Source organism: Bos grunniens, chromosome 14, assembly GCF_055505025.1.
Source record: "Bos grunniens cultivar Pamir isolate PY7600 chromosome 14, Bosgru_T2T1.0, whole genome shotgun sequence".
Lineage (NCBI taxonomy): Eukaryota > Metazoa > Chordata > Mammalia > Artiodactyla > Bovidae > Bos > Bos grunniens.
Window position 1 is genome coordinate 62,834,288 of NC_141178.1, and position 576,716 is coordinate 63,411,003.

Consider the following 576,716-nt stretch of genomic DNA (forward strand, 5'->3'; position numbering starts at 1 on the left):
CGCACTCTTCCTCCTCCGTCTCACTGCCTGTAGACCTTTCTGTCCCGGCTCTGCCAAAAGGACAAACCCCCTACCCACCCCGGCTCTTGGGGACCCCCCCCAGACCAAAAGGGACCAGAAACGTGCCCTAATAAACTTGGATCCTGCACAACAGAACCCTCATTGGGTTCATTCGACTCAAATTCCCTTAAAATCGAACTTCATCTGCAGCCTTCAGTTCTATGTTGTTACTGAATTAGAGTTCAGAAAAACATCATTAATGTGTTACTTCAGGGGAAGTCAAAGGTGACACTGCTCGGGTGACCTCAAATTCCACCCCCCACTCCCAATGTAATGCTGTTTAAGCACTCAATTCGGTCCGGACACGTTCCCAATAAATAGTGACTCTAAGTTATAAAAACGCCAAACTCACAGAGTGACACGTTTCAGGGATTACTTGTTACAGTCGTATTTCTGCCTGAGATTGCAGCCAATAGTGGTTTTATGAGAATGACTGCTAAAACCGAAATAATTTTTAAATATGATGAAACTTATTAGTGACTTATAGAAAGTAATTAGCATCATGAATTTCCATAAAAGCAGTGTTTATTAAAGCTTTTTTCTTAGTGAAAAATGCCAGATAACCAAGTATTACTTATTCTATCACTTATTGAGGAAGAAGCTTTACACATTAGAGCAAAGCAATACAAGTTAACATGGAACCCCATTGTTACCAGCCTCTTGTAGGCAAGAAAACAAGCCTGGAGGACTCAGCGGGGCCCGTCGCCTCCTCACAGGGAGGGATGGGAACACCTGCGTGTCTCCAGTACCTGACAGAGTCCAGCACAGACCAGGACCGAGACTGCAGTCTGCAGAGAAGAGCGTGTCCTGCTGTCTGTAGGGACACGCTACTCAGCCCTGGTGCTCCAGGAACAGTATCTGCCACACACTCACAGACAGCCCAGGATACTTCACTCAGCATCAACAGATGAATACCCAGGCTTCCCAGGAAAACTGAAGCCACGTGAGCAAATTCTCATGGTGCCAAGCAATGACCTTGACGCCCTTCCTCCTGCTGGTGGTAGGGCCAGGAGCATGCTGCTCCTGGGCCTTCAGAGCAGACGCACAGTCTTCCCAGTTACTGTCAAGAAGTCATCATCCGCCAGGGCGCGCAGCGCTTCTTCAAACATGTCCTTGGTGATTGCCTTCGGGTAAGAGTAAAGAGTTTACACTTGGAGCTGCCCTCCCCAAACACACAAGGAGCCCAAGTTCAGAAACCACTGGAGTCTCCTGCCTTCTGGGTGGCTGGACACACATTTCATGCTCCAACTCTTCCCCCAAAGGGCCCGATGCTAAGCACCACAGGCCTGGGGCCCCTGGTCTGTGTGCACCACTCAGCAGTCATGTGGGGCCAAGAAAGGGGTGTCAGGAAAGCAGGCAAGGGCTGGTCCCAACCAGCAGAGCCCCTGCCATGAACCTGGCTTTCCTAATAACAGCCAAAAATTACAAACACTCTAAATGCCCACCAGCAGTCAAGTACATGAGGAGGAAGGCATGAGACAGAGCAAACATGTTGTAGTGGCTTCAGTGTCACAGAGAGAGCTAAGACTGTCACTGATTAAAAAAGAAACCACTGACTCTGCTCAAAACCACTCATCTACACCCACACAGAAGACTGAAAAAATTCTCACTGTGATCACTCCCAGATGGTGGATGGGGACCTTACTTCTCTTCTTTATCTGTATCTACATTTATTACTCAAGCAGTAAATGAAGGGGGAAAGCTAGGGGAAAAAAACTTTAAAGCAGCATCAAGGGAAAAGAAAACTATTAAACAAACAAAATGTCCGTGTAAACACTTACTATGTCAGACTGTCCCCGAATATCTTCAAAGAGCTGCTGGTATTTCAGGGCTGGCGTCTTGCCCTTCGATAAAATAAGCTTTCTCAATGCTTCCGCTAACTCTTCTTTCCGCTTCCGAGAGGTGGCACTCATTCCTGAGTTAAGAGAAAGCAATGAAGATGTTTTTCCCATAAGGAAGGGAACACCTTTCAAACCTCTAGAAGTATTTCTTCAGCCATAAATCAACTTTAGTCTAAAATAATCTTTAGTCTTGTCACCAGACAAGGTAAGGGGATGGTGGCTGAATGCCAGAACACACAAAGTCAGAGTGAGGTCTGAATCCTGTCCCCAATTTTATAAAAGCTCAGAGCCGCTACTTGCCACTAAGACACAGCCCAGCAGTCCACACAGGAGCAGAGCCCCCCTCGCGGGGGCCTGAATCACTCCGTGCCTGGACAACTGGGTGGGACAGAGCTAGGCCGAGTGCGCCACCATCTGTCTCTGTCCAGCCCATCGCGTGGTCATGGGGGCCTCTGACCCGAGACAGGGCAGCACCCACGTCGGGGGAAGGCCGACCTGTGGTGAGGATGGAGATGTCCACGATGCCCGTCCGCGGGTCGGTGGCCGACTGCTTCAGCGCCTCCCGGTGCAGGCGCTTGGCCTCCTCCACGTCGATGGCCTCCACCTTGTTTGAAAACCGCACTTTTGCGTGGGCTTCTGCCAAGCGGATCAGCGACTCCAGCTGCCGGGGATATGCAGACACCATCCCTCGGCTGCTGCCAACCTTCCTCATGTCCACGTAGGCCTGCAAGACAGGAGACAGGCTAACTCCTCACATGGTGACTGCAGGGAGGGAAGTCCTGAGGGGAGCAAGAGCTGGTCTAGCCTTAGGCCTCCACCCTCATCCGGGGGAGGGGTGGCACCTGTGGGGGGATCGCGGTGCTGGGGAGGGAGCGGAGGACTTGGCCTGTTCACACCCTGGGAGGATCGAATAGCAGCAGGCCAAGGGGCGTTGACACAGAGCACACAAAAGGTAAACTGTGGCGTGTGGATGACCTAATTCTCTCAAGATGATGACCCAGAGGGAAAACTACGAATCACTTGTAACAGTCACTTGAGCATCTTCAGGGCTGTCAGGATGGAAAACCCACCGAAGCACCAGGAACCTTTGTAGTGTCACAACGTCCATGCGTGTGTCACCAGGCACTGCTACCCACTTAAAAGGTACTGAGAAGTGAACGTAAAATACTTCCAGTTCTTTAGAAATGAGCAAACGCAGCTCAGAGACCAGAACTACAAAGTCACTAAGTATTAGCAGCCTCACCGATATTTCAACTCAGGCATCCTGGTCTTAAATACACTGTGCTTACAAGAACTTAAATATAAAAAGAGCGCACAACTTGTAGAAATCAATCCTTTTTCCTCTTCCACACTTGGAAAAGTCAATTTTGCAACACAGGAAGGAAAACAGTTGTAGAAGACAGTGTTGTTCTCGACTAAAGACCGTTTCAGAGCCGAGCAGGGCCCAGCAGCACTTCGGGCCGCAGGTACCTCGATGAGGGCCTGGCTGGCGTCCTGGCTGAGCCTCGGCATCACGGTGCTGTGTGCGTAGGCGATGTAGTCCCTGAGCACCGCCATGTCCATGCCCTCCTCCTGTGCCTCCTCCTCACTCTGGTAGTACAGGGACACCAGGTGGTGAGCCAGGCGCCGGTCGTACGCCTCATCCTGGGGGTCCAGCATGAGGAAGATCAAGTCAAACCTGAGGAGACACGGTGACGGTTCCCAGTCAGAACACCCAAGCACCTGAGGCCTCTGTGTGAGGGCGCAGGCGTGCCCGGTCCAGGTGGCCTGAGGAGCCCAGGCCCCCGGGTCTCCTGCCCTGGTCCTCAGTCTGCCTCGGAACAAGTGTTGGGCGCTGAAGGTGAGTCAGAAGCAGGAGGCCCCCGAGGGAAACACTGCTGTGATTCTGAAGACTGGAGGAGGTGAGTGAAACACATTTAGCTGTGCTGGGGAAAAGCAACTATTTGTGTAAGAAGTGAAGGAACCAAATTCTAAAACCCATTTATGAAATATCCATCCTTGAGGGGAAGCCTGCGTCACGTCTCCCCTCCCACAAATGCCGCTCTCAGACCCTTGTCTACTGCAGGAAGCTGCTCTCTGCGCTCTGCTGATTGTCTACAGCGGCTATAGGACCGAGCGCAGCAAGAGGTGGGCTTCTGACAGAATGGAGCACACAGGCCCCAACTGCTCCAAGAAACAAGCACGCATCAAGGTGAGCAAACGCGTGGTCCTCACTTCAGGACCCATGACTGAGCAGACATGCAGAACACACCGCCATGAAGAGATGACGATTGGCTGTGTTAATCCTGGTTATTTCCTTCTCACCCTCACCCTGAACCTTCCACAGATGAGTAAAATAAAACCATCTGTTTGATGAACATGTGCTATCATACCTTGATAAGAGTGTGTGGGGCAGCTGGATGTTTTCAATGGTGGTTTTTTTTGGATTCCACTGAGACTCGATCGGGTTTGCTGCTGCCAGGATGGAGGTGCGGGCGTTGAGCTGACAGATGATCCCAGCCTGCCGGAGGGACAGATAGTGCAGTTAGCAGCCTCACAGTGAGGCCGGCAGGAGCTGAGAGCCCCTGCCTTGGGTGGCCTTTGCCAGGGACCCCTGGCACCACAAGCCTGGTACCTGCAGCATCCACCGGGGAAGCCTAAACTGGGTTTCACACCAAGGATGGAGGGGGGTAACATTTGCCGTGGCTACATCCTTCTCAAAAACCAAACCCCTGGCGTGAGACTTAGGACAAACTCAAGTTCTGAGCGCCAGGCGTTAGAGGTTAGTACTGCACAGAGCACACAGGTGCAATAGAGTCCACTCAGATGGGCTGGGACCTGACAGCAGGGTGTTGGCCAGCCCCCGGAGCTGCAAGTCCAGAGGCTGTGGTTCAGGCCCCACTCCCCACCCCCACGCAGACCTCAGAGCGGGTGGGTGGCTGACCTTGGCGATGGACAGTGTCTGCTGCTCCATGACCTCGTGTAGTACGGAGCGCGTGCTTTCATTCATCTTGTCGAACTCGTCGATGCAGCAGACGCCGTTGTCGCTCAGCACCAGGGCGCCGGTCTGCAGCACCAGCTGCCGTGTCTCAGGGTCCTTCATGACGTAGGCAGTGAGGCCCACGGCGCTGGAGCCCTTCCCGGACGTGTACTGGCCCCGTGGGACCAGGTTGTGCACGTACTGCAGCAGCTGGGACTTGCTGGTCCCTGGGTCCCCGCACAGCAGGATGTTGATCTCCGCGCGGAACTTGCCCCTCCCCGTGTGGCTGAAATCCTTTCTAGTCCCGCCGAAGAGCTGAAGCAAGATTCCCTGGACAGACGGACAGACAGGTCTCAGCACTCACCTAAGGTGGGCGGTGGAGAGGCAGGGGGCTGAGCATGGATGGTGAAGAGATCAGAGAACGAGAGCATGTCAGAAGCCATGCGGGCCCTGCCTGGAAATGGGTGAGCCGCGGGTGGAGATGAGGGTGCGGCCTCTGTTCCACCCGAGGCTCAGCCTTTCCGGTGTTCACACCATCTGACCCTGAGCTTTCAGGCCTGGCCATAAGCAAGAAGCCTTTCCAGGTCAGTTACCTTCTTTATATCTTCATGCTCATAGATGCTTGGTGCCAGGGCAGATGCAAGCCTCTCATAGATGTCTGGCTTCCTGGAAAGCTCCTTGAGCAACTCCACACGTTTCTCAGAGAAAAGTTTCTGCTCTGCTTCTTCGTCAAGGCCATGCAGACGCTTTGAGTCGGTCTTCCGGTAGTGAATGACATCAATGTGGGTTTTGTAGACAGACTTCACATTGCTCACTCTCGGGTTGATGCGAATGGGGACGGCTCGATAGATGCCTGAGGGCACAAAGGACACCTCTCACCCGCCTGCTCTCAGCCCAAAGCGCGGGGAGCGGGGCTCTGAGCACAGCCGAAAGGCTGACTGGGGACCCCCACCTCCGCACGGCGCCTGCTTGCTGCTGTGTTCAGTGTGAGACAGAATCCTCATTTCTCTTTAAGTGAATGTACACTTATTAATAATTTGACTAAAAATTCTAAAATCCTGTTCCAAAAGCCTAAAAAGAAAGGAAATCCAAAAGGCTAATATATTTAAAGTCGCTCACTAGTTATTTCGGACAACAGCAGGAAGACAAACTGCTGTCTGGGAAGGCACCACATTGGAGGTCAGAGGCAGGCACTGAAAACAGCAGCCCCAGGTCATGCGCCCCCGACCAGGTCAGAGGCCTTAAGGTGGAGCCCCTCACCTGTGACGTGCACTCTGTCCCCAGGCTGGACCTTGTCCACGAGGTCATTGTGAGCAAAGAGGACGACCGTGTGCGGCGTCTGCCCCGCGGGCATGTCTTCAGGGGACTCCTGGAGCTTGATCTGGAAGGATGGGGAATGGACATCTCAGGACATCCAGATACCTGGCACCTCCACTGCCCCAGGGACGTTGTTCTGGAAGATGGCTATGCTCACCACAACACACTAGTCTCCAGCAACTCAGTCTCACCTCCATTACGAGAGCATTGTTGAGTAATGCTCCCCTATGTGGGGTGGCCACATCAGGGTGGCAGTGGGTGAGCCTGCATCACCCCCTGCCTGCTTTTCCAATTCATTCTGGACGGTACTCCCTTCCAGGTCAACCCAGTCAGGAAGCGCGGTTTTAGGGTTACACGAGTGGGCAGGTTACAATGGGCTTCAGAGGGCCCGGCAAGGGCAGAACAAGGACAGGGCATGTGGAGGGGGCACGCACCATCTGCTTGTCGGAAAACACAGAGCGGTTGTGGATGAGGGCCATGCTGTGGCTGGTGTGGCAGCGCTCGCACACGCAGGGCTCGGCAATGCGGCCACGGTCTATCTCCACGCGGGCCGTGTGGGCACATACTTGGCACTGGAAGAAGGCCTCCTGCATCTCTGGAATCAGCTGGGATGTCCTGATCACCATGCCACTGATGGCGATGAGCTGATCAATGTCTGTAAGGCGGAGAGAAGGTGGCTCGTCCCAGCTGGGTGTGGGCCTCCCCAAGGGTCTGGGTCTGCTGTCCAGCCCTGGAGGACCTCACCGCAGGCCGCATGGGGGTGCTGGAGTCACAGGAGACGCTGTGGCCAGAGCACCGACACCTCACTGGGCACCCTCAGCTCTGGCCTGGGATGCCCCTCCTGTGTCCAGCCAGATTCCTCTCAATCCCTCAAGTCCACTGACCTGCACTGAGCTCAGCTGGCCCAAGGCTGCCTGGGGACGACCGGACTTATGAAGCAACTGCAACAGCCCATGTGCTTGTGATAATATTCTTTATAGCCACACCCACCACCCACTATACATGTGGGGTTCACCTGTCCCACTAATAACTGGGGCCCTGATATAGCATTTCCCCAAATAAAGAACAGAAGCTTCAGGTCTGCTTTCCAAACCTTCCGATCAGGGCCCAGAGTGCGCCGTCTCCTGGACTGAGACCCCTACACTGTTCTTCTGCCTCTTCTCCTTCTTCCCAAACCAGACTTTCTCCTATGTATCAGGGAAGGGACCATATTTTATAGATCTGTTTTCTATACTGATTCTGAGAAAGTGCATACTTAGTAAAGTAACTAAAACTATTATCATTGGGTAAGTTTACCTTAAGATAGAAAACTGTCAAAAGTTATATCTTTTATATAATTTCACTTGTCACTAATAAAAAAAGGTATGGTGGACTCCAAGCATACGGCACAACAGAGCCTGGTTTCTGCTCCTGGTTTCTGTCAACTCACAGTCCACCACCGTCACTGTTAGCAACTCCTTTAAGGTTCCCTGGTGAACTGACTCTCACATAAGGTATTTTCCTGCTGTTAAAAACATTACCTTCTATATGTCAACAGTATCTCAATAAAAATGGGGGAAAGACAGTACCTTCTGGATTCAGGTTCCTCATATTCTTAGTCTTCAAGGCGTTGAATGGTCTCACTTGAATCTGATGCTCTAAGATTGAGTCAGGGTAGCGGTCAAAGAAGATCTCATTGACTGCCATGTCAAAAGTTGGGATGACTTCCTAAAAAACCAAACGTAGGATGCCAAGCTATGCTTGTATTTTTAGCTTAGGATTAAATATAATAAAGCAACTGACATTAACAAGGGATAAAAACAAAAGAACATGGTATAATCCAGAAGCATTACCCTAGAAATCACACATGTGCAGTTCACAAACCCTTGGGCATGCTGCAATCTCATACATCAGCACTTTCTCACTTGACTTAAAGAGGCGAGTCTACAGTAGTTTCATCAGGCCGTGCTGGCATGACTGTAGGCTTTTAACTAGTAACACAAGCCCATACTTTCATGTCTTTTCCTCCATATCAAAATGATAGCAAAGTAGGTTAAACCATAATTCTTACTCAAATTTGTTAACACCTGTTCTCCGTTCTGTAGATGAGGAAATGGCTGCTCGGAAGCTGAGAAACTGAGCCAAGGTTACACAGCAATTCAGCAAAATCAAGACTTAATACCAAGTCTGCTTGCCTCCAAAGCCTACAGCTATTAATAGGATCAGTACAGCTGATGCTTTGTTGATAAAGCCTGGCCTTAAGCCCAGAGAAGACTGTAGTATGGTTAACACATCCTGTTAAGACATGGAAGGCGTGTGACCATTTTCATTCAAGATATTTCACATCAGCAAACCCAACGCACTATTGTGAGTCACCCATTACCTTATGCACATACTAAGAAACACTGCCAATCAAACTACAACATGCCAGCAAAAGTAACACAGATCTTGATTTCAACGTTAATATGTACAAAAAAGGGTTCAACTTAAAAAAGAAAGAACATGGTTTAGGAGTTTGGGGGTAAATTCCCTGGCGGTCCAGTCATTTGGACTCCAAATCTCACATGCCATGAGGCATAGGCCAAAGAAAAAAAGAGAAAAAGGAAAAAAGGCTCTTTGAGGCATATTCTATTTATTACAAAATTTTTTTTTTAAAGTCTCATTGACTTTTTTATTGGGATATTGTAGATCAGCATGCAGGTGTAAGAAATATAAAGATCTGAGTCTGCCCAGTTTCCATTAATGATAACATTTTGCAAACAGTCTAATATCACAAGCAGATATTAACTTGGTACAGCTCACCTATATTCAGATTTCCCAGTTTTACGTGTATTCACTCTTGTATGTATATGCGTGTGTATCAAGTTCTATCAATTCTATCACCTGCATAGGTTCATGAATCTGTCACCATAGTTAAGGTACTGAATAGTCCTTCAAAGCCAGCAAGATCCCTATGTTGTCCCTTTGTCACCATACCAAGCTCCCCCTCCCCTATTCCTTCTCTGTAACCCCAAGCAACTACTCATATGTCCATCTCTAAAATTCTGTCATCTCAAATGTTATGTAAGTGGAACTGTATATTACCTTTTAGATGTGTATGTAACCTTTTGCTCCCGTGGGATCCATCCAAGTCCCAGTAAGTTTTACCTCTGAGGCATGTCCCAGACTGGCCATACCACAGCTGTTTGCCCACAACTGACCTGAAGGCCATCGGGGCTGATTCCAGCTATGAACATCTGTGTACAGGTTTTTATGTGAACATAAGCTTTTGTTCCTCTGGGATAAATTTCCAGACATGCAATTGCTGTGTCATAGGATGGTTATATGTTCACTTATTTTTTTCTAATTGGAGTATACTTACTTTACAGTATTCTATTAGTTTCTACTGTACTACATGAATCAGCCCTAAGTGTACACACACACCTTCCTCACTACTATGCTGTCACAATTTGTCCCATCCTCTCATCCCCTGTAGTGCCCCCCCACACACGGGCACTCTGCAGGCATATTCTGTTACTGAGAAGACTGCTATCCAGAAACCCTGCAGGTGTTCTAGATGTTTACTGTAGTATGCTAAGGTCAAAGCCAAATTCTTACCTGTGGGTAGCAGATGAGCTGTCTGTAGAGATTTGTATCAAATGATTTTATGTGTTCACAGTTTACGTTTAAAAACGGCTCTCCAGTAACATTAATCTATAGAATAGAACAAACAAATTATATTCTAATTGTTTTTACAACAGTTAACCTGAATTTTTAGGTAAGCACATTTCATTACCTCTTCAAGTCGCTGCATGTACAGAGGTTCAGTAATGTCTATGCCAACATTTTCTTCTTCTTTAGCCAGAGGATCAATGAAACGCTGAAGAAATCTCTAAACGTAGAGAATAGATTAAGCAGCTACTCGAGTTATGGGCACTAGGGTTCATGTATCTTTTCAAGTGCCCATCAATAAACAATTGGCTAAAGATGTGATGGGACTTCCCTGGTGCTCCAGTGGTTAAGAATTAACCTGCCAATGCAGAGAGTATGAGATCCACCCTTGGGAAGAGCCCACATGCCTCGAGGCAACTAAGCCCCACAACTACTGAAGCTCACACAACCTAGGGCCCATGTTCTGCAACAAGAAAAGCCACAGTAGTGAGAAGGCCACGTACCACAACTAGACACAGCTCCTGCTCACTGCAACGAAAAGCCCCAGCGTGGCAACAAAAACCAGGCAAACGCAAACACAGTGACATATGTGTGTTTATATAAAATGGAATACAACTCAGCCATAAAAAATCGGCCACTTGCAGCAACAGATAGGTGCAGACAATATTATACTTAATGAAGTAAATTAGAGAAAATCAAGTACTATGTATCACTATCACTTACCTATATAACCTAAAAGATAACACAAATGAGTCTACGTACAAAACAAACAGACTCACACAGAAAAGAAATGTGTGGTTACCAAAGAGAAGGGGGAGAGGGGAAGGGAGGGATGTATTAGCAGTATGGGGTTAACAAACACAAACTACTTTATGTAAAATAGAAAAGCAACAAGGATCTACCATATAGCACAAGAAACTATGTTCAATATCTTATTAGTTACCTAAAATGAAATCAAATCAGAAAGAAAATGTATCACTGTAACTCTTTGCTATTGTAAGCCAACTCGACTACACAAAAATAATAGTAGGAATAGTGTCAGAATTTGAAAACAAGCACATTTTTTCTTCCTGAAAACTACATCTATGATTCTGACCCACATAAGCATCTGTGCCTAAACACTGGGGCACTTGGACATAGGTCACACACACTTGCTCTCACATTTTCGAAGCCTGGAGAAATGGTATCTCACCTGAAAGTTTTCTTTGCACGTCGCCACGTTTACATCTGTTCCCCAAATCACGAGTTTTTGGCCCAAAGACTGCTCGCTCGCCACTGTATCTTCTGCGGCCGGCTGCACAGGAAAAGCCGACGGGAGCGGGTTCGGGGGACCGCCCGCATCGCGCACCCCACCGCGCCCCGACCGGCCCTGGACTCACCCCGTCCGAGTGCAGATCCACCTGCAGCCCCTTCCGGGCCGAGCCCAGGTCGGGTCTCTGCCGCACGGGAGTGCCGCGCACGCCGCTCCTCGGGGTGCCCTCCACCCGCGAGCTGGGGGTGCCGTAGGTCAGGGGCGAGCTCATGTCCAGGTCCAGGGGGACCGCTGGGGATCGCATCCACACGGGTGAGCCGGGGCGGAGGGGGAAGGAGCCCAGTGGGGCGTCAACCCCCCGCCCCGGGTCCCACCCCCGACAGCGCACCTGCGGGCGGCGCGCGGGACGGGGTGCGGGGCTCGGCGCCAGGCGACGAGGGCAGCGGCTGCGGCTCTCCGGACGACAAGGGGTCCTGGCCTGTGGGGGTGGAGGGCACCGCGGCGTCGGCGCGGGCGGCACCGGGCCTGCACGGGGGCTGACCCGGCACCGCCCGCCCTCCCCGGGGACCCCATGGGGCAGAGCAGGGACCAGACACTCACGTGGCTGAGCTGGGGCCGCCCGCCGGGAGCCGCGGCGGCTCGGGGTAGATGCAGGAGACGACATGGCGGGCTGCGCAACAGGGACGCGGGTTCGCGTGAACGCTCCCTACAGACCCCCGCCCCTCTTCCCTCGCTCCTGTCTTCGCTCCTCTCAATTCTTACACCCCCTCGCCTCCGTGGCCGACCACAACCAAACCCCCCCGGCCCCGCCCGGGCCCACCTAAAGTGCGCGTTTCACCTCCGCTTCAGCAGTACGCAGATTTCCCGCCGGCGGCACCGTTGGCTCCGCCCCCAGCGGCGGCCCACCAATCGCGACAGCGTCCTCGCGCGTCCCCGACCCCGGAAGGCACCACTGTGCAGCGATAAGGGGAACTGGACGGCCTCAGCCCGCGCCCCGCAGGACACCTACGCACAACTGGCTCGGCGCTCCCCCTCTAGAATGGTCTTTACCGCAACCGGAACGCGATTTCGCGGGAAATCTGTGGAGGCTGCGTTCCGGGCCTTCCTCCAAGGCGGGGCGGGGCGGGACGCGGGGCGGGGGGGGAACGGTTTTGTCCCTGTGTCCCTTGGGATTCCAAACGACCGCCCCCAACCCGATCCCCGTTACCAAGGACTAGCGTTGGCCCCTGACCCTAGCCCTAGCCTGTCTCTTTCTGCCTCGGGCAGTTGGTCACCTCCAACTCGCCACCTGTCCTCCGCATCTATTTCCGGAGGTCGAGCTGATGGGTTCCTGACTCTCCCTAAGTTTGACTGCATTGTGCTCTGTGTATCTTAACTTAGGATGTCTAAGCCGCCGGTCCTACAAGGCAGGCCACCTCCTCGAAGATCTCCAGCAGGGACCCCTCGCCCGCGCCCAAGTCCGGAGCACTACAGGGCCGAGGCTGGATGTGCTCAGGGATCATGGATCCCCCTCCCCGGCCCACTAAGGCCCCATTCGGCCCAGCACCTCGCCCCCAAGTCCTAGGGGCAGGTTCGGGCCCAGGCAGCTGTGCGCACGCGCTGGAAAATCCGCCCATCCTCGCCCTTTCCCGCCCCTTCCCGCCCAGCGGCACTTCCGGTCCCGGCAGCGAGAGTGGTGTTCGCGGCTGGAGGATATGGCCGATTCGGGGTCCGGCGTGCGGGGCTCCCTACTGCAGCTACAAGAGTCCCTGTCCGCTGCCGATCGCTGCAGCGCGGCGGTGGCCAGTGGTCAGCTGCTGCGGGGCCTGGGGCAGGAGTGCGTGCTGAGCTCTGGCCCCGCGCTGCTGGGTGGGTACGGCTCGGGGCTCCGGACGGCCGGTGCCCGGCCGCCCGCTCGAGTCCGAGTGGGCACCCGGGGTGGTGCTTGAACGGGCCCGTGGGAATTTGTGATCTGTGTAAAACTTTGTCAACTTCCTCTGTTTTTAACACCAGAGGAAAGGTATTTCCAAGCCTGAGTTGTGGAAATGCTCTGAATTTGGCATCACTGCTAACCACGGTGGGGAGCGACGATGAGAGGGAAGTTTTATGTTCTTCCACCTCATTGTTGCCTCAACCCACCAGCACCTTTTCCAAACTCCAGTTTTGCTGTTCCTTTTGAGAAACAGTCATGCTCTTAACTTGACTTATGCCTGGGTAAGAACTTGACCCTTTGCAGCTGAAGTGCCTCTTAGCATTTTTAATGTGTCATTGTGTGAAAACTTGGTTACATTCCTTTTTAAAAACCCAAACATGCAGAGTCTTAATTAGAGGATGAGATTTTCTTCCGAAAACGTCATTGTTAATAAAGAGGAGAAATAAAGCCTTAAAGAGATTGCTGTGTAGTACCTACAGACTGCCAGGGTGTGTTCATGAGGACAGCATCACTGTGTAAATGCTTTCCAGTCTGTTCTAAGAGTTCAGTTTTGTTCCTTTAGTAACCTTGTCATAAAGCAGTTCGAGGTTCACTCTATCCAGGATGTGTCCTTTCACTTGACGGATTGTAGGACTGTGTACTAATTTCCTATTGGTCCTGAAACACACCACAAACTTGGTGTTTACTACAGCACAGGCTTGTCGGTTATCCGTCTGTGGTTGGAAGCCAGCAGGGATCTCATCAAGCTAACACCGAGGCAGCAGGCAGGGCCACTCCTTTTTTGAAGCCCCTGGGGGAGAGTTAATTTCCTTTTCATTCAGGTTGTTAGCAGAATTCAGTTCTTTGCAGTTGTAGCACTGAGGTTCCTTTCTTCTGGCATTCCTTGTTTCCAGAAGACACCTGCATTTCTTGGATCATGCTGTCCCTCTCCCCGCTTCCTCAAAGCCAGCAGCAGAGGGTTAAGTAAGACACCTGGAACCTGTCCTGCTTGCCTGTCTTCCATCTCCTTTTCCCCCTTCCACTTGTGAGGGCCCTTGTGACTGCATTGGGCCCGCTTGATAACCTGGAAGTGAAGTGAAGTGAAGGTTTCTCAGTTGTAACCAACTCCTTGAGACCCCATGGGCTATACAGTCCATGGAATTCTCCAGGCCAAAATACTGGAATGGATAGCCTTTCCCTTCTCCAGGGGATCTTCCCAACCTGCGGATGGAACCCAGGTCTCCCGCATTGCAGGCAGATTGTTTACCAGCTGAGCCACAAGGGAAGCCCTGATAACCCAGGGCACTCCCCAGTTTAAAGTCAGATGATTGGCAGCCTTAATTCCACTTGCAACCTAATTTTCATTTGCTGTGTAAAGTTAGCGCATTCACAGGTGTGATGCTAGGCATCAGGGTTCTGGCCATTATTCTGACCTTATCACTGTGGAACATTGTCTAGAGTTTCCTGTTTTCCTTTGTCACTTATGAGGCTGAATTGAGAAACAAGCATCACCTTTAGTGTGCGTTAATGGAGAACCTTGGCAGCTCGCTTACCTGTTGTTTTTTTTTTTTCCAGCATTACACACTTCCTTAGTTTTTTCCAAAGATTTTGGTTTGCTTGTATTTATTCGGAAATCACTTAGCATTGATGAAGTAAGTTGACCATTTTCATTTTGCTCTTCTAGTGTATCTCTCTTCATGTTGAGGTGACTTTTTTTTAGCCCAGTTTTCCGTAATGTTTATTTCTTTTATTATAGTTTCGTGATTGTAGAGAAGAAGCCCTAAAGTTTTTATGTGTTTTCTTAGAAAAAATTGGCCAGAAGATCATACCTTATTCTCTAGATATTAAGGTAAGAAGAAAAAACTTACCTCTTTGTATATCAGCATCTCTTAACTTACATGGAAAGTTACATGGTAACTTACGTCATAACATGGTTAAGCTTAATTTTATTTCTGTCTTTCTTGTTGGGGAGTTTACTTATTTTTGCTTGATTGTATTAGAAATTAAGTGGTTAATTTTTAAAAAATTTAATGAGCTGAGGCCCTTGTAGAAAACTATTAAAGTGTAGTATGTCAAGTATTGGTATTTCTTCTCCCAGGTGTAGATTTAGCTATTAAGTCTTAGTTATAAGAAGTAAGATCTTATTGATGATTTTGATATCTCTTTTTAAATCCTAGAATATTTGTACCAGTGTTTACACAAAAGATAAAGCTGCTAAATGTAGAATTCCAGCCCTAGAACTTCTTATTAAGGTAATTAAAAAAAATATGTCTAAGTGCATGTAGTTTGTGGCGCACATATAACTTGAACTGAAAATGAGAGTTGTGGGTGAGATGCTGAGGACTCCCGTTGGTGTGAGAAGGTGCCCGTTTCCAGCCATCACCAGCAGCACTTGGTGTTCTGCCCTCACACCACTCTGGGGAGCAGAGGAAGAATCTGGGCTGTGAGGGGCAAGAAGTGCAAAGTGAAAGTCGCTCAGTCGTGGCGGACTCTGCGACCCGATAGACTATAGTCCATGGAATTCTCCAGAACAGAATACTGGAGTGGGTAGTCTTTCCCTTCTCCAGGTGATCTTCCCAACCCAGGGATCAAACCCAGGTCTCCCATATTACAGGCGGATTCTTTACCAACTGAGCTTTAAGGGAAGCCCTTACTCTGAAAACCTAATGCTGCTGAGACTTGCCCAGATGCACCTCATTGTGTTCTTGAATGTTTTCTTGAAACCTTACACTCACACTGCGAAGGGTCTGTGTGTTGTGTGTGTGTGGTCGTTGGGCTCGCTGTCACCTGGATCTCTGCTCAGATGCAAATCTTTTTTTTGCATCTCTGTTGTAGAATTTCTTTGGGTCTTGTTGGTTCTTAAGTGCCTCTGAGAGAATGGGTCTAGTCATAGAATAATTTTCTTGGGAAGGTGAAATTAAGTCTACATCCCTTTCCACTTGGTCTCCCCTGTTTCTCCACCACCCACCTCAGCCCCTCATCCCCTATAACCTAGCTTGACGCCGATCGTGAGTGCCTGGAGATCATGGCTGTGGAACATGGCTGTGTGCGAACAGGTGCAATAGATGGAAGCCTTCCATTGCTTCCTCCTAGACTCTGCTAACTCGTGTTCTCTTAGTTACTTCAGACTTTGAGAAGTTCTAGACTCATGGATGAATTAAGAGTTGGAGAGTTATTTACCAAATTCTATGGAGAACTTGCATTGAAAGCAAAAATACCAGATACAGGTAAGATGTATTTAAATGTGTCTTTAAAATGCTTTAACAAATTTAACAAGTTTTTAGTGTAAAACTTGGATTTTTTTCCGCCAAGGTATTTATATTTTACAGATGAACTTTTTTTTAAACTTTTATTGGAGCATTGTTGCTTTACGACATTGTGTTTCTACTGCACAAAAAAAATGAATCAGTTCTCTCTTTTTTTGGATTTCTTCCCCATTTAATACAGATGAATTCTTTTTGCTGAAAAGAAACCAAAATGGAAACAGAAATAGTGTGTTAAATCTGCTTATAAAAATTTTAATCTATACAAAATGATTTCTTCAAATAGAAAACTCACACGTCAAATGTAATTTAGCTTATAATAATACATTCACATAAAACATATCAGGAAAGATTCAGTACATAAAACTAGATAGTTTGTGTGGCTTATTGTTAAATTATTTTGAAGTAAAATCCTCTCCTTTTATTTGTGGATTTTTGCTTAATATATTTAATTTTAGGCCTTAATTTGTCTAAAATTTATTTTTCAGTTTTAGAAAAAATATATGAGCTCCTAGGAGTATTAGGTGAAGTTCATCCTAGCGAGATGATAAACAATTCGGATAAACTCTTCCGGGCTTTTCTGGGTGAACTTAAGACCCAGGTATGATAAACTTTATGATCTTCTTTTCTGCTTCCTTGTATCTGGTGGGCTATTCTCTTTTTATGGTACCTTGTTAAACTCTCCTTTCAGATGACATCGACAGTGAGAGAACCCAAACTTGCGGTGCTGGCGGGGTGTCTGAAGGGACTGGCGTCACTTATGTGTAACTTCACCAAGTCCATGGAGGAAGGTATCCCTTGATGGCACTTGAGTTTCTTTCTTTATTGAAGAACTACTACTAGTCTAATGAATTCCTGTGTGATTTTTAAATTGTATACCAGTTGTGGATTCACATGGAGTCGTGAGAGGCAATGCAGAGATCCACGTGTGGCCTTCCCCTGGCACCTCCCGGTGATGCCTGTCGTGACGTAGTGCTGCCTGATGAACCTTCGGGTCTTGCTCGGTTCCAGTTGCTTCCCATGCACCCACTTGGGTGTTGAATTTAGTTCTGTGCCGCTTTATCGCATGTGGGCTAGTGTGTGCCCATGACAGTCGAGGCCCTGGCAGCCTGCCGCGGGAGCAGCCTCCCTCCTGTCCTTCTGTAGCCACATCCCCGCCCCCGCCCCCCACCCCCCCAACAGCCACTGCTCAGTCTCCCACCTTGAGCTTTGTCCTTTCACATTTATGTAAATAGACTCATAGCAGGTAACTTTGTGGCTGCCTTATTTCACTGTGCATGAGAATCCCAGGGACGGCGGAGCCTGCTGGGCTGCCGTCTACAGGGTCGCACAGAGTCGGACACGACTGAAGTGACTTAGCAGCTTAGCAGCAAGGTCTTCGAGGTTCACCCCTGTTGTAACAGAATCCCGCTGTATGAATACAGTACACGTATGTCCATTGGGCCATCAGTGAGTACTTGGGTTGCTTCTGCTTTTTTGACTGTTGTGAATGATGGTGCTGGAAATGGGTGTGCGAACACCTGGAGTCCCCCGTTCCCTTAGAGCATCCCCAGAAGTGGGCTTGCCGGCCCACGTGGTGGTTCTGTAGTTTCCAGGGGCTGCACTAATTCCCGTTCCCACCATCAGGGCAGTCTCTTCACGCCCTCAGAGTACTTGCTTCCTGTTGTGTGACGTAGCCTTCCTAGTGAGCGTGAGGTGGTTTCTCACTGCATTTCCCCAGTGGCTGTTGGTGTTGAGTGTATTCACAAGTGCCTCTTGCCCACTTGGGTGTCGTCTTGGTTGAAGTGTCTATTCAGGTTCTCTGCCCATTTGAAAAATCAGGTCATTTGACATTTTGTTAGTTGTATGAGTTATTTACGTATTCTGCATATCAGTTCCTTATGGGATCATAATTTGCAAATATTTTCTCCCATTCCATGGGTTGTCTTTTCACTCTGTTGATCGTGCCATTTGATGTGCAAAAGTTCTTCATTTTGATGAAGTTCAGTTTATTTTTTCTTTGGTTGCCTGTGATTTTCGTGCCACATCCATGAAATCATCACCAAATCACTGAATCGTCGTGTCTTTGTAGAAAGCCAGCTGGGCATTAGCTGATTGGCTCATCACTTGTGGGGGTGGATCCTGGTTCTCTGTTCCCCTGCCCACACCACACTGTCTTTATGATGTAATTATATAGCAAGCTTTAAATGTCCAGTATAGTTCTCACATTTTATTCTTTAAAAATCATTTGGGTATTATAAGGTCTGTGCCTTTCCATGTAAATCTTAGAACGAATTGGTCTGTGTCGACGAAGTCTTCCTTGGATATTTGTGGTCTTTGTGCTAAACCTGTGGATCAGTTGGAGGAGAGTTGATGCCTTAACCATGTTGAGTTTTCCAGCCCATGAGCACAGTGCACCTCTCCATTTAGTTGAGTTGGGTCCTCTTTGATTTCTTTCATTAGCGTTTTGTAATTCTTGTGCTGCAGATCTTTGCCTTTTGGTTTTAAACTGTTTAATACAGTTTTCTTTGTAACTGTCAGTAGTGTTCTTCTATAGTATCTCAAATTTAAGCTTAGAGGATAATCTAGCTATGAGAGCTTTATAATGAATTCATTTGTTTTTAAAGGACAAATAAAACTTTTTTAATCCCAGAAAATTCTTTAAAAGAAGAACTTGTTTGCTGTTCCTTACCATTTTTGTTCAGATAATTGCCAGATTTTTCTACCTCCTGCATGTGTTTGCTTTTATTGAATTGCAACTTAAGAAAATTCCAGATCTGATCATTTCAACCTGAGGAAGCAGCAGTTTCTAACGTTTCCACCGGGTGTTCCCAGTCTTTGCTGCCTCTGAGTAGGAAAGCTGGCCCAGCTGCTCCTGTTTCCCCTCCTCGGTCTCCTCTCTCCGGCTCCCTGTCCGTGGAGCATCCTGCCCTCTCAGCTTCCTGCTCAGGGATCTCCTGTTGTCTGAAGCCTCTGTGCTTCCTTGTGTGAGCTGCTTCCTTGGGCTTCTGTAGTCCTCTCTGTTACAGCACATGTTTTCTGCGACATGTTTTTCATCTCCTAGACTGTCTATTTTGTCACTTGACCTCGGTGGCAGGTGACGTTGCTTATTTCTGTTTGTTTTTGCTTGGCGTGTTAACTGACATTTGGTGAACAAGAAAATTAATAGTACTTATTGCTCATTAACCATGTGCTAAGGATTATCGTGTTCATGTTGCAAGGGAAATTCCTGTAACAATTCACTAAAGCAGGCGATAATGTTTGTTTCCTGGATTAGAACACTGGACTGAGGTGGACAGAATAACGGCTTCCAGAGATGTGCCATGCTGATCCTAGCCCCTCGACTGTTAGGTCTGAGGCAGAGGGGAATCGTTTGTGGATGGGACGTTGAGACGAGGCTGTCCAGGTGAACCCAGTGTGATCACAGGGACATTTGACTGTGGACGAGGGTCAGGGTCAGGGTGCTGTGACGGGAGAAGCTGGCTATAAGGATGGAACTGGGGCCCCAAGGCAAGGGGGTGAGCAACTTCTAGAAACTGAAGGCAGCCCTCAAGCCTCTAGAGAGGAGCACACCCAGGTGACTCCTTGCTTTGTGTTATTTTAATGGTTTATTCATTTATATTTCTGGCCGTCCTTTGCAGCTTGTGGGATCTTAGTTCCCTGACCAGGAATTGAACTTGGACCCTGTCGGTGAACGCACCAAGTTGTAAGCCAGGAAATTCCCTATTTTATTTTTTAACTGAAGCGTAGTTGCAGTCCAGGATTGCGTTACTTCAGGTGTACAGCATAGTGATCTGACGATGAAACACCTTAGGAAATGACCATGACGAGTCTCATAGTGTCCGTCAGCAGAGTTGTGACAGTGCTGACTGCGCTCCCCAAGCTGTGTGTCACGTCCTGATCTTCACCTGTGTCTCTCATGCTCCCGGCTCGCTTCCCTCTGGCAACAAGCAGTTTGCTCTCCGTATCTGTTTCTGTTTTTCTGTGTTTCTTTGTTCTTTTAGGTTCCACTTTTAGGTGAGATCACGTGTAACGTGTCTTTCCGTGACTCTGCTTCACTTAGCATAATGCTCTCTAGGTCCATCTGTGTAGCAGCAGATGACAAGACTTCGTTCCTTGCAGCTGAATAGATTCCTACAAATACATATACCTGCACATTCACCACATTTTCTTTATCCATTCTTCTGTCTATGGGCACTTAAAGGTTGCTTCCATGTTTTGGCCATTGTCAATAATGCTGTTGTGAATACTGGAGTGTGTATATCTTTTCTAATTACTGTTTCCATTTTCTTTGGATAAGTACCCAGAAGTAGAATGCTGGATCATGTGGTAACTGTAGTTTTTTGAGGAACCTCCGCTCAGTTTTCTGCAGTGGCTGCACCAGTTTTCATTCCCATCAGCGGTGCATGAGGTTCCCTTTTCTCCATCTCCTCATCAACACTCTTTATTTGTTGTCTTTTTGATGACAGCCATTCTGACAAGTGTGAGGTGAGATACTGTGGTTTTGATTTGCATTCCCCTGTTTAGTGATGTTGAGCATCTTGTGCCTGTTGGCCATCTGTGTGTTTTTGGAAAAATGTCTATTCAGATCCTCTTCTCATTTTTTATTTTTATATTTTTTCTGTTTTAAATGTATTTGTGTTTAATTGGAAGATTATTGCTTTACAATATTATGTCGGTTTCTGCCAAATATCAGCATGCATCAGCCATCTGTGTACATACATCTTCTCCTTCTTGAACTTACTTCCCACTTCTCACCCCATCCTGCATCTCTGTATTGTCACAGTCTGCTCATTTTTTTTTTTTACTGAGTTGGTTTTTTTTTTATATTGAGTTGTTAAGTTCAGTTGTTCTTTGGACGTTAACCCCTTATTAGACCTATCATTTACAAATAACTTCTCTCATTCAGCAGGATGCTTTTCTGTTTTGTTGGCGGTTTTCTTTGCCATGCAGAAGCCTTTTAGCTTGATGTAGTCCTGCATGTGTCTGCTTTTGTCATCCTCTAGTGAGGTAACTCCAGGTGGCACCGGTGGTAAAGAACTTGCCTGCCCGTGTAGGAAATGCAAGAAAGAGATGCAGGTCCGATCCCTGGGTCGAGAGGATCCCCTGGAGTAGAAATGGCAACCCATTCCAGTGTTCTTGCCTGGGTAATCCCATGGACAGAGGAGCCTGGTAGGCTATAGGTCATGAGATTGCAGAAGAGTCAGACATGACTGAACACACACATATGCACTCATGAAGTAACAGATCAAAAAAAGCACTAAGACTGATGTCAAAGAGTGCCATGTATGTTTCTTCTAGGAGTTTTGTGGTTTCAGATTATAGGTTTAGGTCTTTAATCCACTGAGTTTATTTTTGTGTGTGGTGTAAAAAAGGTCAGGTTTCATTCTTTTGCATGTAGCTGTCCAGTGTTCCCACCACTATTTGATGAAGAGGCTATCTTTTCTCCATTGTATATTCTTGCCTCCTTGTCATACATTAATTAACCATATGTGTGTGGGTTTTTTTCTGGGCTTCCTACTCTGTTTCTTTGATCTATGTTTCTGTTTTTTTGTGCCAGAACCATAACGGTTTGATTACTGTAGTGTAGTTTGAAATCAGGGCACACGATGCCTCCAGCTTTGCTTTTCTTTCTCAGAGACTGTTTTGACTATTTAGAGTCGTTTGTGTTTCCATTCAAATATTTTGCTTAACTGTTACAGTTCTGTGAAAAATGCCGTGGATACTTTGATAGGGATTGCATTAAATTTGTCAACTGCTTTGAGGAGTGTGGACATTTTATCAAAATTAGTTCTCTCTACCTGTGAGCACAGTATATGTATGTATATTGTATATATGCATATACATATGTATTTTTGTATGTGTGCATATACGTATGTATATTTGTACGTATTTTTGTATGTATATTATGTATTGTCTTCAGTTTCTTTCATTAATATCTTAGAGTCTTCAGGGTATAGATCTTTTACCTTCTTGGTTTAATTTATTCCAAAGTATTTTACTCTTTTAGATGCAACTAATGGCACCCCACTCCAGTACTCTTGCCTGGAAAATCACATGGATGGAAGGGCCTGGTGGGCTTGCGGTCCATGGGGTCGCTAGGAGTCAGACATGACTGAACAACTTCACTTTCACTTTTCACTTTCATGCATTGGAGAAGGAAATGGCAACCCACTCCAGTGTTCTTGCCTGGAGAATCCCAGGGACGGGGGAGCCTGGTGGGCTGCCGTCTGTGGGGTCACACAGAGTCGGATGCGACTGAAGTGACTTAGCAGTAGCAGCAGTAGCATGAATAGGATTGTTCAATTTTTCTTTATGATAGTTTATTATTAATGTATAGGAACACTATAGATTTCTGTATATTAATTTTACACTCTGCACCTTTACTGAATTCATTTATTCTAATTGCTTTTTGGTGCAGTCTTTAGGATTTTCTGTATATAGTGTGTCATCTGCAAATAGTGACAGTTTTACTTCTTCCTTTCCACTTTGGATTCCTTTTATTTCTTGTCTGATTGCTCTCACTAGGACTTCCAATACTATGTTGAATAAAAGTAATGAGAGTGGTCATCCTTGTGTTGTTCCTGATCTTGGAAGAAATGCTTTCAGCTTCTTGCCATTGAGTATGACGTTGGCCCTGGGTTTGGCATGTATGACCTTTACTGTGTTGAAGTACATTCCTTTTTTACCTACTTCATTAAAAGTTGTTATCATAAATGGGTGTCAGTTTTGTCAGAAACTTTTTTCTTAATCTGTTGAGATGGTAATATGATTTTTAGTTCTTTGTTGAAGTTCTTACTGTATTCTTTTATTCTTCTCCCGAGTTCATTGAGCATTTTTATGACCATTACTTCAAAATTTTTTTCTGGGAAGTTACTTAACCTCTGTTTTACTCAGTTCTTTTTTTGAGAATTTGTCTTCTTTCTTGTAACATGACCTTTGGCCTGTTTTGTCAGAAACTTTTTTCTTAATCTATTGAGATGGTAATATGATTTTTAGTTCTTTGTTGAAGTTCTTACTGTGTTCTTTTATTCTTCTCCTGAGTTCATTGAGCATTTTTATGACCATTACTTTGAAATTTTTTTCTGGGAAGTTACTTACCTCTGTTTTACTCAGTTCTTTTTTTGAGATTTTGTCTTCTTTCTTGTAACATGACCTTTGGCCCCTTGTCCTGCCTAACTCTCTATTTGTTTGTGTTTGGTAGCTCAGTTACTTTTCTTGGTCTTTGTGTAGAAGGTGTCCTGTGGGGTCCAGGAGTGTAGCTCTCCCCCTCCCCTGGACTGCCCTGGAGCCAGGCACTCCAGGAGCATCCCCTGTGGTAGGTGGGCCAACCTGGCCTCCTAGGGGCCACTGTGCTGCAGTTTCTAAGGCCTGTTACCGCTGTGGCTGGTGCTCTGGCATGTGGGGGCAGCCTGGGGGAGGGAGCCACTTTGGGGGATGCTGGTGCTGGCTGAGGTGTTGGCACAGCAGGGGTCACTTTGGAGGGGTCTTGGTGCTGGCCAAGGGCCTGCATAAAGGGCTGGTGGGGGAGCAGCTTGGAGGAACACCAGCTGTGTCGGGCCTGCAGATGAAATTGGGTGGGGTGGGTGGTGCTGCTGGCTTAGATGGAGAGTCAGACCCTGCACCTCGTCTTCTGGGTGCAGGGTCTCCAGCTGGGGGGCTGAGGTGGAGTCCAGACCCTGGGGTCCCAGTGCTGGGGATGGGGCTGACAGCGGGGCTGACAGCACCGGCCCCCTCCAGGGGCCGCTCCTTCTGCCTCCAGTTGTGGAAGGTCTGTCCTGCTGTCTTCAGGTCATTCTCGGGGTTTTCTGCTTGTGTCTGTGATGATGGTTCCAGATTGCTCACCTCCAGAGCTGGGTGGTAGTGGGTTTGTGCTGTTTTAAGGCACAAAGTTGGTGATAATTGATGACAGTGGTGACGGGAAACTAACGTAACCAGTGCACGCAGGACTGGGACTGCCCCCTTGGTCTGAGGCTAAAATTCAGGTTCTGGTCACGTTGTGATTATGTGACTCCAGGCAGTAGTACTGGGTACTAGCACGTTCACTAATGGAGGAAGAGCTCCTACTGTCTCCAGCAGAGCGGTGGGTCGTGAGTCTCATGAGCTTTGTCAGACACACCTTGTGATCTGTGACAGCGGCTGCTTTCTGTCTTTCCTCAGATCCCCAGACTTCAAGAGAGATTTTTGATTTTGCATTAAAGGCAATCCGTCCTCAGGTAGGATTTAGTATTCTAATTCTTTCACAACTGAGCCTTGTGATTGTCAAACATTGATGGTAGGTTTTTTTTTTTTTTTTTAATAGATTGATCTGAAGAGATACGCCGTGCCTCTGGGTAAGATTCTGCATTTAAGGAGGTTATTAGGTTGGTGTCTGAGTGAGCGTTTGCTTAAACTGTGAGTGAAGGTGGTACTGTGACCCCTGTGATGCTCCCACGTGGTCACTGATGGCAGCTCTTGGTGCTGTTCGAGATGGGTCACACTAAGATTGTACCATTTCAGAAGAAATTACTTTAGAGCAATCCAGATCTTTTGACTCTGTCTGTATTTAAATAAACCCTGATCCTACTTCTGACCTTTGTTTTGGGGGTCACTGGCCGGATTGTGGGCCTCTTGATTCAAATGGAGGATGGAGGCATTAGGTGTGAGGGGACCCTGGGCCCCTGAAGTAAGGATTCGAGGGCTTTGTGAGCACGGTTTTGGTTTGGTGTGTGCCTGAGGCTTCCTAAGTTCTTTGTCTTGCCCTTTGTCATCCTGTTTTCAATACGGTGTGTTCTGTGTTTGCAGCTGGCCTGTCCTTATTCACCCTGCACGCATCTCAGTTTAGCACCTGCCTTCTGGACAACTATGCTTCTTTATTTGAAGTCTTATCGAAGTGGTGCAGCCACATGAATGTGGAATTGAAGAAAGCTGCACACTCAGCCCTGGAGTCTTTTCTGAAACAGGTACTATGTAAAATTCTTTCTATGCGAAGACATAAATTCCAGTCTTGTGCATGAACATTTGAAAAAAAAAAATACAAGTTGGTCCATTAGCTTCTGTAGTACCGAGTGACTTCACTTTCACTTCTCACTTTCATGCATTGGAGAAGGAAATGGCAACCCACTCCAGTGTTCTTGCCTGGAGAATCCCAGGGACGGGGGAGCCTGGCAGGCTGCCGTCTGTGGGGTTGCACAGAGTCGGACACGACTGAAGTGACTTAGCAGCAGCAGTACTTAAAGAGAAAAGTTGGTTATCCCTCTGCCACAGGAGTGGCAGCAGGTTTGAAAGAAAAAAAACTTGAAAGACATCAAGTCTGATCAGGTTCTCAGAGCCAAGGCCAGACAAGAGAGTGAGGAGGTGGGACGGAGGGAAGGTTGGCAGTCAGGGCTCCCTAGGGGTGGTGCCTGGGTCAGGATGGGATTAGGAAGGGGTGAGGGAGGGCTGGAGGTCCGGGCTCCCTGGAGGCGGTGGCTGGGTCAGGGTGGGAGGAGGGAGGGGAGGGGGAGGTTGGCGGGATCTGCTGTCCTGTTAGACTGGATGCTTGTATCTCTGTGGCTTCTCGGCCGAGGCGAGCCCTCCTGCCCCTTCTGCCCCAGGGTGTTTCCGTCTAGGTTGGGTATGGGTGCAGGGAGCCTGTAGGCGGCCTGCCGTCTCCGGGTGCTGAGACCTGAGGCCTTCGTATGGATCGGCGCGGGCTGCAGGTCGGCAATGTGGATGTCTTCTTTCTCCCTTTGGTGATTGTCTGACTTCTTCCCATCCTTGTCTCAGACGGTTGTGGGCAGGTGGCAAGAGCTTCCTGATGCCCTTGCTGGTCTCCAGTTCTGGCAGGTGTCACCGTGTTTGGTGGATTGTCATCTGCTTGCTTCTCAGAGTACTTGCTTTGCCTCACGTAATTATTGTAGCTTATTGTTTTGAGAAATGAGACACCTTTTTTTTTTCCCCTGGTTGTTTGTTTTGAATCCTCTCTGTGTTCCCTCCTGGGGGTCCTGTCTGTGGGTAACTCTGAGCTCGCCAGCTGCTGGGCCTGCCCAGCTCTGTGTCACCTTGAGTCAAAGATGAGTCTAAGGAAGCTTTCTGCTTCATCAGGGAGCTTTAGTCCAGAGCCTGTGTTTTGTGCATATGTCTTCCTGTATCTACTTGGTTTCTCTCTCAGTCCCTTTCCCTAGGAAGAATGCATCACGTGTAATAAAGGCTTACTTAAGGAAGTGCCTTTTCTGAACCTGATGGAGACTAAGTGGATTGAACAGATGGTTCTTTACAAGTAATAGCTGCCGTGGACCTGTAGTAGCTCACTGATGTTGTCCCATTCGGCCGTTCCAGCCTTTTCACGTTTGGAGGGATGCCTCTAAAGTGAACGTTGTGTGATGCAGGTTTCCTTGTTGGTGGCGCACGATGCCGAGGCACACAGGGGCCCCCTGCGCTTCTTCATGGAGCAGTTCTACAGCATCATCAGGAACGTGGACGCCAACAGCAAGGACCTGTCCATCGCCATCCGCGGATACGGGCTCTTCGCAGGGGTATGTCTCACTTACTGACCCCTTTTAGTTTCATTTGATGAAACTATAGTATATTTTGATATATATCACTTTAGTATATTTTGAATAGCGTCTCACACTTTTGAAAATATTATTCTTATTTGTTTTGTTGTTAATGCGTTTTTTCAGTGCTTCCTGTGTATTATCTCAAATATTCATAACTCTCCTCTGAGCTTTTAGGAATATTATTCTACTTTACAGTTGAGGAAACTGAGGCCAGAGGAGTTAGAGGACTCGTGTAAGGGTTCAGCCAGCAATAGACAGAACCGAGACATGGCTGCAGCCTGGAGACGAGGAACACCATGTTCTCCTGGCCGTGCCTGGCCACCCATCACTGATGAACCCCTGAGCTCACTCTGGCATGAGCCCCTGAGCCCGGGTGAGGTCTGCTGGAGATGCTGGGAGTCGGCATGGCTGCATCCTCCTGGAGGGGTCTATGGCTCCCACTGGCGGATTACATCTCCTGCTGTTTCTCTGTATAGATCCCCATTAGGGCTACTCCCCTGTTTTTGGGATGGAGTCTCTTCCAGCCCTCTGCTCACTCCTCCATCCTGATGCCTCCTCATTTGCTTCTTCCCAACACTCCTTTCTCCTTAAAGTCTTCATCTCCACATGTTTCCGTGGCTTGTTTATACGAACTTAGGGCAGAGGAAATGTGTGTGAGGAGGCTCAGAGGTGACCAAGGGCACGGACTTTGTATCCTCAGACGCTGAGGTCTGGCAGCAGGGACCTGTTTACTGTAATGAGCTGGTGTAGACAGAGTATGGTGGAACAAGGGAGAGGACACGGATCAGGCGCTGGTCCAGGCTCGTGAGAAGGCGGGACTGGGGCCGACGTCTGAGGAGCCTTTGGGAAACGTGCAGCTGGACTGTCTCCGAGTTAGGAGGGTGTGGCTGTGGGAGCCGCTGCTGTGTGGTTGGGGGGTCGGGCCTATCCCTCCTCTGGGTGTCAGGCCTCTGCAGGGATGGCACCCAATTGTCTGCCGTCTGCCCCTGCCAGAAACACAGGTGACAGTCAGTAAGTGTTTTGTGTGTTAGTAACTGTTTAGAATGTATTTACAGGTTTTTTGGAAAGCATCTTTCCGATGTACAGTGCATTCTATGTCTGTATTTCTTCTCCACTGAGAAGCTTGTTAACATTCAGTTATAATAACATGGCCTAATGAGACACCTTAGGTGCCATCACTCGGAGGTGGATAAGGCTGATGGAGACTGGTTTTACCTCTCTCCAGCCGTGCAAGGCAGTGAATGCCCAAGACGTGGACTTGATGTTCGTGGAGCTCATCCAGCGGTGCCGGCAGCTGTTCCTCATGGAGGCGGACGCTGCCGAGGACCATGTGTACCAGCTGCCCAGCTTCCTGCAGTCGGTGGCCAGTGTCCTGCTGCACCTTGACGCTGTGAGTGAGGGGGTGGCCCGCCGAACATGGGCTTGGCGAGTTTAGCCCAGGTCTTCAGCTGGTTTGATGCAGTGGGAATTACATACAGTCAGTTCAGGCACCAGTATGACCAAGGTGACCTCTTTAGCTAGTACCTTGTACAGTTTTTTGGTATAGTTTTTGTCATGAAACTTGATGATTTGTTTCCAAAACAGAAAAGCTATCTGTTACTCTTTTCATATTTCTAAAAGATTAGGATTGCTGCTTGAGATAGAATCGTAGCTAACATGTCATGCAGACAGTTTTACTCCGCTGTGTTCAGGCGGTCCCAGCGAGGAGTTAGTCCCCTAGGTAACAAGCCGCTTCTTCATGGTTCCGCCCCACTGTGTCTGCTGTGCCTGTTGCCGCAGCCCCGACCCGCGTGTGCTCTCGTCCCTGCAGGTTCCTGAGGTGCACTCGCCGGTCCTGGAACACCTCGTGGTCATGCAGATGGACAGTTTCCCCCAGTACAGCCCCAAGATGCAGCTGGTGTGCTGCAGGGCCATCGTGCGCTTGTTCCTGGCCCTGGCGGAGAAGGGGCCCATCCTCTGGAGCTGCATTGGTGCTATGGGTGAGTTTGGAGTTTACTCCTGAGATGATGCATGAAGAATCTTACCGTGTGAGATAAAGAACATCCAGTTGCCAAATTCTTTTTTGTCTTTTGATGCCTCTTGTAGAACTGCTAATATTTTGGTGAACCAAAATCTTTTTTTCTCTAGTGTTTTGAATTTCTTCATGTTTTCCTTTTGAATCTTAATAGTCTACAATTTGAAATTAAACATTAAAAAAAAGAAAAAAAAATTAAAGGTGTTAGCAAACTTAGAGAAAAAACCAAGAGGTACTGTATATTCAAATGGCTGTCAGTTTGTTGAGAGTTTAGTATTTTTCAGTGTAATTTTTCATTTTTGTTTTTATTTTCTTTTTTTAGTGCATCAAAGTTTAATCAGAATATGTTCTAAGCCAGTGATCCTTCAAAAGGTAAATTCTGAATATATGCTTTGAAAATTAGTCTTTTGTCACCTTGCAAGTTAGAGATGTTGCTGGAACTTTTAGTCTGTAAATATACAAAAGGGGCCTTTTTGATTGCCTGAAAGATTTTTTTTAATGAAGTTGACCAATAGGATGGTTGTCACTTAAAAGAATTACCATTACTTTCTATAGTAGGTGATAGCTGCTTTCCCAAATGCAATGTTAATATTATATTCAGGTGTTCGAAATTGCAGACAAATGTGTAAATTACGTGCAATGATTGGTAATTCTTTTGGGGGGAAAAAAATGGCCTTTCTGTTATTAGAAATGCCTTAGATTTTGATAAGTGTAGGATGTAATACCTAACTATTTTTTCAGATAAATAAAATTCTGGGTGTGAAACATCCTTAAACATAACCTTATTACTGTACCTACATTTTTACAAAAGGATATTTTCCCCTTGAAAGTCTAGGACAAAATACTTAGTATATAATGGGAGGCTTGTCTTAAGTTTACTTCAGTTAGAGAAAATAGGATGAGATGAGAGATCTGTGTGAGGAGTTGAATTATTGGGTATTGTTTTGAAGCTTAGTTCGTGCATCATTATTTTGGTCCTAGAGAATGGTGACTTTTTCCCAGCTTTTTAATTGTGCTTTCATGACGTGCTGTCTTCCTCAACCAAGTTGCATTCTTCAGCCCGGAGCTCCCTTAGCTCCAAGAATGCACATCGGGAGGCACAGCAGTGCCTCTCTTCTCCGTCCCTCCTCAGCGTGGCTGTCTGTCTGTTTTCCCGCCAGGGAGCCGAGCCCGAGTCTGAGGACCCTGGAGCGTTGGGGGAAGCCAGGACCGGCAAGTGGAGAGTGCCCACCTACAGAGACTATGTGGACCTGTTCAGGAGCCTGCTGAGCTGTGACCAGACGATGGTAAACACTGCAGCTGAAAGCCACAGAAGGGCTTTGGCTCCTCTACAGTTTCCATAGTTCACACTGGAGACTTAATTATTTCAGAAACGTATTTTACTTTCGGTCTTTTTTTTTTTTTTTAAAGTACTTCAAGTAATGTAAATAAGGATAAAGTGAGACTTGAAAAAAATCAAATTAGGGGAGCAAAGTCATAGAACTCATTTGAAACTAATGAGTAGTTGTAGCCAAGTCCTCATTTTAGCTTAAGAAACTGTGTACAAGGTATCAGAAATGTGGCAGCGTTATCATGGTGGGAGAGCTGTGCTCTCTGTATTCCTTAAGGGTGATGTGATAGGATGGAGACGGTGCACAGTTCTGTCACCATTTGAACCACCCCTCCTGCTTCCTGTGTTGCTGGCAGGTGTTTCTGCAGTATCTGCTTCAAGCCAGGTTGGTCACCATTTCACATAGTCTCCGACAGAGCACGGGTATCCTAGGAAAAGCAGTTTTTGTCAGTAGATGGTTCCTGTCCTGTGGACAACCTCAGGAGTTTTTCTTATTAAGGTATTAGTAAAGTAGTACAGGAGTATTACTAAAATGTTTTTTTTTAATATGTGATATTAGGTATATTTTGAGGTTAAGTTCCATAGACTGTTTTGAGTGAAGACAGCATAACTGGTCTATGTTTTGGGATGGTAGAATATTTCACTTTGAAAGAAATAATAGATTATAGTGCTTTTCAGTCCCTTCTGAGTATGCATGTGTATGTGAGTACATGTGTGTTTACAAGTGCACATGTATATACGTACATGCATGTGCATTTGCATATAGACATACAGAACGTGTGTATATAGCATATAGATGTGTGTATACACACACTGCTTGTGTATATTCTCAGTCCCTCAGTCGTGTCCAGCTCTTTGCAACTCAGTGGACTGTAACCTACCAGGCTCCTCTGTCCATGGGATTCTCTAGGCAAGAACACTGGAGTGGGTTGCCATGCCCTCCTCCAGGGGATCTTCCCAACCCAGAGACTGAAACCACATCTCTGACATCCCCCGCATTGGTAGGTGGATTCTTTACCACTGAGCCACCAAGGAAGCGTCTTTCTCTCTCTCTCTCTCTCTCACACATACACTCTCACTCACACACACACACATACACACACTCATTAATGGAGTAAATACTTAGACGAGGTTGGCCTAAACCTTCTCACTACTGTTTATGTGTATTGCGTGACTATGTAAGTCATGTCAGACTGAAATGGTGTTGTCTTAATAATTCGAAAGGTGTCTGTATTTTACGGCTTGAAAACTTAGAGGTAAGTCTGCTCTAGTTTACACAAGTGTTTCCATAAAACCTAATTACACGTGTACGTCATGCTGATTTAATACTCGTACTGACACTGTTTTGTGCAGCATTTTAAAATTTATTTTCTTTACTTTCAGGATTCTCTTTTAGCAGATGAAGCATTTGTCTTTGTGAATTCCTCACTTCAAAGTCTGAATCGTTTGCTATATGATGAATTTGTAAAATCAGTTTTGAAGATCGTTGAAAAACTGGATCTTACACTGGAAAAGCAGAGTGTTGGGGAACAAGAGGTTAGAAGATGTTGTCAGTAGCAATTTTGCATCATTTTTGTACCAGCTCTGTCTGCATGCTGCAGTATTCAGGAGCAAATCTTACATTTGTAGAGGATGGCAGGAAATTGGTTTATCAGCATTAATATGTGTCATTGATACTTTTCTATTGATATTTGAATTGCCCAGTGTGCAGAATATATTCTGTATTAGATTGTTCAAGAAGTAATTTATATGTTTAATAAGTTAAAGCAACTTTTTGGAAAAAGTTTTTGGGAGGATTAGAACTCTTGACTTAGCAACAGCAGAGACTAGTCTGATTTTGTGTAGAGGTGGCTTTTTGCAGAGGGTCTGGGCACCCTGGTGCTCCTCTGATTTATAGCCAGGGGGACTCTAGGCTCTGGAGATAGTAGAAGGGAGGGCAGGAAAGGCCACGCCTCCCACGTTTCTGCACCGTTTTTCTGGCTGGGCTCAAAGATCAGACTGGGTATGAGGTTGCTAGCTTGGAGCTGCTGTCCCTCTGAGGAGACAGGACACTCAGGTAGTGAGACTGTCATCTAAGGTAGTTTGTTTCTGAGTCCAGTGGTTCCTAGAATCAAGTTTGCACGTTGGCTTCCATGGCTGAGGCCGTCTGGTCAGGGGTCCTACAGGGGCAGAGCCCTGGCCTTGGCTGCACTCGTCAAGGGCCAAGTTTTTGCGCTGGTTGTCGGGGCCATTGAGGGGTCGCCTGCCACTCTTCAGGCTTTTTATTTATTCACGTCTAAAGTAATTTCATGAGCAGACGTGCTCACTACCTGAGGTGATTGGCCACATGTCTGCGTGCAGAGCGCCCGTCCTAGTCTCTGTGTCTCTGCTCCCCCGCACCCACCGCCCGGTCACCATCGTCTCTGTTGGTGTTTCCCGGGACATGCCTGGTCTCCAGCCTTGCTCTCCTTTCTGCCTGTTTGACATTTCCACCTGGGTCTGAAACACAAATTGAACGTGTTTATATTTATGTTTTACCTAACAGTAGCCACTGGTCCTCTGTCTCTCGTCTTGAAGTCTTGGCAGTACTGGTAACTGTCTGTTTTGAGATCCTGCCTCTGTCTGGGCGCTGTGGCTCCTGTGCACAGTTCTGCCCCGCCCCGCCCCCCGCTCTTTCTGTGTTTGCACTTTTCTTCCTCCTCACTGCATCCCTTGTGGCCTCCGGTGTAGCATGTTCTGAGGGTTCTGTCATTTTTATCTGACTCTGAGCTTTGGGCCCATCTCTGCCTCCTCACTGCTGCATTCCTTGCTCAAAGCCTCACCCATGTCTGTGGTTCACTTGCTGAGTCATTTGTTGAATGACTGAATGGTACCGTGTTTTTGGTGCAACTGATTTTTAAGGATGAAAACAAAGCTGCTGGCATTTGGGTGATCCCGACCTCAGATCCAGCTGCTAACCTGCATCCTGCGAAACCCAAAGACTTCTCCGCTTTCATCAACCTGGTGGAGTTCTGCAGGTATTCATAAAGTTTTGTATACTTAAGAGTAGATACTATCAATTGTTGGCTATGACATAGGAGAACCACTTATGTAGATACAAGAAATAGTAGGACTTAAAATCTAAAATAGCTTATATGAAATTTTAAAATAGATCTAATAGCTGTTGAAAAAATTTTTTTTAAATTGTATTTAAAAGAGCCTCAGGTAAGGACAATAAGGGGGCATCCCTGGTGACTCAGACAGTAAAGAATCTGTCTGTCTATGCGGGAGACACAGGTTCAATCCCTGGGTTGGGAAGATCCCCTGGGAAGGAAATGGCAGCCTACTCCAGTATTCTTGTCTGGAGAATCCCGTGGACAGAGGAGCCTCACGGGCTACAGTCCATGGGGTTGCAAAGAACTGGACATGAGTGAGCGACTGAGCACAGAACACAGCACAGCAAAGAAAGAGTACAGATACACCCGAAAATGGTGTATAATGGAACCACAGATGATGACTTTGTTTTGATTACGTCACTTACAATTTCAAAGCGGAGTAAAAATAGTATATGATGAGGATTTCTGTGTTAAGCTTTAAATTTGTTTTTACAGGGAGATTCTTCCTGAGAAACATGTAGAATTTTTTGGGCCGTGGGTACATTCCTTCTCATACCAGTTAATTCTGCAGTCTACACGGTTGCCACTCATTAGTGGTTTCTACAAACTGCTTTCTCTTGCCGTGAGAAATGCCAAGAAGATAAAGTATTTTGAGGTAAGTGTTTTTGAGGGCATTGAACATGCTTGTGTATTTTGGATTACATGAGCATGTATAAGTACATTCTAAAATATGATACTGTACAGCATATTGCAGTTTTAAAGTCCACTACTTTTATTATTTGTATTTTGAAAAACTGATGTGAGTGGCAGTTGGATGACACGGTTTAAAAGTTTAAACGTTGAACGTTTTCCCCATTTTCCGATCTGACTGGCGAGCATCTGACTGGTGCTGTGAGCTCTTCAGCACCCACCTGCAGCATCACTGGCGCCCTTTCCAGACTCAAGTCCTCAGAGCCTCTGGGCCACGCCTCAGCAGCTGTGCCCAGGCTGCCCGGGGATCTGGTGGCTCCTAAGGTTGGAGAGTGGCCGCGTCAGCGTCCGGGGGCACTAGTTGAGAGCAGCTGTCTCAGCTCACAGGCGTGCACGTCAGGTGACCGGCACGGGGCGTGGACTTGGGCCCGGACTCCTGGCCAGCGGTCCCCCTCCCACCTCACACGTGCTTCCTCATGGGCCTCTGCCTGAAGTGTCTTCCTCTCTGCATGAGGCCTCAGCAGAATGAGAATGGGTCCCCTCACAAGGACCAGTGGGAACCGCCAGATTAGAACATGGGACTATCTGGTTATCATTCCCTGAGCTCATTGCCTGTTTTATCTGACAGGGCGTTGGTCCAAAGAGTCAGAAACCGTCTCCCGAGGATCCAGAGAAGCATTCCTGCTTTGCTTTGTTTGCAAAATTTGGTAAAGAGGTAACTTTCAAAAGCTTTATACAGTCTTATCATATATTATTTAAAGATGAAATGGGTTGCTTAATCCACATGGGGGTGGAGGGGTTGAAAACACTGGCAGAGAGTCACTGCACTTCCAAAGTCCCCTGAGGTTTCTCACGATAATTTTAGTGATGATGACTCAGGGTCCATAGATTCTTTAGCTTTTCCACATGATGGGAACTAAGTACTCAACACATGAACTTTTGCTGGAGATAAGTACTTAATTTTTAAATGAACATGATCGTGTCAAAGGCCACGTGATCATTTTTTGTATTTGCAAATCAGATGTTCCGTAGTTGATGATGGAGCTGAAGGCTCTGTTCAGGTGCATAGCACTAACCTTGTTTTCCCTGCCAAGGTGTCAGTTAAGATGAAGCAGTACAAAGATGAACTCCTGGCCTCCTGTTTGACCTTTGTCCTATCCTTGCCACATGACATCATCGCACTTGACGTCAGAGCCTACGTCCCCGCGTTGCAGGTGGGCACATCACTCGTGGGGGTCGTGGTTCCTGAGAAACATGGCAGTCACAGCAGCACTCACATGTCAGAACCCCCATCCCCACCCGCTGCCAACATCCTGCGTGGGTGGGCCTTCCTGAGGGGGCTTCAGTGCCCCTTCTCTCCAGCCCGCATGGGTCCGACAGAGGAAAACTTGTCATTTAAGAAGCCATCTCTCAATACTAAATTCCTGGTGTTCATTATCTCATTTGTTCTCATGTACAGATGGCTTTTAAACTGGGCCTGAGCTATGCCCCACTGGCAGAAGCCGGCCTGAATGCCCTGGAAGAATGGTCAGTTTATATCTGCAAACATGTAATTCAACCCTATTATAAGGATATTCTGCCTAGCCTTGATGGATATCTGAAAACTTCAGCCTTATCAGGTAAGTATAGAAGAGTTTTGATGTGTATCTTAAAATGGTAATGTAATATATGTGTTGGTATTTCTACATATTATGCATTCAAAATACATTTGGTTGATATTTTTGTAATCTTTCCAGTTCATTTCAGTATAATTGGACATAAGTATAACTGAGGTATTAAAACTACTTATAGGTTACTTACTCATGTATATCCTAGCAAAATTTATAAAATCTCCAAGGGGAAGAACTCTTAAACATCTTGAACTTCTTATAAATTCTAATCTATTGTCTTGCAAAGAAAACCTTATTTAATCAAACAGGGATTAAAACTATAAGAAAATCCAATAGTAAAGTTATATTTTGACCTAATTTTACCTGATTTTTATTGGTTTTTCAAATAGGACTGATTTAGTACTGCATTGGGAGTGCAGAGTCCTAGCCACTGAACCACCAGGGAAGTCCCTCCAAGAAACTGTTTCTTTTAATTGGTAGTGGTGTTTAAAACTGAGACCACTATTAATATTTTTGTTCTAGAAATTTCATTTTTAATCATACTTTAAATTAGCATTTTAATGTCTCTGTATGGTAGTCTAGTGTCTTTCCCCTTGTGTTTATTAACTAAACAAATGAGTGCTGTTTAAAATTGACTTCTGTTTACCATTGACAGATGAGACCCGGAGTAACTGGGAAGTGTCGGCGCTTTCTCGGGCTGTCCAGAAAGGATTTACTAAAGACGTGTTAAAGCATCTGAAACGGACAAAAAACATTTCATCTGTAAGAGACCCTTAAATTTTCTTTAGCTTAAATAGTGGAGAGATCAGATTCTGATGCTCATGAGTAGTAAAAATCTTCATTTAAAATATCGTTACATATAAATTTGTGTACAGTATGAAAATAATTTCAGTATATGTTTAGTGATAAAAATGTAAACCGTGTTAACATGTAAACCGTGTTATTGTCTTGATCCTGTTTTTTTTTGTTTGAAATAAGCAGTTGCCACACTGATATTGATGTATAAGATTGCCTCATTTACTGATTAAATCTGAAATAGGTCATTTTGTCGAGTTTAGTTCATGGCAGTTTTTATGTTTTTTTCCCAGTGATAATTTCTTAAGACCGGTTTTTTTAGATGTGGCACATAATGTAAGAGATAAAAATGATGTAAATAGAGAAAATTGAGTTAGTGTAACTTAACATCTCGGAGAAGGCAATGGCACCCCACTCCAGTACTCTTGCCTGGAAAATCCCATGGACGGAGGAGCCTGGTAGGCTGCAGTCCATGGGGTCTCTAAGAGTCGGACACGACTGAGCAACTTCACTTTCACTTTTCACTTTCATGCATTGGAGAAGGAAATGGCAACCCACTCCAGTGTTCTTGCCTGGAGAATCCCAGGGATGGGGGGCCTGGTGGGCTGCCGTCTATGGGGTCGCACAGAGTCGAACATGACTGAAGCGACTTAGCAGCAGCAGCAGCAACTTAATATCTAGAACTGGTATTGCAAGCTTTCAGGAAGTTTCCTCTGATCTCATTATTTTTGACAGTTTTTGTTATAGGATCAGAAATTCATTTATTTCTTTTTTAAATTTTTACTTATTGTTCGCTGTGCTGGGTCTTTGTTGCTGCAAGGGCTTTTCTCTACTTGTGGCAAGTGGGGGCTACTCTCTTGACAGCTTTTGATTGGGCGACTTGAATGAAACTAGAAGTGGTGTCTAATGATTTTAAATTATTTTATCACATTTAGGTAAAAGAAGATAAAGTTTCTTGAGAATATCTCTAGTTTTGCACATTTCTTTACAGGCATAGGGCCCAGGGGTCCCAAAGTGCGAGGCCAGAACTGTTTTCACTCGTGACTATTTGCACTGTGCAGTGGTGGGTGGGGCTGTTGGTTCCTTTAAGCTTCACGAAGCCTCGACCCTTGAGCACACACCGTGTACCATCCCCTGTGCTGGGGCAGGAGGCGCTGGCGGTTGTCCTCAGGGAGCATCGAGCAGCCACCTCCCCCATGAGCACCACTGTTACTGGAAGCATGGCAATGGACTCCTGGCTGCTCAGTGTCTGGCTGACGTTTTCTCTGAAATAGAGAGCGGGCCTGTCACTTCAGGAGCACATCTGAGAATCTTTGCTGCCAGTGAACCACTATCTCCAGATGAGCAGTGCATTGTATTCCTAAACCGAGTGTAAGATAAAGCAAGCGGATTGTACTGTAATAGACTGCATAAACTTCCCTCATGTGGGCTCACACGCCACATTGTAACTAACCTTTAAGAAACTACTGCTTCAGTTTTGGAGTAGTATCAAAGGAAACCCTGCTGCTGCTGCTGCTAAGTCGCTTCAGTCGTGTCCGACTCTGTGCAACCCCATAGACGGCAGCCCACCAGGCTCCCCCGTCCCTGGGATTCTCCAGGCAAGAATACTGGAGTGGGTTGCCATTTCCTTCTCCATTGCATGAAAGTGAAAAGTCAAAGTGAAGTTGCTCAGTCGTGTCTGACTCTTAGCGACCTCATGGACTGCAGCCTACCAGGTTCCTCCATCCATGGGATTTTCCAGGCAAGAGTACTGGAGTGGGGTGCCATTGCCTTCTCCAAAGAAAACCCTAGTTTCCTAGAAAAACTATGAAGTCCTCCTCCCTTTTCTAGTCGCAGCCCAGAAGTCTGTCACAGACGCAAAATGTGAACAGCACCACTTGCCTGAGGTTGTTTATTTGGAATATATCCTTAGTTTTCCTAAAAGTATGTCATTTGTTAACATGTCATGGGTTCAGTGTTTTTAAATAAAATGATAAGTATTTAAATAATGGAAAGTAAAAGTGTTAGTCGATCAGTTGTGCTGACTTTTTGCAACCCCATGGACTGTAGCCCGGCCGGCTACTCTGTCCAGGGGATTTTCCAAGTAAGAATACTGGAGTGGGTTGCCATGCCCTCTACCAGAGGATCTTCCCGACCCAGGGATTGAACCTGGGTCTCCCTCATTGCAGGCAGATTCTTTACTGTCTGAGCCACCAGGGAAGCTAAGTTTTAACAAGATAAATACTGGTAAATACGACCCACATTAACAGAAGCTCTGTGGGAATCCTCAGTACTTTTTAAGGGTATCAGGACTCCGGAAACAGGAACTGCTGACCTAGAAAATGGACATTGGCTGCAAAAGTGGGAGAATTGTGGCTTCTTTTCATGTTTTTGCAGTAAAATGACGGCAGTGCTGTGGAGGATTATAAGGAGACATTGAGGGCATCAGTGGAAGAGAGGGTCTTTCTTTGAGCTCAAGGTTGTTTCTCATTGTCACCACATTTGCAGAATGAAGCGCTGTCCTTAGAAGAAACACGGGTTCGAGTAGTGCAAGTACTTGGCCGTCTCGGGGGACAGATCAACAAAAACCTGCTAACAGGTGACGTTTCCTGAAAGTAACTCAACCCCTGAGACATGCGGGCCCCTCAGCTGAATGCACACAGGTCACGGTGTCTTCTGAGAGTGAATGCTTCTGCCATGCCCTGAAGCCTGTGGGTTCCTATCTTCAGGGTCTGGCATTTGTTCATTTTTTAAGCAGAGTCTAGCTGGATAGGCCTTTATGTTAAACATCGTGTCAGGAATTCAGAGTTACCTTTTTGAATACTAATATTGTTAATGTTTGGATATTTTTAGGTTGTTTTTGATCAGAATTAGTGTTTTTTGATGAGTAAAAATTTGTATTTTTAGTTTTAAAATTTCATCCTAAATGTACTGGTGATTTTGGCATTTCAGCGGTTAGAATGTGTATTAGAAAAATATGTGTTTTAAAGAGGAACTATTTAATGAAAGTATTGTTCATTTATCATTTTTTCACAGAAGAATAACTTAACTAAAATTGAAAATTAAACATTCCAGACTATTAGACTTGTTTAAAAATAATCTGACTTTCAGTCAGATTAGAAACAGCGTGTGGTGGTTTCTGATGTTGCTGCTGTGTGTGTGTGATAAACAGAGCAGGAGGGGGTGGGCCAGGGCCATCCCGGTGAGGGGAGGAGGGCTGACCGGCATCTCCCCTACAGCGGCGTCCCCTGAGGAGCGGGCCAGGGGCTGTGTGGCTTGGGACCGAGAGAGGAGGCTCAGCTTCGCAGTGCCCTTCGTGGACATGAAGCCCGTCATTCACCTGGACCTGTTCCTGCCGCGTGTCACGGAGCTGGCACTCTCTGCGGGTGACAGACACACCAAGGTACTCACTCGTCACTCGCCGCGGTCAGCTGCGTGCTCCTTAGGAGACATGTGTTGTGTTTCATGGGCTTTGTGTTTTCTCTAGCTTAGTGATGGGGAAACTGCTCAGTTATCAGAAGTCGGTACCCTTGGAAAATGGAAATTAACCCTAAAGAGTCTGAATAGATGATAAAACATTAACACACTAGAATTCTTCATCGTAGAGAACACAGGGCACAGGGTGTTGGGAAGGGATTTTTTAGTCTGTGCTTGATTCTCTCTTCAGGTTGGGAGATTCAAAACAGATGATCTCAAGGTTTTCTATTTGTACCTTTCCACATTTTGTTCATTAAAAATCGATTTTCAGGAAGTAACAGTTAAAGCGTGCTCACAAATGGAGCTGTGTTCTGTGATACGGCACCGTGGGACTGTGTCTCTTATGAATGTGTTCGTCCCAGTGCCTGGATCTTTTACGTCTCAGTTCTCAGCTCTTGGCTCCAGAGCAGAGTGAACAGAAGCATTAATCTTATACGACAGGAAGTGTTGCTTAATGTTAGTTCATATATGGGTGGGGTAGTTACCTGCTGCACAGGTTTACCTTTTTAAAGGCTGCGTTCTGTAGCGTTTCAAACTGCTCTTGACCTTTGTTGGACCCCTGGTCTGTTTCAGGTTGCGGCCTGTGAACTTCTGCACAGCGTGGTTATGTTTATGCTGGGAAAAGCCACTCAGATGCCTGACGGTGGCCAGGGCCCCCCACCCATGTACCAGCTCTATAAGCGCACGTTTCCTGTGCTGCTTCGACTGGCGTGTGACGTAGACCAGGTCAGTGCATGATCGTGAATTTGAAACAGTTATAGAATTTGGAAAAATGTCGCATCGGGTCCAGTGATCATTTCACCTTGTTGCATGTTGGGATGACTCTTAGCATCCTTGAAACCTGCTGCCCGGCGCTGCCCTCCCACCTCTAGATAGGACCTGGGACTCAGGACTTCTCAAAGTGCCCGCAGTCCCTAAACATGTGCCACAGGGTTTGGAAAGAGTCCCTGCTGTGGCATCTGAGGCTGTGTGTGCCATTGGCCCTGTGACGTCAGCGCTCATGGTCTCGCACGGAGGGGAGGTGGGGGAAGCCGTGGCCAGCAGTCAGGGGGCTCAGAGATACTGGCAGGGTGCTCTTTCCTTGTGGCTTTGTGGACAGGGACACAGCCTTTGGTGCTGGGACACAGAAAACATTCAAGTTCTCACTTTATTTTGTGAAGCAATAGAGGGTTCACACATAAAATAGAAAATGAAAAACCCACTTATAAACATGGATGGAAAGTCCCTTGGAATATGTGAACCAGTACAGTCCAGCAGTGCAGTGAGATGCACTGTGATTAAATAGAATTTGGGGGTAAAACTAGAAATTTACCATAGTAGATTTCTTTAGTGGTGATTCTCTCCATATAGGCCAGAAAAATATTTGTGTTGGCAACCCAGGAGTAGTTTACTTTTGCCTTTAAAATGTCATTTACCTGAATGACACAGTTGGGTCGCCCCCAGCCTTGAAGCACTGTGCTGCCTCTGTTTGGGCCTAGGTTGAGATGTGGTGAGACGTGACTCTACACCCAGAGCAGGACCTGTGGGCAGCCTGTTCTCAGAACGGCTTCACGTGTGTCTAGGAATTTATTTGTGGGGGTTGCTGTCTGTGTCTCTCATCAGGCCACGTGGTCCCTGAGGGCATGGATGTCAGAGAAAGGAAGAAAGAAGTTACTTTTCTGAATACAGTTTGTAAAAACTCTGGAAGGTTCAGATGTCAACCGATAAATCTAAGAATCAATGAAGGTGAAAGCTGATGAATTACAAAATAGGACTCTCATATATCAATGTTTTAATATAGCTCATATTTTAGTATTGACCCCTTGGGAAATGGGTCTACAGTATGCCGTTCATAACAGCATCAAAGAATATAGTGCAGCATCTGGGGGAGTTCCCTGGTGGTCTAGTGGACAGATTCCGGACTTTCAGTGCTATGATGCAGGTCAGTCCCTGGCCTGCAGACAACGTGGTGCAGCCATAATAAATACAGAAAGCATCTAGCAATAGACTTTAACATGCCAGGCACTCGTGTATTTTATGAAAATAAAATGAATGTGATGTGTGCCTGAAGAACCAGTACTGAGGGAATTTCCAGGTGGTCTAGCACTTAGGGCCTGGCATTTCCACTGGTGGAGCCCAGGTTTGACACCTGGTCAGGGAACTAGGGTCCCGCATCCTGCATGACTTGGCAAGAAGAAAGGATCAATACTGAAAAAAGGCTGAATCTTCCTCAAATCCTTCAGTAAGTTTGGTATCCTTCGAGCAAAAATCCTGAAAGTATTTCATTTTGAACATGAAAAGCAGTCTGAAAGAATAATTGCTTGAACCTAACCCCCAAAACTTGTGGACGGGTCAAGTCCTGGAGGGAGTCCTGCCCTCGCAGACATCAGGAGGATGACACTCTGAGTACAGCGGTTGGACTACTGCACAGGTGTCAGTGGGGCTCTCTGGCAGTGGACATGTGGGCCCCTGTGTGCACATAAAGTATGTGTGGTGCATGGGGTTTTCTGGGTCAGTGAGAAATGGACCGTTTAGTATATTCTTTTAGAGTTATTAACATATGAAAGGTTAATTTCAGATTTAAAAGATACAGAAGGAAAAACAAACTGGAGATATGAGAGAGAAATGTAATGAATTATAGCCTGTGTGAATCTTTGGATAGGGATGGTCTTTTTCACTGGTAAAATATATTAATATGGAAACATAGGTTGCTAAAAGTAAACTCCCCACCGTCACCCTGCGCCCCCCATCACTCCCCAGGAAAAGGCATGTCATCCTCTGCAGAAAACCTGGGAAGCTTCCCTGAGATCTTAGTAAAACACATTCTTACAAACATATGTATAAATTTTGTTTTATAGAGAAAGTAGGGTCACAGTGTTCAGAAATTCTTTTATTTAAAATGAAGTTCTGCTACTCTTGTGGACTTTATCATTACATTGTAGGTGTCTTTCTGTAAAGTTTGTGTAGAAAGGGAGATTTTCATACAAGATTTGAAGGCAGATATGTGGAAGAAAATTATTAGTATATTGACTTGATCAGTGTTTAAAACTGCTGAATGACACAAAACCCACAATTTTGATATATATGTATTTAATGTGGGAGAGTCTCTTGGACAGCAAGGAGATCAAGCCAGTATATTCTAAAGGAAATCAACCCTGAATACTCATTGGAAGGACTGATATTGGAAGCTCCAATACTTTGGCTACCTGATGAGACAAGCTGACTCATTGGAAAAGATCCTGATGCTGGGAAAGATTGAAGGGAGAAGAAGAGGGTGAAAGAGGACAAAATGGTTGGATGGCATCATTGGCTCAATGGACGTGCATTTGAACAAACTCCATGAGACAGTGAGGGACAGAGAAGCCTGGCATGCTGCAGTCCATGGGGTTGTGAAGAGTTGGACATGACTTGGGAACTGAACAACAGTATAAAGTGGAAAATTTTCTTTTGCAATTTTGTGCTAAAGAACGTAAGGTTTTAAAATGGACAAATGAATAAAGAACAAAAACGGGAAGGTCATGAACAAAGAAATACATGTGGCCAATTAAGTACATTTTAAATATTCAACCTTTTAATAAATAAGGAAATTCAGAATTATATTTTTTTGTAGTCATTGTCAAATAATTTAAAAATTGGCAGTGTTTAGTTTTAGTGTTGCCAGTGTTTAGTGTTGCTTTATTGATTACGCCAAAGCCTTTGTGTGTGTAGATCACAACAAACTGTGGAAAATTCTTCAAGAGATGGGAATACCAGACTACCTTACCTGCCTTCTGAGAAATCTTTATGCAGGTTAAGAAGCAACAGTTAGAACTGTACATGAAACTACAGACTGGTTCCAAATCGGGAAAGGAGTACGTCAAGGCTGTATATTGTCACCCTGCTTATTTAACTTATATGCAGAGTACATCATGTGAAATGCCAGGCTGGATGAAACACAAGCTGGAATCAAGATTGCCAGGAGAAATATCAATAACCTCAGATACACAAATGACACCACCCTTGTGGCAGAAAGTGAAGAGGAACTGAAAGCCTCTTGATGAAAATGAAAGAGGAGAGTGAAAAAGCTGTCTTAAAACTCAACATTCAAAAAACTAAGATCATGGTATCCGATCCCATCACTTCATGGCAAATAGTTGGGGAAACAATGGAAACAATGACAGACTTTATTTTCTTGCACCCCAGTCACTGAAGATGGTGACTACAGCCATGAAATTGAAAGATGCTTGCTCCTTGGAAGAAAAGCTATGACTAACCTAGGCAGCATATTAAAAAGCAGAGGCATTACTTTGCCAACAAAGGTCCATCTAGTCAAAGTTATGGTTTTTCCAGTGGTCATGCATGGATGTGAGAGTTGGACTATAAAGAAAGCTGAGCACTGAAGAATTGATGCTTTTGAACTGTAGTGTTGGAGAAGACTCTTGGGAGTCCCTTGGACTGCAAGGAGATCCAACCAGTCCATCCTAAAGGAAATCAGTCCTGAATATTCATTGGAAGGATTGATGCTGAAGCTGAAGCTCCAATACTTTGGCCACCTGATGTGAAGAACTGACTCATTTGAAAAGACCCTGATCCTGGGAAAGATTGAAGGCGGGAGGAGAAGGGGATGACAGAGGATGAGATGGTTGGATAGCATCACCAACTCGATGGACGTGTTTGAGCAAGCTCAGGGAGTTGGTAATGGACAGGGAAGGCTGGCTTGTTACAGTCCATGGGGTAGCAAAGAGTTGGCCATGACTGAGCGGCTGAACTGAACTGAACTGAGTGTTGCCAGGCCAGTAGGGAAGAGGTCTGTGGTCCTGGCAGGAGGGAGTGCGGATGCCATGCTAGTCCAGAGAGGCGTTCAGAGCGTGTGCACGTGGCTGTCACGCTTGTGAACCACCTGTGTTTCTAGCGATAGGTCCTGCTGCGTCCATACAGGAGATGCTGGGCCTCTATGAACGTACAGATACAGCCCATGTGTTTATGTGAAAGGTATTCAGACAAGAGAAAAAAAGGTGGTTACAAAAGTGTATTTTTACAGTCGTGTATATTCATATATTTAAGTGTAGAAGTGTATCGTGTTAACAGTGATTTTGAATGTTAACAGTGGTTACGTTCAAGCCCTACATTGGATGTAGGGTTATAGACGGATGGTTTTCTACATTTTCTATAAGGAATATGTATGTACATATATATAATTTATGTACTAGGAATGCAAAATAATTTTTTTGGAAACAAAAAAGTAACCCTTTAAGACCAGGTTAATTTCCAAACTGAGAGGTAAGACTCTTTTACTTTGATTTAGTCTAAAATTGTTTCAAGTTTAGGAAGATAATTTTCGGAGAAATATCTGGGTACAAGAGGACCTGTTTAGCCTGAGCCCCAAGACATGCACGTGAGTTTTGATGTGGTGTGCGTACCAAGTGCTTCCTTCTCGAGCACCGTATCACTGGGGAAGTAAAAGTCCCTGGACCGCGTGGGGCGCCTGTGCGGCCAGCCTGTAAGACACAGAGGAGAGAGATCTGAACACGGAGGATGTTCGCCTTCACTTGGACTGTGAGCATTTACTCCTCATAGAGAAAGGGGACTAGCCACATAACCACGTGTCTCAGGAGATTGCTCTGATCCAAAAGGACACTGCAGCTTCTCCCCAGGCCTGGAACTGTGAAACCCAGAGGCCAGCAGGCTGTCTGGGTCCTGGAGAGACTGTGTCTACATTTGAGCTGCTTAGGGTAAGAAACTGGGATGCCATACAGTGAAGACTTGCCTCCCTTCTTCTAGCTGGGGGTGGGGGAGTGCCTCTTCTGTGATGCGTGTGGAAGCGTGTCCGCGGAGGACGTGGGAACGGACCGCCTCCTGTGCACGCTCAGGGCCAGGTTAATAGGATAGTTGTGGGAAGCCTTCACTGTCAACCCTGATTGCCCTGCTTAGGAGAGGAACAATGACTCCTGGGACACATGATTTTTTTTTGCAGGCCTCTCAGGAGGGGTGAAGTTAGATCATGTTCGTCACAGAATAAGCTGGAGAAGGACACTGGTATAACCACAGTAGTGGTATTGATTAATTTTGCTTCTGTCATAGAAATGGAACTTTCTCTGCTATAAGATCAGCATGAAGGAAGTGAATTGTGATGGTCTTGCTCTTCCAGGTGACAAGGCAGCTATATGAACCTCTGGTCATGCAGCTGATTCACTGGTTCACCAACAACAAGAAGTTTGAGAGTCAGGACACGGTTGCCCTGCTGGAGGCAATACTGGTGAGTGTGATCCCTTCCTGCCATTCTTGTTGACTGGCTTGTGTGGTCAGTGTTCAGGATCTTAAGCTGCCCATCGGGGTGTCAGAATGTAGCATCTCGCTAGATCCATCATCTTTTTCTTTTGTTTTAGATAATCGGTGAGATGCCATTTAATGAATGTGGTGCCATATTTATTATCTTAAGTGATACTTTTAAATAGCTGCATGCAAACAGATTTTTTTGCTTTGTTTTGGGAGGATAACTATAAACGTGACAAACTTCATCTACTTTGAGGGACTGTGTGTGTGTATGTGTGTTTGGAGGGTGGAAAGGGTGAACAGGAATGTCCCTGGACTTTTATCAGAGTTGCAGTATCCTCTTGTTTTTAAAAACATGTCTCTGGTATAATAGTTAAGAGTAAAAGGAATTATTTGAGCTTGTCCCATTTTCTCCTGCATTCAGATTCAGTTCCTCAAAACCCCTAAAAATCTCAGCTCAGCGTTTACATACAAGTGTCCTGAGCCACTGGAGGTGGCATTGTTGGGCTGTGGTCTCTCGCTCATGGAGGCAGAAGGCAGTGGTCAGCTAAAGCCTTACTGTCTTTCCACACTTATTTTATTTTCATTTTCTGAACTTGTACAAATAACTTGTACAAATACATGTGATTTCTTTAAATGTCATATTAAGTGATTTTTACCTATTATATCAACCCATACTTTTATTTTCTCATATGCTGACTTTGAAGTCAAAATCCCCAGTTGAACTCATAGCACATTTGTCTAAACGAAAATCCTGTAGTTCTATGTTTTTGAAAACTGATTTCTTTGAATCTCTGTGTCACTCTCTGTTGAGTGAGTAGCGTCCTCACTTGGAGGACTGCCATCCGTCCCTGCTGGCCCAGGTCAGTCCTGGCGTCCTGTCAAGTGTGTCGTTACTCGCAGAGGCCCCCGACTAGAGGTCACGTGTGGGTGGTGGGCGTTAGTGAACACTTGTAGTTAGGATGGTGGCGTCAGTACAGCTGTGGTGTACTTCCAGCAGGGCCTGGTGGTGGAGCTGCCTGTGACAGATCCAGTTAATTCAGTTTCACTTGTGGATATTTCAAGCAGACGGATTTATTCTGCTGTTTCTAAAGTCGCTATCTTAGCTGATCACTGAAGGCAGTTTAAGTCAGGGTGAGAATGGAAATGTAATGTGAGCCGGTTGTGGAGGTGAGAGCTGGTTGTGGAGGTGAGGGCCGGTTGTGGAGGTGAGAGCTGGTTGTGGAGGTGAGAGCCGGTTGTGGAGGTGAGAGCCGGTTGTGGAGGTGAGAGCTGGTTGTGGAGGTGAGAGCCGGTGCAGGCTCCAGCACCCACGTGTCTCTCCCATCCGCGCCTCTGCCATTTCTGCTGTGTGTGACCATCACCTCCTTGACTCTGGTTGGGACTGTGATCAGAGATTTTGTGTATGGCAGGGAACCAGTTGTGTTAGAATCCTCTTATTTCATTTTCTGAGTACTTTCTCAAGTTAAACTTCTCCTTCGTGGATCGAAGAGGGAAACAAACACTCAAGTTTCCTAGGCAGTTTTTTCTAGGTGTTCAGAGACCATGGGCTTCGGTGGTGACTCAGCTGGTAAAGAATCTGCCTGCAACATGAGAGACCTGGGTTCAGTCCTTGGGTTGGGAAGATCCCCTGGAGAAGGGAATGGCTACCTACTCTGTTATTCTGGCCTGCAGAATTCCATGGACTGTGTAGTCCATGGGGTCGCAAAGAGTTGGACACGACTGAGCAACTTTCACTTCTCTTTCAGAGACCATACCATTGTGGAGCATGCTCCGACAGAAAGTTATATTTTCAGAACCGCATCCGTCAGATTTTTCTTTGTGTAGCATTTCAGTTTCCTTGAGACTTGCAAGGTCTTTTCTTCATCCTCAATAGATAAGCATCCCAGGTGCTGTTACAGGTAGAATCAGCAGCAGAAGGTTTCAGGATGCAGCCATTGTGTTTATTCAGGGAACGAGAGACTGCTTTGTTGATATATAATTAAAGTATTCTCTCTCTTCTTACAAATGTTTCAGCTTCTTAGTCAGTGTAAAAGACAGTTTCATTTTGTCAAAGAAATTTGTTATTAGAGTCTAGATGCTTCCTGCGAAGCCCCTTGACTAGTGTCTATTTGTTCCTGAATTGAGCTCTAACTTCATTCCCATAAGGTACTCCAGTTATGTTCAGGGTACTCAGCTGTCACTTTATGCTTTGTTTCAGGATGGAATTGTGGACCCTGTGGACAGCACTTTAAGAGATTTTTGTGGTCGGTGTATTCGGGAATTCCTCAAATGGTCCATTAAGCAGACAACGCCGCAGCAGCAGGAGAACAGTCCAGTAAACACCAAGTCACTCTTCAAGCGACTGTACAGCTTTGCACTTCACCCCAATGCTTTCAAAAGACTGGGAGCATCGCTTGCTTTTAATAATATCTACAGGGAGTTCAGGTGCGTGAGTTCCCTGTCTGGGGTACCGGGGCGGGGGAGCGGCACGGGGAGAGTAATACTATTTACAGGGAGTTCAGGAGTCCCATGCTTGGAAGAGTGTAAAGATTCTTACGTTTCCAGTAGTGATTTTGTGAAGTGACTTGCTGTTTATGCATCCATGTAATCATGTATCAAGCACGTGGTGAAAACTTATATTCTGGACACTGTGCTGTTTTCTGGGGATTAAATAATGAATTAAAATGCTGTTTGCATTCAAGAAGAGGCTCAGAAAGTGTTGAGAACTACATTCACGCTTAATATACACAGTCTGGAAAGTGCAACAAAAGACATCATAAGAGACTTGTGAAGCACGTAAAGGAGTCTGACACAGGGTGAGTAGGTTACACTGAGAGTGAGACTGGAGCCGTGTGGAAAGGCCCAGGCCCAGGTCAGAGAGACAGGCAGAGAGAAGAGATGGACGGGGGTCTGAGGAGACACATTTTCTCTTCCTTGCTGTGGGGATTGAGGTGCTGATGCGAGTGAAGTGAGGCTGGCCCTGGGCCTCTCTGTAGAGCTAAGATCTGAAGGCCACGGCCAGGCCCGGAGTCATGGGAGCAGGGAACACGGTTGGACTTGTCCTGAAGCTCACCTGCCAGCAGCTGTGTGGGGAGTGGTCTGAGTGCCGGGACACCGGGGAAGAGGCTGTTTCATGGTCCGTGGAAAAGATAGTCCCTGACCTAAGGTCATGGCGATGCTGGCTTGTTCCTTCATCGAGCATTGGTTGCTAAGTTAGACTGCGTGTGCCAGGCTCCATGCCAGATGTGGGAGGTACAAAGATGCCGTGCTTCATGATGGTTGCATTTAAAAAAGTGAGGCAGGTGATAGTCACTTAGATAAAGGTAAAATTTGTAGCTGAAATCAGTGCTTTTAGTAGTAGTATAAGGGATTCCCTGGTGGCCCAAAGGTTAGGACTCCATGCTTCCATTGCTGAGGGCTCAGGTTTGACCCCTGGTTGGGAAACCAAGGTCCCATGAGCTATGGTGTGCAGAGGAAAAAGAAGAAAAATTAAGTAGTGGTACATGATTACTAAAGGATCTTATGACAAATAATCAGACCTCATTTAGTCAGAATAGGTTCTCTCAGGAAATGGCACTTGGATAATGACGAGGGAGCAGTTGTTAAAATAAGAGAGATGATGGGTGGATGGGGGAGGTAGGTGGGTGGTGAGTAGATAGATTGTAGATGGATGGATGGTAGATGGAGATATGACGGACGGGTGGACTGATGGATGTCTGTATCTGCATGTGGGGGCATGTTCACGTTTGTATGAGAATTGACTGGAGTTTGAAGTCATTGTTAATTTTTTAGTTGAGGTGGAGTTGATGTAAAATGTTAGGTGTACAGTGTGATTCAGTTTTTAAAGGTTATGCTTCATTTATAGTTACAATAAAATATTGGCTATGTTCCTGTATTGTGCATTGCTTATCTGTGTTGTACATAGCATTGTGTGTCTTGAATTCCTCTACCCCTGTTTTGCCCCTCCTCCTTCCCTCTGGTAGTCACTGGTTTGTTCTTTATATCTGAGAGTCTGTTTCTGTTTTGTTATGTACATATGTTTGTTTTATTTTTTAAAGTCCCCATATAAGTGATATTATGCGATATTTGTCTTTGATCTGCCTCCCTAAGCATAAAACTCTCCAGGTCCAGCCATACAGCTGTGAATAGCATTATTTCATTCTTTTTTATGCTGTGTAATAATAGTCCATTGTCTATATACGCATCTTGCTCATCCTTTTATCTGTCAGTGGAAACTTAGGCTGTCTCTGTCTTGGCTGTTGTGATTCGTGCTGCTGTGAGCGTTGGGGTGCCTTTATCTTACTGAATTACAGTTTTCTCAGGTGTATGCCAGGAGCGGAGGCGCTGGGTGGCGTGGTAGTTGTAGTTTTAACGTTTCGAGGAACCTCCGTGCTGTTTCCAAGGTGGCTGCGCGAGTCTACATTCCCACCAGCAGTGCCCAAGGCCCCCTGTCTCCACATCCTCAGCAGTACTCGTTATTTCTGGTCTTTTTGGTGATAGTTATCTGACAGGCGTGAGGTGATATGTCATTGTGGTTTTGATTGAATTTCCCAGGTGCCTAATGATGTTGATCGTCTTTTCATGTTCCTGTTGGCCGTCTGTGTGTCTCCTTTGGTGAAGTGTCTGTTCAGGTCTTCTGCCTATTTTTAAAGGGGCTGCTTTTTGATCCTGAGGTGTCTGTGTATTTTGTATACTAATCCATATTTATCATACCACTTGCAGATGTTTTTTCCTGTTGCGTAGGTTGTCATTCTGTCTTGTTGATGGCTTCCTTTGCTGTGCAGAAGCTTAAGTTTAATTAGGCCCCATTTGTTTCTTTTTGCTTTTGTTTCCTTTGCTTTAGGAGACAGATCCAAGAAAATATTGCTACAATTTATGTCAACGAGTATTCTGCCTGTATTTTCTTCTGGGAGTTTTATGTTTTGCAGTCTGACATATGACTGCATATACAGTCACATATACAGTCTTTAAAGTCTGTTAAAGATCTTACATATAGGTATTTAATTCATTTTTTTTTAATATGTTGTTAGAGAATGAATGTTCTGATTTCATTTTTTGTATGTAGCTGTCCAGTTTGCCCAACAGCATTTATTGAAGACCCTGTCTTTTCTGCATGTTATATTCTTGCCTCTTTTATCATAGATTGACTGACCATAACTGGATGGTTTTATTTCTGGGCTCTCTGCTGTGTTCTGTTTATCTATCCGTCTGTTTTTGTGCCAGTCTCAGGCCATTCTGATTACAGTATAGTCTGAACTCAGAGAGTGTGATTCCTACAGCTCTGTTACTCTTTCTCAAGATTGTCTCAGCTATTTGGGGTCTTTTATATTTCCATACAAAATTTAAAATTATTTGTTCTAGTTCTGTGAAAAATGCCTTTGGTATTTTGACTTTTTTTTTTTTTTTTAGCTTTTTAAGTTGTGAAACCTATCTGTACATAAGAATGTTTAAAACAGATGGCCACACCGCACGGTGTGTGGGATATTAGTTCTGCAGTCAGGGATCAGACCTGCACGTCTTGCAGTGGAACCTCGGATTCTGAACCACGGGACTACCAGGGAAGTCCACAGACGACATGATAGTTTGCATAGAGAAGCCTAAAGACTCCACCAATGAAACTGTTAGAACTGATAAACTCAGTAAAGTTGCAGAATACCAAACCAGTACAGAAAAATCTGTTGCCTTTCTGTGTACTCATAACGAACAATCAGAAAGTAAAATTAAGAAAGCAGTCTCATTTACAGTTGTATCAAAAGGAATAAAATACCTCAGAATAAATTTAACCAAGGAGTGAAAGACCTGTACACTGACAACTGTAAGACACTGATGACAGAAACTGAAGAAGATGCCAGAGACAGGAGGCTGTTCTGTGCTCACGGATTGAAGTATTAATGTTGTTAAAATTTCCATACCTCCCATACAAGTCGCGAGATGCAGTGCTGTCTCTATCTAAACCCTGATGGCTGTTTGCACAGAAATAGGACCAGCGATCCTAATACGTGTGGGGAGCCACAAAGACCCGAACAGCTGAAGCAGTCCTGGAGGAGAGCCAGGCTGGAAGCATCCCGTGGGTCTCGAGACTCGTCCAGCTCTTCTGTCCGCCCTGTCTGACTTGCCTCTGGCCCTGTGTGCTCCCCTCTTCCCGTCTGCGACTCTCCCCTCCCCTTCCGCTCCTCCCCTCCCTGTTCTGGTGAGACCTTGTTTCCTTTACCCTGTTGCTGTCTTTCTCGGATACCTGGGTTTGCTGGGCCGCATTCCAAGTGGCTCTGAGAGAAGATGCCGAGGGAGCTGGGTTGGGGGTGTTGTGTGTTGGACGATATGAGTACAGGCTTGGACGCTTCCTTCCCGCATGCTCCAGGGCCGTTCTGGAAATCTTTCTTTGGGGAGCACAGTTTTAGAGATCATTTGTCTTGTCATTTCTCTTCTCACTACTTTAAATGGATTTGGTTTTTGTCTTACTGTCCTTTGTTTAAGATAAAACTACTGTAGTCACCCTGGCCCTCTGAGATTGACTCCAGCTCTGGAGTTTGACCACACGATGCTTTTCAGGGGAATCTCTTCTTCCCGCTCTGACACCCATGTTCCATCCTGCCTCACGCCTTTGCCCACAGCCTGTATTTTCAGTGTCAAATCTGGGTGTGTGACAGGCTGTGCATGTGGAAGATGAGGAGCCTGTGGAAACATAAGAGGCTTCTGGGATCCCCTTCTGGGATTCAAATTGAAAAAAAAAAAATTAGGGAAATATTCCTGCCAAACCAGACAGCAATGTGCAGTCTTGTCCTAATGCCCCCATCCTCTAGCCCCGCTGGTCCCTACTCTGGCCCTCACTCTGGTCCTTCACTCTGGTCCTCACTCTTGACCTCACTCTCGTCCTCACTGTGGTCTTCACTCTCGTCCTCACTCTGGTCCCTCACTCTGGTCCTCACTCTTGACCTCACTCTAGTCCTCATTTCTGGTCTTCAATCTCATCCTCACTCTGGTCCTCACTCTTGACCTCACTCTCGTCCTCACTCTGGTTCTTCACCCTGGTCCTCACTGTGGTTCCGGGAAAACACCCCTTCCCAGAGAGGGGAGCGGTGCCTGTGCACTTGGTCACAAGCTGGAACACCCATGAGACTGCGAGCCTCCGCCTGGCAGTGTGTACACAATCACTCCCTGTCCTGTGTCAGAGGAACAGATTTTCCAGGGGCAGGCTGACCTGTGCCCAGACCCCCCGGAAGTCAGCTGTTAGTGGATCTTCCAGAGATGGTAGTGGTCCGTGTAACTGTTACATGTGGTGGGTATGCCTGTGAAAGGCCCAGAGTTGACTTGTTTTGGGATGGGTAGAGAGCTTTTGAAGTTGCTTTAAAAGGATGAATGTAGGACCGGATCTTCTTTTCTGCTACATGTAATGTTGTGGAGGTGCGTGGATTGTGGTCAGAACAGTGGTTCAAGGTCCTGTGCTGTGAGCAGGTCCACAGGTGGAGGAGGGTGCTTGTCATGAAAGGCCATGTCTCTTGGGTCTGTTCTTGGCCAAGTTTTCTTCTTTGAGATGTTTTAGGTTGTTTTCTGTTTTAAAGTATTTGAGCCGTTTCTAAAGACAGATTCAGTTCAAGTGTGTTCTGTCTGGCAGCACTGCTGTGTCCCTGTGTCGTGGCTGTTTTCCGATTCTCAGATGACACTCATGTTCTCTGTTGCAGAGAGGAGGAGGCTCTGGTGGAACAGTTTGTGTTTGAAGCCCTGGTCACGTACATGGAAAGCCTGGCCTTAGCGCACACAGACGAGCGGTCTTTGGGTAGGTCCATTCGGGCTTTCTGTGCACGCTGGCCTGCACAGCTCGCCAGCTTGTCCACGAGGGGTGGGGCCAAGGCCACTCCCTTGTGAGGCGCTGTCTTCTTTCGTCTCCTGTTTAGGGTGATGAGTGAAGCAAGGACGGGCCCCTCACAGCGTCTAACCCAGTTTATACAAGAGGTGTCTGTATCCCTACCACTAAGACTCACCATGTCCCCCTGGTGGCCACTCAGGTTGACCCTGGTCATGCGGGGTCCTGCCCAGGGCTGGCGGGCCAGTTTTACGGTGAAGCCCCAGTGAAGCCAGTCAGCTGCCGTGGTGACTCAGCTGGTGGAAACTCACAGCTGGTGCAGGGCAGACAGTGGACCTGATAGGCTCAGAGAGGAGGACAGTGTCTCTGAACTCACTAACTGTGGTCTACAAGGTAGGAAATAGCTTTCCCAACAAAACTGTGATAAAGCTGTTGTGACAATAATGAAGAAAGTTTTAAAATACTAGGCCAGACATAGGCTACGTTCTGTCCGGAGCTGTCAGAATCATCCTCAGTTTTCTAAGACTTCTTGGCGATCCCCTACTCGGTCTGCCTGGAGTCTGGCCCAGGGTTCTGACGTGACTCTCAAGTGTGGAGACCCCCGCCCTCACCAGGGAGGTGCCTGTTATTAACAGACACATGGAGCCCTGTTGTCCTCCATGTTGATAGCCCTACTAATGAGTAAAAGCATCTAAACTTCAGTCCTGCCAGCATTACATTAAAATTGCTTCATCTTGACATCATATACAGGTGACTTTTCTCAACAGGAGAAATTTGACTCTTAAAAATCACTGTCAGGTAAAAAGTGTAGAGAGAAAATGCTTTCTTGGTAACAGGTGAGGGAGGCCTCTTTCCTAACCACCCTAGATGCCTGTGGATGATTTCACCGTTTTACTTCTGTTCTCCTGCAGTGCTGTATTATCAACTATAACAGAGTTTAACCTAAAGCAGAGAAGGAGGGTCAGGGAGCTCCCCCGAGATGATAGCCTGCAGTGGGGGTGCGTGGCTCTGGCCAGCTTGGTGGGTCCCGCGTCCCACCCGAAACTGAGGCTGCCTCTGGCTGGCGGGGCTGTGGTGTTGGTCTGTGTGAGTGCGCACCATGCTGACCTGCATTTCTTGAACACGGGTTTTGGTTGTGGACGTGCAGTGTTGTATTTTATAAAATCACCTGTTTGATTACAAAGCTCGGCCAGTAAGCCTAGTACTGCTGTGTTGATGACTGTCAGCTGTGAATCTCCGTGGCGATGTCTGTGTGTTGAGAGCAGGTACGGTTCAGCAGTGCTGCGATGCTGTCGACCACCTGGGGCGCATCATCGAGAAGAAGCACGTTTCCTTAAACAAAGCCAAAAAGCGACGCTGTCCCCGGTAGGTGATGTTACTTCCTTTCTCTTTCTTTTTTTCCCCCCAACATAAAACCAATTCTCAGTCAACACATGGGAATCTGGGAGGAGTCAGTTTTGCAAAGTCATTTAAAAGCTGTATGTTTAAAAGTGCTTCATTTAAGGTGTAATCTTGGTTGGGGTGGTAGATGCATTTTTAGAGTCGTTGTTGGAGCTGAGATATGTCTGCACTAAATACAGCTCTGATGTGGAATTGCTTGACATGCTATGGAGTAGGTTTGGAATGCAAGAACCAAAATACTAGAACAGTAGGATTTTGAGAGACATGAAGTTACAGGATTTTGAAATGAAGTCCTTCAAAACCAAGGCTGGCTCATCGCCCAGTGGTTTCCTGTCTTTACTCCCATTTCCATTCTGCCGGGTCCCATTCTCAGACGGGGTCAGGGTGTGCCATGTCCCCTCTCCCCTGGGTCTGTGCAGGGGCCTGAGGAGCCCTGGCATATGCTAACACTCTGCAGAGGCATAGCCTGTGGACTGGACATTGATTCTTACTCTGTGGTTTTAAAATTGATTCTCCCCGACCCTAGGCGTGGCATCCCTCCAGGTTGCTATGCTCACTCTTGAGCAGCAGGATTACTTTGAGGTCTGGTGACAGCGTGGGTCACTGGGCCCTGCCCTGGAATTGGCCTTTGTAGGTTTACAGGGGGCTGAGAATTTGCCTTTCTGCGGAGTTTACAGATGACACTGATGAAGCTGGTCCAGGGAGCACAACTTGAGAAGCTCTGCTTCGGATCCTTGACCCCTTTTGTTTTAAACTGCACTTAACAGAAAACATGAAAATATGTGGTACTGTTCTTTTAGAAATGCTTTTTAATTTTTCCCTCAATTAAAAAAAAAGGCAATGAGCATTTAGGATCTATTTCACCTGTGACATTTTGATTGTATTCCAATGATAATACATTAAAAATAAATCAAATACCTTTTAATGAGTTTTCCACATGTATTAAGAAAGCAAAATTAAATTTATGGTTTATGGTTGGCTAAATGCTGAATGTTGGGGCAAATACTGAATGCAGTGTGTTCTCCATACAGAGGCTTCCCACCTGTGGCGTCCTTGTGCCTGTCGGACGTGGTCCAGTGGCTTTTCACCAACTGCGGGAGGCCCCAGACGGAATGTCGACACAAGTCCATAGAACTCTTCTATAAGCTTGTTCCTTTGCTGCCAGGTATGGCGATCATTGTGCCCTATAAGTGTCTTTTACCAGTAGTCTAGAGATGTACTTATATAAAATGTGATCTTTCCATTTAGACTAATGTAACATGCCTCTAACAAACAAAAAGTAAGTTATGTTCAGTAGTCATTTCAGGTCATTTGTATGACAGCTGATAATTTATGGCTACAGAGTGCTCAAAGATTTGAGAACTTTAGAAGGAAAAATCCTGTTTTGATGTTAGATGAAACAGAGGAAGTAAATTTAGGATTTCTTAGTATCTTTTTTTTTCTTCTACAACATTTTTGCTTTTCTATTCCACTTAAAAGAAGGAAGAGTTGGATGACCATGGTAGTTGTTAACGTGATATTCAATTAAAATTTAGAAATCTTATTAACGGTTAATGAAGAAATGTAGTTGTTTTATTTTGACACGTAAATTAATAAGGAATTCCGGACTCCCAAGTCTGGATGCTGTCAGATCTCTGTGACATTAAAGGAAAGCAGTGGACCTGTGCTTTTTAGTAGTCTCTGTGCTGGGCCTCTAAACTGTGCTTAGAGACTTGAGATCACGTCTCAGGTTCTCAGGAGTGAGCGTCTTGTCTCTCCAGTTAGCCTGTCCCCAGGTTTGGTGGCTGAGGCGTGGGGATACTGGGCTTCACGTGCGCCGGGCACGAGTCCGGAACCAAGTGGTGCTGTGCCACGTGCATCTGGGTGAGGCGGCGCCCTGCACCATGGCTCCTCAGCCTGTTTAGCAGGTGGCGTGGAGGACCACTGTGGGGGACAAGAGGCGAGATGCCTTCCTGTCATTCTGGGAGTTAGAAGGATTGTGCATTTTGTTATACTGTGGAATATAGTACAAGTCGCTTAGTCGTGCCCCACTCTTTGTGACCCCATGGGCTGTAGGCTCCTATGTCCATGGGATTTTCCAGGCAAGAATACTGGAGTGGGTTGCCATTTCCTTCTCCAGGGTACTATGAAATACGTGATGTTAAATACTATATAATTTACATACTATATATCATGATTGTATTCATGCTGTATATTTACATATACTATGTAAACATATAGTATGTATTTATCCACTGTACTATAATTTAACATATGTGATAGAGATGTATGTTTGTGCTTTTAATTTTTAGGGAATTGTTTAAAAAGCATTAGTATTTTATATATGCTTTTAGTCAGCAAAGTTTGTTTCACATGTTTCCATTCTCACAAGGAAGTCAGTGCAGAGTGGATGGACGGGGTGGAGGGCGGAGCAGAGGTGGGACTGCTTCCTGCAGGCCCCATGCCTGCAGGTGGCTTTGGCGCGGCCGCTCTTCCTCCCAGCTGCCTGCTGCAGGCCCTCCTCCCAGCTGCCTGCTGCAGGCCCTCCTATACTTTGGTGAAATATCAGGGCTCTACCTCTCAGAATGATCTGTGTTGAGCACCGGACGCTGGGTTCGCCATCTGACTCGTCCTCCTGTGTCCTCTAGGGGGCCTCTGCCCACTTCAGGGATATTTAAGGTCCTGTGTCCTGCAGAGGTGCCCTGTGCACCAGGGCCAGGCGCGTGGACACCCAGATGCATGGGACGTGATGAACAGTGCAGGTTTGTTCCCCACCAGGGGATGGTGGTGGAAAGGCCCCGCCTCACGGGGAGTGGGAGCGAGAGACAACCTCCCCACCCTCCCCGACTCATCTTGTTTCCCTCTAGGCCTTTCTTCCCGGGCCCTTCATTTCTGCATGTTCTCCACCGCCACTCTCAGCTAGCACTTGATGTAGAATTTACATATCTTCTTATTCTTTACTCACTGTTAAAGTTTTCTTTGTCTCTTAGTGAAAATAATGAACTGGTAATTTTTCTTTCTAAAACTCTGAAAACATGGTTCTAATCTTTTCTTACGTGGCTTGTGATAGGTATTTTCTGAGACAATAAAAAAACATTCCTTCTTTTGCATCAGAAATACCTTACTGTTTCAGTTTCTAACTTCATTAGAATGACTTGACGTGTTTAAAGGCACTGATTTCAGAGCCTACAAAATACGCTTTAACATTCTTTGTTTAATTTAGAAAATAATATCTATTAGAAAAATATCTTTTAAAAAGTAGATCATTTAATTCTCTTATTTAATGAACACTGGACTTTGCCACGTGGTAGATGCTCTTCCGAGCACTGTTTCAGATATTAGCTGCTTTGGTTCACGTAATCTTGGCGACAGCCCCGGAGGCGGGTGTTGTGTGAGTCACTGGACAAGGACACAGGCCAGGGGGCCGCTCCCCGTGGCGCCGGCTGGCCAGGCAGGACCTTCAGAGGGCCTCACTACTCCTGTGCTTGTTCCTGCGAAAAAGCAATAATGGTTCTCAAGATAGAGGGCAGGAGGAAGAGTCTGAAGTTTATAGATAGTGAAAAGGTATCCAGTTAGGTTGCTAATGGTTAAAGACACTGAGGAGAATGACTTCTGGTGAAATTACCTTCTTGTCTGTGGGCACAGGGAGTGAGCTGTGAGTGCCACAGTTAGAAAAACACTATCCTGGATCATTTTGGAATTTCATTGCATTGGTAGGTTTGTTTGTGTGAGTCTTTTATGGGGGGCTGTATTTGAAATATTGTGATATTGCCTGTTTTGTTATGGTCTGATGACATTTTAACCTACCAGACCTTTTTTTGTTCTTTATTGGTAGGAGAAGCTATTTTTTATTTTCGTATAGCGATTACCAAATGATTTTAATCACGCGAGAGTGACTGATGTGTGTGTTTGAATCCTGTTTCTCTTTTAAGGCAACAGGTCCCCTTCCTCATGGCTGAGAGACCTGGTCCAGAAGGAAGGCGTCCCCTTCCTCGTGAGCACCTTCGAGGGCGGAGGAGCCCAGGACCGGCCGGCCGGCCTGCTGGCCCAGCCCACCCTCCACCACCTGCAGGGCCCCTTCAGCCTGCGCGCCGCCCTGCAGTGGATGGATGCGCTGCTGGCTGCCCTGGAGTGCTACAACACCTTCCTGGATGCGGGCACCCTCACCGCCGCCGAGGTCCTGGGTGGGTAGAGCCTGTCGGCTCAGCTCCACGGCTCTGCCCGGAGCCAGGCTGGGGAAGAGATGGGGCATGTGACTGGACGGGATCATGGGTGTCATTCTCGGCTCTGCCTGCTCCCTGCGCTCCCAGTCAGGGTTCGAGGCCCCCTGTCTCACCGCCCCGGGATCCACACCACTCTCTCGCCCTGCTCCCTGGTTCTCCACCCCCGTGCCTCCTCATCTTCTGAGCTCCTGGGGGGGTGTCTGTAGTTTTCTTAGCTTTTCCTGTCCCTGGAGCATTTCTGTTCTAGGCGGTAGTGACGGTGCTTGCGGAGGACAGCGGGCGGTGGGATGTGTGTGCTGAGCGGGCCCTGCCCCCTGGGGACCTGCATGGCCCACGTGGGCAGGTGCCACTCTGGGAGGGGAGTCCCTAGGGAGGAGTGCGTGCAGCTGGCCGGTGGCTGCCAAGTGCGCTCTGCTGTGAGGCTCAGAGCAGCCGCATTTAGTGTCTGGGATTTCTCCGGGGTCCTCGCTTGCGTGGGCCTAACTGCAGACTTTCCCACAGAACAGGTTGGGCTGTTCAAATGATTGAACTGGGGGCATCTGCTCCAGCTGTGGTGACAGCTGACTGAGGGGACTGGGTCCTCCCCCAGTCCTGTCAGAGGTGACAGGGTTAGAAGGACTCAGGTGGTCCCTGGTCTGCTGCACTCAGGGCACCTCAGGTTTGAGAATGTGACTCTGACCAAATGTACTCTCAGTTACTTGAATACATAATGACCTGTCCAGAATTACTCAAGTGACCCGTCAGGTGGCAATTTGATTAACTTTCCTTAAATCTAATGACACAGAGAACTGGACACCCCACCCAAGAGGGTCTCACCCAGCCTCCACCTTTGCTCATCTCTCGACTTAGGCACCACTGGGGTCACTTGTCCCCGTCTTTATGCCCAGATGGTGAGCTGCACTCCGATTGCAGGGTGGAGAGCTTATGTCTGTCCTTCTGTGGCAGACGGGGTGGGCCAGGGGAGTGTATCTCAGACTCATGAGTTTTGTGGGAAACCCGTCTGGGAGTTGGCCTGAAATTGACTCCATGAAACAGCCAGTCAGAGCCCCCTGTTTAAGGCCAGGATGTGTCTCCCCCGCTGCCCCTTTGGGGGACATTTAGGTGGTTTCTTCTTATTTTAAATTGAAAACATTGCTAGAATGAACATCCTCAAAGCGCATTTTTCGGTTCCACTGTTATTTCATGAAAATAAAATCTCAGTTCTGGATCAAAGGATATGAACTTTTAAACCTTTGATAGAAATTGGTGTGCACGTTATTTTAAAGCTTTTAGTATGATTGAGCAAATAGCCCTTCAAAAAGATTGTGTGAATTTATGGTCCCGTGGGTAGTGTTTGAGAAGCAGGATCTAACCCTGCATAGGTGTGTTCTTACTGTGTGGGTCTGCAGCTGAATTCTAGGTGGGTTGTGTTTTGAAATGAGAAGAAATAACTGCCCGTTTTATTCAGCTTTTATTGAACCTTTAAAAATTTGACTGAAAGTATATATATCACGCCCATACTTAAAGAAGGAATTTTACATTAATCTTAGTGATTTTTGAAGGAGGTGTATGCTGATATTTTACTATAACTTTTTCTAGGTGCTGAAACGCAGTCTTCGCTTTGGGAAGCAGTGGCTTTCTTCTTAGAGAGCATCGCCCTGCACGACATGACGGCAGCACAGAAGTGCTTTGGCGTGGGGACCACGGGTGACAGGCCCAGCCCGCAGGAGGGCGACAGGTACAGCTACAGCAAGTGCACGGTGGTCGTCCGGGTCCTGGAGTTCTCCACGACGCTGCTGGGCACCTGCCCCGACGGCTGGAAGGTGGGCCTGCCCTCCCGCCGGCTCTGCTTTCCCAGAGCTGTCCCTATGTGGGAACAGTCTGTTCTTGAAAATACCGGACTTCAGGTTCTCACGTGGGAACAGAAGACAATTTTCTAAATGTCTTATTGGCTCTTGGGTTTTATGCTGTGACCGAGCACCTGCCTGAGGAAATGCACATCAGCCAAAGTTTGTAAATGTGTCTGTTTGGCCGAGGCCCACAGCCCACCCATTGGCATCTACTGTGTGCCTACTGTGCACCTGGCCTGCCCCTCCCAGGGCTGGGGGCCCAGGCTGCCCCATGAGGGTGCCATGGGGGCACCTCCAGGCCCACCTCTCCCAGGGCTGGGGGCCCAGGCTGCCCCATGAGGGTGCCACGGGGGCACCTCCAGGCCCACCTCTCCAGGGCTGGGGGCCCAGGCTGCCCCATGAGGGTTTCACGGGGGCACTTCCAGATCCTACTCTCTGGTGGCTGAGGGCTCAGACCACCCCATAAGGGTATCATGGGGGGCACCTTCAGGCCCGCCTCTCCCAGGGCTGGGGGCCCAGGCCTCTCTGTGAGAGTGTCATGGGGGGCACCTCCAGGCCCACCTCTCCTGGGGCTGAGGGCTCAGACGACCCCATAAGGGTGTCATGAGGGCACCTCCAGATCTGCCTCTACCAGGGCTAGGGGCCCAGGCCTCCCTGTGAGAGTGTCATGGGGGCACCTCCAGGCCTGCCTCTCCCGGGGCAAAGATGGAGAGCGGGTGCCAGCCCTTCCCCCAGGCAGATGGACTCCCATGTGCCTGGCCGTCCAGGGCGCTGGGAGTCCCACTGCTGCCATTACGTCTGTCCAGTTCCTTGGGAAAGACTCGTGCAGCGCAGACCTCATGAGGCTCCTGGTGAGGACGTTGTGTGCACCCTCAAGTGTGGGCTTCAACATTGGAGATGTGCGGGTGATGGAGCAGCTCCCTGACGTGTGTGTGGCCCTGCTGAGGGCCCTGAAGACGTCTCCACACCAGGACATGCTGGAGGCCTGCCTCCGGGAAGAGGTCACGGCAGAAAGGTGGGGCTCTGGACGGGCTCAGCACGGGGGTGGCGTCAGCCAGGGCCTGCTCTGCCCCAGGACAGTGGCTATGGCTGGGGCTCTGCAAGCTTGTAAATGCATTCCAGCAGGACTCATGATTGTCAGAGTCTTTACAGTAAGGAGGCCAGCACTCACCTGGTTTTTCTTTGTTTTCCTTGCCTGGCCAGCATTGGGGAGCTGTGTGCTGTTGACCTGTATGGCCCGGACGCTCACATGAAGAGGGCCAGACTGGCTTCTCTCGTGTTGGCTTGTAAGCAGCTGCACAAGGCTGGCTTTCTGCATGTCGTAGTGCCGTCTCAGGTAACTGTGCTGCGTTGTTTTACATTTGTCTTAGCTTATTATGCCAGTTAGTCTATTTGTGTGTAGTCTTTTTTAAGACATTGTTATGTACAGAGCTTGCTGAGATGGGAATTAGAGAAATACTTGATCCAGACACGTCAGTGTTGCCTGCAACAGTGAATGCTAAAGGTCGTGAATGTAAACTGGAAATCCAGTGAAGGACTTGTGAATGTTTTCAGCAGCCTTCTGAGACCTTTAGGCACTAACTCCTGTCCTCCCTTTGTGGCAGGAAGCAGAGGTGAGTGAAGTTGCCCCTGAGAGTCGGAAGGCAGTGGTCAGTGTTAGTGAACGTGGCTTTTTATGAATGAAAGCGGTGAGGTTGTGTTTTCCTCTCAAGCGTCTCATTGCTGGGTATCTCAGTGTTGCTTCACTTCAGTCTGCAGATGAGCAGCATTCTCTCGGCATGAAGCTTCTTTCCTTGGTTTATAAAAGCATCGCCCCTGGACATGAGGGGCTGAGTCTGTCCTCCCTGGACCCCAGCTGCCGGCGGTTCGCACGTGAGCTTCTGGAGCTGGCCTTTGCGTGCGGAGGACTGGTAGGAGATGCGCCCGAGTGCTCATGTGCCTTCTGGTGACCTTGGGCAGCGTTCACAGCGTCCCTGGAGACGGGAGTTTAGTTGGGGACCCTCTCAGCTGTGGCTACCCACTGCTGTATTCTGACCTGGAGAATTCCATGGACTGTATAGTCCATAGAGTTGCAGAGAGTCTGACACAACTGAGCAACTTTGACTTTCACGCCACTTTTCTGAGCTGCACAAGGACTTTAATAACTGATTTACGTGAGATGACTTTTTCTCCCATAAGAAAAGAGTTTCCCTTTTTTTTATAAAAGGAGTAGAATGATGTTCTTCTTGAACTGAGGTTTGGTTTTTCTCAGGCAGAGCACATTCTTTGGGTGCAGAGCCACCCTGTGCTGACGCAGTGGCTCTTCCTCCCCCGTCCTTGGTGACTCGAGAGGCTGGCGTGGGAGGCGCGTCCAGACGCCCCAAGTGCTCATGGCCTCGGGCTCTGCCGGGCGGCCTCGGATGATCTCGCTGGCCGAGGGTCCCCGTCCACCGCCCCCCTTCTCCTGCCTGCCCCCATACCCCCTCAGCACAGACAGACTACTGTCTAACGTCCTCACCTGAGGGTCCCCACCCACCGCCCCCCTTCTCCTGTCCCCTTGTCCCCTCGGAACAGGCAGACGACTGTCTAACGACCTCACCTATCCCAGATGCTCCCCTCAAAGCAGGATTTGGGGGAGCCCTGGGAGACACGGGAGTAGGGAAGAGTTCTGACCCCAAATGGAACCTGGGAAATGGAGCCTGGGGAGGGTCTTCAGTGCACACCAGCCCGACCTCCCAGGCCAGGCCCCTATGCTTTACATGTCAGAGTTCTCTGTCGCCCAGAGAGTCCTGACCACTGCCGTCCCCTCTCCTCCTTGCAGTGTGAGCGCCTGGTGGGTCTCCTCCTGGACACAGCTGTGGTATCCACGCCATCCTCAGGAGGCGCCCAGAGGAACGTTGTCAGCTTCTCTCATGGACAGTGTTTCTACAACCTGTTCTCAGAAACAGTCAACACTGAACTGTTGAGAAATCTGGATCTTGCCGTATCAGAGCTCATGAAGTCATCTATGGGTAATCCCAAAATGGTAATGGGTTTTTTCTCTTAGGAAAGTGTGTTTTCTTTAGTAATAAAGGGGTTGCTGTACTGCTGAGAAAATGCATCATTAAAACAAAATACAGTCTCTGCCTGGAAGGTCTAAAACTCCTGCCCAAAGCCTCTCCTCTGTGAGCAGTTAGTGACGTAGTGGATATGAGACTTTGACCCTTGTTCTCATCTCGCAGGGCCCGTATGACACGGCTCAGCTGTGGGAGCGACCGGCCTTAGTCTCCCCCGGCTACGGCTGGGCCAACGCTGCAGTCCCCGCCACAATGCTGCGTCCTCGCTTCCCACACATTCATGTTCTGGCCCCTCTGCCCCTCACACTGAACCTTTGCAGGTCAATATTTAATATGTAGTTGACTTTGGTCTGCTAAACTTAATTTTGAACTTTAAGTTGGTTGGTAGACCATCAAAAATCGTTAACTGTTGCAATGGCCATTCTAAGGCAGAGGCATAATTTCCTGCTGAGTTAATGAGCTGTTATTGCAAGGAGACTTTACAGCTGGGGCCCGAGTCAGCAGGTTGTTAACTATGTGAGAGTTAAGAGCAGGTGTTTCCGATGCGCCTGGTCTCCACGGGGTCTGTGTCTGTCCCGTGCGCCTCTCTGGGAAAGCTGCTGGGGCAAGTTCTGCACCAAAATGGTGTTGCAGTGGGGACTGAGGAGGACATAGATCTGGGAAGTGGGCAGTCTCCCGGGGAGGGCGCTGACCCCCACGCAAGCCCCGGGAGGCGCCCCCCCACCCCCCCGATGATGCACAGCCTCCCCCCTTCCCACCCCCGCCCCGATGCGTTTGATGACAGCAGTGATGGTCATGAGAAAAGCTCAGGAGGGGGACACACTGGGGCGCTGTCCCTCTGCCCAGCGAGAATCCACGTACAGCCTCTGTGTGTGCGAATCCCTCCCACGGACGGCGGCGCTAGAGTGCATTTCCTCGTCAAGGGTACCTGCGCCATTCAAACCATGTTGTTCACAAGTCAAGTATTAGGTTCATGGCCGACAGTGTTGCCAAGGAAGGAGACATATGCTAGCCTGGCTCATCTGTGAGTGGGGTCATGGCAGCGGGGACGTTGATTCGTGGATCTCAGTGGACTTAGGAGAGCGCTGTTGGGAAGGCGGTTGGACAGGAATACATGCACGTGTGTCCCTGTGTGTGTGCACGTGTGTGCCTGTGTCCCTGTGTGCATGTTCCTGTGTGTGCATGTGCCTACGTATGTGTGTGCTCTGTGGCTGTATCTCTGTGTGCCTGTGTCCCTGTGTGTGTGCACGTGAACATGGTGGTAATGGTGACCACGGAGAGCTGACTTCCCCTCCCATGGAGGATGCCCCCACTAAGAAGACAGTAGTGGTGTAAGCCTGATTTAGTCAAGGGGCTGGAGACCACTGTGGGCCTTTGTAAGAAAACTCACATGTTAAGTTACATGTGAACTTCAGATTTGAGGAGCTGTGAGGTAAAAGGCTTTTCTGGAAATAGCGTCTTCATTTTCCGCGAAAAGCTTTGAATGACAGTAAATTCTGTTGTCCGTCTGTCGGCCTGGATGGTAAGTTTCCCTTTCTTTGCCCGCACTGTTCCAGGTGAGCGCCGTTCTGAACGGCCTGTTGGATCAGAGCTACCGGGACCGAGCCAGCCAGAAGCACCAAGGCCTGAAACTGGTCAGCACCATCCTGCAGAGCTGGGGGTGCTGCAGCACGTGGTGGGCCGGGGACGCCACCCCTGACAGCAAAACTGCGGTGCTCACCTTACTGGCAAAAATTCTGCAGGTATTTTCAGAGAGCTTGAAAATGTAATTGTGTCCATTGCTTGTGTCTTTGAAAGTTTGGTGGAGGTTTCTTGAAAAGCTCATTAGTTTGACTAATTTCCAATTCACTTACATCTTATGTTTTTCTATTTTTTTACTTTATTGTCCTATTATCTTTATTGTTTCTTCTTATACTTTATCTTCTCAGTGTGCCTTTATGTGCATTGTTTTAGAGGATAGTTTTAAAATATTTCAGAACAGAAATTGTTGACATCCTTTTGAAGCCCAAAAACAAATTTATAGATCATTTCTGAAATTTGAAAAGTAGAAAATGTAGTATAGGAAATTGGAGGCACAGTGTAGAGATCTGAGTTTATTTTCCCTCTGTTAGATCGATTCATCGGTATCCTTTAATACAAGTCACAGTGCCTTCCCGGAAGTTTTTACAACATTTGTGAGTCTACTTGGTGATCCAAAATTGGATCTACATTTAAAGGTAAGAGATTAACAAGATTTTTTTCAGATTATGGTCTCCATTTGTTTCCTGTTTTATATTTTTGTGTATTTGTGATATTTTCTGTTTTTTTAAAAAATTTTATTTTATGGAAAATTTCAGGCATTCTCAAAAGCAGAGGGAGCAGCACAGAGAACCGCTGGATCCCTGTCACTGGTTTTTGTAGCCATCAGTCATCTTTCTACTAATTAAGAATCGTTTTAGATTCTCAGTAACTTGGGTCCAGAACTTCATAGACTGTAATTTTAGAGTCCTGTAACAGTTAGATTTTACTCCAGTAAAGTGTAGCCTCATGAAAGTGTCTTGCTCCTGGATCACAAGGATTTTTCTTTGGGATTTTCTGCTTCATGTGCTTAGTCAGGTTTCACATTTCTCAGCACAAGGGGGTCTGGGAACTGATGTCCCGCCCAGGGAGGAAGGCCCTGCCTGGGATCTCCGGGGCCCTGGTGGAGGAGAGTCAGCTCTGCATTCACCCTGTAGGCTGTCCACAATGGTCTTTCCTCAAGGACTTGGGCAGCAGGTTCCTAGTAGTGGTTCTGCTTGTAGGAGGAGAAATCACGCAGACTCATGCTGCCCTGTCCCATGCTCTCGGGTGGCCCTGACTTGGCCACCGAGACGAGAGTGGAAGCCTGGATGCGGGGCACATCCCACCGTGGGCTTGGTGTCCTGCAGTGGTCATTGAACCCCCTGGCTCCATCTGTAGAGAGCAGTCATTGCCCTTGTCCATGGGGCCTGCAGCTAGTCTCTCCTTGTGCTTGCTCCGCAGGGCCAGGCTGTGGCACTGCTCCCCTTCTTCTCCAGCCTCACGGGGGACCGTCTGCAGGAGCTCAGACACATTCTTGAGAAGCTCATCGTCTCTCATTTCCCCATGAGGTCTGGAGAGTTTCCCCCGGGGACTCTGCGCTACAGTAACTACGTGGATTGTATGAAAAAGGTTAGTTTTCAGTAGTAGCAAACAAAGGTAAAACACTGTTTGTTTCCTGTTAACATTTCTTGGGGAGAAGTAACTGAAATATTGAGAGAATGTTCTCATTTTAAGGATTCTGTTGAATTCATTTTGAAAGCTGGGTGTCTGTGGAGGCAGAAGCGTTATTTAAATCCTTTGTAACTAATTGTTCCTCAGACTTCCCTGGTGGCTCATACAGTAAAAGCATCTGCCTATAATGCGAGAGATCTGGGTTTGATCCCTGGGTTGGGAAGATCCCCTGGAGAAGGAAATGGCGACCCACTCCAGTAATCTTGCCTTGAAAATCCCATGGATGGAGGAGCCTGGTAGGCTACAGTCCGTGGGGTCACAAAGAGTCGGACACGACTAAACGACTTCTCTTTCTTTTCCAATATAAAAATTGTGAGGTATTTTATGCATATAAATTTGTGCAGTATTTTATGCATGATGTGTAACTTTTGAAGAATAATACCCAAAAAAGCTTAGAAACAGAATATTACGTATATGGTACAGCTTCTGAAGTTTGAGTAGTGGTTGTTTGAGAAGCATCTATATAACCATCTCCCATATTCAGCTGTTAACTTTTTGTCATACTTGCTTTGTGTGTGTGCATGCGGTGTGTGTGTGTTTGGCTGAAACCTTTGCGAGTTAGCTGCACACGTCCTGGAGATTCACCCCCGGATGCTTCAGCAGTGCGTCCTGAGCGGGAGGTGCCACGCTGATTCCAGACACAGGAAAGTTCACACTGCTCTCAGACCCTGTGTTCTGACGTCTGTGGTCACACTTCTGATGTCCTTGTGTTTGGCTGGATGTTTCAAATCAGGATCTAATTAACAGTTGCTTTAAATTGTCATGTCTCTCTGGTGTCTTTACATCTGTAACTGCTTCCCCTTCATCCCTTTTGTTTCTCTGTGATGTTGGGTTTTGGAAGAAAGCAGAGCCTGTTCTTAGAGGCTGACCCCCTTTGTCTGATTGGTTCCTTGAGGTGCTCTTTTGTTTCCCTCTCCCTCTGCATTTTCTCTAAACTAGAATTCAGGCTGCAGGCATGGCCATGATATTCAGGCTCACCTTTCTGGCAACAGCACCCTCCCCCAGTAGGCCTTGTGAGCGACCTCACGTCTGCTGGCTGGTCACAGTGGTTGCCGCCTCACTTCTCTGTTGGATGGTGTATTCTTTCTGCAAATTGGAAGTCATCAGTGGGCAGCAGCACCACTGCACCAGTACCATCTGAATTTCCTGCTCCCTCACAACCTGCCAGCGACTTGTTGAGTCCACAAAGGTTCTGAGTAGATCTATAGTACCTTTCTCTTACTGTAAGTGCAAGTGCAAATAATCATGGAACGTTTGAAGAAAGCTTCTGGCCTAAAAAAGATGTAAAACAACAGGAACTGAGAGGGAACAGAGTCAACAAGTCAAGATAACATCAAAGAGACTGTTCAGAGTAACTTCAGAGACTAGAGATGGTGTCATGTTGAGAAAGAACAAGTGAGGGCTCTTGGAAATTAATTACACGAGGGCAGAATTAAAAAGCCTTCACCAAACGGCAGATGAGATTTCAGCTGTCTGCTGAAGTGTAGAGAGAACAGAGGGACATGGAGGTGGAAGGTGGGACGTGAGGTGAGAACGCTGCACCCACAGCCTGGAGTGTGTGCGGTGTGGCGAGGCTGGTGTGAGGGGACACTCGCACCCTGGGGGCTGGAGCCCAGGAGCGGCGTCGTGGAGGGGAAGAGAGGACCCAAAACGTGGTCAGAGGAAAACTATCTGTGAAACTCTGAGGGAATCAAAGCTCAAGTATTTTGTGAACATTATGGGCCAGGCATTAACTGTAGCCCCCAAAATGACCTATATTGGCATTTGTTAATCTTTGTGAAACTGTTACAATTTTCTCTTTTTTATTTGAACTGTCGAAAACCAGTCCAACGATTATCACCACCATTGGTGTGTGTTTCTTTCCTAGTTTCTGGATGCATTGGAGTTATCCCAGAGTCCTATGTTGATGGAGTTGATGACAGAAGTTCTGTGTCGGGAACAGCAGCATGTTCTGGAAGAATTATTTCAGTCTACTTTCAGGAAGATTGCCAGAAAGTAAGTCACTCCTAGTTTGTGATCCCAGGAACCATAAATGTTTTATTTCTGTGGGAGATTATTATCGCTGTGCAGAAAACAGTGAGTGCCTTATAACAGTAGATGCAGTTAAATTTTTGACAAAATCCAACACTCATTTACTCATTTATGATAAAAGTGGCAAAAGGTCATCTAAGAAAAACCAACAGCCAACAAAATATAGTGAAAGGCTGAGTGTTTTCTTCCTGAGTTTGAGAACAAGTTAAGGATGTATATTCTTTTCTACTCAATATAGTACTGGAGGTTCCAGCCATTGTAATCAGGCAGGCAAAAGAAATAAAAGACACTCAAGGTGGAAAGAAAGAAATAGAACTGTATTTACTCACAGATGGCCCAAGGTAGAAAATCCTGAAGATCGCAAGAAACTATTAGAACAAATAGACAATTATAGAAAATTTATTACGTACAGGATCAGTATTCACAAACCAATGGTATTTCTATATATGAAGAGAGAACATTTGACACTATAATTACAAATGTAATTCCATTGATAATAGCATAGAAAAGAATAAAACAGATGGGAATAAATCTAACAAAAGAAGTTCAAGACTAGTACACCAAAAAGTACAATCTATTGGTTAAGGAAATTAAAAAATGAAAGATCTAAATAAGTGGAGTGATATTCCATGTGCATGAATTACAAGATACAATATTGTTAGCATGGTTATTTCTATCTGCATTGGTAGCTTTCGTGCAGTCCATATCAGAATTCCAACAAGTCTTATTTTTTTGTATATAGGAATTGTCTAGGGGTTTCTAATATTTTATGGAAGTGCAAAATACCCCTTAACAGCCAAAATAATTTTGAAAAAGAGGGATAAAATTGGAGGATTTTTCACACCCCAGTTTTAAAACTTACTCCAATGCTACAATTGTCTCTATGTAATTTTTTTCATTTTTAGAGCTTTTTAAGACAAAACAGAGGTAAATGTCAGTCCATTGCCATCACTTTTCTTTCTGATGTTCCTGCTGTCCCATCTGTGGCCAGTGGGTCCCTGGTAGCTAGTTCCTCAGTGCTTGGGCAGCTCTCCACTGGTCTCTGATTGTCTTTCAGATGCTCTCTGGCTCTGCAGATTGTCTCAGGCTCCTGAATCACACCATTTCTCCAGAGGGTCCGTGAAATGGTGTTTAGAGACCACAGTCTGGGTCCGAGGTGAACTTGGTGCTGCTGGGTTGCAGTGTTACTTTCAGTTCACACAACTAAGGAAGAGTTTGTTAAGGAAAAGAAAAATACTCTGATCTTTCTCTTTCAATCTTAACATTATGAGTTCTTTATTGTTTAACTTCTTTTATTATTTTTTCCTTTACATTGTAGATCTTTATTTTTTCTGTTGAGTATTGATTTAAATAACGTTCCATGTTACTAATTGTTTTATCCTATAATACACAGAAAGTATCTTCAAAAATAACTAAGAATAATCATAGCTGGATGAAGTTAACATTTAAAATTTTATTTATAATTTACTTAGAGTGTATTCTCTGAGGATATAGTCACACTTTATGTTCACTTGAGTGTTTTTCAGTGTGTGGTTATTATACCACTTCATTAGGTACACTTTAATTAATTTTCAGATCTTAGAAGTTATTTTCTTTTTATTTAATTTTGTTTTTGAACGTGTGAAATACATACATGCATTGAACACTGAAAGTAAGTAATGTGCTGTATTCCGGAACCTCCTTCCATCTTGGTCCCTCTTCTGTCATCTTACGCTCCTTTACCTTTTTTTCTACTTATTATATTCTACAGACACTCCAAATCAGCTATAGAGATCTCTGCTTTCCTTTTTTTTAAAAAAAGCAATTGTGTAATTATTCACTGTGTGGAAGTGTTGCAGTGTGTGGACACAGTCCCTGCTGCTGGGCTCTGTGTCAGCCTTTTGCTGTTGAAAGTAGTAGCTCAGTGACTAGAGTAATGGCTCAGTGACTAGAGTAATGGCACAGTGACTAAATAGCTCAGTGAGTAGAGGAATAGCCAGCGACTGGAGTAATAGTTCAGTGACTAGAGGAGTAATAGCACAGTGACCAGAGGAGTAATAGCCCAGTGACCAGAGGAGTAATAGCCCAGTGACCAGAGGAGTAATAGTGCAACGACCAGAGGAGCAATAGCTCAGTGACTAGAGCAATAGCTCAGTGACTATAAATAGCTCAGTGGCTAGAGTAATAGCTCAATGACTAGAGTAATAGCACAGTGACCAGAGGAGTAATAGTGCAACAACCAGAGGAGCAATAGCTCAGTGACTAGAGCAATAGCTCAGTGACTAGAGCAATAGCTCAATGACTAGAGTAATAGCTCAGTGACTAGAGTAACGGCTCAGTGACTAGAGTAATGGCTCAGTGACTAGAGTAATAGCTCAGTGACTAGAGCAATAGCTCAGTGACTAGAGTAGTAGCTCAGTGACTAGAGTAACGGCTCAGTGACTAGAGTAATAGCTCAGTGACTAGAGCAATAGCTCAGTGACTAGAGCAATAGCTCAGTGACTAGAGTAATAGCTCAGTGACTAGAGTAGTAGCTCAGTGACTAGAGTAATAGCTCAGTGACTAGAGTAGTAGCTCAGTGACTAGAGTTATGGCACAGTGACTAAATATCTCAGTGACTAGAGTAATGGCTCAGTGACTAGAGCAATAGCTCAGTGACTAGAGTAGTAGCTCAGTGACTAGAGTTATGGCACAGTGACTAAATATCTCAGTGACTAGAGTAATGGCTCAGTGACTAGAGCAATAGCTCAGTGACTAGAGTAGTAGCTCAGTGACTAGAGTAATAGCACAGTGACTAGAGTAATGGCTCAGTGACTAAATAGCTCAGTGACTAGAGTAATAGTTCAGTGACTAGAGTAATGGCTCAGTGACTAGAGTAGTGGCTCAGTGACTAGAGTAATGGCTCAGCGACCAGAGGAGCCGTAGCCCAGTGACTCGCCCTGGGCCTGGCCTGTTGTGTGTTGCCAGTGCAGCTTTGCAGTGGATCCCTAAGTGTGAGAGCAAAGGTAAACGTATCTTTAATTGTGCTAGATATCATCACATCCCCTCTGGGGGATGTGTTATTTGTATTCCTTTCGGCAATGTATATAAGTGTGTATTTCATCACAGTCTTGTCAATGGAGTATACTGACAAACGTGGATTTTTTCCGGTGATAACAGGTGAGAAAGAATGTCTCAGTGTCACTCTAATGTGTTTCTTCTGTTATGAGTGACGTGGAACACGTGTTCATAGTGAATGCTCATCTGCACTGACTTTGCAGTAAACTGTGTGGTGGCCATTCTTGCTCTTTTCCCTTTCCTCCTTCTTCCTTTAGCAGGATGGTCCTGGAGAATTTAGGTCTGGGACAGAGTCTGGACTCACATTGCAGAGCTCTTGTAGGTCCAATCGTGTCCTGAAACCTCAATTTTTTGTGACTGAATTACCCTCAAATTCAGTATTTTTTCTCATATCTAACTTGTGAACATCAAGATTTTAGAACTGGGAAAGATTTTAATGGCCATTCAGTCATAACCTCTTATTTTTTTTTTTGTAACCTCTTATTTTTATAGGCAGGGAAACAGTCTATCCTTTAACTTCGAGATTCATAGACTGAATTGTGTAGGCAATCATTCATAGACCATGTTTCCCCGATGGCTGAGTCTCTACCTGGAAAGTACAATGGTGGGTCCTTGGTTCATGAGTTTCAGGGTCCGGGACACATGCTGGAGTTCAGCCTGGGGCTCTTCGAAGCCTTGCAGGTGTCCTCTGAACCGGACCAAACTTGAAAATAAATGAAAATATCCTTTTTCCTAGGCCTAAAAAGGCACGAAGGTTTCTGGGGATGAGTAAGATCACATGGCTTATGTGCATATTCTTCTTGTATTTCATGGTTTTATATACATAATCATTGGTTTTCTAATTCATAATCATTAGCATTTACTTGTAGCATAGTGGGCCCTCGTGGAGTATTCGTTTAAAGCCGGCATGTGCATGTAATTTTCCTTTGTTCTTAGGAGTTCATGTGCCACGCAGTTGGGCCTTCTGGAAAGCGTGTACCGGAAGTTCAGCAGGGACGACCTGCTTCCCAGCGCCACCCGCCAGGCGGTAGTGGGCCGGGCCCTTCTCACTCTGCTGCGGCACTGTGGTCTGGGGGCTCTGAGGGACTTCTTCAGCAGAACTGTGGTGGAGGCTATCGATGTGTTGAAGTCCAGGTTTACAAAGGTATCAAAGTCTGTTACTAAGTTGGATGTTAGTAAGAGACGACAGCCCTCCTTGGTCAGGGTCACTAGAAACTGCCGTGTATTCAGCCAGGGTGTCAGCAACTCAAGAAGCGTCCCCTCCGTGCTCTGATCTCAGCCTTTGGGCACATGGCGTCTGCGTTAGTCTCCGGAGACGTCTGTAACAAATGACTGGGAGTGTGGCTTAGACCCACAGGGCTTTCTGTCTCATGGTTCTGAGATCAGAAGTCAGAAATCTGCTTCCTGGGGCTGTACTTGCTCTGGAGGCTCCAAGGAGAACACGTTTCCCTCCACCAGCCCCTGGGCCCAGCATCCCTCACTCATGGCCCCGGTGCTCCTCCCTCGGCTCATGGCCCGGGTGCTCCTCCCTCGGCTTATGGCCCTGGTGCTCCTCCCTCCGAGTCTTGGTCACTTGACCCCCCCCTTCTCCTCTTCCTCTTCTTCTTTTTTAAAAAAATCCACTATTTTTCTTTTTTTAAATTGATATATAGTTGATTTACAATGTTGTGTTCATTTCAGGTATACAGCAAAGTGTGTGTTATATTAAGTTGGTGCAAACGTAATTGTAGTTTTGGGCTGTGAATTTTAAAACATTATAACTAGGCTCAAACACATCTTTATTAATCAAAGTAGGAACCATTACAGTCATTCACTGTTGTCGCATAGAATAAGAGAAGATGACTCTTCAAAACAACCAAGCCTTTTCACCTTTCCAGTTTGCTTCACATACTGAACAACCATAGAGTGGTTGACAATGAGTTCTTCGACAACTTCTCTTGTAGTTTTAAGAGGATCAGCTTCAGTGATGGCTCTCAATTGGTCGTTGTCAACATCCGAAGTCTGGGTACTTCACTCCTTATCTGCAAGGCTCTCATCTCCTTTGCAAAACTTCTTGAACCACCACCGCACTGTACATTCATTAGCAGTTTCTGGGCCAAATGCGTTGTTGATGTTGTAAGTTGTCTCCTCTGCTTTATGACTCATTTTGAACTTGAATAAGAAAAATCGCTCAAATTTGCTTTTTGTCTAGCTTCATTTCCATAGTCTATCATTACACATATCATTACATTACATTACAGACCATATCATTACACAGCTGTAAGTCATTAGCAAAAATCTTAGTGAGAAATGTGCATTAAAATGATGTAATGATATATAACATAACCAAATTAAGAATGTATTCCAATATCAAACAGCAGAGTTCAACAGTGCAAAACCCCAATTACTTTTGCACCAACCTAATACATATATCGGAGAAGGCAATGGCACCCCACTCCAGTACTTTTGCCTAGAAAATCCCATGGACGGAGGAGCCTGGTAGGCTGCAGTCCATGGGGTCGCTAGCGACTTCACTTTCTCTTTTCACTTTCATGCATTGGAGAAGGAAATGGCAGCCCACTCCAGTGTTCTTGCCTGGAGAATCCCAGGGACAGGGAAGCCTGGTGGGCTGCCGTCTATGGGGTCGCACAGAGTCAGACACGACTGAAGTGACTTAGCAGCAGCAGTAGCAGCAGCAATACATATATGTGTGTCTATTCTTTATTTGATTCTTTCCCGTTAGAGGTTATTACAAGACACTGAGTATAGTTCCTGTGCTATACAATGGGTCTTTGTCTGTCTGTTTTATGTATAGTTACGTGTATGTTAATTCTAGACTCCTAATTTATCTGCTTCCCTTCCTCACCCTTTAGTAACCAGAAGTTTGTTCTCTGTCTTTGAATCTATTTCTGTTTTCTAAGTTGACTGTCTCATAGTTTAGATTCCACTTATAAATGATACCATATGATATTTGTCTTTGTGTGACTTACTTCCCTTAGTATGATAATCTGTAGGTCCGTCCATGTTGCTGCAAATGGCATTATTTCATTCTTTTTTATGGCTAAGTAATATTCTCTCTTGTTGATGTATGTACCACCTCTTTATCCATTCCACTGTCAGTGAACACTTGAGTTGCTTCTGGCCTCCTCAGTTCTGTGTACTGTCTCTCTCTGCCTCTCTCCTGTAAACAGGAGTGCATTTAGGACCCTCTTGGATAATCTCAGAATTCTTTGTTTCATTTCATCTGTCTCGTCCCTTCTCTCATGCAAGGTGACAGACCCAGGTTCCAGGATTGGAGTGTGGGTGTCCTTTCAGGTCTTTAATTCAGCCTCATAGCCCACCTGTGCCAAGTGTTTCTACTTGCAAAATACAGTTACCTCATTCCAGGTCTAAACCCATTACAACATCAACTTCTGTGTCCAAAAGCTCACCTAAAAATTGTTAGCACCAAGTCCCAGACCTCATCATCTAAATCGGTATGGGTGGGCTTCTCAGAATGGTGCATTCTGAGCCCACATCCTCTCCGTTTGTGGACCTGTGAAGCTAGAAAACACGTTATTTGCTTCCAAAATACAGTGGTGGGACAGGCATAGGATGATCATTATAGACATTCCTATTCCAAACAGGAGACAATGGAAGGAAGGAGTTTGTTCTCCAAAGCAGTTTGAAAATTCAGCCGGGCAGATCCATTAAGCTTCAAGACCTGAGAATAGTGCTCTGTGGCCTGATGTTTATGCTCTGGGCCAAAGACTCCGTCCTTGGAGTCATCTCCTTTTTCCTTGAAGGTTAGCATTTGTTTTCAGCTGAGCAGTTTTGTCTGTTTCTTGCCTGTAGCATTTGGGGAATATAGCATCCTTTTTTTAAATTTCATCTTGTCTCCCTCCCTTTCAGTTCAAACTGGTCTGAGCTTCTCAGAAACTTGCTGTCTGTCTCTTGCCCATCTTGGAGATTCCTGCCACGGCCCCTCCCTGGTCCTGGGTCTTACGGGGGTTGGGGGGAGTGCAGGCTGAGGCAGCAGTGAGCACAGGCTTCTTTCCCTGGCTGCCCCTGTGGTCTTCTCCAATCGACTTCCCTCACCGTGGATCTCTTCGTGGCAGCGTCTTCTACAAGCTGGATGGGCTGAGAATTTCCCACATCATCAAGTTCTGGTTCTTTTTGTTTAATAGTTCTGTCTAATTTCTCATACCCACATTTTATTATGAGCAGCAAAGAAGAAGCCAGGCTTATCTCCAACAAATTTACTTAGAAATCCTTTCAGCTCCATATTCAAGGGCACAGCCTACATTCTCTGCTTCCTGCACAACCTCTGAACATTCTTCAGCTAAGCTTTCTCTCACCATAGGGCATGGATCCTCTTTCCTCCAGTTTCTAAAAACTGTTACCTACTTCATTCTGAGACCTCACCACCAATTACTTTAATGTCTGTATTTCTACCAAAAATAGGTTTGTGACGATGCCATTCCGAGACAGCATTCATTGCTTTCGCTGCCACTGCCTTGCCCTCCACTTCCTTCTGAGTGCTCACCATCAGTGCCTTCAATGTTGACATTTCTAACAACAGTCTCTACAAGGCAATATAGACATTTTCTGTCATGTATGGTGAAATTTTTTTCCTCCTCTCTTCCCTGTTCAATTCCAAAGCCACTTATGTATTTTTTTCATTTTGAAGTAGCCCCCCCACTCTTGGTACCCAAATATATATTAGTTTCCTTAACCCCCTGTAATAAATTACTGTAAGCTTGGTGGCCCCACAGAAGTCTGTTGTTGTTTTGGAGGCCAGAAGTCCAAAATGAGTTTCACTGAGCTGAAGTATTTGCTGCCACACATCAGTACTTACGTTCATGTTTTAGCCCCTGGGCTGTTTCTTACTGAAGTGGTTTAACATCTTTGTTAAAATTATTTTCAATTTAAAGGGCATTGAGTATTGACAGACAGCAATTCACTCAGTCCTGTCCGACTCTTTGTGACCCCACAGACTGTGTAGCCCGCCAGTCTCCTCTGTCTATGGAATTCTCCAGGCAAGAATACTAGAGTGGGTTGCCATTGCCTTCTGCAGGGAAGATTCCCAACCCAGGGATTGAACCTGGGTCTCCTGCATCACAGGCAGATTCTTTACTGTCTGGGCCACCAGGAAACATTGAGTATTAAAGTTGATTTATTCAATAAAATATTTTCCATGTTTGATAGGACCAAAGATAATCATTTTTTATATGTTTTTAGCTGAATGAATCTGCCTTTGACACTCAAATCACCAAGAAGATGGGATATTACAAGATGCTAGAGGTGATGTACTCTCGTCTTCCAAAAGATGATGTCCACTCCAAGGAATCTAAAATTAACCAGGTGTTCCACGGCTCGAGCGTCACAGAAGGAAATGAACTTACAAAGACATTGATTAAGTAAGGTTTTCCTTAACTTTAGATTGTAGTTAATTTTTTTGGTGCATGTATTTTTACTTATGTATATAATATGAATACATGCCTAAACACTGAATCTTAGTAGTTTTCCTGTGTACAGACTATGTGGTGGTGGTGGTGCCTCTGTCCGTGGGATTCTCCAGGCAGGAACACTGGAGTGGAGTGCTGTTTCTTTCTCCAGGGGATCTTCCCAACCCAGGGATCAAACTTAGGTCTCCTGCATGGCATGGCAGGCAGATTCTTTCCCACTGAGCCACCAGGGAAGCCCCTACAGAGTACTTGGATGGAGTTAATTCAACATGTCATTGAGCAGCATGTTTTATCCAATACACATCATCCATAAAGAGTACAGCTTTTTCCCTTACTGTTTTTCTACCATTTTTTCTCCCTCAACAGCTCAATATGTTTTCAGTGTATGATTTACAGGAAGGCAGGATTGAGTGTATTTTATTTCTCTCTCATTTGAAACTGAAGGAGTGTTTAGCATTTCTAAGCAGTGGTTCTGTAAAGCACAGAATAGTCAGACATGTCATCTCTGAAGCCAGCTTTCTGTGCAGCTCCTGTCTTAGTGCTGAACACAGATGTGTAGGGTCTCGCTCTGCAGAGTCCCCTCCACCCCTGTGAAGCCTCCTTATGTGTGCGCCTTGGGGGTGATGTCACCCCCAGGCATTGGCATCGATGAAGGTCTTGAGGGCCATGTTTTTCCTTCTGAATCCAACCTCTGAGCACAGCCCCCAGGGCTGGTGGGTTTGTGTTGCTAGTCTCCTGGAGCTAGTGGCAGGTGGGCTTGCCAGGTGGAGCTGCATAGGCCTCCTGGTGACAAGTCTCGCTGCCCTGTGGTCACAGCTACCATCCGTGTATTACCGGAACCTGATCGATTGCTCCTCGGCCTGCAACTCTGCAGAGGGACCCCGTCCCATAGCTAGGGGGTCCCATGGCTGGGGGTTTCCTGTAACTGGAGGGGGCCTGGCAGGGTAGGGGATGTGGTCCCCTGGCTGGGGCTGGTACACTTCTCCCGTCAAGGGCTGGCCGGTGATCCCTTCCAACTGCAGGCTGTGCAGAGCAGCTGGGAGCAGCGTAGACGGAGGGGCAGCTGTGTTCTGATGGCAGTGTGCTCACAGGGGCTGGCCGGTGTGGGCAGGGCCAAGACCAGGCTCCTGGGTGTGCTGGGCACCTCTGTCACCGCTGCCACCCACCTTCCATGCCCTTGCACAGACCTTGGACTGTCATTTCAGACCCGGCATCTTGGAGCACCCCCTGCTCCTCAGGCTGGGCCCCCCACCCCAGCTTCCTGTGCAGTACAGCCTAGGTGTGGGCGCGGGTGTGCAGGGCAGGTCCCGTGCTGTGGACTGGAGCCGGTCGCCCCTGGAGGGACTGACCGCCACCCGGTCGCCCACAGGCTGTGCCACGATGCCTTCTCGGAGAACATGGCTGGGGAGGCCCAGCTGCTGGAGCGCCGGCGGCTGTACCACTGTGCTGCCTACACCTGTGCCATTGCCCTCGTCCGCTGCGTCTTCACGGAGCTCAGGTTTTACCAGGGCTTCCTGTTCAGTGAGAAACCAGAGAAGGTAGGCCCCTCCAGACCGCTGGCTGTGCTGCCTGGGTCCCGCGGGGTGGGGTTGGGGTTGCTGCTGGGTCCCACAGGGCAGGGTGGGGAGGGGTGGGGGGGTCTCCCGGAGCTGGGTGCGGATGCGGACGGCAGGTGCTGCAGTGACATGAGCACCAGGTCTCTCTGCTGCTGGGGCCTCGTCACAGGACTCTCTGCATTTACAGAACTTGCTCATTTTTGAAAATCTGATAGACCTGAAGCGCTGCTACACGTTTCCCATAGAAGTGGAGGTAAGTGAGGCTGGTCATGGTGTTTCCAAAGTAAAAACACTTACCAAGGCTTGAAGGGAAAAAGGTACATGGTGCTAAACACTAAATGCCCTCTACTCAAGTCCGCTGTGAACTGTAAACACAGGCGGTTTCTTACAGTTCAACCTCAGGTATAATCTCAGGCAGCTGTAAAAGATTGGCCCTGACTCACGTTTCCCCTTAACTTGTAAAGGAGAGAAAATGCCAGTAAAAGGAGCTGTTAGCACACATCCCCCTAGTGGTCTTCTGAGTAAGCTCCTGTGGTCAGTGAGTTGAGGTCTGCCCCGTGCAATGTTGGGCCCTGGTGGAGGCTCACCCAGTCCTGGGCGCCGGGAACAGGAGTAGGGTGATGGGGAGGACACTGTGACCAGAGCCGAGCTCAGCGGGTGCTGGGGGTGCTGCAGCCTTTCACAGCCCAGGGTGGTGGACGGGCAGAGCAAGTGCGAGGGGAGGCTGGCATTCTGTCCCGCGCCACTGACCTCCGCCCTGTCCTAGTGTGGCTCGGTGGCTCAAAGTTCAGGTAAGTGGTTGCTCCTGCCCTTGTGCCCTGTGCCCTTTTGGAATAAAGCTAGGACTGTTTTCTAGGCCTATGTTCAAGAACTAAGACATCACATAATCACAATAGTCTTTGGGGCACTCAAATACTCTGTGTGTTACCTGTGAGTGTCTGGGAGCAGCTGGGAGCTCTGTGGTCTGTTGCAGCTGTGCAGTTGAGGGCCTGAAGCTCCTGACCAGGCCTGAGGCTCCTGACCAGGCCTGAGGCTGGAGGAGCACCACCCGCTGAGTCCCAGAGCCAAAGGAACACCAGCTCCCGGGCTCTTGGGGTCTGTCTCTGTGGGTGTTAGTTTTGCTTAAAATGAGTAACAGTGATTTTTGTCAGATTGCTGTAAAAATAGAAAATATGTGACCCTGAGTCTAAAAAGTTTTAAATTGTCTGTTTTTGCCTAATAGGTTCCTATGGAAAGAAAGAAAAAGTACATTGAAATTAGGAGAGAAGCCAGGGAGGCGGCAAATGAAGATTCAGGTAGGACATTTTCAAAATGATGAGGAAGATTCTAGTATATAGATAGTATTTTAAATACCTCAACTTTGAATTGGATTTAGAAATTTTTATTTTCAAGTGGTAAATAGAATTGTACTTTGAAAGAAATGCAGTTAGTTAAAGCAGCACAGAAGCATCTCAGGGTAGCCAGAGGAGTTCAGATCTGGTTCACTTTCTTAAGCAAGATTGGTGAGCTGTTTGCTTTTGGATTCTGTTTGTGTGTTACTTAGACTCGTCTCCCCACGTTTGCTGCAGTGTCCCTGAAGGGGGTCTTGGTCCTCGAGGTCAGCGTGGCCCGCGATCCTTTGTGTAATGCCAGTCTCTGAAGAGAGCTCTCCTAGCCTCTGTATTCACTACTTACATGCCTGCATCAAGCCTTGGTTGTGACGCTCAGGCTTGGTTGCTCCGTGGCACGTGGAATCTGTTTTGTAACTAAGAATTGAATGCGAGTCCCCTGCCTTGGAACGCAGACTCTTAACCACTGCACCCCCAGGGACGTCCCTAGCCTCTCTATTTAGAATCAACCCTCTGTCCTTCCACATGGTCCTGGTTTCAATTTTTGGCTTAATTTTTCTTCATGGCTTTCCCCTCCTCTGATTCAAGGGTAAAATTTGGACCAGTTTTGTAACCTTACATACTTTGGATTAGTTATTTATCAGTAATACCTCTAGCCACATTTATGTTAGGGTTTGTGAGCAGAATGTGCATCATCAAAATTTTAAATTCAAGAAGTTCTGTTAGCATCACGTCCAAAAACTGGATCTAGTTGGACTTAATGTCTTTGTTTTTGCTAAAGAGTAACTGCTCAGGGATTCCAGATGACCTGGATGGTGGGTGAGGAGTACGGATTTAATGAAAGTATCCTAAATGCAGGAGTCACTTGAGCTTCGAGACACACGTGTCTTACTGACTTGAGTGATGGTAGCTCATCCTCTTTTTCCTTCAGGTGGCCCCCAATACATGTCTTCACTATCGTATCTGGCAGACAGCAGCCTGAGCGAGGAAATGAGTCAGTTCGATTTTTCAACTGGAGTCCAGAGCTACTCGTATGGGTCCCAAGACCCTCAGTCCAGTGCTGGTCATTTCCGGAGACGGGTGATTAAAGAGTGTTGTTGGTGTTGGGAAGGAAGGGGCGCCTCAGGATAGAGGGGCCCGAGCCTCTAGTCCAGGCGCAGGGTCTAACGCTGCCAGCACAGGGAGGAGGCAGTGGGGGGATGGTCACATTCCCGGCTCCTCCCGGGCTCAGAGTTGATGTCAGAACTGTGTGTCTGCCATCAGTGCTCCTGGCCCAAGCAGAGCCTCCCCCTTGGAGGGCGGGCCTCCAGGGAAAGCATGTCTGGCAGCAGGGGCAGGCTGGGACCTTCACTTGTCCAATATGTCCTCTCGGGGTTTCCTGGAAGTGGTCTGTGCTGGGACACGCCCACATCAGTTACTCCTCCCCGTGTGTGTGACACCTCAGTTCAGCATCCCGTGTGTAAAATGATTATCCCTGCTCTTTCTTTCTTAAAAAGGATCAGGAATTTTAAAAATTCTATTACTGATTAAAATTTTCAGGCAGATTAAGTTCACAGAAGTCCTCAGTACTTTTCAAAGTACTGACAACACGATAGGAAACCACGTACCCTGTGATTATCCTTCAGTCGCTCTACTTTCTACATAAAGTGGCAGCTGAGAATCGTGGGGACTGTTGCTCTCGACGTGGAGTGTTCTGGGGCCACCAGGACACGTCTGAAGAGATGTGTGTGTAGAGAGCAGCAGCTCTTCAGTGATGCCCTGACTTCGGTGTGGCCCCAGAGAGAGCTGGGCAGACGGGGGGAGGGGACACTTCCTGAGAACATGAGGAAGATGTGAGGTCAGACTGTGTGCACTGCGTGGCGGAGCAGGCAGTCAGGTGCTCAACCCCGACTCTCTCTCCCCAGGAGCGTCAGGACCCTGACGGCCCAGGCGACGTGCTGGACCTGGACGTGGATGAGCTCAGCCAGCATGAGTGCATGGCCCCCCTGGTGGCCCTGGTCCAGCACATGCAAAGACTTGAGGCTGCGCTGCCCGGAGAGGAGGTCTCTCTGTTCTTTCTGGTCTCATTCACCACGTCCTGTTGAACGAACATTTGACATCGAAGACTAAGCTGAATTCCATCTCTAACACTCGTGATGTCTTGTCACTCATGTCCTGCTTTGTCAGTGTTGTGTCATAATGCCACTTTCTCACTAAGTAATATTGAGTGTGTTATTTCAGGGTTCAGTGCCAAGAAATCTTCCTCCTTGGATGAAATTTCTTCATGACAAACTGGGAAATCCATCAGTGTCATTAAATATCCGTCTTTTCTTAGCCAAGCTGGTTGTTAATACAGAAGAAGTAAGTTATTTATTTCTTTAAAAGCTCTTTTCAATTACATGCATCTCCTTAGAAAAGGAAATGGCAGCCCACTCCTGCCTAGGAAATCCCATGAACAGAGGAGCCTGGTGGGCTACAGTCCATGGGGCCTCAAAGAGTTGTACATGACTTAGCGACTAAGCACAAAAGCGCATATGAATCTACTTTTAAAAAAACCCATAATAAAGGAAGACGTTAAGGGTCACAGCATGGCTTTATTCTCTGAATAAATTAGCCAGCCTGGATTACTTATTCAGCATCATTTTTCTTTCATATTCTTGTAAAACACGTTAATTAACTTCTGAGTTAGAAGTGGCCTTTGTTATGAAGTATGTGGGTCGGCAGGTTTCTTACAGCTGCTAGCCTTCTTGGTTTAGAGTGACAGAGAACGTGGTGAAGAGATTCCTGGTAACTGTGTGAAGAGTAGCCAACGTGTTTGCTTCATGGCTCTGTTTATCTGTCCGTCACACGTGGCCCTGTCAGGAGGGGCACTCAGACGGGTTTATGAGTGATCCTAGGCTGACCTGGGAGGGGCAAGGGATTCACATGCAGCTCAGGAGGAGCAAGTGTCTGGAGGGGGCCTCTGGGCAGCAACTCGTGAGGCCTTAAGGCCATCAAGTAGTGAGGGCCCTTCCTCAGAGTCATACTTGACTTCTAGCTCCTGTGGCTTACAGCAGAAATGACCCTTTTGGTTCTGGAGCTGGAATCCCGAGACTTGGATGTCAGCCACTTGGCCCCGATGATGCATGACCAGCTGCTGTGCACCTTGGCTGTTTCTTAGCCTGTGGACGGTCTTCTCTTGGCACCTATCTCACGTGTAAAAATTTCCCTTTTAATCCTTTTATCAGATAAAGACACTGTCACTGGTTAAGTTCCCCGCTAATGACTCTTAACCTTCCAAGACCCTGTTTCTGAATCAGGTCACATTTACAGGTCCTGTGAGTTGGACCTCAGTGTCCTCTTGGGGTTCACAGGTCAGCCATAGTACTTGGGATCATGTGACTTCCAGCTTGTGTTCCTGTAGTGCTGGCTTGATGGCTGGAGGAGAGGAGCTGGCATCTAGTGTTTAGTTCAACAAGGGGGCTGCTGAGCTGTGTGCACTCGTGTGGCATGAGGGGCCTGCAGTATTGCACACGTCCTGAGCTCAGGAACCTTCAGGGCCCATTGTCTTAATAGAAGAAAAACATAGAAGTTGTATTACAATTCTTTTTAAAGTTTGAACTTTTATCCTTTTTTATAGTTTAATAATACAGTAAAGAAGTTTATATTTAGAATTTATAAACAAACCAGTAGACATATATGGAAAGTGTAAACATTATTTACCTCTGGGGTACTTGATCAAAAAGATTTGAGACAACACAGATTTAATTGTGAGCATAGATTTGAAATCCCTGAGAAAACATTTGGAGAAAGAAGAGGGTGGCAGAGGGGAAGGAGGCCGAGAGTCTTGGGTTACACTCGGTCTGAGTTTCTAAAGTAAATTCAGTGGAATTTAGTACATCGAGGTGCTCTGGATTTCAGAGACCTTGGGTGTGTGAAAAAAATTCGCCACATGCACCTCACTTCTATATCCTCCTTTTCCACTTCCCCTTGCTTCTATATCCAGTAAGAGTAGGATCCTACAGCTGTATGCTGTGTGGAGGGTGGGATTGGCGTAGAACGTTGTTACTACTCTAAGCATAGTTGGAGCTGCTGCTGCTGCTAAGTCACTTCAGTCCGACTCTGTGCGACCCCATAGACGGCAGCCCATCAGGCTCCCTGTCCCTGGGGTTCTCCAGGCCAAGCATACTGGAGTGGGTAGCCATTTCCTTCTCTAATGCATGAAAGTGAAAAGTGAAAGTGAAGTCGCTCAGTCGTGCCTGACTCTTAGCGACCCCATGGACTGCAGCCTACCAGGCTCCTCTGTCCATGGGATTTTCCAGGCAAGAGTACTGGGGTGGGTTGCCATTGTCTTCTCCGATAGTTGGAGCAGATCTATGCAAAGAGCAGATCAGTTTGAATCCGTCTCCATTGAGCTGTGGTTTTAGGGCCCACAAAGAAGACTTGAGCTGAGAATCTAATTGAATCAAGCAGCATAGTTGTTGACATTCATGTCTGTTTTGAATTTAGGTAGAGTTGTGATACAGAAGGATGTTCCTGAACTCCCATCTTGGTTACTCAGCAGTTCTGACATCTGACCTTTGAACTCTCGCCTAGGTCTTCCGGCCTCATGCGAGGCACTGGCTGGGCCCCTTGCTGCAGCTGGTGGTCTCTGAGAACAATGGCGGGGACGGGATCCACTATCTAGTGGTTGAGATCGTGGCCACGGTCCTTTCGTGGACGGGAATAGCCACCCCTGTGGTAAGAGCAGCTGTGCCTCTGGTGCCCTCTCCCCGCGCAGCACCCGGGACCCAACCCTGAGTGTCCTCAGCGTCTCCAGCCCAGATCCTGCCCATCTGTGCTGCTGCAGAAGGCCCCAATCTACTCCTTCACTTCTGTCTGCTTTGCTTTGCTTTTGATAATTCCTCTGGCTTTGCTTTTGTTTTTAAGGTGTTGGATGTTTGTTCTGATTTCTTACTGCTTTAGCTTGCTAGGAGGACTGACCCTGATAATTGGTTTATTAAAAGTACATGTGAAGTATCCAACCAGGCTCCTCTGTCCGTACGTTTCTGTAGGCAAGATTACTAGCATGGGTAGCCATTCCTTTCTCCAGGGGATCTTCCTGACCCAGGGATCGAATCCAGGTCTCCTAGCATTGCAGGCAGATTCTTTACTGTCTGAGCCACCAGGGAAAAATATTTTATTAAAAGTACATGTAAAATAGATGTTGGCAGACCTTGAATGTGAGGCTAAGGTCATGGTCTCCAGCATCCATCTTGTCAGCCTCCCTGCTCCTGGTGACCTGGTGTGACTTGGTGACCTCTGGTGTGATGGTGACGCTCAGTGCCCGCACTGTCCTGATGCAGGCCGTGGCGTCCCCCAGCTCTCTGGCTCTCTGGAGCTCTCTCTGCTCTCTCCCATCTGCTTACTGATGTCGGCCCCAGTGGTGTGCAGAGTTCTCCTAGAAGGATGGCCTGGCATGTGCTTACTGAACAGAATATGCGCCCATGGAGCTGTCACATGTGTTTGTGTTGGAATGTGGCTATCCCATTTCACAGCAAGCCGAGTTTAACTGAGGAACCTCTGCAAGAGGTTGACTCCCGTGTCAGGCATTCAGCTGGGCTAGGAGAGCTGCAACAGCCAGGTTGAAGGCCATAATGAACTTTCACCACTCATTGCAATAGTTTGAGCAAGAGGCTGAAAGCAGAGGGAGGGTGTCCCCGCCCCGTTCCTTGTACCCCATGGAGCAGTGTCTTGGCAGTGGGTCAGGTGACTGGCACAGACCTGGGGTCACTTCGCCATTGAGGGGTGGGAAGGCACCAGCAGTTGGTGGAATCCTGGGTTTGGAAGGAGGCCGGGGCAAGGCTGGGTGCCCAGTCAGAGCAGGGAAGATGTCTTCAGGGACCCCATAGGGACGTCTCAGCAGAGGCCCCCAGAGGCTGCAGGACCCTGTACAGACCTGTAGGAGCACAGCCACCCTGGTGTCAGGGCTGCCCTTGAGGATTCTGGGGGAGACCTTCCAGGGGAGACCTTTGTGTTACAGTCATGTGTCGTCTGAACAATCATGGGAGCCAGAGTCCTCAGTACAATGCCAGTTTTCTTTTATAAACAGACTTCTGAGTTAAGAAATGTTTTCCCAGAAGGGAATGCTACGTATTTACATGAAATTTCTCTGCATTTTTCAGGGGGTCCCTAAAGATGAAGTGTTAGCGAATCGATTGCTCCATTTCCTAATGAAACATGTTTTTCATCAAAAAAGAGCTGTGTTTCGACATAACCTTGAAATCATAAAGACCCTCGTTGAGTGCTGGAAGGATTGTCTGTCCGTCCCTTACAGGTATGGGTTTAGTGGGATTTGCAGTGTCCTTTAACTCGTCACACATTGTGCAGGGTTAATTACCATGAGATTTAATGACTTCAAGGCTTCCCTGGTGGCTCTGCCTGCAATGCGTGAGACCTGGGTTCAATCCCCAGGTCAGGAAGATTCCCTCGAGAAGGGAATGGTTACCCACTCCACTCTAGTCTTCTAGCCTGGAGAATCCCATGAACAGAGGAGCCTGGTGGGCTGCAGTTCATGGGGTTGCAGAGTCAGATATGACTGAGCGACTAGCATACTAATGGACTTGAAGTACTGGAAGGAAGGATGGTTCCTGGAGTGGAATCTGTTGGTAGGGCATGATGTCACTCATGATCAGCCCTCAGCATTTGTCGCTAGAAGCATCTCCGGACTGCACCACCCTCAAGTAGCCTTCCCTCTCTCTGGGCCTGCAGCATGTGCTCTGCCCACAGGGCTGATTCCTGTCAGCATAGCCTGGGGCAAACCAGAATTTCCCAAAGGTTCTCCATCAACCATGGGCTTCCCTGGTGGTTCAGATGGTAAAGCATCTGCCTGTAATGGAAGAGACCTGGGTTCAATCGCTGGGTTGGGAAGATCCCCTAGAGAAGGAAATGGCAACCCACTCCAGTACTCTTGCCTAGAAAATTCCATGGACAGAGGAGCCTGGTAGGCTGGTCCATGGGGTTGCAAAGAATCGGACATGAGTGAGCAACTGCACTTTTCTTTCTTTTCTCACCATCAACCGAGGGAGAATTAGGGCAGATAACTAGATTGTGGGAGATGCAGAGCTCCCTGTGTCCCAGAGGCAGAGTAACCGGGTGTAAACAAAGTAATGGGAAGCAAGGGGTTTCTTACCTGACAGTCAGCTATGGAAGATCTTATGTCTGTCTTCCTGCTCCTTATATCTGACAACTTACACTGTTTCTTCACACTCACATTTCAGGTTAATATTTGACAAGTTTTCCAGTAAAGACCCTAATTCTAAAGACAATTCTGTAGGAATTCAGTTGCTGGGTATTGTAATGGCCAACAACTTGCCTCCCTACGACCCAAAGTGTGGCGTGGAAAGTGTCCGGTAAGTGTCATGTTTTTTTGCTTTGTTTCTTTTTTGGGTAAAGTGTCCCTGATTCTGATTGGAGACTGGAATATGGTTTAATTTTGATAAATTTAAGGACTAGAACCCATATTAGTATTTCCACCTAAATTAAATAGTTGGGTTTAGAGATCATTTGGGAGAAGAAATATGTTAGTAGAGTGAATGAGAAAAGTGAGACCTTATGGTTTTTTCCATGCAATTTTGGCAGACAAGGTGTTAGCTATTTCTGTTATTTTCTAAGCTGCCATTTTCAGCATCCGCTCCAGAAAGCAGCCTGAGGTCCGGAGCCCCTTCACCACAGGGTGTGGCCACGAGGGGGCGCTGCAGCTCTGCCGCAGGTGCAGCCTACCGGCTCCTCATCACCTGGGGTAGGGGAGGGTCCACGTGGCCGGGCCTTAGCAGGACAGCCCGAAACTTCACAGAGAGGGGCTGGATCCCTGCAGAGGCGGTCACTCGGTCCAGTTCACTGTCTCTCTGGAAGTGTTCACTGTCCAGTTGGTCCTCCTGGGTCAGCCTCCGAGGCACCAGGGGCTTTGGCCGCCTGGTGCCATGGACTACGTGCAGCTCAGCACAGCATCAGCGGGAAGTGGTTAACTTTCGAACAAGTGGCTTTCCTGATCCCCAGTCCTGCTGTCATGAGGCCAGGGTGCACTGCCCCCCACCCCCACCCCCACCCCACCCCTGTGTGACTGTGTGTCCTCCTCCTGTCGTATAGACAGCTTTAGAGGGGTCAGAGGTCAGGCCATTGCTGATTTCACCGCTGTCAGTGTCTATATCTGGAGCTGTGTGGCTGGGCGGGGCCTGCCCAGGGGTCATTCGTCTGGGTGAGTGGGGAGGACTGTTGTGATACACTTCTGTCTGACAGCAGCTTCGCTGGTGGCTCAGCTGGTAAAGAATCTCCCTGCAATGCGGGCGACCTGGGTTCAGTTGCTGGGTTGAGAAGATTCCCTGGAGGAGGAAACGGCAACCCACTCCACTATTCTGGCCTACATAATTCTATGGACTGTATAGTCTATGGGGTCGCAGAGTCGGACACGACTGAGCAACTTCCACTTTCTTTCGGATAGCAGGACGGGTTGCCCTGTGCTCACTGGCTTTCTGTGTTTCTTGCAGGTACTTTGAAGCTCTGGTCAGTAACATGTCCTTTGTCAGATATAAAGAGGTGTATGCAGCGTCAGCGGAGGTCCTGGGGCTTGTTCTCCGGTATCTCAGTGGGAGAGAGAAGGTGAGTGTGCACACATGGCATGAACGCCTCTTCTTCACTGTTGGCTCAGCCTCGGTACTGCGTCCTCTGTACTAGGAGCTAGAGTGGGCAGTTTTTTTAATGCCTGGAAATTTGGCAAGCGTTAAGGTTGTTAACCTGCTTCTTATTGTAAAGTTGGGATGTAAGCATTGGAGCAGCTTTCATTCCTCTGACCTGGCATCAGGGCACTTTGGAGAAACTGCCCTGATGGAGCTTGCTTTTGTTTGGGGGAGGGTAAACACAGGAGGTCCCCTCTTCCAGTTTCTGGCATAGTGCAGCTGGAAAGCAGGGGCAGCCTCTGACTTGGGCGCCTGGTGTGTGCTCTGCCCCTCCCGCACCCCTAAGCACAGTCTCCGCATTGGCCCGTGTATGGAAATCACAGGTTATAACTTGCTGCTCCTTGGCTGACCCCCATGGGTTACTGCAGGGACTTCACGCTAGCCTCTGCAGAGCCTGTCGCCCACGCTGACAGGACGCGGGTGCAGACTGTCCAGGATGGTCTGTGCTGGTGCCTGCAGAGTCCGTCACCCATGAGGACCAGACGCAGGTGCACTGTCTAGAATGCCACACTGGACCAGTCCTTGGCCCTCTGTCACTGCTCAGAGGACACTCTCTCTCCCTCACTGGGGTGTCATCCCGCCGGCCTCCCCCACAACTTGGAGTGTGGGCCCCTAGCCGGTCACCTAGTCTCATGGCTTGAGAACTCCTCAGGCTCCTGATTCCCAAATTCGTGTCTCCAGTCCCCTCTCCTCCTACAACGAGACAGGATGAGGAGAGGCTGGGGAAGTCGAGGGATCCTTAGGGCAGAACCGTCCTCCCACAACATGTTGGAGCCCGGCCTGTTTCACCAATTAGGCCTTTATTTGGATTTAGAGGAAAATTAAACAGAGGAAATAGGAACCCCCTCCCCTGAGAAAATCAAACTTATAATTTATTTTAGGGATTGCCAGCTATTTTTGTAAAATAAAAACATGTTTCAAATTCAGGATAACGTTGTGATGACATGATTCTAATGCCCTTGAGTGGTGGGTTTCAATTCACATAATGTGCTCAGTTATCACCATGGGTGGAGCACACAACAGCAGATCGAAAGGTTAATCTCTCATGACTTAAGTCTCAACTTAATACAAATGATACACCCTTTGGTTTGACATAGCTCTTTTCTGAGTGTAAAATGGCTGATTTAGCTTGGAAGATGGGAGAGCAGTGTGGGACACAGAAGTGGGGGTCACTTGTGTTCTGACCACTGACCAGCGCGGCTCCAGACCGTGGTCTCTGGTCCCAAGGGCCCCTCGTGCTCCTCATTTCTCCCGTGGGGTCAGGGCCCCCTGTTCTGTGGGTGGATGCTCCCTGGGGGTACGGCTTTCGGGGAGCAGTCAGGAGAGGCCAGGCCTGGAAGGTGGGCATAGGGAGACGGGCAGGCTGCCTGCAGATGGAGCTCCCTGAAATCCTGGTTTGTGTGAGTCTTTGCCCAGATATGTGCACACTGACATAATAAAATGCATCTTTTTTTTCTTAAGATTTTTTGATGTGGACCATTTTTAAAGTCTATTGAATTTGTTGCAATATTGCTTCTGAGGCTTGGGAGTTCTTAGCTCCCCGACCAGAGATTAAACTTGCACCCCCTGCATTGGAAGGCATCCCAACCACTGGACCGCCAGGAAAGTCCCTCAAATGCGTCCTAAACAGCATTCAGTCCTTGGTCTTTGTTCAGCTGCTCAGATGACTCGCTGGCAGAGTTTTGGTGTCAGAAAGAAGTTTAGTCTTGATCATTCTTTCACCCGCTGTGTGGCCAAGGCCTGGGTCACCTGAACCCGTTGCCGCCGAGCCTCTGGTGGTGCCCAGTGGTCAGGGCCCCCACGGCCTCCTCGAGATGGTGCTCTGGGTGGTCACCTCAGTCCTCTCAGTTCCTCCGAGTTCCCACTTGTGTGTATTTGAAAGGAAACTTGGTCTTCCAGATGCTAGAGGAGTCTGTGCATGAACTGGTGGTGAAGCAGCTGAAGCGGCATCAGAACATGCTGGAGGACAAGTTCATCGTGTGCCTGAGCAGAGCCACGAAGAGCTTCCCTCCTCTGGCTGACAGGTGGGGGTGGCGTCTGCCTGCCTGCTGGGGAGGGTCATGCGCGGGGGTGGGTGGTTGTGTCCGTCTGCCTGCCCCTGCCTGCGGAGAGGGTCGTGGGGCGTTGTCAGCACCTGCCTGCCGGGGACAGTCCTGGTGGGGGTCAGTGCCCCTCCGCTCACTGGCCCTGCCCGCTGCCCAGGTTCATGAACAGCGTGCTCTTCCTGCTGCCGAGGTTCCACGGCGTGATGAAGACGCTCTGTCTGGAGGTGGTGCTGTGTCGTGCGGAGGAGACCCCTGACCTGTACCTGCAGCTGAAGAGCAAGGATTTCGTTCAGGTCATGAGGCACAGGTGAGTGGCCGCCGCCTGTGTCCTTGGATGCAGCTGTTTGTTCCGCTGTCCCCTCAACTCAAGGGGACTTGTGAGTCTTCGTGACAGGAGTGTTTGTTCACTTTGACACCTGACACTTGAGAGGCCCCGTCTTGGGTTGTCCAGGGCTGTTTACAAATTCAAAATGTGTGGTTTTGAGTTCTGTACCTGTTTTGTCAGCTAACAGGCTTCCATTATTTGTTAAATTTGTTTATTTTCAAAATGGTAACACGCTATTACGGTAAATGTTAACAGAGGGCTGATGGCACCCTGTGTGTTCCTCCCTCTGTGCTGTTTTCCTCCCGCCTGTGTGCACACTTTTACACGGTGATAAACTGCCTTTGTGTTGGTTTCCTCCAGTCAGCCTGGCTCAGTGTCTACTGTGTGTGGAGCCTTCAGCTGGTGCTTATTTAAGGAGGACATGGGGTGCACCACATTGGGCCCTGACTGCACTTAACCCCTGGTGCCTGACCAGCCCTGGAAACCATTTTTTAAAGTCATGAAATCCTTTATAGTTAGCTTATTTTGTTTGACTTTGTCAGGTTTTTTAAAAATGAACTTTTTATTTTGGAATAATTTGATTTTTACAGAAAAGTTAGAAGTACACAGAATTCGCACACACCTTTCACCTAGCTTCCCCATCTCACATCATCAGGGTGTTTGTCTAAACCAAGAAGTTAACATTAGTGCACTTCTGTCTATTTGAAATCACCAGTTTCCTCATCCTCTTCCTAGGATCCAGGCAGGACACTACAGTATTAATTTCCTTTTCATAATCTAGGCCACGATAATTATTTTCAAGAGTTTAATTTTTATATAAATGTAGTATTAGCTATAATAATAAAATCTGAAATACAGAACAGCACAGAGAAGAAAATGTTACCTCTCATATCTAAAGGTATAGTAATAGCAGTTAAGTCTGTGTTTTTGAAAATTCCTGTTTATATTATAGAGATGATGAGAGACAGAAAGTATGTTTGGACATAATTTCCAAGATGATGGCACGGCTGAGACCGGCAGAGCTCCGGGAGCTCCTGAGCGCCGTGGTGGAGTTCCTGGCTCACCCTGCAGTGCTGTGCCGTGAGCGGATGTACGCCATCCTCATGTGGGTCCATGACAACTACAGGTGAGCGCCTCGCCTGTCCCCGCCAGACGCTCGTGTCCCGTCTCTTAGGGAGCGTCTGGGTGCCTCCAGCAGTCTGGAACGACTATAATAAATGATAAGACATTTAAAAATGTGTGGTTAACAACTGCAACAAGTTTGGTATGTTGAAATATATTCTCATCTTACTGCATTTCGTGAACCCGTGGGAAATGTTCAGAGCGCGGTGTTACTGATTGAGCTAAAAGTGTACTTTGTTTTCCCTTACAGTCTGACAAGGTTTAGGAAGGAGCTCCTGGGATGTTTCCTCCTTGGGGACTGTGGTCCTGCTCGCCAGCTGGCCACCAGGGCCCGGGTCAGGGTGCAGGCCCCATGGGGTGGGTGGAAGTTGGGGAAGAGGCAGGTTTCGTTACTTTCATCCTAGACAACATTGTTGGGTTGACCTAGAGCAGCAGAAGGAGCAGTAACAGTTTTATTGTCTTGTGACTACTCTCAGAGACCCAGAGAGTCAGGCAGATGAAGACTCGCGTGAAGTATTCAAGCTGGCGAAAGATGTGTTGATCCAAGGGCTGACCGACGAGAACCCTGGGCTTCAGTAAGTGCCCCTCCCGGAGCAGCGTGGGTGGGTGGGCACATTCAGGGCTCTTTCTAGGCCAATGTGGGGTCTCTCTGAGGTGTCAAAGGGCCTTTGCTGTATTAGCCTTTTCTCTGCCTCTTGCTGGCATAAGAAAAATGTATTTTAAATCACATTAGAACCTGAAAGTCCTGGCATGTTACTTTAATATACAAGTCTTGAAAAACTGGTGTGGGTAACGCTGTCTTAACTGTGCTGTGAGTTACAGCATCTCAGGATGAGAAACCTGTAATGAAAAGTGGGTTGTCATTCCCCATTTAACCCCAAGTGAGCTCCCACCCTGCACATCAGTGTCAGACGGCGTGCTGGAGGCCTTGGAAACCAGAGGGCGCTGCAGCGCCATCACAGATGCCCACGCGCTCGCCACGCGCTCGTTATGTTATAGCAGGCAGGGCGGAAACCCTGACGATTCTGTGTGTCAGCTAACTTGGAGCGTACTGCAATTTTTAATTCATTGCGCTTTTAAAAATTGTATTTGGACTCCTCAAACATTCACAAATTATAAAGCCGGATCTGGTTTTTAATTTCTTTAATAGTTTGACTATTTTCTGTTCACATTATGTTTTGAATATTTTGTGGCACTAATGTGTAGAGTGAATTGTCTTAGTAAGACAATGAAGGACTATATATATAGTTCTCTTGGTGTTTTCTCAGTTTCAGAGTATGTAATGTAAAATTCTCATCTTTGCAAACTTCTGGGTAATAGAAATGAGAATAGAATGATCCAGCTTCTCACCTCCTGTTAAGTATGCCAGCATTCTGGAATATTTCCCCTTCAGCACGTGCCTCATCTGTCAGGCAGCTTACCTGTGGATGGAGGTCTGCACGTGGATGGAGTCCCAGGGCTGATCTCCGGTGGAAGAAGAGATCTTCCCCGTGGGGCACACGTAGAGACCTCCTCTTCTTCTTTCTTCTCTGCCTTCCAGATTAACTATTCGGAACTTCTGGAGCCATGAAACTAGGTTGCCTTCAAATACCTTGGACCGATTGCTGGCCCTAAATTCCTTATATTCTCCTAAGATAGAAGTGCACTTCTTGAGTTTAGCGACAGATTTCCTGCTTGAAATGACCAGCCTGAGCCCCGACTTCCGGACTTCCCTGTTTGAGCACCCTCTGTCAGAGTGTGAGTTTCAGGTGAGCTCTGGCTCTGTGAGCTGACTATCCCGCCTGTTGGTCAGCAGACTTTGTCCACTGGTGTTAAATCCTTGCTTTTTTCTTTAATTAAGGTATAATTAGGATAGTATTTGTTTTCAGTGCACAAGGTAGTGATTTGATATTTGTATATATTACAGAATTATCACCACAATAAATCTAGTTAACATCCATCACTGCCCATAGTTAGAGGTTTTTTATCTTGCGATGAGAACTTTCAAGATATACTCTCTTACAAAACTTCACGTATACGAATGGTGTTACTGACTGTAGTCGCCATGCGCACATCGCCCCCCCAGATCTTACTTACAGCTGTGAGTTCGTGCCCTTCGACCCCCTTCACCCGTCTCCACCACCCCTCACCTCTGACAACCACCAATCTGTTCTCTGTTTCTATGAGCTTTTTTGGTTTGGTTTTGTTAGGTTTTTGTTTTAGATTTTACGTATGAATAAGATCACACAGTATTTGTGTTTCTCTCTGACTTATTTCATGTAGCATAATATCTTCAGGGTCCATCCATGTTGTTGCAAATGGCAGGATTTCGTTGTGTTTCAAAGCTGAGAGCTGAGTAGTAGCCCATCATTGTGTGTGGTGTGAGTGCGTGCGCGCTCACCACACGTCTTCTTTCTCCTTTTGTCTGCTGACGGACACTTAGGTTGTCTCCATATCCTGGCTGTTGTCAGCAGTGCTGTTATGAACACTGGGGTGCCTGTGTCTTTTCCCATTAGTGTTTTTGTTCTCTTCTGATAAACACCCAGCTGTGGGGTTGCTGGATCCTCTGGTGGTTCTATTTATAATTTCCTGAGGAACCTGCACTCTGCTGTCCACATGGCAGCAGCAGGTTACACGCCCACCCAGTGCACAGGGTGCCCTTCCCCCCTCAGCTGCAGGTGCCACCTCTCTCTCCTGGTCACAGCCACACGGCAGGCGTCTGGTGATGCCTCACTGTGGTTTGATTGGCGTTTCCCTGACGACTCGTGCTGGCTTCCTGAGTTTACTTGGAATCCACACACATTCTTCCCGAGATGCCCACCTGCACCTCACCCCGCTCGCCCCCTGTCCTGCACACAGCTCACCCTTGTCCCTTTGGCCTCCATGGAGGCATTTCCCTCCCCTGCTCCCCCGCCACGCCCCGTAGGTGCTTGTTTGCACCTCCACCTGGCAGCACCGCTGATGAGCCACATGATGACTCACAGCCCTGACGCAGAGCCCCCGCCCCATCCCCCCATGTCCCCAGCATCTCCCATTCTGGATACTTGGCAGGGGCAGTGGGGTCAGAGAAGCCGAGTCATTCCCTGAGCGTGGCAGTGAGCCTCTGAATGCAGGATGTTAGGAGGAGAAAAGCAGTTTTTCTCCCCAGCACTGATTGGTTTTATTTGTTGACAGATAATTGTTCTGTTAAAAATTTTAAATTTGAGAAAGTTGTTCTTCAGCGACTTCTTGCAGAGCTACATGGAGTGTAGTACTGTTTGTGGAGAGGACTGTGGAGTTTTAAATAAAGCATTTGCATGTTCTGAGAAGGGCCGTGACCTCACCTGACCGTCCCTCCTGGCAGGAGTATACCATTGACCCTGACTGGCGCTTCCGGAGTACGGTCCTCACACCAATGTTTGTTGAGACTCAGGTGTCTCAGAGCACGCTCCAGGCCCGGACCCAGGAAGGGTCCATCTCGGCTCGGAGGGCGATGGCTGGGCAGGTCCGGGCCACCCAGCAGCAGCTCGACTTCACGCCCACACAGAGCGCAGGTACTGCCTCCGCTGTGGGTATGCAGGCCGAGGGCACCGTGAAGGCCTTGATGGCAGGAGGGAGGATGGGCTGGGTCCCTGGGTTGTAGATTCGGGGGTGGGGTGGCCTCGAGGGGCCCTGGGGACAGAGGTGGGGAGGGCTGTGCAACCAGCAAACGTACTGGGCTCTTTAGAGTGCATGACGCCATCCATTGGACTGTCTGTGTTTTTACCACAATTTTAAAAAGGGGGAGAAAGACATTATTTCTGACTGGAGAAAACAAGAAAGATTTCAGTACATGTAAGTTTTAGTTTGATTTTTGTCCGGAAACATCTGTCCAGTGCATCCCATTTAAAAACGCTTGTCTCAGAAGCAAAGCAGAGCTAAACCAGATTCACTTACTGTGTTCGTAGTTGATTAAACTGCTCTTTCTCAAACTGTTCAGCTGTTTCCTTTGATCATCAGAGTATCAGTTGTAGAGTAAAATCCCCAAGTCGTTTTTATGGAAATACTTCAGTGTTTTTCCCTTATGTAATTTTTTCATACTCTGTTGTGGAAATAGGACTAACTTGGCCAATTACCGTGGGACCTTTAGAAACTGATGTTAGAAATCACAGACCTTAGTGGCATGTAGATGCTGTGTCATCCTGACGAGCATGTGGTGGTCTCCCTCGTGCCCACAAGGACAGGAGGTCCGGCTGCCGGGCCTCCTTGGGACATGGCCCACCCTGGTAACTGTGGGCTGCCCTGCTCTCGAGCGGCAGGTCCTGGCCGAGGCGCCGGCCGAGCGGCGCTGCTGTGACCCGCGCATCGTTTGTGTTTGCAGGGGGAAGAGTGCTCTCCCACTGGCTGACGGCGGGCAGCACCGACCCTCTGGGCGGCAGCCTGGCCCCCACCGCCGAGGCCTCGTCTGCGTCCCTGCTGTTTGCCCACAAGAGGCCCGAGAGGCCCCGGGGGACGCCCCTGAAGCCCGTGGGGCCTGAATTTGGGAAGAAAAGGCTGGGACTCCTTGAGGATGAGGTGGACGACGGAGCACAAGGTAAAAGTGTTGAAACGCCTGCCTCCACAAACTCATGACTGTTCCTGAGTCCGGGTGGCCTGCGTGGAGCCCAGCACCACGTGGGAGCCTGGTTTGGAGTCCAGAAAGCGGTTGCCTGAACTGGCTTGGCCCCTCACTCGGGGCTCCCAGGGGTCTAGAGGCCATGGTACTAGCAGGATGGGGAAGCTGAGTCAGAGAGAGTTTAGGTTCGGGGGCTGGGAGGGTCAGGGCAGGCCCGAGGGCAGGAATGGGGATGCAGACATTCGGCTCACCGGGGTTGGGGGTGTGCTCCGGGAGGAGCCCCGGCCAGATGCCCCCCAGACTCGAGAGAAGCCCCCAGCCCCATCCCCGGGCCCCCTTTCCCAGCCAGCCTCATCTTCACATCCAGCTCGTCAGTGTTGCTTCCACAGCTCCAGTTGGTGTTACTGTGGCCCCCTTTCTTTGGGGTCTTGGTCACTTTCTCCCTTGCCCACCCCCTCTCTCCACACTGTCACCGACGTCCTGAACAGGTCTTGCTGTGGCTTGGCTCACGTCGGGCTTCTCTCCTTTCTCGTGTGGTCACTGTTCATGGGCGTTAATGGCCTCCGTTTCCTTTTTGGTTGCAGTAGAGTTGTGTTGATTTCTCCTGTGTGGCACAGTGATCCACCTGCATGTATGTACATATATACGTGTTCTTTCTCATTAGGAAACGGCTTCCCTTTTCTCCCGTGGGTGATTTTGCTGATAATTTCCAAACGTCAGTTTTCTCTTGTAGGAATTCCACCTTGACTGTCAGACCCGAGGGATTACCCTTCCAATTTTCCCTTCTTACCATCTCTGCTCGGCTCTGGGCACAGCGATACCTTCTGACTGTGCGTGTGCGTGACGATGTCCAGTCTCTAGTTCCCACGAGCTTCTGTGCTCTTGGAAAGTCCCTTCCATGCCCTGTTACAGGACCTATTTTTGCTCTTGTGATAAAGGGTCATTTAACAAATTTTTTTCCTAGATGGTCTGCTTTCAACATTTTCTCCCCCCTGTTGCTTTGGTTCCTATTTTTCTTACTTGAAGCTTTGCTCAAACGTCAGCTGATTTTCAGCTTTTGCTGTGTCCAGGCAGGCAGTAACTGGCGTTGGGAGTGGTGGCTGCACACTGGCTGTGCTGACTGGCCTCACCAGACGTGGAGGCCCCCGTTTTGTACTGGGTGGTCCCCCTCCAAGGCCAGGTCTCCCCGCTCCCGCCTGCACGTCCAGGCCTGGTGCTGGGGCAGCGCTGGGTTCCCCAGTGTACCCGGCTGTGGGGGCTCTGCTCCAGCCATGTGGCCCCGCACCTCCAGCCTCAGCCTCGCATTTCCAAGCCCTCTCTTTCTCCAAGATGTCCGAGCCCTGCCTGCTTCCTCCATGCAGCCTCAGTTCTCCAGCTTCCAAAACTGCGCTTCACAGGCTTAGGTTGTTTTGGAAATAGAGCGGCGGGGAGTAGGAGATGGAGACGAGCAGATGCCTCATTTCATGTCAGCAATTCTGGGGAGGAGGGGACGACATCAGCCGCGCATAACCAACCTGCTGTCTGTTCTTCAGCTCCAGATAATCGTGCAGAAATACTGCGATTACGCAGACGATTTCTGAAGGACCAAGAAAAGCTGAGTTTGATTTATGCCAGGAAAGGTGTTGTGGAGCAAAAGCGAGAAAAGGTTTGTACCCATTTCTGGAATTTGGTCGGAAATAGGTATTTCTGTCACAGGATGTGTGCCCAGGAGATGTCTTCCCGCTGGCCTAGGCCAGATCGCAGAGATGGCCCATGCGATCCCACCTCCAGGTGTCCCCTGAGCCCCACGGCTCTGCTGGGGAGTGGGAGGTGCTGTTCTCTCTGGACGGACGGGCTTTCTGCACGAGGTGGAGACCAGACCCCCCCGCCCCCAGTGCCCTGGGGTCACGTCTCCCAGCTGCAGTCCCCGCAGCCTTGAGGCCAGAGCCCTGACGCCGTGGCTGAGGGCAAACAAACCGAGGGGCTGTGCTCCTGGAGGCTGGTGGGGAGCTGGGTGAGGAGCGTGGCCAGTCCCGAGCTGCCTACTGCAGACACATGTGTGGCATGAATGGATGGTTGAACGTTTCTCCCAATGTGGAAGTAACAGCAGAGTTGTTCAGCCCTAGAGTCAGTGTGAGATACAGATCAGAGATGTTGACAGGCTGTTCTAGGACTAGACTGTGGGTGAGAATCCTGTTTCCACTGTGACTCAGTTTAAATCCTCAGGCACTTCACTTCCAAGTCTGTGTGTGAAATGGTCAAAAGGTTCCACTGTCTTCTGTGGAAAGATTGGACTTCCCTATATCTCTGTAACCACAGCACTGCAGGCCGAGGGCCGGCCCCACCCAGCCTAGGGTCCTTCGCTCCAGCCTCCTCATTAAGCCTGAGTCCTGCCTGGGCTTCTTGAGGGGACAGGGCGGGGGTGGGATAGAGGCACTCGGCTGATCGCTGAGGGTCTCAGGGAATGGATGGGGTGTGGCCTGGGACCTGGGGTGGCCTTGCTGGGTGTCGTCACCACTCTCAGCAGAGGCATTTGGGGGTCCCCTCTGCTCTTGCAGCTGCAGAGCAGCATTTAGCAGATGGAGAAGCTGGGCCGCCTCAGGGGTTAGCCAGGATGTACGCATGTGAGGGAGTGCCCTGTGAGGGGAACAGGGCCCGCAGGGGGAACCTGGCCCCACAGAGGGAACGGCCCCTTGCCATTGGAACTGGTACCCGCTGGGGGAATGGGGTCCGAAGGGGGAACAGCTGCAGAGAGCAGGGCCAGCTGGGGCCAGTGGGCTCTGTAGCCAAGGTTTGTCTTGAGAGTGACAAAGAAATACAATCTTCTCATTTGTGGGTTGAAAAAGTTTTAAATCAAGTTCTCTAATTTCAGAGAAACTCAGATTTCTTTGTAACAGATCTTTAAATAATCTACCCATTGCACATCTGACACTGGTTTTAGGCTCACTGTCTGCCGCCTTGATCAAGTGTAGTGACTAGAGCATCTTGGATAGAATTGACCTTGATTCACTTTTGTCAGTGGTGGGTGAGGATGGTTTCATCACCCAAGCACTACTCTTTAGATGAAAGTTGTAACCTTCCTGTATTGCTGATGATCGTAGGAGATCAAGAGTGAGTTGAAAATGAAGCACGAGGCTCAGGTCGTCTTGTACAGAAGTTACCGCCGTGGAGACCTTCCTGACATCCAGATTCCACACAGCAGCCTGATCACCCCGCTGCAGGCTGTGGCCCAGGTCAGTGCGGGGCTGGCACATGCCCTGGGGCCGTTGCCTCGTGTGGGAGCAGGGGTGACCTGTCCCCAACACGGGCCTCAGTGCTGAGCCTCATCCCAAGTCCTGGCTCCCGGGGACCCCGCCATGGGGTCCCATCCAGCACTTTGCTCTGGGCCCAGTGTCTCTGTGTGCTAGTCACACCGCACTCTTTTTCTCACCAGTGATGTTGGTGGGAATGAAATAGTATGTAAGTAGCTTCACCACTTAAATCATTGATTATACAAAACCCTCTTGTGGGGGTGATAGGGAAGGTCAGTGGTATCAGCATCCTCCTCCAAAATTCCCATGCACCGAGGACTGAAATACTCCTCTGCGTCGTTAGGGTGACCACGAGCTTCAGGAGTGAGTGAGGTTCTGTAGCTGAGTGCTCTGAGATAAACGGGATATTTATCCCTCAAAAGTCTGGTTAAGATTCCTTTGACTTTAATGAAGTAATTTTAAAAATCTTCATACTGTGTCATATAGTACATAATTAGGTACTGAAACTTGATGCCTCATATTTTTACTGTACTTAAGTTTGCAGTACTAATATTGATCATAAGTGATAAGTGAAAGTCGCTCAGTTGTGTCTGACTCCTTGTGACCCCATGGACTATACAGTCCATGGAATTCTCCAAGCCAGAATACTGGAGTGGGTAGCCTTTCCCTTTTCCAGGGAATCTTCCCAACCCAGGGCTTGAACCCAGGTCTCCTGCATCGCAGGCACTTTCTTTACCAGCTGAACTATTGGGAAAGCCCAATATTGATCATAATAATAGGTTACGTCTTTGTAGCCCATTACTGCTTTATAAGCTTTTTACTAATCTAACTATTTATAAAGTGATAGGAATTTGCAAAATAGCGTACAGCCCCACGTCCCTTCCCAGCTTTATTGGTGGGCACAGTCCTCCAGTGATGTTGCCCAGCGTGGCGACCGGCGGCAGCGCTTGATGTTTCAGGCCGGGCTCTGACGCATGGGCAAGTCAGTGCACCTGTCCCACTCGGGAATGTCTTACAGAGAGACCCGCTCGTTGCGAGGCAGCTCTTCGGCAGCCTGTGCTCGGGGATCCTGAGGGAGTCGGGCGAGCGCAGGACAGTGGCTGAGGGGCGGGGCGCCACCCAGAAGCTCCTGCAGGACTTCTCACGCTTTCTGGACACCAGCTTCTCCTTCTTCCCGCCCTTCGTGTCTTGCATCCAGGTGAGGCTGTCGGCACGCCCGTGTCCCAGTGGCTCTGCTGGTTTCCCAGTTGCAGTATGGGTTTAACACAGCAGCTGGACTCTGGTGGGGCCACCTCCTCCCAGGTGGCTCAGGGCAGCTTACTTATTCTTTTTGGCTGTGCTGGGTCTTCCTTGCTGTGTGGGCTCTTCTCTAGTTGTGTTGGCGGGGGGTGCGGGGCCTACTCTTTGTTGTGGTGCACGGGCTTCTCATTGCCATGGCTTCTCTTGTTGTGTAGCTCAGGCTCTAGGACACGGGCTTCAGTAGTCCTGGGTCCCGGGCTCTAGAGCACAGACTTGGTAGTTTGGCACCTGGGCTTAGTTTCTCCATGCGATGTGGAATTTTCCAGAGCAGGGATTGAACCTGTGTCTCCTGCCTTGATAGGCAGATTCTTTACCATTAAGCCACCAGGGAAGCCCCAACTAATTTGTATTTTTTTAAAAATTTATATATGACAGAATAATCTGAGATCCAACTTAATACAAAGTTGCTCTGACTGTGTCAGCTCGTCCCTGCAGGGTTCTGGTCACACCTGCATGTCACGTGGCACCCAGCCCTGCTGTCACCTTTGGGGACATTGACGGAGTACGTGCCTACCTGTGCACCGGGTGGGGACCAGGCAACGGGGACACAGAACTACATTCGGTGGGGGCAGGCGGGGGGCAGGCAGAGGTGGAAGGTCACGAGGGCATGGCACATGATGCAGAAGTGGGTGGGGTGCAGGGCCTGATGGGCAGATCAGCGGGCCACACCTTGCTGGGGGGTGGGGGGTGCTGTGCACCATTGCAGACACGGGGGGCACAGGTGTCAGAGAAGGTTTCCAAAGCAATGCAGTTCGAACAGAGGACTAGTGTGGATGTACTTCTGTAACCACTAAGCATACTTATTAGGGGATTAAGAAATACTTTCTTTATACTCGAAACATGGATAATTACAAAGCTCCTAATAGAAAATCATCTGGATTCATGTCAGTATTTTTGTAGTTAGTTATGTCCTTGGAATAGTTTAAAAATTTTGTTCTTTAATGCTATTTATCAGTAGCTGTGGTTTGCAAACTGGGTAATAATTCCTTGAGTTGAAGTATTTATTATGCCTACTTTGTTCTTTTCCATGCAGCATGAAACTGTTAATACAGTTTCTTTTTATGTACTCTACTTTTTATTGGTTTATAATTTACATGTAGAATTCTTTCATTGATTTTCTCCTGGCAATACCAAAGACAAGGCTTGAGAAATTATATTGCATCAGCCAGTGTTTCAGAGTAAGTTTCTCTTCACGTTGTATCCTACAGTGATTTTTTTATATCTGAATTTCTAGTTTTGCAGTTTTGTCCACTGCTGTGTAAGGAGGTTTCCATAGGTAACATATCGCCCTGCAGCTTGCCTTCGGGCCCGGAACTGGGGGAGCTGCACGGGAGGGATCCAGGTGCAGGCTTGGTCTGAGACTATGTGTGAAGTGTTCCATGTCTCTCTCCCGTGACTGCTAACGCCAGAACTTAGTGTTTTTGGTAAAACGAGGTGCTCCTGGTTGGAGACCCTCTCACTGAAGGACTGCGTATCTGTGTCTTGCCAGGAGATCAGCTGCCAACACGCTGACCTGCTGAGCCTCGACCCGGCTCTGGTCAGTGGGGCCGGCCTGGCGGGCCTGCAGCAGCCCGGGGCCATCTGCCTGCTGGAGGAGGCGCTGTTGCGACTGGCACCCCAGGAGCCGCCCGCCAAGCGTGCGCGGGGGAGGCCCAGCCTGCCCCTCGACGTCGGCAGGTGGATGGAACTTGCCAAGTAAGCTCTGGGCCCCGACCCTGCTGTGGCCAAAGCGATGCGTCTGACACAGTTACTTTATTTGGGCAACACACAATCCTGTTTGAGTCTTCTCTTACCTGAGGTTTATCATGAGAAACCCAGTGCCTAATTCTCAGGCACTGGATTCTGAGGGCGCTGGATTAGGGTGAGACTGGGTTTGCACTTTTCCTGAAGCACTGGTTTTAAGATATTCCAGGTTCTGGGAAAAGCATAAAAGAGTGTCATTGTTGTGTAGTCACTCCTGTCCCTGTACCAGCGAGAAGTGAGCAGTAGGAGCTGTGTCGCTGCCGAGGAGCCTCACAGTCCGGGTGTGACCCATCCCCTGGGGGACGACGTGCTGGGGCTGCTGCTCTGCCCACAGGCTGTTCCCACCCCGTTGTGTCCTCTGTGGGCATGGATGATCGTGACACCTTGTGTGGAGACACTGAAGACAGGAAGAAGTCTCCAGGGAGGAGGGAATGGACTTTTAGACACCTGAGCCTGTCTTCAAGTGGGAGGCTTGGCTGATGGGCCCACAAATTTGTGTTGACATCAAAGTTGAAACTCTCAGTAACATCGAGACAGCCGTTGAATGTGGAGTACATGGCATCTGTAGGACCAGAACTAGTTTACCTACTTCTGGGTTTTGGACCACATTCCAGATTCCAGAAAGGTCCCCACAGATAAGTGTTTCAGTGATGGCGTGACATAGAACAGTCTCATTTAATGAGTCAACTTGTGCATTGTAAACCTAGGATATTTTCAGCTTTTACATTGAGTGCACTTTAGAATGGGCTTCCCAAGGGGATGCTCTTGGCAAAGTGCCACTAGTGGTTAGTGGCAAAGAAGCCGCCTACCAATGCAGAAGACATGAGAGAAGACATAGATTCCTGGGCCGGGAAGGTCCCCTGGAGGGGAGGGCGTGGCAGCCCACTCCAGTATTCGTGCCTGGAGAATCCCATGGACAGAGAAGCCTGGCAGGCTACAGTCCACGGGGTCACAAGAAGTCAGACCAGCTGAGGTGACTGAGCACACATGCATGCACTTTAGAATAATTTCTGCTTTCTCTATGGCTCAAGTAATAAAACTTAATGGTAACTTCAAAATTCTTAAGATTTTGTGTTTTAACAAAACAATATGACATCTTTTTTAGTTATTATAATTGTGGCATCTTGATTTAATGTCATTTCAAGAAAGACTTGAAAAATATTAGGGCATTCACTGATTTGTCCTCTTTTTTTTTTTTGATCTGTTTCATAGACTGTACAGGTCGATCGGGGAGTATGACATCCTCCGTGGTATTTTCAGCAGTGAGATTGGAACAAAGCAGATCACTCAGGACGCACTGTTAGCAGAAGCAAGAAGTGACTATTCTGAAGCTGCCAGGCTATATAACGAGGTAGAGCTGATCTCCAGCGAGTGTGTCAGTTGCTTTACCACTTCTGTTCTCTGGATGGAAACACTGTCAGCTTTAGAATTTAGGCCTTCAGATATTCCGCTGTATTCCTTAACTTTTGCGCAAAGATTACTACCAGAAAATGGTTTCATAATAACTGAACGTGAACTAGTTACTGTTCTGATTCTTACTCTTTTTAAGAAAATACTGAATCAAAGAGAAAGTGTTTTTTACCAAGTTAGTATGAAATTGTAAGATGTCATTTCCGTATCTGGTATTGTAATATAGTTTCTGTTTGAGTCGATTGTTTCCACTCTGGAAGTAAAACTTATAAAAAGGTGGGTGAGGGCTGGTTTGGGGAAGTCCAGTTTTGCACGTCTTGTGTTGGAGTTGCCCGTGGCTGAGTGTGGGTGTGTGGCAGGTACACACTGCAGTTGAGGGCCTTTGGCCTGTGCGAGACGTCTACATGGTGAAACCCTCTGCAGTCTTCTATAAATGTCCTGTTTTCTAATTTTCATTCTAAGAACTTTCCAAGTAGTGAAGAATCTACAGTATTTACATCAAATTAGGGGCCGTTTTTTCAGCTTATTAATTGACTTTATAGTTAAGTTCCCCAAAGAAGTGGTTCTGTCCTAGCTGGGATTTTTAATATTCATTTGACTGTTAGGTTCCCTCAAGTTAACTCTCTTTTCCCTTTTTTCTCTACTTGTCATAAATCTGACAGTGATTATTCTTAGTGTGAATGTTACCTGTATCCAGTTTGGTAAAATAATCTTCACAGGCCCTCAACACACAAGAGTGGGCAGATGGTGAGCCCACGGAAGCTGAGAAGGACTTCTGGGAACTCGCATCCCTTGACTGCTACAACCAGCTGGCCGAGTGGAAGTCGCTGGAGTACTGCTCCACGGCTAGCGCTGATGGCGAGGGCACCCTGGACCTGAGCAAGATGTGGAGCGAGCCCTTCTATCAGGTGCGGGGCCATCTGTGAGGTCATCCAAGTAGATGTCCTCGATGGTCAAGTGCTCTCTCATTAATGAAGGTGTTTAAAACTTTTCAGAAACAGGAAAGTGGTTGTAAAGCATTAGAGTGTTTATATAACTTGACTCCCCCAAACTCCATAATATTGTTAAACCACTGTGCTTCCCTCATAGCTCAGTTGGTAAAGAATCTGCCTGCAATGCAGGAGACCTGGGTTGGATCCCTGGGCTGGGAAGATTCCCTGGAGAAGGGAAAGGCTACCTACTCCAGTATTCTAGCCTGGAGAATTCCATGGACTGTATAGTCCATGGGGTCGTAAAGAGTCGGACATGACTGAGCGATTTTAACTCACTCACTGTGCTCTTAGCTAATGCTTTCAAAACAAGCAGATGCCTTTACAGAGGAATGTTAGCCTCCCTGGTGTGACCATAGGGAGAGTGCTTCCTGTTGTGTCTGCACCGCACAGAGGCCTCACTGGGCTGGCCTGGCACCCATCTGCACCGCTGCCCTCACCCGGCCTTCAGGTCCTCACTTGGTACTGCACGTCCGGTTCTCTTTCAGCTACAAGTAGTTCCCGTTTTCCATAGAATGTGTTCCTGTATGTTTTGTGGTTATAAAATAAGCAATTGTAGATGAACTTGCTTTAAAGATCATGGCCTTAGGTTTGAAACATTAAGCGCCATCATTTGAACCTGTGAAGTGACACCACAGATGCGTGGCGACGCCGTCTCGGCATGTCACATCCATTCTTGCTCTGCAGGAGACCTGCCTGCCATACATGGTGCGCAGCAAGCTGAAGCTGCTGCTGCGCGGGGAGGGCGACCAGGCACTGCTGACCTTTGTGGACGAGGCACTGACCTCCGAGCTGCGGAAGGCCCTGCTCGAGCTCCGCTACAGCCAGGAGCTGAGTCTCCTCTACCTCCTGCAGGACGACATTGACAGGGCCAAGTATTACATCCAGAACTGCATCCAGATGTTCATGCAGGTAACCTGGGCGCGCCCGCCAGCAGCGCGCTATTCCTGTGAGCTTGGGTCGACGTGGGCAGCTCGCTGGCCACTTCCCTCTGATTCCCTGCACACCAGCCAACGGCCTGGGGCCTCTTAGTGGCTGTTTCTGATTTAGAAAGTTCCTTGGGGTTTTCTTTCTCTCCCTGGACGAGTACCTGGGAGCAGGCCCCACCCCCAGGCATCTGGGTGGGAGGTGGTCGTGCAGGAGGGTCGTGCGGCCCCGCCAGCCAGGGTCTGTCCTGCCTCTGAGGTTGGCCGTTACGTTGTTAAAGATGCATCTTGTGTAGAGTCCCTGAATGTTTGTTGTTGCCGAACATAGACATTCACTGTCTTTATTCTAGTTTTTAAACACGTTTGAGGTTGAGTAGCAGTCCACTCGAGGAAGTTTATGGAAGGAGACAGGTTGGCTTCTATAGTTGGCAGTTCTGTATTATAGGATATTGTGACTTTTAAGAATTGGTGGGGAATGGAGGCAGCAGCCCCTGATTGTATTGCTCTTATTGATTTTGTTGAACCAAAATGTAATTGAAAACCAAAATTTAAAAATAAATTAGACCATTTAATTGCTCCTGTGACCACTCAGACATCCCGTGTAACTGATCTGTTTATAGGGTGGTTGCTGTTTCATGTTTAGACTGTGTTAAAATCTGAAGCAATACAGTGACCTGTAACCAATGCTAAATAACTTTTCCAGAACTATTCCAGTATTGATGTCCTCTTACACAGAAGTAGACTCACCAAATTGCAGTCTGTACAGACGTTCATAGAAATTCAGGAGTTCATCAGCTTTATTAGCAAACAAGGTAATTTTTTATTCATATGTATCTTTTGTCCTTTCATAATTAGGAAGAGTTTTGGCATCTGAGTTTGTTTGTTTGTTTGGTGATAGTACATGTTTCTTAATGTATGGGTTAGAAACTGTCTTGAGTTTACTCCATGAATGTGTGTTTTGAGATTGTTGAAATAAGTGTTTAAAATAGTCCAGTGCTCTTCCGGGCATTTAAGAAGCTTCCAGGGAGCAGACGCTATGGTCCCCACAGAGCAGAGCAGTCCAGGAGCCCCATGAAAAATTGGGGTGATAGAATCTGCAGGTAGGGCTTGAGTTGGGTATGGTCGGAAGAGAGGGGTTCTCAGAAGGCCAGCCTGAGCCTGGGGTACTGGTGTGTGACTGTCCCAGGTACCAGGTGGTGAGGTGAGGCCCGGGTGGCTGTGCCCAGACCGAAGGCCTTTCTGCTGCTGCTGAGTGGGCTTAATCCTGGTGCTGATGGAAGGTCCCCCAGAGTCAGAAGTAATGTCTTGTTAATTTCATTTCTATTTCTAAAAATAACTATGAAAGACTTCTTACAGTACCGATAAAAGTTGGTATTCAGAACCATCTACCTGACTGTTCTCTGTTTTAAATTTGGAGAATGGTTTTTCAAGTACGTATTATTAGTGGCGTATCATTCTAGGAGCTGTGTTAGTTTCTTTTCTCTGTATTTTACCCAGTTTTATAACAGCCTATGAGATGTAGGCTCAAAAACTAATATATATCATGGCATCTGATGACCGATGCTGAAGCTGGAATACTTTGGCCAGGTGATACGAAGAACTTACTCATTAGAAAAGACCCTGATGCTGGGAAAGACTGAAGGCAGGAGAAGAAGGGGACGACAGAGGATGAGATGGTTGGATGGCATTACTGACTTGATGCGCATGAGTCTGAGCAAACTCTGGGAGTCGGTGATGGACAGGGAAGCCTTGTGTGCTGCAGTCCATAGGGTTGCAAAGAGTGGGACATGACTGAATAACTAAACTGAACTAAACTGATCAGGTTTTGTATTTATTATGTCAGCAAATCTGGAAGACCCAGATGGGGTAGTACTAAAGAATGCTCTAACCATCAGACAATTGTACTCATCTTCCATGCTAGTAAGATCATGCTTATAATCTTGCATGCTAGGCTTCAGCATTATTCAAACCAAGAACTTCCAGGTATCTAAGCTGGGTTTAGAGAAGGAAGAAGAACTAGAGATCAGATTGCCAACATTCACTGGATTATAGAGAAAAATATCTATCTCTGTCTCATTGACAATGCTAAAGTCTCTGACTGTGTGGATCATACAAACTGTCGAAAGCTCTTAGATGGGAACACCAGACCATGTTACCTGTCTCCTGAGAAACCTGTATGCGTGTCAAGAAGAAACAGAACCTTGCATGGGACAACTGATTCATTCAAGACCGAGAAAGCAGTGTGACAGGGCTGTCTGCTGTCACCCTGCTTGTTTAACCTATACACTGAGCACATCATGCGAAATGCCAGCCTGGATGAGTTACCAGCTGGAATCAAGATAGGTGGGAGAAACAACAACCACCTCAGATATGCAGATGATACCGCTCTAACGGCAGAAAACGAAGCAGGAACTAAAGAACCTCTTGATGAGGGTGAAGGAGGAAGGTGAAAGAGCTGGCTTAAAACTGTCAAGAAAACTAAAATCATGGCATCTGGCCCCATTACTGCATGGCACATAGAAGGGGAAGAGGTGGAAGTAGTGACAGATTTCCTCTTCTTGGTCTCCAAAATCACTGTGGACGGTGACTGCAGCCATGAAATCAGAAGATGCTTGCTGCTTGGCAGGAAAGCAATGACAAACGTAGATGGTGTGTTGAAAAGCAGAGACAAAAGTCCACTATGGTTTTCCCAGTGGTCATGTACGGTTGTGAGAGCTGGACTGTTAAAGAAGGCAGAATGTCAGAGAATTCATGCCTTTGAACTGTGGTGCTAGAGAAGACTTCTGAGAGTCCCTTGGATAGCAAGGAGATCAAACCAGTCAATTTTAAGGGAGATCAACTCCAAACTGGAAGAACTGATGCTCGAACTGAAGCCCCAGTATTTTGGTCATCGGATGTGCACAGACGATTCATTGGACAAGTCCCTGATGCTGGGAAAGATTGAGGGTAGCAGGAGAAGAGGGTGTCAGAGGATGAAATGGCTGGACAGCATCACTGAAGCGATGAACATGAACCTGGGTAGACTCCGAGAGATACTGAGGGACTGAACAACAACAAATGAGACGTAGATTCTTTTTCCTCATTTATAGGGCATCAGAGATTGAGTAACTTGCCTGAACAAGGTAAGCATGCTTTCTCACCATAGAAAGAAAACAAAAGCTTAAAACGTTGCTATTACTGTTCAGTCGCCCAGTTGTGTCTGACTCTTTGTGACCCCACGGCCTGCAGCACACCAAGAGTACGTGTCCTTCACCACCTCCTGGAGCTTGCGCAAACTCATGACCATTGAGTCGGTGATGCCATCCAACCATCTCATCCTCTGTTGTCCCCTTCTCCTCCTGCCTTCAATCTTTCCTAGCATCAGGGTCTCTTCTTATAAGGTAGCTCTTCCTATCAGGTGGCCAAAGTATTGAAGCCTCAGCATCAGTCCTTTCAATGAATATTCAGGACTGATTTCCTTTAGGATGGACTGGTTGGATCTCCTTGCAGTCCAAGGGCCTCTCAAGAGTCTTCTCCAACACCACAGTTCAAAAGCATCAATTCTTCAGCACTCAGTCTCCTTTATGGCCCAACTCTCACATCCATATATAACTACTGGAAAAACTATAGCTTTGACTAGAAGGACCTTTGTTAGTAATGTCTCTGCTTTTTAATATGCTGTCTAGGTTTGTCATAGCTTTTCTTCCAAGGAGCAAGCATCTTTTAATTTCATGGCTGCAGTCACCATCTGCAGTGATTTTGGAGCCTGAGAAAATAAGGTCTGTCACTATTTCCACTGTTTCCCCATCTATTTGCAATGAAATGATGGGACCAGATGCCATGATCTTTATTTTTTGAATGTTGAATTTTCAAACCTTGATGGCATCATCCTTTAGGGATTTGAATGGTTCTGCTGGAATTTCATTAACAGCAGCTTTATTAAGAGCAGTGCTTCTTAAGGCCAGCTTGACTTCGCAGTCCAGAATGTCTGGCTCCGGATGACTAACCACACCATCACAGTAATCTGGTTCATTAAGATCTTTTTTATACAGTTCTTCCATGTATTCATTCCATCTCTTCTTGATCTCTTCAGCATCTACTAGGTCTCTACCATTTTATCCTTTATTTTGCCCATTTTTGGGCGGAGTATTCCCTTGATGTTTCCAGTGTTCTTGAAGAGACCACTAGTCTTCCCCCTTTTGTTGTTTCTTCGATTATTAAGCACTGTTCATTGAAGACGGCCTTCTTGACTGTTGCAGCTGTATTTTGGAACTCTGCATTTAATTGGATGTACTTTTCTGTCTCTCCCTTGCTTTTCGCTTCTCTTCGTTCTTCTGCTATTTGTAAAGCCTCCTCAGATAACCACTTTGCCTTCTTGCTTTTCTTTTTCTTTACAGTGGTTTTGTTTGTCACCTCCTGTACTGTGCTTAGTTCTTTAGGCATACTGTTAACTCGATCTAGTCCCTTGAATCTGTTCATTACCTCTGTCGTGAATTCATATGGGATTTAAGTCATACCTGGTTGTCCTATTGTTTTTCCAGTGTTTTGTGTTTTTTTTTTTTTTTTAGTTTAAGCCTGAATTTTGCTATGAGAAGTTGATGATCTGAGCTACAGTCAGCTGCTGGTCTTGTTTTTGCTGACAGTATACAGCTTCTCCATCTTTGGCTACAAAGAATGTAATCACTTTGATTTCAGTATTGACCATTTGGTGATGTCCACGTGTAAAGTCATCTCTTATATTGTTGAAAAAGGTTATTTGCTATGACTAGTGCATTCTCTTTAAATATTAGTGTTGTGGAATTTAGAAGCCCTTGAGCCAGGTTGTTTGGGGACTTTTGTCATGGTGACCTCACGTGCACACCAGATCTGGGTTGGTGGCCAATCCTCCAGCAACGGACAAGTCTCCCCCTCCTCTGGGCACTCCCACGAGTGGCACGAGCAGGTTCGGTTGTCCCGCGACGATTCATATTAGATTTTGTAAACAAGAAAATTGGTTGCAACCCCATGAATAGCTTGTCAGTTTTCAGTGCTTTTTAGATTTTCGGATTGTGAGTGAGTGGAGCATTGTGATTGTGGACCTGTGGTGAGTGTAAAAACTGTGCATGTTTATGTCCTCCTCTTTCCTTGATGGCCTGAAGACATTAAGTTTTCATGCCAGAATATATTAAACATGGTAACTTTGTGCTCCTGTTGTGAACAATAGGGCCAAGTGTTGTAGTTTGGACCAGGAATCTGAACTAAGTTTCTGTTTACTGATGGCAGCTCACTTTGTAAGGTGGTCTGATCATTGGGCTGTTGGCCACACTCATACCATAATGTCATTTTAGGTAATTTATCATCTCACGTTCCCCTGAAGAGACTTGTGAAAACCTGGACAAATCGATACCCTGATGCTAAAATGGACCCGATGAACGTCTGGGATGACATCATCACGAATCGGTGAGATGTGATCCCCCAAGTTGATGTGATCTCTTTTCTGAAGTTTCCAGAATTGTTTTTCTCCCAAACTGTGGTTGAGCAGTGTGGAGTCTGAGCCTTGCGTGCGCCCGTTTCCACTGAGGTTGTCCATCAGCAGTCTCCCTGCCTGTGTGCGATCATGTCCCCTGTCCGTCCTGTGCTGGGTGGTGAGCTGTGGATGTGCTCGGAGGTGAGAGAAGGCGGGGCGGCCCCTCTGCTCCTGTCTCAGGGCTGCATGACGGGGAGTGACACCCCAACCTCTCAGCCCTGTTATGCACCATATGCCTCACTTCACCAGGTCTGAGGCTCTCTGCCTCCCTTGTAACAGCCCTGGGTGGTCCACAGGCAGATACTTGCCACACGTATCCGTGGGAGGAGCAGGGCCAGAGAGGCTGTGAGCTGTTTTGTGCAGAAACACAGTCAGCGGGGCTGAAGGACTGTGACCCCACAGTTCCTCTTCCTGCCATTGGACCTTGTTTCCTCTGGTACTTCAGCGTTTCAAAGATTCTCTTTTAATACTCTTTGTTTTTCAAACTTTTTTACTTTTTATTTTGAGACAATTCTTTTCTGTAAAAAAAAATAACAAGAAAAGTGGCACTCTCCTGTGTGCCTTTTTCTCAGACTCATGGTTTTTTTAAACATTTTAAATAGATGGCTATATTAGCCTTTTTTTCTTTCTCTCTACATATATGTACTTATTTTTGGAACCATTTGAGGATAAGCTACACACATCTGTTTCTTTACCTCTTTGTTTATCAGTGTACCTTTCCTAAGAAAAAGAGTATTTTCTTAGAATCACAGTACAATAGTAACTTCTCTGTTTTCACTTTAATGTACAGCCTCAATTTCAGTTTTGTCATTTCTCCATTAATGTCCTGTAAAGCATTCTGGCCTTTAAGACAGGACGCAGCAACATCGTATATGCATTTATTTAGCTGATATGTCTTCTTGATCTCCTTGAATCTGGGACAGTTCTTCAACTATCTTTCAGGACACTGATGCTCTGGAGGTGTTTTCTGTAGTTTGGGTTTAGCTGTATGTTGTCACGACTGTCCAGGTGAGATGCCCATGGTGGGAATGCCGCTGAAGCAGTGTGTGTGTCCTGCAGCATCCCTCCTAGAAACACAGAGTGTCCCCTGCCCTTCCTTTCCTGGGGGCAGTGGTGTTGGCTGTCTGGTTAAAGCAGTGTCCGGCCTTCCCGGGTGTCAGGCCTGTTTTCTCCTCTGCACCTAACGGATGACAGAGGAGGTGCTCTGCGACACGCTGGTCCTGCTCGATGAGGCCGCCGCCTCCACACTGTGTCTGAATGACCTTGGACAAAGCAGCCTTGGCAGTGCTGTCCGGTGACCATCGTCTCCCCCCTGCCAAAGTGCCCGTGTTTGTCTGCACCTTGTAGGAAGCCCTCCTTCTCCCCCATCTGTTTATCTACTCATTTACTTAAATTTTAATTATTAGTATATAATCATGGAATCAAATTTTATTTATGGAATATAATCCATTCCTGTTCTTCTTTATTTCATGTTCAGAATGTCTCAGGTTTGGTTAGTGGGAGACCTTTCGATCTGGTATTCCAGGCTCATCTTGCAAAATTATCCTCCTGTATTTTCTTCTAGAAATGTTATGGTTTCATTTTTTATGTCTAGGCCTGTGATCCAGTGAAAGATGATCCTGTAGATGGTGTGAGGCAGGGGTACAAGTGCACTTTTTCCATGTGGATATCTGATTGTGTAGTCCCGTTTGTTCAAAAGTCTTAACTTTTTTTTCATTGGATTGCCTTGGCACCTTTTGTGAAAATCAGTGGCCATTATATTTGTGGGTCTTTTTTTGAATTCTCTGCCCTGTTTCTCGATTTTTATGCTTATCTTTTTACAATATCAAACTGTATTCATTACTGATGCTTTATGCTGCTGCTGCTGCTAAGTTGCTTCAGTCGTGTCTGACTCTGTGTGACCCCATAGATAGCAGCCAACCAAGCTCCCCCGTCCCTGGGATTCTCCAGGCAAGAACACTGGAGTGGGTTGCCATTTCCTTCTCCAATGCATGAAAGTGAAAAGTGAAAGGGAAGTCGCTCCGTTGTGTCCAACTCTTAGCGACCCCATGGACTGCAGCCTACCAGGCTCCTCCGTCCATGGGATTTTCCAGGCAAGAGTACTGGAGGGGGGTGCCATCGCCTTCTCCGGATGCTTTATAGTAAGTCTTGAATCAGATAGGGTGAGTCCTCCAACTTTGTTTCCCTTAATGAAAATTGCTTTGTTTCTGTTAGGATACTTATATTTATATATACTCTTGAATCAGATAGGGTGAGTCCTCCAACTTTGTTTCCCTTAATGAAAATTGCTTTGTTTCTGTTAGGATACTTATATTTATATATACCCTTGAATCAGATAGGGTGAGTCCTCCAACTTTGTTTTCCCTAATGAAAATTGCTTTGTTTCTGTTAGGATACTTATATTTATATATATATTTTAGAATCTGTTTATCAATTTCTACCAAAAAAAGAAAAACAGAGTTTGGTTGGACTTTTGTTGACTATAGATCAGCTTGGGGAATTGCTGTCTTAACAGCATAGAGTTCTCTAGTTCAGGAATGTGGTATGTCTCTCGGTTTACTTAGGTCTTATTTAATTTCAAAGATTTGTATTTTTTCAGTATGGAAATCTTAGATGTCTTTTGTTAGATTTGTTTCTAAGTATGTGTTGTTTTTTCAGCACTGTTGTAAATGGATTTTTTTTTTCATTGTATTGGTATTTTCCAATTATTTGCTGCTCATCTACTGATTTTCTGAAAGTTTTTTTTTTTATAATGAAGAAATATTGAATTTTGTCATGTGCCTTTTCTTTGCATTGTTTAATTGAACGTGTTTTTCTCTTTTTTTCATGTATGTGTCTGTTAGGTCAGTATTGTCTATAGTATTGTTCAAATCTGCTATTTCTTTATTGATTTTCTGTCTGGATGATCTATCCATTGTTGGTGGTGGAGTATTAAAGTCCCAACAATAGTTGGATTGCTGTTTATTTCTCCTTTTAGTTCTATTACTGTTTGCTTTGTAGGTGTTTTGATGTTGGGTGCATAAATATTTGTAATCGTTATATTTTCTTGACAGATTGGTAGTTGGCCCCTTTATCCTCGTGTAATGACCTTCCTTGTATCTTTTTACTGTTGTTAGCTTAGTTTGCTCTGATAGAGTAGAGCTATGCCTGCTCTTTGGGGTTATCATTTACTTGAAATATCTTTCTCTCCCTTTACTCTGTCAGTGTGTCTCAGAGCAAAGGTGAGTCTGTAGTAGACATCATATCGTTGGATCTTTTTTGTCTTCTGACTGTGTCATGTGGCTTGTGGGATCCTAGTTCCCTGTCCAGAGATGGACCTTGGGCCAGGACAATGCAGGTGCCAGATCCTAACCACTAGACCTGGAGAGTTCTCCCTGGATCTTGTTTTTATCCATTCAGACATTCTGTGTCTTTTGCTTGAAGACTCTAACCTGTTTACATTTGAAACAGTTATTGATGGGTAAGGACTTACTGTTCCCATTTTGTTACTTGCCCTCCGACAGTTTTGTGGGTTCATTACCCCTTTTTGCTTTCCCTGTTCTTTCTTGTGTGATTTGATGACTTTTTGTCTACTGAGTTTTGACTTCTTTATCACATCTTTTGTGTGGCTACTACAGGCTTTCCTTTGTGTCTAGCATATGGCTTACATAAACTATCTTGTAAAAGGATTCTCTGTGCTGCCTGGATTCTCTGATCAGGCTTCCTGGGTTGTTGGAACAGGGTCCTGTGCTCAGCAATAAGGTAGGGTACTGTTGAGGGGAGGGGACAACTTATCATTTGGGGACCCAGATCAGGTGGGACTGCACACCAATTCCCTGGCCAGACAGGGCCACCAGTTCCCTCTGAAGACAGGACGGGAGAGACACTGGCCAAGCTGTCTGCTGCAGCAGTGCTGTGTGCTGGGCTGCTCCACAGCCCACATGTTCTTGTGCGGCTCCCTGGGTAGCTGAGCTGAAGGCTCTTCCACAGGTCAGTTCCCGGCCCATGTGGGGACACCCCGTAGGCCCCTCAGCTGACAGGACTCTTGTTTGGGAACCAGATGCAGCAGAACCATGCGCCAAGCTACATGGCTCTGTGGCCAAACCACTGACCTGGCTCTGTCCACGCCACTGTCCTGGCTCTGTCCACAGGCAGGGCCTCCTGCTGGGCTGTCCCATGCTGCTGTGAGCAGGGTCGCAGGGTGGGCTCTGCAGGCGCCCGAGCTCCAGTTAGGCTTCCCAGTAGGGTGGCTGGGGCTGTGAATTACCTTCTCTGCCCCTGCAGAGGACAGAACACACTCCAGGACTAGCGACACTCATTATTTGGGTCCTGAATCAGGCAAACCTGCACCCTGCCCAGCTCCCTGGTCAGACTGGGCCAGCATCTTGGCTCAGGTACATAAAGCCACTGGTTAGGATTTCTGTTCAGGCACCACTGGGAGCAGGGCCCTGCCTCCCTGGATCCATTGGTGGTTGCTGTAATCCCCCCAGCTTTTCTGTCATGGTCTGAGCCCTGAGACCCCTAGGAGGTGAGAACCACAGCCCTGAGAGCGGGCATCCCCTCAGTCTCTGGGGTACAGGCTTATTTACAACTCACCGTTGCGTTGGGGGATTTTCCCAGGAGTGTCTTGTCCGTGAATGTTGTTTGGTTTTCCTGTGAGGGGACCAAGGTCAAGAATGACCTGTGTCACCATCTGGATAATGTAGCTCATCTTTGCTGTGTTTTTGGTGTAATATGTTGCTTTTGATTCTGAAGTAGATGGTGCATTTGAAGGTAAACCTGTGTGGTTATGGTGATCTCTTTTCCAATCTCTTTTCCATATTCTTGGTTTGCTAACATTTTGTTAAGAATTTTTTCTGTCTGTATTCAAGTGGGAACTGGTCTGTAATGTCTCCCTTTTTTGTAATGTCTTTGTTAGGTTTTGATGTTAGGGTTATGCTGGCCTCATAAAATGAGTTAGGACAAGCACCCTTCTCTCTTTTTTGAAAACAGTTTGTGTAAGATACTTCTTATTTCCTAAATATTTGATATAGTTCATCAGTGAAACTGTATATACCTGGAGGTTTCCTGTGGGGCAGATTTCTGATAATATATGTCATTACTTAAGTAATATAGAGCTGGGACCTCTCTGGTGGCCCAGCAGCAAGGGCTCCGTGCTCCCAGGGCAGGGGGCCAGGTTCATTCCCTGATGGGGGAAGTAGGTACCACCTGGTGCAACTAAGACCCAGCATGGCGAAATAAATAAATACTGGGGAAAAAACACCTTTCTGAAGACAGATATATAGGACTATTTAAATTTAAATTTTCTATTTCTTTCCATATCAATTTTATTAAATTGTATTTTTCCATTTCATGTCAAATTGTTGGCATAAAGTTACTCATATTATACTCTAATGTTATTATTTGTGGTATCTGTAGTGGGAGATCCTTATTCAGTCCTGATATTGATGATTTGTGTTTCTTTTTTTTCTTCATCAGTTTCTCAATTTTAGGTGTCTGTCAGTTCTGCTGATTTTCTCAAAGGATCTGCTTTGCTGATTTTATCATCAATCTGTTTTCTGTTTCGTTTATTTCTGGTTTCATCTTTAGTATTTTCTTTCTGTGTACTTTAGACTTAGCTTTTCCTTTTTCAGTTTCTTAAGGTGTAAACTTTGATCATTGATTTTATGCTTTTTTCTTCAGTACATTTAAAGTTATAATGTTCCTCTAAGCACTGCTTCAGCTGCACACTGCAGATTTTAGTATGTTGGTTTTATATTTTTATATTTTATATTATCTTATAGTTCAAAATATTTTCTCATTCTTCTGTGATTTCTTTTTTGATCCATAAAATAGTTATAAGTGAGTGTCTGTGTCTTACTGAATTAATTCCTCGTGGTTATAAACATACTGTATGGTTTCGGTCTCTTTAAATTTATTGAGTCTTGATCCATGGCCAAGCATATGGTCTATTTTAGTAAATATACCATGTGTACTTGAAAACCCAGTGTACTCTGCAGTTCTTGGACATAATGTGTATAATTTTCAATTAGATCAAGGTGGTCAATTGTGTTTTTCAGATCTTCCATGTCTTTAGTGATTTTTTGGTGTGCCAGCGTTACTGAAAATTAAAACACTGAAATACAATCACAGGAACCAAATCAGATATGTATAAAATTGGCCATATGTGTAACACAGCCACTGAGAACAGTGGTTATAACCTGCCTACCACTTGACACTGTTTGACTTTGGGAGGAGGACCTTAGATCTGGAGACAGAAGAGAAAAATGGTTTTGACCCAACACCAATGTGCTGTCCCTTCATTAAGAAGGCAGGTTATGAGTGTAAATACTGTACTTTGTGGAGGTGGAGGCAATAGATGATATCTGAAAAGTTAAAATATCCTCGGTGATCTTCAGAGGATCCTCAGAGTTGGTTAATAAAAATGGAGATTAAGTCCAGTTCCGAGAGTGTAACATTAACCGTCTAAAAAATGAGCAAAATTTCAGTAAGTGTAGAATTTCTGTCTAAAGGCTATCCAGTAGCTTCCTGTATGTCAGAGATTCCTTTCACAAGTCCGGCATTAACTCTTACTTTTCTTTGTTTCATGTAGATGTTTCTTTCTCAGCAAAATAGAGGAGAAGCTCTGTCTCCTTCCAGACAGTGAAGGTGCAAGTGAGGACGGGGCCGAGATGGACGCACAGGCTCAGGAAGAAGACGCACGGGCCCTGATCACGAGCTGCAGCTTCTCCATGAGGATGCAGATGGCCGAGAGCGCGAGGAAGCAGGTGGGCACCAGGGCCACAGACTCGAGCTGGTGGTCTCTAAGCCCAGCTCCTCTTAAAAAGCTGATGCTTAGAGGTGATGGAGTTGTTCGTATTTCTTAAGAAAGTAAGCTTGAAGAAAAATTAAAGTTTTCCAGAAAGCCTCCAAAGTTTATTATTCACTTGTCAGTCATTTCAAAATGATTATTTTCTGTAACTTACAAAGAAAATAGGCCTAACATCAGGTTTTCTCTTCTTTAACAAAGTGAGTGCTTGCCAGTTTGTTACAAATTGTATTGTATTGTATTTAAGTTTCAAATTGTATTTTGTGAAAAATATGTCCTTTGATAATAAGATCCTTAATTTATACAAGTGTGCTTTGTTTAAAAGTGGCATATTAACATTTTAAGTATTAAAATTTTCATGTAATCATATTTAAATGTACTAGGGGAACTTTCTGTTTTAATGACCCTATGTTGATTGCTGTTATAAAGCAAAGAATATTATGCCATAGAAATAATTAGTATTTCTGTTTTGCGGGTTTTAATGCTCTTGTATAATGTTTTTCTTTGAGGTAAGTATTATATGAGGAATTTTTATATTTTCAATAAGAAAAAGCCCAGCCTGGAACAGCCTAAGTGAACAAAGGAGCTGTATCAACCCCTAAATTGTGTTTTAGAGGAGCACGATTTCAGATGCTCTCAAATTCGCCACCGAGGAGGATCTGTCTCCTGTCCCAGTCTCCCCTGCCACACACAGATGAATCTTGTTCTTTGTGACTCTGGTAGCTCCAGGCTTCCCTTGGAGTTGGAAATGCTCTTGATGTTTTGTGTATTGCTTTCCCACTGCGTCTTTCTGGGATTAGGTAGTCTCTCCATGACTATTTCCTGCAGAAAAGAAAGAAGATTCTCTTTTTCCAGAAGGTCCTGGTCATTTCTCCTTCTGTCTCCTTAGCTCTGGGTGCAGCAGTAGTGGCTGTGGTCCAGGGCATGCAGCTGAGGTGATGCACGTGGCTTCTCAGCAGGAAGCGGGGCACAGCGGGTGCTTTCCACTGCTGGGGGGGCACAGGGTTGTGGGGGAGAAAGGCTCCAGGGAGAGGAGGCGCCTGGGAATGGTAGGAAAGAAAGGTGCTGAGATACATTTTTAGATAATATCCCAAAGATGAGAAACTGGGAACTGAAGAGCCTGCTGTGAGGGGAAGGCTATCCCGTGATGCTGGTTTGAAGTGGACCGTGAAGTTTGTGGCCCCAAATTAGGTACTGGAGACTCCAGGAGGTCCTGGAAGGTCTTGAACATGCTGGTGGGAACAAAAACTGTGTTCAAGAAGACCAGAGATGACAGGAGTGATGAGGGCGACCTGGACTTCTGGTCTGAGTGGTTGGAAGGGTCGTAACACACTCTAATGTCAGTGTCCTTGAAGCTTTGGCAGAGAATTAGATTTAAGAGATGTCCATAAAACAACCAGATAAAAAGTAGAGAAATTGTACGTTAAAAGCTTCTGTGCCTCAAGCAACACACTAAAGAAAGTGAAGAGACAACCCACACAATGGGAGACAATATTTGGAAATTGTTTATCTGATAAGCATCCTCTTATCCAGAATACATAAATAACTCTTTACGACTGAACAACAGAAAGTCAAACAATCTAGTGATAAAACGGGCAAAGGATCTGAATGGATGCTTATCCCAGGAAGACACTCAAGTGGCTAGTACACACATGAAGAACGCAGCACCACGCGTCGTGGGAGGAGGCGGGTCAGACCACAGCAAGGGCCCACCCACCACCACCCTCGGGACGGCTGGAGTAGAGGTGCACCCTGCGGTCACCGGTCTGGCAGCTCCTGCAAATGCCGTGTGACTGTAGTTCCCTCCTCGGAATATACCCACAGGAAAGCAGAGCTTAGGTACACACGGAAATTTGTATCTAGGGGCTTTCAGTTCAGTTACTCAGTCATGTCCAACTCTTTGCGATCCTGTGGACTACAGCATGCCAGGCTTCCCTGTCCATCACCCATTCCCAGAGCTTACTCAAACTCATGTCCCTCGAATTGGTGATGCCATCCAACCATCTCATCCTCTGTCGTCCCCTTCTCCTCCTGCCTTCAGTCTTTCCCAGCATCAGGGTCTTTTCAAATGAGTCAGTTCTTCGCATCAGGTAGCTAATGTATTGGAGTTTCAGCTTCAGCATCAGTCCTTCCAATGAATATTCAGGACTGATTTCCTTTAGGGTTGGCTGGTTTGATCTCTTTGCAGTCCAACGGACTCTCAAGAGTCTTCTCCAACACCACAGTTCAAAAGCATCAATTCTTTGGCACTCAGCTTTCTTCACAGTCCAACTCTCACATCCATACATGACTACTGGAAAAACCATAGCTTTGCCTAGACGGACCTTTGTTGGCAACATAATGTCTCTGCTTTTTAATATGCTGTCTAGGTTAGTCATAGCTTTTCTTCCAAGGATCATATGTCTTTTAATTTCATGGCTACAGTCACCATCTGCAGTGATTTTGGAACCCAAAAAAATAAAGTCTCTCACTGTCCATTGTTTCTACATCTATTTGCCATGAAGTGATGGGACCAGATGCCATGATCTTAGTTTTCTGAATGTTGAGTTTTAAGCCAACTTTTTCACTCTCCTCTTTTACTTTCATCAAGAGGCTTTTTAGTTCTTTGCTTTCTACCATAAGGGTGGTATCATCTGCATATCTGAGGTTATTGATATTTCTCCCAGCAATTTTGATTCCAGCTTGTGCTTCATCCAGCCTGGCATGTCGCATGGTGTACTCTGCGTAGAAGTTAAATAAGCAGGGTGACAATATACAGCCTTGATGTATTCCTTTTCCAGTTTGGAACCAGTCTGTTGTTCCTTGTCCAGTTCTAACTGTTGCTTCTTGACCTGCATACACATTTCTCAGCAGGCAGGTCAGGTGGTCTGATATTCCCATCTCTTTAAGAATTTTCCAGTTTATTGTGATCCATACAGTCAAAAGCTTTGGCATAGTCAATAAAGCAGAATTAGATGTTTTTCTGGAATTCTCTTGCTTTTTCGATGATCCAATAGATGTTGACAATTTGATCTCTGGTTCCTCTGCCTTTTTTAAATCCAGCTTGAACATCTGGAAGTTCTTTGTTCACATACTGTTGAAGCCTGGCTTGGAGAATTTTGAGCATTACTTTGCTAGCATGTGAGATGAGTGCAATTGTACAGTATTTGAACATTCTTTGGCATTGCCTTTCTTTGGGACTGGAATGAAAACTGACCTTTTCCAGTCCTGTGGCCACTGCTGAGTTTTCCAAATTTGCTGGCATATTGAGTGCAGCACTTTCACAGCATCATCTTTTAGGATTTGAAATAGTTCAGCTGGAACTCCACCACCACTAGCTTTGTTCATAGTGATGCTTCTTAAGGCCCACTTGACTTCACATTCCAGGATGTCTGACTTAGCGTGAGTGATCACACCATCGTGGTTATCTGGGTCATGAAGATCTTTTTTGTTTATTTCTTCCATGTATTCTTGCCATCTCTTCTTAATATCTTCTGCTTCTGTTAGGTCCATGCCGTTTCTGTCCTTTATTGAGCCCATCTTTGTATGAAATGTTCCGTTGGTATCTCTAATTTTCTTGATGAGATCTCTGCTGCTGCTGCTAAGTCATTTCAGTTGTGTCCGACTCTGTGCGACCCCATAGATGGCAGCCCACCAGGCTCCCCCGTCCCTGGGATTCTCCGGGCAATAATACTAGAGTGGGTTGCCATTTCTTTCTCTAGTTCTATTCCCATTCTGTTGTTTTCCTCTATTTCTTTGCATTGATCACTGAGGAAGGCTTTCTTGTCTCTCCTTGCTATTCTTTGGAACTCTGCATTCAAAAGAGTATATCTTTCCTTTTCTCCTTTGCCTTTACCTTCTCCAGGGGCTTTATTTCCATTCAGATTAGCAAAGAACATTATTTGAAATAGCCGAAAGGTGGCAACAACAAAGCTGGAATGTGTATCAGGAGGAGGTGGGTGATAAACTGTGGTTCACCCTGCGAGAGAGCATTGTTCAGCTGTAGGGAAGAGTGGGATTGTGAGTCAAGTCGAAAGTTGTCTGCTGATTTTGACGATACCAAGGGTCCGGAAGAGGCAGATCCAGAAGCAAAAGGCCATGGTCGCCAGCAGCTGGGGAGGGGAAACCCCTTTGGACAGGGCTTTCGTGGTTGAGGAATGTGTTGTGAACTTGGTGGCAGTGACGCTCTCCCAGCCTCCCTGGAGTGCATGTTGTGGCTGCGACTGTCCCTACGGTAAACACAGGGACACCCTGTGGTTTCAGCTCAGGTGATGGGTCTCTGCTTCCTGCTGGATTGTGTGCTGCGGGCCCCATCTCATCTCTCTGCTTCCTCTCTCTCTCTCTCGCAGAACAATTTCTCACTCGCCTTGAAGCTGCTGAAGGAGCTGCACAGAGAGTCGAAAGCCCGGGAGGACTGGCTGGTGATGTGGGTGCAGGCCTACTGCCGGCTCAGCCACAGCCGGGCCCGGGCCCAGCGCCGGCCCGAGCAGCTGTGCACGGCGCTCAGGACTGCGTCCCTGCTGGGTGCGAGCTGCTTTCTGGGCGGCACACGTTCTGCATCCTGTCTTCTCACCTCTTCTTTGTGCTGCTCTATCTGACATTTGGGAACTTAATTTTATAAAAATGTTTTAAAAGATAATTTTATTTGTTTTTGGCTGTGCTGGGTCTTCAGTACCACACGAGCTTTTTTCTAGCTGCAGAGGATGGGCTCTGGAGCACTCGGGCTTCAGACACTGTGACATATGGGCTCAGTAACTGGCTCCCTGGCTCTGGAGCACACGTTCAGTAGTTGTGGCCATGGGCTTAGCTGCTTCTTGGCATGTGGAATCTTCTTGGCTCAGGGATGGGACCTGTGTCTCCTACATTGGCAGGCAAATTCTTTACCACTGAGCCACCAGGGAAGCCCTGTAAAATTTTTCTTAAATGTTTATTAGGTATTTGGAGCCAAGGTACTTTGTATCCTAATAATACTATTAAATATGACTTTTGGAGCTTTTATTTCTTTAAAGTTTAAGTTTAAAATGTTCTTTTTAACACTTAGCTAAGTTTTGGGTGTAATAGTTTAATTATGACTATATTCTCTTTAGTTTGTGTTTTTACTCACTTCTAAAAAATTTGTGTGTGTGTGTGTAATCCAATAGCTGAGAACACATTGAGCACAAGCACCCTGGCTTCCCGTGACCATCACGTCCTCCTGGGTACGACCTACCGGATCCTAGCCGATGCTCTCTGTGACGAGCCCACCTGCCTTGCTGAGATTGGGGAGAGTAAGGCCAGGAGTGTCGTGGAGCTGTCTGGGTCCAGCTCGGAGGATGCAGACAAGGTAGTGAGGCTGGGGACCTGAGCTCCTTGTGTCGTGTGTTTGTCCTGACTGTGACGGTTCTGCTGCATGAAAGCAGCATCAGGTCTTGCTGTGTGCTTTTAACACGTAGCTGGCAGTTACACGCAACTGAGTTTGCCACTGGTCTAGTGACACGCTCCATGTGCTTCCTGTTCATTCGGATAACACCTTTCCTTTAGTGTCAAGAATGAGGAGTCTGTGTTGATCCCTGTGGACAGTTTTTCCATGCACTTTGCTGTAATCTTGCCACCCATCGTTATCCAGACACCCCACTAGCTTGTGGGGAAAACCAGCTTTTCTGCTTTTTTGTGTAGCAGCTGCTCTATTGGCTTTTTCAGGTGATTCTGTATTATCAGTAATTCCCATGTGCTCCTCATGTCTCTTGTGTCCCCAGCCCTTCCTCAGCCCCACTCTGGGGCCTGGGGGCCCACCTCGTGTTGTCTTTCAGGTCCTGAGGTTGTGTGAGGCTCGTGTCTCTCCTGGTCTGGCACTAACAGCTTTGTGTTCACTGGTGGCCCATGGGGCCCAGGTAGGGAGGAAGGTCCTCAGGAAGCTCTGGGCCCACTCACAGCTGTCGGGGTCTCTGAATTCCAGGTCATGGCAGGTTTATACCAGAGAGCGTTCCACCACCTTTCTGAGGCCGTGCGGGCAGCAGAGGAGGAGGCCGGGCCCTTGGCACAGGGCCAGGGCCCTACAGCCGGCGTGACCGTGGCTTACCTGACACTCGCCGAGTTCTGTGACCAGCAGCTCCGCAGGCAGGAGGAGGGCATGTCCGGTGAGCCTCATGTTGTGTCAGCGTGCAGTTTGTTTGAGCGGCAGTGACACGGACACACCCTGTGGCCTGCCTGTGACCGGTGGCAGGCTGTCTCTGTCCCTCCGTCTGCTTACCTGACGCGAGTATGACCAGCTCCTGTGGCCGCCCTCCTGTTGCAGCCCAGGACTCAGATGGCTTCACCCAGGAGAAGGGGTCAGCCCCTGAGAGAAGCCCTTACAAGTGGCCCAGGACCGCCTGCTCTGCTGCAGTAGTTGCTGCAGAGGGAACATGATAATTACAACATGCAAGCCCTGGGAAGTGAGCGTCAGAGTCGGTCACTGTGTCTGCCTGGGGGTAGTGACCGCATCTCCCCTCTTCTGTCCCACTAGTCCTTGGGTCCGCAGAGCTGCTCACGTATCCAGCCCTTGTGGTGGACAAGATGCTGAAGGCATTGAAGTTTCACTCGAGCGAGGCCCGGCTGAAGTTCCCCCGGCTCCTGCAAATTGTCACACAGTATCCAGAGGAGACGCTGGGCCTGATGACCAGAGAGGTCAGTGTGTTCATTCCAGCAGCCGGAACTTGATAGAACTTATGTCCAGACACGCACCATGTATGGGGCATGGGTGATGGCTTTTCCTAACCACCGCTTTCTGCTCCATCCCAGAACATGTGTCAGTGGAACGCTGAGAGTGAGCTCCCAGGCCCTGCTTTCCTCTGGGGGTGTTGGTGTGAAGACTCCGTCTGCAGGGGGACCCGAGGGGCAGAGAAGGGGCGAGGCTGGCACATGACCCCCTCTCCCTTCAGGGCCGAGCCTCGTCTGTCGCATCCCGGGCCTTATGCTCAGCTCACTGTTTGGCAGTGCCACGTTTTGGCAGGGGACGTTTTGGGAGCCAGCGCACCACACCCTGCATCTCAGCGACCCTGAGGGCTCCTGCGAACATCCCACTCCCCTGCTCATGTCCTGTGCTGGCCTCTCTGCTGGGGCTGCACTGGGGCAAAAGGGCAGCAGGGTCCTCAGAGAGGCTCCTTAGTGACTTCTGTGGTGCTGTAACTGGAAAACTAGGCCAGGCTTTGAATTGACAATGTTCAGAAAGGGTGACACAGCACTGTTAGCTGGGCACAGCAGGCTTGTAGATGGTGCTGTCACCGAGCTCAGAGTCAGTGCTCTGCGCACTTGGATGGGTGAGCATTTCAGTAGGTGCAACACAGGAAATTAAGGTCAATTTAGTATGCAACACACAGGCGTTTTTCTTAAAGATAAGTAAAGAAATTTCAATAAGTTATTTCATTTTTCCCCAAATCATATTTATATATAATAAAAATAACATCTCGAGTTTGTGTGGAAACAGAGCGGTGGGTCTATATCAAGACCCTTGAGAGGGGCAACTGGCCTCGCGCTGCGGGTTTCCTAAGCTGCCCGCCCTCCCTCGCTTTACACCAGTGTTTCAGGTGCGTCAGACTTTATCCTGAAACAAACGGCTGGAAAAGCTTTGGAGGAAAACCTGAGCGAAATTTTAAAATGATCTTGAAGTTGAGAGACAAAAACCAGGGGCTATAAAGGAAAATAATTTGATGCTCCTATCATTTAAAAAAAACAACAACAACAACTGTATACAAAGTTTAAAAGAAAACTCAGAGAAAGATATTCGCAACACATAGTGGAGATGGAGAGCAGTTGTCCCCGGTCTCCAAAGTAACAGACTAATAGGAAACAGCAGATGCTCGCGTGGTTAAAGTATGTGAGGCCAAGACGCGCAGGCTTCTAAAAATGAAACATGCAAATTACAATCAGATGCTTTTTCATTTCTCAGATTGACAATAAATTTTAAAAGTTGATTGTCCTCAGTGTTGGAAAGGATTTTGGAAAAGACTTAAAGGTGAACATTTGAAAAATCTTCTTGGAGGAAAATCAGTGATTTTTACTGTTAACATTAAAAGTAAGCAGGAAGTTAGGAATTTCTCCTGTGGGCGTATAGCACAGGTACAAAGAGATAAACATGCATGGATGAGCCCTGTAGTATTGTCTGGAAAACAAGACCTGCGGGCACCCTAAAAGTTGATGATGGAGCACAAGTGAGATGACGTGGGGTACAGTACAGCTGGCGGAAGGAATGACGTAAATCTAAGGAGAATCAGCAACAGCGGTTCTGTCTGCTTCCCATTTTATGAAGAAAGGGGCCGTGTGAGTGCCCAGAGAAGGCTCGTGGTGGGTCAGAACCGAAAGGGCAGGAGAAGGCCAACCTCCATCAATGCATCTGTCTGCTTTTACGCTGACAATCGCAAATGCAGCTGTGCTTTGATGTTGGACACACAGCCCCTGTGTAGGGAAAGAACATTAAATGCCCTGCTCTGTGTTGCAGATCTCTTCTGTCCCTTGCTGGGAGTTCATCGGCTGGATTGGCCACATGCTGCCCTTGCTGGACAAGGAGGAGGCGGTTGCCATCCAGCGCACCGTGGAGGACATTGCTGACCACTACCCGCAGGCCATCGTCTACCCGTTCATGATAAGTAGCGAAAGCTACTGCTTCAGAGACACTTCTGCTGGTCATAAAAACAAGGAGTTTGTGGCCAGGTGACAGAAAAATTAGGTTGCTCAAACACTGAAAGGTTGTAAAAATGACTGTGGGCCAAGCAGACACACAGACGCTTATGTTTGTCCTCAGATGAGTTAGCGCCACCCTGGGGTGGGAGGCCTGGGCGTCTGCAGGCTGGGTGCATCCACCTGGAGTGTTACTTGCTGTAGAATTTCTTTCCTTTTGTAAGCACAATTCATCTCACAGTGTTGGTCAGGAGAGGGTTGCGCTAAATGCTAGTGATCCCTTGGTTGAGACAGACTCGAGATGCATTCTGAAATCAGTTCCTGAAGTTGTTCTGAAATTGAAAGTCTCTGGGAAGCCCCTCTTAATTAGGACTTGCAAAATAGCCCAGATGTTATCCTTTTGGCTTCTTTAGTTGATTGGTGAGTGAGCACACAGGCAGTGGTGTTTCGCTTTAGAAAGAGGACTTTGGTAGACACCAGTGTTGTAGCCAGCCTTCTGTGTCAGGAGCTGATGTGCCTAGTTATTTAGAGTGGTGAGCTTCTGAGTGGCAGTGTGGGGGAGTGCAGTGCCCTGATAGGCTGGCCACGCACCCACCGCCCCATGACACCCACCACCCTGTGGCACCCACCTCTGTCTCAGCAGAGGCAGCTGTAGCGTGATCAGTTCCTTAGAAAGAGAACAGTTGCAAGTTTGTTGAGAAAGGGACCTTTTAACCACAGAAACTGTATGTGTCAGCTTGTGTGCATCAGAATGTCGAGGATTTGCTTTCTTTTTTTTAATAAGTATCTTTTTTTTTTTTTTTTTTTTAAAGTTCATTTACTTATTTGGCTGCACTGGGTCTCAATTGCAGCATGTGGGATCTTTAGTTTTAGTTGCAGCATCTGAGATCACGTTTCCCGACCAGGGATTGAACCCCAGACCCCTTGCATTGGGAGCACAGCATCTTAGCCCCTTGTCCCACCAGGGAAGTCCCTGTTTTAATTTTTAAATTGCTCCTTCCCTGGACTAGGTAGCTGGTTAAATATTTTCTTATATATAAATATAGTTATATACACATAAAAATTGTTGGCCTTGATCTTTGGAAGACGTTTGAGCACCTAAACTTTAATTTTTGTAACAGGATTAAAGCTAAGCTGGATCGAGAAGGCGTGGTTCAGGATTTCATTAACGCCCTGGAGCAGCTCTCCAACCCTGAGATGCTTTTTAAGGTGAGGTGACAGCTCCTGGCGTAACTCACGGAACTCAGCGCGACTTGGCTGTGGTCCCGCTTGACGTGTCTTTCTCTGCACAGGACTGGATGGAGGACGTTAAGGTTGAACTAGGGAAAACACCTGTGGATAAAAAGAACATTCAGAGAATGTATGAGAGGATGCACGCAGCCCTGGGAGACCCACAGGCTCCTGGCCTTGGGAGTTTTCGAAGGAGGTTTATCCAGGTACGTGGATGGCAGGCTCCTCGAGATTACAGAGTCGTGTGGAGACCAGGGCTTATACTTGCTGGTTCGTTGATAATTCTGGTTTTAAAATGTCTGTTGTGCTTGTAAACTTTCATTAGATCTGTGACTTTCTGGTAGATATTGATGGCATGTTTGTAGGTCAGATAGTGGCACGTTTATTACATTCTGTTCTTCATGGCTAGATTCTTAGATGTACAGGTTAAGTGTGGTTTAATCTTCTTGGTTCTCAGAGTGATCCTGGATACCACACATGTCTGCACCATCACCACTCAGAATCCCAGATGGCAGGTGGATGGACCGCAAGGCTGGCAGGGTTCAGCAGAATTTGGGTGTGAGGTCAGGCAGGGGCTGGCCCAGGGTCGACCAGAGAGGGCAGCAGAGTAGGTGCTGCAAGCGGTCACAGAGCAGCCTTCCAAGGAGAGGAGGGGCCCGCCCGCTCCTCCTGTGGAGGGCTCCTGCGCGGTCATACCCAGGTCAAGCCCGTTGTCACTCTGCACACTGGGTTTCCTTTCCCTCCTGCTGAGCCCATCAGCTCTGACCCAGAAACTCTGGCCTGACTGGGTCGAGTATAGCCCGCTGCCCGCCTGGGCAGAGCCCCTATAGAAAGAAACCTTGCTGCAGCTGCAGCCACGGTTTGTCCTGAGGTTGGTTTCTATTACCTGGGACCATCCATCTAGAACTTTCTACTTCATCACAAATCAACACATAATTTACATCAATTAAAAGGTTAATCCACCAGAACAGGGTTGAAACATTCAAGGAAAGTGAAACTGTTGATTAAAGGCACAGGAAAAAAGCAATGTAACTGAGTACCTATTTGTTATAAAGATTTATAAACCTAGAACCTTTCCAGGAGTCAACTTCACATTATTATTAAAGATAAATTAGATGGACGTGTGTATACTACTGTGTATACCATAGGTGACTGACGAGAACCAACAGTATGGCACAGGGAACTCTCCCCAGTGCTCTGTGGTGACAGCAGAGACTAACACTGTGAAGCAACTGTACTCCAATAAAAAAAAATTTTTTTTTTAATTTAAGGTAAGTTTATTATTACTTTCAGGCTTTTGGAAAGGAATTTGATAAGCACTTTGGGAGAGGAGGCTCTAAACTCCCAGGCATGAAGCTCCAGGACTTCTACACCATCGCTGGCTCGCTACTGGAGAGGATGCTCAGGGCCTCAAATGCGCCGGGGAACCTGAGGGAATGTTCTCCCTGGATGAGCAACTTCAGGGTGGAATTCCTGAGAGCGGAGCTGGAGGTCCCTGGTGAGTTCACCTGTGTGTGGACAGCACGGTGCTGGGGAGAGTCGTGCCAGAGCAAGAGCCTCTGTCTCTAAGAGGGTGAAATCAGAATCATGACAGTTTTCTTTCTTTTTTTGAAAAGATTTTAAATTCCACATGTTTTTCATCATGAGGAAAATCTGTAGTTTCTATGATCAGTACACTTAAGCACATTACAAGTCCCGTCCCATTCCTGAGGACGAGTGCTCAGCTGGCCCCCTGCTGTCATGGTAGCTAGTAATGTCCTCAGAACCTGCCCACGCTTTGCCCTGCAGAACTTTTCTTCAGAAATAAAATTCAGGCAACCCCCCGAGATGCTGTGTGTTTTATTCCAGCCCCTGCAGCAGAGCACATCAAAGCGGGTGGCTGCCCAGTGACGCATTGTAAGTGCTGTGTTTATACCACACTGTGCAGTGGCCTCCTGTCTACAAAACAGAGTACATACGAAAGTTAAAACACACTGTTTCTGAAAAACGCCATCTCCTGGCAACTCAGGGCCGTCACCAAGCCTCCATTTGTAAAAACGGCAGTGTCTGCAGAGCAGTGAGATGCAGTGTGCCTGCACCCTGCTTCTCTGGAGACGTGCTGGTCCCACCTGAAGTGAGGGGGGTGATGGCACCTGACATGCCTTCAGGAGGGGCTGGGGACTCTGCAAGCAGGCGGCAGCAGGCTGGCCAGATGTGGGCACTGTGATCCCCACATCCCTTCTTCCCCCTGGAATTTGCCAGACAAAAAATGTTATAGTACAGTGACTTGTATCCTTACTCCAGTGGGGGGAAAAAAGATTTGGAGAAACACTTCTCTTTGTTATTATTAACAGCTATGCATCCCAGACTGTGAGTTTCAGGAAGAACGTTGAAGCATAGCCTCCTGATACACAATGTGACTAGAATCGGGGCTGAGGTGGGGGTGGGGGGCTCGCCCAAGGCTCTGTCTCCCCATTTGCTTCTACTCCACCAAATAGGAAGCAACATCCATTAGTCAAACGAGAAATAACAGCATTTTTAAAAAATACATCCACTGAAAATTTTGAGTAACATTTTTCTCCTATTAGACTGGGGGAGGGGGATGAAGTGGGGTGTGAAGGGCATGTGCTGTCCCTGCGGCCTCTGAGGCGGCTCTGTGTCCATCCCAGGTCAGTACGATGGCAGAAGCAAACCAATGCCCGAGCACCACGCGCGGATCGCAGGCTTTGACGAGCGGGTAGGTGCCGGTTCCACCAGCTCCACGGCCGGGGTCGGCCCCTCGGTTCACTCCTCACATTGGTCTCAGGCGCATGGAGTTCTGTGAGAGTTGTGTTATGAGTTTTCTGATGGAATTTACTGGCCTTAATATAATGTTTCACTTTCAACTTCAGTCATGTGTAAGGGTCTAGTAGACTTGAGGCATCAGCTCTGTGTGTGTCCATTATAGACATAACGCAAGTGGACGTGTCGTGTGGCTTGTTCACGAGCACGCGTGTTTGTCAGTGTAACTCGTAATCAGGGCAACCAGGGGCCCCACAACCTGTCACCCACCTGCGTCCCTCTGGGGACGAGACCACCCAGTCTCTCAGCTGCACCTGAGGATGCTGTTCAATCTCTAAAGGTCAAAGTGATGGCCTCGATCAGGAAACCCAAGCGCATCGTGATTCGTGGCCACGATGAACGGGAGTATCCCTTCCTGGTGAAGGGCGGCGAGGATCTGCGCCAAGACCACCGCATCCAGCAGCTGCTCCAGGTCATGAACAGCGTCCTGGCCCACGATGCCGCCTGCGGCCAGAGGGGCCTGCAAATGACCACCTACCACGTGGTGCCCATGACCTCCAGGTGCGGCTGCCCCTCTGTGGGGGTGGGGGGCTGCCCTCTGTGGGCGGGGGCAAGGGACAGTTCGGGTTTCAGGTGTCACAGGACAGAGAGCAGCAGCACAGACTGCTCTGCTGTGAGGCTCCTCCTCGTGGAGGAAGCGAGAGCAGAGCTGTTGTATAGAGAAGGCCGAGCAGCGGGGGCTCATGACTGTCCCTTCCTTTCAGGCTGGGGCTAATCGAATGGATTGAAAACACCTGCACGTTGAAGGAACTTCTTCTGAGCAGCATGTCACGGGAGGAGAAGAAAGCCTACACCAGGTGACCCGAGGCCCAGGGCCCATCTCCCACTCCACCTGGCCGCCCCAGCCCACTGCCCCCCTCCCTGGGCAGGACTCCTTCATCCCGTGCCTGCAGGGACGTTTTCAGGCCCTTTTCATTGCTGCCCTGCCCAGCCTGTTTCAGTCTGCCTCTAGGTGGGTGAAGATGACCTGGAGTCAAGGTTTCTAAGCAATCATTCACTCACTCATGTCCAGTCGTTCAGTCATACCCGGCTGTTTGCAACCCCATGGACTGCAGCACTCTGGGCTTGCTTGTCCATCACTATCTCCCGGAGTTTGCTTAGACTCATGTCCATTGAGTTGGTGGTGCCATCTGACCATCTCATCCTCTGCCTCCCGCTTCTCCTCCTAAGTAGTAGCTGCATATATTTTATCACAATCTTTAAAAAAGAATTAACCTTGAACAAAAAGAAGAGTGTTTGAAGAAGATAAAGCAAATAATAAAATTTCAGCTAACATTTAGTTACATGTTTTCTGTGGCACCATTCTCAGTTTTTACTGTGTATGAAGTTATTTTTTACCAAAACTTAACATGGTGAGTACTACTGTCCCCTCTGTGCAGACAAAGCAGCTGAGGCTGGAGAGGTGAGGTGTCCCTGGTGTGTAAGGGGTGCAGGTCGGAGACTGCTGGGCACGGGTGGGTGACTGGTGGGTGTAGGTTAGTGCATGTGAGTGACTCATGGGTGTAGGTCAGTGTAGGAGGGTGTAGGTCAGAGTATGTGAGTGACTGGTGGGTGTAGGTGGGTGACCGGTGGGTGTAGGTTAGCGCAGGGGGGTGACTGGTGGGTATAGGTTAGTACACGTGGGTGACTGGTAGGCGTAGATTAGTGTGTGATTGGCTGGTGCAGGTGGGTACAGGTTAGAGCAGGTAGGGGACTGGTGCTGAGTTCCAGGTCAAGATACAACTTTATACTTTCCTTTATCCTTTTTTATTTTCCAAGTTTTCTATATGCACTTTTGTAATCAGTAATTAAAAAAAAATTGTTCCTTGTTTCTGTAAAGAAAGGAAAGAACAGTGTGGCTTACAGCCATTTTGAAGCGGGAGTCAGCATGTTTGGGGACCAGCAGGAGGATGGTGGGGAGGAGACAATCATAAAAGGCTTCAGGCCTCTCCTTCTTCTCAAAGCATTTGCGTAGGAGCAGCGCTCTTACCCAGGGACGGGAGCCTGGTGGGCTGCCGTCTAGGGGGTCGCACAGAGTCGGACACGACTGGAGCGACTTAGCAGCAGCAGCAGCGCTCTCACCGCCTCTTACTTAACGTAGGAGCACTGCTCTCTTCAGACTCTCACGCCTGGGTAGTAGTTGCTACAGAGTGTTTACCCACTTTAAATTCCAATCACTGGAGTCCTTTGCCTGAAATGACTCCTGCTGTCCCTGGAGGACTGTGCCCGGGGTCAGGAATCTGCTCTAGGATCTACTAACACGCAGTGAGCCCGACTGGCCCCACAGCCCCACTTGTAAGGTGAGAAAGTGTGAAAAGCACACTGTACACAGATGTCCATGGAGTGTGAAGTGCTTTTCAAATTGGGCTTCCCTGGTGGCTCAGCTGGTAAAGAATCCGCCTGCAATGTGAGAGACCTGGGTTCCATCCCTGGGTTGGGAAGATCCCCTGGAGAAGGGAAAAGCTACCCACTCTAGTGCTCTGGCCTGGAGAGTTCTATAGACTGTATAGTCCATGGGGTCGCAAAGCGTCAGACATGACTGAGTGACTTTCACTTTCAAATAGGAATCATATAAATTGGAGAAGGCAATGGCACCCCACTCCAGTACTCCTGCCTGGAAAATCCCATGGACAGAGGAGCCTGGTGGGCTGCAGTCCATGGGGTCGCTAAGAGTCAGACACGACTAAGCGACTTCACTTTCACTTTCCACTTTGATGCATTGGAGAAGGAAATGGCAACCCATTCCAGTGTTCTTGCCTGGAGAATCCCAGGGACGGGGGAGCCTGGTGGGCTGCCGTCTATGGGGTCGCACAGAGTCGGACACGACTGAAGCGACTTAGCAACAGCAGCAGCACCTTTTTAAAACAGCCCCCTATTCCTAAAATCCTTGCCATTTTTTCCCTTAATTTGTACATTGCAATTTTCCTGCCTACACATTTTTGTCCAGTTGTAACTGAAAGAGAATTTAGTTTGAAATCATCTCTTCCTGAAATTAACTTAGTAGCAGCTCAGAAAAGCTTCAGGGAAGTGATTTGATTACTAAGTAGTACATGTAACCCTGTTTCATCTTCAGCTTTTGATACAAACCCCAAAGTGGCTCTACAAGCACCAGCTGTTTCCACCTGTCCAGACACTGCCTTTTGTCTGTGAAGCGTCACTGAAAGCAGCTTTTCAAATTGAGCTCACCTCCATCGTCATTTAAGAAAATGCTTTTTTGCACTTACTGTGGATTTTGTCTGTATTTCCTTATTGGAAATGTTTTAAGAAAATGTGTGGCAATGTTTAAATAATGACAGAAGCAGACAGTCTGCCATCAACAAGTAATTTGTGGCTGTGTAGTTTGTTAGTGACTGGCCTGCTGTGAACAGGTTATGTGTGGTGCTGCCGTCCTGCTGGGAGGGGTCCCCCCTCCCCGGGGCCTTCGGAACCATATGCCTGCATCATCAGCTCATTTTCCTCCTCTGTGTGAAACGGGATGTCACTTGTATCTGGTGGTCTATCCCTGCATTTTTGCACAGGAAGTAGCCATGGGTTTTGAGGAGTGATTCAGAATGAATAGTGGTATGTTGTTCTTGGCCCAGGGTGGCAGGAATGCAGTGTCAATATTAAATATGATTTAAGTCATATTTGTTTTTCCTGCCTCTTCACTATTTTGCAGTGAGTCCCTGGTGGTGGGGCCTCTGAAGTCAGCTACCCTCGATACCTTCCTAACATTGGTTCTCTTTCTCCTGCATGTTAGTGACCCCCGGGCGCCTGCATCTGAGTACAGAGAATGGCTGACCATGATGGTGGGAAAGTGTGACCCTGGGGCCTATGCCCTCATGTTCAGGTACGTGGTGTTCTCATCCCCTTGTTCCAACTAGTTCATTCTTCTCAAAGTTGTACATTCACTTTGTTTCTGAGAAAATTTTGCCTTGGAGTGTCAGTTTAACAAAAAATTTTAAATTTTTAATCATGGGAAGTTTGTTCTAATCAGACATTTCCTATGATTAAATCATAGAGTAGCTAATCGCACTGAAGCAGTCACATCTTTTAGGAAAAGAGAAAGTAGAGTGCCTGCAGATCTCTTAAAGTAAGTGCTTTCTGACTTTACACCTGTGGGGGAGGGGCAGGGTTGGGGCAGAGGCCACATGACCGTCCCCTGTCCCCTGTAGGCGGGCCTTCCTGAAGATGAGCACTGGCCCCGAGGCCTTCTTGGCCCTTCGCAACCACTTCACCACCTCCCACGCACTCCTGTGCGTCGGCCACTGGGTTCTGGGCATTGGAGACCGGCATCTGAACAACTTCATGGTGAGCCTGGAGACGGGCGGCGTGATCGGGATTGACTTCGGACATGCGTTCGGCTCTGCCACCCAGGTGAGCTCGCCCGGCTCTGTGCTGGGGTGGACCTGTTGTCAGCTTTGTGAGCCCTCTATGGACAGTTGGCCTGCTGTGATCATTAAAGTGGCCATTCTTGCAAAATGGGAGAGTCTCAGCTTTGTATCAGCCTCATTCAGGTGATTGTAGACGGTGTGCTGATAGATTAATTACATCACTTGCTCCTGTAAAAAGGTAGGAGGCTCATCAGAACATCTTGCGTGGATGAGATGCACACCTTTCCTGATGTCAGACTACAGCTCTCCTTCTCTTGGCCGTGTGGTTGCTCCGGGGTACGGTGACCTCACACGCATGTGGCCAGTTCCAAGAAGAGGGGAGCAGATGTGCTCTGCACGCATGAGCGACAGCTGCAGGAGGCCTCACTCATCTGCCTCCTGCATCTCATTTGCTGTTTAGGTCCTGCGGGTCCCTGAGCTAATGCCTTTCCGGCTGACTCGCCAGTTCATCAACCTGATGTCACCACTGAAGGAGACGGGGCTCGTGAGCAGCGTCATGGTGTGTGCGCTGAGGGCCTTCCGCTCGCGCGCCGACCTGCTCACCACCACCATGGACGTGTTCGTGAAGGAGCCGTCCTTTGACTGGAAGGTCGGTGGTTCTCCCCGCTTCGCAGCTTTGTTCCAGCGTGCTCATGACTGACCGCCTTTCCTGTCTCCTGGTGGGGATGTGTTTACCAAAGTACTTACCTGGTTCTGTACAGCTCTCAAAGTTAACATTTGGGATCATTTAGCTTGAAAATCAGACAAGAGACCTGCCTTTTATTTGGAGGACACTGTTAGACTTGAGAGTATTTGTAGTCCTTTGGTGATGGGGATTGGTTTCTTTTAGACAAGTTTTAGTTTTGAGTCTGTTCCACACAAGGTCAGCGTCCTTCTCAGCTCAGCCCCCAGGAGGAAGCGCAGCAGTGACACGTCCTCAGGGAGGGCCACGGTAAGCCCAAGTGTAGACCCTGGTGGTCACCATCACTGTCACGTGTGCTGCAGGGAGGGTGTGTGCAAAAAGCTGCAGAGCCCTTCCCGGCTGGAGACTTGCTTTATTTTGAGATCACTACCTGTTGGGTCTGTTTGAATGTGACCGTATGTACCATTAAGCAGAGAAAATCATGTTCCTTTCCCTCAGAATTTTGAACAGACAATGCTGAGAAAAGGAGGATCGTGGATTAAAGAAATAAATGTAACTGAACAAAATTGGTATCCACGGCAGAAGATTCATTATGCTAAGAGAAAGCTAGCAGGTGCCAATCCAGCAGTTATTACTTGGTAAGCATTTATTTGTGGAAAAACACACACACACCAACATGCCGCTGTTCCCAAGAGAATCACTAAACGTATTTGTGTGTGTGTGTATGTCCTCAGCCTGTGTCATCAGCCCGTCACCCCCACTGACAATGGGGGCTGGGGTGCAGCATGCAGAGGCCACCTCTCACTGCCCGGCCGGGTCCTGACTCTAAAATACACACACACACACGCCCCACACCCCGGTCAGCCTGGCAAGGTCCTAACTCTGAAACCCACACTCACACCACACATACACAGGCACACACCGGTCAGCCCAGCAAGGTCCTGACTCTTAAACACACACAACACATACCATACTCCCCCAACACAACACCACCCCCCGTCAGCCCAGTGAGGTTCTAACTCGGAAATCCACATTCACACCACACACACACATGCACACCCCACACCCCACACCCCAGTCAGCCCTGAAACACACATAGACTCATAGACACAGACACATACACCCGAGTCAGACCGGGCCCCCTCACCACACCCCCGGGCCACAGACACACACACCCCCCCCAATCAACCTGGATGCGCTCATGCATGTACACACACACACACACACACACACACACACACACGCACCAATCAGCCTGGACTCCCTCACCACAGTCCTGGACTGTCTCATGAACATGTCTACCTGCATGAGCAAATGTTGTTTTTAAATTTGCTTCTGTCTTTTCTCGGGACAAATGTGGCCCTGGTGGCAGAGCCCTTGGTGCACAGAGCATAGTGGAGGCTCATTAATGCATATGCAGATCAGGTTACCTTTAACCTAGCGTTCATGTTTTTCTGGTTGAGATCTACAACAAATACAGATTTGCAGAAATGATTCACAAGAAGGAAAAAAGTTGGATTTTCCCATTAATAGTAAATGGTGACCATGGTCAGTTGTTTTTTGACAAAGATGCCAAGACCATTCAGTGGTCTTTCCAGCAAAGATCACTGAGAGGAATGAAGGTGGAACTCCCACCCCAAACGACATACAGAGTTAATTCAAAGAGGATCAAGACCTACCTGTGAGAGCTAAAACTATAACGTCCTTAGAAGCAAACATAGGGGTAAATCTTTTGGACCTTGGATTTGGCAATGATATTTGACCTTCTTAAGTCTAAAACCAAAAGCACAAACAAGAAAAGGAGAAAGAAAAGCATAAATTCATCAAAATTAAAAACTTTTGTGCCTCAAAGGATACCATCAGGAAAGTAAAAATATAGTCCACAGAATGGGGTAAGACATTTGAAAGTCATATAGCTAATAAGGAATTTGAGTATAGAATCCATTAAAAAATTCTTACAGCTGAATAATTAAAAGACCACCCAATGAAAAAAATAACCAAAGGACTTGAACAGACATTTCTATAAAAGAATGTAGACAAATGGCCAATAAACAAATGGAAAGATGCTTAAAATCGTTAAGTCATCAGATAAATGCAAGTGAGACTCCTCTCCCACTAGGATTGCTATTAATATAATCAGAAACTGGAATATAACAAGTTGTTGGTGAGGATCTCACACACACACACACACACACACACACACACACACGCACGGAGTCTTGACTTTAAGGACAATGAGCAGCAGAGAGTATGCTGTGTGACCAGATGGAGCGTCTGGTTTGGACTAGAGAAATAACCTGCAGTTTGTGTCTTTGTGTTGCTTGATCTTTTCTCCAGTAATGAGCTTCTCCTGGGCCATGAGAAGGAGTCTGCCTTCAGAGACTACGTCGCTGTGGCACAAGGAAGCCGAGAGCACAGCGTTCGTGCCCAGGAGCCTGAGAGTGGACTTTCAGAAGAGGCCCAAGTGAGGTGCCTGATTGACCAGGCAACTGACCCTAACATCCTCGGCAGAACTTGGGAAGGGTGGGAGCCCTGGATGTGAGATCCCCCGGAGGCAGCAGACAGGGCCCCTGTGTGTGTGTTTAAAGACCGTCCTGAACTCTGATCCAAGCTACCAGTGACTTCATCTTCCCAAAGCCCCAGAGAGCAGGTGTCTGTGTGTGACTTCCTCTTGTATCACAGTTTAATCCAGCTCATGATGAAGTGAATGCTGACCCGGGTGAGGGACTAGGCCATGGTCAAGGATGAGCTTAGGATCACAGTGGACATAGAAGGGCGGGTGTATCCAGGCTCGTGCAAGTGCCGAATCATGGCACAGCAAACAGGCGCTATGGCCGGATGAACAGGTGTCAGCGTTGGTGGTGTGTGTGAGCATCCCACGTGCCTTGGAAATTACGCCCAGAAGACCGTCCCGCAGACTTTGTGAGAGTAACTGATGGGATGGTAGGTTGTATCAGCAGCGCAAGAATATGAACAGCTCAGGGTGCGGTTATGGCTTATATTTACACATGGTTGTGTAATGTGTGAACAGAAAGGATCTCTTTATTGTTGTCTGGAATTGTGGCACCATCTGTTACCCGGTGGCTTTTAGAAAATTGATAAATAAACAAACACAAGAGAGTCAGAAATGATGTTCCCTGAATGCTATGAGAACTTTATAGATGTTTATCCCCAAATTTTCTCCTTGATTGTGATTTGACATGATTGTGTTTGACATTTTAGGATATTTTTGTAGGTTTTCTCTTTCACATTTTTCTCCTCTAGCTTTGAGAGTTTATGATAGAATTGTCCTCTAGAAGGTAAAGTGTTGAGGAGAGAGAAAGTTTTGGTCTTAGCTTTGCTACCTTTGCTACTCTGATCACAGCTGGAAGGTGGATACAGGAGCTTTGCATCCCAGACTCGGGAAGTCTGAGTAGGCCTGGCACTTGACATTCCCGTTCTAGGAACATGAAGAAAACCCCTGCTTGAAATGAGTCCTCCTTGGAGATAAAGCATGATTCTGGGGCCACAGGTCAGGTTATGAAATGCAGGATGGAAACAGTTCCCTGTCCACTCACCAAGTCTCGGTCCCCACACCTCCCCAGCTGGAGCCTGTTTCAGGCTGACTTGAGCTTTGTGTTACAGCTTTCCAAACATTTCTAATCACAGACTCTTCAATGTTTGGGGAAATGGTGAATCTTAGTGCCCTGACCAGGGATCAGATCCACATCCCCTGCATTGCAAGGCGGATTCTTTTTTGGTGGGAGAGTTTGGAAGACCATTTGTCCTTCAGTTTTATTTTCACTTTAATTATTGTGAAATAATATTTAAGTATGGACCATATTCTCCAATTCTAGCTAAAGAGATAAGCATGTTTATATATGTGTGGACAAGCTTGTAGATTTCTGTTGTCTCAACACTTTAAATCATAACACTTTAAAATCACAGGTCCCTCCTTGGAGAGGTTAAGGGTTGTTCCTATTGCTGTTGGCAAGTGTAATCATGGACTGACAGTGTAGATGAACAAAAACGATCTCTTTATTGTTGTCTGGAGTTGTGGCACCATCTGTTACCCAGTGGCTTTCAGAAAATTGATAAACAAACACAAGGGAATCAGAAGTAATGTTCCCTCAATGCTATGAGAACTTCTTTACAGTTGTTTATCTCCAAATTTTCTCCTTGTAAAACATTAGTTATAGAAAAACACACATTTATACCATGTTCAGTTGTGAGGTTTTTGAGCTCTACCCTATATAATTCAGAATCAGTCTCTCTTTGGTTGTAATAAAATGTAGGCAAGTTGCCCTTTAAACTTTGGCATTGTGAATTTGAAAACAGACTGCTGTTGTCCACCTGCACCTCTTGAAATGGAGTTCAGATCAGTGGTGTGCCAGAGCCCTCTTGTTCCCACCCACACGAGCAACATTCAGAACACCAGGAATTTTGCCAGCGAATTGTTACGCTCACCCAGAAAGTCAGCAAGTGCTACGAATCAGGGTTTCTGTTTATCAGAGTCTGTGCTCCAGTGGACAGCTGGCGTCCACGGTTAGGGCGCCGTCAGTCCAGGCTGGGTCCATCCAGCATGACCCCCGCAAGCTCCTGGATGCCAGTGTGTGGCGGTCACGTCCCAAGTGTCTCCCACTATGTCCCCTCTCGTCCTGTACCTCTCCCTGGATCCTGTCTTTATGGTCTTTGCCCAAGATCACTGCCACTGCCTCCCAGCAGACTCTCTACCACTGGAGGGACTTCCCTGATGGTCCAGGAGCCAAGACTCTGTGTGCCCAGTGCAGGGGGCACAGGTTCAAGCCCTGGTTCAGGGAACTAAGATTCCCACAGGCTGCACGGTGTAGCCAAATAAATAAGTAAATCTAGTACTAGAATACAATTTAAGAAAGAACCCTGCTATCCTGGAATTGAAGAAAAGGTAGTTATCTCCGACTATTGGGGGAAATTGCTATATAAATAGGGCGCTTTTGATTGACTGTAAAGTAGGTGTGGTTTTTGTGTAGTAGTACCCAAAAAAATTGTTCTACAGACTGAATCTATGACTGTAGAATTTATTTTCAAAACAGTTGGCCAGCGCTAGGTTACAGCCCATAACTATGTGACAGTGATAGTAATACAGTCACAGTGCTGCTGACCCCGTGAGTTCTGACCTCATGATTGTCCTGTTCTAGCCAGCTGATCAGGAGCAGTTTGTGGATGAAAACATCCCCCAGAGGGACTGCTCCCCTGGGGCATGGTCACACCCATCTCTATCTTACTCTGCCCGAGCCTGGGCTGGGGGAGACCCTCCAAGCTGCCTCAGCTCCAGTGTGGTATCACCTAGCCTGCTGCAGGCATGTCCATAATTAACACTGGTTGTTGTCATTTTAATTGCTAAATCGTGTCCAATCCTTTTGCGACCCCATAGCTCTTCAGGCTCCTCTGTCCATGGGATTTTCCAGGCAAGAATACTGGAGTGGGTTGCCATTTCCTTCTCCAGGGGATCTTCCCCACCCAGGGATCAAACCTGCCTTTCTTGTGTCTCCTGCATTGGCAGGCAGATTCCTTTCTAAGAAACCGAGCTAATTAACAATGTTAGATGTGCAGAAATACAAGAATGCTGTGTTTTCTTCTTTATTTTTTTTCCATTTTCACCATTTAAAAAAATTTTTTATTGTTTAAGTGAAGCATAATTGCTTTACAGAATTGTGTTGGTTTCTGCCAAACATCAACATGATAGCCACATGGCCTCATTAAGAAAGTAAAATGTTTGTGAGTCTCCTGCAGAATTTTTCTTCTCCGGATTGTAGGAGCTCTCTGTCAGCACAGCACTCTGAGCCTGGAGAGTTCAGAGAATCACTTCAGTAATGTGACAGCCTCGTCCATTTAAAATGGAATTCAGTGCCAGCTTCCCTCAGAGGCATTCACTGAAACTCCGTGCATGAGCTGTTCCTGTTGTCACTTAATAATGTCTCTCATGTTTGCCAGCCATAACAGCATTGCTCAAGTTCATTAGGCTGGACTGGGCTTCCCTGGGATGTGTGAAGCCTCCCACAGTTCATTCTGCATCTTGTTTGGAGCAAGGAGCAGCAGCCCGTGCCATGCTGTTAGGGGCATGAGCAGAGGTGATTGGGGTCTGGGGCTGACCCCTGTAAGGTGGATTCTTAACCAAGTGGTTTGATATTTAACAATAGTAAATCTTCCAATCCACGAACATGGTGTCTTTCCTTTTATTTAACTTCTTTCAGCAGTGTTTTGTAATTTTTACTAGTTTTTGTTTCTCATCTTGAATTCCATTTTTTGAGACAAAGGATAGTATATGAAAATGACATACCGATATTTTCTATAAAGTTCATGAAAGATATGTAGCCCAGGTAAGCACATACAAAGGAAAGCGTGTCACCCTGACCCCTTACAGAGCTGGGAAAGAACATTGTTGTTTTAAGTTACACTGCTAGCATCAGAAGGAAAAGAAACACTGATCTTGATGGCTGAGCAGGCACTCCACCTTGAAGGAGCTGTAGTTAATGTGTGATCAGACACACCCTACATCCCTCTATACACTAAAGGGACGGCAGGGAGGGAGGAGGCCTGAACAAAGAAATTTTTAATTTTTCTTGTCCTGCCTTCAAATAGAAATTTTTATTTCATCACATTTTAGCGCCTATATTAGAAAAGAAAGATTGTAAAAAGTAACCTAATGCTACACGTTTAGGAGACTAAGAAAAAGAAGAACAAACTTAAACTTGGTGCCAGTAAAAAGAGCACAAAAAGAAGCAGCAAGCAAAACATTGATTCTTTGAACAGCTCATTGATAAACCTAGACTGATTCAGAAAAAAAAAAAAAAAAACGCAAATATCTAATATCAGAAACTAAAGTGGAGCGCAGAACGGTTTGGTTGTTCGTTGGAAGGAGTTCTTCCGTTCGTTGGAAGGAGTTTTTCCCGTAGCTGAGCTATTGCGGCTCTTTGGGCAGCAGCGGCGGCGAGGTGGTCGGAGAAGAGGCCTAAAACTTAGGCGTTGGGTAAAAGAAAATGGCTCGAACCAAGCAGACTGCTCGGAAGTCAACGGGTGGGAAAGCGCCCCGCAAGCAGCTGGTCACAAAAGCAGCCAGGAAAAGCGCCCCCTCTACCGGCGGGATGAAGAAACCTCATCGCTACAGGCCCGGGACTGTTGCGCTTCGAGAAATCCGTCGTCACCAGAAATCCACCGAGCTTCTGATCCGGAAACTGCCTTTCCAGAGGCTGGTGAGGGAGATCGCCCAGGATTTCAAAACCGACTTGCGGTTCCAGAGTGCCGCCATCGGTGCGCTGCAGGAGGCTAGCGAAGCGTACCTGGTGGGCTTGTTTGAAGATACTAATCTGTGTGCCATCCACGCTAAGAGAGTAACCGTCATGCCCAGAGACATCCAGTTGGCTCGCCGGATACGGGGAGAGAGAGCTTAAGTGAGGGCGGTTTTTATGGTGTTTTGCAGTACATTTTTGTAAAATACTTTGGTTTAATTTGTGACTTTTTTTGGTAAGAAATTGTTTATAATATGTTGCATTTGTACTTAAGTTATTCCATCTTTCACTCAGGATGAAGGCGAAAAGTGACTGTTCACAGACCTGAGAGATGTGAGCGCTGTTGCTGAGGAGTGACAAGTTGCTAATATGCAGAAGGGATGGGTGATATTTCTTGCTTCTCATGATGGATGTTTCTGTATGTTAATGATTTGTTGGGTAGCTATTAAGGTACTAGAATTGATAAATGTGTACAGGGTCCTTTTGCAATAAAACTGGTTATGACTTGATCCAAGTGTTTAACAATTGGGACTGTAAGTCTGACCATACATCACTGTGATGGAATGTGGGCTTTTTCAGGAGTGAAGATACAAGTCTTAACCACAGTGTAACTTACAGTTTCCTTAAAAAAAAAGTCAACCTGGCAGCTATAGAATACACTATGTGCATTTATAATAGCTATTTTATATATTGTAGTGTCAACATTTTTCAATTAAATGTTTTACATTGACATGTGCTGGAGACTGTTGTCTTTAAGGTGTGTGTAATTCAGAGGCCGATAAGTTTTCTCCTGAGTAGACTGCACTTGTTTATGTAGTAAAATGCTTTGTGCGTTATGCCTTGCATAAGTCCTCGTTCTACCACATGTTAAACTAACCCTCTAGCTGATAATGCAAACACTAACGGGGAGGGGGATTTATTTATAAGGGCTCTAGACTATAATACTGGAGAAGGCCATGGCACCCCACTCCAGTACTCTTGCCTGGAGAGTCCCATGGATGGAGGAGCCTGGTGGGTTGCAGTCCATGGGGTCGCGAAGAGTTGGACAGGACTGAGCGACTTCACTTTCACTTTTCACTTCCATGCATTGGAGAAGGAAATGGCAACCCACTCCAGTGTTTTGCCTGGAGAATCCCAGGGACGGGGGAGCCTGGTGGGCTGCCGTCTATGGGGTTGCACGGAGTCAGACACGACTGAAGTGACTTAGCAGCAGCAGACTATAATACAAGTTATTCACAGCAGCAGCATCTGTTACTAATATAGTAGTTAGTGCAGCTTTTCTTTGTGTTGTGATTGGTCTGATAACTAGGTTGAACTTTTCTCTACCGAGGAGGAACAATACCGAACTTTTTTTCCTGGTGGGGTTTGTATTATAACCGTTAGGGTAAACTTGCTGTGGGGGAGGGACACAGCTTCAGCTTATGGAACCTCTGCCAGTTAAAATGGTGTTCATGTGGCATAGGTTCTAGGAAAATCACTTCATAGAGATGGCTTTCCAAGTGGTTTAAAATTTATCCTTCATTGAAGTTTTTAGGTCAATTATGTAAGTTGACTAAATTTACAAATAAACTTGTTTATTCAAAAAAAAAAATGAAAGTGGAGACATCAGCCTTACAGAAATAAAAATTCCTAGAAATATAAATTGCCAGAACTGACTCAAGAAATAGAAAATCTGAACAGATCTGCAATGAGACTTAATTAGTAATTAAAAACGAACCCCCGCCCCCCACCCACCCGCCAAAAGAAACAGACAGTATACTGGTGAATTCTACCAAACACTGAAAAAGGAGTTAACACCAATCCTCAAATGCTTCCAAAAAATATCAGAAAGGGAAAAGCTCCCTAACTGATCCCAGGAACCCAGCATTACCCTGATATCAAAGCCGGAGACTCTATAAGAAAACAGTAGACCAATATCCCTTATGGACACTGTTGCAGAAATCCTCGATAGAACACTCCGAAATGGAGTTCAGCAGCACGAAGGATTACTCACTGGCACGTGGTGCCATCCCAGCGTGGCAGGGTTGCTTCAGCATCTAAAACCCATTGTTGTGATGCATAACATTAATACACAAAGGAAAAAACAGGTTCATATCAATGCAAAAAAGTATTTGACAGATTCAATACAGTTTCCCGATAAAAATCACACAGCAAACCAAGACTAGAAGGAAACTTAGTCAACCTGACAAAGGACATCTATGAAAATCCACAGGTAACATTCTACTCATTGGTGAAAGAGAAAACGTTCCCCTGAGGTCAGGATCAAGAGAAGGATGCCCACTTTCACCACTGCTGTTCAACACTGCTGGATGTTCTAGTCAGAGCAGTCAGACAAGAAAAAAAGATTCAAATTAGGAAAAAAGAAATAAAACTATCAGACAACTAACAGACAACATGATCATATATACAAAAAAAACCCCAAAGATGCACAAAGTACTAGAGATGGTAAATTAATCCAACAGTAATTAACTGTTCTTACCCTCTTCAATACATCTGTTCTCAGATTTTTTGCTCCAGAGAAGTGATGGAACTTCACTGCTGGAATCAGGACTCCAAAAGAGGTACCCTTATCAGTGGGTGATTGTCCAAATACTTATTCTTTGGAAGGATAACAACAGAAAACTTATTCCACCATCTTGCTGTGATACCACTCTCCTACACAGCTCTCTTGAAAAGAAGGTTTCAACACAGTTTCATAGGTATATAAGCAAAACCAGTAACACATGTAGCTTATAGTGTTTCAGCATATTTCAGTTATAAAAATTGTACATACGTAGATACAGTAAAAGGATGAATGTGCAAACATACAGCTAAAAACAATTTTTAATTCCAAAAAATAGTATACACCTAGGTTGCTTAACGGAGAAGGCAATGGCACCCCACTCCAGTACTCTTGCCTGGAAAATCCCATGGACGGAGGAGCCCGGTAGGCTGCAGTCCATGGGGTCGTTCAGAGTCAAACACGACTGAGCGACTTCACTTTCACTTTTCACCTTCATGCATTGGAGAAGGAAATGGCAACCCACTCCAGTATTCTTGCCTGGAGAATCCCAGGGACAGGGGAGCCTGATAGGCTGCTGTCTACGGGGTCGCACAGAGTCGGACATGACTGAAGCGATTTAGCAGCAGCAGTAGGTTGCTTAAACACAGAGGTTAGTACACATCAGTAAAGTAGGAAGTAACTCACCCTATTGAATACATTAATTATGTGCAGTTTTTTGTATACCTGTATCTCAATAAAGCTGGAGGGAAACAAAGTATGTTTCACACATATACTTCTATCCATAGTAAGGCACCCACCAGTTTTAAATACACTGAATTATGATATACCATTTAATAAGGGGGCAGCCATGCCATGCACATGTAAACACAATGTTTCTAACATCTCAATACTGATGAACACTCGCCTATCACTGTTAAACACACTGTTTCAACAAACACCATTCAAAGGTCAGAGTAAGACTTAGGTGCAGAGTCCAGTTTAGAGTCAGACTGAAGGTCAAGGTCAAAATTGGATTTAGGGTACTTGGAGTGTGTGGTCCAAGGTCAGCTTCAGGGTTATTATGGGGGTAAAAGGTCAGGGACAATCGGGAAGAGTCAAGCAGCAGATGAGATTCAAGCTCATACAGTCAGGACAGGTTCAGGATTTTGGTGAGGAGGTGAGGACAAGGGTCAGAGCTGACAAGATGTTCATTGTGAGGTATATGATCATCAGGATCTTCATGGTTAGGGTCAAGGTCATGAAAATAGGGTCAAGGTCATGGCAGTAGTAAATGGCAGAATTAGTGTCAAGGGTAAGTTTAGGATGAGGATCTAGATCAGGGTCAATGTCAAAGTTATGAGGAACGTTCTATTCAGTATCGGGGTGATTATCAGGGTTAGGAAGATGTAGCCCGAAGTGAGTGTAAAGGTCATAGGGTCAGGGTAAAGGTCAAGTTCTGGTCTGTATGAGAATTGAGGTCAGTTTCATGTTAGGGGTGGGTATAAGGGTGATGGCATCATTGACCCAATGGACATGAGGAGGACAGGGAGGCCTGGCATGCTGCAGTCCATGGGGTGGCAACAAGTAGGACACGACTGACCAACTGAACCACAACAATAAGGGAGAAGGCTCGGTCATGGTAAATGTTAGATTCACTTATGGTGAATGAGGGTGTTTATTAGTTCTTAGGTCTGTGTAACAAATTGACACAAACTAGTTAGCTTAAACCAAAAGAAGTGTATTCTCCCACAGTTGTGGATGTCAGAAGTCTGGAATCTAGGTGTGGGCGGGGCCATACCCTCTCCAGGGGAGGAGCCTCCTTGGTCTCTTGCAGTTTCTGGTCCCCCTGCAGTTCCTGGGCTTGTGATGGCATCACTGCAGTCTCTGCCTCTGTCTTCATGTGCACTTCCTCCATACCCGTGCTTTCTCCTTTTCTGTGTTTCAACATATATCACTAAACAAACTAGTACATGCTCCACCCACAATGCAACGGTGTTCAGCGTATCTCATCTAGAGGTCCTTAATTCTGCAAAGGCCCTATTTCCAAGTAAGGTTAGATTCACAGGTACTGGTATTAGAACTTAGATACATGTTTTGGGGACTACTATTCAAGCCGGCATAGGGTCAAGGTCAGGAACATTTAGGGTCAGACTCATGGTCAAGTCTCATACAGGCTTAGGTTAGCTTCAAGGTACAGCTGAGAGTAAGGATTAGCATGTATGAACATTCAGTTGAGTTCAGTTCAGTCGCTCAGTCGTGTCCAACTCTGCAACCCCATGAACTGCAGCACACCAGGGTTCTCTGTCCGTCACCAACTCCAAGAGCCTACTCAAATTCATGTCCATTGAGTCAGTGATGCCATCCAACCATCTCATCCTTTATCGTCCCTTTTTCCTCCCGCCTTCAATCTTTCCCAGCATCAGAGTCTTTTCCAGTGAGTCAGTTCTTCACATCAGGTGGCCAAAGTTTTGGAGTTTCAGCTTCAGCATCAGTCCTTCTGGTGAATATTGAGGACTGATCTCCTTTAGGATGGACTGGTTGGATCTCCTTGCTCTCCAAGGGACTCTCAAGAGTCTTCTCCAACACCACAGTTCAAAAGCATCAATTCTTTGGCACTCAGCTTTCTTTATAGTCCAACTCTCACATCCATACATGACTACTGGAAAAACTATAGCTTTGACTAGACAGACCTTTGTTGACAAAGTAATGTCTCTGCTTTTTAATATGCTGTCTAGGTTGGTCATAACTTTCCTTCCAAGGAGCAAGCATCTTTTAATTTCATGGCTTCAGTTACCATCTGCAGTGATTTTGGAGCCAAAAGAAAAATAAAGCTTCTCACTGTTTCATTGTTTCCCCATCTATTTGCCATGTAGTGATGGGACTGGATGCCATGATCTTAGTTTTCTGAATGTTGAGTTTTAAGCCAACTTTTTCACCTTCTTCTTTCACTTTCATCAAGAGGCTCTTTAGTTCTTCTTTGCTTTCTGCCATAAGTGTGTCATCTGCATATCTGAAGTCATTGATATTTCTCCCGGCAATCTTGATTCCAGCTTGTGCTTCATCCCCGGCATTTCGAATGATGTACTCTGCATGTAAGTTAAATAACAGGGTAACAAACTACAGCCTTGATGTACTCCTGAACATTAGGATTACATACAATAAGGCCAAGGGTTAGGTTCAGGACTAGGGCTGGGTGACATGAGGGTCCAGTTTAGGTGTGGGTCAGTGCTGGAGTGAGGGTGGGGTGACTTGAGGGTCAGGGTAATCATGGTCAGTGTTGGGTGTTAGGGAGAGAGTCATACTGATGGCTGCAGTTACTGTCTTAGGAGGGTCAGGATCACAGGTCAAGGTCGGGTTAAGTTTCAGTGTCAGGTTCAGGGTCAGTGTCAAGCTCTGGGTAAAGAGTGAGTATTGTGATCAGTTCAGGGCTATGGTAAGTGTGGGTCAGGGTGAGATGCAGGGTATGTGTTAGGGTAAGCATTAGAGTGAGGGTTAATATCAGTGATGTTTAGGTTCAGGGTTGGTTAAGACTCAGGAAAAGCGTTAGAGTCCAGGGGAGTTTGAGTATCAGGGTTAATGTCTGTTGGTTCAATTGTAAATTCCTCATAATTACACTGCGTTATGAATGGCATAATGTAGAGAACACAGACCTAGGTGTCACACTCGAGTCTAATTCTAAACATTACTAGCTCTGTACCCTTAGGCAAGTTTACTTACTAATTATTAGTTCATTTATTCATTCATATCTAGTATTTATTTGAGTGCTTTATATGTGGAAGAAACTGTGAAGTGCTATGGATGTAAAGGTCAAGAAGACAGAAATGGCACTGCTTTATATAGGTGGAGCCAGATGATAATTATTTAGGTTATGAGTATTGTAACATCATCAAAGGAGCATAGGGTTTGTGAAAATGAAGAACAGGGAGGTTCAGCCTCCTAGGAGTTCAAGGAAACTGAGAACAGGTTCAAGTTCACTCTGTCTTGTTTTTTTAAATCTCAATTGAAATTAAAAAAATTATTTTCATATATTTCATTTATTATTATATAAAAACATATATCAAGGAATATTATAGTGAACCTCCATGTGCTGACCTCCCAGCTTCAGCACTTTTCAGGAGCTGTATATAAACTGGCTTGGCAGAGACCAGAGCCTTTCAGGAAACGGAGTAGCGAATGTGCAGACTCTGAAGCACCATGCACATTCAGTAACTGCAGGTAAGGCTCCCATGAAGAGCACACACATCCCTGGGTATCTGTGTGGAGAATGGATTGTGTGTGCTTATATGTGCACGGACGAGGGCAAGAGCAGACCAGGGACACTGCTTATGAGGCCACTGAGTAGACGGGGCAAAATAAATCAGGGGCCTGAAATACATCCATGGAGGAGTAGGGTGGGTGGAGAGATCAGCACAGGACAGACAGGGCTTTGACAGGAGAGCCAGACGTGCTCATGATAGTTCTCAGGTTTTGTTACTGATCCCCAGCGGGTTGGTTCTAGAAGATCTTGCAGGTCTTCATAGAATTGGTCAACTTCAGCTTCTTTGGTATTAGTGGATGGGGTATAGACTTGGATTACTGTGATGTTGAATGGTTTGCCTTGGAAATGAACCAAGCTCATCCTCAGTTTATCCCAAGATCTACAACACCTTCTAGCACTAACACCAAAAAAAGATGTCCTTTTCTTCATAGAGGATTGGAATGCAAAAGTAGGAAGTCAAGAGATACTTGGAGTAACAGGCAAGTTCGGCCTTTGAGTCCAAAATGAAGGAGGGTAAAGGCTAACAGGGTTTTGTCAAGAGAACACCCTGGTCATAGCACCCTCGTCCAACAACACAAGTGATGACTCTACACATGGACATCATGAGATGGGAAATTGTGAAATCAGATTGATTATATTCTTTCTAGTTGAAGATGGACAACCTCTATTCAGTCAGCAAAAACAAGACCTGGAGTTGACTGTGGCTCAGATCATGAGCTCCTTATTGCAACAAATGAAATGAAAGTCATTCAGTCATGTCTGACTCTTTGCGACCCCATGGACTATACAGTCCATGGCATTCTCCAGACCAGAATACTGGAGTTGGTAGCCTTTCCCTTCTCCAGGGGATCTTCCCAACCCATGGATTAAACCCAGATCTCCTGCATTGCAGGTGGATTCTTTACCAACTGAGGTATCAGGGAAATTGCAACATTCAGGCTTAAATTGAAGAAAGTAGGGAAAATCACTAGACCATTCAGATATGACCTAAATCAACCTCTTATGATTATACAGTGGAGGTGATGAATAGATTCAAGATATTAGACCTGGTAGACAGAGTGCCTATAGAACTATGGACAGAGGTTTGTAACATTGCACAGGAGGTGGTGATCAAAACCATTCCCAAGAAAAAGAAATGCAAGAAGGCAAAGTGGTTGTCTGAGGAGGCTTTGCAAATAGCTGAGAAAAGAAGAGACACAAAAGGCAAGGGAGAAAGGGAAAGATACACCCAACTGAATGCAGAGATCCAGAAAATGGCAAGGAGAGATAAGAAAGCCTTCCTAAGTGAACAATGCAAAGAAAAACAGGAAAACAATAGAATGGGAAAGACTAGAGATCTCGTCAAGAAAATTAGAGATATCAAGGGAATATTTCATGCAAGGATGGGCATGATAACAGACAGAAATGGTAAGGACTTAACAGAAGCAGAAGAGATTAACGAGAAACAGCAAGAATACACAAAACTATACCAAAAAAGTCTTAATGACCACGATAACCACAATGGTGGTGTCACTCAGCTAGAGCCAGACATCCCAGAATGCGAAATCAAGTGGGCCTTAGGAAGCATTACTATGAACAAAACTGGTGGAGGTGATGGAATTCCAGCTGAATTATTTCAAATCCTAAAAGATGTTGCTGTGAAAGTGTGGCACTCACTACGCTAGCAAATTTGGAAAACTCAACAGTGGCCCCAGGACTGGAAAAGATGAGTTTTCATTCCAATCCCAAAGAAGGGCAATGCCAAAGAATGTTCAAATTACCATACAATTCCACTCATTTCACATGCTAGCAAAGTTATGCTCAAAATCATTCAAACCAGGCTTCAACAATATGTGAACCAAGAACTTCCAGATGTTCAAGCTGGATTTAGAAAAGGCAGAGGAACCAGAGATCAAATTGCCAACATCCACTGGATCATAGATAAAGCAAGGTAATTCCAGAAAAACATCTACTTCTGCTTCATTGACTATGCTAAAGTCTTTGTGTGGATCACAACAAACTGTGGAAAATTCTTAAAAAGATTGGAATAACAGACCATGTGACCTGTCTCCTCAGAAACCTGTATGCAGGTCAAGAAGCAACAGATCTGGACATGGAACAACAGATTGGTTCAAAGTTGGAAAAGGATTTTTATAAGGCTATATATTGTCACCCTGCTTATTTAACTTCTATGCAGAGTACATCATGCAAAATGCCAGACTGGGTGAATCACACGCTGGAAACAAGATCGCCAGGAGAAATATCAACACCTCAAATATGCAGATGATACAACTCTAACAGCAGAAAGTGAAGAGGAACTAAAGAGCCTCTTGATGAAGGTGAAAAGAGGAGACCGAAAAGCTGGCTTGAAACTCAACATTCAAAAAATGGACGTCATGGTATCCAGTCCCATCACTGCATGGCAAATAGATGGGGAAAAAGTTGAAACAGACAAATTTTATTTATTAGGATCCAAAATCACTGTAGACGGTGACTGCAGCCATGAAATTAAAAGATGCTAGCTCCTTGAAAAGCTATGACAAACCTAGACAGCATAAGTTATATGGTTATAACTTTAACCATATAGTTAAAGCTAATGTTTTTCAAGTAGTCATGTATGAATGTGAGAGTTGGACCGTAAAGAAGACTGAGTGCCAAAGAATTGATGTTTTGAACTGTGGTGTTGGAGAAGACTCTTGAGAATCCCTTGGAGAGCAAAGAGATAAAATGAGTCCATCTTGAAGGGAATCAGTCCTGAATATTCATTGGAAGGACTTATGCTGAAGCTGAAACTCCAATACTTTGGGCATCTGATGTAAAGAATTGACTCATTTGAAAAGACTCTGATGCTGGAGGGAGAAGAGGATGACAGAGGATGAGATGGTTGGATGGCATATCTGACTCAATGGACATGAGTTTGAGTAAACTCAGGGAGTTGGTGATGGACAGGGAGGTCTGGTGTGCTGCAGTCCAAGGGGTCACAGAGTCAGACATGACTGAGCGACTGAACTGAACTGAGGAGAAGTTTAAGGGGTAGGAGGCAGACTTGTTAGTGGGGTTCTAGGAATGGCTTCCCTCATAGCTCAGTTGGTAAAGAATCTGCCTGCAATGCAGGAGACCCAGGTTTGATTCCTGGGTTGGGACAATCCCCCGTAGAAGGAAACGGCAACCCTGTCCAGTATTCTTGCCTGGAGGATCCCATGGACAGAGAAGCCTGGCAAGCTATTGTCCATGAGGTTGCAAGAGTCAGACATGACTTAGCGACTAAACCACCAACCAGGAAGGGGATGGAGATTTCCGAGGGCAGCCAGGTTCGGGGGGGTGGTGGTGTGTGGAGCAGCCAGGGCTTGCACGCAGCATGAACTGTGCCTGCTGCTGCTGCTGCTAAGTCACTTCAGTCGTGTTCGACTCTGTGCGACCCCATAGACGGCAGCCCACCAGGCTCCCCCGTCCCTGGGATTCTCCAGGCAAGAACACTGGAGTGGGTTGCCATTTCCTTCTCCAATGCATGAAAGTGAAAAGTGAAAGTGAAGTCACTCAGTCATGTCTGACTCTTAGCGACCCCATGTAGTGCAGCCTACCAGACTCCTCTGCTCATGGGATTTTCCAGGCAAGAGTACTGGAGTGGGTTGCCATTGTCTTCTCCGGTGAACTGTGCCTAGCAGAGTACAAGTCTCCACCCCCGTCCTTGGATGGAGATCTTAACATAGTAATGAAGCAGTGGTAACTTCTGGACACCTCCAAGTCTCATCTGCAGAGGTGCATTCCTGTGGTCAAGTCAGAGCCAGTTTGGAGCAGTTGATCACTACATACCTCTGAAAGTACAGCTGCAAAGCATCTGTCAAACATCAGATGCTTCCGAAACATAGAGGTGAATGGAGGCAATGATCGTTTAACTGTCAGAGGCTGGTATGGGTGACAGTTTCAGTATGAGCTACTGGCTGGATGTCAGTGCCACCACTGAGATGGAGATTTCTGAAAAGGAAGCTATTTTGGGAAGAGAAGAATTTAGGTTAAAGAGTCTCTCAGACATTCAAGTGACAATGACCAGAAGTTAGTGCAATGGGACTTTAGTTCAAGCATCAGGAAGCGATCTGTTTGCAACTTATAAGTTGAGAGCCAGGAAAGACACAGTGAGATGGCTGAGCTGTGTCATTGGGCCTAACTGAGGCAACCATTTGTGCGGTGTCCCAGTCAGAGGCCCAATATTCTAAACCCTAAACTAGCTACATTTAGAGTCCAGTTTATCTTAGGCTAAGTGTTGACAATAATAGTATTAGCAATATCTGTGTGTGTGTGTGTGTGTGTGCGTGCTCTTTGTGACCTCATGGACTGTAGCCTACCAGGCTGCTCTGTTCATGGAATTTTCCAGGCAAGAATTCTGGAGTGGGTTAATATTTCCTACTCCAGGTGATCTTCCCAACCCAGGGGTCAAAACTGTGTCTCTTGGCTCTCCTGCGTTGCAGGCGAATTCTTTCCGCTGAGCCACCAGGGAAGTCCCAGTAGAAATGTCTACCTAGAGCTAATATGTTTCTTTCTTTCTTTTTCAAAAATCGCAGTGTGGACATCTTTATACAAAGTATTTGTGCTTTAGTGAGTGAAACTCAAATGCAATATGTTGAAAGAATAGGGACTAGGCAGGAAAGATGGAAAATGGATCAAGTGCAAAATATTGGTATTCTTACAGAGGCATGAAAAAGTGCTTTTAGAGCAAAAAACTCCACTTCCGCCAAGTTATGAGGGTACAAATCGGAATCCTTTCCTCCTTCCCAGGCTGACGCTTTTCAAATCACTATTGTCGGTTTTTTCTACAATAGACACCTTTATTTAGACAACAGCCTGCCTGGTGAGTTTGTAACCTAATTATGGCTCTCCTCAGCCCCAACCCCCCTTCCCATTACATTTCCTTTAAAATCTCTGCCTCCAAGTGTTGGAACACTTAAGCAAACTCGCGTGCAGGGTCTAAGGAAGGGCTCTGCCTGCGGTTCTCAAAATGACGCGGGATGGCAGCAATGTCACCTGAGAACCTGTTAGAAATGCAAGTTCTCCGGCCCCAGTCCGGACCTTCCGAGTCCGAGACCCAGTCACGGCTGTAGCAGGTCCCCGGGGATTCTGGCGTCTCTGAACTTGAAAACTGCTCTGGATACTGCTGCTGCTGCTGCTGCTAAGTCGCTTCAGTCCTATCCGACTCTGTGCAACCCCTTAGACGGCAGCCGACCAGGCTCCCCTGTCCCTGGGATTCTCCAGGCAAGAACACTGGAGTGGGTTACCATTTCCTTCTCCAATGCATGAAAGTGAAAAGTGAAGTGAAAAGTGAACTCGCTCAGTCGTGTCCGAGCCTCAGCGACCCTATGGACTGCAGCCTTCCAGGCTCCTCCGTCCATGGGATTTTCCAGGCAAGAGTACTGGAGTGGGGTGCCATTGCCTTCTCCAGCTCTGGATACTAAGCCCCCCCCAACCACACCCCTGCCTCCGCCTCAGCAGATGGGGCAATAAGACCCCTATCTCCGGGTACCCACGGCTACAACCATTTCCTAAGCACCGCTTGCTGAATTCATAGCCCACTTGGGGTTATCATTTATTTTTAATTTCGGTCCTTATTATTAATGTCGGTCCTTGCCTGACAAAGCACACCCCGGACGAGCTTTATTTGGAAAACCCCGCGCAGGCTTTTCAGCAGCTCCCTGGCCAGGAGCCGACCGCGACGCTGCGCGTGCTCCGTTAATCCGGGTCCAGCCACAGGTTGGGGCCACAGCGCAGAAAATCCGTCCCCGGATCTGTTGCCCGTGCCGGTTCCCAGACGCCACGGTTCAGGTCAGCGCCAGGGGGCGCGAGTAGCAGGAAAACCACGCCCCCCCGCGGACCATCAGTTCAGTTCAGTTCAGTCGCTCAGTCGTGTTCGACTCTTTACGACCCCATGAATCGCAGCACGCCAGGCCTCCCTGTCCATCACCAACTCCCGGAGTTCACTCAGACTCACGTCCATCGAGTCGGTGATGCCATCCAGCCATCTCATCCTCTGTCGTCCCCTTCTCCTCCTGCCCCCAATCCCTCCCAGCATCAGAGTCTTCTCCAAAGAGTCAACTCTTCGCATGAGGTAGCCAAAGTACTGGAGTTTCAGCTTTAGCATCATTCCTTCCAAAGAAATCCCAGGGCTAATCTCCTTCAGAATGGATTGGTTGGATCTCCTTGCAGTCCAAGGGACTCTCAAGAGTCTTCTCCAACACCACAGTTCAAAAGCATCAATTCTTCAGCGCTCAGCTTTCTTCACAGTCCAACTCTCACATCCATACATGACCACTGGAAAAACCATAGCCTTGACTAGACGGACCTTAGTTTGCAAAGTAATGTCTCTGCTTTTCAATACGCTATCTAGGTTGGTCATAACTTTCCTTCCAAGGAGTAAGCGTCTTTTAATTTCATGGCTGCAGTCACCATCTGCAGTGATTTTGGAGCCCCCCAAAATAAAGTCTGACACTGCTTCCACTGTTTCCCCATCTATTTGCCATGAAGTGATGGGACCAGATGCCATGATCTTAGTTTTCTGAATGTAGAGCTTTAAGCCAACTTTTTCATTTTCCACTTTCACTTTCATCAAGAGGCTTTTTAGTTCCTCTTCACTTTCTGCCATAAGGGTGGTGTCATCTGCATATCTGAGGTTACTGGTATTTCTCCTGGCAATCTTGATTCCAGCTTGTGCTTCTTCCAGCCCAGCGTTTCTCATGATGTACTCTGCGTAGAAGTTAAATAAGCAGGGTGACAATATACTGCCTTGACGTACTCCTTTTCCTAGTTGGAACCAGTCTGTTGTTCCATGTCCAGTTCTAACTGTTGCTTCCTGACGTGCATATAGGTTTCTCAAGAGGCAGGTCTGGTGGTCTGGTATTCCCATCTGTTTCAGAATTTTCCACAGTTTATTGTGATCCACAGTCAAAGGCTTTGGCATAGTCAATAAAGCAGAAATAGATGTTTTTCTGGAACTCTCTTGCTTTTTCCATGATCCAGCAGATGTTGGCAATTTGATCTCTGGTTCCTCTGCCTTTTCTAAAACCAGCTTGAACATCTGGAAGTTCACAGTTCACGTATTGCTGAAGCCTGGCTTAGAGAATTTGGAGCATTACTTTACTAGCGTGTGAGATGAGTGCAATCGTGTGGTAGTTTGAGCATTCTTTGGCATTGCCTTTCTTCGGGATTGGAATGAAAACCGACCTTTTCCAGTCCTGTGGCCACTGCTGAGTTTTCCAAATTTGCTGGCATAGTGAGTGCAGCACTTTCATAGCATTATCTTTCAGGATTTGAAATAGATCAACTGGAATTCCATCACCTCCACTAGCTTTGTTCGTAGTGATCCTTTCTAAGGCCCACTTGACTTCACATTCCAGAATGTCTGGCTCTAGGTGAGTGATCACACCATTGTGATTATCTTGGTAGTGAAGATCCTTTTTGTACAGGTCTTCTATGTATTCCTGCCACCTCTTCTTAATATCTTCTGCTTCTGTTAGGTCCATACCATTTCTGTCCTTTATTGAGCCCATCTTTGCATGAAATGTTCCCTTGGTATCTCTAGTTTTCTGGAAGAGATCTCTAGTCTTTCCCATTCTGTTGTTTTCCTCTATTTCTTTGCATTGATCGCTGAGGAAGGCTTTCTTATCTCTTCTTGCTATTCTTTGTAACTCTGCATTCAGATGCTTATATCTTTCCTTTTCTCCTTTGCTTTTTGCTTCTCTTCTTTTCACAGCTATTTCTAAGGCCTCTTCAGACAGCCATTTTGCTTTTTTGCATTTCTTTTCCATGGGGATGGTCTTGATCCCTGTCTCCTGTACAATGTCACGAACCTCAGTCCATAGTTCATCAGGCACTCTATCTATCAGATCTAGTTCCTTAAATCTATTTCTCACTTTCACTGTATAATCATAAGGGATTTGATTTAGGTCATACCTGAATGGTCTAGTGGTTTTCCCTACTTTCTTCAATTTCAGTCTGAATTTGGCAATAAGGAGTTCATGATCTGAGCCACAGTCAGCTCCTGGTCTTGTTTTTGCTGACTGTATAGAGCTTCTCCATTTTTGGCTGCAAAGAATATAATCAATCTGATTTCGGTGTTGACCATCTGGTGATGTCCAAGTGTAGAGTCTTCTCTTGTGTTGTTGGAAAAGGGTGTTTGCTATGACCAGTGCATTTTCTTGGTAAAACTCTATTAGTCTTTGCACTGCTTCATTCCGTATTCCAAGGCCAAATTTGCTGTTACTCCAGGTGTTTCTTTACTTCCTACTTTCGCATTCCAGTCCAGGAGCATCCAAATGCAGGGCAAGGCGGGGCGCCGGGAGGTGGTGGGGCCGTGCGCCGGAGAAGCCCCGCCCCCAGCCGGAGCATCTGCCAATCGCAACGCTCGCGCCGGTAGGGCGGTGCGTCCGAGGAACCCCCGCCCCCTACCCGAAAGTCCGCCAATCGCAGCACGCTGTGCGGCCCGGCGCGCCGAGTTGGTTCTGCGACTCACGGCCTTCCGGTGCCTTCAGAGGGCGGTGCACCCTTGAGGAGGTGGAAGCGCCCGGAGATGCCCGGTGGGGGTCAGTCTCGAGGCCCCAAGGTAGGCTGTGGGCTTGTGGGCGCAGTCTCCCTGGTCTCCATATGTTGGAGGACCCGCGGGGCGCGTATGGCGGGCTCTGGGCTGGTGGAAGTTTGTGGAATGGACGCCGCCTGCGTCTGGCCGCCTTCCTGGAGAGCGAGGGTCGCTGCCTTGGGGCAACGATAATGCATGAGCCTCGCTGGTGTTCAGGGTTTCTGCCTGGTCGAACCATGACAGCGGTGTCGGGGGTCTGGGAGACCTTCGTCCCTGCTGCGATGCCTCTCCTGCCCCGTTGCAGAGAAGAAGCCAATTCTTACTCCATGTTGAAATTGTTTCTATGACTTGCTTTTTGTTGCTTTTGTTATTATAATCATACTTAATACCTTACCTCAGAGAATCCTGCTCCTCTACCTGACTGTTAACTAAAGTGCCTTTGTTCAGAACCCTGTCTACCTGTAGATGGCAGGGAGGAAGAAATTAACACATCCCCTGCTTTTCTAGGAGATGTGTGCAAGATTAATGGCCTTTTTACTTTGCTTCCTCACCTCTGCCCATCTCTGATCTATAAAAGAACCTGGCATCTAGACCCCGAGAAAATGGTTATTTTGAGGTGCTAGCCTGCGATCGTCTCCTCAGCTGCTTTCCGAATAAAGTGTGTTTCCTTTCCTCAACACCTCCTCTCTCGAATTCATCAACCTGTTAGGAGAGCAGAGAGAGCTAGGATTCAGTAACAGTTTGGCAAGCCAGCCGGGAGCCTAGCTGCTTGGGGCTAGCTGGCCCTGGTCAGGGAACACTAGGGCAAGACCCTAGCAGCTGCTAGAACTGTCCTGAGGTTCTTTCCTTCAAGATTCCCTGAAGTGGCACCAGCTGCCCCCAGCTCTTGGCAGTTGAGACAAGGAACTGACAAACTTCTAGAGTTGACGGACTCGATTTTGTTTATAGTGTGAATGAGTGATAGTTGCTCAGTCATGCCTGACTCTTTGCAACCCCATGGACTGTAGCCTGCCAGGCTCCCCTGTTCATGGAATTCTCCAGGCAAGATTACTGGAGTGGGTTGCCATTTCCTTCTCCAAGTGATCTTCCTGACCCAGGGATCCTGCATTGCAGGAGAGTCTTTACCATCTGAGCCACCAGGAAAGCTTACTATTAAGAGACATTTCTACATATAAAGACAGGTCACTTTAAAAAGTATTAGCAGATACATGGAGAAGGCAATGTCACCCCACTCCAGTACTTTTGGACAGAGGAGCCTGGTAGGCTGCAGTCCATGGGGTCGCTTTTCACTTTTCACTTTCATGCATTGGAGAAGGAAATGGCAACCCACCCCAGTGTTCTTGCCTTGAGAATCCCAGGGACAGGGGAGCCTGGTGGGCTGCCGTCTATGGGGTCACACAGAGTCGAACACGACTGAAGCGACTTAGCAGCAGCAGTAGCAGCAGCAGATACATGCTTGACTTTATCTTATAATCTATAAACAATACATTAGAATATGTAATGAATCCATACACCTTTTCCAAAAGAATACCCAAGACGAAAGTAGCAATAAAGTTATAAATGACAGTCATCAATCAGATGAAATAATTTAGATGAAGCTTTTCTCTCTTGAAAAGATGGGGACTGGGCAAGTGGTCAGGAAGGAAATACAATGTGCTTTTAACTTTGTATGAAAAATAATTCCACATTGCTGAACATAGTTCTGTTTTTGCCAAATAAATCCTCTACTTCGAGTTACTGTCCAACTGCGTTATTAAAACTCCACTTCTGGCCTTTGTTTTGGAATCTGTTACTTTTGTTGCCACCTCCTGATCGCTGTCCTCTGAAGCTTCTACTTCTTTCCCGCTGTCCGCTGACACCTCGGTTACCCTTGTGCTGTCCACTGAAGCCTTGATTGCCTTCCCTCTGTAAGTCTACCCAATTCGGTAGCGGGTGCAGTTGGTCCACTTGTTTTATGTGTTCTTTTTTGTTAAGAGTGATGGGCTCAATTTTGGAGGATAAGTCGCTCCAGTGTCCGGGAACATATTTTCCTCTCAAGTTGGGCTTTTCCTTCATGGGACAAGCCAATTTGGTTGGGGTACCCTGTTGGAGAAGGGAAGTGTTGGACGCTACCCTGAACCAGTTCACTGGGGAACTAGTTCTTGTGGGGCAAGCCCACCCTAGTTTGAATTAGCTTATTTGTTGATTAGGGTAAATTTCTTTATCTGATTTGGGAATTGGTTCAGTTGGAACTGGTTCATTGGAGAGCTAGGTCTTTTAGGGGTGGGTAGCCTAGTTAATGGAGAAGGCAGTGGCACCCCACTCCAGTACTCTTGCCTGGAAAATCCCATGGATGGAGGAGCCTGGTAGGCTGCAGTCCATGGGGTCGCTAGAGTTGGACATGACTGAGTGATGTCACTTTCACTTTTCACTTTCATGCATTGGAGAAGGAAATGGCAACCCACTCCAGTGTTCTTGCCTGGAGAATCCCAGGGACGGGGGAGCCTGGTGGGTTGCCGTCTATGGGGTCGCACAGAGTCGGACACGACTAAAGCGACACAGTAGCAGCAGCAGCAGCAGCCTAGTTGAAATTAGTTCATTTGTTTTGTAAGTTAAATTTATTTACCTGATTTGGGAATTGATTGATCTGTATGCATCGATGCTAGAATCTGTTCATACCATTTTTGTTGGAATTTGTGTGCGTCTTTTGTGTTTTGATGTTATAAAACTTATAAAAATGGGAAATATTTCATCTGTCACAAAGGAAAGATCTTTGGGGCATATATTAGATATGTTAAGATCAGAAGAACAACGGCCCCCGAATGGCTCACAGTTAAACAATCTGGTAAGCAGAAGGAGAAGAACACTGATAATAAACAGGCCCAGGGGCTCCCCTGAACTTGAGGCATCCCTTTCTAATTTCCCCTACAGTAGCCTCCGGTAATTGTGACAGTAGGGAACAAGTTGATTGACTTTCTAATAGACACAACTCTCCTTTGTAAATTAAGTGCTCAAATAACTATTTCCCCAGAAAAGCCTTATATGAGAGTCCCTGCCGGGGCCTTTTTGACCTTGTCCAGCCTGGGGAGCTTTGGCTCCAATTTAGGGTGTTCTCCCTGTGAAGGGAAACTGTTTATAAGGTGCTTTGGAGAAAGGCCACTAGTCTAATGGGACTGGGAAGGCATGTTCAATGTGGCTTTCCAGCTGTTAGGTTTTGGTTTATTCTGGTTACTTTGGTAATGCACAGACATCTGGTACTAACTGCTTCCTCTAAGGCTTCTTCTACAGTTTTCTCATTTCTTTCTTCTTGAACCCTGTGCACACAGGTGAGTGGCTGTGGAAACAGTTGAAGAACTCTGGCCAGGGTTACTCTGGTGTGTTCCAAAGGCCTCCCCTACCCCATCCCATCCCCTCCAGGTTCGTGGCTGAACCAACCATTCTAATTATGACCTCAGGATGCACTTCAGCAGAAACCATCAGGGGACTCTGAGAAACAAGATTCATTGCTCACAGATCCTGAAGGGTACGTGGTACACCCAGGGGCTGCACAGTGAGGTCAGAGGCAGAGAGACACAGAGGGAGAGAGGGAGGTGCACCTGGGTCTGCCTTTATTAGGGTCTGAGGGCTAGGTGTCTAGAGTTTCGTGTGCTCACTCTTCATTGGCTAGTTTAAAGCAATAGCAGGGATCAGGGTGCAGGAATGGAGAAGGAGGGTCACTCAGACGGTCATTTATGTAGGTTACCAGGGCTTTTTGAAATCGGGACCTCCATGTGTGGAGGCAGGCTAGTCCTTGCCTTGTTGTTTTGGAGTACAGCTGACCAGGAGCAGACCGTGCCCCTGTGGCCAGTCCTGCGGGATACTTTTATTCAGGTTGGACTTCTGAAGTGGATGCCACTTGGCAGTCAAATGATTAATGTTGGGCAATTACACTACATCTTCACTTAGAAATATTCGTGTTTTTGACCTAATACTCACTTTTTCCCCTAGTCATTCTATTAGTTTTCGAGACCTTATCATTTTTTTTTAATTGTATTAGTTAACTATTGTTGATATAACAGATTTGACTCAAAACCAAAGCAGCTTAAAAAATGTTTGTTTTCTGATACAGTTTCTGAAGGTCAGGGATTGGGAATGGTTCAGCTGTGTGGTTCTAGTTCAGGGTGTCATCAAGTTGGAGTCAAGGGTCATCACAGCTGGAGAATCTGTTTCTAAGCTCATGCGTGTACTTCTTGGCAAGTGTCAGTTCCTGGCCACTTCCATAAGGCAGCTCATGACATGGTAACTGGCTTTCTTTCTAAGAGACCCTGGTGTCTTTAATAACATAATTTCTGAAGTGACATACCATATTTTCTATTAATCACATAGATCAAACTGATAGTGTGAGAGGGAACTGTAGAGGTTGTGAACACCAAGTGGGGGATCATAGGATGCTATCTTAGAGACTGGCTATCAGGATAGTTTTGCTCCAGGATTTTTTCTTTTTTTTTTTTTTCATTTCTTCCTAGATTGGGTACAGAGTAAATACTTTATGCATGGAGTGTTTGTGTGTAACAGGTAGCATACTCCCATTCCATCTTCTGAGATCCTTTCCCATAGGAACCACTTTAATTATGTGTAATTAAATATGTATAATTCCTGTGCTTCCCACGTGGCACTAGTGGTAAAGAATCCCCCTGCCAATGTGGGGGACCGAAGAGATGCAGGGTCAGTCCCTGGATCATGAAGATCCTCTGGAGAAGGAAATGGCAACCCTTCTAGTATTCTTGCTTGGAGAATCCCATGGACAGAGGAGCCTGGTAGGCTACAGTCCATGAGGTGGCAAAGAGTCGGACACGAGTGAGCACACACACACATTCCTTTGCTTAAGCATCATTTTACTTCTTATTGACTGCATGATAGTTTTATTTTGGGCTGCAGTCAGTCAGTTCAGGAGCTCAGTTGTATCTGACTCTTTGTGACCCCATGGACTGCAACACGCCAGGCTTCCCTGTCCATCACCAACTCCCAGAGCTTACTCAAACTCATGTCCATCGTGTCAGTGATGCCATTCAACCATCTCATCCTCTGTCATCCCTTTATCCTCCTGCCTTCAATCTTTCCCAGCATCAGGGTCTTTTCCAGTGAGTCAGTTCTTCACATCAGGTGGCCAAAGTATTGGAATTTCAGCTTCAGCATCAGTCCTTCCAATGAATATTCAGGACTGATTTCCTTTAGGATGGACTGGTTGGATCTCCTTGCTTTCCAAGGAACTCTTAAGAGTCTTCTCCAACACCACAGTTCAAAAGCATCAATTCTTCGGCGCTCAGCTTTCTTTATAGTCCAACTCTCACATCCATACATGACTACTGGGAAAACCATAGCTTTGACTAGACAGGCCTTTGTTGGTAAAGTAATGTCTCTGCTTTTTAATATGCTATCTAGGTTGGTCTATGTCCAGTTCTAACTGTTGCTTCTTGACTTGCATACAGATTTCTCAAGAGGCAGGTCAGGTGGTCTGGTATTCCCATCTCTTGAAGAATTTTCTACAGTTTGTTGTGATCCACACAGTCAAAGGCTTTAGCATAGTCAATAAGGCAAAAGTAAATGTTTTTCTGGAACTCTCTTGCTTTTTTGATGATCCAGTGGACCTTGGCAATATGATCTCTGTTTCCTCTGCCTTTTCTAAATCCAGCTTGAACATCTGGAAGTTCACGGTTCACATACTGTTGAAGCCTCGCTTGGAGAATTTTGAGCATTACTTTGCTAGCATGGAAGATGAGTGCAGTTGTGCGGTAGTTTGAGCATTCTTTGTTTGGCATTGCCTTTCTTTGGGATTGGAATGAAAAGTGACCTTTTTCTAGTCTTGTGGCCACTACTGAGTTTTCCAGATTTGCTGGCATATTGAGTGAAGTGCTTTCACAGCATCTTCTTTTAGGATTTGAAATTTCAATTTGAAATCTGAAATTTGAAAACCTGTAATTCTATCACCTCCACTAGCTTTGTTCGTAGTGATGCTTTCTAAGGTCCACTTGACTTCACATTCCAGGATGTCTGGTTCTAGGTGAGTGATCACACCATCATGGTTATCTGGGTCATGAGATATGCAAATATTGCAGATTGGGGAAATAATCTGGTCAGAAGACTTCGGTACCAGCCTCAGCTCTCCAACTAACTAATTATATGATTTTTAGCAAGATATATAAATCTTTCTGGACTCTTAAAAGGAAAGTTGATATGGGCCTGAACTAACATGGTAAAATTGGAAATAGTATTGGGAAAGGACTGAGTAGATAGATTTAAAAAAAGGAAGATGAGATTTAAGCACCTGAAATCTCTTGAAAGATGAAGAGGGAGGAATCAGAGTTGACTCAAAAGTTGAACCTGTGAAAAATGGGAAGCTTGAGGAGAGTTAGTTGTTTCTTAACCTGATGTTAGGATACACAGATACATGAAACTTAAGGCCCAGGGAGAGCTTAGGGCAGTCAGTTGCAGAGTATTTTACTTCTTCCTTCTCTCTTGCCTTAGCCGCTCTTACTGTTCTTTCAAGTACTATGACTCTTATTCCCTTTATGCTTTGTCTTCTTTCCTTGCTAAGTAGCCATGAATGACCACAAACCCTTTATCAGTTGCTTGCCCCCTGAGAACCCCTGATCCTACCCTCACTCTCACAGTTCCTTTTGCCCCCTCAGACTCAATCCTGGGTGTCCCACTTCTGTTTCTCACTGAAAGAAAACCTGTATCTTGGTAAGATCATAAAAGAGATCTTTCTGATAATACCCTGCTTCTCTAATCCTTTGGGTCCTCATTACAAAACCTTATTTCTGGTGCTTCTTGTATAATGTCAAGGACATAGTGATTATTAATTAAATGAAGTGTACCCTTCATTTCAGAGAGTTTTTCCTTTTTTAAGAAAGAGAAACATGGCTTCTTTGAAGCAGGAGGGGAGGAGCCAAGGGGAAAGTAAGGACCTGGCTTCTGTTGTATTACTGAAAGGAGTCAGCTTTGGGTAACAGGAGCATTTTTCCTCTGGGACTGCTGGGGAGAAGGAGAGCTCGGTAGATGAGAGGTCTGCTGAGTTTCGTGGTGGCTCATTTTACCCTTTGGGAAGATGAGACGATCAGAGCTATGATGGTGACATGGAGAGGTAAAGGCAAGCCTGAGTGTGGAACTTGTGTATATGTAAGCGTGTGTGTGTAAGAGTAGAGGAGTAGAGAGTGGAAACTGTTTACCAGCATTGATCAAGGACAAGTAATAAGAAAATTTGAAGAGGGTCGCTCTCTTTTCGGGTCTTTTTATGCTAGCCCTGTGGGTTGGTGACTGGTAAAGTGAACTGGTAGAAGGGTAGGAGTCCTAACACTTGAAAGGCCACCCTGAAGTCGTTGGCCATGAGTGCAGAGTGGCAGAAGAGCCTTCATGACTAGGGAGGCTGGTGATGACAGTGTGATTGGGCTTGAGACTCATAAGTCCCAGTGAATTCCCAGGTATTCAACCCAGTCAGAAGCCCAGATGCCGGTATGTACCTTTATGAGGGACAGTTTTGTTAAAGTGAGATAATGTGGAGTGGCTAGAGTCTTTATTTCTGGGAATTAGACATACATGGGAGAAAATCCTGACATATTGCTTACTAGCTCTCTGACCAGCACAATATACCCAGCATTTCTAAGTTGTAGCTTCTTTGTCTATAAAATGGGGATAATACCTGCCTTGCAATGTTGGTATGAGGGTTAAATGATGAGAATGCATGAAATGATATACTGAGCATATAAGTGTTCAATTACTGTCAGTGATAATGAAAGCAATTAATAAAACACCATGATAATGAAAGTATCTTTTAGATACTATTGTGAAACCTCTACTGTTTTGCCTTTGACTTTCCCTGGGATTGTTGACTCAACTTGTTGAACAAGGAATAGGAAGAGGGCTTAGTTTTAATCTCTCTTCAGTGATGGTGAGAGATTCTCTTATAGTTATCTTTGGGTATATACCTTATGGTTCCAGTTTTAGCTCTTGGTAATGCCACTGGATGACTTAGTAGTAATTCCTTGGGATTCTCCAGGCAAGAATACTGGAGTGGGTTGCCATTTCCTTCTCCAGGGGATCTGCCCGACCCAGGGATCGAATCCAGGTCTCCTGCATTAGAGGCAGATGCTTTAACCTCTGAGCCACCAGGGAAGCCCCTAAAATCCATTGAAGACTTTTCATATGACAGGTACTTCACATACATCCCTGTGTAAAGGAAAAATATTTTCTTTTAAGTCAAGCATACATAGATAAGATAAAGTAGTATGAAAAAATTTCTCATGAAAACTAGAAATCATTGCACTGGTCTTTTCTCCACTTAGTCCTGACCCTGTAGGCAGTCTGTCTTTAAAACTGCGATATTTGTAGAAGCACATACAGTTGTAAAGAATAACAGAGATCTCATCTATTCTTTATCCAGTTTGTCCCATTGGTGACACTGTGCAAAACTGTAGTACAGTATCACCACCAATATATTGACCTGAATACAATCCGACTGCCTTATTCAAATCTCCCTAGATGTGTGTCTGTGTATGTATTGTGTGTGTGTTTAGTTCTGTACAATTTTGGGACATGTGTAGGTTCATACTACTTTATCAGCTGGAATTCCACCACCTCCACTAGCTTTGTTCATAGTGATGCTTCCTAAGGTCCACCTGACTTTGTATTCCATGATGTCTGGCTCTATGTGAACACCATCGTGGTTATCTGGGTCATTAAGATCTTTTTATATAGCTTTTCTGTGTATTCTTGCCACCTCTTCTTAGTATCTTCTGCTTCTCTTAGGTCCATACTGTTTCTGTCCTTTATTATGCTAATCTTAGCATGAAATGTTCCCATGGTATTTTATATTTTCTTGAAGAGATCTCTAGTCCTTCCCATTCTATTGTTTTCCTCTATTTTTTTGTATTGATCACTGAGGAAGGCTTTCATATCTCTCCTTGCTATTCTTTGGAACTATGTATTCAGATGGGTATATCTTTCCTTTTCTCCTTTGCCTTTAGCTTCTTCTCTCAGCTACTTGTACAGCCTCCTCCAACAACCATTTTGCCTTTCTTTTTCTTGGGGATGGTTTTGATCACTGTCTTCAGTACAAATATCATGAACCTCCACCCATAGTTCTTCAGGGACTCTGTCTATCAGATCTAATCAGTTCAGTTCAGTTCAGTTGCTCAGTCATGTCCAACTTTTTGCGACCCCATGGACTGCAGCATGCCAGGCTTCCTTGTCCATCACCAACTCCTGGAGTTTACTCAAAGTCAGGTGAGTCTATTTGTCACTTCTACTGTATAGTCATACGGGTTTTGATTTAGGTCATACCTGGACCGTCTAGTGGTTTTCCCTAGTTTCTTCAGTTTAAGTCTGAATTTGGCAATGAGTTCATGATCTGAGCCAGTCAGCTCCTGGTCTTGTTTTGCTGAATGTATAGGGGTTCTCCATTTTCATCTGCAAAGAATATAGTCAATCTGATTTTGGTATTCACTATCTGGTGATGTCCATGTGTAGAGTTGTCTCGTGTGTTGTTGGAAGAGGGTGTTTGCTATGACCAGTGTGTTTGCTTGGCAAAACTCTGTCAACCTTCGCACTCCTTCATTTTGTACTCCCAGGCCAAATTTGCCTGTTACTCCAAATATCTCTTGACTTCCTACTTTTGCATTCCAGTCCCCTATCATGAAAAGCACATCTTTTTTGCTGTTATTTCTAGAAGGTCTTGTAGGTCTTCATTGGACTGTTCAACTTCATGTTCTTCAGCATTAGTGGTTGGGGCATAGACTTGGATTACTGTGATATTGAATGGTTTGCTTTGGAAACAGAGATCATTCTGTTGTTTTCGAGATTGTAACCAAGCACTGCATTACAGACTCACTCTTTTGTTGACTATGAGGGCTACTTTATTTCTTCTAAAGGATTCATGCCCACAGTAGTAGATATAATGGTTATCTGAATTAAATTTGCCCATTTCGGTCCATTTTAGCTCACTGATTCCTGAAATGTCAATGTTCACTCTTGCCGCCGCCTGTTTGGCCACTTCCAATTTACCTTAATTCATGGACCTGACATTCCAGCTTCCTATGCAATATTGTTCTTTATAGCATTGGGTTTTACTTCCATCACTAGTCACATCCACAGCTGGGCGCTGTTTTCACTTTGGTTCAGCCTCTTTGTTCTTCCTGGGGCTATTTCTCCACTCGTCTCCAATAGCACATTGGGCACCTACCGGCCTGGGGCATTCATCTTTCAGTGTCCTGTGTTTTTGCCTTTTCATGCTGTTCATGGGGTTCTCAAGGCAAGAATACTGAAGTGGTTTGCCATTCCCTTCTCCAGTGGACCATGTTTTTTTTGTCAGTTCACATGTTTTATAGTCTCACCAGCACGGAATGAGGATTCTAATTTTTCCCATGCATGTCAGTACTTGTCACTGCCTTCTTTTGACTTTAGTGTGCTCAGTCATGTTTGACTGTTTCCAACCCACCAGGTTCTTTTGTCCATGGGATTTTCCAAGCAAGAATACTGGAGTGGGTTGCCATTTCCTCCTCCAGGGGATCTTCCCAACTTAGGGCTCGAACCCTCTTCTCTTGCATCTCCTGCATTAGCAGATGGATTCTTTATCAGTGTACCACTTGGGAAGCCCCAGGGATGACTATATTATCTCTGAATATTCAGAGGTAGTTTTACTTCTTCCTTTCCAATTTGAATGTCTTTTATTTCTTCTCCTTCCCTAATTGCCATGACCAGAACCTCTAGTACAATCTTGAATGTAAGTGGTGAGGGCTGGCATCCTTTTCTTGATCCTTATCCTAAGGAGAAAGCATTCAGTATTTTATTATTGTGTTATTGTGTATGATGCTCTCTGAGTTCTATTTAGAACGCTAATATCATGGAAGGATGTTGGCTTTTGTAAGTTGTTTTCCTGTTGATCCTGTTTTTTTTTTTCCCCTTGATTATATTGATACAGTATATTGATTGGTTTTGGATGTGGCATAAATCTTGCATCGCTAAGGGGAAGATCCCTATTGGTCACTGTGTATATTCCTTTGTATATGCTGCTGGATTCAGTATGTTAGTATCTTGTTGAGGATTTTTGCATCTGTATTCATAAGTAATAATGGCCTGTAGTTTTTTGTGATGTCTTTGGTTTTGTTATAAGGATATTGGATTTCATAGTATGAATTAGGAGTTTATGAAGCATTGCTATTAATGGGTTTTTACATGTTTGGTATAAATTATCAGCATAGCCATGTGAGCCTTGCTTTTCTTTGTGGTAAGCTTCTAAATTACTCATTCAATCCATTTGTTATGTCTGTTCAGTTTTTTTATTTTTCCTTGAGTCAGTTTTGCTAGTTGTGTCTTTCTAGGAGTTTGTCTGCTGTATGGTAGTTATCCATATTTTCAGCATGTGGCTTTTTCATGTTTCTCTCTTGTCAGTCAGTCTCTCAGTTGTATCCAACTCTTTGCAACCCCATGGACTGCAGCACGCCAGGCTTCCCTGTCCATCACCAACTCCTGGACCTTGCTCAAACTCATGTCCATCGAGTCGGTGATGCCATCCAACCATCTCATCTTCTGTTGTCTTCTTCTCCTGCCTTCAGTCTTTCTCAGCCTCAGGGTCTTTTCTAAAGAGTCAGTTCTTCGCATCAGGTGGCCAAAGGATTGTAGTTTCAGCTTCAGCCTCAGTCCTTCCAATGAATATTCAGGACTGATTTCCTTTAGGATTGATTGGTTGGATCTCCTTGCTGTCCAAGGGACTCTCAAGAGTCTTCTCCAACACCGCAGTTCAAAAGCATCAGTTCTTTGCTGCTCAGGTTTCTTTATGGTCCAACTCTCACATCCATACATGACCACTGGAAAAACCATAGCTTTGACTAGATGGACCTTTGTTGGCAAAGTAATGTCTCTGCTTTTTAATATGCTGTCTAGGTTGGTCATAGCTTTTCTTCCAAGGAGTAGGCATTTTTTAATTTCATAGCTTCAGTCACCATCTGCAGTGATTTTGGATAATCTTATAGTGTTTTATATAATCCTTAGTTTGGTAGTGCTTCTCTTCTTTCATTTCTTATTTTTGCAATTTGAATCTTCTCTCTGTCCCTATTTTTTCTTGTCAGTTTAGCTAAAGTTTTGTCAGTTTTTAAAAATGTTTTTCATATTGATTTTTGTTTATTTATTTGGCTGTAAGGAATCTTTAGTTGAGACATGCAGGATCTAATTCTTTGACCAGGGATTGAACTTGGGTCCCCTGCATTGGGAGCACAGAGTCTTAGCCACAGGACCACCAGGGAAGTCTCAAGACCTGTCAGTTTGGTCTTTTCAAGGAATCAACTTTTGGTTATATTCTTTGTTGTTCTGTTTTCTATTTTATTTCTGCCTAATTGTTCTCATTTCCTTCTTTCAGCTTGCTTTGTATTACTTGCTCTTTTTTTCTAGTTTTCTAAGATGAAAGGTTAAGCTGTTACTTTAAGGCCTTCTTTTTAAAAATAGGTATTTAGGGCTATAAATTTCTCTGTAAATGCTGCTTTTTCTACATCCACAAGTTTTATCTATTTTATTTTTTCATTTTTCTCATAGTGTCTTCTAATTTTTCTTGTGATTCTGTCTTTGATCCAATGGGTATTTAGGAGTCTTTTGTTTAATTTCCACATTTTTGTGATCTTTGCAGTTTTATTTCTGTTGTTAATTTAATTGTATTGTTGTCTTCAGTTCAGTTCAGTCGCTCAGTCATGTCCGACTCTTTGCGACCCCATGAACCACAGCATGCCAGGCCTCCCTGTCCATCACCAACTCCTGGAGTTCACCCAAACTCATGTACTTTGAGTCAGTGATGCCATCCAGCCATCTCATCCTCTGTCGTCCCCTTCTCCTCCTGCCCCCAATCCCTCCCAGCATCAGAGTCTTTTCCAATGAGCCAACCCTTCGCATGAGGTGGCCAAAGTACTGGAGTTTCAGCTTTAACATCAGTCCTTCCAGTGAACACCCAGGACTGATCTCCTTTAGGATGGACTGGTTGGATCTCCTTGCAGTCCAAGGGACTCTCAAGAGTCTTCTCCAACACCACAGTTCAAAAGCATCAATTCGTTGGTGCTCAGCTTTCTTCACAGTCCAACTCTCAAATCCACACATGACTACACATGAGAAAACCATAGCCTTGACTAGATGGACCTTTGTTGACAAAGTAATGTCTCTGCTTTTTAATATGCTGTCTAGGTTGGTCATAACTTTCCTTCCAAGGAGTAAGCATCTTTTAATTTCATGGCTGCAGTTATCATCTGTAGTGATTTTGGAGCCCAGAAAAATAAAGTCAGCCACTGTTTCCACTGTTTCTGCATCTATTTGCCATGAAGTGATGGGACCAGATGTCATGATCTTAGTTTTCTGAATGTTTAGCTTTAAGCCAACTTTTTCACTCTCCTCTTTCACTTTCATCAAGAGGCTCTTTAGTTCTTCTTCACTTTCTGCCATTATTGTCTTACGAATAGTAATAATATGATCTCACTCCTTTACAGTGTATGGAGGCTTGTTCTGTCTAGGAGAAGTTTTCCTCTGTGTGTGAGAAGAATGTATTCTGCTGCTGTTTGTTTGAAGGGTCTTCATGATTTCTTGTGGACAGTTAGCTGTTAATCTTACTAAGGGTCCTTTTACACAGTGAGTCGTTTTTCTCTTGTGCTTTTATGATTTCTCTTTGTCTTTCAGTTGACACGATGTGTTTATAGTTGGTCTCTTTGAGTTTATCCTCAAGAGTTTTTTGAGTTTCTTGGGTATATATTTAATAGCTCATCAAATTTGGGAAGATTTTGGTCTGTATTTCTTGAAATACTGTTTCTACTGCTTTCATTGTTCTGTTCATTTTTCTTCATTCTATTTTCTTTCTGTTCTTCACCTCGGATATGCTCAATTTTCCTATCTTAAAGGTTGATGACTTTTTTTTTCTGCTAGCACAAATCTGCTATAGAGCCCCACTTGAGATCTTATTTCAGTTATTGTACTATTTAAATCTTGAATTTCTGTTTTATTGTTGTGTTTTTTTTCCTTTTTTTCTAAAGAATAATTGTTATGGCTTTATATTCTCTATTTGCTGAGGTGTTTTCTTTTAACGTTTTAAGACAATTTCCTTTTTTTTTTTTTTTTTTCCTTTGAGCATATTTACAGAACTATTTTAAAGTTTTTGTCTAGTGCATCCAACTTCTGGCCTCCCTCAGGTACAATTTTTTTTGACTTGACTGCATCCTATTTCTTCATGTGTCTCACAATTTTTTGTTGAAAACCAGGCATTTAGAATATAGTGACCACTCTGAACATTGAGTTCTCCCACCCCCTTTCCAGAGGATATTTTTGGTTTGTTATTGCTATTTATTTTGTTTAGGGATTCCCAGGTGGCACTAGTGGAAAAGAACCAGCCTGCCAATGCTTGAGATGACCCTCCTAGTCTGGTTTTGTGATGTTCATATTTCCCCCAGGAAAAGGGGTACCTCCAGCTTTTCCTGCTGGGTCCATTAAGGGGCAAGGAGAAGATTGCCATCGCCTTGAGCTGGAGGTAAAGGAGCCTTGCAGTCCCAACCTGTGTCCTGTGAACCCGGACCCACAGACTGCATAAAATGTGGTATTAGTGGCTGTTTGAGGTAAATGCCAAAAATCTGAGGAAAATTTTCTGTCATGTGTAGCTGCTGAAGACACTCCATTGTTAGTTTACTTGTCTATGAGTTATTGGACAGAGATTTCTTTAAATGCTTTGAGCCAATAAGTCCATCAGTCTTACTGAGGAACTCACTGTATGTTGATACATGCCTTCTGTACTCTGGCAATTTATAACCGACTATCCCCTGGAGGAGAAAATGGCAACCCACTCCAGTATCCTTAGGGCTCACGGTGGTTAACGTTAAAGAATCTGCCTGCAATGCAGGAGACTCGAGGTTGATTCTTGGGTCAGGGAAGATCCCCTGGAGAAGGAAATGATAACCCACTCCAGTATTCTTGCCTGGAGAATACTGTGGACAGAGGAGCCTGGCAGGCTATTGTCCATGGGTCACAAGAGTAAGACGACTTAGTGACTAAACCACCACCATTGTGAATGACTATTCAAACCTCTTGCCTATTTTAATGAAACTTATCTTTCCTATGGGGCTTCCCTGGTGGCTCAGACTGTAAAGAATCTGGCTGCAGTGCAGGAGACATGAGTTAGATCCCTGGGTCAGGAAGATCCCTTGGAGAAGGGAATGGCTACCTACTCCAGCATTCTTGCATGGAGAATTCCATGGACAGAGGGCCAGGCGGGCCACCCTCCTTGGGGTCACAAAGAGTCGAACATGACTGAGTGACTAACACTTTGACTTTCCAGTGTTCTTGCCTGGAAAATTCCATGGACAGAGAAGCCGGGTGGGCTACAATCCATGAGATTGCAAAGAGTTATACATAATTGAGCACGCACACACACTCACACGCTTGGCATGTAACTCTGTGCAGGGCCTCAATCCTGAGGTACTAGGGTCTTCTCAGGGTTTCCTGGGCATACACACAGCCCTTCAAACACAAATAGCGTTCCAGATCCCCTGAAGGTGTCAGCTCTTCAGTGCTGCCTATGGACATCTCATTCTTCAGATATTCCTTTAGTATTTTTTGTCAGTGTGATTTCTTAATCCACTGTTTCTGTCTCAGGCAGCTATAATATTAATTAATTGCTGTCAATTGTTTTAGACAAATGCTCTGATGGTAGGGCTTTCCCACTGAGTGAGCTCTGAGTTAGAGCAAATTACGGTAATTTCTGTGAGTAGTTTTTTTTTTTTCTCCACTAGCTGTCGGGCAGTTCAGGTAGGGATAGTACTCTGAGGAAGCAGCCTTTTTGACAGCTGCAAGCCCAGTTTGCTCTCTCCTATGGCTGCTGGGCTATCAGTCTACACAGCTACCCGGGCTGTGAGGCTGCTGTTTTTCAAGGCTGCCATGGAGCTAAAGAGGGGGTATGAGATGAGGGCAAGTTAAAACACCAAAAGTTCACTGTTCTTGCTGATATTAAGCTGTTTTTTTTGAGTGAATGCTGTTCAGATTATGAGCCTGTGGTTAATTTCCAAAGTTTTGAAAAATTAAATTAATTTGAAAAAAATTAGTTAATTAATTAATTAGATTATTTTTTGCCACTATTATTATTCCTCTTATGGAGGAATGGGTTTTTAGAGGTTGTTATTCTCTTATTCTGGAAGTTTGTCCATCACAATTTTATTTTAGCTATTTTTATAGGTGTGTGCAGATAACTCATTGTGACTTGACTTTGTATTGCCATGATGGCTAGTAATGTTGAATGTGTTTTTATGTGCTTATTTACCATCTGTCTATCTTCTTTGCAAAATATCTGTTCATGTCTTTTGCTGTTGCTTAGAAGCGAAGTCGTGTCTTTGTGACTCCATGGACCTTAGCCTGCCAGGCTCCTCTTTCCATGGGATTTCCCAGGCAAGAATACTGGAATGGACTGCCATTTCAGTCTCAAATGGACCACGTTTTGTCTTTTACCCATTTTTAAATCAATTTTTTTTTTTTTTTGGATATTGCTGAATTTTGAGTGTTTTAAAAATATTCTAGATATTAGTCCCTTGTTGGACATGTTGTTACCAAATATCTTCTATCAGAGCAACATTTTAAAATTTTTACAATGTCCATTTGCTAGTTTGTGCTTTTGCTATCAAATTTATATACACTCTTTGCCTAGCCATAGAACCTAAAGATTTTTTTTTTTTTTCACAAACAGCTTTGCCATTTAATAGTTTATGTTTAAGTTTGTTACATATTAGATTGGCCAAAAAGTTTACATGGTTTTCCCATAAAGTCTAGGTTAATTTTCATATAAGGTGAGCAGTTTAGGGTTTTTTTTTTTTTAATTTTAATTTTTTGGTCTATGGATGTTCTGTTGTCCAGTACCATTTACTGAAAGTCTATTCCTTTCTCCACTGAATTGCTTTTGTGTGTTTGTCAGAAACCAATTGCACTTTGGTTTTTACTTCTGGGTTTCTGAAGCAGTCTAGTCATCTACATGTCTGTCTCTTTGCCAAATGTATTGTCTTGATTATTGGAGTTACGTAATAAGCCTTGACATCTGATAGAGTGACTTTCTACTTCATTCTTCTTCAAATAGTTTTAGCTTTTCTAGGGCCTGTGGCTTTCACTGAAAGTTTCAGAATAGCCTGGCAATATCTATAAAGTACTTTCTGGAATTTTGACAGGAAATGAACTCAAACTATAGATCAGTCTGGACCAGATAGATGCCTGTGAGTCTCCTAGTTCATGTTTCTCTGTTTATTAATCTTTCTTTAGGTTCTTTCATCAGCATTTTGAATTTTTTAGCCTGTAGATTCTGTACATATTTTGGTAAGTTTATGCTTAATATTTCATTTCCTTTGGTGTGATTATAAATTGTATTCTGTTTTTAATTTCAGTTTGTATATGTTTATTGCTAGTATTTAAAAATGGATTGGTTTTCGTGCATTGATGTTATATCCTGTAGCCTCACTCCACTCACTTACTAGTACTGGTCATTGTGGGGGGTAGATTTCGTGGGATTTTCTACATAGACTATAATGTCTCTGTTGTTTTTCTTTTTTCTTTTTCAAGCTGTGTGTTCTAAAAGCCATCCTTCACCGCCTGCCTCCCACCCCATCTCCTGGTCTTATTGCAGCAGCTTTAGCTTCCAGTTGTGGCTCAGCTGGTAAAGAATCTGCCTGCGGGAGACCTGGGTTCAATCCCTGGGTTGGGGAGATCCCCTGGAGAAGGGAAAGGCTACCCACTCCAGTATTCTGGCCTGGAGAATTCCAAGGACTATATAGTCCATGGGGTTGCAAAAGAGTTGGACACGATTGAGCAACTTTCACTTTCACTTCACTATAGCTTCCGGTACCATGTTGAAGAAGTGATGAGAGTGGACATCCTTACTTGTTACTGATCTGAGGGGGAAAGCATTCATTCTTTCCTGGTTGAGTATGGTGTGAGCTGAAGGTTTGTGGTAGTTGCTCTTCGGTTGAGGAAGTTTATCTCTACTTGTAGTTTGTTTATAGTTTTTCTTGAATTGGTTTTGGATTTTGCCATACGCTTTGTTTTTGTATCAGATGGTGCAGTTTTTTTAACTCGTTGATATGGTAGATTACATTGGCTGACTTTTGCATGTTGAATCAGCCATGGACACCTGAAATAAATTCCCCTTGACCTTGATGTGTAATTCTTTGTAAACATTCAGTCAGCTCAGTCACTCAGTCATGTCCGACTCTTTGCCACCCCATAAACCGCAGCACGCCAGGCCTCCCTGTCCATCACCAACTCCCGGAGTCCACCCAAACCCTTGTCCATTGAGTCGGTGATGCCGTCCAACCATCTTATCCTCTGTCATCCCCTCCTCCATCCCCATCCCCATCCCCTCAATCTTCCCAGCATCATGGTCTTTTCCAGTGAGTCAGGTCTTCTCATCAGGTGGCCAAAATTTTGGAGTTTCAGCTTCAAATCAGTCCTTCCAATGAATACTCAGGACTAATCTCCTTTAGGATGGACTGGTTGGATCTCCTTGCAGTCCAAGGGACTCTAAAGAGTCTTCTCCAGCATCACAGTTCAAAAGCATCAATTCTTTGGTGCTCAGCTTTCTTTATAGTCCAACTCTCACATCCATACATGCCACTGAAAAAACCATAGCCTTGACTAGACGGACCTTTGTTGGCAAAGCAATGTCTCTGCTTTTTAATATGCTGTCTGCTGCTGCTACTGCTGCTGCTAAGTCACTTCAGTCATGTCCGACTCTGTGTGACCCCATAGACAGCAGCCCACCAGGCTCCCCCGTCCCTGGGATTCTCCAGGCAAGAACACTGGAGTGGGTTGCCATTTCCTTCTCCAAGGCATGAAAGTGAAAAGTAAAAGGGAAGTCGCTCAGTTGTGTCCGAGTCTTCGCGACCCCATGGACTGCAGCCCATCAGGCTCCTCCGTCCATAGGGTTTGCCAGGCAAGAGTACTGGATTGGGGTGCCATCGCCTTCTCATGGTCATAACTTTCCTTCCAAGGAGTAAGTGTCTTTTAATTTCATGGCTGCAGTCACCATCTGCAACAATCTTGGAGCCCAAAAAAATAGTCAGCCACTGTTTCCCCATCTATTTGCCATGATGTGATGAGACCAGATGCCATGGTCTTAGTTTTCTGAATGTTGAGCTTTAAGCCAACTTTTTCACTCTCCACTTTCACTTTCATCAAGAGGCTTTTTAGTTCTTCTTCACTTTCTGCCATAAGGGTGGTGTCATCTGCATATCTGAGATTTTTGATATTTCTCCCGGCAATCTTGATTCCAGCTTGTGCTTCCTCCAGCCCAGCGTTTCTCCTGATGTACTCTGCGTATAAGTTGGATTCCTTTTGCTAATATTTTGTTGAGTCTTTTTTTTTTTTTTGCACTTAAATTCATAAGAGACATTTGGTCTGCAGTTTTCTTTTTTATACTGTTTTTACTTGACTCTATCAGGGTAACATTTGTTTTCTAAAATGAGTTTGGAAGTGTTCTCTCTTATTTTCCTGAAGTTATTATATAATATTGACATTAATTCTTGTGTTAAAGGTTAGTTAGAACCCTATAATGAAATCACTTGGGCCTAGTGGTTTGTTTTCAGGGACTTTTAAACTTCAGATTCAATTTCATGGACTTTTAAACTTCAGATTCAATTTATTTGATGGTTATGAGGTTTGTTCACATTATCCTTGATTGAGTTGTAGTTTTTGAGGAATTGGTTGGTTTCCTCTAAGTTACTGAATTTTGGGTGCAAAGTTTGTAGTGTTCTTTTATCTTGTTAATGACTGTTGAATTTGTAGTAATATCCCCTATTTTAAACTTATATTGGTCATTTGTGTCTTCTCTGTTCTTGTGTTTTGTCAGTCATGCTAAAAGTGTATCAATTGTCATTATCTTTGAAGAATCAGCCCTTGGTTTCATTGCTTTAAGAAGTAATTGTTTTCCTCTTTTCAGTTGAATTGATTCCTACTGTTTATTCTCTTCCTTTTGCTTGCTTTATTTTTTGTTCCTTTAGTTTCTTGAGATTGGAATTTTGTTATTGATTTGAGATTTCCTTTATTTCCAGTGACAGTAAGTTGACCCTTGAACAGTGCAGGGTTTAGGAGGCTGATCTCTTGTGCAGTTGAAAATCCATGGTTAACTTATAATTAGCCCTCTGTATCCACAGTTCCACATCCATGGGTTCTGGCAACTGTGGATCATGTGCTCCTGGAGTATATATTTATTGAAAAAAAAAATCCATGTGTAAGTGGACTCACGCAGTTCAAACCTGTGTTGTTCAAGGGTCAACTGTATTTAGTATTATGAATTTCCCTCAGTTTTGCTCTAGCTACATCCCATATATTTTGATGTTTTCTTTTTCATTTAATTTTGTATATTTTAAAAATTCTCTTAAAGTCTGTATGTTTGATTTGTTATTTTTTAGTCATGTGTTTAGCATTTATTTTCATTCCTGATTTCTAACTTAATTTGTTTATGATCAAGCCACACATTCTGTATGATTTCAGTTGTTTAAATTTACTCTGAATCTGCTTTATTTGGGTAAATATTCCTTTTTGTTTGGTGAAATAATATGTATTTTGTTTTTGACAGGTGGGCTGTTCTCTCTGTGTCAGGCATTAGGTTTGTTTTTGTGTGTATGTAAGGTCTTGTATCATTTAGCTTGTTTTCTCCCAACTAGTTCTATCAGCTGCTGAGCACGGTGGGCAGGTGTTGAAATCCCCAGTATTACATTGGTGGATTTCACTGTTTATTCTTTCAGCTCTATCAGTTCTATTTTATGCATTTTGAGGCTCTGTTGTTGGGTGTTTATAAAATTAGTATTATATCTTGCTGAATTTATCCTTTTATCATTGTGTAATATCTGTCTTTGACCTGAGTCTACTTTACCAGATACTAATATTGCAGCCCCTGTTCTTGTCAGTGTTTACTTGGCATATCTTTCTATTCGTTTACTTTCAATGTCACTGTAATATTGAACTTGAGTTTCTTCCAAACAGCATGTAATTGGTTCATGTTTTCAGTTTATTCTGCCAGGCTCTGTGTTTTGATGGATGTACTTAGGTCATTTACATGTAAGAGATAATTATTGATATATTAGTGCCATCTTGTTATTTGTTTTTTGTGACTTTCTTTCTGTTGTTTTTTTCCTTTCTCTCTTCTTGACTTTTTAGAGCTACTTAAACATTATTAGGTTTCCAGTTTGACTTACTTATAATTATTCCTAGCTTATCTTGTTTTATTGTGTTCTCGATGGTTTTTCTAGGTATACAATAATACGTATGTAACTTACCACAGTCTACATGTGCAGCATTTTACCACTTCTGGTAAAATATAGGAGCTTCACTTTTATCTTTAATGTCAGCTAGTGTTGTAACTTGTTTCATATTTATTGAATGTGATTTGTACAGTTCTTGAGAAGGATTGTCTTTAGTATTTATCCATATATCTGTAATTTCTGTTTTTCCTTTTTCATCACTGATGACAAGATTTTTAAAAAATCATTTTCTTCTGTTTGAGGACTTCTTTTTACCAATCTTTATACATCTGTTGATTTCTAAGTATTATATATTTTTTGGTCTAAAAATGTCATTATTTTCTCTTTACTGATGAGGATATTTATTGTTTATTGTTTTGACTATTATTGTTTATTGACTGTTTATTGGATATCAAGTCGTGAGTTACAGTTATTTTCTTTAAGAATTGAAAAATAATTACTCCAGTTCATTCTGGCCTCTAAGGTTTCAGATAAGAATTTTGCCACTAGAATTGGTATTTCTATATAGGCAATATGTTATCATGACCCTTTTCCAAACTTTTTTTTGTCTTTGGATTTTAAAAGTTTAATTTTGATGTCTCACCATTGGTTTCTTTAGGTTTATCCTGCTTTGGGTTTATTTAGCTTATTAAATCTGTAGAAGTATTGTACCTTTGGCCAAGTATAGAAGGCAATGGCATCCCACTCCAGTACTCTTGCCTGGAAAATCCCATGGATGGAGGAGCCTGGTAGCTGGGGTCGCTAGGAGTTGGATACAACTGAGCGACTTCACTTTCACTTTTCACTTTCATGCATTGGAGAAGGAAATGGCAACCCACTCTGGTGTTCTTGCATTGAGAATCCCAGGGACGGGGGAGCCTGGTGGGCTGCCATCTATGGGGTTGCACAGAGTCGGACACGACTGAAGCTACTTAGCAGCAGTAGCAATAGCAGGAAATTTTAAGCTGATATGTTTTAACATATTTTTCCAATCTCCTTTCTTTTTCTTTACCTCTCGGGGCACTGATGGTATGAATGATGAATCTTGTTACTGTCTCACAGGCTCTGGGGCTCTAGTCAGGTTTTTTTAAAAGATATTCTCTTAATCTGTTATTCGGATTAGGTGAATTCTATCGATTGGCCTACAAATTACTGATTTTATCTTCTGTAATTATTTTACTACTGAGTCCATACAGTAGTGTTTTTTTTTTTGGTAATTTATTATTATTTTTTAATTTGATAATTGTACTTTTCAGTTCTATAATTTCCATTTGGTCTTTTTAAAATAATTCTTTTTTTACTAGTTTTTCATTGTTTCAAGAGAACTTGACGTTGATGGTTGAAACATTTTTATGACAGCTATTTAAAAATTCTTGTTAGGTATTTCCAGCACAAGATTCATTTAATTGTTGGCATCAGTTAACTTTTTTCTTACTTGTTTTTTGATAGTATTGATTCTTAGTGAAGAGCAATTTTTCAGTTGTACTCTGGACATTTTGTCCATTTAGGAGATGCTGGGTTCCATTTAAGTGTTTTATCTTAGTAGTATGCTGCTACGATCAAGCACTCAGGTCCTGACCTACTTTTGTGGACTGTGGTTTCAGTGATAGTTTAATTTTTAGAATCTTTGTGATGGTGTTGGTCTGCCTGGCATATCTAGTGCCAGGAACCTGAGGGAACAGAGGATGGTTCCCCAGGCTGCCCTGCTGCGTGTCTCTCGGTGAGGGAGCAGACAGTCTCGGGGCACAGAGTGACCAAGAAGCTTCCCTCGTCAGGTTCATGCTATGTTCCTGCCCCCATGCCTCTGACATCAGTGAATCTTCTGTTGTGGTGGAGATTTGTCTTACTGACACTCATGTCTTCTCCACCTTTCTCCTCTCTCTTCCTTGTCCTGAAACCTCTAATGAAGAAGGAGGTCTGAGTGCATTGGGATTCCCTTGATCACTTATCTGTAGGGCTCGTGATTGCTCTCGCTGGTGGTGCTTGGCTTACTTGATATTGTCAGAGAGACTCCTGCTTGATCAAGTGGAGGAATGAGGTAGATTGCAGGTGGGGACACATGGGATCTGGGTGACCTTCTGTTGGATGCTGGGACATAAGGCACTTTGTTGCTCTGTTATTCCTTCAGTCTTGGGCTCTTCAACCAGCTTGCCACCTTCTTGCCACCTTCGAGAATTCTCACCAGTCTCTGTGGTACTTCCAGGGATGATAGTTGTTCTTGCTTGGCAGAAGCTGGGAGAAACAAATCTGTACCATTTTGTTTAGGTTAGAAGTTTGCAAATCACTAATTCTTTTAGCTATTTTTTGTGAAGTTTATTTCCTTATTTTAAAAAACACGTTTTGGCTCAGCTGGTAAAGAATCTACCTGCAATGTGGGAGACCTGGATTCCATCCCTGGATTAGGAAAATCCCCTGGAGAAGGGAACAGCTACCCACTCCAGTATTCTGGCCTGAAGAATTCCATGGACTGTGTAGCCCATAGGGTTGCAAATATTCAGACATGACTGAGTGACTTTCACTTTCACTTTCTTTAAATCTGTTGATTACCTACTATGGAAAATCAGGACATAGCTCCCTGTGAGCATTCCATATCTCTGTTAACCTTTCTTGTATAGTTATGTTACAGTTTTTTTGCTAAACCAGAAGTGAATATTAATACTATGGTCACATAAATATGGTCCATTGAAAACTCAAGTAGTATATACTGTTTCCTTTCTGTGCAGCCATTATTTTAATATAGGAAATAATCACTGCATATTTTTCTTTACATCATTTTTTACTTAATTATAGGTAATTAAAGTTTTTATGCCTGTCTCTAGTCAGGTATATGGCTTATTTCCTCCTTTTACTGTGATATATCCTCCAGTATCTTCCTAATAAAGAGTTTTTTTGAGTTCTGCATGTCTGAAAATTTCTTTATTTTGTTTGCACTGTTGATTAATAATTTGGCTGAGTATATAAGTCTAGATTGAAAACCAGTTTTCCTCAGAATTTTAAAGACATTGTTCCAGTGTCTCCTAATGTCCATTTTGTCTTAAATGACTTAATTAAAATATAAGTGCAGATGGAGTTGGGCTTTCCTCGTGACTCTGAGGTAAAGAATCTGTCTGCAGTGCAGGAAACACAGGAGGGGCAGGTTCGATCCCTGGGTCGGGAACATACCCTGGAAAAGGGAATGGCTACCCACTCCAGTATTCTTGCCTGGAGAATCCCATTGACAGGAGAGCCTGCTGGGCTGCAGTCCATGGAGCAAAAAGAGCTGGACACAGCTGAAGTGACTGAGCACGTAATCAAGGCCCGTGTATATATTTAGGAAAAGAAAGTTAAAAATTCAGTACTCTTAATACTTTGCTTCATAATTTGGATTTTGATCAGCAAAGCTAATGGATTCAGATGTATGGAGAAAAAAGTTTGAAGGTATGGAAGACATTGAAGGAGGTAGCTAAAGAAACTTAGGAAAGAAAAGCTTTAGAGTGGTTACGTTGTTTCCTGATATCCTGTTAACTTGCTCTGAAGTTCATAGTTCAGGTATCATTGTCTTTTGATATGATTTGATTTAAGAAATCTTTGCCTTCTAACCATTGCTCTTACTTTTGGGGAATTGTTTAAATAACCAGCAGGGGGAGTACTTAGGTTCCTTTTGGAACAGAGACTCAAGCTGGAAAGATACTTGGGATTTTAGTGTGTACAGTTTAGAACAGTTAAATTTTTTTTTTGTCTTTTCTGATAATAATACACACCTATTATAAAATTGCTATAAAATAATACACTAGAGAATATCACCTGTCAATCTGCAGTCAGGTGACACAGGCACTTTCATGCGTTTCCTGCAAATATTTTTTTCTATCAATGCTTGTATCTACATCAAAATTGATGTTACTGTTTTAAAACTTACAGTCATTAGTGTTAATAGATATATACTTGAAAATAAATTCTGAATATTTTTTTCCATCCGGATACAGTCAGAAACAGAACATTGATTCTTGTGTATAAATGGTTTCCATTGGCTTCTCATAAACTCATAGGTTTGATTTCTCTTCTTTTAAGGGGTAGGACTTTTGTAGAGCATCAGAAAATTCCCATTGAGCAAAGAAAAACAGCAGAATACAACATTATCTGTTTTAAGGATACAGCTAAAATGTGTGTAATCAGAAGACACGAATCGGGCAGCAGTGTATTAAAACAGGTGTGTCAGTGGCTAGCCTGGTCCCTGGTACACAATTTTGTACTCAGTTTTTGTAATAGACAAATAGTGGAATAGAGTGATTCTTTAAAAAAAGTTATTGTAATGTCAAGACACAAAAAGGAATACTTCTGTAAAGATTGAAACACACAAGAACAATTTCTGTAAAAGTTATTTGTAAGAAAACCTGTCCAGTTTGTGTAACTCTAGGTTATCTCCTCCTAAAAACTATGACAGAGAAAAATAGTGTATTTTGTATACCCAATAACTAATTTATTTACAGAAAGAAGAGAAGCATACTTAGTGCCTGAGTTCTTGGCCACAGTTTTATGAAGATCTCAAAAAATTTTCCCTTTGAACATTCTGTATAAGTCTTTCCTTATTTTGAACCAGTTTATTGAATTCACCTGGGCTTCCTAGGGGGCTCTGGTAAAGAAACTGCCTGCCAATGCAGGAGACTCAGGAGATGCCAGTCCGATCCCTGGGTCAGAAAGATCCCCTGGAGAAGGAAATGGCTACCCTGTCCAGTATTCTTGCCTGGAGAATCTCATGGACAGAGGAGCCTGGTGGGCTACAGTCTGTGGGGTTGCAAAGAATTGGACATGACACATTGAATTCTTTTTTCAGTTCTTGTCATTTATTTATGAAAATAATGATACCTGTACATTTATGAGTGTGAAGCAATACATTTCATCAAAGGGAAAACAGTTTTGAGGAGAGGTTAGTGAAGAAATGAAGTTGCAGTAGTCTCTATGTAAGTGTGCTAGGGAAGAGAAGGAGCAAGGGATAGCTAGATGGGGTCATGGTAAGAGAGAGATTAAAAAAAAAAAAGCAGAGAGAAACTTGTGCATGGTTGAATGACGGCTTGAGGAGTGGAACTGTCTATGGTAGGAGAGTTTGGAGCCTGAATATAGTGTCTTGGGACTTGCATCCTGGTCTTTGAAGATTTCCTTCTTACAGCCTCCAGCCCCTGGGATGTAAAGCTTCATAGGTTTCTCCCTTGGCCTTTTCAAAAGCTCAGCAGAGCCAATGGTATTTTTACTTGTTTTACCCAACAGTGTGTACTTGACAGCTATAGAAAATTCCAGGTATGTGCAGAGACGCTTGTGTGTTTAGTCTCCCCTTACAGGGCGGATTTTAACCCGGTGTGCTGCGTGGCAGTTCTCCAACTGTACAGTGGAAGACTCAGCAAGATGGTTGCTGAGATGCAAATCCCCGAGCCTCTCCTCACTCAGGGTTCTCATTTGAGGTTTGAGGATCTCCTGTCTCCAGAAGCGCACCTGATGGTTTCGATGTGCATTGCCCTTGATAGCAATTTTTAAACTTGTGGTAAAATAATGTAGTTTACTGTTTTAACGATTTTAAGTGTATGGTGTGTGACACTAAGTACTTTCCTGTTGTTCTGGAACTGTCACCACCTTCCATCTCTAGAATTTTTTGTCATCCCAAACCGAAACCCTTTACCCATTTAAACAACAGCTCCTCATTTTTCCCTCCCCCAGCCCCTGGCCACCATAGTTCTACTTTATGTCTCTGTGAATTTGATGACTCTGAGGACCTCATGTGAGTGGAATCATACGGTGTTTGCCTTTTGGGTCTCTTTTATTTCACTTAGCTTAATGTCTTCAAGGTTTTTCCATGTTGTATCTTGTGTCAGAATTTTTTTCTTTCTTTAAGGCTGAATAATGTTCCATTGTGTGTGTATACGCTGGCTTTTTCCAACGAGTCATTTAATTCCTTTCTGCTCCTTAAACTCTCTGAGAGACTGTAGGGTGCTAATCAGTAAACTTCATTTTCTTTTTTTGAGTTTTGAAATATTAAAGCTGGTCATTAGATTGAAACAGTATTTTTGTGAATCCTAGTAAACATCTTTATTAAAAATGTCTAAAGTACATTCTCATATTAACTCTCCTGAATATTAACCAACTCTTCTTCTTCCTTCTGTTATGGTGGTATATGGTACTATCATCTCACAGTATCGTTTTTAAGTACAGATTTTATCTTGGTGGTGGTCTTGAGATACGTGCATCTATTATCCATATTTTACTGACACAGAAACTGGGTCTTGAGAATTGTAAATGTAGCCAACTGGTAGCACAGCTGTGACTCAGGCCAGACCAGTGTGACAGCACAGCCTGAAGATGAGGGCGAAAGGATTTGTGTTCTGCTTGTGAAATTTCCTGGGTATTTCTGTGCTTAAGGAGGATAATAGCTCACGACATTGACTAGCCTGGACAACCCAGGATCTACAGGTAGCCGTCACCAAAGTATATTTCTTCCTTTGTTCAAGTCAGAGTGAGCTTTCTCCAGGAAACATTCACTCATGAACCTGTTTCTGAGCTCATCAGCCCAATGTTGGTCTATTTCTTCCTCCACTCTAATTATGTCGTTAGAGCCCAAGGTCATTGAAGGTGAAAATGGGTTTTGGCTGTGTACCTTCAGAGGGCTCAGTGAGTCACTTCAGCTCAGTATAGATATTTACTGAATACTGTGGCTCAGCTCTTTTAGTATCTGGCGGTTGAAGGCCAATTTAAATTGGATAGAGGCTTGGAAGATTGCTGCGTTGGCCTGCAGCTCACAGCATCTGGGCACCTGGGCTGCTTGGGGACCTGCCCTCTAGCCTGGAGCATGGCTTGTTCCTCTTCTGACTTTCTCAGGTTTCTTCCCATTGTATGGGATAAGGTGGCTGGCTGCTTTGGGGACACACCCTTGACCAAGTTGAGAAGAGAATCTTCTCCAGTGGTCCCACTGAACGGGTCTCTGACCGCCTCAGCTTGGGTCCCGTGGCATTACTGGACCAGTCACTGTGGACAGGCCGATGTCCTATGATTAACCTTGACCATGCTGGGTGCCCAAAACTGTGGTTGGGGAGTGTGTGTGTTTTTTGTGGAAAAAAAAAAAAAAAGGTGGATGAACGAGAAGGTTGGGTAGTGAAGTTGCCCTGTAAGCACCTGCTTGTGGCAGAGTGAACACTGTGGAGAGAGAAGTATCCATGCTGTCTAGCCATGTAGAGAGGGATGCTGGAGGTATTGTTTTTGACCATAGGTGGATAAAATGGAAATGAAGTGGGCTGCATTTCCCCATAGGCTTATACTTACTGACTGACTTACCTTGGATATTTAAAAATTTTGTGACAGATCTGGTGTAATAGTCACAGAATTTGCCTGTTTGTTCAGTAGTTATGTAAAGAGGACCTCAGGGGGGGTGCTGTGCAGCGGGGATGAGGTGCAGAGGCACGGGACTCCTGCCCTCAGGAGCTCTTACTCCAGGGCAAGGGGTAAGTTGGGCAAGAAACCGGATGGGGTCCCCGAGGGAGGGCGTTGATGGAGACTTTGAAGGATATTTCATGGAAAAGATGAGCATGATCTGTGGAGGAATCTGTTAGAGAGACCAGAGGAGGAGAGGAGACGTCTGGCAAAGCGTGCGTGGATGCAGGTGTGGTGTTGGAAATGCCCCACCTGGCAGCAGCACGGGAAACGAGACTGGCTGGGGCAGTCGGAGGGACCGCCGAAGAGGGCTGTGGAGGGCCGGGCTGGGAGCTGCCCGAACTGGGGCTCAGACCCTTTTGTCCTTGCACTTGTGGGAGGGTCTGTGTCACTCCTGCCTGAGCTGCTGCAGGGTGGGGTCCTTCTTGCTCATTTTGTGTCCCGGGGCCTGCAGAGTGTCTGCATTGGCTGACTGGAAAGCAGGACCTTAGAATTCTGTCCTTTATGTTAAGTTACAGGGTTCTAGTCCCTGAAGAATCTTGAGTGTGGATGAAATCCAGAGAAGCAGAGGACGGGTCAGATGTAACCAAAGTAGTGAGTGACAAGCCTGAGAGATGTTCTATTGTCAGAGCAGAGGAAGGGTCTCTGAAAAAAACACGCAGTCAGTAAACCTCACAGGACAGGCTCTGAGCACCACAGTGTGGGCATACTCGCTGATGTAGTTAAACTTCACATCTGTTCCTCATTCTCTCTCCTTAATGTAGATCAATTCCTGGGTGAAAAGTGTTGACATCCATTGAGTATGTGGCTAGAGCCACTGAGATTTTTTCAGATACCCAAGTAAACTTTGTATTGGTAGACATTTGATTTGTTCTCCAAATTTATTACATGATATCCAAAGCAATATTTAGAAATTTTCACTTCTTTCCAAAGGGAGTATCCCACAGATGTATAGTGGCATGCATTTGGTATCAAAGGAATAAAGTTTCAAAATGAGTAAATACATACACCTGATGTGAAAGAAGTGAAAATTTGAGCAGAGAGGTGAGAGGAAGGAAAAGTGGTCTGTGAGGGGCTGATGTGGATAGTAAAGCAGAATTTAACGTTTTTGGGTTTTAACTAGTTGCTTCTTTCTAAGTATGCTCCGTTCAAAGTACAGTCAATTCTCATTTTTCAAAGACTGTATATTTATGAAATTGCCTCCTTGCTCAACTTTATTTGTAATCCCTGAATCGCTGCTCATGGTGCTTTTATAGTCTCTTGCAGGCATGTAGAGCAGGGAAAATTCCGAGTCACCTGACATGCATGTTCCCAGCGGAGGTTCATGGCCCCACTCTGTCTGCTTGTTCCAGTTCTCAGATCCGCTCAGTTCAGTCGCACAGTCGTGTCTGACTCTTTGCGACCCCATGAACTGCAGCACGCCAGGCCTCCCTGTCCATCACCAACTCATGTCCGTGTTCTCAGATCAGTTGCCTAATAATGGTCTGTTTTCCTGGTTCAGGATCCAGTCCAGGATCACATGCTGTATTTTCTCTCCATGCCTCTGCAGCCTTACGTTGATCTGGGTTAGCTCCTCAGGTTCTCTCCGTGTTTCTTGGCCGGGTCCTTGTTGAGATGGGCAGTCCAGTTGTTTTAGGTTTGTCTGATGTTTTCAGTGTTGAGATTGAGGTTATGTGTTTTTGGTAGTAATATTGTGGAGGTTGACTTATATTCTGCTCGGTGCCTCATATCAAGAAGCACTTGTTGATGGTTTGCATCAACATTCATGACTTGATTAAGATGGTGTCTGAAAGATTTCTCCACTGTAAAGTTACTGTTTTTCCCTTTGGAATTAATAAGTCACTTCTGGGGAGATGTTCTGTGACCATGTATATATTCTCTTCATCCTCAAACTTCACCTACTAGTTTCATTGATGATATTCTAAATCCGTCATTTGTTTGTTTATGTCGTTGTAGACTTACATTCTTATTTTGTTCAGTTGGTTATAATCCTTTACTATCATTACTTACTTGATGCTGGAATGTCCCACATTTGGCCACGAGGGCCCCTTCATGCAGGCCCCTATGTCTTTTTTGCATGCTCTCATTATTCCTTGAGCAGTTTCTTACTCTCTGGCTCAGGATATTTCAGGCTCATGCTGTCCTTCCCTGTCCCATTCCTGGTATCACCCACTTTACTGAGGAGCCGACCTGGACCGATTTATTGTATTAGAGAGATATTCGGGAGTTAAAAATATATGTATATATATAGACCAAGAACTGAATAGACCAAATGATGTTTCCCAGTTTCCTTACTGTTCTAGGTAACTCAGTGAACCTCTTCAGATAGCTGCACTGTGGTGGAGGTGGCACCTTCCTGAGGTCGATGCCTCTTTGCTTGCAGTTCTCCCCACCACGGGAATTTCTACATAAGAGGAAACAAGCTTAGACCTCTTAAGTATTAAAATGCCATCTATGTTATGGCTGAATTTATGTTTATGAATTTGTTCCCTTCTTCCTCATTAAGGAAGTTTTAATGGTGTATTTTAATCTTAATTTATTTTTTAAAACTGCAGTGTCATTGGTTGGGGGGTTTTATTTCTGATAAAGTGATCAGCTTCTAGTAGGTTACCTTAATTTAATTCCCAATGCAAATCTAAAATTTTCTTTAAAATAAAATACAGATTAAAGAACTTATAAGGTGAGTGTTTGTTTGTCACGTATTGTGTTAGTCACTCAGTCATGTCCAACTCTTTGTGACCCCATGGACTGTAGCCCGTCAGGCTCCTCTATCCGTGGACTTCTCCAGGCAAGAATACCCGAGTGGGTTGCCATTTCCTTCTCCATTGTTTGTCGTAGACATTAAAAAAAAAAAACCTAAATAAAATAGCTTGAGAGAAAACAATCAGTGTTGTCACCGTTTTTGGTCGTAAGCTCCTTGGTTCCTTTGGGTCTCGGGTGGAGCCCCTGCCCTCCCATTTCTGGTGCATTCTCAGCTGCTGCTCTCCTGCCTGCTGCACACCAGCTGCCTCTGTGCTCGGCCCTCCTCTGTTTTCTTGCTTCTCTTGGCTCTTTCCTGTCAGATGGGATACCATGCAGGACTTTGGAGGGTTCATGGTTTGTCCTCATCCACTTGTATTTTAGAGTTGGTTGTCTAGTTGTGTTGTTCAGGCCCTTTTAGTTTTGCTGTCTTCTGACTCTTCTTTCTGTGGAGGTTCAGAGACAATTTGCAAACTCTGCCAGTTCTCTCTTGCCTCCTTGCTTCCATTTCCAAAATGACCACGGAAGGAAAAAACGATGGTCGTGTCTAGGAAGGGCCGAGGCCACGTGCAGCCTGTTCATGCACCAGCTGTGCCCAGTGTGTGCCCAAGGACAAGGCCATTAAGAAGTTCCTCATTTGGAACAAAGTAGAGGCTGAAGCCATCAGACATTGCTGAAACGAGTGTTTCCAATGCCTGTGTGCTTCACGAGCTGTGTGTGAAACTACCTTACTGTATGAGCCGTGTCACTCACAGCCAGGGGGTCAGGAGTCATTCCCAGGAAGCCCAGAAGGACCTTCCCCCTGAAGCAGACCTGCAGCTGTTGCCCCACGGCCTCCACCGAAGCCCATGGAAGGAGCTAAGTCCTTAAAGACTGGAGAAATACTGTTCTCTAAAAAGACACTAAAATGGAAATTCTACATGAAAATGAAATAAAAACTGGGTCCTCACTGATGCCATTGCTGGGCTTGCTCCCCAATGCCATTTGTTAGTGTATATTTAATGAAATTGATTTCCTTATTTTTTTTCTTTGAAAACTGTTTCTACAGAGAAAAAGAAATCGGGATGCAGAGTACCCGTCCTTTCCAGGAGAGAGTCCCCTACCATGCAGACGAGCAGGGCTCAGGACCGTGGGGACTGTGGCTTCCCTGTCTGAAGCATGGCTCAGGTGTGGAGAAGGATTTCTGAAGAGTCCTGGCACTCCGGTAAAGTCATGATGCTGTCTTCCCCGAACGCTGAGCGATAAATCCTAGCTTCCTGAGAGTTCACGCCACTATACTTACATTTCTTTGGAATTCCCTTCCTTATTTTCTTTCAGAACACTGTAATTGATGTGTTCCTTGTTTTTCTCATCGTTGAATTCCCTACAATCGTGGCATAGTAGTATTCACCTCTTTCTGTCATGTAGGACTTTGCACTTTGTAAGTAGGGATGCATACTGGAAATATTCTCAGAAGATGACACTGTTGAGCATCCTACCTTTAAAAGAAGTCTATTTAATGAAATGCTTATGTATCAGGACCTGATGACACTGGGGGATTCTGGTTGATTTTGGTTTATGTGGTAACTTTGAAGTACTCACTGTAAGAAGTAGTGCTCACCACTGTTATCAACTCTAAAAAGACAGTCCTCTGTTTAGATTCTGGAAAAATATAAAAATGCAATTATAAATATGTGCTTTGGGAATACTTGTTGGTAAATAAAGGAAAATAGACGAATATGTTAAAGGGGTGTAGTGTAAGTTCTTGAATATTTTATGTAATGTTGGTTTTTAGCTCTTGTCACATGAATTACTACATCATTATTAATTATTATTATTATTGTTACCATTATCTGCTTGAAGTCATTAACAGATGAAAAGAAGACTACTACAGAAAAACACCTTGAATTATCCTGTCGACCCAAGAAAGGTAATATTGTTGATTTCTTGGCAGGAAAGAAAAAAGCCTAATATATCCTCCTTTGATTTATTTGTTTTCTTTTAAAAAGTCATTTATATCGTTTGGAAAAACTATATATTCATGGTTAGAAAAAACACCCAAACAATGTAAAAAGGTGTTTTTTGCATCTCTCTCATCTTTTTTCACCATTTGTCCCATTTTTTATGCCTCCTATAGATAATTATTAAATTTTTTTGTTTCTTTATTGAATTCACTGTTATCAACAGAACCCAGTAGGTAAGCTCAGATTCATGGCTGCAGGGTTTTAAAAGGAATCTGATTTGAGAAATAAAGTTATGACCGGTAATATAAGGACTATACTACTTAGTCAGTGATGGTTAGGGAAGACTTGGAGTTATGGATCATAGGAAAGTGTATTGAAGTGTTTGAAGGGATGGGTTGAATTTATCTCCTGCAACAAGAAGGTCAGGGGGCTGGACTCATTTTGAGTTCTGCTGTCTGTTTTTGTAGTCATGAAGAAGAAGCTGAATTCTGCAGGCCCAGTTCTCAGGAAAAGTGTAGACTTGGGAGGATTTTCTCCAAATGAACTTTCCTCTGAGAAGGAGTACGGTCCCTCGGACCTCTGCCTTTAGCCAGAATCTGTTCCACAGTGTCACCTCCACCAAAAGAGACATCAGTGAAATTAGGGATTTTTAAACATATGTGTTTCTGCTCCAATAAAACTGGGATTTTGTTGGTAAGGAGGAAGGGGTGTGACTATCAGGGAGGCCGCAGGTTCTGCTGCTACACTCGCTCACCCTCAGGCTGGGCAGGAGGGGTTGTGACTCCAGACTTCGGGGGTCTCATTTGATTGTGCCATGTCCCGACTGTGTTTTGACTGTGGTATCTTGAGAAAGCAAGCTAAGCATGCTTTGCTTCAGTTTCTGCATCTGGAAAATAGGTCTCAAACTTGTGTATCTCACTGGGTTGTTGTGAATTAAAAAAAAAAATCCCTGTTCAAAGGTTAACACTTAGTAGGAGATCACATCAGTCAGTCCTAAAGGAAATCAACCCTGAATATTCATTGGAAGAACTGATGCTGAAGCTCCAGTAATGTGGTCACTTCATGAGAAGAGCTGATTCATTGGAAATGGGACTGATGCTGGGAAAGATTGAGGGCAGGAGGAGAAGGGGATGGCAGAGGATGAGATGGTTGGATGGCATCACCAAGTCAATGGACATGAGTTTGAGCAAGCTCCAGGAGATGGTAGAGGGCAGAGGAATCTGGCATGCCACTGTCCGTGGGGTCGCAGAGAGTTGGACATGACTTAGGGACTTAGATGGTAACAACTGCAGCAATTGCTGTTCTGTTTGATGGCAGAGAGGTGAGCGCCTGCTCAGTGTCCTGCTGAGTGAAAAACTTTCTGTGAATAAGAGATTTAACACTTTAAGCTGTATTATTATTTTAAGGGGATTCCTTTTATGCAATTGAAAAATAAAATTCTCCTAATTTTTTTGATTCTTAAAATACTGATAGTAAAATAATACCGTAATCTTCTGATGGTGCTACAGAATTTAAATTTTACTATTATTAATGCCAAATGTTGTAATTTTCAAAGATCAATTTAATTCTAATTTCTAAGCTGTCATAATATGAAGTATGGAGAAAATAAATAGTACAGTTGTCCCTTGAATGACTGGCATGGGGGGCTGGGGTGCTGACCCTACACACAGTCAGAAATTCGCCTGGAGCTAACTTCACAATCAGCCCTATCTGCAATTCTGCATCAGCAGATTCAACCTACTGTGGGTTGTGTAGGACTGTAGTAGTACATACAAAAAAATTTCTGTGTAAATAGACCTGTGCAGTTCACGCCTGGGTTGTTCAAGAATCAACTCTTTCTTTCTTTTACACGATGTGGGTTATACCTTTTTCTTCAGATTTGAAGGTATAATCAAATTTAACTTGGACAGAGAAAGAAATATTAAATAAGCTGCTACCTTGTGTTTAATTTCAAAAGCATCTTTTGAGTTGGTTTTCCATGCCAATGTATATTCAACCTAAAACCTACTCTGCTATACTGTCTTTTCTGTGCAATGACCAGTATGTTCTGATAGACTGGAAAAGCATATATCCATGTATAGTTAATTTGTTTACAGCATAAGCAGCTTGTTAAGAGAACAAAGTGTTATTAATAATTTACCAAAAACTCATAAATAGAAACTGATAGAAAAGGGAACTCAAGGCATTCCCTGAAACTGGTTTATTTTAAAAATAGTAACTTTTAAAGTGTTAGTTTAAGATAGGCTGTTAACAAAATTTCTAGAATGTGGAAGTAGTATTTTTTTGAGAACAGGGAAGCAAAAGTGGGGGAACATACTTTGGCAGACAAGGAAGGGGGAGGAGATGGAGGAGAAGAGAAGGGGTGAGAGAGGTGATCCTTTGCTTGCTGGCAAAGGATCTTGCCGGAAGGTTTGTAGCAGGTGGAAGAAGAGAAAACTGAAATAAAAATAGGCTGGAACCTTTGTAAATAGTAATTTTCTTTAAAAGGAAGAACTTTTAAAAAATGTGAAAATGTGTTTCCTAAGTAAATGAAACCATGTAATAAAAAAAAATAGTGTGTTTTATTTTATTTTTCTTGAAATATTCTGCAGAATATATTCTCAGAGACTGTTTTTTGTTGAGGTCAGAAATCTCCTTGAAAGGCATCAGTAAATTTTTAAATTGTTATTTTTTGATGTGTCTTTCTCCCTGTTGAACCATAGGTTTTTCAGGGCAGACCCTCCTCTGTTGCTCATCTTTCTCTCCAAAGTGACTTGGGTTAGCATATGGCTAAGGCTGCCATAATGAAGTGCTACAGACAGGATATTTTAAACAACAGAAACTTTATCTCTCACAGTTCTGGAGGCTAGAATTCCAAAGTGAGATATTGGCAGGATTGGTTCCTTCCAGGAAATGTGCTCCTGACTTGTTTCCTTGACTTGTAGGTGGCTGTTTCTTTTCCAAGTATCTCTTTCCTAGGTCTTCCCTCTCTGCATGTGTGGTTAGGTGTCGAGATTTCTCCTTTATGTAAGGAGAGCTGTCGTAATAGATGGGGGCCCACACTAACTTCTCACTTTAATTTGATTACCTAAAGACCCAGTCTCCAAATACGATTACATTCTGAGATGCTGGGGTTAGAACTTAACATATTAGTGGATTTGTTGTTCATTCGCTGAGTCGTGACCAGTTCTTTGCGACCCCATGGACAGCAGTACGCCAGGCTTCCTTGTCCTTCATTATCTCCCAGAGTTTGCTCAAAGTCATGTCCATTGAGTCGGTGATGCCGTCCAACCATCTCAACCTCTATTGCCCCCTTAACTATCTGCCCTCAATCTTTCCCAGCATCAGGGTCTTTTCCAATGATTGGCTCTTCTCATCACGTAGCCAAAATATTGGAGCTTCACCTTCAGTCCTTCCAAGGAATTTCAGGGTTGATTTCTTATAGGATCGACTGGTTTGATGTCTTTGCAGCCCACGGGACTCTCAAGAGTCTTCTCCAGAACCACAATTCAAAACCATTAATTCTTCAGCGCTCAGCCTTCTTTATGGTTCAACTCTCATGTCTGTATCTGACTCTTGGAAAACCATAGCTTTGACTATACTGACCTCTGTCGGCAAAGTGTTATCTCTGCTTTTTAGTACGCTGTCTAGGTTTGTCATAGCTTTCCTTCTGGAGGAGTAAGTGTCTTTTAATTTCATGACTGCAGTCACTGTTATCAGTGATTTTGGAGCCCAAGAAAATAAAATCTGTCACTGCTTCCACTTTTCCCCCTTCTGTTTGCCAGGAAGTGATGGGACCAGATGCCGTAATCTTAGTTTTTTGAGTGTTCAGTTTTAAACCAGCTTTTTCACTCTGCTCTTTCACCTTCATCAAGAGGCTCTTCAGTTCCTCTTCACTTCACCTTGTGCTAATTGCATTCCTGAGGGCTTCACCATTATGACCTGATTACCTCCTGAAGAGGCCATCACAGAGGATTAGGCTGCAATGTGTGAGTTTTGGGGGACTCACACATTCAGTGTATAGAGCATTCCACTTTTCCCTTTTGATTACTTTTCCAGATGCATAATAATGAAAAAGATTGATAATGTCTTTTGTAAGTAAGTTCACAGCTTAGTTTTATTAGCTCTTTAAATCAATATGGGTTCTTGGTTTATTCTGAATAGTTTACATTTAATTTTATATTTTGATGGATAGACAACTTTAGTAATTCTAGATGTTCATAACACAAAGTAAGTGTTCAGTAAATGTTTACTATTATTTCATGTTTTTGTGCCTTTGTAAGTGTTGATTTTCTAGACACCATTTTGTCAGTGAATCTTCCTTTCCTGATTAGTATAAAGTGGAGCATTCACTTTTTTGTGTGATCCTCAATATTCTGTGACATATCTCAAATAAAGTATTTGATTTTTCTTTTCATAGTTAATTAATGTTGCATTCCTTGAGGGCAGGAATTTTCTTCTTTTTTTTGTTTTCCTCAAGGTTTTACTGTATCGAAGATGTTATATAAATATGTATTTAATGAAGCCATTTAGCTTCTGATACTGTTTCCTCTTCTGTAAAACTTGAGTTGTAATATCTAATCTCTTATAGTGTATTGAAATGTGGTTAAGGGTTTTTTCCTTGGTTTTAGCATTATAACTCAATTATCCACTCAATGTGAATAGGAAAATTGATTTCTATTAGATATCTAATCTGTTCTGATTAATATCAGTAAGATTTTCTGTTAAACTTTGGTTCCACTGCAGTGGAGATGCTCCATTCCTGCTAGATTTCCTGTCTGTAGAATGGACAACATAAAAATAGTGAGCACACCACGTGCTGGTGATACGGAGAAACTGTATCACCCTCACAGTGCTGTGGGACTGTAGAATGGCACGGCCACTCGGGAACACAGCTGGGCGGTTCTTTATAAGGCTCCACATGCAATTACCATACAGTCCAACAGGCATACCCTTAGACATCCTGGAGAATGAAATTGCAGTCACGTGAAATCCCGTACACAGTGTTCGTAGTGGCTTCATTCGTCATAGCCCCAAACTGAAAACAATCCAGATGTCCTTCAAGGGGTAACTGATTAAACGTGTTGTGCTTCATTCACACCACAGAACAGCGCTCAGTAATTAAAAAAAAAAAAAAAAAAAGGAAGTGACTGTTGGTACATACAACAGCCTGGTGAACGTCCAGGTAATTATGCTAAGTTCAAAAAGCCAGTGATAAAAGGGGATGTAGGTGATATCATTTGTATGTTATTCTTGAAATGACAAAATTAGAGAAGTGAAAAATTGCTTTGTGATTGCTAGGAAATAGGAATTGAGGTGGGGAGGCGAGCTCTGTTACTGGCTTTGAAAAGGCAGTGCAAGATATCCCCACAGTGATGGAGTTGTTCTCTGTTTTGACAGCATCACTGTTGGCATTCTGGCTGTGATGTTGTACTGTAGTTTGCAGAATGTTACCCCTGGAGCAGCTGCTTGAAGCATACCAGGGCTCTCTTGTTATTTCTGACAACTGTATGTGAACCAACTATAATCTGAAAATAAGGTTAATTAAATTTAAAAGTTCGCTGTTAAGCATTTTAAGCAAACTGCTGTTACCAGGGCTCCTAGTATAGTAAAGGAAGCACACAGAAGCATTCCTTTTGTAGATAATTATTGATTTTTTGTTTTTTGGGGAACTTTTTTACCCTTAAGGCTTGATGAAATATTCTATAACAAAGTTATAGTTTTATAACAAAGTTCTATAACAAAGTTATAGTTTTATAGTTATTTCAGGGTTATTTTTTGACTTTTCATTTGTGCTCCAGTCATTTTCCTTGTCTTTTATAACTTTGATTTTATTTTTTTTCTTCTTGTAGTTTGGATTTAATTTAGCCAGGTTGCTCATAGACCTTTAGTTGGAAAGATTTGAAATAAGACATTGTTTTCACTATCAACAGAACTTTGTATATTTGTGCCTTTGGCAAAGTAGCATGTATTAAACCTCATATTGATCAATAACCATAATCAATTGGCCATTAAGATTTTTTTTTTCTTTTGCAGAACCTACCACCTCTAAGAGTACCAGTGGGCTTGCAGCTATAACGTGGAGTTCTAGTGGAAGTGATCTGTCAGATGAAGATAAAACAGCTTTTAAATCACAAAGAGATAATGGATATCATTCTAGAACAGGCAGGTGTTGTAACAGCAACATTTTATGTCCAGAAGATGGGGCCAGTGAAGGTAAATTGATAATTTTTTAAAGAAATTTAATTTCTATTATATATTGTGTTTTAATAATACAAATAACTTATACTTCTCTTCTAATACTTAGCATTGATTTTGATATTACTGAGTCCCAACCTTTTAGAAACATTTTCTCATAATATTTCTCACAATAACTCCCTCAGAGGTAGGTATTACCAGGATTATTTTTACAGTTGACAATTTAGGCTTGAACATGTTAAAATTGATCAAAGCCAGTTCTCTAAAGTACAATATAAAATAATATATAAAGTATAAATAATATAATATAAAGCATAAAGTACCTGGAGGTATTTGGGTTTGGCTCCAGACCAGCACAGTAAAGTAAAGTGAATGTTGCAGTAAACAAGTTACCTGAATGGTTTGGTTTCCCAGCACATACAAGTCATGTGTTTATACTACTGTAGTCTAGTAAGTGTGTGTGCACTAGTATTATGTCTAAACAAATGATAGACACACCCTAATTTAAAAACACTTTATTGCTTAAAACTTCTATGTACCATCTGAGCCTTCATTTAGTAAGTCTTACATTTTTGCTGCTGGAGGGTCTTACTTCAGTGTTGATGGCTACTCAAGTGAAGCTTGGGGTTGGTGTGGCAGTTTCTTAAAGCCACAGTGAGGTTTGCAACATCGATGGAGTGTTCCTTTCATAAACATTTTCCCTGAAGCATGCAGTGCTGCTCAGTAACATTTTACCCACAGAACTTCTTTCAGAATTGGCGTCAGTCCTCTCAGACCTTGCTGCTGCTTTATCAGCTAGGTTTATGTCATATTCTACATCCTTTGTTGCCATTTCAACAGTCTTCACAGCCTCTCCACCAGGAGTCAATTCCATCTCAAGAAACCACTTTCTAGGAGCACCTCCTCACCAGTTAGAATTTTATCCTGAGATCTGAGCAATTCAGTCATATCTACAGGCTCCACTTCTAGTTCTCTTGCTGTTTCTACCACACCTGCAGCCCCTTGCTCCCATGAAGTTTTGAACCCCTCACAGTCATCTGTGAGGCTCCAAACCACTTCTTCCTCACTCCTATCACTGTGGGTATTTTGACCTCTTCCTTTGCACGAATCATGAATGTTCTTAATGGCATCTAGAATGCTGACTCCCCTCCAGAATATTTTCAGTGGACTTTGCCCAGATCCATCAGAGAATCACTGTCAATGGCAGCTGTAGCCTTGTGGAGTGAACTTCTTAAATCATACGGCCTGAAGGTTGAAATTATTCCTCGATCCATGGGCTGCAGAGTGGATGTTGTGTTATCAAGCATGAAAACAACATTCATTCTGTTGTACATCTTCATCAGAACTCTTGGCTCACTAGGGACATTGTCAGTGAATATTAGTATTTTGAGGGGAATCTTTCTGAGGAGCAGGTCTCAGCAGTCGGCTCACAGTGCTCAGCAAACTGCCTGATAACAGATGTGCTGTCACACGGACTCTGTTGTGCTGTCACTGGAGCACAGGCAGAGTAGACTTAGCTTTGATGCTTAAGCACCCTAGGATTTTCAGAACGGTGGGGAACACTGGCTCAACCTCAGCCCACCAGCTACATTAGCCCCTAACGAGGCGGTCAGCCTGTCCTTTGTAGCTTTGCAGCCAAGCACTGATTTCTGCTCATCTATGAAAGATCAAATTGCAAACATCTGTTGGATCATCAAAAAAGCAAGAAAGTTCCAGAAAAACCTCTACTTCTGTTTTATTGACTATGCCAAAGCCTTTGACTGTGTGGATCACAACAAACTGTGGAAAATTCTTCAAGAGATGGGAATACCACACCACTTGACCTGCCTCCTGAGAAACCTATATGCAGGTAGGAAGCAACAGTTAGAACTGGACATGGAAAAACAGACTAGTTCCAAATTGGGAAAGGAGTATCTCAAGGCTGTATACTGTCACCCTGCTTATTTAACTTCTATGCAGAGTACATCGTGTGAAATGCTGGACTGGATGAAGCACAAGCTGGAATCAAGATTGCAGGGAGAAAGATCAATAACCTCAGATATGCAGATGACACCACCCTTATGGCAGAAAGTGAAGAACTAAAGAGTCTCTTGATGAAAGTGAAAGAGGAGAGTGAAAAAGTTGGCTTAAAGCTCAACATTCAGAAAACTAAGATCATGGCATCTGGTCCCATCACTTCATGGGAAATAGATGGGGAAACAGTGACAGACTATTTTTTTGGGCTCCAAAATCACTGCAGATGGTGACTGCAGTCATGAAATTCAAAGACACTTGCTCCTTGGAAGGAAAGTTATGACCAACCTAGACAGCATATTAAAAAGCAGAGACAGTACTTTGCCAACAAAGGTCCGTCTCTAGTCAAGCCTATGGTTTTTCCAGTGGTCATGTATGGATGTGAGAGTTGGACTATAATGAAAGCTGAGCGCCAACGAATTGATGCTTTTGAACTGTAGTGTTAGAGAAGAGTCTTGAGAGTCCCTTGGAGTGTAAGGAGATCCAACCAGTCCATCCTAAAGGAAATCAGTCCTGAATATTCATTGGAAGGACTAATGCTGAAGCTGAAACTTCAATACTTGGGCCACCTGATGCAGAGCTGACTCAGTTGAAAAGACCCTGATGCTGGGAAAGATTGAAGGCAGGAGGAAAAGGGGACTACAGAGGATGAGGTGGCTGGATGGCATCACTGACTCAATGGACATAAGTTTGAGTAAACTCCAGGAGCTGGTGATGGACAGGGAAGCCTGGTATGCTGCAGTCCAAGGGGTCACAGAGTCTGACACGACTGAGCATCTGAACTGAACTGATGAAAATCCTAGGTGGCCTCTTTTCCAGTAGCAGGCTGTTTCACCTGATTTGCTAATCTGTTGTTTAGTGTAACCACCATCATGAATTCTCTTTGCCTGATCACTGGATGACTGGGTGAGGCTTTTACATCTGCACTCACTGTTTCACTTTGCACTTTTCTGTCACGGAAGTGACTTCTTTCCTTAAGCCTTGCAAACCAGTCTCTGCCAGCTTTAAACTTTTCTTCTGTAGCTTCCGCACCTGTCTCAGTCTTCACAGAACTGAGGAGAGTTAGGGCCTTGCTCTGGGTTAGGCTTTGGTGTCAGGGAATGTTGTTTCTGTTTGATCTTCTATCGAGATACTAAAAGTCTCTCCATATCAACAGTAATGCTGAAGAAACTCCAGACGAACAGAAAAGCAGCTAATAGAAGTTGAGAATTGAGGTGGCAGTCAGAGGTGGGAGAAATGGGATGCTTATAGATAAAAGTAGAAATATACTTTCTTCTGCCTTTTAATATATTTTTAAATTGTTGAACAACATGGGTCTTTTAAAAATCCTGAGGACACACAGATTTAATACAATTTAAGAATATTTTAAAATTGTATTTTTAGATGACCTGCAGGTTATTGACTGGGAGATTGACAGTGAGAGGGAAGATGCTTGTGAATGTGATGAATTTGAAGAGCGTGAAAGTGTGGAGATATCTGACTGTGCTTCCGGCGCAAGCAGTCGTTCTTTGACACCAGCAGAGACGCCACCTGAGCTTCCTAAGGTGAGGACGAACTGTTTCCAACTTTCCATTCTGTTCATGGCATGTCTTAGTCACAGCCTTTGGTGTTTTGTTTGCAACTCCTCTAAATAGTATGCTGGTAATGTGCTTTTAAACATGGATAAATACTGAGTTCTCTTCTCACCTGCTCTCCCCTCTGGTACACATGGGTCTTTCCCAGGATCCTTCTGTTCCATCCGGACAGGTGTCTCGTGGTCTAGTCAGATTAGATTCAGCAATGTGCAATTCTGAATAATAATATTCATAGCAATACAACTACTAATTGTGATTTTCCTTTACAGCTTTCATTTTTTTATGGAGTTAATTATTTGGGTTTATGCTGCTTTGTTTTACTTATGAATAAAACTCTTAAGTTTTCACTGTTCAGTTCTCTCATTAAGATTTTCAGACATAGCAGGCATTCTATTAAGTTTTTAGAAAATTAAAAAAATATTTTATTGAAGTATAGTTGATTTTCAATGTTGTGTTAATTTCTACTCTACAGCAAAGTGATTCAATTTTATATATATGTATGTGTGTATATATGTATTCTTTTTTCATATTCTTTTCCATTATGGTTTCTCGCAGGATATTGAATATAGTTCCCTGTGCTATACAGTAGGACATTGTTGTTTATCCATTCTAAATATACTAGTTTACATCTGCTAATCCCAAACTCCCAATCCATCCCTCCCCTGTCCCCCTCCCCTGGGCAGCCACAGGACTGTTGTCTGTGTCTGTGAGTCTGTTTATGTTTGGTATATTTGTTCATATGTGTCATTTCAGATTCCACAAAGAAGTGGTACCATATGATATTTGCTTCTGTCTGACTTACTTTACGTAGTATGATTAGGTCTGTCTACGTTCCTGCAAATGGCATTACTTTATTTTTTATGACTAAGTAATATTCCATTGTGATTATATACTGCTGCTGCTGCTGCTGCTGCTAAGTCGCTTTAGTCGTGTCCGACTCTGTGCGACCCCAGAGATGGCAGCCCACCAGGCTGAGTGGCAAGGTTCACAAAGCAGAGAGGACTCTCAGGTGACATCAGAGAGGCTAGGAGTTTGTGAGAAATAGTTCTCCACAAAAACAAAACTAATCAAATGCTGAATGAATAAATAATGAATGAATGAATAAATATTCAGCATTTGATTAGTTTTGTTTTTGTGGAGAACTATTTCTCACAAACTCCTAGCCTCTCTGATGTCACCTGAGAGTCCTCTCTGCTTTGTGAACCTTGCCACTCTTATGTTGCTCTTCACCCTCTTTCGGGGAATTCCCTTCACCTTGTTCCTGCTTGGAGTAACTTTATCCTGGATTCTGTGTCTTTTTCTTTCTTGGTTTTTACTCTCATTTTGATTGAGCACTTCTTCCAATAGCTTCCAAGGAAGGATTTATGGAAGATAATTTTGTGGAATTTGTCATGTCAGAAAATGCAGTCATTACACTTTGACCTGGGGTTGAAACTTTATATAGAATTTTGGTTGGAAATCATTTTTCTTGAGAATTTTGAAGGCACTGCTTCCTTTTCTTTTAGTTCCAGAGTTGCTATCAAGAAACCAGCAGTTATTCTTACTCTTGATGTTTTGAGATTTCTCTTCCCTGTTTTAAACTGTTTTGGTTGTGATGTGCTTAGATGTAGTTTTCTGTTTGGAGTTTGCCAAGTTTTTGGATCTGTGGTTGGTCTGGGATCCCCAAGTTCCCTTCTAGGTTCGGTGATTTGCCAGGAAGACATGCAGAACTTAGCATACAAAAGCAAAATCATCACTCTTCCAAGAGTCTTTCTCAGTGGAGTCACACAGGGTATGCTTTATTGCTCCAGCAGTGAGTTTTGACAACATATGTGCACTTGTGTCTACCAGTGGGGCTCCCTCATCAGTGACTCTGAGCCCAGGATTTTTACTGAGGGGTGCTGTCTGCCTAGCATTGCCAGAATTTCAGATTTCAGGAAGAAAAACGGGTATTCAACATAAGCCGCATTGTTGGCACAGTTGAGGCGCAGGGAGCCACTGTTATCATTTAGGGCATGGTGGGCTCATCCTGACATCATTTAGGGCATGGTGGGCCCATCCTGACATCCAGGTTAGTTCCCAGAGGTTGGCAAGGACCAGCCTTGCAAACAAGGAGCTCGCGGGACACCTGTCTCAGGTCTGCTGAGTTAACTCTCTTCCTCACAAGTGGGCACAAAGCTTTCATCAAATTTGAAGAGTTTTTTGCCTTTATTCAGCACTTTTTTTTTCCTTTCTGATTTCCCTTTTCCTTCTCTTCTGTGACTGTAATTATCTGTGTATTAATTAGGTTGCTTGATTTTATGTCATGGTTTATTGATGTTGTGCCCATTTTTTCTCGCATTTCATTTTGAGCGGTTTTTATTGTTATATCAAGTTTAATCTTTTTTCCTGTCATTCTAATCTGCTGTTTGCCACCTCTAAAAGTTTGATATGAGTCATTTTACATTGTCCATGTCTCTCCTTAACACAATCATACATTTATCTGTATTTTCAGCATAAATAGTCTATTTATAATAGCTGTTTTAATGGCTTTTTCTGTAAATCTATCATCTGTGTCATTTCTATGTCTCTTTCTATTGATTGATACTTCTTTTCATTTGAAGTTGTATTTTTCTCCTTCTTTACCTGCCTGGAAATTTTTGAGTGTATATCAAATATTTTGAATTTTATGTTGTTGGGTACTAGATTTTTAAAAAATTTCTTTGAATACTCTGAGGCTTTGCTCTGTGGTACAGTTACTGGAAACAGTTTCATCCTTTTTAATGTTGCTTCATGGTTTTTTCTCTGCGTCTGGAGGAGTACTCAGTCTTAGGTCTTAGTGCTGAAGCAGGACCTTCCTGAGTGTTCTCTGTAATGCCCTGAATTACGGTTTTCCACCGGGTTAGCAGGAACAGCCAGTTTCCTGACCCTGTATGAACTCTAGGCGCTGGTCTTCTCTGCTCCCAAGGGACTCTTTCCCTGATGTAGAGTTTCTTTATGTGCACATGCTGATCAGTACTCTGCCGAATACTTGAGGGGGATGTTTGGGTTTCTCTGTGCAGCTCTGGCTTTTCTGGTGCTCTGGCCTATGAACTCGAGCTCCTTCTGTCTCCATGGACTCTCGGCCCTGTCCCTTCAACTCAGGGAGCCACGTAGTCTCCACCTCAGTTCCCCCTCCTCACTGTGTAGTTTGGAAATTCTTTCCGGAAAGTAAGCTGGGTCAATTGTAGGGCTCAGTTCTTTGTTTCCCATCTTTCAGGAGTTAGTATTCTTCTTGCCTGATGTCCCATGTCTTGAAAGCCATTGTTTCAAGTATTTTGTCTCATTTCTTTCCTTTTGGTTATTTCAAGCAAGAGGATAAATCCATTTCCTATTATACCATCATGGCCATATTCTGGATTCTTTCCAGGCAACCTGGAACATGAAAAGATGTTCGTAATTGTTACTCATTAGCTGATCAAAACCATAATAAGATATTACTATATACCCATTAGGATAGCTATTACCCATAAATGGGAAAATAAATGTTGAGGATGTGGAGAAATTGGAACCCCTGGGTACGATTGGTGGGAATTTCAAATGATGCAGCCACTCTGGAAGGCAGTTTGTTGGTTTCTCAAAAGTTAAAGTAGAATTACCATATGACCTAGTGATTTTGCCTCTGGACATAGACCCCAAAGATTTGACAGCAGGGTCTCAACAGAAATTGTACCTTAATGTTCATAGTGGCACTATTCACAGTGTCCTAATGGTGGAAGCAACCCAAATATCTATCATCAGGTGAAGGAATAAACAAAATGTGTGGGTATGTGTATTGTCTGGGCTTCCCTGGTAAAGAATCCGACTGCCAGTGGAAGTAGACGCGGGTAGATCCCTGGGTCAGGAAGATTCCCTGGAAAAGGAAATGACAACCCATTCCTCAGTTTTACCCGGGAAATCCCATGGACAGAGGAGTCTGGTGGGCTAAGTCCATGGGGTTGCAAATGGACACGACTTCGTGAGTGAACAACAACAAATGTATATTGTGTACTAAAAAAATATTCACAACCTAAAAGACGAGAGGTATGTTTTATTTGGTGGGGATTTTTAGGACTTCAGGCCTGGAAGGCAGCATCACAAGTAACCCCGAGATAAACTGCTGTAATGAGCTGAGTGGGGAGGGGTAGTCAGAATATATAGGCGTTATGCAACAAAGGGTAGGTAGTCTGAACATCAAAAGGTTATTGTTAATTAAAGAAAACCTGGTATCTCAAGGAATTCAGTGCTTTTCTGTGTTTGGGAAGATACCAGAGTCTGAATTCCCTTAAATCATTCCTTAGATACACATCTTAACTGTCTAGGGCCAGTATCCTGTGTTTTCTCATCCCGAGTTTCCTCAGGGCTCATTGTGGGGGGTGACTGCAGTCTGATGGCTGCTAGACAGCAGGTACTTCCTTCCTGCGTTCCCTCAGGGCTCACCAGCTCATCTTCTGTGGTGGCTGCAATCGGTAATGACTGTGCCAGCCCTTGTTTACTGATGTGGCAGGAAATATACCATTTCTCAATGTGTGTATACGTATATGTGTGTTTTTGTATATAGATATAGATATGTGTGTGTGTGTGTGTGTGTGTTACGGAATTAAACTTGGGTCTGCCTGCTCTGGTGTAGTAAAGCCAGTCTGTTGACACTGGGTTGTGGTGAGGGCAAGTGCAGCCTTTGTTGCATGGCACTCCCACTGTTTGGGGCTGAGCGTGGAGGCATGAGTTTGGGTCCCAGGGACCCAAACTCCACCATGGCTTTCAGGGCAAAACTTTTAGTGACAGGGCTGCAGGGTGACTGATCAGTTGTGGACATTTTTCTGCTTGGCTGGAGCTGAAGTAGTCAGGAGTCACCATCATCCCACTTCTGGCAACATCCAGCCTGTGGCTTGTGTGCTTGTGGTCAGCGTGCAGCTAATTTATTCCACCTGGTGAGGTTTCAGTGTCAGCAGAACGACTCAAGGACAGTGCTCAGGATAATACCTCTGTCCCCTGCGGAAGAACTGAAGGTCCTTGACTGTGTTCAGTAGCTGAACTGTTACTGTTTTATGTTGCTTGACAGCTTTCCTTTGTTCCTCCATTTTCTTACTTGTCTAATTAAATTTATTCTTTGGAACTTGGGAAGGTCCTAGCAGGTGAAGCTTTTCTACAAATGAGAGGCAGGATCCTATTCTGTTTCATACACAGTGGTTATTATTCAGCATTCAAAAGGATTGAAATTCCGATACGTGGTACAAGGTGGATGAAACTTGATAACATTATGCTGTGTAAATTTTTTTCTTGGCTTTTTTGGGGGGAAATACTCTTGTTAATTACGGTTATATTTATCACTTGAAAGTTGTGTAAATAACCACGTCTGTTAGAACTGTAATGGTGCGTGGTGGAGATGCAGTTGGCTGACTGGGGTTTACTAACTCAGCTAATTGAGAAACTCGTGCACACAGGTCTTGTAGTGCTTGCAATTCAAATTCACACCTTGTTAAAATTACAAATTACAGTACAACACAGACTTTTCAGGCTAGCTCTTGAAGACGTGGGCTTCTGTGGTGGCTCAGATGGTAAAGTGTCTGCCTGCAATCTAGGAGACCCAGGTTCAATCCCTGGGTCGGGAAGATCCCCTGGAGAAGGAAATGGCAACCCACTCCAGTACTCTTGCCTGGAAAATTCCATGGACTGAGGAGCCTGGTAGGCTACAGTCCATGGGGTCGCAAAGAGTCGGACACGACTGAGCAATTTCACTTTTCACTTGAATAAGTATAGTTTATGAGAAGTGTGTGTCTATGGGTGGTAGAATTATTGGAGAAGTTTATTTCCTTCTTTCCTATATATATATATATATTTCATAATAATAATAATAAAAGACAGAAAAGTCATTGGCTTTTCCCTCAAGGAAGAGGAAGAATCAGATCATGTATATTGACCATCTACTGGGCCTTATATTGTACTAATTGCTTTATGTATTAGTCTGTTTGAGTTGCTGTAACAAAAATATTATAGACTAAGTGGCTTATAAAACAGAAATTCTGACAGTTTTGGAGGCTGAAGTTCTGCTATCTAGGAGCCAGCAGATATGGCGTCTGTTGAGGGCTTGCTTCCTGGTTCTTAGATAGCTGTCGTCTCATGTGTCCTCAGTGATGGAGGGGGTTAGGGGGTCTCCCTGGGACCTTCCAGGAAGGGCATTAATCCCATTCATGAGGGCCACACAGCATGGCTTCACTCCCAGGTGCCATCACACTGGGGATTAGGTTTCAGCATGGAGTTTGTAGCAGTACATTTTTCATTTGAGCCTTAGAACAAGCTTGTGAAGTCAATGGTGTTATGCCCTATTTTCAGACAGGAAAGTGTATTATTAAAGGTATGTGACTGTGACCAGGTTATTTCTATAATCATCAAGGCCGCTCTGAAACCTTGCAACGAAAGTATTGGGTGGTGGTTGAATGCCTCAGGATCCACGTCGATTGCTTTCTTATATCAGAAGCAGCTTGCACACGCACGTGAGAACTTTGAAAGTTATGGTGATAGAAAAGGGAAGTCCGTGGCTCGCTCTTTATCTAAAAAATTCAGTATTTCTCTATGTAGTTTCTCATCAAGTGCACTTGTTTTTTTTTAGTAGTTATATATGTTAAAATATGACATATTACGTTGTTATTAAAAAGTGACTCAAAAAATGGATTGCTCCAAGCAGGCCCTGGGAGGCGTTCCTGTGATGGGGAAACTGTGGTCTGCCTAGTCATAGCCGTGTTCTCTGTGGCCTTAACTCCTGCCTTCTTTTCCTCCTTTCTCTTCCTGGTATAGGAACAAAGACTCAATTATTATCCTTATTATCTTCAAGCTGCTCATTGTTAAGTCTTTTTCTGACCCCCTTGCCATCCTGAATTCCATGTGGGTTTTCAACTGCCTGATGACATCTTTGTGTGGATGTCCTAAACATACCGCGAGTCTCAGAGTTCCAAGTCCTGTCCCTCTTCCTTCTAATCCAGGCTCATGTTCTCCATGTGTTTTGGTCCTAGTTCTTTTTTTTTTTTTTGCACTGCCTTAATCTACTCATTATCAGGTCATGCAGATTTGGCCTCAAAATCACAGCATCCCTACCACTTCTTCCCTATATTGGGCCCCTTCCCCTGTTGTCTGTCTTGTTTCCTTGCTTCATAACTGATTTCTTAGCTTATGTCTTTTTGTTAGATTCATCTTAATAAGCATTATCACCTCATCATTTACTTATTTATACTTTCAGTGGCTCCCCACACAGCCTGAGAATCAAGGTCCATGTAATTCGACCATTACAGTTTAGCCTCAGGTCCTTAAAATGAGTGAGGCAGAATATATACTGTATAATTCTATTCATGTAAAATTCTAAAAAGTGCAAATGATTTTAGTGAGAGAGCAGGCCAGTGGTTTATTGGGAATGAGGGTGGAGATGGATGGATTACAGTGGGACAAAGAGCACAGTTCTGGGGCTGATTGGGAAGGTTTATCTTGATTGTGGTGATACTTTCATATGTCAGTGGAATTGATAAAACATTTTCTCAAGTATAAGAAGGATATAAGTCTGTGTGCTTATGAAATATTCAAAATAGTTTGTTAAATGACAAAAACATAGACTAATTGTGTAGAAAAATGGAAAGAATGTACATCTGTATGGACTGTCTCTGCATTGAGGAATCTCTGCGTTGAGGCAACTTTTTTCTATGCTATTTTGAATTTTGAACCATGTACGTGCATTACTTGTATTAAAAAAATTTTTAAAGGACACTTTACACTTCTATCCAGAATATAGTGAGAACTTCTGCAGAATAGTAAAGAAAAGATAAATAGCTCACAGCTGTGGTCCTGTCCATTTTGTTATAGTGCCAATAATAGTAATAGCAATGATACCATTAATAACAATACAGTAACTCTGAGTTATTGCTATATGCCACACACTTTGGTAAGTGCTGATCATGTTATGTAGATGTTGTTATTAGCCCCATTTTGCAGATTAGGGGATTGAGACATAGCTGGTAAATGCAGAATGAGGTTCTAACTAGTGTAGCATGATCCCCTGCAATGTAGCACAGTTATGCAACCTGGAGGAAAAGCATGATGAAAATCAAAAGATCATAGCTTCAGTTCATAATGTCACCTTTTAGGACATGTGATTAATTGATTCTTGCTGTGACTTCCTATTCAGTATTGTTATCTGGGTTTTCCATTTATTTTATGTTCTTCCAAGAACCCTTCCTATAGAGGGCAGCAGAGATACAGCAGTGAGTTTTCTACTAACCTAGATTTTTCAGGAAGCACGAAGAAAATTGGCTTTAAGTGAGCTTTGTTATGTAATTCTCTTGTACTTTATATAGTGATTCCTATGCAAATACAGGCTTGTAGCTTAATAAATATCAGATAACCTGAGTGAGAGTTGGAGTTTTGTTGAAGGTGCGCAACATAAGCTGGATGACAAACAAGATCTGAAAGTTGTAGTTTTAAAGAGAAAGCAAATGTGATTTTCAAATTTCAAATATGGATTCATTGTTACAAAACAGATGTTGTCTGTGTATTTTTAACAGTAAGAGCAGAACAAATGATTCAGTATCTCACAGAATATGGAATAGGGAAAAATTTAATAAAAGTAGACTAGCAAAATTTTATATTTCTTGAGAGGATATTTAGAAAGTAATCTGGCAGACTTTGAAAGTATTTCTAAGTTTAATGAGCATGTTTGTAATTCTTTGTTTATATTATATGAAAAATTGAAAGTAACACATGTAATTTAACATTTAATCATTTTAAATGATGAATCAGAATAAATTGATGTAACTAAATATGTACTAATTGTTAATGTCTGAGAACTCCCCAATTTATCCATGTAGATTTGACGGAATTTGATTATGATGATCAAAAGCACACATTTTAGAAATCCTCTCTAAAATGTAATTATGTTTATATAAAATGAAAATTTCATGCTTGTAAAAGGGAAAATATAGGGAGTGTTTAGCCATGATTTCGTTTGATTATATTTTGAAGATTTCAGTATAGAAACATTACATTTAAGAAACAAAGTCAAGGCTTTCCTGGTGGTCCAGTGGTTAAGAATCCACCTGCTGATGCACAGGATGCTGGTTCCATCCCTGGTCCTGGAAGATCCCACATGTCACAGGGCAACTAAGCCTGTGCTGCTGCTCCTACTGTGTGCTCTAAAGCCTGTGCTTTAGAGTCTGGGGGCTGCAGCTACTGAAACCCATGCACCTAGGCCTATGCTCCACAGCAAGAGAAAGCACCATGATACGCCCACGCACTGCAGGTAGGCAGCAGCTCGCACTCGCTGCAGTGGGAGAACCCTCACAAAGCAACAAAGACCAGCACAGCCAAAAACACATAACTAAACACAGGGCTTTTTAAAAGAGAGGCAGATTTGTACTCCAGTGTATTCTTATGTTAAAAAGGAGGACTCTTAGGAGTAGTACTGAGGAATAGGTACTTTTTGTTGTTGTTTTACATTAGTTTTGTGTGCATATATCTGTGAACACTATCTGTTCTTGATCTGATAGCACTATAGCATATTTTGGCTTTTATTCTCTTTAGGAAAGTGAGTATGTGCCAATATCATTTGTAGCATTTGTTTCAGAACTTAACATCCTTATTCTTCCACATCTCCCTTGTTAATTGGCTAAACCTTAGCTTATGACATATCAGGTCTGAGACTTTGTCATTTTTTGTTTCAGTGTAAATCTTCCTCCTTTTTCACTGTCACCCTGTCATTTCTTATACCTTCAGTTTTGTTTTTCCTTCTGTTTCTTTTATTCCTAAATTCATCTGTTTTCTGGTATGAGAATGGTAGAATAGAAAAGAGTGTTGTAGGAATGATCATTGCTGCTGGTGCTGCTGCTAAGTCACTTCAGTCATGTCCAACTCTGTCCAACCCCATAGACGGCAGCTCACCAGGCTCCCCATCCCTGGGATTCTCCAGGCAAGAACACTGGAGTGGGTTGCCATTTCCTTCTCCAATGCATGAAAGTGAAAGTGAAGTCGCTCAGTCGTGTCCGACTCCTAGCGACCCCATGGACTGCAGCCCACCAGGCTCCTCCATCCATGGGATTTTCCAGGCAAGAGTACTGGAGTGGGGTGCCATTGTCTTCTCCGAGGAATTATCATTACATGTATATAAATTAAAAAGTCATAATATGAGTCATTACAGTGTGACTTTAGTCCTCTGCTACTGCTGCTAAGTCACTTCAGTCGTGTCTGACTCTGTGCAACCCCAGAGATGGCAGCCTACCAGGCTCTTCTGTCCCTGAGATTCTCCAGGCAAGAACACTGGAGTGGGTTGCCATTTCCCTCTCCAAAGCATGAGAATGAAAAGTGAAAATGAAGTCGCTCAGTCGTGTCTGACTCTTCAGGACCCCACGGACTGCAGCCCACCAGGCTCCTCCATCCATGGGATTTTCCAAGCAAGAGTACTGGAGTAGGGTGCCATTGCCTTCTCCTCTAGTTTTTAATTTTAAAAAATCCTTAGGAGTTCCACTTGCAGTAAGGACAGAGCATCATGTGTCAGATTACCTTTCTTACAAATAGCAATGACAAATTTTGGACATATAAAGTATATTAAATATATTTAAAAAATAAGTTTATATAAAAATATAAAGAGTATAAAAATACTTGAAGACAGTAGATAAAAGGAGAAGACAGTAGATAGAAGGAGAAGACAGCTGGCAGAGACTTGCAGGGGTTGGCATTTTGAAGAAGAAAATGGCACAAGCAAGGAGGGATTTTCATTTATCACCACTTTTTACCCAAAGGCAGGCCCCTGTCCGTGTTGGTCAGGGTGACTAAACTTGGATAGAAATCATAACACAGAGTTTGGGGTATAGGAGGTTAAAGGTGAAAGTAGAACCTCCCAGGGAGAACCCCACATTATGCATATAGATCTTACAGGCCATAAGAACTACACAGATTTCAGCTGCTCTTCACTACACAGGAGAAAGCAGTGTACTTTCTGTACTCACAGGGGAGTGAGTATGCCAAATTAACTACTGTTTAAGCAGAAAAGTAAATACTCCTCAGAAGAGCGTAACAGAATCCAGAGTCTACATCCCTGATAATGACCAGGATACACTTCACATTTGTTAGACATAGACACATATACACGTAAACCCAGGAATGTGATGCATGTTTAAAGGAAAAGGCAGATAATTGAGACAGACCCTGATATATTAGAATATACTAGATAATATTAGAATATTAGAACTCAAATATTAGAATTACCAGATCTTGTAACTCTGTTCCAGCACAGAAAGGAAAATATGCAAATAATGAATGCACCGATCAAAAACTCAACAGAAAAATAGAAATTGAAGAGAACTTTCTAATTAAATGTAGAGTTGTCTTTCTGTCACTAAGTCGTGTCCTTGTGACCCCATGAACTGCAGCACGCCAGGCTTCCCTGTCCTTCACTATCCCCAGGAGTTGTCTCAAACTCATGTCCATCCAGTGATGCTACTTAACCATCTCATCCTTGGTCGCCCCCTTCTCTTTCTGCACTCAAACTTTCTCAGCTTGAGTCTTTTCCATTGAGTTGGCTCTTCGCATCAGGTGTCCAAAGGATTGGAGCTTCAGTTTCAACATCAGTCCTTCCAGTGAATGTTCAGGGTTGATTTCTTTGGCATTGACTGGCTCGATTCCTTTGCTGTCCAAGGGACTAAGTCTTTTTCGGGCACCACAGTTCGAAAACATCAGTTTTTCGGTGCTCTGCCTTCCTTATGGTCCAACTCTCACATCCACACGTAACTGCTGGAAAAACCATAGTTTTGATTAGTTAGACCTTTGTTGGCAAAGTGATGTCTCTGTTTTTAAGTATGCTATCTAGGTTTGTCATTGCTTTTCTGCAAAGGAGCAAGCATCTTTTAATTTTGTGGCTGCAGTCACCACCCACAGTGTTTTTGGAGCCCAAGAAAATAAACTTTGTCACTGTTTCCACTTTTTTCCCATGTATTTGCCGTGAAGTGATGGGATCAAGCACCTAATTGATATTTGTAGAATATTTCATGCAATACAAATACAATAGGATGCACATTCTATTCATGTGCACACGATATACATACCACAATAAATCATATGTTGTGTCATAAAACGTCTCAAAAAACTTCAAAAGATTGTAACTCTGAACATGATATTCTGCAACCATGATAGAATTTAAAGTAGAAATCAGTAATAATAAGATATCTAGGAGAAATTCATATTTAAAAAAATTAAAGAACATAATTTTCTCTAGTTGATATGTAGATTTAATGCAGTTGAAATCATGAACATTTTTAAAGGCATCTACAGTAGATACAAAAGTTAGTCACTCAGTCCTGCCTGACTCTTTGCAACCCCATGGACTGTAGCCCACCAGGCTCCTCTGTCCATGGAATTCTCCAGGCAAGAATACTGGAGTGGGTTGCTATTTCCTTCTCCAGGGGATCTTCCTGACCCAGGGATTGAAACTGCATCTCTTACATCTCCTGTATTGATAGGTGGCTACTTACCACTGGCCACCTCGGAAGCCCTATAGTTATGGTTATAGTTTTATTATAAAGGGTATAACTCAGGAACAGCCAAATAAAAGGAAGAGATGTATAGGAAAAGTTGTTATGGGGGTGGAGGTACGGCAAGGGGTAGGGAGTCTCTTGGTCTGCTATTCTCCTAGCTCACGGTTGTGTTCACCAAATTGGAAAGTCTTGCATACCTCACCATTCTGAATTGTGTTTTTATTTAATTTAAATTTTTAAAGTTTTTATACAGTTTAACAATTTTTGATGTACAGTTATTACAAAATATTGGCTGTATCCCTGGTGTTGTACAGTATATCACTGAGCCTGTCGTATACCCAGCAGTTTGTACCTCTTACTCTCCAACCCCTATATTACCTCTCCCCGCACCTACTTACTGGTAACCTGTAGTTTTTTCTCTACATCTGTGAGTCTGCTTCTTTTCTGTTGTATTCATTGGTTTGTTGTAGTTTTTAGATTCCACATATAAGTGAAATATCATACAGTATTTATCTTTCTCTAACTTATCTCACTTATTATACTTACTAGGCTTATCATCTTTGTTACTGCAAATGGTAAAAAATTTCATTCCTTTTTTATAGCTGAATAGTATTCTGTTTTGTGTGTGTATGTACCACATCTTCTTTACTCATTCATCTGTTGTTGAACACAGGTTGTTTCCATGTCTTGGCAATTGTAAATAATGCTGCTATGACTATTGGGGTGCATGCCTCTTTTTAAATTAGTGGGGCTTTTGGATATGTACCCAGAAGTGGAATTACTGAGTCCTCTGATAGTTCTAGTTTTAGATTTTTGAGAAACCTCGATATTGTTTTCCACAATGCTGCACCAATTTACATTCCTACCAACAGTGTACAAGGGTTCCCTTTTCTCTGCATCCTCAGCAACGTTTGTTATTTGTAGACTTTTTCATGATAGCCATTCGCACAGGTGTGAGGTGGTTCTCTTTTGGTTTTGATGTGCATCTCCCTGATGACTAAGTGATGTAGAGCATGTTGTCATGTGTCTGTCGGCCCTCCGCATCACCTTGTAATGAGAACTTTTTGTGGTATCTCATTTTGGTTTTTATTTGCTCTTTAATAGCTAAATGGCTTTGAACATTGTTTCATGTGCTTATTGGGTATTTGTGTATACTTTTATAATTTCTCTCTTCAGTTTCTTTATTCTCTCTTTCACATGGAATTTCTGTTCAGATCTTTTACCTATTTATCACTTGGCTTATTTGGGTTTTTACTGTTGAGATAAAAGAGTTCTGTATATAGTGTATATATGTGTTATCTGATACATGACTTGGTAATATTTTCTCCCATGTATGAGTTGTCTTTTCACTTTCTTGATATTGTCCTTGGTTGCAAAAGGTTTTTATTTTGCAGAAGTCCAGTTTATTTATTTTTTTCTTTGATCCCTTGTGCTTTTCTTGTGTCATATATAAAAAACTATATAATATATGGTCATGCAGATTTAAACCTATGCTTTCTTCTTAGATTTTCTGTAGTTTTACCTTTTAAATACTGATGTATGATCCTTTTTGAATTAATATTTTACCTGGTTTTAGGCAGGGTGAAATTCGTTCTTTTTCATGAGTTTGTCCAATTGTCCCAGCACCATGAGTTGAAAACCTGTTCTTTCTCCATTTAAAGGTCATGGTATCCGTGTCAAAAATCAGCTGACTATATGTGAATGGGTTTATGTCTGGAATCTAAATCATTTTCCACTGATCTGTATGCCTCCTCTTTTGCCAATTCCATCCTCTCTTGATTAGTGTAGTTTTGTAGTAGATTTTGAAACTGAAAAGTTAGCATTCCCTAACTCTGTTTTTCTTTTTCAAGATTGTTTTGGCTATTTTGGGTCTGTTGCATTTACATATGTATTTTAAAATGAGTTTCCTATTTCTGTCCTCTTCTGCCCCACCCGTCCATGGCTTGGAGGACCTGTTTCCTTCTCCTGGTGTTGGTGTGTGGGAGCATGAGGAATGCAGAGGAGCATTCTGCAGGAAAGAGACCACATTCTAGAAATGACCTAGTAGTGGTCAGGGCCTGAAGATTTCAGGAGAGGCATGGTTGGAAGAGTGCTGTTCTACTTTTATGCTGTAAAATTCCTAACTGTAAATGTAACATGACCAGAAAGCCTAATTATTCACACATTCCTGCTTACACTGGTTAAGACTTGAGGTCTTCAAACAAAATCTAACAACCTTTGAGAGAATCATTGGGAGTTAGTGATTAGGTGATACAATGGAAGAAGAGTGTCATTAGTAGAGATAGAACCAACATTGACTAAATGGCATCGAGGAACCGGAGCACATGTGTACTGTTTCAATACCAACATGTCCTAGGAGCACTGTGAGTGATAACCGTAGTCGCCTTTTTCTTGACTGGGAGTTATGAAATTAGTTTTTCACTGTGGCAGTAAAAACCGCAGATATGATGTCTGTACTACACCACAAAGAATATTTATGTGCATGACTGCACAGTAGATAGACACTGAGTGTCTATTTTTCTAGTCCATATTTGAAAACTTCATTGATAAATCACGTAGCTCTCATGAGCCCATGAGAATTTTGTAAAATCAATTATTTATTCAGACAGTTGCTTTACAAAAACCATATGCTCAGGACTGCCACATAGCCTAGGGGTTTACATCAGTGAACAGAATCCAAGTTGTCAGTGGGATGTCAGCCTTGCCCTTCTTTTATACTAATTGATAGGATCCCTGAGAACAGGGAATGTTTTCATGAGTTAAGGGTAGAGTGAGTAGTATCAGTTGAGCTTGCATTGTTTTACTTTAAACAAAGGTGTTATTTATAGTGTCTCTTCATGGGTGAATGCACACTGAGGAGTATGAGTAAAACATTTCTTTAACTAGATGTGTGAACTTTGTGTTCTTAGGACTGCCTCTGAGGGGCCTGGGCTGGGTGGAGAACAGGAACTACAGCGTTCAGGTGTTCATAATTACAGCCTTCAATCCACAGTAGAATTGACTTTTTAATTATAACAAAATCTGAAGCCTAGGCCTACTTCTAGGTGCAGTTTTGGTCCATGTAACCTTAGTTGTCAGTTGATGTCAAGATATTTAGATTAGTTTTAACATTCATCTGAGTAAATCATATTTGATTGAAAACAGAAGCTTTTATCAGAAGGTAAACCATATATATTTCCAGTTTTTTTTCCTTTGACTTCCTATGCTAGTATTATTTATAACTTACTTTAAACATAATTTGAAATAATTACGAATAAATAATTATGTCATAGTTTTGAAAGAGTAAGGTTTAAAGTATATGATAATTTTAAAAGAATAAATGTTCAAGATTTTTTAACCTTTTACTATGTTGAGGAAAATCATTTGACTACGTGATTCCGTCAGAGTTAAAGATGTGATAGGCCTGTTTGCTTTGATCTTAAGACATAGTTTGTGTTGTTGTAAGACGAGAGACCTATGAAACTATTTAGTAAAAATTAAGGCTGAAAACTAAAGGGTGAACAAACATCTGTGATTTCATCGTGGCCTTCTACCAGCGTAGACTGCCGAGTGTTTGTGGTTTGAGTCTTGTCTCTGTGAGTACTGTAGGACTCCTGTGGGTTTCCCCGGATCAGGAGCTGGTTGTGAACTGCTACAGTTCATGAGGATGAACTGTCGTAATGTTACACCAAGGATGGCGTTTTTGGAGTAGGAGAAAAAGCAGATGACAGAAACTAGAGGAAAAGAGACGCATTTTTTTCTGAAAGTATGTAGACTGCCTGCAGATTGTGTGTTCCTTGCCTCCTCATTTGCATCTCACCCTTGTGGACGAGTTAACGTAACCTGTGTGGGAATGACATAACTTTCCTATCTCTCACTTAATTCTGACTGCATCGAGTGAGGGGACTGCACAGTGGCCCACATTTTTCTCCAGGGCTTTCTGCGGAAGTGAGTCAATACGTTGTTTCTGGCTTTACTTGCTGGCCCTCCCTCCCATGCCAGCGCTGGGTGCATTGGAATTTTCCAGGTATATCATTAGAGGAGGCAGCACAGAAGGGCCGGAGCAAGATTCACAGTGCCTGGGGAAGTCCCAGGGATTGTTCCAGGAAGTACTGAAAGTGAGCCAGATGGAGTAGGGGTAAAAAAATGACCTGAATTAAAAATGGACAGAACACGGAACAGCCTTCATCATATTTAACTTTTATTATCATATTTAAAAACTGATTTAAAATGTAAGCTGAGATTTCTTTTTAGCGTGGATTTCAACACCTTTTTTTCTGCTTGTGCCAAGAACACAGTGTTCTGTTAAGTCATTCAGTGACGAAGACTGCTGGCTTGCTGCCAACCAGGGTCAAGTTCATTCAGATAAGCTTCAGTGTAGATAGTAAACTGAGTGAGGAACATTCCTCTGTCTTGGCATGTTAGGTGGGTTTGGAGGATCAGTTGTTTTCGAAGATTGTTGTGCTAATGTCACATTCTTGTCTGTTTGTTGACTCTGCGTCTGACTTAGTGAAATAGCGCTGCTCTCCTAACCATTCCAGATGAGTACCTCGCAGGCTCTGGATGAGCTCTGCTCTGTCATGTGAACTGTGCTTTACACCACTGAAGGGAACACGCAGGATTCAAGAAGTGCTCTTTTCAGTCACATATGCACATCAAAGCTGGAAAAGGTGGATTAGAAGCAAGAAAAATGCTATCAAATACCCATCTTTAAGGATTTTATTCATCCTTTCACTCATTGGAATGGTTCTTTCTTAGTTCCTTGGTTTAATTTCTCAGTTACCATCTTTGTTTTCCAGTTTCAGAAATTCATTGACTCTGTTATATTAAAAATTACTAAGTACACAGAAATATAACGACTAGAGCTATTTTGCCTGAAAATTACATTTAAACAGTTTTTTTCTGAAAGTATTTAATTTGTCAGTGTGTGATTGAGCAAACACATCTTGGCTTATAAGTGGCTTACTAGATCCTAGAAGATTACTTTTTTCCTGTTCATTGTAGTATTTACCCAAGGATAATTTGGAGTTGGTGTTGCTACTGATAAAGTTTAAAGAACGCGTGCATTACTTACTGTCTGCTGGAATATGTGGTTTGGGGGCCAGTGTCTGGTGATGGCCCTCTTTCTGTGATTGGTCACGGTGTCACATAATAGTTCTCTTCCTGTGACTGATCACCGTCTTACTCATTAATGCCTGTCTGGACTTGAGCAGGATGCCTTGTCCTCATCGGCTCACCGGGTACCAACAGTTGGCCAGTTAATGGATACCAGTCACGCCACGGGTCAGACGTGTGATGATGGAGCATTTAGGTCTGGGAACATATTTTATATCATAAAAAATAATCCCATGAAGCAAATAAATCATAAGCGTATGCCTTTACAGACTTATTTAAAAGCAAACATGTTATCAAAAGCTGTAACATAAGTATTTGTTTGGCTAATTTTTCTGCCTGGGTTACTTTGGGCTTCTAGTAAAGCTTGAGCAGAAGAAACTTCTTCCATCAAATCTTCATGTAGCAAGCATACTAATTTACCAGTCTTCCAAGGACCTTTGAACAGTATTAAATATTGTTAATACAGATAGAATATGCACGAATTTTTCAGAAAGCCTTAGAATGTTAAGTGCTGGAAGGAATATAGCATTCCTCCCTTCCTCAAGAGGCACTCTGTAGTGTTAGTAGAGAGTTAGGGTTGGGTATTATATCGCCATGGCACTCCTTTTGCTTCCATTGTGCCCTTTATCATAGCTCCCAGCAAACATTGCCTTTCTCCCCAGCTAGACTGAAGTTTCTTGAAGTCCAGGGTCTACCTGAGTGAGGGAATGAATGAATGAGTGAAACAGAGGCAAGACATGCAGATGGACAGTGACAGGGACTTTGTAAAAACACTGCTGGCAAGACTCATATATTCTCAAGTTAAATACCTATATCTGTGGTGAAAGCTGAACTAAATACAACTATTTAAATGTTCATTCTTATGAAAATTGAATAGCTGATATTCTATTTTTTGTCTATTTATTCTCCTTCATTTCTCTACTTTTATCAGAAAGCTTTATGCCTGCAGTGAGGGTGACAGGACAGAGTAATGGGGTTGGAGTGCTGTCATGGGAGCATGATTTCTCATCCAGTCACTGTGCCTGTCAGTACCCAAACTTCCAGATTGTAGTTGAGGGTACTTAACAAAGTATGTGTCCTGATATCATCAAAATTTTCAGCTGTGAGAAAAGCTAAGTGGAGAAAGATTCTGTACCTAATTAGGAAAAAGTTAAACAAATGACTGTGTAATAAGCATGCATGATCACATGGCTTAGCCACTTGAAAACGTTTTACCAGAATTTTGTATGATACCTACATTCCAAGTAGAGAGCTCATTAACAAAGCACACGGGTCTCATAGATTGAATGTGTGCTAATGGTCTATATCACTTATATTTCTAGGAGGAATTGTAGTGGAAACACTCTTCAGTACACAGCACGTTTGTGGTGTGGGAGCAGGGGATACCTGCTTGTAGTCTACTCAGTTTAGTTGAGTGTTCATATAAAAGGGAGCACATGTACATCTGTGATGGATTCATTTTTATATTTGGCAAAACTAATACAATTATGTAAAGTTTAAAAATAAAATTAAAAAAAAAAAGGTTTTGATTCTTAAATAAGTAGGAGTTTAAGGAGTAGGGGAAAGTGTGAATTTATCTACAGGGATTATAAGGGAAACATGTTAAATTTTCCATACTACCGTGCTTCTTGTTCATCTTTTACTGAGTCTTCCATCCAAATTGCTGGACCTTTGACATACTTGCTGTTTGGATCTGAGGGAGGGAACATCATCCCACCACGTTTCCACATCGCAGCACCCATTGCCTCCACGTCCCGACACCCACTCCTAGCTACAAGTCAGAACTTGTGCCTCTCTTGCCTGTGTTAAGATATCAGCGCACTGCTCTGCTCTGTGTGTATCTTACAGGTTTTAAAGATGTCCTGCTAGGTACTAGGATTTCTGCCTGAAAAAAGCACTGAGTGGAGGGGTTTAGGAAGGCCAAGGGAAAGAGGACATTTGCTTAAGTCAAGCTTCTTTCTTTTATCTTATCCATCCTTTCTCTTTGGCTATGAGTTACATTCTTTGTGTGGTATGATGGAGCAAGATAGCACTTATTTTCCCCACTGTATGATTTCTGCTTCTTTTATTGAGCTGAACTTCTAAGAAAGAAAGCTCAAAGGGCCTTATTTCCTTAAATATGTGCCTTTGTTTTGTTTACTTATAAGAAAGAAATTTGAAATCTCAAATTTGGAGTTCTGAAAAAAAAACAAGAAGAAAATGAGAAAAAAAGGAAAGGAGATTTCTTATGTGTTGAGGATGTAGTGTTTTAAAGCTGCATTAAGGTCAGTAAATCCTATTAGAAAGTATTAAATGTAAATATGCTTATTTGTGATTCAGTAGATTTGTGAGTGTTTCCTCACTAAAATGTGGCTTGCACATATTTTATTCTGACAGATTTTGCTCTCCATCCTGGTAAAAATTGCCATCCGTATTTATAAAATCTGTTAACAAGTAAACTGGGCTCTAGGCATAACATTTTATTTATTTAATTTAAAAATATTGAATGATTATCTTATTTTTTCCCCAAATAACTGCACATCCAAAATGATAGATTTACACTGTATGGTTCACTCCTGAGTTTGGCACATTTTCCTGTGGTGGCAGGAAGACAGGACCAGAAACAGATTTTCTTAAGATTCATATTTAAGGCTAAGATATCCTTCTGCCCATTGCACAGCAGTCTTGTGACGTGAAGACAATTAAATATATTCACGTCTGCTCTTTCTGTAGTTGTCTCTAATACGGAATGGCATTGGCTCAAACTGTCTCATAAGAATTTCTCAATTCAAGAGCACTTTCTCACCTTTATATTACTTCAGTGGGAAACTTCAAAGGTTCTATTTTCATGTAATCTTTCTTTTCTATGGGTTTTAGTCCTGCCCAAAGTTATTTATATGTAAGAAGTTAGGATGTAGGATACACATGTGAACACATACACCCTCTTTTGAGTTTCGTCTTCATTATTAATTCATATTCCAGTAATTTTTCTATAGTCTGTCTAGCTGGAGGTAATTAGAATCAGCACTTTTATATAATTTATTTTCATTTTAAGATGTGAACTCTGTGTGACTGGGATTTCATGGACATCTGGTAATAAGAATGAAGCATAGTGTCTCCGACCCTTTTACTTGTATAAGTTTTTAGTCGAGTTCTATTTTTATATTATTATCCGTGGCACATTAGATGAAGAATTCATACCACGTCAGAGCACTGTTAGTCCCAAATGTTGACAGCATCACTCCTTTAAAAGTACCACAGACAAGGCCTCTGCTTGTTTGGGAGTCTCTGGTCCCAGGTCTGTGCGTCAGAGCACATGAAGAGCCTGAGATGGCCTTCCCTTTCGGCTGAACCCACAGGGGCAGAATTGAAAAGAGAGTTTAGGAATGCAGGAATGCAGGATAGTGATTTTATGTCTCAGCCTGTTCTGCAGGGATGAAGGTGGGGAATGAATATTTGAATTCTTTTTCTCATTTTCCTTGAAAATCAGCTAACCGTTGCAGACAAGCTTGAGATTTGATCACTCGACTTAGCGCCTTGTACGGTTTATCGGTGTCTTCCAGTTTAAGGTAGGCAGCACCCCATCTCTCTGGAGAGTGCAGTCTTTTGTGGATGTGTGTGTTTCAGGTACTTTGTGTGTGTCAAGAATACATCACGAACGGTAGTTCTCATTTTGAAATTTACCACTAGCTTTCTCCTTCCAGGTATTCTTCCTGCTTCAACAAGTGAATCCTCAGTAGCAACAAACCACAGCAGTGTAATCAGGGTTGACTTTCAGACTGAACAATGCATATGTATGTATGTAAAACTGCTTGAAAGAGCCTGGGACACTCTTTATAGAAATGGAGAGAAACTGGCTTTTCCAGAAAGCAGACAATAAGAATCATTGCTGTGTGGCTGGTTATTTCTCATTAGTTCTTAAGCAGCCAGAGGACATCGCTCTCAAGTGGTGATTCCGTTTACTGTGCTCACCTTGAAGCCTGGGGAGTTTCCTCTGCTCACCTGTCTCTGTCATTGATCCTACCTGTGGATCAATGGTCCACAGGTATGAGGCCTGTGGGCCGGGGGAGTGGTTCAGAGCGTCAGGCCTCTGAGGGGTTGCCGGGCACAGGACCTGTAAGCTGTTAGGAGGCTCCCACAGGTGCTGCTTTACTGGAATGTGGCTCCCACATCAGATCCTCTCAGTTTCCAGGAAGCTCTCCAGATCCATCTGTAAAAATCTCCCCATTTCTGCATGTAGGCAGCTCATGCAAAGAAAATCAAAACGAAAAGTGAAACACTCCATAGGGCGAAAAGCAAACACGGAAACTTCTCAGCTGACTGCCAGTCTGAGGCAGTGTTGATGCTTCACGGTGCCCATCACCTTGTTCTTGGAACATTGCTTTGGTGCTGTTTGTATTCATGGGCGGGTAGGACTCTGATTCAGCATTTATTTCGTGTTATGGTGAGCATTCACCTATGTCTTTCACACCTTGCTTAGATTCTGTTGTGCTTTTTAATATTGAAAATAAGTGATAAGTGATGCTGATGAAACTGTAAAAAAAAAAAAATTACAGCTGATAAATGGATTAAATGACCACAGTTACGCAAAAGGAGGCGTCTAAAGTGCTAGTGCGTGGCCTTGAGTAGGTTCAAAATTGCTCTGACTTCACTTTTAGCCCTGAAATGCAGACGGTGATATCTGCTATTAGAACTTGTTGTCAGGTTCCAGTGAGCCCACATAAGAGGATGAAGGATTTGTAAATGGTAAAGCATTATATGAATTTGTCATCATAATAAATCATTTTTGTTAATAATTGAGTTCCTTGTATGCTGAGTGCCTTCTAGCCATCCGACCATTAGTAAGGAGACAGGCTGGAAGTACACTGACCCTGGTCTATAGGTCAGTGACACACTGTGGCCCCCAGGAAGGGCCTGAGTGGGGGCTGCCAACCCCCATGCCTAGTTAGGGAGTTCACTGCCCCTGGGGAGACTACAGGCTTGGACTCAGTAAGGCTGCATTAAGTGGACAGGAGTTAAAACCAAATATTCAGATGTGAGGCCTGTGTAGAGAAGTCGTCTCCAACCAGCAGCAGAGCACCACCTAAGAGCTTGTTAGAAATACAGATTCTCGGGCAAGCCACAGACCACTGAATCAGAGTCAGGGGTGAGGCCCAGCTGTCCTTAATGAGCTCTGCAGGCGTTCTGTGACTTGAACGTTGCCAAGACGGAGAGGCATTCGGAGATATGTGTCGTAGAGTAGTCTTGGAACTGGCGTGTGTGGGGATCCGGAACTCAGGGCTCTGGGAGTGCAGGAGTGCTCGCCTAGTTTGGCTCAGTTGGGTCTGGAAGAGCAGGCCCTCGGTGATGGGTGTCAGGAACACAGGGCTCGTCAGCTGTCAGGTCACGGCCAGTGCTCCTGGGCTGCCTTTGCGGTGGTCATGCAGTCCAGAGGCTCTGCATGCTTCATGTCTTCTGACCTGAGTCTAGGTTTTGGAGTAGCCAGAGGGGCCCCGGGAAGGCATAGTGGTTAGTGTGAGCCTAATCGCAGTGTGGTGGAGGACTGTGGGGCAGTGGGGCTGTGTGTAGGGTGTGTGTGCGCGCAGCGTAGCAGGTGCGGTGGAGGGTATGTGTGTGTGTGCATGGATGTGTGCAACATGGCAGGTGCAGTGGAGCACTGTGGGGCAGTGTGGAGGGTGTGTGTGTTTGCATATGCACACGCTTTCGTGGATGTGTGCAGCACAGCAGGTGCAGTGGAGGGCTCTGGGGCAGCTTGGAGGGGGTGTGTGTGCGCGGATGCGAGCAGCACGGCAGGTGGCACGCGCGCTTCCTGAGGTTGGTGGGGAAGAGGCCTGCTGTGCTGCCCCAGAAACAAGAGGCTGCGAGGGCCTGTCTTGCGTGCTGCTGACAGAACACTTGCCTCGTGTTTACAGACGCACAGTAGCTGTGATGTGTGGTGGGGTCAGAAGCCCCCATCAAGACTGTTGCAGAGCTGTCGTGGGACTGGCCTGGGGGGCCTTCCTCCGGGCCCCGTGTCTGCAGGCCGCCAGGCACAGGTCACCTCGTGCAGGTGTGTCTCCGAGTCCTACCTTGAGCCTTTTCTCCCATCACTCTTGGCCCACACACCTTTACACATCACCACATCTGATTTCTGCCATTTCTAGAATATGTGCGTTGTGTTTTTTGGCCTGTTTTTTTAAAAATAAAATAGGTATACAAAAATAGAGAAAAAATCATGAGCACCCATGAATCTGCACAGCCTGGGAAATAACACATTACAGGGAGAATTTAGGCACCCTCCTCCCTTCTTACCCATGTTCCTGTTTGGGGGGCCACTATCACCTCCACTTGATCAAAGCCTTACCTATCCAGTCTTGTCCCGCCGCTGCCTGGTGAGCCAACAATGCGGTGTGTTTTGTCAGAGGTTGCGTTACAGTAAGCTCCAGGGGAGACTCATGGGCTAATTCATGTTGCAAAAGTGTCTCCCGGGGAATTAAAAGACATGGAAATTAGAGCTATTTAAAGGAATGTTATTTAGGTAGGAAAATATTTCGAACTCTTCAGTTTCTGGGTTCCCCTCTGTCCTTGCCCCCAACCCTGCCTCTGGCATTGACCTCTCAGAAGGGAGGCTTGTTGGATGGCCCCTTTCCATGCCTGTGTTTGGAAGCATCACAGAGTTCTGCATGTTATTAAAATGACTCTTTTAAAAAAAGCATTCGCTTTCTGATTTTGCTCTTCAGAAGAGCAGAAACATGCTTTGTGTTGCAGTTCAGTTTGGGGGCCGCTGAGCTCATGTTTGGTCGGGAGAGTGCGGTGGCCCGCTGCCAGTGTGCTCCCTCCCCCTCCCCCTTCCTGCTTCTCTCCCTCCCTCTCTCCTTTCCTCCATCTCTAGGAGTTAAGGAAAATCACTCTCTTCTAGCAGAGTTCTAGCTGTTTTGGGGGCTTAAAGCGAGGTGGCTGAAGTGCCTGTAGAGTACTAAAATCAAAGGTAGACATCTGTTTTAAATATACATGGGTCACTGTTTCAAAGGAGAACATGGAGAAGGGGGAATATGCTCTCTGTGTTTAGTGGTTGCTCCTATAAAGCATTATTCTTCTGTTAATATGAAATAAAACATTTGGTTCATTGTGAAAGCGTACTGCCCAGGAGAGTAAACAATCACATTTAATCCTACAGATAAAGAGTTCCTCCCTGAACTCTTTCATGGCTCCTGCCCTGTTGGCCATCAAGCCAAGGTTCCTCTGTGCTGGGTGTTCACTCCCAAGTCCTTGACTCTGGAGTTTGGGCCTCACTTTGAAGAGCCGTGGTTGTCTTGTTGGCCTAATCTCGGCCAGAAGCTGCCACAGGAACCCCCGCTTGGTTTCAAGCTGTGTTCTGGTTCTTTGTTTATTTTTCTGTCTCTTAAGTTGCCATGTAATTGGCATATAAGGTTGTAGCAGTTTCAGGTGTACAGCATGATGATGCTGTATGTCTTTTGTGTGTGTCACAGGATGATCACCAGAAGTCTAGTTCAAATCCCTAAGCAGTGTTTTTGATCCTGTAACTTCAAAGCAGGTTTTGTTTTTGTAGAGCCTAGTCCTAGATGAGGTACCAGCTCCACTAGCTGGCTAGGTCTGCTCAGTTGTTTAATTATCAGTCGCAGGCCCCACATAGAATTGTCATTTGGAAGATACCCAGTGTTCATTTGATTTCTTTCAGTGGTAACAAATCTTACAGACTTTTTCGAAAATACCAGGTTTCTCATGAAGTCTTCTCAGGGGTGTTTCTGGTAAAGCAGCCTTCATATTCCAAAAATGTTTACTGAAAAGTGTCTCCATCTCTAGTAGTTAGGTTTTTCCTTTGAGCTTATGGTCAGACCTTGTCTTGGGTCCACAGCTGCTGCCCAGTCTCGGGTGAGTTTCCAGCCTTTCCCTGCATGCACTGGGGCAGGTAGCAGATGGATTGGCTTTATTTTTTCTTTATTTTTAACTTATAATTGATTCAGTTTTTAACTGAAATAGTTTGGACAGATACCACCTGTAAATTTAAGGTGTACAGCCTGTTAATTTGATACAGTTGTATATTGCAACATGATTGCCATTGTGGGGATAATTAGCACCTCTGTTATGTTACATAATTATCATTTCTTCTTAATTTTTGCAATTGTTAGGTGTCAGTCTCCAAGCCAGTTTGATGATGAGAACACTTATTGCTATCTGTATTCCCTGCTGTGTATTAGATTTCTGGGGCTTATTTCCTGTTGGCTGCAGGTCTGTCCCCGTCACAGCGTCTGTCCCCGTCACAGCGTCTGTCCCACCCCTCCACCCCCAGCCCCTGGTAACCATTGTGTTGCTCTCTGCCTCTACCAGTTTGGCTTGTTTGTTTAGATTCCACGTGTAGATGATACCATGTAGGACTTGTCTTTCTCTCCCTGACTTGCTTCACTTAGCGTAATGGCCTCGAGTTCCATTCATGTAGTCGCACATGGCACATCTGATGGTCTCTATGGCAGGGTGGGCGGGTGCCACCTGACCACCCTCACCACAGGCTGTGGCTCTTCTCCGATGTGTCTGTGCTGCGGGCAGCCCAGCACCTGCCGCAGAAGTGGGGTCCACAGGTGTTAGGATGTGTGACCTCTGCAACTTCCCCTGCCAGAGAAGGTCAGGTAAAGACATAGGTGGGTTTCTGCAAGTAGGAGGCTTCTTCTGGGGCCCTGAGCTTGGTAACAAGCTGTGGGCCAGTCTGTCCTGCTCCTGCATTCGCAGAGCAGCTCCGCCAGGCCTCTTTTGGAACCAGGTTCCTGCAGTCACCATACTACACGCAGGGTGGCAGCTGCCTCTCTCCCAGAGTCCCCTTCCCCAGCAGGCAACCACTATGACTAAGTTTTCCCAGAGACATTAGTGTGTGACGCTCTGTCCCCTGACCTCTGTACACGAATGCCAGCATGCCTGACACACAGCGCTGCACGTGGAGTGCACAGGCAGTGTGCCTGGGTCCTCCCATATGTGACACACAGCGCTGCACGCGGGGTGCACAGGCAGAGTGCCCGGGTCCGTCCGTACCTGACACACAGCGCTGCACGTGGAGTGCACAGGCAGTGTGCCCGGGTCCTTCCGTACCTGACACACAGCGCTGCACGTGGAGTGCACAGGCAGTGTGCCTGGGTCCTCCCATATGTGACACACAGCGCTGCACGCGGGGTGCACAGGCAGAGTGCCCGGGTCCGTCCGTACCTGACACACAGCGCTGCACGTGGAGTGCACAGGCAGTGTGCCCGGGTCCTTCCGTACCTGACACACAGCGCTGCACGCGGAGTGCACAGGCAGTGTGCCTGGGTCCTCCCATATGTGACACACAGCGCTGCACTCGGGGTGCACAGGCAGAGTGCCCGGGTCCGTCCGTACCTGACACACAGCGCTGCACGTGGAGTGCACAGGCAATGTGCCCGGGTCCTTCTGTACCTGACACACAGCATTGAACGCGGAGTGCACAGGCAGTGTGCCCGGGTCCTCCCATATGTGACACACAGCGCTGCACGTGGGGTGCACAGGCAGAGTGCCCGGGTCCTTCCGTACCTGACACACAGCGCTGCACGTGGGGTGCACAGGCAGAGGGCCCGGGTCCTCCCATACCTGACACACAGTGCTGCACACAGAGTGCACAGGCCATGTGCCTGGGTCCTTCCGTACCTGACACACAGTGCTGCACGTGGAGTGCACAGGCAATGTGCCCGGGTCCTTCCGTACCTGACACACAGCGTTGCACGCGGGGTGCACAGGCAGTGTGTCCGGGTCCTCCCATATGTGACACACAGCGCTGCACATGGGGTGCACAGGCAGAGTGCCCGGGTCCTTCCGTACCTGACACACAGCGCTGCACGTGGGGTGCACAGGCAGAGGGCCCGGGTCCTCCCATACCTGACACACAGCACTGCACACAGGGTGCACAGGCAGAGTGCCCGGGTCCTCCCATACCTCACACACAGTGCTGCACATGGAGTGCACAGGCAGTGTGCCTGGGTCCTTCTGTACCTGACACACAGCGCTGCACGTGGAGTGCACAGGCAGTGTGCCTGGGTCCTTCCATACCTGACACACAGCACTGCACGCGGGGTGCACAGGCAGTGTGCCCGGGTCGTTCCCTGGGAACGGGGCCCACACAGGGCAGGACCCCCTTCTCTCGCGCCGTTCCCCTGTGTGTGGACATTCAAGTTGTTTCCCATCTTTTACTTGGGAAACAAAGCAGCCCCCATGCATAGCAGTTTTGCATATGAAAATGTAGATTTTCCAAGTTATGTTTCTCTCCCTACTTTAAAGCTTTTACTGTGTGTCCTCGATTTCTAGAAGAAGTAGTTTATTTTCCTAGAATCTCTTTTCCATTATTTAATGTAGACATTAAGTAAATTGACTTCTCTGTAACTCTGGATTGTTAGTTATGCTATTACCTCATTCCTATAGAGAGGAGGAGAATGGATCACTTACTGTATTAGCCTCTATTCTGAACATGTTGTTCTTTCCAGCAGGGAGAAATAAAGGGATTATAAAAACAGATGAAAAATTAGGACTAGAGATATCAATAAATTGGATAGTGGGGAAAAATGATAAATTCCCTAACTTCTTAGGTGTGCTGCACAAGGTCTGAGGGATCTAGAAAACAATGTGTGTGTGTGTGTATGTATACTGAACACACACATACTCACACAGATCTGGACAAGGTAGAGAACCACAGTGCCCTTATTAAACGTGTGTGTGTGTATGTATACCTAACACATACACACACAGATCTAGACAAGGTGGAGAAGCACAGTGCCCCTATTAAACATATATGTGTGTGTGTGTGTGTGTGTGTGTGTGTGTATGTATACTGAACATGCACACACACAGATCTGGACAAGGTAGAGAAGCACAGTGCCCCTATTAAATATATGTGTGTGTGTATATATGTATATTGAGTGCACACACACACACACACACAGATCTGGACAAGGTAGAGAAGCACAGTGCCCCTATTAAAGTGACAGGTGCCAAAGCCAGATGAGGCTCATGCTGGGCAGTGTGGGTACAGAGTGTCTGAGACAGGTGGGGGCTATAACCAGAAAAGCCTCCGTGGAGCAGGCTCAGGAGCCTCTAGGGCTAAGGCATGTGTGCTCTGAACCTGAGGTGTGGGCCTCGTGGGGAGGAGTCCCTGAGGCCGACTCTGGTGTGAAGTGGGATTGAGGGCCTTGAAGTATGAGGTTGGGGCTCAGGGAATGCTAAGTGTTGGCCTTGGGTGCTGGCCTGAGGAGCTCCCTGTGACTGGAGCAAGGGGGCCACGCTGATTCCCAAGTGGAGGTGACTGAGTGGGCTGCTGAGGACTTCACTGGCATGGGTGGAGCGGGGCCAGTCTGTTCATGGACAGGAGAAAGAAGGAAAGTCCCAGGGAGGGGAGGCCAGGTTGGGTTTCTAATGACCCTGTTCCAGACGGAGTGTGCGTGGGAATGGAGAGAGGAAGGAGTATTAAGACCTGTGAATGAATTAGTTTCAGTTTGGCTTGTTGTCACAGAGAACATAGAGCAAAAGATAAAGTCATCATGCTGAGGCAGGTAGCCTGGAACACTGGCTGCCTGCGGGTGTAACAAAAATCTAAGAAGGGGGAAGGCTATAAATTTGCTTGTATTATGTGAGGTTGAGAGAGATATTCAAATATAAATGTCTCAGGTATTTGTAAAGATGAGTGATTTAAGGATAAAAAAGCAGGAGGCATAGATTTGACTGTTGTCTGTAATTTTTTGGTTTTTGCAATCTCAAGTTTGAAAAATAAAATCCTTACATAGAAAGAAACTTGTACTCTATTTCTCATCGGTACCATAAATTCTTCCTTGATGACAAGTATTTTGATGCCAGCTTTTTGTGGTTTTTGCGTTTTCTTTATAAATTGTGGTAGAGTTCTGAAATGACCCTGATACCCCACTCCTGCTGAATCCTGCACAGCCCCTGAAACTGTGACTTGGGTGCATTTACTCCCTGATTAAACTTTGTATTTAGCTCAGTGGACTTGAGGACAAGAGTTGATCCTCTGGGCCTGCCCTCATCCCACAAACCCTTTCCATCTGGGTCTAGAGGTCAGAGATGGGGGAGTCAGAATTGGAGGCAGAAAAGGGATTTATGTAATATTGCTGGTTCACAGTTGGAAGAGGCCACAGGGCAAGGAGTGTGGGAGCATCTAGGAGCTCAGGGTGGACCCTGACCCCCAGCCAGCCAGGAAGTGGAGACCTCAGTCTTAAAGTCAGAAGGACCTGAATTCTACCAACAAGAAGACTGAACTTAGAATTGGATTTTTCTCCAGAGTCTGGGGGAGAACTAAGCCCAGCCATGCCTTGATATCACCTTTGTGATACCCTGAGCAGAATACTCAGTTAAAATGAGCAAGGGACTTCCCTGGCAATCCAGTGGTTAAGACTCCCTGCTTCCAGTGTAGGGGGTGCATGGGTTCAATCCCTGGTAGGGGAATTAAGATCCCATATGCCACTGACACGGCCACAAAAACACAAGGGAAAAACAAGCAAGACTTGTGGCCTGCAGAACTGCTAGGTAATAAGCCAGTGTGACTGCAGTCCCCTGAGTTTGTGGAACCCTGTTGCATAGGGTAGAAAGAAAACAAATGCAGAGCTTGTGGACAGCATTCTAAGGGCACAGGCAGTGCATGTTGTTAAGCACATGTTTAAGACAGTGGAAATATGCGAACATGATGAAGTTAAACAGCTGGCCAGAAACTCCACTACCGGCGGCCTAGGACATTCACAGGGCCAGCCTCTCCCGGGAGCCCTCCCTGTACCCACCCCGGGTAGGCTCATGCCCTGCTCCCCACCTCATAGCGCTTTGTCCTTCCTCCTGCCATGGCACGTGGTGTGCTCGGTGGTACAGGTTACTCCCTGCCCACGCCTCGCCCACGTCTACCTCAGTGTTTGTGCAGCAGCAGTGAGCAGAGCGCCTGGCGCTCAGGGGTGTTTGGTCCGTGAATGAAAGTGAGACAGGGAGATGTCGATCTAAGAACACAGGGATTCAGAAGCCAGATGAGAAGTGTAGGATGATGATTTCAGTGACTGTTGAGATATCAAAAATGTGGTTTTTCAAGAGAGATCTCACTGTTGAGTGCAGGTCATTTAGAGTAAAATAGTGAGTACCAGAACTCCTCATAGATAGTGAACGAAGACATGATTTGACTTCTCTAGGTGAAAACGTGAGGCATTCTGATTTTGACAATCAGAATAAAAAGCAGGTTCTGGTGCCTCACATTACTCACAGAAGTAAACATGCTGAGAGTCGGGCTAGAGAGAAATCGACACGGTCACACTTACTTTCCAGACTTGGGAAAGAAAGTCACATGTGGTCTTGTATGAAACCTGTGAATAGTCTTGTTAATGCCACTACTCATATTTATAAAGCCTGTTATTGACTAAAAACATATATGCAATGCTATTTCTTGCTTAATGGTGAAAAGGTGTGTTCTGTGAATATTTATAAGCATCCTATCCTATCAATCCTGAGATATGAAGTTTCTGTTCAGTTTCTGTTGTCTGTAGCTTCCCCTGTAGCTCAGTGGTAAAGAATCCACCTGCAGTGCAGGATTCCATCCCTGGGTTGGGAAGATCCTCTGTGGGAGGGCATGGCAACTCACTCTAGTATTCTTGCCTGGAGAATCCCATGGACAGAAGAGCCTGGCAAGCTTACAGTCCATAGGGTCGCAGAGAGTTGGATGTGACTGAAGTGACTTAGCACACGTGCATGCACAGATGAAGGGGACAGAAACAACTTCTACCGGAGAGTCCTTAGGTCTCACTGTGAAAGTTGTTCTGAACTCAAAATGATCATTTGTGCTCTTTCATTTATTGCCAAGGAGCTGACTAGTAGTATGTTCTTTGTGACTACGACAATCTTACTGGCAAATGGAAATACACTTTCAGAGAATCTACCATTTTTTATGGAGACTGGAAGCTCCTGTGGGAGCATTTGTATGTGAGAAGGAGGGTGCAGGGCATGGTTATCATGAAGAGGAGTATGACCAGGATTCTCATTGTAGGAGCAGACAGGTGAGAGTGGTCTTCCTCTGTCCCTTTAGTCAGTGTCATCATAGACATTCTTACAGAAGAGCTCCCTGCAAGGAATAGAGGCAGACAGCAGCTCCTCACAGACAGTTAACGAAGACAGGATTTGACTTCTGTAGGTGAAAACGTGAGGCATATATGTGCGTGCTCAGTTGTGTCTGACTCTTTGTGGTCCCATGGACTGTAGCCCTCCAGGCTCCTCTGTCCATAGGATTTCCCAGGCAAGAATACTGGAGTAGGTTGCCATTTTCCACTCCAGGAGATCTTACTGACCCAGGAATTGAACCTGCGTCGTAAGGCGGATTGTTTACCATTGAGCCATCCGGAAATCCCCACTGTGGGTAAACTTTACCCTGAACTGCATTGGCAAAGTTTCAAATTTATAATTAATGATAACCTGAATATGCTGCATAAGGTTTTAAGTATGTGTGAGACCACAAGTAGTTTCTTCAGTATTTTCTCAAGTTTTTAAGACACTTAATTCTCCCTCTTGACTTCCTCTTCATCTTAGAACCTGCAATTTCCTTTGTACGAACAACTTCCTGCTGGGCTCCACTGTCTTCGGCCACTTCTGCCTTGGATGCCCTGCGTTTTCACCCAAGCCATAACTGCATTGCAACACCAGGCCGTTTCATCACCCTCTGAGTTGAGAAAGTCTAGCAGGAAATCACCAGTTGACTGTCCCCAGAACAAGCTTCGTGTTTCTTGGTTGCTGTGTCATGATAGGCAGTTATGAGGGGGATGCTTTGTAGAAAAAATTTGTTTTCTATGGTACATTTAAGAGTCTTGTCATCTGGGGAACAAATACTTGTAGAAAGAGAAATATTTTCACCCTAGTCTGAAAAAGATCCTATTGTTAGTGACTGTTTTCCTACGGTCACTTCAGGTCTGTTGCTTTCTGTTAATCCCATCTTCTCTCACAGGACCTGATTTCACATTTCTCTCCTGAAGAGGTAGTTTCCTGGATGTAAAAATAGGTCAGAGCCGAGGTGGTTACCCTCTCATATGAGTAGTATCTGTAAGTTTGGTTGTGGTCTCCCCGAGGGTCTTTTTTTTGTGTGTGTGTTACGTAACATAGACAGAATCTGCGCTCCTCCCAAAGCAGAAGGAGCCTGTTTAGCTTCCTTCTCTACCAGCTGCAGAAGTGGTGCAAAACTCATTTCCCCATTGCTGCTGTTCAGATGGAACTGTTGTGCCTAGCACATAAGGGAAGGGTATATAGTGTAAAAAATGGATTTCTGCTGTTGTTATTTAGAGATCAGATAAAGAGAAGTTTTCAGTGAGTGATGTGGTCAGAACCTACTTGTTTCATATTCTCTCTCACAGGAACTTTCTCTGTGCCAGTCTAAACTCTTGAAGCCGTGCATACAGAAACCAGGTTAGGCTTTTAAGCTCACAGTCTCAAAGGACGGACATGTACACAAATAGCATATAGAAATTCAGTAATAGAAGTGGGTACACTGTGTAGTGTTGGCAAGAGAAAAGCCTTTGTGGGTTAGGAGGAGCTCTGTAGTAGATACATGCTAAGCAAAGTGTGGGAGTAGCCATGGGGTATCCTCAGTGGTGGATGTGTGGGTGTTCACTCATAATAGAAGGTTGGGGTAGAGAGGACTTTGTACATGATGGATGGATTAACAAAGTCTTCAGCATTAAATAAGAATTTGCCTGGTAGAAGAGAAAGAGGCAGGGCATTTCACGGGCTTCCAAGGTGGTGCTCGTAGTAAAGAATCCACCTACCAATGCAAGAGATGTGAGAGACAAGGGTTTGATCCCTGGGTGGGGAAGATCCCCTGGAGGAGGAAGTGGCAATCCGTTCCAGTATTCTTGCCTGGAAAATTCCGTGGATAAAGGAGCCTGGTGGGCTACAGTCCGTAGAGTCGAAAAGAGTCAGACATGATTGAGCATAACAACAAGAAAATGGCTCTAATTGGTTTATGGTCTCAAGTTGTTAGAAATTTCTTGTTTTGTTCTTTTGTGTTAGTTATCATTAAGGCAGCAAGTTGTGGAGATGAAGGAAGGAATTTATATAGATTTGGGGCACTTAACAGGTATGATTAAGAACCTCGCATGATAAGCATGTTTGTTTGACCTCATTCAAAGTCATGTAGTCCTTGAATGCTTAAGGTTCACGTCAGTGCTGGTCCAGTGTCTCAGAAGCTTGGGTTAAATGTTCTTAAGGTCGGACCATTTCTATAAAAAAGCTCATTTCAAAACCTCTCAATGATTTTTCAGGGCTTTGATTTTGTTAGGCACACTTTGCGATATTCATTGAGCAATGCTGAATCCAGTTATTGTCTAAATTAAATGTTTAGACTTTGACTGTAGGAACAAGTTGCAGGAGATTATGTGAGGATTCCACAGGAACAGGACTGTTTGTTTCTGGATCTGAAGATTGGGCGGCCATGTGGAAAGTAATGTTGGGTAGGAGCAGCCCCCAGCTGACGGGCAGCAGGAACCTCAGTCCAGAGGCTGTGAGGAGCTCACTCTTCTATTGTGGGGATTGGGAAGAGGACCCTGTGCCCAAATGAGAAGCAGCCCGCCAGCACCTTGACTGACCTTTAGGGACTCTGTGTAGAGACTTTAGCCTGGACTCTCTTGCCCTGAATAAAGGCTTGAACACCAGAATTGTGAGCTAATAAATGGATGTTGCCTTAAGCCTCTGACTTAGTGGTGATTTGTTATGAAGCAATAGAAAACCCAGGCTAGAGTTTCCCAGTGCCAGAGAGCCAGGAAGTTACCCCTGGCTTGCCTTTTCGTGACTTTTGGTATTATTCTGAGTTCATAGAAGGTATCAGCAGATCCTAAGTTGATTTTTAAAATTTATGATTTAGGTCATTTGAGTTTTATTATAGCAACATTGAGTGATGAAGAAAGAATTTTGGTATTCTCCTTTGTTTACTTTTTGTTTTATTATATTTTTAATATGTGGTTTTCTTTACCTAGGAAAGAAATTGAAAAAATCATTTGTTCTGGAATGAGGTTGGCAAACTGTAGCTTGCATGCTACATCACACCCCTTACCTGTCTTTGCAAATAAAGTTTTATTGAAATGCAGCCATGCATACTGGTTTCTGCACTGTCTGTTATGGTGCTCATGCTGCAGTGACACAGTTCAGTATTTGTGAAAGACACTGTGTGGCCCTCAAAGCCTAAAGTACTTACCATCTGGTCCTTTACCAAAAAAACCCCAAAAAACAAAACTGCCATCCCGTGTTCTAGATGGTGATCTGATTTAAAACCGTATTTATCTAACTATAAATGGTTTCCATGAATGGAGATTGATATTTCTCTAAGTCATGTAACTTATGTTATTAGAAGAGCTGTATCTGATTACCAGGATTGTATAGACTAGTTTTTACCTCTTATTCTACTCAAATGATGGAAAGTGTATTAAAATTATGAACTCTGTGTGTCTGGAGTCCCTAAGACCCTCTCCAGATTTAGCGATTTGTCAGGAGGAATCATTGAACTTGGAAGTCATTATACTTGAGGCTGTGATTTATTACAACAAATGATACTAAGCACAGTCCACAGGGGAAAGTGTGTCAGAAGTTGGGTGACCAGGCACAAGCTTCAAAGAGTCCTCGCCCAGGGGTAGCGGAGGACATGCTTCATCTCAACCTGCAGCAGCTCTTGTAGAGTGTAGTAAGCTCATTGGTTCCGCACAGTTTTGGTTGTCCCTGTAACAGTGCCTGGTGACTGGGCAGTGACCAAACCCAGTTCCAGAAGGAAAGCAGATGCTTACCATGAATCACATTATTTGCACAGACCACCTAGACAGAACAGTACAGTGTGGCCAAGGTACTGAGTGTGCAAAATGTTTCTATCAGTTTGAATATTCCAAGAGGTCAGTTCTCTAGTGCCAGTCAAGAGGCAGTGAGTAAAGCAACCCTTCTGAGCACACGTGGTTGGTTCAGCTTGTGCGTTAATGCTCTTGAGCACTCCATGGTACGTGTTCAGAAACACACACAGAATTTTTGTTGGTTGTAAATGTTCTGCTATACAGTCTTTATGTATGTAGTTTCAGGTACATATAGAATGTTCTTCTAGTTACAACTGTATTTCAAGTATGTTCTTTTAGTGAATTATTTTTAGTCAGCATTATCTTTATTTTTCAAGTAAGAAAATCTGCATTGCTTCATGTATCAAGCCCAACATAACTTTACAGAATCATGGGTCTTTAAAACTTCACAAAGATAAACATTGTTTTGTTTGAATTTATAGTTTAAATTGGAGAGGGCAATGTCAACCCACTCCAGTACTCTTGCCTGGAAAATCCCATGGACGGAGGAGCCTGGTGGGCTGCAGTCCATGGGGTCGATAGGAGTCGGACTCGACTGAAGCGACTTAGCAGCAGCAGCAGCATAGTTTAAATCAAGTATCTTCTTAAGGGTGGACTACTTTGCTGTTTCTGGCTTTGTAGGGACTAAAACAGCCTGGTACTTCTTTTCATAGTTCATGTTCCTGCATGAATGTTAAAGAGTAATCATTTTCAGAGTTGACTTACCTCCATGATATTGTTTTGGCTCATTGTAGCCAATAAAATTCCTAACTGTATTAAACATTATCTTTTAGTTATTGAAATAATGATGAAATGAGCTTTACGAAACATTACACCTTTTAAATACCTTAATATAAAGTGCTTGCTGTATCACCTTTATCAACCCTCATGTTATGGAAAAATATACAGGACAGATTTCTTCTATGGACAGAATTCTTATAAGTTTTGCCTTCCTGTACTTCTGTAACTATCAAAGTTAAATATGTATACATATGTGTGTGTGTGTGTGTGTGTGTGTGTGTATATATGTATAAGTTTTCCTCTATTCCTTCGCCCGGCGTTGTTTTCTTTTTCTTGACAGAGGCTGATACAGTGTGTTTAGGATTCTGTGTGGATAGTGAGGATTCCTGAGATTATTCCCTTATCTTGTGTGACTGCACAACTATGTTTAAGTCATCTTCTGTATTTCAGTTTACCTAATTTGTCCTCTTTCATCTCAAAGGAATTTTGTGAGGATTATTTTGACGAGGTTTGATTATTTTGAAGAAGCATCTATTTATATATAAGATACGGTCAGGTGCTACCTGCCTGACGTCCAGTTGGGACCCTTTCAGCTAACCTTGGGTCTGGAGCGAGGCCTAGGTCCTCTGACATACTTGCTGTTAGATTTGCTTTACAGTGAGTGTTTTGGCTTCACTCGGTTATAAGCAAGTAGCCAGATAGAGGTGTCTAAAGAGCAGAGTATATATTTTTTAGTCTTCTGTTGTCCAGCACTGAGCCTTGCTATTTCCTGGTTTCAAACCCAGAGCAAGCAAGGAGCCTGTGACTTTGATAGTCAGAAATGCAGCAGGGGCGGGCTTGAGCATCGCAGGTTTGAGGCCCACCAGCAGTCTTGCAAATGGTGGGAAAGGAAGCCTATCTGGTATGTGCAGAACTGCACACCTCAACATCCTAAGTAATGTTTCTCTATGAGAACAGCTGTCAAGAAAATGTTAAACTACATTCAGTCTACGATATTTAAACAGACAGAAGTTACGGAAAACTACAGCCCTCCCTTAGAGATCACAGATGGAAGGACGTAGTAAAGGCTCCTGAGAAAGCTCGGCATTTAATTTCATTCATCCACGTTTATTCACACTGCCTTGACTGTGGAGCTCCCTCTGCCTTCATCTTCATGCCTGTTAATGCCTCCTGGCGCCCTACTTGGATTTGTTTACCACCTTGTTCCTTAGGGCACTTCCCTGGCTTGTTTCCTTGGAAGCTTTCTGCCTTCTCCAGACTCCTCCCTCCATTCTGACTTCCCACCCCCACCCCATTCGGCACTGTGTAGGATTTTATTTTGCTTCAGTTTAGTTCTTTTAAATTGAAGTGTGGTTGCTGTACAGTATTATATAGTTACAGGTATACAATGTAGTGATTCAGAATTTTTAAATGTTATACTGCATTTATAGTTATAAAATATTGACCATGTTCCCCGTGTTGTATCGTATACCCTTGTAGCTTTGGTTGCTTGCTTAGTTTGTTGTGTCCAGCTCTTTGCGACCTCATGGACTATAGCCCACCAGGCTCCTCTGTCCATGGAATTTCCCAGGCAAGAATATTGGAGTGGGTTGCCATTTCCTCCTGCAGGGGTTCTTGCCAACACAGGGATAGAACCTGCCTTTCTTGTGCCTCTTGCCTTGCATGCGGATATTTTACCCACTGAGCCATAGGGGAATGCCCATGGTCTTATTTTGTACCTAATAGTTTGCGTACGATTTTAATTCTTTGCCTTGAAAAAAAGCAAAGTCTGGCTCATAACCAGCAACAGCCTGTGTCTTGCCTCTGATTCTGTTTGCAAATGAATAGATTAATTTTTTGAGTGTGCGGTCATTTTGCCTTTCTGTTAGTTTTGAGGCTCCAGTTTTGAGTGTGCTCTGAGTTGGATGTTCCTTAGCCTCCAGCTGACCAGGGAAAGGTATGCCACCCCTGCCTATCTGCTAGAAGACCTGTGTCTTCAGTGAAAGACAGGCTGTGTCTTTCCCTGAAAATGTCTGAAACAGAGAGAGAGGCAGCCAGGTTGTGTCACAGACTGCGTCTGTACTCCAGTCGAGCCCTGTCTTCTGGGAGGAGGCGTGCTTTCCCTTCCTGACCTGTAGTCACTCTCTGGGCTGGGGGATCCTGATACTGGGTGGATCTCTGCTGCGAGGCCCTGCTGGCCCCGGGCCATTAGGCACTTTTGTGCTCTCGGCTGCTGCTCAGTGAACTTTGACCCACAGCTTCCTTTTTGAGTGCTGCAGTCGCTATCTTGCTGTCTCTAATGATGAGCCTCTCCCCTGCTGATCGTTGTTTTCCCCTTGGGCTCCTCAGAGCAGGCACTTTGGTTGTAAAGATGAGGTGGAACGGTGCTTCTGTGAACCCACAGAACGTGGGTAGGACTTGAGTTCTGTTGTTCTCATCGGGCTGGAATTTGAGGTTGGAAACATTTTGTTTGGGGAAGGCAAGCCAAGTGGTTTACAGAGGTGTAACTCTGGGTGTAGCTTGTTAAACCTGTTTACCTCAGAAAAAAAATTTTTTTTTTCTTGAATGTGTGAGAAAATCTGTCGCTTTTGTTTTCCCTCTCACTAGCTGGCAATGATTTTCATGGATAAAGTTTCAGTCACAAAAAGCACGCAAGTAAACAGTGAAAGTGTATCACCTGTGATTAGTTTAAGGCTGTATTATCTAGAATTATGTTGCTTTTACTGATTTTTAATCCCAATAGAAAATAAAATTCTGTTAGGATCTGGAAGTCTGATACACTCCTGGTCTCAATGGTTTTGCTGTCCTTTTCTACACATCCAGTGTTGTTCTTGATAGAGAACAGCCCACGTTAATGAAGGAGTGAGTGTGTATATGTGTGTGTGTATGTGTGTGTATGATGATTCCACCAGAATTTAAAGACCATAGAGGTTCGGATTCTGGTATCGGCTCCCCCCATCACCACCACTAGATCCATTGTACCCAGAATGATTTCTGATGCACAGCAGCATTGAGCTGATTTGTTAAAGGAATGAATTCCATTTTAGAGTTTTGAGTGGAAATGGAAGTGTCTGATAACTAAATTTGTTGGTGTATCAGCTGCCAGTATTCCTCATTCCCATTAATTTTTAAGAGCTGTATTGGTTTTGGTGGTTTCACTCATCACAGCTGCCAGGGCATATCTTCTTTAGCATTTTAGCTGTTGCCTGCACCTTTTAACCTACGTAAACATGTTTAGTGGTTGTTATTAGATTCAAAAGCTCCTAAACAGGCAGAACCTTATACTTCTCTTCTAATGTCCTTAAAATTCCCGTGACTGTTGTCATTTGTAGTGTGAGTTGAAGAAAGGGAGGCTGAATCAGGATAAACGTGAACTTGGCGTGGCCTGGGCCTCGCTGATCTTCCCGGGCAGGTCTGGGCCAGCCAGTAATTGGGTGGGAGCCTCAGAGAGCAGAAACCAGTGCTTCGAGACACGGGCCTGCCGGTTAGGGTGCAGCCGACAGCTGCCCCCACAGCAGGGCCCCGGCCGCACAGGGTGCTTCACTGACCCTGCAGGGCTGAGACCAGAGCGTAAGGCTTTTGTTTTTGCATAAAATACAGTAAAGTGAGCTGTTTTTGTCCTGTAATCGGTTATCTCAAGAAGTGATTTTAGTTTAGTTACCTTTCGTTTGTTTTGCCAGCTGGGTAAGTAATTTAGCTTACAAAGGTGTCATTTAGAATGGAAGAGGTCGTCATTTGTTACTGATATTCCACTGTTGCTGTTGGTGCAACCTGCCTATACATTTTAGAATTGAAAGCTGTAATTTCTGAAAGTTAGAGAGTGTTGTTTCATCTGGCTGATTGGTTTCACTTGTTTTATGGCAGTGTGTCTTTGTCTTGCAGGTAGACGCTTGACTTCCTGACTTTGTTAGTGGACGCTGTTTGTATCCAGGACGACCCTGCACATGTAGACATGGATTTAGATTCAGATTTGATGTGGGAACTAGGATGCTTAGGTTCAGGGCTAGTTCTTTAATTATGAGACTCTTTCCTGAACATTTCATGCAGAAATTAGTGGATAGGATTACAGGAGGTAACTTCAGCTTAAAGAATATCAGATGAATTACATGGAATATTGTGTGAATTAATTTTTTAAATTAAAATTTTGTGATACTTATTTAAAAATCTATTTTAAATAAAACGTGTTGAATATCTACCTATTTGGAGAATTGAAGAATTTTTTTATTCCTGATTTTTCCAGTGATTATAGCTCACATAAGTGTGTGTGTATGCTTCCCATATTTTCCTTGCTCTCATCACCCAGATGTATGCACTGCCAGATAACTGGCAGATTTTAAGGGAGAAACAGTGGAGTCTTTTTTATCATCTTAGGTGCACAGTATTACAGATTATCAAAGTAAGATGGAGTCGTTGTGATTCGTGATATAGTCTGTAGGAGGTTGGTTGTTTATGGTGAGGCTGAAGTAATAAATGCACCTGGACTCGGTCCACGGAGCCCAGAAATCAGAGTGCTGCAGCCAGCTTGTCTTCACTCGTGTCCTCCATGAGGAGTCTTACGGGTTGGTGTCATTGGTGTCTTGAATCATTTCTTCTCCAGTGGCATCTTTGTCAAGGAGCTGAATTTCCAGTCTCCTGCTAGGTGGTTCTGTGTGTCTGTGCTTATCCTGTGATCATTTAAAACTCCATGTGTTCCAAAGAACAGCTTCTCTTTCCATTCTTTGCTCTTGAATGTGTCCTCTGTTTCAGTCAAGACAGCACCACTGTCTTGACTGAAGTTTGGCCTTTTGTAGTGCATTACTTGAACCGACTATCTGCAGTATTTTCATTAGTGCTATTTGGTTACCAAACAGTTTTAGAATAATAATTATTAAAGTAGTAGGCTGTGAATGCATTTACACTTGCCAGTGTGCTGAATTTCCACACATTAAAATACTATAGTAACTTAAGTTGCTGGACTTACCAGGTGACTCAGTGGTAAAGAATCCACCTGCTGATGTAGGAGATGCAAGAGACACGTGTTCAAGCCCTGGGTTGGGAAAATCCCCTGGAGAAGGAAATGGCCACCCACACCAGTATTCTTTCCTGGGAAATCCCATGGACAGAGGAGCCTGGTGGGCTACAGACCGTGGGGTCGCAAAGAGTCAGATGTGATTTAGCAACTAAACAACAACAAACTTAATTTGCTAGAGCATGTCTTCAGTGGGTTTGGGAATGGAAAGAAATCTGAAGGCATGGACCTTATCACTGACCCAGAGCAGTCCCTGGTACCAAGAAGCCACACGGAAAGTATGTGAGTGAATTTGCCATCAAATTTATCATCATTCCAAGAAATAAATTTAGAACCTACTTCCCACTGCTGATGGCTTGCTTGATTTGTCTTTATGTGAGAGGACGTTTGTGCTCTCTACACCCCTGAGTCTGTCGGTTACATTGTTATCTCTTGCCTCCCAGTGTGAACTCCACACTTTCATTTGTCAAGACTTGTCCCTGTATCTTGAATATCCTGGTCCTTCCCTGCCTCATGTGCTTTCTTTTATCTTTTCTCATCTTTAAAATGCTAAGGATTCTTCGGTCCTTTGAGACGCAGTGTAGGTTTTGTCTCTTCCAGCGCGTCTGCTGGTTTCTGATCAGCCAGAAACAGGGGCTCTATTCTGTGCTCATTTGGAACATCTCATGTGAGCCGTGCTTACACTATCTCCTTTATTTGATTTCAGGTTCGTTATGGAACTGTATCTCATTAAATTTTGTTTCTTATATAACACCTTACACATAGTATATCCTTAATAAGGCTGCTATTTCTTTAATGGAACACTTTTTGTACCTTGAGATATTTAACAGATAGTTAATTTTTAGTTGTAAGTAACAAAAAGCAAATATAGTTGAACAGGAGTAAAGGTTTTAGAACCATGCTAGTATATCCTGAGGTTGCTCTGGATATATTATTTCTGTAACTGGACTATAGACCTGAAGAAAGTAATTATATGTGAAAGTTTTCGGAGGGCTCCATTTGGTCAGCTTTCACAAGGAACCTGCTGGAAGTCAGTCTCTCCATCTCCCTGTGTCTCTCGTCTTTTGCTCTGGCAGCCTAAGCAGACTCATCCAGAGGTTGGTGCTGAGAAGTGTGGTGCTGCTATAGCAAACACCTTAAAGTGCAGAAGTGGCTTCAGAATTGGATGTGGGGAAAGGCTGGGAGAATTTCGAGGTACAGAGACACAAAAACAGACGGGTGTGAAGGGACTGCTAAAGGTGATTCCGGTGAGACCTGAGAAAGAAGTGATACTGTTTTTTATATATTTGGTTAAATAACGTTATATTAATTTCATCTGTTTCTTTTTATTTCTCAATATGGCTACTAGAAAGTTTTAAATTATATATCTTTTATTGGGCAGCACTGAAATAGAGCTACATGTATGAACATGAATAAATGTTTTAAAAAAGATAATGTTGGTGGAAAAAATAGGTCATTCAGAGCTGTGTTCAGAGGATACCATTTAAAAATTTTATATAAAGTTTGAAAGCTCACAAAATAATACACTATAGTATTTGTGTGTGTGGTAAAGAATAAAGAGAGAATAATATTCTTTTATAAGAATACAAAGAGGATGTTGATGAAATGCCAAATTCAGGAGGGAGTTACCTCTAGGGTGGAGGAAAACTAGAACATGAAGAGAGATGCAGGAATTTTCAACTGCCTTTTAAAAAAAAAAAACTGAAGAAAAATTTGTATTGTGTTAATATTTGATGAAGAGTGATTAGGTAATGAGCACAGGTATTTTTTATTTCTTGCACTTTTCCATGTGCTTAAATCATTTCATAATAAGTAGTCATTATCCCTCATTCTTAAAATGCTTCTGGAAGAATTTTTCCATTTAGCTAAGGAATGACAGAGCCAGCAAAGTGACTTGTGCAACTACGAAACAGGAAAACAGGGGACCTGTGATTGAAAACCAAGTCTTTTTTTGTTCCAAAACTCATAGCCCTCCATTCTCATTAATCAGCTTCTACAATAAAGATAAAAGTCACCTGGAGCTTCTGAACCTGCAGACTCCTGTGAGCGGTCTTTGATTCCTTCCTTCTCCTCCTATCCCATGCACTTGCACCTCTGCATGCATGTACAGGGACACACAGTGCGTGTGCGCTCATGGACTCAGCATGCTTTGTGAAAGAATGAGTTCCTTACTGTCAGGCTGGGACTAAGACAGCTGGGGTCTCGTGAGCGGCCATTTCTCCCTGTGTCCATGTGAGGAGAGCTCGTCCACACTCATCAGGATTTCAGCCTTTGGGGAGCAGTTCTAAAGGAAAATGTGCTGAAGTGCTGCTGCTTGCCATCTTTCCCCAAAGATGTTTGTTATGGCTTTTGTTTCCTCTTAAAAATTGGACGTGCCTACATCAAGAATCAGATCAGATCAGTCGCTCAGTCGTGTCCAACTCTTTGCGACCCCATGAATCGCAGCACGCCAGGCCTCCCTGTCCATCACCAACACCCGGAGTTCACTCAGACTCACATCCATCGACTCAGTGATGCCATCCAGGCATCTCATCCTCTGTCCCCTTCCCCTCCTGCCCCCAATCCCTCCCAGCATCAGAGTCTTTTCCAATGAGTCAACTCTTCGCATGAGGTGGCCAAAGTACTGGAGTATCAGCTTTAGCATCATTCCTTCCAAAGAAATCCCAGGGCTGATCTCCTTCAGAATGGACTGGTTGGATCTCCTTGCAGTCCAAGGGACTCTCAAGAGTCTTCTCCAACATCACAGTTCAAAACCATCAATTCCTTGGCGCTCAGCCTTCTTCACAGTCCAACTCTCACATCCATACATGACCACAGGAAAAACCATAGCCTTGCCTAGACGGACCTTTGTTGGCAAAGTAATGTCTCTGCTTTTGAATATGCTATCTAGGTTGGTCATAACTTTCCTTCCAAGGAGTAAGCGTCTTTTAATTTCATGGCTGCAGTCACCATCTGTAGTGATTTTGGAGCCCAGAAAAATAAAGTCTGACACTGTTCCCACTGTTTCCCCATCTATTTCCCATGAAGTGATGGGACCAGATGCCATGATCTTCGTTTTCTGAATGTTGAGCTTTAAGCCAACTTTTTCACTCTCCACTTTCACTTTCATCAAGAGGCTTTTTAGTTCCTCTTCACTTTCTGCCATAAGGGTGTTATCATCTGCATATCTGAGGTTATTGATATTTCTCCTGGCAATCTTGATTCCAGCTTGTGCTTCTTCCAGTCCAGCATTTCTCATGATGTACTCTGCGTATAAGTTAAATAAACAGGGTGACAATATACAGCCTTGACGTACTCCTTTTCCTATTTGGAACCAGTCTGTTGTTCCATGTCCAGTTCTAACTGTTGCTTCCTGACCTGCATACAAATTTCTCAAGAGGCAGACCAGGTGGTCTGGTATTCCCATCTCTTTCAGAATTTTCCACAGTTTATTGTGATCCACACAGTCAAAGGCTTTGGCATAGTCAATAAAGCAGAAATAGATGTTTTCTGAAACTCTCTTGCTTTTTCCATGATCTAGCGGATGTTGGCAATTTGATCTCTGGTTCCTCTGCCTTTTCTAAAACCAGCTTGAACATCAGGAAGTTCATGGTTCACATATTGCTGAAGCCTGGCTTGGAGAATTTTGAGCATTACTTTACTAGCGTGTGAGATGAGTGCAATTGTGCCGTAGTTTTAGCATTCTTTGGCATTGCCTTTCTTTGGGATTGGAATGAAAACTGACCTTTTCCAGTCCTGTGGCCACTGCTGAGTTTTCCAAATTTGCTGGCATATTGAGTGCAGCACTTTCACAGCATCATCTTTCAGGATTTGGAATAGCTTCACTGGAATTCCATCACCTCCACTAGCTTTGTTCATGGTGATGCTTTCTAAGGCCCACTTGACTTCACATTCCAGGATGTCTGGCTCTAGGTGAGTGATCACACCATCGTGATTATCTGGGTCGTGAAGATCTTTTTTGTACAGTTCTGTGTATTCTTGCCATCTCTTCTTAATATCTTCTGCTTCTGTTAGGTTCCTACCATTTCTGTCCTTTATCGAGCCCATCTTTGCATGAAATTTTCCTTTGGTATCTCTGATTTTCTTGAAGAGATCTCCAGTCTTTCCCATTCTGTTGTTTTCCTCTATTTCTTTGCATTGATTGCTGAAGAAGGCTTTCTTATCTCTTCTTGCTATTCTTTGGAACTCTGCATGCAGATGTTTATATCTTTCCTTTTCTCCTTTGCTTTTTGCTTCTCTTCTTTTCACAGCTATTTGTAAGGCCTTTCCAGACAGCCATTTTGCTTTTTTGCATTTCTTTTCCATGGGGATGGTCTTAATCCCTGTCTCCTGTACAATGTCACGAACCTCAGTCCATAGTTCATCAGGCACTCTGTCTATCAGATCTAGTCCCTTAAATCTGTTTCTCACTTCCCCTGTATAATCATAAGGGATTTGATTTAGGTCATACCTGAATGGTCTAGTGGTTTTCCCTACTTTCTTCAATTTCAGTCTGAATTTGGCAATAAGGAGTTCGTGGTCTGAGCCACAGTCAGCTCCTGGTCTTGTTTGTGCTCACTGTATAGGGCTTCTCCATCTTTGGCTGCAAAGAATATAATCAATCTGATTTCGGTGTTGACCATCTGGTGATGTCCATGTATAGAGTCTTCTCTTGTGTTGTTGGAAGAGGATGTTTGTTATGACCAGTGCATTTTCTTGGCCAAACTCTATCAGTCTTTGCCCTGCTTCACTGCGTATTCCAAGGCCAAATTTGCCTGTTACTCCAGGTATTTCTTGACTTTCTACTTTTGCATTCCAGTCCCCTATAATGAAAAGGACATCTTTTTTGGGTGTTAGTTCTAAAAGGTCTTGTAGGTCTTCATAGAACCGTTCAACTTCAGCTTCTTCAGCATTACTGGTTGGGGCATAGACTTGGATTACTGTGATATTGAATGGTTTGCCTTGGAAACGAACAGAGATCATTCTGTCGTTTTTGAGATTGCATCCAGGTACTGCATTTCAGACTCTTTTGTTGACCATGATGGCTACTCCATTTCTTCTGAGGGATTCCTGCCTTCAGTAGTAGATATAATGGTCATCTGAATTAAATTCACCCATTCCAGTCCATTTCAGTTTGCTGATTCCTAGAATGTCGACATTCACTCTTGTCATCTCTTGTTTGAGCACTTCCAATTTGCCTTGATTCATGGAGCTGACATTCCAGGTTCCTATGCAATATTGCTCTTTACAACATCGGACCTTGCTTCTATCACCAGTCACATCCACAGCTGGGTATTCTTTTTGCTTTGGCTCCATCCCTTCGTTCTTTCTAGAGTTATTTCTCCACGGGTCTCCAGTAGCATATTGGGCACCTACTGACCTGGGGAGTTTCTCTTTCAGTATCCTATCATTTTGCCTTTTCATACTGTTCATGGGGTTCTCAAGGCAAGAATACTGAAGTGGTTTGCCATTCCCTTCTCCATGGTTTGTTTTGCTGGCTAAGGCATTGTTCGTGTTTGATCGGCTGCTGAAGACATTATTTGCTCTGTTCCTCATTGTCATTTACAGAGATCCTCTTAGGGATTAAGAAAAATCTTAAAAAAGAAAATAAATATAAAATTTAATACATTTATTAAATGCTTAAAACCTCAGTTGCAAAGAATCTGTCTGCAGTGCAAGAGACACGAGTTCAATTCCTGGGTCGGGAAGATCCCCTGAAGAAGGAAGTGGCTACCATTCCAGTATTCTTGCCTGGAGAATCCCATGGACAGAGGAGCCTGGTGGGCAATAATCATGGGGTTGCAAGAGTTGGACACGACTTAGTGACTAAATGACGATGAAATGCTTAATGTGTTAGATGTTACTGTGTCTCCAAATTGAAGATGAAGAAACAGGCATCAGATCAGATCAGATCAGTTGCTCAGTCGTGTCCGACTCTTTGCGACCCCATGAATCGCAGCACACCAGGCCTCCCTGTCCATCACCAACTCCTGGAGTTCACTGAGACTCACGTCCATCGAGTCAGTGATACCATCCAGCCATCTCATCCTCTGTCGTCCCCTTCTCCTCCTGCCCCCAATCCCTCCCAGCATCAGAGTCTTTTCCAATGAGTCAACTCTTCGCATGAGGTGGCCAAAGTACTGGAGTTTCAGCTTTAGCATCATTCCTTCCAAAGAAATCCCAGGGCTGATTTCCTTCAGAAAACAGGCATAGGAAAGTTAAATAAATTGCTTAAGATAACCTGCGATTGAGGGCAGGGCTGAGCTTGAGATGGTGTTGGGTTCGTATCTGTGCAATCTCTTCCTTCTCAAGTGAGTTCACTTTTCTGTCTCTTCTCACCTGAATACAGCTTAAATGTTGATGATATTCCCAAAGTTCCAGCCTGGAGCTTCTCTTCTGTTACATGGTTTCTGTGGACCGTCTTTCCCATGAGCCCTCAACTTGAGTGCACAGTTTCTGTCCCTATGGTTCCTGCACTTGAATCTCCATGTCGAATCTCTTTGTTTAAGCTCCAGGCCTGTTAAGCCGTGGCTGCCTCTTGGTCATTGTTACCTCAGCTATTTCATAGAGGTTACAATATTAACATACCAAAACCAAATTCAGTATTGGGAACAAACCTATTCCAGATATATTTCTGGAATTCCCTTTCTTGATAAATGGACCTCTCTTGTTGCCCAGACCAGGTGCTTGGGGTCTCCTTTCACTCTGCCTTCACTTTCATTTCTGACATCTGGGAGTCCTCAAGTATTGTTACATTTTCTTTGTTATTTTCTCTCCAGTCTGCTTCTGTATCCTCCTGCCACCTCTCACATCTTCATCTCTTGCTTTAATTATGGAGGAGACTTCTTGCTAGCTGCTGCCTCTTCCTTTCAACAGTAGAGTCTGTTCTTCAGAATGTTGTCTGGGTGATCTCTCCACACCAGCATGAGCCTTGGCTTGCCCCTGGTAAAACTGCCCGTGGCTCGCAAGGGCCTCAGAGTGCAGCAGCATGCCCTGCTGTGGTCTGCTCGGCCTTCAACGCCCCTTTCCTCTGCTTCTTGTAGATTACCCTGGTGCGCTCTGTTCTTTCTGGCCTCCTATTTGTGGTCGTGCTATTTCAGTCCCCGAATGCACTTCCTTTTCTCTCTGCCTAATAACCTGCAGTTCGCATTCAACTTTAGGTGGCAAGTCCTGATTCTAGTGGCATCTGTTTCCTTCTTCCCCTCTCCCTGTGCCCCAGCTGGCTTTGTTCTCTTACCTGTTCCTGTGCAGCCTGAACAACACTTCTGTTGCAGTACTTCCACCAGTTTGTTCTGTGACTATTTCATTTTGACCTCCCCATCTCCACAAAGCACTTCTATCCCTTTCAGTTTTTCATGTGAGTCCCTGGCACAGGCCACGTGTAGCTGGTTATTTGTTGACTTTTTTCTAGGACAGTGGTTCTCGATTGGGGGATGCCTGGAGACTTTTGATCATTCTGCTAGTGGGTAGTGGCCAGGATGCTGCTAACCACCCTGCGGTGCACAGGACCGCCCCCACGTTATCCTGGGTGAAATGGCAGCGGTGCTGACGCTGAGCAGCCCTGCTCTAGCGGGAAGTTCACAACTTTCGAGTACTGAAGGAAAAGACATTCCATAGCAAAACCATGAAATTAAATTGGGAGTTCTCAAGTAATATCCGAAAATTTCATGTTGAGAAACTTAGTTTTCAGTGTCCGCTACTGTGGTTGTTTTGTGGCCTGTTCTTAATGTTTACTCGGAAGCTGTGTCTGGCAGGGCAGGGTTGAGGGGAACAGGTGCCCCTGACGAGCAGTGTGTAGTACTGAATACTTCTGCTACTGCTGAGTCACTTCGGTTGTGTCCGACTCTTAGCAACCCCATGGATTGCAGCCTACCAGGCTCTTCCGTCCATGGGATTTTCCAGGCAAGAGTACTGGAGTGGGGTGCCATTGCCTTCTCCTACTGAATACTTCAGTAACACAGTGAAGTGGGCACACAGTTGAGCCTGTGGAGAGGATTGTGGGATGAAGCTCTTCTTTTGACAGTTTTTTCATGTACTTTTTCATATTTTAAATGGCACCTGATAACAGGTGACTACCCAAACTTTTGAGATGTGGGAATAGGTGAGGTCCTTTTTAAGCTCTTAAAAAGATTTTAACGATAAGATTCTTAAAGGCCAAATGTGATCAATTTTTTGCCTTGTGTGTAGATGATTAAAATTGTAATGCTAACCTACACACACACACACACTCACACACACACACACACCCCCCAGTGCACATGCGCACACACACACCCACAAGTGATAACCTCGTTCTCGTGTGTCCATGTGCCTGCTACAGTGCCAGTGACACAGTCCAAGCTGACCATCAATAGGAAGTGCTCCTTGTGAGGGTCCCTGTAGCTGCAGTATGAATCAATGGGGTATAGAACCCAATCAACTAAATGTACAGTTTACATTTAATGAGTTAAAATTTTAGTGGAGCTATTAAATTAGGAGCAGCTACTAATATACTGGAAAATTAGAATGTTGAGGGATAAATTGTTGCTGACATTAAAACAATGAGAGTGACTTGCAAAATCAAGTAATAGGAAAATATCTACCATATTTAAACGTTTTAGCATGTTTCTGGGCAAAGACAGAAGATATTACAGAAGAATGTTCTGATTCTTCTCTCCAGGATTTGCAGTTTATTTACTTACTTATTTATTTATTGGCTGTACTGGGTTTTCAGTGCTGCACGAGCTTTTCTCTAGTTGCAGCAGGGGAGTCTACTTTCTAGTTGAGATTCTCGGGCTTCTCACTGTGGTGGCTTCTTTTCAGAGCATGGGCTCTAGGGTGTGTGGCCTTAAGTTGTTGCAGCTGCCAGGCTGTAGAGCACAGGCTCAGTAGTTGTGGCGCATGACTTAGTTGCTCTGAGGCATGTGGGATCTTCCTGGACCAGGGATCAACCCATGTCTCCTGCATTGGAAGGTGGATTCATTACTACTAAGCCACCAGGGAAGCCCTAGTTTTGGCTCTTGATGTGAAGTCCTGTTTTATAATCTGGTGTTCAAAGCAAAAATTCTTATTTGGTACTTCAGAAATTTGAGTAGAAGGAAGTATAGGAAATGTTAGGAAAAAGGCTCAGTGACTCATTCTAACATAGTTCCTGTTTGTTTGTTTATTAATTCCAAAGGTAAATATTTATTATGCTCTCAAGCATATTATTATTATATTATAATTATATTATATTGCATAACAGTTCTATCCACCATGCCATGATATTTCCCTCAATTATCAAGATAGCACAAAAACACAAATTAATAGAACATTCTGAAAAACAAGACATTAAAAGGGGAAAAAGTGCATAGGACTAGTTTCTTTTTTTTTTTTTTTGATGTGCAGTGAAAAGAGGATTTTATTTTATTGCCTTTATTTTTTAATTAATTAATATATTTTAATTGGAGGATAATTACTTTATAGTATTGTGATGGTTTTTGCCATACAATCACATGAGTCAGTCACAGGTATACATGTGTCCTCCCCAATCCTGAACCCACCTCCTTGCCCACCCCATCCCTCTGGGTTGTCCCAGAGTACCAGTTTTGGGTGCCCTGCTTCATGCATCAAACTTTCACTAGCCATCTATTTTACATATGATAATACGTATGTTTCAATGCTATTCTCTCAAATCATCCCACCCTCGCTTTCTCCCGCTGAGTCCAAAAGTCTGTTCTTTACATCTGTGTCTCCTTTGCTGCCCTGAATATATGATCATCAGTACCATCTAAATTCCGTATATATCCGTTAATATACATTATTTGTCTTTCTGTTTCTGACTTATGTCAGTCTGTATATTAGGCTCTAGGTTCATCTACCTCATCAGAACTGACTCAAATGCATTCCTTTTTATAGCTGAGTAATATTCCATTGTGTGTATATATCACAGCTTCCTTATCCATTTGTCTGCTGATGAAGATCTAGGTTGCTTACATGTCCTGGCTATTGTACAGTGCTGCAGTGAACACTGGGGTACATGTGTCTCTCTCAATTCTGGTTTCCTCGGGGTGTATGCCCAGCAGTGGGATTGGTGGGTTGTATGGCAGTTCTATTTCCAGTTTTTTTAAGGAATCTTCACACTGTTCTCCATAGTGTCTGTACCAGTTTGCCTTCCACCCAACAGTGTAAGAGGTTTCCCTTTTCTGCACACCCTCTTCAGCATTTATTGTTTGTAGACTTTTTGATCATAGCCATTCTGACCAACATGAGGTGATACCTCATTGTGGTTTTGGTTTGCATTTCTCTAATAATGAGTGATATTGAGCATCTTTTCATGTGTTTATTAGCCATCTATGTGTCTTCTTTAGAGAAACGTCTGTTTTGGTCTTTTGCCCACTTTTTGATTGGGTTGTTCATTTTTCTGGTATTGAGCTGCATGGGCTACTTGTATATTTTGGAGATTAATTCTTTTTCAGTTGTTTCGTTTGCTGTTATTTTCTCCCATTCTGAGAGTTGTCATTTCACCTTACTTACAGTTGCCTTTGTTGTGTAAAAGCTTTTAAGTTTAATTAGGTCCCATTTGTTTATTTTTGTTTTTATTTCCATTACTCTGGGAGGTGGATCATGGAGGATCTTGCTGTGATTTATGTTCGAGAGTGTTCTGCCTGTTTTCCTCTAAGAGTTTTTATAGTATCTGGTCTTAGATTTAGGTCTTTAATCCATTTTGAGTTTATTTTTGTGTGTGGTATTATGAAGTGTTCTAGTTTCATTCTTTTACACGTAGTTGACTGGTTTTCCCACGGTTGAAGAGACTGTTTTTTCTCCATTGTATATTTTTGCCTTCTTTTTCAAAGATAAGGTGTCCATAGGTGTATGGATTTATCTCTGGATTTCCTATTTTGTTCCAGTGATATATATTTTTGTCTTTGTGCCAGAACCATACTATCGTGATGACTGTAGCAGGTGATGGCACCCCACTTCAGTACTCTTGCCTGGAAAATCCCATGGACGGAGGAGCCTGGTGGGCTGAAGTCCATGGGGTCGCTACAAGTCAGACACGACTGAGCGACTTCACTTTTACTTTTCACTTTCATGCACTGGAGGAGGAAATGGCAACCCACTCCAGAATTCTTGCCTGGAGAATCCCAGGGATGGGGGAGCCTGGTGGGCTGCTGGCTATGGGGTCACACAGAGTCGGACATGACTGAAGCGACTTAGCAGCAGCAGCAGTATAGCCTAAAGTCAGGAAGATTGATTCCACCAGTTCCGTTCCTCTTTCTCAATATTGCTTTGGCTATTTGGGGCCTTTTGTATTTCCATAAAAATTCTGAAATTATTTGTTCTAGTTATGTGAAAAATACCATTGGTAGTTTGATAGGGATTGCACTGAATCTATAGATTGCTTTAGGTAGTATACTCATTTTTACTATGTTGATTCTTCCAATTGAAGAACATGGTATATTTCTCCATCTATTTGTGTCATCTTTGATTTCTTTCATCAGTGTTTTATTCTGTATACTTGGTCTTTTGTTTCTTTAGGTAAATTTATTCTTGAGTATTTTATTCTTTTCATTGCAATAGTGAGTGTGATTGTTTCCTTAATTTCTCTGAGTTTTCATTGTTAGTATATAAGAATGCAAGCGATTTCTGTGTATTAATTTTATTAGCAGTTTCAAACTGGCCTCTGGAAAATATTTCATTGGAATTATATGGGAAAACTCAATTTTTCATCTTTAGCCTTAGAGACTTCTTTGGTCAATTAAGTGGGTTACATCTGAAGAGGCAGTTTTAAAGAAAATTTGAGTTTTAACAAATAGTAAATTATTATTATACCCCACATTAAAATTCAGAATCAAAAGATTACTTTTTCCCCAGTAGGTGTTAAATAACTGATGGCATTCAGGTTCATGCTATTAATTCAGTTTTTGAGACTGACAAATGTGTGGCACATTTCTTTTAGTTTATTGAAGGAAGATTGAAATGTTTGTACTGGATTTGGTGGATTCTGTGAGATAGTGTCTGGCTTACAATTGGTTTAATCTCTTCTTTGGGTATATGGCTTGCTTAGTTTGGATTTTGTATCAAGAAAGAAGTTTAAGATACAGATATTATGTCTGCAAAGTTATTTCAATGAGTATAATCATAGGGGAGTAGAATAATAGGCGTGGTATAAATATGGATTTGAATAAACAATTCTCTAAAGTTAATTGCATTTCTCTTAATTTTTTTTGTTTTCAGACAAATCCTACAGAGATTTTAGAGTATTCATCAGATAGTGAAGAAGATGACGGCTCTGAGAACGTCTTGCTCATTGATTCAGAATCCTCTCACAAATACCACATGGATTTTGGATCAGATGGAAGACAGGTCACAGAGAGACGAAAAAACCTGCGGGTAGAATCTACAGAGACCATTTTGCAGACACCCAAGAAACAGACAAAACTTCCCAAGACTCCGGAGACCATTTTGCAGACACCCAAGAAACAGACAAAACTTCCCAAGACTCCAGAAAGTTCAGCAAAGAGGAAGAAGCTTTTAAGGTTAAATACTTTATAAAACAGTTTTTCTTTTTCTTAAAAAATCCAAATACCTAAAATGTTAATTTAAAAATATCTATTTATTAAAAAAAAATCTATTTATGTGGGAAGGAAGATTTATAGAATAGAATTGTAGTTCTGATGAGCAGTTATAGGGTCCTAATTTCTGGAGATGACTTATGGATTTGTTTGTATAAGTTGAACATCCACTGTTTCAATCATAACCAGCTTATGTAACTGTTTTCCTTAATGGAGACTGGTTGGTTGGGTTTATCAAATTTTATTTAGTAACCATGTTCCAAGTGCTGTGTTTGACAGTTAATACAAGTAAATGACTGTTCTTGTTTTTGAGTGAGTTATATCTAAAGAGGGAAATAGAAATAAAGAGTATTGAGATTGCTTTTGTGATTGTAGTTGGCGAGAGCAAGGATTCACAGGCCTGATACTGGCTGGTGTGTGTGTGAAGAACCATAGAAGCTAGGCTACAGAGGGCCAGCAGAATGTGTGCAGGAGCACAGTAGAGTGTGTAAATGCACTAATGAAGAACACGGTTTGGGATCTGTTGAGGCTGTGTACTTCACGGAGGGCAAGTACAGCACACACCAAGGAGAGCCCAGTGATGGTGTTAGTGTTGGGTCAGTGGGGGAGGAGACAAGGAGCTTGAGTTCTGGAGAGCAGTGTCACCTCAGCTAGAAGCTGCAGTTCAAAGCAGGAAAGGGGTGGGCACACGTTTGATCAGGCTTGATTGGGATCCAGTGTCTAAAAGAGATCCCAGAGGAAAAATGTGAGATGAGTTAGAAAATAATAGAGAAGACCCAGTGGAGACAGAGGTTAGGAATAATCGCTGTCCATATCCAGGGATGCAAATGGGAGAAGGAGATCTGTTTTTTTTTTTTTTGAGACCTGTTTTGAATAAAGGAGCAGAGGGGAGACTAGAAGAATGTGACTGATCCAGTGCGATGGATATAGTCTGGTGATATGTCGATGCCTGTTCACTGTTGTTGTTTTTGACATAAAGTAAGACAGAATGCCTCATGCCCAGAGTGAAGAAGTTATTAAATACCCTTAAATGAGAATGATGTCGTAGTCTATTGAGAAAACAGGAAAGGAATCTAATTAAAGGGATTCAAATATCCTTTGCTCATGACTGAAGCAACTCCAGCAATATGCAAATAGTTGATTTCTTCTTGTGATTTCTAAGTGATAACTGAGAGATGTCTGTTTTGTGGTTATTCTTTCAGAGTTACTGTGTTGAAATACTAAGAGTGTGATTGGTGTGATTAGGGCTGTCTGTCTCAGGCATCAGACTGGAAGACTCTCTGTTGACACTAGGAGGAGCTTTACTGAACTTCCTGAAGGCCCATGGTTGCTGCCTGGAGCAGGTTTGCTGACCTGGTTCAGAAGCAGGGGAAAGGTCACATGTTCGGCTCATAGGCTGTTCTGTTTAGAGCATCATGTTTTCAGTTGAGACAATCTCTTAACTAGTTGTCTAGTAATGATGAAAGAAAGACTTGTTGAAGTGAACTTTTATGAAAATGCTGTGGATACAGACATCTTGATAATCTTCACAGGGAAGGGTCACAAGCCGTTGTCACAGAAGTTCAGCTGGGGATGGGGTGGGGGGCAGTCTGTGGAAAATGAAACTGCAATGAGGAAAAAGGTGGGTGTAGCACAAATGTAGCACAAATAAAATATTTATAAATGCGATTAAAAGGATTTTTTTCTTTTTTTTAAACCTCATAAGGACTAGCTAGCAAGGACCCAGTTAAGTAGTTGGCATTTCAAGGCTGGAGAACATTGGCCCTCTCTCTTGTGATTTGTCCGACAGGGAAATGTTAGTTCAGCGTCTTTGGGCCTTCTTCCTTGTTTGTTTATTTTTTTAAAGTTATTTATGTATTTATTCATGGTGGTACCGGGTCCTGTTGCTCCATGTGGGCTCTCTCTACTTGCGTGGAGTGCGGGCTACTCTTTGTCGTGGTGCACAGGCTTCTTCTTGCAGTGGCTTCTCTTGTCGTGGAGCACGGGCTCTAGGAGCACTGTCCTCGGTAGTTGCGGCCTGTGGGCCCTGGAGGGTGGGTACAGTAGCTGTGGCACACAGACTCAGTTGTTCCTTGGCATGTGGAATCTTCCCGGACCAGGGATCAAACCCATGTCCCCTATGTTGGGAAGTGGGCTCTTATCCACTGAGCCACAAGGGAAGTCCTGTTTTTATTTTTGTTGATGCATGGCACTGTTTAAGGCATAACTAATGAAAGGCAATCTAGCACTGCTTTGATATTTTAGTTAGGTTGTCAATAATAAGGCCATATTTCACCAGTCTTACGGTCAGGTGTTTTTGTTTTTTTTTTTGCAGTGCTTGCTATATTTGACAGAAAGCAAAACTTGAAGATATTATATAGTATGTTTATTTAAATTATTTTCTCTTTACCTGATTTCTTCACCTGGTAGAGTGTATTAAAAGTATGTGGTGATTCTTTTTCTGGAAATTAGTTAGAATGCTTTTGAATCTTTCTCTTTTTCATTTCACATTTTGTATAAGTGTTTAGCCTTGTTGAATTGATGCCAATCTATTTTTGGTACCAATTATTGGTACCAATTATTTTATATAAAAGGTAATTGGACTGTCTTAACTTGCCTGTGAAATCCCATGGATGGAGGAGCCTGGTGTGCTACAGTCCACGGGGTCGCAAAGAGTTGGACACGTCTGAGTGACTTCACTTTCACTTGAAAACTTTCATGCATTGGAGAAGGAAATGGCAACCCACTCCAGTGTTCTTGCCTGGAGCATTCCAGGGACGGGGGAGCCTGATGGACTGCCATCTATGGGGTTGCACAGAGTTGGACACCACTGATTTGACTTAGCAGCAGCAGCAGCAACTTGCTTAGTGAATTTATGAGATCCTCACCATAGACCCCACCCTGGCTCAGCAACATGCAGTTTGCATGTTGGAGCAGAGAATTTGGATCCAGTATTTAGCACTTCAACTTCTAAAACTTTCACTGGAAGGACTAGCCCCCCAAACACCTGGCTCTAAAAGCCAAAAGGGCTTGTGTCTATGAGACCCACCAGATTCTCAGTTCAGTCGCTCAGTTGTGTTCAATGCTTTGCAACCCCATGGACTGCAGCATGCCAGGCTTCCCTGTCCATCACCAACTCCCGGAGCCTACTCAAACTCATGTACATCCAGTTGGTCCTGCCACCAGACTTTAGCAGAGATATAGTTCTTAATGAATTTACCAAGACTCCCTGTGGCTATTCCTCTAGGGCTCAGCCCACAGTGAGCTGACAAAAACATCTCCCATTCTTTCTCCCAAAGAGGCCTATTTGCATATGATAAAAGCTGTTGCCTGAGGGTCAGTTCAGTTCAGTTGCTCAGTGTCCAACTCTTTGTGACCCCGTGGACTGCAGCACACCAGGCTTCCCTGTCCATCACCAGCTCCTAGAGCTTGTTCAAACTCACGTCCATCGAATTGGTCATGCCATCCGATCATCTCATCCTCTGTCGTCCCCTTCTCCTCCTGCCTTCAATCTTTCCCAGCATCAGGGTCTTTCCCAATGAGTCAGTTCTTCACATCAGGTGGCCAAAGTATTGGAGTTTCAGCTTCAGCATCAGTCCTTCCAATGAATATTCAGGACTGATTTCCTTTAGGATGGACTGGTTGGATCTCCTTGCAGTCAAAGGGGCTCTCAAGACTCTTCTCCAGCACCACAGTTCAAAAGCATCAATTCTTCTGTGTTCAGCTTTCTTTATAGTCCAGCTCTCACATCTATACATGACTACTGGAAAAACCATAACTTTGAGTAGACAGACCTTTGTTGGCAAAGTAAGGTCTCTACTTTTTAATATGCTGTCTACCTACAAGACCTTCTAGACCTAACACCCCCCCAAAAATGTCCTTTTCATCATAGGGGACTGGAATGCAAAAGTAGGAAGTCAAGAAATACCTGGAGTAACAGGCAAATTTGGCCTTGGAGTACAAAACGAAGTAGGGCAAAAGCTAACAGAGTTTTGCCAAGAGAATGCACTGACCATAGCAAACACCTTCTTCCAACAACACAAGAGAAGACGCTACACATGGACATCACCAGATGGTCAACACCAAAATCAGATTGATTATATTTTTTGCAGCCAAAGATGGAGAAGCTCTATACAGTCAGCAAAAACAAGACCAGGAGCTGACTGTGGCTTAGATCATGTACTCCTTATTGCCAAATTCAGACTTGAAGAAAGTAGGGAAAACCACTAGACCATTCAGGTGTGACCTAAATCAAATCCCTTATGATTATACAGTGGAAGTGACAAATAGATTCAAGGGATTAGATCTGATAGACTGAGTGTCTGAAGAACTATGGATGGAGGTTTGTGACGTTGTACAGGAGGCAGTGATCAAGAGCATCCCCAAGAAAAATAAATGCAAAAAGGCAAAATCGTTGTCTGAGGACGCCTTGCAAATAGCTGAGAAAAGAAGAGAAGTGAAAGGCAAAGGAGAAAAGGAAAGATATACCCATTTGAATGCAGAGTTACAGAGAATAGCAAGGAGAGATAAGAAAGCCTTCCTCAATGACCAATACAAAGAAATAGAGAAAACCAATAAAATGGGAAAGACTAGAGATCTCTTCAAGAAAATTAGACATACCAAGGGAACATTTTATGCAAAGATGGGCACCATAAAGGACAGAAATGGTATGGACCTAACAGAAGCAGAAGATATGGAGGTGGCAAGAATAAACAGAAGAGCTATACAAAAAACAGCTTTATGACCCAGATAGCCACGATGGTGTGATCACTCACCTAGAGCCAGACATACTGTAATGCAAATCAAGTAGGCCTTAGGAAGCATCACTATGGACAAAGCTGGTGGAAGTGATGGAATTCCAGTTGAACTATTTCAAATCCTAAAAGATGATGCTGTGAAAGTGCTGTACTCAATATGCCAGCAAATTTGAAAAACTCACCAGTGGCCACAGGACTGGAAAAGGTCAGTTTTCATTCCAATCCCTAAGAAAGTGAAGTCATTCAGTCATGTCTGACTCTTTGCAATCCCATAAACTGTAGCCTACCAGGCTCCTCTGTCCATGGGATTTTCCAGGCAATAGTACTGAAGTGGATTGCCATTTCCTTCTCCAGGGGATCTTTCCAACCCAGGGCTCCAACCCTGGTCTCCCGCTTTGCCAAAGAATGCTCAAACTACTGCACAATTACCTGAGGATCAGGTTCTAATTTATCACACATCTTGGCTGCTGACTGCCATTCTCCTTGGATACATGGGAGGCCAGCAGGTGCCGTCTTCTCACTCTCTCTCCACATCGCTGTGGGTTGATGATGTCTCCTAGAAGAGGCTTGTGCACATGTCTGGCATTTTAGCTTTTGTGACTGCCACCCAGAGGACATACCTTGATTGCCTATGTCTGATGGCCAGCAGGACTGGCGTTTGCGGATTGAGCAGGACAGTAGCAAATAAAGAAGCAGTTCTTATCTGGCTATCCCCAAAGGGCTCAACACAGAGGGAGTGCACGGAATTGCCCAGCTCCCTGTATTTCCCTGCAGAAGTTTACTTGTGTTCTTTAAAAGGTGTTGACTGAGATTCTGCCTTTGGGACACTGATGGGTCTTGGCACACTCTCAACTTCCAGGACACTGAGAACAAAGAAGACATCTTGGATGTTCACAAAAGTTTGCGGGAACCAAGAACTCAGGCCTGGCTGAACAATAAGGTTGTTCTCCTAAACACATAGAGTCAAACAAAATGAAAAAATAAGAGAAATACATTAAAAAAAAGAAAACAATAGAAAACTCTGGAAACAGACAGAGGCATAAATGATTTGCCTGAAAAGAGTTCAAAAATAATAGTCCTAAGGATGCTCACTGAGGTCAAGAGAATAATGCAATAGCAAAGTGAAAATTTTAAGAGATAGAAGATATAAGAAAGTACCAAATAGAAGCCACAAAGCTGAAGAATGCAATAATTTCATTGAAAAACTGAGTGGAGGGTTTCAACGGCAGTGTAGATCCAGTGGAAGAATGAATCTGTGAACTCAAAAACAGGGCAGGAGAGTTCATCCAAACAGAGAACCAGAAAGAGAGAGGAATGAAAAAGATTGAAGATATCTTCAGGGACTTGAGATACCATTAAGTGGGCCAGTATTTCATTGTAGGGGTCTCAGAAGGAGAAGAGAGAAGCAGGCAGAAAGTTCATTCAAAGAAATAATGCCTGAAACTTACCTATGATGGGTAAAGAAACAAACATCTAGATCCAGGAAGTCTAGAAAATTCTTAGTAAGTTGAATCCAAACAGACCCATGTCAAAACATATAATGAAATTATCAAAAGTTAAGGTAAATCATTGTAAAAACAGCAAGGGAACATCAGTGTCTTATGTACCAGGAAACCAAAGTAAAACTATGAGTAGATTTTTAGCACAGCATTGGCAAACAAGAAGTGTGTGGCATGATATATCTAGTGTACTGAAGGGGAAAAAATGCCAACGTAGAATACTGTACCCAGCAAAATTGTCCTTCAGAGTTGAACAAGAGATGAAGCAAAAAAATTGAAGAAGTACATCTATTACACTAATCTAGCCTTACAGTAGGAGAAGGCAATGGCAACCCACTCCAGTACTGGGAAATCTGATGGACGGAGCAGCCTGGTAGGCTACAGTCCATAGGGTCACGAAGAGTCAGACACAACTGAGCAACTTCACTTTCACTTTTCACTTTCATGAACTGGAGAAGGAAATGGCAACCCACTCCAGTGTTCTCGCCTGGAGAATCCCAGGGATGGGAGCCTCGTGGGCCGCCGTCTATGGGGTCTCAGAGAGTCGGACGCGACTGACGTGACTTAGCAGCAGCAGCAGCCTTACAGTAAGTGCTAAGGGAGTTCCTCAAACTGAAAAGAGGGATGTTAAAAGTAATGGGAAACATGTCAGAATAAATCTCACTGGTAAATGTAAATATATCGTTATATTCACAATATTCTAATTCTGTTATAGTGGTGAGTAAATCACCTCTAAATATAGTATGAAAAAAAATTAAAGACAAAAATATTTAAAATTACTGTAACTACAGTGCTTTGTTTGGAGAAGGTGATGGCACCCCACTCTAGTACTCTTGCCTGGAAAATCCCATGGACGGAGAAGCCTGGAAGGCTGCAGTTCATGGGGTTGCTGAGGGTCGGACACGACTGAGCGACTTCACTTTCACTTTTCACTTTCATGCATTGGAGAAGGAAATGGCAACCCACTCCAGTATTCTTGCCTGGAGAATTCCAGGGACAGGGGAGCCTGATGGGCTGCCGTCTATGGGGTCACACAGAGTTGGACGAGACTGAAGCGACTTAGCAGCAGTAGCAGCAGCACAGTGCTTTGTTAATGGATACATAAGATAAAAGCATGTAAATTGTACCATCAAAAACATAAAATGTCAGAGTGGGATAAAGTAAATGTATAGAATTCTGGTAAGCATTTGAACCTAAGTTGTTATCAGCTTCAAGTAGACTGCTTTAAATACCAGACATATTATATAGCCTCATGGTAACCACAGAGTGAAAAACCTATAATAGATAACAAAGTTAAAGAGAAAGGAATCAAAACATACCATAGAGAAAAATCAACAAATTGAAATGAAAGGGACAAAGAGAAGACAAAAGGAACAAAGGGTTACAGAAAACCAGAAAGCAATGAACAAAATGGTGACAATAAATCCGTATTTATCAGTAATTACTTTTGGTGTAAATGGACTAAATTCTCTAATCAAAAGACAAAGAGTAGCTGAATGGATTTTTTAAAGAAAAGTCCAACCAAATGCCGCTTGTAAGAAACTTCACCTTTAAGTAGAGAGAAAGAGACTGAATGTGAAGGGATGGAAAAAAATATTCCATGAAAATGGAAACCTAAAGAAAGAGGGGTAGCTCTACTTGTACCATACTGTATAGGCTTTGAACCCAGAACTATAACAAGAGGCAAGGGAAATCATTTCATAATGATGAAGTCAGCAGTGCACGAACAACCTAACTGCACTTCAAAGAATCATATTAAGAAGAACAACTAGGCCCAAAGTTAGTAGAAGAAATAGTAAAAATCAGTAGGGAAATATATGATATAGATTGAAAAGACAATTGAAAAGATTTGTAGAAATGATTAATGTTTTGAAAAGCTAAACAAAATAGACACACACTTACCTAGATACAAGAAAAAAGGAGAAAAGTCTCGAAACTGAAACTAAAAAGGGAGTCATTATAAGTAATACCATATAAATAGAAAAAATTATGATAGGTACTATAAACAATTATATACCAACAAATTGGACAACCTAGAAGAAATGGATAAATCCTAGAAACATTGACCTACCAAGACTGAATCAAGATAAAATTAAGAATTTGAATGGAGGAACTACTAGTGAGATTGAAAGAAAGTGAGTTGCTCGGTCCTATCTGACTCTTTTCAACCCCACCGTCCTTAGCCCACCAGGCTCCTCTGTCCATGGAATTTCCCAGGCAATACTGGAGTGGGTTGCTCTTCCCTTCTCCAGGGGATCTTCCCTCCCTGGGGATGAAGTCTGGGTCTCCTGCACTGCAGTCAGATTCTTTACCATCAGTAATCAAAAACCTCACAACAAAGAAAAATCCAGGAACAGATGGCTTCACTATTTAATTCTGTCTCATAGTCAATAAAGAATTAATGCCAATGTTTTTCAAACTCTTTCCAAGGACAGAAAAGGAGGGAACAACTGCAAACTCATTTTACATGGCCCTGATATGGAAATCAGACAAGGACACCTGAAGAAAAGAAAATTATAGATCAATATCCCTAATGAACATGGACACAGAAATCCTTAATAAAAGTATTGGCAAATCAGGTTCAACAATATATTAAAAGGATTATGTACCATGATCAATTGGGATTGATTCTAGAGATTCAAGGATTGTTCACCCTTCACAAATCAGTCAACATGATATATCACATTAATAAGATAGACAAAAAAATCATATCATTTCAATAGACGCAGAAAATGTTTTTATAGATATCAACATCCGTTTATGAAAAAAACTTCCAACAAACTGGGTGTTAAGGAACGTACCTTAACGTTGTAAAAACCACAAAGTGCAAACCCACAGCAGACATCATACTTGACAGCGAAAAGGTCAAAGCTTTTCCTCTAATATCAAGAACAACAAGGATGTTCATTCATTCTTGTCACTTTTATTTAACACAGTACTAAAAGTCCTAGCCCCAGTAATTAGGCAAGAAAGAGAAATAAAAGACATCTAAATATCAGAAGAGTTAGAGCTTGTCTTATTTACAGATGGCATGATACTATACAGGAAAACCCAAAGACTCACTAAAAAAACTGTGAGAAGTAGTAAATAAATTCAGTAAAGGATACAAAATCAATATAGGCCTACTTCTTTTTTTGTGTGCTTTGCTTCATTGTATTTTGCAAGTATTGTGTGTTTTTGTTTTACAGATTGAAAGTTTGTGGCAACCCTGTGTTTTTCTGCCATTTTTAGTAGCATTTTAAAATTAAGATATATACATTTTTAAGACATAATGCTGTTGTACATTTAATAGAGTACTGTGTAGTGTAAACTTAATTTTTACATGTATAAGGAAACCAAAAAGTTTCTTGTGATCTGCTTTATTATGATAATAAATTCACTGTGTTGTTCTGGAACCAAGTCCCTAGTATCTCTGTGTACAAAAATCCGTTGCATTTCTCTATGCTAACCACAAACCTATCCAAAATAAAAATTAAGAAAGAAATCCTATTTTACAGTTCCATCAAAAAGAATAAAATACTTGGGAATAAATTTAACCAAGGAGGTTAAAAAAAAAAACAAAAAAAAAAAACACTTAAAATTATGACATTGGTGAATGAAATTGAGGAAGACAGAAATAAATGGAAAGTTATTCTGTTCTCATGGATTGAAAGAATTAATATGGTTAAAATGTCCATACTACCCAGAGCTATCTACAGATCCAGTGCAACCCCTATCAAAATTCCAATCCTAAACTTTATGTGGATCCACAAAGACCCCAAATAGCTAAAGCAATCTTGAGAAAGATGAGCAAAGTTAGAGGCATCACACTTCCAGATTTCAGACCGTATTACAAAGTGGTAGTGGAGCATGATAGAGTCCAGGAGTAAACCTGTGCACATATGGTGAGTTAACTCATAACTGTGGAGCCACAATATACTATGGATAGAGGGTAGTCTTTTCAGTAATGTTGGGAAAATTCGACAGCCACATACAAAAGAATGAAACTGAACCCCTGTCTTACACCACTCATTAAAGCAACTCAGGTGTTAGACTTCAGTGGAAGACCTGAAAACGTAGAATTCCAAATGAAAACATAGGTGGTAATCTCCTTCACCCTGGTCCTGGTGATGGATTTTGGGGATTTGACACCAAAACAAAATCTAAAAAAGCAAAAATAAGCAAGTGGAATTTTTCAAAATAGAAAGCTTCTGCAGAATAAAGGAAACCAGAAGCAAATGAAAAAGGCAACCTACAGAATGGAAAAAAATACTTGTAAATTATTTCTGATAAAGGTTAATATCCAAAACACATCATTAACTCATGCAACTCAATAGCAAAAATATCAAACCATCAGCTTTTAAAAATGAGCAGAAGAATTGAATAGACATTTTCCAAAGAAGACATTCAAATGACCGAAGATGTGAGAAAAGGTGTTCAACATCAGTCGTCATCAGGGAAATGCAAGTCCAAGTTCACTGAGATGCCACCTAACACCTGTCAGAATGACTGTCATTAAAAAGACAAGCAATGACAAGTGCTGGCCAGGATGCAGAGAAACGGGAACACTCGTGGGCTGTTGGTGCGAGTGTAAATGGTGCAGCCACTAAGGAAAACAGTATGGAGGTTCTGAGGAAACTGAGTAGATTCTTCCATACTGTCCAGCAGTCCCACTTCTGGGAATGCATTCATGTGAAAAGAGTGCAAACTTATAGTCATAAAGTGAGTAAGTTATGAGGATCTGATGTAAACATGGTGACCGTTATTCAGAACACTACATTGTACAACTGAAATTTGTCAAGAGTGGAATTTAAATGTTTACATCAAAAAAGATAAACTATAAACATGTGATCTATCAGCTGAGTAAATGGGGGAGGATCCTTTCACAGGTATACATATATCAAGTCACCACTGTATATACCGTATGTACTTTACAAATTCATTTGTCAAATATGTCTCAATAAAACTGAAAAAGAAAAAAATTATTTTGCATATATTATAGCAGAGCCTTATTGAATCTTTTTTTTTTTTTAAATATACAAGAGATTTTTTACTGGAATTGTGATTGTTGACTAGAGATCATGGTGTTTCCATTCCTGAGTTCTGGTCTACCTGCTCAGAATTCCCTGCAGGAATTCTTGGAACAGAGGAATCCTGTGACCAAAGCCTGGGAGGGAATGTAGGTTCTCTCTTAGGCTTCAGATGCTCCCACATGTGACAGAGGACAGTTTTGCATTCATTCATTTTTACTCCTGATTTTTACCTTTCAATCCTAAGTTCACTTGTAAGATAATGCTTTCAGACTGTATGTTCTTTTTTTTTTCCTTCTCCCTTAAAGTCATAAGTTTGCAAACAAACATTTGGTAAATAATTAGGTCGTTGTGCAGAGAACACGGTCTTCTGCTTTTCTATGTATTCTTAGTATCTTTAAGTAGCAGGTATTCCTGAAGAGGCAGTAGGTGTGTCACTGAGTCTTGAGCTTGTGATCTCTGGAGCCAGACCGCCTGGTGTTCACCAGCTGCGCCCCTCAGCAGATGTCTCACCTTGCACAGTGTTGCACTCTCAGTGCTTCTGTTTGTCCTGTGTCATGTGAGGATGCCAGTAGTGCCTGCTTAGTCACTTCATGTGAACAGAATGATCTGAAGAAAGGCTTACGTATATATAAAGTAGAGATGCTTTGGCATATATATGATTGTGAGAATTTTAAAAAATTTCCTGTAATATATACTGCTCTCTCACACACATATTCAGAAATAATAAGTGCCTGTAGAAAAAAACCCTACCTAATAGGAAAATGAAGTAATTTGTAGTGATAATATATATAATGTTTATTAAAATGAGGTCTTTTAGTCATTGTGGAAAGAGTGTAGGGTGCAAGTAAAAATCTAACAGAGTCAGTAATGGCAGTGACAAGCATTTCTTGAAGATTGACTAAATGCCAGACACAGCATCCTTTCTGTTTCCTCATCTGGCTGGTTATACAATATTGGAGAATTTTCCTGATCTCTCTTTAAGCTCTGACTTTTTTCATGTATGAGGTGGGTATTGATATCTGTTGTTTCTACATCAAAGGAATATTATTAGAATAAAATGAAATAATGAGAAATGATCAGTGAACATAATTTTATGAGATAATAAATAATTGATGACTTACATAGTCAAATGGTGATTAACAGCTGATCATGGTTTCTCTTGTGGTCAGAGATATGTTAGGAATTGCTGACTCTTCTGAATGTAGGTAGTTCATGGAAAAACCCAAATGAGCTTTATAATTTATCTGTATGTCTATTTATTCATTGATAGATCGGGTCTCTTGTGAAGTGCCTGTATATCCTTTATTATTAGTCATCTTCCTGCCATTCATGGAAGTTTTTTCCTTTGTATAATGTTGGCTGTATTTACAGTTAATACTCACTTATCTCTAGGTCAAGTAATGAGCTCATACCCAGATCCTCTTATGTGAGTGTTCTGCCTGTCAACTGGGTGCAGGTTTTATTCTTGATTACAACTCTGAACCCATTTTACACTTATCTTTTTGCCCATCTGTGGATTAGACTATAAGGTCCACCGTGGTGTGGCTTGTTGCCTTCTTCACATCCTTGGCACCTGTGCTTGGCTCGGCATAGCAGGAAACACATAATCGGTATATATGTATGGAGTAAGTTAACTAAGAAAGAGTAGTCAGAAAGTCAGACTCATCTCAGAGGAGCTCACATTTCTAAGAATCAGAAAACTGATCATCCAAGAAGTCTTAAAAAAGGAGATCACTAACGTAGAAGGATTTGACCTGTAGGAAGAGAATGTAATGCCAAATGAGTTAAAACTTGCATGCCCTGATTGGAGGGTATAAAGTATAAATGTTCCAACTGTTCTGAAGCTTTTCTTTTCACTAAACTTAATACATTATAATTTGTTGAACAGAGGCGGGCTAGCAGAAAGACTAAATGGACTGCAGAATCGAGAGAGATCCACCATTTCTTTGTGGAGACATCAGGGTCTTTCTTACCAAAAGACACTTTCAGGTAAGGCTTGCACTGGTATATGTGAGTAAAGAATATGCCAGGTAAAAGTATTTTTACATTAAAATATATACATTACTATTTTTACCCCTTTTTCTCTAGGTGCCAAAGATCTGAGTTGGAGGGTTCTATATTATATCTGTTTCTGCTTTATCTGTTTCAGTAGCTTTCTGATTGTTGTGACTGTGACCCATAGTAAGCAGTACATCTTACTGCATCTCATAATACACACACCTGAAATAGACATTCAGTAAACACTAACCTAACATTTACACATAATAACTCATACACAGACACACACCCGAAACATTCACACATATCATTCACACACACACACACACCTGAAACAGATGTTCAATAAACACTAACTTCAATAGTATCCCAAGTCCTTGTCTCACTAAATTGATGTAGAACCCTTCTAATGAGGTGTAGTATGCAGCTTAAAAGTTGCTACTTCAACTTCTCATTAAAGTGAATTAACCAGATGGTCAAGCATAGAGCTGAGAAAGTACGTTCTGGAGGTTGGACAAGAAAAATACCAAGTAAAACAAGTATGACTGGGTGCTGAGACTGAAGGGAACAGATGAGCTTTTGTTTGGCTCATCAACACCAGATAGCTTATTTGGAATCTTCCTTTTGTTTTCTTTTCTTTCATTTGAGAATAGAGGGTACTTACTGATATGATGAGTGAAAGAGAAAAGCAAAATAAAAAAACAGGCAAAAATTGTCTGTTAATTGAAAACATGAATAAGACCAACTCCAATAGATTGTTCTTTTAGAAGTCTTTGTATTTAAGAATTTGGATTTTGTTTTTCTCTTTGATGAATTTCTTATTTTTCAGACCTATGAATCCTCTCCTTGATATTTGTAAGAAGTTGTGTCTTTTTCTTTACTTTTGGTACACCTCACTGTAGGTGTATATTAGGAAGAACGTCTCACTGTTTGGTGTTTTGTTTCCTTTGTGGGCTGGCAGAAGACTTTTTTTCCTTTCAATATAAAAAAGTATTTTCTCACTTCTGTATGTTTATAGCAACTGGTAAATAAGAGAAAAACTTGTAAATATTAAATAGAGGTAATTCCCTTTCTCCCCAATCCCAGGAACTGCCATGTAGTGAACAGCTGAAATTCAGGGATGGACTCATGGGGTATCTCTGTGACGAAACCCTCTGAGCCTAGAGCCTATTATACAGAGTGAAGTAAGTCGGAGAAAAACAAATATTTTTTATGAACACACATGTGTGGAATCTAGAAAAATGGTACTGATGAACCTATTTGCAGGGAAGAACTGGATACGCAGAGAACGTACTTGTGGACATATTGTGGGGAAGGAAAGGGAAGTATGAATTGAGAAAGTAGCATTGACATATATACACTTGGTGAAGGCAATGGCACCCCACTCCAGTACTCATGCCCGGAAAATCCCATGGACGGAGGAGCCTGGAAGGCTGAAGTCCATGGGGTCGCTGAGGGTCGGACACGACTGAGTGACTTCACTTTCACGCATTGGAGAAGGAAATGGCAACCCACTCCAGTATTCTTGCCTGGAGAATCCCAGGGACAGGGGAGCCTGGTGGCTGACGTCTATGGGGTCGCACAGAGTCGGACACGACTGAAGCGACTTAGCAGCATATACACTAGCACGTGTAAAACAGAGAGCTAGTGGGAAGCTGCTGAATAACACAGGAAGCCCAGCCTGGTGCTCTGTGATGACCTAGAAGGGTGGGATAGGGGGAGAGAGGGAGAGGCTCAAGAGGGAGAGGAGATATATACATATATAATTATGGCTTATTTGCGTTGTTGTACGGCAGAAACTATCACAACATTCTAAAGCAATTATCCTCCAATTAAAAAATATTTTTAAAACTGAGGTTGATTTTCCCAGTGAGGCAGTTGTTACAACGCTGAGTAACAAGATGCTCCTTGTCCTTGAGCATCATTAGCTGTGAGCACTCAGAAGTTTCATCTCCAGGGGCAGAGTGGGTCCCCTGGGCACTGCTCCTGGAGCCTTCCTCTCCCTTTGCTGTGCCCCTGAGGCACAGGAAGCGTCCAGAGTAGTGGCTCCTGTGGAGTGGGTCTCCCTCGGCCCTGCTGGAGCAAGAAGCCAGAAATCTGGCCCCTGCCTCTTTCTCACTGCTTCCCAGGGACCCCTCTAAGACTCAGGAGGCCCCTGAAACAGGGTCGTGTTCAAGACTCCCCACTTGAGTGGTCAGGACAGGAAGAAGAAATGACAGGGCCAGCATTTTCTACACAGTGACGGTGGTGTGAGCCCGAAGAACCAGGGATTTTGTGTAGATGTGTGTTGTCTCCTGTGTTGTGCTGTGTTTAGTCGCTCAGTAGGGTCCGACTCCTGACCCCATAGACTTCAGTCTGCCAGGCTCCTCTGTCCTTGAGGCTTCTCCAGGCAAGAATACTGGAATAGGTTGCCATGTCCTTCTTAATTTCTTCATTGCAGTATTTTCTCATAAATAAAAAGTGTCTTGGTGTTAGTAAATGGTTGATTATTTCTGCCAAACCTAGTTAGTTGGTAAACTAAGCTCCTTCAATTACTTGAAAAAAATACTTGATAGAAAATACATATGACTTGGTCTAAGTATTCTAATATTGAGAGCTTAAAGCTAGGAAAGAGAGGCATGTGGTTGGCTGTTTATTTAATTTGTCTGATTTTTGGCAGTATTGTGCCTGTTAAATTTTAGTTTCTGTGAAGACGTGGGGTTTTTGACATAATATGACAAGTTCAAAAACAATACATGTTTGTTCAGATTTATGGAATGAGAATGACATGGCCTGAAACAGGTTGCAGTTTCCTAGTTCCAAGTCTTAAACTCATTTAAAATGTTTTCTTCAACTCCTTGGTCTATCTTAGTTATTTACCCTTTGCTTCAAGTGAAGGGACCCTGCCTGTGACCTGCTCAGTGTGGGTCAGCTCCAGGATGCTGAGGAGGTCTAGCTGCAGTTCTTTTTCCTAACTTCCGCTTTCCTCTGGGGTCAAGGGAGCTGCCTCTGGAGTATTTCTAGCTTCCCTCTGACCAATAAAACCAGAAAGCCGATTAGTGTCTAAGCTTTATTTTTTCCACTTTTTATATCCAAACCCACATTTAGGTACAGCAGTGGTATTTAATATTGCTCTTTGTAGTCATGGGCAAGAGGAACTCACATTAATTCTCTTTGAGTTATTTAAGTCAGGAAACAAACTATGATACCAGTTTACCCGCTGTTAGAACTGTGACTTCATGTCCCAAATGACTGTAATTTCCAGTGATCATTTTAAGTGTAAGTTAGTAGAAAAGAGTTCATATGATCAAGTTATTTCATAATTATGTTAAAGTATTGATGGGACCTGAGAGAGAGAGGAAAGGATACTGACACCAAACCCAACTCTCTAGCTACTGTGTGTCAGCCCTTAGCTGTTTCTGCTTCATCTATTTTTCATCTCTTGTGAGTTTTTCTATCTAAAAACCCATGTAATGAGATTTGGTGGCACAGCAGAATTAAATGATGCTTTCAGATTCCCTGCAAGTTTATTTAATCTGTGCTTTCTCCATTTCTTTTTACACGAAAAGAAAAACAGTAATTCTACAGATTCTTTTCTCATAGATCTGAGGTTTAAAAGAATCTTTATTTCTGTTTTCTTTTGTAAATTATCCAAAAACAAGACTGCAAAGTTAGCCCATTCTAAATGAATTATATAGTGCGTAATACACATTTGCTGTTGAATTCCACACATGGCTCAATGAATAAAAATTCATTCATAGAGTTAAATTGGGACCTCATTAATGACAAAAATTATCTGTATGTTCAAAATGCTAGTTTTGACCTTTAGAAAAGCGTTGATCTTGGCAAGGCAGCACTCCCTTTGGCTTGCTCAGGCAATTGTCGTTTTACCCTCCAGCCTAGTTCAGTATCGTGTCGGCCTTCGTCCTGATGTGAAATCTTGAGTGTGTCATCGTAACCTTTTCACCAGTCTATCTTTCCAAACTCTGTGAGCTCATTTTTACTTTCAGGGAGGTTGTAATTTCCACTTGGGACCTTGGTGCCTGAAGGAGCCTGCTTGAAAGTAGGAGTCCAGGCTTGACTGCCTTTGTCTCCCCGGAAGATGGTGAGGAAGGGGAGTGAGCCAGCCGACTTGGCGGCTCATAAGTGTTGTTGCAGGATGGTGGTCTTAGAGTGTGCGGCTGCTTATCACACAATGCTCCTAAGCTTTCCGAACACATTCTGTTACAAAATAGGAAACTTTTCAACACGCGTGCAGAATAAGTAAGTTCTTGGATTAGTAAAATGCCTTACAAAGTTTGGAAACTGCCTTTGTACTGTGACAGCGATTTACGAGGGTAGCAACTTGAGCACACCCGCTTCCATCCCCTGTGACGCTGCTCCATCTCCACCAGTATGCGGAAGTGGTCATTCCTCGGCGCTGTGTTCATGCAGCCTCACACAGCTGGTCGCCCTTCCTTCAGGGACACGCTCCCTCCTGGTCTGCCTCCTCCTGTGTACACTTTCCTCCTGTGTGACTCCTCCTCTGTGTGCAGCTTCAGCAGGTGTTTGTCAGGCTTCTGCCTTGACCTCTTCTGTTCTGTGTCCCCTTCCTGGATAATCTAGGATCTCCATTCCAACCCCCCCCCCCCCACTCCCAGGACTGCTGGGCAGTCTGGAAACTGCCCTGGCCCAGCACCAGCACCACCGGCACCTCAGTGCCTGCAGACCCAGCGGACCAGTGTGCCTGCCACCTGCTACCCCGGCCCATACACCAAGTGATTTCCATGGGCTCTCTTTTTTTTTCCCCATGGTCTGTCTTGCACATGTTTTCAAGCCATGAAGTCCCTCAGTGCTGGTGATTCTTCCTCACAACTCTCTCAGGTCAGACCTCTTCAGCGATCCCATCTGCCACGAGCTCAGGCCCCTGTCCCCTTGTGCCTGGATTGCTGCGTCACTCCCGCCTGGTCTCCCTGTCCCTGCCTGTCTTCATTTTCAGCTTGTTGGGGTCATTATCCTAAGAGGCAAATCTGCTGTCACTTATCTGCTTTAAAACATGTCCATTGACTGCCTCTTGTGTTGGAGTAAGTGTCCATCACCGTCGGAGCCTGTGGTGTGAGCTTTCTTGGTCTGGGTCTTGGCCCACCCAACTAGTTATTTCTCACATACATACCACCCTGAGCCTCTCACAGCTGCCCTGCACCTGCCGTGTCTTTCATGATAGCCACTTGACCACCAGGCCCAGTACACTTTTCTCTGTTGGTAGTTACATTGCTGGCGTCCTGTTGTTCGGTAGGTATACCAAGTAAAGGTAAATCCTAGCTCTGCAAAGTGCCACGAGGATGTGCAGGGCTGACCCCAACCCTGAGCTGTGCCCGAGGACTCAGTAGGTGTTTATGAAGTAAATAAATGATGTCGGTGGTTTAAATTAAAAATTTTTCCATGACACCAGAGTGCAGAAATGGTCCTAGCTCTGCTGAAGGAGCTGAAGGCCCTTGCAGGTCACTTGATCTGTGCCTCTTTCTTTCCTGAGAAAATTTGTCTTAGCCAAACCTTTGGTGATTTCTTCTTGAGATCCTGTGTTGCCATTGTCCACTGTTCTGGCATGAAGGCATCCTCCGAGTGCTCCCCCTCAGGCTCTCTGGTGATTGTATTCCCTGGTCTCTCCATGCATGCCCTTGGAGAGACGATAAACTTTTCTATATCATCTCATTTTAATCCTTCAGCTGATTGCTCTCCTTTGCCCTCTCCTCCCTCTTAGGGTCAATTACAGTGTCCTTGGAAAGGGAATGGCACCCAAGACCGAAATACCTGCTCTTCTTTAGCAGTTGTGAATTCACTGTAATTCCTGCTGGAACGTACACTGCTCTGTCTAAGTATTGATACTGCCTGTGTGTGTGCTCAGTCATGTCCAACTCTTTTGTGACCCTATGAACTGTTGTCCATCAGGCTCTTGTCTATGGACTTTGCCAGGCAGGAATACTGGAGTGGGTTGCCATTTCCTTCTCTAGGGGATCTTCCCGACCCAGGGTTAGGGTTATGGATTGCCAGGCAGATTCTTTACCACTACACCACCTGGGAAGCTTGCCTATTTTGACCCAATTTAAAGTGGCTTAACTAAAAAAAAATAAAAAAATAAAATGATAAAGTGGCTTAACTGATGGATTAGAAGTTCTTCACTAGAATATCCTTTATGAATAGTTCTCAGAGACTGGGAGGGGATTAGGGTTGCTATTGGAGTGAGTATCAAGAGTAACAGGGCCTTAGGGACACCCTGGATCTGTCCATATGTCAATACATGTGTCTTTAGTTCTTTTGGCTGCAGGGTTTTCAGCATGTTGGACTGCCAGTGAGTGTGCACTTTGCACAGATGCACACGCACTCTAGCCTCCCTCAGGATGGCTTAGAGAAGGTGGATATGAGCCCTGATTTCTAAAGGACTCTGCTAGTTAATAACTATCCAGAAGTAGTAATTGGCTGTTTTGTAGTTGGGTTCCTAAAATTTTTCTCAAGACATTTGTTTGCTTTATAGCTGATGTTAAATATATAAAAAATAGAGATATTTAACAGCCCTATGACTTTTTAAAAGTTGTTTTCAGTGTGATTTTTAAAATTTTTTATTTTGAGGAAATTGCTTTACAGTGTTGGGATGGTTTCTGCTGTATAATAGTGCAAATCAGTCATGATTGTACACCTATCCCTTCCTTCCTGCGCCTGCCTCCCCGTCCCTCATCCGGCCCTCTAGGTCGTTGCGGAGCCGCCGGCTGAGCTCCCTGCGTCATGCAGCAGCCTCTCACCGGCTGTCTGCTTTTCACAGGGCAGCGTGTATGTGTCAGTGCTGCCCCCTCAATCCGTCCCACTCTCTCCTTCCCCCACTGTGTCCACAAGTCTGTTCTATACATCTGCGTCTCCATTCCTTCCCTGCAAATAGGTTCATCAGTACTGTTTTTCTAGATTCCATCTATATGCTAACACATATATACATATAAGCAATATTTGTTTTTCTCTTTCTGACTTCACTCCGTTTCACAGGCTCTAGCTTCATCCCCCTCACTACAACTGACTCAAATTCATACTTTTTTATGGCTGAGTAATATTCCATAGTATATATGTACCATATCTTCTTTATCCATTCACCTGTCAGTGGACATCTAGGTTGCTTCCGTGTCCTGGCTGTTGTAACTAGTGCTGCAGTAAACACTGGGATACATATGTCTTTTTGAACTGTGGTTTTCTCAGGATATATGACCAGTAGTGGGATTGCTGGGTCATATGGTAGTTTTATTCCTAGTTTTTTTTTTTTTTAAGGAATCTCCATACTGCTATCCATAGTGTCTGTATAAATTTACATTTCCACCAACAGTGAAGGAGGGTCCCCTTTTTCCACACCCTCTCCAGTATTTATTGCTTGTGGATTTTTTGATGATAGCCATTCTGACTGCTATGAGGTGATACCTCTTTGCGGTTTTGATTTTCATTTCTCTAATAATGAATAATATTGAGTATCTTTTGAGCATCTTTTCATGAATTTATTGGCCATTTGTATGTCTTTTTTGGAGAAATGTCTAGTTAGGTCTTCTGCCCATTTTTTGATTGGGCTGTTTGTTTTTCTGATATTGAGCTGTATGAGCTGCTTATATATTTTGGAGATTAATCTTTTGTCAGTTGTTTCATTTGCAATTATTTTCTCCCATTCTGAGAGCTGTCTTTTCATCTTGTTTATAGTTTCCTTTGCTGTGCAAAAGCTTTTAAATTTCATTAGGTCCCATTTGTTTATTTTTGTTTTTATTTCCACTACTCTAGGAGGTGGGCAATATGATTTTTGAACACCATTTTAAAACACTGTTAGAACACTGTTTAGAACACTGTTTTCTGAGCCAAAAATACTACCTACAATACTATGAAGGAAAGTTTTTAAACAAGGAAGTTTTTCAATAAAGAAGACCTTGCTTTGGGTGCACTCAGAGTGGAAGGGTCAGTTTGCACATCAGGTGGTCCCACACACAGCTCACCTTGGGAAATCTAACCCGTACTAGGCCCTGTGTCAGCTTGGGCAGCCATAACTTAGTACCGCAGACTGGGTGACTTGGCTAGCAGATGTTGTTGCTCAGAGCTCTTTAGGTGAAGTTCTGAAGTCAGGGTGCTGGCAAGATCTAGTTCTAGCGAGGCTCTCTTCCTGGCGTTTAGGCAGTTGCCATCTGGCTGCGTGCTTATGCAGAGAGAGAGAGATCTGGTTCTTTAGTTTCTCTTCTTATTTTAAGGGCACTTGGGCCATCTGATGCGAAGAGCCGACTCATTGGGAAAGGCCCTGATGCTGGGAATGGTTGAAGGCAAAAGGATAAGGGGATGACAGAGGGTGAGATGGTTGGGTGGCATTACCAACTCAAAGGGCATGACTTTGAGCAGGCTCCGGAAGATAGTGAAGGACAGGGAAGCTGGTGTGCTGCTGTCCATGGGGTTGCAAAGAGTCAGACACGACTTAGAAACTGAACAGCAACAAAGGACACTAATCCTTTAGAATTGGTGCCCCAATCCTTATGACCTCATTTAAGTTAGACCCTTCCTTAGAGGCCCTGTCTCTAACTATATCCACACTGGGAGGCGAGGGGGCTTCAGTGTATGAATTTTGAGGGACCAAAGCATTCAGTCTCAAATATTCTACCCTAGCCTTCAACAGTTCATGTCCTTCTCACATTCAAAATGCATTCATTCTATCCCAACAGCCCCCAAACCCTTAAGCCTTTCCAGCATTGGCTCTATAGTCCAGAGTTTCGTCTAGATGTCTGAATCAGATGTAGGTGAGACTTGAGGTTCGATTCCAGCCTGAGACAGAATTCCTCAATAGCTGTGAGACCATAGTCATGTGCTTCTGGATACAGTGTGGTCAGGTATAGGACAGACATTGTCTTTCCACAGGAAGAAACAGGAAGGAAGAATGCAGTGATAAGTCCCAAGCAAGCCCAGAAACTACCAAGGGTCATTCTATTAATTTTAAAGGTCAAGGAAAATCCTCTTTGGTTCAGTGTTCTGCCACCCAGGCCCCCTGGAGGACGGTGTCACCCCCACGGCTCTGTTGGGCCTCTCACCGAAGGCTCTCTGTAGAGACACCACCCCTGGGGCAGAGAAGGGCATCTTCTCCCCACAAACCCAAGATGCAGCCCTGCCCTTGGAAGCACAGAAGGGAATACCAGCCCTGCCCGGCCTTGTGGTGAGAGTGGCAGCCCTTAGGATCTCTGGGTGGCCTTTAGGGTCATCATTCCCTTTTTTGAAGGGTGACACATATTTGCAGGCTAGCTTTTCTGTCCTGTGAAGAAGCCTCACAGCCTTCCTTCATTTCCCGTGGTCTTTGTCTCCTCTGATGCAGACTGGTAGTGTCTGTGCTCACAGAATCTCTTTACTGAGTGATCGTTTAGCTACATCGTTGGGATCCTTGTCCCAGTATGCTTTTTCATTATGGACAGGCTGAGAATTTTACAGATCTTCAAGTTTTGCTTCTTTCTGCCTTCTGCTGTGTGCTCACAGGCGAGGAGGGAGAGCCTCGCTGTGTCTCTTCTTATAAGGGTTCTGACCCTATTCTTGAAGGCTCTGTCTTGGCATAATCACCTCCCAAAGCTGCACCTCCAGGCACCATCACGTTAGGGACCTCAATATAAAGATTTTGTGGGGACAGAAACATTCGGTCCATAGCAGTCCCCTGTCCTCCGCTGTCCATGACTTGTTCCTTACGTCTGCTTGATACCTCACCAGAATCTCCTTTAACATCTGTATTCCTAATATGTACCTCATACTTCTCCAGTCTCTGCCCACTGTCCAGTTACAAAGCTGCACCCACATTTTCAGATACTTGCTATAGCAGAAGCCCACTTCATGGTACCAAAATCTGTCTTACTCGGCTTTGGCTGCTGTACAAAATGCCGCAGACCACAGGACTTAAACAGCAGACGTTTATTTTCTCACTGTTCTAGAGGCTGGAAGTTCAGGATTGAGGTGCCACCGTGGTCAGTTTCTAGAGAGAGCTGTCTTCATGGCTTGGAGACGGCGGCCATCTGGGCATGTGCTCACAGGGCCTTTCCTCTCTGCTCGGCAAAGAGATACAGGAAGCTGTGGCTCTGTTCGCCCAAGGACCCTCACTAATCCTGTCACATCAGCCCCTCCCATGACCTCTGTCAACCTTAATTACTGTCTTGGAGGTCTGTCTCCAAATATAGCCACAGCGTGGAGTTAGGGCTTGCATATGTGGATTTAGGGGGACACAGGCATGCACTCCAGAGTACTCCCTCTTCTCTGGTTTTGTATGAACTTTGCTGAGGGGTCTGTTGCTTTCCTGGAATTTCTGTATGCTTTTTCCTTACTTGAATTTCTTAAAAAATGAGACCTTCCATTGCTCATTTACCCTCTCCAGAACAGTGCAGGCTACCGCAGAGAACAGACCCTCTGACACAGCTGGTGGCCGCTCTGTGTCTCTGTGATCCCAGGGGCTGACGTGCTCTCTCCATTGTTCACATTGCTAGGGACTGTGATGGGCATCACAGCCTCTCAGGCCATGTTGTCTTGTCTGGTTCTTTTTTTTTTTTTTTTTTCTTTTTAAGACTTGGGTTTCAGATTTCTGTTTCATGCTTAGAATTATTGTGGCTTTTGGAAGAGAATATTTTAAACTGGGTGAAAAGGCCAAAACAAAAAAAAAAATGTAGAATCAAGAAGTGAAAGCATAATTGTTTACAGTTCAGTAAGCAGTTGTGGTTAAGAAATGTGTCTGTTCATCATTGCCAGATGACTTAAAATTTTAAGGGGGAGCATAAGTTTTACAAAGAATAATTGTGCTTTTACAGGATTAAGATGTAAATTTCCTCAGAATTCAGTTTTTAGGTATTATAATCTAGAACTCCTAGTTAGAGCTTTATGAATTTTATTGTGAAATTATCTGTGAAATGAATCTGATGGCAGCTTACAACATTTACTCAGAAACTAAAATTTTGAGTACCAAGCATTAGTAATAATATAATAATGCACTTGGGCATACCAGACCACCTTACCTGTCTCCTGAGAAACCTGTATGCAGGTAAAGAAGCAACAGTTAGAACTGGACATGGAACAAGAGACTGGTTCAAAATTGGGAAAGCAGTATGTCAAGGTTGTTTATTGTGACCCTGCAGAGTAACGTTTCTTAACTTAAATGCAGAGTACATCATGAAAAATGTGGGGCTGGATGAATCACAGGTTGAAATCAAGATTGCCTGGAGAAATATCAACAGCCTCAGGTATGCAGATGATACCACTCTAATGGCAGAAGGTAAAGAGGAACTAAAGAGCCTCTTGATAAGGGTAAAAGAGGAGAGTGAAAAGGCTGGCTTGAAACTCAATGTTAAAAAAAGTTAGGATCCTGGCATCCGGTTCCAACACTTCATGGCGAACAGAAGAGGAAAAAGTGGAAGCAGTGACAGATTTTATTTTCTTGGGATCCAAAATCTTGAGGACGGTGAGTGTAGCCACGAAATTAAAAGACACTTGCTCCTTGGAAGAAAAACTAAATCTAGGCAGCAGCAGACATTACTTTGCTGACGAAGGTCCATCTAGTCAAAGCTGTCATTTTTCCAGTAGTCATGTACGGATGTGAGTTGGACCATAAAGAAGGCTTTCTAGTTGTTGTGCTGAAGATGGATCTTGAGAGACCCTTGAACTGCAAGGAGATCAAACCAGTCAATCCTCAAGGGAATCAACACTGAATATTCATTGGAAAAACTGATGCTAAAGCTGCAGCTCCAATTCTTTGGCCACCTAATGGTAAGAGCCAACTCATTGGAAAAGACCCTGATTCTGGGAAAGATTGAAGGCAAAAGGAGAAGGGGGCAGCAGTAGATGAGATGGCTGGATGGCGTCACTAACTCAATGGACATGAAATTGAACAAACTCCGGGAGATAGTGAAAGACAGAGGAGCCTGGAGTGCTGCAGCCCATGGGATTGCAGAGTCAGACACGGCTTAATGACTGAACCGCAACAATGACAGTGCAGTTAAAGACTCAGTAACTGAACACTCACAGGCCTATACTGTTGCTGGGTGTTTGAGATCATTGGTAGAATCAGGCATTGTTGTAACATCTCAAAAGAAAAGATAGTACAGTTGTGTACAAATAAATACAATTCAACTTTCAGTATATATTCATGAAAATAAGCAGTGGTACAATAGAGTGAATAGATCAAATACCACTTGGATTTGATTTTTTGGACTGTAGTGTTTATTGCAGTTTATTTTGCGTCCCTTGGGTACACATCACTTCCAGTTGAGGGGAGGGAGGTCACAACCATCTTGGTCGGCAGTGAAATCAAGAACAGAAGAGAGGTCCCAAATTTCTTTACACCGATTTGTGTTGTTGGAATTCATTCAGCTCATACGTATTTCATTGGTATTTATCTAAGTACAGTGCAAAGTTAATGATTTAGTAGACAAAATTATTCATTTTATGTGTTAAAATCTTGGTAAGTAAGAGCTACAGTGATGACATAATGGAGATAAACTACTGAACGGGAAACAACTGTGGTCAGAGCATTCACCTGGGAGATGGTGATGAAGTGCTTTCTTAAACTGAGAGTATGGCAATAATTTAAAGCTTCTTGAGAGCTGTGGAACTTGAGGGCAGAGCAGGGAGAAGTAACTGGTTACAAAAGCATTTCTAAACAGTGGACCGTTGTTTGGGTTACTCAGTGGTTGGCCCCTGAAGCGTTCAAGAACAGGAATGGCTGTCATCAAATTTACGCGGAAAGAGACAGCTCTGGAAGGCCTTGGGATCGGGCCGAGCAGTCTGGTACCAGACTGAGGAGGTCAGTTGGGGCCAGGCTGTTGTAATAACTAAGAGACATCTCAGTCTTACTAAGCCTAACACTGATATCTTGATATCACTGTTGTCCCCTGTCCCTTGCCCATCACACACACGCCTGCTCCTCTGTCTGCACAGGAAGCCCCGATTTGCTCTACTGTCTTGCCCTCGCACCCCAGCCTGTGTGTGCACATGTGTGTTTTCATGTGTGCATGTGTAAACACATGTGTGTACATGAGGTGTGAGGACCGAGGGAAACATGACGGGCACCTGCTGATGATTTGGCCTGATGAAGAGAAAAAGTGCCAGTTTCAGAGAATAGTAGACATGTATTTTAAAGCCAGACTCTTTATAGGTTAGCCTGTTGGAATATCTGTGAAGACAAAGAGTAATAATATGGGGAAAATCCCAAATTACTCTGTGGTCAACATTTGGATAAGTAAATGGAACAAGTTAAAGTTAATGCAACCATTATGAAAGGTATTTCATAATAAAAAATTACAGATGTTTCTGTCTCAATAGGAGGATGATTTCAATATTTCTCCCCACATAGCAATTCGGCTCGCTTGCTACTTTCTTTTATAATTTTTGTTAGTTTTTTGCATAGTATTTTTATGTAGGTATTCATGAAAGTTGTCCTCACAATATATATATTAATTCATCAATGTAACCCACTGAGAAAGATTGGAATTAACATGTATTATAAATGGACTCTAGCCACCTGTATATTGCAGATAAATCAATTCAAGTATCAAATATCAAATTATATTATTTGCTTGATTGTTTTTAGACCTCTTGTTTATTTAAAAGCAAAGACTTTTTTTAGAGCAGTTAGGTGATAAAAATAAGTCTCTTATTGATGCATTCATTCAGCAGATGTTTGCCTGGAAGGCGCCTGTTTTCCCTTGTAGCGCGGAGCGTTTTGTCTGCTCAGCCCTGGTGGCGTATTTCCTGTGAGTGGTCTTCCCCAAGCCTTCCCCGCTCTGGTGCTGTGTTGCTGTCCGTACCCTCCATTTGGTCTTCGAGCTCTTCTTCCTCGGAGTTTGGTTTCTGTCAGATTACACTCTTCCTTACCAGTGTTGAAATCCTGACTGTGTCCTGCCAGTGAGAAGCCTCACTGGAGTCCATTTCTCAACCTGGTGTACCTAAAAAAAAAAAAATTGTTTTAAACAAGTCCAATGTTTTAGTATAATAAAACAGGGGTAAAAGCATCCTCAGTTTCCTGTCTTTCACTGGCATTTACCCTCAAGACACTGCTTCCAGGACTCATGAGAACACTGTTTTCTCACCTAACCCTAACCCCTGAGTCCTGCCAGTGATCCTCTCTGCCCTGAAGAAGTCATGTGAGCAGCTGACTTGTTCAGTTTTCTTACTGGTCAAAACGGGAGATTAGTATATTCCTTACCTATTTCATAGAGTTATTGTGGATCAGGTGCGAGAATATCAATAGATGTAGAAATGCCTTGGAAAGTCAGTGTTGTGACAGCGCTGTGATGACAGTGGCCGCCTCTGTTGCGCGGGTAGCAAACCAGGCCCTGCACTGTATGCTCTCCGTGTCTCTCGGTGTTTGCAGTGTTCTAGACAATAGCTGATACCATCTCCATTCTAAAAGGAGGGTTCTCATGAGAAAGATAAGTGTAGATAAGGCAGTTGAGGGTTTCTGAGGGAAGGAACACTGCCTGTGGCTGGGATTCAGGAAACACTTCCTTGACAACATAGATAGAAGCTTCGACCGAGTCTCAACAGGGCTTATGAAAAACTGTTGTCCCACCATCACAGAATAGCCTTTTTGTATTCCCCTTCATCTAATTGCAAAATTGGTCATTTGTAAAACCAGTATCTGCTGTGCTCGGATTGAAACTTGGATCGAATGCATAATTGGTCTTGGATTGTCCAGGCTCTGTCTCCCGCCGAGGAAGGGGAGGTTACCCTGCTTCCTTTCTCCAGAGAAAGCCGACTTCGGCTTCCCCGCTGGCCTGTGGGAGGAGCTTCACACCCCCCCACCTAGCCCCCGAGCCCCACTTGCAGCCAAGACCTGTTAGTCAGGAAGCGTCCAGTGGTAATGGTCGGATCAGGGTTCATATTTATTAGGTATTGTCAGGAGTTCTCATAAAAATCTTCAGAGAAACTGCAGTCAGTAGCAGTGTGACTCAGAATTACAGGTATTTCTACTGTCATACTATTTACATGTCTCTGTAGTGTCTGGCCTTCTGTAAAATCTGTCAGGGACTGTAGAGTTGGAGGCAGACCATTGAAAACCTAAGTCACTTTGTGATCAGCCGCACGTAACAGTGACTGGTAACTGGAGGAAGAACAGTGCTGCCTGGACAGGCGCTGGCCCTTGAACTCCAGCGGGGCAGTGGGTACTGGGGAGCACAGGCCTCAGAGCCCTGGGCAGCAGCCGCTGCCAGTGGCGGAGGATAGTGTTGGGGGTGAGCCCTGAGTGCGCATACAAGTTTTAATAATTCCTGAAATATGTCCAGAAATGTTCCTGTGGCTAGCCCTAACCCTAGGGCTTTTCTTTTTGCTGCCAGTGAACTTGACTCCGCCCACTGCTCTGCTGCCCAGCGCAGGCAAAAAATGTGTGCAGCACAGTGACCCCGCATATGCTGACTTCTCTTCCTGTTCGCTTGCTGAGGGTGCACTGCCTTTTACTTGGAGACGCCTGTAGTGGCAGAGCCGAGTCCGTCTTCCCTTCCTAGGCAGTGCTGTTCTTATGGTGTGTTTTTACTCCCTGCAGGGACCAGTGCAGCCTAGCATTGTGCTTGTTCATGTACCTCCCCCTCCTCAGGGTAGACGCATGCCTTAGAAACGCTTGTTCCCAGTTGTGCTCTGGGGAGGTGCTGTGACCTTACTTCATACGTGAAGTGCTGTTGGCACTCAGAGAGAGGAGAGTATGGAACAATCTGGGGAAGAGGGGAAAATGATGGAGAAAAGTGAAAGGGTTTTTTTTTTTTTTTTTTTTTTAAGAAATGGAAACGAGATTAAACTGTATATCCACAGCCTTGGCTCCGTTAAAGCCTTTCATTAACCGGTTAGCTAAAGTGGCAATGAAACTTGTATTAGTATCTGTTATTAACAAGACACGTGCCAGACACTTAGGTTTTATCTCATTTAATGCATTTACTTTTTAATTAAAAAGCAGAGAGTAATAAAAGTAATAAGTAGTCACTAACTAGGATTAACAGCACATTAATCTTCTGTGTCTTCCGCTTCACGTATTTTTATAACAGTATAGCAGATAAGTTTGAAGTCTCTTGGCTTCCCATCCTGAGGCACACTCCTTTCTCTCATGATGCAGTGGTTATCACAAGTTTTCTGTGTGTTTTACGAGTCCATATTTCTGTAACTGTCTGACATTTGTGTCTGTAATGATATTTTATTGGTCTTTGTGTTTGAGAGAAATAGCATTAGGGTGTTAGGCTGCCCACGGCTTGTTTACCCCTTTTATTTACTGAGATCTCTCCCAGCTGATACACACAGATCAGGTCCACTCATGTAGCTGCCGTGGAGTCTCCTCTGTCCACCCCCTCAGCCCACCCACTGGCCACCGATTGATGCTGGGTTGGTTTCCGGCTCTTACAACACTGAGTTGTGTGGCCTTGTCTCGATCTCCAGGAGCATGTGACAGAGGCCTTGGATGCATTTCTGCTATATGGTTACAGGCTATGCACACTGTCAACTTTATTTATCTTACTTAATTCTTAAAAATATTAATCAAAGCAGGTGGCATGATCCCCATGTTACATATGAGAAAAATGAAGTGTTGAAATGCTGTGTAACTGGGCCAACTTAATAAGAGAGCCGGTGATTGAATCCAGATCAAATTCCATCCACTTCAGTCTCGAGCCCTAACTCCCATTATTCCACAGAAATCCACAACTTTTAATCTGTATGATTGTTATAGTATTTGCAGCTGGTCAGTCATACTGCATCGTTTACAAGTAGGCAATCAGAGCAGGTAATGAAGTGGAGGAGCGTGTGAGACAGGGGGACCCCGGTCATGCTCCCTTTGTTGTTGTTTTTGAAAGGGTTCAAGTTTTAGAGTAAAAACATGCTTTATGAAATGATGGGTTTGCCTTTGTTCATCTCCTTCCAGGTATAAAATCTGGTGTCTTAACTGTGAAGATTCTAGAGCTGCATGAGGAATGCAGTGTCCACGTCGCCACGTGTAGGCAGCTGTCAGAGCTACAGGCTGACGGCCCTTCTCAGGGTGGGGCTGTGGGGGCCAGCCTGAAGGTTCTCTTCACCAAGGAGACTGCCCACTGTCTCAGGGGGCGTCCACAGGATGTTGTCCACATCTATCCTCCCTGGTGAGTGCAGTCACCAACTGTGAGTGTGTCTCAAAAGACTTTGTTATCAGGAACATTTTTATGACTTTATTATATGGTGATGCCAGGGGAAGGGAGCCAGGATTCAACATGGGTTTTATGTAACAGAAGCTCTGAACTGCCTCTCATGGCTTGTTTGTACTTCTGGCAACAAAGTTTCGATAATTTGGTGGGGGTGGAGGTCCACATCAAAATTTCTGCTTAAGGGCCATGTTTTTATAAAATCTGGCTGTTTCTGTTTTTATTTTACTTAGAAATGTAATTTTAGTAATGGTGATTATTTTGTCGGAGGGGTAAAAATCATAAAGTAAGATGAAATAGGGGTTTAATCTTCCGGGGCATAAGTGGTCACTAGTGGATCAGAAATTATTTTTGAGGATACCATGTTTGTTTTCTTCTGCATAGGATATTAATTTTTACCACAATAAAAAGAGGGAAAGTTTGCACAGACTTGTTTTAAGGGTTACTAAGTTAACTATCTGTTCATCTGGCTGCTCCAGGTTTTGGCTGTGGCAGGACCCTCAGTCTTCACTGTGTCACATGGGGTCTTAAGTGTTGGCATGTGGTGTCTAGTTCCCTGACCAAGGATCAAACACGAGCACCCTGCACTGGGAGCGTGGAGTCTTTACAACTGGACTGACCACCAGCGAAGTCCCTCAGGGATATTGATTTTATTGGCAGTTTTTTTTTTTTTTTTAATTATTTATCTGTTTATTTTTGACTGTGCTGAGTCTTCATTGCTTTGTGTGGGCTTTCTCCAGTTGCAGAGAGTGCGGGCTACGCTCTGCTTGTGGTTCATGGACTCACTGTGGTGGCTTCTCCCGTGCGTGGCTCCAGAGCACATGGGCTTCAGCACCTGTGGCGCACAGGTTCAGTTACTCAGCAGCCTGTGGGATCTGCCTGGACCAGGGGTTGAACTGGTATCCCCTGCATTTCAGGGTGCATTCCTAACCACTTGACCACCAGGAAAGCACCCCTACTGGCATTTTTTAAATTTCATTCATCAATGAATTCTTAGATTTGAATTCAGCTGGCTCAGATGGTAAAGAATCTGCCTGCAATGCCGGAGACCCAGGTTCGATCTCTGGGTGGGGAAGACCCCCTTGAGAAGGGAAAGGCAACCCACTCCAGTATTCTTGCCTGGAGAATTCCATGGACAGAGGAACCTTGTGGGCTACAGTCCATGGGGTCACAAAGAGTCAGACACGACTGAGTGACTAACATTGTCATTGTCATTGTAAAGATCTTTAAGTTTAACTTCTTCCCCAGAGGAGGGATCTTTTCATTTTGTCTATAGTGAGTGAGCATTAGTCTCTAATTCAATTCTTCCAAATAGGCTGAGGATATCGCAGGTAACTTGAATTGCTTTATTTAAATTTTTAATACGTTTTAAAATTGACCAATATAATACACATATAGAATCATACACAGGTTACAAGTTTATATTTCATTAAGTTATCATGAGGTAAATACATAATTGTTGATTCGCATGGTGGGGATACGCTGCTGTGCTTTTCCATAAGATGACTGAAGATAAATGATAATAAATACTCCATTTTGAACCAGACTATTTCTACATGTTTTTCTCTATAACATAAAACATAATTATAACTGTGTGGTTCAGGGGCTTCGACTTCACACAGTAATTTTGAAAATTCTGTGAAGAATTAGGAAGTAATCTTGGTGAGTATTTTAGGTAACAGAGCATTGAGTTCAACACTGCTTACTGAGGTGACACATTTAGGGTAAGCTAAGTGAAGTCCTAGGGATAAAGTGTTCTGTGGATTTGTTCTGAAAGAGGAAGACTTACTGAGGTCAGCAGATCCTGCCCTTTTTCTGTCTTGAGCAAGGTTGATTTCTTTCAGAGAAACTACACATCAGTCATTTTGATCCAGCAACACAGGCAGCTCCTGGCACGGGCACAAGTGCTGTGAAGGCCTGTTAGAAACATTATGGTTCCAGCACTAAGCTTTTGGTTAAATATTATACATTAATGAATGAATGGAATGCTTCATGTCTAATGTGGCCTTCCAGTTGGCCCACGTGTACTGTTTATCATAAAAATAAAGATTGGAAAAGCGAAAAGTTTCCTTGTTTTAAAAATATGTCTGCTTTCTGGCCGTGGTCTTCCAGAGGTGGGCTGTTAGCGCAAAGCACAGCCCCGGAGCTCCTGGGTGGAGAAAGTGCAGCCAGTGTCGCTGCCCGGCTCTCCTGGTGTGTCTCCCTCTTGGAACACTCCATGTAGCACACGAGTTCTGTCAGATAAACAGACACATCGTGACCTGTCAGATTAAAGCACATCCACGAACCCAGGAAATATCTCATAATTCAGTATAGATTTATTCTTAGTTGAAAGGTCTTGGAAACAATGCTGCTTTCTGCCTTCTGGGAGTTCAGATCATGGAAGCATAACATGCCTTATCCGTACATGTCCTAGCTAGAATGATGAAGTTTCTCCTAATTTTTCGAAGTTGTTTTTTCTTTTATTATTTTTAACATAATGATAATCTGTGAAACAAAGACAAAAGCCAGAATAGATAGTGGGTGACTTTTGCATGGTCTTGTTCTTCAGTGGCTTATTGTGGTCACTGAGAGTCCACACACACACCCCACCCCTCTGCCTCTGTAGGTATGGTTCTTTCTTACTAGAGGGTTTTTCATGACCCCAGGTCCACGTGACAAAACTTATGCCTCTCCTGCCCCTTTTCTGTATGCTTTCCTTGCCTCTTCTTCCCAACTCAAGACGCTCTTGGTTGCTCTGCTTACATGCCACATTGTGCCTTCCACACGCTGCTATTATAAGACATCTGATAGAAAATCATTTCAGTCACACTTCTGTCTGACGCTCCATGGTGAGCTTCTTGAGGGCAGGGCACATGTGATTGGTGCTTTGCAAGACCATATGACCATAGCGAAGTGAAGGTGTTAGCTGCTCAGACATGTCTGACTCTGCAACCCCATGGACTGTTGCCCGCCAGACTCCAGACTCTGTCCATGGATCCATGTTTTCTCAGAAAATCTTGAGATTAGATAACCAGCTCATTTTTGAGGAATTGAAATGGTAGTGGGAATATGTGTACCAGTATTTGTATCTGTGAAAGCACTCAGTTATTAGATCTTCCTAGCCTAGCTAACATGAAAATGCTTGGAAGTTTTCCTTCTCTCTCCACAAGCTTACAGGACAGGTAGTGTTCACTTAACAGCAGTGCTGTCCTCATCAGTCAGCACCAAGCAGTCAGGAACAGTGCTTCTGCACAAGCAGGATCCTTGGGTCTCCAGCTGTTTTCACAGGAGCCATACTCTCGCTCAGCCCAGCATGGCGACACTGTAGGGACTCCATCACCATCCTTTAATGGCTGGAGAAAAATCACCAGGCGGAAAAAAATCAGAGTAGTCTGGTTGATGATTGGGAAGTAGATATATGTTTGACCACAAATCTTAAGCATATTTTTTTAATAGTATCAGGCTTTTTTTTTTTCAAAACCGTGTGGAACATTCATGGATATTTTGAGGAAGTTTGAAAATAATGTTGAAAATGAATATATGTTAATTAATAGCTTACTCAGTAATTATGCTCAGTAAAAATGCCATCCTTAGCTGTTTTAGGAATGTAATCTTGAAAGAATAATCCAAAGACTACTGTAGTGGGAACACTAATATGTAAGGGATTTCTCTAACCCCAGTCACAGCATCAGTCTCTCAGTGGTTCTGAACCCTGGACCACTTTCTCATTGGGCTGAAGGTCAGCTCTTACCTTCTACAATGTCTATGAACAGATCAGCTTATCATTTTGCATACTCTTCTCCTTCAGAGAAGACAGTAATGTAAAAAGAGTTCTGACTCCGTTTCCTTTCCAAAGTTGGTCTCAGACCCTTTTCTTTTTTCTGGTAACAGAAAATAGAAATGCCTGTTTGATTTTACCTGCATCTAGAATCCTAAGGATTTTAAAAATAATTGATTTAAGAACTATGACTCCAGTCCAATACAGAATTAACTTGTTACCTGCTCTCTTTTGTGGGATGTAGAATTTGTCATTTCCATACTATAGATGAGGGAACAGAATTAATACAGTTTAAGTGTAGCTGTTTGATGCAGGCAGTTGGGTCATAACATTCAAAATTCTTGACTGTCACATCTGCTTGCATTGTGTCTATCACCGTTTTTACTAACAGTGTCATGGACACGTAGTTATTTAAGTTACTTTGGATCTGTGAGGAAGCAACTTCATGTTCTAGCAGTAGATGCTTCATAGATTCTCTTCAGGTCCTGGGGAGGTTGCCATGGAGAGTGGGAGACTGTTGGAGACTGCTGGGAAGCCATGGCATGATTCTCCTGTGATGTTGCCCTGCGTATAAAGGCAGCTGGATTGGCGTTGTCTTTACCTGAAGCCCCTGCGTTAGGGAAAGCTGTTGAGGAAGGTAGGCTGGTGGTCCAGCAGAGGCATACGGGTGCAGTTTGCTGTCCTCCTCATGCCCTGCCAAGTATTCCGGAAACATATTCTGAGTAGAATGTACTCATGCAGGGTAGTATATTTTGTTGTCTCACTTTGTTTTGATTTTTACTCTTTTCCTGCCTTTCATGTAGAAATCAAACCAGCTTTCAAGGAATAGATTTGTGCTTATTAGATGGCTGTTTCATGATTCTTCTTGTTGTTCAGTTGCTAAGTTGTGTGCGACTCTTTGTGACCCCATGAACTGCAGCACGCCAGGTTTCCCTGTCCTTCACTGTCTTCCAGAGTTTGCTCAAATTCCTGCTGTTGTGTTGATGATGCCATCTAATCATCTTATCCTTCTCCTCCTGCCCTCAGTCTTTCCCAGCATCAGGGTTTTTTTTCCCAGATCAGCATCATCTTTTCCAATGAGTTGGCTAACACGCTTATTTCCAGCCACTGCCCTCTGTCACGTCAGCCCATCTGAAAACCAGACCTGACTTTTTCTCTTCAGATTACTTGTCATGCACTTTCCTATGAGGCCGTAAGTGTGGGCTGAGGGAAGGATGGCCGGTGTCGCAGGAGTAGGTAAAGCAAGAGTACAAGCCTCCTGTTTGTGGAACTTAGTTTCAGATGCTCTTCACCCTTAGTATGCTACATACACCACTTTCACTTGCAGACATGGTATTCCTGGATGTATCCTTCCCTAATACTAGTTGAATCAGATAGTGCCCAGTTCATGATAAGTCCATGGCCATCTCATGTCCCTTGTCAAGGCTGCATGATTATCTAATATAGTCAGGTGTCCTGTCACCACTGGGAGCCAGCAGCAAGCCAGGATTTCCTGTCAAAAGGAAAACAGTTATTTATTGACTAAAGCATGTCTTAGCCCCCAGACCTTTGGTCCTTCTGCTCTTCTGTTTTGGCTCCAAGTATCTCAATCAGCTGTAGGCATTTCCATTAGTTACTGAGACCAGGACAGAGATCCTTGTTGTATCCTGGCCTACATGGAGTGCGTTCTCTCACCTCGCTGAATGCTGAGCCTTTTAGGTCACTCAGGAGATAGAGAAGAACACAGGTGGGTGGAATGAGAGATACTGACATTCGTGCCTCTTTTTTGGTGGTAGCAGATGAAGAGCGCAACAGTTTTTCTCTTTGGAGGAAATACCTTAACATGCTTCCACATCATAGCACCTTTGGAAACTTTGCACAGGGCACAAAATTTACTCTGAATTCTTTTAGCATTTATCTTCTGTCCATTGGTACAGGCTTGTATTGCCAGGGTGTCTTAGGCTACCTTTTGTTTCCTGTTAACACATTCTATCTGTATGACGCCCTCTTGTCCTGTGAAACAGTGAGATGATGAGGTTCCTGTAGGCTGAGCTGCAGTGAGAACTGGAGTTTATATCGCGTAATGTCAGCAAGATGGAAGTAGCCTGCTGTCGGCCAGGTGAAAGCAGGTAGCTTTCTGTTTTCTCTGCTGTTTGGGACAGAGAAACACACCTGCACATACACATTCAGCTCTGAGATCAGTAGCTGCCAACCAGGGCAGGCAATGTGCTGATTCTCTCCAGTAGAACTCACAGCTCGATCTGCAGCTGCAGCAGGGGCTGCTCCTGGTAAAATCTGTGGTAACTGCTGTCATCCTCAAAGCCGTCTGTGTTCTATGGAGGCCTGATGCCAAACAGGAGGGGAGAGAGGAGTCAGCAGCGTGCCTGTCTCAGTCTCTGAGATGATCCCTCAGAAGATGTGGTATCTCTTTCATTGTTGTTTGCAGTGCAGAGAAACTTTGGATTTCTTTTCAGCTCATCTCATCACAGCAGTTCTCATTATATGAATCAAGGTGCAAAGGTGGGAGTTCTTCCTGTTTCTGAGTATATGTTCCATCCACAAACTCAAGATCTGGGCAGATAATCATAAGACAGACTTCATTTGTGTTTGTCACTCATGAAACCTTCAACTTGGCCAGTAGAGCACAGGGGTATTGAGTCCTCGGGGATCAACATTACATCAGGACAGGGACCCGTAAGTCCGAAAGGTCTAGCTTTCTCTTTCTCCAGTGCACTGCTGCTGCTGCTGCTACTAAGTCGCTTCAGTCGTGTCCAACTCTGTGCGACCCCATAGACGGCAGCCCACCAGGCTCCGCCATCCCTGGGATTCTCCAGGCAAGAATACTGGAGTGGGTTGCCATTTCCTTCTCCAATGCATGAAAGTGAAAAGTGAAAGTGAAGTCACTTAGTCGTGCCCAACTCTTAGTGACCCCGTGGACTGCAGCCTACCAGGCTTCTCCCTCCAGTGCACAGTTGTCCCCAAAAGTAACGCTTTGGGAAGAAGGAGGAATTAACTGACAGGATTAGGATATCAGTGAAGGGTTCTTTCCTGAAGGACCAGCTGCTCTCTGAATCAGGGGCTCTGGGACTGCCTCTGACTCAGGCTGGGACCCAGAGGATACTCCTGGACCTTATGGTGCTTGATCAGGCAGGGCCTCTGTTACCCTAGAGGTTATATGGGAGTTTCTTTAGATTCTCAGCTCTTCCACAAATCTCTCAGTAGCCATCCTCCACCAAATATTCCTGTACCTCAGGGCGTATTAATAACTTAGGTCCTCTGGGTCCTTATGTGTGCTCTGCCTGACTGCTTCTGGGCACTTGGCTCCACTTTTCCTTACCTCGTGGAAATCTGGGAGCCTATTTCAAGGGCAGCCTCTGCCATACTGACCTTCTCTGTGGCTCCCCAAGGGGTCGAGTTAAGAGGTGGGTGACCATGACACATGACAGATGTCTCTCAGTCTTCATATTTCTTTCTCTGTCTTTTACTGTCACATTGCTAGCTTCCAGATATTCTGATTTCTGTTCTGGGCTATGCAGAAGGCAGAAAGTTTGAGTTGGGCTTTTATAGGATAGTTCTAATTAAAGACAAACACTTTGGCCACTGTGATGAATTCCCAGTTTCATCCCTGAAATTCATTTTGTAGTGATATATTACAATACCTAACAGACAGAAGCTAATCAAGGAACTTCTCGGAGTACTTTCATGTCTGTTTTCTTATTTCCTCTTCAGATAACCTTGTGGTATAAATAGAACTAGATTCTTACAGATGAGGAAACAGGTTCAGAAAAGGTAATTACTTTTCTGGAGGCAGAACTAGGACTGGAACCTGAATCCCTTGACTCCTTACCTTGTGCTGTCTCTTCAACACACGCCTAGTGGCTCACATAGGGTGGCATACGTGTCTCTATCCGGAAACCACAGTTCACAGTTGTGTTAGATGCTGGTTGCCCCTAATTACAGCTTATATTTAAGAATATATTTGCAAGTAAGTTAACAAACACACTTGACAGAAACCTAGGAAGTTACAAATGAAAATTGTAGGTAAAAAGAGTATGTGCATGTTTGTATTTTCTCTGTAATATTCACACCTTCAGTTTCTATCTCTATGCAATAATTCTCTCCAGAGGAAATCCATCTGCTACTTTCTAAATGCATCCACTGCTTGCTTTAGAAGTCCCTGAATGGGACTTCCATCTCTTCCTCCTGTAAGAGGATTTGGAGACAGGTTGCGGGGTTGTTTAATTAAGGAAGTTCTGCAGGTTGAAACCCAGCCTATTTTGTTGTCCATCTTACCTGATCTGCATAGTAATGGCTAAGCCTAAGATCAGTCTGTTGATCATTGTTGCTAAATCATTTTCTGTATTTTTTTCTCCCAAGAAACATAAAATTTTTGAAGATTAGTGTTACATGTACTTTATAAGTTCGCTCAGTGCCCTGCCATCTTAACTATTCATGTTTAGAGCATCACATGAAGGCGTTCTTAATGAGATTTAGTGCAGGCCTCTGCTGTTATCTCACTGGAGGGTTTGCTGGAGGCTGGCTTTCCCGACAGCCCTGACCACAGAGCGTTGGAATGCGGGGCTGACGTCACAGCCGCTCCTGGGAATGTTCTGCATTCCTCTTCCTGGCAGTGGTCAGGTGGCTTCCAGCAAGAATGAAGGATAACAGCTTCCAAAGAAGAAAAAGAAAGAGGAGGAAGAGAACAGTTTATAATCAAACTATTGTGGGGGAGGCACTTTTATTCTGAGCCAAAATTGAAATTAGAACCAGATGTCTAACATTCTGATGCTGCACGAATGTTAAATGCATTTATTAATGACTGTAATAGCTGAGTTATTTGGCTTCTTATTGAACTTAAGTTTTGAAACTCTCTTTAAGAATTCTGGAAAAACAACTTCTTGTAGTTGATATTTTATCTGCAGGCACCTTTTTGAGTGTAAAGGGGGGTGGGGAATGGCGCACTGAGGCCCAGGTGCTGTGGTTAATGAACAGGCTGTGTAAAATCTGATAATCTTCGGAAACATGACTTCTGAAACATGAAGTCTCTGTAATGTGTTAATGTAGTAACTTCAATCCATTAATTAGGGGAGAGGTATATTCTATTAAGATATATGCTACAGAAGTTTTTTTCCTGAAAATATTCGCATTAACGTTGTTGTTTCTGAATATTATGTTACTGGCCAAGCCAGGTATTCAAAACAAAACATAGCAGACTCTTAATATAATAAACACAGATTTCCCAGAAGTCATTCAACTCTGCAGTAGTGTGTGCAACAGAAAATTGGACAGTAACTGAGTTAAGTTTAAACTTAATTTGTGTTTTCCTGTCTTCTAGGCACTGAAGTACTTTGTTCACAGTGATTGTACTGGCTTAGCATATCATAATTTGTGTGTGTTAAAGTAAAAAAGTTTTTTCTTTTTTTTTTTTAAACAGTGCCTTTCAGTAGATTCTCTTATTTCTGTATCATAGCAATTACATTAAAACAGTTTTCCAGTTTAGGTGAACTATGTTTGAATACTTCCTGTTACATATTGAAATGGAAAGTTGGCCTCCTGTTGTAGGTCATGTCGCTGGTAAGGAATTTCCAGAAATGTGGAGAAGTGCTGACTCATGGTGTACAGTGGACTGATCCCACTGCAGTAAGTCATGAGGGGGTTTTCTGAGTTCCTCGTTGAAGCAAGCAAAATATGCCTGGGTAATGTGCTACTTTATTTTTAGATGTAGCTGTGGGGGTGGAAGAGAGGCTGTTGGTTGGACTATTAGTCTTGCTAATAGCTTTAAAAGTTCTAGGGTTAGGTATGTGTGTAAATGTGTTTTTCTACAGGCTATTATTAGAATTTGGAAACCAGATTGTTTTTGTTGTAGTCACCTACTGTTGTTCTCTCTGAATCTTGCCCCCCACAGGAACCCCATGCCCTCAGGCTGGGATGGTGTCTGGCTGTGGGCTCTATGAAATGTCAGGGATGGTGGTGCTTGCGTTTAGGGGGGTTGGTCCAGAAAGAGGTGTTGAATTCTTTGTATCTATAATTGGAAGTTTCTGAAACTAATAGTAATGATTTACAACTTTAAATATTAGCGGGCAGAAGTTAGCAGAAAAACTAAGATTTGTTGCGTTTAATGTACCTGGCTCTGTCCTGAATATTTTACGTGTGTTAAATTGTCTAAATCTGAAGTTACCAGTTGAAATTTATTTTTCATTCATTTGGTATGGAGATGTCTGCTAAATTTGAGGGAGAGGAGCTATCTATAACAAAAATTCACTTCTAAATGCATATCTAATCTCATCTAATGCAAAGTGTACCCATCCATCAATTCCACAAACACTCGCCGAGTAACTGTTCTGTTCCAGGCCAGTGCTGCTGGGTGCTGGGCGCTAGGCGATGAGTGCTGGGTGATAGGTGCTGTGGAAGATGTGCCCTTAGTTCCCTCTCTGAGGGCAGCGGTGCTGCATGTAGGACCAGAGCAGGAAGCACACGTTCATGGTTTGTGCAGCATTCTGTTATGGCTATCGTGGTAGAATTCTATAGGTACAGTGGGGCACAAAGAAGGGATATACTTAGATCTATGCTAGATTCTGTCAGATTGTGCTGTGCTTAGTCGCTCTTTGCAACCCCATGAAATGTAGCTCACCAGGCTTCTCCTCTGTTCCTTGGATTTTCCAGGCAAGAATCCTGGAGTGGGTTGCCTCTTTTAATATGATTCTGAGGATGTCAAACTTGATGACTGAAAGTAATTTGAGTAGGCAGTGCTGAAAAAAACAAGCTTATAAGGGAGATGAGGGAAGTACTTCAGTATATGTGACAGTTACTCAGGACTGCTTAAGAGGAAATTTAAGAAATTTAAATATTTCCTTACGTCAAGTCATTTCCTTCCATACACACGTACATCTCACAAAACAGCATGACAGTCGCCTTGTGTGTCTGAGTCTACCCTTCTCACACACTCCTAAAGAGATTGAGTGGCTCTTTGTTAACACTCATCATGGAATCATAGAGCATGTTCTAAAACTGTTTCCTGTTATGTGAAGGTTGACAGAAGGAAGAGTAGGTGTCCTTCTGGTGAGTAGAGCCGCTGCCATTGGGGAGGCACATGGAACTCTGCAGGTGGCCTGCAGGCGGAAGCCCCGCTGAGCAGCTGTTCAGGGAGCTCTTGTCCTGTCTCCTGACCACCTCTATTGTCACCTTCTGCTGAGCTATACCAAGGGAGTCATTGACCTGTTTTGAGAGGTGATCGTAAGGAATTATTAACAGAACGATGCTCATATTTCAGAATGCAGGAATAGTTCTCTTCCTTTTCCAAATGTGTGTTCGCTAATTACATGGCAGAGAAAATCCTTGCCGACCTCTGGTAGGTGTTTTGCTTGAGAATGGGATAAGCACCGGCAGGGCATAGCCAATAGCCCTGAGGCTGGAGGTGATGCAGAGGCACCTAGGGCCTATCACGCCATCCACACGGGATCCTCCAGTAATCTACAAAGCCCAGGAGTGTCTAGAAATTTAACATATTTGTTGACTGAGTAAATGACGTTTCTATACTTTGAGACAAAACTACATTCTTTACTTTGTAAACTCTCGTATATGTATACACATAATTCATCAATGCTTAAAAAAAAACAGTGGCAAATACACATCACATAACATAAAACCATTTTAATATTTTTATACATATTCAGTGGTATTAAGTACATTTGTAACGTGTTGCAAGCATCACCAGTGTACAGAGCTTTTTCATCATCTCAGACAGAAACTGTACCCATTTAATAATAATTCCCCACCTCTTTCCCCAGCCGCCCCCCACAGCTCCTGGTAACCTCCGTTATACCTTCATCTCTATAGACTTGCTTATTCTAGGTAACTCGCATAAGTGGAGTTACACAGTATTTGTCCTTTTGTGTCTGACTTCTCTCACCTAGCTTAATGTCCTCAAAGTCCATGCCACTCTATGGATGGATCACATCTTATTTATTCATTCATTTGTTAACAGACACTAGAGTTGTTTCTACCTTTCATTTATTGTGGAAAATGCTGCTGTGAACATCGATTTACAATTACCTGTTTTAGTTCCTGCTTTCAGTTCTTTTGAGCATATATCTAGGAGTGAAAATAGTAGAGCATATGTTCATTCTGTGTTTAACTTTTTGAGGAACTCTTGTAGTTTTCCACAGTGGCCCAGCCATTGCCCATTCCCACCAGCAGTGGGTTCTAGTTTCTCGATGTCCTCACCAATGCTTGATATTTTCCTTTTAAAAAAATAGCGATTCTAATGGATGTGGGGTGGTATTTCATCCTGGTTTTGGTTTGAGTTTCCATCATGACTAGCGATGTTGAGCACATAATACACTTTGAAATTCCAAAATAACCCAGAAAATAATTAAAAGTCTCTAAGAAGATGAAGAGTTCCTCATCAGACCATTTTCACTGCAACTGTGGCCTCTTCAGCCCACAAACACAGTTTCTTCAACATTTGCATCTGTGACTGAAGGCTGGGACCACTGTTCTCAGGGCTCAGAAAAACAGAAAAAGTTCTTTTCAAGTCAGGTAACCGTTCAACATGGAGAAGGCAATGGCACCCCACTCCAGTACTCTTGCCTGGAAAATCCCATGGATGGAGGAGCCTGGTAGGCTGCAGTCCATGGGGTCGCTAAGAGTTGGACACAACTGAGCGACTTCACTTTCACTTTTCACTTTCATGCATTGGAGAAGGAAATGGCAACCCACTCCAGTGTTCCTGCCTGGAGAATCCTAGGGACGGGGGAGCCTGGTGGGGTGCCATCTATGGGGTCGCACAGAGTCGGACACGACTGAAGCGACTTAGCAGCAGCAGCAGCAACCCTTCCACAACATGTTCTTTTGCTGTGTTTGTATCAGATTCATTAAGTATGAAAAATGATTATGTTCACTTACACTTACTAATTTTCTTAAACAAACCAAGCTTTTAATCTAAAACTATGTGCGTGTGTGTGCTCAGCTGTGTCTGTGACCACATGGATTGTAGCCCGCCAGGCTCCTCTGTCCATGGGATTTCCCAGCAAGAACACTGGAGTGGCCATTTCCTCCTTCAGGAGAACCTTTTGACCCAGGGATCGAACCTACATCCCTTGGTTTCCTAGATTGGCAGGTGGATTCTTTACCAGCTGCGCCACCTGGGAAGTTAGTCTAAAGCTATATGTAGGCATTAGGTAATTGGAAAAGAAAGGGTCTATACCGTGAGGGCATGTGAAAATGATGAAATCAATTAAATGTTTAATTCTGTACTAGTAATTTCATGATTTCATTATTTACATTTATTGCCTTAATATGTTTATATTTAATGCTTTAATATATTTTGGTGTATAATATGAGATAGGGATCAATTTTAATGTTTTCCAAATAGTTTTATCAGCTTCACTTTCTAAATAATTTTTCTTCACTGACTCTAAATATTTCTCTTATTACTTATTATATTCCTGGTGGGCTGCCGTCTATGGGGTTGCACAGAGTCGGACACGACTGAAGCGACTTAGCAGCAGCAGGTCTTTAAGGATCCCCTAAGTTCCTTGGATTGCAAGAAGATCAAACCAGCCAATCCTAAAAGAAATCAGGGTTGAATATTTATTGTAAGGACTGATGCTGAATATGAAGCTCCATTATTTTGGCCACCTGATACAAAGAGCCAGCTCATTGGAAAAGACCCTAATGCTGGGAAAGATTGAGGGCAGGTGGAGAAGGGGACAACAGAGGGCGAGATGGTTGGATGGCATCACTGACTCAACAGACATGAATTTGAGCAAATGCTGGGAGGTGGTGAAGGACAGGAAAGACAGGAAAGACTGGCGTGCTGCAGTCCATGGGGTCGCAAAGAGCTGGACATGACTGAGTAACTGAACAACGACATAGCTTGCTAGTGATCAGTTTAACATTGGCCCCAAGGAGGTCACCTGTTCTGGTCACCTTTTTACTTCATGTTAAAATTGGCACAGCTTTAAAAAAAGTTTTTATTGAAGTGTAGTTAGGAATAAAACATAGCCATCCTATATTTTATTTGGTAAATCGGACAACTGTTTACCTTAAGCTGAATTATACATAATATATTTAAAATGTTGTGTTACTTTCTGCTGTAGAGCAAAATGAGTCATTTATACGTATATATGTACCACCTGACCTGCCTGTTGAGAAATCTGTATGCAGGTCAGGAAGCAACAGTTAGAACTGGACATGGAACAACAGACTGGTTCCAAATAGGAAAAGGAGTATGTCAAGGCTGTATATTGTCACCCTGTTTATTTAACGTCTATGCAGAGTACATCATGAGAAACGCTGGACTGGAGGAAACACAAGCTGGAATCAAGATTGCCAGGAGAAATATCAATAACCTAAGATATGCAGAGGACACCACCCTTATGGCAGAAAGTGAAGAGGAACTAAAAAGCCTCTTGATGAAAGTGAAAGAGGAGAGTGAAAAAGTTGGCTTAAAGCTCAACATTCAGAAAACAAAGATCATGGCATCTGGTCCCGTCACTTCATGGGAAATAGATGGGGAAACAGTGGAAACAGTGTCAGACTTTATTTTTTTGGGCTCCAAAATCACTGCAGATGGTGACTGCAGCCATGAAATTAAAAGATGCTTACTCCTTGGAAGGACAGTTATGACTAATCTAGATAGCATATTAAAAAGCAGAGACATTACTTTGCCAACAAAGGTCCGTCTAGTCAAGGCTGTGGTTTTTCCTGTGGTCATGTATGGATGTGAGAGTTAGACTGTGAAGAAGGCTGAGCACTGAAGAATTGATGCTTTTGTACTGTGGTGCTGGAGAAGACTCTTGTATTGCAAGGAGATCCAACCAGTCCATTCTGAAGGAGATCAGCCCTGGGATTTCTTTGGAAGGAATGATGCTACTGAAAACTCCAGTATTTGGAGCTGAAACTCCAGTACTTTGGCCACCTCATGCGAAGAGTTGACTCATTGGAAAAGACTCTGATGCTGGGAGGGATTGGGGGCAGGAGGGGAAGGGGACAACAGAGGATGAGATGGCTGGATGGCATCACTGACTCGATGGACGTGAGTCTGAGTGAACTCCGGGAGTTGGTGATGGACAGGGAGGCCTAGCATGCTTCGATTCATGGGGTCGCAAAGAGTCAGACACGACTGAGTGACTGAACTGAACTGAACTGATGTATATATATATCTAGTCTTTTTTTAGATTCTTTTCCCATGTAGGTCATTACGGAGTACTGAGTAGAGTTCCCTGTGCTACACAGTAGGTCCTTGTTAGTTATGTCTTTGACATATAGTAGTGTGTTTGTGTCAATCCCAGTCTCCTAATTTATCCCTCCCCCGCTTCCCCTTTGTTAACCGTAAGTTTGAAACTGGCACACATTCTGAGTGTTTGTTTGATATGAATGAAACAAAACTTAAATTGTTGAGTTTTGTGCTTGTATCAAGCAAACTGAAGAGTGGTTTGTTCATTTTAGAGTTTGACTTCAGAATCTTTGTCCCTGAATTTTCTCCTCTCAGTCCCCGGGGTGATTCCTGCCTCTCCTGGTCTGCCTTGTGACCACCCAAGACAACACGCAGCTGATGGCATGAACGTTCTTGTTCTTTGGAGAAGAAGCTCACTGGATATAATGTTTCATGGATGTTACTTCTTTTCATCCTTAACACAAATATAAGAGAAGCATAACTGTCTGAAATTTTCAGATGGGGAGACTGAAGTCAGGGAGATGAGATCATTCGCTGCATGTCCACCACTCTTGAGGCTGGCAGAGCCATGTGCAGGGCAGGTCGGCACCTAGAAGGAGTTCTGGTTACCTGGCTTCAGAAAGGAGCCCCATCTTTGTCTTAGACTTGCTGTAGTATGGAGCACATGGAGAGCAAGGGATGTCAAGTTTTCCTGAGCTTTTGGTAGTCTGTTGAAATGACCTTGAGAAAATTTAAAGCAACTGGCTGAGGCTCTCAGAGTTTTGTAGGGACCTTTTCCTGATATGGTCTGCGACTTTCATATTACTGTGATCATGGCCTTTCCCAGATTTTGCTCTTTCAGAGAAAAGGGTATGGGTAGCATTTGAGATTGCCTCTTGGATCCCAGTCCTCCCCCAGCAGAGAGTCTCTTCAGAGTGGGCGTCAGGTCAGAGGCAGAGTGGGTGGGACCCAGCAGAGGGCCCCAGGTGCATGTTGAGGGTGACCTCATTCACTTTTACTGTGGATGTTTGATTAAGTTGCTTTGATGAATAAATAGTAGTAACTATCTTCCTTTCCTTACTACTTTCTCCTCAAGAGCAAATGATTAAAGCCAGAAATTTCTGTCTTGGGTATTATGGAATGTATGTTGGTATAAATGAAGGAAATACGGAAATGGCGAGGAGGATTTTAGAAGAAATACCTAGATGTTTTTGTTGTCCTAATAGAGAGTAGATCCATTTTGTATTTGAAAGCATTTCAGGTGGGTTTTATAGATGCATTTCAGTTAGTTTTAGGGTAGCGTTTCACATTAATGAAGGATGCTGCTAGATCTTAGAAGTGTGTGAGCAGTAGAGAAATGATTTTAGCCCTGAGAGGATCATGCTGTCCCACCTGCTCGTTGCTTCGGTAAGCATGTGGCTTTGACTGGCTGTGCGGCACTGTGACACATCACTGCATGTACCCACACACGTTCCCTCGCATTATCTCTTTCTCCAAACTTGTGAGGAAAATAACCATTGTAAAATTCATTTATTTTCCCTGTTTGGTTATCAGTGGCAGAAAAAGCTGATGAAGGCTTGGTCAGAGCCAGCGTGGAAAGGCAAGGGCCTGTGAGCTCAGAGGCCTGGCTCAGAGGTTGCTGGCTTCCAGAGTAGCCTTGGCCTGACTGGTCTCCTCTCCAAGTTTGCAGGACTGACTGGGCTACAGGTGTGTTCATGTCAGAAATCACAAATCACTGTGTTGTGTGCACCATATTCTATTGTTTTCCTTTTTTGAAAAGACCATTGTAGGTAGAAATTATTTGTAGAATTTTAAAACATGGTTTTAAAATCCAAGTTTATATTATTATTTTTTAATCCTAAAAAATATTTTATTTTCTGGATGTCTTTGTTTTTGGATAGTTTTTTTTTTTCTTCTTCTTCTTCTTCTTCCAGGTAGTAATATTCTGTTTCTGGGAAAGCTCTTTATTATGTATTATTTGTGAAATCTACAGTAATCTAATAATGTTTCTGCCACATTGTTTTAAAAGCAACATTTAAGATAAGGAATTTTTTTAAGTTTTAAGGCAATTTTTTCTTTCACAAGTTGAACCTGGCTACTAGTTTGGTGTATTTTCGCCTAAGTTCTATTTTATGAGCTTCCTGGTGCTTTATTGAACTCCTGTTTCACTGACCCTGACCGAATCAGTAAGGTGGAGGCATTGCACACAGATGGACTTTGGTGGGATTGTGACCGCAAATGGTAACTGCGTGGCCTGAAAATCTGGCTTGGGAGTCTGGAGCTTTGATGACTGTGCTTTAGGGGAGACCCCTACTATGTGACACAGAGACTTGGAGCTGTGGCTGTGACACTTGAGCTGTTTCTCCCCTTAGTTGAGCCACCAGCCTCAGGGTTGTCAGTTCAGCGCTGTTGTCCTTGACCTTTTGCTCACTCCTGAACCTGTCATGTCTGACTCTTTATGACCCCATGGACTGCAGCACGCCAGGCTTCCCTGTCCTTCACCATCTCCCAGAGCTTGCTCAGACTCATGTCCTGTGAGTTGGTGATGCTGTCTGGCCATCTCATCCTTTCTCCTGCCCTCAGTCTTTCCCAGCAGGACCCCCGGTGTACAGCAGATTGCACCCAGCTTTGCCACTCTTTGCTCTTTATTGCTCCTTGCTGTATATTCTAAAGAAGTCTCTCAGTTTTTCTTCCAATAGTAATAGCACCTCTTGAATTCATTAAAATAATGTCCTTGTGGGGTTAAGAAACATTTCCCCCCTTCTTACTCCTCATCTAAACCTTGAAGTCAGGAAAGCCTGTACTTCTTTACTTCGTGTTAACCCCTCTACACTCCGCTCCCGTATGCCCAAATGGAAATCTCTGTGAGGGGCGCTTGGCCCCTTGTGTTTCACGTGTCTGGCTCCTGGAGTCACTGTCATTTAGGTCAGGGCCAGCCGTGCTGTGGCAGCAGGGCAAGTTCCTGTGTCTCCTGACCCCTCCCTCCTGAAACCACTGGCCCAGCACTCCAATTTGTCCCTCCAGCCAGAGGCAAGGGAGACGGGCATGTAAAACCCCCGGTGTGTTTCCGGGGGTGTGGAGGTCTTCCCTCCCTCCAGTTCTGAGACCCCTGTGAAGTTATTCAGGTGACCCAGGGGACAAGAGCAGGCTGATACAGTGTCAGAGAGGGTTGCGGAGTGGAAGGGGTTGGCAGAACTAGATAACTTTACTGCCTTCCAAGACTGATAATCGGTATCCAGAGAGGGTGGAGCAGAGCTCCCAGCCGCTCCAGGGCCTGGCTGTGGGCATTCAGAGGTCCTGCACAGTATTTCTAGATCATCTGAGTGAAACGGCATCTCTTGTATGGGCCTTTAACACCTGGAAGCTCTTATTTCCAAAGGCTGTCAGTCAAGGTGTCAAGGCCCTGCTGTGAATTAAGGTGACACGCCCTGTTTGAATTGGATTTCCTGCTCGTTCTGATGGCAGGCATTATTCCCGGACAGGGTGAATTCAGTTCCAGTGTTTGCTTGTAAAACTGAATCCAGTCATTGTATTTGTCGTTTGGCTTTTTGCCTGCTGTTAAAGCACAGAGCAAACTTCTGCTAGTTCGTCCCTATGGTTCTGAGTCCTCCGCAAAGAACAGGGACGGGAAAGGGGAAAACCCAGAGGGTGACTGAGTTCATTTACATACGGTGCCAGAGGGCAGCTGTGTGCTGCCTGGCCGTCACATGACCCTGTGCAGAATCCCAGTGTTCCACTTACTGGAATAGGAGACAGCCTGAAAACCCCAGCACACAGGAACTGCTTAAGATCTCTTTATGGTTCTCAGCTTAGTGTTGGCAGCTGAATACCACAATTCTACTGTGTAAAAAATATAGGTGAAAAATAGGCTTCATGTTTCTCCCTCTTTTCAAAGTTTTGTTCAAGAAAGAACTTCTCTAAAGGAGCAGACTCACGGGGCCCTGCTGGTTGGCTCAGCCCGACTGGACTCTGCCCACTGAGTCGTCCTGAGGGCCCAGATCAGCAGGCTGCTGTTGGGATTTGTGAGTGAGGTTTGCAAGGCCACACCCTCTACCTGGACTAATAGAAGATGTGATTCAGTCCACTCAGTATGACTCCAGGTGGTCCACACATGGCTGAGTGCAGTAGACACGTTGCTGAGTGTGCATTAAGAAGGATTATTTTTCCCATTAAATGTGAAGGGCATCCAGAAGGATCCAGCAGCGCAGCCACCCCAGGTACCATAGGGGTACAGTACTTAGAGTCGTTCCCCTGGGTTAAACTCTGAGCCCTCCTAACCTGGGGAAAGGATAAGGTTGGGGGGTGGGCTGATCAGCTGCTGCTCCAAATCTGTTCCCTCTCTGAGGCAGCCCCGCCTGAAGTGAAATGAGGGGTGTGGTGGTTCCCATCCTGCCCTGGTGACCTTACAGCCTCTGTGTCCCTTGCTGCCCCTATTTTATTTAATTCTGGTCTGGCCCGTTGGGTTAGAGCTAGATCACTTTTTCCTCAGACTTAGTTTATATAAATGGAAGAAATTTGAGTGTTTAATTGAGTAAATATCAATAAGTTTTGAGTTTTTTATTAGTGAGGAGCAGAGAGCCCTGCTGCCTTGCTGCTGCTTTGCTCAGTACTAAGAGAATATCCAAATGTCTGAGAAACAGGTTTTGGCCACAGGGAGCCCATGGTCTTCTTTTGGGTAGAATACCTAAGCCCAGCCAACTGTCATCTCAGAGCAGAGTGTGAACAGAAAGAAAGACCCAGGTTCCCACGTGGATGTTTTGTAGACTGGACAGTAATCAGATGTGGGAAAAAAAGAGCTGGTGGGTGGTAAGCTTCCCAGAGCCTGCCGCGGGAATGGTGCAAACAAGGAGGGCCCAAGGAGAGCAATAGGAAGAGTTAAAGGCCCAAATGAAGCCATCAGAACTGGAGTTCTGATTTCGTTTCTGGTCTGACATACAAGGAACTTGGAAGGCACTTCTATTTTCACAACAAGAAAAAAGCCTAGGTCCGACAGAGAATTGAAGTCCTAGGGCGCATCCCTGCCCCACAATAGAGAGAGATGGGCGAGCAGATGTAGCAACTTGTAGAGGCTTCGCTGGGACCAGAACTGGGGTGGAAGGGCTTTGAAAGTGCAAGTGTTGGTCGCTCAGTCATGCCCAACTCTTGGCAATTTCATGGACGGCACCCCACCAGGCTCCTCTGTCCTTGAGATTTTCCAGGCAAGGATACTGGAGTGGTTTGCCATTTCCTTCTCCAGGGGATCTTCCTGACCTAGGGATCAAACCCAGGTCCCCTGCACTGCACTGCTCAGTCTTCAGCGACTGAGCCATCAGGGAAGCCGGAAGGGCCCTAACAGTGGTGGAAACTAGTGGGGCCCAGTGCGGACAAGCCAGAGAGTTAGAAATCCCAGGGGCCCCACCGTGGGGGTGAGGGTACAGTTTTGTGGGACTACTTCTCAGAGCCCTACCAGATTCTCACAGAAAAGATCAGAGAAAATTCCCCCCAGGCACCTGGCTTGGAGAGGGAACAGGAACCATTTTGAAAGACACCAGGGCACTCTTTACTTCTTAACAGGTCCTGGCCTCGGGGAACTATCTAACCAGGTCTTATCAGAGCCTCTTGGCTCAGCCCTAAAGAATCCGCCTGCAGTACAGGAGACACAGGAGATGCAGGAGACATGGGTTGGATCCCCTGGAGGAGGAAATGGAAACCCACTCCATTATTCTTGCCTGGAGAATGCCATGGACAGAGGAGCCTGGTGGGCTACAGTCCGTGGGGTCTCAAAAAGACAGGACTGAACACGACTGTTAGAGCCCAACAGACCTGGTGGGGAGGGAAGAGAGCCCATGCCAGATTCCTCCAGTCTTCCTGTCTCACCTGAGGGGGTCATAGTCCAGAGGCTTAGGCTCAGGAAGCCCTGAGACCTGATCGTAGGCTCTAGGACATTTGCTTCACCCCTCAGGTCCTGCCTCACCTCCACACCAGGTCTCCTTGTACTGTCACGGGAGTAAAACTGAAAGGGCCACACGTCTCAGACCTCCTTTAAGAAGCCTCTTGGGAAAGGCAGACACAACAGGGCAGACAAAACAGTGACCACAGAGAAAGTTTTTGGCTATGACGACTACAGCTACGCACGCAGCAAAGACAGTGTGAATCCTCATGAGGCAGACGTAAAGCCTCATGCTAAGGGCCTGCACACCTCAGTTCCTTGGACCCAGGACATCATATCTGGCTTTCAACAGTAAGTTGCAACACATTCTAAAAGGCAAAAATCATAATTTGAAGAACAGATCAAGCATTAGGACTGGACATAGATGTGGCAGAGATGTTGGAATCACTCAGATTAGGAACGGAAAACAGTTGTGTTAGTATCCTGGGGGGCTGTAAAGGAAAAAGTGGACAACCAGGCAAGAACAGATGGGTAGTGCAAGCAGAGGGAGAGAAGCCCTAAGAAAGAAGCAAAAGAAAATGATAGAAATCAAAGGCACGGTGACGTGAAGTGTGCCTTTGGTGGGCTCATCAGCAGACTGAACATGCCCAGGGAAAGAATCCACGAGCTGGAAGAATGGTCAGTAGAACTTTCAAAACTGAAGTGTAGAGGGAGAGAAAAAGAGTAATGAAAAGGGAACATAGTATCCAAGAACTGTGGGACAGTGGCAGAAGATAAAAGGTACAGACGATGAGAGGGCCTTCCCAGCTGACTCAGTGGTAGAGAACCCACCTGCCAGTGCCGGAGACTTACAGGAAATGCGGTTTGACACCCAGGTCAGGAAGATCCCCTGGAGAAGGAAATGGCAACGCACTCCAGTATTCTTACCGGGGAGATCCCATGGACAGAGGAGCCTAGTGGACTATAGTCCATGGGGTCGCAAAAGGGACAGATCAGTCATAGAGTGACTGATCTCTATGGAAACAGCATGAAAGGTCTGCAAAAAATTAAAAATAGAACTACCACATGGTCCAGCAATCCTACTCCCAAAGAAAACGAAAACGCTAATTTGGAAAGGTATATGCACCCCAGTGTTCACTGAAGCATGATTTATAGTAGTTAAGACAGGGAAGCAACGTAAGTGTCCATCGATGGATGAATGGGTAAAGAAAATGTGGTGTGTGTGTTCCACACACAAGGGAATAATATTCAGGCATTAAAAATGAAGGCAGTCTAGCCATTTGTGAATATAATGCACTGTGCTAAATTTAAGTCAGGAAAAGAAAGATAAGTACCATTTGACTTCACTTATATGTCGAATTTAAAAAGAACAGCAACAAAACAAGCTTATAGAGAGAGCAGATTGCTGGTTACCAGAGACAAGAGATGAGAATGGGAGAAGGTGGCAGAAAGGGTGAAAATGTACAAACTTGTAGTTATGCAGTTAATGAATCCTGGAGATGTAATGTACCCAGGATGGCTATAGTTAATAACACCATACGCACATTTGAAAATTGCTGCACGAGTAGCTCCTAAAGTTCTTGTCATAAGAAAAAAAAATCTTGTAACTGTGTATGGTGATGGATGTCAACTAGATTACTGTGGTGATGATTTTGCATTAATGTCAGTTATATCTGAATGTTCAAAAATGTAAATGGATGCAAAGAGCTAACAAGATTCAAAAGGAAGCTGGAGTAGCCATGTTAATTCCAGCCAGAGCTGATTCCAGCATGAGGACGATGATCAGATATAGACAGGAGCATCACATAATTATAAAGAGATCAGTTCTCTAAGAGGACATAGCAGTTCTTAAAGTGTATGTGCTTAATAACTGACCAGCAACATATGCAAGGCAAAAACTGATAGAGCTGCATGGGGGAAGAGAGGCATCCAGAACCTTGGGTGGGATGGAGCGTGGGCCCGTGATGGGTGAGAACGCCCATGCTGGCAGTGAGCAGCTTTGGCAGCAGCTTGACGGATGAGCTCGGGCTGGGCTGAGGCTGTTGGGAGGGACGGCTTGGGGCTGGTATTTAAAGTGACAGGACTCCATCAGGACAGTTTGGAGGAGGAAGAGGGACAGGTCTGAGACCATTCCCGGATTCTGACATTGACAGTTGCATGTTGGTGGGACGTTTAGGCAAGATAAATAATACTGAGGCCAGGGAAAGCTTCCCGTTCCATTTTTGACAGATTTTCATTTGAAATCCAACGTGGTCTAGTCGGTCGTTAGAGTCAAATACATGTGGAGAAGCAGGTCAGCAGGTTGGAGCCAGAGCTGAGGAGCCCATGGGGTAGCCATCCTGTGGGGTGACACTTGTGGGAAAAGAGAGGGGAGAGGAAGGAATGACCTTCAGACGGGCCACAGCGGGTGATGGCCATCCAGTAGCCTTGGGAAAGACAGTGGTCAAAAGAAGAAATAAGACGAGGAAGTGCCCCTTTCCTTAGGGGTTGTGGTGACTAGGGGTGTTGCAGTGGATGCCAGTACTACTAAAGGTTGAGCAAACAGTGATTCTTTCAAGGAGCTTGGCTAAGAAGAGGCCTCAGAAATGGATGGTGGCTAACAGAAATGGCAGTAAAGGGCTTTTTTCTTTCCTTTAACTGGGAAAACCATGGACATTTTTCACCTGGTGGCAAGAAAACTTTGGATAGGAAGGGATTGAAGACGGAGATGAGGCAGAGTTACGAGAGAAGGTTGGAGAGAGCCAGAATGAGGGATTTAACCTTGGACAAGTGTGCGGTCTCTTTTCCAGGTCAGAGGAAGGGAGGATAGGAGGGCTGGACCTTCTGAGAACATATGTTCTTGGGCCTCTTAGTAGTGCCGGCTGGAGCAGACGCCCCTCTTGTCAGAAAGGGGCAGTGCCAGTTTCTGACTTCCAGGGCTATTGTGAGACTAAATGAGGTCATTCATGCGAAGAATTCAGTACAAAGAGAGGTTCGTAGTACTTACTTTAAACAGTGTTAATTTAAATGTTAAGTGTTAATTTAAATGTTAAGTGTTACTTTTGTTTCATCAGAATTAATTTCCATTACTCATTAATACACCTAATAACTACTTCATGAATACCTACTGTTTGCCTGGGGTGCAGTGGGATGAGATACCACAAAGGGTGGCAGGTAGGTGAAGAAGGACTTCACAGCCTGCTCCGGGGCCAGGTCTCTCTCCCATCTTGCTGCTCCAGGAGCACTCCTATTTCTTTAGGGGCCACACCTACTTTCCTTTTACCCCACCCTACTCCTTAACCACATATTAAAAAGCAGAGACATTACTTTGCCTACAAAGGTAATTTTCTAAAGGTAATCAACACTGAATATTCATTGAAAGGACTGATGCTGAAGCTGAAGTACTTTGGCCACCTGATGTGAAGAGCTGATTCATTGGAAAACATCCTGATGCTGGGAAAGATTGAAGGCAGGAGAAGGGGATGACAGAGGACGAGATGGTTGGACGGCATCACCTACTCAATGGACATGAGTTTAATCAAGCTCGGGGAGATGCTAAAGGACAGGGAAGCCTGGCGTGCTGCAGTCCACGGGTGGGTCACAAAAAGTAGGACACAATTGAGTGACTGAACAACAACCGCCTTAATCACTGACAATCGTTTATCTGTTTCCTGTTGTTGCTATTTGGTATATCAAAAGCATTTCCTAAATGGAATTGTATGGTACATAATGTGTTGAAGTAGGCTTTTCTCACTCGGGATGATTCTCTGGAGGTGCGTCTAGCTTGTCACCTGTGTCAGTAGCTCTTTCCTTTTCACTGCTGGGTAGTCTTCCCCTGTGAGGAGCAATGTAGTAGTTTATCCTGTTGAGGGTTTTGTGAATAAAGCTGCTGTGGACATTGATATACCAGTTTTTGTGTAAACATATGCTTTCGTCTCTCTTGGGTAAATACACTATACCAGAGTGTAGTTATGGGATCTTATAAATAGTTACATGTTCGGTTTTTTAACAAACTGCAAACTTTTTCAGACTGGCTATGCCACTGTACATTCCCACCAGCAGTGTGGGCATGATCCTGGTTCTCCACATGCTCATCAGTGAGTGTATCTTGTTTTCACTTTTTATTTTAGCCACGTGTGTAGTGATTGCCAGTGTGGTTTAAATGCCTTTCACAGATGACATTAAATATCTTTCGATGTGCTTGTTTGCCATCTGTGTGTCCTCTTGGTGAAATGTGTGTTTGTATCTTTTACCCATGTTCCAATTGGAATGTTTTCTATTTACTGTTAAGACTTGAAGCTTCATAAATGTATTCTAGGACTTCAAGTTCTAATCTCAGTTTCTAGTTTATCTTTTCAGCCTTCTTAACAGTCTTTTCACAGAACAACATTTTTCTCAAATCAACGAAGTCCAACTTAACAGTTTTCCCTTTTCTGAGTTATGTGTTTCTTGTCAAGTTTAAGAACTTTGTGCTTAGCCCTAGTATCCAAATATTTTCTCCTGTGTTGTTTTATAGTTAGTTCCACAATGTGCTGGGAATCATTTTTTATATAAGGTGTGACACTTGTTTGGAGGTCCTTTGTTTGTGCCTGTGGATACCTGGTTCCTTTAGAACCGTTTGCTGAAAGCCTATCTTTTCTCTAAATTATTTTTGCCCCTTTGTCCAAAATAAGTTGAACATACGTGTGTGGTTTTATTGCTGGATTCTTTGTTCTGTTTGTTGAGTTACATGTGTGTCCCTCTGCCAGTACCATACACTCTTAATTGTAGAAGCTCTTTAATGTCTTGGAATTAGGTAGATCAGTTTTTACCCCCGCATTCTTCTTTTTCAAAACTGTTTCAACTGTTCTAGACAAACATTGCCTTTCCACATAAATTTTAGAATAATTTTTGTTTAAACCTTGCTGAGATTTCAATAGGAATTATGTCAAACACGTTTATGAGTTTGAGAATTGACATCATTCCTTTATGTAGTCTTTTAATCAGTGAACATAGTATTTCTCTGCATTTGTTTAATACTTCTTTGATTTCTTTCCTCATTTTTAAAAATGTATTTATTTTTTAACTGAAGAATATTGCTTTACAGAATTTTGTTGTTTTCTGTCAAACATCAACAGGAATCAGCCATAAGTGTACATATGTCTCCTCCCTCTCCTTCTTCCCATCTCCCTCCCCATCCAGAATCTTGTAGTTTCAGCATGTAAGTCTTATATACATGTTTTGTTAGATTTACAGTGAAATATTCCTCTTTTTAAAAGCAGTTGTAAAAAAAATAAATAAATAAAAGCAGTTGTAAAGAGTATTTTTAATTTTGGTGTTCATTGCTAGTACATATGAACACAGTTAATTTCTGTGTGTTGATTTTGTGTCCTGCATTGATAAGTGAACTCATTTATCAGTCCTAGAATTTTTCTGTAAAATCCTTGGGAATTTATATGTAGGCAGCATGTCATCTGCAGGTAGGACAGTTTGCGTCTCCCTTTCTGGTCTGTGCACCTTTTCCCCGCTCTGGCCACAGCCAGTCATCCTGTGTTGAAGAAGAGCAGTGAGAGCACGTGTTCCTGATCTTGAGGGAAAACTCGTAGACTTTCCCCATTAAGTGTAAGGGTACCTGTGCGTCTGTTGCGGATGCTCTTTATCAAGGTGAGGGAGTTTCCCTTTATTTCTACTTTTCTGACTTTTTAAAAATCATGAATGAGTGTTGAATCTTACCAAACAGTTTTTCTTTATTGATGTATATGATTGTATGATTTTTTTCTTAGCATTTAATGTAGTAAATTATAATGCTTGATTTTCGAGTATTAAACCAGCTTTGCATCCCTGCACTAACCTCTACTTGCTCATAGGATGTGTTTGTGTGTGTGTATGAATTTTTTGTTACATGTTGCTGAATTCTGTTTACTGTTATTTTGTGAAGAATTTTTAGAGCTACATTTATAAATCACACTGGCCTGTAGATTTCTTTTGTGTGTGTGCTGTCTTTGTTTTGTTTTTAGTATCGGGGTGATTCTAGCTTCCTGAAATGATAGACAAATGTTCCCACTTCTCTTTTCTGAAAGAGATCGTGTAGTATAGTTACAAATGTTAATGTGTCTTCATATGTTTGGTAGAATTCTCCAGTGAAATTGCCCAGATTTAGAGAGATATTTCGGGGGGTTCTAAAATTACATTTTTAATTTTCTTACTGACTCTTAAGTCTAGTCAAATATTTTGTGTTGTGTGAGTTGTGGTGGTTTGTGTTCTCTCAAGGAATTGGTTCGTCTCATTGAATACGTCATGTTTATGTGTGTAGAGCTGTGTGTGTATTTCCTTCCTTTCCTTTGTCTGCAGAGTTGTGTGAGATCCCTTGCTCCATTTCTGATACTGGTTGGTAGATTTTGTCCACGAACCAGTTCTCTGTTATATTGGTTTTCTCTTTTTTAAAAATTTCAACATCAGTGATTTCTGTTCTTCTCCTGCTTGGGTTTATTTTCATTTTCTTTTTGTAAGTCACTGAGGAGAGTGTTTAGATTATTGATTTAAAACTTTTCTTATGTCTGTGGCTCATTTGCTCAGTCGTGTCTGACTCTTCATGGCCGCATGGACTGTAGCCTGGGAATTTTCCAAGCAAGAATACTGGAATGGGTTGCCATTTCCTACTCTAGGGGATCTTCCTGACCCAGGGATTGAACTTGCATCTCCTGTGGCTCCTGCATCACAGGCAGATTCTTTAGCGCTGAGCCACAGGGATGCTGTAAGATTCCCTCTCAGCGCTGCTTTAGCCGCATCTTACCTGTTTTGTTGTGTAGTATTTTCATTTTTGTTCATTGGAGCATATTTTTCAGTCTCCTTTAAGACTTCCTGTGTAACTCATGGACTGTTTAGAAGTATGTTATTTAGTTTCCAAATGTTTGGTGATCTTCCTATAATTTTTCTATTATTAATGAGAAGACAGGAAAAAGTGGCTTTTGCCTTAAATTAAAATCCAGTAATGAATATGATACAGTACTGATGCATGACACATGAAGTATACAGATTATATAAAATTGATAATCAAATATAGCTTAGATCTGCTATGTACATTAACACAAAGAGTAGAAGCTGCTGCTGCTGCTGGTAAGTCGCTTCAGTTGTGTCCGACTCTGTGCGACCCCATAGACGGCAGCCCACTAGGCTCCTCCATCCATGGGATTTTCCAGGCAGGAGTACTGGAGTGGGGTGCCATCGCCTTCTCCAAAAGAGTAGAAGAACATAGCCTAAAACATCAACTTTTTACATAATTCTACCTGTTTTAACAAAAATGATAAAAGGACTGATTAAAATTATTTTAAGAAGCAAGAGGAAATACTCTATCCTGTGTATTTGACTATCTTAACAGTTCTTTGTATTGAAATGTATATTGTCTAGGTTAAATATCAAATGCATGCATCCCATAATTTTGATTACTTAGAAATATCAAGTTCCTGTCTTCCAGTCCTTGGTCTAGAAACTTTAGATGGTCATGAGTTAATCTAGAGAACTTGTAGGTAAATGAATGGTATAAACAGTTCCCTTTTTATTATCTTTTCTCTGTGCTTTGCTTTGACTTTCTCCCACTTTTCGTGGGATCATTTTATTGTCCTAAAGCACAGATTTCAAAGACATTATATGTATTTCTTAAGGAACAAAACTAGCAAATGAATTCATCTATAGTAATCCATTAGGTGAAATAACCATCCTGGGATAGGAAGGACTTGCTGAAGGAACTGAGAAACATTCATTCCAACATATATCTGGTGACGCCTGCTGTGTGCCCAGCACTTACTGCATTCCACATGAGGTGGAAAAATAGGAGCTGTCATCCAGTCCCTAAGATCTCACGGGGTACGTCCTCTGGAAGGTCCTGGGAGACAGGTGCTCGCTCACCTGTAATGATGTGGTCTGGTAATTGGTTTGTTTTCATTGCTGCACGCTGGCTTCCTCTAGTTGCAGCGAGCAGGGGCTGTACTCTTTGTTGCTGAGTGTGGGCTTCTCATTGTGATGGCTTCTCTTATTTTGGAGCACGGGCTCTAGGCGCTCAGACTTCAGTAGCTGTGGCTGTGGGCTACTAGCTGTGATGTGTGGGCCCAGTAGTTGCATCTCCAAGCCCTAGAGTGCAGGCTCAGTTGTCCTGCAGCATGCAGAATGTTGCTGGACCAGGGATCGAACCCATGTTCCCTACATTGGCAGGCGGCCTTCTAACCACTGGACCAGCAGGGCAGTCCTTGGCACCGTTCTTAACCTATCAAATAAGAACAGCACCCTCTCCACCTTGGCAGGCTTATTTTTTTTTTTTTTTTTTTAGTATCAGGAATTTAATGGCAGGGTTATTAAGAGGACCGAATAGAGGACTGGAATCACCAGTCTTAGACAAATAGAGATGCCCTACGCATGTCCTTGAGTTTCTTGTACACAGATGCCCACGTCCTGAAGTTCCCTGAAGGCCACGCTCCCTCCTGCTACATCATCTGTTGTTAGCTGGGCATTGCTTTTAGTCTCTGCTAGGCCAGAGGGACCACTAATGAAAACAAACCGTGGGCCTTGTGACCTCAGACAGAGAGCCATACTGTGGTCTGGAGGCAGGCTGGCCGCAGGTGGGTTCCCAGGGGGCTGCACAGGGGTGTGTCTCTGAGTTGGCTTCATCCTGTGTGATGCCTGTCCCACGTGGATTCTCAGCCTGCCTGCACCGCTCTGTCCCACTGGTTCCCGTCCCGGGGAAAAACTGGGTACAGTCTCATACTCTGACTGCAGATGAGCAGCCTCCCAAACCAGAACTGTCATCTGGGACCTAGATATTTGGGCTGAAAAATTCCTGGCTTTTGTTTTCTGGAGCACCAGTATGTTACATAACATATCTAGCCTTCACATTAATTGATGAATGAAGTCTTCTGATTCGACATAAACAGATAATGCCCACACTACGTGTTGTAATTGAAACCTGTAGGTGAGTATTTAGGACTAGAAATCACAGGTTACTATAGTGGTAGGAATAAAACTTGTTAAGTTTAAATCAGAGTGTTTGCTTGTCCCCAACCTTGCTACCTGTTAGTATCTGGACCCAGAGTACACACCCTAAAGTATGAATGGGTTGTCTCCCAAGGGTTCCTTTCTTAGAACTTGGACTGCATTTGCCCAAAGAACAGTAGTAGAAGAATAGCTTCATTCCCAGGCCAGCTCCAAAAAGTCTCTTTCACTTTAATGCATTCTAACATTTTACTGACAGTGGAACTTGAGCTGCCTTATCCCACATTTATAACATTATTTCTCTAAGAAAAATTTGAGGCCAAGCTCAGACGTTAAGGGCGTTAAGTGCATGGGAGTGGGGAGAGAGAGAAGGGAAGAGAGAATCTGTTATCTGGAGGCTGGCATGTCTTAATACGTGGAGAAGCCATCCTGAGCACTGACAGGTCTGTATGCCTTCTCTGAGAGGATACCTGTGCAGGCCAGACTGCTCTGTTCTGAACTGGCCCAGAAGGGTTGTTGCCGGAAGACGGCACAGGGGAAATGCTGAGGAGTGCTGTCTAATACTGTCTGTGCGTGTGTTTGGTTATTTCCTAAGTTGGAGGCAGCTCAGAAACTGGTTGTACAATGTTTGATGTGTATGTTTCTCATTTTTAAAGCATGTTAATTGCATCATTGTCAATTTGTAAACGATGGTGGACAAAAGATGCATTGGCTGAACACTTCCCATGTAGCCTGAAGCCCACACTACATAACTGTCTTTCAGACTCTTAGTTTAGTTCGTCGGCCAGCGTTGTGTACAGGTCTACTTATTTGAGGATATGAGCCTTTGGTGTGGTCCTTGAGACACCTAAGGTCTTTTTAGATGTACACCAGATTTTCGAATTCTGTAAATGGTTTAAAGAAGCCTGCTTTATATGCTGATGCTTCTGTTGCTATGATGGTACATTTTTAATATTCTTAAAAAATGGAGCTTTTTGAGTTTGATACAAATATTCATATTATGCAAATGTAAAAATTTTGTTTTGAACCTTTATATAGCTCCAGCTGAACACAAATTATATACTCCCAAAGAGAAAAAGCCCCATAATGTCTTTATTCCAGAAGATACTAATAGATAATGAGCAAATTATGGTTACATTCAGAACATGGGGATTATTGTCGTCTTTACAAACCCAGTTCCAGGTAAATACAAGCTCTCCTGTTTTTAAACCCAAGGAAGGCTTGAATTCCACATTAACCTTGTAACAAGCCAGTGAAATATGCACTGGTGTATCTTGTGCAGCATGTGACCTTATCTGTAGATTTTAATATCCTTTGTGGTTGCTGGTGACGTTTGTTTTAGGCTCCGAGGAATGTTTGCTCTTGTTTCTTTCTCTAGTCTGGCGCTAGTTACTCTGGAGCATTCCTTGAAGTGATTACTGTACAATATAAAAGGAAAAATAAAAGCAGTTTTGGACACAGAGGTGAAAAAAGTCACCTGCAGGAAGAGTGGACATTTTAAAATTACACAGGTTTTTGGAATAATAACAGTTCTGTTCTGAAAAACATGTTGCATTTAACTGCCTGTGCCTGTATTCTAGTGTGTCATCTGACTAAAACTGCATATTCTTTTTTAAAAATCGGTTTTACTCTGCCTAGACTTGACTGTCTAACCAGCGTGGCTGTACGTATTTTGTTGGAAGCAGTTTCTTTGAGCAGCCCAGTTGACCTGAGCCCATGCTCTTTCCTGAGCTCTGGGACCGCCATGAGCCACCACCTGTTGTCTGGTGTGTCTGCTTCCCCATCCATAAAGTGTCTAGTGGCATGAAGACAGCCGTGGTCAGGCAGGGGTGATCTGACTGCTGGTGAGATTTCCTCTTCTCTGTGCTGTGGCTACTGAGCAGACAGGGGTCAAGTGTGGGTGACACAGACACAGCCCTGGGCTTGTTTGCAGTGGGTTTCAAGGCAAGGCTGGGTGGCAGCAGTACATAGTGCTGTGTTTGTGGGACCTTACTCATTTATGAAGAAGTTAATTAGGAAAGAAATCTTCATAGCAAAAGCTGTATGGTTGTATCTTATATCTTCCAGAAAAGAAAGATAGCACTAAGTTGTGTCCGACTCTTGCAACCCTAAAGACTGTAGCCTCCCAGGCTGCCCTGCCCATGGGATTCTCCAGGCAAGAATACTGGAGTCTTCCATCTGGGACCCAAATCCAAGTTTTCTCCTTCAGATCAGGTTGACTTTACCAAGCACCAGCAGAAACTGTGGTTCCTGATTTTGTTTTATGTAACCAGCTTCTGAAGACTAACATGTAATATGATGCTACTTGTTTGAAGTGAAATGCTTATTCTCTTTGGGGAAAATAAGCAGATATAACTCTCAGAATGATAAAATTTCCTTGCTTATGTTATGTTGATGTGCCACACCTGAGAAAGTTGCAGACGATCTTATCAAAAGTGGTTGTTGTTGTTGGCTGCATTAAAGAGCATTTCCCAATTTCTCCTGTATTCACACTCTTCCTGGGATTCTGACATACACATGTCTGTGAAACTTGACATCTGTTCCACTCTCTTGTTAGGAACTGTCGCTCTGTTACAGTCTCAGCTGGCATTTCCAAATCTGTTTTTCCACATCTCGTCCTGGTAAGCCAAGGGGACAACCTGTCCACTGGTGTTCAGATTCTTGGCGCCAGCGTCTTTCCTAGACGTCTTCAGGTAGCCACTCACAGTTCCATTTCTGTGTCTTCAGGGGTCAAGCATCCACACTTACTGTTTTTCTCATCGACACTTGCAGCTTTTCTTGCATCTAGTAGTTCGCTTAGAATTCTCTCTTCCATGAAAAGCCTTCCAGTTTCAAACAAGGGGTTCAGATTACATAATCATTTTGCCAAAACTCTGGGTTTGTTTAGGGACAGATGTTCAAGAAGCCCAGTGTAATTGCTTTTACATATTCCACCAGAATTACAGAGATATACCAGCATATTCAAATGCCTGTCTGCTTGTTAATGATTCTTTCTTTTTTGTACTTTTCTGATTTTCCCAAGTTGTCTGTAATGACTGTTTATGGTTTTCGTAATCAGAACAACTGTTTTTCTTCCTGTTCTCCTGTCCCCTTTATGCATACCTTGGGGAAATCTATCTATTCTTAAGTCTACAACAGATCCCACATTTTACCACTTGAAGAGTTAGTATCTATGTGGGTTTTCTTCAGAAAAAGTAAGCATTTCACCTGAAACAACCCCTTTGGACTGTTTTGTAAAATGAAACTGACGATTCCTTTGTTTCTGGGGATGTCCTTTCTAGGTCTTATCCACGTAAGATAACGTTAGTTCACACCTAGGTTTTCTGTTCCTGGCTTTGTGATCTTGGTATGTTAACCTGTTTCCACATTGGTTTCTTCACCTGTATTTGTGATGTCAACAGCACCTCCTTTGGAGAGCGGGCCTAACAGCTCATCCAGGTGAAACATGCAGCGTGCTTGGCTCAGAGCAGGTGTTTCATAAAACCTTCGCACTTGGAGGCTTGAACTGTTCATGCATTCAGATCCTATTTGAGGTGGCTCCAGGCTGCCCGATTAGGGCCTGTCAAGTATACCTGTGTGGCTGCATATCAAATAAAAGTGCTTCTCAATTCAAATATATTTCTTTTGTAATTTTCACAGGGAGCTTCCAAACAGAATTACTTTCTCACATCTTGACCTGTGTCCCAACTTTGCTGTTTTGACTTTCACACTAGCTTTAAAATTGGTTACTCTACCACTCTGTTTAATTTGGTATCTGTGATACAATAAAGAAGAGTGATTCTCATAAATATTTAGAAAGGCACCTAATTAAATCCCACTATTATAATAAACTATTTAGATTTTTTTCATTTTCATGTAGTATTTACTCATTTGTATCTTTTTTTAACTGTTGCAGTTATTTTAACCATGTCATATTACATATTTTTACTTAATATTTCAATAAACATTTAATGTATGACTCTATAGTCTTTGAAATGAAAACCAGATACCAAAAAGGTACCTGTACTCCCATGTGTATTGCAGCATTATTTGCAGTACCAAGATATGGAAACAACTTGAGTATCCATGAATAAATGAATAAGTAAAGAAGATGTGACTTATATATACACAGTGAAATATTACTCAGCCATGAGAAAAAGAAAATTTTTTCTGCCCTTTGTGACATGGATGGACCCTGAGGACATTATACTTAGTAAAAGAAGCCCACAGTTCATTTCAGTTCAGTTCAGTCGCTCAGTCATGTCCGACTCTTTGCGACCCTATGAATTGGAGCACGCCAGGCCTCCCTGTCCATCACCAACTCCCTGAGTTCACCCAAACTCACATCAATCGAGTCAGTGATACCATCTAGCCATCTCATCCTCTGTCATCCCCTTCTCCTGCCTCCAATCCCTCCCAGCATCAGAGTCTTTTCCAATGAGTCAACTCTTCATATGAGGTGGCCAAAGTACTGGAGTTTCAGCTTTAGCATCATTCCTTCCAAAGAACACCCAGGACTCATCTCCTTTAGAATGAACTTCTTGGATCTCCTTGCAGTCCAAGGGACTCTAAAGAGTCTTCTCCAACACCACAGTTCAAAAGCATCAATTCTTTGGCACTCAGCTTTCTTCACAGTAGTCTTCATAGTCTTTATATAGTTTTAATACTTGCATTGTATTAAATATAATATAAATATATATGCTAGTCCATAAATTACTATTTAACCTGTTTATTAAGATTTAAGTATTAAATATTACTAAAAGAATAAAATTTCAAATGGGAAATTATTTTTTTCTTTTTGGCTGAAAATTATGTAAACAGTATATACCAGAATATTATTGATAAGGATCTGATGTTTGTATTCAGATTTTTTCTTTCTTGAACTACTTTCTTCCTCTAATCTAAAGTGATGTCCTCCCCTGAGTTTTCATATCCAGCCACAGGTACACATCTACTTTCTTTTCTTCCCTGACAGATAGTATGCAATTTTAAGTGGATTATCATAGAACTGTAGGACTGGGAAAGACTGGTAGAGTCCAGCTTCTGTCTCCAGATGGGGTGACAGTTGCTTGAGGCAGATGACTGTCTCTTTTTTATCTTGAAAATCTCCTGGGAAAAAGATTTCAAAGCTCTCTGGAGCCACTGTTAGATATTTTGAATCATTTTTCTGCTTTTCACATTTATCTTAGATCATGTTCACTATAGTTTAAGCCACTGTCACTTAGTACATACAAGACGTAGTATTATATGCTGAGACATATATAAATTAAAATTTCATCCCTGAAGGCTCTGCAGGCCATTTTTAGAAGTTGAAAGTGAATGTGTAGTCGCTCAGTCGTGTCCAGCTCTTTGCAATTAGCCTGCCAGGCTTTTCCGTCCACGGGATTTTCCAGGCAAGAATACTGGAGTGGGTTATGGTTTCCTTCTCCAGGGGATCTTCTGGACCCAGGCATTGAACTCAGGCCTTCTGCATTGCGGGCAGACTCTACCATCTGAGCCACCAGGGACTTCCTAAAAGTCTGTTCCCATCCAGTTTTGAACCAGGGACCTTTCATGTGTCAGGCGGATGTGATAACCACTACGCTACAGAGACGAATGGGCTCAAATATCACACTAAGGATTCTATTCTGTATATGGAGCCATCAGGGATATCTTAGCATAGACGTGATGCAATGGCTGTCATATTTTAAGTAGATTTAATCTGTGTTTCTGGGCAAAAAGCTTTCATTTATCACTCACTAAGCACATATTTGTTTTAGACCTAATTTTATTTATATATCCATGTGACAGATAAAGAGAAAACACAATTTCTTTTCTCTTTCAAAGACTTTTAAATACATGACTACATAAATAATTGTAAGGCAGTGAATTCCATGTAGGTAGTACAGACAGAATGGAGACTGCATTTACTGGACTCATAATGGTAGGCTTTCTGGAGATAGTGGAGATTAACCTGGTTTTGGAAGATAGGCCATATGTCTGAAGAATGTGAATTCTGGACTCTGCCATTGTTTCTGAAGATACTTCTACTGAGGCAGAGATTTTGCTGCAAATTCCAAATGCCTTGGTGCTCAGAGAAGTGAGGATATATGGTAGAGAAGGGCTGGGAATTAGTAGACTAAGTGATAATCATCACTTTGGATTTATAGACTCTTTGTGTGACCTTTGGACAATTCACTAACTTTATTGAACTTTTGTTTTCTTATTTACAAAATGAGTGACCCAAACCTGATGATTTTTAAGGTATTTTCTAGCTCTACTGAAGTTCTTTGTGCAAAGTGTAGTGGTTAGGAGAACAAATCTGATGCTAAACTGCCTTGTGGCCCAGATCCACTATTTTGCATCTCTTTGATTAGACTTGTTGCTTTGTCTCTGATCCCTCACTTGTAAGATGGGAAGCCTCCAATACACTCTCACAGTGGGAAGATATGAGGGTGGAGACTGTTCAGCATAGTACTTGGCACAAAGTAAGTTCTTAGCAAGTATGAGCTATTTTTGGAACCAAGTCAAGGAAGATGGCAGAACAGGAAGTTCCAGGAACATGTCCCTCCACCAAAATAACAACTGAACTTTCAAAAATGTCTCAGGCAACTGTTTGGAACTTTGGATCTAATAGGACACTTGCAGTGTTCGGGGAGAACTTGATGAAGACAATGGTAAATTTCAGTAAATCTTGGTTGAATTCAATGTTCACGCTGCTGTGGCTGCCATCGGGCACCTCCAGCCTTGTGGCAGGAATCTGTCAGGTGCTAAAGCATTCCTCATGCAGCTTGCTGGTGCCACGGTGGGCAATGAGGATTTTGTCCTCCAGCAATGAGGGTTGTGAGTTTTGATTGCTGGTTGCTGCTTTTGATTACTGTGGGCATGACAGAGAGGTCAGCCATTGTTTCACTCCACTATGGGCTGAAGTTGCTTTCCAGATATTGGGGGATTTAAGAGACAAAATTCTCCCTTCCCCCACTCTTGGGAGTCAGACTTTTGAAGAATCCTTTGGTTAGGTCTGTGGCTGTCATCAGAGACAAATGAAGAGAAAGTTTAGTTTCTCACATACAGTAAGAATACACAGTTTGCAGAACAGCTTTGGAAGAGTCACAGAAGGATAGCTCCAGCTCTCAGCAAACAAAAATTGTTCCCGAGGAGTGGGGAAATTAGATTTCTAGAATTACCACAACATAATATTCACAATACCCAGTTCTAAAGAAAAAACATACAAAGGAACAGGAAAAGTATTTCTCTTTCACAGGAAATAAGAATTTGACAGAAACCATCCTAGAGGAAGCACACACATTGGAATTATTAGTCAGACTCTGCAAATCGATGTCTTTAAACTGTCCTTTAACAGATGCTAAAGTGACTTCTTCAGGCTAATATGAAAGGATACTAAACAGCCTCTTGAATCCATAAGAAAAAAATGAACACCAGTAAAGGTAACTACATAGGTAAAATATAAAAGCTGGTATTATTGTATTTTAGATATTTGTAATTTCTCACTTTTTCCTATATACACCAATGGTTATAAATCTCTGTGGACATCTAATGGATATATAATACATAAAGTTGTAATCTGTGACAATAACCATATAAAGGGGAAGAGATGGAGATGTGCAGGAGCAGAGTGTTTATATGATATTGAAACTACTTTGAGATTATTCAAACCAGGCTGTTACATCTTTGAGGATGCTAATTATAATTTCCAAAGTAACTACTAAGAAAATTTAAAAATACAGAATAGGAAAGAAGAGAATTAAAATGATACACTCCCCAAAAATCAGCTAAATATTTAAAGAGCAGTAATGAAGGAACTAAATAAAGAACAACAACCAAAAGACACATACCTAAAAAGAATAAAAACCACATACATAAAAAGAGTTAAAAAACACTAGGAAACCAATTTATAAATGCCAAAAGCAAATCTGCCTTTATCATTAATCACATTAAATGTAACTGATTGAAACTCAGCTATTAAAAGGTAGAGATTGGAGGACTGAGTTTCCCCCTCACAAAGGATCCATCTGTATACTGTCTACCAGAGATTGACCTTAGGTGTAAGAACGCAAAGAGATGGAAAGTAAAGGGATGGAGTAAGATATGCCATGCCGATAGTAATCAGATGATTGTGAGACAGTGTCCACTTTAACTCAGATTATAAGAGATAAGGAAAGGCATTTATGTTGATAAAAGTTTCAGTACATCAAGAAGAGAGAACAATTATAAACATATGTGCACCTAAAAATGTTCATGGATTGGACAACTAATAATATTAAGATGTCAGTACCACCCAAAGCTATCCACAGAATCAATACAATCTTTATCAAAGGATTTGAATTTAGGGGGTAGTTTTTCTATTTTTGTTTGTTATACAGAAAACCTCATCTTAAAATTCATATGGGGCTTTCCTGGTGGCTCAGTGGTAAAGAATCCACCTACCAGTGCAAGATACTCATGTTCCGTCCCTGATGTGGGAAGATCCCACCTGCTGTAGAGCAACTAAACCCACACACCACAACTATTTAAATAAATAAAAGTTTTAAAAAATTCTTTTGGTATCTCAGGAGACCCTGAATAGCCAAAATAATCCTGAAAAAAGACTAAAGCTAGAAGACTCACATTTCTTCATTTCAAAATTACTGCAAAGCTATAATAATCAGTAATATGATAGTGACATAAAGGTAGACATATAGACAGTGAGTTGAACAGAATACCCAAGATAAACCCTTACACATATGGTCAATGGAATGCTGACACAGGTGCCAAAGCCATTCATGTGGAAAGGATAGTCTTTTCAGCAAATGGTGGCTGGGAAAATCAGATATCCATATGCAAAAGAATGAGGTTAAAGTAGACAAGGAATATGAATAAACATTTCTTCAGAGAAGACACACAAATGCCAGTAAGAATAATGGTTGTCCAGACAGACTGCCTCTACTCAGATGTTGGCCTCCCACTTGCTAGCTATGTACTCTTATTGCACTTTTCTGTACTTCAGGGGGTCTCCTTCGAGGTTGAAGGCGTTCATGAGTGGAGGGTGTCTGGCACCTAAGAAGCATGAGGAAATGCTGGCTCTCTTGGTTGTCGTCATGTGCTTGGCCACATCCAGGCGCCGGTGCAGGCATCTGCACCCTGGTTCCTGCCCTGCTTTTCACTCATCTTCCAAGCAGACCACAGGCTTCACCTCTAAAATGCAGATGATTCTGTGTGCCCTACTTTCCTCTCAGGGCAGTTACAAGAATCAAGTGAGATAATTTAAGGGAAAATAATTTATAAAGTGTTCATTTAATTAGTGCATGAAACATAAACATAACAATAAACATTATTATAATTATTAAGCATTACTATAATTAACATAACAATGTATGTTATTTTTATGCTTTCCCTCTCCTAATAGACTAAGCTTCTTATTGTGTTAATCCTATTCTTCTTTGTATCATTTGGTTTACTGAGTAATATCTTGTGTATAATAAGTGCTCAGTAAATGTACTAGAGGAGAATTTAATTGGTATGGTATAAACTTTTTATTTTTAAAAATGTATTTATTTTTGGCTCTGCTGGGCCTTGGTTGCTCCATATGGTCTCTTCTCTAGATGCGACGAGTGAGGGCTGCTTTCTTCGTCGTGGTGCACATTCCCACTGCGGCGGCTTCTCTTGTTGCTGAGCGCCCTGGGTTCCCGGGTGTGCGGGCTTTAGTAGTCGCGGCACGCTGGCTTTAGAGCACAAGCTTGGTACTTGTGGCATGCAGGCTTAGTTGCCCCACAGCCTGTAGAATCTGTCTGGACGAGGGGTTGAACCCATGTCTCCTGTATTTGCAGGTGAATTCGTGGCTGAAATAGTATAAAATTTGTAATTATATGAAATACTTGAGTGTTGTTTTATTTTCTGAGAGGGTGCAGCGGGCTATTTTGAATTAATGTCAATGGCTTTTTTGGTCTGTTTTGACAAAAATGACAAAAAGATCATCTCTACCATTGTATGCTTCCCTGGTAGCTCAAATGGTAAAGAATCTGCCTGCAATGCAGGAGACCTGGGCTTGATCCCTGGGTCAGAAAGATCCCCTGGAGAAGGGCATGGCTACCTACTCCAGTATTCTTGCTTGGAGAATTTCATGGACAGAGGAATCTGGCAGGCCACAGTCCATGGGATTGCAAACAGTCTGACACACTGAATGATTAATACTTTCAGAGTGATAATTTACAACCATAAGTATAGATATCTCTAACTATACATTTTAAGGAACCAAGAATTCAGTTGATAGGTATTGTATTTCATTCATAGATAGTAATAAACTCATAAAAGAAGATAGAAACACTTGTAGAATTGTTTCCTTTGAAGATTCACTTTGCAAATTATAACCGTTTTAAAGACAAAAATGAAATATGAAAAAGGCTTACATTTGTGTAAGTCCGTTCCCTCTCGCAGCCTCACACACACGGACTCAGTGTCTCTCTGGGAACTGGGGCTCTGCCCTGCCTGTCCCCAGGAGCCCACTCAGTGGAGTCCAGGAAGAGGAGAGCATTAAACAGTACCCAGTGGATGGAAGGAAACAATCCCATCATTGAGGAAAACAAATCCTTATGTGCTTGTCTTTGTATTAAGAAACAAGAATGATTTAAGTTTGTTAAGTAGAAAGTCATTTATATTAATTTTTCAAATAGTATGTTGAATACAGGTGAGCCTGGTTCTATTTAAACGTATCTAAATTGCAGAGCGGAGCTTCTGCACGGTGAGCTTACACACTGCTTGTCTCGATCAGGGCACTGGGCAAGCTCGTACCTGAGGAGACTTGGGAATGTGGGTAGGCGTTTGTAGCTTAAAGGTATGTTTCAAGCTGTGTTACTAACCTTCCACGGTAAGGAGTTGAAATGGTAATGGCATACTAACTGCTCCATGGTCATACAGTCACTTTCAGGTCAGGCAGGCTCAGGAGGCCTCAGTGATGTTGGGACCACCCTCAGATTCTGCTCTGCAGTTGTGTTTGTGGGGGTGTGGCACCCAAGACCAGGGCTAGGCAGCTCTCAGGGGGACACACTGTCAGGTGGACCCACGTGGCGGAAGGTTTCGGGAGAAACTAAGTACAGAAGCTTTCATCCCCTCCCCTGGATTAATGCGCAGGACTGCAGCCTCGGCTAGCTGTGGAGTCTCAAGGGAGGTTTTTCTTTTGTGCGGCACACTCTCACTGTTTAAAGGCCCAAACTTGTATTTTGTGTGTCTGGCTCTAGTTACTTTAGTGTTTCTCCTGGGTGGGTGAAGCGCACATAGAGATACTGGTTTTGATTCTGGCGTATGACACGCCCTGCTATGGTTTTGCTCTGCCCTGGTTGCTATGTTACATTCTGAGGTTTCTGCCATTCTTGTTTGCCCTAATTTCTTTTTCATGAAGATAAGTTGTGCCATTCAAGAGAAGTTGTGCTACTGCTTCTTCTAAGAGTGTTTTGTTGTCCCAGAACATTCTTATTCCTTTTATAATTTAAAGCGTGTCCTCTAATGAGTCTTGTACATTTATCTAGTTCAGCTGATGCTCCTTCAGTTTGAAGCTAGACTAGGTTTTGTTTGTGGTAATAATTAAACCCAGGCTTTGAGATTTTTGAGGACAGTCTTAATTAACTCTCTGAATTTAGTACTGTCAACTTCAGTTCTTTTGTGATCATTGTCTTCCAAAGTTTCTTTAAATGTCATTTATTGTGAATCCTTTTGGTCTAAATTTCATAAATTTTTGTACTGAAATTTCAGTTTGGGACATTTTTTGGATTTTAGAAAAATATTTTTCAATTCATTTGATTTGTTTTTCTCCCTTTTTTTTTCTTGACACACTATTCAAATACTGTAGTCTATTCCTCATTTTTTGTGTTACCTCAACTTTTATTTTTCTTTGTGACATCAAAAGATCAAACCATTAAAAAATTTATTTTACATGTGAATACTGTCATCTTTTGTTGAGATCTATATTATATATTATGTGACCATTATTAGAATTCCTTTTACAGAACACTATTATGTTTCTGCCTTCGTTAGTTTTTGGTGATCTGAATCTATTTGCGGATTAAATTATTTGTATGAATAGTTATGGTAACATTTCTTGATAAAAGTGGATTTTTTAATCAACTTTGTATCTCTGTTGGAAAGAGAAACCTGGACAAGATAAGCTTAGCCATTCTGACTGCTGTGGTTCTTTGGTCTGTCCTGAGCCAGGTTTTCCTTCAGAGCTCTAGTGAAGGCGAGCATAAGGAAAAACTCAGTCACTCCTCTGACTCCTGGCTTGCCTTGTGTCTTGTCGCTTCATCTTTTTGTTTCTAAGTTTCATTTTTCTTTGAAAGTGGTCTCCACATTGAGGTTTGTGGTTATAGACATCTTAGAATTGAAGTTGGCTTTGTTACCTATGTATTTGGGAAGTAATATATTTCTGATTAAAAAATCATACACCAAAAGAGTTCTCACTTTTGATAGTTTTTAAAAAAGCATCTTTTTTGTTTGTCTGTTTAACATTAAGTTGCATTGAAATTGCAGCTTTAAATTGTTTGTAACTGGAAAGATGCTGTTTGGAAGTTTTCTAGAATGGGTGAATTTTTATAATCCACGGTTGTTGAAGAATAATAACCATCATTTATATAAAGCATTTTAATGTATCAAATACTTTGGTATCCATTGTTGTCTTAAAATCGTCAAGCTTAAATGTTGTTATCCACCAGAGCAAGACAAAAAGATCCTGTTTGTTTAGGCGATGCAGTCCAGATCATCTGGCTTGTAAGTGACCAAATGGGATTTGAACCCAAATCTCTAGACTTTCATGTTCTTGTTCTACTTGCTGTACCAAACTGCTGCTCTGAATAGACAATTTTTACCTAGAAAGAAGCATGGAGTGTTATGTTGCAAGTTTCTAAAAAAAAAAAAAAAAAAAATGCATTTCATTGGGATGGCCAAAAAGTTCATCCAGGTTTTTTTAAGATGTAGCAGAAAAACTCAAACAAAGTTTTCGGCCAAGCCAGTACTTGCAGCCTTGTCTTCCAACTCTGTGGATGAGATGTGAGGGAGGCGCTGTTCACTCCGTCACATGAAGAAAACGCTTCATCACGTTGTGATTTTTATCTTGGAGCCATTGAGCTGTGGGCCAGAGACAAGAGGTATAATTTCTTTCTCTTTTTTTCTGCTGCATGGAGCGAGATCTTTATTGTTAATTCAAAGGTGAGAAGGCCAAGCCCTGCCAATCAGTGAGTTAAAGTCTTAGATATGTACAGGTCACCAGATGTGATGGGAGAGCAAAAGAGGAAGTGCTGCCTTTGTACAAGTCCTGGCAAAGCCAGAAGACTCCGCCAAGAGGCTTCCTGCCCTTTATGCAGGAAGTCCTGACGGTGGAGCAGGTGTTCTGTAGCTAACAAGAGTAAACTTGAAAGGGCTGCCAGTCTCTTGAGTGAAGTTAGGAAGGTGTGATGGTCGTGTGGGTTTTTCTAGAGCAGTAATCCTCCGAGTATGGTGAGGGGACCAGCAGCGTCACCGTGGAGCCTGTAACCAACACAGATTAGGCGGCCCCTCCCCAGACTCCTGAATCAGAGGCTCAGGGTGTGGGGCCCAGCAGTGGGTGTTGTAACAAGCCTGTAGTTCTGATTCATGCTCAAGTTTAAAACTTTCTGTTCTGGAGTCACATTAGGAGATAAAGTCTGTAAGTAAAGGTTTCAGATAGGCCCCGAGAGAGCGGTGTGGCAACATGGGAATACATGTAGGTTTGTGTTCAGGAGATGCTTATGACCTTACAGATAGAGGCCGGCCACAACTGATCCTGAGGCATCAGGTTTCTGTCTTCACTGTCCTTGTTAATGCATATATTTAGGTCTTGTCATAAAGATTGCTGTTTCTGATTTTCAAGAAACAGAACTGAATAGAGCAGGGAGAGTCCTTTACCCAGAGACCACAGCTGCAGGAAGTCCAGCCACAGCACTGTGCTGTGTAAGCTGGTGGAATATGCTTTAATGAAGCAGAGTGGCTGAAAGATGGTAGTCCACTTTCTGAGTATCTTTAAAGGTGGTACTGTCGTGCTGCAAATCTGAACTTAGAGATGGGTAGACAGACAATAGAACTGAGGTGCTGAGGAAGAGATGGGAAAGGAGCATGTGAACTCTTACCAGTTGGTCAGTTTGGACTCATTTGAGAGTTACTCACAGGAAGTGGTTGTTGCTTAGTTTATTCAAGTAATGAGGCAGTTTATTGTTAAGTAAAAGGTTGATTCAAGTGCTTATTTGTATCTGTTAAAGAATACATTTTTACTGTAGGAAAAAAAGACAATAATATAAAGAAGAGCATTCAAACTTACTGGTATATAATCCTTTTATTTAAGGATAAGTTGCTTAGTTTTCTGGTGCAATTCATCTCAAAACTTCCTCCTTGTAAGAATATTATATAAATAATATGTAGTCTTACTATCTGGGAATCTCATAGTTCATACGAGCCTGAATCTGTTTCTCTAATTCAACAATATAACAGTTGTCACCCACAGTGGTGTTACCCACAGGGGGCTACTCCTTGTTGCTGTGCCCTGGCTTCTCATTGCGGTCGCTGGTCTTGTTACGGAGCACAGGCTCTAGGGCTGCAGGGCCTGCAGCAGCGGGGATCAGCAGTTGCGGCTCCCGGGCTCTGGGGCACGGGCTCCTAGTTGTGGTGCACAGGCTTAGTTGCTCTGTGGCATGTGGGATCTTCCTGGACCAGGAATCGACCTGTGTCTCCTGCATTGATTGGCAATGGATTCTTTACCACCGAGCCCCCAGGGAAGACCCCTACTTTTCTTTAGTTAGGGTTCTTTATGCTATCATTTGTATAGCTGTTTCATTACTTTTCTACTTTTTATTAGAAAGTTAGCTTCTTTGCTGTGTTTCACTATAATATATGAGTATGATTAATGTTTTTGTGTGTGTTATTCCTCCACATCTCTGATTATTTCATTGGTATAAATTCTTAACAATGACTTTGTTGAATAAAAATGAATAAACATTTTTAAGGCCTTTAATTACCCAGTTGTATATAGAAGTACATATATTAGCATGAACCCAGAGGAAACTAAATTTTTTTAAGGTTTCCTGTCTTACACTGGAAATACCGTTAACCTGTAGAGAGTTTTAAAATAGCCAATGTATTACGTACTATTTTAATTAGTAGCCAGTGTGTATGCCAAGCCTGGTATGTACTCGTCTCTCTCTGGCTTGTATATTGGAATGTATGCACCTAGTCTCACAGTAACAACATTAAGTAGGCATGATCCCCATTTTAGTTATGAAAAAGTTAAAGTTGAGAAAAATCTAAGTAATTTGAAGAAGATAAAATTGGCAGCATGTAGCATAGCTAGAATTTAAACCGAGGTCAGTCTGACATCAGACCATGCTTTTTCCTGCTTTCCTTCTTTCTTTCTGCATTTTCTATTATATTTTAACAGAATTTTTGTTACTGAATAAGTGTGGGATTTGTGCCTTGAAAATAAAGTTTACACCTACTGCCAGAAAAGTGGTGGTTCTTTCTGTAAACTGGAATTTCCAGTGACCTGTGCCTGAAAAAGGATATGGTCAGAAACTTATGTTAGTGTGGAGAATTAGGCTTCTGGTTTACAGAGGAAGAAACTTATGTTGGTGTGGAGAATTAGGCTTCTGGTTTATAGAGGAAGTCTGTCTTACATTTTATATTCTTCCATGAATTCATCTTTAATGTCTTTTGCTGTCCACTTTAGAATGGGAATAAACTGTCAGTGATGTCTTTATTTAGATAAAAAAGGAATTAATGTCTACTCTGGGAATTTAAAATAACACACAGTTATAACTGTGTTCTGCATCAGTGTTTTTATCAGTTTTTTAGGTAATGTGGGTGTTATTTGGATAGGAAGGTAAAAGAAACATATTTGAACCAGGTGATAAATCTTGTCAAATAAGAAGTTGAAAATAAAGGGAGTATGAACTGTAAACTTACTGTTTCTTAAATTGGTTTGATTCTTCGGTTTAGAGATTTCCTAGGATTAAGGTTTTAAATTTTTTAGAATAAACCTGATTTTTGGTGAGAGGAGGAGTGCCCATTCACTCTTTGAATAATTGAAAATGTGGGCAGGATATTTTGCTGTTTTTAAAAATTCATGAAAACACTGCTAACGCTGTCTTGTTGCCAACTTGGGTTTCACACAGGGATTCATATGCTGGTGTCTGGGGGAGGGGCCAGATGGGCCTGAGCTTGTGCAGTGGCTCAGAAGTCAAGAGGTACAATAGCCTTTTTAAATCCAGCAAGTTGATCAATGAAAAAGGGCTTACCAAGTGAATGGAATGTGGTTTATTTTCTCTCTGGAGAATGAAGTTCTCCGATAGCTGCGTGGAACTCTGTGCGGTGGTCTGTGCTGCCCAGTATGGTACTGACCACATCGCAGACTGGACACGTGGCTCCTGCACCTTGGGATCTGTATTGTAGGTTTTGTTTTCTTTCATTTTATTTAAAATCTATTTGCCACTATGGCTGCCTTCCAGGCACGGGTGTAGAAAGTGGCTCTGAGGCTCTGTTGTCACCAGAGACCTTTGTGCATCTGCTTTTACGTCCCTGCGTGGCTGCTTGTCAGACGGGCCCCCCACTGTCTCACACTGTCCTGGTGGCTCCGCTGACCTGTGCGCTGGCCCCTGCCTGGCAGCCGTGCCACTTCCTGTCCAGGCACTGCCCTTCCGGGAGTGGTGCGGGACCTTTCTGGCCACATTCAGTGGTAGGTCCCGTCCTCCCACCAGGAAAGAGAACAGACTGGCTTTAAAGCCGTTGGCTTGTGTTTCAGCCCTGTCGTGGACCCTTGCTGTGGACACAGTTGTTATCGTTCCTCCTCTGAAAATGCAGACAGGCCTCCTCATTGTGAAGAGGACTGAATGAGAGTGTGGCCAGTGCAGTAGCACCCAGAGCAGAATCCAGCCAGAGAGGAGGAGCGACACAGGCATCTTCGTGCACATGAGCGCATGGAGGCAGCGGGGAGTCGTATTTTCCGCTCATGGCGTAGACTTCTCACTGACCTTCAGGAAGAGAAAGAAGATGGGCCACAGGCAAATAACACTGTTACCCTAGTTTTTGCTAAACAAGAGACAGTGACTACTGTGAAGTGACTGAAGATGTAATTCTTGGAGGAGCAGCAGTACTGGCAGCCTCCATCTATTTGTGCAAAGCTGCTCCCAGAATCCCACACCATGCTGTTACTTCATCCTCGAAGAAATCTCTGCGGTCCTTATAGCTACTGTTCATGCTCCTGTGTTATACAAACTGAGTCATCAGTTACATTTGCCCACATTCACACAGCTCAGTTCAGTTCAGTTCAGTCGCTCAGTCGTGTCCGACTCTTTGCAACCCCATGAATCGCAGCACACCAGGCCTCCCTGTCTATCACCAACTCCTGGAATTCACTCAGACTCACGTCCATCGAGTCAGTGATGCCATGCAGCCATCTCATCCTCTGTCATCCCCTTCTCCTCCTGCCCCCAATCCCTCCCAGCATCACAGTCTTTTCCAGTGAGTCAGCTCTTTGCATGAGGTGGCCAAAGTACTGGAGTTTCAGCTTTAGCATCATTCCTTCCAAAGAAATCCCAGGGCTGATCTCCTTCAAAATGGACTGGTTGGATCTCCTTGCAGTCCAAGGGACTCTCAAGAGTCTTCTCCAGCACCACAGTGCAAAAGCATCAATTCTTTGGCGCTCAGCTTTCTTCACAGTCCAACTCTCACATCCATACATGACCACTGGAAAAACCATAGCCTTGACTAGACAGACCTTTGTTGGCAAAGTAATGTCTCTGCTTTTGAATATGCTATCTAGGTTGGTCATAACTTTCCTTCCAAGGAGTAAGCGTCTTTTAATTTCATGGCTGCAGTCACCATCTGCAGTGATTTTGGAGCTCCCCAAAATAAAGTCTGACACTGTTTCCACTGTTTCCCCATGTAATTGCCATGAAGTGATGGGACCAGATGCCATGATCTTAGTTTTCTGAATGTTGAGCTTTAAGCCAACTTTTTCACTCTCCTCTTTCACCTTCATCAAGAGGCTTTTGAGTTCCTCTTCACTTTCTGTCATAAGGGTAGTGTCATCTGCATATCTGAGGTTATTGATATTTCTCCCGGCAATCTTGATTCCAGCTTGTGATTCTTCCAGCCCAGCGTTTCTCATGATGTACTCTGCATAGACGTTAAATAAGCAGGGTGACAATATACAGCCTTGACGTACTCCTTTTCCTATTTGGAACCAGTCTGTTGTTCCATGTCCAGTTCTAACTGTTGCTTCCTGACCTGCATACAAATTTCTCAAGAGGCAGGTCAGGTGGTCTGGTATTCCCATCTGTTTCAGAATTTTCCACAGTTTATTGTGATCCACACAGTCAAAGGCTTTGGCATAGTCAATAAAGCAGAAATAGGTGTTTTTCTGGAACTCTCTTGCTTTTTCCATGATCCAGCGCATGTTGGCAATTTGATCTCTGGTTCCTCTGCCTTTTCTAAAACCAGCTTGAACAACTGCAAGTTCACGGTTCACGTATTGCTGAAGCCTGGCTTGGAGAATTTTGAGCATTACTTTACTAGCGTGTGAGATGAGTGCAATTGTGCGGTAGTTTGAGCGTTCTTTGGCATTGCCTTTCTTTGGGATTGGAATGAAAACTGACCTTTTCAGTAGCAAAGCCAGGATTTAAACCCAGGCTTCTTAGAATCCAAACCATGTCTTTCCCCCCCGCCTCCCAAGCCATCGTGTGCTGTGCTCTGGAGCTCTGTGCCTGCACACGTCCCCTCCAACCTTCTATTCTTCCACGGCCTGATATGAAATGTGTGCCACGGCCAGATTCCTCCTCTAAAGAACATGGACACAGCTGTGTAAGTTCTGGTTTATCTGTTCAGAAGGCATGCTCATTTCTTTATAAACACATCTGATGAATAGGAATAAAGTGGTTTTGGTTGCATTAATTTAGGAAGCATTTATTGAGTCCCTTACACATGTCAGGTACTGTCTGGCACTCAGAAACAAAGATAAAGGAGAGGCAGATGATCTATTCTAGGATTTGAGGGGTTTAGTTGTAGAGGTCAGCATAAACATTTTGAAAAGCACTAGTGAGTACAGAGAGAAGAGGTGCTTTTGCCACAGACGCCAGAAAAAGGGGCAACATCCATTTGAAAACATTTTTATCTGTATGAAATAATGATGGGTGAACCAATCAGACAAGACCTCTCACAGGGATAGCAATCTGTAGATGATTAATTACTTGGAGAGCTCCATGCTTCTCTGCCCTCAGAAGCCTGGGTTCCGGCAGCGCCGGCGTTGATCTGCTTCTCTCGGGTGTTCCCTTGGTGTCTGTCCCCTTGTGGGCTGTCTTCCCCTCAGCCTGCCCCCCATGGTGGTGGGGGACGTGTACACCAGCCAGCTCTGTACTGTGGCTTCCAGTGGAGACAGAATTGTAAACAGAATTTATTACTGGTCCCAGGTATGTCATAAGTGGAAAGTAGATTAAGACTGCTGCTGCTGCTGCTAAGTCGCTTCAGTCGTATCCGACTCTGTGCGACCCCATAGACGGCAGCCCACCAGGCTCCCCGTCCCTGGGATTCTCCAGGCAAGGACACTGGAGTGGGTTTCCATTTCCTTCTCCAATGCATGAAAGTGAAAAGTGAAAGTGAAGTCGCTCAGTCATGTCTGACTCCTAGTGACCCCATGGACTGCAGCCCACCAGGCCCCTCCATCCACGGGAATTTCATGGCAAGAGTACTGGAGTGGGGTGCCATTGCCTTTTGTTTTTCTGACGACTACAGTTCTCAGTCTGACTCTTTAGCTAACTAGCCATTAAAATAAGAGAGAAGGAAAAAAGTAAGGGAATTCCTTCTGTTTGTCTTGTTTTCTTTAGGTCACAGCATTAATCCCAACAGTTGTCTTTGCCACCCACCAGATTAGGACACCTTCTTCCTAGACAGTAAATAAGCACATTGATCTTATTTGTGATGTGAAAGAAATACTGTTTGTTCTGAGCTGCTAATAGGATATTTCACACTTTGGCAGGGTTGACAAGCACTGGAAAATGAAAAGAGATTTTACTTGGTTTTCCTTCTGTGCCCTTGGTGACATTAAAAAACAGTCTATTTTTCCCTGTTTACCTGAATTCTGTTCATAACAGACTCAATAAAGAACAATGGAAATGGTTCTTCGTGAAAGCAGACATTCTGACAAATTAGTTTCTATTTGAATATACAGGGTTCTCTTTCTTTTCTAAATGAGCTTCAGTAGAAACCCTGGTGCTTGGCTCCACACCCTAGGATTCTGTGTGTGTCCCCGTGTGTGACTACCCGCATGGCAGCCTGTGCCGCCACTGCCGCTGCCTCGTCAGGGAGGTCCTGAGCGAGGAATGGAAAGTAAACACATCGCATTCCTCATATTCCTTAGCAGAAGAATCCGTGCAGGCCCAGCCTCATGTTGATGTTCATTGCTGTTGTTGGTTGTCATGTGATTTATCAAGTGAGCTTTTACAAACCTTGTTGTTCAGTCACTCAGTCGTGGCTGACTCTTTGCGACCCCATGGACTGCAGCATGCCGGGCTTCCCTGTCCTTCACCATCTCCTGGAGCTTGCTCAAACCCATGTCTGTTGACTCAGCGATGCCATCCAACCATCTCATCCCCTGTTGCCCCTGTTCTCCTCCTGGCCTCAGTCTTTGTGTAACAAGTGATTTTAGATGGTAACTGTGCACGTTAGGTATTATGAGATCCTGGATCTTATTTAAACCAGTTTTAGCTGGCTTTGTCTGACAGTGCTCTGAGAAGAGAAGTGGGGGGATGGGGGGGTTCTCTCTACCAGGCAGAGGGAGACGTCAGGATACCCCTCGTCCCTGCCCCCCGCATGGCCCCCGCTGACTGCAGTGGACGGTGGTGGGAGACTGGGTTGTGGGGAAAGCCCTGACACTGCTGGGCCTCCTCTGACACTGCGTGGGCTGGAGGTGGGGCTTGGTTCTGGGCGTCGGGCATCTCCCCTGTGATGGCGGTGTGGGCGGCCCCACTGGGCTGCAGAGACTCCCCACGACAGCCTGTCGAGGGCCACGTGTGGGCTCCTCTCGCCCTTGGCTGGTGTGTGTGGCCATGGGTCACGGTTTTTCTGTGAAGTTTGCCTAAAAGGAAACTGCAAAACCCTTTCTGGCTCACTGGGCTGCCCCTTCCTTGTCCTTCAGTTGGAGAAAGTGCGCTTTTGAGGGTGTTGTCTGCTCCTCTCTCCTTTCAGCATCTTCTCATTTTGTTTCTGTGCAACATCAGGCAGTCCCTGTGTCTAGGGGGAGAAACAGGGAAAGTGTATCTCCTCCATCTCCCTGGGAGTGGAGGTTCTAAATCTCCCTGAATGTTAAGCAGCTCCCCCTGTGTGAAGAATGAGCCTGAGAGTCTGAGAGGCACCGGGAGAACCTTGTCCTGTTTCTGCTCAAATGTGAGCCACCGCAGTGACTGTAACTGTGTCCGTTTGGTAGCGAAGGTGGAGTTCCTTTGGTGTCTGACGCCTCTTCTCTGAAAGAGGCGAGCTGTCTTCTTGTAACGTTCCCTTCAGGTCTGTGCTCCTCCCCTCCAGTGGTGCCTGCCCCTGAGGGGTCCTGAGGCCACCCTGCAGCAGCTCCCACTGGCAGGGGTGTGGTCGCCTCCTCCACCTGACTCCCGAGGCAGGATCTGCTCCGAGCAGCAGAGCAGATGCACTGACGCTGCGTGAGGCCAGGGCGCTCTCCCTGGGGCTGGTTTGTGGTGTCTGTAACCAGCACGCCATTGCCCTTCGTACTCAAGATTTAGCAAGAGAGAGGAATCCAGCATTGCAAATAAATTTTTATTTGCGTTTCTTTCCCTTTCCAGGCAAAAGCTTATTATCCCAGGTGGAAGTTGCCCTGTTATTCTGAATACTTACTTTTGTCAGAAAGTTGTTGCCAAAGAAGATTCAGAAGCATCACGTGATGGGCACGAGTGTTACACGCCCTGTCCGAGGAGGAGCAGCACTCTGGCTCAGATGTTCCAGTTTAAGAGCCTAACCGATAGCTCACCCGAAAGCAAGGTATACTCCTCAACTTAGAAATTTTCACTTTGTAATAATACTGCATTTAAAGTCCAGGTAGTTATAGAAGTGTTTTCCTTTGGTCTTCTTTAAGTATTCAACACACATATATGTCATATATACTCTAATTTATTAAAATTTGAGTTTTTTTTCTGTTCTCATAACTGCCTAAGAGCTTACTTAAGCCTCTTTAATTTATTTTAAAAAATCATCTTTTTCTTTTTCATGGTGTTTGTTTCCCTGGGGATAAAGAGAGTTGCGTAAACTTGAGGTTACACACTGGAGATTGCTTTTTGGAATGTTAATGACCCTGAGCCATGACTATCCATGATGATGAACTGGGGAAGCGCTAAGCCACACTTGTGGTAGGCAAGAGGACACTCCTGGGGTGCTGTGGGCTCCAAGTGTCTGACTCCAGCGCAGCTACCTCAGGGTCGCCTGGCTCCCCGCGTCAGCACTGAGGGGTATGTTGAGGGTGACCACATGAGGGGAAACCAGAAAGCAAAGCAAATGGACTTTCATCCTGCTTTGTATGTGTGGAATCAAGCAGGGCCTCTCTTTGACTATCAGAACATGTGTCTGGAGGGAATTACGTGAAATCTCCCTTTAATCAATTTAACAGATGTACAGTATATGGCCCAAACTACATTACTGCTTTAACATACAGTTTCAAACAAGTATGTGATGTTAAATTCATAAAATGTGTCTACGTTGCCATCTATGCCAGGGTAGCTGCCAGAGAGCTTAGTGTCGAGAGTGCAGGCTGTGGACCTCAGTGCCGAGTTCAGGTCCTGCCTCAGCCACTTCCTGCTGGCAGTCTTGGGCAGGATTCTCGGCTCCTGTCTCAGCATGCCTGTCTGTATAACAGTGGTGACGGTGCAGCCTGCCTCCTTGGGTTGTGAGGGTCACATGTTTGTTACGCAAGCACAGGATGTAGAGAACAGTGCTGGGATGCAGGGGCACAGAGTCTTCTGGAGGCGCCGTCCTCTTGTGAAGGTGTTTACCGGGATTGCTGAGGCGGCTCCTGTGGTTCACTGGAGTGTGCAGAGTGCTGGCACTTCACAGTAACCCTGGTCCTTCTTTCGTTTTGTTTTGTAGTTTGTGCTTTGAGATTGTTACCTCATAGAAGAAAACTTTTAAAATTACCATGAGATATTTTAATAGGAGTCCTTTCTGCATGTTCTCAAACCCCCGAGGTGGTCTGTGTGCCTCAGCTCACCATGGCTGCACAGGTGGCCCGCAGGTGGGAGCCCTGAGCTGCGGCTGTGCATTTGTCCTTGTCATTCCTTGAGTGTCCTACAGTCACGCGGGCTGCCACATTTGGTATGGTGCATGCCCTCGTGAGTCAGGCTGCAAGTGTTCCTTTTGCATGTCTCATCAGGTTCTGTGTGATAGTCACACTGCGGTGGGCACAGACCAGACCCTCCATCCTGAACAAGTGGAGCCATGCGTCCCCAGCCAAGCTCCCCTTAGGGACTCTCTGCTGGATGCAGTCGAGAGCCACGGAGCTGCCGCCTGGACGGGAGTGGGCGTGCGAGTGGTGGTGCAGAGAGTGTACTCCCTGCCCTGCAGAGGCCAGCAGGCAGACAGCGCAGACCCAACCAGGGCACGGTGAGTGACGGACATGGGTGCCGGGCCCACACTCATCTGCACAGAGGGGAAGCTCTTCTCAGAGTGGTTTCATCACCACGCACAGGGGTGGTTTTTCTTTGGTTGGTTTTCTCTTACATCAAAATTTGAAACACCTGGTATGACAGAGGATTTTGTCCACGTATAATTATCTAAATGTGCTCAGTTGCTCAGTTGTGGCCAACTCTTTGTGACCCTGTGGACTGTAGCCTGCCAGGCTTCTCTGTCCATGGAATTTTCCAGGCAAGAATACCAGAGTGGGTTGCCATTTCCTTCTCCAATTTATCTAAATAGACCTAGTAGAAAAGTTAGTCACAATTACTTTTACCTTTGATTGTTTATGTTACTGAACGTCATACAAACATGATTGGTATTGTTCTGAAAGAGCCAAGGCAAGGTTAAGAAGACCATGACAATAGCTGTCAAGTTTTATGTCTTAGAAACCAGGATAAAGAAATGGCAGCTGGTGGGTCTGTGGCTCTCAGATGGGCCTTTTGAGTTCACTTCGGTGTTACCTCAGGATCTGTGAGTGATGCGGATGTTGCTCACTGCCCTCGCCCGTGCGGCAGCCACTGACCATGCAGGCAGTACAGCTGCTGGGGCGAGCAAACTACATTTATAATTTCACTGAAGTTTAATTAAGTCATTTTAGGTAGCCCCCTGTGGGTAGTGGCTGCCTTGGTGCCCTGCCTAACTCAGCAGCTGTGGGAGCAAGGGCAGACCTGTGATTCACGGTGCTTCGCTCCAACAGATAGTGGGAGCGGCAGCTTTCTACTCGCATTTCCACTCTTCCTGGTTGTGTGTTTGCAGACAGCTGTAGACACATGGTTGAGTAAGAGTTTCTTTGTCCTTGTCAGACCCTTCTGAGGTCATCTTTCTATGTTAAATTGCTCTCAAAGCAGTAACACAGATTTATAGAAGAATAGAAATTAAAAGTGTAGATGCCAGTTTATCTGACAATCAGTCATTTTGTGCCTCTACTGTTAGAGAAGCACATACTGAAGCAATAATAAGTCACAGGCATCCTGTCCTTACGGTGCCTTCTGATGTTCGGAAGGAGCGGCAGCAAGCACGACTCTGTTACCTGTCAGTCGCCTTCCGGTGGACTGCAGCTTACTTTGAAGGACCATGAATTTCACAAAGTCCTTTCAGGTGCAGAGTTACAGAATATTTCTTGTGGAATTATAGAAAAGTTTATTTTTATTCTGTTTGGAAAATGTATGTGTGAAACCAATATATCCGTCTTTAGGTCTTTAGCACACTTGTAGCTGTTGACCGGTTTTGTTCTAGACTTAAAATTGTGTCCTTTTAAACAGACTTACCTGAGACAGTTACAGATCAGACAAAGGTTTTGTCTTGCTTGGCTGCTTCTGCGGTCTGTGACCATGCTGGGCTCTGAGGAGAAGATCCTAAAGCCCGCAGAGCACTGCTCCCACCTGGCACATACCAACTGAGGCTGTGCTCACAGTGGATTGAAGGCAGGGCAGGTGTAAAGCTCAGAAATAAGAAAGCAACACTGAGTTAATCAGATGTAATGAATATGCATCAGTGGGCATGGGGATTTCTTGTAGCACATGTGAGATTGTAAACAGAGGCTGGAGGACGGTAACCCATTTCATAGATGAGAACACTGGGCCTCAGAGATTGACTTGCTGACAGTTATACGTGGATGAAAGAAAACCATCATGAGATATAGAATCCCCACATGACAGGGTTGTAGAGAATACTGAAGCTGAAAGAAAGGGAAGAATATTGACTTGGAAGCAGGCTCTGTTTGATGCTAGATGGCCAGGGGCCAGTCACCCTGGAAAGCCGGCATGGGACCTGAGTAGACTGTGTACCATGAGGAAGGGTGGTCCTTCTGGACAGAGGTCATAGCGTTTGGCCTGGGGTGGGAGACGAGCCTTCTGTGATGTATTTGGGGTACAGAAAGGTCTTACTGTATAATCCATTATTAGTTTTTTCTAGATTCATTTGCTGTAATAATGATCAGGTCTCCAGTTTACAAATCCAATTAATATAGAAGGAATAAGACCCTTAGCCCTCTACTGATTCTCTGCTGGTGTGTATAAGGTGTGTCCTTGAGAGTCACTCAGCAGCATGTGTCCTGGCGTGGACCTTCACACCTGCATGTGCCACACGATACGAGGGGAGACACCCTCAGAAGACTTAGGCGTGTTGCCCGGAATGCTCTTTTCTATCAGCGATTTCTGCCTGTAACTTCTTGCCTGCTGGTAATTTTGGGCAGCCGTGCAGTGCACAGAGTCAGTCTTGTCCAGAGGCCCGAGCACGGAGGACATAGCAGGGAGACTGAACAGTGAGGGCCACTCCCCTGAGTTAGCTCACCTGCTTTTTCCCAAGAACCTCTGCTCCAGCAGTGAACTGAAGTCTTCTCTGATCACCATTTGTTTCCGTAGAGCCAGAAATTGCCATGTCAGAGTAAATTGAGGCCTGTGCCTGGGCATAAACAGAAGCAAGTCTGTTTTCTGGGACTCTTGCTACAGTGATTCTCCCTTCCTGCCCAACCAGGTCAGATGCCCCCCCGAGGAAACACTGTGATGACTCACGTCTAACTTGGCACCTGATCTCGTTTGTCTGTCTGCTCCCAGCACTCTACCCATGGCACTTTTATGAGATCAGTCACAGCTTAGCTTCTGATGGCATGTAGCCCAATTTTTGTCACCTTTGAAATTAAGAGAAATTTATTTGAGGCCTGCCAGTCCTGAAGAGGGTCAGATAGATTTGTCCTCTGAGCTGTGAAACATTAGCGAAAATTTACGTTAGATTTCAGAAATGTCATATGTAAGTCTGCTGTCCATTGTTCTTCTGGATGACTTCTTTTAACTCACGCTATTAAAAAAAACATTTTTACTTGGTTTCTCAAGGTGTTATATATCAGAGTAAGCCACATGAACTTTAGTTTTATAAATCATTCAATCAAAAGTAACAGAAGCCAGACCCGAAGCACTCCCTAAACAGTAAGCAGGAAATCTGTTCAGCACCAGCACACACCTTTACCTGGACCCACTTCATGTTGGATAAGTGCTAGGTAAACGTATGACTAATCAGACCACAGGCTTTTTAGCCCAGGGGGAGCGCTAGTTTCTTCTGGAGGGAACTGCAGCAGAGAGCGCAGAAGTGGGCTGCCTGCCACAACCCCCTCCTGGCAGAGTGGTGTCTAGACCACTCTACTCCCTGTCCGTGGTGATTGACTTTCTTCCTCCCTTTCTGAAACCATCACTTCCTTTTTCCTTGAGATGCTTAACTTAGGGACAGATAATTTTATCCCTCAGAGACACATTGTTTCTAGCCTGTCACTGCAGAAACATTTATTGCTGGAGAGTTAGTCTTTCGTGAGGGCATGGAATTCATAGAACTTGTCCAATGGTCTTGCATTTGCACGAAAGCCTGGAGGGAAAGACCCTTCATATTTAACTATTTCAGGGGATTAGATCTGATAGACAGAGTGCACGAAGAACTATGGACTGAGGTTTGTTACACTGTACAGGAGGAAGGGATCAAGACCATCCCCAAGAAAAAGAAATGCAAAAAGGCAAAATGGTTGTTTGATGAGGCCTTACAAATAGCTGAGAAAAGAAGAGAAGCTAAAGGCAAAAGAGAAAAGGAAAGATATACCCATTTGAATGCAGAGTTCCAAAGAATAGCAAGAGATAAGAAAGCCTTCCTCACTGATCAGTGCAAAAAAATAGAGGAAAACAATAAAATGGGAAAGACTAGAGATCTCTTCAAGAAAATTGGAGATACCAAGGAAACATTTCATGCAAAGGTGGGCACAGTAGAGGACAGAAATGGTATGGACATAACAGAAGCGGGAGATACTAAGAAGGGGTGGCAGCAGTACACAGAAGACTGTACAAAAAGGATCTTCACGACCAGATAACCATGATGGTGTGATCACTCACCTAGAGCCAGACATCCTGGAATGTGAAGTCAAGGGGGCCTTAGGAAGCATCACTATGAACAAAGCTAGTGGAGGTGATGGAATCCCAGTTGTGTTCTTTCAAATCCTAAAAGATGATGCTGTGCAAGTACTGCAGTCAGTATGCCAGCAAATTTGGAAAACTAAGCAGTGGCCACAGGACTGGAAAAGGTCAGTTTTCATTCCAATCCCAAAGAAAGGTAATGCCAAAGAATGTTCAATTTATCACACAATTTCACTCATCTCATACGCTAGCAAAGTAATGCTCAAAATTCTCCAAGCCAGCCTTCAACATTATGGGAACCGTGAACTTCCAGATGTTCAAGCTGGATTTAGAAAAGGCAGAGGAATCAGAGATCAAGTTGCCAACATCTGTTGGATCATCAAAAAAGCAAGAGAGTTCCAGAAAAACATCTACTTTTGCTTTATTGACTACGTCAAAGCCTTTGACTGTGTGGATCACAACAAACTGGAAAATTCTTAAAGAGATGGGAATACAGACCACCTGACCTGCCCCTTGAGAAATCTGTATCCAGGTCAAGAAGCAACAGTTAGAACCGAACACGGAACAACACACTGGTTCCAAATTGGGGAAGGAGTACATCAAGACTATATATTGTCACCCTGTTTGTTTAACTTCTATGCAGAGTAAGTACATCATGTGAAATGCTGGACTGGATGAAGCACAAGCTAGAATCAAGATTGCCAGGAAAAATATCAGTAACCTCAGATATACAGATGATACCACCCTTATGGCAGAAAGTGAAGAAGAACTAAAGAGCCTCTTGATTTGAAAGTGAAAGAGGAGAGTAAAAAAGTTGGCTTAAAACGCAGCATTCAAAAAATGAAGATCATGGCATCCAGTCCCATCACTTCATGGCAAATAGATGGGGAAACAATGAAAACAGTGACAGACTTTATTTTTGGGGACTCCAAAAATCACTGCAGATGGTGACTGCAGCCATGAAATTAAAAGACACTCCTTGGAAGAAAAGCTGTGACCAACCTAGACAGCATATTAAAAAGCAGAGACATTACTCTGCCAACAAAAGTCCATCTAGTCAAAGCTATGGTTTTTCCAGTAGTCATGTATGGGTGTGAGAGTTGGACCGTAAAGAAAGCTGAGCACAGAAGAATTGATGCTTTTGAACTGTGATGTTGGAGAAGACTCTTGAGAGTCCTTTGGACTCTAAGGAGATCAAAACAGTCAATCTTAAAGGAAGTCAGTCCTGAATAATCACTGGAAGAACTGATGCAGAAGCTGAATCTCCAATACTTTGGCTACTTCATGGGAAGAACTGACTCATTGGGAAAGACCCTGATGCTGGGAAACATTGAGGGCCGGAGAAGAAGGGGACGAAAGAGGATGAGATGGTTGGATGGCATCACTGACTCGATGGACATGAGTTTGAGCAAGCTCTGGGAGTTGGTGATGGACAGGGAAGCCTGGCATGCTGCAGTCCATGGGGTCACAAAGAGTCAGACACAATGAGTGACTGAACTGAACTAATGTTGTGTTTTGCTCAGTCGTGTCCAACTCTTTGTGACCTCAGGGACAGTAGCCCGCCAGGTTCCTCCATCCATGGCATTCTCCAGGCAAGAAGGCTGGAGTAGGTTGCCATTTCCTTCTCCATAAGCTGCATTTTAGTTTCATGGAAATTCATTGAACTGAACTCAGGAAAGAAAAACATTGTCCTTTCTCTCTACTTTGACGTTTTATTCTCTTTTCATCTTTTGACCCTTACTTAGTCTCTTGGCTTACGTTTCTTCCTCTTTTCACTTCCCCTGGTCCTGGGTTGGGTTCTGGTTCTACATAGTTGACAAAACCAGGCATTGTCCTGTGCTCATGGAGCATTGTCTGGTGAGGGAGTCCCACATAAACCAATTGAAACCAAAGACATTTATGATTTTAAGTTGTACTCAGTGCTTGGTGAGAACAAACAGGATATTCTGAGAGACAGTGAGTCGACAGTTTGGGGATCGAAGGCCCGTGTTCTGAAGCAGTGCTACTTAAGTGACACTGGAAAGCTCAGAGGATGTTGGATGAAAAAGAGATGAAAGAGAAGTATCCATGGAGGCAGGGGTGTGGGGGGCCTTCTAGAGCTCCAAACAGGAAGGAGGTGGCAGAGTGGCAAGCGAGTGTGGGCCACTGGTGTGCCTGTCCGGCAGACACATCAGCTGTGGGACGGAAATGGTTTGGGAATGAGAGGGCGTGGAGCATGGCCTCAGTGGAAGTAGAGAGGCCCAGAGGAAGCTCCTGCCAGGCCCAGCACAGACAGGGCTCCCATCTCACACAATGCCGCAGGGAAATGGAGACACTTCTCATGTGCGTGTGACTGGATGGAGGGTTGGGGGTGGTAAGGCAGAAGGAAATAGTAAGAGTGCTTCTCAGGCAGATTCAATCTGGGGCCTGTTCAGTTTGAGATTCCTTTGAGGCATCCAGGAAAGGGTGTCAGGTGAACAGTCTGGATAAATAGATCTCACAGTTAGGGAAGACTTTAGCTTGGAGGTAAGTATTGAGGGATTTTTAGCCTCCAGCTTGCCAGTCTGTGTATTTGTTATGTGCATTCGTGTGTGGCTGATGAAGAGTACTTTTGTCCATGGTGCCAGATTCCAGAGGTCCTGGGGCCTGGAGAGAGAGCAAGATGCCCTCGGCCCTCCTCCCTTTACACCTTCAGAGCTGTTCCATCACAGGCGGAGACTGTCTAAGGCCAAGGCAGTGGATGTGAGCACACTGCGGACATAGCAGACACCAAGGAAGGAAAACATTGGCTCCAAGACTTCAGGTCCTGCAGCACTGGAGGATGGAGCCTGGAGGGGAAGGGCTGGTCGTGGCAGCACTCCGTCATGGGGCAGTGCCTCAGGTGAGAGAGGGCAGCTGATCTGATGCTGCAGAGATGCCTGACAAGGTGACAGATGACGCCAGGTGAAGTTCCTGGGTGACTTACGTGCAGGAGTTACCGAGGGGGTGGGAGGAGGGTGGAAGCTAGCTCCCTGGGCACGGAAGAGGGTGTGATGCAAGGAGCATGGACAGGTTTTGATAGCAAGGTCTTATTGATGCAGACGGGGATGAGAATGCTCAGCATTCAGTGGCACAAGAGAACTACAGTGCAGGCATTCTGTTTCTTGCTCCCAAGACAGGTACGAGTTTTCTTTCTTCTTGTGTGTATCAAGACAGAGTGGCGTGGAGTTCCTCCAGAATAGCGAATTATGCATGTCCGCAGGGAGAGAGCGCAAAGGGAGGACGACCGCTCCTCCTCACCAGGACACATAGGCCGCCCCACGCGCCCTTCTGTGTCCCCCACACTCCACCAGTCTGTGCAGTGATTGTATGGATCGACCTGCACAGCAACACATTTTCATAGGTTGTTATTGTCACTTGTACTTTATTTCTTCATATTGTAGAAAAATTGGAATCACTCCTCTTCAATGGTTTGAGTATTTTTATTGTGATGCAAAGATATAAGAGCAGAGCATCATTTTCTTAATGTCTCCTCATAAATGATGTCAGAGCCCATTCCTCAGGTTCTCCTTACTTACCTGTGCTCTCAGTAAATACAAGTCTTCTCTTAATCATTAGCTCTGTGTTCATGAGTCTTAAATAAAGCCTCTAATCTCAGCTTCCTAGCTCCTACCTTTTGCCTGTTTGATCTCTCAAACAGCTCTTGGTGGTCCTTGTGATATCTCAGGGTCATTCAGCCCTGATTCCTTCACAGCCTGTCTTATTACTGGTGATTCTACTAACTGACATCCAGACCTGTTTATTATGTTCTCTGCCCTTCCTTCTGTTCACATTCTGGAGTACCGTGAAGGGTAAAAACAGCATCGTGTCCTTGGAATTACAGCTCTAGGTCTTACTGTTCTTAATGCATATGAAGAGGTGTCAGCATTGGAACTATCTTACTTCTATCTCCTCTTTTTTATATAATTCACATGCTGTAAAAATTCACCCTTTTACAGTATACAGTTCAATACTTAATGTTTGCAGAGTTGGTCAGTCATGACCACATTCTAGTATTACAACATTTTTATTGCCTCAAAAAGAAACTCCATACCAATTGGCTGCTAACTTCCCTTCTCCCAGCCATGGCAGCCATTAATCTACTTTTTGTCTCTATGGATTTGTCTGTTTTGTAATAGTGCTGCTATGAACATTTTAATCCAAGTTCTTTCTGTGGACATAATTTTTCAGTTTTCTTGAGTATATATCTGGGAGTGGAATATCTGGGTCATAGGGTAACTCTTTTTTAAATTCTCTGAGGAATTAGTGTTTTCCAAAGAAACTGTTTTGGCACAATCAATAACATAGAAAAACATTTATTTCTGCTTTATTGACTATGCCAAAGCCTTTGACTGTGTGGATTACAATAAACTGTAGAAAACTCTTCAAGAGATGGGAATACCAGACCACCTGACCTGCCTCTTGAGAAACCTATATGCAGGTCAGGAAGCAACAGTTAGAACTGGACATGGAACAACAGACTTGTTCCAAAGAGGAAAAGGAGTACGTCAAGGCTGTATATTGTCACCCTGTTTGTTTAACTTCTATGCAGAGTACATCATGAGAAACGCTGGGCTGGAAGAAGCACAAGCTAGAATCAAGATTGCCAGGAGAAATATCAATAACCTAAGATATGCAGAGGACACCACCCTTATGGCAGAAAGTGAAGAGGAACTCAAAAGCCTCATTGATGAAAGTGAAAGAGGAGAGTGAAAAAGTTGGCTTAAAGCTCAACATTCAGAAAACTAAAATCATGGCATCTGGTCCCATCACTTCATGGGAAATAGATGGGTAAACAGTGGAAACAGTGTCAGACTTTATTTTGGGGGACTCCAAAATCACTGCAGGTGGTGATTGCAGCCATGAAATTAAAAGACACTTACTCCTTGGAAGGAAAGTTATGACCAACCTAGATAGCATATTAAAAAGCAGAGATATTACTTTGCAAACAAAGGGTCCTTCTAGTCAAGGCTATGGTTTTTCCAGTGGTCACGTATGGATGTGAGAATTAGACTGTGAAGAAAGCTGAGCACTGAAGAATTGATGCTTTTGAACTGTGGTGCTGGAGAAGACTCTTGAGAGTCCCTTGGACTGCAAGGAGATCCAACCAGTCCATCCTAAAGGAGACCAGTCCTGGGTGTTCATTGGAAGGACTGATGCTGAGGCTGAAACTCCAATACTTTGGCCACCTCATGCGAAGATTTGACTCATTGGAGAAGACCCCCATGCTGGGAAGGATTGGGGGCAGGAGGAGAAGGGGACGACAGAGGATGAGATGGCTGGATGGCATCACTGACTCGATGGACGTGAGTCTTGAGTGAATTCTGGGAGTTGGTGATGGAGAGGGAGGCCTGGCGTGCTGCGATTCATGGGGTCGCAGAGTCAGACACGACTGAGAGACTCAACTGAACTGAACTGAAAGAAACTGCAGCATTTTACATTCCTACCAGCACTGTGTGAGGGCTCCAGTTCCTCCACATCATGCTCAACACTTGTCATGGTCTTTTTTCTACTAGCCATCCTAGTGTTACGGAGCCATATCTCATTGCGGGTTTTTCTTCCAGCCATCCTAGTGGGTATGAAGCTGTATCTCATTGCAGCTTTGATTTATATTTCCCTAAGGGGTAACAATGTTGAGCATCTTTTAATGCTTCTTGCTCATTTGTATACTTAGTTGGAGAAATGCTAGTTTAAATCCTTTGCCTACTTTCTTATTTGGGTTATTTGTCCTTTTTTGTTGAATTATAAGAGTTCTTTATTCTGTATATAAGTCTCGTATATATGATTCACAAATATTTTCTGCCATTATCTGGTGGGCTTTTTTCCCCACTTTTTTTATAGCTCTCTTTGAAACAGAAGTTTATAATTTTGGTGATGTCCAGTTTATCTTTTTGCTTGTTTGTTTGGTTGCTTGTGCTTTTGGTGTTGCATCTAAGGAAGTGTTGCCTAATCTAGGCTTATGAAGGTTTACTTCCGTATTTTCTTCTAAGATTTAATAGGTTTACTCTTCCATTTAGGTCTGTGATCCATTTGAATGATTTTTGTTTATGGTGTGAGGCTGGGGTCCAGCCTCACAGTCATGCTAACATGACTACTCTTTGTCTATGGAATTTTCTTGGCACCCTTGGCAAAAATCAGTTGACTGTACATGTAAGTGTTTATTTCTAAACTCTCATTTCTCGCCCTTTGTGCTGTCTGCATGTCTCTATGCTAGCACTGCAGTGATCTCAGTTACTCTATGTTTATGCTGCTGCTAAGTCGCTTCAGTCGTGTCCAACTCTGTGCGACCCCATAGACAGCAGCCCACCAGGCTCCCCCATCCCTGGGATTCTCCAGGCAAGAACACTGGAGTGGGTTGCCATTTCCTTCTCCAATGCATGAAAGTGAAAAGTGAAAGTGAAGTTGCTCAGTCGTGCCCGACTCTTAGCGACCCCAGGGACTGCAGCCTACCAGGCTCCTCCATCCATGGGATTTTCCAGGCAAGAGTACTGGAGTGGGGTGCCATTACCTTCTCCCTCTATGTTTATATTATGTTTCAAAATCACGAAGTATAAGTCCTCTAACTGTATTTTTCCAAGATGATGTTCAGAATTCTGAGTCTTTTATATTTACATATGAGTTTTAGAATCAGCTTGTTAATTGTTATTTATTTTTCAGTAAATCAACTGGGTTTTTGATAGAGATTGTGTTGAATATGTATGTCAATTTGAAGAAAATTGCTATCTTATCAGTATTTAGTCTTTGGATCCATAAACATGGGATGTCTTTCAATTAGATCTTTCATTTCTTTCAGCAGTGCTTTATAGTTTTCAGCCGTTAAATTTATACCTGAGTATTGTCTGTTTTTTTTACTATTGTAAATGCAGTTGTTTCCTTAATTTCAGATTGTTTATTGCTAATGTGTAGATATGAAGGTGATTTTTATATATTGGCCTATACTCTGAAGTCTTTTTGAATTTGTTAGCTGTCATAGTTTTTTAGTGGTTTCCTTAGGATTTTTCATACATAAAATCATGTAGTCTTTGAATAAAGACAGTTTTACTTCTTCATTTTCAATCTGGATGTATCTTATTTCTTTTTCTTTCTTAATTTCCCTGGAAGCTCTCTTAATTGTCTTGAGGCAGAAAAACCAAAATGGTTATTTAATGCTGTGGTGTTTTCACAGTAGCTCATCTCCAACTCATTTTCTCAGTCTTTTGAGGCCTGTGCAGACTTCACTATGGTTGTATGCCACTTGCCCTGCGAAGTCTCTCCTGGTTTTAGCCATGCAAATAGTCTCTTTATCAGTGTATTAGAATGAAAAAAAAAAGCAAATTTTGGAAGTAGGCAGGCGTGGGTTTGAATCTGAGCTTTGCTAACCTACTAGCTATATTTTCTTGGTTAAAGATAGGTAGGTAGATAATCTTAACTCTTAATTTTTTTTAACAGCCCCATGCAGTTAGTAACGTCATTGTCAGTCATGTATATTTGTTTTGAAGATTCAGTGAGATAAGATTTATAAAATGCCTGGTGCCAAGCATACACTCTTAACACTATTTGCTTTATGACAGCTGTAGTCCTTTGTATTATAGTTAGTTATAGAAGTGTCCGTCTTTACTGGAAGGTTGTCAGCTCCTTGTGGGTAAGGATTATGTGTAGGAATATTTATTATTGCCTCCTGGTACACATACTGTGCCTACTATATCTATAGTTATATATCCCTGAGTATTTTTTCAGTTAGATGTATCTCTTTTGGCATTTATGATGGTTTGTGTGAGTTTCATTTCTCCTCTTCTAGATGGCACAAAATGGATCCATTTTCCTACCCTTTATCTCCTTTTTAAGCTTTTATCATTTTATTGGTCTAGTGTCAGATTACAGGTAGCTGGTTGCAATTTTAAATGTTGCAGAGTAGAATCAGAGCTATGAATAATTTGAAAGCAGTATGTTCATGTTCTTTAAACTGTGTAATACCAACCTATATCATTGATCCTGTTTATATTTACAGCATACATGTGCCTTGAACGTGTGTATGTATGCTTAATGAGCTTATTGATAATATAAAATAGCAATGAAGGTTCCCTCATTCTTTTTTTATGTATTAAACCAGTGATACACTTGAAGGAAAAAATCAAAAGGAATGGCAACAGCCTAGTGATATGAGTACAGACATTTAGGAAAATAAAATGTTCATAACCTTATGAAGATAGCAAGAGTAATTTTCCAAATTAATAGCCAGACAACTGTGGTGCATGTATCCATAGTTGAGAGTTTGCATATTAGTCTGACCTTGGTGATTTTCCAGCACCTGTTATCCATCAAGATCAAGAATGATTTCAAGGTGGCCCTATATAAAAGCCGTGGAATTTTCTGCCTGTTCCTGACCTCCTTTCTCTGGAAACTTCTGTTCTTAAAGAGGCTGGAGACCTCTGATGGTCTGCACCCCCACCCTCTCGTGCCTGCAGCTTGATCTGGAGCTGTGCTGTGGTCACGCTAGAACTTTCCTGTGAGCCAGACAGCGCTCTGGAATGTGTGCTCTGAGAGGACAGTGCAGAGCAGAGCCGTGGGAGACAAGGTGCCAGCCAGCAGCGTTGGGGTGGGAGGCATGGGGAGAGGGGAGCAGATGCGAACACTCAGCCCCACGTGCCTCTGCAGCCAGATGCTCAGAGGGGCGAGATCAGAGAGACCGGACTTGACCTCCCACTCCAGCTGGGCTGCCAGGCTTGCCGCCCCCTCTCCCCCGTTCGCCTGTGTCACGTGGACCTGTTCCGCCCTGCCTCCCAGCTGCTGTTGGATCCAGAGCACTTGGGGCAGCCAGCTGGCAGTCTTGGGAGGCTTGCCCTCGTTGTGCTCATTTCTTGGCCCTGAAGTTCTAATTAGCTTGAGCCTGATGAGCGCCATGTGCCACAGAAAACTGCAGCAAACGTATCCTCCAAAACAATTCTTGGGAAGAGAGAGACACTGTGAACAAAGACTCCTGGTCTCTTCTGGATCAGCTGGCCTAGCAGTGATGAAAACGTTCTGAACCTTCATGTTTATTTGCACAGATACAAAAAGAGAGAGGGATGGATACAGGGGCATCTAGACAGTGCTTGTTGTAGAGTGAGGATAACGGCCGGGTGTTGTGCATTCACTGGCACTTGTCAGTACTTTCAAAATCAGCCCATACATGTCGTTTTTAAATTTCACTCCTCCTGTTTAACCATCTGAGGTCAAGGACTGTGACTCATTGGTTTTGGTACAGGACCATGAAGGCAGCCTGTGGGGATGGGAGAAACAGTAGTGGGAGAGGAGCTGAGGGTGCAGTGTATGGTTGGCTGTGTCACCGTCTTCACACAGGACTAACCAAGCTGTGGGCACAGCAGAGCACAGGAGCCGTCATTCCTCAAAAGAGACCTATGAGGAGGCTTAGGGTGGGTGGTTTACTGAATTGCCAGTGACACTGTGCTTCAGGAAAGACTCAGGGCCCCTACAGGGGGGTCATTCAGTATAAAGCAGCAGGCAGGGGGGCTTCTAGAGAGGAAGCAAGGAAGGAGTAAGAGCTGCTCTGGGCCCAGGGTGTTCATCAAGAGGAGAAAAAAAAACAAAACCTGTTGCAAATGACTGAAGGTTTTAAAGCATTTGTTACAATTAGTGCAGAACTAAGAAATCAAGATAAAAGCAAGCCCCCACAGGTAGAAGATGAAAGGATAAAAACATTTTAATGACACTTAGTGAGGAGGAAGGAACCCATGACTTGAATGAAAGAGAGAAGGTCTGAGTCATGCAGGGGCAGCTGGCTGGGCCAGTCTCTGGGTTTGGAGTAGCCCTTACTGTCAGCCCGCTGCTCTGTGGGGTCTTTGGCTGTGTCCTGGCCTGTCTTTCCTCTCCCCTTGGTGGAGTCTGAACATAGAGGGAGCAGAAGGACCAGGCCGGCTACACGTAGGGGAGAGGAAAGAGAAGAGCTACATTTCCCGACGTCTCACTACTTAACCAGGGGCTTCCCTGGTGGTGCAGCAGCAAAGAATCTGCCTGCCAAAACAGGAGATGCAGGAGATGTGGGTTTGATCCCTGGGTCATACTCCAGGGAAGATCCCCTGGAGAAGGAAATGGCAACCACTCCAGTATTCTTGCTGGAAAACTCCATGGACAGAGGAGCCTGGCGGACTACAGTCCCTGCGATCAGAAAGAGTTGAACATGACTTAGAGACCAAGACCATCACACCACTTACACAGTCTCTTGGAAAACTGGTGTTTATTGGAAGGAATGATGCTGAGGCTGAAACTCCAATACTTTGGCCACCTCATGCAGAGAGTTGACTCATTGGAAAAGACCCTGATGTTGGGAGGGATTGAGGGCAGGAGGAGAAGGAGATGACAGAGGATGAGATGGCTGGATGGCATCACCGACTCGATGCACATGAGTTTGGGTGAACTCTGGGAGTTGGTGATGGACAGGGAGGCCTGGCGTGCCGCGATCCATGGGGTTGCAAAGAGTCAGACACGACTGAGCAACTGAACTGGAAAACTGGGAGGTGGCCTAGGAGGTTCTGCAGCACGAGTGTATGCCCAGAGAAGCCGCAGTAGGATCCTGGTGTGTTGGAGACCATAGACATTCTTCGAAGGCCTGTCTGTCTGGGAGCTGCAGAAAAGTGGAAAACTGCAGTGACAGCAAAGACACTAGAAAATTTTATCTTTAAATCTTTCGAAAGCAAGTAATTCCAGTTTTTACTCTGCTCATTAACATCTTCTCTTCAGAAAAGGCCAGAATGAGATTCCTACAGTGACATGCTTTGTACCAGGGCTACAGCATATTTGGTAGCTAGTGTCATCCAACATGGGGACAGTCTACCAGAGTCTGTTTATGTTTAAACTCGGAGTTTCTTCCAGGTGCTTCCTAAGGAAGAGTTGGTGCTCTCTTCTGGGGTGGGGGCGGGTCAATGAAAAGTGGAGCAGAGACCAAACCTGGGACTGAGGTGTGGCAGTGAAGCCCCTCTCAGGGGCTCTCAGGCCGCCTGGAAGTTTACACGAGGAGGGGCTGTTTCCATCACTGCCTGGGGAGGAATTGTCCATAGTGGGACCAGTTCCCTGAATGCCTGTTAGAACACATGGATTCTATGTGTCCATGTCACCTTTTCTTTAAAAAAAATTTTTTTTAGATTGAGGTGAAATTCACATAAAACTAACCATTTTAAAGCATGCAGCTCAATGATACTTAGTTCATCACAGTGTCATGCAGCCACCACTTCTATTTGGTTCCAGCATATCCTGCGCCCATTATCAGTCCCTCTTATAAGCCTCCCCCACCCCCGGCCCCTGGCAGCCACAGCCCTGCTTTCTGTCTCTACGTCTCCACCCGTCCTGGACATTTCCTGTAAATGGAGTCCTAACAGCGTGTGGACTTCTGTGCCTGGTGTCTTTTACTCAGCATCATGTTTTCAGAGTTTGTCCATGTTGGAGCCTTCTGTCCTTATGGCTGAATAATATTCCAGTGTATAGATGCATCACATTTGTATTTACCCACTCATCAGCTGATTTACATTTGGGTTGTTTCCACTTCGGGCTGTTATGGATGATGCTCAGTGAACATCTTTCTAGAAGTCTTTGGGAACAGATATTTTCATTTTTCTTGGGCATATGCCCAGGAGTAGTATTGCTGGGCTGTATGGTATTTCTGTGTTTAATTCTCTGAGGAGCTACCAGAGACGCACCATTTCATATTCCTGTATCAGGCCTGTGATTTCTCCACACCCTCCCTAACACATGTTACTGTCTTTCTTTTAATAACAACTTTTGTAACTAGTCTGAAGACTAGTTTTACGTCTTCCTTTCTAGTATATTTGTCATTTGTTAATTATTTTTACCTAATTGCTCTGGGTGCAGTTTCCAATACAACAGTTAAAAGGAAGTAGCAAGAAAAAGTATTTTCACTTTGTTCCTGATCTTAGGGGGAACTTTGATCTTTCACCATTGAGTCTGATGTTGGCTGTGGATTATTCATATATGTCCTACGTCAGGTTGAGGAAGTTCCCTTCGGTTCCTAGTTTGTTGAATATCTTTATCATGAAAGAGTGTTGGATCTTGTCAGATGCTTTTTTGCACAGCCTAATCCAACTTTTTTTGGATTATACATTTTAAGGTTAGGAATCTGAGAAGTTACTAACATCGTGTTTCTTAGTAGAGAAGGTATTGTAACCAGATTATTAAAATAATTGCTTTGAGTCACCAGGTTATGGAACTGCTTCTATTCTACTTGATCCTTCTCTGCAATAATATTCTCTGTAATGGGAGTTTACAAGCATGCACTTAGCTTTGCTTTTCTTAAAATTGATTTTAATACAGTTTTTCTTTTAAAATAGTTTTAGATTTGCAAAGAGAGGTCCCACGTATCCCATATACAGCTTCCTCTATTTTTTTTAAAATTGAACTATAGTTGATTTACAATATTATAAAAGTTTATATAAGTTTCAGGCTATTTTTAATATCATACTATTATCATGCAATCTCATTGTTATTGAATCAATAGTGATTCTGTTATTATTAACTGAAACTTATACTTTACTAGATTTCCTCAGATTTTCCCTAATGTCCTTTTTCTGGTCTAGGATTCCATCCACAGACCATACTACATTTAGCTGATATGTCTTCTTAGGCTACTCCAGACTGTCAGTGTCATAGATCTGCTTTCTTATGATAACCTTGCTAGTTGTGAGGATTACTGGCTAGGTGTTTTGTAGAATATCCCTTGTTTTGTGTCCTCTTGATGTTTAGGCCAGTATGGGTTTGGGGAGGAAGAGCCATGATGAGCACATCATGTCAGGGTGCATGCACCCTGTCAGTAATTTTTAAAAACTAGCTTTATGTTTTAATTCCTGTTGGATAATGACAAAGCTAGAGCATTCACTGTTTCCTCCATTGGTATTGGAGGGAGTCTGGACCAAGAGTGCTTGTGACTTTTATAGGCTCAGAGCAAAGTGATATGTGAGTCAGATTTCTGAGTTGGTTATCTTTGATGTCATTTATTATTCATGTTCATTTCTGTGTGGAAAGTACAGAGTTAGGATTCTTTCCCCACAAACATGCTTGTATGCTGAGAAGGCGTTACTCTGGCCATCAGAAGACCCTCTGTCTTCCTTTAGAAGATCGGGGGGACGACGGACTCATGGTGCAGAGGAGTGGTCAGTTAGCAGAAGGTCAGGGGGATGATGGACTCATGCTGCAGAGGAGTGGTCAGTTAGCAGAAGGTCAGGGGGAAGATGGACCCGTGCTGCAGAGAAGTGGTCAGTTATCAGAAGGTCAGGCGGATGATGGACCTGTGCTGCAGAGGAGTGGCCAGTTAGCAGAAGGTCAGGGGGAAGATGGACCCATGCTGCAGAGGAATGGTCAGTTAGCAGAGGGTCAGGGGGATGATGGACCCATGGTGTAGAGGAGTGGTCAGTGAGCAGATCTTCATGAGCCTCTTGTGGTGCAATACCCTGCAGTGCAAAAAATGGCATTAACAGAAAAGAAGCTTGCACAAGTCACCTCTGTGCCCAGATTCGCCCTGGATGGGCATCGACCCCATGTGGGGGTTGGAGACTCTAAGGTGAGAATGTCCTGTGTGTGTCGGGGCACCTATGTACACACTTGGTGCCAGGAGGCTGTGTGCTTGAAGTAGGCAGCGCCATGCATGGTCCACGGGGCAGCTAAGCATCTGCAGTGTGTGCAAGTCCTCAGAAGACTCCTTGAGGCTTCAGTGGGCCTTCCTGTCACAAGCAAGTCCTAACGTGGAGAGTGCCAGGTGACGGAGTTACACACTTTTATATCTGTGATTTGTGTTTGAATCAGAATTCCTCCCATGTGTCATTTCCAGTTGATTGGTTCAGCTGGGTTTTTTAAATTAGTAAGATATCTTCCTTTTATCTTCTACAGCTGAGATCTATCTATCCATGACGTCTTTTCTTATCATCCAGTTCAACTAAAACAATTTAATTGCTTTATTTAGTCTTGAAGGAAACCTAAACTGAATTTATTTGAAATCTGAATCACTTGAATTACTGGTTTTTCCCTTTGGGTGCATACATTAACACAAACTGTAATAGAATACCACCAAGGATGATAGGCTGTGCAGTGAACATTTCTGAAGTTTAACAGGTGTTAATTTCTCTTTATGAAGCTATATTTTTTCATAATTTAATTTTGTGAATATAAACTTTCAAAACACACTAGTACTTATTATGCAAAAAGAATATAAATAAATGTGTTGCCTTTTTATAATTACTTGAGAAGCAATTTGTTACTCTACATGAGGTATTATTTTTTAAAATACATGAAAGCTGGCTTAAAACCCAACATTCAAAAAACTAAGATCATGGTATCCAGTCCCATCACTTCATAGCAAATAGTTGGAGGAAAAATGAAAACAGTGACAGATTTTATTTTCTTGGACTCCAAAATCACTGTGGATGGTGATTGCAGCCACAAAATTAAGACACTTGCTCCTTGGAAGAAAAGCTATGACCAACCTAGACAGCAGAGATATCAGAGTCACAGCTATGGTTTTTCCAGTAGACATGTATGGATATCAGAGTTGGACCATAAAGAAGCCTGATCACTGAAAAATTGATGCTTTCAAACTGTGGTTCTGGAGAAGACTTGAGAGTCCCTTGGACATCAAGATCAAACCAGTCAATCCTACAGAAAATCAACCCTGAATATTCAATGAAAGGACTGATTCTGAAGCTGAAACTCCAATACTTTCGCCCTGATGCGAAGAGCCGACTCATTGGAAAAGACCCTGATGCTGGGAAAGACTGAGGCCAGAAAAAGAAGGGAACAACAGAGGATGAGATGGTTAGTCGCTCAATAGTGTCTGACTCTTTGCGACCCAGTGGTCTGTGGTTGCCAGGCTCCTCTGTCCATGGAATTTTCCAGGCAAGAATACTGGAGTGGGCCGCCATTTCCTTCTGCAGGGGATCTCCCCAACCCAGGGATTGAACAATTGTCTCTTACATCTTCTGCATTGGTAGACAGGTTCTTTACCAGCTGAGCCATGAGGCTCAGAATATCTGATAAGGCATTAATTTATCCCAGATTTAATGATCAATTTTTCATAACATAAACCTAAGTACTCAAAGTGTGTATGTGTGCTTAAAAAATTGCTCAGAGTGCTCTGGCTCTGCTTTTGAAGGTTTTCTCTGCCCCCTGTATGTTATAGAACTAAATCTGGGATCAGGCGGAATGTTGGCCCCATGTGCTAATGGATCTTGTGGTTCCTCCCCTCCCCACCTCTGCTCAGTGGTTCCTGCACACACTGTTCAGTAAACAACTGGGAGAACCAAGCTCAGCCGCTTCATTCACAGAGTGTTTGGAAAGGGCTGAGCAGCCTTGACACACTGGCTCAAGTGGGGTGAGAGGCAGTGTTCATGTTTTCGTTAGTTCTTTTTATAGCCTCCAGTCAGCTGTAGCTGGTTAACTGAAGCGGGGGCTGCTATTAGTGCACAGGTCTCTTACGCAGGATAAAGGGCCTCTGGTGGAAAGAGATTTTGTTACTCATGATGCCACGACCGTGTTTACATGAGCTCACCCTGTCGTCTGTCATGGGATGTGATTTAGAGTGGTTCCGTGAAAACACAGGAAGTCCCTGGGAGCTGTTCAAATCACCCTTGAAAACAGAAAATACAGATAGCTCTCCTGTGAAGCCAGCCGTCCTTCATAGATCGTGCTCTCTGGGCTGACGCCTGTGAGGAGAGCGCAGACATTTCCCATTGGTGTTAGAGAAACTGGGTGGAGAGAGTGGTTTTCCCTCTTCCCACAGCAAGGAATCATCATCTTATTGGGGGAGAGAGTTATTTACCCAGTCATTTCTGGATAAGTTAAACACAGCTGTTTGTATCGCTGTAGCTTTTCATGGGCCAAACTCTGACTGAAGGCGGAGTTTAACTTGTTAGAGATCATTAATAGCTAGATGGAAATAAATGTGGGCTGAATTCATCCTGCCACCTCTTTGTAAATAAAGTTTTATTGGGACCAGCCTATCTGTTCTGTTCTCTGGCATTCTTGTCCAGAGGTGCTTTCACACCTCAAAGGCTGAGGTGAATAATGGTAAGAGCCTGAAATACCATCCTCACTGACTCTGCTCCACAAGTGAGAACACAGCGAAGCCCCACTGTAAGCAGGTTCCTCACCTCTGCTACCTCGTTTAATCCCCTGAACAACCCAGTGAGGCGAATGACAGTCCAGCCCCTGGCACCACCCTGACAATGGTGGTGGTAGTTTCATTCACTAAGTCATGTCCGACTCTTGTGACCCCATGGGCTGTAGCCTGCCAGGCTCCTTTGTCCATGGCATTCTCCAGGCAAGAATACTGGAGTAGGTTGCCATTTCCTTCTCTAGGGGATCTTCCCAACCCAGGGATCGAACCTAGGTCTCCTGCATTGCAGGCAGATTCTTTACCAACTGAGCTACAAGGGAAGCCCCACCCTGACCAGTGTAGCTACCAGGTCTCTGACCCTGTCAGAGTCTGCTCTGGGCAAGAGAGGCACATGAGGAGGAGCCAAGGACAAGTCTGGATTGTGAGAGGGGCCTGCATCTCCTCCAGCAGCTGCTGCCCCTGTCAGAGGAGAAACCTCAGCCCCTGTGTTTTCAAGACGTCATCATTTCACATGCTGAAGAAGCTCACTTCTGCTGATAAATCAGGTTTGAAAGAACGTACTTTCTCGCCTCTAGTGAGACCGATCCATCAAGGAGCTGAGCCCCACAGATATTTGGCAACTTTGGAATGCTAGCTAAATTGGCTTATCCGTTAATCCCCCAAAACAAGCAGCACAAGAATTCAATGCTGCTGCTGCTGCTAAGTTGCTTCAGTCATGTCTGACTCAGCGACCCAGGGTCCAGTGTCCATGGGGATTCTCCAGGCAAGAATACTGGAGTGGGTTGCCATTTCCTTCTCCAATAAACACTCTCCATTCAAAATGCTTTTTATTTCCCATTTCCAGTTCTCTACATAGAATTGAATATATATAGACATTTATTTCCATCTAGCTATTAGTGACCTGTAAAAATTATGCAATGGTTAACATTTCTTGTCACAATAACAGTTGAAGACATAAGTATATGCTTTGAACTACATACAAAAAAATATGTGAAATTAAAGTGTGTAATGGTTAATATATTAATTTTCAGATACAATAGCTCCTGTCACATGCTAAATGACCCGACTTTAGGAATGTTGGGATCTCTGTGTACTTGGCCTTCAGATGTGATGAATTACAGAGTGATAGAGGTAGTATAGCAAACTTGTGAGCCAAAGTAAGTAAAAACATGAAACCTTTATACCAGGATTTATGATTTACAAGTGAGAGAATGAACACAGGAGAATAGTAAGCACTAGGAAAACATGTTAATCAAATTATGGGTGAAAGCTTTGTTAATGTGAATTCTGAGTGAAGCAGTGGGGAGTGGGAAGCAGGGTGTGATTCCAGTCTCACCTTCAGCGGCCAGCCCTGGCGCTCCCTTGGCCTCAGCCCTGGGCAAGCAGTGGGGGTGGAGGCTTCACGTTGTCCTGTGGGTGCTGAGGTGCATCACGAGCTTCCGGGTCCACCCGGCCGAGTGCGAGAGCGCGGCCTCACCTAATCATAGCAGTCCGAGCAGCCTCCCGGGGCTGGGGGAAACGATGCACAGACTCACCTGGTCCACTCTCGGTCTGGGCCTCAGGTCCACCAGCCATGCCCTCGTCCAGCCTCACGCACCAGTGCGGAGTCGGGTGCGGAGTCATGTGGAGTGGTGGCAGTTTGTGCTCTCTACATCCTCCTTGTCGGTCACAAACCTGCGCCCCTGAGCCCAGGTGAACCTGCAGCCAGTCTGACACGACTCGTCCTTACAGGGGTGTAGCCCAGACCTACTGACTTTCCTGTGGGCTCAAAAGCAACAAAGCAGGAAGTCAGGTGCCTCCTTCAGGGCTGGGCAGAGGTTAGAGCAAGCATCCAACCAACCCCGTGGTGGGGTGGTGGGTGGCTGAGGCAGGGGAGGTGGGCCCTCCCCCTCCAAGTCTGCTATTCCCTGCAGCCTCTGCTGGCCTTGAAACAGTGGGGACTTCAGGCTGCAAACTTGTCATTACAGTAGATTTTAGGGAAAATCAGTATTGCACTTGTACAAACAGAAGTAAGAATTTAGGCTTTTGTCCATAATCACATGGGTCTTACTTCCTCATAATTACATATTTCATGTATTAATGGATTTAATAACTTCACAAATATTAATGTATACTGTAAAACTGAAAAGTAGCCCAGAAGCACTGGATTCAGGAGTCATCACATTAGACATATCAGGGCAAATGGTGAAAGAGGAAATTTGTATCTCAAAAACAAGTTTAGATTTATCTATTCCTAACATTTGGAAAAGGATTGAAGGGCAGATGAAGAATTCTTATTAGATTTTTCAGAGTTCACAACTCATGTAAAATTCAGAGAATCAACATACGGTTTTCATTTATAATTGTCCTTTGCTTTCTGGAAGGCCAGTAAAATACAGCTCCTTGATTTATGTGAAATTTACCCCCTGACAAACTTAAGTCTTTCAGTGAGACCAGCATCCAGGATTCAGCCGTTACCTCCGGATGATCTGAGAAAACTGAAGAGCCAAATGTTTCATTGCTTTAGATTAGTTAAGTGATGATAACCATGAGCATTTATAATATTATTTTTAAATTGTCCCTGTGAGGTTTTAAGACACAGAACTGAATGTACTGCCAGATATTTTTGCAGGAGTCACAGATGTAAAAGAGAATTCTGCACACACATCCCGCGCCCCAACACCCAAACAGAACATATTTTGCGTTAAACCCTTTGGAATGGACTATTTTTAGAAAAATGACAGGGGAGTTAGGAAATGTTTTTTCACAACTTTTTGCATTACAGCCCATAAAAAATGATTATGTTTTAATTTAATTATGACATGTCCTGTACTGTGATTGATTCTGCTGATAGTCAAGTACCGAATGGAAAGACCATCCTATCTTTATGTCAAACAGATAGCAGCGTTCTACCTGCTCTGAACTTGGGGAGGTCACACGTGGTGCCCAGGCGTGGGCCAGGCTTGGCAGGACTGCTCTGGGAGCAGCGTTGCTCAACATTGCACACTGCATTGCTTGTGCTCACAGCCCATCTTGTGCATGAAGTAACATAACCATGGAAGGAACAGCCTGGTCCATTAATATTTTTTGTGTACTTTTAAACCATAAAAGCAACATGGTGACATCTATAGAAAATTTCCAGCAATAGAAAAATTATTCTAATTCTGTTCACCGTGTAATCATTTTGTATATTCTCTGTTTTTATGGTACTTCTTTCAAGCTGAAATCATAAAACACTTGTTTTCTTAGCCCAAAGAATGTCAGCACACTGTTATTATTGTTGCTTCCTTTGTGCAACATTTCACTTTCGCTCTGTACTCAAGGAGGAAAGAGGGAACTTGGTTGAGGACCTACAGTGCCGGGAGCCGGCATATTGCATATTGAGTGCATATTGCATATTGAGTGCAGCACTTTTCAGGATCTGGAATAGCTCAACTGGAATTCTATCACTGCAGGTAGCCAGCGTGAGGAACTCCACCCATGACAAAGGTCATGAGGAAGGAGGCTTGGCATACGCAAAGGCGGGATCAAGCCTCAGGAGTCTCCCTGGAAATTCTTGAGCAATCTACCCCCCAAACCAGAGTCTGCCTACTTTCTGCTTTGTGCTTTCACCTACACCTCTGACTTTACGGGGGGCTGTCCCCCACTACCTCTCTGAAAAAAGTTAGCTTACAGCTCCAGTTAATAATTCCTGGGTGTGACAGTGTTTAACCTACAAACTCCTTTGGAAATCCTCTAGCCTGCCTGAATAGGTTTTTCCGGCCTCATGTGATTGTTCGGAGCCTCCCAACTGTGAGAGGCAGGAGATGTCCTAAACTGTCTAAACACAGATTCTTTTGAGTAGTTAAAAGATTGATTAGAAATTGTATTGGTGAAGGGATTTTCACTTGTTGGGCCAATGTTTGCTGCTAAGTTTCCATATCCCTTACCTGCTGTGTCCCTGGCAGTGTATTGATTAATATAATTGGTGTAAATAGTAGCTTTAATGTTTGTAACCTGGGACCCTTGAGTTAATTCTTTTTCTTGTTATAGCCCACCACACCTTTGCTCTGTAGGAATGCAACTTTATCTAATGCTTTTGGAGGGTGGCTCCTGACCAATCACCTTTAGAGAAAAATAAGTTTTCTGAAGAAAAGGTCTTAAAATGTTAACAGGCCTCCGGGCCAGAAGATGATGCAAATCACCTAACTTTTGCATATGCTAAGTTTGCAGGAAGAAAGCCTGGCTTGCTGCCTGACTCTACCCCTTCCCCCATTATCCTCTGTGCATAACTTAAGGTATAAAAACTACTTTGAAAAATAAAGTGTGGGCCTTGTTCACCGAAACTTGGTCTCACCATGTCGTTCTTTCTCTTACCTTCTGGCTGAATTATTCAGCCTCTTTTCTACGCTGAATTTCCTCACTGAGCTATCCTTATCTCAGCCTCTTTTCTCCACTGAATTTTCCTACTGAGCTATCCTCATTCTATTACTCTTTATATCCTTAATTAACGTTTAATTAAGCAATTGTTTCCTGATCTTCGCCTACGCCGTCTCTCCTTCGAATACCCTGGTTCAGCCGGGGCTGGTCCTCGGCAGGTGGCGCCCGAACAGGGACTTTCGAAGGTAAGCTCCCCAAAGCAATCAGAGCCATCAGCCCTATTGCTCCCCGTTCTCGGAACAACTGGGTGACCAGCCCTCTTGTTCCCCCACGGAGCAGTTTGGGTCACCAGCCCTACTGCTCCTCCCTCGGAACAGTTTGGGCCATCAGCCTACTGTTCCTCCCCCGGGACAATCTGGGTCACCAGCCCTATTGTTCTTCCAGGGTTCGGGACGGCTAGGACCCCACTCAAGGGTGCCGCGGACCCCCCTGTAGGATAGACAGGGCGAGAGGAGTGGGAAGTGTTGAAAGTGTTAAAAGAGTTAGACTTAGAGAGAGAAAACGGTTTCTAGAGTTAAAAGGCCAAAGAAAAGCCTGATCTTTTAAAAGCTAAAAGCTTTATCTTCTATTATACTTAATTTTCTGACATGGGTAACATGAAACTAAGAATGACAACTCTTTATACAAGTAATCTTGAAACTGTTAAAGAGGCTACTGTTAATTTAGATACTTGGGTGAAGGTAAAAAACAACTAAAAACGTATCCTATAAATATGATTAAAAATGTTCTGGACCCTCGTCATGAGGCTGTGGGATAGCCTATGGGAGAGGCTACAGCGGTGGATGGTAGTGGGTCTCCACCTTCTGCGCAGATCATATTTTCTGCCATTGACGAAGAAAAGGAGGGAGACTGTGCTCTACCTCCGGAGGAAGGAGAGGGCTTACAGGACGCTGCGGCCGGGCGCCCTGGCGAGCCCCCTCCCCCTCTACACAAACCTTTAAAAATTTATCCAACAATTTCTGATTTAAGGCGACTACTCCACCTCCGCTTGCACCTCCCAGGGCCTAAGAATTCCCCAGTTTACATCCAAAGTCTCCCAGAGCATTGCCTAAAGCTGAAAAAGATAAAAAAGATTTCTTTTAAACAAAGGAGCTTTAAAAAAAAAAAAAAAAAAACACACAATATACAGAGCCTGCTCCTTGAAGAAAACCCCCTCAGGGGGGCCTCACCCAAGCAAAAAAAATAAATAAATAAAAAGAGAAAAAAAAAAAAAAAGTAAAAAAAAAAAAAAAAAAAAGAAAAAATAGAGAAAGATCTAAAGATAGAGAAAAAGCTAAAGAGTGAAAAGGAAGGAGGAACAGAGAAGGAAGGAATCAGGGAATGCAGCAAGATTGAGAAAGGAAGAAAGGAAGTTAGAAAAAGAGATACAGAGAGAAAGAGAGGGAGGAGGGAAGAAAAAGAGAGAAAGAGGGTAAAGGGAAAGAAACGAAGGAAAGAGAAGGGTAGCGAAAAATGAAGGGGGAGAAAAAAGTGAGAAAAGCAGGAAGAGAGGAAGAGAGAGACTGTAAGAGACGCTGTGACCAGGTGCCCTGGCGAGCTCCCCCTCCCCCCCACCCCCTCTGCGCAAACCTTAAAAAAAAAAAAACAACTTATCCACCACTTTCTGATTTAAGGCCATTGCTGCCGCCTCCGTTTGCGCCTTCCAGGGCCCAAGAGTTCCCCACTTTGCCCCCAAAGCCTCTCAAAGTGTTGCCTAAGCCTGAGGAAGATAAGAAGGTTTTTGAACAGTGGAGATTTTAAAACAGACTGCGTGCACAATATGCAGTGCTCCTTCACCCAGGCTAAGAAAAAAGCGGACGGTAAAGGGATATAGCAACAATATTAACCCCTGATATGCCGGTTGCTCCGATTCCAAGGGGAGTGGCTGGCCCCTCTTCTTGAGGGCATTATAGGACTTGTGCTAGGGTGTAGCTCGCTTTCTTTTCAAGAAATTTCGGTGGTATATGGTGTGGTAGATTCTGATTATATTGGAGAAATTATAGTTTTGATCTCGCCGCTTACCAAAACTGTGCAAATTAATAAAGGTCAAAGAATAACACAGTTTTTGCTTTTACCTTATCAGGCAGGAAAAAACTTGACTTCTCAAGCTAAGAGCCACAGAGCGTTTAGATCTAGTGATCCAGCCTTTTGGGTGCAGGAAATTACAGCTCCAAGGCCTTTAAAAGATCTTTTAATTCAAGAAAATAAAATGTCAGGGCTATTAGACACAGGAACAGACGTCTCTTAACATTGCTGGGAAAGACTGACCCAGCTCCTGGCCAACACATACTACTAAAAATGAGTTGAGATCAGAGAAACTGGTATGCGGGGTGGGAATGCTGTAGAGAAAAAGGTGAGGGAGAGTTTAAAACCTTGAAGAGTAGTGAGTTCCCCGTTGCTGGAAGTATTCAAGCAAATATTAGATGGTTGCTTGTCATCTAAAAAGCTATAGACCAGATTTAGGTTACAAAACGATAACTGGAGAAGCTTATAAACATGTTGTGCAACACCTCTTTACTTGCTTCTCATATTTAGGTCTGCCAAAACTTTTAAAAACTGGTAATGCCCCTTTGAGGCTGCGGAGAGATTGTTTACTAACTTTAAATGATTTCCAAAAATTATTAGGGGACATTAATTGGATATGCCCACATTTAAAACTGACTACTGCAGATTTAAAGCCTTTGTTTAATTGCTTAAAAAGTGACCCTAATTCCAGTTCTAAGTTGACTAGTGAGACAGAGTTGGCTCTTGTTAAAGTAGATGAGACTTTAAATGATCAGTTAATTAGGATTAATACTACCAAAAGATGAGATTAAATTATTCTTCCAACAAAACATACACCTACAGGGTGCTTGTGACAAAAAGGCCCATTGGTTCCATCTACCAGTGATCCCAAGAAAAATAGTTTTATCTTATCCTAGCTCAGTGGCACAATTAATTATATAAGGAGGAAAAAAGAAGTGTGGAACTTTTTAGAGAAAAAAAAAAAAAAGAGTAGCAAATATAGTAATTCCATTCAATAAGGATCAACTGCAAGTCTTCTACAAAATAGTGATGATTGGCAAGTTGCCCTGATAGATTTCAGGGGTCAAATTTTGTTTCATTTGCCCTCAAGCCCCCACAGTCGTTAAAAGTTCAAAAATGTTAGATTGGCAGTTTGAGGATACCTGTGGAACTTTCCAACCCTATGTAGTTCCTACGCTGCCCTTTACCCTATGGGGGAGAGACGTGCTGTCTCAAATAGGAGATACTCAGAGAAGGGTTTTCTCAATTTCTTAGTTATCAACAGGAGGTACAATTAACAATACTTTATATATTGTTATAAATATGTAATATAAATATATTTGCCTAATTACAGTTTGCCTAATTAGATATGGGTATAAATAAAATATAATAAAGGTATACCTAATTCTATTTATAGATCTATACTTAATTTGTATATAAATTAGTATGTATACTATATATGCATATTGCAGTAATATAATGTGTGTGGCTGATATTAATTGGTATGGATTGATGTGCTGTGATGATATATGTTCTGTATACTGTATAATTATATATGTGTGACATGTATTGTTTCAGTACATTGGTTTGTGTTGGTTGGTATTAGCTGTGTACGTGTTGTATTGCTGTAATATATATTAATTAACATTAATTATAAAGATTAATTCAAGTATATTATGTCAATAAGTCTATACTTGTTGCCATATATACATACATTTTGCATTTAGGTATATCTGTATATCAAAATGAGATAAGGAGGTTATACATTTATTATTTAAATTTATAGAGACCTAAACTAAACATTAGACCTAAATTAACATATCTCTAAATTTACATTGTTAAAATGTAAATTTTAAAAATTAAATTGACAACTGCTTGATAATTCCTTTGCCGTAAAACCCCCATAGGTGTAATTGGGGTGGCCAGACAAAAAATTGGTTTTATAGCAAAACGGCCCCCTAGAGTGGGTCCATCTTCCCACTCAAACTAAAAATGTAGTGGCTTCTTATCCGGGATTGATAGATACTTTGATATTAAAGGAAAAAAGCGGAACATTGAATTATTTGGTAAAGAGCCATCAGAAATTGTAATTCCATATAATAAGGAACAACTTGATGCTCTTCTAATGTTTGAAAATTGGCAGATTGCTATAGGAAACTATTTTGGTCAAAATTTTTGCATCATTTACCTTCACATGTTTTGCTGAATTTTATATCCAGACATCCAGTTATTTTTCCTGTCAGATGTAAACAATCTCCTATTCTAAATGCTCAGATAGTTTTTACTGATGGGTCAGCAAACGGTAAAGCCTCCATAGTTACTAAAAATCACCAAAAGGTTTTAAAAACACAGGAAACTTCAGCTCAAAGCGCTGAAATAGCAGTCATAGAGGCTTTTGCTATGTTTGCAGATGAGGAATTTAACCTTTATTCTGATTCTCAGTATATTGTCGGGTTGTTTCCACATATTAAAACTGCGGTTTTGTCTGAAAATAAAACTACCATATTTAATTTATTAACTAAATTACAGCAACAAATTTGGAAAAGAAATAAAATATTTTTCATTGGACACATTCGGGCTCATTCCGGATTGCCCGGCCCTTAAAATGCCTTTAATGATTTGGCTGACTTGTTAACCTGAAATACAGTGGCTACTGTGATTGAGGAGGCCAGAGCCTCTCACTTACTTTATCATCAATATGCTACTGCCTTAAGATATCAATTCCAAATTCCCAGAGAGACTGCTCGAGAGATAGTTCGTTCTTGCTTATATTGCCCCACTGTTTATAATAGTCTACCTATGGGAGTTAATACTCGCGGTCTCAAACCTAACGTACTCTGACAAATGGATGTAACTCATGTCTCTTCATTTGGAAAACTGTCCTTTGTTCTTTAACTGTAGACACCTTTTCTCATGTTATTATTGCAACTGCTCATACAGGGGAAGCAATTAAAGATGTAATACAACATCTCTTTACTTGTTTTTCATATTTGAGCCTGCTAAAAGCTCTGAAAACTGACAATGCTCCTGCGTCTAAGTCTTTTCAGGAATTTTGTATAAAGTTTCAAATTAAACATAATACTGTCATCCCTTATAATCCCCAGGGACAGGCCATTGTTGAAAGAGCGCATCAAACATTAAAAATCCAAATTCAAAAACTAAAAGAAGGGGAGTTTAAGTATAGTTCTCCCCATCAAATCTTGCAGCATGCTCTTTTCGTAATAAATATTCTAAATACTGATCTGGCTGGAACTACTGCAATGCTTCGTCATTGGTGCCTGGAGCAATTAAATGCAAAACCATTAGTCAAATGGAAGGACCTCCTCTCAGGACAATGGAAGGGTCCTGACCCATTATTAACTAGCGGTCGAGGATGTGCTTGTATTTTTCCACAGGATGCAAATTCTCCAATTTAGATCCAGGACAGGTTGATTCGCCATGTTGCAGACCCCCAGACATCCAGTTCCCCCATTGCTTCAATCACAAAAGAGGAGCCCGCCTGAAGGGGAGGCAAGATAAACATCGAGATCCCGGCGGGACCGACGGGGCTGCTGCAGCGCGAACTCCAACCAGAAAATAATTCTACTTACTCTGTTTTGGCTTGTCTACCCTCTCCTTATGTTTTTCTCTTTACCAATGATTCTGGAAAACTTAATGTACATGTGACTTTCACTGGTGGACCCAATGTAGTGACTTGTGAACAATGCATGCTCTCATCTTGTTTAAACCCTCAATATAATGTTTGCTCCTTTATAGTGTTACAATGTCCACCTTATCTTATGATGTAACCACTTATTGATATGTTAACTATAGTCTTGCTATGTTACAACAACTACAAGATTTAATGTGATCACGACGATTTGTGGGCTTTACTTATTTTAGGAATATCAGCTTTAATAGCAGCAATTACTTCTGTTACTGTGGCAGCAATATCATTGACTCAACAAGTGCATACTGCCCAATATGTTGATACCATGTCTAAAAATGTTTCTTTAACTCTAGCAACACAGAAAGTTATAGATAGAAAATTGGAGATGAGAGTAGAGACCTTAGAAGAGGCAATAATGCATATTGGGACTGAGTTACAGGCTTTAAAAGTGAAAATGTCTCTGTCTTGCCACACTGATTACCGGTGGATATGCGTGACATCTTTAAAGGTAAACGAGACAGATTATGAATGGGAAAAAATCAAAAATCGTATCTCAGGTGTTTGGAACAGCTCTGACATTGGCCTGGACTTAGAGAAAGTTCATAATCAAATACAGGCCCTGGAACACTGTCGACTGGATTTTACCACCGCTGGAGCAGCTAATGACTTTTTTCTCACCTTCTCTAACTTTATTTCTGGAAAAAACATTCTGTCTAATATCTTTAGTTCTAGTTTTGCTTCTCATAATCATTCTTCCTTGTATTGTCAGGATTCTTCGGCAGAACATTCAAAAGCTCGCGACTGAGCTGCATCTGGCTGTTTTAAGAAATAAAAAAGGGGGAGATGCCGGGAGCCGGCATATTGCATATTGAGTGCATATTGCATATTGAGTGCAGCACTTTTCAGGATCTGGAATAGCTCAACTGGAATTCTATCACTGCAGGTAGCCAGCGTGAGGAACTCCACCCATGACAAAGGTCATGAGGAAGGAGGCTTGGCATACGCAAAGGCGGGATCAAGCCTCAGGAGTCTCCCTGGAAATTCTTGAGCAATCTACCCCCCAAACCAGAGTCTGCCTACTTTCTGCTTTGTGCTTTCACCTACACCTCTGACTTTACGGGGGGCTGTCCCCCACTACCTCTCTGAAAAAAGTTAGCTTACAGCTCCAGTTAATAATTCCTGGGTGTGACAGTGTTTAACCTACAAACTCCTTTGGAAATCCTCTAGCCTGCCTGAATAGGTTTTTCCGGCCTCATGTGATTGTTCGGAGCCTCCCAACTGTGAGAGGCAGGAGATGTCCTAAACTGTCTAAACACAGATTCTTTTGAGTAGTTAAAAGATTGATTAGAAATTGTATTGGTGAAGGGATTTTCACTTGTTGGGCCAATGTTTGCTGCTAAGTTTCCATATCCCTTACCTGCTGTGTCCCTGGCAGTGTATTGATTAATATAATTGGTGTAAATAGTAGCTTTAATGTTTGTAACCTGGGACCCTTGAGTTAATTCTTTTTCTTGTTATAGCCCACCACACCTTTGCTCTGTAGGAATGCAACTTTATCTAATGCTTTTGGAGGGTGGCTCCTGACCAATCACCTTTAGAGAAAAATAAGTTTTCTGAAGAAAAGGTCTTAAAATGTTAACAGGCCTCCGGGCCAGAAGATGATGCAAATCACCTAACTTTTGCATATGCTAAGTTTGCAGGAAGAAAGCCTGGCTTGCTGCCTGACTCTACCCCTTCCCCCATTATCCTCTGTGCATAACTTAAGGTATAAAAACTACTTTGAAAAATAAAGTGTGGGCCTTGTTCACCGAAACTTGGTCTCACCATGTCGTTCTTTCTCTTACCTTCTGGCTGAATTATTCAGCCTCTTTTCTACGCTGAATTTCCTCACTGAGCTATCCTTATCTCAGCCTCTTTTCTCCACTGAATTTTCCTACTGAGCTATCCTCATTCTATTACTCTTTATATCCTTAATTAACGTTTAATTAAGCAATTGTTTCCTGATCTTCGCCTACGCCGTCTCTCCTTCGAATACCCTGGTTCAGCCGGGGCTGGTCCTCGGCACTACAGTATGCCGAGTGCTTGTGTTTTTGTGTGATTGTTTGAGGGGCTAATTGTGTGCATGTGTTAGTTACTCAGTCGTGTCCAACTCTTTGTGACCCATGGACTCTAGCCCACCAGGCTCCTCTGTCCATGGAATTCTCCAGGCAAGAATACTGGAATGGGTTGCCATTTCCTTCTCCAGGGGATCTTCCCAACCTAGAGACTGAACCCAGGTCTCCTGCATTGCAGGCAGACTCTTTACCAGTTGAGCCACAGAGTTGGTAAGGAATCCACCTGCAATGCAGGAGATCCAAGTTCAATTCTTGGGTCAGGAATATCAGCTGAAGAAGGGATAGGCTACCCACTCCAGTATTCTTGGGCTTCCTTTGTGACTCAGCTGGAGAATTCCATGGACTGTATAGTGCATGGGGTCACAAAGAGTCGGACACAACTGAGCAACTTTCACTTCACTTGAGGGCCTAATTAAGCACATAAAATATCCATGCAGTACCTGCCAGTAGCCCTGTGCACAGCAGCAATGGAAAAGGCCAGTACTTGGGAGAGGTGGGTGTGAGTTTTCCCATTGCTCAGAGGAGGCCACCGACTGGGAAGGAGGCTAAGCTTGTCTCAGGCCGAGCTTGAACTCAGAATCAAGTCCTTGTGGCTCTGAGCCGTTTGCCATTTTAAGTGTAGCAGCCAAGGTATGCCCCATTCCAGAGTTCAGTAGAACACTGTCCATTTGAAACCACTGGGTCCATGTAAGCACTCTCACTCACTCTGGTGCAGCCTGCACTGGCACTGATACTAGAAAAGCTACTAGTGGCGTTTGTAGTTGAGTGTGAGCAGTTACTGCCTGCACAGTAACTGCAAAGAACACACCTGTCCAAACAGCTGGCTGTAATCTGGTGTTTGGAAGATTAACATTGATAACATTATTTCTTGGCATCTAAAAGATTTTTAAACAAAAAGTCAGTCATGTATCCAGTGGTAAATTGCCTAAGCTGTTTGATGAAGAGAGAAAGTAAAGGTCCCTGAGCCCCTCGGTGTCACCTCCTGCTGCTGCCGGCCCTGTGGGCAGCGCTGCTTTTCAGAAAATGCCTCTGAGCCTGTAAGGGAGTAGGAGGCGTGCTGCAGACCGGCATCCTGGGCGTGGAAACTGGGCGCACACACGTGCTGGCTGGCTGTGCAGGCTCAGGCAGCACAGCCCATCCACACAGCGAACCATGTCCCTCTGTGAACAGAAATTCAGTCTGGAAAGCTTTCTAAGTAGTTCATGAATGCTTGACCAAGAAATGAGATTAAATCTAAACCTGTAGCAATTTAGAAACACAAACCAGTAACAAAGTAGTTCAGTAGTCTCACTAGTCAAGAAAAATATTATCCCATTATGCTGTATCAGTGCAGTTCAGTTGCTCAATCGTGTCTGACTCTTTGCAACCCCATGAACTGCAGCAGGCCAGACCTCCCTGTCCATTACCAACTCCCAGAGTTTACTCAAGTTCATGTCCTTTGAGTCAGTGATGCCATCCAACCATCTCATCCTCTGTCGTTCCCCTTCTTCTCCCACATTCAATCTTTCCCAGCATCCTGGTCTTTTCCAATGATTCAGTTCTTCCTGTCAGGTGGCCAAAGTCTTGGAGCTTCAGCTTCAGCATCAGTCCTTCCAGTGAATATTCAGGACTGATTCCTTGATTGACTGGTTGGATCTCCTTGCAGTCCAAGGGACTCTCAAGAGTCTTCTCCAACACCACAGTTCAAAAACATCAATTTTCGGCAGTCAGCTTTCTTTATAGGCTAACTCTCACGTCCGTACATGACTACTGGGAAAACAGTGCTGTATGTCAGTTGTATCTCAGTAAAACTGGAAAAAATAAAATATAATAGAGCATTATTGTTCCTTCCCTGCGTAGTGCTGAGCACAGAGCTGCCCTGAAGGCTTCAGCTTAGGGTGAGGGGTCCTGGGATCCACATGGACACTCACCATCATCCGCATGGACTGAAGTGTCTGCCACAGAATGGACTACTTCCTGAAAGTATATAGAGGTTTTTTGGTTTTGTTTTTTAGCTTTATTTTTGACTGTGCTGGGTCTTTGTTGCTGTGTGGGCTTTTCACTAGTGAGGCACAGGCTTTAGGGCACGTGGGCGTCAATAGTTTCAGCAGATGGACTCAATAGTTGTGGCTCCCGGGCTCTGGAGCACAGGCTCAATAGTTGTAGTACACAGGCTTAGAGGCAAGTGGGATCTTCCTTCAGGGATCGAAGCCATGTCTCCTGCATTGGCAGGCAGGTTCTTTTACCAATGAGCCACCAGGGAAGCCCCAGAGGGTTTTTTTTTTTAATTAACTGAAGTCCCTAATTTATTCAGTTTCCCTAGACTTAATGTTTTTATTCTGTCCCCCACCCCCACCCCGACCCTATCCAGGGAGCCTATCACATTTAATAGTCCTGTGTCTTTATGGTCCTCTGGGCTGTGACTGCTTCTAAGGCTTTGCCAGTTTCTGATGACAGTTTTCAGGGCGACTGGGTAGGGCGGGTACTCTGTGGAATCCTCTTAACTGGAAGTGGTCTGATGACTCAGGATTAGACTGGGGTTGTGGGGTTGCAGTGGCACGTGTGTGAGGGCTCACACATCCTGCTGCTGCTGCTGTTGGCCTAACTGCTGGCTGACGGGTTCTCCATGTCTCCTGGGACCCCACTACCCACCCCACCCCCATTCCCCGGAGTCTTTGGGAAGAAGTTGGTCTGCACATCCCCAGCCCAAGGCATGGGTTCCAATGGCATCCGTGTCCGCGGAGTCCTGACTTGGAGTTCCTCATGTATTTATTCACTTATTTAGATCAGCATGGACTCATTATTTTTTTTTATACTTGGATTATAATCCAGTACTGTTTTGCTTATTTTGTTGCTCAGATTGTTCCAGCTTCGGCCCCTGAAGCTCTTTGTGCTGACTCCTTGTCTCTCTGATGTACTCCCATCATTGTGGGTTTTCAGTTTGGTTGTGCTTTGTCTTCAGCATTTTCTTACTTCCTGGCACTGCATAGTGTTTATTGCCCCTGTGCTAGAATCAGCCATTTCAACAAGGAGTTTCTTTTGCTGGAAAATGGTTTGGAGATACCAGAAAACACAATTTTAAGAAAATACAAGTTCAGGATGTCTCTGGTGACACAGTGGGTTAGAATCCACCTGCCATGGGTTTGACCCCTGGTACAGGAAGATTCCACATGCCTTGGGGCAACCAAGGCCATGCGCCACAACTACAGAAGCCCGCACACCTGGAGCCCACGCTCAGCAAAAGGGGAGCTGGCACATGAGAAACCATGCAGCTGGAGTAGCCCCCACTCGCCACAATGGAAAAAGCAACAAACCCCAGCACGGACAGAGTAAACAATTCATTTAAAAAGGAGAATGCAGGTTCCGCTTAAAGCATCATAGGGTTGCTGCCAGCTTCAGTAGTCAGGGTCAGATAGAGGCTCTAGAAAGAGGAGTGCCTGGTTCTGGAGTGTTTGTTGTGTAGCCCTGACCTTGGGCAGGGGTTGTCTGTAGTCCGAGGAAGATGGCCTGTCTCAGCATTGTTCTGTACACAGAACTCTCTTTAGCTCTTGCGCTCACTTGTCTCTTAGACGGTTTTCACGATCATGCTCGACCATCTTTCCAGAGATGATGTTTGTCTTGCGCTCACTTGTCTCTCAGACGGCTTTCACAGTCATGCTCGCCATCTTTCCAGAGATGCTGTTCGTCACCCAGCGTTGTCTGCAGTGTTTTTGGGCGAGTGCACTGTCAGCCTCGGTGTCTATGCCGCCCTCCTGGGACTGCCTCCCCTCCTCCACCTGCCCCGCTGGGCCTCTCAGCCACGTGCCTGCGCCCTGGTGTCCTCTGAACCATTTCAGGATATTTCTGCACAAAAAGGCTCCTCTAAATGATTTACTGTTTGTTTTATGCGTCTCTGGTGCTAGATGCTATGGTTTCTATGATCTGTGACTATGGTATTAAAAGAATGTGCCTTCTCAAATACTTCTTAAAATAAATTGTGTGGCCAGATAACACCTAGGTATTTTAACCACTGGTTTCCAAACAGTAAGGCCCCTTTTTTTTTAAGCACCAGAAATACTGTTTTTTAGAAAAATTTGGTATTATTAGCTGAGATGTATTTTACTGGTGGTTGCCTTATGAAAATCATACTAAGCAATAGAAGGAAAGAAAAACTCTGGGTACACCCTCTTTTTATTGTGGGTCACTCATTTTCTCAGGATGTGCTACCATGTAGTTGCTCTATAGTTGTTGACACATAAGTAATATTTCTTACAGATTTTCTCCTCTGTCGTCCAGCAATTATGTAGAAAAACCCCAGGTTCAAAAGCTTCGTGGGGTCCCTGCTCAGGGGACTCTGGGCATAGATATGTGAACTGGTGTGTTTCTGATCTCATTCATCTTTCAGAGACTTAAAATTATCTGTGGAAGTGAACACAAGTCTTTGTTCATGAGTTTGTTTTTGCCTTTTTGGTTGTTGTCGATTATTGAGGAAAAAGCATATAAAAGCATATAGCATTCTCTTCCCTCACAATCTACTTCCTGTGAGAATCTTCATGTTGAAGAAGTTAGGCTCAGTGACAGGGATATCTACTCCATTTAACCTAAACAGAAAAAGATTCATCAAAGAGTTCAGAAGGCTTAAAGAGTTTCTGGAAAAAGTGAGGAAACAGACTTCAGGACAGACTCTCCGAGTGGCACTGAAGAGCCAGGGTGCCGTGAGGACCTCCCCACTCCAGCCCTTCATAGCTCCAAAGCCTCTTCTCGTGATGCCTCATGTCTGCCTTTTAGCCTTCACAGTGATTGGCCAGGCCCTGAGATCTCTGTTAATGTCGTGCTTGGCAGCAGCAGGACAGAATCAGACCCTCCGTCTTTGATCCGCAGGAGGAACTCTGCTGCAGGGAGCATTATAAGTGCAGTTTGCTCGCAGCCTCTGGGGTCTAGGAAGGCCCAGAGAAGGCATTGGGAATCTTCTTACCCACCAGAACAGTTAGAAAAATTGAAAAGAGAGAAGTAGAAATGTTTGAAAGAAATACAGGCCCGCCTCGAAGACATGGAAGGTTCAATTCCAGACTGCCACAATAAAGTGAATATCCCAAAAAAGTGAGTCACACAAATGTTTTGGTTTCCCCATGTGTATAAAAGTTATATTTACACTATACTCTTGTTTATTAAGTGTGCAGCATTATTTCCAAAAAAACAATGTATATACCCTAATTAAAAAATACTTTATTGCAAAAAAAAAAAAAAAACATCACCTGAGCCTTTGGCAAGTCTTCTGTTTCTGCTGGTGGAGGATCTTTTCTCAGTGTTGAGAGCTGCTCTCTGATCAAGGTGGTGGTTGCTGAAGCTTGGGGTTGGTGTGGCAGTTTCTTAAAATAAGGCCACAGTGAGGTTTGCAACATCGATGGAGTGTTCCTTTCATAAACATTTTCCCTAAAGCATGCATTGCCGCTCAGTAACATTTTACCCACAGAACTTCTTTCAGAATTGGAGTCAGTCCTCTCAGACCTTACTGTTGCTTTATCAGCTAGGTTTATGTCATATTCTACATCCTTTGTTGCCATTTCAACAGTCTTCACAACCTTATCACCAGGAGTCAATTCCATCTCAAGAAACCATTTCTTTGCTCATGTGTAAGAAGCAGCTCCTCACCTGTTAGAGTTTTAGCATGAGATTTGAGCAATTTAGACACATCTACAGGCTCCACTTCTAATTCTCTTGCTATTTTTACCACACCTGCAGCCCCTTGCTCCCATGAAGTCTTGAACCCTCACAGTCGTCCGTGAGGCTCCAAATCCACTTCTTCCTCACTCCTATCACTGTGGGTATTTTGACCTCTTCCTTTGCACGAATCATGAATGTTCTTAATGGCATCTAGAATGCTGACTCCCCTCCAGAAAATTTTCAGTGAACTTTGCCCAGATCCATCAGAGAATCACTGTCGATGACAGCTGTAGCCTTGTGGAATTCTTAAATCATAAGGCCTGAAGGTTGAAATTATTCCTCGATCCATGGGCTGCAGAGTGGATGTTGTGTTATCAAGCATGAAAACAACATTCATTCTGTTGTTCAACGTCTTCATCAGAACTCTTGGCTGACCAGGGACATTGTCAGTGAATATTAGTATTTTGAGGGGAATCTTTCTGAGGAGCAGGTCTCAGCAGTCGGTTCACAATGCTCAGCAAACTGCGTCGTAACAGATGTGCTGTCACACAGACTCTGTTGTGCTGTCACTGGAGTACAGGCAGAGTAGACTTAGCTTCAATGCTTAAGCACCCTAGGATTTTCAGAATGGTAGGGGAACACTGGCTCAACCTCAGCCCACCAGCTACATTAGCCCCTAGCGAGGCAGTCAGCCTGTCCTTTGTAGCTTTGCAGCCAAGCACTGATTTCTGCTCATCTATGAAAGTCCTGGGTGGCATCTTCTTCCAGTAGCAGGCTGTTTCACCTGAGTTAAAAATCTGTTGTTTAGTGTAACCACAATCATGAATTTTCTTTGCTTGATCCCTGGATGACTGGGTGAGGCTTCTGCATCTGCACTCACTGCTTCACCTTGTATTTTCCTGTCATGGAAGTGACTTCTTTCCTTAAGCTTCATGAACCAGCCTCTGGCAGCTTTAAACTTGTCTTCTGCAGCTTCTGCATCTGTCTCAGCCTTCACAGAACTGAGGAGAGTTAAATCTGCAATAAGTCCATTTTGCTTTCTTATCATTTGTGTATTCACTGAAGTAGCACTTCTAATTTCCTCAAGAACTTTTCTTTACATTTGCAGCTTGGCTAACTGTTTGGCTCAAGAGACCTAGCTTTTGACCCATCTCTGAACTTGCCTTCTTCATTAAGCATAATCATTTCTAACTTTTGACTTAAAGTGAGAGATGTGCAACTGTCCTTTCACCTGAACACTTAGAGGCCATTAGTATGGTTATTAACTGGCCTAATTTCATTATTGTTGTGTCTTAGGAAAAGGGAGGCATAAAGAGGGGGAGAGAGGCGAGGGAATGGTCAGTTTGTGGAGTGGTCAGAAAACACAACATTTGTTGATTGATCCGTCTCCTATGGACGCAGTTCATGGCACCCGAAAACAATTATAGTAGTATTAGTAATACCGATGATGATTGATCATAGATCACCGTAAACTAATACAATAGTAAATGAAGCTACCAAAAAGTGATGCAGAGACACAAAGTAAGCAAATGCTGTTTGAAAAATAGCACTGATAGACTTGCTTGACACTGAGTTGCCACAAACCTTCAATTTATTTCAAACACACACACACACACACACACACAGTATCTGCAAAGCACAATCAAGTGAAGTACAATAAAGAAGATCTCCCTGTGGAGGAGAACTGCAAAGACCCACAGTCCTAAAATTTCATTTTAGAATGCCATTAGCTATGGAATGCTATTGTTCAGTTGCTCAGTCATGTCCGACTCTTTTGTGACCCCATGGACTGTAGCCTGCCAGGCGCCTCTGTCCACGCGATTTCCCAGACAAGAATACTGGAGTGGGTTGCCACTTTCTTCTCCAGGGGATCTTCCCGACCCAGGAGACTCGGTTTGAACACAGTGGGTGCACATGTAGCTGAGGGCTGTGTTCAGTGCTCAGACTCTGGGGGACAGAGACTGACTCTGGAGAGGGGACACTGAAGTGGAGCTCAGCCCCACACATGCTGGAGCTGGGTGAGAAGTTGATGGATTCCTAGACAGCTTCTTACTCAGTGATGAACAGAAAGGGAACGCCTGCCTGCACTTTGGAGAGACTGAATCTGACCTGGCTGTGGTCTTTGGGGCCTGAGAGCAGTGGCAGGTCTGCGTGGCAGTGACAGGCCTGGTGTGGAGTTGTGGCCTCAGTCACGCTGGCATACACGGATCAGTGTGCGAGGGGACCCGAGGCCTGCTCTGGTGTGATGAGCAGTGACCGAGGACAGGGGCCAGGCCCCTGCTCCACTGCACCCAACACCTCCTATCAGGGCAACGCTGTCGCTTCCACATGGTACCCTAGTAAAATGATAGTGCTTTTCTCATCTTAAAAGGTCATTAATAAGAGGGGAAATTCAGCAAAGGTTGAAAAAGCAGTCGTGAGTATGAGTCTGTTCATGGAAAATTCTCAAGAAAAAAATGTAATTTGGTGGAAGGCAAGATGTACGAATATTTCCAGTCTTTGTAACTTGGGAAATTATAAAGGTCTTGGAATGTGTCTTATTCATACCTGAGGGTTCTGGCATATGAATCCAGAGCACTCTCATTTATTCTACTTTGTCCTCCTGCCATGAAATCAGTGCCACCGTGTTTGTCTTCTCAGCGTCTAACCCAGAGAGAGCTGTCAAGGTCTACAGAGGCTTGAGAACATGAGCATGAACACGTCTTCCACACAAACTGGAGGACACAAAACTCCGTGCGTAAACTGGAGGACCCTAGCTCTGTACACAAACTGTAGGGAACTTCTGAGCAGAACGTATTTTAAGTCAAATTCAGCCCATGTCTATGTATTTGTGGTGGAAAGTACTAATATTCAGATAATTAATGGATGCAGTGTCCTCTGTTTTCTCTTCTGCATTATGTAACTTTCTCCATGCTGTAACTGTGATCATCTGTTTCAGAGAAAACTGCAGCCGAGTAGTTGAAATATTTTTAGTGTGTTATATATGAACAAAGCATTTGCCATGAAAAAACTTTGAATTGTGTATTCAAAAACATCTTGAAGAGTGGTATTTGAAATGGGAAGACTTTGCTTCCTGTCCGAAATGGAATAGTCGTTCAGCTCTGTGCTGTCATGGCCTTGTAGAGCAATACTTAAAACATGCTTTCAGTTTATTAAAGGTTGGTTTTTTCCATGATATGTTTTATTCAACTGTGTAAACTTTTGAGGCCCTTCATCATAGTTAGTGACATGCACATGCTTGTTAATCACACTGTTTAAACGCCAAGCACAGTGTCCCCAGAGCTCACATTTCTGGAACCCGTAGGCTCCATATTCTGTCCTCACTAGCCCTCGGCAGTGACTCTTGCTATCAGCAAAGCTGAGTCATGGCCAAGCCAGTGCCGAGGGGTCATCAAGGAGGCAGGACCCTGGGGGCCATAGCCGCCACTGCTGGCCTCCTCGGCCACCTCCTGGCAAGAGGGTAAATCTGAATGAAGGCTGAGGTTGCCTCCCTCCTCCTCGTAATTGAGGGCTCAAAACTGTTTGCTTTTCTTATGGGAAGTGATACCATGGTGTGTATGGAGGAGCTTGGGTCGGGTGTTAGGGTTCCCTGGAGTGACTGAGACGGAAGGCTGGCAAGAGCCCTTTGAAGAAAGACCTGAATGCAAAGGTGGATCCAGCCTGGAAAGCTCCAGGAGACGCACTTTCTAGAAAGACCATCACTTGCAAAGAAGGATGAACTTTGTGTTTCAGGAAGCAGGGAACTGGCTTGACTGGGGCGCCACGACCCCAGGCCTGACACACAGGGGCCAGGGGAGGCAGGCAGCTTCCTCCTGTGTGCTGAGAGGCCCCAGGGGCTCAGGCCTGGGCTGCTCTGATCTGTGCCTCGACAAGAACGCTCCTGCTGTGCTGGATCACATGGAATGTGGAGGAGCAGGAACCCAAGGAGAGGGCCGAGGCTGTCTCGGGAGTCCAGATGGGAGGCAGGTGATCTGGGTGAGCTTGCTGTGCGTAACTGGAGGAAAGGAGAGAGACTCGCACTCTGTTAAAGGTGCCAGTGGCTGGATGTGGGGTGATGGAAGGAGGGGTCAGGGATGACTGTGTGCTGTTGGCTTGAGGGCAGCTCAAGTTACTGAGGGGAAGTGACCCGGGAGGCACTGAGTGGAAGTTGAGAGGTCCAGTACGTCCTTGAGATGGAGGTGCCCGTGAGAGACTAGACTAGAGAAGCCCGCCTGCACGTGAACTTGCAGTGGAGGAGAGAGGCGAAGCCCTGAGAACCAGGTGCCGTGCCCAGGACAGAGGGAAACACCATGAGCTGGGTCATATCTAGCTGTTAGAATTTAATGGAAGGCAGAGTTTTCCCCCTTAGTGTAATAGATAAACCAATGGAACAAGAGAGAAGATCCCAAATATATATAGGAATTTCATAAATAATATGCGTATTTCAAAACAATGGGGAAAGATTAGCCATTCGATAAGTGGTGTGAGGACAACAGATAAGCCATCTGGGAAGAAAGAAGCTGGATCTGGCTTATCTCAGCCTACATTGGAGAAGGAAGTGCTGGGTCCACACAGGACAAGCCGAAAACCCGCGCTTACACGTGCACCCCCAGCCCCTCTCCCCCAGAGTGACAGCTCGTCCTCCCCACCAGACTCCTCGTGGAACTTAACTGCAGATGCACAGAACTGTGCTCTTCAACAGCGTAAATGGTCAGCATTAGAGGGTTAAACTAAATCACACCCAGTGGGGTACTTACTACACAGCTGTCTGTCTATGCTGTTGTATAAAAAGAATGAGGAAGCACTCTGTGATCTGATACCCAGACATCGATGTATTGGTTAAATACAGAAAGCAAGGAGCAGGGCAGTCTTTAAAATGTGCTGTGCTCCTTGGAAATTTATAAACAGAAACTCTGGAAAGACACGTAAAAAGCAACAGTGATAATCTGTGAAGGGCATATGATTACTAGGGGACAGAGGACAAGAATGGGAGGGAATCTTTGTCACATACCTCTGTATAATTTAATTTTTTTAATTATATATTATTTAGGAAAACAAAGGACTTTTATAGACAGTCGTTGCTCTTGGGAATTTTTAACCATTACCCATGGTTTTGGAAAGCAGTACATAGAGCAATGAAGATACACTCTTTGACCCTAAAATTCTTAGAAATTTAATTCATAAGAAACATAAAAAAATCACAAGAGTGCACACTATTCTTAATGGTAGCAATGCCTATAATAATGGAAAAATAGAAGCAATCCCAGTATTCAGTATAAGGAAGATTATTTAACACTGACAAACCTCACGATATAATATTGAACTGCTGCATAATATACTGAAGAAGACCAGTGGAGACATTCATATAGCATGCACCTTTGTGCCACCTCCGTCACTCGTTGTTCTGGGTGTTAGGGATACAGCAATAAATAAGACCAAAAAAGGCAAAGTCTGTGCGCTAATGGAACCAACATTAGATTGGGGAACACTGGCAGCAGGCAAACACATACTGTATGAGAAAGTAATGCTGGTTCTGACTTCAAATAAACCTGGATGACCCAGTGGTTGCTGCTTTCACATAAGAATCGAGGCGAGCCTTGTGGATTACATAGTATCTGAGTGAAAGAGTGGAAGGAAACACACACCCTACCATAGTAAGATAGGTAGCCAGTGGGGATTTGCTGTATGACACAGGGTGCTCAAACTCAGTGCTCTGTGACCACCTAGAGGGGTAGGTTAGGGTGGAAGGTGGGAGGGAGCTTCAAGAGGGAGGGGACATACGTCTACCTATGGCTGACTTGTGTTGACGTATGGCAGAAACTAATACAATATTGTAAAGCAATTATCTGCCATTGGGAAAAAAAAATCCCAAAGGTGAGGAGCCATGAGGCATTTGGAGAGAGTGTCCCGGGGGCAGGGTGGACAGGGGTCTGTCATAAGAAGGTCAGGAAGCTGTGGCTGGACTGTTGACTCTATGCTCTGTGCAACTCAAAGCTTCTGGGAGGTTTTGTCAGAAGAGGATGTATCATAAATGCCGTGTGAGAAGCACGGGGAATGGTGGATAAAGAGGTGGTGCACCCTGAAGACAAGGAAAAGGCAGGACTGCATGAAGTGTTGGATGTGGGGAGTGGAGTAAAGGGAGGAACCGAGAAGGATTCAGTGGTTTGGGCCACAAGATGAATGGTGGGTACCATAAGGGAGATAGGAAATTGAAGCGCTAACAGATGTGGAAAGAAGAAGGAAAGGGGTGGGTTTTGTTGTAGATGTGTTGAGTTTGAGGTACCTGTGAGTTACAGATGTAGAAAGAGAGAACTAAAATGAACTGTGTGATGAGTAAACTTACAGTTTTCGTGATGGGCACACGGGTGAGTAAACAGAGGTGGACGTGTGCTGATATGTGGGAGGGTGTGTGTCTTCTGTGAGGTCCTGGGCCTGTGACACTCCAGGAGCACTGAGCACATTTAGCACCTGGGTATTAGCTTTTAAATATCTGAAAGAAACCAGGGCTTCTTGGTGAAATGGGTGATTCCAGGGTGGGGTGGGAGAAAATAGGATATGCATCTTGAACATTTTATGTGGAAAAGAAGGAATGTTCTTAAAGAATGATGGAAACATATCGGGAGGACACAGGAGCCAGCTTGAAAAAAGCCCACAACCAGCTGATTCTGGGATAAGTTGAGCATCACAATGATAGTTTGGGGTACAATCCATTGTCTGAGAATTCATGAATCCACAGTTTTTAAAAATTAATGATTCAAAAATTCGACAAGGACTAGGATAGTTACATAGCCTGACAGTATTTGCCACACAGTTTTGTTTTGTTTTTTTTTGTAATTTCAGAAGGAAAAAGTAACTTAGAGTTGAGAAGCCTGATAGACATCACCTCAATTAAGTAATAAAACTGATCATCGTCGCAAATGGTCATTACTGAAATAGCATGCCCACTGTTAGCACACAGCAGCAATACATGAGCTGATCTCATCGTGAGAACATATCAGAGAAATCTAAAGTGAGAGTTTGTGTACCACAAAACTGCGTCCTTGGAGAATGTCAAGGTCATGAAAGTCAAGGAGGACTAGGATCCGACAGCAGCACGCAGCTCCGCGTTGTCTCCTGCTGCAGAGTGTGGGACGGACAGAGTGGGGAAACACGGAGCATGTGAGGGCAGACAGTGTTCCTTTCCTCACTTCTGTGGTCGTCAGTAGTGATTTTCACAGGAGAAGGTCCTTGTTTATAGGGATGACCCTCATTTGAGAGTGACTGGGCAGTAAGTGAGAGAAACAAGACGACAGTGCTGCCAGGGCTACTCAACTGATTTTGAGTAAAAACTTTCTTAGCTAAGATCTGTCCTTCCTTCATTTATCTTGTTCTATTTACAACTTCACTAGGACACTAGTGATTCAGGGTTGGGGGCGGGGAGGGAGAGGAGGGAATGCTTTGTACTGTATTTAGAAGTTTTAGAAAATTCGAAACTGTGAGACCTGTAGTTTCTCGAAGACGACAGAAGAGAGGGCTGCAGGGCACCTGCTGGGAGGAGAGCATTGCTCTTACAGGGACTCACCATGCTGGTCCGCACACAGAGCTGGCCTGTGGCGACGGAGCGGGGCAGGGGCTGCTCACAGGGCTGGGGGTGGGCGACCAGCTGGGAGAGCTGGGGCTGGAGGCCGGGTGTGGCCACTGTCCTGCCCTGACGTGGATTCATACCTGAGGACCTTCCTTCTCTCTGCAGTCGAGTCGTCTTCTGAAAGTGATCCCTCATCTGCTCTCTTGAGTATGATAAACTGAGTATGGTTTATTCTTTGAAGTTGAAATTATGTCATTATCAAATTCCCTAAAACAATTTACTATTGCTTAGTGATAGTGTCCCTAGAACAGGTGTTCTTAGGATTACAGAAGAACTTACAAACTCAATATTGATGTTTAAAAAAGAAGACAGCCTTGCATGCATGCCTCTTGCTGAGGTGGTTTGTGTTTTGTTTGGTAAGGTCAGAGCAGGTAGAACATGTACCTCTGCTTCACAAACACCGGTGATTTACACGCTGCTTGTTGGACAGGACCGGTTTCCAGGCCGGTTAGTCAGCTTCTAGTGTGAAACCCTGACTCAGAAGCCGGTCGTCTGGGATGAGTCACCCTGCTCCTGCTGCGTCACGAGGTCCAGCGCAGCCTGGTTGCTCTCAACTGGCGCCCTTCCTGGAACCACAGACCCTGAGGATATTCAGGACTCTTCTCTCCCAAGACTGCATGTAACCAGTGCCCCCACGATGCTCGGGAAGGTCGGAGCTGTCGCATTCAGTGCGGCCTTAGTGTGTCAGGGCTTCAGGCTTCACAGAGAACTCTGAGCGAGAGAGGCAGTGAGGACTCTGGGTTTGGCCGCCAAGCCACGTGGTGATCCAGGGAGCATCATGGAATGTGTGACCTCCCTCGGCAATACAGAAGCACTCAATGTCTTCTTCCTTCTTTGCACTCAGGCACAGGCCCCCAGCCTTTCAGGTTCAGCAGTGAGAGGCCATGGAAAGGTGGGAATACCAAATGACCCTCGTTTGAGAGTGACTGGGGGATGAATGAGGGAAAACAAGACCACAGCCCCCAGGGCTGCTCAGTGGATTTGGCACATTTTGAGTAAAAACTTTCTTAACTAAGATCCCTTCTTCCCTTCATCTGTCTTACTCTGATTTAGAACTTCACTAGGCCACTAATACTCCTACCCGTTGTAGCAGTGAAAAGGTCTCAGCTTGTGAACTAGCTGTATAAGGCATTTTAACACTGATTCTCGTCCACAAGTATTGAAACTTCTTCTTACACCTTCTGTCCCTACAAAGCCAGAATAAATGCCTGTCAGTTAATTCAGCTTGGTACATCAAGCACATATTGATCATCTGTAATACACAGCTAAGGGCTGCGATGGGCACGTGGAGAATACAAAGTATGTTCCCATCCCCAAGAATGTGCAGTCAAAAAGAAGAGAGAAAAGATCTACTCAGGTTTTTGAGTAGAATGTGATAAAAGCTAAAAGGCAAAAAATAAATCATTTTGCATACAAAGAAAAAGGAAGAATTGGGAACTTACATGGTTGTCCAGTGGCTAGGACTCCATGCTCTCAATACAGGGGTCCTGGGTTCAATCCCTGGTCAATAAACTGTGACACGCATGCCATAACTAAATATCCTGCATGCCACACTTAAGACCTGGTGCCACCAAATAAATAAATAAAATACTAAAGAAAGGAAAAAAGAAAATTGTTTACACTATAGAATGAGAAACATTGAGAAAGAAGTGGAATGAGTTTGTCTTTGAAAAATGAGCATCTTTAGACAGGTATGGTGGTGGGAACATGAAATTTGTGTAGAGGAACTAATGGGAGCCCAGTGGAAACAGTGTCAGACTTTATTTTTGGGGGCTCCAAAATCACTGCAGATGGTGATTGCAGCCATGAAATTAAAAGACACTCCTTGGAAGGAAAGTTATGACCAACCTAGATAGCATATTCAAAAGCAGAGATATTATTGATATGTTGCCAACAAAGGTCCGTCTAGTCAAGGCTATGGTTTTTCCAGTCGTCATATGGATGTGAGAGTTGGAACATAAAGAAAGCTGAGCGCCAAAGAATTGATGCTTTTGAACTATGGTATTGGAAGACTCTTGAGAGTCCCTTGGACTTCAAGGAAATCCAACCAGTCCATCCTAAAGGAGATCAGTCCTGGATGTTCATTGGAAGGACTGATGCTGAAGCTGAAACTCCAATACTTGGGCCACTTCATGTGAAGAGTTGACTCATTGGAAAAGACCCTGATGCTGGGAGGGATTAGGGGCAGGAGGAGAAGGGGACAACAAAGGATGAGATGGCTGGATGGCATCACCGACTTGATGCACATGAGTTTGAGTGAACTCCAGGAGTTGGTGATGGACAGGGAGGCCTGGCATGCTGCGATTCATGGGGTTGCAAAGAGTCAGACATGACTGAGCAACTGAACTGAATGGGAGCCAAGACTCAGTTGGGGGTGAGGCTGCAGTAACTTGGTCTTAGACTCACACATGCATCAATCAGGAGACCTGCAGGAGTCATGAGCATGCCCTGGAACTTCCATAACTAGTTCAGTGATATGACTAACTGTCCCTTAGGAAAGAGTGTTTTAGAGCAACCTACAGGAGTGGTGAGAGGGAAGGACCAGGTTAGGAGATCAGTTAGGAGACATATCCCTAGTCCACGTAACATGCAAAGCAAGAAGCAAAACAGGAATGAGAAGGAAGGATGATGTTAAAAAAGATAAACATGGGGCAAATGGATTGACTGCAGCAACTGGATATGGAAGAGGAAATAAAGGTCACTTGCAGGTTTTGGAACAGAGTGACCAAGAAATGGTGGGGCTGTGGCTGTGTTACACAAAGAGGGAACACACAGGAAGAACCTCAAGTCTGGGCCACAAGACACAGGACACTGGGAGTCCTCTGATGATAAAGTCATAGAACTGGATTAAATGATATCCTGGTCAGTTACCTGTGCTCACGTTTCCCTGGACCTAAATAAACAACAGCAACAACTTCAGTCTGTATATCCTGGGAAGGATAGATGCATTTATACATCTCTGTGCTAATGATAGGCAAAAAATCTAATTAAATCCTCTCCTTTGGTGGGTTCAGACTATTTCTTTGAAGACCTACACTCATATACTTCATTTTTAAAAAGATATCACTGGCATGATGTATATGTTCTTTTAAAATTATAAATACCTTTCATCTGTGATCTGAGCTTCTCTGGTGGCTTAGCTGGTAAAGAATCCACCTGCAATGCAGGAGACCTGGGTTCAATCCCTGGGTTGGGAAGATCTCCTGGAGAAGGGAAAGGCTACCCACTCCAGTATTCTGGCCTGGAGAATTCCATGGACCATATAGTCCATGGGGTCACAAAAAGTTGGACACAACTGAGCGACTTTCACTTCATCTGTGTTCAACTGATTTTTTGACAGGGGAGCTGACATTTTAACTGGGAAAGAATAGTAATTCCCACAAGTAGCCCTGAGAGAAATGGATATGCACATGCAAAAGAGTCAAGTTGACCCCTGCCTCAAATCATAAATAGGAATTATTTCAAAATAGATCATGGGCCTAAATATAAGAACTAAAACTATCATACTCAAAAGAAAAAATAGGAATATGTCTTCATAACCATATATACTGGGCAGTTGTTCCTTACATATGACACCAAAAGTATATACACACCCCAAAAATAAATAAATAAAGGGGACTTCATAAACACAGAAATTTCTTTGCTTCACAGGACATTCAGGAAAGTAACAGACAACCTAGAGAACTGGAGAAACTTTTTGCAAATCACGTATCTGGTAGGGGATTTGTAACCAAATAAATATAAAAGCTAATGCAAAAAGTTGCATCATTATAAAAAAAAGATAACCCAAATGAAAAATAGAGGATTTGATTAGACACTTCGCCAAAGAAGTTGGCCAAGAATCGCATGATATCATCATTAGCCATCAGGGAAATGCAAATCAAAGCCACAGTGTGATATATCACCTCCCACCCACTGGGGTGGCTGTAATAAAATAGACAGCCAATAATATGTGTCTACAAGGATGTGGATAAAGGACCAAAATGGTATGGACCTAAGAGAAGCAGAAGATAGTAAGAAGAGGTGGCAAGAATACACAGAAGAACTACACAAAAAAGATCTTCATGACCCAGATAATCATGATGGTGTGATCACTCACCTAGAGCCAGACATCCTGGAATGCAAAGTCAAATGGGCTTTAGGAAGTATCACTACGGACAAAAAGCTAGTGGAAGTGATGAAATACCATTTGAGCTATTTTAAATCCTAAAAGATGATGCTGTGAAAGCGCTGCACTGAATATGCCAGCAAATTTGGAAAACTCAGCAGTGGCCACAGGACTGGAAATGGTCAGTTTTCATTCTAATCCCAAAGAAAGGCAATGCTAAAGAATGTTCAAACTACCGCACAATTGCACTCATCTCACATGCTAGCAAAGTAATGCTTAAAATTCTTCAAGCCAGGCTTCAACAGTATATGAACCATGAACTTCCAGATATTCAAGCTGGATTTAGAAAAGGCACTCTTAGAGTACATCATGAGAAATGCCAGGCTGGATGACGCACAAGCTGGAATCAAGATTGCCGGGAGAAATATCAATAACCTCAGATATGCAGATAACACCACCCTTATGGCAGAAAGTGAAGAGAAACTGAAGAGCCTCTTGATGAAAGTGAAAGAGGAGAGTGAAAAAGTTGGCTTCAAGCTCAGTATTCAAAAAATGAAGATTATGGCATCTGGTCCCATCACTTTATGGCAAATAGATGGGGAAACAATGGAAACAGTAACAAACTTTATTTTTGGGGGCTCCAAAATCACTGCAGATGGTGACTGCAGCCATGAAATTAAAAGACGCTTGCTCCTTGGAAGAAAAGCTATGACCAATCTAGACAGTATATTAAAAAGCAGAGACATTACTTTGCCAACAAAGGTATGTCTAGTTAAAGCTCTGGTTTTTCCAGTGGTCATATATGGATGTGAGAGCTGGACTATAAAGAAAGCTGAGTGCCAAAGAATTGATGGTTTTGAACTGTGGTGTTGGAGAAGACTCTTGAGAGTCCCTTGAACTGCAAGGAGATCAAACCAGTCAATCCTAAAGGAAATCAATCCCGAATATTCATTGGAAGGACTGATGCTGAAGCTGAAGCTCCAATACTTTGACCACCTGATGCAAAGAACTGACTCATCGGGAAAGACCCTGATGCTGGGAAAGATTGAAGGCAGGAGGAGAAGGGGACAACAGAGGATGAGATGGCTGGATGGCATTACTGACTCGATGGACACGAGTTTGAGCAAGCTCTGGGAGTTGGTGACGGACAGGGAAGCCTGGTGTACTGCAATCCATGTAGTCACAAAGAGTCGGACATGACTGAGCAACTGAACTGAACTGAACAAAGATGTGGAGAAACTGGAGCCCTCATAATGGCTGGTAAAATGGTGCAGCCACTTTGGAAAACAGTCTGGCAGTTCCTCAAGAATCTAAACTTCGCATTACCATATGATCCAGCAAAGGTACTCCTCGGTATAAACCCAAAAGAATTGAAAACATATATCTATGTAACTTGTACACTGACATTCATAGCAGTATTACTTGTAAATGCAAGAATGTGGAAACAACGCAAATGGCCATCAGTGGTGGATGGATAAATAAAATGTTACATATGCATATAATGGAATACTATTCAGCAATGAACAGGAGTTCAGTACTGGCACTTCCTATTAATATAGCTTGGATGCGACTTGAAAATGTTATGCTGTGTGAAATAAGCCAGTCTCAGAAGGCCACAGCTTCCGTGATTTCATTCCTGTGAAATGTTCAGAGCAGACAGATCCATAGAGAGGAAGTAGATCAGTGTGTTTGGGGGAGGGGAGAGCAGGGAGGCCCTGTGACAGCTTGGGGCTTTTGGACTAATGTTCAGGGACTAGACAGTGCTGGTGGTTGGAGAACACGTGTATGTACGTAATGCCACTGAATTGTACACTTTAGAATGGTGGAATTGTATGTTTTATGTGTGTTTTGCCACAATATTTTTATTTGGGTGAATTTTATGGCATGTAAATTAGGTCTCAGTAAAGCTGTTATAAAAATACAAAGCATATCAGCCTGATTGTTTTCAGGGCATTGTGCTGAGGCGAAAGGTTCAATCCAAAGATCCTATAGTAGATGACTCCATTTTTATAACATTTCAAAGTGGCCAAATCTTAGAAACCGAGGACAGATCAGCAGTTTGTAAATGTTGGGGATGGAGGGGAGGGAAGGGAGGTGGGTGATAAAAGACAGCCAAAGCGTCCCTGTGGAGGACCCTGGGAGGTCCTTGTGGAGGTGGGTGCAGGACGTCCACAGTGGTGAACTTCACAGCACCAGGCACACGGCACACAGATACCATCGGGATGGGTGAGACGTGAGCCCAGGTGCGTGGCAGCCACGAGTGTCTGGTGTGATGTCTGACTGTCGTCGGCCTGGGACAGTGTGCCACTGGGGGAAGGGGCAGAACTGACGCCTCTCTCCATGGGAATTTCACTTCAAAATGTGTAAGAGGAGCTGTGTCTCTTTGAAAACTTGTTCTGGAGGCGGACTTCTGTGGCTGTGAGATGTCCTCTTCTGACATGCCTCGGCCCAGTCTAGTCTCATCTCCAGAGGCGGTGACTGCGGTCCAAGTCCAGGACTCCAGTTATGTCCTGGTTACTTGTGTCCTCCTTCAGACCAAGCTTGCAGCAGGATTTATTGTTTGGTTAATTTCACTAATGCAGTATTTTCCGAAAATAAAGAGGAAGTGAAAGTGTGGAAAAGGCCTTTCTCGGGACTTTTGCCATGCTTTAGTTACGTTTAGCAGGGGAAAAAAAAAGGTTGTTATTCTTTCCTATTCACTGATATTAGAAAGTTTCCATGTCACACTTTTATTTTAGCAAAGAGAAAATATGATTTTTCTGATGAATAAAACCACGTTTCCGTGCAGTAGAGATCATCCTGCTAACATCTCATGTTGAAAAGATAAACAGCAGGATTAACTGTTTACTTTAGGAGCGCGGTCTGCTTGTTTTTCAGGAGGACACAGTGTCCTGCTGTATCTGGTTTCCCGTCTGCTTGCGGCTTGGAGCTGGGAAAGGCCCTGCCCCTCGTGCTACGCACCCCCTCCAACCCTGCCCCCCCACCTCACACCGCACCCCCACCCGCCCCCGCCCCGGGCTGGGTCCAAATTCCCCTCCCAACCTCTCCTCCCCTTTCTGTCTTTCCTGCTTTTTTTCTCACTTTATCCTGGAATTTCTTCTGTTTATTTCTTAGATTGGGTTTAGTAAGGGATCATAACGTGGCGAGAAGGACCTTTGTTGATCAGAGACTGCTTCGGTTGACTCTGACCTAGAATAGAGCAGCCGGACCTGACTCTGATTCCGGGAATTCTTAGTGAAGTGCTCAGAACTACTTCCACGACTCATGTAAACATCCACATGTCACTTCATCTGCTTCTCCCTTGGAACACAAGCATCCGCAGACACACGTGTGCACACACGCTCACTGGTTCTCTCCCACTCTGCTTCTGTGTCTGTGATGCAGAGCCAGTGAACGAAAGGAGGGAAAAATAAATATTTTTGAAAAGTTGGGAAGGGGCATTTGAAGCTTCAGAAATTAAATTATAGGCTCTCTGAAACCCCCTCTGTGAATCAACAGTTTTGTTTTTCTTCTTCCTTATGCTTGTTTTGTTGCTTTCACAGATTAACAGTACATGCACATTCAGAATTTTTTAAATGTTCTTTAGTTAGCATGATGAGATGATGAGACATTCAGCCCATAAGAGAAGGAAAGAAAGAAGCATTCTTCAAGACAAACATTAACTCCATGGTGGACTTTATACTTCCATGGTGATACGGCTGAGGTTGAACCCTGCACCTCTTATCTGTTATTTTGTTGCTGGGCAGGTGCTGTGCAGCGCAGCAGTTTTACTCCCTTCCTCCAGCCTCACCCTCCTGGCTCATGAATGCAAGAAAGTCAAGGCATTGCAGCCAAGGGCTCTGGGACCAGGCGAGCGGCGGCCGAGGGTTTGTCATTGATTTCGACTGCTCAAGCAGAGAGGCGCTTTCCTTACAACAGACCCGGGTGGTGTGGTCGGCACCCGAGGCACCTCCTGAGCTGGCTTCAGGGAGGACGGCGTTGTTTCTGAGCCCTTTCCACTGCCTCAGTCGCTGTCCTATGGGCCCTTCACGCAGGAGATCGGCCTTTTACAAAGGGGCTCACACCTCTTACCACTCAGGAGAGCTGATACCTGACCAGAGAATGCCACCTTCCTGTCAATCAGCTTTGTCTGGTAGCAAATTGGATTTGCCCGGTGGGTGAAGGAAACTGAGATGCTTAGGTGCAGAGTAGGGGCAGGCTCTTCACCAGGGGCTAAACAGATTGGAGTTACCTGGATTGTGAGGGTCAGAGCGGAGCTCCGAGCAGCCGGGCAGGTCTCCAGCGGTAGAGGAGCCCCTCCCCCACAGCCAGGCACCACATGCTGACAGCCATGAGGGGGGGGAGGGGTTTACTTGGTGAAGGTCAGTCTTTTAGGCTTGGGTGGAACCTTGAGCTGAGATAAGTGGCATTCTCTTGCCAGACTCTTGGAGAGTTTTGAATGGCAGACTGACAGGCTCTTTAACCCTTCCTCCCTGGAGACATCTTCTCTGTGCTGTTTCAGCGTTCATCAACGTTTATCCAAGTGGACCACATCTGAAAGCAGCAGTTTACCTCCCATGCAAGGCTTGGGATCCCAGCATCAGTGCTCAGCATGCATGACAGTCACCTGCAGCCTGGGGCATGGTGTCACTGGGTGTCCTGGGCGTCCTGGCTGGGGCTCCGAACATTCTCTGTTAAAACAACCACCTCCCGTGCCAGCGGCCGTGTTTCTACAACAGCATCCCCCTTACTCCCCAGTGGCAGGAGGTGGGCATGCTGGCTGTCCTGGGCCAGTGACTGACCCACCTGGCCCTGGACCCAAACCCTCCACCCCACACAGGCTGCTCGCTGCGGCTCCACACCGCCCCCAGAGCTGCCAACCAGGGTGACATCTCTACCTCCATCCCTGTTTCCATAAACATAACTGATTTTAAATTAAGAATAATGCATGGGAATACCCGAATAGTAAGTAGTCTTTCCCCTTATGACCACTTTCCCTCTATCTTTGTTCTTGCATAGTATTTTCCGGCCTTCTCTCAACTTCTCAAACATGGGAAAACTCCCATGTTGCTGTCCCAGTTTTTGAGTGTGCCTTGCGCCCTGCTCTTAAGTGTGTTCCTGTCAACCCTGTGCAGGACAGGCTTCAAGACCAGCCCTGGAAGAAGCCTTCCCCGACCACCTGGCCAGGCCCTTCCACCCCAGCACTTTGCCGCAGGCTCCAGCAGTCCCGCGCCTGTGCTCGTGTGTGTGCTTGGGCCAGGCCTTGCCCTGGGGAGGAGCTGAGGGCCCTGCCCAGGCCTGGGACCGCCGCAGTCCCGCTGTTCTTAGCACAGAAGAAACCTCTCGAGGCTGGGGCACTGTTCGGGGCACGGGGATGAGCATGTTCGTGCCACTGTTACTGACTCTTCACCCCTCAAGGCCTCTCTACGTCAAGCACTCCTGCGTCTGACCCAGTAATTTTGCATTTGGCTCATTTCTTGTGTTCACACAAGTCAAGGTGTCTTTTAAGGAAAAAAGAACAAGTCACACTTAAGTCTGTGAACTCAGAGAGTTTCCAAATACTCTTATAACTCACAAATAATGGCTGAAGAGCCTGGCACATGCTGGCTGTCCAGAGGGTCTTTGTTTGGCGAGGATGTGAGTTGCAGAGTCAGATAAGAACCAGCTTCTGGAGTAGCAGTGAGTGCACGGTGGACTCTCCCCTCACAAACTAGCATTGTAGCTGCAGAAACTGAACAACAATCATTTGAGCTTTTGGAAATTGTCCTAAGGGCACACAGCAGATGGAGGACATTCCATCTGTGGAATCATGGAAACCTACTATGTCTCAGTAAGAACAGTGAGTCTGTGGCTCTTGAGCCTTGACCCACTTCCTGCCAGCTGCTCCTGCTCTAGGCTCTGCTCCAGGGCCACAGACAGTGCCCAGTCAAGCACTCGGTCTCCTTCTAGGAGGGCTGTCCACCACATCCCTCATCCCCAGGCCTCTGTTGAGAGGCTCCACCCCAAGTGTGGGGGGCCAAGAGTACCTCCCCTAGCTCACCCTCAGGGTGAGAGGCTCGCCCAGAAGACCCACGCCCACCAGCACCCATGCTGGGGCAGAGGCATCCGTGCAGGCAGAGGGGCACTGCCCAGAGGGAGGTGGTGCCCGAGAGTGAAGGGAACGGGATCTGGGAGAGCAGTTCACAGAGTGCTTCAGGCAGATGACAGAGCCATGAGCAGGTAACAGAGAGCATCAGGGAAAGAGCCAAGGGCTGCCCAGAAATCGCTGTCGGACTTGAGAGACAGGAGGGGTGCGCTCAGGAGCAGTCGGCACACCCACGGGGAGAGGTGGATACAAAGCTCACTGCCCTGCAGGCCTCCACACCGCCTCCGTCCCCACACTGGACAGTCAGCTGCTTGACCCATGGACAACTCTTAGAGCCAGTATCAATGTCTTATAGCCACAGCATATTAAAAAAATGTCACATGTGTGGAAATTTAACACTAGTATCTTTAAGATAGATAGGGCATTCTTCTGGTTTCCACCTGCCAAATAACCACTCCCGAACAGACTGAAACCGTAGTGCATCAGGTGAGCGGACAGGGGTTTCCTGGTGTTCTTGGGTATAAAATACTATATTGCAAGGAAAATTGAACACAGTAATAATTATATATGATTTTGATGTATTTTTTCCTCTGTAGATCTGACAAAGTAAATTTTAGAAAAATTATCGCTAGCAACATTTTGGTGATGATTTTCAAGGAATACCTATTAATATATTTGAATATTAATGTTTGGTAAAACATAATTTGATTGCTAAGTAATGTCTGACTCTTTGCGACCCCATGAACTGCAGCATGCCAGGCTCCCCTGTCCTTCAGTGTCTTCTGGAGTTTGCTCAAACTCATGTCCATTAAGTCAGTGTTGCCATCCAACCGTCTCATCCTCTGTTGCCTCTTCCTCCTCCTGCCCTCAATCTTTCCAAGCATCAGGGTCTTTTCCAATGAGTCAGCTCTTTGCATCAGGTACAGAAAGTATTGGAACTTCAGCATCAGTCCTTCCAGTGAATATTCAGTATTGATTTCCTTTAGGATTGACTGGTTTGATCTCCTGGCTGTCTAAGGGACTGTCAAGAGTCTTCTCCAGCACCACAGTTTGAAAGCATCAATTCTTCGATGCTCAGCTTTCTTTATGATCCAACTCTCACATCTGTATGTAAAGGTTGATTAGCTGATTATTAAGTATAATATTTATAGTTTTTCGGATACTCTAATTGTTATGCCTTTAGACTGTGCTGCCATATGTAGCTGTTTACATTTAAACTAATTACAGTTAGGTAAAACTTAAAATTCAGCTCCTCGCCCACGTTAGCCGCATTTGAAGTCTCAGCAGCCTGCGTGGCTGCCGCAGCGGGTGCAGAGCCACGCATCAGCACGGTTTTTGAGCCCACACGCTGCTGCGGGCTGCCGTTCTCTGCTTTGCTCCTCACTCCCACTGTGTGTTCATCGGGTTTACCTGTCTTGACATAAGGAGTTTAGCTTCATTTCTGGCTAATTTCTTAGCCTGGTAATTTCCCACTTTTGTACATTTAAAAAGAGATTTATGTTAAATATGTTTATATGTTCATTTTATCTTATTGTTAAGAGTTCTCTTATGTAACATTATGTGGTCTTGGGCAAGACCCGAAAACCTTCTGATCTTCAGTTCTCTGTATGCTGAGTGAGGGTGAGAATAATCACACCCTCAGAGGCCATCTAAGGATAAAATGGTGCCCATGGAACAGGGCCTGGCACCCACCACCCACTGTCAAGATGATGCATTTCTAACCCATGCCCACTCAAAAAAATTAATGTTTGTTATTTTAAGCTTCTAACTTGTAGAATGACTTGCTGTGTAGCAATAGATAGCTAATCGAATAACTAGTCAGTGAGGCAGACAAAAAAAGTTAGTGAAGGAACACAAGACTTGAAAAATACACTTAAGTAACTTGACTTACAAATCTCATACAAAACCATCTTTAACAACTAGAGCATGTCCATTCTTCTTGGTTGATATTGTCTTAAAAAGTGATTGTGTGCTAGGCCATACAGCAGATCTCTACAAATGTAAGAGAACCATTATCAGAGAGCATATTCTTTCACTGTAGTACAATTAAATTAGAGTTAATGACAAAAATATGTGCATTTTCAGTCCTTACAGAAAAAAATTTTAAATACTTCCAAATAATTCCTGGATCAAAGAAGAAATAATAATGGAAATTTAAAAATACCTAGAACTGATGAATAATCGTAAAAATACTAAATATCAAATTTTATGTGATATCATTAGTTTGATACTTAGAAGAAATGTTATAGTCTAAGCTCACTTTAGAAAGAAGGGAGGTTCAAAATTAAATAAGCCAAGGCTCTAACATAAAAAGCAATTTAAAAATAATAGGATAAATACCAAGAAAATAGAAGGAAGGAGATTATAAGCATAAGGGTAGAAATTAATGACATGAACTGAGTAAACAAAGCCAAGAGTTGGTTCTTTGAAATGATTAATAATAATTCAATGAAAAACTCATAAAGAGAGGAGAGAAGATGTAAATAAGCACAACTGAAAAGGGAAGATATGAGGATCAGCCCCATCAGTTAGAGATGCAGTGAGAGGGTATTATTCTATCTTTATGCTAATAAACTTGAAAATGTAAACAAAATGGATAAACCCCTAGAAAAATATAACTTACCAGAAAATCCCCCAAAGTTCAACTGTTATTCAAGAAATTGAGAGTTAAAGTCTTCCCAGGTAAAGAAAGCATGGTAGCGAAGTCATTTTATTACTAAATCCTTTCAAAGTCATGTGTCGAAAAACATATGACTCAAGTCTTATACGAAGTCTTCACATGAAAAAGGAATTCCTGTCAGCTCATTATATGAAGCTGATATAAAGAATCCTGATACCAAATCTAAGAGAGAAAATTAAAGGTCCATATCACTCATGGGTATAGATAACAAGTCTGAATACACAGCAGAATCCTTGCTCTTTCTTGGGAGTAAAAAATTGGTTTCATACTTGGTAAACTGTCATTGTCATTTACCACATTAGTAAAGGAGATGAAAACATACAGTCTTTTCATTGACTACAAAAAATGCATTTTATAAGCTCTAATACCCATTCATGATTTTTAAACTTTCTCAGTAAACTAGGAATCTTTAACCTGATGAAGAATATCTACAACCAAAAAAAAAAAAAATTGAGGATACAAACTTTCTTTAAAATCAAGAACACAATGAGGATGCCATGTCACTGCCTCTGTTCACTGTGGCACTGAAGACATTCAAGGGCAGTCAGAGAAGATGATGCAAAAAGAGCATCGGGGCTGGGAGGTGGACGCTTTCCTTATGCACAGACCAGATGGTAACTTGTACCTCCTTAGAAGTGTTGTGAATAGTAAACTCCATTAGGATTGATGAATTACAGGAGCTGATTGTACTTTCCATCCTTTGGCCACAAAGAAAAACACCATCTAAAACAGCAAGCACAGCCATGTGCAGTCTAGTCACAGACCGACGGAGGTGGAGCATGGGCTGTACAGAGAACCTTGTTCTAAAAACTGCCCTGAGCGCCCCTCCCTCCCCCCAAGGCAGGACGGACTCCTGGTGCCGTCCCTGTGCCAGCCCGAGCGCCCTTCCTGCTCACAGCCCCAGAGCTCACTCCCCGCCATCTCCTTACAGTGAGAACATTCCAGCTACTGCAGTCACCCCCAGGGTACTACCTCCCTGCGAAGGCATTCGTGTTCCCTGAATGTGATGTAATTTATGGGAAACACCTCTTGATTCAGGAAAAACAAGTTGATCGAGGGCCTTTTCTGTGCAGACCTGCAGTGGTTTTTGAAGATTGCTGGTCAGGAGCAGGAAACAAGTGTAGTGCTTGGGGCTCCTGTGTGCTCCTCAGCCCGCTCCCACTGGGAGTGTGCTGACCGCCCGGCTCCCGTCCCGTGGGCCAGGGGGACAAAGCTGCCTGTGAGAGCAGAGCAAGGCGGGAGGGTGTGTGTGCTGGGTGTGAACACGGTGAGGAGAGTAGTAGGGGGGCCTGAGTGCCTCCCTCCCCACCAAGTCAGGACGGACTCCAGGCAGAAGAATAAACAGGAGCACCCTTCCTGGGTCATCTGCGACATGGGCAAACGTCAGAGCAGGTTTAAGGCAAGGGTAGGATCCAGTTCCCCACCTCCCCCTTCTCAACACAAGCAGTCAGAAATTCTCTCTAGTTTCAGGTAGGATTGAAATATATACATTACCATATGCAGAGTAGATAGCTAGTTGCTGTGAGCCTTGAGGAGATCAACCCAGTGCTCTGTGATGACCTAGTGGGGTGGGGTAGGGTGGGGTGGGGAGGGAGGTTCCAGAGGGAAGGGATATATAAACACTTATGGCTGATTCCCATTGTTGCATGGCAGAAACAAATACAACATTGTGAAGCAAGTATCCTCCAATTAAGAAAAAAATTCTAGTCTTAAAAAGCAGATCCTTTTGGACTCTGTGGGAGAAGACGAGGGTGGGATGATTTGAGAGAAGCATTGGAACATGTATATCATCATAAATGTGAAACAGATCGCCAGTCCAGGTTCGATGCATGAGACAGGCACTCAGGGCCGGTGCACTGGGATGACCCTGAGGGGTGGGATGGGGAGGGAGGTGGGAGGGGAGTTCAGGATGGGGAACACATGTACACCCATGGCTGATTCATGTCAGTGTATGGCAAAAACCACTACAATAATTGTAAAGTAATTAGCCTCCAATTAAATAAATTTAAAAACAGATCCATGGAGGTTTTTGTATACATCTTGACTTCATATATGTTAACAGTAATACAGAGCAGTGTGAAATGCTCCAGGGGTCGGTCAGGCGACCGAGGGCATGAGAGTGGGTGTAGCACCCCCTGCCCTGCCCTCTCACAGCTGGCAGATGGAGCCTGGTCACCTGCCCCTGCCTCAGCCTGAGTTAGACTAGGAGCAGAGGAGCAAGTCAGGGCAAACCGAAGGGCTTCCCTCCTAGAGGCTCTGCATTGCGGAATAGTCAGGGGACAAAACCACAGGATAGGTGTAACATGGAAGTGCGTGGTGTCTTCATCCCTGCCTTCACTCGGCAGGCTGCTCCAAACAGGACAGGATCATGAGAGACCGTGGCTCAGTGTTGAGCATCCATACGAAACATAAATGTTTCTGTTACGGCAGACAGGGTAAACAAGGGAAAGGGGCTACTCTGTGTCTGGCAGTGGTAAAATACTTGATTTGAAAGGTGGTCTCAGTGTGCTCTTGTAAAGCACATTGGGGTTAGGGCGTAGTTATCTTCCTGAAGAGAATTCTGTCTCCTACTGTTTTCTGTGGGTGGTGGTCCACGCACCTGCTTGTACAAATCTAAGAAGTGCATGTTTTAGTTCAATATTGTTCATTTATCCTGGTTCACCTATTTGGGAAGATGCCTACAGTGGATTTCTGTTGAAGGAGAAGGAAATTCTGGTCTCTGTACCGAATCAAAACCTGTTTCCTAAAGAGCACATGTGGATGCTTTTTTGTAGAGTCTGCCTTCTTGTGCAAGACGCCCTTGGACTCTTCAGTGAGGTGCACTTGGAGGGCGGCATCCTGAAAGACAGGCGGCTGGAGGGGAAGTGCTGCAGGCTGTCAGGCATGAAGGTTCTGCAGAAGGTCACCAGAGCAAGGTGAGACATCTGTACTTTTATTTTTAGGCCTGAAAGTTTGCCTCTAAAACAAGGCTGGGAGTTGGGTTAAGCTCATAAAGTATTTCTGAGAGAAACAGTATAAGTGACAACAGAAATAATGTTGCAAGTTTAGTGATTCACAGTTTTATTAAGATTAGGATTAAAAATGCTATACATGTGTCTTTTCATTCTAAAGTTTTTTCTATATACTATCTATACTAATAAGGTAGCTTCGCATGAGTCAGTTTATATAAATGAAAATACAACTTTGTGAAAAGGCATTTCAGAACTCTTTATTTTGCCGTGTTTTTTGCTTTCCATGGCAAGAAAGCATATTTTCTGTCGAGCTGCATGGCACCTCACCCTCGATGTTGTTTTGGGTAGAAATAGTACATGGATCTGGCCCAGCGGTTCATTGTTCCATTCAAGTAATCATCTTAGTCTTGAATTAGGGGAAAGAAGAACATTTTTAATGGAACTATCCAGTCATGTAGAGAATTGTAAACAGTGAATTTGGGGATTTCTCATTGGAGCCTCTTTCCTCAAACAGCATGTCATTGTAGGTCTTGATGTCCGTGTTTTGCTGGAGTAACGTCTCAGCTTGTCACACTGTCTGTGGGAGGGCAAGCCCATCATGTGCACATGCGGTCCGACTTGGAGCAGGTTGGAAGCCGGTGGTTTGCACCGCAGCTGTCTGCTGTGGTCTTCCTAAACTTGGAGCATTGCCGAGCATTCCTCCACCTGACCTCCATCCACAGTCCGCTCTCCCCATCCTGGCTCTGTGCCTAATCTGTCTTTCACGTGGCACCGGGCAGGTGAGCAGTGGCTCCACCCAGGACCCTGCTTTCCTGAAGGACAGATCCCTTGTGAGCCCTGCGTTGATCCATGCATGTTTGTCTTGTAACAGATTCTTCCTCCTGTTTGTGGAAAGGTGGCTGTATTATAATGTAATTGCCTTATACGTTAGGCACAGCACTGCCCAGATATTTGGAAAGCCCAACTGGGCCGCATGAACCTTGTCCTTATGAAGTTGAACCCCATTTAGCCCTTGGTTTCAGAATCACAAGCATCTGGAAAGACCGTGTGTAGTTGTGGTAAGCGAGGTGTTGCCCTGACATTAGCCTGGCGGCAGTAACTCCACTGGCCCTGTGTAGACCTCCCAGAGGTGCACTCAGCACGGTTCCCCCCGTCGCCACCACACACCAGGTACGTGGGGCTCTGCGTCACGTGCATCTCAATGGAGCCCCTCCAGCTGGCAGATCTCCTGGAGTGCTGCAGGCCAAGGGGCTGCTCCTGGGGACACACTTCCTGCTGGTGAAGGCGGGACTCACCTCCAGGGCCGTGCTCCTGGGGACTGACAGAGCCTGGGGCCCAGGGGCTCTGGCTCCATAAAGCACCTGCTCTTTACCGTGAGGCCACAGAACCGTCTGTGTACCTGACATTTAACCGGGTTCTTGTGAGTTGTACTGGAGGTATACTGTTGTCTACAACATTGCCATAGGACATATTTTTTCTGTAGGAAATGCACTGAGTAATCTAAATAATTTGTTTACAGACAAACTTTTGGAACCCACTCCATTTTTCAGTTGAACTAAAATTTGACTAAATGTCATTTAGTTGCTAAGTCATGTCCTACTCTTTGCCACCACATGGACTATAGCCCCCCAGGCTCCTTTGTCCGTGGGATTTTCCAGGCAAGAATAATGGGGTGGGTTGCTATTGAAATAGTTGATACTTCTTTTTAGGTTGGAATTAATTTCTTTATCTTATGTATTTAACTTTACTTTGACATGTAACCATCCAAATAGATTGTCTTTTTGTTCTTTTGGAAGCTATATTTCTTCAAAACAAATTATTTAATAGTTTTGGAATGCTGAATGTTATAATTGCCTATTAGTGACATCACCCACTGCCAGTCATCCATCCATGGCCCAGTAAACAAAAATTGTCTCTTTTTTCCCCTAAATTATTGTGTTTCGTAGCAACTCATAAACCTTAACAAAATATATTTCTCATAAATCTTAACAAAATAGACTTACTTCCCAGAACTCAAGCTAAAATGATTAATTGTAATTATATAACTCCAATGTCTAATATAGAAAGCTGCTCCTTTGTCAGTTTGAAGGTAGTTTTTGTTTGGGCTAAGTCATGGAGTCGTTTAAATTTTAGCTCCTGATGGTCCACTGTCCTAGTGGCAGCTCTGGGTGGACTGATGGCCTCGGGGCTGGGCCCCTGTGCAGGGCACCCCACCCTGTTCACCTTCCCCCCTTGGAATGGTTGAACAAAAACAGCTGTCTTTTGTGTTTCTCTGACACATTTTTGGTGTTTTGTGTCCCTACTGACCAGTTAAAGTGAGAAGAGTCAGGAAAATAGCCTGGATGTAATGGCAAAGACCCTTTCAAATAGCACTGCTGAGCCCACCCCTGCCCTGCTCGCTTCTTCCCCAGGACTCAGGCTGTTTGTCCAGGGACAGGCGTGTCCCCTGACCTTTGTTCTCCCAGGTGGCCTCTGCAACGGTGTAGAGGTCAGATAGGCTGAAAACTCACTTTACTTTGATGTCCTAATTCTGGGTATGAGCTTTATCTTTTTATTGCTGATTAGTAGGTGATCTTATTTTTATGTGATATATCAATACTGAGGGAAAATAGAACTTTTCTGAAATATGTTAACCCTAGAAATATAGAAAACACAATAGCAACATTTTTGCAGGGGAGGGGAACCTCTTTCAATTCAAAATCCTGCTAGTACTTATGTCCCAACTTGTTAAAACCAAAGCTACTAACCCGTCTAAAGTACAGTATTAGTTTATAAGGTACTAATTTGTTTAGATTTTTTTCAGTGGCACTTTGAGAGTAATGTACTGAAGACTGTTGTTTAGTCAGCCTTCACTGTATACAGACGAGTCTGCCTGAATGCTGACCATGATGAGGAAGCAACTTACATGGTCTTTGACCTTGAATTGCCTCCCTTTGAACTGAAGACTAGACCTGCCCAAGGACTGGGGCGGTTGTTGCTTTAAGTGATGAGGTCTTAAATATCTGATCTCAGAAGATTTCCTGAAAGCAGTGAGTGAGAATGTACAGACATCTTGATCTTGCAAATAGAAAATTTCTCCTCAAATTGGTAAGATGTTATCTGTGAAGACATAAAAGTAGGGTTAGGAGAAAGTATAATTCATTTACTCTTTAAATATTTGGTGCCTGTTTGTGCTATGTGTCTGGCTAGTTACTGCTCTGCTAGATTTGGGGGATTTATCCTAAATCAGAAAGTACTGAAATAAAAAGTCAGTCAGATGAAGCCTCAAATCCTGTTAACTAGTAATTCTGCAGTGACCCAGGGAAAATTAGGGCCCCTAGGAGTTTTTGAGAGAAGAAACGAAGAGGTAACAAAGTTGAAAATGGAGTAGAGCTGATTCTGGTCTTGTATTTTTAGTATATTTGAAACAGAGGGAGTGATTGGGGCAGCGGTGCAGACCTGGGGATCTCTGCAGCCGCTGGGGGCAGAAGCAGGGACCTGGCACCGTGGATTTGTAACTTCCGGTCACTCCGGGGTGGGAGTGGGGAGATTCTCCAGGGAGCCAGGACTGATGCCAGGAGGGTAGATTAGCCCTTTCCTGCCCGAGCTCACAGACCAGCAGGAGAGCCAGGAGGAGATCCTGAAACACACCCACTAGTGAGTACCAGACACAGCAGCCATTTTGTGGGGCTCAGAGGGCAGGTTCAGATCTGGGGACCCTGGAGAGAACCGCAGGAGTCGGGGGCTGAGGACTCCGGTGAGGGCGGGAGGACCCACCCCCGTGGTTGAGACATCCACTCCCCTGCCTGGGGCAGAGACTGGTAAGCTTTGAGGATAGAGTGAGGGGTTGGGGACGCTGAGGGGGGTGTATTTCAGAAAACGGTCCAATTAATAGTTAGTGTTTACATGCCAGCTTTTGTTTTAAAGGTAACAGATTTAAGTACCAATAATCTTTAAGTTCAAAACCAAGCTTAGTTAGCTTGCTCACAAACTAACCCACGGCCAGGAGGTCAGAAGCCCCCATCCCACCCCCAGCCCACAGTACTTCCTGTCCAGAGCAGTCACCCTTTGTCCCAGGTACCAGTCCTTCCTGCCCTCATATCTGGGCTCTCTAAGGCCCTCTGTCTCCTGCAGCAGCTCCCTTGGCCCAGTGCTCAGGGCTATGTGGGTTTCTCATGACCTGTGTCCCACCAGAGGGGTGTATTCTAATGTAAATTTGAGTGACATCTTAGTGATAATATGCAATTATCAACACCTGTCTGAGGAGCCCTGGAATGGCTCCCCTAGCTTGCCTGTGTCAGGTACAGGCTGCCCAGCTCAGAGTCCCAGTGGCTTACTGACATACAGACTGGTTCTCAACCCAGTCACTCCCCTCTGCATGGTGTAGACCTTTGTGGATTAGCATACCTGGTGGCCAGTGTCCACGCTGGCCTGCCCATCGCCAGGCTCTGTGAGTGCAGGCTCTGTTTCTCACTCACCATTGTATTTCCTGTGCACGGTTCAATCCCTGGCACCTGAGAGGCTCATAAGAAGTGTTTGTGGAATGGACGTTAGTTGTTTGCTTGGATTCATCTTAGATTTTCCTCAACAAGACTTGAACTTGTGCTTTCTTGGCAGTAATCACTGGTGCACAGTTTTAGAGGGAAGATTGGAGGCTGAGTTGTCCAAAGACCAAGTGCAGATGGGAAACACATCCTCTGTGTGCCCCGGGCTGGGACCCTGGCTCCTCCCCACTGTGCCCAGGGGGACGCGCTTGAGGGTGATGGGAAAGCACTTTGTCAGGGATGGAATCCCAGCTTATGGAGGAGGGCCTGGAACAGGTGAGGGTGGCTAGCCCAGGTCAGGCTCTGCGTGACTCTGGGCCCTGGGGCGTCGGTCTCCTGGAGGCCCTTGTGTGGCCAGGTGTGTGGAGGGGCAGCACAGGAAGCTTTTAGGAACCGTCCAGCACGAGTGGACGGGGCTTGGGGGCCGTTGTTGAGGCATCATCTCAGATGCTGTTTCAGCAGAAAGCGAGTCTGGTGAACGTTCTCCTGGGAACAGAAGCCTCAATGACTTCCTCCTTTGATTCCCCTCTTCAAACAGCTGCCTCTTAAAGAGACACACTTCCCTTGGGGTTTGCTCATTGCTGTGGTTGGAATCCTCTTTCAAGAGACATACTCAAGAAATCTTTCATCATTTTGAAAAATTGTTCCTGGTGGGTTCACCACCCAGTTAATGGCAGGAGAATAAAGTGTCACTGAAAGAGAATGTACTAAATCCTAAAACCAAGGATGCTCAAAAAACTGGCCAAAAGGCACAAAGCACTGACTCATGTAGAACACGATGCTGAGTGAAGGGAGTCCACGCAGAAGGCTGCATGCATGCTGTGGGGTCCCGCTTGCATGAAACAGAGGAGACAAACCCATGGCGACAGAGTGCGGGTTGGTGCTCGCCAGACGGGAGGAGAGCAGGGGGTGACTGCTGGCGGGCACCGTGTCTTGCTGGGACGATGACTGTATTCCAGGACTGGACGACATTGTGAATGTGCTCACTGCCAGTGAACTGTGCTGTGTGACACAGTTAATCCTGCGTCATGTGAATTTCACCTCAGCCTTTTAAAGGGACATAAATGAATTCATTGCCCCAAAAGTACACTGTGTTATGAAAACAGCTACAAATGTTTCATAAGTCCAGTTGGAGAAGAATAGTTTCTAAATGGAATGTCTAGGCATAATTTCACATCATTCAAAAAGACCTAATTCGGGAGTTAGGGGCTCAGGAGGAAATGTCGAGTATTGAACTTGAACCGTAAAGATTATTTCTGGGAAACTAGGACAGATTTCTTTTCGGACATGACTGAAGCGACTTAGCAGCAGCAGCAGCAGCAGGACAGATTTCTTTAGTAAACTGGGCACTTCTAAACCATTCCTTACCTTTATCATTCAATGAACAACCCTTAAGAAGAGAAAACTCTTGTATATCTCTCTGTGTAACCAGTGATGAATATATAGACAAAGGGGAAAACCGGCAGATTACAGAGAGGCTCATACGCCCACCAGGTTGATCACAGGAAGAGGAGGAGAAGAGAACCACAAACCACCTGAAAGAGGCGTTTGAACTGTGTAGGCCAAGCATTAACCACTGTCAGGATTACTGCCCTAGTAGTGCTTCAGAAAACCATCCAATAAAAAGAAATTCACCCTGTCGGCAGTTAGATACAGAAGTTCTGCCCTGAGGGTCCTCTGCATGTCTGTCCCTGTCAGTGGTTCATGAACACGGTGGCTGAGTGTGGATGCAGGGCTGAAGTCAGTCCAGTCGGCAGGAAGCTGACCTGCCTGCGGGGCTGCACTGACAGTCAGAGGAGGTTTTTGCTGGAGCGGGTGGGGCTTTACCCAGAGGCTTTCAGGGTGTGGCTTGTTCCAGTTCATGGCAGACACCCATGGGAGGGCACGTCCCCACCCATAAGTTCATTCCTGTTATCTCTTGACCAAAAATAGACTGTCTTGCTGGAGCCAAGTGTTACTTATCCTCATGTCCTCTGTAGCAATCAATAGAGCGTGCAGTGAAAACCTGACTAAAATGATGAGGTCTGAACCACAGCAGACTGTCACAGTAGTTCTTGGCCATTTGAAAAAGGAATTGTTAGTAGCAATCTCCGAAGTGGCTCAGACACCCACCCCCTTTCCTAAGTCGAACCCAGTTCACTGGGGTGATTTTGGCAGTGTCGGCCTGACTGGTGCAGGGGGCTTGCTTAGCAAAATCAAAGCTTCGGGAGCGACGCTGGTCACTGAGTAGAGGCAGTGGAGGGGAGAGCAGGGCTCTGCACCACCGTCTGTGCGTCTCATCTCAGGCGTCGGTCTGTGCGCTGGGGGCTGACCCCTCAGGCGTCAGGCAGGACAGGTAGCACTTGCCTTCCCAGGCGGTTGTGACTTCGTGAGTTCACACACAAGTGGTTCTGCACACCTGAGAACACCATGGTAGTGGTTCTGCCCTTGCTCCTCCCACTTTTTTCTCTTTTCCATTTAACTAAAAAGTAGAGCTCTGGTCAGCATTAATCTAACTCTTTCTTTTCTTGTTTTTACAAACAAAATGGGAAGAGTACGATGAGTAATTTAGAAGAATGATAACTAGAGGTTGGAAGTGTTTTTATTTTTTTCCAAGATAGAACAGAAATCAAGTTGGCCTTGTTAATTATAACAGTGGGCAAGAAGGGGTAATGAAGCCAGTGGAGTTAAAAGTACAGAGAGATTTTAGCTAAAACAGGAATCCAAGAGACCAGAAGGAAGATCAGCTGATACAGGAACACAAAAACATCTGCTGCCTAACTCTGGTTAGTAATTTATCCAGTAAATTTACCTGCAGCACAGTAAGTCTAGAATTCAGCCAGTGGACAGGATTTTTTTTGCTTTTTCATTCATTCCTTCTCTTACAAATCTCACTACTCCCCTTCTCCCCACACTCATCTCACAAAAATCAAAATGATCTACCTGTAGGGGACCAGCAGTTTTAAAGCTTTCAAACTTTTAAAAAATAGAAGTCCAAACAGCAAGCTCTGTGTTAATAATAAATCTGCATAGAGCTCTTCTGTTTAGAACTGGGAGGTGGTGGGTTGGGCCACCATGGCCCCCACCCAGCTCCTAGGGCTGCGTGACTGGGAAGTGATCACTGAGGACTGACTTTTGTTCTGGACACTTCACATATCCACACGGTTCTTTCTTGAGACTTCCCTGGTGGTCCAGTGGTTAAGACTCCTAAGGCAAGGGGCCTGGATTCCATCTCTGGTCAGGGAACTAGATCCTGCATGCTGCAGCTAAGATTTGGCACAGCCAAATAAATAAACAAAACTAAGTATAAAAATATATGTATATGGTTTTTCCTCTTCCTCTCTCAGCATAATAGCCTGGGGCAGCAGGCCTTATCGTGGGGCACTGGGCCATGTGATTCAGAAGCTTGGTGGGATGTTCCTTGTTCATCTCAAATATGAAACACAAATGCTTGATTTTGCTTTTGTTAAGTGCCTTCTCAAATTTGGAGAATCTTACGTATGATAATTTTAGGTAGAAGCTACTTAAATCTTTTTGTTTGCAGTAAAATGCCTGTCCGTTCATATAGGTCGTGGAAGTGGGAAGAGAAGAAGTGTCACTGCCACTGTGGTCCTTCTTTCTTTCCCTTCAACTCTCCAGCCTGCTGGCAAATTAGGTCATGTTACTGTGTTTTTAAGTAAAGACCCGGAAGCTCCTGAGACAAGTAATAACTTGGCTGCAGGTCAAGGGTGGGCCTGGAGCCTGGTCCTCCAGAGGCCATCGGCTGCATCCCTGGTGCTCTGGCCTACATGTAGTTACTTCCAGTTCCAGGGGAATTCACTTCTGTTAAATTTCTCATTTGCTTTATAGTTGTAATCCCTGGCCCTCAGATCAGAAGTCTGACCATTTCTTGTCAGGAGTGATGTAAATTTAGATTCTTGGTGTTTTCCACTGTTTTTGTTAAACAGCAGCAGTGAGCCATCTCTGCTGCAATTATCTTGAATGACAGGAGGAGCATCAGATCCATACTAATTGCACTGAATGCCTCAGGTTTAGTTCAACATTTTTTTTTTTCCTGTTTACTTAGACACTTACGAATGAAAATATGACGTTTAAGAACTGGACATTTTCGTTACTATTTTTCATTATAGTATAGTCATTTTCATTACTATTCTTTTTAAACCAAAGACTTTGCTCCTCTGCCTGGAATCACTGACAGTGGAGAGAGTGGTCCCAAGGGTGCCCTGGGGCTGGACCACATGTTGGAGAAGCATCAGACCAGGCCTCCAGGATTATCTGTGGGAGCTCATCGTACAGCTGCCGCCGTCACTGGTTGTTAATATATGGGGAAAAGGAAATTTAAACATCTCCTTTCCGCTGGGCATTTACTGCACGTCTTTCTCCACGAATGCAAACTTGTCTATAAACAAAGGAGAATGGTTGCTTTTCTCTTTGTTGTTTCCAACGGTGTCCTTTCCAGTTTCTGCCACCGCTAGTAACGGACACGTGTGTGCGCCCTGTGTCTCCTTTACTGATCTTTTCACTCACTTAGCCTTGTTTATGGGGAAATGTGACAGACATGAGAGCTGTTCCTCAGTGCAGAGTAGAGTGAACAACTGTAGGGCTACGCAGGATGTCACCACCAAATTCAAAGGACAAAACATGCTGGGCATCCAGGCGCCACCCCACGCCCCAAGACCTCTGCAGCCCTGATTTCCTCCGCTGTCTTCTTTGTAGTTTTACCATTTTATGTTTGCCTCAGAGCCCAGTCATTGGCAGAGGGTTGTGTTGATTTGTTGCTTGTGCCCATGTAGACCATCCCCACAGGAGAGCAGAGGGTCTTCCGGGGAGTCTGTGCAGGGCAGCTACGTGGTATGTGAATTTGTGGTGATGGAGTAGATTGTGAAGAGGCTAGCTTGTTTCAAATATGAGAGCGCACCGGTAATGTTGGATAAAAAGTGTATGTATCTATCAGAAAATCTGGGCTGACAGATTTTGTGTGGAGTGTGAGTGTTCCTGTCTCCACACTGGTAAGTAGGTCACGTCACACTGTTGAAGTGATAAAGACCTCCTGGGCCCTGAGACCAGCCTAAGAACTGTCTGCAGTTCTGGACAGCAGCAGCTTGCAGCAAGAATTCCTTACTTTCCCTCTCTGAGTGTGTGTGTGTGTGTGTGTGTGTGTGTGTGTGTGTGTGTGGCAGTTCCTGCCCAGGTAGAACAGAAATGCACAAAGTACTTGTTTTATATGAACTTGAGCTCAGTTCAGTTCCCTTCATTTGCTCAGTCGTGACCGACTCTTTGTGATCCCATGGATTGCAGCACACCAGGCTTCCCTACCCATCACCAACTCCTGGAGCTTACTCAAACTCATGTCCTTTGAGTCGGTGATGCCATCCAACCATCTCATCCTCTGTCTTCCCCTTCTCCTCCTGCCTGCAATCTTTCCCAGCATCAGGGTCTTTCCCAGTGAGTCAGTTCTTACCATCAGGTGGCCAAAGTATTGGAGTTTCAGCTTCAGCATCAGTCCTTCCAACGAATATTCAGGATTGATTTCCTTTAGGATTGACTGGTTGAATCTCCTTGCTGTCCAAGGGACTCTCAAGAGTCTTCTCCAACACCACAGTTCAAAGTATCAATTTTTCAGTCCTCAGTTTTCTTTGTAGTCCAACTCCCATACCCATACATGACTACTGGAAAAACCAGAGGTTTGACTATACAGACCTTTGTTGGCAAACTAATGTCTGCTTTTTAATATTGCTGTGTAAAAAAAAAAAAAATATATATATATATATATATATATATATATATATATATTGCTGTGTAGGTTGGTCATAACTTTTCTTCCAAGGAACAAGCGTCTTTTAATTTCATGGCTGCAGTCACCATCTGCAGTGATTTTGGAGCCCCCCAAAATAAAGTCTGTCACCGTTTCCATTGTTTCCCCATCTACTTGCCATGAAGTGATGGGACCGGATGCCATGATCTTCGTTTTCTGAATGTTGAGTTTTAAGCCAACTTTTTCACTCTCCTCTTTCACTTTCATCAAGGGGCTCTTTAGTTCTTCACTTTCTGCCATAAGGGTGGTATAATCTGCATATCTGAGGTTACTGATACTTCTCCCAGCAATCTTGATTCCAGCTTGTGCTTCATTCAGCCCAGCATTTTTCATGATGTACTCTGTATATAAGTTAAATAAGTAGGGTGACAATGTACAGCCTTGACATACTCCTTTCCTAATTTGGAACCAGTCCGTTGTTCCATGTCCTGTTCTGACTGTTGTTTTTTGACCTGCATAGAGATTTCTCAGGAGGCAGGTTAGGTGGTCTGGTATTCCCATCTCTTGAAGAATTTTCCACAGTTTATTGTGATCCACATGCTCAAAGGCTTTGGTATAGTCAATAAAGCAGAAGTAGATGTTTTTCTGGAACTCTCTTGATTTTTCGATGATCCAGTGGATGTTGGCAATTTGATCTCTGGTTCCTCTGCCTTTTCTAAATCCAGCTTGAACATCTGGAGGTTCACGTACTGTTGAAGCTTGACTTGGAGAATTTTGAGCATTACTTTGCTAGCGTGTGAGATGAGTGCAATTGTGTGGTACTTTGAACGTTCTTTGGCATTGCCTTTCTTTGGGATTGGAATGAAAACTGACCTTTTCAGTCCTGTGGCCACTGCTGAGTTTTCCTAATTTGCTGGCATATTGACTCCAGCACTTTCACAGACTTTCTTATCTCTCCTTGCTATTCTTTGGAACTCTGCATTCAAATGGGTATATCTTTCCTTTTCTCCTTTGCCTTTCACTTCTCTTCTTTTCTCAGCTATTTTTAAGGTTTCCTCAGACAACCATTTTGCCTTTTTGCATTTCTTTTTCTTGGGGATGGTCTTGATCCCCAAGAATGTCACAAACCTGCGTCCATAGTTCTTCAGGCACTCAGTCTATCAGATCTAGTCCCTTAAATCTATTTCTCACTTCCACTATATAATCGTAAGGGATTTGATTTAGGTCATACCTAAATGGTCTAGTGGTTTTCCCTACTTTCTTCAATTTCAGTCTGAATTTGGCAATAAAGAGTTCATGATCTGAGCCACTGTCAGCTCCGGGTCTTGTTTTTGCTGACTGTATAGAGCTTCTTCATCTTTGGCTGCAAAGAATATAATCAATCTGATTTTGGTGTTGACCATCTGTGATGTCCATGTGTAGAGTCTTCTCTTATGTTGTTGGAAGAGGGTGTTTGCTATGACCAGTGCATTCTCTTGGCAAAACTCTTTTAGCCTTTGTCCTGCTTCATTTTGTACTCCAAGGTGAAATTTGCCTGTTACTCTAGATATCTCTCGACTTCCTACTTTGGCATTCCAGTCTCCTATAATGAAAAGGACATCGTTTTTGGGTGTTAGTTCTAGAAGGTCTTGTAGGTCTTCATAGAACCGTTCAACTTCAGCTTCTTTAGCATTACTGGTCAGGGCATAGACTTGGATTACTCTGATATTGGATGGTTTGCCTTGGAGACAAACAGAGATCATTCTGTCATTTTTGAGTCTGCATCCAAGTACTGCATTTCGGACTCTTTTGTTTACTATGATGGCTACTCCATTTCTTCTAAGAAATTCTTGCCCACAGTAGTAGATACAGTGTTCATCTGAGTTAAATTCACCCATTCCAGTCTGTTTTAGTTCACCGATTCCCAAAATGTCAGTGTTCACTCTTGCCGTCTTCTGTTTGACCACTTCCAATTTGCCTTGATTCATGGACCTAACATTCCAGGTTCCTATGCAATATTGCTCTTTATAGCATCGGACCTTACTTCAATCACCAAAGTTGTGTTAGTTATTTATTTACTTAGTGTTTCGGCTGTCCTAGGCCTTTGCTGCTGTGTGGGGCTTTCCCTAGTTACAGCGAGTGGGGACTGCTCGTCATTGTGGTGCCCAAACTTCTCATTACCGTGACTTCTCTTGTTGTGACATACGGGTGCTGGAGGGCATGGGCGCAGTTGTGCACATGGGCTTAGTTGCTCCGTGGCCTGTGGGGTCCTCCCGGACCAGGGCTGGAATCTGTGTCCCCTGCATTGCAATGTGGATTCTTTTTTTTTTTTTTTAATCAGTAATTATAGCTTTGTTTATGAAAATAAACTCATGTTTAGCATTTGTTCACCAGTTTGAATGCTACAATTCCAACTTAAAAATATAAAAGTGAGCATGTAAATTTCACTCTGTTCCTTTGTAAATGCCACCAACGTATCAATACTTTTTTTTAAATGAATGCTTATCAACAGAGAAAATACTGAACTAATTTTGATACACACATCATGGAATATCATGTAGCCTTTATAAAGAATTAAAACTATAACAAATGAGTTGGAAGAGATTTAGCAAGGTGGATTCTTAACCACTGGATCACCAGGGAAGCTCTAGTTAATATTTTTATATCCTAAATCTTAAAGAAAGAATTAAGATTAGGAAGGACATTTTAAAAATGTAACTACCAGATATCCTGCAAAATGTGAGGTATTCCAAAATTATAAATTTATCTTACATGGTTATATAATAAATTTAAGTGATGGTACAAAGAAATAGTAAAAAAGGCTTAAATTCAGATGTGTATGCATTTATTTTTCTTTTTTTTTTAACGTAAAAAATTTTACTGGGTTATAATTAACATACAATATTATATTAGTTTCAAGTGTACAACATAGTGATTTGATATTTTTATACATCATGAAATGGTCACCGCTGTGTGACCAGTTACCACGGTCACCATAAGTTCTGTTCTGTTGCCACATCTCCACCTCTGTATTGAGATCGTGTCCCCTGATTCTTTCCCAGCTTTGCTGGGTTTCTCTTCCTTTCACTAGCTTCTGAGGAAACCAGCTCCTCTGTCTTACAGCTCCGCTGTCTTGTCTGGAGTGTCTGTTTGTGGCTTTGTTTAACCTTGTCAGTTTACCCTCTGAGCACTTAATTTTTTCAGTATCTCTATCTACAATTTGAAAAATATCATCCTGAAATGCATTGGATTAACCTTGCAACGTGTTTAGTAATCCCCACACTTGTGGGGTGTTCTTAGCAGAGCATGGTCTCTGAAGTCAGAGTGCCCGACTTGATGCCATCACTGTCTAATTAAGGAACAGCTGATTTCTAATACAGTTGATTTCTAATTCAGGAATCTCTCCCAAAGAGGCACATCCCCATGAGCCGCCGCTCCCTCCCCGGCCCCCACCACTGTCAGCAGCCCCTGGCAGCTGTTCATCTGCTGTCTGTCTGTGAGTTTGTGCGTACTAAACATGTGATAGTGAGGAACCATGGATAGTGAGGAACCATGGATAGTGAGGTCCATCCATGTTGGATCATGTGTCAGTGCTTCAGCCCTTTTCATGGCGGCCTGATGCTCTGTTACATGGATATAGCAGTCAGTAGTATTGTACCACTCTTTTTACTCACCAAGATGGCCAGTCCAGTTGGTAAAACCAGGGGTTTAGCTTCAGACAGACATGCACAGAATGGCAAGGGGCGTGTGTGCTTTTCTTCCACAAGTTCGCCTGGGTTTGTAGTTTTTGTTGTCCTTGCCCAGCCTTTCTTTGAGTAGTTTCATTATGTAGTGGGGGCAGGGAGAAAGTGGAAAGGAATGAGAGAACTTGTCTGCGGTTGAGGGAATAGGGTAGTGACTTTGCCCTTCATCCAGCTTCGTGAGTGTCCCGTTGCTGACATCACACCCCACCACTCTCCATGTGCTCCTGGTCATGTTCTCTGTCCTTGATGTCCTCTCAGGGTTTTTTCATATCAGAGTGTTTGAAAGTGGAAGTTAAACATTAGATTATATATATAGATAGATTTTATATATATATATAATATATATATATGTGTGGAAGTTAAATGTTAGATTCTGATAGAGTGCTTTCAAAGTACTAAACAGACTGACTAGCACAGTGAAGCAAGGCAAAACAAAAGAATCAGAAAGGAAGAAATAAAACTGTGAGATGACATGATGGTCTAGGTCAGAAATCCCAAGGAATCTGCAAAAGACAAAAAGGTTCCTAAAATGAGTAAGTCAGTTTAGCAGAGTCCCAGCATACAAGATTAACATTCAAAATCGGTCACATTTCCAGTGAACCCTTTGAACCCAAAATTTAAAATACAGTATTTTCAGTTGCTGAAAAAGGACTATTTAGGCATAACCCTAATGAAATATGTCAGGAGTTGTATGCTGCAAACTCCAAAACACTGATTAAAGGAATCAGTCGACATCTAAATAAACATGTGCCACATCATGGATTGGAAGACTCAACATCGTGAAGATGCTACTTCTCCCCAGAAGAGTGGATCGGCTTGACACAATGCCCATTAAAGTTCCAACAAAAAAAATGTGTAGATATGTCTAGGCCTATTCCAAACTTTATTGGGAAATGCAGAGGAACCAGAATAGATAAAACCACTTTGAAAAGGGATAGAGTAGGAGGAATGGTACCCAATTTCAGAACTTATTAAATGGCTACAAGAAACTGCTGCATTGGTGGAGGCATGACTAGTCAGTGGAGAGAACTTAGGAAGGGCTGTGGGATTACAGCCACGTGACTCCTGACCAAGTGCAAACAAAGCCACTCAGTGGAGGAAGGATGGTCTCAGCTCACTGCCCATGGATGGGCAAAAAATTAATCTCAACCTCAATCTCATACCTCACGAAATATTTTAGGTTTAAATATAACATAAAACTATAAAGTTTTTAGTAGAAAATCATTGGGACCTACTAAGAAAAGAGTTCTGAGATAGACACCAAAAGTGTGTTCCACAAAAGGAAAAAAAATCAGTAAGTTGGACTTTATCAAAATAAAAATCTTTTGCTCTGCAAAAGATTGTATTAAGAGAATGAAAAAGATAAGCTACAGACCATGGGAAAATATTTGTAAATCTTATATCTTAGACTATATAATGAAATCTAAAGACTCAGCAGTAAACATACACACACTCAGTCCGGTTAGAAAATGGGCAAAGGACATGAAGAGACATTTCCAAAGAGGACATCGCATGGCAGATAAACGCCTGGAAAGATGTTTGACGTCACTGTCCTCAGGTAGAAGCACAGCATGACTGAGGTGAATATTACCACACTCCTGTCAGAACAACTGAAATGAGAAGCAGTGGCAGCCTTGGATGCTAGTGAGGATGTGAAGAAACGGTCTCTCATATGTTGCTGGTAGGGCTGTAGGGTGGTGTGGTCCCCTGCAGGAACAGAGTTGGCAGTCCCTTTAAAACCTGAACATACTTAGCCAAGCAGCTGCACCCCTGGGCATTTATCTGGAGAAAAGAACATCAGCATTCCCATAAAATTCTGTGCCAAGTGTTTTTAATAGCCCCAAGCTGGAAAGAACCCCCATGTCCCTCAGAGGTGAATGGTAAACAAGCTGTGTCACGTGCACACCGTGGACAGCGCTCAGCAATAAAAGCAGCGAGTGCTGGTGCCACTGCAGCCTGGGTGGACCTCGAGGCCACTGTGCTGAGTGACGGAAGCCGAACTGAACACACCAGGCACCACATGACTCTGTTTATGCAGGGTTCTTCTCTGAGGTTGTGTCAGTGCACATGAGACTGTGTGAATGCTGGTTACTCCCTCACAGGGTCTCCAAGCCTCGACTGGGCTAGCACTTTGGTGCCCATCCCTCAGGGAGCTGTATGGAAGGAGGAGGGGCAGAAGTGGGCAGACAGGCACAGTGGGCCCACCAGCCCCCAGCTTCCAGGGGACCCCTGGCAGCCAGTGGCCGCCTCTCAACCTCAGCTGGCCCTGGTCAGTCACCCAGCTCTGTCCGGTCACCTACACAAACAGCCGCTGCCAGGAGAAGGGGAGAGTGACTTTTCACCAGCGTGTCCCCATTTACTTGCCGCTTTTGTTCTTGATTTGGACCCAGAGTCTTGGTGTTGGCTGCAGACCCCGCCCTGTGCACCACACTTCTGCTGTGATCCATGCGAGGGGCCAGAAGACAGCAGGGAAGCTTTGAGTCTCCTTTTCTGTGATGCCAAGGCCCTCATTCTCAACTCTGAGTTTAACTGCTGGATCCTAAGCATTTAAAATAGTACATTTCTCAACATTAAATGTTGAAAAAAATAAAAATGTGTAATATTAATTGTCAAGGCCACAAGCTTTTAATAACGTAAACAACATTATTATCTATTAACACTGTTGAAAATTAGGGCAAAATCTAAGAAGCCTTTGAGATATATAGTTTTTTTTTTCAACTAAAACGGCATTTTTAAAACTGATAAAATCCACATAATATAAAAGTTTCCATCTTACAGTTTTTAGGTAGCAGGAAGTACATTCACAGTGCTCTGCAGCCATCATACCAGCATGTCCCAGAACCTGTCACCCTCGTGAAGTGAAGCTCTATGCCCTGAACCAGGGCTCCCTGGCCCCTGACAGCCACCCCCTACCTTCTGTCTGTGAATTGCTCTGGTTGGGGACAGAATGTGGTCTACTGAAGAAGGGAATGGCAAACCACTTCAGTATTCTTGCCTTGAGAACCCCATGAACAGTATGAAAAGGCAAAATGATAGGATACTGAAAGAGAAACTCCCCAGGTCAGTAGGTGCCCAATATGCTACTGGAGATCCGTGGAGAAATAACTCCAGAAAGAATGAAGGGATGGAGCCAAAGCAAAAAGAATACCCAGCTGTGGATGTGACTGGTGATAGAAGCAAGGTCTGATGCTGTAAAGAGCAGTATTGCATAGGAACCTGGAATGTCAGGTCCATGAATCAAGGCAAATTGGAAGTGCTCAAACAAGAGATGGCAAGAGTGAATGTTGACATTCTAGGAATCAGTGAACTGAAATGGACTGGAATGGGTGAATTTAACTCAGATGATCATTATATCTACTACTGCGGGCAGGAATCCCTCAGAAGAAATGGAGTAGCCATCATGGTCAACAAAAGAGTCCGAAATGCAGTACTTGGATGCAATCTCAAAAACGAAAGAATGATCTCTGTTCGTTTGCAAGGCAAACCATTCAGTATCACAGTAATCCAAGTCTATATGCCCCAACCAGTAATGCTGAATAAGCTGAAGTTGAACAGTTCTATGAAGACCTACAAGACCTTTTAGAACTAACACCCAAAAAAGATGTCCTTTTCATTATAGGGAACTGGAATGCAAAAGTAGGAAGTCAAGAAACACCTGGAGTAACAGGCAAATTTAGCCTTGGAATACGGAATGAAGCAGGGCAAAGACTGATAGAGTTTGGCCAAGAAAATGCACTGGTCATAACAAACATCCTCTTCCAACAACACAAGAGAAGACTCTATACATGGACATCACCAGATGGTCAACACCGAAATCAGATTGATTATATTCTTTGCAGCCAAAGATGGAGAAGCTCTATACAGTCAGCACAAACAAGACCAGGAGCTGACTGTGGCTCAGACCATGAACTCCTTATTGCCAAATTCAGACTGAAATTGAAGAAAGTAGGGAAAACCACTAGACCATTCAGGTATGACCTAAATCAAATCCCTTATGATTATACAGTGGAAGTGAGAAATAGATTTAAGGGCCTAGATCTGATAGATAGAGTGCCTGATGAACTATGGAATGAGGTTCGTGACATTGTACAGGAGACAGGGATTAAGACCATCCCCATGGAAAAGAAATGCAAAAAAGCAAAATGGCTGTCTGGAGAGGGCTTACAAATAGCTGTGAAAAGAAGAGAAGCAAAAAGCAAAGGAGAAAAGGAAAGATATAAACATCTGAATGCAGAGTTCCAAAGAATAGCAAGAAGAGATAAGAAAGCCTTCTTCAGCAATCAATGCAAAGAAATAGAGGAAAACAACAGAATGGGAAAGACTGGAGATCTCTTCAAGAAAATCAGAGATACCAAAGGAACATTTCGTACAAAGATGGGCTCGATAAAGGACAGAAATGGTAGGGATCTAACAGAAGCAGAAAATATTAAGAAGAGATGGCAAGAATACACAGAAGAACTGTACAAAAAGATCTTCACGACCCAAATAATCATGATTGTGTGATCACTGACCTAGAGCCAGACATCCTGGAATGTGAAGTCAAGTGGGCCTTAGAAAGCATCACTACGAACAAAGCTAGTGGAGGTGATAGAATTCCAGTTGAGCTATTCCAAATCCTGAAAGATGATGCTGTGAAAGTGCTGCACTCAATATGCCAGCAAATTTGGAAAACTCAGCAGTGGCCACAGGACTGGAAAAGGTCAATTTTCATTCCAATCCCAAAGAAAGGCAATACCAAAGAATGCTCAAACTACCGCACAATTGCACTCATCTCACACGCTAGTGAAGTAATGCTGAAAATTCTCCAAGCCAGGCTTCAGCAATATGTGAACCGTGAACTTCCTGATGTTCAAACTGGTTTTAGAAAAGGCAGAGGAACCAGAGATCAAATTGCCAACATCCACTGGATCATGGAAAAAGCAAGAGAGTTCCAGAAAAACATCTATTTCTGCTTTATTGACTATGCCAAAGCCTTGGACTGTGTGGATCACAATAAACTGGAAAATTCTGAAAGAGATGGGAATACCAGACCACCTGATCTGCCTCTTGAGAAATTTGTATGCAGGTTAGGAAGCAACAGTTAGAACTGGACATGGAACAACAGACTGGTTCCAAATAGGAAAAGAAGTATGTCAAGGCTGTATATTGTCACCCTGTTTATTTAACTTCTACGCAGAGTACATCATGAGAAACGCTGGACTGGAAGAAAAACAAGCTGGAATCAAGATTGCCAGGAGAAATATCAATCACCTCAGATATGCAGATGACACCACCCTTATGGCAGAAAGTGAAGAGGAACTCAAAAGCCTCTTGATGAAAGTGAAAGTAGAGAGTGAAAAAGTTGGCTTAAAACTCAACACTCAGAAAACGAAGATCATGGCATCCAGTCCCATCACTTCATGGGAAATAGATGGGGAAACAGTGGAAACAGTGTCAGACTTTATTTTGGGGGACTCCAAAATCACTGCAGATGGTGACTGCAGCCATGAAATTAAAAGACACTTAGTCCTTGGAAGGAAAGTTATGATCAACCTAGATAGCATATTAAAAAGCAGAGACATTACTTTGCCAACAAAGGTCTGTCTAGTCAAGGCTATGGTTTTTCCTGTGGTCATGTATGGATGTGAAAGTTGGACTGTGAAGAAGGCTGAGCGCCGAAGAATTGATGCTTTTGAACTGTGGTATTGGAGAAGACTCTTGAGAGTCCCTTGGACTGCAAGGAGATCCAACCAGTCCATTCTGAAGGAGTTCGGCCCTGGGATTTCTTTGGAAGGAATGATGCTAAAGCTGAAACTCCAGTCCTTTGGCCACCTCATGTGAAGAGTTGACTCATTGGAAAGGACTCTGATGCTGGGAGGGATTGGGGGCAGGAGGAGAAGGGGACGACAGAGGATGAGATGGCTGGATGGCATCACTGACTCGATGGACATGAGTCTGAGTGAACTCTGGGAGTTGGTGATGGACAGGGAGGCCTGGTGTGCTGCGATTCATGGGGTCGCAAAGAGTCAGACACGACTGAGCGACTGATCTGATCTGATCTGGGGATCTCATATAAATAGAATCACACACTACTTGTCTTTTTGTGTCTGACTATATTCTCTATTTTAGATAATATTGGTAATTTTTCTTGTTCTGTGAGTAAAACGTATCTGTTTTTGAAAAATACAGGAAACACTTAAACCAAAGGAAGAAAATAAATGTCACCTTTAAGTTCTACTCGGATAACCACTAAAAACATTTTTTTTACTCTTTCAGAGAGAGACATTATAATTTGTTGTCTGCTTTTCACTTAGCAAGGTATCATGAATATCCTTCCATGTCCATAAATAGTTTCTGTGTAAACATTTCAAAAGCTGTATCATATTTCATTGTGCAGATGCATCATAATTTTGTGTATTTTTTTATTGAAGTGTAGTTGATTTACATGGTTTCAGATGGATAGCAAAGTGCTTCAGTTGTACATACGTGCATATATATTCTTTTTCAGTTTCTTTTCCATTATTGATTATTACAATTTATTGCATATATTTTCCTATCCTATACAGTAGGTTCTTACTGTTTATCTGTTTTGTATATAGTGGTGTGTATCTGTTAATCCCAGAGCCCTAATATATCCCAGCCCCACTGCCTTTCCAGTCTGGTAACCATCAGTTCGTTGCTTACATCTGTGAGTCTATTTCCGTTCTGTAAATACGTTAATTTGTATCATTTTCTTAAGATTCCACATATAAGTGATATCACATGATATTTGTCTTTCTGTTTCTGACTTCCTTCACTTAGTATAATTTCTGGATCCATCCATGTTGCTGCAAATGGTATTACTTCACTCTTTTTTGTGGCTGAGTAGTATTCTGTTGTCAGAGAAGGCAATGGCACCCCACTCCAGTACTCTTGCCTGGAAAATCCCATGGACGGAGGAGCCTGGAAGGCTGCAGTCCATGGGGTCACGAAGAGTCGGACACGACTGAGCGACTTCACTTTCACTTTTCACTTTCATGCATTGGAGAAGGAAATGGCAACCCACTCCAGTGTTCTTGCCTGGAGAATCCCAGGGACAGGGGAGCCTGGTGGGCTGCTGTCTGTGGGGTTGCACGGAGTCGGACACGACTGAAGCGACTTAGCAGCAGCAGCAGCAGTATTCCATTGTATATATGCACCACATTTTCTTTATCCAGTCCTCTGTCGATGGACATTTAGGTCGCTTCCATGTCCTGGCTACTGTGAATAGTGCTGCTATGAGAGTTGGGGTGCATGTGTCTTTTTGAATTAGAGTTTTCTCTAGACATATCAAATGCATGATAATTTAGTGAACAGTCTCTTTCCTGAGCTTACACATTCCAGGTTGCAAGGTCTGTCTGTCTGTGTGTGTGCCCCTGACTTCATCACGTATCCTGAATGTTGGCTTCTTGGTGTTCAGCCTGCATCTGACCGGCTCACTGATCAGCATCTCTTCTTTCTTCAGGATGGCTGAGCTTTTTAGTTTGATTGACACCATGTGGCCTCCACGGGCAGCTCTGAAAGCAACAGGCCCTGGCACGGCCTTCGAGGTAAGCCTGGCATTGAAGCACTGCCCTGCCACAACAGTGCACCTCCTGAGAAACCCTGTGAGGTTAGCCTGGCGTTGAGGCACCCCTACACATAGCGCACCTCCCAAGAAGCCCTGTGAGTTAGCCTGGCGTTGAGGCACCCCCCCCCCCCACACACACACACACAGTGCACACCCCCTGAGAAGCCTGGATCCAGTGAGTGTGAGCCAGGACAGAGGTCACACTGCTGCCTCACTTATAGGCTGGAGTCTGGCTACCTTCTCCACCATGTCGCATGCGTGCTTCCGGAGGTTCCTTTATGGTGACCTCTCTCCACCCCCATTGTCATGGGCCACTGCACGCTGAGGGTCTCAGCCTTGCACCCAACAAGAAGCATGTGGTTTCCCTGCCTCCTTCCAGTCACTAGTAGAACCACCACTGAGTACCAGTTAGAGCAGAGACTCAGTGCACGAAATCTGTGGGCATCGGTCCAACCGCTAGCTCACCTCAGCTCGGGGTCTCCCTCTCCTTCTTCCTCACTCTGTGTATGGTAGCTAGTTGCCCACAGGTAGCAAAATTGGGAAGAGTATCTGTCCTTCCTGCTCTGAACCCTGTCCAGCAGGCTGGCAGCTACTGCTTCAGGCCTTGGCTCCCCAGGCTGAGAGCTGGCCCCTTGCTTGTGTGGTTCTGACTCCTGGCACAGGCGGACACAGTAGCTCTGTCCAGAGCTGGAGCAGCGGCCCAGTCAGAAATGCCATTTCTAGATGCCTCACAGGGAAGAACTTTGTGAATGGAGTCTTCAGTAAATCTGGAGATTGAATTTCTAGAATGACATCTTGAATTGGTGATAAATTCAGGAGCACAGAAACTCTCATGCTAGGTCCAGAGAGAAACAACCCCATCTGTAAAGAACCTTGCAGAGAGTCAGTCTGCATCTGTGAGCAGAGATGGCTCTGTTGAAGAGTCAATTTATGTTAATAGCGCATTTGAGTCTTTTGGCAGTGCATTCACGTTCTACTTTTGTCTTCATTTTAAACAGGAGAAAACTCATCTGCCTCCTCCTAGCTTCTGTTACATCCTCAGCGCTCATCCAGACGTGGGGCAGATTGATGTAATTGAAGATGACCCTGTTGCAGAACTTTACCAGCCACCGACTCCCCGCTTCTTAAAAGAAATTCTGCAGGTGGTGCCTTTCTGTGTGCCAGGCCTCTGTTCCTTTGCTGTGTGTGTGGGCTTGGGGAGACTTACACACTGTTTTCAATACATTCCAGACGGACGGCCTCTGTACCCATTGCAGCTTCTGTGCCAGAGTGATTTACCGGAGACCACAGGTGATCCATCTCTCTTTCTCCTCACATGTCGTACAACTTACCAAAGGATAATCTCCCTCAGAAATGGGTGGAGTCCCCAAACAGAAAAGCATTGTTAAATGCCAGTTGCGTGATCTGCACTGACATGGTGGTAAGTGCACTGCTTGTGCAGGTGGGGCTGTGGCCTCTCATGAAGTCCTGGGTGTGAAGCCTGAGTGTGCTCTCAGGACGCGAGCAGCAGCCTTGTGGCTGTCGCTCACTGGCTCCTGCCCACAGCCCTGCAGCTGGGCCAGAGGTGGAGGGGCAAGGAGTGTTCAGATGCACTGCCACCTTCGGCTGGTCTGTGGAAATCCTTACCCTTCCTGAGAAACTGACCATTTGCTAAGATGAACTCCTCCGTCCAGTGTAAGGCCATGTGCAGGACCTTGGGGTCCTGTCCCTTCTGTCTCCTTCAGATGGAATGTTTTTTCATCTTTCTTTTCTTTTATGACCTTGTCATTTTTGAAGAAGAGCTTGATTACTTAACAGAATGCCCCTCCATTTAGATTTGCCTGATCACAAAGAGATTTGTGATCTACGCCACATAAAAATGCTGTGTTCATACCAGGAGCACACAGTTGAGCTGTCCCAGTGCTGTGATATGATACCAGTTGATTAAGATTTCTCTACTCTAAAGTTAACTAATAAATATTCCATACTTATTGCTTAATAACTGTGTAACAAATGTTTTGTAGGAAGATAGCTTAAGATTATTTTAATATCCTGTTTCTTATCAAACTTCTACCCATTCATTGTAACATCTATATGAATCTTGCTTGAATTATTACTCTGATAGTGGCTAAATGATAATTTTCTAATTTCAGCATTTTTCTACATTTATTAGTTGGCATTGGCTATACTTAGGAACTTTTATTTCCATGATTTATTTATGAATTAAGTCATTTATCTCAGCTTGAACTAGTAGATTGAATTTTTATTCAATGGGTTGTTATCTGTAACTGTCACTTATTCCAATGCTTACGTCTCCCCAGATTCAGGACAGCTCCCGTGTCCTTTGGACATGTCCCCATCACTCCTCAAGGGCTGCCTTACTTTCTGCAATAATAAGATGCTTCAGACTCTTCTTGTGTTTCCTCTGCTCTGAAGTCAGCGGTCTGCTAAGGAGCCCTGGTTGATTTTAGTGAAGAATGGCATTTAGAAGCCAAGATCTGGGTCCTTGGTGGGCTCATTGCTGCTAGGCCATCTCAGCAGATGGAACAAGGAAGTATGTGTGTGTCCTCATGCACGTGTACCTACCGCTCCACATCTATTCTTTCTTTACGTCTGTGTCTACCTAAAACTCATCATCTTATACCAGTACTTCCAACTCGAGGCCATAACCATGGAACTGACTCTAGATTTCCTCACTTCCATATTAATAACTCCCTCATCCAGCTCTGAGAAACCCGGCTCTCACTTTCCTCAGTATAAACTTCTTTAATTTCTTATATGTAATCAACCTCCCAACCATGTGAACCACCTCTTCCACTCAGCTCACAGCCCCTGACTTCACCGGTCACCTTCTTTGCCCAGTCATGTTCACTAGCCATGTGGGATCATCAGCCTGACCACCATCCATCCCAGCAACACCCTCATGCCAACCAGCTTCTCATAGCCCGGCCCTGCTGATCCCAGGGGTAACTCCAGTCAGATCCTGTCCCCATGTGCATCTACTGAGTCCTAATGACAGAAGACTGATGTAGTTGTGTCCTAGCCACCTCCCGAAGGCCCTGTGTCCATGACCGTCACACTGGAGTGTAGGATTCACCATGTGCATCCTTGGGGCCAGGGCTGTGAGCATTTCGTTCATAACACTTCCTCATCCTTGGGACACTTACATCTCGCAGGAGAGAAGAGTGTGTGTGCTTCGTGGAAGCCACTGTGATGACTCACATCCTCACCCTGTGGACGTGGGATTGGGAGGAAGTGCGTGGCTTCTTCCTCTTTGGTCAGAGGACTTGGAGAGAGGAGCCAGGGAGGGACAGGCCTCCCCCGAGCCATGGAGCCCTTAGAACAGCGACAGGGCTGGAGCTTACTGGGCTTGGCCATGTCCGGGGTGCTGATGACCACATATGCAAAGGCCGTTGCATCTGTGGAAATACTTATTGAAACGATATCAGAAATATTAGTATTAATAATAATCATCTAAGATTATTGCCTTTAAAAATAATTTTGGATTTAAGAAGAGCTACCAGGTTAATGGCAATCCACTCCAGTACTATTGCCTGGAAAATCCCATGGACAGAGGAGCCTAGTAGACTACAGTCCATGGGGTCGCAAAGAGTCGGACACGACTGAGTGACTTCACTTTCACTTTCACCAGGTTAATAGCCTTGACTGTGACTTTGAATTCTAGGCAAACAGTTTGTTTCTGGAGCCAAGGGAGATGTGGCTGGTGGTGACCGACATTACTCTGCAGACGCTGGACGAGGACTCAGGCCTCCCCAGAACCATGCCTGTGCGTGTTGCTGCCTCCTGCCTACTGGACCAGGAGGTCCGGGATGCTCTCTGCAAGGCCACCTCCCAAAGCTTCCTCTTCCGGGACGCTCTCCGAGACCAGGGTACGCCTTCCTCTTACTGAAAGCACTGGTCTTTCCCCGGCCCAGAGTTCCCTGCAGACCAGGCCCCTGTGACAGCTGCCTAGACAGAATAGAGCCCCGCCTGTGGTGCTGGCATGCAGGGGTGATGCTGGGGTCACTGGGGAGGGTCTGTTGGGGTCACGCTTTATGGGTACAGAAGTAACAAAGCTGCTGCCTAGAGCACCACTTTGTAAAACAAACAGAGAGCTCAAGCATTAATGCCCATCCTTCGATGTCCACCCTCTGCAGCACCAAGTCTCCGTCTAGAGAAAGGTGGTGTTCGCATGTGACCTACATATATGTTCTTACCAGGTAAACCCTGTAAAACCTGTACCTCGTGCCATGTCAGGCTGTGTAAATACTGGTTGATGTGCAGCAAATCCACATTTTGCTTTTTGGAACTTTCCCTAAGTGTTTTCCACCCACGGTAGTCTGCATCCATTCTGGCTGGAGTCTGCAGATATGGAGCCTGTAGGTACGGAGACCTGACTCTCTGCTTATAACCCGTCAGCAGTCTTTCCAGGAACCACAGTAGGACCCTGCCTGGACAGCATATTTTCAGTGTTGAAGCTGCGTGACACGAAATTGATCTTTCTGCATCGAATGTGAACCCGTGTTTGTGTGTGTTTACAGCTCTGGCTCCCTTTCTGCATAGGCTGTGTCCCTGGACACACAGGGGCCCCACACCAGTGCCCCTGGCCACCCCTTCTGCCACTAACTGCCAGGAGGCTGGCAAAGGATGAGTCTTTCCTGGCAGGAGAACTTGCTAGTTTCAAACCTAGAACTGCAGTAATCCAAAGCATCTCTGTTGGCAGGCCAGATTGTCTGTGTTGGCCGAACTGTCCTCCTGCCTCTGAAACCCCGTGAGGGTGTGACCCTGGGTGCCTGGGAGCTGACGGGCCCCCTGCGTCTGGATGAGCTGGGCCCTGCCACTCGGGTCAACTCCATTTGCAGCATCCAAGGTGTGTATCGATCTTGATGGAAGAGAGATTTGTATTTTCTTAAATACCCCACTCACTTTGTGTTCGTTATTTATTCAGCGAGTGTTTGTTGAGTACCTGACACAGGGTACATGAGGAACAAAATGAAAAGATGCCGGCCTTTCAGACACAAGCAGAGCCAGGTTGGCAGCCTCTGGGGCTCCGAGTGCCTGTCCTGGGCCCTCCCTGTGGGCACAGACAGGAGCCCTGAGCCGAGGCGGAGGGGAGGGTGAGCCTGTCAGATGAGGGGCGGGGGGCGAGCACACCTGCCCAGGCTGCTGACGGGGCAGGGTGGGTAAGCTCCGAAGTGGGAGGAGGTGGCAGAGGTGTGTGTGGCGGGGGTGGCAGTCGGGGGTGGGGGGATTCAGGGCGGAGGTGTATGTGAGGGAGAGTTCGGTCAGGAGACCAGACACGTGGGGGAACAGTGATCTGGGACAGCACCGTGCTAGTCAGTTTCCAGAAGGTACAGAGGTTCCACACGTACGTCGCGGGCCTGTGTCCTCCACCCCAGGGCCACTCGACCCCCAAACCCCGTGTGCTTTTTATGAACAGCAAAGGCTGTGACCCCACTGCTGCTTGAGCCCAAGTCCCCTGTGTGATTGTGAGGCTGAGCACGTGTCCGCTGTGTTTCCTTCAGTGCATTCCCTTTACCCTAGTGTTCCCACCAAGATGTAGCTCCTCAGGCTCATGGACTTGAAGAAGGCAGGCTCCAGCCGTCAGCTGGGTCTGTTCCTGCCCCTGCTCTCTCATCTCTGCTCCAAGGATGGCAGGACTGACCTCAGAGACTGGTTGAGGAGTCTGTGGGCTGACGGGGAAGCCAAAGTTCTGTGCTCCAACTGCCACAGGCAGGCGGCTGGCTGGGGGCTCGGGGGCTGGAGCCAGCGACAGCAGGGATGGGGCCCAGACTGCCACCCCTGCCCAGGCAGAGCTGGTGCAGGCCTTTCAGAAAGGTGGGAGGGCACGTGGGAAACCCAGGACAGCTGCACAAGCTCCATGTGCTGGAGGAGAGGGGCCAAGGTGGCCAGCTGGCCCTGTCCTGTTCTGCTGTCCCAGCTGTGCTAACGGAGTGGAACAGTCAGGTTTTTGTCTTGATGAAGCCCTGTTTTCAGCACCACGGGTCGACTCTGGAGTAAAATGGGGGCTGGCTGTTGGCTGTTGGGAGGAGCACAGGAGAGGTTGGCTGAGAGTCTGGAGGCTGGGCAGGCCGGTGGACAGGCGTGAAGGCCGGACTCTGCAGAGCCGCACAGACTGTCCGCGGCCTGTGCTCTCCAGGCTCCCATCCCCTCGGGTCTCCCAGGGTGGGTCATCCAGGCTCAGAGCCAGTGGAAGGAGGAGGAAGCGACTCCAGGTGACAGTTCCCACCCCCAAACCCCTCCCGCATTTTATGAGAAAATGTACCTGAAGAGCTGGCTTCCTGAGAAGGGTTTGGAGCCAGACCACTCTTACCTGCAGCCAGGGAGTAAGAAGCATAGAGATGCAGGCCAGGAGCGTGCAGACAGTGGTGAGACAGAGACTTGCCTTTCCTAAAGAACCTCACATTTTAAAGAAATAATAATTTACAGTGAGATTTACAAAATACAAAATTTAACCATTTGAACGAGAAATTCGGTGGCAGTCCATTTACAGTACTGTGCAACCCCCTCCTAGTTTACATTTTGGCCTTTGTCGTCTCACTGGCTTTGAAAATAGAGTGGCAGCCTAGTTTTCAATCACAGTGTCATTGAGCAGAAATTCACCCTTTTAAAGTGTGTAACTCATTGTAGTGTATTCATACAGTTGTGCAAGCATGGCCACTAAGCTCCAGAGAGAAACCCTGTGTCCGTGAGCACTCACATCTCATCCCCTCCCAGCCCCTGGCTCCTGCTCCTCTGCCCTCTACCTCATGGACACTCATGTGAATGAATCATACGCTGTGTGCTCCTTGGTTTCTGGCTGCTTGCACTCAGCAGGACATTTTCAAGGTGTTTCTCAGGCTTTGTTCCTTTCTGGGGCTGAATAGTCCATCATATGGATAGAGCCTGTTTTATTTATGCATTCATCAGTGGATACACACTTTTTTGATCCTATAACTCATGCTGCTCTGAATTTTCATGTAAGGTCCTTGGGTGGACATCTACTTCCTGTTCTTTGGGTGTATGCCTGATGTCTGACATAGTTTTCATGTGGGCCACAATCACAAATAGCAGCAGCAGCAGAAGTTGTGCTCCCTCCTCACGTGATGGGGGAGGCATCTGTAGGAAGTGGCCCTTCAGAGGGCAGAACGTGAGGCTGAGACTGAACACCCCATGTCCAGACATGGTGACCAAAGGGAGTGTCGGGAGGTACAGCCCAAGATGAGGGAGATCAGGTATCCTCTGTGACCTGTCTGGAGAGGGGCAGTGTTGGTGGAGGGTCTCTGGCCAGCGGTGCCTGTGGAGTGACCCTGGGCCGACACAGGCTGCCTCGCGCTCCTGGAGCAGAGCTGTGACATGTGACATCCCCCTGCTCCGTCCTCCCAGCACTGGGTATTCTCAGGTTGTAGATCGTCAGTCATTCTCACAGGTGTGTGCTAGTGTCAGGTTGCTGATTCAGTTTGCGTTTTCCTGACAGCATGTGCTATGGAACGTCATTCCTGTGTTTATTTGACATCTGTATATCTTCTGTGGTGAGGTGTCTGCCAAGGGCTTTGTCTGTTTTTATTTGGGTTATTCACTTTCTTATTGAGTTTTTTGAGTTTTTCATATATTTTGGATAGCAGTCCTGTCCTAGATAGGTATTTTGCAAATATCTTTTCCCATCTATGGCATCTCATCTCTTAACAGTGTCTTTTGTGGACTAATTTTAATTTTAATGAAGTCCAACATAGACTTATTTTTCCCTATGAATTGTGGTTTTGATGTTGTATTTAAAAACTCATTGCCGGACTAAGGTCACCCAGATTTTTTTCCTGTTTTCTTCTAGGAATTTTATAGTTTTGCATTTTACACTTCAGTATACAATCTGTTTTGAGTTAAATTTTGTAAAAGAGGTAAGGTCTTTTTCTAGATTCCTGTTTTTCCAGGGTGTTTGTCAGTTGCTGTAACACTATTGGAAACACTGTCTTTTCCTCTATTGAAATGTCAGGTCAGTTGACTGTGTTCGTGTGGGTGTGTTTCTGGGCTCTCTGGTCTGTTGCGTTGGTTTTTTCTTTCGAGGGCAGGATGCTGTCTTGATGACGGTGGCTCTGTTGTGTGTCTGTCCTCAGCTCCATTCTTCTCCAGTATTGTCCTGCCTACTCTAGGCCTTTCTGCCTCCCGTGTAAACTTGAAACTTGGCTTATGGTATCCACAAAGTGACTTGCTGTGCTTTTGATGAGAATTGTGTTGAATCTGCAGTGCACCTTAGAAAAAGTGTACATCTTAACAGTGTTGTCTTCCTGTACGTGAACATGGACTATCTCTCTCATAATTTTGATCTTTGATGTATTTCAGCAGTGTTACAGTTTTTCTCATACAGATCTGTATGTATTTTGCTACACTTATACCTAAGTATTTCATTTATTTTAGCTAATATAAATGGTATTGTATGTTTTTAATTTAAAATTTCACTTGTTCATTGTTAGTGTATAGGAAAGCAATTGAGTTTTGTATTTTACCTTTGTATCCTACAACCTAGCTACAATCATTTTGTAGCGCTAGATTTTTTTCTTGTTGATTCTTTGAGATAGTCTATATAGGAAACTGTCACTTGTGAACAAGGACAAGTTTTTCTTCACTCCCAGTCTCTATCCATTTTATTTCTTTTTCTGGCCTTCTCACCTTAGCTGGATTCCCAGCACCAGATTGAAGAGAAGTGATGAGAGAGACCTCCTTGCCCTGTTCCTGATCTCAAGGAGAAAGCACCACCTTTCCCACCATTAGTCAGTGATGTCAGCTGTCAGGGTTTTGAGTGTTTGTTGTTTTTTCAGCTAAAGATAATATCTCTTTATTCCACATATTGAAGGGAAAGAATGTACCGGTCTCTTACTTCCCCTCCAGTCAGTTCTGATTATTAAGATCGATAATGTTCCGTTCTGTAGCTGTAAAGCTTTGCCCTTTGTTGCAGGTTGATCCTCATAGATGAAAAACAGTAAATGGTATTTTATTATAATGATTATATAAATATTTTTCGCTGAACAGGAAACTAGTACATACTGTATTTCCTTTCTTGTATGATTCTTTTCATGGAGTTTTGTGTTGAATTTTGTTTTACTTACACTGCCTGCTCTATACTCTTAATTATTTTCCAAATCCTCAAAAATGGTGACAGATCTTTGGAGCCATCCTTTTCCTATGTAATTTCTCTCCTGGAGCCTTCTGTCCCTCTGAACCTTCCTTGACTGATTGCTCTGCTGTCAGCTGTCATCTAGGCCTCCTCGTATTAATCCTTTAGGGTCATCCTTTCCTAAATCACAGAACTTCTTTATTGGTTTATTCCAACTGTAGGCTTTTAATAAATGTTCTTTACCAAGGTGAGGAAACTTCCTCTATTCGTAGATTAATGAGAGTTTTTATCATCAGTGGGTATTGGATTTTGTCAAGTGGCTTTTCTACATCTATTGATACGATCATATGATTTTTCTTCTTTATTCTGTTGATATGATAGACTGTTGTTATTTAGTAGGTAAGTCATGTCTGATTCTTTATGACCCCATGGACTGTAGCCCACCAGGCTCCTCTGTCCATGGAACTTCCTTGTAGGAATACTGGAGTGGGTTTCCATTTCCTTCTCCAGGGGATCTTCCCGACCCAGGGATTGAACCCGTGTCTCCTGCACTGGCGTATATTCTTTAGTGCTGAGCCTCCAGGGAAGCCCGGTGATAAATTACACCCGGTGATAAATTAGTTGATTTTTTAAAATATTGAATTGGCCTATAAACCTGGAATAAGTCCCATTTGGTCATGGTGTAATCCTTTTTTATATATAGTTGGATTAGATTGCTGATATCTTGCTAAGGACATTTGCAGCTCTGTTCATGACAGACCCTGGTCTGTAATTGTCTTTTCAGGTAGTGTCTGTATCCGGGTTTGGAATTAGGTGCATGCTGTTGTTAGGGGATGAGCTGAGAAGTACTCCCTCTGCTACTGTCTTCTGGAGGGAACTGCATAGGATTGGTATAATTTCTTTCTTAAATGTTTGCTCCAATTGATCAGTGAACTCCTCTGGGCCTGGTGCTTTGTTTTGGAAAGTTATGAATTATTGATTCAGATTCTTTAATACAGGCTTACTTCGTTTTATAGTGCTTGGTGGATACTATGCTTTTTACAGATTGAAGGTTTGCAGCAGCCGTGTGTCAAGCAAGTCTCTCCCTGCCGTTTCTTCAGTAGCTCACTTAGTGTTTTGGTGTCACATTTTGGTAATTCACGCAGTATTTCAATTTTTTTCCTTATGGTTATATTTGTCATGGTGATCTGTGATCAGTGATCTTCGATGCTACTATTACAAAAAGATTGCAACTTGCTGAAGGCTTAGATGACAGTTAACGTAATTTAGCAATTAAGTATTCTTTAATTAAGGTGTTCGTTTTTTAGACATTATGCATTTGTTGCACATTTAATAAGCCATAGTATAGTGTGGACATAACTTTTATGCACACTGGGAGCCAGGGATCAAACCCAGATCCAGCCGTTGCCTGGCTTGCCAGAAGGGGGTTGCCAGTGGTATGAAGACCCCAGACAAAATGTATTTCCTCAGCTCGAGTCGTGTTCTGTAATTGGAAGGAAATTGCTTAATCCCATGTAATTGTAAATATTGTTAGCGCTCACAGATACCGTAGGATAAAAGGAACTGTGGTTTGTACCAGTCTTCTTTTTCTTAATTCATTTAGCAGACTCGCCATAACTGTGTGATTGAGTCTCTGTGCTGGGAGCCCTCCCCTCAGCTTGGACTCTGCCCTCTGTGAAGACGCGCCTTCCGGCTGTGCTTTTACTGGCTTGACTTTCAGCCTTTTACTGGCTTAACTTTGACTCAATCTTGATTAGATTTGTAAGAACAATGAAATTAGCTAGGCAGTCTTTTTTAAATCAGGATGTATTATTTTCCTTTTCAAAAAGTCATTCAAGGATGCATTGCAGGAATGCATTTTAATAAACCAAGCCTACTTAGTTCTCATTATTTTATCCTCTACAGATAAATTTTCTCCTAATGTTTGTTCTAGTGGAAAATTAAATTCTTTGCTCCAAGAGTGGGAAGGATGACTCTCCTGTTTTTCTGGAAACTTAGTTCACATCTTACTTTTTCTCACATGTCTTATTTCACCACTCTTCAACAAGGATGGTCTGAGATTTGCAGTGTATCTTGATGGTATGTACAGTGCTTCACATTCCAAGAAAATTAGACCAACTCAATCTCCTGTTTAAAATTCCTTCCTGGCTTCTCATCCCTTCCAAGATCAAGTCTAGAATCCCAAGGAGACTTGGAAGGTGCTGGCCCGCACAGTTTTCTGCTGTCTCACCTGCCTTTTTCTCTGCCTCAGGGTAAAGGGTGGGCCTGTGCCCCTCCCTACCAGCAGCCCCACCTCAGCTCCATTCTTTCAGGAAGCCTCCCCTGACACTTAGGCCAGCCTAGAGGGCCTCTCTTAGGCCCCTCTAAGGGGTCTTTTCCATTTCTCAATTTAGCATGTATTTTATGTTCTACTTTTTTTTTTCCTTCAAGACACTATTTTTTAGAGCAGTTTTAGCAAAATTGAGCAGAAGGTTCAGAGATTTTGCACATTCTCTCTACCCCCACACATGCACAACCTCCCCCACCGTCAGCACCCCCACCAGATGGTGCGTTTGTTGTAACTGATGAACCTGTACCGACTCTCATCACCCAGAGTCATAGCTATAGCTGGGGTCACTCTTGGTGACTACATTGTGTGGATTTAGACAAACTTATGACATGCAGCCATCATTACAGTGCTGTACCGAGTGGTTTTCCTGACCTAAAACGTCTGTGCTCCACCTCTTCAGCCCTCCCCCTTAATACCTGGCAGCCACTGATCTTTTCACAATCTGTATAGTTTTGCTTTTGCCACAATGTCCTATAGTTGGAATCATACAGTCTGTAGCCTTTTGAGATTGGCTTCTTTCGGTTAGTAATATGCATTTAAGGTTCCTTCATGTCTTTTCATGACCAGAGAGCTCATTTATTAAAAATTACTGAACAATGTTGCACTTTCTAGATAAGCCAGACTTTATGTATCCATTCACCTACTGAAGGATTTCTTGGTTGCTTCCATGTTTTGGTAATTAAGAGTAAATAGCCACATGCCAATGTGGAGAAGGCAATGGCACCCCACTCCAGTGCTCTTGCCTGGAGAATCCCATGGACGGAGGAGCCTGGAAGGCTGCAGTCCATGGGGTTGCTGAGGGTCAGACACAACTGAGCAACTTCACTTTCACTTTTCACTTTCACGCATTGGAGAAGGAAATGGCAACCCACTCCAGTGTTCTTGCCTGGAGAATCCAAGGGACGGGGGAGCCTGGTGGGCTGCCGTCTATGGGGTCGCACAGTCGGACACGACTGACGCGACTTAGCAGCAGCAGCAGCAGCAATGTGTATGTGGACCTGTGTTTTCAACTCCTTTGTGAAAATACCAAGGAGTGTGATTGGTTCATTGTACCATAGGACAGTGTTTAATTGTGTAAGAAATTGCCAAACTGTCCACAGTGGCCATACCATGTTTTATTACCACCAGCAGTGACTGCAAGCTCCTGTTGCTCCACATCCTCAGAAGCATTTGGTGCGTCAGTGCTCAGGACTTGGCCGTCCCTGTAGGTGAGCAGCAGGGTCTCACTGCTGTGTTCATAGGTGTGCAGGGGTGTCTCATTGCTGTGTTCATAGGTGTGCAGGGGTGTCTCATTGCTGTGTTCATAGGTGTGCAGGGGTGTCTCATTGCTGTGTTCATAGGTATGCAAGGGTGTCTCATTGCTGTGTTCATAGGTGTGCAGCGGTGTCTGATTTCTGTGTTCATAGGTGTGCAGGGGTGTCTCACTTCTGTGTTCATAGGTGTGCAGCGGTGTCTCACTTCTGTGTTCATTTGCATTTCCCTCATGACATGACACTGGACATCTTCTTGTGTGCTTCTTTGCCGTCTGTGTATCTTCTCTGGTTAGGTGTCTGTTGAAGTTTTTGGCCCATTTTTTAATCAGGTTATTCTGGTTCTTATTATTGAGTTTTAACGGTTATTTGTATATTTTAGATAGCAATTCTTTATCAGAGTGTCTTTTGCGGATATTTTCTCCCATATTTCACGATATTTTTACTCATTTGTTTATCTGCTTTCCCAGACTGTGGAGTCCATTGTAATTGTGGCATTTATTCTTATGTTCACAGTGCTACATTTATATCCCACAGTAAAAAACATTGTATACATATTTGTTTGTTGAATAAATAAATCACAAATGTTGGAGTAAAGAGAAATAGGGAAACCACATAAGAGGAGATACTAACAAACCAGTAAGAATCTTTCCTTACCAAGAAAGTGGAAACCAAGCTGTGGGATTCCATTCCACCATCCAGGAGGCAGATGCTTACTGTAAATGTCCAGGCAGTGGGCGAATGTGAACAGTGTGAGCCAGAGGTCCTGTGGGATGCACCTCTGAGGGTTTTTCCATCTCTGGGCTCACACTTTTGGACACAGTGACTCCGTCCACTCCATGAGTCCATTCCAGGGGAAGAGCCCTTCACGGAAGGGGCCCAGTAGACAGATGCCTGCTGCCTTGTCCTAGAGCAGTTTGGACGCCTAGTGTCCAGTCTGGAGAGTGGTCAGGGGAACCCTGACGTAAATCTTCAGTCATGCAGAGCCTCAGGGCAGGACGTGACGGCGCAGGCATGCGTTCTTGTCACGTACTCATAACACGCATGCTGGGAGAACGCAAAGACAAAAATACTCGGGTAAGTGGTAATAGGCTTACGCTTTAAAACTTGTCCTTTGCTGTAACTTAGTGCAATAAATGGGAATTATAATAAGTTTGAAAGTGAAAGTGAAGTTATTCAGTCGTGTCAACTCTTTGCAACCCCATGGACTATAGCCTACCAGGTTCCTCCGTCCATGGGATTTTCCAGGCAAGAATACTGGAGTGGGTTGCCATTTCCTTCTTCAGGAGATCTTCCCAACCCAGGGATTGAACTTGGGTCTCCCGCATTGTAGGCAGATGCTTTACCATCTGAGCCACCAGGGAAGTAATAATAATAAGTTTAGGAGCATTTATATAAACTCACAAATTGAGGAAACAAACCTGGGCACCTCCTGTTACCATCTGTGACCTGAGGGGCACAGAGAGGCTGGGGGACAGAGCCGCCTCTGAGCCCAGCTCCCCTTCCCTGATCCCAGGCACCGTGGTTGCTGTGGACGAGAGCACCGCCTGCTCGTGGCCTGTGTGTGATCTGTGTGGCAGCGAGAGACTGGAACGGAGCCTGGCAGACAGGTAGGGGGCAGCCGCCAGGAACCCCACGGCCTGGGGCTAAGGGGGCACATGGGGCAGCCGAGCTGCCAAAGGAGGCTGGGCGCGTTTTCTCCCCAAGTCACCACTGCGCTCCTGCTGCTCCCTGAGGCTCCTCTGGTCCTAGAAGAGAAAAGAGCGGGCTTCCTCAGCTCCTCTGTTGTCAAGTGGGAGAGAAAGAACTTAGGGCAAACATAAATGTGTGGCATGCTGGTGACCGCACGGGCGACCCTTCGCAAGCTGACATACCTTCCTGCCCAGCATTACTGCCCCCTGCCCCCCACACACCCTGGACCCACCCTCCGAGCCAGTCCTCTGGCCCCACTGGCCGTTAGAGGCACCCAGGGCGCCCTCACTTTCCTGCTGCTGGACACCTGCTGGGTGGTGGCCTCGGGCCCAGACCAGACAGTGCAGGCCAGGGCTTGGAGATGACGGGAGCGTGGAGCTAGGTTCCTGGGAGGCAGGAAGGAGCAGGGACGCAGGTGACCAGAGCAGGTCTGCCTGGCCCCGCCCCTTGTTGGCCGGGCGCTCAGCCAGGTGAGCTCCCTGCCAGGTCTCTCCCTCCTCCGGCCACTCCACAAGTGGCCAGATCTCTGCGCCCAGGCTGCTTCGGGCCTGTGTCAAGACCTGGGTTTCTGAACGTGATACCCAGACCCGGGGTGCAGGAATTGTCTGTCCCCACCAGGCTCCCACTCTCTGTCCTCTTGTCTCCAACAGCAGCGGCACCTTCTCCTGTGGGGACTGCTCCCACGTGGTCACCTTGCCCATCCTCAGGAGGCACCTGCAGGTCTTCCTGGACTCCCCCTCGCAACCCCGGTGCACAGTCAGGGTCAAGGTAGGAGCCGGCAGGGGCTGGTGCATCTGTGTCCATCTCTAGGGCCCCTTCACCTGCGGCCAGGAGGGGGCTGCCTCTCCTGGTTTCTTCCCGGGGAGGGAAGGCTCAAGTCTCTGCAGTGGAGCTGGTGGCCTCGAGCCACACGTCAGTCCCCGGGAGGGGTGTTTCCGGTGAGTGGGGTTGGGTGTTGACGCAGCCCCCTTGGTGGTTCTTGCAGCTGCTACAAGACAGCATCTCTTCGCTCCTGAGGTTTGCTGCCTGCGAGGATGGGGTAAGTGGAGGCCCAGCCCCTGGGTGTGTGCTTCTCCCCTCTGCCTGTTCCTCGTGTGCTGGGCACCAATAGAGGTCAGACTCTGGAGGCTCAGCTCGGTCCCTGCTTCCTCCTCTGACTCACGCCTTTCCCTTTCGGAACTGAGGTTACTTCTCATCAGTCCTGCAGGAGATATGGGGCTCTGTCCCCTGGCTTCCACTGTGATAGGATGGTCTCAAGGTTTCAAGTTAGACCTAATAGAACAGCTATCTGAGACATACATTTTTTAAATTGCTGGGTGAGTCTGAGTGCATGGAAACCTCTCAGAGCTGCCCTGACTGAATGGCTTTGTGAAGAGGTGTCAGGCATGCTCCTCAAAGAGACTGCCACCTGAGCATACACACCTCACCTTACACGCTGACATTACCTTACACATCCATCTCACCTTACACACCCACCTTACCTTACATACCCACCTTACCTCACACACGTTACCTTACACACCCACCTCAACTTACAGACTGGCATTCCCTTACACATCCACCTCACCTTACACACCTGCATTCCCTCACACACCCACCTCACCTTACACACCCACCTTACCTTGCACACCTGTGTTCCCTTACACATCCACCCTACCTCACACACCTACCTCACCTTACACAACCACCTCACCTACATGCCTACCTTATCTTGCACACCAGTCTCACACATCTACCTCCTTACACATCCATATCACCTTACACACCCACTTTACCTTACACACCCACCTTACCTCACATACCTGTTACCTTACACAACTGTTACCTTATACTACCACCTCAACTTACACAGTGGCATTCCCTTACACATCCACCTCACGTTACACACCTGCATTCCTTTATACACCCACCTCACCTTACACACCTAACCTTACACACCTACCTCACCTACAGGCCTACCTTACCTTGCACACCCATCTCACCTTGCATACCCATCTCACTTTACACATCCAGCTCATCTTACACACTGGTATTACCTTACACACCTCTCACCTTACACACTCACTTTACCTTACACACTTGCATTCCCTTACACACCTACCTAATTGCACACACCTGCCTTGCCTCACACCCTTATGGAGCAGATAGCTCTGTCCATGTCAGAGCCATGCAGAAGCCTGTGAGGGGCTTGCGTGTCTGCTCTCAGGGTTCGAAACCCAGGTGGCAGACGTGCACAGCTCCTGCAGTTGCTGGCAAAGAGGATGCTCACATCGGCAGAGCTAAGGGTTCCCACAGCCACAGGCCCACTCTGCATCCAGCCTGAATTTGGAGGCTCCATGCAGCCCTCCTAGCTGCTTGCCAGCCCCTCCTGGGCTTAGGGGTGGGGGGAGAAGTGGCACTTATTACAGTCTTTACTTTACACCAGATGTCAGAGTTTTGAGTAAATCGGAATGTCCGTGCACAGAATCTGTAAGGAGCCCTGGTCTGGCTGCGGTTCCAACTCGAATCCCCAGCCTCATGCACCTCTTTAGAGCAACTTGTTGACCCCCTGCCCCCTCCCCCCAACAAACCTTCATCCAAGGGGCTGCTGTGCGGTGGGGACCAATGTCTCGAGGAGGGCTTGTGGACAGGTGTCCCTGATCGTGTGCAAGTGCAATGGGAATCAGCAGTTAGAGCAGCCAGCCCCCATGCTCCCTGCTGTCCTCAAGATGGGCAGAGGCCACACTGACTGGAGAGGCCACAGGGACAGGGCTCCTGTCAGATGCAAAGAGACCCGCAGAGGGAAGGTCACTGCAGTCTTCACAAGCGACAGCTAGAGGGTAGCCAGCCTGGGTGGGGACGACAGGGACCCTGCGTGTGTTCTCTTCAGATGGAAGTCCTGTGTTTCACGGGTGGTGAGCCTGTGGTTCGGTGACTGTTGGTCCTTGGGTAAGGCTCATGGATTGGAGAGTTCCAAGGTAGGGGGCTTTAAACAGACACTAAATATGGCAGGTCCATCTTACCTCATGCCCTCAGGGAGGAGAGCTCTGTCTGTGTCAGAGCCATTTGGAACTTGTTACCGTGGAGGATGCTGGGGGAGTTCTTCTCAAGGAGAACACAGCAGAACAAATCGAAGCCCATGGCTGAGTGCTTAGGGATGGCACCCAGAGCATCCATGGGCCCTGCAGTAACCCGGGTGCCTTTCCTGGGCCCCAGGCTCCCTGGACAGTGGCCCTCGACCTCCTGCTCTCTTCAGGGGCCTGGAGTCTGAGAGGCCTGGTAGGAACCCACTCATTCACTTATTCCCTTTTAATGGAGGCAGGCTGTACCTCCCACACATTCGACTTCTCGACTGCTTGCATCCTAGAGAGCTTGTGTGTGCTTGTGTGTATGTGATCCACGTGTGTGGGGCATGTGCACCAGTGCCCTGGCTGAGAGGCCCAGTGGCGAGCACCTCAGTGTCCCCTTTGTGCTGCTCTGCCAGCAGAGGCGAGGCCAGTAGGACTGGGGAGGTGCCAAGCTCGTCACCCCCAACCCCGCCTCTGCACTCAGTGGATTCTCAGGCTTTATGTCTACCTGGAAGGAAGTGGACACGGGTGTGGGTGAGAGGGGGGCATTGGCCACGAAGACCACCTGAACTCTGTCAGTTTAGGGTGCGGATGTACATTCACAAATTGCAAAGAATCAGATGACTCTCCATGAGAACCATGACTGCATGCCATTTCTGGTAGGACCCAGGAGTGTTGGGTCTCAGGCCTCCACTTAACAAGGTCCAGCTTCAGATGTGAAGGCAGTGGTCACACCCACCACTCTACCTGAGTGACATCACAGAAGCAAGAGTCAAAGAAAATACACTGTACCTTTTAAAAACAGAGGCACGTTTTATACTCACACACAAATACATGTATTCATGTAAACGAGCACGTGTGAGTTTGGTACTGTGATTGTTTTTAACTTCTTCATGTTAATTTCCCCCCAATATAGGTATAATTAAATCTCTATTTATAAATGATAGAGTTATTATTGAAAACTATAGCTGCCAAACCTGGCATTTTAAAAAGAGGGTATTTTTCAGACTTTTTTTTCCAAGTCAGAGTTTAGTGCTTGTATCCAGGGGACCTGGGCCCCCCATGGATACACACAGGGGAAGCCCTCGTAGATGACACAGCGGCGTACAGCATCACCTTGTCCCTCTCAGCCCTGAGTGGGAACCTCCTGCCCCCTTCTCCAGCATCTCTGCCGCCTTCCTGCCACTGCGCCTGTGCGAGGCCCCTCATGAGCACAGAAGCCCTGGGAGTGACCAAGGGGGTGTGACCTTGATGTCTTGGCCACAGGAGCCCGGCGGGAGGCCTCCACACTGTCCAGTCTCATCCTCTCATTTCCCCCCTTCACCTGCGTGGACCTCAGCTCTCTCCCTCGCTTTACCTGAACGTGCTACCAGGGAGGTCGGACCTCCCTGTGAACCACGGTGGGGAAACAGGGCATTTGGTGCTGTGCCTGTCTTGTAGGTGGGAGACGGGGATTGCAGTGAGCTGGCTTCACAGCGTCCACATCCCAGACCAATCTGGACATTTACTGCTGCAGAAGGAGCCATCTCAGGCCTCAGAGTGTCTATGCTGTGCACACAGACCCACTGTCTGGACATGGCTCTGCTGGGCAGCAGTCACAAGGCTAGACTGTGGTCACAGATGTCCCCCAGTCCCTGGCTGGCCCTTATGCTCCTGTCGGCTGGGACCTCGCTGGGCCCTGAGCCAGAAACCCACGTGGTCTGGACCCCGTCATGGCATGCGTCTGGTCCTGAGCAGGGATGGGGCACACTCCATGCCCCTCCCACCACACCATGCTCACAAGAAGCCAGACACGGGGTGAGGGCAGTGAGGTGCCCATCAGGAACACAGACGCGCCAACCCTGGCCATGCTGCTGACCGCCCAGCCTGGGTCTCCCTGCCAGGACACGTTAATGATGGAAGGGGCAAGTTAGCACTGAACTCAGTGATCACAGACATCCATCAGGTGTCTGGCACAGAGCAGGGCTGGGAGGAGCCCCAGCACTGCGCCTCAGGTCCTGTGGAGAAACTTCCCAAAGAACACGTGACCTGAGGCTTCAGTCTTCCTGAAGACCAATAAGCCTCTCTTTTTGTTCAGCCCTATTCCCCCAAAGAAAGTGTCCTGAGGTCTGACACCTGGAGACCAGGAGGGCACAACATACTGCCCAACTTGGTCACCGGGCCCCGTCGCCTGGAGCTCTGCATTCCCAAGTGGACATGATGCTTGCCCACGGCTAACCTGTTCCCTGAGACTGTCATCAGACAGTGAGATGGAAGGCCTTTCTACAGCATGGGGAGAGGCGCTCAGCTCAGGGCAGCTCTGGGAGAGATACCTTGTTGAGGCAGGCAGAGCAAGTCCTTGACCAGAAGTGCTGGTCGACTGCGGAAGTGGGAGTCAGCAGCAGGCGCGATAGAACTCCCGCTGGGACCCCGGGCACGGCTTCCCGAGTGCTTCCCCCCCAGCTTCTGTCCTAGAGCGGCCAGCTGAGAGGTGTGCGCCTTGTATCCACTGACAGACATCGATAAGAGACATTCTTGATGTTCTTGTGTAAAAACAAACTCAGCTACCAGAAAAAAGCAGTTCCTTTGCTTGTATCACAGCCTATTCTCACCTCCAGAGAGGGTCACGGGCCAGGGAAGGGCCTCCTGCTCTGGCTGTGGTGTGCCAAGTCGGCGGGGAGCAGGGTGTCCAGGGCTGTTTGCTCTAACCAGCCTGCCTCTCCTCCCTGCAGAGTTACGAAGTGAGGAGTGTCCTCGGAAAGGAGGTGGGGCCTTTAACCTGTTTTGTCCGGTGCATCACCACCCACCCGACCAGCAGCGTGGGATTGGAGGAGGTTGAGCTCCTGAGCGAGGGGAGAGCCTCTTGAGAACACTGGCAACGGCCACAGGATCTGTGAACTTTACCAAGTGGCTGAGAGGTGGTGGTGGTTTGGGTAATTTCTTAACCCTGGGCAAAGTGAATGTACTTTATGATCTTGAAATGGAACTTCATGTTAGTAAAATGGCTTTGTAAACTATAAATCAAAATACTTTTTTCTATGATTATATATTTTTTATTACCTTTCTGCATGTTAAAGCTTAAATAAGCTTCAGGCCTTCGTATTTATTTTAGATAATACAGTAGAAAAAATTATTTTGTCCTACTGTAATTTTAAAGTGTTCTGTTCAAATTTTACCATGATTCAACAGGTTTTTTCCCCCATTTCTTTTAACATTTCCTCAAAGAATACCCAGCAAAGGGCAAACCTTTGTCCTCTCGTCTATTACTGCCCTGCACAGTCAGTGTCCAACCTAAGTGCTTTGCAGTTCATTATTATTGTTTGGAAAATGTTCTGGGGGCACTATGTCAGAGGTCAAACTGTTATGAGTAAAGTATAGATAAAGTGAGAGAACAGGTCTGGTTAGCACTGGGTGCAGAGACAAGGCCACCCCGCCACAGGAGAGCTGGGTCATCGTTCACCTTGTTGGCAGAGTATCTGAGTTAAAAGTAAAACCCCGGACTAATTATCTCTGGACACTAAAGATTTTGTTTCCTCCCTATGACAATATAATCATGACAGGCCACGGTTAATAAATTACATAATATAGAGGTAGCAGCCAAGACAAAGAAAGGCTGCCCAATACCCACTCTCATGGGGGAAAGGCAACGACTTTATTTATTCGTCCAGGTTAATCTTTGAAATATTACAAGTACTGGCAAGGTAGCCAGTTTTAAGTAGCTTTGTGACTGTCCTTTCCATCTCCTACATGACTTGTACTTCACGCACTTGGAAAATCTACTTGAAGCTGACTACAGAAGTGAGGAAAGTGAAAGCAAATCCCATGAAAGCCAAGATGAGTCGGGCTGGTTTTCGGGTAACCGAGCCCTCTTCTCCTTGCCCCTAGACCCCCACTCGAAGTGGGACGCACTCCAACGGGTTTCCAACACGTTCCCGGGGCGCGGGCACCTTCCACCCGAACGGATCTCGGCAAGTTAACCAGCACGTCCGCAGGTGGAGTTCGGCCTGTTTGAGAAGCAAAGCAACCCGGGATGACCGGCCCCGGGGTGCAAGTCAGCCAGATGCGCGCCCTCCCCTGCGGGTTCGGAGGGCCGCGAGCGCAGGAATCAAAGTGGGTCTAACGCGTCTTTATTCTTACAAATACTGTAAAAATCAGTATAAAAAAGTGAGCATGCTCAGTCTTTCCCTCGTATCTACAGTACAAAGGCTTGTCGGAAGTCTCTTTTACGAAAGTACCTTAGCTGCATCCTAGGCGTAGGATGTAGAGAAGCTGCCGTCACAGTAACTTAGGGTCCACGCGGCAGCTGTCCGAGTCCCGGCCAAGCGCGGGAGTCCGGCCCGGCGGCTCCAGGCAGTGCGGCCGCAGCCCGCGCGCCCCCCGCGTCACCGCGCGTCCGCCGCCCCCGCGCCGGGCAGGAAGGGCGCGCCGGGCAGCTGCTTGAAGAAGCGCCGCAGTCCGGCCAGGTCCCGCGTGAGCTGCTCCACGCGCTGCTGCAGCTTCTCGTTCTCGGCCGAAAGCTCCACCAGCTTCTGCTGCATCTCCTGGTTGCGTCGCTTGGCCTTGTCGCGGCTCTTGCGCACAGCGATGTTGTTGCGCTCGCGTCGCTGCCGGTACTCGGGGCTGCCGCGGTCCGGGCCCCGCTTGCCTGCCGCCTTGTCTCGCGCGGGCCCGGGCGCTGGGGGCGCGGGGCTCCGGCGCGGCGGCTCTGGCGACGCGGGCGGTGTGGGTTGCGCAGCGGCCGCGAGGCTCACCACCGTCTGCGCGCACGCGGCCACCTGCGCGGGCAGCAGGGAGCCGGGCGCGTCGCCGTCGCCCCAGTCGGGCTCGCGCTTGAGGGGTCGCGGCGCCGGGCCAGGGCCCCCGAGGCGCGCGGGGCCCCCGGGCAGTAGCTCCAGGGCGCCCGCTTTGTGGTTGCTGTTGAAGAGGTCGGCGAAGAGCTCATCGTGGCACAGCTCCAGGGTGGGCACGGCGGCCATGGAGTCGATGTAGGCGCTGAAGTCGATGGCGCTCTCGTCGTCGTACATGGCGGACGCGGCCGGCTCGGCTCCCCGACCCGGTTTCCCCGCGCGGCCGGGCTCGTAGAAGGCAGCGGGTTCCGCCGTCCAGGGCGCGCCGCGCGCTGGGCCGTCCAGGCTGAAGAGCGCGGCGCTCATGGCGGCGTCGGGCCGGCGGCGAGCGCGGTCCCCGGGCGGGCCGGGCGCTGCCTTTTCTAGCCCGGCTGACGCGCACGCCCCGCCCCGGCCGCGAACCGCGGGACCCCCGCCCGCGCGCCTCCCCCGCGCTTCCTGCCCGCCGGCCCGGCCCGCGCGGCGCTGCCGGGAACGACCCTCCCTTGGCCGCGCCTCCTTCTTCCTCCTGGTGGGTCGGCGCCTCCGGGGCGGAACCAGAACGGGGCACCGGACCGGCTCGCGAACTAGGGCACCGGGGCGCTGCCCCGCAGCTTCAGGGAGTTCGGGCCGCGGTGCTTCCCTATCGCGGGGATCGGGAGGTCGGGACGCTGCCCCATCGAGGCTCGGCCATGTCTGGGGAGCGCGCCTGGGGCCAAGGAGAGCCTCGAACCCCGCGCGCCCATGAACCCCAAGAGCGCCCGAGAACTCCGAGCTCAGCTCCTGTGAGCCCCGCGCCCCGGACCCTGCTTCCAGGTCCACAGAGCAGTCCCATTTTGCGGTGGTGTCTTACTTCGGTCCTATCTATACTTCCAGACTTTTTTTTTTTCCCTTCTGTTCAGTGTTCCAAAAAGAAGCGCCTTTGGATACAAAGCAGTGGGGTAGTTCCCCTTTAAGAGAAAGATAATATTTAGACTAGTAGCTCTGACAAGGTATTAACTTGCTAGCTTTTCACTTATAAAACTCAGGAGAAGACTGTCAATTGGCTTTGTTGGTAAACATTTGCTACAATTTGGGTCAGGCATTTCGGGTTAGTTCTATTTTTCACATCACAGTCCGTTTTCAGACCGGGCCTCAGTCCACATCCTTTTTCATTTTGCTACTTCCCAACACCAGGCAATCCACAAGCCCCACAACCTTCCACAGTATTCCAAAAGTAACTTCTAATGTGTGGTTCATGCACACTCTCAGAAAAGACATTTATTTTGGAAGACAAAAAAACGCTACTAAAGCCCTCCCTAGTCAGGGAATGCAAAATAAATACTTGCACGGAAAACCGTGTTCTCCTGAAAATAATTCGGTGACATGATTAGTAGATTCGGATGTCATTGGGATTGAGCTTGAGAGATACTACGCCCATATTTTTTAGATGAAGTAACTAGTAATTAATGATAACTTTTCGATAAGAATTTTCTTCCCTTTTCCAAAAATGAGAAAGGAAAGATCATAGACCAACAAAGTAGGAATTTGTTATGACTTTTAAAGGCAATAGAAATACAATAATACGATTTAAAGTTTAGCTTTTGTGTTAGTAGTTCACACTCATTTCTTAAATGTCTCCACCTACTGTCTTTTCCTATTAATTTATGCAAGGTAAATACAAAGTTGTTCATGATTTCTCATAGTTAGGAATCTTGAGTTTTTTGATTCTGAGTGATTTTGTGTGGTTTTCTGAGTAGGACTGTCCAAAGGAAGCAGTCACATAAGAAAGCGTTTTCTTGAAAATGTTGGAGCCTTGGATTCCCCCGTGTTTATTTCCCCCGTTTTTTAACCGGAGTAAAGTTATCTCCTCTCCCCTCTCCACTCACCCCCCACCCCCAGTCCCGTAGAATGTTGCTATGGAAATTTTTCAGATGCTGTGCTTCAGGTGGACTTTCCAGATATGTCTGTCCTCTAGAAATTCTGGGGACTGGGCATGCCTGAACACACTCCAGCTAAGGGGCACTGTCAGGGTTAGAAAGTGGGACTGGCTTGTTCCTAACACTGAGGAGTCACATGTCAGTCCTCACAAGGGATCATTTTTGGGTGCCTCATAACGTGTAAGATACAGGCAAGAAGAGTTCTCCAAATTGAAGTCTGAAACAAAGTTTCTGAGAAGTGCCAGCATCAAGAGGACAGAAAGTGTGACTTTAGTGCCCTCTTCAGGGGATGATTCTCCTGTTCTGTGAGAGACAGTAGTGAAGTTACAAGGACAGGCTTTTTAGATAAACCTCTTTCTCAGATTTTTTTGTGTAAGGACTATAAGAATGAAGCCACTGGGTATTGGGGTCACACATCCATGGCACTGCTAAAGCCTGTGTATTTCATTAAAAACCTACTGTAATGAGTCAAACATTCTGCATTCACTTCAGCCTCTGGAATTTAGGAGACAGAGCCCCCAGATGACAAAGCATCCAGAGCGGAGAACAGATTTATTCTGTGAGTCAGGTGTCCACCTGCCACAGATTGGCTCATGTTCCCAGTGGTACAAAAGAAGGAGAAGCACTTGACCTTCCCAGCCCCGCCTGTCAGCACTGCCACAGGCCATCAGTGTGCATTGAATTGGCACACGGTCTTGCATAGTATGGTCCTTTTAACAACGTTGATTCTTTCAGTCTGAGAACAAGGCATATCTTTCCATTTGTTTACATCATCTTCAGTTTCTTTCATCAGTGTCTTTTAGTTTTCAGATTATAGATTTTTTGCTTCCTTTTTAAAGTTGCTCAGTCGTGTCTGACTCTTTGCGACCCCATTGACTATGCAGTCCATGGAATTCACCAGGCCAGAATACTGGAGTGGGTAGCTGTTCCCTTCTCCAGGGGATTTTCCAACCCAGGGATCGAACGCAGGTCTCCCAAACTACAGGCAGATTCTTTACTAGCTGAGCCACTAGGGAAGCCCAGGAATACTGGAGTTTGTAAGCCTATCCCTTCTCTAGTGGATCTTCCTGACCCAGGATTTGAACCAGGATCTCCTGCATTGCAGGTGGATTCTTTACCGGCTGAGCTACCAAGGAAGCCCTTTACCTTCTTGGGTAAGTTTCTTTCTGTGTGTTTTATTCTGTCTCTTCAGTTCAGTTCACTCACTTGTGTCCGACTCTTTGTGACCCCATGGACTGCAGCATGCCAGGCCTTCCTGTCCATCACCAACCCCTGGAGCTTGCTCAGACTCATGTCCATTGAGTTGATGATGCCATCCAACCATCTCATCCTCTGTTGTCCCCTTCTCCTCCTGTCTTCAATCTTTCCCAGCATCAGGATCTTTTCCAACGAGTCAGTTCTCCGCATTACGTGGGCAAAGTATTGGAATTTCAGCTTCAGCATCGGTCCTTCCAACGAATATTCAAGATTGATTTCCTTTAGGATTGACTGGTATGATCTCCTTGCAGTCCAAGGGACTCTCAAGAGTCTTCTAGAGCACCACAGTTCAAAAGCATCAATTCTTTGCCTCTCAGCTTTATGGTCCAACTCTCACATCCATACATGACTACTGGAGAAACCATACTTTTGACAAGATGGACTTTTATCAGCAGACTAATGTCTCTGTTTTTTAATATGCTGTCTAGGTTGGTCATGGTTTTTCTTCCAAGGGGCAAGTGTCTTTTAATTTCATGGCTGTAGTCACCATCTGCAGTGATTTTGGAGCCCAAGAAGATAAAATCTGTCACTGTTTCCATTGTTTCCCCATCTACTTGCCATGAAGTGATGGAACCAGATGCCATGATCTTAGTTTTTTGAATGTTGAGTTTTAAGTTAGCTTTTTCACTCTCCTCTTTCACTTTAATCAAGAGGCTCTTAGTCCTCTTGGCTTTCTGCCATAAGGGTGGTGTCATCTGCATATCTGAGGTTATTGATATTTCTCCTGGCAATCTTGATTCCAGCTTGTGCTTCATCCGGCCCAGCATTTCGCATGGTGTACTCTGCACAATTGCACTTATCTCAAACGCTAGCAAAATAATGCTCAAAATTTTCTAAGCCAGGCTTCAACAGTATGTGAACCGTGAACTTCCAGATGTTCAAGCTGGATTTAGAAAAGGCAGAGGAACCAGAGATCAAATTGCCAACATCCTCTGCATCATAAAAAAAGCAAGAGAGTTCCAGAGAAAAATCTACTTCTGCATTATTGACTACACCAAAGTCTTTGGCGGCGTGGGTCACAACAAACTATGGAAAATTCTTCAAGAGATAGGAATACCAGACCACTTGACCTGTCTCCTGAGAAATCTGTATGCAGGTCAAGAAGCAACAGTTAGAACCAGACATGGAATAACACACTGGTTCCAAATTGGCAAAGGAGTACATCAAGGCTGTATATTGTCATTCTGCTTATTTAACTTACATGCAGAGTACATTATGCGAAATGCCAGGCTGGATGAAGCACAAGCTGGAATTAAGAGTGCCAGGAGAAGTATCAACAACCTCAGATACACAGATGACCCCATCCTTACAGCAGAAAGCAAAGAAGAGCTAAAGAGCCTCTTGCTGAAAGTAAAAGAGGAGAGTGAAAAAGTTAGCTTAAAACTCAACATTCAAAAAACTAAGATCATGGCATCTGGTCCCATCACTTCATGGCAATTACATGGGGAAACAGTGAAAGACTTTATCTTTTTGGGCTCCAAAATCACTGCAGATGGTGACTGCATCATGAAATTGAAAGACGCTTGCTCCTTGGAAGAAAAGCTATGACCATCCTAGACAGCATATTGAAAAGTAGAGACATTACTTTCACTACTTTGCCAATGAAGATCCATCTAGTCAAAGCTATGGTTTTTCCAGTAGTCATGTATGGATGTAAGAGTTGCACTATAAAGAAGGCTGAGTGTCGAAAATTTGATGCTTTTGAACTGTGGTGTTGGAGAAAACTCTTGAGGTCCCTTGGACTGCAAGGAGATCAAACCAGTCAATCCTAAAGGAAATCAGTCCTAAATATTCATTGGGAGGACTGATGCTAAAGCTGAAGCTCAAATACTTTGGTTTCCTGATGGGAAGAACTGACTCATTAAGACCCTGATGCTGGGAAAGATTGAAGACAGGAGAAGGGGATGACAGAGGATGAGATGGTTGGATGGCATCACCGACTCAGTGGACATGAGTTTGAGTAAACTCCGGGAGTTGGTGATGAACAGGGAAGCCTGGCATGCTGCAGTCCATGGGGTTGCAAAGAGGTGGACATGACTGAGTAACTGAACTGACTGACTCTACATATAAGTTAAATAAACAGGGTGACAGTATACAGCCTTTACATACTCCTTTCCCAATTTGGAATCAGTCTGTTGTTCCATGTCTGGTTCTAACTGTTGCTTCTTGACCTGCATACTGGTTTCTCAGGAGACAGGTAAGGTGGTCTGGTATTCTCATCTCTTGAAGAATTTTCTATAGTTTGTTGTGATCCACACAGTCCAAGGCTTTGGCATAGTCAAAAAAACAGAAGTAGATGTTTTTCTGGAACTCTCTTGCGTTTTCTAGGATCCAAGGAATGCTGGCAATTTGATCTCTGATCCTCTGCTTGAACATCTTGCTTGAATCCAGCTTGAACATCTTGGTTCTTGGTTCACAGACTGTTGAAGCCTGGCTTGGAGAATTTTGAGCATTACTTTCCTAGTGTGTGAGATGAGTGCAATTGTGCGGTAGTTTGAACATTATTTGACATTGCCTTTGGGATTGGAATGAAAACTGACCTTTTCTAGTCCTATGGCCATTGCTGAGTTTTCCTAATTTGCTGGCATATTGAGTGCAGCACTTCACAGCATCATCTTTTAGGATTTGAAACAGCTCATCTGAAATTCCATCACCTCCACTAGCTTTGTTCATAGTTATGCTTCCCAAGGCCCACTTGACTTCGCATTCCAGGATGTCTGGCTCTAGGTGAGTGATCACACCATCGTTGTTATCTAGGTCATTAAGATCTTTTTTTGTATAGTTCTTCTGTGTATTCTTGCCACCTCTTCTGCTTTTGTTAGGTCCATACTGTTTCTGTCCTTTATTGTGTCCATCTTTACATGAAATGTTCCCTTGGTATCTCTAATTTTCTTGAAGAGATCTCCAGTCTTTCCCATTCTATTGTTTTCCTCTGTTTCTTTGCATTGATCACTGAGGAAGTCTTTCTTATCTCTTCTTACTATTCTTTGGAACTTTAATTTCAAATGGGTATGTCTTTCCTTTTCTCTTTTGCCTTTAGCTTCTCTTCTCTTCTCAGCTATTTGTAAGGCCTTGTCAGACAAGCATTTTGCCTTTTTGCATTTCTTTTTCTTGGGGATGGTCTTGATCACTGCCTCATGTACAATATCTCAAACCTCCATCCACAGTTCTTCGGGCACTTGGTCTATCAGATCTAATCACTTGAATCTATTTGTCACTTCCACTGTATAACCACTGTATTGATTTATGTCATATCCGAATGGTCTAGTGGTTTTCCGTACTTTCTTCAATCTAAGTCTGAATTTTGCAATAAGGAGTTCATAATATGAACCACAGTCAGCTCCTAGTCTTGTTTTCGGTGACTCTGTAGAGCTGCTTCATCTTGCGGCTGCAAAGAATATAATCAATCTGATTTGGTATTGACCATTATCCTGTCTGATGTGATGGTAAATGGGATTGTTTCTTTCATTTCTTTTTCTGATATTTCGTTGTTAGTGTATAGAACTGCAATAGATTTCTGTATATTAATTTTGTATACAACCTGCAACTTTACCAAAGTCTGTGATTTCTGCTGACATCTTTAGGGTTTTCTATGTGTAGTATCATGTCGTTAGCAAACAGTCACAGTGTTACCTCTTCCTTTCCTATTTGGATTTCTTTTATGTCTTTTTCTTTTCTGATTGCTGTGGCTAGGACTTCTAAAACTATAGTGAATAGAAGTGGTAAGGGTGAGCATTCTCGTCTTGTTCCTGATATTAGAGAAAATGCTTTCATCTTTTCATAGTTGAGAATAATGTTGACTGAGTTTGTCATATACGGTCTTTATTAGGCAGAAATAAATTGTGGATCATGAGTTTACCTCTTAGTGGAGGAAATTCATCATTTTCATTCAAAAGATGCTGATAGAAAGTTAAGTATAAAATTTAAACCCTCTTTGTATTTTTAACAAAGTATATTTGATTTGCAATATTTTGTTAGTTTCAGGTGTATAGAATAGTGATTGTTTTGGCACATTATACTCCATTACAGGTTACTGCAAAACAATGGCTGTAATTATCTGTGCTATACACTGTATCTTTGTCGATTATTTGTTTTCTACATAGTACTTTGTATCAATTTCATGTTCTTAATTTGTCCTTTCCCCCTTCCCTTTCCCCTTTGGTAACCATGCATTTATTTTTTAGATCAGTGAATTAGTGAGTCTGTTTATGTTTTGCATGTTAGTTCATTTGTGTTTGGGCTTCCCTTGTGGCTCAGCTGGTAAAGAATCCACCTGCAATGTGGGAGACCTGGGTTTGATCCCTGGGTTAGGAAGATCCCCTGGAGAAGCGAAAGGCTGCTGCTGCTGCTAAGTTGCTTCAGTCGTGTCCGACTCTGTGCGACCCCATGGACTGCAGCCTACCAGGCTCCCCCATCCCTGGGATTCTCCAGGCAAAAACACTGGAGTGGGTTTCCCTTTCCTTCTCCAGTGGGATTTTCCAGGCAAGAGGGAAAGGCTATCCACTCCATATTCTGGCCTGGAGAATTCCATGGACTCTATGGTCCATGGAGTCGCAAAGAGTCGGACATGACTGAGTACCTTTCACTTCATTTGTATTATTTTTTGGAGTCTACATATAAATGATATTATACAGTATTTGTCTTTCTCTGACTTATTTCACTTAGCATAATATTCTGTAGTTCCATCCACATTACTGCAAATGACAAAATTCATTGTTTTTTTATGGCTGAGTAATTTTTTCATTATATATATATACATATATATATATGTATATGTATATCATGTCTTAATCCAGTTGCCTGTTGACAGATACTTGGGATGCTTCCATGTCTTGGCTATTGTAAATAATACTGCTGCATACCTTGGTGTGCATTTATCTTTTTGAATTAGTGTTTTCATAACCCATGACTGGCAGTGCTGGGTCACATGGTAGTCCTAGTTTTAGTTTTTTGAGGAACCTCCGTGTTCGTTTCCATAGTGACTGTACCAATTTACATTCCCATTCACATTATACATTATGAGTTCCCTTTTCTCCATCTCCTCTCCAATATTTGTAAATTTTTAGACTTTTCAATGATAGCCATTCTGCCTGGTATGAGGTAATATCTCATTATTGTTTTGATCTGCATGTCTGTAGTAACTCGTGATGTTGAAAACCTTTTCATGTGCCCATTAGCCATCTGTATTTCTTCTTTGGAAGAATATCTGTTCAGGTATTTTGCCCATCTTTTGATTTTTTTATACTGAGTTGTATGATCTCCTTGTATATTTTGGAGGTTAACACCTTGTCCGTCATATCATTTGCAAATATTTTCTCACACTCGGTAGGTTATCTTTTCATTTTGTCAGTGGTTGCCTTTGCTGTGCAAAAGCTCTGAGGTTTAATTAGGTCCCACTTGTTTGTTTTTGCTTTTATTTCTCTTGCCTTAGGAGACTGACCCAAAACAAATAGTGCTACTGTTTATGTCAGAGAGTGTTCTGTGTGTATTCTCTTTTAGTAGTTTTTTGGTGTCCCTCCTTCCTTCTAGTGACTTTGAGCTTTGTTTATGCTGCTGCTTCTAATTCCTTTAGGTGGTTGATTAGGTTGTTCATTGAAGATTTTTCTTATTTTTTGAGGAAATCCTGTATTGCTAAAAACTTCCCTCTTAGAACTGCTTTGCTGCATACCATAGATTTTGGAAAGTTGTATTTCCATTTTCATTTGTCTTGAGGTATTTTCTGATTTCATCCTTGATTTTATCAGTGACCAATTGTTTTTCTTTTTTGTATCATGTTATTTAATCTCCACGTATTTATCCATTTTCCTTCTGCAATTGATTTTTAGTTTCATACTATTGCAGTTGGAAAAAAAATGATTGATATAATTTCTCCCCTCTTAAATTTGTTGAGGCTTATTTTGTGACCCATACCAAGACACATTACAATTAAAATGTCAAAAATTAAAAACAAGACTATTAAAAACAACATGGGAATCCTCATGAAACTATTAGCAGATTTTTCAGCAGAAATCTATAGGCCAAGAGGGGAGTGGCTGAAATATATACAAAATGATTTTTTAAAAATCTTCTAACCAGAAATAGTCTATCTGTAAAAATTATAATTCAGAACTGAAGGGAAGCTAAGGAATTTTAAGACAAGGAAAAGCTAAAGGAGTTGATCGTCACTAAAATGGCTTTAAAGAAATGGTAAAATAACTTCTTTATGTTGAGAAAAGAGTACTAAATACAAGAAAACATAAAGGTATACATCTCATAGGTAAAGGTAAATAGTAAAATTTAGAATAACCTAATGTTGTAAAGCCTTTGACTGTGGATCACAATAAACTGTGGAAAAGTCTCTAAGACATGGGAATACCAGACCACCTGACCTGCCTCTTGAGAAATCTGTATGCAGGTCAGGAAGCAACAGTTAGAACTGGACGTGGAACAACAGACTGGTTCCAAATAGGAAAAGGAGTATGTCAAGGCTGTATATTGTCACCCTGCTTATTTAACTTCTATGCAGAGTACATCATGAGACATGCCAGGCTGGAAGAAGCACAAGCTGGAATCAAGATTGCTGGGAGAAATATCAATAACCTCAGGTATGTAGATGACACCACCCTTATGGCAGAAAGCGAGGAAGAACTAAAGAGCCTCTTGATGAAAGTAAAAGAGGAGAGTGAAAAAGTTGGCTTAAAACTCAACATTCATAAAACTAAGATCATGGCATCTGGTCCCATCTCTTCATGGCAAATAGATGGGGAAATAGTGGAAACTGAGGCTGACTTTTTTTTTGAGCTCCAGAATCACTGCAAATGGTGACTGCATCATGAAATTAAAAGATGCTTACTCTTTGGAGGGAAAGTTATGACCAACCTAGACAGCATATTCAAAAGCAGAGACATTACTTTGCCAACAAAGGTCCATCTAATCAAGGCTATGATTTTTCCAGTAGTCATGTATGGATGTGAGAGTTGGACTGTAAAGAAAGCTGAGTGCTGAAGAATTGATGCTTTTGAACTGTGGTGTTGGAGAAGACCCTTGAGAGTCCCTTGGACTGCAAGGAGATCCAACCAGTCCATCCTAAAGGAGATCAGTCCTGGGTGTTCACTGGAAGGACTGATGTTGAAGCTGAAACTTCAATACTTTGGCCGCCTGATGTGAAGAGCTGACTCTTTGGAAAAGACCCTGATGCTGGGAGGGATTGGGGGCAGGAGGAGAAGGGGACGACAGAGGATGAGATGGTTGGATGGCATCACCAACTCAATGAACAAGAGTTTGGGTAAACTCTGGGAGTTGGTAATGGACAGGGAGGCCTGGCGTGCTGTAGTTCATGTGGTCGCAAAGAGTCGGACACGACTGAGCGACTGAACTGAACTGACTGAATGTTGTAAAGGTGGTAGATTAATCACTTATAAAGCTAGTATAGAGATTAAAAGATAAAAATAGTAAAAAAATATATAACCATAAAATTCATTATAAAATAATTAGTGGTTACACAGGATAAAAAGATGTACAATATCTTTTATAGCAATAGATATTGATACAAAATACCACAAACACAAAATGTTGGTGGGAAATAAATATGTAGAGCTTTAAAATAGGTTCGAACTCAAGTTATTATCATCACAAAGTAGACCATTATAAATATAAATTGTTATATGTAAGTCTCATGGTACCCACAGAGCAAAAACCTATAGTTGCTATCCAAAAGATAAAGAAAAGAGCATTTAAGTATGACCAATAAAAGGTCAACAAATCACAAAGGAAGAGAAACAAGAAAAATAACAGAGAAATGTGAAACAATCAGAAAATAATATAGCAATAAGTACATACCTATCAGTAATTACTTTCAATACAAATGAACTAAACAGTCTAGTCAGAAGATATAGAGTAGGTCTTAACGGGTAAAAAGCAAGACCCATCTATATATTACCTACAAGAGACTTATTTCAGATTTAAGGATATTCACAGATTAAAAGTGAAAGAATATATAGATATTGTACACTGACTATACTTTAATAAAAAAGTAAAGATTTATAGACAATAATTTAAATAATTGGGGGAAAAAGAAAAGGGATGGCAAAAGATATTCCATGAAAATGGAAATCAAATGAAAGCTTGGTTAGCTATATACTTATATCAGACAAAATAGACTTAAAAACAAAAATTGTAATAAGAGGGCATTACATTATGATACAGGGATCAATCAAAAGGATATAACATAAGTATTTATACATCCAACGAGAGTACATACACACACATATGTAACCTATAAGACTGAATCATGAAGAAACAATATCTGAATATTCTTATATACACACACACACAAAGATTAAGTTAGTAATGGATAACCTTCCAAAAAACAAAAATTTTGGACCACATGGCTTCATTGGTGGATTCTACTAAATATTCAAAGAATTAATACCAATATTTCTCAAATCCTTCCAAAATACAGAAGAGGGATTCGTCCAAACTTATTTCACAAAGCCATTAACCTGATAAAGTTCCCCGGTGGCTAAGCAAAAAAAGAATCTGCCTGCAATGCAGGTGACATAAGAGAAATGGGTTGGGTCCCTGGATCAGGAAGATCCCCTGGAGAAGGAAATGGCAACGCACTCCAGTATTGTTGCCTGAAAAATCCCATGGACAGAGTAGCCTGGCAGGCTACAGCCCAGGGCTAACCTGATAGCAAAAACAGGCAGGGTATCACGTGGAAAGAAAAATTCAAACCAGTAGTTCTGAAGAATATCAATTCCAAAATCCTCATCAAAGTATTAGCAAAGCAAATTCAAAAATATATTAAAAGGATCATTAGATCAGATCAGATCAGTCGCTCAATCGTGTCCGACTCTTTGCGACCCCATGAATCGCAGCACGCCAGGCCTCCCTGTCCATCACCAACTCCCGGAGTTCACTCAGACTCACGTTCATCGAGTCAGTGATGCCATCCAGCCATCTCATCCTCTGTTGTCCCCTTCTCTTGCCCCCAATCCCTCCCAGCATCAGAGTCTTTTCCAATGAGTCAACTCTTCGCATGAGGTAGCCAAAGGACTGGAGTTTCAGCTTTAGCATCATTCCTTCCAAAGAAATCCCAGGGCCGATCTCCTTCAGAATGGACTGGTTGGATCTCCTTGCAGTCCAAGGGACTCTCAAGAGTCTTCTCCAACACCACAGTTCAAAAGCATCAATTCTTCGGTGCTCAGCCTTCTTCACAGTCCAACTCTCACATCCATACATGACCACAGGAAAAACCATAGCTTTGACTAGACGAACCTTTGTTGGCAAAGTAATGTCTCTGCTTTTAAATATGCTATCTAGGTTGGTCATAACTTTCCTTCCAGGGAGTAAGCGTCTTTTAATTTCATGGCTGCAGTCACCATCTGTAGTGATTTCGACCATGACAAAATGAGATTTATTCTAGGGCAAGAATGGTTCAACATTTGCAAACCAGTCAATGTGATATACCACATAACAAAATGAACCATAAAAATTATATGATTATTTCAACAGATGAAGAAAAAGTGTTCTACAAAATTCAACATATATTTATGATTAAAACTCTAAACAAAGTGGGTATAGAGAGGGAGTTACCTTATGGTCCAGTGGTTAGGACCCAGCACTTTCACTGTTGCGCCCCGTGTTCAGTACTTGATCAGGGAACCAGGATCCTGCAACCTGTACAGCACAGCCAATAGAATAAAATAAAACTCAAGAAAAAGTGGGTGTAGAGGAAACATATCTCAATATAATAAAAGCCATATGTGACAAGCTCACAGCTAATATTATACTCAATGGTAAGAATTTGAAAGCTGTTGTCTAAAATCAGAAACAAGAATGACCACTGTCACCACTTTCTTTCAGCATAGTACTGGAAGTCCTAGGCATAGCAATCAAACAAGAAAAATGAATACATTGGGAAAGGAAGAAGTAAAAATCTTAGCACTTGCAGGTAACAGGATATTACATTAGAAAATCCTTAAGACTCCACTCAAAAAACATATTAAAATAGTAATTTATATAATAAAAAATAATTGATTCAGACTAGAGAAGATATTGTCTAAGGCTATAAAATACGTTTTTATAGCTACTTTACCTGGAGAATTAGATGGAATTTTTTTTAAATGTGAGTTCTGGTTGAAAACTTGCAATATCCGTTATATTTATATGACTTTTGTCCCATGTGAATTGTCTGAGACTTGTAATGTGTGACCTCTGACTGACAGCTTTTGCACAGGCATGGCATTTTACAGCGTTCTCTTGACTGAATGATATACTGTAAGGTGTGAGCTCTGACTGAAGGTTTTTCCACATCTATTCCACTTAGAGTTCTTCTCTGGAATGAAATGCTTGCTGTGCTTCTTCAGAAGCGTTTTGCACACCAGTTACCTTGGTGGTTTCTCTCCAGGGTGACCTCTGGGATGTGTTGCAAGGTAGGAGCTCTGGCCGAAAGTTTTGTCACAGTCATTGCACCTGTGGGGTTTCTCTCCTGTGTGTCCCCTGATGACCAATAAGTGGGAATCCTGACTAAATGCCTTCTCACTCTCACTGTTTATGTAGGGACTGGGTTTCTCTCCACTGTGCTTTTTGATATTCACTGAGAGCCGAGTGTCCCTGAAAGGTCTTCCCACATTCAAAACATACATGCGGTTCCTCTTCCGTGTGAATGGACTGCTGCTGATTGTGTGCTGTGAGGTCACTGAAGCCTTATCCACCCCTACCACACTTTTAGAGCTTCCCTGCACTGTGAATTCTCTGGTGCTCAGTGAAGGATGAAGCTTTGGCTGAAAGCTTTCCTACATTTACCACATTCATAGGCTTTCTCCCCAGTGTGAATTCCCTGATGTTGAGTAAGGGAATTTTTAAAAACGTGTTTATTTAATTTTGGCAGTGCTGGGTCTTCACTGCTGTGTGCAGGCTTTCTCTCATGGCGAGGAAAGGCCATTCTGAGTTGCGGTGTGTGGGCTTCTCATTGCGGTGGCTCCTCTTGTTGCAGAGCAAGGGCTCCAGGGCATGCGGGCTTCAGTGGTTGTGGCTCGCAGGCACAGTGATTGTGGCTCATGGGCTATAGAGTGCGGGTTCAGTAGTTGTGGCTTGCGGGCTTAGTTGCTTGGTTGTGGAATCTTTCTGGACCAGGGTTCGAACCTCTGTCCCCTCCATTGGTCCACCAGGGAAGTCCTTGAGTAAGGAATTGTTCTGAAGTCATTCTCTGAGTTTGCTACATTTCTATGTGGTCTCTCTAATGAATTAACTGGTGCTGAATGAAAGATTTGGTGAGGCTGAAGAGTTTTCCACACTCATTACACTGAAAAGATTTGCCCCCAGAATGGCTTCTCAGGTGCTGAGTACGGTGTACTCTGCAGATGAGGCCTTGTCATGTTCTGTGCATTTGGATTTCCCTCCCACATGAATTATGTGGTGTTGAGTTACTGATGAACTTTTACTGCTGAATGCTTTCCCATATTCTTTGCAATCACAAAAATTCTCTCTGGTACCAAGTGTCTGCATCTGAATAGAGCATCCTCTGATCAGGGCTTCTTCTGCATCCAAGGACCCTTGTGAGCGTGAATTATCTGTGTTTCAAAAGAAAAATGCTGCTCTGGCTGACGGCTTTTTAACATTCACTGAAGACAGCTTCTTTCCAGCACGAGCTCTGTTGTGTCCAAAAGTCTGGGAAGACCATCAATTTGTTGCCACATTTCTAGCACTCTGGAGTTTCTTCCCTGAGCTGACTGAGCATCCCATTTCAGAACCTTTTTCTGGTAGGGATGCTGGGCTGTCTACACAGAACTGACAACGCTGGTAGCCCCTCTTTCCATCAGTAATAGCCAAGTGGTGTTTGTGACTTGCTCCAGAGTTGTGCTGAGTTGCCTCTGCCCCTCAGCCTTGACCTCCAGCTGCCTTGGCACTTCCAGGCCTCATATACTCTGGTTTCTGGAAAATGGTTCTTGGTGAGGAAAGATGATCTCTCATCCCAAGTGTCTTTGTGAAGCCTTCAGTCTGAGAGATACAATCAATTAAAAGTTCTTTTGAGTACTGTGGTGGGAATTAGATAATAGGGCAATAATGAGACTGGGATAACAGGACAGAATTTAATGCCTGGTGACATTAATTACCATGTTATTAAAATCCACAATTTAAAAAGTTTCCCTTAAGGGCAGATGCATGTTGATGTATGGCAAAACCAATACAATATTGTAAAGTAAAAAAATATATAATAATAATAAAAAGTTTCCCTTAATTAAATGCTTTTTATGGTCCAGACATATTTTATAGCACCTTTTGTATAATTAATACATTTAATTCACACCACTACCTTACCTCTGAAGTAGGTCCCATTATTATCTCCATTTTATAGATGATGAAACTGAAGAAGTTGCCAAAGGCTATATAACAAAATACAAACAAAAGCAATCTGGCTCCACAGATATTGCTTTAAACGACTTCATTTCTCAGAGGAAAACAGGAAACAACTCAAATGTTCAATGGTTACAATATTACATTCCATAGAAATTTTGGAAAATAATGTGGCCTGGGTAGATGTCAGTTTTTATGTTAGATTAATGTAGCAGAACACAATTTACGTATAAGTACACTTTTAAAAGTTACATTAAAAGCCCTTTGTAAAAATGAAACTACCTCCTACTTTAGGTGTGGTGAGGGATTACAGGTGACTTTTTCATTTTAAAAATTAATTGTAATCAATTTGTCTTCTTTTTCTGGGAATGTGGCAAGCTAGGTTATTCAGACCCATCATCGTCCCTCCCAAGAAAATGAAGTGTATGTGATATTGTGACTTAGAAGAAATATGTATTCGATTATTCATAGGTCCCAATATATTTCTCATGTAAATGGCTTCCGTCTTCACCTTCTGGCTCCAACTCCCAAACCGCTAGAATAGTCCAGGTGTTGAGAGTGACCAGTTATCTTTTGTTATGCGACTGAGGTGACTTTTTGGAAGCACTTTAGAATGGGGCTGGCTGCCAGGGGAAGCAGCCTGTGAACAGAGGGTTGGGCTTTTCAGGACCACCCCGATTTCTGGGAAGGGGAGGGTAGCTGGGGGGTCTGTCAGTCACCCATGGATAATGATGTAGTCAATCTTGACTATGTGAAAAAGCCTCCATAAAAACCCTAAAGTCAGCTTTCTGGCCCCTTTGCAGAAAGCTTTAAAAGCAGGGAACCCACATGCTTCCACCCATCTCCATGTGGGGCCCCAGGCCTCAGAGGACAGATACTCCTGGCTGTTGAGTCATATCTTTTAATATCCTTTAATGATAAATCAGTGATCTAAAGAGTCATTGGGATAGTAAGCAAGAAGTAATAAGCAGGAGGAATGAACAAAATATTAAAAAATTTATAGTAGGTTAACAAAGTCAACACTTGGTTCTTTGAAGAAACAAAGTTCACAAATGCCTATTGAAGCCAGTCAAGAAAAAGAAACACCAAGAGTCAACATCTCAGATGGAAACATGCTGCACATATAAAAAGATGAGGGTGTAATTTTGCCCATGATTCAGTGCTGTAGTTTCTGTGAGACAGAAACTTAATTTAGGGATCAGAGGATGTGTCCCTCAGGAAGTGGCCTGTATGATGAGAAGTGTGTGTGTCCGTGTCTGTGTGTGTGTGTCTGTTGTCTGTGTGTGTCTATCTGTATTTGTGTTGTGTGTGTGCCTGTGTTGTCTGTGTCTGTGTGTTGTGTGTGTGTGTCTGTATGTGTGTCTGTGTGTCTGTTGTCTGTGTGTGTCTATCTGTATCTGTGTTGTGTGTGTGCCTGTGTTGTCTGTGTCTGTGTGTTGTGTGTGTGTGTCTGTGTGTCTGTTGTCTGTGTGTCTATCTGTATCTGTGTTGTGTGTGTGCCTGTGTTGTCTGTGTCTGTGTGTTGTGTGTGTGTGTCTGTGTGTCTGTTGTCTGTGTGTCTATCTGTATCTGTGTTGTGTGTGTGCCTGTGTTGTCTGTGTCTGTGTGTCTATCTGTGTCTGTGTTTTGTGTTGTCTGTCTGTATTGTGTCTGTGTGTGTGTGGTGGTAACAGCACAAAGGCCCAAGTGCTCTGGTAGAAGGGCAGGAATGGCAGTGGGCTGGAGCGGGGGATCTTGGTGGGCTGATGGGGTACAGCTGTGGGTGGGGAGGCTCCTGAGAAGGCCCATCAGAGGCGGTGGTGCTGGGATGACGAGGGATGGAGGTGAGCCACCGACTTTCCAGAGTGGTTGCTGCATCTCCACACTCTGGCCAGGCCAGGCTCAGGACTCCTTCCCCAGGCTGCCCATCTGCTCCCAAGATGACCCAAGGCTTCCTCTAGGCTCCGGGCTACAGCCTCTCTCTCAGCACTTTGTCCAGGGAAAGGTTCCCAAGGGACTGGGAAGGCACTGGCTGGGCCAGTCTCTGACCTGAGGGGCTGCTTGGCATCCTCTCCTCTCCTTGGATGGGGAAGAAGGAACAGACACGATCCCGGCACCTACTTCCTTTCCCTTCATCTCCTGCCCACTGAACGGACATGCAACTCCTCCCCCTTCAGGGTGTGGGCATAGCAGGGAGGTCCCGTGCACACACGCACCCCCACCAGACCACCAGCTCACTTCACAGAAGGTGCAAATCTAAGAAGCAAAGGCACAGCTAAGAAAACTTCATGAAGCAAAGGAACCGTAGCTGGGGGGTGAAGGCGTGGTTAGAAGTCATCAAGGCTGTGTCAGGATCATGCAGGCTGGAAGATGTTTGCAAACCCCTGACGTCCTGTATACAGGGATGAGACTGGAGGGGAAGGGACTAGGACTGCCAGGACTGGAAACAGCACCCACCCCTGGCTGGGAGCGCTGGTGCACAGCTGGGGACCATCCGTGGGTCACCTTGAACTTAACAGAGGGACATCCCTGTTAGAAGGGACAACAAAAACCCATGTGGGAGACTGGCTGGGGGAGTCCCTGTTCCCCACTGAGCAATACTACCCTCCCCGCAGTTGACATAAACCTCCCCCTGTAGCCCCAGGAGCTGGAAGACCTTCCCTTCGGCAGTGCATGCTGCTCGTTAGGCCTCCTGCTTAATCACGGGTAACCGCTGCTGTACTCACACCTGGGACACACATGCATACCTCCCTGGAGAAACCCAGACTCCCTGTTCAGGATCAGTGCAGGTGACACAGTGACAGCCGCTCTGGGGCCAGACTTGCAAAGCCCATGCCTATATCAGTGGCCGCAGACGCCCCCTGCACATCCTGCTGGTCACTCCCTACCCAGAGGCCCAGCAGCGCAGGTGAGTCTGAGTGTCCTTGGGGCTCAGGTCAGGGCTGGGCTGCTAGTGGGCTCGTGCTTCCTGGCGGGGGTGCTTGGGGCTCAGATCTGAGCCCACAAGAGCCTGGCCTCCAGTCTCAGGTAGCACCCAGTCTTGCCTGGGTCCCGTTTCAGCAGGACTGTGTGGGCTGCGGCAGCTTGTGGTGGGGACTCTGACTCCCCAGAAGTGTGGGGGCTAAAGCTGTCCTAAAGGCTCCATGCATGCTGAATTCCAGCCTGCCTCTGACTCTCTTTACTTTTCTGCCTTCTCAGTGAAGAAAGAGAAAGATAACCATTTTTAGTATTCATGCTATCCCCCTGCCTTTCTCCTTGCTGGTCTCCTTTTCATTCTAAAACTAAATTCAGATATCCTGGAGTCTGGACAACCTTCACATATTCCTTGATGTTACTTCCTCCAGACATTTGCACATTTCTTATTCTGATAATTTAAATTTAATTGTTAAATGTGTTTATGAGTTTGTTCCTCTAAAATCAGAAATGAAGACTTCACCAATCATTGAGTTGGGAATAAGCAGGGGTTCGATAGAGTAGAAGAGAGAGAAGGCCTGACCTGGGTAAGCATAAGCTGTCCCTCTGTGTGCTCTGCTCACGGTGACTGGAGGTACTAACCATTGGCCATCCCAGTGATTCCGTTGATTTCTTTGGTTGACAAACTCTCTCAGGCCTTCAGAGTCCCTTCTCTCTCAGTGCAGATGGTGAGGGCCAGGGTCCCTGTGATCCCTTCTCCATCAGTGCAGATGGTGAGGGCCAGGGTCCCTGTGATTCCTTCTCCGTCTGTGCAGATGGTGAGGGCCAGGGTCCCTGTGATCCCTTCTCTCTCAGTGCAGATTGAGGGCCAGGGTCCCTGTGATCCCTTCTCTCTCAGTGCAGATGGTGAGGGCCAGAGTCCCTGTGACCCCTTCTCTCTCAGTGCAGATGGCGAGGGCCAGGGTCCCTGTGATCCCTTCTCTGTCTGTGCAGATGGTGAGGGCCAGGGTCCCTGTGATCCCTTCTCTCTCAGTGCAGATTGAGGGCCAGGGTCCCTGTGATCCCTTCTCTCTCAGTGCAGATGGTGAGGGCCAGAGTCCCTGTGACCCCTTCTCTCTCAGTGCAGATGGCGAGGGCCAGGGTCCCTGTGATCCCTTCTCTGTCTGTGCAGATGGTGAGGGCCAGGGTCCCTGTGATCCCTTCTCTCTCAGTGCAGATTGAGGGCCAGGGTCCCTGTGATTCCTTCTCTCTCAGTGCAGATGGTGAGGGCCAGAGTCCCTGTGATCCCTTCTCTCAGTGCAGATGGCAAGGGCCAGGGTCCCTGTGATCCCTTCTCTGTCTGTGCAGATGGTGAGGGCCAGGGTCCCTGTGATCCCTTCTCTCTCAGTGCAGATGGTGAGGGCCAGGGTCCCTGTGATCCCTTCTCTCTCAGTGCAGATGGTGAGGGCCAGGGTCCCTGTGATCCCTTCTCTCTCAGTGCAGATGGTGAGGGCCAGGGTCTCTGGGATCCCTTCTCTGTCTGTGCAGATGGTGAGGGCCAGGGTCCCTGTGATTCCTTCTTTGTCTGTGCAGATGGTAAGGGCCAGGGTCCCTGTGATCCTTTCTCTCTCAGTGCAGATGGCGAGGGCCAGGGTCCCTGTGATCCCTTCTCTCTCAGTGCAGATGGCGAGGGCCAGAGTCCCTGTGATCCCTTCTTTGTCTGTGCAGATGGTGAGGGCCAGGGTCCCTGTGATTCTTTCTCTCTCAGTGCAGATGGTGAGGGCCAGGGTCCCTGTGATTCCTGGGCTTACCATGCTATTTTGTTATGTTCCAGGAGGCCACCTGGTTCCCCAGCCACACGCCGGCACAGACATAGCACAGGTGACTACTGATGCCATGGTCCTGAAGGCTGTATTCCTCTTCCAGGCGGGAGCTGGCATTCTGGGAAACTCCTTCCTCCTGTCCACCTATAGCTCCTCCTTTCTCACTGCACACAGGCCAAAGCCCACAGACGTGGTTCTGTCCAGCTTGGCTGTGGCCAACTCCTTGGTTCTCGTCTCCAAGGGGACACCTCATGTGGTGGGTGTGCTGGGACTCCCAGGTGCCCTGGGGACCGCTGGGTGCAAAGTCACCTACTACTTGCGCAGGGTGTCCCGGGATCGTTCTCTCTGCACCACCTGCCTGCTGAGCTGCCTGCAGGCCACCACCATTAGCCGCAAGAGTGCGGTATGGGCAGCCCTCAAGGGCTGGGCGTCAAAGAATGTGGGCTCCTCCTGCCTGTTCTGCTGGACCCTGAATCTGGCAATCAACTCCTTCTCTCCCATGCAGGTAAGTGTCTCCTGGGACAATAACAGTGTTTCCAGAACAGAGAACCTCCTCTTTTGCCAGTACAAGTTCTCCCTGTCTGGAATATCTGTAATCCCAGTCTCCTTTGTGGGTGCCATGTTAATAGTCCTTATGATCTTGGCCAGCGTCCACATGGTGTGTCTCCTGCATAGTCCCCACCGGAGAGTGCATTACATCCTCCACTCCAGCCTCGCCCGTAGGACGTCTCCTGAGAAAGGGGCCGCTGACACCATCCTGCTTGTGGTGGCTAACTTGATTCCCTTTTACTTTCTCAATCCCGTGTATATATTTTATGACACAAAGTCTTTTAGTTCCTACTTGTGGCTGTAGCACACGCTAAAGCTTCTTGCTGTATGCTTTCCCTCCCTCAGCCCCTTAGTGCTATTGCTTCAGAACTCCAGAGTCCTGGGGTCTTGCTTTTAGACCCTGGGAGTGTCAGCCAGTCTCTCCTCTCTTTTGCCTGCCTGCATAGCTTCCTTCCTTTCTTCCACAGGCTTTTCATGAAACTCCTGCAAAGTGCTTGTTATTAATACAAATAGATCCAGAACACTCTTACCAATCTTTGCAGGACCTCACAGCCTATCAAAGAGACAAAGTGTAACATTAATAAATCCAGTACAACACAGTGTGGTTTTAACTTAAGATATTTAGAGGAAAAATAATTTATCTCACACATAGCAATATTAATGTTTTTCTTTCTCTTCCATGTGTATGGGAAGAAAGGTAGGTATAATCTGGGAGAACTCTATCGGGATTTTAATAAGTTTCTTTGCTGTTATAGGAAATTGAGTAAAATAAAGCAAGTAAGAGCATAGCATTAGCATTTATCAGATATAGTTTTCATCTGGACCATACCACTTCTTCAGGGCTATGTGATTTTATACTATTTAGCCATTTTGAGTTTCAGTATATTTTATGTCATAGAATTATAATGAAGGTAACTGTGACTCTGTGACACTAGTATCAGTGTCTAATGCTGCATGTCTTTTTAGTTACTATAATTAGCAAAATATGTTATTAACGGATAATTGATAGATACATGACAAGTATGGAAAATTTAAGAATATTGGAACACAATTCACATTAAGGTAATACTGATTTCATTAGTTTTAACAAACTCCATGAGTTATGTTTCATCACATATTCTAAGTCAGATATACTGTATACATTGTTATTATTAGTATAACTCTCTAACACACATGATATAATTATTGTCCTTTTCCATGTGGATTGTATGACTCCTGTATCATTTCCAAGGTTGCACAGCAAAGAAGTATAATATTTTTAAACAGGTTATTCACCAACACTTAGATTCTTTATATAATTCAATATTTCACAAACAGATACTTAATAAAGAGCAGTAAACTATGAGTTTTAAGAAAAAAAAAGGGGAGAAGATTTCCATTGGCTTACTTAAGAACAAGGGCTTCCCTTGTAGCTCATCTGGTAATGAATCCACCTACAATGCAGGAGACCCCAGTTTAATTCCTAGGTCTGGAAGATCCCCTAGAAAAGACATAGTCTACCCACTCCAGTATTCTTGGACTTCCCTGGTGGCTCAGATGGTAAAGAATCCACTTGCAATGCAGGAGGCCTGGGTTCAATCCCTGGTTTGGGAAGATCCCACTCCAGTATTCTGGCCTGGAGAATTCCGTGGACTGTATAGTCATGGAATCGCAAAGAGCTGGACACTTTGACTTTCACTTTCACTTAAAAAGGAAGTAATCCTAAGTTAAATCCTGTGACCTGCCTTGATTGATTATGCTCACTTTACTTGTTGCTGCAGAAGACTGGTATGTCCTTCAAATGTAATCGAAACAATGTTTGCTCAAGTTGTTTTTGTTGAAGGAACTTGGAGTCAGATGGTGCAGTTTGAACTGAGCTACTAAAGGTGGGCTAAGACCACTGACCCTCCAGCTGGGCACGTGCAAGTTTCCACTCACTCACCTTCTGACTTCAGAGGGCTAAGAGCAACCCCCTGGGAACACCCTGGCGTTGCCACTTCCTGAGTATGTGTTCTAAAGCGTGCAGCTTAGGTGTGCCTGTGCTGGACAATTACCTCACCTTCTTCTCATTGCCCGTTACATTTCCCTACACTTGCCACATCTCAGCTTTACCCACACAGATCACAAGCCCTTCACCTTCTTGGGGGCTGGGGACCAGACTTGTTCTGTCTCCACACTTGGCTGCCTCATGGATAAGCTCCCTCTCAGCTGCATGGCTTGGCTTCTCAGCATTTGGCTTGCTGCAGATGGCTCAGTGGTAAAGAATCTGCCTGTTGATGCAGAATGCAGGATATGCTAGAGACGTGGGGTCAACCCTGGGTCAGGAAGATTCCCTGGAGGAGGGCATGGCAACCCGCTCCAGTATTCTTCCTGGGAAATCCATGGACAGAGGAGCCTGTTGGACTACAGTCTGCAGGGTCACAAAGAGTCGAACATACCTGAGCACACATGCAATTTGGGGAAATCAAACCTGGTTCGGTAACTTATATAACCCAGAGAATTGAAAGTTGCAGTATCTGTGAATTCCTTATACCCAGCCTAGTGTGTGTTAAATGCAGAGAAAGTGCTCCCATTTGTCACTCAACTCGGGGGAGCTCATTGAAGCGTTTTGCTGCCCACACCAAGGGACAATTCAGATGCTCACCTTTGTGTGTAAATAAATAAAGCTCAGATGAATCCATGTTAAATGTTACAGCATAAAGGTATTCACATTTATTATTTATTTTGTGGTTCCAGTAACTATTTGCTCCAGGAAAAGCATAAACAGTTCTGAATAATAAACATTGGGTTTCTGATTAGCTATAACTTTTCCAAAACCACGGATCCTCTGATGGCTCCATGTGGCTTCTGAAGGGAGTAAATAGTGAGCCCACAAAGAACAACTTTGAACCACATCCTAGTAAACAGACAAAGCTAGTGAAAAGTAAAAGAAAAAACAGACCATCGCAGGTCCTGGAAATTGACATAGGAGCAAGCCAAAATGAAGACACAATCACTCTGAAAAGTCAACTGCGTCTTTGAAGAACAGAGAGGTCGGTGGCACCTAACCCTGACCCACACCCTCTTTTCCCTGACACACCCCCTCTCTCCTGCTGAAAACTCGGGCTGCCAAGGATTTACTCCATCGGGTGTGACGAGGAGGATGGGGATTCCTCCTCCTCCATCTCCAGGCAGGAGACTGGAAGGAATCTCCCTGAAAGAGTCAGGCTGCCAATACTTCTCATATCCCCAGCATCATGTGAAAAGGGCACAATTCAAGGGTTAAGGTTAAGGGTTCCATCTCCTGTCAGTATCCTTGGAAGCAGGAATCAATCTCTCCTGTGAAAGGTACACCACCTGAGACCTGAGGCCTGAGGCTGCAGGGCTGGAGGCCTGCTGGCTTCTGCACGTTAGTTCCTTCTGGAAGCCTTCTGTCATGACTGCTGAGGTGCCATTACTTTTGTGACAACCGAGGCCAACTCCTCTCTCGGCCTATTTCTGAGAAAAGCTGAGCCTGAGCCTCTGCAGATTCTCTGCATTTCTTGGCACAGAGACTGACCCGCACCCTCCCATCCTGCCAGACCCCTTGTACAAACACCTCCCCTTTAAGAGTTCTTTTTCCTCATCCAGATAATAACACCCAAGTCAGCAAACCAGCCGACAGATCTCCAGCTGGTCCCTTTCTACCTCAGCCACTTCAGAGTCACTCTCTCAGAAGTACTTTAGCTCAATGACTTACTGCTGTGTCCCTTTCTCTGGCACAGTGCCATCCCTGGTGAGCCCCATCTCATGTCGCCATGACGGCCTTGCTCAGGTGAGCTGGACACAGTGCCCCAAAGTGGCCCGATGGAAGCACCATACCTTCAAAACGACCAACACCCCAAATCCACCATCAACATGGTGGTCCAGAGACTGGGGATGTGTGTGTGCCTCCCACAAAACCGTTGCTCAGGAGACCCCAGCATCTATCAACAATCTTCTCCATGTTCTCCTGACCCTTTTCCTTCCTCTTTTCTGCTGATATCTTGCTAGATTGTTCACGGAGAGATTAGATACCATCCAGCAAGAGCAGACTCATCTCTCCAACACATGAGAAAATAACAGACACTGGCCTGCAGCCACTTTATCCTCCTCAGCCTGCCTGGCCCATCATGGCAGCAAAAGGCGTCCCTTCTCCCATCAGAAGCAAACCCCAGGTAAAAGACTTAGATGTGAGGGAAACCAGATTACTGTCTTGAGCTTCAGACACTTCAGGGCTTCCCAGGTAGCTCAGATGGTAAAGAATCTGCCTGCGATGCAGGAGACTGGGGTTTGATCTCTGGATCAGGAAGATCCCCTGGAGAAGGGGCTGGCAACCCCCTCCAGTATTCTTGCCTGGAGAATTCCATGAACAGAGAAGCCTGGGGTCCATGGGGTTGCAAAGAGTCAGGCATGACTGAGCGACTAACACATACATATACATACAGACAGACACTTTAAAAAACAAAAACAAAGCAACACCCTCAAAACAGCAAGTGCAAAAAGAGTGTGCTGAGCCTTCCCCTCTTTCTTCCTGGAAGCAGGAGAGAAAATATCCACCCCTACCCCCACAGAATATGTCCTTCATCTGCTGGAAGGTGAATGACATTGTTATTGTCAAGGGCAGAAAGTTGAGAACAAGGGAATTCTGTACAAACAGACCTTTTCCGCCTTAGCCTCCGCACATGGTGTACTTCCTTTTTCACAATCACCTCTCTTTGTTCAACAGAAAAGCATTTAGGTTTTGCCACTTCTCCAGGTCTTTCTTCATTTCCTTGGGAGGGTGCCCTGGGTCACGTAAAACTCATGGGAAATAAATGTAGATGCTTCTCTCCTGTGCATTGGTCTTGTGTCCACTTTGTTCTCAGGATCAGCTGTCAACCCTCCGAGGGTGGAAGTGTGGTTTTGTCTTGGTGACATCTTTCTTGCTGGGATCACTGAATTCTACCTTGTTCCTTGGCTTAGTTCCTCAGTATGCTAACATGCTGTCAGCTACCATCTTCAGAAATTCTGAAAATGAAACACATTCTCACCGTATGATCCAGCCATTGAACTGTTTGGTTCCATGGACCCAAGTGAGTCGAATGCTTACATCTAATGCTTATATAAGTCTATATAGGACTTTAATGGCAGCTTTATTCATAACTGGCAGAACGTGGAAGCAACCAAGATGTCCCTCAGGAGGTGAATGGACACATAGACTGGGCTACATCCATGCAACAGGATGTTCTTCAGTGCTGAACAGTCGTGAGAGTGATGGAGTCATGGGGAGACAGGTGGGGAACCTTCAGTGCATATTATTCATTGAAAGAAGCCAATCTGGAAAAGCGGCAAAGCTCAGGATACCAACTACCTAGGACCTTCCCGAAAAGGCAAACCATGAAAAGGGTGAAAAGATCAGTGCGTAGCCAGGACTTTGTGGCAGTGTTGAGGGGTGGGGGGTGGTAAGCAAGTCAAGCACAGAGGATTTTTAAGACAGGAAATTATACAGTGAGATAAGAGTCGTCAAAACCCATAGAATATACAACACGAGGAGTGATGCCTAATGTCGATGCTGGACTCTGGTGACCATGATGTTTTCGTGTAGATTCATCCATAGTAACGGGCACATGGAATGCTGATAGGGTAGTTGGGGAGCAGGAGGCTTTGAGCACCTGGGTGGGGGGCTGGGACTAGCAGAGCAGGGAGCTTAAGGCACCTCCCTGTACTCTTAATTTTGCTGTGAACTCAAAACTTCCTTAAAAAAACGATAAAGCCTGTTTAAACAAACAAACATTCCCGTAGCATGCCATCACTGTTCCTCTTCAGTTCCTCAATTTGTCTGATCCGCTTGAGAGTCAAACTTCAGCAGATGTTTTCCTTTCAACCTGCATCCTTTCTAAGTTTCATGTGACATCTGCTTTTTACTCTCACTATACTCTTTTACTTTTTAAAGAGTATTTTTCTTCTTTTTAAATTTATTTATTTATTTAATTTTTGTTTTACATGATCTTGGTTCCCCAACTAGGGATTGAAGCCAGGCTCTCCCAGTGAAAACACTGAGTTCTAACAACTGGACCACAAGATAATTCCTTTTTTAAAAAATTGATATATAAATGACAATAAAAAATTGATATATAAATGTATTGAGTTGGCCAAAAATTTCTTTTGGTGTTTAAGTAAAAATAAAAGACACAGTTTTGATTTTCACCAAGAGCTTTACTGAACAATGTATTCACCATTTCGTTTCACTGCCTTCTGCCATTTTCCAGGTATCTTTTTAATTCCAGGTACCTGTCCTCCAAAAACTTTTTATCTTTTTGCACAAAGAACTGTTCCAGGTGCCTTTTACAGTTGTCTATGGAATTGAAATTTTTTCCATTAAGATAATTTTGTAAAGACTGAAATAAATGGGAATCTGAAGGTGAAATGTCTGCTGAATATGGTGACTAAATCAGAACTTCTTAGCCAAGCTGTAATAATTTTTGCCTGATCATCAAAGAAATATGTGGTTTTACATTATCCTGATGGAAGATTATGCATTTTCTGTTGTCTAATTCAGGACAATGCGAGTGCTGCTTTCAGTTGGTCTAATTGAATGTACTTGTTGGAATTAATCATTTGGTTTTCTGGAAAGAGCTCATAAGAGAGGACTCCTTTCCAGTTCCACCATATATACAACATCACCTTCTTTGGATGAAGATTGGCCTTTGGTGTGGTTGGTGATGGTTCATATCACTTACCCCACATTCTCTTCCACTCCATATTTTTGCACAGTATCCATTTCTCATTGTCCATCAAAATTTGTTTTAAAAACGGGATGTTTTGTTATGTTTCAGTAGAGAATTGCATGTGGAAATATGGTCAAGAAGCTTTTTTTTCACGTATGTGGAACCCAAACATCAAAGTGATTAACAAAGTTAACGCAAATAATTTTAAACGCTTGATTTGGATATTTTGAGTATGTCCTCTATCTTCTGTGTGGTATAATGTTGATTGTTCTCAATTAATGTCTCTATTTGATCAGAGTCAACTTCAACAGGTCTACCTGACTGTGGAGCATCGTCCAGTGAGACATCTGCAGCATAAAACTTTACAAACCACTTTGGACATGGTGAAACAGTCACAACAGTTTCTCCATACACTGCACAAATCTTTTTTTTTTTGCATTTCAGTTGACTTTTTACATTTCTTGAAATAATAAAGTATAATATGCCAAAATATTACGTTTTCTACCATCTTCAATATTAAAATTGCTATATAAAAATTCACAAATTTGGTAAGTTTTTAAAGTTTTCATTTACTTTAATTGGAGGGTAAGTACTTTACAGTATTGTGATGGTTTTTGCTGTACATCACTATGAATTGGCCATGGGCATACTTGTGTCCCTTCCCTCCTGAACTCCCCTCCCACCTCCCTCCCCACCCCATCCCTCCAGGTTGTCACAGAGCCCCGGCTTTTGGTGCCCTGAATCATAAATCAAACTCCAACTGGCTATCTGTTTGTATATGTTTCAGTGCTATTCTCTCAAGTCATCTCACCCTCTCCTCCCACTGAGTCCAAAAGTCTGTTCTTTTTGTCTGTGTCTCTTTTGCTGCCTTGTATGTAGGATCATCAGTATCATCTTTCTAGATCCCACATATTTGCATTAATAAATGGTATTTGTCTTTCTCTTTCTGACTTACTTCATTCTGTATAATAGCCTCTAGGTTCATCCACCTTATTAGAACTGACTCAAATGCATTCCTTTTTGTACCTGAGTAATATTCCTTTGGGTATATGTACCACAACTTCCTTATCCATTCTTCTGCTGCTGGCTATCTAGGTTGCTTCCATGTCCCAGCTATTGTAAATAGTGCTGCAATGAACATTGGGGTGCATGTGTCTTTTTCAACTATGGTTTTCTCAAGGCATATGCCCAGTAGTGGGATTGCTGGGTTGTATGATAGTTTTATTCCCAGTTTTTTAAGGAATCTACTACTGTTCTCCATAGTGGTTGTATCAGTTTGCCTTCCCACCAACAGTATAAGATAGTTCCCTTTTTCCACACCCTCTCCAGCATTTATTGTTTGTAGACTCTTTGATGATGGCCTTTCTGACCAGTGTGAGATGCTACCTCATTGTAGTTTTGATTTGCTTTTCTCTAATAGTGAGCAATGTTGAGCATCTCCTCATGTGTTTGTTAGCCATCTCTATGTATTCTTTGGAAAAATGTCTGTTTAGGTCTTCTGCCCACTTTTTGATTGGGTGGTTTGTTTTTCTCATATTGAACTACATGAGCTGCTTGTGTATTTTGGAGATTAGCTTTTTGTCAGTTGTTTTGTTATTATTTTGTCTCATTCTGAGGGTTGTCTTTTCACCTTGTGTATAACTTCCTTCGTTATGCAAAAGCTTTTAAGTCTAATCAGGTCCTATTTGTTTATTGTGTTTTTATTTCCATTACTCTAGTGGGTGGGTCACAGAGGGTCTTGCTGTGATTTGGGTTAGAGGGTGAGTTTTTTTGGGGGGGGCTTTATTGTGATATAAAACACAGCTTCAATCACTCATCAAAGTGTACAATTCAATGGTTTTTAGTACATTCACTGTTGTTTAGTCACTAAGTTGCGTCCAGCTCTTTTGCAACTCCATGGACTGTAGCCCGCCAGGCTCCTCTGTCCATGGGATTTCCCAGGTAAGAATACTGTTGCTGCTGCTGCTGCTAAGTCGCTTCAGTTGTGTCCAACTCTGTGCAACCCCATAGACAGCAGCCCACCAGGCTCCCCCGTCCCTGGGATTCTCCAGGCAAGAACACTGGAGTGGGTTGCCATTTCCTTCTCCAATGCATGAAAGTGGAAAGTGAGAGTGAAGTCGCTCAGTCATGTCTGACTCTTCATGACCCCATGGACTGCAGCCCACCAGGCTCCTCCATCCATGGGATTTTCCAGGCAAGACTGTTAGGCAGCTATTAATAATAGAACATCTTCATAACTTCAGAATGGAAACCCATACTCATTAGAAGTCATTTCTCATTCTCTACCTCACACTCTACCACACTCCAGACTTAGACAACCACTAATCTACTCTCTATTATGCCTATTCTGGACATTTTATATAAATGGAATCATACAATATTGGTCTTCTATGACTGGCTTCTTTCACATAGTATGTTTCAAGGTCCATCCATGTTGCATGTTTCAATATTTCATTTCTTTTTATGGCTGAGTAATATTCCATTGTATAGATATACTACATTTTATTAATCTATAATTTGCTGAGAATTTGGATTGTTTCCACTTTTGGGCTTTAATGAAAAATGATCCTGTGAACATTTGTGTACAAGTTGTTGTGTGGATATATATTTTCATTTCTTATGGGCATATACTTGAGAGTGAAATTTCTGCATTGTAGGGTAGCTCTATGTTTAATATTTTAAATTACCAAACTGTTTTTTAATTTTATTGATATAATCTCACCAGCAATATATGAGCATTTCAATTTCTCCATATCCTCATGAATGCTTGTTATTGCCTGTCTTTTGATTTTAACCATGTAGGTGGGTATGAAATAACATCTCATTGTGGGTTTTTTTTATTTTATTTTTTAAATTTATTTTTTATTGAAGGATAATTTCCTTACAGAATTTTTTTGTTTTCTGTAAAACCTCAACATGAATCAAACATAAGTATACATATATCCCCTCCCTTTTGAACTTCCCTCCCATCACCCTCCCCATCCCACCCCTCTAGGTTGATACAGAGCCCCTGTTTGAGTTTCCTAAGCCATACACCAAATTCCAATTGGCTTTCTCTTTTACATATTGTAATGTAAGTTTCCACGTTATTCTTTCCATACATCTCACCCTCTCCTCCCCTCTCCCCATGTCCATAAGTCTATTCTCTATGTCTGTTTCTCCATTGCTGCCCTGTAAATAATTCTTCAGAATCATTTTTCTAGATTCCGTATATGTGCATTAGAATATGACATTTTTCTTTCTCTTTCTGACTCACTTCACTCTTTATAATAGGTTCTAGGTCCATCCATTTAATTAGAACTGACTTAAATGCATTCCTTTTTATGGCTAGGTAATATTCCATTGTGTATATATACCACAACTTCTTTATCCATTCATCTGTTGATTGGCATCTAGGTTGCTTCCATGTTCTAGATTTGTAAATAGTGCTGAAATGAACAATGGGATACATGTGTCTTTTTCAACCCTGGTTTCCTCAGGGTATATGCCTAGGAGTGGGATTGCTGGGTCATATGGTGGTTTTATTCCTAGTTTTTTAAGGAATCTCCATACTGTCTTCCATAGTGGCTGTATCAATCTACATTGCCACCAACAGTGCGAGAGTGTTCCCTCTTCTCCACACTCTCTCCAGCATCATTTATTGTTTATAGACTTTTGACGATGGCGATTCTGGCCGGTGTGAGGTACTATCTCATTGTGGTTTTAATTTGCATTTCTCTAATAGTGAGCGATGTTGAGCATCTTTTCACGTGTTTGTCAGCCACCTGTACTTCTTATTTGGAGAAATGTCTGTTTCAGTCTTTTCCCCACTTTTTGATTGCGCTGCTTGTTTTTCTTGTATTTAATTGTATGAGCTGCTTGTATATCTTGGAAATTAATCCATTGTCAGTTGTTTCATTTGCTATTATTTTCTCCCATTCTGAGGGTTGTCTTTTTACCTTGCTTGTAGTTTCCTTTGCTGTGCAAAAGCTTTTAAGTTTAATCAGGTCCCACTTGTTTACTTTTGTTTTTCTTTCTGTTACTCTAGGAGGTGGGTCATAGAGGATCTTGCTTTGATTTATGTCATTGAGTGTTCTACTCATGTTTTCCTTTAAGCGTTTTATAGTTTCTGGTCTTATATTTAGGTCTTTAATCCATTTTGAGTTTATCTTTATGTATCGTGTTAGGAAGTGTTCTAATTTAATTCTATTACATGTAGCTGTCCAGTTTTCCCAGTACCATTGATTGAAGAGGCTGTCTTTGCCCCATTATATATTCTTGCCTCCTTTGTCAAGAATAAGCTGCCCATAGGTGCATGGGTTTATTTCTGGGCTTTCTATCTTGTTCCATTGGTCTATATTTCTGTTTTTGTGCTAGTACCATACTGTCTTGATGACTATAGCTTTGTAGTATAATCAGAAGTCAGGAAGGTTGATTCCTCTGGTTCCATTCTTCTTTCTTAAGACTGCTTTGGCTATTTGGGGCCTTTTGTGTTTCCATATGAATTGTGAAATTTTTTGTTCTAGTTCTGTGAAAAATGCCATTGGTAATTTGATAGGGATCACATTGAATGTATAGATTGTGTTTGGTAGTATAGTCATTTTCACAATATTGATTCTTCCTACTGAACAACATGGAATATCTCTCCATCTGTTTATGTTGCCTTTGATTTCTTTCATCAGTGTTTTACAGTTTTCTGTGTACAGTTATTTTGTCTCCTTAGGTAGGTTATTCCTAGATATTTTTTTCTTTTTGTTGCAATGGTGAATGGGATTGATTCCTTCATTTCTCTTTCTGATTTTTCATTGTTAGTATATAGAAATGCAAGTGATTTCTGTGTATTGATTTTGTATCCTGCAACTTTGCTAAATTCACTGATTAGCCCTAGTAATTTTCTGGTACTATCTTTAGGGTTTTCTATATACAGTATAATGTCATCTGCAAACAGTGAGAGCTTTACTTCTTCTTTTCCAATATGGATTACTTTTATTTCTTCTTCTTCTCTGATTGCTGTAGCTAGGACTTCCAGAACTATGTTGAATAATAGTGGTGAAACTGGACACACTTGTCTGTTCCTGATCTTAGAGGGAATGCTCTCAGTTTCTCACCATTGAGAATAAAGTTTGCTGTAGGCTTGTCATATATGGCCTTTACTATGTTGAGGTAGGTTCCTTCTATGCCCATTTTTTTTGAAGAGTGGAAGTGAGAAACAGATTTAAGGGACTAGATCTGATAAACAGAGTTCCTGATGAACTATGGATGGAGGTTCGTGACATTGTACAGGAGACAGGAATCAAGACCATCCCCAAGAAAAAGAAATGCACAAAAGCAAAATGGCTGTCTGAGGAGGCCTTATAAATTGCTGTGAAAAGAAGAGAAGTGAAAAACAAAGGAGAAAAGGAAAGATATACCCATATGAATGCAGAGTTCCAAAGAATAGCAAGGAAAGATAAGAAAGCCTTCCTCAGTGATCAGTGCAAAGAAATAGAGGAAAACAATAGAATAGGAAAGACTAGAGATCTCTTCAAGAAAATTAGAGATACCAAGGGAATATTTAATGCAAAGATGGGCTCAATAAAGGACAGAAATGGTAGGGACATAACAGAAGCAGAAGATATTAAGAGGTGGCAAGAATACACAGAAGAACTGTACAGAAAAGATCTTCACGACCCAGATATTCACAATGGTGTGATCACTCACCTAGAGCCAGACATCCTGGAATGTGAAGTGAAGTTGGCCTTAGGAAGCATCACTACAAACAAAGCTAGTGGAGATGATGGAATTCCAGTGGAGCTATTTCAAATCCTGAAAGACAATGCTGTGAAAGTGCTGAACTCAATATGCCAGCAAATTTGGAAAACTCAGCAGTGGCCACAGGACTGGAAAAGGTCAGTCTTCATTTCAGTCCCAAAGAAAGGCAATGCCAAAGAATGCTCAAACTACCACACAATTGCACTCATCTCACACACTAGTAAAGTAATGCTCAAAATTTTCCAAGCCAGGCTTCAGCAATACATGAACCGTGAACTTCCAGATGTTCAAGCTGGTTTTAGAAAAGGCAGAGGAACCAGAGATCAAATTGCCAACATCCACTGGATCATGGAAAAAGCAAGAGAGTTCCAGAAAAACATCTATTTCTGCTTTATTGACTATGCCAAAGCCTTTGACTATGTGGATCACAATAACTGTGGAAAATTCTGAAAGAGATGGGAATACCAGACCACCTGACCTGCCTCTTGAGAAACCTGTATGCAGGTCAGGAAGCAACAGTTAGAACTGGACATGGAACAACAGACTGGTTCCAAATAGGAAAAGGAGTACGTCAAGGCTGCATATTGTCACCCTGCTTATTTAACTTCTATGCAGAGTACATCATGAGAAACGCTGGGCTGGAAGAATCACAAGCTGGAATCAAGATTGCCAGGAGAAATATCAGTAACCTCAGATATGCAGATGACACCACCCTTATGGCAGAAAGTGAAGAAGAACTAAAGAGCCTCTTGATGAAAGTGAAAGAGGAGTGTGAAAAAGTTGGCTTAAAGCTCAACATTCAGAAAAATAAGATCATGGCATCCGGTCCCATCACTTCATGGTAAATAGATGGGGAAACAGTGGAAACAGTGTCAGACTTTATTTTTGGGGCTCCCAAATCACTGCAGATGGTGATTTCAGCCATGAAATTAAAAGACGTGTACTCCTTGGAGGGAAAGTTATGACCAACCTAGACAGCATATTCAAAAGCAGAGACATTACTTTGCCAACAAAGGTCCATCTACTCAAGGCTATGGTTTTTCCAGTGGTAATGTATGGATGTGAGAGCTGGACTATAAAGAAAGCTGAGTGCAGAAGAATTGATGCTTTTGCACTGTGGTGTTGGAGAAGACTCTTGAGAGTCCCTTGGACTATTAGGAGATCCAACCAGTCCATCCTAAAGGAGATCAGTCCTGGGTATTCACTGGAAGGACTGGTGTTGAAGCTGAAACTCTGATACTTTGGCCACCTGATGCGAAGAGCTGACTCATTGGAAAAGACCCTGAAGCTGGGAAAGAATGAGGGCAGGAGGAGAAGGGGACGACAGAGGATAAGATGGTTGGATGGTATCACTGACTCAATGGATATGGGTTTGGGTGGACTCCGGGAGTTGGTGATAGACAGGGAGGCCTGGCGTGCTGCAGTTCATGGGTCTGCAAAGAGTCGGACACGACTGAGTGACTGAACTGAACTGAATCATAAATGGGTGGCTTAATTTTGTCAAAGGGTTTTTTTTGCATCTGTTGAAATGATCATATGGTTTTTATCTTTCAACTTGTTAATATGGTGTATCACCTTGATTGATTTACATGTATGGAAGAATCCTTGCATCTGTGGAATAAACCCAACTTGATCATGGTGTATGAGCTTTTTGATGTGTTGCTGAAGTCTGTTTGCTAAAATTTTGTTGAGGATTTTTGCATCTATGTTCATCTGTAATATTGGTCTGTAGTTTTCTTTTTTTGTGTTCCCTTTGTCTGGTTTTGGTATCAGGGTGATGGTTGCCTTGTAGAATGAATTTGGAAGTGTTCCTTCCTCTGCAATTTTTTGAGAGTTTTAGAAGGATAGACATTAGCTCTTCTCTAAATGTTTGATAGAATTTTCCTGTGAAGCCATCTGGTCCTGGGCTTTTGTTTTTTTGGGAAAATTTTGATCGCAGCTTCAATTTCAGTGCTTATAATTGGGTTGTTCATAATTTCTATTTCTTCCTGGTTCAGTCTTGGAAGACTGAACTTTTCTAAGAATCTGTCCATTTCTTCCATGTTATCCATTTTATTGCAATATAGTTGTTCATAATAGTCTCTTATAACCCTTTGTATTTATGCATTGTCTGTTGTAACCTCTGCTTTTTCATTACTCATTTTGTTCACTTGAGTCTTCTCTCTTTTTTTTTCTTGATGAGTCTGGCTAAAAGTTTATCAATTTTGTTTATCTTCTCAAAGAATCATATTTTAGTTTTATTAAGCTTTACTATTGTTTCTTTCATCTCTTTTTCATTTATTTTTGCTTGGATCTTTAGGATTTCTTTCCTTCTACTAATTTTGGGGGTTTTTGTTCTTCTTTTTCCAGTTGTTTTAGGTGTAAAGTTGGACTGTCTATTCGATCCATTTCTTGTTTCTTAAGGTAGTATTGTATTGCTATAAACTTCCCTCTTAGGGCTGCTTTTGCTGCATCCCATAGGTTTTGAGTTGTCGTGTTTTCATTGTCATTTGTTTCTAGAATTTTTTTATTTCCCTTTTGATTTCTTCAGTAACCTGTTGGTTATTTAGAAATGTGTTGTTTAATCTCCATGTGTTTGTGTTTCTTACAGTTTTTTTCTTGTAATTGATATCTAGTCTAATAGCGTTGTGGTCGGAGGAGATGCTTGATATGATTTCAGTTTTCTTATTTACTGAGGTTTGATTTGTGACCCAAGATGTGGTCTGTCCTGGAGAAAGTTCCATGTGCACTTGAGAAGAAGGTATATTCTTCTGCATTGAATGGAATGTCCTGAAGATATCAAAGAGATCCATCTCATCTAATGTATCATTTAAGACTTGTGTTTCCTTTTTAATTTTCTATTTTGATAAACTGTCCATTGGTGTGAGTGGGGTGTTAAAGTCTCCTACTATTATTGTGTTACTGTCAATTTCTCCTTTTATGTCTGTTAGTGTCTATCTTACGTATTGAGGTGCTCCTATGTTGGATGCACAGATACTTACAATTGTTATGTCTTCCTCTTGGATTGATCCCTTGATCATTTTGTAGTGTCCTTCCTTATCTCTTGTAATCTTCTTTATTTTAAGGTCTATTTTGTCTGATATGAGGATTGCTACTCCAGCTTTCTTTTGCTTCCCATTTTCATGGAATATATTTTTCCATTCTCTCACTTTCAGTTTATATGTGTCTTTAGGTCTGAAGTGGGTTTCTTGTAGACAGCATATATATGGGTCTTGTTATTGTATCTATTCAGCCAGTCTGTGTCTTTTGTTTAGAGCATTTAATGCATTTACATTTAAAGTAATTATTGATATATGTGTTCCTATTGCCATTTTCTTAATTGTTTGGGGTTGATTTTGTAGATCTTTTTTCTTCTCTTGTATTTCTTGACTATATAAGTCTGTTTAACATTTGTTGTAGAGCTGGTTTGGTGGTACTGAATTCTCTTGACTTTTGCTTGTCTAAAAAGCTTTTTATTTCTCCATCAGTTTGGAATGAGATCCTTGCCAGGTACAGTAATCTTAGTTGTAGATTTTTCCCTTTCAGAACTTTAAATATATCCTGCCATTCCCTTCTGGCCTGCAGAGTTTCTGCTGAAAGATCAGCTGTGAAGCATATGGGGTTTCCCTTGTATGTTTTTGTTGCTTCTTCCTTCCTGCTTTTAATATTCTTTCTTTGGGTTTAGTACTTGTTAGTTTGATTAGTATGTGTCTTGGCATGTTTCTCCTTGGGTTTATCCTGTATGGGACTCTTTGTGCCTCTTGGACTTGATTAACTATTTCCTTTTCCATGTTGGGGAAATTTTCAACTATAATTTCTTCAAAAATTTTCTCATACCCTTTATTTTTCTCTCCTTCTTCTGAAACCCCTATTATTTGAATGTTGGTGTGTTTGATATTGTCCATGAGGTCTCTGAGACTATCCTCAGTCTTTTCACACTTTTTACTTTTTTCTGCTCTTCAGAAGTTATTTCCACCATTTTATCTTCCAGCTCACTGATTCATTATTCTGCTTCATATATTCTGCTATTGATTCCTTCTAGAGTATTTTTAATTTCAATAATTGTATTGTTTGTCTCTGTATGTTTATTCTTTATTCTTCTAGGTCTTTGTTAATTGATTCTTGCATTTTCTCCATTTTGCTTTCAAGGTTTTTATCATCTTTACTATCATTATTCTGAATTCTTTTTCAGGTAATTTGCCCATTTCCTCATGATTTATTTGGACTTCTGCGTTTCTAGTTTGTTCCTTCATTTGTGTAGTATTTCTCTGCCTTTTCATTGTTATTTTAAAAAATTTATTGTGTTTGAGCATTTGAGTTCTCGTTTTCCCAGACTTCAAGTTTGAATTCTTTCTTCCTTTTGGTTCTGCCCTCTAAGATTGGTCCAGTGATTTGTGTAAGCTTCTTATAAGGTAAGATTTGTGCTGAGTTTTTGTTTGTTTGTTTTTCCTCTGATGGGCAAGGCTGAGTGAGGTGGTAATCCTGTGTGCTGATGATTGGGTTTGTATTTTAGTTTTGTTTGTTGTTTAGATGTCCTGCACAGGGTGCTATTAGTGGTTGGGTGATGCCGGGTCTTGTATTACAGTGGTTTCCTTTGTTTGAGTTCTCACTATTTAATACCCCCTAGGGTTAGTTCTCTGGTATTCTAGGGTCTTGGAGTCAGTGCTCCCACTCCATAGTCTCAGGACTTGATCTCTGGTCAGGAATGAAGATTCCACAAGTGGTTTGTTATGGCATTAAGTGAGATTAAAACAAATATTCAAAAACGAAAAACCAAAGATGAACTCCAGACAAATGGCAGTTACAAAATCAGGCAAATAATAATCAAAATAATGGAATATACACATATACATCCATGAGAAAGTCAAAACAGTCCAACAAAAATAAAGTACAATAGATTGACCTGGCAAACAAAGGAAATAAAAAATTTTATTTACCAGTTAAGAGCAAAGCTAACTAAAGCATGAACTGGAAAACAAAACTAAAGCAAGGTGCCAAGGGGGGAATAAAGCAATGAAAGTAAAACTAACAAATATGTTGAGAGGAAAATAAAGAAAGAAAAAAAAGAAAGAATAGATATGCAAAGTTAAATAGAGGTAGATGAAGAAGATTTATATATATTAAAGATTAACTGCAAGGGGAAAAGAACAGTAGGAAGGGCAAACAAAGGAATACATGTAGAAAAATATAATAGGTTTAAAAAAATAAAAAGTTAAAATTATAAAAAAAGAGAAAAGGTTTAAAAAATGGAAGAAGAAAGAAAAAAAAAAAAAAAAAGAAAGAAAGGAAAACTCCACAGAACTGCAAAAGCCCAACGTAGAAGCAGAGGTTTATAACAATAATAAAAAGTGTGACTGAATACACACACACACACACACATATACATCCATAAGCAAAATCAAAACAGTTCAACAAAAATAAAGTACAACCTGGAGAACAAAGGAAGCCTAAAATTATATCTACCAGAACAAAACTAACTAAAGTACAAACTGGAAAACAAAACTAAAGCAAGCTGCCAATTGGGGAATAGAGCAATGAAAATAAAACTAACAAATATGTTGAGAGGAAAGGAAAGAAAGGAAAGAAAGAAAGTATAGCTATGCAAAGTTAAATAGAGGTAGATGAAGATTTATATACATTGAAGATTAACTGCAAGTGGAAAAGAACAGTAGGAAAGGCAAACAGAGGAATAAATGTAGAAAAAATACAATAGGTTTAAGAAAATTAAAAATTAAAATTATAAAATACAGAAGAAAAAAATATGGAAGAAGAACAAAACTAACTAAAGCACAAACTGGAAAACAAAACTAAAGCAAGGTATGAATTGGGGTATAGAGCAATGAAAATAAAACTAACAAATATGTTGAGGCTAAAGGAAAGAAAGAAAAGAAAGAATAGATATGCAAAGTTAAATAGAGGTAGATGAAGATTTATATAAAAAATTAACTGAAAGGGGGAAAAGAACAGTAGGAAAAGCAAACAAAGGAATAAATGTAGAAAAAAATAATAATAGATTTAAAAGATTAAAAAACAACAACAACGAATCCTCCCCCAAACTGCAAAAGCCCAATACAGAGGCAGAGATTTATAACAACAATAAAAAATGTGACTGAGAAAAGAAAAAAGCTCAAAAGCTTAGTTAGATTTCATAGTGCCAATAAAATTGACAACTACAACAAAGGGGGGAAAAAGAAAAAAGAATCTACAGAACAAGTCAAAACATAAGAATATTAAATGTTTTTCTTGAGTCACTGCTGTCAGAGTCCTTTCCCTCGTTGGGAGTCACAGTCCACTTCACCTCCCTAGGATGCCCTCTAACACTGTGCTGATCTCTGGACATGCTTTGAGGGCAGCTCAGATTCTAATCTGCTCCTATGCCTCTGTGTTCTTGCCTCCAATGTCCACAGCTATCAGAACTAGTGCGTCTTCTTTTGTGGGAGCTCTCAATTAACTTTTATCTATTTCACAGATGCAGAGTCTGCCTAGTTGATTGTGTGGATTTAATCTGCAGCTTGTACAGCTGACGGAAGGGTTTCAGGTCTTCTTCCTTAGTCACACTGCCCCTGGGTTTCAATTGTGGTTTTATTTCCACCTCTGGATATGGGTCGTCCGCTGGGGTTTGCTCCTGAGGCTGCCCTGGAGAAATTGGGTTTGCCCCTGTGAGGGCCAGATGTGGAGGCGATGCAGCTGCTTGGGTCGCAGGGGTTCTGGCAGCACCAGGTACTCAGGGGAGTTGGCAGCTAGGGCAGCAGGAAATATAGTGCTCTAGAAGGGTAGGGCAACCAGTGTTGGCCAATATGCTCCAGTATTCTTGCCTGGAGAACCCCTCTCTCTGACAGAGAAGCCTGGCAGTCCACAGTCCACAGGGTTGCAAAGAGTCAGACATTACCGAAGTGATCCTGCATGCCTAGGCGAAGGCTGCCTGTGGCAGCTCTGCCCCAGTGAGAGTTGAGCATGAAGGTAGCACAGCTGCTTGGTTTGCGGGGACCCTGGCGGTGCCAAGTGTACAGGGACATGGACTGCCTCTGCTGTAGGAGTTATGGCCCTATCAGAGTCTTTTTTCAAGCCTCTTGTAGCTGGCAATCAGAAGGCCTCTTTGACCAGTCTTTCTCCATAGCTCCACCCTTTCAGGCACTTAGAGGTCTGTTTCGTTACCTGGGGTCCTTCTCTGTTGTTCGGTGCCAGGGTCCTACTCTATAGATTGGCACATCAGGCACTTAAAGGGGCACCCGGGGTGGGGTCCTACTCTGTAGTTCAGTTTGTCAGGCATTTGATGGGCCAGGCTCTCTATTGTTCAGCTGCCAATGCTGGCGTGTTGGGGGAGAGGCTATGGTGATGACTCCACCCCCTACGCGTGACTCAGCAGTATTGCCTAGTTTCCATGGCTGCCTGGCTTTCCTCTACAGGCATTTCCCCCCACAATCTCCTCCCTCACATCCCCTCAATCCATCTCTCCACAGTCAACAGCAGCCCTTGCCCTGGGATTGCTCCACAATCCCTAAACTCCAACTCCCAGCCACTAGACTGTGACAAGGTCTGTCTGATTCTCATTCCATTTAGGCTGCCACAGATCAGCTGTTTCCCTTGCAGTCTTAAATGTTTCTCCTCTGACTCAGACAATTGCCCCGATGTCGGGGTCGGACCCCTGCTTCAGTTCCCTCACCCACCGAGGGCAGGCCCAGTCCTACTAACACTCCCGTTTCCCCCCCTACTTCCTTCATCCTACCAAGTTTTGTGTGGCTCTATATATTCTTTTCCGCTGGTCAGGTACTCCTGTCTGCTCTCAGCTGGTGTTCGGCATGCACTTCTGTGTCTAAAGGTGTGTTCCTGATGTATCCGTGGAGAGAGATGTATTCCATGTCCACCTACTCCTCCGCCATCTTGTCGATCAGAGGGTGAGTTTTTAACAGATGCATTCTGACAGCTGTCAAAATACAATTAAAAAAATTGTTTCTAATGAAGTTAAAGACAACTAACCCCTACCAGAGCCCACTCCAGTATTCTTGCCTGGAGAATCCCCATGGACAGAGGAACTTGGTGGACTTCAGTCCATGGGGTCTCAAAGAGTCAGACACGACTGAGTGACTAAGCACAAACAGAGAGCCACCTCACTGAAAAAATGAACAAAGCGTTTGGCCAGCCCAGTGTTAATTTTCTGGTATACAACGTAGTGATTTTATGTTTTTATACATTACACAATGATGACCAAGATACGTCTAGTTACCGTTCATCACCATACAATGTTAGTGCAATATCATGGACGCTATTCCCTAGTCTGTATGTTGCATCCCCATGACATTTGTTCTACAAGTGGAATTCAGTACTTCTCAGTCTCTCTCACCCTTTGCACTCATGCCCCTACCCCTCTGCCCTCTGTCAACAACCAGCACATTCTTGGGAATCTATGAATTCATTTCTGTTATGTACTTGTTCGCTTGTTTTATTTTCTAGTTTCTGCATGTAAGTGACATTATAAGGTGTTTCTGTTTCTCTGTCATATCTCACTTTCTCTGTCATTTCTCCCTCTAGGTCCATTCATGTTGTTGTAAGAGATCATTTTTTTTGTGGCTTAGTCATATACCAGTGGGGCTTCCCTGGTGGCTCAGATGGTAAAGTGTCTGCCTGCAATGCAGGAGACCCAGGTTCAATCCCTGGGTTAGGAAGATGCCCTGGAGAAGGAAATGGCAACCTATTCCAGTACTCTTGCCTGAAAAATTTCATGGATGGAGGAGCCTGGTGGGCTACAGTCTACGGGGCTGCAAAGAGTTGGACACAGCTGAGCGACTTCACTTCACATATAGCATTGTGTGTGTATGTATATATATGAAAACTTCTTTATCTATCAGTTGATGGACATTTTGTGGCTTACGTGTCTTGGCTATTATGAACAAAGTGCCGTGAATATAGGGGTGTGTATATCATTTTGGATCGTGGTATTGTTTCATCGGAAAGATACTCCCAAGTGTAATTCCTGCATCACATGGTAGTTCTAGTCTTTATTTCTTGAGGACCTGTATACTATTTTCTGTAGCTGTACCAGTGAACATTCCCAACAAAATGCATGAGGGTTCTCCACATTCTCGCTGATACTTCTTATTTATTGTGTTTTGGATGGTAGTCTTTTTATTTTAGGTATGAGGTGATAACCTAAATTCCTTGTTCTGTTGATGTGCATTTCCCAGATGAAAGGCGATATCGATGATAGTTGCATGTGTCTCTTTGCCATCTGTACTACTCCTTGGAAAAACGTTCAGTCCCAATTTTTAATTGGGTATTTGGAGGTTCACTTGTGTCAGTTCTTCATCCGTTTTGGATATGAACCCCTTTTCAGGTGATATTGTTCGCAAATATTTTCTCACATTCAGGTTGCCTTTCATTTTGTGAATGGTTTCCTTTACCCTTGGAAAGCTTTTCAGTTGGATGGAGTCTCATTTGTTCTGCTTTTGTTTCTCTTGCCTGGGGGGACAGATCCAGAAAATGTTTCTAGGACTGATGTCAAAGAGTGTACTGCCTGTGTTTTCTTCTAGCAGTTTTATGGCTTCAGGTTTTGCATTGAAGTGTTTGATTCATTGTGAGGTTGCTTTTGAGGATAGCATGGAAAGGATTCCAGTGTGATTCTTCTGCATGTATGTGCAGTTTTCCCATCACTACTCACCGAAGAGACTTTCTTTTCCTCCTTGTGTAGTCTCACCTCCTTTGTCATAGATGAATGGACTATATCACTTCACTCACTTCAGTCGCTCAGTCGTGTCCGACTGTTTGTGACCCCATGAACTGCAGCACACCAGGCCTCCCTGTCCATCACCAGCTTTCCCGGAGTCTACCCAAACACATGTCCGTTGAGTCAGTGATGCCATCCAACCATCTCATCCTCTGTCGTCCCCTTCTCCTCCTGCCCTCAATCTTTCCCAGCATCAGGGTCTTTTCAAATGAGTCAGCTCTCTCTATATATGCTTATTTCTGGGCTCTCAATTCTGTCCCATGGGTCTATGTGTATATCTTTTGTTCTCATACCATACCATCTTGAGTATTATTATTGTAGTATATTTTGAAATCAAGGAGGGCTTCCCTGGTGGCTCAGATGGTGAAGAATCTGCCTGAAATGCAGGAGACTTGGGTTCAATTCCTGGGTTGGGGAGATCCCCTGGAGAAAGTAATGGCAACCCACTCCAGTATTCTTGCTGCTAGACCATGCTGAATGAAAGTGGTGAGAATGGTCAGGTTAGTTAGGTATAAGCTCAACTGGCTCTCGTCCCCTTGCTCCCTCTCTATCTCTCTGAGGCTTCCAGGAGGGACAGGATTAGTCCATGGTCACACATGGCTCAAGGAGTCAACTGGACCATTATTTTTCTACTCCCCAGTCCTGGGCACAGTTTTGTGAACTGTGTACCTTCTTTGACCCAGTGTCCATTTAGAGCTTTCCTAATTTTAATGGGGTTGTGTTAGAGTTCTTTGTATATTTTGAGATAAAACCTTTATTAAATATGTGTTTGCAAATATTTTTTTCCCAGTTGTGTTGTTTTTTGATTTTTTGAATGAGGTTTTCACAACAGTAGCAATCTTTAATTTTATAACATCCATGGAATCTCTTGCTTTTCTTTCTGGAATGGTGTGTTTTGTGTTGTGTATTACAACTACAAAGCTTGTGATCTACATGACCAAACCCAAGCTCATGTCAATTTTGTTTTGTGTTTTCTTCTATAATTTTGAATAGTTTTGCATTTAAAATTTGTGAGAAGGTAACAGGAAGGCCAGAGGCCCCCAAGCAGCAGGGGGAACTGCAAGTGGCAGACGTTTTTTGTTTTCTTTTGTTTTCCCCTTCTCTGTTGATCAAACAGGTTCTGCCTAAGACTAACTTTTTTTTTTCTTTTCTCAAACCTTGGGCTAATAATGGCTCAACAAAGCAGTATTCATGGCAATTGTTTTATGGCCAGGAATGATACACCTTGTGCCATCCTATCTCAAAAATGCATATTGTGAGAGGGGGGCCTGGTGAAACTCCCCTCACCCTTGAGGTGTTTCTTTTATCTGATTAGAAGCTCGCTAACAGACATAAAATGCCTTGCTAAAAACTAGCACGTGGGCATTCTATCTGCCCCTTCTGATGTCCATGTCCGAAGCTTTCTCTATCTCCCTTATACTTGAATAAAATTGTGTTACACAAAAAGCTCCAGTGGTCAAGCCTCGTCTCTGGCCCCGGATCAAATTCTTCTCCTCTGGAGGCAGCAAATCTCAGCATAGCACGTGGACAGCAGCAGCAACCTTTCAAGTTGTCTATAAATAATTTTGAGTGAATTTTGTGTACCTCGTAAAGTTTGCGTCTACATTTATTTCATTCTATATGGTTTTCAATTCTTTGTTCTTTACCTATTTTTTAAAAGTTATGGGATATTGTCTTCATTTGAGTTTGAATTTCCAGTTTAATGGGTTTCCCTAGTGGCTCAGCTGGTAAAGAATCCGGCTGCAATGCGGGAGACTTGGGTTCGATCCTTGGGTTGGGAACATCCCCTGGAGAAGGGAAAGGCAACCCACTCTAGTATTTCTGGCCAAGAGAATTCCATGGACTGTATAGTCCATGGGGTCGCAAAGAGTCCGGCTCGACTGAGCGACTTTCGCTTTCCAGTTTAACAGACTCAGCAGTTCTGCCAGCAGGGGCCGCTGTGCCCCGTGACCTGTGAGTGAGGCGTGGCCGGCACTTTCCTTATTGACCACAGGGTGGCGCTGAGCCCGCGTCACTGACTCACAGCGCATGCGTGTTCCCTGCAGCTCCGACTTAGAGTAGCTGAGGGGAGTTTGTCCGCTCAAGTACGGCAGGGCTTCGTCTGGGACTCCCAGGTGAGCGCTCAATCGCCTTGGAAGTCGCTGGGGTGTCGGCTTCAGGACAACACGGGGCGGCGTCCACACTGATGGGAGCTGGGATTCCTGACGACTCAGGCGACGTCGAGAAGAAAAGGTGGGGAAAATTCAGGAGAAGTTTGGTGAAGTTTCCTGTGTGCGAATGACTACTGTTTTCAGGCGACCCAGGAGGCCGTGATGGAAAGCGGGGGTTTTAGTCAGTTGTAGACTGTGTAGACGGTGTCCGGGGCCCGTCTTTGGATGTGGTGTTTAGTTTTCCCAGCTCTGTTTATTGTGGGGACTGTCCTTCCCCTTGGTGAGTCCTCGGCCCCTTTGTCATGGATAACGGACCATCCATGTGGGCAGAATTCTGAGCCCTCTATCCTGTACCTCTGGCCGTGTGCCTGTTTTTTGTGCCAATTCCGCACAGTTTTGTAGCTTCACCAGATTTAGTGTGGAGTCAGGGAGGGAGATGCCTACAGACGGTTCTTTCTCGGGGTCACCTTGGCTATTTGGGGTCCTTTGTGATTCACACAAATGTTAGGAGGATTTGCACTTTCTGTGAAAAATATCATTGGAAATTTAGGAAGGATTGCATTCACTGTGTGGTTTGAGTAGAATGGACATTTTAACAACCGTATTTGTTCTGTTCATGAACACAAGTTGTTCCGTCACTCAGTCCTGTCCGACTCTTTGCAACCCCATAGATTGCAGCGCGCCAGGCTTCCCTGTCCGTCATCAACTCCCGGAGCTTGCTCAGACTCATGTCCATCCAGGCAGTGAGGCCATCCAACCATCTCATCCTCTGTCACTCCCTTCTCCTCCTGCCCTCAGTCTTTCCCAGCATCAGGGTCTTTTCCAATGAGTCAGTTCTTTGCATCAATACTTTGGCCACAAAGTATCGGAGCTTCAGCTTCAACATCTGTCCATCCAATGAATATTCAGGCTATCAATGAATATTCATGGTGAGCAGAAGTATCTTTAACTAATTCTTCTGTTCCATGAGCACAGGTATCTTTGCAGTGATTTGTATCTTCTTTGGTTTATTCATCATTGTCTTAAAGTTTTCAGTGTACGGGTCTTTGACGTCCTTTGTTAAATTTATTCCTTGATATTTAGTTCTTTTTGATGCAATTGTAAATAGAGTTTTTTCACTTTTGGATGGTTCATTATTATTGTTTAGGAATGCAGTTGATTTCTGTGTATTTATTTTGCATCTTTACTGAATTCATTTATTATTTCTAGTAGTTTTTTGGTGGAATGATGTAGAAAATTGGAATTTTAAATTCCAGTTTCTGCCACATCCAGGTTGTCCACAACAGGGAGGAAAGGGAAGTCCTTTATGTTGTTGTTGTTGTTGAGTTGCTCAGTTGTGTCCGACTCTTTGTGACCCCATAGACTGCAGCACACCAGGCTTCCCTGTCCTTTGCCATCTCTAGGAGCTTGCTCAAACTTGTGTCCATTGAGTTGGTAATGCCATCCAACCATCTCGTCCTCTATCGTACCCTTCTCCTCTGCCTTCACTCTTCCCCAGCATCATGGTCAGGCTTCCCTGGTGGCCCAGATGGTAAAGAATCTGCCCACAATGCAGAAGGCCTGGGTTCAATCCCTGGGTTGGAAAGATCCTTCCTGGAGAAGGAAATGGCAACCCACGCCAGTGTTCTTGCCTGGGAAATCCCATGGACAGAGGGTCCTGGAGGGCTATAGTCCATGGGGTTGCAAAGAGCCTCTACAGGGAAGCCCTAATATAGTCTTCCCACAGTGCCTTCTGAATTCCATGTGGATTTTGAGTGAACTGGATCTGGATAAGGCTTGGCCTCTATATGGAAGTTTAATATTTTCTTTGCTTTTCTGGCATGGTTTTGACATGGTACTTTGAAAAGTATTTTATTTTCCAGTAATTTCAGATGTATAGACAACTTTATGTACATGAGAGCAAGTTTTGTGTCTTGATTAGATATATCCCTAAATATTAATGTTAACATTTAAATGGAATTATTTTTATAAGCTCATTTTCAGATTATTTATTGCTAGTGTGTATGTACAAGATAGGTTTTTGTAAAGTGATATTTTGTCCTATGACTTTGCTGAATTAGTTGACTAGTCAAATAATTTTTCGTTGTTATAGGAAGTTTTGCATATAAGATAGTGTGATCTGTGTTCTGCGAGCAGACACAGTTTTAATTTTTCTGTTCATGTATGAATGCCTTTTATTTCTTTCCTCAGACCTCTGGGTAGAACTTCCAGTGCCCTACTGAGTAACAGTGGTGAAGGCCGGCTTCCTGTCCTTGTTCCCAATTTCAGGAGTAAATCTTCCACTGTTTTTCACTGAGCATGAAGCTTGATGTGGCTTTGTATGCTACTCTCACATTGAACAAATTTCCTTTTATTCCTACCTTCTTGAGTGTTTGCATCATGAGATAGCACTGGACTTTGATTATAGCTTCCTCTGCAGTAATTGAAATGATCATGTGTTTCTGCTTCACAGTTTATAGTGGTTCAATACACTGCTTAGTTTTAATATGTGGAACAACCTGACATTTCTGGTGTAGAGATATTGCTTATGGCACCGTCCATTCAATGTTCTGATGGTTTCATGTTGCTGTAATTTTGTGGAGAATTCTTGCTTTCATGTTTATACGGTATACTGGTGTAGTTTTCTTATTATTACGTACTGTTTGATTTGATTAGCTTTGGCTTGGTGTTGGTGGCTTGAAGGGATAGCCTTAGGGCTGAGACTGGTGTGCGGGCTGGGTTATGGGTTATGGTTGCTGAAAAGTGATGCCCATGTTGCAGACCAGGCCACCTGCGTCTGACATCCCCATCCCGCCAGCTCCTGCCTGGCCCTCTAGAGACTGCTCAGTGCCCAGAGGGCAGGGGTGGTCCCCTAGTTGGCCTCCCTCCTGCCTCTGCCTGTCCATCTGTCCTGCCTGAGTCAGGGCACTGCTTCCTCCATGAGGCTTCTGGATTCTGGCCTTGGAACCCCACCCCCCCTACACACACATCCCCACAAGCTGTGTTGACCACCAGGATTTGTCACCTCAAGAGGCCCAGGAACTTGGACTCCCCAGGACCTCAGAATGGGACTTTGTGTGCAGATGGGCCACTGCAGAGCTGCCCAGGTTGAGATGAGGTCACTGACCTCTATGTGAGGGGGGAGCAGTCCTCATGGGGGAGAAGGAAGGTGAAAGCAGAGACAGAAATGGGCAAAGAGAGACCTGGAACCAGCTGACCACAGAGCCTGCAGGAGGAGCAGGCCCCCAGCACCTGGACCTAGGGCTCCAGGCCTGAGGGTAAGTGTCCCCTATTACACCCCTCACACCTCCCCCCACACGCATCTGGTGTTCTGTGTTGGGGCCACAGGAATCCCAAACCTGGCCTGTGGAGGCTGGGGCGTCGTGCTTGTTGAAACCCAGGGCAGTCACTAGCTGCCTCCCTCTGGACGTAACCCTGCCCTTTCCCGGAGGAGGGACCCAAGGTCCAGGAAGACCCACTCTTCCCTGTGGTATGGCTGCCTGCCCCCTGTCCACTGGGCATCTCAGGCCTGAGAAAGAAGCCACAGTGGTGTAGTGACCATGGTGAGTGCCTGCAGGTCGCCCATACCCACCTCCTGCCCTGAGTGTGGCCATCTTAGAAGGGGCCCTCTAGCCCCCGATGCAGGTGCCTCGTTTCACAGGGTAGGCCCTTGCGCCTTGTTCTCGGAGGAGGGTGTCGAGAGCCGTGGTGACCGACACCTGTGAGTCTGTGGGCCAGAGAGGTCTTGCCCAAGAGCCCAGGCACAGCTGGGCCAGGACGGATCCACCCCTCCCCTCCCGTGTATCCCATGGAGTGAGGATCAATTCCCATTAACCCCCAGGAAGAGACAAAACCCCCAGAGGACTAGACCGTCCACAGATCGGGGACTGAGTGTGCGCCTCATTCCCTCAGAGAGAGCAATGTCTTCACCAGGGCCTCCAGATTGGCCCATGTCCCCACCAACATCCAGCCTCGGGGACCATCCAGACAGAAATCCCCTTCCAGGAGCAGGGGCCCCTGTGCTTATAGACCCCGCCTTTGGGAAAGGGGGCCGGCCCGAGGGACGATGGGCGTGCCCCAGTGCCCCACGCTCACTGACCATCGTCCCCACCCCCCTGCCCCCTCCTGCTCCCTGTGGCCTCACCCCCTCATTTGGAGACCCTCCTCTCTAGGCTCCAGGCACCCACGCTTCCCACCTCATCCCCATTTCTCTCCAGTTCAGTTTGCCCTTTTCCACACCGGGTGAAGAGGAGAGTGAACACCTCATGCCGGTGTTTGCAGCTGTGTCAATGTCCAGCTAGACCTGGCTGCGGTCTAGCTGGACACCGGGTGGTTTCCAGGGGTACAGGGCTCGGCGTCGCCCAGCAGGGAGCAGCTCTGACACCCGTGCCCCACACCCCTCGTCCAGCCTCAGGGGTGACCCAGGACCCTCCCTGGGCTTCCCCGACCCTTGGTCGGTGTCCTCCATCATGCTCTGACAGGCAAGGGTTCCCTCCAAATGCTCCTAAACGCTTCACCCCAACACCCTTCCCGCAGTCGGCCCCTTGTCCTGTGGGGATGCTCCACCCTCACCAGGTCTCGACTGCATGGCAAGGGCAGACATCAGGCCCGCTGTATGCACTGCTGTGCATCCTGCTGTGTACACAGGTATGACCCTGCCCCAGGACTGGGAAATGCAGCCCTACAGGGGATGTGGGGAGACGTGACTGACCACAGGGTGGACGTCAGCTCTCGGCTCACGGGCGAGGGCAGCCGGCTTCTCGCTCCTGGGACCCTTTCTCACCCAGCCTGACCATGACCTGGCTTTGTTCCACCCTGTTGTCCCTCTGTTGGCCTTGCTCTGTGAGCATAACAGGCCAGTGTGGCCAGTGGCCACAGACTGAGGCACATGGACACTAGCTGACCCCGTGTGCCCCTGCTGGCCACTCGGGACAGGCGCTGCCCTGGGGCCTGTGCGCTGGGGGCTCAGCTGTGCACAGAGAGCCCAGGCCTCTGCTTCTGGCTCTGGAGTCACCTTGAGTCTGCCGGGGGTGTCTCTGCTCCCTGGGCCTCTTTTCCAGGCTGGTCTGTTATGATGGCATGGTGCGTGGTGGGGCTTCCCGAGTCCCCGGGGGGCTGGAGGCTGAGGTCAGGCACATCCTGGCCCCATGTTGATGTGACAGACCCCAGTAAACCCTGCACCTCAGGACTCAGGTGGGCTTCCTGGGCTGCTACAGCCAAGGAGGCTGGACTCTGCTCCACACGTCCTTGCTGAGTTTAACTGCATCCTTCATCATAACTAACCCTGAGTATAACAGCTTCAGGGACTTCTGGGAGGCGGTCTCTGGACCCCTGACTTTGCAATCAGGGTCAAAAATGGTGGAGGGTCATGGGGTCCTGGAATCGAAGGGCCCTCTACCAGGGGGGTGGGTAGGAGACCCCAGGTGATAGTTAGCTGAGTCCAAGGCCCTCCCAGGTATGAGGCATCCTAGCCCCTGTGCATCACAAAGAAGCCTGGTCCCTGCTTCTGAGAAATTCCCTAGGGTGGGTCCTGGTGCCAGAGGTGCCCCTATGCTGTGGCTCCTGAGTTTCCAGGGAGGACAGAGGAGTGAGGAGAGACTTATCCACAGAAAGAGAGATTCTGTCAGAACAGAGCCTAGGGCTGCCACACCCCAACCTCCACCACCAGCCCAGGTGCACTGCGGCATGGCCGTGAGAGCAAGGCTCCTTCCCCCCACAAGACACGCAGGACACGTGGGGCACTGGTCACTGGACCCCCAACTCAGTGTTAAAACCTCCCACTCAGGCCTGTTGAGTGAGAGACACCATTTGAAGACTATTAATGGGGTGGGGTGGGGTGGGAGTGAATGCCCAGGGGGGTGAAGCTGGGGTGGGGCAACTTGGAAAGTCACCCAAGGCCAGGCTCTCCCTGCAGCAACCCCCCATGTGAGCCCAGGTGGAAGTGGACCCCTCGAGTCAGAGCCCCAACGGCTCAGACACCACATTCTGGGCCTTTGGGGCACCAGTGCCCAAGCAGCCCCCGTTCTTGTCTATACCTGCTGCAGTCAGGGCCGGCCCTGTCTTCGTCTTCTTACTAGTATTTTATTTGTATTTTTGGAGAAGATTTTTTCACAAGAAACACGGATTTTTTTTTTTTTCAAACAAAAGGTTTACACATTAAGAATCTATTGTCTTGGAAGAATAGAAAAAGTCTCTTCGGCTAGCAAGGCACAATTCAGGTCGTAGGAACTAGTGAAGCAAGTTATATCCTGGAAGTTCTGATTGATCCAGTTTTAGGAATAAGATTGACTGTCTTCTTATCTAGTTGTGTAAGGCTCCTAATGTGCTGTCTCAGCTCGAGACTGGTAACACTCACAATCGAGCCTCCATGGTCCCATCTGGTGTGGACACGGCTGGCTCACTCTCCAGGAGGCTGCATCTGTTCAGAGAGGCCACCAAGCTGCTCCCCAGGTGCCCCAGTCCTGTTGTTACTATTGAGGGCACAGACCTCTGCTCTCTGCCTGTTCCCACTCCTGCTGGGCTGACTTCTGTCTGGCCTTCTCCACTCTACTGACAGGCTCTTTAACTCTGGGTTTTTCTTTACATGCAGGTGGATCCATGGCTTGGCTTCTGCAGACTTCTTCACCAGCGTTGACCTGGATGGCACAGAAGAAGGTTGATCCCTGGGTCCAGAGTCCAGCCCCGCCACTGCCCTGTCTTCTTCATGGCCAAGTTCTCACCCGTCCCAGCAGGCCTCTTGGGGGCCACTGGGATGGGGTGTCCATGGCAGGAGCAGGGGTCCACAACGGGATGGGGGTGTCCACACCAGGACTGGAGGGTCTTTGGGGGGCTGAAGGCCACGGGGCAGGCAGGAAGGCTCCCAGCATTCAGGCGGGTCCACACATCATGGTCGTAGGCCCGCCCACAGTGCACCAGGCTGTCGATGTGGTAGAAGGTGCAGTGGTCCGGGGACCACCAGTCCAGCCTGTGCAGGTGCCTGACCACCAACTGGTCAGTGTAGAGTATGCACAGGGAGCCCTGGCCATGCTCCCGCACTTCGGGAGGACACTCAGCATGGTCCCTGGGATCACCAGGAGGTCAACCAGCAGGGTCCCCCCAGGCAACCTCACTAAGTTACAGTAAGAAACAAAAGACACCTCCATGCAGGAAGACGGAAAGTCACCAGCCTGAGTGCTGTCCTGAGGAAGGCAGGCTGGCATCTGGGAACTGGGTGCTGTATGGAGTGAATGAGTGGCTCCCAGATGCTATGTCCATGTCATGACTTCAGAATTTGAAAATGGAACCTTCTTTGGAAGTAGGTCTTTTGCAGGTGTAATTGGTTACAAATCTGGAGAGGAGGTCATCCTGGATTGGGGTGGCCCTAAATCATTGAGAGCGTCCTTCTAAGAGACACAAACACAGAGGAGATACCAGGTGAAGATGGAGCCAGAGGTGGGAGGGAGGGGGCCACAAGCCCAGGAACACCTGGAGCCCAAAAAACTGGAAGAGGCAGGAAGGACCCTGTGCTGGAGCCTCTGGAGGGACCGCAGCACTGGGACACCCTGACCACAGACGGCTGGTCTCCAGCCTGAGAGGGGACAGGCTTCCGGTGTTCAGAGCCTCCGTGTGTGGTCATTTGTCACCGCTGCCCCAGGAAGCTCATGCAGCTGGTGGGAAGCTCCCTGCCCTGTTCTAAAGCCTCCCTCCCATTAGGGGCAGGCCCCTGCACCGGTGCTGTTTGCACTAACCATGAGGTTCATGCTGAGCCTGGCTCCCCTTCTGGGCACTGGTATTCTGGAGGGAGAGGGCAGATACCACCACATGACCAGCCCCCAGCTGGGTGCCAAGTCTCCAGTGAGCTTCCCTGGGGAGTTGGGGTGGGGGTGACTGTCAGGGCTTTGCCCTTTGTCATGGGGGAAGAGACACCCCAGACACCCTCGAGGAGGGAGAGGCACGATGGGTGAGTGACCGGCTCAGGGCCCCCACTGGTGCCTCCCCACTGCGCCCTGAGGCCCGTCAGAGCTGTGAGCACCCCAGCCGGTGCTGAGCCCTGGAGCCCCCCAGCAGGCCCCGCCCCTTCCTCCACTTCTAGTAGGTGGGACACCCCTTCCCCTTGTCACTTCAAGAGCACTGCAGGCCCTGCCCGCTTTATCCTCTTCTAGTTGGTGTGACACCCCTTCTTGTCATTCCAGGAGCACTGCAGACCTCGCCCTCTTCCTCAATGTCTAGTAGGTGTCACACCCCTTCTCCTTGTCACTGTAGGAGCACAGCAGACCCCGCCCCCTTCCTCCACATCTAGTAGGTGGGACACCCCTTTTTGTCATTCCAAGAGCACAGGAGACCCTGTGTCTTCTTCCATGTCTAGTAGGTGGGACACCCCTTCTCCTTGTCACTCCAGGAACAGTTCTGGAGCCAATGTGTGACTGGTTCTGGGGTTTGCAGGCTAAGCCCCTGATTCTGTGCCCCCTTCACCACATGAGCACTAAGAGCAAGCTATCTACCCTGCTGCCTGAATGCCCTCACCCCCACTCAGTATTCTCAGGGAAGGATTAGGGGCTTCTGTAGCAGCATCTGAACCCTCCTTTAATAGGGGTATCCTTGTTCACAACCCTTTAACCCCAACCTTTAGCTGCTGCTGCTAAGTCGCTTCAGTCATGTCCGACCCTGTGCGACCCCATAGACGGCAGTCCACCAGGCTCTGCAGCCCCTGGGATTCTCCAGGCAAGAACACTGGAGTGGGTTGCCATTTCCTTCTCCAGTGCATGAAAGTGAAAAGTGAAAGTGAAGTCGCTCAGTCATGTCTGACTCTTAGCGACCCCAGGGGCTTCTGTAGCAGCATATGAACCCTCCTTTAATAGGGGTGTCCTTGTTCACAACCCTTTAACCCCAACCTTTAGCAGGAGGTAACAAAAGTCTCTAAGGTAAAGGTTCCAGAGAAGAATGGTAGCTACAAGCAAAACTAGATGGAACCAGCTGGGACCAAGCTGGCAATGAATCTGACTTCCAACAAACATTGTGTGTTGATTTTACTGTATTATTGATGTTGGAGATAAATGGGCTCTAGATTAGACATAACTGGCCTCCTGTTTGCATTTCATGGGACACAAATAAGTGTACTTTATTTCATGGTGGATACTTACAACTGTTAGCATTTCTGAAGGAAGAGTTAGATGGGCTAGGTGTTTTCAGTCGGCCTCCTGTTTGCCCTCTGAAATGGAAATAACAACAGAGAGTAAATAGCCAGTGTTTGTCTCTTGCAAACACCTTAAGGTAACAGTCACGGCAAGGACAAAGAAGGGGGCGCAAAATCCTGTATGAGTAAAAAGTTAAGGGATCTCTGCCCACCACTCTTTTGGGACAAGGGAGACACTACGTGTGCACAGAAGGTCTTCTTATGTGTCAAAACTCAAGAGATAATGCCAGGAGCAACGAGTCTTGCTTTTCCCAGAAGACTTCACTTCAAGATCCATCCTGGCTGAAGAGTGAGTGTGCACCCAAGGGGAGGGTCCCAGGGTAGGTCAGGTGTGGGAAAAGAAACCGGATAATCAGCCTGAAGGAAAACAACGACCTGGAAGAACTGCCCCATATAAGTGACTTAACCATCTCTTTACTCTGCTCTTCCTCACTCGGGGGGACGCCCACACCCTTTCTCTGCTGTGCTTCTATCTTAACAAGCCGTTTCTCCCTGTGCTTCCCCATTTGTTGTTATTCTATGTCTCTAAAAAATTTATACCTGAATTTAGTTTCTGTCTCTGAGATAAATACACTTTTCACCGTGGGTAAAGATCCAGGGAAAAATGGCTTCTAGCTTCTAGCCCTTGCTGATCTGGTGGCTAGGATTCGTGGTTCTCATCCAGGTTTCCCAGGTTCAATTCCTGGGCAGGGAATTAAGATCTCCTTTCATGTCACCACTGGCTGCTAACTTGATCATTATATTAAGTGACACACCTACTGGTGGCCATACACAACGTGAAGAACCAAAAAAAGGTAAAAATGAGGTGGCCCCCTGCTAATTCAGAAAAGCCCTGCCCTTCCCCTAAACGTACCTGCCTCCCCAGCATTAGCCTCACTCCTCCTCCCAGTGTCTTTACTGTTTAAAATCAAACCACTTTCCCCAGGTGGGCGAGAAGTTGAGCTGTGAACTTAGTTCCTGCTTCTCTGTTCTTTGGCGTCTGAGTAAAGCCTGTGCTGTGTTGCTCTTGGCTTTGATTTCATAATTGTCCTCTTGAGCCCAAGTGGAAAAAGGAAGCCTTCCCTGTTGAGGCAGAGAGCCTTGACCAGGCTAGGGCCTGAGCAGAGTCCATAGGACAACTTGGTGACAATCTGTGAGGGGATGGTGGTCTCTGCCTGTGGGGTGGTGGAGGGCACGCCTACAGCTACAGTACTGGCTCCAAGGATGAGCATCAGGACGCAGAGATGATGTGAGCCAGATGATGCTCTTGTGAGGGCAAGAGTCAGGCTCTAGTGAGGACCACATTCAGGCTGTCTTGATGACCAGAGACAGGGCCCAGTGAGGGCCAGAGCCAGGCCCTAGAAAGGATGAGATTCAGGCCCTAATGAGGATGAGTGTCAGTGCCTAGTGAGGACCTGAGTAAGGCTGTAGTGAGGACCAGACGGGGCCGAGTGAGACCCAGAGTCACGTTCCAGTGAGGCAGAGTCAGGCCACAGTGAGGCACAGTTTCAGGCAGTATAGGAAAGAGTCAAGCCTCACTAAGTGAGGAGGAGAGTCAGGTTCTAGTTAGGACCAGAGTCAAGCCACAGTGTGGACCAGAGTTAAAACCCCATGATGACCAGATTCAGGGTCTAGTGAGGAAGAGTGTCCAGCCCTACTGAGGGCAAGAGTCATGCCATGGTGAGGATCAGAGCCAGGCCATAGTGAGGACCAGATTCAGGGCCCAGTGTGGAACAGTGTCAAGCTCCAGTAAGGACAAGAGTCAGGCCCCCATGAGGTAAACAGTCAAGCTGTAAGTAGGCAAGATTCGGGCCATGGAGGACAGAGTCGACATAGTGAGGATGAGAGTCTGACCATGGTGAGGATGAAAGTCAGGACAAAGAGAGGACCAATGTCAAACTGTAGTGAGGACCAAAGTTAGAGCCCAGTGAGGACCAGACTCAGGGCACCGTGAGGACCAGAGTCAGCGTCTAGTGAGGACAAGTGTCAGGACATAGGGAGGACAAGTGTTAGGCCCTAGTGAGGACGAGAGTCAGGATATTGTGAGGACCAGAGTCAGACTGTAGGGAGGACCAGACTTGGGCCCATTGAGAACCACAGTCATGGCCTATTGGGTACCAGAGTCAGGCCCCAGTGAGGCAAAGAGTCAGGTCATAGAGAGGCAAAGAGTCAAGTTGTAGAGAGGACAAGTAATGTCATAGTGAAGACCAGAGTTGGACCATAGTGAGAACCAGAGTGAGGGCCCAGTGAGGAACAAACTCTGAAGTCAGTGAGGACCAATCTCAGGGTGCAGTGAGAACAAGAATCAGCATCTTGTGAGGACAAGAGTCAGGCCCAGTGAGGACGACAGTCAAGCCCTAGTGAGGACCACAGTCAGGTCCCAGTGAGGCAAAGAGTCAGGTAGTAGAGAGGACAGAATAAAGTCAAAGAGAAGACCAGAGTCAGGCCATAGTGACAAAGACAGTCAGGCCACAGAGAGGACCATAGTCACAGCATATTGAGAAGCAATGTCAGATAATAGAAAAAATGTGAGGATGCTGTGAGGACCAGAGTCAGGCCCAGTGAGGATGACAGTCAGGCCCTAGTGAGGACTCAGGCAAAGAGTCAGGCAGTAGAGAGTAAAGAATCAAACCTTGGTGAGGTGAATCAGGCCATGGTGAGGAGCAGAGTCACATCCCAGTGAGGCAAAGAGTCAGTAAAGAGGACAGAATAAAGTCGAAGAGAAGACCAGAGTCAGGCCATAGTGACAAAGACAGGCCACAGAGAAGACCATAGTCACAGCACATTGAGAAGCAGTGTCAGATAACAGAAGAAGTTTGAGGATGCTGTGAGGACCAGAGTGAGGCCATACTGAGGATGAGTCAGGCCCTAGTGAGGCCAAGAATTGGTCCCTAGTAGCATAAGAGTCAGTGCCTTGAGAGGATGAGATTCATGCCATAGTGGGGCAGAGTCAGGCATAGTGAGGACCAAAATAGGGCCAGGTGAAGAATCATCTCAGGTTCCAGTGAGGACAAGAGTCAGGCCCCAGTGAGTCAAAAGTCAGACTCAAGTGAGACAAAGAGTCAGGTAGTTGAGAGGACAGTGTCAAGCCATAGAGAGGACCAGAGTCTGGCCACAGTGAGGACCAGACAGGCTGTATAAAGTACTAGAGCCAGGGCCCAGTGAGGACCTGAGTCAGGGCCCAATGAGGACTAGAGTCAGGCCCAGTGAGGCAAAGCATCAGGCCATAGAGAGGACCAGAGTCAGGCCATAGGGAGGGCAAGAGCAGGCCGTAGAATGGACCAGAGTCAGGCAGTAAAGAAGATCAGTAACAGGGCCCAGGGAGGAACAAAGTCTGGGCCCAGTGAGGACCGGAGACAGGCCCTAGTGAGTATGAGAGTCAGGCCCTGGTGAGGATTTGAGTCATGCCATAATTAGAACTAGAGTCAGGCCACAGGGAGGACCAGACTCATGGCCCAGTGAGCAACAGTGTGAGGCTCCGATGAGGACAAGAAACAGGCCCCAGTGAGGCAGAAAGGAGAGAGGAAAGAGTCAGGTCATAGGACGAGAGCCAGGCCATGATGAGGAGGAGAGTCATGTCAGGGTGAGGATGAGAGTCAGGCTAAAGTGAAGACGAGTCAGGCTTTAGTGAGAACCACAATCAGGACAGAGTTAGGCCCCAGTGAGGCAAAGAATCAGGCCCCAGTGAGGCAGAGTCAGGCAGTTGAGAGGACTGAGTCAAGCCGCAGAAAGGACAAGAGTCACGTCACAGTGAGGACCAGGCAGGCTGTAGAGAGGACCAGACTCAGGCCCTTGGGAAGACGAGAGTAAGGCCCTAGTGATGACCAGAGTCAGGTCATAGTGAGGCAAAGAATCAGGTCGTAATTAAGACCAGATTCAGTTGTAGACAGCAGCAGGGTCAGGCCATAGAGGAAGAGAATCATGCCACAGAGAGGACCAGTGTCCTGAAATAATCAGGACCAGACTCAAGGCCCATGAGGACCAGAGTCAGGGCCTAGTCATAAGCAGTGTCAGGTAATAGGAAAAGGATGTAGTGAGGACCAGAGTGAAGCTGTAGTGAGGACCATGCTGCTGCTGCTGCTGCTAAGTCGCTTCAGTCGTGTCCGACTCTGTGTGACCCCATGGACGGCAGCCCACCAGGCTCCGCTGTCCCTGGGATTCTCCAGGCAAGAACACTGGAGTGGGTTGCCATTTCCTTCTCCAATGCATGAAAGTGAAAAGTGAAAGGGAAGTCGCTCAGTCGTGTCCGACTCTTCGCGACCCTATGGACTGCAGCCCACCAGGCTCGTCCGTCCATGGGATTTTCCAGGCAAGCGTACTGGAGTGGGGTGCCATTGCCTTCTCCGGTGAGGACCATAGTGATGTGGTAATGAGGATCAGAGTTTGGCTATAGTGAGGAGTAGAGCAAGGCCCTAGTATGGACGAGAGCCAGGCCCTAGAGAGGACCAGAGTCAGGGCCCAGTGAGCCAAATACCAGGCCTCAGTGTGGCAAAGAGTCAGACCATAGTGATGCAAAGAGTCAGGTTTCAGTGAGGATAGCATCGGGCCATAGATAGGACATGGTCAGGACCTAGAGAGGACCAGAGTCAGGCTGTAGGAAGTACCAGGGTTAGGCCATCGTGAAGAACTAGGGTCAGGTCATAGTGAGGACCAGAGTCAGGGCTAGTGGCAAAAAAGTCAGGTCCCAGTGAGGGCCTGACTGAGCCTGACAGCAGAGTCAAGCTGTTGTGAGGCAGAGATTCAGGCTGAGCGAGGCAAAAGTCAGGCCACAGTGAGGCATAGAGTCAGGCTGCAGTGAGGACCAGAGTGAGGCCATAGTGAGGACAAGGGTTAGGATGTAGTGAGGACCTGGGTGAGGCTTCAGTGAGGACCAGAGTCAGGCCATCGAGAGGAGCAGGGTCAGACTGTAGTTAGGACCCTTTGGAGGACCAGAGTCAGGCCATAAGGATGACCAGAGTCAGGGCCCAGTGAGGACTGGAGTCAGGCACCTGTGACAAAATAGTCAGGCCCAAGTGAGGGAGAGTCAGGCTGAATGAGACAGAGTCAGGCCACAAAGTCAGCTGCAGTGAGGACCAGAGCCATGGCCCGGTGAGGACCAGAGTCAGGCCCAGTGAGGATAAGAGTCAGCTCAAGTGAGGACAAGGTTAGGACAAACTGAGGACCAGAGTAGGGCACAGTGAGGACCAGAGTCAGGCCATAGAGGACAGAGACAGGCCATAGTGAGGACTTTGTCAGGCCCTGGTGAGAATGAGAGTCAGGCCCTAGTGAGGCCCAGACTCAGACTGTAGTGAGGACCAGCCTAGGGAGCAGTGAGGATGAGTGTCAGCACTAGTGGGGACAAGAGTCAGGCTCTAGTGAGGATGAGAGGAACAGAGTCAGGTCCCAGTGAGGCAAAGGGTCAGGCCATAGAGAGTACAGAGCAGAGCCACAGAGAGAGCCAGAGTCAGGTCCGCATGAGGAAGAGAGTCACCAGAGAGTGAGGACCAGAGTCTGGCCATAGTGAGGACAAGACTCAAATCACTGAGTCAGCCATAGAGAGAAGAGGAGTCAGGCTGTAGAGAGACAGTCATGCCATAGAGAGGACCAGTGTCTGGGCCCAGTAAGGAGAAGACTCAGGGCTCAGTGAGGACAAGAGTCAGGGCCTAGTGATAGATAGTGTCAGGTAATAGGAAAAGAGAGGGCATACAGTGAGGGCCAGAGCAAGGCTGTAATGAGGACCAGAGTGAGGCCTTAGTGAGGGGCATGGTGAGGCCCTAGTGTGTACGAGAGTCAGGCATTAGTGAGGATGAGAGTCTGAGACCAGTGAGCCAAACAGTCAGGTCCCTTTGTGGCAAAGAGTCAGGCCACAGTGTGACAAAGTGTCAGACCACAGTGATGCAAAAAGACAGGTTGTAGTGAGGCAAAGTGTCTGACTTCGCGACTCCATGGACTGTAGCCTGCCAGACTCCTCCATCCAGGCAAGAATACTGAAATGGGTTGCCATTTCCTTCTCTAGGGGATCTTCCCAACCCAGGGCTTGAACCTGGGAGTCTGCACTGCAGGCAGACTCTTTACCATCTGAGCCACCAGGGAAGACCAGAGCCATTATAAGAGCTATGCAATTGGATATTTGAACAATTTATCTCTAATATGAAAATAAAAGTGTAATTTCTCAGTTGTCTCAGACTCTTTGTGACTCCATAGACTGTAGCCTACCAGGCTCATCCATCCATGGGATTTCCCAGGCAAGAGTACTGGATTGGGTTGTCATTTCCATCTCCAGGTGATCTTCCCAACCCAGGGATTGAACCTGGTCTCCCGCATTGCAGGCAGATGCTTTACCATCTGAGCCACCAAGGAAGCCCATATCTCCAATATAGAGGTTGTTAATGCTGTACTGTAAACCTCTTGCACTTGTCACCATCTTTGTTTAGTTCAGTAATATCTTGTGGTTTAGCTTCTGTCTTCTGTGTATAGTAAGCTAATCACTGATTGAAAATATGTGTAACTTTGCTTTATGCTATTTTATATTTCACAGCAATATCCCTGTTAACATCTGTCAAAGAACTTGCTATGGAAACTGAACCATAACATACCATATTATACATGCAGATTTAACATTTTGTTTCATATCCTTTCTGGTGGAAATTTTGTCCATATGTTCAATTTTATATTACTCTGTATTTCAGTGTTTTAATTTTCTTTTCAATAAAAGTAGAAGTTATTTGATATGCTAATACTACACTGTCATACATAGGGAATTTCTTTTTAGCCTTTAAAACTAAACTATTTTTGCTGTATGATTTTAGAAAATAGAGTATATGGGAAAAGACAGCTAAAACAAATTATGCTTTAGAACTTTCCCATACCTAGAAATTAGAAAACTTTAAATATTGAAAATTAATAATTATATAGAAAATATTTGAATTATTAAGAAGATTATGTTATTATTTAACCTTCATAAGTAAAATAAAAGTATTGTATCTAAAATATGGTAATACAGGAATCAGGTATTGATTCCTTTGATATTTTATTGGAGTATAGATGCTTTAAAATGTTGTGTTAGTTTCTGCTAAATAGCAAAGTGAATCAATTATACCTATACATATATCTACTCTTTTTTAGATTTCCTTCCCATTCAGTTGAGCACAGAGCATTGAGTACAGTTCCCTGTGCTGTACAGCAAGTCCTTATTAGTTACCTATTTTATATAGTGTTACTGTTGTTTAGTCCTTACGTCATGTCTGACCCTATTACAACCCCATGGACTGTAGCCCACCAGGCTCCTCTGTCCATGGGATTTCCAGCAAGAATATTGGAGTTGGTTGTGATTTCCTTCTCCAGGGCATCTTCTCAACCTCAGGGATCAAACCCATGTCTCTTGAGATGGCAGGTGAATTCTCTACCACTGAGCCACCAGGAAAGCCCATTTTATATATAGTAGTATATATTAATAAATGTCAATCCCAATCTCTCAATTCACTTTAAAATAAAAAAAATGCAGGTGGGAAAGAAGTAAATTAGACTTATAAAACAATCATTTAAAATTATTTAACTGGGTATGTTGAGTTGTTTCACTCAAGATATTTACTGATTACTGAGTTGATTTCTTAGTGGATTAGTGTTAACATTGCACTTTGCAGCATAGGTCAAAACTATGGCCTTTCAGGCCATTTCAACCAATTTTAGGTCTTTGTGGAGGACAGGAAATTGAAGATGGGGAGATGGTCTGAATTGAATTACCCATTTGGTGTATCACAAAGCATTCCACATTAACATTTATTGTATCATTGAGCAGTTTACTTGTAATCAATAACATTGCAATTTTGCTTCAAAAATAATAAAACAACTGTTTAAATGCTAACTCCCATTTTAAGAAAAAGAAAATCTATCTTATTACATTTTAGCTAAATTCTACTTTAAACTGCTTGATGTCCTTGTTTATTATTCCTGAGTTGTTTCATATCTATTTTCATTAAGTACTCAATTCCTAATCTTCAGATCAGAAACTTCTCTTCTATGCATTCCTCTGATACACAATAGGTCTTGCTTTTGACACTGTATTAAAAATCTCTCTGTAACCATCGTGTGGTAGGCAGAATCTGGATGGCCCCCTAATTCCCTCCTTGTTGATGCACAAGACCTGCACAACCTGGAGAATGGAGAAGACCTATGAATATGAGGGTTATTATTCTCTTGTGTGGAGGTACGTTTTCCTACTGGCTTTAAAGAAGCTGCCATATTGTGACAGGGCCAAGGTGGCTAGGGTCTGAGGGTTGTCTCTAGAATCTGAGATCAGTCCCTGGGGACCTCAGTCCTACAGATGCAAGAGACCGAGTTCTGCCAACAACTTGAATGAGCTTGGACGAGGACTCTGAGCCCCAGATGGGAATGCAACCTAGGCCAAAATCTTGGTTACATCCGTGTTACACACCAGCAGAGATTCCATCTCCATTGGGCCTGGACTTCTGACCTACAGATACTGTGAGACAGTAAGTGGATGTAGTCTTAAGTCTTTAAGTTTGTGGTAATTTGTTTATAGCAATAGAAAACTAACACAATCTGAGTTCCTTTTCTATACTCTTTTTCACTTCTTTTCTGCCATAGATTAACTAGTAGCAAGTGGGCCCTACATGATTAATCTCAAAATGGGCAATTAAGATAACAATTGTAATGGAAACTTGGCTAATCAAAGCTGGTTTACCTTGTGTTAATGCAGAAGAAAATGGCAACTCACTCCAGTACTCTTGCCTGGAGAATCCCATGGACAGAGGAGGCTGGCAGGCTACATACAGTCCATGACATTGCAAGAGTCTGACATGACTTAGCGACTAAACCATCACTGCCAAGGCAACATTCTGTAAGTGCTCTTACCTGAGCCACTTCTATTTTGTACTTGTGTGTTTTCTGAATTCAGATATAATATTCTTAAAAATCCCTTGTTGTTGTTCATACTGTTAATGCTGTTTATGGGGTTCTCAAGGAAAGAATATTGAAGTGGTTTGCCATTCCCTTCTCCAGTGGACCACATTTTGTCAGAATTCTCCACCATGACACATCCATCTTGGGTGGCCCTACATGGCATGGCTCATAGTTTCACTGAGTTAGACAAGGCTGTGGTCCATGTGATCAGATTGGTTAGTTTTCTGTGACTGTGGTTTTCAGTCTGTCTGCCCTCTGATGGAGAAGGATAAGAGGCTTATGGAAGCTTCCTGATAGGAGAGACTGACTGAGGGGAAATTGGGTCTTATTCTGATGGGTGGGGCCATACTCAGTAAATCTTTAATCCAATTTTATGTTTTTGGGTGGAGCTATGTTCCCTCCCTGTTGTTTGACCTGAAACCAAATTATGGTAGAAGGCCTTCCCTGGTGGCTCAGAGGTTAAAGCCTCTGCCTGGAATGCAGGAGACCAGGGTTCGATCCCTGGGTCGGGAAGATCCCCTGGAGAAGGAAATGGCAACCCACTCCAGTACTCTTGCCTGGAGAATCCCATGGGGTCACAAAGAGTCGGACACGATTGAGCGACTTCACTTCACTAGTGAAGATAATGGTGACCTCCTTCAAAAGGTCTGGTGCACGCACTGCCACACTCCCAACCCTACAGCAGGCCACTGCCAACCCATGCCTCCTCTGGGGACTCCTGGACACTCACAGGCAAGTCTGAGTCAGTCTCTTGTAGGATCAGTGCTTCTTTCTCCTGGGTCCTGGTGCACACAAGGTTTTGTTTGTGCCCTTCAAGAGTCTGTTTCCCCAGTCCTGTATAAGAACATTTCATTCAAAGATGGGCATAATAAAGGACAGAAAAGATATAGACTTAACAGAAGCAGAAGATATTAAGAAGAGGTGGCAATAATACATAGAAGAACTGTACAAAAAAGATCTTCATGACCCAGATAACCATGATAGTGTGATCAGTTACCTAGAGCCAGACATTCTGGAGTCCAAAGTCATGTGGGCCTTAGGAAGCATCACTATGAACAAAGCTGGTGGAGGTTATGGAATTCCAGTTGAGCTATTACAAGTCCTAAAACATGAAGCTGTTAAAGTGTTCCACTCAATATGCCAGCAAATTTGGAAAACTTAGCAGTGGCCACAGGCCTGGAAAAGGTCAGTTTTCATTCCAATCCCAAAGAAAGGCAATGCCAAAGAATGTTCAGTTTATCACACAATTGTACTCATCTCACACGCTAGCAAAGTAATGCTCAAAATTCTCCAAGCCAGGCTTCAAGAGTACGTGAACTGTGAACTTCCAGATGTTCAAGCTGGATTTAGAAAAGGGAGAGGAAGCAGAGATCAAATTCCAACATCTGTTGGATCATCAAAAAAGCAAGAGAGTTCCAGAAAAACATCTACTTCTGCTTTATTGAGTACACCAAAGCCTTTGACTGTGTGGATCACACAAACTGTGGAAAATTCTTCAAGAGATGGGAATAGTAGATTACCTTACCTGCCTCCTGTATTACCTTACCTGACCTGTATGCAGGTCAAGAAGCAACAGTTAGAACCAGACATGGAACAACGGACTGGTTCAAAATTGGGAAAGGAGTATGACAAGGCTGTATATTGTCACCCTGCTTATTTAACTTCTTTGCAGAGTACATCATTCAAAACGCCAGGCTGGATGAATTGCATGCAAGCTGAAATCAAGATTGCCAGGGGAAATACTAACAACCTCAGATACGCAGATGACACTACCCTAAAGGCAGAAAGCAAAGAGAAACTAAAAAGCCTCTTGATGAAAGTGAAAGAGAAAAGTGAAAAAGCTGGCTTAAAACTCAACATTCAAAAAACCAAGATTGTGGCATCTTGTTCCTTTACTTAATGGCAAATAGATGGGTAAAAGTGGAAACAGTGATTTCTTGGGCTCTAAAATCACTACGGACAGTGACTGCAGCCATGGAATTAAGAGATGCTTGCTCCTTGGAAGAAAAGCTTTGACTAACCTAGACAGTGTATTAAACAGCAGAGACATCACTTTGCTGACCAAGATCCTATGGTTTTTCCAGTAGTCATGTGTGGATGTGAGAGATGGACCAAAAAGAAGTCTGATGCTTTAAAACAGTCATGCTGGAGAAGACTCTTGAGAGTCGTTTGGACAGCAAGGAGATCAAACCAGTTAATAATAAAGGAAATCTACCCTGAATATTTAGTGGAAGGACTGTTGCTGAAGCTGAATCTCCAATACTTTGAATACCTTATGCGAAGAACCAACTCATTTTAATGAGTCTTTTAGACCCTGATGCTGGGAAAGATTGAGGGCAGGAGGAGAAGAGGGTGACAGAGGATGAGATGGTTCATGGCATCTTTGATTCAGCGGACATGAGTTTGAGCAAATTCCAGGAAACAGTGAAGGACAGGAAAGCCTGGCATGATGCAGCCCATGGGGTCACAAAGACTCAGACATGCCTTAGTGACAGAACCAGAGAATTTCAAAGCCCATGAGAGACATCTTAAAGAAAGAGGGGAAAGGAAAACATTTTACTCATCTGTTCTCTTTAATTTATGGAGAAAAGTTTACAAATGATGGCCATATACCAGGCACTAGATAGATGCTGGGCCTGTGACAGGGCAAGTCATGTCTCTCCAATGAGCTGAGTAAGCCAACTATTCAATACTTGGCCCAATGTATGTCTAAAAGGCTACTGAGAATGGGTAAGAAAGATGTGCAGCTTGGGAGATGAAACTTGAACTATACCTGAAAGAATGGACTAGGGAGCAGAAAAAGACAGGTAGGTGGGACATCTGCAAAATCAGGAAAAGATGAAAGGACAAAGCCACAACCATGCTGGGAGCAGAGGGCAGGTGGCTTCTCAGGGACAGTGCTTGTGTACCATGATGGGACTAGTGGACTTCTCTGGAGGCCATAAAGAGTAATAAAAGGAACTTCAGCAGAAAACTGAAAGATGGCTACAAAGCTCCTACCAAGACCACCAGAGACTGATCACATGAAACTATTCAACTTTCTGAGTAAAAGTGAGCATCACCTCCAGGAAATCTTGATAACATCTCAAAGCGAGAGTGAGGGCAGGGTGCTGAAAGGTTTCAGATGGTTCTGGGGAAGGTTTGGGCAGCAAGGACCCGCCAGAATTTGTAAACCAAGGGAGTTGCTGGCACAGTCTCATTTTTGGAATCCTTGAGTCTTTGTGGAACCCCTGAACTAAGGGCTTATCTTGGAATATACAGACCTGAAATAGCTTGTGTTAAGCCAATTTGAGCTTGAGGTAGTTTTTCTTGTCATGTCGTAGTTTGAGACAGTTTATCAGTTTTGAGATTCACACTGTTAGGTTTCTGTTTCATTTCTCATTATTTTGCATTTTAAAAAGATCATCAAGAAGTAGTATGAGGAAGGGATCATATGGGGATAGACAAGAGGCAAGGAGACTTTGAGACTGTAGAGTAACACACAACACCTAAAGGACAAGGTGGAACCATGGAGCAGTGAGCAGGTGACGGGTGAGGAGTAATACAGAGCAACTATAGCAAGTTGTGGAAACCAAATAATTTGCGGGAGAGGAATAGGGCAGGATGAGAGAGAGGGAAAATTTGGGAGTGATACCCGCCTGCCAGCTTCGATGGATGGGGAGGGAAAAAAAGCTTGGAAAAATATAAATAAGTTCAAGGTGGAACTGTTGCCTGTGGACATCTGGGTGCTGCTCCGAGGACACTCACTCATTTTCCAACAATCATTTCTTGAGAACTCTCATGTGCCTGGTTCACTTCTAGTTACTGGGATAGCTTAGTGCTTTGTCTCCTGCAAAACACCCAGATCTCTGTTCATGTGTAGCTTATATTTTAATAAGAGGAGATGAACAATAAACACAACCAGTGAATTATATGGTGTGTTAGAAGGTGACGAATGTTGTAACGAAGAGAGTAAGAAAGGTAAAGGAATTTGGGTGTGGTAGGGAAAAGACCCAGAGAAGGCAGTGGCACCCCACTCCAGTACTCTTGCCTGGAAAATCCCATGGCCGGAGGAGCCTGGTAGGCTGCAGTCCATGGGGTTGCGAAGAGTCGGACACGACTGAGCGACTTCACTTTCACTTTTCACTTTCCTGCATTGGAGAAGGAAATGGCAACCCACTCCAGTGTTCTTGCCTGAAGAATCCCAGGGACGGGGGAGCCTGGTGGGCTGCCATCTATGGGGTCACACAGAGTCGGACACGACTGAAGCGACTTAGCAACTTAGTAGTAGCAGGGAAAGACCTGGGTGGTAATTTTAAATGGGTACTAAGGGTGGGCCTCACTGGGAAGGAGACCTTTCTGAGAAAAGACTTGATAGAAGTTAGGAGCACTCCACGAAGTGCTGGCAGGCAAAATATAGGATACCCAGTCACAGTTGAATTTCAAATAAGTAGGGAGTAATTTTTTCATGTCAGTATGTCCCATGCAATATTTGGGACATAGTTAAATAAATTATTTGTTTATCTGAAATGAAAATTTAACTGGGCATCTTGTATTTTTATTTGCTAAGTCAGGCAGCATGATTCCAGGCAGAGAGAATATTCCATGCAAAGCCTCTAAGAAAGGAGTGTGTCAAGGAAAATCAAAGGCCTGTGTGGCCAGTTCCATGTGGGTGGGGATGGGGTGGGTACGTGAGCTGAAAGGGCCACTATGGGGTCATGGCTTTAAAAGGGATGAAATGGGCAGCTGCTGCAGGGCTGAAGGCAGAGGGGTCAGAACTGCCCTGCTTGTTAACAGGATCACTCTGGCTGTTGAGTGAGACTAAACTGTAAGGGAGAAAGGGGGGAAGCAGGGTAACCCCTGGGTGACCTCTGGAAAGGGACTGTGTGTGCAGAAAGGTGGGTGGTCAAGATTCCTTAGCTTTTCTGTACTTCAGAAGAATATTTTAAATTTAAGAAAAAGGAAAGGAAGAGACTAGGTTTGTTTGTGATTTCATGGGCATTTGTCTTGCTGTCTCAAAATAAATAAATAAATAGACACAGACCAAAATCTCCTCTCCAGGAGTCTGCAAACACTTTTTATAAAGAGCTAGATGGTAAATCTCTTTTAGGTTTTACAGACCAAGTTGCAAAATTGAAGGTATTAAGGATATATCTACATGACAAGAGAGAAACAAATTTCCATAAGATTTCATAAACAAAAGCTAAGCATGATGTTTTACAATACAGGAGCACTAATGGAAAGAATGGTAGTATTTGGGGGATGACATTTTGCTTAGTTGGGATTAAAAGTTACTGTTTCCTGTCATCAAAATTGATTGCAAGTGTTCATCTATTACCGCCGACCTATAATAAGATTTCACATATTTTACCTTTGAAAAATTTTTTTTCACGCAGGTGAATACTAGCAAATACTGACCTCTAAAGATATGGTATTAATTGAGAGTATTTACCATCTGGGAGACTTTTATAGAATTCTGCTATATTCTCCTCTTGATGTCTGCCTTTTAGCATGTCATTACAATGCAGATTATCACTTCCAATCAAAAGTTAGGTGGAAGCCCATCAATTTCTCAGGTAAATGGATTTTGCAATAAGGACATTTTCTTTACACTTTCGTTGCAGTCCAAAAAAATATTGTTACAACTGTAGTTTCAGTTCAGAATGTATACTTACACAAATTTGTATGGGAATAGAGTTTGCACCTGTTTTTCTTTTTTTGGTTTTTAAAATTTATCTATCTTTAATTGAAGGATAATTGCTTTACAGAATTTTGTTGGTTTCTGCCGAACGTCAACATGAATCAGCCATAGGTATACATATGTCCCTTCCCTCTTGAACCTCCCTCCCACGTCCCTTCCCATCCCACCCCTCTAGGTTGTTACAGAGCCCCTGTTTGAATTCTCTGAGTCATACAGCAAATTCGCATTGGTTATTTATTTTACATACGGTAATGTAAGTTTCTATGTTACTGTCTCTATACATCTCACCCTCTCCTTCCTCCCCCCAAACCTTGACTGTGTCCATAATTTTTGATAGCACAGGAGGTACATAAAGCAACTTGCCTTTACTTGTGATTTAAACATTAGCTGTTGTCTAATTTGCTTTACTACAGTATAAATTTTACACACAAGCTCTATATTTCCTTAGAGTTTTAGGTCAATTTCACTAAGAAACATTATCAAATCTGTAACCAAAGCTAACTTTCAAATTCAACCCATGGTTAATAATAGTGATTATCTTAGAAAAAAATTCAATTCAGCCCTGAGCTCAAAAAAAAAAAAACCAAAACACCAAAACATTAACACTTTATAATTGCTAACCTATTGAATTGCTATGTGGTTGAGAAAGTTAGGATATTCAGTTTTTCTCCTGACAAAAATTCACGAAAGTAATAAAGGTTAAGTCCAAATGAGGGTCACTGCTGACTCTACTGGTTCAATAATACATGATAGATTCCAATGTTTTTTGCAAAGTCCCTGCTGTTGAATAACAAAACGACTGACCATTCACATCAAAGGGTTTGTATTTTCAGAAGTTTTGCAAATTTGTCCAACTAAGCCTTTTTTTGCTCCACAAATGTTTTTACCATCATCTACTGTAAAGCAGCTTAACAATTTGCATTCAGGTTGTACTGAATTTGTGTTTTCTGAACCTTTTTGAAAATGTCCCTGCTCCACACACACACTAGTTACAGTGTAACTCAGGTGCTTCAAACTCAGTACTGGTTTCTCAAATAAGCAACACCTATCAAGCAACCCCATTAGGCTTATCAAAGGCCAAAGAGTATCACTTGAAAACATTTGCCCTATTTTAATTAGCCATTAATGTTGCTCACAATGTCCTCAGCCCTTCAAGAAAGTTATAGTTGAATGACCAATAGTCTTAAACTAGTTTATTTTCAGGTACTGCAGTAAATCAATCTAATTAACTCACCATTAGTAACTTGTTTGTCCAACACTTGGAGACTTACTTTAGTTGCAGCCTCATTTTTATTTTTGTGAAGAAATTGTGCTCTGATGAGCCATTTCATTTTAAAATTTCTAATTTTTTTTCTGACTCGTCTTCCTGTAAGTTGGGAATGCTGTGGTGAGTGCTTAGTCTCATAAGGTCAACACTTTATTCTTTTTAGCCCAGTTGCTGTTGTATAATAAACACAATGCTTTGCCATCTAATTGGATAACAAAATAATTGACACTTCAATGTGCTTTAAAAATAAAACATGAAGTCCACTCTTCTTTCTTTCTTTTAATGTGATGGGTATGTACCAATAATAAAAGCAAATATAATGTCACAGTACATGGCACTGGGACAAATGTCTAGTTGCAACTGAGTTGGTTACATTTTGAGTGCACCAGGCAGCTTTCCAAAGTGGGTAACTGAGACATTATGGCTCTGTCTCAATTACCCAACTCTGTGTATTTTTCAATTCTATTGTGTTGAACTTGCTGCTTTTTTTTCATATTGAGAAGATGACATTGCCCCAAGAGCCAAATATAAATGGGAACTGAAAAGAAAAAATAAATAAACAAATAAAATTTTCCTTTAGTTCTTCTTTATCCTCTATTTCTTTGCTGGAGATTTTCCTTTTTTTTTTTTTTTTTTTAATGTATGTTGATCATGTTGATGACTGGTCCTTGAAATATTTTTAGGATGACTCCTTTAATATCCTTGTCATCTTGGTATTGGCATCTATTGTCTTTTCTAATTCAGGTTGAGATTTCCCCATTTTTTGGAAAGAGGAGTGATTTTCAACTGAAATCTGGACATTCTGGGTATTATGTTATGAGACTGAGTCTTTTAAAAGAATTTTATTTATTTAGTAATTTTTGGCTACTCTGGGTTTTCATTGCTGCTCAGGAGTTTTCTCTAGTTGCAGTGAGCAGGGGTTACTTTCTAGGTGTGGAACACAGGTACTAGAGCACATGGGCTCAGCAGTTTCAGTTCTCAGGCTCCAGAGTGTGGGCTCAGTAGTTCTGGTGCTTGGGCTTCATTGCTGTGCAGTATGTGAGATCTTCCTGGATTGAACCAGCATCCCCTGCATGCAAGGAAGACTCTTAACCACTGGACCACCAGGGAAGACTGAGACTGTCTTTTTACATCTTGCATTTTAATTGGCCTCCTGACACCACTCCAGTAGTGCCATCTCCTTCAGTCAGTTCAGTCGCTCAGTCGTGTCCGACTCTTTGCAGCCCCATGAATCGCAGCACGCCAGGCCTCCCTGTCCATCACCAACTCCTGGAGTTCACTCAAACTCATATCCATTGAGTTGGTGATGCCATCCAGCCATCCTCTGTCGTCCCCTTCTCCTCCTGCCCCTAATCCCTCCCAGCATCAGAGTCTTTTCCAATGAGTCAACTCTTCGCATGAGGTGGCCAAAGTATTGGAGTTTTAGCTTTAGCATCAGTCCTTCCAATGAACACCCAGGACTGATCTCCTTTAGAATGCACTGGTTGGATCTCCTTGCAGTCCAAGGGACTCTCAGGAGTTTTCTCCAACACCACAGTTCAAAAGCATCAGTTCTTCGACGTTCAGCTTTCTTCACAGTCCAACTCTCACATCCATACATGACCACTGGAAAAACCATAGCTTTGACTAGACAGACCTTTGTTGGCAAAGTAATGTCTCTGCTTTTGAATATGCTGTCTAGGTTGGTCATAACTTTCCTTCCAAGGAGTAAGCGTCTTTTAATTTCATGGCTGCAGTCACCATCTGCAGTGATTTTGGAGCCCAGAAAAATAAAGTCTGACACTGTTTCCACTGTTTCCCCATCTATTTCCCATGAAGTGATGGGACCAGATGCCATGATCTTCGTTTTCTGAATGTTGAGCTTTAAGCCAATCTTTTCCCTCTCCTCTTTCACTTTCATCAAGAGGCTTTTTAGTTCCTCTTCACTTTCTGCCATAAGGGTGGTGTCATCTGCATATCTGAGGTGATTGATATTTCTCCTGGCAATCTTGATTCCAGCTTGTGCTTCTTCCAGCCCAGCGTTTCTCATGATGTACTCTGCGTAGATGTTAAATAAGCAGGGTGACAATATACAGCCTTGACGTACTCCTTTTCCTATTTGGAACCAGTCTGTTGTTCCATGTCCAGTTCTAACTGTTGCTTCCTGACCTGCATATAGGTTTCTCAAGAGGCCAGTCAGGTGGTCTGGTATTCCCATCTCTTGAAGAATTTTCCATGGTTTATTGTGATCCACACAGTCAAAGGCTTTGGCATAGTCAATAAAGCAGAAATAGATGTTTTTCTGGAACTCTCTTGCTTTTTCGATGATCCAGCAGATGTTGGCGATTTGATCTCTGGTTCCTCTGCCTTTTCTAAAACCAGTTTGAACATCTGGAAGTTCACGGTTCATGTATTGCTGAAGCCTGGCTTGGAGAATTTTGAGCATTACTTTACTAGCGTGTGAGATGAGTGCAATTGTGCAGTAGTTTGAGCATTCTTTGGCATTGCCTTTCTTTGGGATTGGAATGAAAACTGACCTTTCCAGTCCTGTGGCCACTGCTGTTTTCCAAATTTGCTGGCATATTGAGTGCAGCACTTTCACAGCATCATTTTTCAGGATTTGAAATAGCTCAACTGGAATTCCATCATCTCCACTAGCTTTGTTTGTAGTGATGCTTTCTAAGGCCCACTTGACTTCACATTCCAGGATGTCTGGCTCTAAGTGAGCAATCACGCCATCGTGATTATCTGGGTCATGAAGATCTTTTTTGTACAGTTCTTCTGTGTATTCTTGCCACCTCTTCTTAATATCTTCTGCTTCTGTTATGTCCCTACCATTTCTGTCCTCTATCTAGCCCATCTTTGCACGAAATGTTCCCTTGGTATCTCTAATTTTCTTGAAGAGATCGCTAATCTTTCCCATTCTGTTGTTTTCCTCTACTTCTTTGCATTGATCACTGAGGGAGGCTTTCTTATCTCCCCTTGCTATTTTTTGGAACTCTGCATTCAGATGCTTATATCTTTCCTTTTCTCCTTTGCTTTTCGCTTCTCTTCTTTTCACAGCTATTTGTAAGGCCTCCCTAGACAGCCGTTTTGCTTAGTGCTAGGTGATGAGGCAGGATGTGTGAAGTCTATGTTCCCACTGACTTCCTGCTGATGTCAAGACCCAAATAAAATTCACGTTCACTGTTATTTCTTTAATTTCTGAATATTGATCTGTGGATAAGGGAAATAATATAATTTTCAAGAGTAATAGGCTAGTTGTACTGGAGTTATTCAAAGCTTTCACAGTGGATTTATCAGAAGTCTTTCCAAGCTTTGTGGAAATTTCAGAAAACTAATTGTGCTGCCAGGAACCACAGTGGACCCACTGTAGACAGGCGGGGCACACTGACCTTGGGATGAGTCAGAATCATCTTTCTGAAGCAAAGGACCGTTTCTAAAGCAACAGGAGAGAGAAACAAGAACTGACATTTTAATTCTTTCAAGAGACATGAAAGTTAGGACTTCAATATGGTATAAATTTGTTAAAAGCACATAAACTTGAACCTAGATGCAAGTATATCCAACTGCATGAAACAAAACAAAAAAACTTGCAATGTAAACCAAAACATAAAATGTACTTAATGGTGTTACTACCAGTGCTCGTCTCTGTAGGAAGGCATATCTGTCCTTTGACTATTCTCCTCCAGCTGTGTTGTAAGGTGCATGGGTATTTTTAAAAAGAAAAAGATACAGTAATTTGTACATTTAAAATCCACACACAGTGTATAGTTTGTGTAAAGAAATGCTCAGGTCTCACAGAAAGTGAGAGAGAAGAGATGAGGAGGCTTGATCTGAGGTATACTGGTCCCATTGGTAACAGACAGGCCTGGGTAGCAGACAGTGCATTATACTCCTCCACATCATTGCACTATTTAAAAGCCTTATTTTTAAATTAAAATGCTATGTGTTCATTTTTTACATTTACACAATAAAACTGAGTAAAGTTGGGGAGCCCAGCCTGGAACTCTGTGACAACCTAGAGGGGTGAGATGGGAGAGGAGAGGGAAGTTCAAGAGGGAGGGGTATATATTATGTGTGTGTATATATATATATATATATGTATATATATGTATTATGTATATATATATACATATATATATGTCTTATGGGAGGGGTATATATATATTATGACTGATTTGCATTGTTTTATGGCAGAAACCAATGTAACATTGTGTATCAATTATCCTCCAACTAAAGAAAAGTGTGTAAAGTAGTGAAATTTTGCTTCTCATGCACACAATCCATTGTCCCCCTTTTAACCCATGGAATAGTCTAAAATAGGGCTTCCCTTGTGGCTCACCTTGCAAAGAATCTACTGGCAACGTGGGAGACCTGGGTTCAATCCCTGGGTTGGGAAGATCCCCTGGAGAAGGGAAAGGCTACCCACTCCAGTATTCTGGCCTGGAGAATTCCATGGACTGTATAGTCCAGGGGGTTTCAAAGACTCAGACACTACTGAGTGAGTTTCACTTACTTTAGTCTAAAATAAACATTTTAAAATCTTTTAGCAAGATAGCCATTTTTAGCAAGTAAAAATTTAAGTTGACCACTCAACATGTAAAAGATAAATTGGGGAGATCTAATGACCCCTCCGGAGAAGGCAATGGCAACCCATCCCAGTACTCTTGCCCGGAAAATCTCATGGGCAGAGGAGCCTGGTGGGCTGCAGTCCATGGAGTCACGAAGAGTCGGACACGACTGAGCGACTTCACTTTCACTTTTCACTTTCCTGCATTGGAGAAGGAAATGGCAACCCACTCCAGTGTTTTTGCCTGGAGAATCCCAGGGACAGCAGAGCCTGGTGGGCTGCCGTCTGTGGGGTCGCACAGAGTCAGACACAACTGAAGCGACTTAGCAGCGGTCGCAGCAGCAATGACCCCTCCACGCTTCCCACGTAGTGCTAGTGGTAAAAGAATCTGCCTGCCAATGCAGGGAACATAAGAGATGTGGGTTTGATCCCTGGGGGAAGATCCCCTAGAGGAAGGCATGGTAACCCACTCCAGTATTCTTGCCTGGAGGATCCCCATGGACAGAGGCACCTGGCAGGCTACAGTCCGTAGGGTCACAAAGAGTCAGATACAACTGAAGTGATTTAGCACGCACTGTGACCCCTCCACTCCCTCTGGATAGTGTCAGAAAGACCTTGGGGAACATAGTGCTCATTCATCCAATTAGTATGAATTAATTACAGGCTCTGTGCTATGTGATACAGATACACAGAGAACATTGTGTACAGTATCTTCTAGCAGAGAGACACATAAACAGCTACATGCATATATTTCAGCTGGTGAAAACACTCAGGGCAAAAATAAACTTGGGTGAATGAGACAGGGTGAGATGGTCTGGGCAGTGGCAGCACATGGGGAGCTTCTTCAGGGAGGGCCTCTCTTGCAGTGATGTTTGAGCAAAGACTTAGAGGGATGGGACAGCAATCCCATGGACATCTGGGGAGAAGTGTCTCAGGTGGAAAACACAAGTGCAGAAGCTCTGGTGAGAAAGTTCTCTGCATTTAAGGGACAGCAAAAGGACAGGCCTGGTGAAGGCGAATTCTGAGAGGAAGCCCAGGCACATGGTGGTGGGCATGAAGGCCACTTGAGGCCTTTAGCCTCTATTCCTACAGAGTTGGGGGCCAGAGGAGAGCTTTGAGTTGAAGAGAAATATAATGCCTCTTACATCCTGAGTGAACCATCTGGCCACTGTGTAGGGATCAGTATATGGGTTGAAGTCAGGCTGAGAAAATGAGCCTGTGGAGGGCTAGTGCACTACTCAAGTGATGGAAGGTGCTACTGCCTTACCCAGGCCAAGGGAGCAGTGGAGGAGGCACTGAAAAGGGGGTAGATTCCATAGTATGTGCCACCAGACTGGATGTGAGAGTAACAAGAAAGAGAAGAGTCTGGGATGACTCCAAGGTTTGGGTGTTTCCAAAGTGCTGGTAATGAGAAGAGCTGGCTGGTGCACAGTTCACAAGAGCAGGCCCCACCACTGAAGACACACACACACACACACACACACCACCTTTTATATGTTTGTCACTAACTCTCACTCTCTGATTAATACAAAATGCTTAACAGAAAAGACACATGCCACAAGTAAGTCAACAAGTGAACAGTAGTGATTGTTTTGTTATTTTTATATATGATACTGTTGACCTTGTTACTTTCTGTACTCAGTTGATGCATTAGCCTTTATTCCTAATCAAGAGAACTAAGTTTGAACTACACAGTTTTCTCTAATTTTCATTAAATCAGAGAAAAAGAATAGAACTCTAGCTCAATGTCTATCTCACTGAGATAAATTTAAATGGGAAAAACTACTAAATAATAGAACACTCCACTTGAAGTAGCTTAAACAGTAAGGGCACGTGATATTTCTCATTACAAGGAATTTGGGAACAGGCAATTACAGGAGGGTTCATCATTGGCTTGACCTTGTTACCAGACCAAACTTGGATCTGCTTGCATGTGTATAATAAAGCTAATCTACAAATATGGGTTGTGGTAAAGGAAAGAACAGCAATTATTGCAAGGCACCCAAAATGGGGCCAAGCAAGGAGAATGGGCAGCTCACCCACAAAAGACCCAAGATCCTCAAAGTCTTTCAGGGAAAGGTTTCTAAAGGTAAGGTAAGGGAGAGGTCAAGGGGTATGTGGATTTTGGCTTTCTTCTGATAGGTTGGTGGTGTGGTGACAAGGAGGTATTTTGGAAGTTAACATAATCAGTTTTCTGATTCCAAGCCATCTGGGGTCTATGTGCTTGTATTCAGCATACAGCTAACTCCTTCTATCTCATGGAGGTTTTAGTATCTGCAAAACAACTCAAGAATATGACTCATAAGGTTATCAGCTGATTTTTCAGTAGAAGTTATGTACTTCAAAAGTGAGTTGCAGGATATACTTAAAGTGATGAAGGGAAAATTTACAACCAAGAATACTATACCAGCAAGGCTCTCATTCAGATTCAACAGAGAAATCAAAAGTTTTTCAGACAAGCAAAAACAGAGAATTCAGGACCACCAAGCCAGGTTTACAACAAATGCTAAAGGAACTTCTCTAAGTGGGAAACACAAGAGAAAGGAACTAAAGAGGAAGGGAAGAAACAAGGCCTACAAAGTAAACTCAAAGCAATTAACAAAATGGCAATAGGAATATACATATTGATAACTGCCTTATATGCAAATGGATTAAATTCTCCAACCAAAATATGTAGGCTGGCTGAATGGATATATAAACAGGAACCATATATATGCTGTCTACATGAGATCCACTTCATATCTGAGGACATATACAGACTGAAAATGAGGGAATGGAGAAAGATATTCCATAGAAATGGAAATCAAAACAAAGTTGGAGTGCTTGCATGTGTGCTCAGTTGTGTCCAATTTATTGCAACCCATGGACTGTAGCCTGCCAGGCTCATCTGTCCATGGAATTTTCCAGGCAAGAATACTGGAGTGGTTTGTCATTTCCTTCTCCAGGAGATCTTCCCAACTCAGGGATTGAACCCACATTTCCTGTGTCTCCTGCATTGGCGGGCAGATTCTTCACCATTGCACCACCTGCAATACTCATATCAGACAAAATAGGGGTGGGATGGGGTGGGAGATGGGAGGGAAGTTCAAAAGGGAGAGGATATATATATATACCTATAGCTGATTCATGTTGAGGTTTGACAAAATTCTGTAAAGCAATTATCCTTCAATTAAAAAATAAATAAAAAAAAAAAACAAAAAACAGACTTCAAAGTAAAGACCATTCAAAGGTACTACATACATTCATCAAGGGATGAATCCAAGAAGACATAACAATTATAAATATATATGAACCCAAAATAGGAGCCCCTCAATATATAAGGCAAATGCTAACAGCTGATGCGAAGAACTGACTCATTTGAAAAGACCCTGATGCTGGGAAAGATTGAGGGCAGGAGAAGAAGGGGATGACAGAGGATGAGATGGTTGGATGGCATCACCGACTCAATGGACATGAGTTTGGGTAAACTCCAGGAGTTGGTGATGGACAGGGAGGACTGGCATGGTGCAATCCATGGGGTTGCAAAGAGTCAGGCACGACTGAGCGACTGAACTAAACTGAACAGCTATAAAAGGGGAAACTGACAGTAATACAATAATAATGGGGGACTGTAACACTTCACCTTCTGGTGGCTCAGTGGTAAAGAATCTGCCTAGAGACTGAAGAACAACCAAAATCTAAAGTTAGTGGAAGGAAATAAATCCTAAAGTTCAGAGCAGAAAAAATAAAATGGAGACAAAGGAAACAATAGCAAAGATCAGTGAAACTAAAAGCTGGTTCTTTGAGAAGATAAATCTTTAGCCAGATTCATCAAGAAAAAAAAAAGTGGAAGAGGAATCAAATCAATAAAATTAGAAATGAAAAAGGAGCAGTCACATTTGATACCATGGAAATACAAAGGATCATAGACTATTATAAGCAAATATATGCCAATAAAATGGACAACCTAGAAGAAAGGGACACATTCTTAGAAAGGTACAACCCTGTAAGACTGAACCAGGAAGAAGTTGAAAATATGAACAGACCAATCACAAGTAGTGAAATTGAAACTGTGATCTGAAATCTTTCAAAAAGCAAAAGCCCAGGACCAGATGGCTTCACATGAATTCTGTCAAACATTTAGAGAATTAACACCTACCCTTCTCAAACTCTTCCTAAAAATTGCAGAGGAAGGAACACTCCCAAACTCGTTCTGTGAGGTCATCATTATTACCCTGATACAAAAACCAGACAAAGATATCACACAAAAAAAGAAAATAACAAGCCAGTATCACTGATGAACATAGATGCAAAAATCCTCAACAAAATACTAGCAAACTGAATCCAAAAGCACATTAAAAGGATCATACACCATGCTGAAGTGGGAGTTACTGCAAAGAAATCAATGTGATACACCATATTAACAAATTAAAGAATAAAAACCATATGATCATCTCAATAGATGCAGAAAAAGCCTCTGACAAAATTCAACAAAAATTTATGATTAAAAAAACCTCTCCAGAAAGTAGGCATAGAGGGAATCTACCTCAACATAATAAAGGTCATATACAACAGATCCACAGTAAATCTCAATCTCATCTCAAAGATGAAAAACTGAAAGCACTTCCTCTAAGATCAGGAATTAGACAAGGATGTTGACCCTCTCCACTTTCATTCAGGATAGTTTGGAAATCCTAGCAATGGAGTAAGAGAAGAAAAAGAAATAAAAGGAATAGAAACTGGAAAAGAAGAAATAAAATTTCACTGTTTGCAGATTAGTTGATACTATACATAGAAAATTCTAAAGATGCCATCAGAAAACATCAGAAAATTAATGAATTTGGTAAAGTTGCCAGATACAAAATTAATACACAGAAATCTCTTGCATTTTTATACACTAACAAAAAAATTCAGGAAAAAAGGAAACAATCCCATTTACCATCTGATTAAAAGGAATAAAATGCCTAGGAATAAATCTAGCTAAGGAGGTAAAACAGCTATACTCAGAAAACTGTCAGACACTGATGAAAGAAATTGAAGATAACACAAACAGATGGAAAGATGTGCTGTGTTCTTAGACTGGAAGAAACAATATGTTAAAGTGACCATACTACCTAAGACAATCTGCAGATTCAATTCAATCCCTATCAAATTACCAATGGAATTTTTCACAGAACTAGAAGGGGAAAAAAATTGTATGGAAATACAAAGACCTTGAATAGTCAAAGCAATCTGAAAAAGAAAAACAGTGCTCGAGAAGTCTGGCTCCCAGACTTGGACTATACTACACATCTACAGATATCAAAACAGCATGGTTCTGGCCCAAAAGAGAAAAACCAGAAATATAGATCAATGAAACAGGTTAGAAAGCCCAGAAATACACCCATGTGCATTTGGTCAATTAATTGATGACAAATGAGGCAAGAATATACAATGGAGTAAAGACAGTCTCTTCAATATGTGGGAAATTCTGGTAAATACTGTGAAAACTAGAAAGTTCCATGTAAAAGAATGAAATTTGAACAGTGTCTCACACCATGTATACAAATAAACTCAAAATGAATTAAAGACCCAATTGTACAACTGGACACCCTGCAACTCCTAGAAGAAAACATATGTCCTTTGAAATAAGTCTTAGTAAACTTTTTTGGATCTGTCTCCTCAGGCAAGGGAAAGAAAAGCCAAAATAAACAAGTGTGACCTAATTAAACTGAAAAGCTTTTGCACAACTATGGAAACCCTCAAGAAAACAAACAAACAAACAAACAAACCCAAAGGGCAACATATAGAATGGGAGAAGATATATATATATATAAATATAAATTTATTTTAATTGGAGGCTAATTACAATATTGTAGTGGTTTGCCATACATTGACATGAATCCGCCACGGGTGTACATTTGTTCCCCATACTGAACCCCCGTCCCACCTCCCTCCCCATCGCATCCTTCTCGCTCATCCCAGTGCACCAGCCTTGAGCACCCTGTCTCGTGCATCAAACCTGGACTGGCGATTCATCTCACATATGATAATATTCATGTTTCAATGCCATTCTCCCAAATCATCCCACTCTCACCCTCTCCCACAGAGTCCAAAAGACTGTTCTATACATCTGTATCTCTTTTGCTGTCTTGCATATAGGGTTGTCATTACCATCTTTCTAAATTCCATATATATGCATTAGTATTCTGTATTGGTGTTTCTCTTTCTGGCTTACTTGACTCTGTATAATAGGCTCCAGTTTCATCTACCTCATTAGAACTGATTCAAATGTATTGTTTTTAATGGCTGAGTAATATTCCATTGTGTATATATACTACAGCTTTCTTATCCATTTGTCTGCTGATGGACATCTAGGTTGCTTCCATGTCCTGGCTATTGTAAACAGTGCTGTGATGAACATTGGGGTACACGTGTCTTTTTCAATTCTGGTTTCCTCGGTGTGTATACCCAGCAGTGGGATTGCTGGGTCATATGGGAGTTCTATTTCCAGTTTTTTAAGGAACCTCCACACTGTTCTCCATAGTGGCTGTACTAGTTTGCATTCCCACCAACAGTGTAAGAGGGTTCCCTTTTCTCCACACCCTTTTCAGCAGTTATTTTTTGTAGACGTTTGGATAGCAGTCATTCTGACTGGCGTGAGATGGTACCTCATTGTGGTTTTGATTTGCATTTCTCTGATAATGAGTGATGTTGAGCATCTTTTCATGTGTTTGTTAGCCATCTGTATATCTTCTTTGGAGAAATGTCTGTTTAGTTCTTTGGCCCATTTTTTGATTGGGCTGTTTATTTTTCTGGAATTGAGCTGCAGGAGTTGCTTGCATATTTTTGAGATTAATTCTTTGTCAGTTGCTTCGTTTGCTATTATTTCAGAATGGGAGAAGATATTTGCAAATGATATGTTTGATAAGGGATTAATAGTCTCTCTCTGTATATATAAATGTATAACTCAGATTAAAAAAACAAATAATCTAATTAAGAAATGAGCATAAGATCTGAATAGTTTCCCAAAGAAGACATACAAATGGTTAATAGGCACATGAAAATATGCTTAACATCAAAAATCGTCATGGAAATGCAAATCAAAACACTGAGAAATTACTTCACACTTGTCAGAATGGCTACCATAAAAAAAGTCTACAAGTAGCAAATACTGATGAGGATGTGGAGAAATAGGAACCTTTGTTCACTGTTGGTGGTAATGTTAGTGCAGCCACTATGGAAAACAGTGTGGAGTTTCCTTAAAAAAAAAAAAAAGGCTCAGTGGTAACAAATCCACCTGCTAATGTAGGAGACTCAGGAGATGTGGGTTCAGTCCCTGGATCAGGAAGATCTCCTGGAGGAAGAAATAGCAACTCACTCCAGTATTCTTGCCAGGAAAATCCCATGGAGAGAGGAGCCTGGTGGTCTACAGTCCATGGGTTGCAAAGAATCAGACATCACTTAGCGACTGAGCATGTATGCATGCATGATAGACCATAATGGAAAAGAATATAGAAAAAGAAGAATGTATACAATGAATCACTTTGCTTTCAGAAGTAATTAACACAACATTGTAAACCAACTATACCTCAATTAAAAAAAAAAAAAAAACAGAAAAAAAATAGAGTTTACCATATGATCCAACAATCCCACCTCTGGGCACATATATGGAGAAAACTCCAATTTGAAAAGATATATTCATACTGATATTCATAGCAGCACTATTTACAATAGCCAAGACACAAAAGTAACCTAAATGTTCATTATAGATGAATGAATAAAGAAGTTGTTGTAAATATATGCAATGGAGTATTACCTAGCTATTGAAAAAAGAATGAAATAATGTCACTTGCAACAATGTGGATGGATGCAGAGATTATCATATTAAATCATACAGAGAAAGACAAATATATTACTTATATGTGTAATGTAAAAAAATGTGATAAAAATGAACTTTTTTCAAAACAGAAATAGACTCATAGAGACAGAAAGCAAACCTTATGGTTACCAAAGGGGATAGAGGGGATGAGGGAGAGACACAAATTAGGAGTTTGGCATTAACATATACATACTGCTATATATAAAATAGGTAAATAACAAAAACCTACTGTATAACACAGGGAACTCAATGTCTTGTAATATCCTATAATGGAAAGGAATCTGAAAAATGTGTGTGTGTGTGTGTGTGTGTGTGTATGAGTCACTTTGCATTGTACTTGGAACTAACATGACATATAAAAAGGAAGATATTAGAAGAATTTATTAAAATTTTAAAAAAAACATTGTCTACCTGTGAAACACTCACTATAGATACAAAGACAAAATAAGTTGAAATTTAAAGCATGGAAAAAGATATTCTACACAGACAGTAACCAAAGAGAGCAAGAGTGACTGTTTTATCAGACAATATATATTTTAAGAAAAAAAGGTGCAAGAGACAAGAAGGATACTATATATTGATCAAATTTTAAATACATGAAGAAGATACTACAATTCATAAACATATGAACAAGTTCCATGAAGTGAAATTGACAGAACTGAAGGGTGAAATAGACAATTGTATAGTAATAGTTGGAGAATGTGATATCCTATTTTCAATAATGGATAGAACCACCAGGCAAAGTAAGGAAATAGAAGACTTGAACAACTACTAACTAATTAGACCTAAAAGATATATACAGAACATTCTATTAAACAGCAGCAGAATATACATTTTTCTCAAGTATACATGGGCCATTCTCCAAGGTAGACCATACATTAGTCCACAAGAATTCTAACTGCATTTTAAAGACTGAAATTGTACAAAGTGCCTTTCCAATCATAATGGAATGAAACTAGAAATCACCAATAAAGGGAAAACTGAGAAATTCACAAATATGTGGGAAGTAAACAACAAACTCTTAAACAACTAGTGGGTGAAAGGAGAAGTCACAAAGGAATTTTGAAAATATCTTGAGACAAAAATAGAAACAATTGTGCCAAAACACAGAATGTATCAAAAACAGTACTAAGAGGGAAATTTATAGGTGCAAATATTTACTTTGATAAAGAAGAAAATCATTAATCTTTCTAAACTATCCCTAAATATTTAAGAGAAGGAACATGTCTTAATTCATCCTATAGATTAACTGTTACCCTAATACAAGGCCAGAAAAAAACACTAAAAGAAGAGAAAAACTACAGACCAATATCCCTCATGAATTTTAATGCAGAATATTCAATAAAATACTTGCAAACTGAATTCAACAGCTAGCATCTTGTTTCATATAATAAAAGAATACTGTACCATAACCACATGGGAGTTATTCCTATAGTGAAAGGATATTTTAGTGTACAAAAAAATCAATGGAGTATGCCCTGTTAAAAGAATGAAAGGAAACAAACTACATGATCATCTCAATTGATGAAGAAAAAGCATTTGACAAAATTCAACACATTTTCATTTTAAAACAAACAAACACAACTCACCAAACTAGGAATAGAAAGAAACTATCTCAATATATAAAGCCCAAACATGAAATATGCACAATTAACATCATAACCAATGGTGAGAAAAAAGATTTTCTCCTAAGATCAGGAGCAAAACAAGGATGCCCACTTTTACCACTTCGATTCAACATAGTACTGGAAATTCTCGTCAGAGCAGTTGCATAAGAAAAATAAATTAATTGAAGAGGAAGAAGCAGAACTATTTTTGTTTGTTGCATGATATTATAACATAAAAAACTCCAAAGGTTCAACAACAAAAAAAGCATTTATAGCAAGTGATAAATTCAACAAAGTTGCAAGATACAAAAATCAACACTCAAAAAATTAGTTTTGTTTCTACTGATGAAAGAAATCAAAGATGACACAAAGAGATGGATCAGAAGAATCAATATAGTGAAAATGAGTTTACTACTCAAAGCAATCTACAGATTCAATGCAATCTACAGATTCAATGCAATCCCTATCAAGCTGCCAATGGCATTTTTCACAGAACTAGAACAAATAATTTTCACAACTTTTATGGAAATACAAAAACCCTCAAATAGCTAAAGCAACCTTGAGAAAGAAGAAGGGGACTGGAGGAATCAACCTGCCTCACTTCAGACTATACTACAAAGCTACAGTCATCAAGACAGTATGGTAGTGGCACAAAGACAGAAATATAGATCAGTGGAACAAAACAGAAAGCCCAGAGATAAATCCACACACCTGTGGACACCTTATCTTTGACAAAGGAGGCAAAAATACACAATGGAGAAGAGACAATCTCTTTAACAAGTGGTGCTGGGAAAACTGGTCAACCACCTGTAAAAAAATGAAACTAGAACACTTTCTAACACCATACACAAAAATAAACTCAAAATGGACTAAAGATCTAAATGTAAGACCAGAAACTATAAAACTAGTAGAGGAAAACATAGACAAAACACTCTGATAAATCACAGCAAGATCCTCTATGACCCACCTCCCAGAGTAATGGAAATAAAAGCAAAAATAAACAAATGGGACCTAATTAAACTTAAAAGCTTTTGCACAATGAAGAAAACTATAAGCAAGGTGAAAAGACAGCCTTCAGAATGGGAGAAAATAATAGCAAATGAAGCAACTGACAAAGAATTAATCTCAAAAATATGCAAGCAGCTCCTGCAGCTCAATACCAGAAAAATAAACAGCCCAATCAAAAAATGGGCCAAAGAACTAAACAGACATTTCTCCAAAGAAGACATAGAGATGAAAGCACATGAAAAGATGCTCAACATCACTCATATCAGAGAAATGCAAGTCAAAACCACAAAGATGTACCATCTCACGCCAGTCAGAATGGCTGCTATCCAAACGTCTACAAAAAATAACATGCTGGAGAGGGTGTGGAGAAAAGGAAACCCTCTTACACTGTTGGTGGGAATGCAAACTAGTACAGCCACTATGGAGAACAGTGTGGAGATTCCTTAAAAAACTGGAAATAGAACTGCCATATGACCCAGCAATCCCACTGCTGGGTATACACACTGAGGAAACCAGAATTGAAAGAGACACATTCATCGCAGCACTGTTTACAATAGCTAGGACATGGAAGCAACCTAGATGCCCATCAGCAGACGAATGGATAAGAAAGCTGTGGTACATATACACAATGGAATATTCAGTTCAGTTCAGTCACTCAGTCATTTCTGACTCTTTGCGACCCCATGAATGGCAGCATGCCAGGCCTCCCTGTCCATCACCAACTCCCGGAGTTCACTCAAACTCACGTCCATGGAGTCAGTGATGCCATCCAGCCATCTCATCCTCTGTCGTCCCCTTTTCCTCCTGCCCCCAATATCTCCCAGCATCAAAGTCTTTTCCAATGAGTCAACTCTTTGCATGAGATGGCCAAAGTACTGGAGTTTCAGCTTTAGCATCATTCCTTCCAAAGAAATCCCAGGGCTGATCTCCTTCAGAATGGACTGGTTGGATCTCCCTGCAGTCCAAGGGACTCTCAAGAGTCTTCTCCAACACCACAGTTCAAAAGTGTCAGTTCTTCGGCACTCAGCTTTCTTCACAGTCCAACTCTCACATCCATACATGACCACAGGAAAAACCATTGCCTTGACTAGATGGACATTTGTTGGCAATGTCTCTGCTTTTCAATATGCTATCTAGGTTGATCATAATTTTCCTTCCAAGGAGTAAGCGTCTTTTAATTTCATGGCTGCAGTCACCATCTGCAGTGATTTTGGAGCCCAGAAAAATAAAGTCTGACACTGTTTCCACTGTTTCCCCATCTATTTGCCATGAAGTGATGGGATCAGATGCCATGATCTTCGTTTTCCGAATGTTGAGCTTTAAGCCAACCTTTTCACTCTCCTATTTCACTTTCATTAAGAGGCTTTTTAGTTCCTCTTCACCTTCTGCCATAAGGGTGGTGTCATCTGCATATCTGAGGTTATTGATATTTCTCCTGGCAATATTGATTCCAGCTTGTGTTTCTTCCAGTCCAGCGTTTCTCATGATGTACTCTGCATATAAGTTATATAAGCAGGGTGACAGTATACAGCCTTGACATACTCCTTTTCCTATTTGGAACCAGTCTGTTGTTCCATGTCCAGTTCTAACTGTTGCTTCCTGACCTGCATATAGGTTTCTCAAGAGGCTTACTCAGCTATTAAGAACAACACATTTGAATCAGTTCTAGTGAGGTGGATGAAACTGGAGCCTATTATACAGAATGAAGTAAGTCAGAAAGAAAAACACCAATACAGTGTATTAACACTTATATATGGAATTCAGAAAGATGGTAACAAAGACCCTATATGTGAGACAGCAAAAGAGACACAGATATAAAGAACAGACTTTGGATTCTGTGGGAGAAGGCAAGGGTGGGATGATTTGAGAGAATAACACTGAAACATGTATATTATTACCATATGTGAAATAGATGACCAGTCCAAGTTCAATGCATGAAACAGGGCACTTAAAGCTGGTGCCCTGGGACAACCCAGAATGATGGAATGGGGAGGGAGGTGGGAGGGGGGTTCAAGATGTGGGACACATGTGCACCTGTGCTGATTCATGTCAATGTATGGCAAAAATCACCACAATATTGTAAGTAATATTGTATTACTTGTAAAGTAATTATCCTCCAATTAAAATAAATAAATTTTAAAAATCAGTTAGTTTCTATGCTCTAGCAATGAATGATCCAAGAAGAAAATTAAGAAAGCCATCCCATTTACAGTAGTGTCAAAAAGAGGTAAATTTATCTAAGAAAGTAAGTCTTGTCTACTGAAAACTATAAAACATAGCTGAAAGAAATTTTTAAAAACTTAAATAAATGGAAAGACATTAATGTTTATGCATTAAAGACTAAATATCATTAAGATGACGATATTACTCAAAGTGATATTCAGATTCAAAGCAATTCATATCAAAATTCTAGTAGTGTTTCTTGCAGAAATAGTAAAACCCATTTTGAAATTAAAGGGAATCAAATAACGAAAACAATCTTAAAAAGAAAAAAGGACAAAATTGGAAGACTCATACCTTTCAATTTCATCTCAATACTACGCTAGAGTAATCAAGATATATGGTACTGGCCTAAGACTAGATAGACCAGTGGTATAGAATTGAAACCCCATAAATAAACCCTCTAATCTATGGTCAATTGATTTTTAATTAGGATGCCAAAACCATTCAAAGAGAATAGTCTCTTCAACAAATGGTCCTAAGAAAACTGGATATCCACATGTAAAAGAAAAACAGTTGGGCCCTTACCTTATACCACATACAATATTAACCAAGTGAATCAAAGACACAAAGTTAAGAGCTAAATCTACAAATCTTTAGAAAAAAGCATAGTAAATCTTCATGGCCTTGGGTTTGACAATGGCTTTTTAAGTATGACCCCAAAAGGAAAGGGAACAAAATTTTTTTAAAAAATTACAAAAAATTACATAAATTAGACTTCAAATTAGACTTCAAATTTAAAACTTTTGTTCATCAAAGTACATTAAAATGAAAAGATAATCTACAAGATAGGAGAAAATATTTGCAAATCATATTTCGTGTAAGAGACTTATAGCCAGAATATGGAAAAACTCCTGTAAGTCAACAGAAAGAAAAACAACTCAAATTTAAAAATAGGGAAAACTTTAATAGACATTTACCTGAAGAATGTATATAAATGCCAATAAGTACTTGAAAAGATGGTCAACTTCACTAGCTATTAAGGAACTGCAAATCAAAACCATAATGACTAATCACTTCAAATCCATTAGAATGGTTATTATCATAAAGAAGAAAATAACAAATGTTGGTAAATATGTACAGAAATTAGAACATTGCTGGTCGGTATGTAAAATAGTGCAGCTACTGTGGAAAATAGTTTGGCAATTCCTCAAAAAGTTAAATATAGAATTACCATATGTCTTAACAATTCTTCTCCTAGGAATATACTCAAAAAATTAAAAACAAGGTCTCAAACAGGTATTTTTACACCGATGTTCATTAAAGTGGGCTTCCCAGGTGGTGCTAGTGGTAAAGAACCTACTTGTCAATGCAGGAGACATAAGAGATGTAGGCTCATTAAAGAATTATTCCCAATAGTTAAAAGGTGGAACCAAACCAAGTGTCCATCAACAGAAGACTGGATAGGAAATTCCCTGGCAGTCCAGTGGTCAGGACTCAGTGCTTTCACTGCCAGAGCCTTGGATTCCATTCTTGGTTGGGGAACTAAGATTCTGCAAACCACAGGAAGCAGCCAAAACCAGCAACAATAACAACAGCAACAACAACAAAAACCCAGAACAATGGATAAGTAAAATGTGGTATATGTGTGTGTGTATAAATGTATATCTATATATACATATATGTATAACAGTGAAATATTAGCCATCAAAAGGAATAAAGTTCTGATACATGCTACAACATGGTTGAATCTGACTATATTATGCTAAGTGAAATGAGCCAGAAGAATAAGGACAAATAATGGATGATTCTACTCATATGAAATACCTAGAATTAGCATTATTCATAGAGACAGAAAGTAGATTAGAGGTTACCTGTGGCCACGTAGGCAGGCAATGGTGAATTATTGCTACACGGGTACAGTTTCTTTTGGGGTAATGAAAATGTTTTTAATTAGTGGTGATGGCTGCACAATATTATGATTGTAATATATATGGTAGAATGGCAAACTTTTCTATGGACTGAATTATACTATGTGTGTGTGCTTAGTCGCTCATCTAACTCTTTGTGACCCCATGGACTGTAGCTCGCCAGGCTCCTCTGTTCATAGGGATTCTCCAGGCGAGAATACTGGAGTAGGTTGCCATGCCCTCCTCCAGGGGTCGAACCCAGGTCTCCCAAATTGCAGGCAGATTCTTTACCATCTGAGCCACCAGGGAAACCCTAAAATACTAGAGTGGGTAGCCTATCCCTTCTCCAGGGGATCTTCCTGACCCAGGAATCGAATCAGGGTCTCCTGCATTGCAGGCAGATTCTTTACCAGCTGAGCTACCAGGGAAGTCCGAATGATGCTATGGTCTCACCTAAATTTATACTTTGTAGTGGTAACTCCCAGTGTAATGGTACTTGGAAATGGGGCCTTTGGGAGGTTCAGATCATGTAATGAGGGAGGGGCCCTCAGGGTGGGATTAGAGCCCTTATATGAAGAGACCAGAGAGCTTACTTTCTGCCCTCCCTTGTGCCACATGAGGTCACAATGGGAAGACAGCTGTTTGCAAGCCAGGAGGAGAGCTATCACCAGGAACCAATTCTGTCAGCACCTTGATCTTGGATTTCCCAACCTCTAGAACTGTGAGGATTACATGTCTGTTGTTTTGTTACGGCAGCCTGAGCTAAGACTTTTTGTGTTTATATATGTTTTACCACAGTTAGCAGTCCCACTACTGGTCATATATCTTGAGAAAACCAGAATTCTAGAAGACACATGTACCCCAGTGTTCACTGCAGCACTGTTTACAATAGACAGGACATGAAAGCAAACTAGATGTCCATTGACAGATGAATGGATGAAGAAGTTATGGTACATATATCCAATGGAATTTTACTCAGCCAAAAAAGGAACAAATTTGAGTCAGTTAAGGTGAGGTGGATGAACCTAGAGACTGTTATACAGAGTGAAGTAAGTCACTCTGAAAGAGAAAAACAAATATTGTATATTAATGCATATATATGGAATCTAGAACAATGGTACTGACGAACCTATTTGCAGGGAAGGAATGGAGACGCAGACACAGAAAACAGACTTGTGGACACAGTGGGGGGAGGAGAGGGTGGGACGAACTGAGAGAGGAGCACTGACATATACACACTATCATGTGTTAAATGGTAGCTGGAGGGAAGTTGCCATATAACACAGGGAGCCTAACCTTGCGCTCTGTGCTGGCCTGGAGGGGTGGAACAGATGGAAGAGATATATGTATAATTATGACTGATTCACATTGCTGTACAGCAGAAGCCAACACAACACTGCAAAGCAATTTTCCTCCAAACAAAAAAATTGAGTAATAAACAAAGATTAGCTGTATTCCTGAATACAAGCAACAAAAAGTTAAATAACAAAAACATACCATTTACAGTGAAATAAAAATATAAAAATCACCTAGGATTAATCTAAAAATATGGCAAATTGACAGGTGACAGGGGCTCCTGTGTTCAGTGGTCTTCAGACACTGCACAGGCACTATGCAGGCTGCTTCTCCTGACATGTGTACAGTTCATGTTTCCCAAAAATCTGTCTTAAACTCTATCTTGCTTGCCTCAATTTTTACATGCAGGATGATAATAGACTTGGTTGAAAAAAAAACCTAATCATCATTTCATTTTCTTTCTTATTAAAAAAATATATTTATCTGTTTATTTGGCTACATCGGATCTTAGTTATGGCATGCAGGCTTAGTTGCTCTGAGGCTTGTGGGATCTTAGTTTCCTGACCAGGGATCAAACCTGCATCACCTGCACTGCAAGTTGCATTCTCCATCTCTGGACCATCAGGGAAGTTCCTTAAGAGTCATTTCTGACCAGTGACAATATGAGTGATTTTTATCTTCTCTGTCGTGTTTTTCTGTACTTCCCAAATTGGCTAACATCAGAATATATTACATTTTTCATAATCAGAGGAAAAGGACATTGGTTGTTAAATATATGTTTACAATTTACTCTTTTTTCTTAACTGCCACTTAATCCCTACTTAGGCATGCATGAATTCTGGGAAAAGCATCCAGGTTCCTGTCATCTGACCTGCATCAAATGTCTCCACCTGTACCCTCTCCTCTCCTCCTGCCCTTCCACCCTTGTGTCTGCTGTCAGTCCTCTGAGGTCCTCTTCCTCCAGCAGTCAGGGCCTTCCCTCTTCCTGTAGCCAGTTCTGTCTGTGCTTTCTGTCCTCTAAAACCTTCCCTTACTGCAGGAAGGGGCAGTGTCTCTGCATCCACTCTCCTCCGCTGTGTCCCATGGAAGCCCTCAGCCCAGTTCAGATGGGCACATAGGAAGGATCAGGAGCAGTAGTTCAGCTCTGACTGCTGGCCACTGTTGTGAAGCACTGTGCAAATCCTCAACACTTGAAATCTTATTTTTCTCACCTGCAAAATGGAGAAATTATGTGTCATAATTTTGCATAATGTCATAATGTTGCAGGAAAGAATGTGGGGCACAAGAAGATGGTCATGTGCCGTGTCTCAGGCAAGTCCTTGGGACAGCCACTGAGTGTGAGTTCTTGGCTTTGCACAGAAAAGAATTCACAAGCCAGCCACAGTAAAGTGAAAGAAGGTTTATTCAGGAAGAAACACATTCCATAGACAGTGTGCACCATCTCAAGGCAAGAGGTGCCAGGGTATGGCATTGTCAGTTTTTATAGGGGTGGGTAATTTCATAGGCTAATGAGTAGGAGAACTATTTCAAGTATTTTGAGGAAGAGACAGGGATTCCCAGGAATTGGGCCACCACCCATTTTTTTGCCTTTTATGGTTGGTTTTGGAACTTTTATGGCCCACGAGGATATGTCATTTAGCTGATGTATCACAATGAGCTGAGGCTCAAGGTCATATGGGAGTCAATCGCCCACCATCGTGGGCCTAGTTGGTTCTAACTAGTTTATGTCATGACCTCAATAACTGTCATTTGTCTAAAGAGTGTGTCCTGCCCTCTTCCTATATCATTAAGGATGTGATGACCATAGAACAAAACAATCTGTGTAACTAGTGAGTATATTATATCTGTATGTGTGTTAGTTGCTCAATCATGTCCAACTCTTTGTGACCCATGGACTGTAGCACGTGAGGCTCCTCTGTCTATGGAAATCTCCAGGCAAGAATACTGGAGTGGGTAAGCCCTTCATTTATCCAGGGGATCTTCCCGAACTAGGGATTGAATTCTGTGCTCCACATTACAGGCAGATTCTTTACCATCTGAGTCACCAATCAGTTCAGTTCAGTTCAGTCACTTAGTCGTGTCTGACTCTTTGTGACCCCATAAATTGTAGCACGCCAGGCCTCCCTGTCCATCACCATCTCCCGGAGTTCACTCAAACTCATGTCCATTGAGTCAGTGATGCCATCCAGCCATCTCATCCTCTGTCGTCCCCTTCTCTTCCTGCCCCCAATCCCTCCCAGCATCAGTCTTTTCCAATGAGTCAGCTCTTCGCATGAGGTGGCCAAAGTACTGGAGTTTCAGCTTTAGCATCATTCCTTCCAAAGAAATGCCAGGGCTAATCTCCTTCAGAATGGACTGGTTGGATCTCCTTGCAGTCCAAGGAACTCTCAAGAGTCTTCTCCAACACCGCAGTTCAAAAGCATCAATTCTTTGGCACTCAGCTTTCTTCACAGTCCAACTCTCACATCCATACATGACCACAGGAAAAACCATAGCCTTGACTAGACGGACCTTTGTTGCCAATACCTACATTAAACACGCAATAATTCTAAAGCAACTTGAATCAAACACAGATTTTAGATCAGATGAATTTGTGTTCAAGGCCAAACATGGCTGTTTGTTAGTCATTTTTCCCCAAGATGGTAACTTTTTAAATCTCATTTTCCTCACTGAAAAGTGGATATGTGTGCTCGTGCATTGATTATTGTGTGGTGCCACGCACCAAGCACTGTGCTAAAAGGTAGGGGCACATTCCCATTCTAGGAAGCACACAGCCAAGTAGGACTTGGATACATTCCAGTCTTGGCTGCAGGCTGGACCCACCTTGTTGTTGTTGTTCAGCCGCTAAGTCGTGTCTGACTCTTCGTGACACCATGGACTGCAGCACGCCAGGCTTCCCTGTCCTTCACTTGTCTCCTGGAGTTTGAGTTCAGTCTTGTCCTCTGTCATCCCCTTCTCCTCCTGCCCTCAATCTTCCCAGCATCAGGGTATTTTCCAATGTGTCAGCTCTTTGCATCAGGTGGCCAAAGTATTGGAGCTTCGACTCTAGCATCAGTATTTCCAATGAATATTCAAGGTTGATTTCCTTTAGGATTGACTGGTTTGATGTCCTTGCTGTCCAAGGGACTCTCAAGAGTCTTCTCCAGCACCACAGTTTGAAAGCATCAATTCTTTGGTGCTCAGCCTTCTTTGTGGTCCAACTCTCACATCCACACATAACTGCTGGAAAAACCATAGCTTTGTCAGAGAAGTGATGTCTCTGCTTTCTAATATGCTGTCTAGGTTTGTCATCGGAGAAGGCAATGGCACCCCACTTCAGTACTCTTGCCTGGAAAATCCCATGGACGGAAGAGCCTGGTAGGCTGCAGTCCATGGGGTCGTGAAGAGTTGGACACAACGGAGCAACTTCACTTTCACTTTTCACTTTCATGCATTGGAGAAGGAAATGGCAACCCACTTCAGTGTTCTTGCCTGGAGAATCCCAGGGATGGGGGAGCCTGGTGGGCTGCCGTCTATGGGGTCACAGAGTCGGACATGACTGAAGCGACTTAGCAGCAGCAGCAGAAGGTTTGTCATAGCTATTCTTCCAAGGAGCAAGCATCTTTTAATTGACATCTTTTAAAATTGACTGCTGCAGTCACAGTCCACAGTAATTTTGGAACCCAAGAAAACAAAATCTGCCACCATTTCCATTTTTCCCCCTTGTATTTGCCATGAAATGATGAGACTGGATGCCATGATCTTAGGTTTTTGAAAGTTGAGTTTTAAGCCACCTTTTTTTTACTCTCCTCTTTCACCTTCATCAAGAGGCTCTTTAGTTTCTCCTAGATTTCTGCCTTTAGGGTGGTATCACCTGCATATCTGATGCTGTTGATATTTCTCCTGTCAATCTTGATTCCAGCTTGTGATGTGACAAATAGATTTAAAGGATTATTTCTGATAGACAGAATGCCTGAAGAACTATGGGCAGAGGTTCATAACATTGTACAGCAGGCAGTGACCAAAACTATCCCCAAGAAAAAGAAACTCAAGAAGGCAAAATGGTTGTCTGAGGAGGCCTTGACAAAGCTGAGAAAAGAAGTGAAAGGCAAAGGAGAAAGGGAAAGATAAACTGAATGCAGAGTTCCAGAGTATAGAGAGGAGAGATAAGAAAGCCTTCTTCAGTGAACAATGCAAAGAAATAGAACCCACCTGGGCAGGTTCATTCCAATCCCAAAGAAAAGCAATGCCAAAGAATGCTCAAACTACCAGTCAATTGCACTCATCTCACACACTAGTAAGATCAGATCAGATCAGTCACTCAGTCGTGTCCGACTCTGTGCGACCCCATGAATTGCAGCACGCCAGGCCTCCCTGTCCAGCACCAACTCCCGGAGTTCACTGAGACTCACGTCCATCGAGTCAGTGATGCCATCCAGCCATCTCATCCTCTGTCATCCCCACACACTAGTAAGGCAATGCTCAAAATTCTCCAAGCAAGGCTTCAACAGTACATGAACCATGAACTTGCAGATGTTCAAGCTGGATTTAGAAAAGGGAGAGGAAGCAGAGATCAAATTGCCAACATCTGTTGGGTCATCGAAAAAGCAAGAGAGTTCCAGAAAAACATCTACTTCTGTTTTATTGAGTACACCAAAGCCTTTGACTGTGTGCATCACAACAAACTGTGGAAAATTCTTAAAAAGATGGGAATCCCAGACCACCTGACCTGCCTCCTGAGAAATCTATATGCAGGTAAAGAAGCCACAGTTAGAACTGGACATGGAACAACAAACTGGTCCCAAATTGGGAAAGGAGTACATCAAGGCTATATTTTATCATCCTGCTTATTTAACTTATATGCAGAGTACATCATGAGAAATGCTGGACTGGATGAAGCGCAAACTGGAATCATGATTGCTGGGAGAAATATCAATAATCTCAGATATGCAGAAGACACCACCCTTATGGCAGAAAGTGAAGGTCTTTAGAAGAACTAAAGACCCTCTTGATGCAAGTGAAAGAGGAGAGTGAAAGTTTTAAGTTGGCTTAAAACTCAACATTTAGAAAACTAAGATCATGCATGGCATCAGGTCCCATCACTTCATGGCAAATAGATGGGGAAACAATGGAAACAGTGAGAGACTTTATTTTATTGGGCTCCGAAATCACTGCAGATGGTGACTGCACCCATGAAATTAAAAAAGACTTGCTCCTTGGAAGAAAAGCTATGACGAACCTAGACAGCATATTAAAAAGCAGAGACATTACTTTGCCAACAAAGGTTCATCTAGTCAAGGTTATGGTTTTTCCAGTAGTCATGTATGGATGTGAGAGCTGGACTATAAGGAAAGATGAGCACTGAAGAATTGATGCTTTTGAGCTGTGGTGTTGGAGAAGACTCTTCAGAGTCCCTTGGACAGCAAGGAGATTCAACCAGTCAATCCTAAAGGAAATCAGTCCTGAATATTTATTGGAAGGACTGATGTTGAAGCTGAAACTCCAATACTTTGGCCACCTGATGTGAAGAGCTGACTCATTTGAAAAGACCCTGATGCTGGGAAAGATTGAAGGTAGGAGGAGAAGAGGACGACAGAGGATGAGATGGTTGGATGGTTATCACCGACTCAATGGACATGAGTTTGAGTAATCTCTGGGAGTTGGTGATGGACAGGGAAGCCTGGCATGCTGCAATCCATGGGGTCGCAAAGAGTCAAACACGACTGAGTGACTGAACTGAACTGGGCAGGTTTAAAAAATCCCGAGGCCCTGGGGGTTCTGAGCAAAGGGCCTGAGGTGTGGTCTAAATGCATTTTAAGAGTTTCCAGGAAACCCCTAGTAGCACACATCAAAGACTCTCTGGAAAGTGACTCCCAAAGAATTCCTTCACACCTAATTGGCATAGAACATTTTCCTCAGTGATTGTTTGATGTACTGAAGACAGAGAGGTGAGGTGGTCTCCAGTCTTCAGACAGGGTTTTCCAATTCCCACACTATGTCAGCTCAAAAGGAGTCAGAAGTCTGATGGGAGTGCTGGCTCCAGTCTTATCTATTTACAACTGATAACAAGAAAGTGGACCTTCCCCAATTTAGGGAAGTTGGTAGGGGGGTGTTGGGATCTGCCTGCCAACCACTGGGCCTCCAGCTGTTTCCAGACAACCCTTTCCAGCAGGGTCGTATTAACTAAGCAAACCTGGGCTCCTCCTACTGAAATGCAAAAGTCTTTATAAGACCTTTAAGTAAATGAGAGCAAGTGTCAGAGTGTTTTATCACCCCTAAGCTTTCAGCCCTTTCCCTCCTCAAAGCTGATTTCAACTCTTAAGCAAACACCCAGAGAGGGGCATTGGTCCTATATCTAGCCTTAGCCCTATCTCGCTGGTAATACATTTCCCTTCCTTTTTCTAAAGTTTCCATTTGTAAGACACACATTTTCATTGACATAGGAAATATCATGATGCCTGCGATTTGCCTTAAAAAACTCCAAGAAAAAAAAATGTGGGGGAAAAACAATCAGGAAAGATTGGCAATGGTTGGCTGCTGAACCCAAGTTTATTGACTCAATATCTCAGCTTTTGTGTATATTTGAGAATACAAAATTTAATAAAAGAAACTATAGATTTTAGAAAATTCTTATAAAACTTAAATATTATCAGAAAGATTTGGATTCAATATCATCCTATAAACTGAACAGTTTTAAAACTTATTTAAATATTCTTTAGCTTATCCATGGTTTTTAGTGTTAAATCCATGTTGCTCATAAAGAAGTTACTATTGACTTAAAGTCATAAATGTAATTACTTTTGTATATAACTAAAGTATGCAATTAACAAGAAATTGCATTACATCTAAAAGTTGCATTACATCTAAAAGTATATTTGTCTTGAATCTCATTACAGATGTTTCATGAAGGCATGAGACAACCTACTCTGTATGTTTTGCCTGCTCTGATCTGTGGGTTCTGGTCCTGGCAGCTCATGGACCCAGCTTTTGGGAGGTCTCATGGCAGCCAAGCTCACCAATTTCCTACTAGTTTATTTAACAGTATCTTTAATTAACTTCCCATTTAAAAGTTTAAAACATTAAATCAGAATCAAAAAATATCTCATCTTTGGAGGATACATATCATTTTCAGAAAATATTTTTTATACTAAAATCATAGGACAATTTGTATAAGAGTTGCAAGGCATCCTCTGTACTGTGAGGCAAGGGTCCCAGTCCCTATTTTGGCAATTAGAAAAACTGAAAACCAGCAAGTCCCAGAAGAAGCCCCTGAACCACTCCCCTCTTGGTTCAGAGCAGGCTCCTCATCAGACATTAGTGAAACATGAGGGAGGGGGCAGGGCACAACCTTTGAAAGAATGAGGACCCAACACAAGCCAGAGTCCAACGGGTCCAAGTCTAGTCAACCTGGATTAGACCTTGATCCTCAGTATAGGCTCAGTGTAACATATCAGCAAGGTAAATGACACACTCAGAGATGCCATGACAGTTGAAGGCCCACCATCAAAGATCAAAATGTGGGTGGTGACCCAATTTCTGGAAATCTCCACCCCCTCCCCAAAATAGTTGGAATAATCCTCCTACTCATTAGCCTATGAAATTACCCAGCCTATCTCCTGAAATAGCTCACACTGTCTGCTGCATGTGTTTCTTTTTAAATAAATCTGCTTCTTACCTATCACTTCATCTCTACTGAATTCTCCCTGGGATGAGACATTAAGAACATGAGCTTCTTGAACCACCAGGGAGGGGACATATGTCCACCTATGGCTGATTCATGTTGATGTTTGACAGAAAACAAAATTCTGTAAAGCAATTATCTATCAATTAAAAAAAGAAAAAAACCTGAGTGTCATTAGGTCTTGAAACCAGGTCTGTGAACTCAGTTGGAAGACTGGGTTTTGGCTGGGTTTGCATTCCCGCACGTGAGTTCAAGTCTCAGTGAGGGGAATAGTTTCACTAGCGGGTGGCACTTACCCCTGTGCTCTGCGGTCTTCAGATACCCAGTGTAAGGCTTGCCTCACTGTGGGCCGATCACCCCACACACTGCAGCCTTCTTATAATATCTGTGTGTTTCACGTTTTTAAAATATCTAAGTGCCAAAGGTTTGTGACTTAAACTCAAAGCCTCAGTTGCTTCAGCAAAATATGGAGGGTAAAAATAGTGCCTCCCCTGAGGGGTCCTGTATTAAGTGGGTAATGACTACGATATAGTGATCATTATGCTAGGCACAGAGAAAAGGCCTAGTTTGTAAAAATACTGATGCATCCTCAGAAAGGAGGTACTGAAATGTCTCTCTTTCATATTCATGCTCCCCATCCGAGGCTTGGAATCAAGCCAGCTGGTTCCTTTCGACACAACAGCTCTCTTCTCTAGCTGGGCCCCTCCCCATCTCCTCAGTGAGAGGAGTGTGCAATATGAAATCTCTATTTCCACATGAAAACTTTTTTGTTCATGTTGAGGTTTTATTGATAATTTTTTTTTCTTTTTTTTTTCCCAGGAAGGGAAAAGGCTATTGCCTTCTAGTCACCAGTGTTTGACATTAGGGGTTGACTCCTCCTGCTCCTATCAGCACTGTAAGCACTGTAGGGGAAGAGAACCGTCCTGTCTGCACAGGCCCCGCCCCCGGCCCTAGCAGGGTATCACTGAAGGGATGGTCCCCGAGGCTCTGTGCTGGACCCTGCCTGTCACAGCACAGCCTTTGCCAAAGCAACTGCACCGCAGAACCTGGAGAGGTCATTGCTGTTTCTCACAGTTATTTAGTGGCCAAGGTAGAGAGCAGGAAACACCTGTGTCTTCTGTACTTATCCATCTTGCATCCTGAGGCAGTTCTTCCAGTAACTGCAGTAAAGACATCTTCAAATACAAAAACTGTTCAGACTCAGTCCCGTGGAATTGATCTTCAATGTATCCATGAGAGGAGACTTTTTTATACCAGACGTGTCAGTGGGAAAATGACCTGGAGCCATTCTGTTAGGTAAGAACAAAAATCATCTAAGTCTTAGAGCCAAGAGGGGTGTTTAAGAGCCTGGAATAAATTGCAATACATGCTTAATGTTGCTTCTCTTAAAGGGACGGGTACATGCTTGGTCTAAAATCTTTCTAAGGAATGACAAGGTTAATCAAAATCTACTAGTTACAAAATAATTATGTAATTATCTATTGTACATTAAATATATATTCATACATATATTTGTATATGAATGCATTACATTTTATGCATATGTAAATTTCTGATTAAATTTCTTTAAATATTCTAGGCTTCTGTTTGTGATCAGTTTGATATTGCAGATCATCCCCATGGGAAAGAGTAAGAAGCATTTTGTTTATATTCTCTTAGTTTTTATTGTATATTTGTTTGTCAATTATTATCAGTCTCATATTTTCAATTAATTTTTAAGGCTATCAAACAGGGAAATATAAAAGTAGTAGAGAAGAAAGCAGCAGTGGTAAAGCTCAGAAGTTCCAGCAGAAAACACTCAACTGGACCTTGAATAATTTAAGGGAGGAGAATGACAGCACGGAGGGCTGGAAGCCTCAGGGTTTATTCCCCTACTCCTTGACTTTCCAAGAGCTAAGTGGCCATGCTGCAGACAAAGGTCATCTCGGTCAGTGAACTCTGAGTTTGTGTGTGTGTGTGTGTGTGTCTGTGACTGTGTGTCTGTGTGTGTGCGCCTAGAGGGAATCTTCCAGACTTTCTCCTTTGTCTCCTTCCTTGGCAGGCAGATTCTTTACCACTAGGAGGCCGGAACCCTGAGTTTAGAATTGGAAAAAAAAAAAAAAAAAAACTAGGATAAGTTAACAATAAAACGAGAAACCCAATGAATAACATTTTACCGTCTTTAAATATATACTATAAAGTAAAAGGATAAAGACACTATAAAGTAAAAAGATAAAGACACTATAAAGTATATACTTTATATAAAGTATATATATATAAAGACACTATAAAGTATATACTTTTATACTACAAAGTAAAAGTATAAAGACAGAGGATGAGATGTTGGATGGCATCACCTACTTGATGGACGTGAGTTTGATCAAGCTTTGGGAGTTGGTGATGGACGGGGAAGCCTGGCGTGCTGCAGTCCATGGGGTCGCAAAGAGTCGGACACGAACGAGCGACTCAACTGACTGAAAGTAAAAAATATTTCCTAGTGAGGTGTTCTTTTACTCTGAAAAAAGTTTTAATATTTTATTGGTAAAACGTGGCTTTGGCTTTTAACTGGTTATTTTTCTGCAGGTTCAGAGCTATCCCAAGCCCAGATAATAGCGAACCTTTGCTAGGCTTATCACAGTCTCTCAGGCTCCAGTGGTAGATTTTTTTAAAAATCGTTTCGGTGTCTTTGCACCCGTGGGTGGTCCCTGCTCGCTTGCCGCTCTCCGGAGAGGCTGGTCTGTAATCACTGTCTTGGGAAGTCACAGCCTAATTTTAACATATGAAAGGAAGGAAGAAAGAAAACGCTACTTGCAGGGGGCAGGGTTTCCCATGTCTTAGGGAGCCTTCCTGACCCGCCCGCACCCCTGGTAGTTTGTTTTTAATCCTTAAACTAACAAGCAGGGTTTACCTGAGCAAACACTATTAGCAGGAAGCCAATTTTATTGCCTCCCCGAGGGGATCTCTCTTGGCCCTTCTCGGGCTTATCAGACACTGAGGGTCCCGCGCGGCGCTGACCCCAGGCGACGCCCCCACAGGTGCACCTCCGCGGCGGAGCTGCTGCCAGAACGGCGGCACCTGCGTGCTGAGCAGCTTCTGCGTGTGCCCCGCTCACTTCACCGGCCGCTACTGTGAGCACGACCAGAGGCGCAGGTAGGCGCGGGGTGGTGCAGGCTGGGGCACAACAGGGCCTGCGGGGAGAGGAGACTGGGAGCTGGGCTGGGGCGGCGGGACCTCGCGGGGCGGGCCGGGCGTGCGCGCGCCCCCTGCACTAACGCCAGGCCTGGTCTTCCTCAGCAAGTGCGGTGCCCTGGTGCACGGAGCCTGGACCTTCCGCGGCTGCCACCTCTGCAGGTGCGTCTTTGCGGCCCTGCACTGCCTCCCCCTGCAGACACCCGGCCGCTGCGGTAAGAAGAACCCGCCCTGCGTCCTGTGCTCATAACCCACACTCAGGCAGTTGCTCCTTTATACGTACCGACCCATACTGATCTACCTGTGCCAGACGACACAGGAATGAGTGATCTGCATGGATTCATCACTAGGGAAAGTCACATTCGTGGTGAATCACATAGTGTATTATCATTATAGTCATTGAAAAATTTATTCCTAGGTTTCCCACTTGCGGAATTTAAACGTGATTTCCAAACAGTGTACTTAAATGTTCTTTACAGAGAGCAGAACTTTGGAAGCAAACAAGCTGGTAATTAGAGCCGCACCAGGTAGACAGGATCAGTTCAGTTCAGTCGCTCAGTCGTGTCCAACTCTTTGCAACCCCATGGACTGCAGCATGCCAGGCCTCCCTGTCCATCGCCAACTCCCAGAGTTGACTCAAACTCATGTCCTTTGAGTCGGTGACACCACCCAACCATCTCATCCTCTGTTGTCCCCTTCTCCTCCTGCCTTCAATTTTTCCCAGCATCAGGGTCTTTTCAAATAAGTCAGTTCTTCGCATCAGGTGGCCAAAGTATTGGAGTTTCAGCTTCAACATCAGTCCTTCCAATGAACATTCAGGACTAATTTCCTTTAGGATGGACTGGTTGGATCTCCTTGCAGTCCAAGGGACTCTTAAGAGTCTTCTCCAACACCGCAGTTCAAAAGTATCAATTCTTCAGCGTTCAGCTTTCTTTATAGTCCAACTGTCACATCCATACATGACTACTGGAAAAACCATAGCTTTGACAGGGTACCCAAACTAAATCTCTAGGGACTTCTCTACACTGGGCCGATACCCACCTTCTCAACTGTGAAATGTAGAGAGAGCCCTGGAGCAGGACAGGAGCAGGCCTGAATGGCCAGGTGCTGCCCTTCAAGGCCAACCTGGCAATGCTCCAGAAAGCAAGGTGCCTGGTAACCACAGCTCAGGCCTGCCACTAAAAGTCAGTGGGGTGTGGACAACACGCAGGGTGAACACTTATTTGTGATGACTCTGAGCAGTTCCCAACTCAATGCAAATGTTTTACTTGTAAAACTAAGGAATGTGAATCTTCTGAGGTCAGAAAACAGACAAAATGCTCGGCTGCAGTCATCATCTCAGGCAGGGACCAGAGACACAGGTGTAGCAGGCACAGCACTTCCACGGCCTTCTCCCCTTTACAGGAAGCTCTGGCTGGGATAGCAGTAAGGGACTTGGTTAATGCAGGCAGAGTTCTTCAGTCCTCTTTGTTAGCCCTGGGTGGGCTCCATGTGAAGGCCCTAGGCCTACTCTCCTTTTCCTTCCTGCACTGTAGTCGACCCTGGGCCAATCCCACAGTGTAAGGGTATGTTTAATGGTGGTACAGCCCTTCACCCCCACTTCACATCCCCTTGTCCACTGTTAGATTGCTGTAGAAAGGCAGCACTCTTAGGGGTAGAGCCCTTCAAACCACCCTTTTGGTGGGGTTCCCTGGGTGGGGTGACTGGTGGAGGAACACACATAATGAATGCTCAGCCTCAGACCCATCTTCCTCCCTCCCTTCCTCCTCTGCAACCTGGGATAGGATTAGCATTCTAGTGACATTCTTAGTGAAGGTGCAGCCCTTCAGCCCTACTTCTGCTCCTCTTCCTCAGCCAGCTCTGCATGGTGCCAGCAGTGTGTGTGGGGGGTGGGGGGAAAGGGTGGGTAGGTGTGTTCAGTTCAGTTCAGTTCAGTCTCTCAGTTGTGTCCGACTCTTTATGACCCCATGAATTGCAGCATGCCAGGCCTCCCTGGGAGAAGGCAATGGCACCCCACTCCAGTACTCTTGCCTGGAAAATCCCATGGACAGAGCAGCCTGGTAGGCTGCAGTCCATGGGGTCGCTAAGAGTCAGACATGACTGAGCGACTTCACTTTCACTTTTCACTTTCATGCACTGAAGGAAATGGCAACCCATTCCAGTGTTCTTGCCTGGAGAATCCCAGGGACAGAGGAGCCTAGTGGGCTGCTGTCTATGGGGTCGCACAGAGTCGGACATGACTAAAGTGACTTAGTAGCAGCAGGCCTCCCTGTCCATCACAAACTCCCGAAGTTCACTCAAACTCACGTCCGTCGAGTCAGTGATGCCATCCAGCCATCTCATTCTCTGTCGCCCCTTCTCCTCCTGCCCCCAATCCCTCCCAGCATCAGAGTCTTTTCCAATGAGTCAACTCTTCACATGAGGTGGCCAAAGGACTGGAGTTTCAGCTTTAGCATCATTCCTTCCAAAGAACACCCAGGACTGATCTCCTTTAGAATGGACTGGTTGGATCTCCTTGCAGTCCACGGGACTCTCAAGAGTCTTTTCCAACACCACAGTTCAAAAGTGTCAGTTCTTCTGCGCTCAGCCTTCTTCACAGTCCAACTCTCACATCCATACATGACCACTGGAAAAACCATAGCCTTAACTAGACGGACCTTTGTTGGCAAAGTAATGTCTCTGCTTTTGAATATGCTATCTAGGTTGGTCATAACTTTCCCTCCAAGGAGCAAGTGTCTTTTAATTTCATGGCTGCAATCACCATCTGCAGTGATTTTGGAGCCCCCCGAAATAAAGTCTGACACTGTTTCCACTGTTTCCCCATCTATTTGCCATGAAGTGATGGGACCAGATGCCATGATCTTCTTTTTCTGAATGTTGAGCTTTAAGCCAACTTTTTCACTCTCCTTTTTCACTTTCATCAAGAGGCTTTTTAGTTCCTCTTCACTTTCTGCCATAAGGGTGGTGTCATCTGCATGTCTGAGATTATTGATATTTCTCCCGGCAATCTTGATTCCAGCTTGTGCTTCTTCCAGCCCAGCGTTTCTCATGATGTACTCTGCGTAGAAGTTAAATAAGCAGGGTGACAATATACAGCCTTGACGTACTCCTTTTCCTATTTGGAACCAGTCTGTTGTTCCATGTCCAGTTCTAACTGTTGCCTCCTGACCTGCATATAGGCTTCTCAAGAGGCAGGTCAGGTGGTCTGGTATTCCCATCTCTTGAAGAATTTTCCATGGTTTATTGTGATCCACACAGTCAAAGGCTTTGGCGTAGTGTGTGGTGGTGATTATAGTGCAATATACTTTCCCTTCCTCCCTCTCCTAACAGGCTCTTCATTTGCTGGGCCTGTGCCACTGATTCAGTAGCTGGTCTTTGAATGACCCAGAGAAATGAGGACACAGATTATGGCATAAGCATCAGAATTGCAGACGGTGCCTGTGTAGTCCTACAGGTGAGGTCATTTCCCACTGTGGTTGGTGCTCCTTGCAATGATGTGGGGAAAGGCCTAGCTCTGATCATTTTCAGTATTCTAAGCAAGGGCTTCCCTTTTGGCTCAGCTGGTAAAGAATCTGCCTGCAATGAGGGAGACCTGGGTTTGATTCCTGGGTTGGAAAGTTCCCCTGGAGAAGGGAAAGGCTACCCACTCCAATATTCTGGCCTAGAGAATTCCATGGACTGTATAGTCCATGGGGTCACAAAGGGTCAGACATGACTGAGCAACTTTCACTTTCACTTTCTAGCAAGGCCAGCTTGGGTCCTAAGCACCAGAGCAGGAGCTAGGTTCCAGGATGTCTGCTCACATCCTGGAAAACATTCAAGGCTGGGACTACTGTCTGCCAAGGACAATGATAGTGACTTGTGTGGCTTGTGCTCATCAAAAGTGAACCAAATAGTGAGGTCATCTCTCGGAGTAGTTTGTCAGGAGCACTCTGTGACCCACTGATTGTGTGTCAGGGCAGATGACAGCGGTGGTGGCTGTGCTGACTGGTTACGACCTGAGGATGATGATGATAATGACAGCAGCAGTGCTGATAGATGATTATGATGTTGTGAGGATGACAGTCATCAGGATAAGCATCTTTATTAGCTCTCAGTTTATTTCAGGGACTTTATTTACTTAATCCCAGTCAGTTCTTAACAAGCCTTTGAAGTAAGTATTATACTTTTTATATTTGAGGAAATTGAAGCTTAGAGTGGTTAACTTCTTCAGCTATTCTTTTTTTTTTTTCTTAAGAGATAAATTATCATATTTTATAATAACATTTAAATTATTTTAAAATATAAATCAACATACAATAGCATACTGGTGTAAACATTGACATAGTGATAATTAATGTACAATTAATATTAATTGGAATAAAATTGCTACCAGAGTACATAAGCGCATCCCTGAACTATGTCAGACACTTTTTAAAAAAAATGAGATAGTTCAGTTCAGTTCAGTCACTCAGTCATGCTGACTCTTTTCGACCACATGGACTGCAGCATGCCAGGCTTCCCTGTCCATTGCCAGCTCCCAGAGGTTGATCAAACTCATGTCCATGGAGACAGTAATGCCATCCAACCATCTCATCCTCTGTCATCCCCTTCTCCTCCTGCCTTCAATCTTTCCCAGCATCAGGGTCTTTTTTCAATGAGTTAGTTCTTCGCATGAGGTGGCCAAAGTATTGGAGCTTTAGCTTCAGCATCAGTCCTAATGAGTATTCAGGACTGATTTCCTTTAGGATTCACTGGTTTGATTTCCTTGCAGTCCAAGGGACTCTCAAGAGTCTTCTCCAACACCACAACTGAAAACCATCAATTCTTCAGTGCTCAGCTTTCTTTATGGTCCAACTCTTAACATCCATACATGACTACTGGAAAAACCATAGCTTTGACTAGACGGACCTTTGTTGGCAAAGTAATGTCTCTGCTTTTTAATATGCTGTTTAGGTTGGTCATAACTTTTCTTCCAAGGAGCAAACGTCTTTTAATTTTATAGCTGCAGTCACCATCTGCAGTGACTTTTATGATTGCCATGTAGCATTATATTAGTTTCAGGTATACACAATGGTTTGGTATTATATACAAATATATATAATTGAGAAATGATAACCATAGCAAACCTAGTTAACATCCATCACCATACATACAATAATGACTTTCTTTTTCTTGTGATGAGAAATTTTAAGATCTACTCTCTTTGTTGTTGTTCAGTCGCTCAGTCATGTCCGACTCTTTTCAACCCCATGGACTGAGGCATGCTAGGCTTCCCTGTCCTTCACCATCTCCCAGAGCCTGCTCAAACTCATGTCCATTGAGTCAGTGATGCCATCCAAGCATCTCATCCTCTGTGATCCCTTTCTCCTCCTGCCCTCAATATTTCCCAGCATCAGGGTCTTTTCCAATGAGTCGGCTCTTCACATCAGGTGGCAGCTTTAGCATTAGTCTACTCTCTTAGTAATTTTCAAATATGCAATGCAGTATTATTAACTGTCACCATCTTGTACGTTACATCAATTTCTTTTCTTTTTCAATTTTTAGATTCTACAAAAAAGTGAAATCAGATGGTATTTGTCATTTTTGCCTCACTTATTTTGCTTTCTGTAATGCCTTCAAGGTCCATCTATGTTGTTGCAAGTGGCACGATTTCCTTCCAGGCTTCTCCTGTAATTTTCAGTATAAAATAAATATTCTTTGGAGTGGTATTTTTTACACTAAAATTTTATTAGGAATATAATTAGAACTCTTATTGGTAAAGCTACATTTTTTATTGAATTTTCTCTGAGCCACTGAGTAGATTTGCCCTAAATATGTCTTTTTTTTTTAATTGAATAAAGATTCTTTAAATTCTATACTGTTTTTAAAAGTTTCTGAAGTCTCACACACATGGCCTCACATAATAGTCCTTTTATCTTCTGGACGTTTGTATCGCCCCTTCCTTCTTTCTTCTCTCTTCTGGCAAGCACTAGTTTGTTTTCTGTATCAGTGAGTCTGCTTCTTTTTTGTTTTTTTTCAATAGTTTGTTGTGTTTTTTAGATTCCACATATAAATTATATCATTCAGTATTTGTCTTTCTCTATCTGCCATTTGACTAAGGATAATACCCTCCAAGCCCATTTATGTTGCTGAAATGGCAAAATTTCATTTTATGGCCGAGTAGTATTCTCTCGTGTGTGTGTTTATCACATCTTTATCTATTCATCTGTTGATAGACACTTAGGTTGCTTCCATACTTTGACAATTTTGAATAATGCTGTTATGAACCTTGGCGTGTATGTATCTTTTTGAATTAGTGTTTTGGGGTTTTTTGGATGTATTCCCAGGAGTGGAATTGCTGGTCATATGGTAATTCTAATTTTAGTTTTTTGAAAAAAACCTCTATACTGTTTTTGACAGTGGCTATACCAATTTACACTCCCATCAACAGTGTAGAAGAGTTCCTTTTTATCCACATTCCCAACAGCATTTGTTATCTGTATTCTTTTTGATGATGCCCTTCTGATAGGTAAGAGGCAACATCTCATTGTGGTTTGGATTTGCATCTCCCTGATGATAAGCCATGTTGAGCATCTTTTCATGTGCCTGTCGGCCATCTACATTTACTCTTTGGAAAAAAATCTGTTCAGTTTTCTGTCCATTTCTTAAATCTGGTTTGTTGTGAGTTTTTTTTTTAAATGCTGAGTTGTGTGAGCTGTTTATATATATTGGATATTAATCCCTTATATGTCATATCATTTGCAAATATTTTCTCCCATTCAGTAGGTTGCCTTTTTGTTCTGTCGATGGTTTCCTTTGCTGTGTAAAAGCTTTTATATTTGATTGGATCCCATTTGTTTATTTGCACTTTTACTTGCTTTGCTTTAGGAGACAAATTCAAAAAACACTGCTTCGATTTATGTAAAAGAGTGTCCTGCATATGTTTCCTCTGGGAGTTTTATTGTATCCATTCTTCTGCGGAAGTCTTTAATCCATTTTGAGTTTATTTTTGTGTATGGTATGATGTTAGGGAGTTTTCTAATTTCATTCTTTTACATGTAGTTGTCCAATTTTCCCAGCACTGCTCGTTGAAGAGACTGTCTTTTCTCTATTATGTAACCTTGTCTCCTTTGTCATAGATTAATTGATCATTTATTAATGGGTTTATTGTGGGCCTCTTTAAGAATATTTTGGACGGTATTATTTAGAATATCGAAAATTTGACCACACTGTAAATCCAATAGCAGAATAATAGGTAAGTAAATGTTTTAATTCCTTTAATGGAATTTTATGATGACTTTGAAGAGTATATAGAAGATAGAATGGAAAACTGTGTTTCCAATATAATTCTAATATGAAAGGACACATATGGATAGGGGAATCACAAATATTGGGCTGGCCAAAAAGTTCCTTTGGGTTTTTTATAATAGCTTATGGAAAAATCCAAACACTTTTTAGCCAATCCAAAAGATAAAAGTATACTACAGAATCAGGGTCCTTTGGCTCCTCTAGGCACACAAAGGCCAGAGAATCTCCAAGTGCCCTCTTTGCTTGACACTCTATGGGTCCACGTACAACAGGCGTTCTTAATCCCAATATAATATCTTTTCAAGGACATATTTTTCATTCTGTTTCAGAGCAACACTGTTTATTCTCCAGTTTCCTCATGTAAAATGAGGATAATCTGCCCTGAACTTTCACACAGATACTGAAGAATAAAATTTATGCAAAGCAGTCTTATTTGTTGATGTGAGCTGTCTTGTAATTTTTCTCTTCCATGACCTAAAATAATGCTCTGTGTATAATAATTCTGAATAAATATTAAATGGATGACTGTTGACGTTTTAGTTCCAAATATAGTGCCAAAGAAGAAGCACCATGAAGGCCATTGCCTACGATTACATCACATTAAACCATCTATTTTCAGTATTCTATTAGTAAATACAGTATATTTTAAACAGGTAAATATCATTCTACCATTTTCTTCATCTACATTTGTTAATTTTGTGTTTAAAGAGGAAATTTGGCATAATAGAAAAAGCATGGGAAATCCCCAAAATACTTGTTCAAATCCCCTGAAATACTTGTTGTAATGTTTACCATCTTTATAAACTGTGCTTCAGTCTCCACAGCAGAAATAATTTACCCCACAGATTTGTAAAGATGAAAAGGCCCTATACCTGTTTTATATTATACATAAAATAAAATATTGTTGCATTATTGTCACCATCGACAGTGTTCACATCAGTACAATGAGATTAGAAAAAATTGCTTCATAATCTAGGACTTATATGCAAATTTACCAAAATGTGTTTTTTTAGGTTGTGAAAAATATCCGCTATACACGTTAATTGGTGAGCATTGCTAGAGTTAAAAAAAAAAAAATCAAGAAGAATGACAGCCTTGGAGCTAGCAGTCCTTAAATCAACCCATGATCTCGTTTTACTGAGAGGGCGATTCTTCCTACATATAACCCAAAGAATTAAATATTTCTTTAGCATCAAGAACCAATATGTTCTAAAATTTAGAGTCTAGGTAATGACACGGTGAAGAAGCAATTTAGAACTTCTTCAGAGAGAAACAGGTCATGCAAATGTCAGATTGGGGTCAGGTCAGGCCTCACCTCATTCTTCAAACCCAATTTAAAAAGTACAGTTCTGTCGCAAAGCAGACAACCAACCAAACAACAAGCAAGTGAACGTCTGCAGGCCGGAGCCAGGTTGTGGGCCTGTTGGAAGGATGGCCTTCCTAGGTCCTGGCTCCAGCTGGCTGTCAGCCGAGGGCATGCTGACTGGGAGAGAGCAGATCCTTTGTCAAATCCCTCTGGGACATTCTCCCATGATAGGTGTCATTTCAGTGGGGTAGCTTCTCTGGGTGTCATGACAGGAGAGAAAGCCGTGTGGCTTTCCAAGGGCATTCAGGGTTATCTGTAAACTGGAAAATTTGGGGAATGCCAGCTCTGGACCTCATACTGAAGTACGATTTTATCCTCACCCAAGGTGGTCTCCAAACTATTTTAAATCACCACTTCGTGGTGGTGATATAGTGCCACACGCTGAGCATTCACAAATTTGATTTCAGTTCCATCTTCCTTTTCATGCGTGCTTAAGACTAAAGTAATGATAAAAATCTCTGCGATGTGTAAGTCTAAAAAGAGAACTTCTGGTAAGTATATAATTAAAATCCTATGTTATAGTATATCATCACTGGTAGCAGAGTTTCTTTTTTGGTAGGACATAAAATAATGAAGGGCTTCCAGGTAGCACTAGTGGTAAAGAACCTGCCTGCCAATGCAGGAGATGCAGGCGATGTGGGTTTGATCCCTGGGTTGGGAAGATCCTCTGGAGGAGGGCACCCTACCCCAGTACTCTTGCCTGGAGAGTCCCATGGACAAAGGAATCTGGTGACCTACATACAGTCCATAGGTTCACAAAAAGAGACTTGAACATGACTGAGTGACTTATCTCAGCAAAAATGATGATAGGCCACAGAACCATTGATTTTTTAGGTTCCAATAAATAGTAAATGTGAATAAAGTTTGCTTTAATTTTTCCTATCAATATATAGTGGAAGTTCTAATATTTTCTCTCTTAGCTCGGTGGGTGACCTTGGGCCCCTAAGGAGGGACATTGCCTGGTGCTCACAGCCCCAGTTTGGAGACCCCTGCTTGGGGGACTGACTTGGTTTAACCAAACTCATAAAACTGACTCTTACAATGGCTTTTGAGTTCACATGCAAGAAAAGACCACCAACAGGGCCTGAATCCTATGGTCAGCCTGTTCCCTTTCACCAGGGGAAAAATCAACAGTGAAGCTCCCTATGGGCTGACCAGTAGCTGCTTCTCACACTGAGAGCACCTGTTGTATCATCAGCTTTTCTGGAGCTACCTCTGAGCCTGCATGCCAAGGCTTCTGTTTTGTGGGGTTCTAGTACCCTGGAACAACCCTCTCCTATGTGCGGTGATGTGGGGAATGGTGCCCAGGTCTGCAGTGAGCCTGCCCTCAGTCTTGTGCTGAGTGTGGCCTCCTAGCCATGTTCACCATAGTCACCTGCAGAAAGGCAGGGCAGGTCTCTGCTGCAGTGGCTTGTCTTGATGTCTACTTATTAGCTTTTGATGGTTCAAGCTGACCACAGGTTTTGACGTTCAGAAGGCACTTTCTGGCAGAATCCTAGAGGACAGGGCTTGGCAGGTTTGTCAGGGGGAAGAACAGGTTGGCCTCTGCCAAACAGCCCTGGGGAAAAAGTCCCTGTAAGTTGGGCCTTTGTATGCTTCCCTGACCAGCCGATCCCACATCCAATTCCAGATTTGCTTGGGAGACTACTTAGTGGAGCTGGTGCCCCTGCCTCTAGCCATACCTGTGGGGCTTGTCAGTTTCACGTGGTAACCCTTCATCACTGGGGAGTTTAGCAAACACCCTTATCTGGTCTCACTACCCCAGAGATTCCCACTAAACACCTCTGGGGTGGGGTCCTAGCTATAGAAAAAGCCAGACCTACTGAGTTTGGGGCTCAGAGTGAGGCCTGCAGTGGAGGAGCCACATTGCCTCAGTGGGGTGGTGAGCACTCCAGTTGGGGCACATCTGCAGCTGTACCTCATTGTCATGTCCTTTGTGAGAACGTCCACCATCGCTGTAGGAAAGGGTGCTTTCCTCCTCTTTAATAAGTGGTCCCTAGTCAAAGAAATAGTGTTAGGACTATCTAGGGGAACAGATGATAGCAGATGGATGCAAGCAGTTTTACTTTATTTTAAATCAGATCCACTTTAGTTGTTAAATGACAGTATAGTACTCTGAACCACCACCTTGGTTAGCTCATGTGCCAAATGATAAGGGCTGAAGGACTATTTCTTTGTGAGCCTTAAAAGCAGCAAACAGATTCTCCTTCAGCTCTCCAAGTTACATAAAAATCCCTGTTTCCAGCTGCAGCGAAAGGAATGCACAAGCTAAAGGGAAGCGCATCTCCCTTGAGCTGTGCTGTGTTCTCCACAGCTGGTGTCCATCCGTGCTCTGTGCTGCCCGCCAGGTGGCCCAGTCCGCAGGGTAAGGCCCAGTAGGGAGGCCCGGGCAGGAAAGGGCCTTTCCTTGAGCAGGTGCAGACATTCTAGTTCACTCTCTACAAGCAGGCCTGCACAGCATGTCTCATAACTCTCTCGGGATTTTTTTCCCCAGACTTGAAAGACTTTCTCACCTCACACTCTAATGGACTGAGACCCCAGCTCACGTGGCATGTTCTCCTCCTCTTGTCCTGGTTCCTCCTGAAATCCATCCTCAGTGGAGGGGGAGCCTGCTGATCAGACCACAGTTCACCCAGCAGAACCAGAACTGTTCCTGGCCTCCCAGCGTGGCTGAACCAGATGGTGCTGCATGGGGAAGCCAGGGATTATATGTTCTCTTGCATTGTCTATGTTGTATGTAATAGACTGGTTTCCTTTCTTATAAACCAGAAGATTAAATGAATATTTGTAATGCTTAATAAACTTTTTCATGAAAGAGCCTTTCTTGTTTTCCTAGTTATTTCAAGGTACAGTAAGTCTCCCACATACAAATGAGTTCCATTCTAAAAGCACAGTCATAAATCCAATTTGCTTGTAAGCACAGCAAAGTTAGCTTAGGTACCAAGCAAATACAATCAGCTATGTAGTACTCTACTGCAATAGTCTTGCAATACTATTCACACAAATAATACATAAAGACAAGAAGTAAAGAAAATATTTTTAATCTTACAATATAGTCACTGCTACATCACCACTGCTTTTATGCTTGCTTCTGGACATCTTGGGTTTAAAATATAAATACTATATTACTGTACTCTATCAATGCAGGAGACCCCAGTTTGATTCCTGGGTCAGGAAGATCCACCGGAGAAGGGAAAGGCTACCCACTCCAGTATTCCTGGGCTTCCCTTGTGGCTCAGCTGGTAGAGAATCTGCCTGCAATGAGGGAGATCTGGATTTGATCCCTGGGTTGGGAAGATCCCCTGGAGAAGGGAAAGGCTACTCACTCCAGTATTCTGTCCTGGAGAATTCCATGGACTGTATAGTCCGTGGGGTCACAAAGAGTCAGACACCACCGAGCAACTTTCACTTTCACTCTATACAGTGCTTATACAGTGAGGAACACAAAAGCACAACCACTTGTAGAGGATGCGTGTGCTTGACAACGTGTGCCAGATCCTCAAACTAACATGACTGAACATGTGAACACATATTCATGTCTTTGAAACCTGACAAAAGTTTGCATGTAGGGGACTTACTGTATATGACTAGATGTGCGGGAGTAAACACTAGAGGCTGGGGCCTGTTCAGGCGGAATCTCTGATGATTCAGAGTACACCAAACGTGTGGCCCTTCAGGTAACAGCTCCCTTTCACACACTCCTTGAGCCCCACACATAGATTCTGCAACACTTGGCATTATTTATGTGTTCACTCAGTCTCTTCAGAAGCTCTAAGCCCTGGGGGGCAGGGCCAGTGCCACATGTGTGTTCCCAGCACCACCATGCTGTGAATGCGGCAAGGAGCAGACGCCAAAAAATGTTCCACAGACAGAGAAAGGAGCGCATGAGGGGAGGGAGCCACGATTGGAAAAGGCAGCTGGCACCCTACCTCCTTTTCTCCAGCTTCCTCTACTAATGACTCAGTTGTGACATGCTTTCAGGACAGTTAGCACTTTTTGGAGTTATCACCAGTATCTCCATAAAAAGGAGCTCTTGAAGTGGACCAACGAGTCTGCCTTCCTGCCTATCACACAGAACTTGGGAATTAGGTGCTTCTCAGTTGAATCTATCAAATACACTTGCTCTCTATTGATTGAACACAGCCCTATTTGGACAGATACCATAACTAAAAACACAAGAATGAAAACAGGAAAAATATTGCAAATTATTCAGTCAAACAAATCAATAAGAGTAAAATATGACAGAGAAAAAGACTCTGGGATAGACAATACAGCCTGAATTAAATTAATCGATCAAAATATTGATATTTTATAAACCTTGTAGAATTTCCTTTAAAATATTCAAAGCTGAATGCAATGCAAAGGCCATCACAGAGCTTATTGTGCATGTGATATAAAGCTATATATACTGACGTGCTTTTGTGGACAGAAAAGTGGCTTTCAATCAACACTGAAACTCCCTGCCCAGAGAGAGTCATCCCAGTGTACTACACATACAGCTAAATAGAGAGTTCTCAGTGTGAACACTGAAATGGGATCTTTGTTGAGTTAAATGGGCTTTTATTTTTGGGCTTCCCTGGTGGCTCAGACAGTAAAGAATCTCCCTGCAATTCAAGAGAGATGCATGGGTCAGGAAGATTTTCTGGAGAAGGGAAAGGTTACCCACTCCAGTATTCTTGCCTGGAGAATTCCATGGACACAGGAGCCAGACAGGCTACAGTCCATGGGGTCGCAGAGCCAGACACAACTAAGCAACTAACACTTTCACTTTCACTATGAATACTGTGGAAAATTCTTAAAGAGATGGGAATACCAGACCACCTTACCTGCCTCCATAGAAACCTGTATGCAGGTCAAGAAGCAACAGTTAAACCAGACATGAAACAATGGGCTGATTCAAAATTGAAAAGGAGTACGTCAAGGCTGTATATTGTCACCCTGCTTATTTAACTTCTATGCAGAGTACATCATGAGAAATGCTGGGCTGGATGAATCACAAGCTGGAATCAAGATTGCTGGGAAAAATATCAATAACCTCAGATATGTAGATGACACCACCCTAATGTCAGAAAGTGAAGGGATAAAGAGCACTTGATGAAGGTGACAGAGGAGAGTGAAAAAAGCTGGTTTAAAACTCAACATTCAAAAAACTAAGATCATGGCACCTGGGTCCATCACTTCTGGCAAATAGATGGGGAAACAGTGACAGATTTTATTTTCTTGGGCTCCAAAATCACTGTGGGCAGTGACTACAGCATGAAATTAAAAGACACTTGCTCCTTGAAAGAAAAGCCAAGACAAACCTAGACAGCGTATTAAAAACAGGGACATCACTTTGCCGACAAAAGTCTGAATAGTCAAAGCTATAGTTTTTCCAGTAGTCACCTACAGATGTGAGAATTGGTCTGTAAAAAAGGCTGAGCTCCAATGCTTTTGAACTGTGGTGTTGGAGAAGACTCTTGAGAGTCCCTTGAGCATCAAGTAGATCAAACCAGTCAAACCTAAAGGAAATCAACCCTGAATATTCATTGGAAGGACTAATGCTGAAGCTCCAATACTTTGGCCACTGGATGCCAAAGGCTGACTCATTGGAAAAGGTCCTGATGCTGGGAAAGATTGAGGGCAGGAGGCGAAGGGGACAACAGAGGATGAGATGGCTAGATGGCATTACCGGCTCAATGGACATGAGTTTGAGTAAATTCTGGGAGATGGTGGAGGACAGGGGAAGCCTGGCGTGCTGCATACCATGGGGTCGCAAACAGTCAGACATGACTTAGTGACTGAACAATAACAGTGAATACTTTAGTACTTTAGAGCTCTACAAAGCAAGCAGGCAAGCGTGCATGTGTGCATGTGCACACACACACACATACACATGGCAAATATCTTCTTAGGCCCACTGTACGTTGGGGTTGGTGGTCCCACCCTTCAGGCTTGAGCAGGAGAGAGAAGTGAAACAATGCCAAAGTCAGTGACTGTGGAAGTCTCCCAGGATTCTTCAGAACACGAAGGAGCCAGGCTGGCTGAGAAAGGCCCCATGCGTGTGAAACTGCACACCTGAGAATGTTCAAATAGAAAGTTCACAGACAGGTGATATTCCCACTGAATTTTTCAATTTTTTAAATACTCCTTAGTTGATAAGCCTATGAAATGCAGTTATTTTAAAAACATATGTTACAAATTAGTTTCTGGGCATTCTCAAAATTTTCCACCACTGGCTATGGAAATACGAATTTGATGTAATATTCAAATGAGAGTTAAAGAAAAAAGTTGAGTTCAGCCACTATTGACTGAGACTGTAGTTTGGGAAAAAATAATTATTAAAGTTTTGAGACATAAATATTTCTGGGTAAAAATGTCTTCTGATAGCAATATTGTCTTTACATAGTTCCAAGTACGTTCTGAACAGTACTATCTGTTGTAGCTGAATTTTCTACAAATAAACAAATGATGAACTTTGCAATTTATCCTAAGAACCTGATGAACGTGTTTATATTATGTGTAAAATATTTACAAAATGCATATCTTCTACACTTTTATACCAATATGAAGTTTGCTAAAAATAAAACAAAACAAAAAACAGACAAAAATATATATTGTCCCATTGTCAATAGCTCCACTTAAGGAAATTGAACAAGAGGGCTGTTCTACACTTGAGAGGTTACAATTGTGATAAAAAGGAAAAGCAAGACATGTTCATTTTTAGTAAGAATATCCAGGATATAAATGCTCATCTACATTTTAAATAGAAAATTAGGAATCAGGATTATGGATTCTCTTAAGAGAATAATTCCTGATTTTAAGCAAGAAAACCACCTTAACCATTTTCTCTATCTATCCATCCATTTATACATCCACTTAACTAACCAACTGAGAAACCTTGATTTACCTAGCTCTGAAAAGAACAGAAATTGTGAAAAGTAAGCTGCCAACTTTTTCTATAGTGCATGGAAAATTTGAGTGTAAAAGATATTTTCCCTGTAAATGGTTCCCCAGATGTTCAGAAAGATCATTAAAAAGTATAAACTTCCCAGGAGACAAATGACGATCCTGGACTCCTGGTTGGAAGCTTCATTCACACAAATGTGTCATGGATCTTACCCATCTCCTGCTGTTGAGCGTAGATAGAGACAGTCTTCCTGGGCCATTATCTCAGAGCTGCCCTCACCACAGGAAAGAGCTTTTTCACACCCTGGTTTTTCTCCCTCTGACAGAGGGTGAGGAGTCCTCCCTTTGCAGAAAGCAATAACAAGCGCTCTCCAATTCTGGATTGTTTGCAGAAGCCCACTCTTTCCTTTCCAGCTTTTGTTCTCACTCAGTCTACCCTTGCGTATTCCAGAAAACTAGGATCTGCCGCAGTGTCGTGTGCATTCTCACTAAGGACACAACAGAGACACTGACAGAAGGAACAGGAAAAGCCACAGGAGTTTATACTAGTCACATGATTTCAGTTCCCTGACGGTTCAGACCTTTCAACCCATCCCTGTGTTACACTTTACTCCAGAGCCAAAGCAAGAGCCTGGTGGGGAGGTGCTCTCTTATACTTCTCGGCCGCATCACAGTTACCCCTTTCTAGCATGAAAACAACTGACTCTAATCTTGGCTGAGAGCATTGAAAACCAGCTTCTGAATGTATTTCCAATTTCTGCCGTCTTCAAAAACCCACTCTGTGTGGGAAACCAATCTTAATTCACCGACTCTTCTCCCAGTAAGTGAAAGTGAAGTGAAGTCGCTCAGTCGTGTCCGACTCTTTGCGACCCTGTGGACTGTAGCCTATCAGTCTCCTCCATCCATGGGATTTTCCAGGCAAGAGTGCTGGAGTGGATGTACTGTCATTAAATCTGGCAGGGACCTAATATGAAACTATTTCTAATCCTCATTATGTTAATTAACCAAACTCTCTGAACTTTGGCATTTCAGTTTTTTGTGGACACGAATAACTTCTTTGCTGGATTAAAATTAGGCTTGGTAAGACACACAGACACAGAAATGACTGTCATGAAGGAAGTTCTCTTTCTCATTTCACTTTTGAAAAAAAGCACATTATAATACCTGAAGTACATCAAGAAGATGCACTTTAATTTTCTGCAGTGGTGTTATTCTGAAAGTATCTCCTTTTGCCCCATGCAACTGTTGCCTGGGATTCAACATCAATAGTTTATGTCACTAAACTTTATATGAAGTTTGTTTTCTTGAATTTGTAGAAAGCAGCATAATTTAAATAGCTTTTCTCTCCTGTTGTTATGAAATGCTAACAAATATATGGTATCTTGCTTCTGGAGTGTTCTCAGCTCTGTTCTTCCACTTCTTCTCCATGGGTGTCTGTCTGTTCTCCTATTTCTGTCGCCGCAGCTGCCCTTCTCTGCCCCAGTTTTGCTCTTGGATAAAGGGAGCAGCTTGTATAGTTTATGAGGGGACAATGGCCAAGTCTTCCCGAAAGCTTGAGCTATTCCTTTTAACTGGTTTTCAGAGTCAGCTTTAAAGTTGTTTTCAACTACACACATATTTTTAAATGATTTAATGTCTGAGTTTTAACTTATTTTTAATACATATTTCATTTGTATAATTATGAATTTTTAGTTTCTTATTTATTTTGATCATGGATTTAAAATAATTTTAAAAATTTATGTTAGTCATTTCATTTTAGAGTTGTTCATTTTAGTTTTATTTATTTAATAAAAAATTATAATAGATTCATTTATTTATAAAACACAATCTTCTCTGTGCTAGGTTTAGGAAAAAACATTGCTGAGATTAGGATCCCAGCCCAAAGAAGCTTACAGTCTTAGACTACCTCAAACACATTGCAATGTCATAAGTGCTGTTAAAAAGTATACAAATGAAGATGTATGCAAATGAAAATATACACAAAATGAAAAAAATGTATACAAAAAATGAACTTTTAAACAAGAAGTGTTTCTGACAGCCTTTAGGTAATGCTACTGAACTAAGTAACTAAATCCAAACTGTAATGAGAAAATCTGATTATTTTATGTGGATCAACAGAAATCAACTACATGGGACCGAATGAACTGATAAATATGATTTATAACCTTGACTTTGAAAAATATACTAGCTTGAATCTGTTTCCCACTTAACCTTTTTTTCTCTTTCGCTGGGACCTACAACTGGTTAATGAAGTATATGTCTTTGTAAATGGAGATGGGACATTTGTCTTTTTCTCCTACCTGACCCTGCCAGGATTTTGCTTCTCCAGCTGCCTACCCTGTGGACTTGATAGTTTATTGCAACTAGATTACAACTTAGTTATACTAATCATTGTTTTAACGTGTTCTTTGCTTCCAAACAGTTTATACTTGTATCTCTGCTACACTATGGGAGAAGGCAATGGCACCCCACTCCAGTACTCTTGCCTGGAAAATCCCATGGATGGAGGAGCCTGGTAGGCTGCAGTCCATGGGGTCGTGAAGAGTCGGACACGACTGAGTGACTTCACTTTCACTTTTCACTTTAATGCGTTGGAGAAGGAAATGGCAACCCACTCCAGTGTTCTTGCCTGGAGAATCCCAGGGATGGGGGAGCCTGGTGGGCTGCCGTCTATGGGGTCGCACAGAGTCGGACATGACTGAAGTGACTTAGCAGCAGCAGCTGCTACACTATGCCTTGTCAAGGTTACTAGCTACATTCAGTCAGTTCAGTTCAGTCTCTCAGTCATGTCTGACTCTTTGCAATCCAATCTGGCATGGACTGCACCATGCCAGACTTCCCTGTCCATCATCAGGGAGCTTACTCCTGGAGCTTACTCAAACTCATGTCCATTGAGTTGGTGATGCCATCCAACCATCTCATCCTCTGTTGTCCCCTTCTCCTCCTGCCTTCAATCTTTTCCAGCATCAGGGTCTTCTATTTTATAATACTGTTGTCTCTTACAGTATATAGCCAGGCCTCCAACAAATGTAATGGTGAGTAGGTGACTTCAAGCAATTTATGAAAAATACAGTTCTGCATCCCACCAAAAATTGTAATAGTGTAATTCTTGGCATGGGAAGAAGCAACAGGGAAATATCTCCTGAATCTTAATAGCTTAGAAGATAGAGGATCCAGGGAACATTTTACTATCTATCGATGGGCCTAAGCCAGAATTAATGCCTGGAGTGACATACTGATGAGAACTTCCACCTGATCTGAGATGAGCTTTCCAGCACCATGGGGCAAAAATTGTCACGAAATGTCTCCCAAATATTGGTTGAATTTTCAACCATAGGGAGGTACTGTGAAATGGAGTATTTCCTACCATATCAGTAAACAAGAATGTCACAGTCATTAGCAATTTGGGACCTCCAAATGTGAATTTCTGAGCCCAGAGGGCACTTGAAAGGGAGAATAAGCCTGCAACACAGCAGCTGTTGGCTGCTGCCACACCTTACAGTGAGCGAGGAATTAAGTTGGTTGTGAAAAATCAAGAAGCAGGATGCTGGCCCCAGGTAGCTGAGATGCATATGAAAGGAATGATTTCAGTGAGCCCAAATGGTAGTATCTTTCCATACATAGAAGAGTGCTAAATTCCTTGACTTGAGAAATCTGGTTTTCCTTAATTAAGAATAATCTTTTGATGTTCAGACTACACACCCCTTGTTGCAAACTCGTATCTAACCAAACTCCCCAACCCACCTCCTGGGAGCAATTTCAGAATCTGTCTCCTGGACTTGAAGTCCTAACAATTCCCACTAAATAAAACATGTGTGTGTGTGTGTGTGTGCACTTAGTCACTCAGTCATGTCTGAATCTTTGCAACCTCATGGGCTGTAGCTCACCAGGCTCCTCTGTCCGTGAGGATTCTCCAAGCAAGAATACTGAAGTGAGTTGCCATGCCCTCCTCCAGGGGATCTTCCCAATCCTGGGATCAAACCCAGGTTTTCTGTATTGCAAGTGGATTCTTTACCATCTGAGTCACCACTTTTAGGCTGTGACTACCTTTTTTTAGTTAACACAGGTCAACTTGCCTAAAGTGACAGTGTTTAAACATTATTCTGGATGTTTCTATGAAGGTGTTTTGTTGAGATTAATGTTTAAATCAATGGAGTTTGAGGAAAGGAGATTGCCTTCCATAATGTAGGTGGGCCTCATCCAATCAGTTGAAGGTCTGAATAGAAGAAAAGAGAAACTGTCCTGGAGTAAGAAGGTATTTTGCAAGCAGACTGCCATCAGACTTGAGCTGCAATGTTGTTCCTTCCTAGGTGGGCAGCATGACAGCCTTTTTGGATTTTCTATTAAAATGTACCTGTGGGATTTTAGCTTACGGGGTGTTAAAGAAAGTAAATGGAAGTAATCGTGCTCAAGCTTCAGAGGCAAGAAAGCAGAGGAGGCCTCTGACCTTGCTTCTGACCTCTCTGGATACTGCCCTGACTCCATGCCTGCTGTGAGTGCAGGACCAGCAGCACCACAGATAAGACAGGGGGCAGAACTTGCAGTTGTTGAGGCCTTGGAGGTGGTCTGGCCAACTTTGGCTAAGGGTTTACCAACGTTCTAAGATTTGCAAAACAAAACAAACAGCATTGTAAAAAAAGATTAACATAATCTAGTGCTGCAGTTTACTGGCAAACAGATGATGTATCAGTTTGTGGCTTGGGATTATAAGTGGGAGCCCCAAACTGCAATTTTGAAGACTTAGCCATGAGCAAACATGCTGCCCTGGACCTTTTCCCAGTTGAGACACCAGATTGCTATTACACAGGACCTCCCAGCACTGTTTAAGTCTGGATGTCCATCAGTGCAATTAGTCGACGTACATACTGTTACTCTTCCTTTGTCGTTGTTGTTTAATCACAGACTAGTATCCAACGCTTTCTGCGACCCCATGGACTGTAGCCCACCAGGCTCCCCTGTCCATGGGCTTTCCTAGGCCAAAATATGGAGTTTATTGCCATTTTCTCCTTTAGGGGAACTTCCTGACCCAGAATTGACCTCCATTTTCCTACACTGGCAAGTGGATTCTTTACCAGTGATCTACAAGGAAAGCCCCCATCCAAAGGACATCCATACAAATTCCAGTGGCAAGATTACATCAGTTTCCAAATAATTTATAGTCTGTTTCAACCAGTGTTTCTCTACCTTTTTTAATTAGTACTCCACTAAGGAGTTGTTTTTAGTCTTTTTAATCCTAGTCAGCACTCTATTAAGTTAAATTAAATATTACTGATATAATGTATATCTGTTTACATATTATGTATATCCATAAGGATACATATAAAGAATAAGATTTTTGCCACCAAGAGCAAATTTTCACCAAAAACAGTCTAAGCAATGAATGGTTTACAGTATTAAAAGTTTTTAAAAAAGAATAAATATGGAGAAGAAATGATGTATTTCAGCATTTAGTTATGTAGATTATTTCCAAAATAATTCGACTACTCAGTGATATCAGAATTAATTTTTCCTGAAGTAGGTACTATTCTCAACTATAGGTAGTCCTTGCCTTGCCTGGGTGTTAGGGAGGGACCATAAAAATGGCAATCAAAGCAATTTTAATAAGGAATGAGGAAAATTGTTATTGTTCTGTGACCTTGAAAAAAATTTTCAAAATATTTAAAAGTGTCATCTATAAACATAAAAGAAAATTTTAAAAATTTTAAAAATAAAAAAGGACAACTTTTGCTTTTCCTTTTATGTTACTGTTTCTATTTCTTTTTGTATATTGAAAGTAAGATAATTCCTCATTAAATTGTTTACTTGTGAATAACAAGTGGTTTCTTTTATGAACGAACCCTTCGAACCTAATACAAAAGATAAAACTTTCACCAAAGCATGGTGATGGCATGTTTCAGCAAAACCAAGTGATGGCACAGAGGCCAATTACCACTGAGAGAAGACTTTCTTTACTTACACTTCCCAAAAGGAGGGGTCCTCTACCCCCACAAAGGGCCACATGATGAAGCACCAGTCTGGTCAGGAGACAGAAGCAAGGGTGAGAGGAAAGCATGGCCCAGAGCCTTTACTGTGTTTTCCACGGAAAAAGCAAGGCTGGCAGGAAGATAGCTTAGCAATGGCAAATGTGAATAAAGTTAGTGGGCTCTAGGCTACATTGGTGGTCTCCAGTTTTCTGCAGTGGTTTAGGGCAGGGGATATATTGGCTTGGAGTGTGAGAATTGGATAAAGTTAGCTGTTGTGGGTATGGACTTGGGATTGGTTGTTTGCAAATAAAAGGTATGTTCACAGTTGATTATTATTTCTCCCTGACCAGGAAGGGCTCCCAACATGTCAAACCATAATGAAATATAGGACATTTAAAATATGATTCATATGGACTTGAGCTGCTGTATCAGTTCTTTCTGAGTCTCCAGACTGCTGGCACATCCTGCAGATTTTGGATTTTCAGTCTCTATAATGAACCAACTCCTTAAAACTAATCTCTCTATGTATATAGATAGATACATAGATATAGATACAGAAACATGCAGCTGTTCTCTGGAGAGCCCTGACTTCCTGTTGCGGATGTTTGCTGAGGCCCAGTTTTGACCTGCATATTAGAACACTCTTGCAGCAAAAACAACTTTGGATCTCCCATATTCTAATTATACTCTGATTGTAGGCTTTCTTCCAGAATTTGGTCTGGAAGATCCCAGCTTTCTTTCTACCTCTTTATGAAGATTTTATTTTAAATAAATTGATTCAAACTTTTAATTTCTTCCTTTTTATTTTTTCGCAGAAGAGTCAATCCAAATACTGTAGACCATCTGTGGCAGTTGCTTCTCCAGGGGCCCTCTCACCCCTCCCGCTGATCCTGGGATGGGGTGTCCCTCCAGTTGAACTCTTATACCCTCTTTCTTGTCTGTGGGGTGGGCTGGGAAGGTGTCAACAGGCTCCTATTTCCTCTGGCTGCACTTGGGGTCAGCTAATTGGGGGCCTTAGCTGAAGATTTGAGGAAGGAAATAAAATGGTCAGGGCATTTACTCTATGAAAACCCCCCTTGTGAGGTTTCTTAGGCTTGCTATGTCCCTCAACTGCAGGTCTCCCGTTCTTTCAAGGCAGCTTCTCTGTGACCTTCCCATCAAGACCCACAAGACCTTGAGGTGGCAAAGTCTCTATTGCTGCTGCCTAGGGCGGGGTCCTGAACTGGGCCTTCTCTTTTCCTTGTACCGCAACCATAATACTATGGTAATTAGTTCTTTTGTAAATACACACTCTGCAGTTCACCCTCCCTCAGTGTGTGCCAGCTCCAAAGCCCATACTTTGAAATGTCCATTCAAGGTAATGATCACATTTTTCTCTCATCTGTGTTTATCCTTCTATTCACTCAATCTAGTGTGCTCTTTAATTCAACTACTATGTTATTCCTTGCTTTTTTGCTTGTTCCTGGGGAGAAAAGCAATGACAAACCTAGAGAGTGTATTAAAGCAGAGACATCATTTTGCCAGAAAAAGGTCTCTCTAGTCAAAGCTATGGTTTTTCCAGTAGTCATGTACAGATGTGAGAGTTAGACCATAAAGAAGGTTGAGAGTTAAAGAATTGATGCTTTTGAATTGTGCTGCTGGAGAAGACTCTTGAGAGTCCCTTGGGCAGCAAGGAGATCAAACCAGTAAATCCTAAAGGAAATTAACCCTGAATATTTATTGGAAGGACTGATGCTGAAGCTGAAGCTCCAATACTTTGGTCACCTGATAGGAAGAGTTGACTTACTGAAAAGACCTTGGTGCTGGGAAAGATTGAGGGCAGGAGGATAAGGGGGCAACAGAGGATGAGGTGGTTGGATGGCATCACCGACTCAATGGACATGAATTTGAGCAAATTCTGGGTGACAGTGAAGGACAGGGAAGCCTGGTGTTCAGAAGTCCATGGGGTCACAAAGATTTGGACATGACTTAGCAGCTGAACAACAATAAAAGTTATTCCTATAATTATTTTGACTTTGTTCTTTTCTGTGGTTCCTTTGTCTTGGGTCTTATTGTTAATAGTATTTTCTTATATCCATAAAGATATTCATTATGCCTATTAAACATTTTTAATCTGTCTTTTCCAACAAGTCTATTTCAAATACAGTAAGGCCCCTATGTATGAATGAGTTACATTCTGAGAGCATGTTCATAAGTCCAATTTGTTTGTAAGTACAACAAAGCCTAGGTACCCAACTGACACAATCGGCTACATCATAACTACAACAGGTTTATAATGTGCTTAGTTGCTCAGTTGTGTCCAACTCCTTGTGACCCCATGAACTGCAGCTTGCCAGGCTCCTCTGTCCATGGGGATTCTCCAGGCAAGAATATTGGAGTGGGCTGCCATTTCCTCCTCCAGGAGATCTTCCCAGACCAGGGATAGAACCAAGGTCTCCTGCATTGCAGGTGGATTCTTTGCTGTCTGAGCCACCAAGGAAGCCAGGTTTATAATAATACTTTTCACAAAAATAGTACATTAAAAATCAAGAAAAAAAGAAAACATTTTTTAATCTTACAGTACAGTACCTTGAAAAGTACAGTGGTATACAGTACAACAGCTGGCAGACAGGTTGGCATCTAGTGAACAGGCAATAAGTGTTACTGACTGGAGGGGGGACAGGTTGGCCGATGGTAGAGGTGAAGGATTGTCAGTAACAGGAGACAATTGCACATGAGTGCAATCTCACTCATGCCTGACATTGATGGCACAGGTTCTGGTTCCTTGCTGGATTCAATTCTATCTACCCTCTTGAAAAAAATGATCCAGTGATACCTAGGTAGAAGCTCTTTTTTTTCTTGTCATAGATGACATGGTAGTCCTGGGTTACATTCTAAACAGCTGCTGCAACCTTCATGTAGCATTCTACATTCGGGTCCTGCACCTCTCACACTAATGGTGCCTCCTCAAATAAATAAAATCCCCTTGCCATTTCCTGCATCATGAATCTCTCCAGTTCTTCAGTTACCTCTTCTTTTTGTCTCTCTTCATCCTTTCTCTGGTAAAGTACACAAAAGCACAACCACTTGTAGAGAATGCACACACCAGACACATGAACTAACTTATGTGATTGGACATGTAAACACACATTCACATCATTGAAAGTTCATGACTTGAAGGTTCGTATGTAGTGGACTTTTTGTAACCTATAACATGCAGTCTGTTGTATTTCTCACGTGGGAGTCACACTCAGTGTGTAGCTGTGTGAACACGTGAGCTATTCCCCATGGTTAACAGCTACTCTGTCACTCTGGAACAGTGCACTGGAGAAGGACTGAGGTCCTAATGAGTTTAAGGAGAAGGGAGGGTGTCCCTAGAGCAGAGGGCCCCAGGCACCAAAGGGTCACTCTTACGCTTTCCTCAGTACTGGCTCTACTAGTCAGCTCCTATAGTCAGGGCTTCAACTGAAAGCCTTAGAAGAAATCGCTATGGAAGGATCAAGTCTCCCTAGTAGCAATGCCTCTGTCTTTGGGGGTAGAAGTAAGGGGATGGAGAGCAAAAGCTCAAAGGTGGATGGTGGGACCTACACTCCTATTGACATGGCCACCCTGAAGCACAGTGGCACCAGAGGAAGGTTATGCAGCATTTATCGTGAGGATGTGTGTGCGGTGTAGGAGCAGCATTTATCGTGAGGATGTGTGTGTGCGGTGTAGGAGCAGAGCATGTGGAGAGAGGCACTCTTCAAGTCAATCCTCTCACCTCCTTCCTTTATCCCCACCAGCTACAGATCACTCCAATTTCTCTGGTTTTTCTCTTGATTTTGGTTTCCGAAATCTACATTTTCTTGTCACCTCCCCAGTTCATCCAGGGTTGATTCTGGGGTGAGAGCCAGAAGCCTGTGGGAAGCTCCTGCTGGCACGGCTGGTGAAACCCACCTCAAGGGCCTTTCCCAGCCTGTCCCCCAGACCCAGAGTCAATTATCCTTACAGATCTGCCTTCCACTCTGCTCTCAGTTTTATTTGGGATCTTTCTTTGTCACTGACCAGAGGGAATTCTGAGCCACATTTGGGACAGTCAGTCCTGAGAGAGTCAGGGCCTGAAGAGTCTGTGAGAGGCCTTCAGTGAGAGGAGAACAGAGGTTTCCAAGCACTCTCCAGATGTCAGGGCTGGAATTCCTGTTCCACTATTGACCACTCAGGTGCCACAGACACATTACTTACCCAGGCTAAGCCTTGTGTCCTTAACTATAAAAAGTTGAAAGGTTGTTGCTGAGCCATGAAAGATGCCAGGATTCTTGGCCTCCAGAGGAGAGGATTTCAATCTGGGGCCAGTGATGAGGCTTGATCACGCAGAGCTTTTGTGTGATAAAGTTTTATTGAAGTATAAAAGAGACAGAGAAAGCTTCTGACATAGACATCAGAAAGGGGCAGAAAGAGTGTTCCCCTGCTAGTCTTTGGTAGGAAGTTATATATCTACTGCTGCTGCTGCTGCTGCTAAGTCGCTTCAGTTGTGTCCGACTCTGTGCGACCCCATAGACAGCAGCCCATCAGGCTCCCCCGTCCCTGGGATTCTCCAGGCAAGAACACTGGAGTGGGTTGCCATGTCCTTCTCCAATGCATGAAAGTGAAAAGGGAAAGTGAAGTCGCTCAGTCGTGTCTGACTCTAGCGACCCCATGGACTGCAGCCCACCAGGCTCCTCTGTCCATGGGATTTTCCAGGCAAGAGTACTGGAGTGGGGTGCCAGCGCCTTTTCCGTATAGCAGGCTGCTAATTAGAGAAAAGAAATGTCTCAAAACTCAGAGAGTGAGACCAGGCCCCTCACCCACAACATGCATTTTGAGAGAACACTGGCACAAGGTGAGCCATCCCGGCCATAAAATGATTGACATGAATGCTGACGAAGAAAGGCAGGTTTCTAAGCAAATACACAGTCTCATTAACATAGCTTAAGAGAACATTTGCATGAGTAAAGCACACTGGTTTGTCAAGGCAGTTCTGAGTCTCCGGCAGAACCAACTTGAAGAAAGACAGAGTCTAAGGTAAATACATAGTTCATTAACACAGCTTAAGAAAAATATTTCCATAAGAAAAAAGCATTGGTTAGCTCAAGGTTTGAGAAAAGTTAAATGTAAGTGGAACCAGGTGTCTTCATGGCAGCAAAGAATTTTAAAAGAAACATCCTTTTAATTTTGTATGAGAAGGGAAAAAAGTCTGACTTGTAGTTTGTTTCCTCCTGCCTTGAGAGAGAGAGAGAGAGAGAGAGAGAGAGAGAGAGAGAAATCTGACACTTGCAGCCTATTTCCTCCATTTGGAGACCCCTAGCCTTCCTGCCTGTTACCCTCTCAAAGTGACCAAACCTAGATAAATAATACTGTTGACTAAAAAGATGCACAATATGTGAGTTGCAAGTTAAATGATGTAGCCTGGGAGACAGTACCTCAGATAGCTCTGAGAGACTGCTCCAAAGAGGCAATGGAGAAAGGTAAACATATAAGATTTTGGTGAAGGGGGCATTCAATGCAATCAAGCACTTACTTTGCAAAAGGTTTTCTGCTAGTCAAGAGGAGCTGATGTCACCATGAAGGGATTTGGTGTTTTTCTAGATATGAAGAGATGCAAGGATTAAGGATCATAAAATCAGTTCCTGAAAATATCTAACTATCTGAAGACCTGTTCCACTAGTTTCCCTGGAGCACAGAGTGCCTCACTCTCCATCCTGAATTCCCCTCAGTAGGTGTTCAGCAGCAGCAGCAGCACAGGCTTCAATCTCCTCAGGGGCAGATGGCAAATGCTGTTGTTGTTGTTGTTTAGTTGTTGACAAAGGCTCTTGGCAAGTGCCAACTGGTAGTTGACAATACTGAGCATTGAACCTGATTCCAGGTAATAGGGAGGTGGGCTGGGATTGGGGTTTTGACTTTTCAGGTCTCCAGAGTGTCCAGATAATGTTTTTTAATCCCCTGAATTGGGGACCCAGGGAGCTTCAGAGAGAAGCAGTCACATCTCTCCATGCTCCAAACACAAACATGCTGTTGGACAGAAGTTTCCATGTTTGAGAAATCCAGCACAGCCAGCATGAGGCCTCTGTGCATTGAAAGAAAGGGACGTTTCCCAGGGCCGTGGGTGGGACTGTGGGTGGTTGAGACAGCAGATCTCACCTGACCTCACTTGCATCTCGGTCCCAGCAGCCCTGCTCTGCTATCTATAACTTAGCCCACTGTCAGGGAGGTCTTTCTCACTTCCAGACACTTCTGAACTGGGAACAAAATCTGTGTTAGTGGAAGCAAGATTCTGGTGACCATGTGTGTGTGACTTCCCCTGCTGTCACATGTTGGCAAGGGGGCAGGGCTATTTGGGTGACAACGGGTTTGGAAAGAATTTTCACAGACCACCTGATGGCACTTTGGACACAGTGGACTTGCAATGAATAGGGCTCTTCCCTGATCAACAAGGGTCCAGGCCGGGGGCTGTGGTTGTTCCTCTGAGAGCTCTGCTAACTGACTAAAATTCTGTGACCCAGATGTGCTTGCCAGGCACAGCTCAGGACATGGCTTATGGGCTTGGGGGTGGGCCACCAAGTCCTGGGTCAGCCCAACCTCAACCACTGCAGGGAACTGCAAGTCTACAGGGGGTTGGAGGTTGGGCCTCTGGAGACCATCAGAGGACAGGGCTGCGGGAACAGGGAAAACAGGCTGGAGCTGAGCCATGGAAGAGAGCTCTGACTGCTGACATGAGCCTGGTGGCCAAGGTCTCTTGCTCTTTACTTCAAATCAAGCCTTTCAAACACAGCCTCAGTGGCCTATCAGCTCAGGGAAGATCTTACACCTCTAGAGTGACTGCTATGCTGACTCTCAGTGATCTGCAGGCCCTGGGGCGTAACGTTTTGCCCCTGAGCTGTGCCAGCTCTTCTAGAAGACTCCTTGAGGAGGATTCAGCTCCAGATGAAGATCATCCACCTCTAGAGTGACTGCTATGCTGACTCTCCATGATCTGCAGGCCCTGGGGAGTAACGCTTTGTCCCTGAGCCCTGCCAGCTCTTTTGGTAGACTCACCAAGGGGTATTCAGCTCCAGATGTCCTGCCAGTCACTCAGTGCCCCTGTCTTTTCCCATCTCTGCCCACGGAGGAGCTCAAAGCACATTTGGGGTGGGGGTATGAGGTGGTTCTGATGACTCAGAGACAAGAGCAGAAGCTTCTCCCATTATTTTTATTTTATCAGGCTTGGAGCAGAGTCAGATTTAGGGAGGACTCAGAGTTGAACACATTTAAGTACAGCCAGTTGGCAAAAACGCAGATGGGCTTCTCAGAAGAGAGCCAGGGGGCCCCAGGTGTCTGTCAGAGCCCCATTGTCCAGAGGAAAATCAGCAGCAGGAGGAAGGTTTGTGAAGCCACAAGGACTAGGAAGTTCCTGGGCTTGTGGACATTGCCCAGAGAATTAAAGCCGAACAGAGCAGGAGGTTTCTCCTCAGGAGGAGCAGTTGAAGGGTCAGGATTGGGCGAGCTTTTCTGCTTCTCGGTGATCCATTGGTTGAAGTAGGAGACTTTGGTGAAGATGCCGGGGCCTATGGGCTTCTCACAGGGTGTGCTAAAGCTGGCCAGCCCCATCAGATACCAGGTGTCATTTAATTTGCAGACGAGGGGTCCCCCAGAATCGCCCTGAGGAAAGAGAGGGCATGAGTCATGCGGACCAACACGGAGATGGACAGGCATTGTTCAGAAAGTGTGAGGAGAGCACAGTGGAGTTTAGAAGGCCTCATGGCTAGATGGGAATATGAGTGAGTTGTTATCAGAATTACATGGGCAGTTTGAAAGGTCCAGACACAGGGTTCCCACTGTAAACCGTCTAGATCAAAATCTCAAGGATGAGGCCTTAGAGCTCATTTCATATCTACAAGAAGAAACAGGGGCACCCCAGGCTCAGGATGTGAGTCCTCTTCCCTCCCAACTCCATGTGAGAGAAGGTACCCTCTAATGTCCTGAAGACTGGCTGTGGCAGGCCTGGAAGCTGCCAACTACCTGCTCAGCCTAGCACTGCATCCCAACCATCATTTTTGTTGTTCAGTCACTAAGTCATGTCCCACTCTTTGTGAGCCCCACAGACTGCAGCCTGCCAGGCTTCCCTGTCCATCACTATCACCTGGAGTTTACTCAGACTCATGTCTTTTGAGTCGGTGACACCTTCTAACCATCTCAAGCTCAATCATACCCTTCTCCTCCTGCCCTCAATCTTTCTCACTGTCAGGGGCTTTTCCAATGAGTCAGCTCTTTGCATCATGTGGCCAAATTATTGGACCTTCAACTTTAGCATTAGTCCTTCCAATGAATATTCAGGGATGATTTCCTTAAGAATTGACTTGCTCTCCAAGGGACTCTCAAGTGTCTTTTCCAGCACTACTTTCAAAAGCATGAATTCTTTGTCCCTCAGCCTTTTTTATGGTCCAAATCTCACATCTGTACATGACCAATGGAGAAACCAAAGCCAGCTTGTTCACTGTCCTCTTTCACCCTCATCAAGTGGCTCTTTAGTTCAGCTTCATTTTTTGCCTTTACAGTGGTATCACCTGCTTATCTGAGGTTGTTAATAGTGGCAATCTTGATTCCAGCTTGTGATTCATCCAGCCTGGCATTTCACATGATGTATTCTGCATACAAGTTAAACAAGCAGGGTGACAATTTACAGCCTTGATGTATTCCTTTCCTAATTTTGAACCAGTCCGTTGTTCCATGTTCTGTTCTAACTATTGCTTCTTGACCTGCATATAGGTTTCTCAGGAGACAGGTAAGGTGATCTGGTAGTCCCATCTCTTTAAGAATTTTCCAGTTTGTTGTGATCCACACCATCAAAGGCTTTATTGTAGTCAGTAAAGTATATGTTTTTCTGGAATTCCCTTGCTTTTTCTATGATCCAACAGATGTTGGCAATTTGATCTCTGGTTCTTCTGCCTTTTCTAAATCCAGCTTGAACATGTGGAAGTTCATGGTTCATGTACTGTTGAAGCCTGGCTTGGAGAATTTTCAACATTACTTTGCTAGTGTGTGAGATGAGTGCAATTGTGTGGTAGTTTGGCATTGCCTTTCTTTGGGATTGGAATGAAAACTGACCTTTTCCAGTCCTGTGGTCACTGCTGAGTTTTCCATATTTGCTGG

At 44.2% G+C, this 576,716-nt stretch overlaps 8 protein-coding genes, 5 long non-coding RNA genes and 1 pseudogene across 28 annotated transcripts in view; 7 read left to right on the top strand and 7 right to left on the bottom strand.

Moving 5' to 3' along the window:
- Nucleotides 1-567: 567 nt before the first annotated feature.
- MCM4 (minichromosome maintenance complex component 4) lies at nt 568-11,958 on the bottom strand. Of its 2 annotated transcripts, none has more exons than XM_086337014.1 (17): nt 11,898-11,958; nt 11,660-11,729; nt 11,448-11,537; nt 11,187-11,350; nt 11,000-11,101; nt 9,932-10,027; nt 9,754-9,849; nt 7,746-7,884; nt 6,612-6,832; nt 6,121-6,241; nt 5,454-5,713; nt 4,825-5,190; nt 4,274-4,401; nt 3,372-3,579; nt 2,397-2,625; nt 1,842-1,975; nt 568-1,184 (listed from the first exon to the last, which is right to left on the bottom strand). In XM_086337014.1, exons 2-17 carry the CDS (start codon nt 11,721-11,723, stop codon nt 1,092-1,094), a joined length of 2,511 nt encoding a protein of 836 aa, XP_086193140.1. In that variant the 5' UTR covers nt 11,724-11,729; nt 11,898-11,958; the 3' UTR covers nt 568-1,091. The 2 variants fall into 2 exon arrangements, with proteins under 2 accessions (XP_086193140.1, XP_086193139.1); XM_086337013.1 differs by having other exon boundaries at nt 11,880-11,958.
- Nucleotides 11,959-12,141: 183 nt separating this feature from the next.
- Nucleotides 12,142-140,159, top strand: PRKDC (protein kinase, DNA-activated, catalytic subunit). 5 transcript variants are annotated; one of them, XM_086337008.1, is made up of 86 exons: nt 12,142-12,907; nt 14,526-14,602; nt 14,707-14,799; nt 15,128-15,202; nt 16,069-16,177; nt 16,702-16,814; nt 16,905-17,004; nt 24,353-24,408; nt 24,495-24,525; nt 24,977-25,134; nt 26,542-26,688; nt 27,938-28,102; nt 28,523-28,691; nt 29,049-29,098; nt 29,887-30,012; nt 31,440-31,592; nt 32,937-33,052; nt 33,626-33,785; nt 34,449-34,535; nt 34,915-35,034; nt 35,280-35,439; nt 36,086-36,192; nt 38,713-38,803; nt 39,444-39,607; nt 40,255-40,407; nt 45,788-45,895; nt 48,113-48,339; nt 53,574-53,668; nt 54,961-55,060; nt 56,128-56,261; nt 59,008-59,259; nt 60,877-61,100; nt 61,895-62,142; nt 62,331-62,463; nt 62,879-63,037; nt 63,928-64,131; nt 65,719-65,904; nt 66,274-66,378; nt 67,163-67,330; nt 69,300-69,427; nt 73,436-73,643; nt 77,699-77,877; nt 79,295-79,463; nt 79,669-79,734; nt 80,704-80,776; nt 81,741-81,889; nt 82,714-82,851; nt 83,030-83,149; nt 85,364-85,507; nt 86,932-87,083; nt 88,027-88,158; nt 89,293-89,404; nt 91,381-91,505; nt 91,684-91,833; nt 92,804-92,977; nt 93,450-93,548; nt 94,514-94,721; nt 96,296-96,485; nt 97,292-97,504; nt 99,058-99,170; nt 100,606-100,737; nt 101,774-101,953; nt 103,544-103,749; nt 105,010-105,148; nt 105,927-106,115; nt 106,884-107,108; nt 107,826-107,934; nt 112,429-112,540; nt 119,179-119,353; nt 123,723-123,897; nt 124,515-124,696; nt 125,309-125,489; nt 125,858-126,018; nt 127,829-128,040; nt 129,129-129,216; nt 129,300-129,443; nt 130,531-130,735; nt 131,886-131,953; nt 132,338-132,558; nt 132,762-132,854; nt 135,776-135,865; nt 136,037-136,108; nt 136,191-136,392; nt 136,810-136,998; nt 137,530-137,669; nt 139,369-140,159. In XM_086337008.1, the coding sequence occupies exons 1-86, from the start codon at nt 12,754-12,756 to the stop codon at nt 139,571-139,573; spliced, it is 12,414 nt and encodes a 4,137-aa protein (XP_086193134.1). In that variant the 5' UTR covers nt 12,142-12,753; the 3' UTR covers nt 139,574-140,159. The 5 variants fall into 5 exon arrangements, with proteins under 5 accessions (XP_086193134.1, XP_086193135.1, XP_086193138.1 ...); XM_086337009.1 differs by having other exon boundaries at nt 61,934-62,142; XM_086337010.1 differs by having other exon boundaries at nt 12,634-13,934.
- A 3,782-nt stretch (nt 140,160-143,941) lies between these two features.
- On the top strand, nt 143,942-145,008 carry LOC147359540 (histone H3.3C). Its single transcript, XM_086337016.1, has one exon. The coding sequence runs from the start codon at nt 144,030-144,032 to the stop codon at nt 144,438-144,440; it is 411 nt and encodes a 136-aa protein (XP_086193142.1). The 5' UTR covers nt 143,942-144,029; the 3' UTR covers nt 144,441-145,008.
- Nucleotides 145,009-159,505: 14,497 nt separating this feature from the next.
- On the top strand, nt 159,506-443,099 carry SPIDR (scaffold protein involved in DNA repair). 9 transcript variants are annotated; one of them, XM_086337017.1, is made up of 20 exons: nt 159,506-159,584; nt 191,973-192,128; nt 192,767-192,833; nt 198,883-199,062; nt 202,441-202,601; nt 255,914-256,215; nt 269,387-269,487; nt 286,367-286,580; nt 338,120-338,315; nt 339,697-339,926; nt 400,971-401,111; nt 422,589-422,673; nt 423,692-423,835; nt 423,924-423,983; nt 426,358-426,562; nt 427,396-427,542; nt 436,877-436,970; nt 437,703-437,820; nt 438,038-438,091; nt 442,811-443,099. In XM_086337017.1, exons 1-20 carry the CDS (start codon nt 159,552-159,554, stop codon nt 442,943-442,945), a joined length of 2,823 nt encoding a protein of 940 aa, XP_086193143.1. In that variant the 5' UTR covers nt 159,506-159,551; the 3' UTR covers nt 442,946-443,099. The 9 variants fall into 9 exon arrangements, 8 of the variants coding, with proteins under 8 accessions (XP_086193143.1, XP_086193149.1, XP_086193146.1 ...); XM_086337023.1 differs by lacking the exon at nt 286,367-286,580; XM_086337020.1 differs by lacking the exons at nt 159,506-159,584; nt 191,973-192,128; nt 192,767-192,833; nt 198,883-199,062; nt 202,441-202,601 and adding an exon at nt 218,113-218,273.
- LOC147359542 (small ribosomal subunit protein eS26 pseudogene) lies at nt 191,323-191,859 on the top strand (annotated as a pseudogene).
- LOC147359543 (uncharacterized) lies at nt 283,048-283,954 on the bottom strand. The gene is made up of 2 exons (XR_015140880.1): nt 283,673-283,954; nt 283,048-283,412 (listed from the first exon to the last, which is right to left on the bottom strand). It is a non-coding gene; the product is annotated as an uncharacterized LOC147359543 (long non-coding RNA).
- LOC147359544 (uncharacterized) lies at nt 354,082-361,730 on the bottom strand. The gene is made up of 2 exons (XR_015140879.1): nt 361,511-361,730; nt 354,082-354,485 (listed from the first exon to the last, which is right to left on the bottom strand). It is a non-coding gene; the product is annotated as an uncharacterized LOC147359544 (long non-coding RNA).
- On the bottom strand, nt 396,078-399,786 carry LOC147359545 (uncharacterized). 2 transcript variants are annotated; one of them, XR_015140877.1, is made up of 4 exons: nt 399,691-399,786; nt 398,140-398,358; nt 397,408-397,508; nt 396,078-396,620 (listed from the first exon to the last, which is right to left on the bottom strand). It is a non-coding gene; the product is annotated as an uncharacterized LOC147359545 (long non-coding RNA). The 2 variants fall into 2 exon arrangements; XR_015140876.1 differs by lacking the exon at nt 396,078-396,620 and adding an exon at nt 396,793-396,926.
- Nucleotides 435,840-436,920, bottom strand: LOC147359546 (uncharacterized). Its single transcript, XR_015140878.1, has 2 exons — nt 436,782-436,920; nt 435,840-436,407 (listed from the first exon to the last, which is right to left on the bottom strand). It is a non-coding gene; the product is annotated as an uncharacterized LOC147359546 (long non-coding RNA).
- A 609-nt stretch (nt 443,100-443,708) lies between the features above and the next one.
- CEBPD (CCAAT enhancer binding protein delta) lies at nt 443,709-445,430 on the bottom strand. Its single transcript, XM_086337028.1, has one exon. It carries the CDS (start codon nt 445,229-445,231, stop codon nt 444,461-444,463), a length of 771 nt encoding a protein of 256 aa, XP_086193154.1. The 5' UTR covers nt 445,232-445,430; the 3' UTR covers nt 443,709-444,460.
- A 12,954-nt stretch (nt 445,431-458,384) lies between these two features.
- On the top strand, nt 458,385-472,840 carry LOC147359548 (vomeronasal type-1 receptor 1-like). Of its 2 annotated transcripts, XM_086337026.1 has the most exons (5): nt 464,492-465,618; nt 469,653-469,816; nt 470,507-470,713; nt 470,791-470,914; nt 472,645-472,840. In XM_086337026.1, the coding sequence occupies exons 1-2, from the start codon at nt 464,614-464,616 to the stop codon at nt 469,719-469,721; spliced, it is 1,074 nt and encodes a 357-aa protein (XP_086193152.1). In that variant the 5' UTR covers nt 464,492-464,613; the 3' UTR covers nt 469,722-469,816; nt 470,507-470,713; nt 470,791-470,914; nt 472,645-472,840. The 2 variants fall into 2 exon arrangements, with proteins under 2 accessions (XP_086193153.1, XP_086193152.1); XM_086337027.1 differs by adding an exon at nt 458,385-458,495 and having other exon boundaries at nt 465,125-465,618; nt 470,507-472,840.
- A 16,951-nt stretch (nt 472,841-489,791) lies between these two features.
- LOC147359549 (uncharacterized) lies at nt 489,792-500,088 on the top strand. The gene is made up of 2 exons (XR_015140881.1): nt 489,792-490,010; nt 496,497-500,088. It is a non-coding gene; the product is annotated as an uncharacterized LOC147359549 (long non-coding RNA).
- Nucleotides 500,089-543,733: 43,645 nt separating this feature from the next.
- Nucleotides 543,734-557,557, top strand: LOC147359550 (cryptic protein-like). Its single transcript, XM_086337030.1, has 6 exons — nt 543,734-544,235; nt 544,519-544,568; nt 544,660-544,866; nt 545,954-546,068; nt 546,213-546,322; nt 557,237-557,557. Exons 1-6 carry the CDS (start codon nt 544,213-544,215, stop codon nt 557,356-557,358), a joined length of 627 nt encoding a protein of 208 aa, XP_086193156.1. The 5' UTR covers nt 543,734-544,212; the 3' UTR covers nt 557,359-557,557.
- A 17,205-nt stretch (nt 557,558-574,762) lies between these two features.
- The window catches only part of LOC147359551 (serine protease 40-like), a 10,724-nt gene continuing 8,770 nt past the window's right edge, over nt 574,763-576,716 (bottom strand). The window contains exon 5 of the mRNA XM_086337031.1: nt 574,763-575,225. Within this exon, the coding sequence (XP_086193157.1) occupies nt 574,905-575,225 (321 nt within the window). The 3' untranslated portion in view covers nt 574,763-574,904. The remainder of the gene's footprint in view (nt 575,226-576,716) is intronic.

What these genes read in the sequence shown, in the direction of transcription:
- LOC147359540 (XM_086337016.1), top strand. Translation starts at nt 144,030, where the DNA reads ATGGCTCGAACCAAGCAGACTGCTCGGAAGTCAACGGGTGGGAAAGCG.
- PRKDC (XM_086337008.1), top strand. Translation starts at nt 12,754, where the DNA reads ATGGCCGATTCGGGGTCCGGCGTGCGGGGCTCCCTACTGCAGCTACAA. An exon ending in CGGGTGACAGACACACCAAG is followed by an intron (nt 39,608 to 40,254) that starts GTACTCACTCGT and finishes GGTCTGTTTCAG; the next exon opens with GTTGCGGCCTGTGAACTTCT. An exon ending in TGTGGCGTGGAAAGTGTCCG is followed by an intron (nt 88,159 to 89,292) that starts GTAAGTGTCATG and finishes TGTTTCTTGCAG; the next exon opens with GTACTTTGAAGCTCTGGTCA.
- LOC147359548 (XM_086337026.1), top strand. Translation starts at nt 464,614, where the DNA reads ATGGCAAGGGCCAGGGTCCCTGTGATCCCTTCTCTGTCTGTGCAGATG. An exon ending in ACTCCTTCTCTCCCATGCAG is followed by an intron (nt 465,619 to 469,652) that starts GTAAGTGTCTCC and finishes ATATCTTGCTAG; the next exon opens with ATTGTTCACGGAGAGATTAG.
- MCM4 (XM_086337014.1), bottom strand. Translation starts at nt 11,723, where the DNA reads ATGTCGTCTCCTGCATCTACCCCGAGCCGCCGCGGCTCCCGGCGGGCG. An exon ending in ACATGCAGCGACTTGAAGAG is followed by an intron (nt 9,850 to 9,931) that starts GTAATGAAATGT and finishes TCTATTCTATAG; the next exon opens with ATTAATGTTACTGGAGAGCC. An exon ending in CCAGCCAGGCCCTCATCGAG is followed by an intron (nt 2,626 to 3,371) that starts GTACCTGCGGCC and finishes CCTGTCTTGCAG; the next exon opens with GCCTACGTGGACATGAGGAA.
- SPIDR (XM_086337017.1), top strand. Translation starts at nt 159,552, where the DNA reads ATGCCCGGTGGGGGTCAGTCTCGAGGCCCCAAG. An exon ending in TGAAGAGTCCTGGCACTCCG is followed by an intron (nt 192,129 to 192,766) that starts GTAAAGTCATGA and finishes ATCTGCTTGAAG; the next exon opens with TCATTAACAGATGAAAAGAA. An exon ending in ATAGCTCACCCGAAAGCAAG is followed by an intron (nt 338,316 to 339,696) that starts GTATACTCCTCA and finishes ATGTCTCATCAG; the next exon opens with GTTCTGTGTGATAGTCACAC.
- CEBPD (XM_086337028.1), bottom strand. Translation starts at nt 445,231, where the DNA reads ATGAGCGCCGCGCTCTTCAGCCTGGACGGCCCAGCGCGCGGCGCGCCC.
- LOC147359550 (XM_086337030.1), top strand. Translation starts at nt 544,213, where the DNA reads ATGACCTGGAGCCATTCTGTTAG. An exon ending in GAGCACGACCAGAGGCGCAG is followed by an intron (nt 546,069 to 546,212) that starts GTAGGCGCGGGG and finishes GGTCTTCCTCAG; the next exon opens with CAAGTGCGGTGCCCTGGTGC. An exon ending in GCAGACACCCGGCCGCTGCG is followed by an intron (nt 546,323 to 557,236) that starts GTAAGAAGAACC and finishes TTTTTTCCCCAG; the next exon opens with ACTTGAAAGACTTTCTCACC.